Source organism: Danio rerio, chromosome 8, assembly GCF_049306965.1.
Source record: "Danio rerio strain Tuebingen ecotype United States chromosome 8, GRCz12tu, whole genome shotgun sequence".
Classification (NCBI taxonomy): domain Eukaryota; kingdom Metazoa; phylum Chordata; class Actinopteri; order Cypriniformes; family Danionidae; genus Danio; species Danio rerio.
The window spans coordinates 10,661,262-11,237,977 of NC_133183.1; the positions used below are offsets into that span (position 1 = coordinate 10,661,262).

Below are 576,716 nucleotides of genomic sequence, written 5' to 3' on the forward strand. Positions count from 1 at the left end.
ACAGTTGATTATTACACTAGAATGAGAGTACAGTTTCTAGCCATATAAGCCTAGAAAATAGAAACTTTTCATTGCCTGTCAAAAGTCAAGCTTTAAATAGGACATTTATTAAAACTCTTTGGTGGTTTTAGAGTGAGATGCTAATGGTCTAATCCGATTCAATGATCTATGCTAAGCTAAGCTAAGCTAATAAGTGCTCCTGCCAGAACTAGAGATGTATGTAATTTTGAATATTTGTGGTACTAATCGTGTCATCATTACACAAAATATATTTTTTTAAGTTGAAGGTTTAAGTCAAAATATGGTGATGATACCTGCAACGACAATAATACCAAAAAAGAGCTCATTTTGATATCATTGTGCCGCTTCAGCCATGGTACAGCTGTAACAGTTGATTATTACGCTAGAATGAGTGTACAGTTTCTAGCCATATAAGCCTAGAAAATAGAAACTTTTCATTGCCCGTCAAAAGTCAAGCTTTAAATAGGACATTTATTAAAACTCTTCGGTGGTTTTAGAGTGAGATGCAAATGGTCTAATCTAATTCAATGATCTATGCTAAGCTAAGCTAATAAGTGCTTCTGCCAGAACTGGAGATATTTATATTAAGGTTTGAGGTTTAAGTAAAAATATGGTGATGATACTTGCATCCATAACAAATCTAAAAATTCTTTTTTTCTTTTGATATCATTGTGGGGTGGCAAGTTGGTTCAGTGGTTAGCACTGTTGCCTCACAGCAAGAATGTCCGGTTGGCATCTCTGTGTGGAGTTTGCATGTTCTCCCCGTGTTTGCTTGGGTTTCCTCCAGGTGCTGCAGTTTCCCACAAAGTCCAAAGACATGCGCTACAGGTGAATTGAATAAACTAAATTAGCCACAGTGTATGAGAGTGTTTGTGTGTGTGAGAATGTGACCGTGTATGGGTGTTTCCCAGTACTGGGTATAAGCTGGAAGGGCATCTGCTGCGTAAAACATATGCTGGAATAGTTGGCGGTTCATTCCGCTGTGGCGAACTCTGATAAATAGGGGACTTAGACAAAGAAAAAATCCAAATGGATTATAATATTGTGCCTGCTGCAGCCATGGTACAGCAGTAAAAGTTTATTATTATGCCAGAATTAGAGTATAGTTTCTATATCAGCCTAGAAAATTGAAACTTTTTTTTCTGTCAGTCTTAATACAAGAGTCAAGCTTTAAATAGGGCAATGACTGAAACTCTTTGGTCATTTTAGAGTGAGATGCTAATGGTCTAATCAGATTCAATGATCTATGCTAAGCTAAGCTAAGCTAAAAAAGTGCTCCTGCCAGATCCGGAGATTGGTTGAATGGATTAAAAAATGGTGAAACTCAACTATTTAACTCTAGTTCAGTTGTAGAATGAGACTATTTTCAATAACAGAAAGCGAAATAAGCGGAGTGTTACTTTAAAGCTCCTAGGCAACAGCCTAAATGTGATTCTGGATATTTGAGGTATGAATCAAGTCATCGTTATTGGCTATTTAAGATTCTGTTGAAAATTAAGTTGAAATCCAATGATGCTACTTTCATTTCTGAAGACATCAAAAAAAAAAAAGTGTATATTGCAACTATTAAAGTACCAAAGCACCAGCTACATTTTCAGCAAACTGAAAACGATAGATAAACTCACAGCGAATTTAAACACACAATGGACGAACCCTAAAGCACCCATGGTTAGGCCCCAGTCAGAAAAAGGGGATTAAAAGATTAACAGACGCTCTCCTTAATCGCCCATCCACGTGGAGCGAGGAACTGATGTCAGTCAGGCAAGATGCCAACATGTCCTGCTGCGCTGCGTGGCATCACTGCCCTTCTCATGCCGCACCATTGAGAAACACACATTTAAATGGCGCTCCTGTTCCAATCTAATCTGCAAATAACTAATCCAGTCTGTAAGCTTATTAGAGCCGCAAATTACATTTTTATTTTGAAGTCTGGTCAATGCTGATGTGTTATGAGCAGTGTTTAGGGTAGCATGTGTTTTGTAATAATACTACTTTTCTAAGTAACGAGTAAAGTAACGCATTACTTGAAAAAAGTAAGTAATAATATTTAAGTTACTTTTAAAAAATGTAATGCGAGTTACTTTTAGTTCAATTAATTCCCTTTTAAAAAATTAATTGCTGAATTAAAATTAGTCACAATGAATCACACAGTCAATTGGAGAATGTGTTCATTATTTTGTTCAATATTAGCTCTGGGGTAATGAAGCTCTTAGATAACATTATGCTAAAATACAATTTTTTTATGTGTGTTTTTTTAAAACTAAATAAAAGTAAAGATTATAATTGCAGAACTCCTCTATTAAGAAAAGAAATTCAAAAGTACGGAGACCCGGAAGGGACGTGATGGTGGAGAAAAAAAAATTGGTGGAAGAAAAAAAAAGTGGGTGGGAGAAAAAAAAAGAGTGATAGGTTAATATATTTTTGTAAGTTTTTGCGTTCCCTCACAAAGATGTTTTGCATTATGTCGATGTAACACAATGAGCTAACCGGACAAACTGGTTGCAGCGGGAAAGCTCCTCAAATGGAGGTGAGCTGTCTGCCGGTGAGCGAGAAAAGGAGCGGCGTCACACCGCCCCGTAGCGTTCGCTTGAAAAACGAAATGCAGCCATCCGTACCTCCGGCCACGTAAATCGCGGCCTCCAGAAACATCTGCGGGGCTACGTTTTCAGAATGAGCTTGGGTTGGTTTTTACGCAGTATGCTAGTTGAACCAACCATAACAGCGTGCGTGGTGTGGGATTACTTTCGGAGGAAGGCTGATGTATCGCAGAAACAGGTAAGTCAGTCATATATTGTGTCTAAAAGCGTGTGGAAAGCGTATCGTTTCCTTCAGCATTTTCGACATGCTTTGTTCTCGCGATTTTTTGTCATTTGTCATTACTAGGTGACCATCAAACCCTAACAAAAAATTGCTGCAGCTCTGATACAACTTTTATTTATGGATGAAATGAAAAAGCACTGCAGTGTTTGGGTGTTCTGTGTTTGTCTGAGGTAATTAGTCTACCGAAAGACACGATATGAAAATGGCCTATTTTACGGCAGTGTCACAAAGAGGTCTATGATTAGCAAAAGAACTGTGGAGACCTAGAAAAGTCCACGCAACTACTTCTGATATGTGGTCAAGCAGAACATCGGAGCCTTACTTCAGTTTGACGGAGCACACACATACACAAACACACACATATCTGCTCTAGAGACCGTTTTACACATTTACCAGGTGATTTTTATAAAAAAATTTTTGCTGTATGTCTGTTTTAGAGACATGTTACAGGTCTTTGATAAAGATTAAATTATTTTCCTTTGGAAATACGTTTCATATTCAAACTGTAAAATGTCTGTGCATTAATTCTATACACAACCATCACATTTCTTAAAACATGACAAAAAACCCATATTTTAATACCAGAAAACTAAAATAATCAGCTTTTTTTTTCTCTCTACATCAACAACAATATCAGATTGTTATTAAAGAGTGCTAATGCTCGAGGATGACTGTGATACTGTACTGCGGATCCAGCTGCCAAGGACGGGTAGAGGACTTCGCTGCAGAGATCATAAATCCACCAGCGTCCTCTTCTGTTCTCTTCCCTTTTAACCCTTACCCACGGCTACAAATACTGCAAAAACAGTCGGTAACCTGGCAACAGAACGGCCGGGAATTACAGGTACACACTGTATATGTGTTACTGACGACACCGTGTCACTCAAAACAGCTTAACGGACGACCTGTGACCTCAGAGAGACAGACAGAGGAGTGAGAAGATGATTGCATTGACCGCAGGGCTATATAAAGAAGCAGCTAATGTGAACTCTGACCGATACCATAACGTCTTACAGTAAAGCATGAGACTGTGGCTCTGTTTACACCTGCAGTTACAGGACTGACAGTAAGTGGTCACATTTTGTGAATTTTTATCAGCCAGTTGTGACTACTGTAGGTTTGGTTACGTTATGTTTTGTTATGATCTTGAGAATTGCGATGACGATATTTCTTGCAATATATCATTTCACTAGAGAAATGCACTTCATTATATGCTATTTTATTCATTCATTCTTTCTTTTAGGTTTGGTCTCCTTAATAATCAGGGGTTGCCACAGCGGAATTAACCATCAACTTATCCAGCATATGTTTTACGCAGCAGCTGCCCAACACTGGAAAACACCCATACACTCTTATGGCATGTTTAAACTGACTGGTACAGTACGGGTCGGTATTGGTCACCTTTATCAGACATGCGTTTCCGCTGCCTAAAGGGTACCAAAAATTTCGGTAGACATCATTCTCGCTTGAGGAAATCTTGCTTAAAGAAAAGCTGTGCGGGTCATTCACATATCATATGAGAAACACTTCTCACAAAACAGATGCCTTATACACATAGATACTTGTGTATAAATGTTCATTACTAACCTTTCTATGAACAGGATTTGATTATAACTGCAGATCAATGATTGCCTACTGTAACATCTGCGATTATATAAAATAAATTAATGCAACATATATAAACACATACAGACTCTTTTACAGTCTCCAATGTGTCACCAATTACAGAAAAACTATACACAACAGACATTTAGTCCTTATTTGTGTTCAAAAACAACACACAACATATAGCTCATAGTCAGTGCAAACCTCTCATCTGTATCTTTAATTTTGACCAGCATATGTAAGCTCTGTTAAAAGGTAATTCTGTCATTCCGAGTTCATAATAGTCCAAAAGGCGATGATAAACATGGCAGTTTGTTCATATTTTAAGTTGCTGAAAGAATCATTTGCTCCTTTGTTTTTTCTGGCTTCTCCTGTTTTTTCTGCTTCACTCTTGCGTTTGTCCATTTCTGAAAGGATCGGATGTCAGAAGCGAAGAGAAAGTAAAACCGCTCGCACTTTTAGACGGCCTCGTAAAATGAAAACAGGACACAGCAGATTTTGTTCTTCTTGGCTTTGTGGCTGTTCATCAAGAAAACAACAAGGTTTGTTTAAGCTCAGGTCGAGCATGGTTCGTTATTATATGCATATAGTATTACTATGTAATGTCTCGGCTGTGTATTTAAAAATGGCGGTATCTTTGTTTTCATGCTCATGCTTGAGTATGTGCTAGTGACATATCTCTGTAAACCAATAGTGTCCAGCTGCACATCTAGCTCCTCTTTTTGGTCCCCTTTTGTCATGCTAGGTACCTTTTTCAAAGGGAACTAAAAAAGTGGTATGGTGTGGTTCGCTTTTAGGTACCTTTTGACAGTGGAAATGGCCATAAAAGTGTACCGAACCAAACCAAACCGTACCACTCAGTGGAAACAGGCCATTACATTCTCACACATAAACTACAGACAATTTAGCCTATCCAATGGGCTATATGCACACAGACTTTTAATTTTTTAGACAGGCAGCCCAAGTACTTCCAGTGAACTGTCTTCCCATCACAAAATTGTCACATTTAAGATCTGATTTCTTTAAAAATCAGCTATCTTCACTGTCTGTTAGATATGCGATCTAAAGTAGGTCTCCGATCGGACAAGAAGCACTGCATTAAATTCCATTTCCCCTCGTCATCTCTTTAAAATATGACAGTTTCTTTTACCTTAGTATTTTCAATTAAATTTCTACTCTAGCCTGTTGCTTATGACAGCGCTAGTGGTTACAACAGTTCTTTCATCTCGTTTTGCGCTCGAACAACTAAATGAATGCTTAAGTCTATTTAACTGAATGTATTGTAATTACATTACGACATCGATGCTGTAGAAACAAACGTGTAAAATTGAAAACAGTCACATCAAGCATTCACCGGAAGTTTATCATTGGCTTTAAAACTCTAGCTGTTCATAGAGCTCATTCCCCTATAGCACATGTCTTTGCAAACTCCACACAGAAATGCCAACTGACCTAACTGAGGCTCGAACCAGCGACCTTCTTGCTGTTAGGCGATTGACGCACATTCAATTAAAAAAAAATGTATACTTGCATATGTAATGATCATTTTCGCAGTACTGGGTTGAGGCTGGAAGAGCATCCACTGCGTAAAACATATGCTGGAACAGTTGGCGGTTCATTTCGCTGTGGCGACCCCTGATAAATAAAGGACTAAGCCAAAGGAAAATGAATGAATGTTGAATGAATTAATGTTTTTCCTTTTTTTGACATTAATATGGCCTTAAATTGTACATTTTTTATTGTTAGCTGACTAACTTAATTGTTAGCTCATTTACTTTCTAAAGCCTCAAGCTTTTCTCACTGTCCCTCTGTCTGAATCTGGAGACTTTGCAGTTTTGATAAGCTAATTGATTTCCCATAGACCTCACGGGAGTTTCTCAGCACCTGCAGTGAAGCTCTAATTTCTCTAATTCCCTTCAGAGAAATCAGATTCTATTAAAACAGACAGAAGTTCTTGATGAGGACCAATTAATGTTAAAACCCCCCTGTTGTGTTAATCTGTTGTGCCTGTTAACGATATATCCATTTCTCATTCTCAAGCTTAGAGATCCTTCTGTGTGTATTTTTAAGCTTGAAGTGTGGCAAGTGAATCTGGTTGAAATGAATGAATTACACTAACTAACACTAACAGCTGTCAGCTAGCTCCCTGAAACTCTAACATGGTCGCAAACTGAAGCTAAGCAGGGCTGCGCTCGGTCAGTTACTGGATAGGAGACCACATGGGTTGGCTAGATTGCTGCTGCAAGTGGTGTTAGTGAGGCTAGAAGGGGGTGCTCAACCTGCGGTCTGTGTGGATCCTAACGCCCCAGTATAGTGAAGGGGACTCTATACTGCTCAGTGAGCACCATCTTTCGGTCCTGACTCTGTGGTTGTTAAAAATCACAGGATGTCTTTCGAAAACAGTAGGGGTGGCCAAATTTGCCCACTGGCCTCTGTCCATCATGGCCTCCTAACAAATCCCCATATGATAATTGGCTTCATCACACTGTCTCCTCTCCACCAATGCTGTCTGGCGCAATATGGCTGCCGTCGCGTCATCCAGATGAATGCTGCACACTGGTGATGGATGAGATTATAAATGTGTAAATCATTTTGAGTGTCCAGAAAAACGCTATATAAATGGAAGGAATTAATATTATTATTACTTTAAAACAAATTACAACCAAAACTGGTCATGATTAGATCATGATTTCGAGTATCTACCAATACCAAAACCCAATCCGATACTTCTATAATACATAAAAATAGTTCATCAATTCTTTACTTTCAGACTTTTTAAAATCTGATATAATAACAAATATAGCACCTCAACTTAAAATACACGGCAGGCCACCCCACTCTCAGTTTGGTATGGCAATGTTGTCGTCATCAACTTTATAATACCTCCAGACCGCAGAGATACTCGCACTTTGCCCTTCTAGCTGCTTCCGTGTTCTACTTTGCTGGCATTTAACAAATAACATCTCTGCAACAAAGCGATGTTATGCCGCACGCATTGCTGTTTCTGTGTGAAGTCAAAAAAGAGGTCTAACTCTGTACCACTGAAACTATAGATGTGTTAAAAAATAACAAGAACATATATATAGATATATATATATATATATATATATATATATATATATATATATATATATATATATATATATATATATATATACACACACATATATATATATATATATATATATATATATATACACACATGTAGATATACGAGTCCTGATCAGTTCCAATCGCGTCTGAAACTGTGTGATCTAGCCCGATTTCCAATCACATGATCGGATCTGGACATCCCTAGTCATGATCGCCATTCATTTTAAAAGTAAACTGAATAATGCAGGTTTTTTTGTATGCGCATGAGGGTGAGTAAATACATGTTATTTTTATTTCTGGATGAACCATTCCTATATATAAAGACATGCATAAAATCCCCTAACAAAGAAATAAAAGATTCCACAGTGTTAAATCTGTCCTGTGACTAAATTAGTCTTTTGAAAGAGCGGAAAGTAAATATCACAAGTCTCTCACAGAATCAACCTGTGAACACTAAGTAAAAGTCAAGAATGTGTGACATGATCTGTATTTACTCTACTCCTGCCAGCAGGACCTTTTTGGTTCTTCGAAAGGCTTGATTTGATTTGGGCCTATCAGTTTTACACACAAAGACGACCCGTCGGATTTGGCGACAGTAACTCTGTTACCTTAGAGCTCCTTGTTGGGGGTAAAGTAAGTATTTGAGCAAGAGGAACTACAAAAGTCAGCCAAATCTCACAAGGTTTTTGTGTGTCTCGTCTTTCTCAAGCTGGCACATCTTATTTCAATCGCTTTTTGTTTTCGGAAGAATTGATGGTCTCGGTGAAATGTTCCCAGCGGTCGCTTTTCCACAACCTTTCCCCTCTACCGCAGGTGGTTGAGAGTTTAGATCAAAAACACACTGACATCTTCTCTGTCTAAATAACCAGATGAGAACAAAATCAGGTTATCTGTAAGGACTGAATGGAAGTGCAACATAAGTGCAAACACAACATTGACCAAGTCTTGACATTTCGCTCACTGCGGGGAAGAGCTGAAGACAAACACTGCTTTTAGATCCGGTCCCATGATAACTGTTACAGCTCACATATTTAACACAGTTTTTTAGATATATATATCTTCAGGGTTTTGAGTCTGTAATTGAATAAAGGAGGAACAACAGGAATTTTCAGATTGACTACACTGCTGGTCTAAAGTTTAACATTAATTTACTGGAAATTTAGATATCTCAGATGTCTTTTAAGAAAGCTCTTACACACACACATTTATTTTATTAAAAATACAAAATAATCAAATAGATAATATAATATAATATAATATAATATAATATAATATAATATAATAGACAATATAGTATAAGATAAAAATAAAAATAAACAGAAAATTGAGATGCAAATAATTTTATTTTTACGAATTATCCAATGCTCAACTAAGATGCATTTATTTGATCAAAATAAAAATCACTAAAACAAAAATATTGTAAAAAACCTTCTTTATACTATCAATGTAAATATTGAAAGAAAATTAGTTCCTCATACACTCTCAAACTCTTTGTGTTTGATTTTCTTTTTTAAATATACGATTATGCTGTCAAACTGTCATATAAACGCAATTTTACACTCGTAGCAGTGCGATATGGCTGTATATCATCACTGGTAGATGGATTCACATGGGGCTTCAGCGTCAATGCTTGATGGAGGGCGTGTCTGAAGTTAGGGCTGATGCGATCGTCATAGCAGCATCAGCCAATAAAAATAAATCTGCAATCGGCTACTTTCGGAGCTGGGGTATTTGCATAAAGCGTTCTGATTAGCTGATGCTTCTGTTGGGGCTTGCAAAGTTGAGAAATTCCCAACTTCTGCAGCAACCAATGCTACTGAAGCAGCGATGACGGACCCACAATTCAGTTTGGCAACGCTTGACGTCACCCATTCAAAGTGAATGGAAAGCGTTAGAGCTGACGCCCCATGTAAATAGGGTGTAAGGCAACGCACACCTCCCATGATATCTGCCATATCGTACTGCTACGAGTGTGATACACATCAGCGTGATCTCATGAGGAAAGGTATTGTACGTTTAGTCAATTTTGTGGCTAATTCAAACAGTTCATGTACGATTTTAAAAAGTTGGTGTGACATCAGACCACACCCCTGAACCCAACCGTCAATGATCTGAATTCATACGCATTAGCTACTAAATCAAAGTTGCGAACTGCCGTGAGATTGTGTTTATATATAATTTTTATAAAGTTTATATTTTTTAAATTTCAAACAAATTTTGTTTATTTACCTTTCTATTTATAGATGAATCCTGAAAAATCCTTTAAGAAATATTAAGAAATATTAAGCAGCTAAAACGGTTTTAGAAAAATATTACATAGTAGACACATTACAACCATTATAAATAACGAAAAATCATTAATAATTGACCACAAAATCAGCTTTTTAAAATGATGTCTAAGGATTCAGTTCAACACTAAAGCCTGAATTGCTGAAAAATAATAATCATAAAAATATATATTTAATAATTGTATTAATATTTCCATGTTTACTGTATTTTCTGGTCAAATAAATGCAGCTTTGGTGAGCATAAGAGGTTTAAAAACTGCTTTCAAAATTAGTTATTCCAAACTTTGGCTAGCAGTGTAAGATCTTGAGAGGAAACTATTACACTATTATATCTGTAAGTAGGGTGGCATGGTGGCTCAGTGGTTAGCACTGTCGCCTTACAGCAAGAAGGTCGCTGGTTCGAGACCCAGCTGGGTCAGTTGGAATTTCTGTGTAGAGTTTGCATGTTATCCCTGTGTTGGTGAGGGTTTCCTCTGAGTGCTCCGTTATCCCTCACAAGTCCAAAGACATGCACTATAGGTGAATTGAAAAAGCTAAATTGTCCGTCATGTATTTGTGGGAATGTGAGAGTGTATGGGTGTTTCCCAGGGCTGGGTTGCAGTTGGAAGGGCATTCGCTGTGTAAAACATATGTTGGAATAATTGGTGGTTAATTCCGCTGAGGCGACCCCTAATGAATTAGCCGAAGGAAAATGAATGAATATTTGTAAGTATTACTATTAGACATGAAGTGAATTGCAGCTATCTTAAAGATATACAGCCACTGCATCAGTCAATAAACCTACCCGACTTACTTCATGTCTCATATAACATATATTTCATCATATACAGCGCATCCCCATTCAACAAGACAAAACCTCTTTAACATACTTCTTCTCTGCTAACGTATGGCCTTTCATTGAGCGACCGCTGGCCGGCATCCAGAGCGCCGGGGACACAGAGACACAGCTTCGTCATTCAGACAAATACAATGGATCTCTTTCTAATGGGGTCTTAAAGTGTTACGCAGACTTGGCCTTCGCTTTCTCGAGTCGTCAGAAGACGAATCATAGAGTGCAAGAGACCGAATCAAAGCCCAAACAGTGAAGAATTACAGAAGATAACAGTCTGACCATGACTACTACAACTACCACGTCACAAAAACCTAACAAGCTGACTAACTAGACGGCATTTTGGATACATTTAATGATAACTGTGCAAATTAAGTCTAAAAACAATGGGTTAAGTCAAAAAACACTGGGTTGCTGTGTCCAGATCTGCCTACTTGTACTAGATACTAAAAGTATGTACAGAAAGGTATAAACAGAAGCGTATGACATACTACTTCCTCAATAATGGACCGTTATGTTGCTGTTACTTGCCCTGCTCTGCCAATCATCTCAACATCAATCACATTTCTTTTATATTTAATTTACAACAATTTTGGCGAAGCAGCAGTAGAGATCATGCAGAAAGTATTTAAACTGACCAAATGCCTCTTTATAAAAGTTTGCATTGTTGCTGATTAAATAAATGGATTATGTGAAATAAATATATTCCAGACGGTTAGATATTAACTCACATTTATTCAAACATCTTCACCAAAGCCTCTCTACTTAACCGTTGCTCTCGCATGTCCACCATGTTTGTAGTGCTAATCAAATAAACATATAATGTCCAAAGTATTGTGGGTAATATTAGATGTTAAACAACACACATGTTTGCACTTCAAATTTCTACGGGAAATAATAGACCATGCAGACAACTTTGGATTACTCATTTTAACATACGATTTGGGACATATCTCTATTTTCGATTACTATGGATAGTATGCTAAATGGGACCCAAAAATTGGGTTAAAAATTGTCATTTAAGTTTAAGTGAAAAAAATAACCCAGCTTTGGGTTACAACAACCTGGCATTTTAAGAGTGTAGTGTTTTGCTAAATCTGAGATTTTCAAACTGGTGCCCATGGACTGCCATGGGGCTGTAAAGGAGTGCTATGGAAGGGGTCTGTGGAAATGCTTGGGGGGGAGGGGGGATTATAAAAATATTTAAATTAATGAAGAATTTATGAAATTAAAAAAACTAAAAATGAAGACAAATAAATGCATAAGTACAATATTTTTTATTAATCATAAAACAATCAATGCACTAATATAATTAATAACATTATTAACTAATAATTAATATTATTAGTTAATTAATAACACAAAACATTATTTTTTATCTGGTATTTCAAAAGGTTTTTGTGTTGCTAATAATAGAAAACAACAATATCATCCATTAATTGTAATTGTGGGTGAAAAACAGGCATTATGACTAATTTTGAATAGTTTTCTGCCATTTCAGGCATCATAAATAAATGTAAAAAACAAAATACATCCCATTCATATATATGAACAGTTGAAGTCAAATTTATTAAACCCCCTTTAAATTTTCTTTTCTTTTTTAAATATTTCCCAAAGGATGTTTAACGGAGCAAGGAAATTTTCACAGTACTGATAATATTTTTTCTTCCGGAGAAAGTCTTATTTGTTTTATTTCAGCTACAATAAAAGCAGTTTTTAATTTAAAAAAATGTAAGGTTAATATTAGTAGCCCCTTTAAGCTATTTTTTTTCCTGATAGTCTAAAGAACAAACCATTGATATAACTTGCCTAATTACCCTAACCTGCCTAGTTAACCTAATTACCCTAGTTAGGCCTTTAAATGTCACTTTAAGCTAAAATCTAGCATCTTGAAAAATATATAGTAAAATATTATTTACTCTCATCATGGCAAAGATAAAATAAATCAGTTATTAGAAATGAGTTATTAAAACTATTATGTTTAAAAATGTGTTGAATCAATAGATGGCTTTTACATTTTAGGCTGGGGAATGGTCATATTTAGGGGTCCCCATGGCATCTAAAAGATTGAAAACCTCTGATTTATACGGGACATCCTCAAGATTTATCAAATATAACCTTGCTTTTAATGTAAGGGCATTTGTGACCTCTGTGCATCCCTGCATTGCATTTAATGCAATAAAGTATGAAAGACTGTTATATATAACTGTACTGTCCTTCAGTGTCCGTTTATAGCTGTCTTTGAGGCTTTGAAATGCTGCAGCAGTGAGCAAAGGGTGATGCATTATTGCAGTGTGCAGCAATAGATAAAGGTTGATTTAAGACACGCCTCTCGTCTAAAGGAAAAACCCCAAAGATCATCTTACAAACCTGAGATTCTGCACGTACAGTGAGAACTACTGTCTATTACAGTCCCATTGAAAACTGCTATAAAGACACGTTTGACAAACACAGCAGCTTTCTGATGGCTAAATGCCATCAAAGATACAGAGGACTATATGGAAAGTTGAAAGATGACATAATGAACTTTTAAAGCAAAAACGTGCCTGAAAAGGATTCATGCTTCATTTCCTTTGAATGAATGACAATAGTTTTGTCATTGAATGCAATGTCATTCAGTGTTTTTTAACCGTGGCTGACCGATACTGCATATCGATGTTTAGGTTTTTTATTTAATCACTTATTGATTCTTTCCTATTATCAATAGAACCAAAATAGACCTAACAATGCCACTGCATGACTGATGCACAGGTACAAACATACAATTTAAGGATATTGTTTGTATACATAGTATTAGAATTAGAATTTTTTTTATTTGCAATTTTAGGCTAACGCATTTTTTTTTTTTTAGCATTAATGACTTTACATTTGTAAAAAGAAAATACTAATATAATAATAATAATAATAATAATAATAATAATAATAATAATAATACGTAAAATAAAAAAATTATGTTTTGGGGGGTTTTCAGCCACTGAGGAACATGCTGTTTTATTAGTAATTCTTTTTTATAATTTATTGTATTAGTGTAATGATAAATGGTTATATATATATATATATATATATATATATATATATATATATATATATATATATATATATATATATATATATATATATATATATATAAGATAAAAGAGAGATTTTACTGTTGTAATATACTGACTGCATCCACTGTACACAAGATTTATATATTAAAGATATATACCTTGTGTACAGTAGATTTAGAAGTTTGTGTTTATATATATATATATATATATATATATATATATATATATATATATATATATATATATATATATATATATACACACACATACATACATACATACATACACACACACACTTCTAAATGACAGGTTAAGTGTAATTTCACTGGTCAGTAAATGGATTAGAAGCGACTGCTGAATGAATGGATGAATGAATGAACGAGTCAGGCGGTGTTCTCCACCGTGTCTGTGACGTCACTCGAGAGGGGGAGGGGGAGTGACAGACGGCGTGTCATCCGAAAGATCTGAACATGAACGCGCTGCAGAGAGAACACCGGCAGTTCTTACCTCCACCGTTTTTGTAGCACAGGTACGGGAAGCGCCAGACGTTCCCCAGCCCCACTGCAAAACCCACGCAGGACATGATGAAGTCCATCTGTCTGGTCCACGTCTCTCGCTCGGGGTAGCCCTCCCTCTTCTTCTCCACCGCCGAGATGGCTCCGGTAGCCGCTGACATGGGCCCCCCGTTGAGGGTCCCGTTGACGCTTGGGTGCGCGTTTCCATTGGGAATGAGATGGCCCTTCTTCTCCTCCACCAGGACCATATTCAGGGCGCAGCAGTCTGCGTCCAGAGAGGATTTTTCCATCTCTCGTGTAAACAAAGCAAATACGAACCTCCTCACGAGACTCGAGAAGGAAGGACTTCTTCAATCAGCAGTCAAAAATAAATATTTGATCTCTTATTGTTTTTGGATTAAGTCAGTTTTTTTTTTCACACCAAGATGTCCCTTTTTGTTCCTCTTCAGGTGCGAGGGATCTGGTCCTCTATCCTTTATTATAACACAACCAGCAGTGTAATTCTTTACGAATGTATAAATATTTTCTGTTCCGTTTCCCCCTCAATGTCAAACGGTTACAACGGATGGCAGTTTGATTTTCTCGGCGAAATTGGCAACGGTAGGGTCGGTCTGTTTTTATCAAAAAGCGCGTTTGTAAAATAAATGATATATCATAAAAGAAAAAGGACACCGATTTTAAACAGCACCTTCAAAAACAATCCACGAAACACTTAAAGGTGAGTCTGAAGAATCGCATGGGCACGTGAATCTCTCAGAGAGAAGGCGACTGAGGAGACGGCAAAACCAAAGCGGCCCTTGGCGCGCGCTGATCAGATGAATGTAATGGAATTACATTCACGAATTGATCGCCTAAATCTCGTCAGACCATCGTTCTCATCGGTATTAAACACATAAAACGTATAAACGAGACGCGGGTCGGTGTACAGGAGGTGCGGCGGCTGCTGCTGTCCCTCTGTGCGCGCGGACGGACTGTCTGATGCGTCCGCGCGAAGCCGCTCGGTGTTTTAACGGGCTCGGTAACGTCACTCGGAGCTCAGCCCTCCCCCTCTCTCCCGCTTAGGGAAAGCAGGGAATGGAGAGCTCACGTACGCTGCGCACTGTACACTACACACTACAGCCTGCGTACTACACAGCACTACACAGCAAGTGCGCGTCCAGCTCACTGGCGCTCTCAGAGATGACAGATTTTTACTGCAGTCTGAGCGCGTTGTGCGGTTTTATTATTGCATTATTACATTATGATGAAATACATATATGAAAGACACACATATATATATATATATATATATATATATATATATATATATATATATATATATATATATATATATATACACACACACACACACACAAACACATATTATACACATAAATTTCATAATATACATTCAATGGTTTCTTTACAAAAGGAAACAAAAACAATAAAATTGGGAAATAAAAATGATAAAATAAAAAAATAAAATAAATAAGATTAACAAAATAAATAAACATATTTTTGAGGGGTGCGCCTAAAAATGCACTAGTTTTGTACAAAAAAATAAATTAAAATAAATATAAATTATTAAAAATATATTTTTATATTATAATATTTTTTAAAATATTAAAAAATAATACAATATAATTTTTTAAATTACATTATTTCATATATCTAAAGGCAGCTAGTGCATCAGAAAGAGGAAGGGCCGTGAAGAAGACACACCCACACAGTCAGTGTTGATGACATTCCAAACGCGCGCGCACACACACACAGTCCACGCAGCTCCATGAGGATGATTAGTCACAGAGCATGTGTGTCAATTTATTTTGCATTTCAAACTACACAAACCTCCCCTCTTGACCACAGAATTTGCCGTTTGGAAAATTACAAACTATGAGGCACTGCAGAAGATTTTCTTTTCATTGATTTGACAACCTCTGCCAAGTGCTGAACTAAAAATAAAAACACATTTATACTGTACACACACATACACACACTTTGCACACTGGAAAACTGAGCTCTAATACTTAATAAAATGAAAAACAAATGCAATAAAACAATTTATATGGCTTTAATTGAAACAAACAAATTAAATTTAGTCATTTTCAACATAATTTGTTTATTTAAATTCAGCCCAAACAAATTGTTTACAACCACTTAACTTAAAAACATTTAGTAAATCCAAAGAATCATTTTTGAATCATTTTTTGTGTTACTGTTTTTTAGAAACACCTTTGAAAAGTTTTGTTCAAACTGTTTGATAAGCTCCATATTGATTTATTATCCCAATAACTGTGTAGTAAATCACCAAGGTGTTTTGGTGGAAGCTGTTTACCAAAGTAAGCAGCCAGTATTGAGTACAGTGGTCGTATGTTTGTGTTGTTTTTCTGGTAAAAAGGTGGGAACAGCCTGTCCCTTATGGGATCATAAAATTCAGCTGAGGTCAGATTTGTCCAATAACAAGTTTTTTTGGACATTAACTGAAAGTGGAATTCTAAGAAAACCCCACGTTCATCTGAAAGAGTAATACTGTAAACATCTCTATCACTCCTCAAACCATTGCAAATTACAGCAGCATACATGTGATTGAAAGAAGCCAGTGATAGTTGGAAAACATCATGGTGAGTGAATTGCGGTCATAGGGGAACCCGATTCACTAGTTAACCTGTTTTATTTCCTCATACATCCACAGCCATTGCTCCAGGGCATTTGAGTGATTCAGAAACATGCAAACTTCTATTCACATTCAATAGCAGACATACTGTATTTTACAGATGTACATTTATGCCTGGTGCATGTGTTTATGTTGTAGACTTAACTGCGCAAAAATCAATTCGATGCACATATTTTGATCTGCATTCATTAAACCCATGGATAATAACTCAACCTAGACTTCCCAGAAAACATTGTGCAACACTATAACTTACGTCTATAGTGTTTCACAATAAAGCAGTGACATTCTGACTGTGGTATTTTATGTTAAACAGCGTTTGTGCATTAATCAACACTCTGAAAAAACTGTTTATTGGATTTACTACATTGTTTTAAGGGAACCAAATTATATGGGCTGAATTTAAACAATAAACAAATTTGATTTGTTTATGTTCAGCCCATATAAAATGTTTGCAAACACGAAACCCTTAAAAAAAAAAAAAAAAAAAAGTAAATACAATGCTTTTTTCAGTGCATAAGTTTGCATAGCTGGACAAAACCTTCTGGGAATGGAAATGGAGAAGTGTAATAAAGAACCCTTGGCCGTAAACATAATTTACAGTTTTGATGTTGACTCACGGGTCAGGTGAAACACAGGCCACATACTGTATACATTAAAATTAGACCATGTCTGTATAACTTTAAAATAGATCCTTCTTGCCAAGTTATGTCACTGTATGTTGAGGCATGCGCTACCATACTAGGGGGGCCGTTCATTTAAAGGGACAGTTCACACAACAATTAACATTTGCTGGTAATTTACTTGCATGAAGGCAAATCTAAAATCAATAACTATGTCTGCTGATGAAAAATTCGAGGTGAAATGATCGAAATTGAATATTTAGATTATTAATTGACCATGTCTATGATAATATAGACAGAACTTAACATTCTTGTCACATGACATTGTATTTAAAGGGATAGTTCACCCAAAAACTGAGAATTCTGTCATTGTTTACTCGTCCTTCACCTCATCAAAATCTATTCTTCTAGCCAAGTTATGTCACTATGGGCTCTATTTTGATGATCTATGCGCAAAGTGCAAAGCGCAGAGCGCAAAAGCAATAAGGGTGTGTCGGAATCCACTTTTGCTATTTTAAGGACAGAAAAATCCGCTTTGCGCCGTGGCACATGGTCTAACAGGGTTGAGCTTATTTTCTTAATGAGTTATAGGTGTGTTCTGAGAATTAATCAATTAGAGTCTCATCTCCCATTCCCTTTAAGAGTCATTTGCGTCGCACCATAGCGCATTTGCTATTTACATGACAGACTTTGTAAGTGGAAAAACTGAGCATTTTACTAGCAAGAAAACAGATAAACAGAGCATCTACAGTGTGAGAATGAGAGACAAGCCTCCTCATTTTTTACTTTCACTTTCACTCTCGTGGATAGGGAAACTTCTTGTACGCACAGACATTAGCCTACAATTAATTTCATTTGTTAAGCGCAAAGATTTGTGTCAAAACTATTTCTAAATTAAGTTCTAATTTCCAGCAAATTAAAACATGAACAATAATAACGAAGTGTGCTCAAACAACTGAGATATATACTAATACACATGCTGTGCCCCATATTGTCTAAAACCTGACAGGTGGGGAAATCTAAGCTTGCTTTTAATAAAACAAATATAAATATGCATATAGTAAATAATACTGCTAATAATAATAACATTATACAAAAGCAAATTGTTATGAATAAACTATAAAAAGCCCCCCTGAGATGAAGAAGGCATGAAAGTATTGTTTTATATTTATGTAGGCTACAAAATAAAATGTTTTGTAATATTTTTAATTGTTTATATTTACATCTTATTTATATATCCTTATTATATCCTATTTATATATCCTTAATATTTAAATTATTTTTTATATGTAATGATATTTGCGTATTGCTCTACATCCTGTCTGTATTCAGCAATGTGTAAGCGAGGCACACAACCAACGCGCTCTGCGCTGGACTATAGACCAGCTTAGTTCTGGTCTATTGAATCTATTGTTTCCTAAAATAGCAACGGGCCAGCAATGCACCTTGACACACCTCCTTTTTTAGACCAGAACGCCTATGGGCGCACATATGAGCGCAAATGCATTTGCTATTTAAACAGCGTGGCGCAAAACGACTCTTGCATCAAGCTGAAACAAGCAAACAACAATTGCGTCGCTCCTTGCGCCGCATTGCACCGGGTGTATGATAAGGCCCTATATGTTCAGACATGTTACCATACTAGGGCTGTTCATTTAAAGACACATTCCTACCGAAAATGAGCATTTGCTGGTAATTTACTCGCATAAAAACAAATCTAAAAAGAATAACCATGTCTGCTGATTATATTGAATCGAAATTGAAGCATAATCATGAAAATCTAGACAGAGCTTGACATTCTCATCACATCATGTTGTATTTAAAGGGATAGTTCACAAAAAATTGGACTTCTGTCATCGTTTACTCATCCTTCACTTGATCAAAACCGATTCTTCTTGCCAAGTTATGTCACTGTACATCTGACATGCATTACCATAGGGCTGTTCATTTATGAAATATATGAAAATGTAGCATTAAAGCTATGGTCAAACTAGAGTTTGAGCATGCAAAATTCTGTCAGATGATGCTGTGAAATGAAACAAGATGATGCACCACTGAAAAAATGAGCGACTGCTCCAAATGTAACATTTCTGTACAGAGATGCCAAGATACTGTATGATTTCTATTGGGCTCAGGAATTCACAGGTCAGAATTACAAGCTTGAACTGTTTGAACAAGCTTGAAAAGCAGCGACATGCAAAACTTGTCACACAAGCTTGCATTTCCAGTCTGGCACATTCGCATGTGTATGAATATCAATGAAAGTCAATGGGGCGAAAAGTGCAGCGTGACCACAGCAGAAGAGTTGGCACAGTCTTTCTCACAGTGTTGTTTGCTGCCAGTTTTAACATGGTTAGCTAAAGCACTTAAAACTGAGGATACACTGCAAAAAATGCTTTTCTAACTTAAAATTTTTGTCTTGCTTCTTGTCCAAATATTTTAAAGCTCTTAAATTAAGAAGCATTTTCTAGACAAGCAAAACACATAGCATTGTTTTAAGAAATAATATGTCAATATTAAGTGAGTGTTTCCTTAAAACAAGCTAAATAATCTGTCATGGGCTAAGCAAAATAATCCTATGTCAAAAGGAAAAACAAGATTACGTAAGGAAAACTCACTTAATGTTGGCATTTCTTAAAACAAGACCATTTATTTTGCTTGTCTAAAAAAAAACACTTCTTGATTTAAGGATTGTTTGATATTTGGATTAGAAGCAAGACAAAAATAAAAATTGAAGTAAGAAAAGCATCTTTTTTACAGTGCAGGAGGAGGCTTTCATCCAAAAATGATTTCCAATTATAATGTTCAACAAATCCCCATTCACATATTTGTCAGTTAATAAAATACTATGCTCAATTTGCTTTCATGTGAATGTTGAAGAAGATAAATAAGCAGCAGAAGCACACAGTCCAGTAAAACAACAATATAAGTGAAACTGAGATGTTTACAAACAAAAACACGTCAAAACAAGCTTTTTTTGTGTGTCAGGCGTCAAATTAGCTAGAAACAACACAACAAATATACATTTTCTCATCAAATAGTGCTATAACTACATTAATAAATACAAATTTGAAGATAAAAAAATGCAGCATTAAACTGAATATTGTAGCTTGCAAATTTATGTTAAGAATGTTTTTATACGATTGAAAGCAAATTTCCTTTTAAAATTATCTTGTAAAATTAAAAAAGATTCTACAATAAAGGACAGAAGATTTTTTTCCCAACACTTTGAAAGATAATAAGCTTAAAGTGCAATTAAGTAGTTACCAAGTTAGTTAACAAGTTAGGATAATTAGGAAAGCCATTGGACAACAGTGGCTTGTTCTGTAGCCAATCAAAAAGTATATACTAATTTCTTAAGGAAGCTCATTGATCTGAAAAACTATTTACACCACAAACTGCATTATTTAGTCAAACTAAAAGCAATAAGAGTTTTTTTTTCAAGAAGAAAAACTAGAAAACAGAAAACACTGTGTTAACTTTCATGCTCTGTTAAACGTCACTTGGGAAATATTTGAAAAATAATAGAAAATTCACAGAAGGGCTTATAATGTTGCCTTCATCTGTACATTAAAATAGAAAGATGATGTCATTACCATTTGTACTATAGTAATATTACATACTACATAATATTATTACATAACATTATAAAGTTATATAGTAATTTGTAATATTGTTGAAATGCAATTGTTTTTTCATTGTCATATTATTATTATTATTTAGGTACAGGTGAAGGTGGCCGGCAGAAGGAGGGGCCCTTGATTGGCTGAAGAATTATTTTGTTAAAAATAAATCCGTAAAATTTATGGTTAAAAAAAGGCAGCTGTGGTTGCCAGTACTTTACGGTTAAAAACACAGTACAAACCGTAAAAGTAATTTCTCATTTTCACGGTAAACTACTGTATTTCATTAATTTATAGATGTAATATATCTGTATTTTGAATGACCAACATCTACACATCATTTGTTACACAGTTAGACATGTTAGCAGACCCATATGCAGGAGGTGATGAGGAAGTTACATAATGAACCAAAGCTCATCACAATAAACTATTTCCACAAGCAGAACAGTCTATTAATATATAGAAGGTGCTTAGTGTCATTCACAAAGCTACTAAACACCAGTATGGCAACACGCATAAAATGAAAGTCATGAAATAAACATTGTTTATCAATATTAGATGTAACATAAATCTCTAATGTACATAACTGATGGGGAAACAACTAAAAGATCCATAGTAATGTCAACAAAAAGTATAAAAAGTTATGTGCCATTCAGGGAATTCTAGGGAAGTCAATTTACGGTTATTCGAAGTATATATCAAGGAAATATACCGTTAACCTGATTACTGATTTTGACTGTAGCATTTTTACAGTATGATGCAGGAAATGCCTCTTTGTGCTGTGCTTTCACATGGCAATAAAGAGAATTATTATTTCCTTTCGGTTTACTGCGGTTCAAAAAACAGAAATGCTGCTAAACTGGGGCTCGGAGTGGCTCTAGCCCAATCAGAATATTGAATAGCCCTGTTTTAGTCCTACATAAGGGTGATCAGATGTCCCATTTTCCCAGGACAGTACCTTATTTTGGCTCTACCACGAAAACCGAGCAGTCAAATGTAAGCTAACCCAGCAGAACAAAAACCAAAAATAATTAAAACAGTATTCATCATTGAGACACTTGTCCATGTAATAACAGAAGCAGGGATAGGTGGAATCATGCTATGGTCTCATAACTGAAACGAATTCTCAGCCGCGCAATCCTTCCATCTCACTTCGTTATAACCAAGACAGTGCGCGGACAAATCAAATAGCCTACACAAAGAATTATCTAACATCCATCGTTGGGGACTACTGTATCTATCTCAAGTAAGTTACTTCTTTGTGGTTTAAGTCTAACTCAACCAGTTAAAAAAAAATTATTACGAATGTTTACTTAATACAATTCGCCAATGCGTCTGTAAAATATAGCATTGTTTTGACATAATTCAAAATGGCTGAGGGCTAAAACTTGCTCTGCCGGATGTAAAGAGTTGGTGGTTGGCCTCTAATAACAACAATAACAATTATAATACAAAAAAATATATACTTTTGTGGGGCGATAAAATAAATGGGGCCCTCGAGTTTGCTATAGCCACAGGGCCTAATAGTTTCCATTGTCAGGCCAGTGCGAACCAGAACTTTTATCAAGCCGGGCCATGCCAATAGCCTGTGAGCATGAGCAGAGAGCCCATAATCAAGTTGCATTTCCACTGTCGGGCCAGTGGCTTGCAGCGCATCACGCAAACCCGAAACCAGAACATCCCCAAATCAAACGTCACACAACCTGCCCAGTTGAGCGGGAATCAGGCAGATAAAGAACACCATCGCATCATCTTGAAACGATTAAAATGAAGACAACTGAAACAAACAAATGACACGTTACTGTACATTATTATATGTCTATATGCACAGGACTAAATATTTCCATCCATTATATTTGTTTACTCGCCGGCTGACTGTTGGCATCGTGCATCGAGTAGTCTCACCAATAACAGAGGGATGACCCAGCGCACCACCCATAATGTAAAACCCCAGAAATTTTCCGGTAATAACTCCGTATAAAATGTACTTTATAACATCCTCATTTTGATAGACGCCATCAAACATTCAGCTCAAATGTTTCGGAGAGACCTAAAACAAATAAATTTTTCCCTAGACTATTTGACACTTAATAGGTAATTCCCCTTTATTTAAGAGAATAATTTAAGGATGTCTTCGGTTATCTTAAGTAAAGGAAACCGGTAAGTGTTTCAGGACATACTGTAAGAGCAAGTAATAAAAAATAGGCTATAGCCTATATATTGTTGCGCTTAGAAGCTATCTATCTATAAGCTCTACATTTAAAATTTCATTTTTTAATTTTACTAAGAAAAAAAAACAAAAACGTAAACATTTGTTTGAGGACATAGAGCATATTTTTTACTTGCAGTTTTTCCTTATCCATTTATAAAGCAACTGCGCCGGACTGGATGACAGAAAAGAAGGTAGCCTGGTTTCACTCACCTAAAAATGCTTTGTTTGCACGATTTGATTAATATCATCGTATCCAAATACTTTATTAATATAAATAATATTTCGAAACTCCTCCATTGTTTATTGTTTTTAGAAAATATCTAAAATATTTTTTTCAGACAGGCCTTTCTAAAATGAAAGTTTAAAATGGCTTGAAACGGTTTAATTGATTTGTGTTACATATACCTAAATTGTTTTAGCTTTTGTTTGTTTTATATTGGGCTATTTATTTAATGTGATTTTGTCATATCCAATATTTGTAATTCCTGAAATGATTTCAATATAGCTTAGGCTAATTTATCTAGATATGTCACTATTGTGTTGAGCCTACAAAAGTGGACACGTCATTTGCAAAGTTTTATGTCTTTCTGTTGTATTCATATTTTGTATTATTCATTCATTCATTCATTTTCTTGTCGGCTTAGTCCCTTTATTAATCCGAGGTTGCCACAGTGGAATGAACCGCCAATTTATCCAGCAAGTTTTTATGCAGCAGATGCCCTTCCAGCCGCAACCCATCTCTGGGAAACATCCACACACACATACACTACGGACAATTTAGCCAACCCAATTCACCTGTACCGCATGTCTTTGGACTGTGGGGGAAACCGGAGCACCCGGAGGAAACCAATGCGAAGGCAGGGAGAACATGCAAACTCCACACAGAAACGCTGATTGAGCCGAGGTTCGAACCAGTGACCCAGCGACCTTCTTGCTGTGAGGCGACAGCACTACCTACTGCGCCACTGCCTCGCCCCTATTTTGTATTATGTACGAAAGAAAGAAAGAAAGAAAGAAAGAAAGAAAGAAAGAAAGAAAGAAAGAAAGAAAGAAAGAAAGAAAGAAAGAAAGAAAGAAAGAAAGAAAGAAAGAAAGAAAGAAAGAAAGAAAGAAAGAAGCCACAAGTGGTATGAACAGAGCTGTGAAGTGAGCGCTCTTTTGCCCGGTCTCTCACATGGATGAATCTAAACGCGCATGTTTCATGCACAAACACTCCATTTAAACTTGACAAAAACTCTTGACAACTGAAAATTACTGGCTGCTGTGCCTTTAATATGGTATAAAGATTATTATGCATTATTGAAACATCAAGGAGAACGCAGCAAAGAAATGTCACTTATAAATTAAAACTTTATTATTTTATGCAACAACCTTACATTTAAAAAGGAAACATAAGGGCGATCACAAGCAAAAAGACCCCGAAAAAGGCCGGCCGCCGAACCCAAGGAAGCCCCACTTTAGCCCGATTGGGTCCCGGAATTGACGGTAGAAACTCAATGGCGTGGAAATGGCCTTGGAAACGGTCCAGGCTCGCTCGCTTTAGGCACGATAGTGGAAATGCGGCTAATGTGATCTTAATCCGGCCCTCTTTAGGTAGAGGCTCTAAATAAGCCTTTTGGGCTTTTGCCTCTTCCTGCACATCAAGGATTATTTTTTCTATTCTATTCCAGTATATTTGTATATGACTCAAGTTTTTGTATTTGTAAAGCTCTTTTTACAATAAATATTCTTTTAAAGCTGCACATTATTGCATTACAATCCAATTAAGATAAAGTAACAATTAAATACAAATCATAAACAGTTAATCTGCAGTTTTACAGCATATCTATGATGTCCATGTCTATGTTTAATGAAAGGTATTGAAGTGTGTGTGTTGTCCTCAAAGTCTTGTGCAAATAAAGAAAAGAAACAAGATTGTAAGTAAAAAAAACTTAGTATTAGTGTAATAAAAATGAGACAGAACCAGGCAGCACATTCATGCAAATGCACACAGCTTCAATCTCCTGCGTGGCAAAACATATGGTCTGCACATTGAAACTCTCTTAAAAAATCTCTTTGTTGAAGCTGATCTGAGTACTGTAAGTGAACCTGGTTCGGGGCCTCCAGGAACGGGCAAACACTACTACGATTGCACTTTCACGTTTCTATCTATCTAAGTTTAGTTCAGAATAGACCCCGTGACTTCAGGAGCAGCTGCCCTTGCAAAGGTTATGGCCCTTTTTTATAGCACCTTAGAAATAGCAGCTGCGTGGAGTCATAACCCGAGCATGACTATATCACCCCCACACCCTTCTCCGGCTCACACTTTGACACATGCTGATTAAACAGTATATTCTGCTGGAACCGTGATACAACAAGTCCAGTGCAGTGACAAATGCTTTACCGGATAAACCGCCATTCAAAGGTTGGACGTCAAATGGGGTCATTACAGTTAACTGACACTTGCATGCAATTAAAGTCATTTTTGTTGCTTAAGATTCAACTAATGTTACCTCATTGTAAAAATGCTGAGTTCCACAGAATTCCTTCATGTTGTCCCAACACAAATCGATTAAGTTAACTAAAGTGACTATCCAAGTAGATTAAACATAAAAAAATTAAGTTGTCCGTCCTCAAAAATCTCAAGAATTGTGTTGATTCAGCTAATTTTAAATAAGTACTTGAGCATTCAGCAAAAATCTTTTTTGAGTGAGGTCTGGCAGCATTTCTTGCAGATTTTAAATGAAACTATTTTAAGATTTTCAATTAAATTTGTAACATTTTTGTTCATGCAATGAAAATTCACTGGTTACATTTGAATATCACGTTCATTTTTAGATTAGATTCAGCTTTATTGTCATTACACATGTACAAGTACAATGCAACTAATATTTTGCCTAATGTTGATTTTTGAACACTACTGAAGTTAAAACAGTGGCATTATGTTGTCTAAAAATTACTATATAAACGTTTCTGAAAACATTTTTGCTTTTTTTTTCAAAGAAAAGACATTAATTCAATTTTAAATGAGAAAGGAATATCACAAATGGTCTATTAATTTATTACGTAAATAAAAACGTAATAAATAATATAAAATAATACTAATAATTTAGCAAAAAAACTAATAACATTTATTTAAAAGGACAAGAAATAAAAGAAAAAACAACTAAAAAATTAACTATAGCTATGAAGATGTCATTAAAATTAGAAAACTAAAAAAATGACAATTTACTTTTCATTTATTTTAAACTAAGTCAAAATGAAAAACAAATAATATGTTTTATTTTTTAAAGAAATATACAGTTTTATAAAGCAGAAATTTACTGATCAAAGATTACAGTGAAGAAATTTAGAAAATTACACTCCAAAAACTGCTGGGTTGTCATAACCCAACACTTTTTAGGAAAATGGTTTTGCTGCCTTTTCATACTACTAATTTAAACTGAGCTGAAACAACACAATTCTTGAGATTTTTTTTGGTACAACTTTATTGTTTTTACGTTCAATTAACTTCAAATTGTTAAGCTAACTTAATCAGTGTTGGGACAACACGAATGAATTGTATGTAAATTTATATTTCAAATAAGAGCTGCTCTTACTTTCTATTCAACAAAGAAACCTGAAAAACAAAACGGTTTTAACTAAATGTTATCTGTCAACATATCTGTCTTCTATTTTGACCAAGAGAATGTTTTATTTTGAAGGAAATCAGTATATAAGGATTGTGTAAAACTGCAGAAAATTTAACATTTTCCATCACAAGAATACATGTATTCTAAAATGAACAAAAAAGAAACTATTTACTAGAAATTGCAATCATATTTCACAATAATTCTGTTTTACTGTATTTTGAAAGACTTTTCTGTGTGAGTAACTCTCACGTCTGAGAAATTACATGCCAAAACATAAAAAGCAGTGCCAGTGTAGGAATATTTGCTGACCATTCACATAATCATACAATAACTGAGACAATGTGGGTCAAAGCAAGAGAATGAGGTTATCAAAAAACACACGTATCATTTCAGACATATATTAACCAGCCGGGACTCATTTGCATAAGAAGGTCAGACCATTTACCAATTGCAGCAGCAGCGTCCACTTTATTGGGAGCAGTTTAGCGGTGTTACTTTATTAAAGTAAACAGGTGGTGGTACAACTTGCTCCTATTTAGGTCACACGTTTAGTATGGCACAGATAAGAACTGGTGAAAAAAATCAATACGACCATTCAGAGCAGCAGCGTCACACCCTGAACGCCACACAGACATTCATTTATCCTACAGACTAAGATGTTGTTTACTAGCAGACTTTCACTCTTGACTTCTCTTATTGGTTTCAGTCTGACCTCTTCCAGACATTTCTTAACTTGCATTTCCTGTAAATAGGCTCTCCAGACTTGAAATGGATTATACTTTTAGTTCTGATAAATATCAACGATTTAAGGGAACTTTCTCCAGGAGTTAGTTGAGTTTTAGCATTTTCAAATCCATTAAGCTGTCTTACAGGGGCACTTTTAGCTTAGCTTAGCATACATTATTGAATCGGATTAGACCACTAACATCCTATTCAAAGAGTTTCAATAACTGTCCTATTTAACACTTCTGTGGTTACATTGTGTACTAAGACAGAAAAATTAGCAAAATTTTCCATCTAAAGTACTATTTTTAGGCTGATATGGCTAGGAACTATATTATCGTTCTGGTGTAATAACCAAAAGCTGCAGGTTAAGTTCCATATTGATTATAAAACATTGCTTCTTACCTATAAAGTTTACATAGTCTAGCTCCTGTTTATCTTACCAACATTCTTTGGTAAATTCATTGTCTTGCTACAATCCAACCCGCTCTTTAAAATCTCAAAATTCAGGGCTTTTGGTAGTACCCAGTCTAAGTCTACTAAAGGAGGTCAAGCCTTCTCATTTATGGCTCCTAAACTCTGGAATCGCTTTTCTGATAACGTCCGAGACTCAGGCACACTCTCTCAGTTCAAAACTAGATTAAATATAATGGTATGATGCATTAGAGTGCTTCATGCAGGTGAGTGGACTTGTCTAATTACATTTTTTGAGAGGTGCACGTCAGTGACGCTGACGGCCACTGCGTAGGGCTATGCGTCAACGCCGTAACATACGCATGCGTTTGACGCGGAAGTATAAATCTGCCCCAAGAGTATCCTATCTGCCTAGAAAATAGCAACTTTTCATTTTCTATCTTTTTACTATGGGAGTATCAGGCTTTAAAATGTATCAAAAATGGTTTTTTTTTTGAGCGAGATGTTGATGGTCTAATCTGATTTAATGATCTATGCTAAGCTAAGCTAACAGTACTCCTGCAAAAATTGTAAAACACAACCGTTTATCCCTAGGGGAGTTGTAAAATAAACCTGTTTGTAATTTCCTTGGAACAACAAAAGTAAACATTTCCAGCTAAATAGGTTCTAATAATGTATTTAGAAGTGAATGTGCCGTTTGCATAAATGGTTAACTCCTGGTTTCTGATTAGCCGTCTCAGGCATTTCTGATTAACTGTTAGTTACATAGATGTCATTCTTTACTTTGGTCTTCAAGATCTGCATCAGGTCAACAGTAATGATGTTGTTCATTACCTGATACACTCATACACTCATTCACACACACACACACACACACACACACACACACACACACACACACACACACACACACACACACACACACACACACACCCAATGTTTTTGGACTGTAAGGGAAACCAGAGCACCCAGAGAAAACCTACGCCAACATGGGGAGAACATGCAAGCTCCACACAGAAATGCCAACTGGCCCAGCCGAGGCACGAACCAGTGACCATCTTGCTGTGAGGCGACAGCGCTACCCACTGCACCACCGCGCCACCTGAGTCAAAAGTTAGTTCAGTTTAAACAGTTTTAATCTACTATATTTTCTTATTTAGAAGATGCTTTTATCCAAAGTGTCTTAAAAGTAAGGATAAAAGAAGCACTTCAAATCATCAGAGAGTAGCAGCATATAAATGATATAGCAGGTCTTATTCATTCATTCACTTTCCTTCGGCTTAGTCCAGGGGTGTCTAAACTCGGTCCTGGAGAGTTTAGCTCCAACCCTAATCAAACACACCGGAACCAGCTAATCAAACTCTTACTTGATACTAGAAACTTCCTGGCAGGTGTGTTGAAGCAAGTTGGAGCTAAACTCAGCAGGACACCGGCCCTCCTGGACAGAGTTTGGATACCCCTGCTCAGGGCTGGATTGGGGCAAAAAAATCGGCCCTGGCATTTTGGGCCAGAGCGGCCCACTAAATTCAATCAAAATGCTATCTATCTATGCACGTCCAATATTTTTATCAACTCATATTCTATAAAACACAAAAGCTATATAAATGCATAAATAAATAAATACAAACTTTAATCTCAGTTTAATCTCTGTATACGGTCCATAAAGATATTTGTTGAGTTCTAAAAAATACACTTTTCATTCATTTATTTTTCTTCGTATAAGTCCCTTATTTATCAGGGGTTGCCGCAGTGGAATGAACTGTCAACTATTCCAGCATGTTTTATGCAGCAGATGCCTTTCCAGCCACAACCCAATATTGGAAATCACCCATACACACGCATTCACACACTTATACACTACAGCCAATTTAGCTTATTCAATACACTATTCACTCAGCCTATATTCAATAACAAACATAACAAAAACTGCCTGCTAATGCATGGGTAAATATTCAAAGCGAGCAGTGTACTTTATAACTTCTTTCACCTCATCCTGCTTGCTGTTTCACTATCTAAACAATGAAAACATAATAGAAGTCAAATTTGTTTCATTTTAATATTATGATTAACAGACATCAAACAGCCTCGTGTAGCTGCATATTTATATGAGCGTCATCTTCACTCTGCATATTTATAACAAAACAGGGCTTAATTATAACTGTCTCCTTTCATTTCCATTGAAAAGAATGAACTTTACCCTGTCTCTTTTGCAGAATATCAGTTTTAATAATCAATAATGGCCATTATAACAGTATACCGTATATTAAATTTAAACGATAAAGGTAAGCAATCAGACAATGTGCAGAATCAGTGTATGGTTACATAAATATATTAGCTTATCTTTGCGCTCAGCCAAAACAGTTAACTGAGAACAAGTGATTCAAAAGACATAAGAATAGTTAGATAGAGACAACAAGATGAATTCAATATCACCTTTAACAACTATAGTGAGATGAGATCAGATCCAGCAGATGAACTGTGTGACATGCACTATACTCTCACCTGGGGTTTATGCTCACCCGCTGATTTACTGGCTGCACGTAATTTTCATGTGATTTGCGTTTTTTTGCCGTGTACTAGAATGACCGGAGAACTTTTCAGAACCGCTAAATGAAACGCCGGTGTATTTCCCGCGCCTTCCTTGTGTTTGTTCTCTTTGACAAATACACACAGACGACGCACGCTCACACGGGGTCCAAAATAGGAGTTTGTGATTGGGCCAGCCCAATGTCAATACCGAAAAGAGCCAATGGGCTGCAGAATGCCACATGGGCCGACCCGGTCTGTCTGTCCGGGAAATAAGCATCTACTTTCAGAGAGTCACAGATCACAGCAGCGTCAATTAATAAGGCAGAAAAAAACGATAGGCTGCTAAGCCTTTTATGGGCCGATCAGATCATAAGACGATGATCAGCCCGGCCCAAAAAGTACGTCGGCCCACCGGGAAAGTGCCCGGTCCGCCAGATGGCCAATCCGCCCCTGCCCCTGCTTAGTCCCTTTATTCATCATGGGTCGCCTCAGCGGAACGAATCACCAACTTATGTAGCATTTGTTTTACACAGTGGATGCCCTTTCAGCCATAACTTAGTTCTGGAAAAGACTCATATACATTCTCATTCCCAATCATGCTCCACGGCCAATTTAGCATGCCAAAATCACCTATACTGCATTTCTTTGGACTTGTGGGGAAAACCGGAGCACCCAGATGAAACCCACACGAACACGAGGAGAACATGCAAACTCCACACAGAAATGCCAACTGACCCAGCCGGGACTTGAACCAGTGACCTTCTTGCTATGAAACGACAGTGCTAACCACCGAACCACCATGCTGCCCCCTATGACAGGTCTCAGTTATTTTTATAACTGGGGAGAGAATGTGTCCTACAGGTGGTTTGTCAATCACGCTCACCTGTGTGGAGAACTCAACATTATGCAAAGTTTTCATGAAGTATGGGATGCTCAGAAAAAGGTGTCTGGTGCATACAGTGAGAGTCTGCCTCCAACTGGTGGTTTGTCAAGCCCACTCACCTGTGTGGAGCACACTATTGGAGAATTTTTGTCAGACAATTAAATATTGATGAAAGTGTTGATTTTCTTGAAAAAGGTCAGAGGCGTACTCACACTATGCTATGCGAACCATGCCCAGGCCCGTTTCCCGGATTGTTTGAGAAGTGTGAGTGCTCTGAATCGGGCTCAGGCATGGTTCACTTGGCCGGCCCTGGCTCGGTTGGAAAAGGTGTGCCAGAGCGCGGTTCACTTGGGCTCGGTACTCTTCAGTTTCGTGGTCAGGTACGCTTTGCACTCACACTACAAACACACCGCGCCTGAGCCAGAAACTGAAGACGAGACATCACTTTTAAAGGACTGTTTCATATGTGTTTATTAATCATTATTAATTATATTATTAAAGACACAAACCCCTCACTGCACGACAGCTGCACCTTTAGCAAACCTCCTAATTCCTGCAGCACAAGGACGTTATAATTGTTTATGAACATTAAAAGTGGCTGATCTGTTCAGTGAAATATTTGACTGTGTCACTGCATATCAAACGACTAAAACAATATAACTAAAGAAATCTCCACTGTGCTGAGCGAGTGCGCTTAACAGCAAATCATCTATGACAGAAGAGTGCTCAGGCCCGAATGCGATGAAAGTGCGGGCCATCTGGGGAGAGGGGAGGGGGGACAAATGTGCTTCGACCCGATTTAAGGCAACTGTACATATTGTGAGTACGACCTTAAGCCTGATTTATACTTCTGCGTCAAGTGACCGGCGTAACTCACGGCGCAGGCAATGCGCGCAGCTGTGCATTTATACTTCTGCGCGCTGTCTCTGTTGGTCTGCATTAACACTTTCGAAACGCTAGTTGGCAGTGAGGTGTAAATGTTTCTCTGTGTCGAGTTTCTTCGCTTTTGTTTTGCGTTTCCTGAACACTTCCTGGTTGTACAAGTGACTCAAACTCGCTCATTTTGAGGCAGGAACCGGCGGACGTGCAACAACTTTAACTATGAGGTAAACACAAAACAAAACTTTCCATTCGGAGCTCCTTCACGGAACTCCACACTTGTAAACAATCGCTACATTGGGTTCGCGCCATTCGCGCGGCTCTCGGTCCCGCCCCGACTCGTCAGCGATACCAAGCCGACCAATCACAGAGCTTACACTACGCATCGTTGCGACGTGTAGTTACTTTTTTTGAGAGGTGCACGTCAGTGACGGCGACGGCCACGGCGAAGGGCTATGCGTCAGCGCCGTAGCATACGACGGTGTTTGACGCAGAAGTATAAATCAGCTTTTAGGGTGTACTCACACTAGGCTATCCAAACCATGCCCATGCGTTTGACCCCCGTTTCCCAGTTTGTTTGACTATTGCCTGAGCACGGTTCAGTTGACCGACTCTGGCCCAGTCAGCAGAGGTAGGCAAGAACACACTACGGTTGGGATTTGTCATGGTACGCTTGTAGTATGAGTGGAAAGTGCGTTTGAGTGTGAAACTGAAGATACAACGTCACTTTTAAGGGACTGTTTCATATATATTTATTACAGTTTTTCTTGATTGCTTTGATGCAGCCGTCAACTGAAACTCCACATTTTTAAAACAGTTAACACACAGGCCTAAACAGCGGCACTCATGGTCAAAATGACACATTTTGCTTGCAAAACGCAGATATTGCATCAAAACATTTAAAATATGCAACAAAAGCCAGATTACCTTCAAACAACACAACTTGCAAACAAGGATATGAGCTCTTTCAATTAATCACAATGGACAACAAAATACAGAACTCAATACAAAATGATTTGATTACATTTATATTGAATTCATGATGTTTTCACACTGTGGCTAAAAATTGAAATACTGTAAAAAAAAAAAAAAACAGACAAAAGTAATAGAATACTTTAAATATTAGAGAAAACACATGTAAACTAATATGCAGTCAAATCTATTGGGATTATGGGACATAGCCACTACTGACTTCCTCCATCCATGCTGGCACAGAACAACACAGACCTTCCACCGTTTTTAATGTTTTTCAGACTGATTGCTAATCGAAGATTTGTGTAAAGGAGTTTCAAACCGGTGCATCAGTGGATTCATACTGATCTTGGTAGTTTTTATTGGTTAGGAATAGATGGTTTCTATTTGGTTACCATAGCTAAAACAATGGAGTTTGGACTGCTTGAATGATATCCGTGTTATCTGTTTTGAAAAATGTTGGGGAAAACCCAATGAGAAAGAGTTTACACAATTGCAAGTCGTTTGCTCTGCTGGGATAGTGATAATGAAAATGAAGTGGAACCTAGTTTCTTTACCAAGTTAAAGCAAACAAGAAGAACTGTAATCATTCTTTCTATTTGGTGAATGTGAACTGTCATAATTGATGAAATATGCAACCCCAGCTTCAAACTTCAAGCCAGCTTCAACCTTCCGCAAACCATCTAATACTTGGAGCGTTTCTCTTCTGTTAAACTGAACAGTTGCCTTATCGGTGATGGAAGTGTGGTCGGGCTCGAAAGGCAAAATTGCAGTGTGAGTGCAAGCGGGAGGGAGAGGGCAGAATCGTGCCTGGGCGGGCTTCTAGGCAACCATGCCTAGTTTGAGTACACCCTTAGTTGGCTGCGCTTGGCAAGTCATTCCACCAGGATGAAAGTCCTTGTTATGGATATAGTGTGTCCCTTTGAGATTGTACTACAAATCGGTGTTCGGTAGCCAAGTGCAGGGTCCTGCCAGGCACATAAGCCTGAAGTATTGGGCTCAAATAAATGGGTGCAGAGTCAGCAGTTGTTTTGCAGGCCAATGACAGTGCCTTAAATTTGATTCGAGCAGCAATTGGCATCAAGTGTAGAGTGATTAATAAAGGTGTGACATGCACTCTTTTTGGTTCAAAGACTAGTCTCGCTGCTGAGTTCTAATCAGAGGCTTGACGGTGTTGGTTGGGAGCCCAGCCAAGGTGGCAATGCAATAGTTCAGCCTGGACAGATGAAAAACAGTTGAACATCATGTTCTGATAGGGAAGGTCTAATCTTCCTGATGTTACATCTAGCAAATCTGCATGAATACGCACTTGCGTCTGTAATGTGGTGTGTAAGTTTCAGTGCTCAGAATGAGTACAAGCCTCACAGATCTCTCTTTAAATTCAATGGGATGCTATACAATAATGTATTTGTGCATTAGTTAGTACCAAAGCTAAAAATGGAACTAATCTAAGGTCACAGTCCAAAAATGAGCACACCCAAACAAATAAGTTGGGGAAAAGTTTATCTAATTAATAAAAGGGGAAACAGAGAAAAAAAAAATCAAGGGAAACAACAGTATAAAATGTAGTTGGAATTTAGTAGTTAGTACTTTTTTTTAACAAAAACTAAAAAGTAAATAACTATATCACTTGTATTTAAATGTATTATATTTATATTCCTAAAGATGTTAAGTAACCAAACATTTATTTTAATGGATTATAATTGCTAAAAAAAATTTTTGTTTGAAAGCACCAACATATAAAGTTGAAATCAGAATTATAAGCCCCCCTGTTTATTTTCCCCCCAATTTCTGTTTAACAGACAGCCGATTTTTTTCAACACATTTCTAAACTTAATAGTTTTAACTCATTTCTAATAACTGATTTATTTGATCTTTGCCATGATGACAGTTAATAATATTTGAATAGATATTTTTCAAGATACTAGTATTCAGCTTAAAGTGACATTTAAATGCTTAACTAGGTTATTTAGGTTAACTAGGCAGGTTAGGGTAATTGACCCTTCGCTATGCCACACCCAAAAACCACCACCCACCAATCGTGGCTTAGCAACCGTAGCTACGCGCAGGGGCTCTGTCAAGCTTTCGAGCGAGGGAAACAGGCCATATGGATTGTGCAAATAACACATGGTATCCTAAAAGTTTGGACTAGATGGTGGCTGTTTTTTCTATTAATGAACGACGTAGAAACACTGTTCATATGTGTTTCCTCGTTAGTTAAGTTAGTAATGCTATATTTCATTGCAAAACAATTAATCTATCAGGCTTTTTGGATAAAAATAGAAAAATCACGGTCAGTAAGACCGTAGTAATTCAGTAAGAGATGTATAAAAATATTAAAGGTGCAGTATGTATGTTTGACACCCAGTGGTTGAACTAGGTATTGCACTCCTGAATCAAAACACATTTGCACTCAACCTGCCACGCAAGCGCAGGTTTCCAGATTGATGTGAGTGTACCTGACTATCAAACCTAAAGGCTGATTTAAGGCTGATTTATACCATCACAGGTGAACAATAATAACCAAAGGTACATCTTATGTGCTTTATTCAGTGTTAAATGCTAATAATGTTAGTAAATGCCATTTTACAAGGCATTTATTGTCATACTACTAAATGCAGCAGCAGATAGTTCACCTCAGACGTTGAAAATAAACCATTTGAAATTGAACTTTAGAAGTATTAATTAGATCAAACTACATAGCAAACCTTACCATTTCGTAGGAGTGCAGTAGGTACCCTATTCTGTGTTTCTGAATGGCTGTGTTTAAATTTCTGTCGTGTTTTGTCTGGTGTAAACAGCCAAATTGCTTATAACTGCGTATCTCGTCACGTAGCGTGTTGTTAGGACACAAGGTTAAAATGTAACCTTCTCGTCTAATGTTTCGGCTCGTAATATTTATATTATTTGCTAATTAATCACCATTAATTAATACCAAAAATATTTGCAAGTTAAAAGAACCAAAACAAAGACACGTAACTCACATTTTCAAAGCAGAATATCTGGCTTCAGCATTGTTTTTCAGATAAACAAGAATGTTCACTTAGCTTGTTTCCTGATTATCTGCAAACATATTAAGTCAGAAGCCTAAATACAACACCTTTAATTTTCAAAAGCTGAGCACTAAGTATATATATATATGTGTATATGATTATATTTTACATAACAATGCAATAGTGATGATTAAACCCAATAACTAATAACTACTGTATCAGTCAATGGAAACAAAGTAAATCTGTCAGTTTTTTATAGTTAAATCTGAGAAACTTTTAGCAGGTTCTTGAGATCATGTTTCCTTTCATTCAAACAGAGCTGCTAGTTTTTTCACCATTGCCCTAATATTCACAAATATATTTCTACAGTGACTTGTGAGGTATGACAAACATCTTGTTCAGCATCTCTCGAGATTAAAGTCATACTGAACGCCAGCGCTACCAATCTCTGTGAACTCTGGACATAATGTTCAGTCCTAAGGTGAAACACGGTCGACACGGTGAGAACAACATGAATTACGGCACAACTAGCTTCATTTACTGAACATTCAAGCGTGCGTCGTATTAAAGCAGGGCATGTAATAGGAAACAGAATTTTTGGTGCCTTCTGGAGAAGAACACAGTGTGCAATGATGTTAGTAAGCCAATCACAACAGAGACCGACTGTGCGTGTGTAAGAGTCTTAAGGAAACAGCAGCAGTTAACTTTTTAATAATTGGAAAAAGAGGGATCAGAGAATCATGCTCTGATTTATCGGTGTTTACAAAACCTGGTTTAACAACGGAAAATTGTTGCATTAATAATTTTAGTCCAGAGGTTTCCAGTAAGAAATAATCTGCAGTTGTAAGTCATTGCTGTCCCGGGAGAGATCCTTGAGCCTAGGGCTCCCTCCCGAAAGGGGAGTTTGAGCTCAGATAAATCTCAAGAACTCCACTGCTGTTGTAGCAAATAAACAATTAGGGATTGTTATGAAGATAAAACTATTTACTAGTTGCATGTCTATGGTGCTGATTTAGATTAGTCAATTAACTTCGGTCGCATATTTTTGGATGGTGGAAGGAAATCGGGCGACCCGGGGCAAACCCACGCGAGCACGGTGGGAACATGTAAACTCTGCACAGAAATGTTGACTAGTTTGGTAAGGACTAGAATCAATGACGTTCTTGCTTTGCGGCAAAAGTGCTAACCACTGGGCTGCCATGCCGCCCATCTAGGAAAAGAGGAGGAGTAGGAGTGGAAGGGGGGATTCTTCAAAATTAAGATGGCTGTGGTAAAAAACTTGATTATTTATTAATGGTGACTTAGGAATTGTCTGATTGGTGAATCATTAATTGGCTAATGCAGGACAAGCTGTGATCAATCATAAGCATGTGATCCTCTCGAAATCAGCTTTTAAGTAAACGTCACAAAAAATGCACACACAATCCATTCATGCTGTCTTAACATAAATCGATTAATTTAACTTAAGTGGATTGATCATAAAACAATTAAGTTGTCCCCCAAAAAAATCTCAAGAATTGTGTTATTTCAGCTCATTTTAAATAAGTAGTTTGAACAAGCAGATTTTTTGATTGTATAGCAAAAGTATAGCAAAATTAGGTTTTGTTTTAATAAATATGCAGTTTGCTAGTGGTCATAAAAATTTTTATAATAAGGGTTTATAATAATCTTTTTTTTATATTATTAAAAGCTTTTTTATTTAAAAATCTACACTACCTGACAAAAGTCTTGTAGTCGATCCCAGTTGTAAAAGCAACAAATAATAACTTGACTTCTAGTTGATCATTTGCAGAAGACTTATTGAAACCTGCAGGGATCCAAGATTGTCACCAAAATCAGTCAAGTTTGGTGAAGGAAAAATCATGGTTTGGGGTTACATTCAGTATGGGCGCGTACAGGAGATCTGCAAAGTTGATGGCAACATCAGCAGCCTGAGACATCAAGTCATTTGTGCTTTCCATTACATTATAAACCACAGGAGAGGGAAAATTCTTCAGCAGGATAGCGCTCCTTCTCATACTTCAGCCTCCACATCAAGATTCCTGAAAGCAAAGAAGGTCAAGGTGTAGCCCAGTCACCAGACATGAACATTATTGAGAATGTCTGGGGTAAGATGAAGGAGGAGGCATTGAAGATGAATGGAAATAATCTTGATGAACTCTGGGAGTCCTGCAAGAACGCTTTCTTTCCAGATGACTTTATGAATAAGTTATTTGAGTCATTGCAGAGATGTATGGATGCAGTCATCCAAGCTCATGGGAGTCATACACAATATTAATTCTTTTTCCACTGCACTATGACTTTATATTCTATACTGGACATTATTTCTGTTAAGTGACAAAATCAAGGCATGATCATATTTTATTCTGGTAAAATAAGCATAATCTAGAAGCCTTTTCCTTTTATATAAGCCACTTCTGATACCAAATGATCAACTAGAAGTCAAGTTATTATTTGTTGTTCTTAAAACATGGATAGGTGACAAGACTTTTGTCAGGCAGTGTAATATGTGAAAGAGAAACAAATTAATAAGGCAATTTGCAAATAATTTACATTTGGGCAAATTAGTGGTCTAAAAGCAATGTTCCACTTTGTATGCAATCATCTATCTATATTCCATCAGTAGTTATGCTTTCACGTTAGACTGGGTTAGTATGAGTTGTGTATATGCATTACAAGCAATAAATGTATAAAATATTATCAAATAAGCAGGCTCCCATGCACTCTAAAATGTCGAAATCCCTGATAAAATCCAGAATCAAACAAAAAGTGCTTCAGGGATAGTTAATGTGTCGGTGATCTTTGGATAAGGGATTCATAAAGATATACAAAGAGTCCAAAGCACTTGAAATGTTGGTGAAAAAAATAAAAAGCCTTTATTAACATGGCTTTTACTATTTTTAAAACAGCACTTATGTGCACTGCATCTACGGGTTTTGATTTTGATTACAGTATTTATAACATTACAAAATACTATTGAGGCAATGTTTGTTTGCCTCTTTATTTTGAAAGTAAAGTTAGTCAAGGCTTCCCTCTAGTGGCCATTCAGTATTATAACATGTGCTACTGCTGAAAGAAACGCTAGTAGTGTTGGTAAAGTGTTGTATATATAGTACAATCTTAGGTCTATCTTAATCAAATAAATGTAGTAATGTGAAAGTATGTTATGTTATTTCTGCTTATATATATATATATATATATATATATATATATATATATATATATATATATATATATATATATATATTCATTAATTTTCTTTTTGGGTTTAGTCCCTTTATTAATCTGGGGTCGCCACAGTGGAATGAACCACCAACTTATCCAGCATATGTTTTACACAACGCATACCTTTTTAGCTGCAACCCATCACTGGGAAACAACCATACACACTCATTTACACACATACACTACGGACAATTTAGCTTACCCAATTATACTGCATGTCTTTATACTGTGGGGGAAACCGGAGCACCTGAACTAAACCCAAGCCAACACAGGGAGAACATGCTAACTCCACACAGACATCCCAACTGGCCCAGTGGGATGGGCCAGTGCCCTATTATTATTGTTGTTTTTTACTATTATTTTTTTGTATGTGTGCTTTTTTATTTGTTGAGTTTATATTATTTATCTGTGTTTATTAGATTTATGATAGCAACATTATTACTATAACCGCCGCTGTTGGGGAGTGGAGGGGAAAGGGGATGTTAAAAGGATGTAAAAATGTGTAAAGTTCCTTCAATAGGAAGTTTCTAGCATACATAGAAAGAGCTTGATTAGTTTGTTCAGGTGTGTTTAATTGGGGTTGGAACTAAAATATGCAAGACATACGGCCTCCAGGACAGAGTCTGGACACCCCTGGTGTAAACTGATGGTACTGTTAAATCACTAAAGAAAGAAAAAATGTAATTAAAAAAATAATAATAATTCAGCATTTTCTAGAGGAGTGAAAATGCTTTGTTTTTAGAAATAGTGAGTCAAAAGTATGTGAGATCTTCCCTAAAACAAGCTAAATAATAAGCAAAGTAAAATACAGTTTTCTCAGTGGCTTTGGTACATTTCTTACAACGCTATTTACATTTGCACATTAGTTAATGCATTTCTCAAAACAATTAATACAAACTGCAAAACCTAGTTGATAATCTGCAAAAGTGTGTCACTTGCTCATAATGGAGAGCTCATTCCTCAAAAGCAAGTATTGATGTCAATAAAAGTGTCAGTGTCATCAAGATGAAAAGTCCTGACACCATTGTTTATGAACAAGATAGTCACATGGCTTGTACTCAGATACCTCAATAAATGCAGTGATTTTAATTTTACTGTAGTTTTCAAATGGCTGTGCAAATAGTATATAGTGCTGTCTTGAGCATTTTCAGGAAGTGTCACCAAAATCTGACTTTTTTGCACTGAAAAAAATGGACAGAGTAACTGTCCTAATGAAAACATGACAAAGCCATTTGACTATCTTGTTCATAAGCAATGGAGTCGGGACTTTTCATCTTGATGACACTGACACTTTCATTGACATCAATACTTGCCTTTGAAAAATGAGCTCTCCATTTTGAGCAAGTGACACGCTTTTGTAGATTATCAACTAGGTTTTGCAGTTTGTGCTAATTGTTTTGAGAAATGCATTAACTTTAGAGCCTCGAAGCCAGAGATGTGAAAGCCCAGTCACCCATAGAGTGCAGACGAGTGGAGGGGACTGTTAAAAGACCAGAGTCAGAGGAGCGGTTGTCACGTGAACAGGAGTACCAAGTTAAATGTTCGAACAGATAGTGTGAAGCCAAACCATGCAGGGCTGTAAGCATGAGGTTTTAAAGTCAATACAAAATCTGACTGGCAGCTAATGGAGGGATTCCAAAACAGGAATAATGTGTTCTCTGATTTGAGTCCCTGTCAGAAATCTGGCCACTGAGTTTTAGACATATTGTAGTTTATTTTTTTGTAAACTTTATTTATTGAATATAAGTAAATAGCCTTTGTTGTATACAAATGTCCAATTTCTGCTTTTTGTTTTCTTTTAAACACTTTTGTAAACATTTAACCCCAAAACCTCCCACCCATACATACACATAGCCAGTCTTCTTGTAAAATACATAACAGGAGTGATAAAATATATATATATATTAATAAAAATAAATAAATAAAAATAAGTTAAAGTAAATTAAGTAAATAAACAGATAAATAAATAAATAAATAAATAAATAAATAAATAAATAAAGTAGATACATTAGTTAGTTACATCAGCAATAATGTGCTACCTACTATTTGGTTATTTTGGTTTTAGTTGTGCTGAGGTTGGACCAATGCGTCTAGTTTAGGGCATGACAGTACCGGAGTAAAAATGCTAAAGAAAAAATGCCTGATTCTGACTTTAAAATGATTTCTTAAATAATCACTTCAAGAGGTGTTAAATCATCAAAATAATTTAGTAGTGGCCTCCAATGAGTATAAAACTTGTGAGATGAGCCTCTGAGAGAGAACTTAATCTTCTTCAATTTCAGAAGACTTAACATGTTGGTAACCAGACTTTGATTGAGGGTGGTTGGTGTGATTTCCACATTAAAATAATTATTTTGCAAGCAACAAGGGAGATAAAGTCGATGACATTATTTTGAATGTCTGTGACATGAAAATCATTTGGGGGGTTTCCAAAAATAGGGATATGAGGGTTTAGGTTTAGATTAATGTCCAATATGAGTGAGATTTCCTTGAAAAATAACCGCCAGAATTCAGACAATTTGGGGCACGACCAGAACATGTAAGTGAGGTTGCATGGGGTCTGTGAACACCTATTACATTAGTTATATAATTTGTCAGAACAGAGCTTTGAGAGTTTCTCTTTGCTATAGTGTAGTCTGTGGAGGATCTTAAATTGTATGAGTGACAATCTAGCGCAACTAGATGAAGAATTTACAGCATTTAAGGCCTCTTCCCAGAAATCTTAAGAGAGATTTAATTGGAGATCTGATTCCCAGTTCATCTTAAACTTATTTAGGATAGATTCGTTATTTTGGGAGAGTAAATTATATATATACGAAATGCAACCTCTTGACAAGGTTTTGGCTTTAATGATCAAGTCTATCTCGCTAGGTGTTGGGATAGGTGAGAATGAAGTTGTGTGTGTTCTAGCAAAGTCGTGTAGTTGGAAGTATAAAAAAAAAGTCTCATCTGTTTAAACTAAATCTAGAATCAGCTGGTTGAAGCTTGCAAAAAAACCTTCAATATACAAGTCACCCAACTCTCGTATTCCCTTATTGTCTAAGTTGATCAAATTTAAGTCACTTTTAGCAGGTATAAACAGATGATTATTACGAATAGGGTTGATAATGGAAGGGTGAGCCAGCCAATTTGCTTCTGTATAGCAACATTCTATTTGTTCGTGGTTGTTTACCAGCCCAGATAAACGATGAATTGGTGTCATTTATTGATCTAAAAAAGGATTTAGAAAGAATTATGGGCAGGCACTGAAATACACACAAATACCTTGGTAACAGTCATTTACATATTGTAGTTTATTGATGTTACTTTTGGAAACAACAGCTAGTAAGGCACTGCAATAGTCTAAGCGGGAAAAGATGAAAGTATTGATCAGATCTGCCACAGAAAAGGACAGCATGGGATGGATTTGTGAAATGTTTTTGAGATAAAAAAAATAAGTCTTTACAGTGGACAGCACATGGAGATCAAATGTTAGGTTTGTGTCAAATATTACCCCTAAGATCTTTAGTTTGGCCTGGACCTCCACTGCCGAGCCATCTAGGTTAATGTTAAGAGGTTTAGTTTTAGTTAGTTGGTTGGAAGAACCAATCAACATAAGCTGTTTTCCCTGTGTTGCAAACACAGACAGACAGACAGACAGACAGACAGATAGATGGATGGATGGATGGATGGATGGATGGATGGATGGATGGATGGATGGATGGATGGATGGATGGATGGATGGATGGATGGATGGATGGATGGATGGATGGATGGATGGATGGATGGATGGATGGATGGATGGATGGATGGATGGATGGATGGATGGATGGATGGATGGATAGATAGATAGATAGATAGATAGATAGAGCAATGTAATACATAAAAACAGGGTGACATGGTGGCTCAGTGGTTAGCACTGTCGCCTCACAGCAAGAAGATCACTGGTTCGAGTCCCGGCTGGTTCAGTTGGTATTTCTGTGTGAAGTCTTGCATGTGTTCGCGTGGGTTTTCTCCTGGTGATCGGGTTTCCCCCACAGTCCAAACACATGCGCTAATTGAATTAACTATTTGAATAAACAATGTGTGTGTGAATAAGTGTGTATGGTTGTTTCCCGGTACTGGGGTGCAGCTGGAAGGGCAGCTGCTGTGTAAAACATATGCTGGATAAGTTGGCAGTACATTCCACTGTGGCACTGTGGGAATAAGCCAAAGGAAAATGAATATAGGAAAACATTGACTAAGATCTGATATTGCCCATTGCACTAAACTGTAAAGCTCTTATGGTGCATGCATTATTACAGTATGACTAATGCTAAAGTTTTATTACAGTACATATGACTAATGCATTTGCCCTATTTACCTTTGATACCATGTTAGAAAGCAGGCCACATCACATAACAAAAGAGAAAGTGTCTGCGATTTGGGATTTATGGTAATGCACAGAGGAATTTGGACACTAGAGTGGAAAAGCCCATACAAGGAGAGCCGAAAGAGCTCTGGATCTGTTTTGAGAGTTACTCAAAACAGCCTCCATAATGTAAACACACACAGACACACAGTGGCTTCTGGAGATGTTAAACCAAACCGTAGCGCATTCAATTCAGCAAAGCCTGTCCGCAATGATGAAGAATGCTTATTTAATGTGAAACAGAGCCGATGATATCAGATCTGCGCTATTTATTGCACATCCAAGCATTATATTTGATGAAATATGAACTAGTCTTATGTCAGAGATGTTTTAGTATGTCCAGCCCTCTTTCTCTCTTCATCACTTTCTCTCTCTGCTGTCCTTCATCTCTTTCAAAAGTCACTTCTCCTCTGCAAAGCATGTAGGCGATGAAGGTCATCACAGTAAAATGAATGTGAATTTCGATTAAGAGGAAGAGTAGAGAGGCGGTTTGGTGACGTTAACTGTTGCCTTACAGATTTTCACAGCGGCATTCAGCAGGTAATTGGGATTTTGGCTTAGATCTCTCTTCAAAATATAACTAATTGTTGATCTATTTTGAATTATGAATAATCCTTATTTGTATGTATGAGATGAACTGAATTGCACTAGTTATCTGTGTGTCAAAAGTGTTTTAGAGGGGGGAAATGAGGATCTTTTCATTCCAGAGAAAAATCAGGGAGTGTGTTCAGTGATGTTTTCCCATCAGAGCTTGCGAGATGGAACAGAAAATCTGTCAAATCTCATTGCTAGTCATTGAAATCTGCAAAAGGAATCAGTATTTTGCTATTTGCATGCGTTCAGATGGATATTCTTGAAAGCTTGTTGCTGTTGAGGGCATGCAAAATGTCTTGCGTCAGGCTGAAAAACTGAATGTGCTGATTTGCATGCACATGTTAGCGTTTTGTGTGTCTATGTGTGTGTGTTTGTGTATAATATGCAGCTCACGCTAACCCAGCGATACGATGCCTCTGTTGAGAGATCTTCGGAAAAAAGATGACATCAATGCCGTTTATGAGCTGAAAGAGAAACTGGGAGAGTGAGTTTTTCTTCCTTATGGATTCACATGCTCAACATCCTGAATACTCTGAATATGTAATGACTTACAAGCAGATTTTGATCTTGTGGTTTACCAACATATTTGAAAGTCTTGTCAAACAGAAACAGAAAATATTATTAAAGGGGTAGTTCACCATTTATTCACTCTCAATTGGTTTTGAGCCTTCGAGTTTCCTTTTTCTGTTAAACACAAAAAAAGATATTTAGAAAATTGCTAGAAAATCTGCAACTGAAGACAGAATCTGAGAATCTGCGGATTTATACAGAATGATTTTGAGAGGATAGTAACTAAAAACTTAACTCAACTTTTGGAAGCTGTTTGGACAGAACTGTGTGTAGGTATAGTGTGTAGTGTCAAATTGGGGTGATGTGAAGACAACAGTCCCTTTCACACAGTTACCCCTTTCATACATACAGACCTTTCCGGAAAATTACTGTCAATTTTCAGGAAAGGGATCATGTGTGAACAGGCCCTTTTTAAAAATACTGGTAAATTCGTTCTGGCAATTTTCTGGAAGTTGTAACATTACCGGTAATTTGCTGGAATGCTGCTCCGTGTGAACGCAGAAGGAAAATTGCAGGAAAGAGTGCGTTAATGCTTACAACGCACTGACGTGAGACGTCTTCTCCAGCCAATCAAAAGATTCAGACGAATTCACATCCAAGCTGTTTATGAAAACAAAAGCCTTTGGATATTTTTCCAGACACTTTTCGTCACCTTGGAATTATAAAGCTATATCTGTGTTCTGAAGATTTTGAGATATTGAGCTTTATAGTTTTTGCATCTCATAGCAAGTCTTTTTAAGTCTTAAAATGCAAACAACTTATAAAAAACATCCCATAATGTAAATAAGTTGTCATTTAATAAGAATATGTGAATATCTCAATTTTGACAAAAATGTCAGATAGAACCTTATAATTCTAAGGTGACGGTTTAGCTGCTAGATGTTAGTCAGACGTTTCTATGTTTCTTCCAGTGTTGGGGAGTAACTAGTTACATGTAACAGCATTACGTAATTTAATTACAAGATTAAATTAACAATAATTCAATACAGTTACTGAGAAAAAAAAATGTGTAATTAAATTACAGTTACTTATGAAAATGTTAAAGATTACAAATGGGGTTACATCTAAAACCTTTCTTTAAAATCTGGGATATCTTGAATAATATTAACTGTAGCTTTGCCTGTTTTTGATATGCACTATGCCTTCTGCGAAGGCCACTTATTAAAGCGGTACTATTCGGCTATAACTACATTTCACAGTAGCGTCGCAGTAGCGTCACTATTTTCTTTTTTTGTTTTTTTTTTGTTAACAACTGTTTATTGAGTTTTTCAGGAAACAATATTAAAAAAAAACAAGTGTAAATTTAAAACCCACTCCCACCCATCCCACCCCTGGTAGACTTCAAAAGTATAAGATAATAATAATAATAATAATAATAATAATAATAAATAAATCAATCAAATACAAAGGAATTTTACAAAGACTTCAAAAAGGATGACATAACATCAAAGGCTGAACGCCATATACTGACAGTTTTCATATTAGCACCATGTATACGGGAAGTTGAGAGTTCCATCGAGAGAATGTCCAACAAATAAACAGTCCAGGTTCGTCTGTCCATGGTATGAGGAGGATTCCAGCGGTTGACCAGCAATTTTTTTGCTGCTGTGAGAGCAGTTAACAGAAGACATCTTTGTTGAAAAGTGAGATCCCAAAAGTCATTCATGAAAAAATGACATGGAGTCAAACATATCTCAGTTCCCAACAAGTATGATAAATCCTGTAAGAGCTGAGTCCAGAAATGAGAGAGAGAGGGACATTCCCCAAAAAAAAGTTAAAAAGTGCCTAAAAATCCTTGTAAACAGAGATTACAATTAGAAGAAGATGAGAAATTCATGCGTCACTACTTTCTAAATCAAATTGTATGTGTGCTGGCGCGCACTGGCTGCTTCTTATGCAAACACGTCAAGCAACTGAAGCGGAGCTTGAAGGTAAACAAACAAAACGTTTTCACCAAAGTAAAGAAACCGTTTCTACATTTTTTGTGTAAGCAAGTTTTTTTACATTACTTTAAAAATACTCATAAATGTCTGATGATACGAGCCGACTTGTATCTGTTCGATTATCATTATTTCTTTTGGGTTGTGCAGTTTAATTGACAAATTTTCTACAAAGTATGTTGTATATAGTAAACTCGCTGTTTTTTGTCACATTCATAACGCATGTTTATTTCCTCGTTTAAAAAATATAAAATGTTTAAATGTTGATATTTTTTTGATCCCATAACTCTGTGGTCAATTGTTTTGGAAAATATAAACAGATGTGTCAATATAATGTTAACGGATACTTTCTATGTGAATTTATATTTTGAGTTTTTACTAAAAATGTCACATCCATGGAGTTTGCATGTTCTCCCTGCATTCGCTTGGGGTTTCCTCTGGGTGCTCCAGTTTCCCCCACAGTCCAAAGATATGCAGTATAGGTAAATTGGGTGGGCTAAATTGTTCGTAGTGTATGAGTGTGTATGGATGTTTCCCAGAGATGGGTTGTGGCTGGAAGGGCATGCTCTGTGTAAAAAAACGTGCTGGATAAGTTGCCGGTTTATTCCGCTGTGGTGACCCCGGATTGATAAAGGAACTAAGCCGAAAAGAAAATGAATGAATGAATGAATGAATGTCACATCCATAACGCTGGAATTGCTCATCTGCAGATTTTATGGTGCACAGATTCAATGTTTTCCTACCAATGATATATATAGCAGGAAAAGCAAATACTATGGAAGTCAATGGTTACAGGATTCCAACAATTTTCAAAATGTCTTCTTTTGTGTTTAACATAAGGGACTCCATCAAATGTGAAACAAATAAAGGGTGAGTAAATGAGTTCATTTTTGGGCGAACTGTCCCTTTAAGAAGGCTCTGGAGACTCCTATTTTTCACAGTGCGCCCACAGCACTTGTCATTAAGGATTAATTGTGAACGAAACTCATTAGGGGCTGAATTATAAATAATATAAAGGTGTAACGTCTCAGGGGCTCGTTCTCTGAGGTTCGAGTGGCTCAGCACAGATGCACCCAGAAGCTGGTGGCTGTCAAGTGCATCCGGAAGAGAGCGCTAAAGGGAAAAGAATCCATGCTGGAGAATGAGGTTGCGGTATTACGCAGGTCAGTTATTTGGCAAACAGCGTTCTTGACTGATTGGTTAAATTTCTTGACTTTACAAAGCGCTTTTGTGTGCATTTTCTAGGTTGTTATTAGCGTAGAGCTGCATTTTACATACATTTTTTTGATTTGATGGTACGAAGGGAATGATTTTTTTATATGTGTCCCCTGTGATTTCTTCACAGAATAAATCACGAAAATATTGTGTCCCTGGAGGAAACCTTTGAGACTCCTACTAAACTGTATTTGGTAATGACACTGTGAGTGGAGCAGAGTGTGGAAATGAATATAGTGCAGTTCAAAATCCATAATGCTATAAATAGTTGATAGATAGATAGATAGATAGATAGATAGATAGATAGATAGATAGATAGATAGATAGATAGATAGATAGATAGATAGATAGATATAGATGACACTGACAGAATCAAAATACACTGACAGATAGATACAGAAGACACTGACAGACAGACAGACAGACAGACAGACAGACAGACAGACAGACAGACAAAAGTCACTGACAGACAGATAGACTGACAGACACAAGACAGAAGACAATGACAGACAGACAGACAGACAGACAGACAGACAGAAGACACTGACAGACAGACATACAGACAGACAGGCAGGCAGAATATTCTAACAGACAAAAGTCACTGACAGACAGATAGACTGACAGACACAAGACAGAAGACAATGACAGACAGACAGAAGACACTGACAGACAGACAGACAGACAGACAGAAGACACTGACAGACAGACTGACTGACAGACAGACAGACAGACAGACAGACAGAAGACACTGACAGACAGACAGACAGACAGAAGACACTGACAGACAGACTGACTGACAGACAGACAGACAGACAGACAGACAGAAGACACTGACAGACAGACAGACAGACAGACAGACAGACAGAAGACACTGACAGACAGACAGAAGACACTGACAGACAGACTGACTGACAGACAGACAGACAGACAGACAGACAGGCAGACAGATAGACAAAGGTCACTGACAGGCAGATAAATAGACAGACAGGCAGGCAGGCAAAATAAATTGACAGACAGACAGGCAGGCAGGCAAAATAAATTGACAGACAGACAGAGAAAGACAGACATACAGACAGACAGACAGACAGACAGACAGGTAGATAGAAAGACAGACACACATACAGACAGAAGATACTGACAGACAAACTGAAGACAGACAGACAGACAGATAGAGAACACTGACGGACAGACAGATGACACTGACAAATAGACAGAGAGATGACACAGACAAACAGACGATACTGAAAGACAGACAGACAGATATATAGATAGATAGATAGATAGATAGATAGATAGATAGATAGATAGATAGATAGATAGATAGATAGATAGATAGATAGATAGATAGATAGATAGATAGATAGATAGATGACACACAGATATAGATACACAGATATAGATACAGACAGACACACTGACAGACAGACAGAAGACACTGACAGACAGACAGACAGACAGACAGACAGACAGACAGAAGACACGAACAGACAGACTGACAGACAGACAGACAGAAGACACTGACAGACAGACAGAAGACACTGACAGACAGACAGAAGACACTGACAGACAGACAGAAGACACTGACAGACAGACAGAAGACACTGACAGACAGACAGACAGACAGACAGACAGACAGACGGACAGACAGACAGAAGACACTGACAGACAGACAGACAGACAGACAGACGGACAGACAGACAGACAGACAGGTAGATAGAAAAACAGACAGACATACAGACAGAAGATACTGACAGACAAACTGAAGACAGACAGACAGACAGATAGAGGACACTGACGGACAGACAGATGACACTGACAAATAGACAGAGAGATGACACAGAATAACAGACGACACTGACAGACAGACAGACAGCTGATTTGAGTTTATTGCGCAGGCTGACAGGAGGTGAGCTGCTGAACAGGATTCTGGAGAGAGGCAGTTACACAGAGAAAGATGCCAGTCGGGTCATTTACCAGGTGCTGCAAGCCGTGAAGTATCTGCATCAGCTGGGCGTCGTGCATCGCGATCTAAAGGTAGCCGAGAACAAAACATAACACTTCCGTCTCGAGATTTTTAGTTTCAGAGCAACACTCATGCTGAGCATCTCTCCATTAGCCTGAGAATTTAATATTTGAGACTCCATTAGAAGACTCCAAAATTGTCATCAGTGACTTTGGCCTGTCTAAAATGGAAGAGCAGGGGGCTCTGTCCACCGCATGTGGGACTCCAGCATATGTCGGTAAGAGAAACCGTTTATGATCATGTTTATAAACAAATATTTTGCACAGTTACATACAGAATCAAGATTATTTAGTTCAACACAAAATAAACTCTAATGCTTAAAAAAACAAACAAAATGCACAGATCTGAAGCTGGTATAATGTGACAAGCATATCTGTTTAATCTTCTATGGGTTAATACCATATATAACAATTAAAGGTTAAGATCAAACAAAAATATACATTTGCTGTTCATTTTTTTACCCTCAGGCCATCAAGGCCATAATTTTTTTTTCTCTTCAGTAGATTTTTTTTTTCAAACTTAAGTTTATAAAATTGAAGTCAATGGCTAACAGCACTGTAAGATTATAAAATAAACAAGAAACAATATAGAAAACTTATACATGCAAAAAAATAAAAAATAAATAAATGAATACATGTTTCCCCTGATGAACTGTCGCAAAAATCCCTTTTATTTAAAAGAATCAGATTTCCGCATTTGCTGAGGCTACAGTATGTATTAATCTCCAGCCTCTTGCCCAGACTATTGACAGTATTGTGCTTTAAAAAACTTGTCTTTTTTTGCTATTTTTTGAAAATGTTATTTAATATTTTTCCCTAACATATAAATTTGGGCTAAAAATTTTAAACTATTATTGTAAGTTTTTTTGGTTAGATAAGCTCCAGATTTGGCTTCAGTACTGATTTAACTAACGTATATGCGCAAATACAATATTAAAAATCTTTATTGTCCACATGAGTGGAAATTCGTTTTTTGGCCTCCCAAACATGACAAATACAAAACACACAGCTTCCTACATCACAGATTACCAACACACAACCCTGGCTACGAAATTACAGAATAACATAGAAACTACTTCATGGTCGTTTATTTAATATGGTAACAGCAGACGGTATAAAAGATTTCTTAAAAGTATTTGTTTTTGCTGGGAGTATTCTGTATCGTCTACCAGAAGGAAGCTTTTTAAATTCATAATAAAGAGGATGGGTGGAGTCCTGAACTATCTGTAGTTTATACTATGGTCTAGTTTATACCAAGCGGCAACCTCCCGCTCTCTCTCAGGAAGCCAATACGGAAGTAACTAAAACTGCAATTAATCCGAAATTCCGCTAGTCCTGGCCGCTCCTGGCTCCAAAACAGAGCAAATTTCAATTGAGCCCACTGTTATAATGGCTAACTTTACAGCAGAAAAAAAGGTGTTTACAGCCTGGTACAAAAAAAGATTTTATCTGCAGACTATTATATTGTTAAATTACTATATTGTTGTTGTTGTTTTATCCAGTTGGATGTTGTATTTTGACACTCCTGTTATTCAGCAATGTTTAAACTTTATCAAAATTGTACTTTTTAGAAAAGATTGCAAAGATGTTTTGTTAATTTGATTTTGAGCCTTTAATTGTCATTTATAAGGGATTTATAAAGCATGAATAGTCCTCACTTTAGATTAGGTCACAAAACTGCATAAAGTTGAGTTAATAAAGCATTTATTAACATATTAGTTAACTATTAATATATGCCTGATTAGTAAGATATATAAATGTTGATTTCAATAGTTTATTAATCATTTACTAACTCATTCTGAATCATCCTAAAACCCTCAACTACAAATGGTTTGTAAATAATGCGATACTTAATTTAGTAATGAAAAATAAATCATTAAGTATGAAAATACAATTATTCAACACATTATACTGGTGCTTATAAGTCAAGAATAAAGGATTTAAAGCTGCAGTTATAAACTGCTTACTAACGCTTATTAATGTAGAGTTAATGCTTAACAGATAATGAATTCACTATTTGCTAATGCTTAATAAATGATATATAGTGTGTAGTTATTAAAAAGTGTTACCATATATTCTTACGTACAATAAAAACCTGAGCTTATATAAGTAAATAAATAGCTAAAAAAGATATAGGTAAAGTAAACTTAATATATAAATATACATTGTAGCCAATTTAGCAGAATATGGAAAGGGTTATGGTGGTCTTTAATGTTTGACTAAATAATCTTTAGTTTTTCACATACTGTAAGTTCTGATGTTTAGTGTGTTTGTAGCTCCTGAACTTCTACAGCAGAAGACATACGGTAAAGAGGTGGATCTCTGGGCCATTGGAGTGATTACGTTCATTCTGTGAGTAAACGGATTATTATTATTGTTCCCTCTGTATGAATTAACTCTGATACATAATCATTTCAGAGTCTGAATCAGCAGTTTTTGATGTTCTGGCAGACTCTGCGGGTATCCTCCTTTCTACGATGACAATGACACACAACTTTACAAGCTCATCATAAAGGCTGAATATGAATTCGACTCTCCATACTGGAATGACATCTCTGACTCCGGTATGAAAAAAACAACAACATCTAATATCTCCTCATTTCTACTGTTACAGTCATTTTTAATACAAAACTGTAGTGAAATTTGAAACTGAGGCAGACAGGTTATGTATGTACAAAATGTGGCCTCAAAAATATTGAAACACAGAAAAGACTGATGTAAAATCAAGTGTCTAAACATTCTTACTTTTTATTTACTAAGTTCATTCATTCATTTATTTAATTTTCGGCTTAGTCCCTTTATTAATCTGGGTTCACCACAGAGGAATCAACCACCAAATTATCCAGCATATGTTTTACGCAGCAGATGACCTTCCAGCTGCAACCTATCACTGGGAAACATCCATACACACTCATTCACACTCATTCCAAAAGACATGTGATATAGGTGAATCGGGTAAGCTAAATTGTCTATAGCAGGGGTCACCAATCTTATTCCTGGAGCTCCGTGCAAGTTACAGGGGGGTGGTGGTGGTGGGGGGGTGTTTGTGGTGGTGGGAGGCCTGCTCTTTCATTAGTGAGAAATAGTTTACACTGATTCATTCACTTGGCTTCGCTCCTTTATTCATCAGGCTTAGTTCCTTATCCAGCATATGTTTTTACACTACGGATGCCCTTCCAGCTGCAACCCAGTACTGGGAAACATCCATACACACTCATTGCAGGGTATATAGAGAACTTAAGTTGGATTTAATACATTGTACTACCTTTTTAATACCTTAAAAAAAATAATACCAGCACGACTTAGAGCTGCAACTGTAGTGGCGTAAATGAAATGTCTTTCCAAATGGAATAACATATTGCAGATAACATATACATTTAAGTAATGCAGAGGGATTAATCAAGATGTCACAATGTGCCTTTGAATACTTGCATTTCCCCATGTTTTAATATAATTAATGAACGAAAGTGAGCTCGCCTATATGGTGGTACCTAGTTTGTTTCAGCACACGCGAACGAACGCCACCATATTGCTCAGATCCTACTCTTAAAATATTAGGGGTGTCACGATTTCGATTTTTAATCGAAATAGATAGAAATTTATGCTTAACTTTGATTATTGTATTAAAAAATAGAATCGTCGATGCTGCCACGCCCCCATGTCACGTCAGCTTGGCTTGCCAAGCGAGAAAAAAACAGGCTTGTTGAAGTGCTTGTTAAACTGCAGAAGCAGGAGACCCGTCGACAGAGCTTAAACCCTCTCCTTTTTCAATGAAGTCGCCGGTGTGTAAGCATTTTGGATTTCCAGTGAGTTATGTTGACAACGTTCGTGTTTTGCAAGCTCTGCTATGTAACGTTATTAGGGTTCGTCCGATAGACAACACCGGCATCGCGATCCTCCGCCCGCCCCCGTTGCAAATCCGCTCGCGAAAAGTACACACTCAGGCCCTGTTTACACTGTCTTTGTTTTTAAATGGCATTTTAGAACGATAACGATTTGACATCCACAGTGGCGTGTAGCATTTCTGAGCAGCGCCTCCTTCCTCTCTACCTCTGACACATACAGACACAGACGCACACACACAGCCATGGGCTCGAGACAGCGGGTTCAGGCAGTCAGAGGATCAGTAGACTGCTTTAATCTTTCACTCACTTGTACTTAGTCATTTTAGCGAACACCTCAGATACTGTTGGCTGGTTCCTGTTGGTTGTGCGTCTTTTTTACCGACGCCATTATAACGACGCAGATCACTGCCTATTCACGAATCCCGCAGAAAAAGTGATTGACAGGTGGTAATTATGTGTGTATCTTGCCTTTATTCATTTACTGTATGATTTGTTTATGGGTAAAACAAAGACCATGCAGCTCAGGTAGTTTAAACGGTAGGCTACAAATAATTAATTGGTCATTAATTAATTATTTAATTCATTATTCATAATCGAAAATCGAATCGTGCCTTTAGAATCGAAAATGTAATCGAATCGAGGATTTGGAGGATCGTGACACCCTTATAACATATAATTAAATCCACGCCAATTTTTTAGAATAAAGGCCTGCACTTAACACAAATTGAAAATTTATTTAAAAATATTGGGCTCGAAAATGTAATTCCTTGTCAGATGACGTTTATTACTTTTTAGTGCCCTTAATTTCGACTAATTTCATTTACTACAGTACCTTTTACAAGCCTGCGAACACCCTGCTGATAAATAAAGAGACTAAGCCGAAGGAAAATTGATGAATTAAAATAAGATAACATAATTATACATATAAACCTTTATAACGATTCATTCAATTGTTAATGTGGGAAAATATTTAACAAGAGACTAAATATTTTATTAAAGTAAAATTAGACGTACAATTTTTCACTGGATTAGACACTTATGCTAGCATATGGAAGTTAAACATTCAAATAACAAGTGTGAATTTGGTCTGAATTATGAGTTCGGTTCACTGAAGCATGAATCGAGCCTTTTCACAAGACTGTTATGAAGCGTTTAATGATCATCATAATCTTAAATCCTTGAAAGTTTTTAATATTTTTTTTATAATAATAAAACATTTTGCATTTATGAATGTATTATTTCATCTTTGCGTCAAATTACAAAAAAAAACAAATTTTTGCTTATACGGGGTGTTTCTAATGCAGTCTATGGGGTTGAGAGTAAGTTTGATGTTATTCTCTCCTCTGGCTGCAGTCTGACACATTTATTTTGTTTTCTGAAAGTCTTGATAACACCATCAAGGAGTTTTTCTTTTATTATTTCAGCAAATAGGATTATAAAAATGTTTTGTGTTGTACTCTGCCATTCAATGTGCTTCCAAGTTTAGCCAACCATGACATTTTCAACTGAGAAACCTAGAAATGGGAAAATGGTCCATACTGTTTGCATTACACAAACTAACATTGCCAATTTACACTATAAATTGCCTACCACATCAGTTACAAACAATGTTGTTGCTTTCTGCAACTTCTTAGCAAACGATTTCATGAGCTGTAATAGAATTGCAGCATTGATGCTTTCACGAATGCTTTCGAAAATGTCTCGCTTTGTATTAATGCTTCATGTTTTATAACGCAGCCCTAAACACGCCACATTAAGTGGTATTGATCTCCTTGTGTTCTCTGCTTCTCCCTGCCCACTAATGTTCAGCGAAAGACTTCATAGTTCACTTACTGCAGAAGGATCCAGCGAAGAGGTTCAATTGTGAGCAGGCCTCGCAGCATCCTTGGTGAGTCCATAAATAGCAGGAAAGAGGCGTATGGGAGCTGAAGGTTCATCGGCGTTGAAAAGCAAAGGGCCAACCTTGAAGCATAGATGAAGAGTTGGGTCACATCTGTGCAGTGGTGTAGGAGGCTGAGAGCAGACTGGAGGAGGATGATCAAATGTACAATAAACACAAGCCTCTTCACCTAAATGTGACATTGTATGAGATATTTACTAAACACTGAACAGTTATAATCTACATTGTGCAAACTTAATGGAATAGAGAGAAATGCATATAATTGAGACTGGATTTTTTTAGGGTACAGTACTTACTTATGTTCCCATTATTCGCTCAAAAGAGCTTCCAATTATGATTCATTTCCTGGCCATCATCTTAATCTGATGCTTCTCCAGGGGAATGTTCAACCTACTTTAAGTAGCAACCCAGGCTCATTGTGGATACGTACCCCTGTCTACATTTTTGGACAGTGCAAATTAGCCAGAGGTATGTCTAGGATGACAGGGTTCAAGTCTGGCGAAGAAAAGTTCCAGAAACCAGGTAAAACAAAAAATAAATAAACTGCAGGCTGAAAACATAGTAAAATCACATGGCTGCGACGGCTTTTCTTTTTTTAGATTGCTTTTGAAAATGCTATCGGTTATGTCTAAGGAAGGGGGTGGGTGGCCAGTTGGTCTGTCATGTTTACCAGTGAACAAACCACCAGATGTCGCTGGTAAACACTCACTCATGAAACTACAAGTCTGCCAGTAAATGGACTACATATTCAGTCATGCCACACACACACACACACCTGCTCCAAGTCTCCACTGATTAGACTCCCACAGCTGATCCTGCTTCAAGACTGATTACACACAGTATTTAAGCAGCACACACACTCATTCACATTGCCGAGTCTTCTGTTACGCCGGGGAGTGACACCAACAACACGCACTAAAGTGCGAACTCACATCAACAGCATTCAATATAGATTGTGGGGCTGGCGGCTGACAGACACAGAGTGATTTACCAGGCATAGGTCAGTGGCAGGCGGCGTGGTTCAGAGTCCTTATAACAAGCGTGGGTCGTGGGCAGGCAGCGTGATTCAGAGTCCGTATAACAAGCGTGGGTCGAGGGCAGGCAGAAGGCAACTCAGAGTCAGAAACAGTCCGGGGTAATGCACAGAAGATCAGGCAGGGAATAACGCTCAGAAATGTTGGCCGTGGCTGAACAAGACTTCGCAATGAACTGGTGTTTGAGAGTGGCTTATAAAGGGAGCGTGGGTCGTTAACTGGATTCAGTTCAGGTGTGCACAACCAGTCTAAGTGGATGATGTAATGCTTAGAAGACCAGGGATGGCGGCCTCTGCTGGCCAGCGAGGGGAATGACTGGGACCGAGTCGGTGACATGGTCAATGAGTCAGTCGACAGCAAGCTGACCTGGTCGGCTGAAATGTATACGCTGTAAACCCTAATAAGTTGAGACTACTCAAATGATTTGAGGAAAGTGATTCCCTCAGTTCGTTTAAGTAATAGCAAATCGACAACTCAATTAATTGAGTTGACCAAATGTGGTCTCTTTATCGAATTAACTTTTTAGTTAAATTAATTAACTAAAATGTTTAATTACAGATAACTTCAAATGGCTAATAGACTAAACTTCTAAACTTTTTAGCTTTTATATTTTTTACTTACTCCCAGGGCCATTTATATCAAAGTTGACCTTTAGCTGCTTCATGTTGACACTGTGTGTCATATAACATATATCAACCGATCAGCGCGGTTGTCAAGGCAGAATTTCAAGCACAACCAATCATTTTAAACAGAAACATGGTGAATCAATTAAAGAAATTAAAATGTTCAGAAAATTAAAAAATGTTAATTAAAAGTTTTTTTTTTTTTTTTTTTGCTGTCTAATAAGTTAAACACCTGGTTAAGTTTTGATGCCAAAACTTGGCATTTTAAGAAATGTCAAGTTATATTACCTTAATATATTTAGTAATGACAACAGGGGGGTTTAAAGTGTATTGCGCCCTGGTGGATTTACACGAGAAGAGGATGCGCAAGAGGATCATCAAATAGCGGCCTTTGGTGGATTTGCCAAAACAATAACTGCAAGCAGACGTACCTCAAGTCACATATTCCGCTGGGTCCAGAAAAGTAGACAGGGGTACATATCCACAAACAGCCTGGATTGTAAATTTGTTTACTTAATTGATTTGTGTTGGGAAAACATAAATTAATTGTGTGGAACCCTGCAATTTATTTTAGGGTACTTTCACACCTGTGAACTTATTCAGTTGTTCCGAAACAGGGATTAAAATTGTTGCATTGTTGCTCTTGGTGCGTTTCGCTTTCAAACGGCAAAGTTTCTAAACGGACCAAAAGAACTAAAAAAGTCACGTGTGAGTAAACTCTCCTCACATTGTGTCAGGGTTTATTTTGCAGAGTCCCGCTCAGCTGTCAGCGGGGTGGAGGGGGGTTAATAATATTGGGGGCTAATAATATTGACCTTTAAATGGTTTAAATTTTAAACTGCTTTTATTCTAGCCAAAATAAAACAAATAAGACTTTCTCCAAAAGAAAAAATATTATAGCAAAAGTATAATAGTGAAAATATTTGAAAAAGAAAAGTTCACAGAAGGGCTAATAATTTTTGGCTTCGACTGTCATAATCATAGGCTTTACTTTTGTCTTTGCTGTCACACGATTTGAACCATTCTTGATAAATATTCAACTCTAAAAAAAAGTCTCATTATCAAACATCAGTGTGGATGTTTTGAATGAACATTACTATACTGTCATGGCAGGATATCAGGAGGTGCGGCTCTGGACAGGAACATTCATGGCTCGGTTTCAGCACAGATTCAGAAGAACTTTGCCAAGAGTCACTGGAAGGTAAGAGTGATGAAAACAAACCTGAGCCAAATGTAACCTGCCAACATTCACACATTCTCCACAGTCTCCGCTCAGACCACCTGATGCACAGAGTACACAAAAATAGCTGAAACCGCCAGATCTCATCAGATAGCTTGAGATCAAATCTGAGGCCTTTAAACAACACTGGCTCATTGGAAATAGGAGCTTCAGCTTATGTTTTTGTAAAACCGCAAAAACGTACTTTAAACTACACATGAAATCAAAACTAGCCATATTGATTTTGTTAGCTCATATTGCTAGTTTTGTGGTGAACGATTCATCTGAGCATGCCATTTAGTAAAAAAGACTGTTCGACCTTGTAATCTATAATTGAAATCTGAAAATGCTCTTCCTGTTTGTTTTTAGTTAAATTCCCAGGATTACATCTGTCTGAGGTATCAAAACTGACAATTGGAGGGACCCCTCCAATTGTCTGTTTTGACAACAAACAAAAATTGTGAGGAGGAGGGGTCTGTTAGGTTGTAATAACTCCCCAAACCCTTGTCCAGATCTTTCTGAATGAAATGCCTACTTTACTACATCCAATCAGCTTGCAGTAGAAAAATACAAGCCACGCCCCTGTTTTCTCATTGGATATTCAGTTTTTCTAGGACCAGGGTGTCCAAACTCGGTCCTGGAGGGCCAGTGACCTGAAGAGTTTAGCGCTAACCCTAATCAAACACACCTGAACCAGCTAATCAAGCTCTTCCTACATATACTAAAAACTGCCAGCAAATGTGGCACTAAACTCAGCAGTACTCCAGGACTGAGTGTGGAAACCCCTGTTCTAGGAACTGTGTCATAATAGGAAAAAAAAACAAAACGGTCGCAGCTTCCAGTTCATACGCACTTTAACATACGTTTGACTGAAGTTTCTATGTAAAATGAACACTAGGAAGCAGTATGACACCCACAATCGTTGTTCTTTTTCACAGTAATGAGTAGTTACTGTATTAGGACGTGCCGTAGTTATGATATCTACAGGTATATATTATCAATACACTTAACGATGTCTATGGTTTGTAATTAAATATGTTTGCCTCATTTATATATCTGCCGCACCGTATTCTTGTAGATGTGTACAAGAACGAGAAGTATCTGAAACGTAAAATAAAACGAACCCTAATGCAGAGTTCAGACTGCATGATTTAAGCCCAGTTTTGACTCGTAGACAGGTTTTGAGATATCAGATCTGGAGCTGTCAGCGATTCAAAATCATGCCATGTGAAATGTGTTCTGATTGAAAATAACATCAGTGATCACCTTCAGCCAATGAGAGACCATCCACTAGTATGGGTATCTGCAGGCCAGCGGGAGGTTGGGGGAAAAGTTAAAAGGGCTTCTTTTCGGTCTATTTGGACACCAAAAATGAAGGAAAAACTGATGGAAATTTGCCAGGAGCATGCATATTTGTTTGACATGTCATCTGAGCAATACCACAACCGAAGACAAAAAGGGTAATTTCCTTCAAAACCTAGGTGAGCAAAATAAGCACATTTTCTACCTCAGTAAAGGCTTCTTTCTCACTATTTAGTTATTATGATATACTACGTATAAATATAAACTACATGACCTGGTGTTATGTCGCTTCTCACAGGTGTTTAGTTGTGAGACGTTTGGGGGCCAAGACAAAGTTGTTTGCAAAATCTTCCTATTGTAATGTCATGCAGTGTGAAACCACCTGTCGCAGGATCCATCTTGCAGTGTAAACGATTAATAATAATAGTAATTCATTTTATGACGCCTTTTCGGACACCCACGGTCGCCTTACAAGCATCAACAACCATGACAAACAAATTAAAACAATTCATAAAACGTTGGCAAACTAAATTTTAAATGCATGTAAGAAGTTGCAGGTTCAAACACATCGTGGTATATAATTATATGATTAAAGATACAGTAGTCAAAAAGAAAGCCTTCTTAAAAAGATGCTTTTTGAGACAAGATTTAAAAGTGTGAAGGCTATCACTGCTCCTTAGGTCCAGAAGAAGCGAGTCTCATAGTCCAGTAGCCATGGAGCTAAAAGATCTGGCACCTATTGGGATTAATCGAGTGCGAGGTGGCACCAGGGAGAAAGAGTTAGCTGATCCAAGAGTGCGAGAAGGGGTATAAGCATAAAGAAGTTTGGTAAGATATTGAGGAGCAAGATTATGAAGTGCCTTGAAACTGAGAAGTAGTATTTCAAAATCAATACGAAATTTTACCGGAAGCCAGTGAAGCTGATAGAGAAGTGTTGTGACATGCTCATGAGATCAAGTCCTAGAGCTGACATGAGCTGCCCGGTTCTGAACCAGTTGGAGTCTATGGAGAAATTTTTGAGGAAGCCCAGTGAGAAGCGCAATAGAGTAGTCAAGACGTGAAGTAACTAATGCATGGATGAGAATCGCTGTCTTATTGGTTGTAAACAGCAGCGACATAATGCTACACCAGATATATTCATGCAGTATTAAAACATCTGTGACGCGACTACTTTGAAAATAGTGCAGTCTGAACTTGGCATAAGGGCTCATTCACACCAAATGCATCTTTGCTTCCAAAAATGCAAAACGGGGCTCTGAGAAATGGGTTTTAATAAAAAAAAGCAAGGTCAACGCGGTTCGATATTATGAACGTGATGTAATAACGACAATAGCGCACCCATTAGACATAGGAAAACATTATGTTATGATAAGCACTTGAAGATGCATTGTATAAGTCAGAATATTTGTCACCATAAGCGCCTCCTCCACAATGATATAAAGGTAAATAAAACAGTTATCATGCCAGCTTTTCATTATAAACAGAAGCACGTATCGGTTGCCCAGCCTGTGAGTAGTGCTGGGCGATACACAGAATGTTATCGATAATATTGGAATTAGGGGTGGCACAATACTGGAATTCATTACCAATATACAGTAAAATTTTAAAAACGTCAATTTCCCGTTAACATTTGAGCGCTCTTGAGCACGTTCCTGAACAGCTCTGATTTGCCATTGTGCTCAACAGAAATGACTGTGATTGGCCGTGAAGTTCATCAGTTCACTGTACTCACCGATGTTTACTGAGTGTAACCACAGATACAGGGATACTGGAGTGTTTCATAGTCACGTCAATAAGCTGGGTTGTCTATAAACTGACATACAAGAGATCTGCTGATGAATCATTGCTTTAAAATGCTCCAGTGTCCCTGTTCAGTGAACTGATGACCTTCATGGCCAATCACAGTCATTTCTGTTGAGCATGTGAACACAATGGCAGCGAAATGTACCAAGAGCAACATATTTTACGTGTCACACAAAAAAGCTATCCAAGGCACACATTTCCGATGAGCCTGGGCTGCCATTGGTTGGTGGAGCATAAAAATGGATTCTCATCCGGCATGTTTAAAACAGCTCCATATGACCCGTGTCAGAGAGCTCAGAGGCTGATACAGCACTTTACATTAGTAAATGTACGGCTTGAGTTACTTATGGAGGGCTTTGTTATTATTTGCCGCCAGTCATAAATGCTTTACTTCTGATCGTCTGGCCCTGTGTTGCAATTACGGCTTGTACCTTTAAAAGGCCAAGTGCTGTAATTGCTGTAACTATCAGGCTTTTAGTTCTGGAGCAATAAATGCCTCCAAACATTAAACCGAGTCTTTTGCTCTTATGGCGGTTCACTATTTGCCATTTGAAGATGTTTGCTGAAGTTCACTAGACCCTGCAGCTTTATCACTGATGTCTTTTGTTGCAGAGGGCCTTTAATGCCACTATTATTGTGCATCATTTAACCAAAAAAGCCCACCCTGGAGAAGATGATGAAGGGAATCAATCCACAAGTATAGGTGAGGGGACGTCACATTATATCAAATACAAAAGCACCAATGTCTATTGTAAAAGATTGTCAATCTCTGAACACGTACAGTACGTTAAAGATTAAATTATTTTTGCCAACTGTTAGCATGATCATTAGACTAAAAGTACACACAACATATTTTAATAGCTAAAAATGGTTTATGAATAGTTTAAATGTCGTTCTGGGGTGCATTTTCCAAACAACAGCGTACGATGCATCATTTGGGAAAGAAATCGATGTAGTGACGAGTGTTTTCCAAAACCCGTAGTTTCTCTGTGGCAGATTCATAATTTGAATCACGTTAGTTATAACATAAAATGTCCATAATGATGCGCTAAATAGACGGAGTAACAACTTCTTTAGAGAAGAACCCCATAGTTTCTTTGTGCAAATTTTATTGTTTTACACAAACACGCATTTAAAAAAAATAAAATAGTTTTAGTAAAAACATGCACTTCTTTTCCATATTAGTTAAAATATATGTAAATGACACATATAGAGCCTATGTTTCCTTTACAAATAATATTGAGAACATTACATAAAATTACTTACAAAAGCTGACACGTACTGTATTCTAATCTCATATATAAATCATCTAAATAAATAAATAAATAATAATAAGGCTTATTAAGGAAATGTATTATTTATTAGGAAATGAAGAAAATTATACTTTAATAATAATAATTATTATAAATATTATATATTTTTATTAAGTAGGATTTTGTTTATTTATATATATTTTTTAAAGTCTACTTTAAAAGTCTACTGCAAACCACTGCAGAAATGTTTTAACCAACAAGTCCTTGTCATATACAGTACAAATACTTAATAAACAACCTACTATAAATTAAAAGGATTACCGTATGCTATATTTTTTGTTTTGACAAGCTTTGGAGATGTAACAGAAATTCCACTTTTAAACAATAGGTCATCTATAGCTTTCATCATGTGCAACGGCTGTGTTCAAAATCCCATACATTTTTTCAAAGGGAGCGACTGTGGAAACTTGAAGATCACTAAAACTGGACTGTAAAAATACTTTGAAAGCAAATTACACCTAAGAATGATGACTTTAATGTTTTTTTAAATAAATTTTCATGAGTTTATATGTTAGAACGTTCTAAAGGAATAGGGCATGGGGGGGGGATAACTGGAAATAGAACACAACCAGTAACTATGCTTCTAATTACAGCTCCAGAGATGTAGTTGCAAACGTACAAGTTTGCTATGCAGTTTGCAAATGTTCATTGGAACAATGGATTTGGAAAAAGGCAAATCAACAAACTATGTTTGTAACGATAGAACTTGTAACCTTAGTTGGTTAATGAAGGTTTTCGGAAACGCACCCTTGAGCAACTGTTTTATAAAATTTTGACATTACTTTTAATTGATTTCAATGATTAGTACACGCAGATGTTTCCTAATTCCTGCTAAATTTATCAGATTTTTATATTTTTTAACATGCAGTGTTTGTTTTATTTAATTTTGTTTTTTCCCCCTAGGGAACATTTGACAGTCACTGGCAGCCAACAATGAGTCGGCTACAGGAAAAGTTCATCAAATATGAAAACTGCATCATTTATTCACCCTCATGTTGTTCTAAACCTCGATAATTCTGTTAAGAAAACACAAAAAGAGTGGGTATGGGTGAAGCAATTGTTGCTTAAACACTGAAATGAGCAGTGTGCAGGTTCTGTGAAGATCATCATAAGTTCAATTAACATGACAGTGTTTATATTTAATGAAGTTTTCATAGTAATGTCATACAGAAACTCTTGAAAAAGCTTACATGTCTTATAGGAACCATTTTTTCTTACTGTGAAGAACATTTGAATAACCTAACTTTAATAATTTGAGCAATTTGATAGGCTGCATGGTGGCGCAGTGGGTAGCCTAATCGCCTCGCAGCAAGAAGGTCGGTAGTTAGAGGCTTGGGCCAGTTGGCATTTCTATGAGGAGTTTGCATGTTCTCCCCGTGTTGGTGTGGTTCGTTCCGCTGTGGTGACCCCTAATTATTAAAGGGATTAAGGCAAAAAGAACATGAATAATTTGATAATAAACTAGGAACTCACTTTCATCCATGTCTAATTTAATAGCAGAAGAAACTATAATAATTTTTAAATAATAACAAAACATGTAGCACACAGAACTTGAAGCCCAGCTGGAACTCAAACCAGCTACCTTCTTGCTGTGAAGTGACAGTGCTAACCACTAAGTTACAATGCCCACCCTAAACTAAAATAAACAAATAATAAAAAAGAAAATCTGACACAATATTTAAATATATATATATATATATATATATATATATATATATATATATATATATATATATATATATATATATATATATATATATATATATATATATATATCGCTGGGTTGCTGGTTCGAACCTCGGCTCGGTTGGCGTTTCTGTGTGGAGTTTGCATGTTCTCCCTGCCTTCGCGTGGGTTTCCTCCGGGTGCTCCGGTTTCCCCCACAGTCCAAAGACATGCAGTACAGGTGAATTGGGTAGGCTAAATTGTCCATAGTGTATGAGTGTGTGTGTGTGGATATTTCCCAGAGATGGGTTGCGGCTGGAAAGGCATCCGCTGCGTAAAAACTTGCTGGATAAGTTGGCGGTTCATTCCGCTGTGGCGACCCCGGATTAATAAAGGGACTATATATATATAAAAAACACAATAAATATAGTAAGAACATAGATTAGATTTTTTTCCTCATTGTTTTTTTTTTATCTAACAACACCTTTTAAAATACTACAACATGATACTAAAATAAGACTCGCATTGTATGTGACCAAAAAACAGCAACATTTTATTGAACCTCACTCAGGTCAGGTCAAATCAAATGGTTGGAACAACATAATATATCAGATATGTGGTCAGTGTGTTTGGCAGGACTGACTGTGGCTCTGAAACACACAAACACACAAACACAAACACACACACGTCAGTGAGTTTCTGCTGCTGCTACACTTCAGTGAGCCGCCACTGCCACAATACCCTCAACTCGTGTTTTCACAAGTGCTCAACTCCCCGTCTAGTTGTGTTTGACGCATAACAGCCTGCTGCTTTCTGACAGAACGCGATATTTATCCACGCTCTGCTGTCTGTCATCTGTAAGCACTGTCACTTCAAGCTGTACCGCAACAAATATGGCACACAGAATATGATATTACAATGGGTAAATGAAGTAATAGTATAATTGTCGTCTTGTGTTTCTCCTCTCGTTGCGCTGTGGAATAAATAAAGCAATCTGTGCTTGGTGTTGTGAATCTGTCACAGGGTTGAAGGCTCCGCCAAAAGGGAAAGATTTAGATTTTGAACAGCCGCCATCGATTGTCGTTTCCTTTATAAGCAATCTTACAAAAGCACACGGCCCATAAATTAAGAAGAACAACAGAGGATCTGCAGCGCTGACTGTAATGATAGGCTGATAAGACAGATTCGCTGCCCTCTCTAATTCATGGAAAGAGCTGTACTGCTGTCGACATAATGAAATCTGGCCACCACCAATAATCCAATCAATTCTGTTAAAAAAACATACACACATAAAAGATACATGAGCTCATGATCAGAATATCTGTAAGGATGGATAAATGACAGCAAATATGGGGGAGAAATTATGGAAAATCTGAACTTGAAAGCTGCTATATTTTATACAGTTGGTTTGAGCCCCTGTTATGGGTTTTTGAAAATCACCTTCCCTGTAGTGTGTAACAAAGCTTTAAATGAAGTGAAATCTCCAGCTAAGGCTTAAATCTGAAAGTGCACCGTGCTTAAAACGATTGATTCATCTATAGAAGAGTCGACTCGAACGAATCGCAATAGTAATGAGCTTTAGTGCGTGACATCGGTACAGAACTCAAAACCCACCTATTTGTTGCGCATGCAGACCCGGGAATATTGAAACCCCAGGCCCCGCCCACAAACACTGTAGAACAGTAGTTCTCAAACTGTGGTACTGGTACTGTGGAATTGTAAAGCAATTGCTGGATAATTAAAATAAAAAAAAATTAACACACTTTTAACCCTTTAACGCATATGCTAACACCATTGTGATCAGTAAATTGATTTTAATAGGCTAAACCTTTTATTTTATTTTCAGTTTTCTAATGTCTGTTATGTATTCTATTATTTTAAGCTAATCTCCCCATATTTGTAACAGTTTTTGGGGTGTATTCCATAATTTTATATCCCAATGTTGACAGATAAAGTTTAATCACTTGCTTTTCTGACACACAAAGCCTACTCTAACACGCAGTAAGCAGATCTAATTTCTAATTTAAATATGTAAATCCAATTGATATATTTAAGATACAAGTTAATGTTTAGATTTCAAAAATATACATATATGTCATATATACATGCCACATATATTTCAAAATTTATCAAAATGAGTTATGAATATATGAATATGATGACATATAGCCTATATTTATGAGGTTCAAGGAACATTTCCAAGTTTTGATGAATAGGCTACTTTATGATAAAACTTTTCATTTAAGTACAGCAGTTTTCTTTATACTTTAAGAACATTTTGAAATACCTTTTAGAAGCACATTTTAATTTAAACATTTTTTTTACCTGTAAGCACAGGGCAGTGTTAATGTTCAAGCTATTTATTATGTTTAAAATGGCTGAAAATTAATAAATATTCATAATATTAGAAATTAATCTGCCTCATTTTTAAACTGTGCAGAGCTTTAGCTTCTTAATTTGGCCAACTACACACCTTTATTTCAAAATTGGTCATTACGGTGATACTTGGAGAGAGTTTCTGAGGTGGTACTTGGTGAAAAAAGTTTGAGAACCACTGCTGTAAAAAGAAAAAGAGGACGACAAACACTGTAGCAAATCCCGGTTGAATCAAGTTGCGTAGAAGCTGTGCTCTGAAGTGTGAGGGAAAGCTAGCGTTATTTTCCCTACCCAAAGATGAGGCTGTGTAGAGTGATTGAACAGTGGTTGACGTTTATTTTTGCAAAAATATCCCAGCATTATAGCCCCAGCTGTGTGCTGTGTTCCTGTCATTTTTCTGAAAAGTGCTTCAGCAATCTACATGCTTACAACGGGGCATTCGTCAGAAGTTTGTTAAAGGAAAGATCAGAAAAGACTTTTGATGAATGGGACTTTGTCAGAGATTGACAGGAACTTTAGTACACAGTTCATGGATCAATTTCTTTTTTTTAATTTCACAATTGTAAGTAAGTGCGATTAAAATGGTTGCCTCCTTGTTTCCTCTAGCTCCCAAATGATGTATTTAATTGTGATGTGTAACTGCTGGTAATGTATATAGTTAACTCTTTTTATTTTCAAATTGCATCTAAAACCACACTGAAAACGTGACACTTGTCGCTTTGTTTATGGATTTAAATGCGTTTGTGAGCTCATGATCCTCTGCAGTTTGTCTTTGCTATGGCCACCATCAGCTGTTCCTACAAACGTGCGGCGGTCAAGGTTCAGAATACTTCAGCTTTTGCCATTGTGTGAAATAATACTGAATGTGTGTTACTGTTTTAAAAATATGCTGGTGTTTAACTGCATTGCTTTAATGCACTTCTACATTGGGCTCACACATATACTCTGCACTCTGACTACTTCAAAAGTGTTGATAAGCCGTGGTGGTCATTTCTTTCTGTCTCGCGCTAAACAAAGTCACAGACTGTGTCATCAGATCAATCAGCGCGGATTACCATCACACTAAGGAGGGGTTTGGGAACAAATGAATTGCTGAACGAATCATATGGGAGTCAATGGAATACTTAGGTACAAATAAATGCATATTACAAGAAAATGAAAGTGTTTTTTGACCTTGCATGCATATCAGACTGCTGTTAGAGACCCCCAAAACCAAAATATGGCCTTTTTAATGCGTAATAGGAGCTACTTAATATTCTGTCAATAATCCATGTTTATGTTAAATATACACTGTAATAAATTCCACAAAAGAGACTTCATTTGCTAATAATTGCATGTATGACAGTATATTATGAACTTTGTTTGAAATATCCAACTTTTAGCACATACATGAATGTCCATTATATTTCAGTGCATTTGTTAATAAATACTGTGATTAAAAAAAAAAAAACATTGTGTATTTTGTGATTCATGGGCATTTTGTTCTTATTTATGTTGAATTGCATTATGGGAGCTTGATCTCTGCTCTATCGACTTCTGATATTGAAAATTCAACTAAAATTGACATTTTAGTACTTTCAAACAACAGCTTGTCATACTAAAAAGTATTGGCAGTGTATTCCCAGGTTTTTGTTTGAAACTTTACAACACCAATACAGACAATATATAGCTTATATCCAACTAGGGTTGCATGGTATTGGAACAATCTGACATTGCAATATTTTCTTTTTCTGCAATAAATGATGCAATATGAATAGTTTGAATAGCACTATTTGATGGATTTCAGGGGAGTCTAACAGTATTCAAGTACAGAAATAATCAAAATGCAAAAAAATGTTTGTTTTTTTCCACTTTGTTTTGTCTTGTTTCTAGTCCAAAGAAAAAAAATTCTTAGATCAAGTAAAAAAACTGATTGAATTTTACTGTCAGAAGAAATAAGTAAAAATTAGGAGATTTCACTTTTTTAGGGATATAATCTCCTTATCTGGCAGTTGACATTAAGTGAAATAATCTTATTTTTGCTTTAAAATGAAGATTTTTGTACAAAAAAACAAGAGAAAAATTCTTAAAATATTTTATATATCATATAAATTCTATATAAATGTATTGAATAAATAAAATTCCAAAACTACTGATCAACTATAATTCACACTGGACATTGCATATCTTTGCGATGTGACTATTGTGGATGCTCACATTGCGATATCGATGCTGAAACGATATATTGTGCAGCCCTACTTCCAACCAATAAAAATGCCAATGAAAGTGACTTTTTCAAACTTCAACCTCACAAGCTGTTGGAGAAAAGATTTAAAAAAAAATTATTTTACAGTGTACACTACCTGACAAAAGTCTTGTCGTTGATCCCAGTTGTAAGAGCAACAAGTAATAACTTGACTTCTAGCTGGAAAAGTGGCAGAAGGTGGATTTTTCCCATCAGTCATCTGTTAAACTGCATCCCAATCATCACAGATACTGCAGAAGACCTATTGGAACCTGCATGGACTCAAGTTTCTCACAGAAATTAGTCAAGTTTGGTAAAGATAAAATCATGGTTTGGGGTTACATTCAGTATGGGGGCAAGCGGGAGATCTGCAGAGTTGATGGCCACATCAACAGCCTGAGGTATCAAGACATATGTGCTCCCCATTACATTACAAACAACAGGAGAGGGCAAATTCTTCAGCAGTATAGCGCTCCTTCTCATACTTCAGCCTCCACATCAAAGTTCCTGAAAGCAAAGAAGGTGAAGGTGCTCCAGGATTGGCCAGCCCAGTCATCAGACAAGAGCATTATTAAGCATGTCTTGGGCAAGATGAAGGAGGAGGCATTGAAGATGAATCCAAAGAATCTTGATGAACTCTGGGAGTCCTGCAAGAACGCTCTCTTTGCCATTCCAGATGACTTTATTTGTAGTTATTTAAGTCATTGCAGAGATGTACTGTATGGATGCTGTCATCCAAGCTTATGGGAGTCATGCCATGCCAATAATCATTCTTTTTCCCACTGCACTATGACTTTATATTCTATACAGTACATTATTTCTGTTAAGTGACAAGAGTTTTGTCTCTGCAAAGTCAGACCTTACAGTCCTAATTAAATAATTAAAAATCAAGGCATGATCATATTTTATTTTGGTAAAATACATGTAATCTAGAGGCCTTTGCCTTTCATATAAGCCACTTCTGATACCAAATAATCAACTTGAAGTCAAGTTACCATTTGTTGTTCCTAAAACTTGGATAGGCGACAAGACTTTTGTCAGGTGTATACTTATAATACTTATAATTATAATGTAATTTAATTGGACTATATTCATTATCCTTCAACAGTAAAGGATTTTTAAATGTCTTTGGAAGGCACTTCTGCTAACCAAGACAGAATTTAACAAATTAAAATGACAATAAAAGATATTTTAAAATGTACTATTCCTTTAATGTGAAGCTAAATATCTGGCCTTTACTGTCATATTACTAATGAGTCCTTAATGGAAAAAAATAATAAGGAATATATATTACATTATATACATTAATCATATGATAGGTTTCTGTGCTCACAATAACATTTATTCATAGTCCACATTTACATATAAATGCGTATTTGCACACTATTTACATATAAATAACGGAAATCTGTCACATACTCTACCTGTGTTGTGACATTTAAACAAGCAGTTATAATTCAATCCAGTAGGGGGCACTTTAGGTCTCTATTTAAGACTTATTCAAGACACACATTTCCAAACGTCAGTAATTACAAAATGGCCAGAATTTTATGTACAGGAATTATTATCATTTGAACAGGTAACTTAATTACCATGAATTAACATGAATACTTTATAAACCTTTTTGGCTATTTTTAAACAGTAAAAGCTATTGCCATTTACTTACAAATATCCCTGAACACTTGATTTAAAGAGGTAGTTGACATCAAAATTTTAATTTACTCACTAATTACTATGCCTGGTTCCTAACCTTTATGAGTTTCTTGATTCTGTTAAACACAAAAGAAGATATTCTGAAGAAAGCTGAAAACCTGTAACCATTCACTTCCATAGTAGAAAAAAGGAAATGCAATGGAAGCCAATGGTTACAGATTCAAAACATCTTTAGTGTTTAACAATAGAAACAAACTCAAACAGGTTTGGAACAAGTGAATTATAAAAAGTAAATATGGGAAATGTAAATATTAAATAGTAAAAGTACAAAATAGTAAATAGTAAAAAAAATAAATATAATAAATTATGATTTTTGGTCCTGCTTTATATTAGGCAGCCTTAACTACTATGTACTTAAATCCAAAAATGATACAATGTACTTAACCATGATCATAATATATTGCAGAACACTTATTATTGTGTTATTATAACACAATTATTATCATTTGAACAGGTAACTTAATTACCATGAATTCACAAGAATATACAACACCATGAATTCTTTATAAATATATTTTGTGCTATTTTTAAACAGCAAAAGCTACTGCCATTTACTTAAATGTGCATATATACCTGATTTAAAGAGGTAGTTAAAATTGACATTTTAATTTACTCACTATTTACTATGCCTTTATGAGTTTCCTAATTCTGTTAAATGCAAAAGAAGATATTCTGAAGAAAGCTGAAAACCTGTAACCATTCACTTCCATAGTAGAAAAAAAGGAGATGCAATGGAAGTCAATGGTTACAGATTTCCAGCCTTCTTCAAAACATCTTCTTTAGTGTTATAAAATACATTAGAGAGAAACTCAAACAGGTTTGGAAAAAGTGAATTATAAATAGTAAATAATATAGTAAATATTAAATAGTAAAAGTACAAAATAGTAAATAGTACAAAAATATAAACATAATAAATGATGATTTTGGTCCTACTTTATATTAGGTGGCTTTAACTACTATGTACTTCAATGCAAAAAATGATACGATGTCCTCAACCCATGTTTATAATATATTGAAGAACACTTCTGGTGCTCTTAGTGTGGGATACGGGTAAGGTTTGGTGTTTTGGGGAGATTTAGTGGTGGGTTAAACCAGTGTTTCTCAACTGGTGGGTCGTGACCCAAAAGTGGGTCGCGGAAACATTTTCAGTGGGTCGCGGAGTGTGTGGTCAAAATAAAACAATAAAAGTTTAATTTTTTACTTATTTTGCTTATACCGGACTTTTATTTTGAAATGCATGCGCGACAACCCTACCGTTTAACAAGTGAAATTTCATTTAATCATTGCAACAAATATGTCGAAGCGCAAGTACGACCCCAAATATGTTAAGTATGGATATATATATATATATATATATATATATATATATATATATATATATATATATATATATATATATATATATATATATATATATATATATTGACGACAAAAAAGACTTAAAGCCTCAGTGTCATGTGTAGTGAGGTGCTCTCATAAGGGAGCATGAAACCTTCTATGTTAAAACAACATTTAGAAACCAGAAAACGTGTTTTATCAACAGTTTATTATTAACAGTATTTGTCGTTTTTACTTTGTAATATTTCTATAATTTAATCTATTTTGTTAAATGACAGCAATAAAATAGTGTTTATTTGTAAGTCTTGGTAAATTTCTTATGATGTATCGGTCACTGCTTGTTTATGTTAACAAATAAATACAAATTAAGTATAATTCCTAAAATAGTATTATAGTTCCTAAAAATTTGGGTCGCGGCTTGATGACCACGTAAAAATGTGGGTCCCATGGACAAACCAGTTGAGAACCCCTGGGTTAAAGTGTAAGGGATGGTCAACTATGTAATTAAAGAAGTGAAATACATATGTAACTAAATGCAGGTATTTAATCAAGCATATGTACAATGTAAAAACATGTATTTACACAATAAGTATATTGTAACAATTTATTAATTCCAGTATAGGTTCACTGTAAAACCCAAAAAGTTACGGTAACTCAAACCGTTTGAGGAAGCCGATTGCAACAAACCCTTTCAGGCAATCCAAATGAGTACTGTGAACTTAATCCATTTGAGTAAACGAAGCAATTTAGGCACAGTAAAATCTAATAATTGAAGAGAACTCAAATCAACTAAGTACTGTAAAACCCAATAAGTTAAGGCAACTCAAACCAATTGAATGAAACCAATTGCTACTAACCATTTGAGTTAAAAAAATTAACCTATACGAGTACTGTGAACTTTAAGTTGAAGTAATGAGGTATTTAATTAACTCATTGCCTTCAACACTTCAAAACTCCTTTCAAATGAGTAGACTTAACCTTCAGTAAATTTTAACTTAACTATACTTTTTCATTTGATAAAGCTGACTGTTGAGTTTTACAGTGTTCAAATTAGTTAAGGCCACCTAACATAAAGTGGGTCTTGATTTTTTTAGTTTAACTTTTTTTTTTGGGTGAACTATACATTTAGTCATATCTGACACATGTAAACAGCAATTGCAGTCACTGCATTATAGGCCGGTGTGTAAGTGATGCTACTGCCATTTGGCAAAGAAGCTTAAGCCTTCCCTAATTACCAGATGAATGGAGAGTGATTAGTGATTAATGTTTTATTGATGTTAAATAAGATCATCCACTCAGCATGATTTACTACACAGCTCCAACAGACACCCAAAACAACCAGATCACACAACAGTCTCCAAAGCGGTGCGGTGGAGGAAACAGATGCCCATTTGCACTGAGTTATCCATCCTTATCCTAAACTAATGAGACAGATTCCTGAAAGCTTTTCACTGTACATAAAAACTCTGTGTCCTAGTGACCCGAAGACTTTTAGCAGCTGCAGTCTAGAGGGAGTACACAAATATGTCGGATCACACGTTGATGAAATGACTTTAATGAAATGAAATCACCTGCAACAACAATAAGATTGTGTCGCTGAGCATATAAAGATGGCAGCTTTGATAAAAGAGCTCTTGGTGGAACATTAAATATCCTGAAGTATTGTGGTTTCGAAGGAAACATGAGGAAGCAATTTACAGCACCGCAGGCAATTACATATTAAACAATCTCACATCCATCTGCCAGTTAAGACGTGTTGTCAGGACGTCTCAAGGCAGAAAATGTAACCACGCTCTGTGATTGGTTGGCAGAAATGTTCTGCTGGCCAATAAAAACATAGAGCCCCCCCAGAAGCGTGATTTAAAAGTGCATGCATACCGCTAGAATAGCCACAGCTAATGCAGTGAATAAATATCTAATGGAGAGGTTTTTAATCAGATATGGAAGTAATGCGCAGCGTGACCTGGATTACCACTAACAGCTCCAGACACCTGAACTGTCTAGTCCACTTAACTGCGGTTGAAAGGTCATAACAGCACTGTCTGCTCTCCCAGCGCTCACACATACGGTTCATGTCTACTCCTGCCTGTGAATCACACTTCTTCCCCAAATACAAAAGATCCGGAAAAATATTACAAATTCGATTGTGGCCTCATTCTTGGGTAACTTTAAGTGCTGGGAAATCAAAGAAAGCATTGTTTTACAGTGGACAAGTGGAAGAAGAGTTTCATATTAGATGGATTTACTTCATTCAGAGATTATTTTTTTTTCTCTGTGCATCTGCATCTTAATGCAGTTTTTTTTATACATTTACTGGTATACAGTTGAATTCAGAATTATTAGCCCTCCTGAATTATTAGCCCCAGTTATTTTTCCCCCAGTTTCTGTTTAACGGGGAGGACATTTTTTTTAAATACATTTCTAAAAATAATAGTTTTAATAATTGATCTCTAATAAATTATAATTTTTTTTTTGCTATGATGACAGTAGATAATATTTGACTAGATATTTTCCAAGACACTTTTATACAGCTTAAAGTGACATTTAAAGGCTCAGCTAGGTTAATTGGGTTCACTTGCAGGTTAGGGTATAATTAGGCAAGTTATTGTATAATGATGGTTTGTTCTGTAAAAAAAAAATAGCTTAAAGGGGCTAATAATTTTGACCTTAAATGTTTTTTTTAAATATTGAAAACTGCTTTTATTCTAGCCGAAATTAAACAAATAAGACTTTCTCTAGAAGAAAAAATATTATCAGACATACTGTGAAAATTTCTTTGCTCTGTTAAACATCATTTGGGAAATATTTAAAAAAGAAAAAAAATCTGACTTCAACTGTATATTTATCAGGCTTCTGAAGAGTTTATTGAGCTCTGGAACAGAGACTCGCTGTGATTAAATCATTTGAATCAATGAGTTGTTAAAGGTCTAGTGAAATTAAAATAATGTTTTTCTTTTGATGTTAGTATAATTTTAAGGATGTTTATAAGCTAGTGTTGTCACGACACTGGTATTAGGTAGCAATCAAAACTGAAATTTTAAAAACGCCCATTTCCTGCTAACATTTGAGTGCTGTTGAGCAAGTTCTTAAACATAGCTGATTTGCCTTTGTGTTCACATGCTCAACAGAAATGACTGTGACTGGCCGTGAAGCTCATCAGTTCACCGAACTCACTGCTGTTTACTGAGTGTAACCACAGATACAGGGACACTGAAGCATTTTAAAGCTGCGATTTATCAGCGGATCACTCTTATGTCAGCTTATCGACAACCCAGCTGATCGAGGTGACGTGTTGACAGATACAGTGACAATATTTTTGCAGAAAAGATATCCAAATATGCTGTTTTAATTTCTAAAGAAATCTGTGTTTATGAAACTAATGAAGACAGCAGAAGTCAATGATTCAGTTGAATTATTTGGCCTGATATTTTTAATGTTCAATTTATTTTATTTTGAGAAACATTTAAAATATTTTAAATGTTTCTCAAAATAAATATATATGGCTCTATTTCAATGATCTAGGCGCAAAGTCTAAAGCGAAGAGCGCAAAAGCATTAAGGGCATGTCAGAATCCACTTTTGCTATTTTAAGGATGGAAAAATCTGCTCTGCGCCGCGGCGCATGGTCTAAAAGGGTTGAGCTTATTCTCTTAATGAGTTATATGTGTGTTTTGAGAATAAACCAATCAGAGTCTCATCTTCCATTCCCTTTAAGAGTCAGTTTTAAGCAATGTGTAATTGAGGCGCACAACTATTGCGCTCTGCGCTGGACTTTAGACCTGCTCTCAGCTAGTCTATTGTGCAGTCTATTTTAGTTCCTTAAAATAGCAAGGCGCCAACAATGCGCCTTTACACGCCTAATATCTAGACCGAAACACTCATGAGTCCCCAAAGTGGCGCAAATGGATTTGCTATTTAAACAATGTGGTGGAAAACGGGAAAATTATGGTGTGATGGGGCCCATTGTGTTCAAAGTTTTTTTTCGTTATTTTTTTACCCAGACATTTAAAAAGAATATATTTTAGAGCAGTAATCACAATACCGTTAAACCGTGATATTTCTATCCAAGGTTATCACCGTCAGAATCTTATTCCGGCCCATGCCTATAGGCCCCTCTTACCAGCAGTTTGCTATGAAGAAAAATTCCATTTCACTTGGAAGTACATCAATGCTAAAATAAATCTACTTTTAAATAGAATCTCACTCTGACTGGATCATTTAAACCAATAAATCATTAACTGGAGACTTTCTGACCGAATCATTTGAATCTATAAATCATTAACTTGAGATTCATTCTAACTGGATCATTTGAATTAATATTTAAGAAGAGGAAAGTTAGAAGTTAGTTAGTTACCATATTAACTGAAATCAATACCCATAAAAATAGTTCTGAGCGGATATTTTGAATTAGTTCATTGTTAAATGAAGACTGACTGGATAAATTGAATCAGCGAGTTGTAAGCTTGAGACTCATTCTTACAACATCATTTAAATAACTGACTGGAGAATCCTTCTGACTGATTTATTTGAATCAGTGAGTTTTAAAAGACTCAATCAGACTGGATTTTTTTAATTAATACATTGCAAATAAATTAATAAGCTGTTGCATCAACAATAATACATTGTTGATTATTTGTAGCCATTATTTGAATCAGTGAATTGTAAACTGAAGACTTAATCATTCATTTTCCTTTAGGCTTAGTCCCTTTATTAATCTGGGGTTGATACAGCGAAATGAACCGCCAACTTATCCAGCATATGTTTTACGTAGCGGATGCCTTCCAGCTGCAACCCATCACTGGGAAACATCTATACACTCTCATTCACACACAAATACTATGGACAGTTTAGCTTACCCAATTCACCTATAGCCCATGTCTGTTGACTTGTGGGGGTAACCGGAGCACCCAGAGGAAGCCCACACCAACACGGGGAAAACATGCAAACTCCACACAGAAACACCAACTGACCCAGCCAAGGCTCGAACCAGTGGCCTTCTTGCTATGACGTGACAGCACTACCCACTGTGCCACCGTGCCGCTCAGGACTCAATCAGACTGGATCATTTGAATTAATACAAAGAAATGCAATCATAATTTAATCAGTTTGACACTGTTAACTTAAGAAAAAAGCACTTGATTCATACATTTAAGCATGGCTAAGCAAAGACAACAAGGAACATCATGTTTTTATGAAATGTAGTGGAGTAGAAAGTTTTATAAATACTTGCCATCCAAAACGCCACTGTACCCGACACTTAACCCAAAGCAGACGTCTAAGAAATGACCGTCACGCTACATTTTGGGTACTAGCACTTGAGTGCACGTTAGTTGGAGAATATTGCGTCTTGTTAACAGAGCTGTGTTTATTGCCTACTTGGCTTATTTCCATACCACAATCTGCTACCCATCTGGCATAACTCATTTTAATTAAGATGGTGATTTTCCCCAAAAAAAGAGAAGAAAAGAGCATAAAGGAAAGTTTGTGGTGGCGGTGGGGGGTCTTAGTCATAAATTTCCCGTTTCTGGTCATGCAATGACAACGGAAACTGCCATTATGCTGAGGTGTGCATGAGAGCACCTGCCACTGTCCATCTCCATGACTGGTTCCAGCAGGCCACAACGTGCCGTTAGTCGACTCTGACAGTCTGCTGCAGCTATCATCATGCTTCACTGCCCAGCAATACAGCCAGATGTTGCTAACATGACAGAGCCAATGGAAAAATCCATTAATGTTTGAAACAATAGGGGAGGGGAAAAAAAGCGAGTTCTGTCCTCCAGTGTCACTGAAATCACAGATCAGAGGGTCTCCGAGATGGTGCTCAGGTAATCTTGCTGGAGTGGCCACTTTTGCTCACTTTTGTGGATAACAATCCTCAATCCACTTATTCTAGAGGCAGGGAGAGCGTGAAAACACACTTTGACTTGACCGAATGCACCTGTGTCTTGCTCAAATAGAGACACAAGAGCGAATTGCAAAATCTGTTCCAAGATGTTCTTAATCACAGGAAAAAAAGAGGATGAAAGTCTTTGCTGAGGTCACGAATGGCTCAGGAACTCTTTCTGTGTTGAATAAAACAACAGAAAATGTCTGCATCTTTGGCTACAGTGCACTTTTCATTCAACGTCCAAGATCACTTGAATCAGTGATTCATGTGGAATCTATTACTGGAGAAATTGGGAAGAAAACAAACCGGTCAAAATATTAAAAATTAAACTGCTACAGATGATAAATAACTATTTCTCTTGCAATGCATTAATTGGAAGACAGATGTCTGCGCACTACAACACATCCGTATATACTAACGTTATGATAACCTTGGATAAAAATATCTTGGTTTCACAGTATTGTGATTACTGCTCTAAAATATATATTTTTAAATGTCTGGGGAAAAAACAAAAACTTTTCCCCTTTGAACACAATCTATTTTATTTTGAGAACCTTTTTAAATATTTTTGAACAGTGAACATGTCAGGCTAAATAATTGAAAAGAATCATTGACTTCAACTGTCTTCATTAGTTTCAGAAACACAGATTTCATTTCAATTTAAAACAGCATGGGTGTATTTTCTGCTGGAGATATTGTTGTCCTAAAAAACAAACAAAAAAAGGAAATAAAAAAAATCTTACATATACCTTAGGAACAGTATCGCAGAAAATTTTGGCGGTTCAAAACCTTGACTTTCAAACCGCGGTATACCTTGAAAACAGTTATCGACCCATGCCTAGTCCTATCAACACGTGACTTGACATTATTTCAGTGTCAAGTAATTTAGCTGTCTGCACCAAATGTGGTGTTACACAACTTAAACATTTAAACACCAGCCATTAATTTAAATATCAGCCACTGCACTGGCAATGAAATGATAAGGGAATGAATACATATTTAACCTATTTAACATTATTAAAAGTCAGCGAGGCGAGGCAGTGGCGCACTAGGTAGAGCTGTCGCCTTACAGCAAGAAGGTCACTGGGTCGAACCTCGGCTCAGTTGGCGTTTCTGTGGGGAGTTTGCATGTTCTCCCTGCCTTCGCATGGGTTTTCTCCGGGTGCTCCAGATTCCCCCACAGTCCAAAGACATGCAGTACAGGCAAATTGGGTAGGCTAAATTGTCCGTAGTGTATGAGTGTGTGTGAATGTGTGTGGATGTTTCCCAGACATGGGTTGCGGCTGTGGCGACCCCGGATTAATAAAGGGACTAAGCCGACAAGAAAATGAATGAATGAATGAATGAACGAAAAGTCAGTGAACGATGTGCTTTGCATTGATTCAAACCATTTGCTAGTCATTTTACTTTCACGATCTGAAGTTGCTTTCAGTTCTTTCTTGTAGTAAATGTCATGTATAATTAGGGTTGGGTACCGAAAATGGCACTGGTACCTATGTAACAGTATGCACTAAACCAAATCAGCATATAAATTTCATTGCCTAGTTTTGGTATGACTGGTGTTGTGACAAGGTCCTAAGAAGCATCAAGAGGGATATGGACATTCGTGTAGACGATAGGTGTTTGTTCTTGTTGCCTACAGAACACATGCATGTAGGCAACATGCGCAGTACAGTGCATCAGGTGAGTGGCTCTTCAGATTCATCAACACACATGATCGTATTCGTCAAATTTGCTTAAACTAATCATTCTAAAGTATGGCTATATTTTATAAGCAAGGATTCTGACACAGCAACGTGAAGCAGATGCTTTACAAAAGTTACGTGTAAGGGAGGACTTACGTCAAACTTAATTAAATATTTAAGGGCACATGGAATCAACTTAAAAGAAGAGGAATGGTCTTTCACCAATACTCTGATTTTAATATGATCAAGAGTCTACCATGTAAATATCATTTTTTTGATTACCTTAAAAGGACCACAGACACCTGCATCATGAAATGCTGAGGTTTTTTCTTTCCATTTGGCATACGGTATCAAATTCTATTAAAACAACACTCTTCTTTAGTACCAGGATCGAAATAACCCCAAAAGATACTGAACCCTAAATACAGTATAATGGTATTCAAACTGAATAAAGCACATATTCTGTACCTTAGGTGAAAATTGCTATAGTAGTATATGTTGTTATTTTAAGCGACGTCGTGGAAATAGAAACTGTTTCTAAAGCAGAAATTTTAGACATCACTGGTCACAGATGATTAAGAAAAAGGTACCCTTTAATGTGTGTCGTGGCGCCACGTCGCATATACATTTAAAGTCAGAATTATTAGCCCCCTTTGATTTTTAAAAAAAATATTTCCCACATTATGTTTAACAGATCAAGATAAGGACATTTTCACAGTATGTCTGATAATATTTTTTCTTCTGGAGAAAGTCTTATTTGTTTTATTTCGGCTAGAATAAAAGCAGTTATTAATTTTTTAATTTTAAGGACAAAATTATTAGCCCTTTGTTAATTTATTTTCGACTGAGAACAAACCATTATTATACAATAACTTGCCTAATTACCCTAACCTGCCTAGTTGACCTAATTAACCAAATTAAGCCTTTAAATGTCACTTTAAGCTGTATAAAAGTGTCTTGAAAAATATCTAGTCAAATATTATTTACTGCCATCATGGCAAAGATAAAATAAATCAGTTATTAGAAATGAGTTATTGTTAAAACTATTGTTTAGAAATGTGTTGAAAAAAAATCTTCTCTCCGTTAAACAGAAACTGGGGGAAAATAAGCAGGGGGCTAATCATTTCTTCAAATGAATAATCAACTAATTCTTCAACTAATAATTTCTTCAACTAATAATCAGACTTCAACTATGGTTAGGACCCTGTAAGACAAAAAAAGTTTTTCCATGGAATTTTTAAAATGTTTAGTGGGCAGAAGGGCAATGTTGTCCAAATAATCCCCAAACAGAACCACAAAAATGACAAAAATGCTATAAATAATTGCTCATGCTTAACCAATAGTCAACAATGTTTTCTTTGCAAAAAAACATTACGTGCATGCACAGATAGTCCTCCATTGTTGTTTTAGTTACTAAACTCCTTGTGAAATGTACAATGTTTATTTTGCTAGTACACATTGTTATTCTTTAGGTGAACGATTAAGCTGTGCAAGATAATGAAAAAGAAAAGAAAAATGTTTAAGTAGTTTTCAATTTTAAAAAAATTATCATTTGCTTCATCGTCATTTTTTGTTGATCAGTTTGACGATTAAGTCACAATATTCTTAACCACGCCCCTAACACCATTGGTTAGCTAAAAGAGAATGATGCACAAAAAGAAAGCCCTACCCCCTCCTCAATATTCTGTACATCAGCATAGTAAAGAAAAAAGCTCACACAGACTAAAAATATGTGCAATTCTCACATAGCTAGAGTTTAAGATGAGTGGCAGAAGGTCTGGAAACCAAGGTCACTTTAGATGGTCAAGGGCTGCCAAAAACGCCACATGACTGACATTGGTAAAATAACCAATCATGTTTCTTTTTGTGCTGTGTGTGTTATATTTAGGGCAGTGGAAAATGTCCCCACAATAACAGACTAGTGTGCTACCAGTAAATCCTTCATTCTTGAGGGTCACAAATGTTTACAATAATGTTAAATCAGGCTCCTAAAGCATTATTTATACCCATGTGGAATTAAACATTTTAAAAGCAGAAACAACAACAGGATCATGAAACTATAGGGTGTCTTATTCATTAAAACACGGATCATCTGAACCCATGTGAATTTCACAGACAACCATGCAAATACATTTTGAGCACTTTTCTGCTCTTTTTAATTTTAACTAGCGGTTCTGGAGACTATATCATTCATCTGCTATGTCAATATCTGTCCTGCTCACATATGCATCTGATGTCCCTTGCTTATTTAGGTATTTCACTTGATCTTTGGTAACAGATGGAGGAGTGCAAAACGAAAAAGAAAAACTGGATTTTTAAGTATACCTTCCGAAATGACCCTTCGCTACAAGCCACACCCAGAAAACTGCCACACATTAATCGTGGCTTAGCAACCGTAGCTATGCGTGGGAGGTCTGTCAAGCTTTCAAGTGAAAGAAAAAAAAGCCAAAGGGTTGTGCATACTGTATGGATTGTGCAAATCTGATACCTGGTGTCCTAAAAGTTTGGACAAGGTAGTGGAATTTTTATTCCATTTCAAAACCTAAAACCCAAGAGGAGAAATACCAGTGTGGATCAAGCTGTGTGAGGGACCGTAACATAGATATATACACTAGATATCGCATAGGGACCCTGATCATGCGTCAATAGCGCCGCCACATTGGTACAGTGCTCCCAGGACAAATGTCATTCAACTGCACTAGTCAAGACAGTGTCATTACGCGAAGATGCAGGACTTTAGCGATGTCTACGGGTGTAGTAACGAGCAAACAAAGAAAACAAAGCACAAAGGCAGAACATTTCATAGGTAAGATAAAGTTTTTCACGTTGTTGTATGTTCTGAACTTTTGTGCTAAACAGGTAACGTTATTGATTATAATACAGTCACTTACTGCATTCACCATAAGGCAAAGTAGCTCCAACTCGCACTAAACACTCGGCTTATGCTAGTTTTGTTGAATAAAATCAGCAAACAATGCAAAAGAAATATGACAACGAGATGCTGCAGTGCCAGAAACTTGTATTATTGTCGGCTAAAAGAAGGAGTCGTTCATAATGGAGATTCATTAACAAACGAATCGCTCCCTCCGTCAGTATGAGAAGTGAAAGCAGGAGAGGAGGTGTGTTTCAGGACATAATTAGATTAAATTTAACAGGGAGGGTGAATAGTACATTTCCATACACACAAACACAATCTTTTTGTCTGGAATGCCAGTGCGATCACTGATCCATCAATGCAGAAAAGTGATGTAAAATTATAATTTTCGTAATAATAAAAAAAAAAAAAAAAGGCATACTAACATCCAGGAAAACTCCCGATCATAGATATATGTGTATATATGTATATCTCTGGCTTTTGATGGCCACAGTCCTCCACTGTACCTTCGTCCCGCATTCATTTCAAAGGAGCGCTACCCTGTTTCAAAATGGCGGCTATTATGACACATTCCTTTCAATAAACAACAACAGGGTAGGCAACATCTAATGTATATATCTTTGGGACCGTAAAAGCAGCACAATCCAGTCATTTTTCCATCTGTTTCAAGCTACGAATATTTGAATTACATATCAACAGAACAAAGCAGAGATATGATCACAAACTGAGCACTTGCGATTAAAAACTTTACCCACAGCTGTTTTTCAGTCATTCATAACATTAATGTCCATGTAAGAGCTACAGTTCACAGATGTTTTCGTCTGTCTTTTAGAGATTTAGTCATTGGTGACAACGTTATAACGGGTTAGTGTCTGCTTTTATATTTGGTGTCGGATTAACATTTGCTGGTAAGGAAAATCTTTTTATTCACTTCTGCTATTTATACTTTGATTTGCTTTTAATTAAAAAAATTTTTCCACTTAACAACAAATTAGAATAGAAACAGTATAAAGAGCACACAAACATACTGACAGTTATAGGTACTGTACATTGTCATGCTGCGTTTACACCAGACGCGATAAAGCATTAAGCGTGAGTGATTTACATATTAAGTCAATGCAAATACGCGAATAGACATCCTGCGGCGCAATACGCACAAATGAGGCGGCGCAAATGAATCGGTGAGAGTTGAGCGTTTTGCACGATTGACATGCTTAACGTGTGTATCGCATGTTTCGCACGAAATGCTCAAGTCTGAAAATCTGAACTTGAGCAGACATTTGTGCCGGGTTAACCAATCAGGAGCTTTCTCTTGTGGGAGCGTGATTATGACATAGCGCCTGTTGTTGGTGTCCCGGTAGCCAGGCACAAGAGCTTGACAGGCGTAAAAACAGTAACTAAGGAGGGTAGGGCTTTGCCAAGGATCAATTCTGACAAATGCCAGATTTGAAAAAAAAGAAGACTCTTTTCATATCCAGTCACATTTTATATATATTTTTTAGATTTCACTATGTGCTCATTTGCTGCTGAAGAAACATTTCATTTTAAAACAAAACATATTGTTTCAGTATTTGAAGTAGAAATCCTTAGAAACATTATAAAAGTCTTACACACTTTTTATCACGTGTACTTGATGAATAGAAGTATTCATTTCTTTAAAAAAATGTTACTGACCTCCAAAAGTTTTGAACAGTAGTGTGTATCAACAAAACAGATGCTGCGATGTCTCTCTGACAACCCCAAGTTCTGCAAACATTTAAAAAACTATTTAGCCAATTGGAAAATCCTTCTGCCTGTGAATCATTATGAAGAGAGAGAGAGAGTGTGTGTGCATATGGTCGAAGATTGAAAAATAGTTGACTCTGCTAATAGTACCTTAGGGTTTTGAGTTTCAAACCACAGAAACAAAAACACAAGCATCACCACATAGCATATCAATCTGGATGTCCAAATATGCTCTGGTATTTATGCAAATCACATACTGATGTGTCCCTTGGATAAACCTACGTTTGATTATAAAAGCCTTTACTTTTTTTTTCAATGTAATGTGAACAGAAATGTTAATATTGGGAAGTAGGCCAGGTTGATTTCTCAATATTGGCACTAATAAATACTGCTAGCCGGAATCACCAATAAAACAATATATTTGTTTCTATATTGTGATAAATATAGTTTTTGCTATTTTTTTTTTAAATCTTACAATAGAAATTTGAGACTACATCTCCCAGTATATTGATCTGAATGTTCAAATGTCCATTGGATAATTGGGCTGTGTATTGTCAAGGGCCTCACTAGTTGTCACGACATTGGAATTTGGTACCAATCAATTGAGCACACTCTTAAACATAGCTGATTTAGCCTTTGTGTTCACATGCTAAACAGAAATGACTGAGATTGGCTGCAAAAATTATCAGTTTACCAAAAATATCACTTTTAACTGAGTGTAATCACAGATACAGGGACATTGGAGCACTTTAAAGCCGCAATTCATCAGCGGATCGCTCATATGTCAGCTTAGAGACAACCTAGCTGATCGACGTGACTGTAAAACACTCTGTGGGACATATCTGTGTTTACACTCAGCAAACAGCAGTGAGATTGGTGAACTGATGACCTTTCCGGCCAATTCCAGTCATTTCTGTTGAGCACATAAACACAATGGCAAATCAGCACTGTTTAAGAACGTGCTTAACAGCGCTTAAATGTTATCAAGAAAGTTTTTAAAATTCTATATAGATTAGAACTGAATTCCAGTATCGTGACAACCTTAGGCCTCACAATATACAATACATATTGCAAAACATGGGTCATATCGAGAAACATGGGTCACGATACAATATATTACAGATATATTATGACAATATATGACACAGTATATTGCGATATATAATAAACATAGTTATATATTCCAATATTTTGTATTATTGTAGTATTCCCGTATGTTTCTCCGCAGTTTGGTGTACCCGCAACACAAACTGTATTTAAAAAGATAAACACAAATACATTTTGTGTAGGAACGTAAAATTGACGGAAGCATTCGACACAATGGCATTTCCAACCACACCATACGGCCACATATCCTTACAAATGAAAAGACTCCGTTATCTTCTTTGCACATTATCTCCTTCTTTATACTTTTAAAACCAGTGCACAGCCAAACATCAGCTTTGTAAGTTGGAGGTGCTTTTATATTTATATAACTGCTTAGCTTAGCTTTGTTGATAGTGAGTTAGCAACATCTACCGGAGTGGAGGAGGTTTTTTTTTTACAACTTGGATCGATACTTGAGGTTGGGACTGATGGAGACTGAAAATGAAATTATCGCAATAGTTAGATGTCTCGATAATGGTGAACAGCCCTATTTAAATAAACATACAGGTTTGGTTAGAAAAATGCACTATATATCAGTGACCATATCAATATCAGTCGATAAATGCAAATTGTAATGTCATCATTATCGGTCCGATAACAAAGTTAGGTCAATATCTTTAAGCCGAAAGATGATGCATTGTTTCCCATGGGTGAACAACATGCCGCTGTTTTATTATTTTAGCTACTTGGTTGCCTAATTTTAACTTTTTGTTAAAGGGCAGAAGAAAGTTGTCCGTACAAATAAATAGTTGATTAATAAAGTTTAAAGATCAGTTGAACACTTCTGAAGTTAATCTTTTAAAATAAAATCAATTGTATGTGTTTGCAGTCATGCAGAAAAATGTGAAAATATATTTATATTTATCAGCAAATATATTGGCTTTTAGCATACAAAGTTCTCAGTTATTGCTAGGCCTGCAGATTTTTAGCCCATCATTGAGCCTATTTATTTACTTGTGTAAATGTGTGCAAATTTATGTTTATTCGGTTTTTAAATAAATTTCAGCAATATTATTGACAAATATAAAAATGTTTATATGATTTCTTTACAATACAGTTTGTAAAGTACTATTTTCTGGATTTGCATTCTAAACATTAAGTAAACGTTTAAAAGACAAGGAAATACAAGTTTATTTATATAGCACATTTCATACACAGTGGCAATTCAAAGTGCTTTACATAAACAGGAATAAAAGTATAAAAAATAAAATAAAAACAGATTAAAATGTGTAAAAACGGGTTTTAAAAGAATGAAAAAGAAAAGAAAGACATAATAGTGTTATCTGTCAAACGTAGCACAGTGCTCATTGAGTAAATATCTAAACAGATCTGTTTTCAGTCTTGATCTGAATGTGCCTAATGTGGGAGCACATCTGATCATTTCTAGAAGCTGATTCCAGCAGCGGGGGGTGCAGTAGCTGTAGGCCCATTCACCCTGCTTTGACAGAACTTTTGGAATTTCTAGTTTATATGATCCTACAGATTTGAGCGATCTATTATGTTTGTATTCAGTGAACATTTCTATAATGTATTAAGAGCCTAGGTCATTTAGTGATTTATAGACAAGTAATAATACTTTAAAATCTATTCTAAATGTAACAGGGAGCCAGTGTAAAGACCTGAGGACAGGTGTGATGTGCTCTGATTTTCTGGTTCTAGTAAGAATCCTGGGAACAGCACCCTGGATGAGCTGCAACTGACTGTCTTTTTGGGAAGGCCATTGAGGAGTCCATTACAGTAATCCGGCCTACTGGTCATAAAAGCATGAACAAGTTTCTCTAAATCCTCACTGGAAACAAAGCATCCAATACCTGCAATGTTTTTGAGATGGTAGCATGCTGATTTAGTTACTGATTTGACATGACTATTGAAACTCAGATCTGACTCCAGAATCACACCAAGATTCTTGAACTTGTTTTTTTATTATCCTTAGAACCAAGGTACCCATTCACCTTGAGAACCTCATATTTGTACCCAAATGCAATGACTTCAATTTTCTCCTCGTATAGCTGAAGAAATTTTAGGCACATCTAACTGGTAATTTCATCAATGCATTGGCAGGGGGTGTCAATAGGGCTGAAGTCATTAGGTAGTAAGACTAAGACCCTGTTTACACTAATGCGTTTTAGTTTTAAAACGCATAAGTTTTGCTACGGTTACGCCATCCGTCCACACTACGCCGGAGTTCGAGCGCCGAAAACGTAGCGTTGTGAAAACGCTGGAGAGGCTGTTTTCATTCTAAAACGCTGCTGCTCTGTCTCAGTGAGGATGAGGAAAAACGGAGACATCTGGAAACGGAGGCGGGATTGCTGAGATTCGCTACCTGATTGGGGCTTTTGTGTCATTGCGTATACTTCCCTTATTCGTCAAGCCCCTATCACATGACTATAACTCATGGCTTTAACGCTACCGGAAGACAGCAGACCAGCCTTCACTGTAAACAACAACATGGGCACAGAAATGGGAGCGTTGTTTGCACTATTGTCTGTTTTAGGCGCCATTGTAGAGTTATTCATTTGTTACGTTTAGTAACAACTCGACCTCGTCGTCTGTCCATAAAAATACCTCTCTTACTTTCTTTGCCATCGCGTTCATTGTTAAACAGCCATTTGTTGACTAACAATAACCAAATGACGAGTGAGGCGCATGCGTTCTGTTTATACTAGAGAGCGCATGCCCAGAGTGCGCGAATGGAGATATGTTCAGAGACGCTAGGTGAATTGCTGGTGTGGACGCGGATCGTTTTTGATCTAAAACGCCGTTTTAAAACTAAAACGCACTAGTGTAAACAGGGCCTAAGTAGATCTGAGTGTCATCAGCATAGGTGTATTAGGAGATTTGGTTCTCTCATTATTTGGCTCTATAAAAAGGTATTATTTTTGTTTAATATAATACCATATCTAATATCTAATATCATAACTAATTTTGTTTAGTTATGATACTCCCAAAATTATTCAGTATAAATTCAGTTTTTTTTTTTTTACAAAAATTCTGTGCAGAAATAGCACAAAAAAAAAAAACTTCAGCAGTTTCTGCCTGGCCTTATTATCGGTCAACAATTCTATATTGTGCATTTCCATTTATCCAATGTGATGTGAACAAAAAAGTCAATATTAAAACCTGCATGGGAAAGGAAGTATTAGAGCCCAATGCGAAAACATTTCTGCATGTAGTGAATGGGAAACACAACGTGAAGTTGAACACTCAACAACTTAGTCATTTTCAACCAACTGAAAACATTAGCAAGAAAACAATAAGAGCTCAGCGTGTTTAGTCTGATATTCTGCAGCGCTCAAGGCGAGCAGCATGTGCTTGGCGTTTAACGCTCAACATCTAAAGATTTAGCAGGAAAATAGAGAAACTACACCGCCTGACTCATTCAAAACAACACAGCCAACCATAAAAAGCACATCTAGCCGCGATGACAGAAAACGGGCGGTTTTGAATTTTCCTCAACACAACCTGCATGATTTGAATTAATACAATAAAACGAAGCCGTGCCGTCCTGCTCGCCAAATAAATGCAGCCATGAATAAGTCTGAGAAAAGAAAAACAGCCCTTCTTACAGAAGCTGCAATAATAAGTGGGCTAGAGTTGAGTTTTCACCGCTTTCCACCGTCGCTGTCCTGCCAAAACCTCTTATCTGCCCAAAACAGCCCCTTCGCTCTGGCAAAGCTTTAGCAGTTCAAATCGGGGCTAATGTCTTCCTTTTTGTATGCGAGTCCGATCACATCGCACGGATGAAGTGATTATGGAAATGTCGGGGAGGTGCTGGAAACAGCTTTTGGGGGAGAAGTGAAGAGAGCTGACATTGAGTCGCCGGCGTGGAGCGAGGAGAGCAGGGCCATTGTGTCGTCGAGTTACGATGATAAAGGGCGTTTTGTGTGTGTGGACTGTTTTCATATTGAGGCAGACGCACTACTGCGATTCCCCCATTGTGAGACGAGACAGGAAAAAGGGACTGGATCTTTCTCTAGCCGTTTATTGATCAGGTCCATTCAAAGCGGCATGTCCATCAAACAGCGTGCCCGTATGTTTCCTTTCTGCAACGCGTAATCAATGCACTTATGTAGCCAAGCATGTGATTGACATTTGTAAATGGCAGTTTAGCAATATGAACAAATATATTGATGGATTTAATCAAGCAGCATGATTGTCGGACAATGAAAGACACGGGCAAATGTATTATCTGGCACAATTTACTCACCAGTGTCATTTTAAAAATGCAAGATTTGCTTAAGGCAAGTGCACTTAGACCCAAAAGAAAACTGTCAAAGAATATTTACTCACACTTTTATTGAGTACTGTTACTTTACTTATTATTATTCCACACTTGCACTTTATATTTATTTATTTGGCAAGCACTTTAAAGTCTTAGTTTAAGTAGTGTTTTAGTAGTTTGGTTGTTTGCTTTCATGATTTTTATTAGTTTTTATTTTAGACAAAATGTCCACAGTATAAAGCTTTAATTACTTTATTAATAATATTTCATCCAAACCTGCACAAATTATTTTTGTGTAACACAAATTGTGTAATTTTTGAAAATTTTAGCATCACTGAATAGCTAAACTGAATTCCTTTCCTAAACTACATTATTTATTTCTTAATTTGAGAACTCATGGGAGAATTAGGCTGCTATTGGAAGTGGTGTTAGTGAGGCCAGCAGGGGGCGCTCGACTTGCGGTCTGTGTGAGTCCTAATGCTTCAGTAACGTGAAGGGGACACTACACTGTCAGTGAGCACTGTCTTTTAAATAAGACTTTACTCCCAAATCCTGGCCAAGTTCCCATTATTGGCCTTTACCGATCATGGCCTCCAAATCATCCCCATCCACCGAATTGGCGCTATCACTGTCTCTCCACTCCAGTAGCTGGTGTGTGGTAAGCACACTGGTGCCATTGTCCTGTGGCTGCCGTCACATCATCCAAGGGAATGCTGCACACTGGTGGTGGTGTAGAGTGAGCCCCCACCCTCATGATTGTGAAGTGCTTTGGGTGTACTATATAAATACACATCACTTACCTAATTTCTGTATTTATTGTCTTTCTATGTTTATATTTTCTATTGTTTTCATTTAAATTTTAGTAGCAATTAAACAAATTGGTGTTTGTTATTTGATTTTTTTAATGGTTTTATATTTAGTTAACTGTAAAACCCTGATCCAGTGCATGCTTATACAGGCTCATTGTGAATATGGTACCCCGTCTACATGTCTGGAAAACGCAAATTATGTAGCCAGAAGTACTACTGTATGGCTCATATTTAAAACGAATGCTACGGGGCAGTATGAAACCACAGATGGCTTCTTTTTCTTATCTTACTTCGGGATGGCTTTTCCGCTGTTACTAGTTTCCCCGATGGCTCAACACATACATTGGCAGACTTGGGAGGTGGAGCAAAGTTGACCACAACAACAGGGTTCAAGTCTGGTGAAGAACGGCCCTAGAAGGCAGGTAAAACAACAGCCAAAAAATAAAATAAACATGTAAATAACGGTGAGAACATGGTAAGATAACATAGTAAAAAAAATTAATTAGGCAGCCGCGAGGGATTTACTATTTCTGTGTTGCTTTTGAAAACACTGTCTGTTGGGTTTAGGAAAGGGGTGATCGGGTCAATCTGTGCTTTATAAACACTATCGGTTGGGTTTAAGGAAGGGAGAGTATGGTGGATTTATGTGAGAACAGCTGGTGTGAATGGCACTCGCGAGAGAAATTTGAGCTCTGAAAATGTGTAAACAACAGCCTCTGGTGGATTCCTGAAAACAAAAACTGCAAAAAAAAAAAAATAAATAAAAATAAAAATACTTCATGGGACATATTTTGCGCTCTACAGAAATGTAGATGGGGTTACGTATCCATAATTAGCCTGGGTTGGCTTATGCAATTCATACGACTTCTGCTATATACTCCCAGTCTTGAACTCAATACTATTTGTAATGAATACAATAAAACTGTTATTAAATGATAATCTATAAAAGTCACATATGTCAAGTCAATACTTGTCATAAATAACTCTTCAGGCAATGTATTCACACATACAAACACAATTTTGCATATATTCAAGGCCAGAGGGAAAGATTTCCTATGTTTCAGTAAAAAAAAATCTGCCAAATGCTATAAAAAATTGATACATTTTGTTTTTTGCGGACATGGTCACTATGAACTGCCAGCCAATGTACGAAAAACCTGCAAGAAAGTTCTGGATAATCCCTTTTGTATTACATGATAAAAATATAAGTGCACAAGCTTGTTGCAGATTAATACAATGCTCAATTTGAGTGAACTATTGCTTAAAATGAGCTTATAAACACAGCAAAGACCAATTTTAGATCATATGATCTGCTAAAATCCCATTTATGTGATTTCGATGCATTTCTGATTTTGACCATCAGATCTACCATCAAAGCAGATGTGATGGATAACGCTGACGAAACACATAGAGATGTAGTTTGAAATGAGCTTTTCATGAATAATCAGCGTCATTATTTCACATTTCACAGTAAGATATTCAAGCTGAAAACGATGATAAATTTGCCCGATGTTATCCTAATTGCTAGTGGTTTTGGGGGAATGGCTTCAGAAATGAAGGATTAGGAAAATGCAATTTCAGAAAGCACACCAGTGTGACACATGATGTAGGAGGGCTGAGAGATAAATGAGTCACACGGCTGACGTGCGACAACAGCACAAAACCGCTGCTCCACTTCTGAGTCTTGATTTATTCATAATATGACCCATATTTAATCCTAGTGCAAAAGGTCAGTGTTAAGCATATGTTTGAAATACAACCAGAGGATGCAATGGGTCATATAGTAATAAACTGTGAATATGTTGCAGTGCTGTTATTATTACTGTTATTGTTTTTTAAATATAGCTCACTTGGCGTGCTAAAAGAGATTGTTCAACCAAAAATGAATGTTTTTTTTTTATGACCCAATTTCATTTCAAACTCATTCATTCCTTTTCTTTTTTAGTTTCTTTTTTTAATCAGAGGTCACCACAGTGGAATGAACTGCCGACTTATGCAGCATATGTTTTACAGAGCGGATGTACTTCCAGCCGCAACCCTAACACATGGAAACACCCACATACTCTTGCAATTACACACATGCATTATGGCCAATTTAGCTTATTCAATTGACCTATTCTACATCTTCAGACTGTGCGAACACCCACATGAACACGAGAACATGCAAACTCCACACAGAAATGCCAACTGACCCAGCCGGGGCATAAACCAGTGACATTCTTGCTGTAAGGCGATCATGAACGTCTAATGTTACAGCTTACGTTGTCTGGACGTTACCACTATGACATCTTTAAGATGTTGCATTTTGGTTGCCATATCTACTGAAAAAATGCCAATATTTGTCGTCAACATGACGTTTAAGATTTTGACTCGACATTGAATTTTGGACAACCTAAAATCAACCAAATATCAACGTCATTTGACATCGTAACTGGACAGCAAAACAGCAATGTCCTTAGATGCTGGCTAGACATGTAATTTTGGTCACCTACCCTCAAGGCTAAATCTAACCTAATATTAATGTCTTTTGTTGTGTGTCTGCTGGGCAATAATAATTAAATGTACTACAGAATGTTACGTTTACACACATCCAAAAATGACATGTAAATGCGTCAGCTTTTTATAGCGTAATACTACTCTTGAGTACTTATGAAAGATACTCATACTTCGAGTAATAGTTACAACAGATACTTTTACTCGCACTACATTTTTAGGCAAGTAATAGTACTTTTTTTTTAAGTAAGATTTTTCAGTACTCTTTCCACCACTAATTATCTGCTAATTAATAACCACCTCATGTGGAACTCTGAATCTGCATCTCATTTCGGAGGCTGTCTACCAGGAGTCACATTTCAGTAACGGATACACACTTCCTGACCGAATAAATCCAATACGCTGTTTTCCATCAAGGCAACTTGAGGTGCTGAAATATAATTGGCTAAACTGGCAGGGGGCGGGACCAAAAAAACCAAAACAAAGACAGCCGTTCCGGCACGTACAGTAACTCCTATTTTCAAAGCAGAATATCTGACTTCAGCATTGTTTTTCAGATAAACAAAAATATTTACATAGCATGTTTCTTAAATATCTGCAAACAAGAGTCAAAAACTTACATACACCCAAGTTTAACGGTTTCTTTGAATTAAAGTTTTTTTAAAAGTTCTTTTTAGAGCAAAAATTGGTTTGAAATTAATCCACGCCAAAGACTTCGAAAAAATCGATGCGCTCCGGACGCATGAGCATTAGAGTTATATAATGAAAAACTGACAATGATTGACGCGTGTCGTCACAGCCCAGTATAAGCCAGCTGAGATCAAGCAGGAGGATTGTGCCTGTCAAAGCACATTTCGCTCGTTAGGTTATTAATCATGCAAAAAATTTTCCAATCACAAAGGACGTTCAGTAGACAGTGCCGTCTTCCCTTCTCCTGAACAAATCCAGAGAGTATTAATGCTTTTAAGGGAACAAAAATGGATTGCGCTCTCAAATCAATGTTCGAGTGACAAATGAAACCCCAGAAAAATATGAAAAGAGGAATGGAAAAAAGGCAGAGAGAGGGGGGAGTGAGTGAAAAACTGTAGCCGGGAAGAACTGTGAAACCGTGACCTATTCAAAGGGATAATTTGCAAAGATCTGTCATGTCTTGATGGAAAAGCTAAGCACATTAATTTAAGACGCCCCTATTTTTTTTCCCTTGCTGTGGTTTAGGGAGAGAGAGAGAGAGCGAGACGTAGAGTAGGGGATTTGCCATAGTCAGGGATTACGAGAAAGAGCCTTTGATGGTTTCAATTATTAGCCAGAGTTTGCACACTCAGAGGAGGGCGACATCAAAGGGTGTGGGCGATTAGCACACTCCGAACTTCGAGGCGGACGGGCGCTAATCTTTAAGGTGACACCAAACATATTGTTGGCTCTCCGATCCAGATTCAGGCATGTCAGGACGCAGCTAGTAGGTTAATTAGACCTGCGACCTTTGGCGAGGACAACTGGCACACTGAAGTGTCTCGGCACACACACACCTTGATCTGGTGAGCTCGGTGTCCCTCACACACACGAGACTCTTATGTAAACACAGACGAGCTGGTGCTGCTATAAAACATAAGGGGATTTTGCACACATAAGAGTCAGGAAGAACTAGAGAAGGTGCTGGCTGACAGAAAAAAAATTAGCATGGGATTTTCCTGATTCATCATGTACAATGATAACGACTGTCCTGGAGAGCTTAAATGGCCACATCTGAATAGACGCGAATGAGGTCTTATTATGTCCTTTTTATAAGGTGTGTTGGTTTTGACAGAATGTGTCAGCTAAAAATACCTCAAGGATCCTTTATTATTTCATGTTGTAAATGCCTCAATTTTACTTTAATGTCTTAAAGCAGGGCTATTCAATTAGTTTGTCAAGGGGGCGGGTTCATGAAAAGCATCCCAAACGAAGGGGCGGAGATATATAACTTGCCATATGAGTGATGACACAACAGCATATGAGCCTATATGCTGTATATTTTTGCTCCTTAAGACACCCACTTTGGCTTTTTCTACATTAAAATGTTACTTGTATTTTGAAACTACATAATATCAGTGCATTGTACAATAGCCTTTTTTTTTTTTTTTTTACAAACATTCATATGTTGTATTTCAGAGAACAACAAAAGCAGTGCATTGCTGAAGTAGGCTTCTTCTACATTCATAACCATTAAAATGTTATGTTTTGAACTGCATAACAATTAGGGATGCAAAAATTATAGATTTTGGTTGTACAATTATATAGTCTGAAGAATAATCATGGTTTCACTGTTATCACGTCTAATGTAAATTCAAGCATTATATTAGGTAAGTAGTTATTTAGATTAAATGTTGTTGCCATCTGCATTCATGCATATAATCATTTTAATAATAATTCGTCTAACATATCTTTTGTTTAAATTGCACTGAAAGGCACGCACAACTCTCACCGTCAGATGTGTTATACTGTGTGCGCCCAGAAAGACGCAAGCGCGTCGATCCGCTGGCGCCAGCATATTGTCATGTATTCTTACATTAGAAATAACAAACTTGCAAGCGGAAAAGACGTGATATGGGAACGGCCACTGCTATAGTTAATCCTGTGTGCATGCGTATTAGCCTCAGTGTACTTCAAACTTAAAACTAGCACTTGGCATTTTGCAGCCGTTTCGTTTCGTTCCGTGCAACAGAAATGCGGCTTAGAGAAGACTTTACGATTAATGAACTGTGATGAATTAAAGCGCAGTTAATAGTGGAATCGACTAATCATTGCATCCCTATTAACGATATCAGTGCATTGTACAAATAGCCTTTTCTACAAACATGTTTTCGGCTGCCCGCCCCGCACCACTCGATTATGATGACTCACGCTCTGTGCAGCCTTTAACTGCAGCTCGTGCTGTTATTGAACAGACGCACGTAACTTCATAACTATAGTGGCCATTTGTCGACTGAACTAAATTTATTCTTGATGTCTTGGTCACACTGTTTAGAGGGCAGGAATAAAGTGCCTCGGGGGCCAGATTCGGCCCGCGGGCCGCCAATTGAATAGCCCTGCCCTAAAGGTTTAAAGGCAGAGTATGTAAATTTTGCTGCTCGAAGGTGAATATTAACAACAAACAATGGGTGTATCTTGATAATGGCGTGACTTAGGAACAATCCCAATTCTAACTCTTAGCCCTTTCACTTAACCCGACCCCTTAGGGGTGTCCCAATTCTCTTTATCTTGAAGGCGTAGGGCTAAGGGGAAGGGCTAGATACCCCTTAAAAAGGAGATTTGTTAGGACCACACTTGAAACCAAGGAGTATGAAAATTTCCCACAATACACAGCTACAACAGCAGCATGGCTTCCACAGAAGTAAGGAGATGCACAAATTAGTATTTTTTTTCATTATTAAGAATTTTTACAACAAACAAGAACATGTTTTAATACACTCATAATGGCGTTTGTGTTTGTGTTTTACCGTCATGCTTTAAAAAAACGCTAAAATAAAAACTTTCGCTATCTATAATCTACAATATTAACTCCTGTACAGCTGTCCCACAACATACTTTTTACAGTGTCTGCTATAATATTAATGTTGTTTTTGGTGTATTTACATACATAAATATGGCCATGGTGTAAATGCACAATACAGTTACGATCATATTGCCTCATTATATCATTATGATAACATGATATCATTTCCTTCAGTGATTTCCTGAAGATAAATACCCCAAAAAAAACAAACAAAAAAAACAATACAACTAGAATAAATACAGCAGTCGTGATCGTCAATCTCATATGGAGTAAGAGATCGCAATGACATGTTTTGAGCAGGACATGTAGGTCTTTCCCATATGTTAGGGGTAAATTTTGAAGCCCTTCCATCTCACACTCTGTTTCAAGGGCCAAAGGGAAGGGTTACAAAAATAGAACTGGAATAGGGCCTAAATGTGAATTGAATTGAATAAATGTCAAATGTGAAAGCAAAGAAAGGCAAAGTAAAAGTATGGCAAAGTAAAGCCGTCAAAATGAAAGAGCTCTGAAGCCATAGGGTAAATGCAGTTGGATTTTTATTTTTCAGTAACCCAGTTCAGGTGCTTCTGGTTAACTGTTTGCCGTTACAAAATCACAGCATTTAAGATCTGTTTTCTTTAAAAATCAGTAATCTTCACTGCCTAATCAATCAATCTATCCATCCATCCATCCATTCATTCATCTATATATATATATATATATATATATATATATATATATATATATATATATATATATATATATATATATATATATAAACTATATCTCAATGGAATCATCAATGCATCAATGTGAGTTGTTTACTAGTACTATATTTTGTATTCAATCAACATCTATCTTTAGTATTGCATCTCACAACGTAATAAATTAACATTGACATTAACATTATTTTTGATTAAATAACTTTTAAATAACTTTAATATATTTTTTAAATAATATAATATAATATAATATAATATAATATAATATAATATAATATAATATAATATAATATAATATAATATAATATAATATAATTTCCCAGTACTGTTGTGGCTGGAAGGTCATCCGCTGCGTAAAACATATGCTACAACATTTGGCAGTTCATTTTGCTGTGGACACTGACAAAAAAGGGACTAAGATGAAGGAAAATTAATTGATGAATAATATAATATATTAATAAAACAGTTTTTGTAATTTGTAATTGCATAATCATTGCTCATTTCAAGTCAGTGTGGAGTGGACACTGCGCAGTTAACAGTATGCTGGTGTTCCTTCCTTTCCAGGCCCAGCCATAATTAGCCCTCATTAATCAGACACTTTTATACTTACAGTACATTTACTACGGGGACATCCCCCCTGGAGTAACCTGACGTTAAGTGCCTCGCACAACAGCGAAAGCTCATGGGTCTTGCAGGGTTTTTAATGACTTCGCCACACCAGCCGAAAAAGCACCACTATCTCGTTCCTGATGTTGCAATAACACCAATTAAGCCATTTATAAAGTATCTTAAAAATGATCAGCCAACCACGTGCAGCCAGCAGGAAATATCACTGCATCTCCAACTCCAAACACAGCAAGTACAACACAATTCATCAAACGGGAAGACATTTGGTGGATAGGCCAATTATACCCTTAGCCTCTGATAAATGGTTTTATTTCTCTGCGTCATTTACAGACCGCGTGTGCTAATGTTTTATACAGTCCTACGGTTATATTCTGCCCTTTTCCTTATTATGCTGAAGGCCGTACGAGGGACTGGACACTTACTGGAAGGTACATTAACTAAGTGCGCAGAGATAATGATTTTTTCCTACTGCCCTACAAGAAGACATTAATTGATAAATGAGAGCTATCTCCTTAGCAATTTTATGCTTTCAGCACTGAGCTTATTGGAGCACAAATATACTCCATGATATTTATCATTTAGTTTTCAAACGACAAAATAATTAATCACCGGACCTCATTACAGAAATGGGAAAAACATGAAAACATGATGGCCATGGGATGAAAAAAAAAAAAAAAAACGTCATTGCAGAAAATGGGCTCTTATTAAAAAAAAAAAAGAAAAAAAAGTTTGCAAAAGCATTCTCATTTAAACTCAGCGTCATGACTAAATTCAAGAACGATTTACACAAAATACTAAAAAAAAAAAAAAAAACATCAACCAAAAAACCTATTTGTGTTTTCTGAATATTTTTTGTGTGACCCTGCAGCAAAGGACATCCAAACACAACTATTTATAAAGCATCTGTACTTCTACCAAGGTTTTAACTCATAGCAGCCCTCACTTTTTTTTTAAGCGAGAGACAAAATTGAAGATGTGTTTTCATTTCAGATGGAGAGTAGATTTACTAAACAAGAACAAAGAAAAGTGACAAAAGTTTCCACCTGGTATTAACATGTTCAGATGTGTCTCTGGAATCAGGGTATCTTCTGTCTAATCCATATCCGTTTTCAAACAAAAAGAAAGGAAAATGAAGAAAACGGCCGTTCTTCTGTTTTTTATTGGCTCACAAAAATTGAAAAAAGAAATTTTGGCTCCATTTCCTTTTTTTTATTTAGATATATATATAAACTAAGTTCACATAATTCTGTCATTTGATCAATTAGCAGGCTTACATCAATGACTACATCTTTGACGCACACACTGTCGGAGAAATTAAAATGGTCGTGCCCAGCTGTGTCTGGTTCTCTCAATGTTTTTTTCTTCACTCCTATCAGGTGAAGTTTTTTTCCCTCTCCGCTGTCGCCACTGGCCCGCATGGTTCAGGATTGGTAGAGCTACGCATCGATGAATTTGCTCTTCAGTGTTTGAACTCTCAGTAATGATTTTAAATCACACTGAACTGAGCTAAACTGAACTGAACTGAACTTAAACACTAAAATCTGAACTACCCTGTTCCAGTTACTATGACCATTTATGTGAAGCTGCTTTCACACAATCTACATTGTAAAAGCGCTATGCAAATAAAGCTGAATTGAATTGAACTGTAAAGCTATAAATTATAAACGGGCTACGTCATGATCTCAGATTTGAGCTCTAATATGTCCTCCAAGGCTTCAGTTCATGGCACTAGTTAAACACCGTGGGGACGCTTTCCTGCTTCACCCTATGTAACCCGGTGAGCGATTAAACACTGCAGTCCTCTGTAGCACACCCTTGTGTTGTCTGTAATAGTGTTGTCCCAGTACTGAAGTTTTAAAACTGGCTAACATTGAAGCGCCGCTGAGCGCTGATGACTCGACTGATCTTCACGGCTGCTTCGCACTCCAGTCTCAGTGTATCTGTGTTTGCACTCAGTTTACCGCTCTTCACCCAGTACAAACACAGACACACAGAGACTGGAGTGCGAAGCAGACGTGAAGATCAGTCGAGTCATCAAGCAGATCGCTCGGCTCTTCTGTGTTTGTGCTTAGTAAACAGTGGTGGGTGAACTGATGACCTTGTCGGCCAATCACAAGCATTTCTGTCGAGCACGTGAACACAATGGCAAATCAGCGCTGTTTTAAGAAAGCCATCAACAGTGCCTTAAATGTTAGCGCGAAATTGCTGTTTTTTTTTATTCATTATCGTGGCAAGTCTAATATAGTGAAAGAATCAGTTCCTTAACTCAATTTTGATAAATGGCATCTAAAACGTGTGCTTGGGAAAGAAAACGTTAGCTAACAAGTGCCGTTTCCCTTAACTTGAGCTCTGATGAGCTCTGATATCCCTTTTCATTTTCACCATTCATTCAAAACGGACCTTCGCATCACTCGGAAGGTGGTGGAATAATACATTTGAGTCACTTTAACTTCGCTGATAAGATATACAGTCCGGGTTTCTTCCCAACGCAGCCTCGACTTCGCTTTTAAAAATGGCGGCCCCCTGAAATCAGTCTATTGCTGTTTTACCACTAGTTTGAGAATAACAATAAAAATAGCCCACATATTAACGTTTATTTTATATCTACAGAATCGTGAGAAAATCGTGATCTTTATTTTAGGCAAAAAAAAAAATTGCGATTCTCGTTTTAGCCAGAATCGTGCAGCTCTATTGTTCACCCCTACTCTCTATATGACACCATACAACAATCATACTACAGTAGCCTGGGAAATTGCACACTCTGCATCTTTAATTTCAAACTGAGTACGCTGAGGCATTCACACTGATTTCAAGGTACAACCTTCATTTATTTTGTGGCTATGGGCCAGTGGATCTGTGGGGATGGTCGGGGTCCTTCAACAGCACCTGTAGTTGCGTTGATACTTAGCTTAAGGACTACGCGGGGGAGAGATTTGGCAATGGCTTCTTTCAGGCTACGGTTCATTGACTCCACCATGGCAGAACTTGGAGTGCGATAAGAGCGTCAGAGTCCTGCAGGACCCCAGCGTTGCTCTCTCAACTGCATCCAGTGTTTAAGAAACGCTCACGCTCGCTTACTAATGCCAGGATTTAGAGGTCAAGGCACCATAACTGTTGTTACCGTATTTAAAGCTAAGCTCTTGTTCTTAATATCTCGCAATAATATGCATGCAGGGTCGCTTTGAATAAACACCCAAGTGATAATGCTCTTGCTTTCTGAAGACTAAACACTTACTGTTGAAATAATCATTTAGTCAGGGTGTCAAAGTGGTGTGAATAATAAACTGGATGTGGGTTGTTCTTGAGAAGCCTCAAATCAATACTAAATGCAGCTATAAAAGTAAATTATGTTCCTGATAAATCAAAAATAAATTAAAAAGCTAAAACGTTCAACATCGAAAAAACATAGCCAGAGATTACGGTTGCCAGTCATGTATAAAAGGGATAACTGACTAATACACAAGGGTTGCCAGATTAAAGACAGCAACAGAAATGAGCATTACTGATAGTGTGCTCTTAGCTGTCTTCATCTCTAAAGGATATCTCCAATTTGTATTTTGGTTTTATGACATTCATGAAGCTTTTTATATGAATAGCGATTGTTGGGTTAGCGTCTGAGACTAACTATAAGTTATTTTGGCGTTTTTATCTTTTTCAGTGCTCCATGCCTCCAAACTGATGCATATAAAAGTTTGTTCACATAATGTTCTATCAATAAGAGTGCTGTAATTATTTTATAATATGCGACAATACGAGAGGTATCAGCTAAATGAATCAATATGTGCCATTTTGAATGAAAGAGATGCATTTATTTATTATATCAATAAATACCTGATGCTAATTTGATTGTTATTTCTTAAAAATATGCATGTTAAACTAGTTTAAATGTTTGTAATAGTGTTTAAAAAAACTGCATTTCAAATTAAACCTGCGCTGTATTTATCACAAATAAATGGCATGCTGTGTAAACACTTTTGACTTTTTACAGGATGTAAATTAATGAAATATAAATCCCAACAAAATATAATCCCAAGGCATGGTAAATATTTAGGAAAAAACTAAACAATTTAACACATCATGTTGAGTTAAATCAACAACTCAAATCAACATGTTTAGTAAAAACAACCTACATTATGGTAATTGGGTACATAACATGAACCACATCAAAACATCTCAAACGGAGTGACTTTCAACTCAATGTTTAATTTAAGAGTGTGTAGAATATTTGCACACTTTCAGTGTTGCCAGATTGGGCAGTTTACCACCTAATTGGGTGGTTTTGAATTAAATTTTTGCGGGTAAAAAACATCATAGGCGGGTTGTCAAAATTTGGGCAGTTTTGAAACATATGCAACTTATTTAGCAAAACAGTGCTGTACTCCTACTCCATTCAGTTAGTAGTGACCAGTGCATAGGACAAACTTTGTTGGCCCACCTGCAGGAGGAGGTTAAGAAAAGTTGTATAAAAATCTGACTAAGTAGACAAATCCAACTCCCCTTCGCGTGCAAGTGCCTGCAGTTGAACTCACAGCGGTTTATCATAACACTTATTGATCATTTTTTCTGCAATTGACAGCAAGAAAATAAACGTAGAAGCGTTGCCTATTGACAAGCAGCGCCCAATTATGTTCAAAATAATTTAAAACGCCAAATAGGATGAATTTACACCCCATTTCGAAAGTAAAACATACTCTAATAGGTAGTGTAATCTATACATTAAGTGCAGTGTGTGGGTGAGAGTAGGGCAGTGTTTCAATGTGATCCAGTTATGTTGTGGTTCTGTGACTGCTAGTGTTGGTTGCTGTATGATTAAAATTACGACAGTTAAAGTAACTAGGTTAATTTCGATTTAAATCAATAAAAATTAAATGAACTATTAATTTAATATTTTGGACGGGTTTTTGAAAAAGACTGCTAAAGTTATATCTGGCAACACTGCACATTTTGTTGAACTCATCTCCATTGCTACAACTGGCAACCCATGTTTCTATTGGGCATTGGAAACCTGTTTGCTAAATATTGCTAACATTATATAGGCTATAATTTTTGCATTTCCTATAAAATAAATCATAAAATTAATAATATAGCACCTGGGGTTCACACGCTATTAAGTGAAAATGACCTAAACAGAGCAAAACTGACAACTTAGCTGCTGCTAATGTGAATGTTATTCATGTAACTTACAAAGACGAGACAAAAAAAAGTGCGTCATCCAGCGGTTCAGATCCAGTCATTGTCTCGTAGTTTTGTTGCTGTCCATTCAGTTAGTTAGTTAGTTAGTTAGTTTGTTAGTTAGTTAGTTAATTAAGGAAACGGAAAAATCCGCCGCCGATTTCAAAGACGTCGACATCACTTGTCGTGGATATAAGCGGGTATCGCGAGAACAGATGATGGACAACATGAACATGAGAGATTTGCCATATACAGTTCCCTACGCCAACATACACAAAAGAGAGGTTAGTTTCTTACATTACTCTGCACAAATCTCACACAAAGAAAATATAAAGATTATGATACATTGTTAAAATTATTCTTAGTATAGGTAAGTCCATATTGACTGCATTGCTTTTCCCTCAGACACTAATTTACACAATATAGGCCAAGTTTGAAATCAATAAATATTGTTTATTCTTGTTGGCTTTTAGTTCTGTAGAGGAGCGTAAACTATAATAGCTCTGTCATGTCAAAATCAAATCATGTAGGCTACATCATATCATATGTAGGCTATACCCCAATGCAGACTACTACATTTAAATAGAGAATGGAAATGTATTGCCACAGTGCAATGCATTCTGGGAACGTGAGAGGCAGGAACCTGGATCTCATTGATCTCTGTAGGTTTATTGTATCATAAATACACTGATTTGCAATATAAGTTTGCAATAAGTTACATTTGCATTGTAAGTGCTCACACCAAAAATAAATTAGAAATATGGAAGTGTTTCCTTGTGGCAGCTCATTGATACCCTGTCACTTACGGATAAGCTGGTTCATTTATTTGAACTTTTTTTTATGGCGATTTGCATTGGTTTACATTGTGCACTCCTGAGCATGTCCCAAAACATGATGGAACTTAACAGATTAACCATCTCTATTTGAACTTGACTTAAAATCTTTTAAAAAAGTGTTCTATCCAGTAGGCTATGAATACATGAAATTACATCCACCATTTTGTCATTAACACATAAGCAATTCCACCCTTTTCCTGTATTAATTGCCTACTGTTTTACAAAAATTATGAATTTGGGCATACTAATGGGCTCAATTATGCACAATTAGTTTATAAAGGAGGCCTACATGATTTCAGACAGGTACAGACCAGTGTTTAGAGCTGCAGTAACACACATAATGAACAGAAGTATGTAATCTGTCAAGATTTGATTTGTCAAAAAAGCTTCATATTACAAAGTAATATATACATATTAGCATAAATACATGTTAATATAAAGACAATAACTCACAATAGCTTTCACAGAGATGGGTTGCGGCTGGAACTGCTCTGCTGCGTGAAAACGTGCTGGATAAGTTGGTGGTTCATTCTGCTGTGGCGACCCCAGATTAATAAAGGGACTAAGCCGACAAGAAAATGAATGAATGAATGAATGAACTCACAATAGCATCATTAGTGGCTAAGGAATCAAATTTGAAGTTAGTCTGTAAAAGTAAGTTGAATGCATTGAACATGACAGTTCCCTGTACTCAAATGGCCTCCACCGTCACCAGATCTCAATCCAATAGAGCACCTTGCTATAGTTTAATTAAACAGAGGCTCAAGGAATGTCAAGGTCCATATAATCTTCGTCCAATACACATCCATGTAGAAACTGAGTGGCCAAACAGAACTTAATTATTGTTGTACACAGTCTGTCAATGTTAAAGTCTATTTTTATGATTGCTACTGCCCTGCCTTTGACACGGTGATTGAATATTCAATTGTCCTTGCAACTGGAAAAGGTTCATTGCCTGTAGTTTGCGTGAGCAGCCGAAGGCTTAATTCCCTGCATGACCTGAATGGAAATATTTCACAGAAACATTCATGGCACTCGCACAAAATGTCACTCTTTCATATCTCCCTCCTACGATTTACAATAATTGTTTGTGAAGCTCATTTCATGAATTAGACTGGAATGCCTTTGATGGCGGGCAGAATGCGGTGCTCTTATTAAGATTGAGCGAGAATACCTGTGACAAGCGACTTTTTAAAATGCAATTACCTAATTGGATGCAACCGTCCTGCTAATTGTAATATGAGTAGGCAAATCTGTCATCAGACAAGAATTGCTGGCTGGTCAACATCATTGTGGGGCATCTGTTCCCCTGCTGCTGTTCAGAAACCATGCTGGGGACTTTACTTTTAAAATAGAGATTTGCAGTAGCAAAGCAAGGCAGTATTGCAAATTTTCAACGAGATTTTTCAACGCAGTAACTTTTGATCAATGTCGATAAATTAAAGTTAAAATAAGCTAAGATTCAAAGTGTTTATTGTCAAATGAACAGTAATGAATCAGCTTTGCTGTACATGAAATTCTCACTTTGGTTTAAGGTATATTAAAATAAATAATTATTTAGCTTAAGGGGCAATTGGAAGTGCAAAAAAAGTAAACATCAGTATGAACTACAAATAAATAAGTAAAAAAGTGTGCAATATTGGCCTATAGCTAATTTTCTCTTTCACTGGTCATATATACACAAATGTGTAAATAATACATTAATGTGTAATTGTCTAAGGCCCCGTTTACACTGTCAGGTCTTGATGCCTAATTTCGATTGGTTGCCTATATATGATTTCTTTGCCTGTCCGTTTACACATTCTTTTATTTGTGACCCATATCTCCTTCATGTGTTGACACTTGCCATACAATTTACAACGTCACGCATGCGTAAAGGTGGGTTCTAGCATCTGCGCCACACTAGCCACGATGGAAGAAATTGTGTTGCTTTTAGCTTTGCGAAATATGTGAAGTTTGCCCAACTTTAAAATCTTATTGAGGCGGAGAAGGAGGGAAAGAGTCGTCATTGTAGCTTGCACCTATGGTTTATATATGGTGTCGTCCACCATTTAGAGGAATTACAAGAGAGATCTCAGATAAGAGAATTGTAAAAATTTGGCCAAAAATGGTAAAACTAAGTGTGTTCTTTTAAAAACATGAAGAAAAAAAATCCTATACTGATCCCAAACCGCTACAGTATACAGTTCTAATTAAATGTGTAAATAATAGATTAATGTGTAATGGTCTAAATTATTGAGATGAGCAGGAACAATGAATTCAATGGATAAATTATAAAAATATGCAAGTTAGATCATTTAAATGAAAAATACATATATCATTAGAGCTTTTTAACCCTTATGTATAGGACAGTGTAGAGTCGAGACAAAGACCGGATTAGCAGAAGACCTCGAGCTGGGAATTGAACTTGGGTCACCATGAGCGCCTCAGTTCTGTGTCGACACACTAACCACTAGTCTATTTATATTTAACCAACTGGGTGACTTCGATATTGCAGTCCGAATTAAAAATATTATTATTATTTTTTTTTTATCCAGCACCCCTAATGACATTGCAGGTTGGCAAATTAATCGCACAAACTGGAACATGTGTGCCTGATGATGAGCCCTACAATGGAAGCTGCTTAGCTAATGTCTACATTTGTAAAATTTATATTATTTGACAATTAAAAACCACCTCATTTTTATAACTTTGAATCTTCGTCATATTTTGAAGGCTGCTAATGTCCTCCAAAAGTCGCATTTTTAGCCACTCCTACATATATTGAGGTAGACTTCATGCCTAAAATGAAATATGCTGTGTTTTCTGTCAAGGCAACTTGGTTGTTGAAATATAATTGGTTAAACTTGGAGTGGGTGAGTTATAGAGACCAAAACAAAGATAAACTTTCCGACACAGAACACACATTGTCAAATCAGAATTACTGACTTCAGCATTGTTTTTCAGATAAACAAGTATGTTTACTTAGCATGTTTTTGAAATATCTGCAAACATAGTCGGTATTTTGATGTTTTAGGAGAGTCGAAAGCTTACAGCACCTTTAACTGTGATTAATTGTGGTTATTCTGAACTCTAAAAAACACATTTGTTAAATGTGTAGTTAAAAACAACACAATGTTTGTGGCTTTTTGGGGAAAACTTAATTGTTTAATGTTCAATCCACTTAAATTTGCAAAAACTAATAATTTAACTTTTTTCATGTTCTCCCAACACAAAAAATCGATTGTGTGGAACTCTGCATTTTTTGTGTACCAAATATAGATGTAATAACATAATTGTCATTGCGTCTGAAAATGAATACAAATGTCTGAAAGCATGCCAGCTTCAGATTCAAGTATAACATATGCAAAATAAAAACAGTGATTATACAAAAATTGCTACATATTTAAAAAATTAAAGAGTTCTTGTTGACAAATTGGGTAAAGTGTGGAGGATGATGATTTCTAATGGTAATTAATGAGTATTTTGGAGCACCGTGATCTTCAGATAGAGTTTTTAATGCGTCATCAAATTAGTTTGTTATAAATATGCATGGCACATTATTATATATTTTTTTGTCTTTATTATTCTGAAAAACATTTCATGACGTTCCTTCTCTGAATCATGCTAGAAATATACGGTAGTATGATTTGTTTTTTCTCAGGAAAAAATGGTTCATGCACACTCTTTATAATTAACTCTAATTAAATCAACATTTAATACCTAATAAAAAAAAAACTGACCATACAAGCAAAATATATGACAAAAATAAAATGTTATATAAATATATGTTTTTCAGATAATACAAAGTTTTTAAGCATATTTCATATTATGATGTCATCTTAACTATTAAAATTACAATCCTCCTAAAAAGTATACTATTCCAAAGTCCTGCTTATAAGGGTCGACCATCATTTATCACAAAATCAATGAAGCAAGAATGAGGAGGAGACTGTGGAGAGAGAGAGCAAGAGAAACTCAGCTAAATCAATGAAATGCAAAATATCTGAAACGGCCGAGCAGCCAGAGGTTGTCCAAGAGATGTTACTGGAAGACAGACGGGCCGTTTTTAATTTTCCAGAGTGGTTCCAAAGCAGTGTCTGACGCCTCTGGATTGGGATTAAATTAGACGTCTGATGATGGAGTGCGACGGTAGAGAGTCCCTGACCTCTTCTACCCCCGACAGGTCTGAAATCTGGCTCTGAATAAACAGAGGGATAGCAAAAGTAGCCAGGATCCATCTCAAATGTGCCCTTGGAAGAAGAGCCTCCATACACCCGTCCTGAATGCAAAGTGTAGCAAAGCAGACGGTTTTTATTGAGATGAACCTCTTCTGCTTTCAGGATTATAACCGGGGTCATGATTTCTCCTCTTGGTCACTTGGGCTGCTTCGATCACATCGTCTGGAGTGTTTCGTGAATAATTTATCAACATTATATCTACTCCTGTGAACCGATGGTGTGCTTTTAAACATGTACACTCAGTAGGTGCTGCAAAATAGGATGGGGGTTTAGTCTAGTCAAACTTTTTACCCGCCTGTGAGCTGAAATGAATGCTTTAAAAGTCTGGAGTCTCATGTTTGGAAAAGGAATACATTTTTTAATGAGCAAGAATGCATTATTTGTCACATTACATTTAATGCTATATTAAATTATAATTCTGCTCCAAATGAATGCTGTTTGAACTTCCTATAATCCTGAAATTACATTTTTACGCTTTTCCACAAAAAATAAATCAATCAATCAATAAAATACTGATGTAAAATGTTTTATTGTTACTGTTAAAATTGCATATGCAATGGTCGGACCGGAAATAATAAAATATAATAGAAAAAAAGAATAATAGTAAAATATATTTGCATTTATGAACATAAAGCAGACTAAATAGGCAGACATTTGAACTATAAATGCACCAAAATGAAAATTTTGGGACAAACTCAAAAGATCCACACGGCAAAAAGTGCTAGGTTCCACAAAATTCATTGAAGTTGTCCCAACACAAACAGATTAAGTTAAAATGTAATAGTTTTGTTTAAACTATTTGCTTTACAAATTTTAATGAATTGAACATAAAACAAGTAAAAAAACTCTCAAGAATTGTGTTGTATCAGATCATTTTGACTGAGTAGTTTGAACAAGGGGCAAAACTATTTTTTGGTGAGCACTTGACCAAAAAAAAGAAACCGAACATTCTTTGTAATAACTTCATATACTGTACACTCACCGGCCACTTGTTACGTAAACCTTACTAGTCCCAGGTTGGACCCCCTCTTGCCTTCAGAACTGTCTTAATCCTTTGTGGCATAGATTCAACAAGGTACTGAAAATATTCCTCAGAGATTTTAACCCATATTGACATGATGCATAGATTTGTCAGCTGCACATCAATGATGCGAATCTCCCGTTCCACCTCATCCCAAAGGTGCTCTATTTGGTTTAGGCTCCGGGGACTGTGGAGGTCAAAGTGAGCCAAGAAAATATCCCCCACACCAATTGTAGCCTCAGTTTCTTATTCTTAAGAGTGGCACCCGGAGTGGTCTTCTGCTGCTGTAGCCCATCCGCCTCAAGGTTGGATGTGTTGTGCGTTCAGAGATGCTCCTCTGCAGACCTTGGTTGTAATGAGTGGTTGTTTGGATTACTGTTGCCTTTCTATCAGCTGGAAGTGGAACCAGTCTGGCCATTCTCCTCTGACATCAACAAGGCATTTGCGCCATTTATTTTTTTATTTTTTTGGACCATTCTCTGTAAACCCTAGAGATGGTTGTGCGTGAAAATCCCAGTACATCAATAGTTTCTAAAATACTTAGACCAGCCCGTCTGGCACCAACAACAATGCCACATTCAAAGTCACTTAAATCAGCTTTCTTCCCCATTCTGATGATCGCTTTGAACTGCAGCAGATCGTCTTGACCATTTCTACATGTCTAAAGGCATTAAGTTGCTGCCATGTGAATGGCTGATTAGAAATTTGTGTTAACTAGCAGTTAGACAGGTGTACCTAATAAAGTGACAGGTGAGCGTAAATAATATATAATAAAATATAAAATATAATATACATCTACATTACAATATTTATATTAAAAATAATTGTATATTTTCAATTTCACTCCATAGCTTTAATTATACTACTAAAAAAATAAAAGTAAAAAAAATAAAATAATCACAATTTAGAATATGCATAAAACATGCAAAATGCTTTAAAAAATGAAAATTACTCCCGCTAAGATAACTTTAAATAGCATGAAGCGGTGACCTCGAAATTAAGGAAAATCTAATCATCCAAGTTTTAAGGCACGGTACATAATTTTCTGCCACTTGAGGGAGTGTATTCACGACAAACAAAGACTTATTTTGATGACGTAGTGACTTAATGTGGAATCATGGGAGTTGTGATCTTCATTAAATATACAGGATTCCTGGAGAAATCATGGATGAGCTAAAGGATTCAACACTTACTATCATGGTAGTATAAAGCAAAGGAAGCCTAAAAGCAGCAGAGCTTTTATAATGCCACAGTCGCTTTCTGTTCTACCTCTCATGATCCAGTGGAGTAGCTGTATTATTATACAAAATACATCTTGGGCTTCTGTTTTAATGATGCTCTGCGTCGTCTAATAAAAAACACAACATATTACCAAACCAAAAATAGAGAGTGTATTATATGTCATTAGCAGACCATGACACTAGCTAAATGGCTTATTTTGTTAGATTTGAACATTCTTCGACACATTTGGAATAACCCAAGTGCATAAGTCAGCTAAATATACAACACTTAATGAAACAACATAGTGTGCCCAACATAACCCTTGACTGGGGAGGTTTATTTGAAATCCCCAATCTTACATATGAGCAATAATGTATTCACGCATGGCTCGGTAAACACTTCTAACTACTGAAATGACTCGATAATGAAGAATGTCGGTTCCTCCGTGCCTTAGTGTCTTAAACCCTGCCTGATTTGCATGCTGTAGGTATACGCGTTTACGAGACAAAGTGTGTCATGCGGCAGTAGTGTAGTTATGCAACGCAGGAACACATTTCACGTCCCCTCAGAATTGAGAGAGCTGGGTTAATGAGCCCCCCCATCAGTATGCATTATTTATTTAGACGCTCTGCACCCCAGAGGAGGCCTGCCTTTTGCCTGCTGCCTTTTTTTCCCTCTCTCTCTCTCTATTTCTGTAATCCTTCCTTTTTGTTCGCCGGAGCAGCTCGTCTCTGTTTACCCCCTTCAGATGCTGCTGCACCTTCTCGACGGCATAAATAATCCACCAATGCTGCTCTGTCTTCTCCAAAATACCAGCAAAAAAGCAAGGAGAGATGCCACTGATTTGCAAACAAATGATGGAACATGTTCACAAGCAGATTGAACAGACAGATTGACGTCTTTCGCTAACAGAGGCGAAACGACGCTGGTCATCGCAGTGCTGGAATAATTGGATGTAATTCGTGCTTCGGAGAAGAACGACATGTTCCGGCTAATTCGGCGGAGCTGGAGTTTTTACTGAAATTACTCATGAAATAACTTTACAGAGAGCAGTCATTATCCGGCTAAGACCGTCATTTAGAGCGCATGGCAAAATACAGTCATTTGCCGTAACTTTAAACAGTAGCAGTCTTGCGTTCTCTGCAAAACGGAAGAGTAGCACAGCGGGATCCATCATAGTCAGCTGATAAAATGAGTCCGCTTTATCTCTCCAGGGCTGAAGATTCGAGATGTTAGCTTGACCCGACTTATCCCTACCCCCCAAAAATAAACAAAATAAGAGCTGGCTAAGCCAAGAATATGCAAATTAGCGTTTGCATATGTATAGAGTGTTACCTGTCATTTCGTAATTACCTCAAGACTGAAGCGTGTGTCTGATCTGCTTCAGATCCTGCCCGCTGGCTGAACGCCTTTGATGTAATCACTGCTAATTAATGGAGAAGCAAACAAGACAACTTTTAACACAAGTTCGCTAGCATGCATTATAGGAAGCTAAACGACTAGGACTAGCCACACGCACCTTTGTTAAGAGTATACATTACCTGACAAAAGTTTTGTCGCATAGCCAAGTTTTAGGAACAACAAATGATAACTTGACGTCATTATTGACATGATCATTTGGTATCAGAAGTGGCTTATATGAAAGGAAAAGTCCTCTAGTTTGCACTTATTTTGCCAAAATGAAATATGCCTTGATTTTTGATTTTGAATGATTTAATTAGGACAGTAATGTCTGACCTTGCTCAGACAAAAGTCGGTCACTTAACAGAAATAATGTCCACTATAGAATATAAAGTCATGGTGCAGTGGGGAAAAGAATGAATATTGTGTCTGACTCCCAAGAGCTTGGAGGACTGCATCCATACATCTCTGCAATGACTCAAATAACGTATTAATTAAGTCATCTAGAATGGCAAAGAAAGCGTTCTTGCAGGACTCCCAGAGTTCATCAAGATTCTTCTTTGAATTCATCTTCAATGCCTCCTTCCTCATCTTACCCCAAACATGCTCAATAATGTTCATTTCTGGTGACTGGGCTGGCCAATCCTGACCTTCTTTGCTTTCAGGAACTTTGATGTGGAGGCTGAAGTATGAGAAGGAGCGCTATCCTGCTGAAGAATTTGCCCTCTCCTGTGGTTTGTAATGTAATGGGCAGCACAAATGTCTTGATACCTCAGGCTGTTGATGTTGCCATCCACTCTGCAGATCTCTTGCATGCCCCCATACTGAATGTAACCCCAAACCATGATTTTTCCTTCACTAAACTTGACTGATTTCTATGAGAATCTTGGGTCCATGTGGGTTACAAATAGGTCTTCTGCAGTATCTGTGATGATAGGGATGCAGTTTACAGATGATTCATCTGAAAAATCTACCTTCAACTAGAAGTCGTTATTATGTGCTGCTCTTACAACTGGGATCGACAACAAGACCTTTGTCAAGCAGTGTAGTGTGACAATCCACACTCAAAGAATGTGTTTTATACTTAAAAAAACAAAAAAAAAAAAAACATTTTGCTGCTTGTTCCAACTACTTACTTAAAATGAGCTGGATCAACACAATTGCTGAGGGTTTTTTAGGACAATTTATTTGTTTCATGTTCAATCCACTAAAAACATGATTGCGTTAGCTTTGCGATTTGTGTTGGGACATTAATTATTTGTGTGGAAACCTGCATTTTTTACAGTGTAGTATCAAAAGTAAAAAGTAAATAAATAAAAAACAGTACTTTAAGTATATTAACAATAATTCACAAATAATCACATACAAAATAAAAGTTTGGGAAACACTTTAGTTTAAGTAACAAGTCCCACTATTAACTACTGGGTAATTACCTGCCTATTATTATGGTATTAACTGTTTATTCGTACTGATAAAGTATGACCTTATATACACATTTAGACAACTTAAATTTGTTTAAAAAATTTTTAAAAATAAGTTTTTGTGTTGGAATTGTGTGGTAAAATGTGATTAAAGTTTGCATTTACATAATGTGTGTTTTAATATTTAGTGCACATAAAATCCTATATAAATATTAATTTACATGTTATACATAAATATTTCCTATATAATAAACTCTTTCCATACATGTACACTACCAGTCAAAAGTTTGGCGTCAGTACGATTTTATTAAAACAAGATTCTTCTGCTCACCAAGGCTGCATTTATCAAAAATACAGTACAAATAGTAAAATAGTGAAATGTTATTGCACTAGAAAACAACTGTTCAAAAGTAGTTCATTTAATTTAATCATTTTTTCCAGTGATTTTAAAAATGAATTTTCAGCTTCATTACTCCAGTCTTCAGTCACATGATCCTTAAGAAATCACTCCAATGTTAATTAATATTATTATTATTATTATTATTATTGTTGTTATTAATGGTAATAGTAATAAAAGCAATAATGACTGGAGTATAAATTTCATTTGAAACTACATACAATAATAAAGCAGTTACTTAAAATGTTAATAAATATTTAATAATTTAGCCATTTTTGTACATTTAATAAGCGCTGCCTTAATGAAAAGAATAATTTCTTAAAGAAAAAAAAAACTGACCACAAACTTTTGACCAGTAGTGTGTGTGTATATACAGTATGTATGTATATGTAATATTATTTACATAATAAGTACACACAAAGTTCTGTAAACGCAATCTTTATTTTTAGTCATTTAAAACCACTATGAGAAAATTCTACACGAGAAAAAAAGACTGTTTACTGATAAACTTTTAAAGACAGACTTGCTGTGAATCGATAGAAAATCATATTGAGAGACACGCAGCAGAAGAATTGTTTAGCCATTCCTTTGAAGTAGACGTAGAGTCATAATAGTTTGTAGAAATAACTAGTTACATTAAATATAGCAATAGTATTGTAAGTTTTTATTGGAATTATGTCATTTACAAAGCTTTCTTCCCTCAAAAAAGCCATTAAATCTGCAATCTTTCACCCTCTTTAGGTCTGATTTACATATACGTCTTGTGATTATTAAATATGATTCACCTCAATAATTGTAATGCTTTAACAAAGACTTGATAAGAGCTTCAGTTGTCTTTAAATAGGAAAGCAACAAACTCTGCTCATCAAGTTTATTAGATTTCATATTTGATGTATTCATACAGAGTTATGTTCAAAGTGCTTAAAATATTAACCAAGATTTCAAGCTTTTTTTGAAAAACATTTATTTAAAATAGAGTTGTTTTGTGAAATCAGAAAGTGTCTTTACTGTCAGTTTTATCTGTTTAACGCACCACTGCTGAATAAAAGTATTATTTAAAAAAATAAATCTTCAGTTTCCTCAAATATTAACGTATCAATATGCTGTTATGAATGTGTTCTGATTAGCTGTGATTTTGCTGCACCCTGATGCAATTTTACTTTCATTGTGGACAGAAAAATAACTGGAACCATGTCTGACGAGAACACATCATTCTGAACTATGCAGATTTTTTTTCAATATTCCTCTGCTCTGATACTCGAAACTGCCATCTAACATAACAGACTTTCCAATTACAAACTAGATCCTAAGAAAAATTAAACAATGCACAAAAGAATTAGTCATTCCTCGCTGAAAGATCACACTGCGTGTTAGTTTACATGAGGCCAAAAGCGACTGCGTAGGTTTCACTGAGACACTTGTCTTTATTTGAATGAAAACATCAAGCTCTTGAGACAAAATAGTCCTTGCAGATGATTATATATACAAAAAACAATTGAACAGAACTGAAAATAAACATTCAAGAAATATACAGCATCATCCACATATCTTTTAATTAGCAAAAAATGAAAACAAAAAATAAACAACACCATGCTTGTCCTTTTAACATTAAGTTAGAATCCGATCTTTCAAAAAAAAACTTGCACAGATAAAAAAAAAGAAAAGGTGCAAATATATACAAAACACTTCATTGCAGCCAGCGTTTTAGACTCATTCTCACCCTCGAACCATTTAAAAACGGAATTAAAAGAATAATTTAAAATAAAAAAATGCTAAAAAAACAAAACATTTCAGTCCAATAATTATACAAAATATATTTATATATTTATATAGAATTAAGGACTAGGCATAGCAGTTGCCCATTAACCAGTCATCCAATCAACCAGTCACAAAGCTCTCCAGACACGTTAATAAACTCCATATATTTCTGAAACTGTAAACAAGTCTGTTACAATAAAATCGATTAAAACATTTGGGATAAAGAGACGAACGGACAAATAAATTAGAATTAATTCATCTGAGACAAAATGTATTTTTTTCTTCTTTTATAACTAGAACATTGACTGAAATGTAGTTATGGTTCTAAAACAGACATATTTTTTTTATTTTTTCTTCTACTGTATCTACTGAAAAAACACCACAGTTATTTTGCCACTCGCTCCGCTCCGTTCCTCACAAGTTACAGGTGCTTTTAAGAGTATGCCGTTTCACCACACGACGAAAAACAAACCGCAAAGCGCCTCATTTGGCTCTGAGTTCTGCTGCACGAAAGGAAACGGGCGATTTTTCTGATATATGGCTATCGGCCGAGGCGTCGTTAGTATCTTCAGCTAAAAACACCCCGGTGGGCAGTTGCACTTAACCATAGTCAGAGTTATCTTACAGGCAGTATGTACGCGACCAAGCTAAGTCCACTTCCCCCACAGTACGTTTGGCTTTACTCACAGTATAGAAAAATCAGATGTAAACCTGACGGCGTGGTTTCAACCAAGAGGTGCTAAATCAAACAAACAAACACAGAAATCAACCACTGGTAAATGCCAGATTTATGATTGCGTTTCATTTCTCAAAGTGGTTGGGATGTCGGTGTCGCACCTGCATTGCTGACGACGCAGCTTTGGCAAACAGGCAATAATTCCTGATGTACGGTGTGTGTCGCGAGAGGTTGAAATGCCGGATTCACGAGTTGACCCCAAAACACAAAAACAAACCAATGTTCAAATGGAGTCTGCTTAATTATCACCCTGCAACTTTTTCATGTGTTAATGAGCCCCACATTTACTTCAAAACATCCTGCCTTCACAATTCCAACAACTCACGCACACACACACACTCACACACACACAAATTAGGCTTTTGATGATGATGCCGTATCTAAACGAACTGAGAATCTTGTTATCCCCATCCAATTTGAAGGCAGGTTTAATTACATTCAATGAAACACAAAAATATTGAATTGAAATGCCTAAAGTCCTGCATTTGTAGGCCAACCAAGGCAATCATGATTAGCAGTTACCCAATAATACACTTCAGGGTGAAAATATCAGAGTATGATGAACTTAAAGGTACGTGATCACTTTGATGGTCATCGAATATCTACATTCAAAACTCAACTAAACTCAACTAATAAGGCCCCGATGGATTTCCCGACTGTTTTAATGATCCCGAACATGGCGATGGGTGTTGTTTGCTCAAACTGACCTTGGTGAAAGACTTTGTGAAGACGATTTTGAAAGCAAATAGCGCTCCCTGTAGTCCTAGTTGTGATCGTCTGAAGGTATTTTGCGTTTTCAACTGGAACACGTATAATGAGGCAAAGAGTTTTGCAAGATATGCTCATGCTGTACATTCTCGGTTGGTGACCGTGACAGAAAAACACAATCCGGATGCAAGTAGACAGGGCAGAACTCAGAACCACATATAAGCAAGGATTAGAAAACAGCTGAGAGTACTTTGAAACTCACGTACGTATCACAATTCGAGTACCTGGAATATTTGCAGTTCACCTCAGAGAGGTGAGAAAGTCCGATATAGAGAAGAGGAAATGACTTAAGGCCTTGTTGTTTGTGTATACAGACAGAATTGACACAATCTTTAGAATCGATCAAGCAGGAACCTTGTGTTAAGGTTTTACGGGGGACGACTGAAGAGCGACATTTGTTTAGCTGCGGACTTCTAGTCCAGAATTGCATTGGCCTGCTGAAACGGCGATAAAACAATCAGAGTAGAACAGTCGTCCCTTCGTTGTGCTTGGCATTGTGAACACGTTTTGGCTGCCCTTTGGGCAGAACGACAACAAAAACAGGGAAATGAAAAGTTCGCCAACTGCTAACATTGAAAATTTAGAGTCAGGACGGTGATTCTGAACACACACAGGGAACTGAAACTCATGGCTTGCAGGTAAATTCTGAGAGTTATTGCTCTAGATGGATCTACTACATTAAAGATGCCTGTCATCAAGGGATAAATCTCGGCCCTCGCCAACGCAGAACCACAGAATCCGAGTAAACACTCCAAACCTCACAGTAACACAGCGGTGTACAAAAAAGCAAAGGGAGCAAAAACTTCTCCCGAGGGGCGGCGGACGCCCGATCCCGGGGTACATTTCGGTTCAGGGAGTCATATCCGGACGCAAAGAAAAGGCAAGCTTCAAAATATGCTGATCCATACCTCTTGACAAAGAGAGGTCCATTTGGCCCCATAATCACAAAAAAAGAGAGAAAAAGGCGCTTTTAAAGGTCTATGGCGTTTCTGAGACGAGGAGGAGAAGCTTCCTCCCAATCTGCCCAGCCTCAACACTACCCCTAATGCAGTTCCCCCCAACATTTGGTCTCCATTATTGATTATAAATATCTTCTGTTTAATGGAGCTGGATTGTTCTTGAGGCGTCTCTCGGAGGTCGATTTGAAGAATTGTTTTCTGATTACCCATCGAATGCATTACTAAAACACGTTGCTTCTTTTTTTTTTTGTTAAATTTTCTCCCAGAAAGATGGATATTTCCTTCCATGGCACTATCTTTACTTCGAAGGCAACATGTTGCATCTTTTCCTCATTGGAATGTGTCTGATCCACAGTAGTCCATGTTGAAGAGTTTGTTAGGCAGGCTGATATGAACGGGGTCGGGTCGGGCATTAGGGAGTGAGGGCGTTTGGGAATACAGGATCTGGTCCAGAAAAAACATTGGGCTTGATATGCTGTGCTGTGGTTCCGTTAGAGTTGATTGTCCAGTGTTTAGCCTCACCTTCTGCTAGCACAAGCTGTGGATGTTCTAACACGGGTCGGTCCGCTGGACGCCATCAATTCAGTCTCATCTCTCCCCAAACCCGCTTCCCCTCCCGTCCCGTCCCGTCCGATCTGTCACCACCCTCAGCTGCTGCCAGACATCAGGTTAATGGCTTGTTCCAGTTTGTGTCGTAGCTTGTGTTTGCGACAGTAACCGTCTCTGTCCAGCGCTGTCAAAATCTGCAAGAGAGAGAGAAGGAGAGGCCATTAATTGAAGACCGAAGCCATGTAATAATTCAATTTTGGACACCGTTCTCAGCGTGAGAGTATGTGGACGATGCTCACTGGAGCTCATAATGACAGTGATAAATGACCTCATCAGATACGGCGCTGCACATTCATCAAGATCAAACCACTACTACTGAAACAACATTTGCATTTCAATTCAAATCTCACGTGCATCTTCAAACTATCATTAGGCCACTACCAGAATTTTAGATGATTTCTAATGGGGTATATGCCGAGCTAGTGTTTTTCCCATACTAATAAACTTCCGGTGACCTGTTATTTTGAACTTTTTTCAATTAATACGGTTCCTTTTACAGCATCGATGTTGTAATGTCATTAAAATACATTCAGTTAAATAAACTTTGGCATTCATTTAATAGCTCAAGCGTAAAACTAGACAAAAAGTTTACTCGCACACGCCCGTCAGAATTGGCAGGCTAGCACAGAAGCTCCATTGAATATACTGGGGTAAAATAAATGCTCATATTATAAAGACATGGCAGGGGAAAATGTAACTTAATGCAGTGCTTCTTGTACAATCTGAGACCCACTTTATATCGGATATCACTCAGCTAGTAGAGATCGCTGATTTTTAAAGAAAACAGACCTTAAACGCACCGGTTTTTGCATTGGCATTCAATTCGCCGGAAGCGCTTAACCCAGGTTACTGGCAAAGCAAAAGTCCTATTAGCATGCTTCGACATATACCCTACTACTTTACAAACATTTCCATATAAAGGGCAGAAATCAATGTTTAAAGTTTTGTAGACAGGTAAATTATGAATATAGTTTATGTACAAATACAGGACACATTACAGTTGAAGTCAGAATTATTAATCCCAATTATATATTTTTTTCTGTTTTAATTATTTCCCAAACAATGTTTAACAGAGCAAGGAAATTTTCACAGTATAGTATCTGATAATATTTTATCTTCTGGAGAAAGTCTTATTTGTTTTATTTCAGCTAGAATAAAAGCAGTTTTTAATAAAAAGGACAACATTATTCGCTCCTTTAAGCTATTTTTTGTTTCAATGGTCTACGGAACAAACCATCGTTACCATCGTTATACAATAACTTGCCTAATTACCCTAACCTGCCTAGTTAACCTAATTAACTTAGTTAAGCCTTTAAATGTCACTTTAAGCTCTACAGAAGAGCTTAAGAGTCTTAAGAGTCTTGAAAAATATCAAGTCAAATATTATTTACTGTCATCATGGCAAAGATAAAATTAATCGGTTATTAGAAATGAGTTATTAAAACTATTTTTAGAAATGTGTTGAAAACATCTCTCCGTTAAACAGAAATTGGGGAAAATTAAACAGTGGGGGCTAATAATTCTGACTTTAAATGTATATCAGTTGAATTTAATACATTTTTAATACCGTGTACACATTAGGGGTTGAACTACTTTACATTTTTGAAAGTCGGCTCTTATGTTATCAAAGTCAAGTCGACAAGTTGCTCAATAAAACACAAGATGCAAACGTTTTGCAAAACGCCACAATTTATGATTTATTTGCAGGAAAAATATATATTCTTATGCAGTTTGACAGCTCATCACACATTGCAAAAATAATGCAACACTACTAATGACTGATTTTGTGCAAAACAAATGCACTGTCAACTAGGGCTGTGCGATTGATTGAATCGCGATTCAAAACATCCCAATTAGCTAATCGCAAGAGGCTGCGATATGAAATAAATATGTATTATTTAATTTCCCCCACCCAGAGCAAATGCGTGACTGTCGTCTGTGTGTAATAGTCTTACTAGCCAATTGAGTGAGCACACTTTTGTCCTGCCCAATCAGAATTGCGCAACCAAACTATGCAGAATCCCCACAACATGATAGCATATCATCCAAATTTTAATAAAAAAGCATTTATTTGCATTCTTTTTAAGCAGAAAATGCTCACAATAATACATTTATTTTTAATAATTGAAAATCAGAGTTATTCCATCCCAATATTGGTCACTTAACTATGGTAAAGTTCTGTCTTGTTCTCGAATCTGATTGGCTGATAGCCGTGATATATTTAAGTAATATCAGCACCCGTACAGCCACTTTACCCTTCGTGTATTACTCTGCCCATATACAGCCAGCAAAAAGCAGACACTACAGATCTAAAGTTTAAAAGATGCTTGCTCAGCTGTTTAACTGTCAGCTTATGATTTGAATCCGGAAGAAAGTAGTTCCTCATACAAAAGGGTTTTTGAGACTCTCCATGTTTGATTTTGTTTTTATATACACAATTATGCCGTCAAGCGGTTGCATAAACGCAATATCACACTCGTAGCAGTGTGATATGGCTGTATATCGGCACTGTTGGGGGCACTAAGGCAACGCACAACGCACGCCTCCCACCAATGCCGATATACAGCCATATCTCACTGCTACTTGTGTGACAATGCTCATATATAGTGTATTTTACTATATTATATTATGTTGGGTGTTGTTGCTTTGATCTGACTGAAAGCTTAGTTTAGCAGAGGCTTGATTCACATCCAGAAAAAGCCACATCACCCACTTTATGCCAACCAAGCCACTTGACCCCTGAATGCTAGTACTCAGTGTAAAAGTGTGGTGTTCAGGATTGGATGTGAAACGCAGCCGCAGGTCTCACCTCTTCTTTGTACTTGTTGATGTAGAAATACAGTTCACTGAGCGCGCTCAGTGTGTTGAACTCGTTGCCATGGAGACGAGACTGCTCGACCAGATAGGCATCCATATCCTGATCACTGATACTTGGCATCTTGCTGATGTCACGGTAATATCTTGAAAAACACAAACACATGTAAATAACTCCGGTTAAAGCAAATCATCTACTCTGAAATGTAAAAGAGCATTTGCTGTTAATATGCAGGAGAAAATGAAAACCAGATTGATTCATTTCATTTTAGGCTGCCTGGATCTGTAAATGACTAATTTGTGGTGCCTGCTAAGGCAAACAGTCTATTTCTATTGCTTACAGGAATTAAAGAAATGCACTTTGTAAATCGACATGAATCAGAAGTTGTGTTATCAGACTAAAATGGTTAAGAAAAGACTTAAGGAATTGAAAGGATGGTTGAGGTTTCCTATTGTTGGTCCTCATGTGAATGACAGGCTAATCCCACCCTCAAAATAAATACATCAGAAAAAAAGGGAAATGATTGATTAAAGATTATGGGGGCACATTAATTACAAAAACAATGGCGTGCATGAATATATAACTACTATCATTCATTTATTCATTGTCCTTCGGCTTAGTCCCTTATTTATCAGGGGTCGCCACAGCGACCAACATATGTTTTATGCAGTAAACACCCATACACTCTCAGATTAACACACTCACTCATACACTACTGCCAATTTAGTTAGTTAGTTTAGTTAATTTAGTATTCAATTCACCTATACTGCATGTTTTTGGACTGTGGGGGAAACAGGAGCACCCGGTGGAAACTCATGCCAACACAGGGAGAACATGCAAACTCCACACAGAAATGCCATCTTCCCTAGCCAGGTCTCGAATCAGTGACCTTCTTACTGTGAGGCGACAGTGCTAACCACTGAGCCAACATGCCACCTACAACAACTCAACAAGATAATACTATTGAGGGAGTTACATTTTAAAAACAATCTTTTTCTGTTTCACCTATGAAAATACTACAAATCTGAATCCAAGCATTTACTGTATGTGTTTCATTCCTGAATTCTGTTTTGAACATATCAACCGAGTCTCGGTAATCAATTCATGAAAAGAGACACTTTCGGCAGTTTGGAATTACTAATTTTAGTCATTAGGTATGTTTCCATCCACAAATGCTAATTAAATTTATGTGCAAAACTGGAATATCGTACAAAATATGTGCAAATAAAGCTGCGTTTCCATCCAACGAGTCAAAGAGAACTAAATGCCAAATATCAAATATAAAAATGTAATTTGCTGTAGTAGGGGAAACTGCCTGAATCTTTTCTTTATTTAATAAATAGTGCCTTAGAAGACAATGCTGACACACAATGAATAATAAATTAAATTAAAAATTGAGCTACTCAACCCGACTAAATGCTTAGTTTAGCAGAGGCTTGATTCACTAACATAGAGAAAAAGCTTTAAAGATTTTAAAATGTTACTTTAAACCTGATTATTTCATTTCTGCACCTAAATACAGTTGAACTCCTCACAAAACCACAGAGCACTGTTTATTTCCTTTTTATCTTTGCTCTTTTTTATTTACGTATATATGTTTTAAATTCTTACTTATATTTTATGCATAATTCACTCCCAATAAAATCATCCCAATCTAAATAAATACATGCTTTCCTATAGATCTGTGCAAGTCATATTGTGAAATTGCCTTCATATCGCAATATAATATAATATAATATAATATAATATAATATAATATAATATAATATGATATAATTGTCAGATTTTTTCAATATTATGTGCACAACCCTAGTATATGCAGATGTGTGATTGTACCTCTCCACCCAGCTCTTGTAGTTGGGGATGTCTTTAGCGTAGAGCAGTTTGTTTGACGGAGAGTCTTTTCCCAGACGATGCTCAGACGTGGAGCAGGAGTCCATAAATGTCTGAGCCACCACCGACAGACAGGCATCTGTAATACTGTTCTTGTGGATGTCAAACACAAACTGAGGGTTTTTGATCACGTTGACCCAAAACCGCAGAGGAAGGCTGGGAGAGAAAGAAATGGAGAGAAAGAACAAAATCAAATCTGATTATCTCCAAAAAGCCATGGACCATTTTTTAGCGATGGATCCTTCACAAAAGACGGCGATTGACATGTTTAACAGTGATAAGCATCTTGATTCCTTGAAGGTTTTTAATATTTAGATTTTTTCTTTATCTTTGTACATTTATAAAGCTACACTTTGCATTATTTCATCTTTGCATCAAGTTATAAAATAAATAAATAAATAAACAACACTTACAGGGTATCTGCAGGATTCTAAGAGTTATATTTAAGACTTTTTAAGACCTTTTAAAACCAAACCGAATGAAACTGAAGACCAGTTGTATAGTATAACTTTATAGTACTGAATTTGCACACAACACAACACAACTAATCAATTACTAGACCCACACAGAATCCGCGTGCGCAGAAATCCACAGATTTTTAGCCCATCCCTGAGTCTTTTTATTTACTTGTGTAAATTTATATTTAAATGTTTTATTAATTTCAGTAATAATATTGACAAATATGAAAATGTTCTCTGACAGACTGGTCATTTTTGGGCTAAAACTGTTGGTTCCCCTACAGTTGTGGTGGAGATTGCATGGCACTTGTTTGCTAGTGAAACCTTTGATCAATTAGCAAAATGTACAGTAGGAAGATTTAATATATTATAGATTAGGGATTGTCTGTGAAGTAGTGGTTAGTAATGGAACGCATTAGGGTTCTCATTTAGACAAGGAACGAAAGACACCAGTGGATTCACCAAATTTGTGGTACATTTGTGTGGAATTTTACGAAGGACCAATAACGATACTTATACGGATAACAGTAATTGAAAAGGTGTACCCAGAGTTAAGTTACTCAGTTGATGGGTGTAAAACTTGGACTGGTTTTTATATTTAGTAGTGACCAAATTAGCTTTGAGAGTGTAATAGTTCCACCACTGCTATCTTACTGCTTCACCGGACAAGGGCATGCCAGTAGTTCAGTTTATTAGGGAAAGAAATAATCGAAAAAAAATAACATTATAATAGGTATTCATTAGACAGCAGTGGCCACAAAATGCAGATACAATACTTAGTAACATCAGAGCGAGGTTGATTAAACAGGTTGATTGATTACTTAGGAACAATCCTAAGAAAAATATGATACTAACTGGATTGGATTGGTCTAGACAGCACATCTTGGGGATGGTTTGCAGATTCATCAAGCAGAAGCCGAGCGCTGTTGGTAAGATTCTTCTTTATCCGATAGACTGAAAGAATTTTCTGTCTTTTAGTAGATATATTATATGAGAGACTCTTATATGAGATGCGTTGTTTACCAATTAAGTGAATCTAATTGGATTTGCATTGTAAATATTAAAGAAAAGTTTAAAATGTGGAATTTTTTATTTATATCTTTAGTTTTTAGTTATGATACTCCCAAAATCATTCTGCAGAAATCCACAATTTTTTTTTATTTAAATTTTTTTACAAAATTCTGTGCAGAAATATCCAAATATCTGCAGATTCTGTCTGGCCCTATCAATTATCATACGTAACACTATTTATTATATATAGAAATTTTTGAAAATGACTAATAATAATAAATGGAATGTAGCAGAATCAACAGTCACCAGTCAAGCCATGGGGAAAAAATCGTCCGGTGCTGTCATGTCAATCGGTGCATCTCTGTGTGAATAAACAACAAACTCTAAGTGAAATCTGCTGGCAAGAGCAAAATTCCCGCAAGTATGTATTTTATAGGGTTCCATTCCATCTATTTCGTTATGGGTAACAAATAAAAAGAGATCTTAGGTAGATTTCAAAATGAAAACAATCTTCTTTATGGGGTCGGTTCAATTGTATTTTTAAGACATTTGAAACACAGATTTAAGACATTTTAGGACTAATTAAGGCCCTATTATTATACTGTATAAATTGAAGACTTTTTAAGATGTTTTAAGGATCTGCAGACACCTGCAATTATGCTGCGAGGTGTTTCTATTGCATTCAATTTCATTCATTCATTCAAGTTTATCTGTGTAGCGCTTTTCACAATCATTATTGCTTCAAAGCAGCTTTAAAAAAATTTAAATTATTGCATTACATTTAAATTAAATTAAAGTTACAATTAAATATAAGTTATTTTATATAAACATGCATAATTATTATAAAAAACTTGCAGTTTTATATCATATAGGTCAGTGTTTCTCAACCACGCTGCTGGAGGACCACCAACACTACATGTTTTGGATGCCTCCTTTGTCTGTCACAACCATTACAGGTCTTTTAGTCTCTGCTAATGAGCTGATGATCTGAATCAGGTGTGTTTGTTTAATGTGCAGAGCTGGTGGTCCTCCAGGAACATGGTTGAGAAACACTGATATAGATGATGTACATGTTTATTGTAGAGTATTTGTGCATTAGGTGACGTTGTTGAAATTTGACATCTTTTTTTGCTGCCCTCATCAATTTTACACTATCGTGGAGTTTTTCTTTTATTATTTGGGCACATAGGAATACAGAAAAAATATTTGTGTTACTCTCCCATTCACTGCAATCTAGGTTTACCTAACTAAGACGACTTTCATTGCTGAGATATCTGGAAACGTATAAAGGGTCTATTGTGGGTTGTCAGTAAAATGCATTATTTTGGGGCTGCTCCGAGAGCTCGCTGCATTCCCAAAACAAAAGGAACTGAACTGGCAACCCGAAAGGGCTTCAAAACAAGCGAAACAGCAGAAAATTAGGTCAAGGCCAGGAAGACTCGCTGTCTCACCAGTTGCTCTTCCAGGTGTGCCGTACGTCTGGGTCGGTGATCTGCCTCTTGTCCGCCTGTTCATCCAGGAAATCAAACATGTATTTGATGGCCAGCGGGAGAGCGCTGCCGCGGTGAGCTGTACTGAAGACCGTCTCAAACAGATCGTCCACAAACTTCTGCAGAGTGCCCTAAAAACATGATTTAGCACAATGTCAACGCTGTAAAAGCACTCTTACTTTGTTTTTGTCTGGTTTTTAGTCCAAATATTTAAAAGATTCTCAAATCAAGAAGCATTTTTTTCAGACAAGTGAAAATTATTGTTTCATTTTCAGAAATAATGAGTCAAAATGAAGTGAGTTTTTTCTTAAAACAAGCTAAATTACTGCCAGTGTAAAACGTAGTGTAAAACGATCTTGTTTTTGAGATTATTTAGCTTGTTTTCCTAAAAAATTCAATTAATTTTGACTTATTATTTCTGCAATTAAAACAGTATTTCTATTTTTTCTAGAAAATCCCTTTGATTTAAGATTTAAAAAAATATTTGGATTAGAAACAAGACAAAACATTATTTTGCAGTGAAATGTTTAGAGATAATGGATCCTATGAGGTCTTTTCAATGAAACCATTTTCAATCCATCACAATGCATATGTTCTCCAATTCGTCTACAAATCATGATTACTATATTGATAACCATAATGCGTTATGAACTAATAAACTAGATATGTATATCTAACAACTGATACGCAATACACAGCTGAAGAGAACTAAAACTGGGAGAGCAGGGGCTTTTTATTTTAATTAAGTGTGATTAATGCGTTTTTTATGGCTTATTACGTTGGTAAATTTAACATCAAGCATATCTCACAACTTCTTATTCTCATTTGTTGTTTGAATTGAAAATTTAAAAATTGAAAAAATTCTAAATAAAAACTTACAATAAAACTTACAAAAAAAAACTTAAAAAAAAACATAAAAAAATTATTTTAATGCACCAGACCAAAACCATTATATTAGCATTGCGAAGGAAAATACTACACACATTTTATCAAATAAAATACTATCCATCCATCCACCTATCTATCCATCCATCCATCCATCCATCTTTTGAACATTATTAATTCATTTCTCATCATTGTCACATTTGATCAATTAAATGCATCCAATGCATGCAGCAATTAAATGATTTCCATTGTGGACTTTCATTTGTTTTTTGTAATATGAAAGTTAATGGGGGCCAGCAACCAACATTCTATAGATTATCTTTATTTCTGTTCAACAGAAGAAACTAATGAGGTTTAAAACCACATGCAAACTTTCCCTTTACCCGTAGACAGAAATACCCTTTTAACATACAAATTAAATTAAAACTAGCCATATTGATTTTGTTAGCCCACGTTGCTAGTTTAGTGGTGAACAATTCTGTGAATGTTATCCAGAAAAAAAATGTGCTTGTAATCTAAAATTAAAATCTGAAAATGCACTTTGTGTTAATTTCCAGTTAAATTCTCAAATTAAGTCTGTCTGAGGTAATGGGCGTGGCTAACATACTTAACCACGCCCCTACAACTTGACAACAAACAGAAATGGTGAGGTGGTGGTATCTGCTAGGTTGTGATAATCTTCTGAAACCCATTTCCCAATCTTTCTAAATAAAATGCCTCCTTTACTACATCCAATCAGCTCACAGAAAAAAACAAGCCACGCCCGCTGTTGTCTAATTTATTACTCCATTTCTCTAGAAACTGTCACACTACAAAAAGAAGAAGAAAAAAAAAGGTCACTTCCAGTTCGTGCGGACTTTAACATTGCTAATTCATGAGTGGATTATTGCTGTAATAATTGTGTACCTTGGTAGCTAGTAAGCGTGTGAGGTAAATCTCAGACACCATCTTGCTGCCGCGGTCTCCTTCCCGCTGGTCTGCATGCTCATGGTTCTTCACCAGGTGCCAGAGTTTGGTACCCGTTTCCTGGTCAGGAGTGATCATGGGAGCCCTGGAGCGCAGGCTGTCTGGACTACTGGACGTCCTCAAGAGGCTCTCTGCAGCACAGCACCATTTAAGACACATTAGCATACACTATAATCAACTACTTCACTTTCTAAAGCATTTTACCAGTTTTAGAAAAACTCAAAAAACATGCTAATTCATAATAACAACTCTACAACATCATAACCTTTGTAAAATGTAGCAAAACATTCAATAAACATGCTAATTCTTGATAACACCAGGTTACAAAATTTTAGCTTGTTAAAATGTAACAAAACATTGATGAAACATGCTAATTCATAACAACATGCTAAACGTTTTAGTTTGTTAAAATGTAGCAATAAAGTTATGCCAGAAAAATATTAACATGCTAATCAATGCCAACAATGTTAGCCATGCTAGAAACATGCTAATAACAAATAGCGCAAACATTAAAAAACCATAGTATAAAACAGCAGCAACAGGCTAGGAAACTGCCAGTTCATGTTAGTAAAATGTAAACAAGCTTGAAGGAATGAAAGAGACACGCTATCAATGTTACAATACACTAGCTTTGTAAAACATAGCAAAAATAAAAAAAACAGGCTAATCTATGACAACAACATGTTAACATCATGCTAGTCGTGTACTAAACATGTTAAAATGATACAAACAACATATGAATTCAAGCTAACTGTAACTAATCTCAGAAACATGCAAACAAAATGTGAAGTTATGCTAGTAAAATGTTAACCATACCAGAAACATGGTAGCACTAGCAACAAATAGTGTGAAACATTCTAAAACCATGGTCTAAAATAGTATCAACAGACTCAGAAAATGCCAGTTCATGCTAATAAAATGTAAACAAGCATGAAGGAATGAATGAGACATGCTATCAATGTTACATTTAATGCTAACAATGCTAGCAACACAGTAAACATGCTGGTAACGTCTTATTTACTTTCCTTTATTGTTATTTTAAACTTCCAACCAGTTTAGGTTAACACTACAAGCTTGTCATCAATCTTTACTACTTCTATATCTACTTCTAGCTGAAAATGCTAGTTTTATAGCACAGCAAGTGACCGATTTCAGCCTTACGCCTCATTCACACGGGTCATCAGCTTCAACGTTTCCCAATCACTTTAAATGAGTGACATCAGGCATCGCCGAACTGCATTATGGATCCATCGGCGCCGCTTCAGTGCCGTTGCTCGCTGCAGAAGTTGGGACTTGCTCAACTTTAATCGGCAATGGAAGCGTCAGCCAATCAGTTTGCTGTAATACACCAGCTCAGACAGTGGCCTATTGCTGACTAATTTCATTGGCTGACGCTGCTATGAAGTTTGCGTCAGCCCTAACTTCAGACACAACCTCTGTCAAGTATTGTCGCTGAAGCCCCATGTGAATGGGGTGTAAATGTTGTCTAGAGTTTCCAAAAATGCTGTTTAGCTAGACAGGGTGCTAGGTTTTGAAACACAGCCTATGTGTTTTACAGAAAAGCTTCAAGACTCCAGCCCAGAACGGCTGGTGAAAAGATCTTAAATTCCCATTTGATTCAGACATGCTGCACGAGGCACAACACAAAACGCTGCAGGAATCCACGATATATTAAACAAACATGGCTAAAGCCGAGGATTGTGTGGCGTAAAGCGATCCAAGAGATTGCGGCTTACCGTATCGACTGAGAGAGCGAGTGAACGTGAAAGAGTTGGCGATGTTGTAAGCGGATACTTGCTTCTGAACCAAAGCCACCAAAGACCCATCTGTCACCTGAGATGGAGAAAAGAGGAGAACTATAAAAAAACATCTCCATTTTTGCGCAGTACATGACCAGCACTTGTAAATTTGCATATCGTTATGGAGCAGCTGCCAGGAAATGTTGTCGAACCTGGTAATGTGCCAGTGTGTTCAGTCTCTTCCAGTCGCTCTCGATCTTTGTGGTGACGTCTTCATCTTGGAGGATGATTCTGGTCAGTCGACCCTGCCGCCATTCTGTTGGAGGACAATCAATGAATCAGTCTGGGATTAAAATTAGGAGGAGGAGGAGGTTTCAACATGTCTGAAATAAAACATTTGCCATGATGCCAATCGCTTCTATATAACAGTCAAGATTTTGTCCATTTTTAACAGGATAGTTCACCAAAAAATGTCAAATCTGTCATTTTTCTCACCCTTTAGTTGATCTAAACTTTTATGAGTTTCTTTTTTTTTTTTTTAACCCAAAAGAAGATATCTTGATCAATATTTAATTTTTCTTTTTTCATTTTATTGTTTAAGTTCTTAATTTTATTGTGGAACTTTATTCTAAACACTTGTCATTAGTCAATTATACAAAAGTCCTGCCTCCAAATTCAGTGTGTGTGTGTGATTTTCTATTCTGTATTTTTATTTTGAATGGTTGGTGACCATTGACCTCATTAGTATTTGTTATCCTACTATGCGGGTCACTTCTTATTCCCACTTTAAGGGAATAACTAAAACCGTAGCTTATATTTCTTCATATACAGTAAAAGACACACAAATAAAAACCATATAATGTTTGAACAATAAAACAGCAAATGGATTGATTGATTGATTGAATGGATTTATATAATGTTAGAACAATAGAAAAATGTATAATTGGATCAATGTAATGTTAGAATAATAGAACAATAAATGAAAGCATGGATGGATGGATGGATGGAGGAATAGGTGGATGAATGGGTGGATGAATGGATGGATGGATTGGATATAATATTGGAACAATGCATAAATGGATAGATGGATGGATGAATTGATGGATTCGATAGATGGATATAATGTTAGAAAACAGAACAAAAATCAATGGATAGATGGATGGATTAGATGAATATAATGTTAGAACAATAGAACAAATGAATGAATGGATGGATGGATGGATAGATTAGATGGATATAATATTAGAAGAATAGAACAAAACATGGATGGATGGATGAATTGGATGGGTATAATGTTAGAACAATAGAACAATGCATGGATGGATGGATCGGATGGATGTAATGTTGGAACAATAAAACAAAAATGAATGGATGAATGGGTTGGATGGATGGATGGATGGATATAATGTTAGAACAATACAACAGGGAATTAATGGATAGATGGATAGACTGATGAATTGGATGGACGGATATAATGTTAGAACATTACATGAATGGATGGATTGGATAGATGTAATGTTAGAACAACAGAACAAAAATGGATGGATGAATGGATTGGATGGATATAATGTTTGAACAATAGAACAAGAAATGAATAGGCGGATGGATGGATCCAAATGACCAACAGAATAACTAAACTAACAATGAATCAAACAATAAAGAGAACAAGAGATAGACCTAATATGAAAAAACAGACTGAAAAAAGAAAGACTGACAGAAAAGATAGAACTACAGAATAAAAGACAGAACAACTGATAGACAGAGCGATAGATAGAATGAACATACAAATGATAGTTAAATATAAGAACAAACAGAAACAAACACATGACAGACAAAGAAAGTAAGAGCAAACGACACACATGCAAAGAAAATCCCATGTTCAAAATAATAGTAATCTTCCCAAATGATGCAAGAATGTATAATTTTAAAGATTCAGAGTGGAAGAAAATGTGAACTAAATTTGTTTTCTGCCGATAGATACAATTGATGTCTTACAGCTTCTTTATTTTTGATACTCTCTGACTAATATGCATCAATAAAACAGAGTTAAACCAAAATAAACGCAGTACTGGTGTATATTGAGTGAGTTGTTTACCCAGGTCCATGTCGTCCGCCTGTGGTCTCTGCGAGTACGGGATGCCTTTATAAACAGCGTCCAACAGCTTGTCCTTCACCTGAGTGATCGTGTCACAGTTTAGCACCTTAACAGGGATTTCTGTCCCGGCTTCTCCTTCAGGAGGAATACACATCAGCGTCTAAAACACACACAGACAAACACTTCAGAAAACAACACAAAACACACGCATATGGACTGTAAAGTCAGTTTCAGCACTTCTGATGGTTATTGTCTTGACAGTGGGTGCAGTCAAAGTCATGCTGCAGGATAGTGACTCAAACCTTCTGACACAATTTGAGGAACAATTTGAACACAGATCATGACCAAAAGCGCACAGTGTGAGTCTGCCCTTAGTTTCAGCTTTTACAAACAAATGTACTTTAAACCACAAATACTGTATTTACACGCACACACACACACAAACATTTGTATACACACACACAAGCACATGCATACTCACAAACACATGTGTGAACGCACGCACAGAAACAAATGCAAAAACACACAAGCACGTACACACAAACAAGCGTGCACACACACAAACATATATATACACACACACACACAAGCACATGCATACTCACAAACACATGCGTGAACGCACGCACAGACACAAATGCACAAACACACAAGCATGTGCACACAAACATGCGCGCGCACACACACAAACCAACAAAACAGACACACACATACACACCAACATACACAGGCACAAACAAAGGCATGCAAAAAAAACAAATGCATGTGCACACATATACAAGCACAAACATAAACATGTGCGCACACGAACTCAAACACACACACACAAACACATGCACAAATGAACACACAAACACGCCAACATATACAAACACATGCACACACGAATACACCAACACACACACACACACACATTTGCATACACACAAACAAACACATACATGCACAAACACACAAGCACAGACACACACGCACACATACACAAGCATGGAAATGTGTGCACACAAACTCAAACATATACACAAAGGAGACAACTGCACACACACAAACATGTGAACACACAAACACACGCACACATGCATACATCCACACACACACACACACATGTACACGTACACTCAGACACACACGCACACACACAGAAATGTGCACACACAAATACAAGCACAAACATGTGTGCACTTAAGCACTCAAACACACAAACACGCACACACATTTACAAACACACACACACACACACACACACACACACACACACACACACACACACACACACACAATTGCATGCACACAAACAGGCACAGACACACACTCACACAAGCATGGAAATGTATGCACACAAACTCAAATACACACACAAACAAATAAAACACAAACATACGTACGCACACACACAGAGGTGTGTAAATGTGTGCACATACAAATACAAGCAGAATCATGAACATGTGCGCAGATAATCTTAAACACACACACAAACGCATACACTTACACAAATGCACACACACAAACACGCAAACTCACACAAACACAAATGCATGCGCACATGCATATGCCCACACAGACAAATACATCCACACACAAACAAACACACAAACAAACAAAACACACAAACACATACATAAGTGCATACTTATATATGTATTTATACATACAAACACACAGGAACACACACATGTGTGCACACACAAACACACATTCACGCTCAAAAACAAACACAAATGCACAGACATACACTCACAAACATGCGGGCACTTAAATGCATATGCACACAAGCACAAACATAAACATGCACAAACTCAAACACACACACAAACAAACAAACCAAACACACAAACAAAACAGAAACAGATACACAAGCGCACACAAACAAACACCCACACACATAAACAAACACCTACACAAAACCAAACACAAAGCCTTCAGAGCATGGCGAAAGGTCAAGGCACATTTGATTCCACACAGTGTGCGACTGGATCTCAGTTTGCCCCTGCTCTGCCTGTGTATCAAAGATTGATCGGGATCCCGTTTCAGGCTCGAGCTTGATTTATCATAATAGCCATCCCAACTTTAACTGTTATGTCAATGCTGAAATATTTATCCGCCAGCAAAGCAGCATTCGGAATATGTGAAACGTGCAGGTTTTGATAAAACGCTCACAGATCGATAAAAACAAACGGCAAGAGGCGATTGATCCGGCCACAAACAGCAACTCATATGGCACTTCTGAAGGTAAAAGATACTTCAGGCTGGAGTGAGCAATCTTGCGCATGTTTCAATAGTCGCTCATATCTCTCTTTAATATGCAGAGACAAGTATGAGTAGGATATTTATAGGGCCATTTCTCTGAAAAGTGTAAACAGAGGCTCGCTTGTGCTCACAAAATATCGATCTGTTTGTTTTTAGCAGCCTGAAGAGAACAGCAGTACTGACTCAACCAATGGTATGACTTTGGAGGTGAGACTTTTGATTGATTGACCAATGAGAGATGAAGTGTTCAGAATAAAGATACTGCACACACACGCACGCACGCACACACACACTCACACACACACACACACACACACACACACACACACACACACACACACACACACACACACACACACACACACACACACACACACACACACACACACACAGAATTTGGATGCGAGACTTTTATATGACTGGCTAATGATAAAGTATTTAGCATAAAGTTCCAAAATAAATTTTAATTAATTGCTTCATTTAAATTAACTAATTTAAAATAATTAAAAATAATTAATAAAAAATTAAGCAATATTTGAACAATTAAATAAAAATAGAGATGTAATGAAAATTAAATCAAACAGTAGAATGAATCAAAAATAAATTAAAATAAAAAAATGGAATCAATTTTAAATAAATAATTCTAGTAAAATGCTTAAAATACTTAAAATGTAAAAAATCCAATACTTAAATAATAAAATTAAAGAAAAAATATAAATAAATATATATAAAATATAAATAAAAATAGTGAATGAAAATCATATCAAACAGTAGAATGAAAAATATTTTTTAATAAAAATTCCATACAAAAATTTATAAAATTTATTTTTATTTTTATTAATTATATAATTAAACAATAAAAGAAAAGAAAAACGAAAAAGAAAATAATTTTCAAACAAATAAATAAAAATAAAGATGGAATGAAAATCAAATCAAACAAATTAAATAATTAATAATTAATTAAATAATTAAACAATAAAATTAAAGAGAAGAAAAATATAAATAAATAATATTCAAATCCATTTTATTACGAAAATGTATTTTTTATTTTTTTTGTAGTTTTTTTTATTAAAAAATAATAATTTTTACAATAAAATATAAAAATTTTAAATGAAAAAATAAAATAACTTTCAATAAAAATTTAAACAAAAATTAATTAGCATGAACAATAAACAATAAAAAATTACATAAACAATAAAATGAAAGAAAAAATAATATTCAAACAATTAATTAAAAATACAGATGTAATAATAATCAAATTAAACAGTGGGATAAAATAAAAATATATATAATTAAAAAAATTTATTAAATATAAAATTCAAGTAAAAAATACACAGATTAAAAAACAAAAAGAATAAAGTTTCATATTAAAATCAAATTAAATAATTAAACAATAGAATGAAGGAAAATATTAGTCAAATCAATTAAATAAAAAAGAGAGATGCAATAAAAATCTAATGAAACAGTAGAATAAAACAAAAAAAATAATGAAAATATAAAATTAAATAAACAAGTAAAAAACGTAACAAACTACAATAAAAAAACAGACTCAAATAATAGAAATACAATAAAAAGTGCCCATATAAAACTAAATTAAAAAGTGCATGAACCATTTACTATGCTAAAAGCGTATTATTATACTGCATTAATAACAATTCACAAATAAGCTGTAGAATGTGCATCAGTTCATTTACGCTGCTTTCAGCAATTACCAAGCTAGTACTGTAAAATGCATATAACAGCTTGGTAAACAGGCAGTGGAGTTACATTAAAGAGCCGAGTGTTTCTTACGGGGCTGTGTTTTGATATATCTCCATTCACCCCGTGACAACAGTCCATATAAATTCATGAGAGGAGCTTTTGTGCGCGCTAATCGTGTGATTAAAACAATGCATCTGGCAGTGGTGCGCGACTCTGCATCTGTAATCGTGACCACTCGCTGATCATTAGCTCACGGCGACTCCAGACGCAGCTCCACACGTGATTTCAACTCAATTACACAGTAAATTATGGAGGTCTCCCGGAGAAAGAGCTATATTTAGGACATCCGGCGCTGGTTTAGGATTGGGATGAAACTTGGAGCTTGGAGAAAATTAGGGTTTTATGAAAGCTTAACAACATAAGGATCAGTCTTTGGCTCCCTTTGTGTGTGTGTGTGCGTGTGTGCGTGTGTGCGTGTGTGCGTGTGTGTGTGTGTGTGTGTGTGTAAATGTGTAAAGGTGACTTTAGTGTTCTCCAGCACGTGTTCACACTCCCACAGCCAGATTTTCTGCTTAACTGAACTGCTTCGTGGCCAAAAGATGTTCTTTTCCCACATTTTTCTTAACTAAATTTTGAAATATTAGTTATTAATGTCATTTAAATGAACATTAATGATTTAGATATTTGATTGATGCTTTAACTAGCCATAAATAATAGTATACATTGATGGCAATTTATGAAATCATCTATCATTACAGGTGGCACACATATTAAACTTGTAGCTAATAGTAATATACATATGACATATTCATTATATTGGTTATAAAAAAATAGTTAGTTATATAGATGCATATTTTATTATAATAAACATTTTATAATACACACAATATATGATTTATTATGTAATGTAAAAATAATAGCAATTTTAAGTATTATATAAAACAGCATTGCAAATATACTTACAAATCATTATAATTAATGCTATTATAATACAACATAAATATGTAGCAATTATATAATAGTAATTATAATTATATGAGTGTGTATACATATTATAAATATTAGAAAAAGGTATAATTAATCAAATTATTTGGCTACATTTTTGATAGAATTGAGAAAATATTAAACAAAAATGAAGTCAGAAAATGTATAAAATTGTACAATTTAGTTTACTAAATTATTCATCCCAATTATGGTAATTAAAAAAAATACTATATATAATAATACAGTTGTATATTTAATAATATTAATTATAATAAATATTTAATAATGTTAACAACATAAACAATGTATAAATGATTAAATTTGTAATAGGATGATTATGATACAATAACTTGCCTAATTACCCTAACCTGCCTAGTTAGCCTAATTAAATTAGGCCTGTACAAAAGCTGTATAAAAGTGTCCTAAAAAATATCTAGTCAAATATTATTTACTGTCATCATGGCAAAGATAAAATAAGTCAGTTATTATAAATGAGTTATTAAAACTTTTATGTTTAGAAATGTGTTGAAAAAATATCTCCGTTAAACAGAAATTGGGGAATACAGTACAGAAAATTATTTGCCTATGAATTGTTTTTCTTTTTCAAATATTTCCCAAAAGATGTTAACAGAGCAAGGATTTTCTCACAGCATTTTCTATAATATTTCTTCTTCTGGATATAGTTTTATTTGTTTTATTTGGGCTAGAATAAAAGCAGTTTTTATTTTTTTTAAAAACAATTTAAGGTCAATATTATTAGCCAATTTTAGCAATATTTATTTTTAATCGTCTACAGAACAAAACACTGTTATACAATGACTTGCCTAATTACCCTAATTTACCTAATTAACCTAGTTAAGCCTTTAAATGTCACTTTAAGCTGAATACTAGTATCTTGAAAAATATCTAGTCAAATATTATGTAAGGTCATCATAGCAAAGATAAAATAAATCAATTATTAAAAATGAAGGATTAAAATCATCGTTAAACAAAAATAGGGAAAAAATAAACAGGGGGGCTAATAATTCAGGAAAGCTAATAATTCTGAGTTTAACTGTGCATGGAGCATTACAGGTGAGCCTGACCTTTTTCTCAGGGCCCCCCGAGGCCTCTCTTTAGGATTGACACTGAAGACAGCTGAATAACTGGGCTACAAATTGAATCCTTTAAGCTGATCTATCCTGAATACTGTGCTATTGATGATCTGTCCTGTAGCTTTAACTACCACTGAGGAGCCATAGATTAAAGCTCATTCATTGGTCGACTCGTATTGTTCCATTTAAAATCAATGCGCAGACAGTAAATATGCTCTTTTGTGCAGTCATGTTTGTGTGTGCGAGAGATAGAGAGTGTATTTTTTCAGTCCGTCTAATAGATTAATGAAGAGCTTTGTGTTTGTTCTGCTGTGATAAATGTTCAGATTTGTTTCAGTCATCTGATGAAAGCCACACACATTTCACTTCATTAGTTTTTTTCTCTTGAATCTTTCACAAACACTGCGCTCAAAAGTCACTTTATAACCTATTCTGATATGATCTTTCTGAAAAAGCTCACATGAACCGGGTAATTATTGTTCACAAATTTTGTTTTTTTTCAGGAAGACATTTTTTTCTGTATTGCAGGTTTTCAAAGTCTGCTTGAATTGGAAGTTGCTTATACTTTTATTTCAGTACGTTGATGTGCTTCGAACTGAAACTAATTATCGAGAATACAACATCCTTACAAAACACTCTATATGTATCTATAAAAACATTGTGCATTTCTGAGTGTGCCTCACAACAGTGAGTGGGGTTGTTAAACCACCTGTTAAAAACATTCTTCTCTCTCTATATGCACTGGACGATTTTAAACTCCATCTTAGGGCTGGGCGATTAATCGAAAAGTAATCGAAATCGACATTCAGAATCTATAATCGATCAAATTTTTCCAGGTCAGTTTTTTTCAATTACTTTCCCTACCGTGTGTGGACTGAGGAGTCACGTGACTCCGCTCTGTTAAGGCTGAATTATACTTAATATATTATGATTTAGACTTATTATTATGATTTTGTACTTCAGCCAAGGCCATGTATACAGTTTGCATACCCGCGCAGTGTTTAAAAAAATTACTTATACATCACAATAGCTGCATTTACACTGCTATGATACGAAAAACCCCTCTTTGCGTTATGCTGTTCAAAAACAGTGAGGCTGGTGCTAAACTAGGGCTCAGAGGGACTGTAGCTCAATCAGAATATTGAAGAGCCCTGTTTTAGTCACCCATACGGGTAATCAGATGTCCCAATTTTCCCAGGACAGTCCCTTATTTTGACACTAGAGAACTGTCCAGTCAAAGGTAGGCTAACCAAGCTCGTCGTAGAACAAAATGTTGAATTCAAACAGTCTTCATCATTGAGACACTTGTACATGTAGTAACAGAAGCTGAGAGAGGGGGAATCATACTGAATGGACATGCAGCTGGACTCAAACCAGCGCGCCAATAACCATCACACACTATAACCGAGACAGTTTGCGAACAAATCAAATAGCCTACACAAGCAGTTATCAAAATATCCATCATTGCAGAGTATCTATCTCAAGTAAATACACTCGATTATGCTTTACGGTGAGTCTAACTAAACCAGTTAGAAAGCAAACTTTTTTTATGAAGGTTAACTTTGCCCCTTTTGTGAAAACGACAGTAATAATATGGAGCAATGAAATACTGGCCCTGACTGTCATCAGACAATTTATCTGACGCAAAATAAATAAATACATAAATAAAATAAGGATGCTAGCCTTCTGAACTCAGAACACCTAAATAAGCTATTTTGGATATTTAAAGCATGGATATTAAAGATATTATATCATTAGGGATTTATGGGCAACTAAAGGTCTAAAGAACCTTTTTAAAAGTAACCCCCTATTTAAAGTATTTATTATAAAGCACTAATTTAAGAAGTATTGCAAATGTTTTTCTTTTGTTTTGCTGATTTTAGCAGCCTGTTTGAACTTTAACTTAATGTTGTATACTTGTAGGCCTATTTAAACAAAATATATGGAAAAAATACATAATAATCTAATATAAACCAAATGGTGGAAAATTAGATAATAATATTAATTAACAAATTATTAATATTAATAACAACGAGAATAATAACAACAACAAATAATAAATATGTATATATGTGTGTGTGTGTGTGTGTGTGTGTGTGTGTTTAGAAAGTTATTCAACCTCCTTTGAATGATGTTTAACAGAGCATGGAAATTTTTATAGTATGTCTGATAATATTTTTTCTTGCGGAGAAAGTCTTATTTGTTTTATTTCGGCAAGAATAAAAGCAGTTTTGAATTTTTTAAATACCATTTTAGGGACAAAATTATTACCCCTTTAAGCTAATTTTTTTTCTGAAATTCTACAGAACAAACCATCGTTATAGAATAACTTGCCTAATTACCCTAACCTGCCTAGTTAACCTAATTAACCAAGTTAAGCCTTTAAATGTTACTTTAAGCTGTATAGAAGTGTCTGAAAAATATCTGCTAAAATATTATTTACGGTCATAATGGCAAAGCTAAAATAAATTAGTTATTAGAAATGAGTTATTAAAACTATTATGTTTAGAAATGTGTTAAAGAAATCTTCTCTCCGTTAAACAGAAATTGGGGAAAAAAAAAAACAGGGGAGCTAATAATTCAGGGGGGCTAATAATTCTGACTTCAACTGTATATATATTTATATAAATTAAATCACATTTATTTGATTTTGATTATTCCACTTTGGGAACCACTGATCAAGCTAACGCTTGTTGACAATAGCTTGTTGTATAGTGCACTGCAACACACTTTATTTGTTATGACTTAGAATAATGTTAACTTAACAGTAACAGCCACAATTAGCATATTGTTTAGCTGTGCATGTACTAAATAATCAATGTGCTACATCCGAACTGACCACACTGCATTTTTTCAATAATAATTTCAATAATTTTTTCTATAATCAATTTATATTCTGACCTTAGATTAATTAAAGTGGACACTTCTGCGCATATATATAAATACATTTTATATACAATTTATTTGTGTCCCTTTCAAAAATTGCTCATGAGAAAAAATTATATTTATTTTCCACTCCCTACTGTTAAATTAAATTTAGACCCATGCCAAAATGTGCATCTACATCATTAGGAAAATACAAGTACTGTATTGGGAATGATATTCGATATTAAATGTCTCAGAGCAGGAAAACTGAAAAAGTGATTTGCTCAAATGTATATGAAGTCAATGTGGAGTCAAACACTTGTGCTGCTCTGGGGCTGCTGGGAGTCAGAAAGAGGAATTATGGGATACGTGTGTGTGTGTGTGTGTGTGTGAGAGAGAGAGAGAGAGAGAGAGAGAGAGAGAGTCACCACAGGGACACTGACCAGCTGCTTGTAGTCGATTTGCTGTCGGATGAGCTTGTCTTCGCTCAGGGAGTATCTGGCCTCTCCTGTGATGGCGTCTATGGGGCCTTTCTCCATCTGCTGTTTTATAGCACAGTACAGCATAAACAGAGGCTCGCCCGCACACTCCTGCACAAGGAAAGAGAGAGAGAGAAACACAGAGAGGTCATTTCTACACTTCTGATGCATCTCATTTTCTCCCTCAGGTCACTTATGATGTTAGTCAAGGTTTCTTGGAGCAACGCTTCCACCTTTACACTGACCTACAGAATTAAAACAGATTTCTGCGTATATGGGTCAAAGAAGAAAAGGGGGTTATAAACATCAAAACAACAGGCAGAAATGCTTTAAAGAAGACACCCACTAAAATGTCATTCAGTATATCATGAGTTTATATTCCAAAAATAAATACAATATCTTGTCAGATCAGGAATAAAATATTATTTAATTGTTATTTTAAATCTCTGTACTTTAAATCCACTATCCTCCACACCCACTTCTTAATACTAAATTAATTAAATTAAAATATCAAAATGTGTATGATCTCTTATTATTTATATATGTTACAAAATGTCAACAAAATGTTTTTGCTCTTTTAAAAATTTTTATTGAATATTTTTCCATAACACATAAATTTGGGTGTACTCATTGTAAACCATCATCATATGTTATTTTGTTAGATTAGCTCCAGATTTGGCCATAGTAATCTGCTAGTGTTTTTGTGCTTTGGTTTGGCTTTTTGGGGTTAATTATTGTAATATCCCAATAACAACAGAGAAATACTGAGAAATCTCTGTAGACTGATGGCATTTCATGCCGTTCAGTCTGTTTTGTCATCACTTTAGACATTGCGCTAGAGAATCATCAATTACTAGCTCTAAAGTGACATTAGTCAAGTTGCAACGGTCTCTGCTTTTCTGATGGTCAGCTGCAGATAAGAACGACTGGCGAAAGGAAGTAGTTCCACCTACAAAAGGTTTTTCAGACTCTCTGTGTTTGATTTTCTTATTTATATACACAATTATGCCCTCAAAGTGTTGTATAAACATAATATCACACTCGTAGCAGTGTGATATGGCTGTATATTATCACTGGTGGGACACTAAGGCACTCGACCACTCAGGCACTTATATATCTCAGTATTATGCTGAACGATGATGGGACATTATTTCACCAATATATTTTGACATTTTATTTAAACAAAAATATCTGAAACATTATCATCATTTGAAGTAGATACTTCATTTGCTTTTAATACTCTATGTATATGAAATCATTTTCAAAAAACTAATTTGTTCTTTGGCCAATAAATACAGTAAAAAAGTTTGCACTCAGTTACAGCACTAATTAACTAATAAGCTGTTTCATAGCATTTTGTGAAGCTTAACAAGCATGAAATTTGGTCATACAATTTCTTTAATTCAGCAAGGATGCATTGAACTGATTTAAATAATGCATAACTAAACTTAAATAAACTTATGATGTAAGAAAAACATACAATTTCATATAAACAATGATAAATTCTTTTCAAACGCTTAAATCATACTACTAACGCAGTGGTCGGGAGGGGGGTTTGGTGATTTCTAAAAATCTCATTTATTTTATTAAATTATTAGAACTATCAAATTGTTTCCATAACCTGCAGAATATAAAAATAGTTTTTAACGTATAATATATTTAATATAGAGTTAATATTTAATAGTTACATAAAAAAAACATGCAAATAAAAAATCATCAGTTTAAAAAAAAAAAAATTTCGTTGGATTGCTACCCCTGGGGTTATTTTGCTAGATTAACATCACATCAATAGCAATAGTTGCCGCAGATTGATTTTATGATACAATGTTAAACTTTGACACCTTTATGGCACTCACATACTGTACATTTAAAAAAAAAAGAGGCCACGACTAAACAAGAAGGACGATCTCCAAGTCTCCAAAATTGAACCAAACATAGTCTTGTGCTGTAAACATTGTGCTCACCATTCTCATTAAGTGCAATTAATGTTAAATTGAACAAATGAATAATAATTTTTAAAAATAGACTGTTGCATTTTTGTGTCGTCAATAAGCTTGTTTATATAGTTCCTATTGGTGTGTGTGCACCATTGTATGCAATATTAGTATGCTTATAACTGCCTCCGAGAATAGAGGGGGTCGCAAGTCACTGGTGTTGTTATTTTAGGGGTCGCAGGCTGTAAAGTTTGAGAACCCCTGTACTAATGGATCATTAAGCCTAAATTAAGGTCTAAATCACATACATATATAAGTTTTTTGAAATAGTAATGATTACATTTTATTTAGTTTGTACAGAAGTGTATGCATCCTTGATAAGCAAAAGAAAAATTAAGGATAAAAAAAATTAAAAAGCAACAAAAATCAAACCCCATTTAGTACAGTGCTTACATTTCTTGCGCATATAAACCTTGTGAACGTTTAAGTACTCTTACGCCAGCATCATAATGTCCAAAAGAGCAGGAAAATGTTGTTTTCCATTACAAGTCTCCTTTAAAACCTTTTACCTTTAAAGAACACACTAAAGAACTTCCTGTGCAAAATACCACAGAACATCAATTCAATAAAACCACAATGAGCTGTAATTTTCACACTCTCCGAAAACGCCTAATTGCAGCTTTAAATACAGAGGAAAGAGCAGTGAAAGAAAAAGACACATTCTGACCAAAAGGATGCAGGAAAAAAAAGAAAGAAAAACATAATAAATGCGTGCAGAAAATGAGAGACACGGCCGATCACAGCTCTTTTCAGATGGCATTTGTGAAGTGTAGAGAAGTCTCCAATTACCCACTTAAAAGCGTTTGATGACTAAACAGCGATACTGAGGGGAGGCTATTATTTAGTTCTTAGGCGAGATCAGCTTGACATTATTAATTACAGCATGACATCCTGAATCATGCTCTTCGAACGCAGGCGAAAAGGGTTACCCAGCATCCATTGCACGCGTAAAAGCAAATCATTCTAAACAAGCAGCCTCCGAACTCGATGTCAAATACATTTAGGCTTAATATATACATCAAATCTGCTGCATTTTGGAGGCTGTGATGATTCTGGCTCTGTCTATTATTCATAATCTGGCCGTTAGACCTTGTTATGACACAACAGATGCGTGTCGGAAGAGCCGCGCCAGGTTTCTTTGAACGTACGATTCACACAGTTTAACGTATGCAGTGTAAAGGCAGATGACACGAATTAAAAGCACAAGAGGAAGGCCTTAATATTGCTTTTCAGATGCTTATGTAAGCTTTGTAGGGCTAGTTTAAAATCTAAATGAAGATTCGATATTATTGCAACTATTATTATTGTTGTTGTTTAAACCTGTATTAATTTATTTTGTAAAACTCTAATGGAATTATTCAAGCAAAAGAAAAGAAAAGAAGAGAAAAGATAAAATGAAATAAAAAAGGAAACAAATAGAAATTAAACGAAACATAAATTGAAACAAACATAAATTGAAACAAAATGAAACAAAACTAAATGATACATAATGAATTGAAATAAAACAAATCTTAACAAAACAAAATGAGACAAAACAAAACCTAAACAAATTTAAACAAAACAAAATAAACAGAAACAAACAAAATAAACCAAAACAAATCAAAGTGAAACATAAATTAAAATAATACAAATCAAAACAAACCGAAACAAATCGAAACGAAACATAACAAATTGAAACAAAATTGAAACAAATCAACTGAAAACCAAACAAAATAAAACAAAACTAATTGAAACAAAACTAATTGAAACAAAACAAAATAAACCGAAATGAAACATACCAAATTGAAACAAAAAATTGAAACAAAACAAATCGAAACCAAACAAAAATGTAACAAATTGAAACAAAACTAATCGAAACAGAACAAAACAAACTGAAACAAAACAAATCGAAATGAGACATAACAAATTGAAACAAAACAAACCGAAGTAAACAAAACTAATTTAAACAAAACAAATCGAAATGGAAAAAACCTCCAAACCAAAACAAAATAAACCTAAACACAAAAAAACAAAACATATTGAAAAGAAAAAATCTAAATGAAACTTCACAAATTGAAACAAAACAAATCGAAACAAAACAAAACAAAACAAAAGACTTTCAAAATTAACAAAAGTAAACTTACAAAACACTAACTCAAAATTTGATGTTGCACATACAGAAATTAAGGATGAAAATCTTACTTAACTTGACTGCGGACTATCAAGTTAAAGGGAAACTCATTTTAACTTAAGTTTTAGATGAAAACAAATCCACAAGACTTACATAATTCCAACTAATGTCATTAAAATAAGCTGCCATTTTCTGGTCTGATAACTAGGTTAGCCAGCTGAAAAGCAAAACATTGAATGACCACACTAACAGCATGGAAATCTTATATTTGATATCCAACATTATAGATAAATGCAAAGCAACTTAGAGCTAATTTTCAGCAAAAACACTTTGTTGGACCCATTTTTTGGTTGTAATTTTCTTTTTACACCACTAGAGGGTTTATAATTTATTTACATGTATGCTCTAGTATCGATGACCTGGCGGGTGATATCACATTATCATTATCACACAGGTAGCACTGTTGCCTCCCAGCAAGAAGGTCGCTGGTTCGAGACCCGGCTGGGTCAGTTAGCATTTCTGTGTGGAGTTTGCATGTTCTCCCCGTGTTGGCGTGGGTTTCCTCCAAGTGCTCTGGTTTTCCCTTACAGTCCAAAGACATGGGCTATAGGTGAATCGAATAAGCTAAATTGGCCGTACTGTACCAAGGAAACGCATCAGAACCAACAATCGAAGTGTGCGCACCTACACATTTTGTTTGGTTACTTCGTAAGTCTATCAAAATACAGAATTTTTTATAGTACATTTTAGGATTCTTTTGATGGTGATTGTTTTATTTGAATGTATTTCCTTGCAATACGACACCAAGCTATTTAGCAAATAGTTTTTGGTTCGATTTCATCGACAGCCCCAGGCTACAGTTAGTTTTCATCATATGACTTAATCCCCATCCTAGTATGTCAGCAGGCTGACAGATATTTTACAGACATTTTTCAGGTTTAGAGGCCAAGCAAATCCAGTTTAAGACCAGATAATTCTGGCTAAAACTCTCCTTGCGCAAAATACATAAAAAAGGCCCATAAAATTTTAGAACAACAAGAGAATAACTTTAATTTTTAAAGGAAGTAATGATTCAAGGTGGACATTTATATATACACATTACGTTTATATATTCAATATGTTGTTACAAAGATCCCCAAAACTTGTTTTATGCACAGTGACATAAATATAAAACACACTATATATAAATGCTTTGGCTCTTGATATAGAAGCACACACCCAGGCAGAGCAATAGAGCCGTACTGAGAAGGCATTTGCTGGTAATTACTTCTAGAGGCCTGTATGGAGGCCAAAACACTTTAACATCTGCACTGATGGGACGTAAAGACACCGGGCGGCCAGCCAGAGCTTCGTTCCAGCCCTGAATGCACAAAGGGCCTGATGTTCCTGCCCTCGGCGCTAATAGCCATCTCTATCAGCTGTAGCCCGATTCGTACGGCATCTTGGTGACCTCTGGAGCACCTGACGGATGTGGGATTGAGCAAACTGTGGCATTCCTGAGGTGATATCTGGAGCGTGGGCTTTGGGGAGATTTATTAGCGGGCTTTGCTATGAGTCAGTCCGTCAAAAACGTCAGCACGGAAAAATGTTGTTATAAACAAGATGATTGAGGCTCTTGCTCAATTAGAGCACATTATTGAAGAGGTCTTGAACTGAGATATTGAAATTTGCTTGGTCTTTCGACATCATTACATAATAAAAACACTCTAAAGGTTGAATATGGTATTGCCTTTACTGATCCACCATCACCGATTCACCTCCTTGTTTTACTCTGGGCATGCAAGACGCTAGACGGGATGGTTCTTTGGGGCTTCTCCACACCGCAACTCTCCCAGATGTGGAAAAGACAGCAAAGGTGGACTCAATATATGTTTCACGCTGAATCCGAAACTTTCCTCTGTAATTTTTGCATGTTAAAAAATAAATTCGACCACACGTTGTGTCAATGGCGTTGACATACTGCCTCTGAAAATTTTGTATGTCATAAATTTTTTTTTATTGGATTAGAATTTTTACATTTCGGCATTCGAAAAGGCATTTTAAAAGGTGTTTTGACAATTGAAGGCTGTCGCACAAGCAAAAGGCAAAACTCAAAATGGTGTCGGAGACAACACACTTTATGATAAGCAAAGTATAGAATATAAAAACAATATAAAGTTATTCATTCATTCATTCATTTTCTTGTCGGCTTAGTCCCTTTATTAATCCGGGGGGAATGAACCGCCAACTTATCCAGCAAGTTTTTACGCAGCGGATGCCCTTCCAGCCACAACCCATCACTGGGAAACATCTACACACACATTCACACACACAATCATACACTAAGGACAATTTAGCTTGTACCGCATGTCTTTGGACTGTGGGGGAAACTGGAGCACCCAGAGGAAAACCACGCGAAGGCAGGGAGAACATGCAAACTCCACACAGAAACGCTAACTGAGCCGTGGTTCGAACCAGCGACCTTCTTGCTACCTACTGCGCCACTGCCTCGCCAATACAAAGTTATTATGAAGAAAACCTTGAATAAGTGGGGATAATCCCACAGCTCTTTGATAGGGAGGTAAAACTCTAAGGATGGGATGGACCCAATATTTCCACCTTTTTTTTTTTGTTAAGCAGGGAGAAGACAACAACTCAACTTTGCTACTCAAAGACTCCAATTTTGTACTGCTTTGCAAATTATTTTGCAATGGATTATTTAATACGAATCGGACTCGGCATGTAAGTTTTGTATGCATTATAAATTTTTTGGGTTTAAATCAGAAAAAACGAATATGAAAATTTCGAACTTCAGTGAGCAAAGACCTTAAGCACGACTGAGAGTCGATTTCAAACAGAATTGATTCCTTGATTGAGGAATTGAGAGTCCATTTCTCAAGGTTCGTAACGACTCCAATTGAAAAGAATGAATGATTACCTGTGTTGGGCAGTAGGGTCGCTATAAGTAGTGATGTTACTTACTCAACTACTTTTCTCAGGAGTGTGACTGTAGCATTGTAAGGTCCACCCAGTTGGCCCAATGCCGGTGTCCACTGGTGGATGAAGGTTCACTGCATGTTCGGTCTTTCCAGTGCACAATGTTGATTTATATTAAACTTAACTCATATCTGACTCCAATTTTAGTATGAGATGGTTTAGAATATTAATATATTTATCCTTGTTTTATCTGACTCCAATTATAAAACATTAAGAAGATTATATCAATATGTAATTTAGATAAATGTTTGAACCGTTTGTCTTCACTAGTAACTATTACATCCGTTCATTCGGGTGCTCATGTCGCTCAGAGAAATCGCCTCGGCCGAAGGCGTCCCTCACGGTCACACTCCGGTCAGTCTTGAATATTAAACATAGGTAAATTGACTAATACTTTAGATGGCCGCTACCAGCGCGCTCGTTCTAAAATACTTTAGTTAGTCCCGCTTAGATGTACACCTTTGAGTTAAGACATTCATCATTTCTAATTAGAGGTTAGGGCATTAATATAAATGTACCCGACTACTGGACTCTATAGTAACTTTGGTTTTCACCAAGCCCATGGTTTCCCATATGAACTTAATTTAGAATAATATTACCTTCAAACAAAGGTCGGGTACCCAATCTAGGTTAGTCGTGCAACACCTTGTTGACCTAGACGGAAGTTATCGCCCTTTCCACCTAAGTACACATGAATCAATACCAAGAGTCAGCCGGATCGCTAAAACACAATTAGTGTGCCAGTGCTCCATCTCAATTGGATTTTAGTCCGTCTACTGACCTGACGCAAGACGTGCGGAAACAAGGATACAGCGTAATCTACTTGAATTAATAATTACAGAGTGAGCAAAATATGGTCAAACATTACAATTTATTAGTCAGGTAAATGTATTATGTCAATTCAATCAGTCAATTCATAAATTATCAATACAAAACATCAAATTATCAAAGATAAATCCAAGATGAAAAAGATGCATTCCTGACTTTGAAATATACATAACATGGGGCAGACCCCATGTTATGGGCTGATCTGGTTAGGCAGAATCGCCCCGAGTTTTTCTTAGACCTTACCTTAAATAATCCAAGAATTCCCTCAAGGAAGGGGGTGTGAATAACAAAGAAGGCATTCACACTTAGTGGAAAAGTCACACCCCTCACAGTGGTTCAAAAGATGCCTGAAGTTATATATTTATTGTTCTGATTATGTCTATTTCTGAGAGAATGAGACCATTGTACCAATCGCACTGAGACATTTCAAATGATATCAAACATGATGGTTAAAGTCAGTTTGGTTAATTTAAAACATTCAAATGACCATATGCGTGAGTTGGGGGGATGAAGCTGAGTTCAGCAATCTCAGATGCAAATGCAGCAGGAACTGGTTTTTCCGCATTCCCCACTGGTGGGTTGTGAAGTCACCAGTCTCTGTTTTCAGCTCATGTTTTGAATTGTCAAAGATATCAGAATATTTGCAATATTTCAATTCTTACAGCATCGCTACTTTCTAAATCAAATAGCTTTTCAGTAGCAAAGCAATTTTTTTTAGTCAAGTAAGAAAGTAGCGTCCACACAAGCTACATTTACCGATCGCGGAACAACAAGTGACGGCACTCACATTCACAGAGCTGTGAGGCCAGTGTCTAGCCAATGAAAGTAAATCCCTATGATGGCGAGAACGACGATTTCTTCTTCTTCCTGTTTTACAGTGGTCGACTACAAACTTTTTGGTGCGTAACTGCCACCTCTTGCTCTGCTCGGTGATGTCGCCAACCAATTGGGCTAACATGAGAAATTTGCTTGATGGAAAGATGACTGAGGGAGAGGAGTTATTTCTGAAGCAGAATTCCTTGTGAACATACCCTGAGAAGTACCTGTTAAGAAGCAATAACGTTAATTCTGATGCTGTGCTCCAAAAATACTTTAGTAATTTATAGTAATAGTATAGTATAGTAATTTATAGTAAGTACTATAATTAATTTGTTAATTAGTCCAATCAGTGTCCACAGATACAGGGACACTGGAGCATTTTAAAGACGTGATTCATCAGCGAATCGTTTGTACGTCAGCTTATAGACAAACCAGCTGATCGACAAGACTATGAAATACTCCAGTGTCCCTGTATCTGTGGTTAGACTCAGTAAATAGCGGTAAGTTCGGTGAACTGTTGACCTGAAATTAAATGACGTTTTTAAAACTTGAGTATTGATTGATACCAAATGTGAACTTAAATACTATAAATTACTTTAGTATTTTAAAACGCCTGGTTTTATTGGATTTTGTATTTTATATACTATAATTTGTACAGCACATTATTTGCAGTAAATAATTCAACTGAACAATTATGCCTCATATGTTTCATTGAATGTTTTATTGATCAGAATTGCAAAAACAGCTTTTAGCTTAGCTTGCTACATTTTCCAGAGGGTATATTTTAGTGTAGGTAAGCTACATTTTAAGTAGAGTAGCTAATAGCTTAGCTCACTAAATTTTTCAAGTAGTTTGCCCAACAATGATGATTACACTTTACTTTAAGTACCAATGTCCAATATTAAGGTAATAGATAATCTAAAGATGAGAATGTTTGAGTTTTGAGAACTTTATGGACTTCTTTTGCTTCAAATAACAGACAATATAAATGTGGACTGCTGATTATTACCTTTCAGTCTTCATTTAGGTTAATGGCGTTTATAGTTTTTAACTAAATGTCTGTATTTAATGCACACATTTGATGCACACATGCTGTTTTCCGGCTTTAAAATGTAAACCTGTTAGTCAATCACACCAGCAGACATTTACTTGAGACTCCGACACACATATTCAAACTGTGTTCTGATGGGTGGGGTCAAAGCAGAACCAAAAACAGCCGATCACTTCTAAATAATGATGTTTTTGACGTAACAATTTTAATAACATTGTAAGCTGACCTTAGAAAACTAGACAAATACAGCTGTTCATGATCCTTTTAAAAAGTACTGAATATTAAACAGATCACAAACCTTGAGGAAGCGGTGCAGAAGGAACGTGAACCAGTTGGTGAGCATCTTCTCTGCCACAGATTCAGTTCTGCAAAAACAAATAGAAATGCACATTGTGGTTCTTAGGTTGTTCTCAATGTCCTGTATGCTACATGGTTGTTAATGTGTTCTTAGTAACTTCAGCATGCTGCTAACTAGTTACTCGAGTATACTATGTGGTCGCTACAATGCTAAGGATATCCGGGAGGTTGCCAGTGTGTTGCTATGCATTTGGGGTGGAATTCTACAGCAGGAAATTATGGGGTTGCTATGAAATTGCTAGGTTGTTGCTAAGGTTGCTAAGGTGTTGCCATTTATTTATTAAAATATCCTGGGGTTTGTTTCTAGGCATTGCTAGGTGGTTGTGTAGGGTGTTTAGAGTGTTTTTAGTATGGTGCTATGCAGAGTATAAAGCGGTCCAGGGGTATAAAGCAAGGGTATAATAGTTTTAGATTTTTCATTAGTTTTCATATTTTGAAATTGCATAGTTTTTGTTTAGTTTTTATTCATTTCAGTATAAGTTTTAGTTCTGCAATATTTAAAATCATCATAATAAATATTGTTTAATAAAACTCAACCAAAGATTGGCTACTTTTTTTTTTTTTGGACACAAGAACGCTACCATCTACCACTACCATCTACCCATCCTCAAATTCAAATACAACAGCCCACAAAATAGCAGCCTTAAGTAAAATATGTGTGCAAGGCTACTTCTGAGGTTGGATACACAGTAGCGATGGAAAGTTCGGATCTTTAAAGTGAACTGGATCTTTTATGACAATCTTCCCAAGTTTGGACTCAACATATCAAAAATATGTGGTCAGCAATTGTAATTTCAGTCAGTTAAAACATCACCATGATCTGAAAAGTTTCTCACAATTAAGTTTTGCAACCCAACTGAAGCATGATTCACTTATTTAAATTCCATTGCCATTTTTAGTAATGAAATAAACGTGCGTTTCGCCAGAATCTTTCATTTAAGCCATCATATTTAAGCCATTTAGCTCAGTCTCAGCAGGCCGTCATGTACTGTTTGTGTTTAGTTCACTAAATTACGCATGTACAGCATTAGCGATTCACCGATTCTCAAATCTGATCTCTGTGTAATGTTCTAATAACTGAATAACTCAGCATATATTAGTTTATTTCAAGTCAGAGGGAGTATCAGGCATGATAAAAAGTAAGTTGTTTGTGAATAAGTGCTTAACGTTACTGGAGACGCAAATCATTTCAAATGATTCAGTTTGATTTGGTGAATTAGTTCAATCGGTTCACTTAAAAGATCTGGTTAACAATAACGATTAATTCTTGATCACGAACACTACTACAGAAATATAACCCATTATTGGGCACAAATGTGTTAAATTAATGTTTTTAAGTGTTTGCTCGGGTCGTACTTAATTTTGTCACCATGTTGCTGTCATATCCAGCTGTTGTTTTTGTCACGGGAGCAATAGCGAGGATTACTGGAAGAGGACGGACTTGATTTGGCCGATGGCATCTGGATTACAGACTAAGGTGCTGTAAGAGTCAAACACTTGGCAGCGCAAATTAAATAGATTTACTTCTAACAGCATGTATTAAAATACATTTACAAAGACAAAAACGAAGGACGTTTTTGCAATAATTTTAGCTATTTTTAGTTCGTTTTTTGTGAACACAATACAGTTACAGTTCTAGTTTAAAAATAAAACTCTCATATTTATTTTAGTTGACAAAAACGTTTTTTTTTCAATTCTAGTTTTCAATTTTTTCTTTCGTTTTTGCTACCATAATAACCTTGGTGTACAGATGTTTCTATGATGATATTCTGCAGCATTGCTAGGTCATCATAAGGTGGTTGCAAATGATGTACAGTATTGTTTGTTTTTAGTATGCTGCTCTAAAGGGCTCAAAGTGGGTTGAAAGATTGTTGCCATAGTACCGCTAAGATGTTCTGGGTGTTACTATGGCATTGCTATACAGTTTCTAATATGTTTTAGGGGTAGCTAGGCAGCTAAAATGTTCTGGTTGTGCCTTTTTTGCAGTTGATTACATGTTCTGGGGCTTGCTAAGTAAAGGAGGTAATATAAATGATCAAGCTCCATAATTTTACCGTCTAAGCAGTAGTTTAGGGTGGTTTCGGTTCTCCAAGTTCTTCTCGATCAGGTCGGCTAGCAGCTGTTTGAGAACCACAGTGGCGTACTCCATCCGTCCCTGCAGTGCCGCCATGAGGAGGGAGGCCACATTGCCACGATCCCGCATGGAGAAGGACCTTTGCGCCTCCAGCGTGTGGATGAAGGTCAGCAGGAACATCTTGTTGTGCAGCAGCTGACTGAACAAGCGCAGGGCCTTCTCCACATTAGCTGGAGACTGAAAAGAGCATTTGATTGAACGTCAGAAAAAGCAGGAGAACAAAACATAAATGGAAAAAATAGGCAGGAAAGAGATGAGAGAAACACGCGCAACAACAATTGTTGCCTGAATGCATACTTGAAATAAAAAAAATAAAAAAAAGCTCTGCTGCGGTGAGATTTAATTGTTCTTTCCTGACTATTTTCAAAACATTTTTTGGTAAGGCACGTCTCTAGACGGCTATTCCACCAGGGCCTTGCAGGGCTGCTGATTTCATTCTGCCTGAGGTTTTAATTAAAAAGCATGCTGAAAGAGGGGCGTTCGCTCTGAAGCTCACTACTGAGACAGCAGTACCGTAGCTTCAGAGCTTAGGGGATCTTTTTAAAGCACATCTAGGGTTTTTTTTTGCTTTCCTTTTTTGGCAGAAGGATTAAAAGAAAACGGTCTATGAGTTGATGGCAACCTACTTATTGGCACTTGTGAGTGACAGACGCCACCTGGGCACAGAGAGTTTTAAAAGTTCCCTTACGTCCAGCTCCTTCAGAACCGGGTGCTCCTCGATGCCAGGGAACATCACTCTCATGGTGTAGGTACGATACTCCAGGAAAGGGATTTTCACACCGTCCATGTCATTCGTCAGCTCTTGGATGTCTGTCTGCAGCTCAGCGAATGCTTAGAAGAATAAAGAACAAAAAGAAAGCGCTCGTCAGACTGGAGAACACCTCACGCGCTTTGACAGACTAATACTAAAGGATATTTGATCCGATTTCGAGAACACATGGTTATTATGTTTCTTCTGAGATTTATGGACTTTATAACTAAGAATCGTTAATCTATTTTATAAAGTTGCAATAAGCTTAACAAGATTCAAATGTAATTTATTTCATCTGTAATGTAGTTGGTTGCTTTGCTTATGCTGATCAGACACTCATTTACTGTCTAATTGGGCAGTTTTAACATCCATCACAGAATCAAAGATTGAATTAAATTATACAGAACTGATTAAATAATGAATATTGAAGCAATTGTTCTCTGTAAATGAGCTTTAATGGCTGCTTAAGAATACTATTGTTGACAGCACTATTTAAAATAATCTTTTTGTAATCTTTAGATTGTTTTTAAAGCATATTACACTACCTGACAAAAGTCTTGTCGTCTATACAAGTTTTAGGAACAGCAAATAACAACTTGACTTCTAATTGATCATTTGGTATCAGAAGTGGTTTATATGAAATGCAAAGAATTAATATTGTGTATGACTCCCATGAGCTTGGAGGACTGCATCCATACATCTCTGCAATGACTCAAGTAACTTCGCAAGACTTCCAGAGTTCATCAAGATTCTTTGATTAATCTTCAATACCTCCTCCATCATCTTACCCCAGACATGCTCGATAATGTTCTTTTCTGATGACTGGGCTAGCCAATCCTAGAGCACCTTGATCTTCTTTGCTTACAGGAACTTTGATGTGGAGGCTGAAGTATGAGAAGGAGCGCTATCCTGCTGAAGAATTTGCCCTCTCCTGGTTTGTAATGTAATGGGCAGCACAAATGTCTTGATACCTCAGGCTGTGGATGTTGCCATCCACTCTGCAGATCTCTCGCACACCCCCATACTGAATGTAACTCCAAACCATGATTTTTCCTTCACCAAACTTGACTGATTTCTGTGAGAATCTTGGGTCCATGTGTGTTTCAATAGGTCTTCTGCGGTATCTGTGATGATTGGGATGCAGTTCATCTACCTTCTGCCACTTTTCCAAATGATCAACTAGAAGTCAAGTTATTATTTGTTGCTCTTACAACTGGGATCGACAACAAGACTTTTGTCAGGCAGTGTGTATTTTATGTTTGTCTCTCTGTGTGTTTTAATCACAGTTGAATCAACATAAATACTCTAAAATTACTCAGTCACTAGTGTCTAAGAAACATTTCGTATTATTATCATCAATGTTAAAAACAGTTGTGCTGTCTACAATCTTGGGAAAACCAGCACACATTTTCTTCTCAGGAGTCTTGTATGGATAGAAAGTTCAGAAGATTATCAGTAAGTGCAATGTTTTGTGCATCTAATCAATTTAGGCCCAATCCTAATTCTACATCTCAGCCCTTCCCCTCACTTTGTCACAATTCTCTTTAGCTTAAAGGCGTAGGGCTAAGGGGGAAGGGTAGAGTTGTTGCCTTCGAAAGGGGATTTTTCAGAACCACACTCAAAACCAAGGGGTAAGAAAATTTCCTAAAACACACCAGCCACGAGGACAGCATGACTGCACCCGGAAGTAAGGAAATCCACAAATTAGTTTTTTGTTGTTGTTATTTTTACAACAAACAAACACGTTTTAATATATTCATAACCACGTTCGTGTTTTACCGTCATGCGTTAAAATAAAAACCGATAAATTCCGCTATCTATAATCCCTAATAATAACTCTTGTATAGCAGTCCTACAACATTCTGACACTCGATAACACTGGAATAACCTGTCAGAAAACTCTATTGGCTGGGAATGAGCTTTTTACAGTGTCTGCTATAATCTTAATGTTGTTGTCGTGTGTTTACATAGATGAATATGGCGACAGTGTAAATGCACAGTACAGTTATGATCTTATTGCCACATTAGATCGTTATGATAACATGATATTGTTGCCTTCAGTGTTTTCCTGAAGATAAATACCAGAAAATAACACAACTGGGATAACTACAGCAGTCGCCATCGTTTGATCTGAAGCATGAATTGAAGCATGAGATCGCGATGACATATGATTATGTGTGCAAGTGCTGTAGTGCTGTCCCAACACCTAGGGTTAAATTGTAAAGCCCTTCCACTTTACACTCGGTTTTAAGGGCCAAGGGGAATTGGGATTGGGCCTTAATGTATTCCATGTAATGTAAATATGCAACCCCTTATATCACTTTAAAACTACAGATATGCATGCATCAGTTTCAGTCTCCATTTCTGCAACAGTATACCCAGTGACAAATGACAGAAATGACAAACATATCGCATAAACAGAAAAGTTGCATTCATTCCAGTATCTCGGAGCATTCTTTTAACAAATGCATAAATAACACCACATCATGTTCTGCCTGAGCTACAGATCCTTTTAGAGCCGTGAATAAAACCGGTATCAAAGGATGAGGACATTATGACGTCATGACCCAGTTCAATCCCTCGGCAAAGACTGCATCAAACTCTGCAAGAATCCAGGCTACTGCAGTTTGGAGAGCACATCTGACTCACTCATGTTCTCAAAACAACCCACGGGAGAAGATAAAACAACGCATCGCAGCTCCATTTGATTTATCCTACGGGTTAAAATCATTAGTAGCTAATTAAAGCGCACCACACACCTGTCAGAAACAGCCTGGCATGGGCCATATGTAGCGCAGATGCTGAACTACCCCCTCCCCAAAAAAACCTACCTTCCTTGCACTCCAGCGCAACCCGGGACTCCAGGTTGTCCATCTGCAGCTGCAGGCGTTTGAGTGTGCGGTCGGCGTCCCGCGTCTTGCGCTTGTAAGCGATGAGCACAGCGATGATGGCGATGAGGAGGACTCCTCCACCTGCTCCGATCCCGATGATGGCAGGCAACGTGAGAGTGCTGTCCGAATAAATGTGAAGCATTCCGGGGGAATATTCCAGACCGCCGACAAGAATCTACAAAAAGAGATAAGCAAACAATTAAAGTCCAAGAATAGGACTGAAAAAAGAGTTAATATTGTGTTTGATTCCCATGAGCTTGAAGGACTGCATCCATACATCTCTGCAATGACTCAAATATATTATTAATAAAGTGTGGAAGTGCTCTTGCAGGACTCCCAGAGTTCATCAAGATTCTTTGGATTCATCTTCAATGCCTCCTCTTTCATCTTACTCCAGACATGCTCAATAATGTTTATTTCTGGTGACTGGGCTGGCCATTCCCGGAGAGCATCCCTAACAAAGCTTTTTTCTCATAAATGTAAAAATATAAACTAAAATACTAATTTTTGTTCTATAGAGAGACAATTCTATCACAAAAAATATGTTATATTGATTTATAACTTCTGGACTTTACCTTCATAATGCTGCTAGCCACTGATTTGAAATATATAATTCAAAATTTCAGTTAAAAACGCTTAATGTTTACGAACATTCTACATTGCCAGATTATGAAAAATCACTTTTTAAAGGAGTTAAAACACAGTTGTGTGGCAACAGTATGTGAACATTACCAGCCTCTCATTTGAATATGAAATGGCAGCCACCAAAACCGCACAATTACCATCAAAGCCTAAAAGCGGAAGTGTCAAAATTATATATATATATAGAAACATATATATATATATATATAAACAATAAAATTGTTGCTCAATAATCTTTATTTCAGGTGACGGGGCTGGCCAATCCAGGAGAACATCCGTAACAAAACATTTTCCTCATAAATGCAAAAATATAAAATAAAATAAAAATTTTGTTCACAAAAAAATATGTTTATGTTGATTTATCCCTTCTATCTCTACCTTTAAAATTCTGCTAGCCACTGATTTGAATTCTATAAATCACAATTTCAGTTAAAAATGCTTTACTGTATGTTCACGAAAGGAAAGCAATTCTATGTTGCTGGATTATGGGAAAAATCAACAGAAAAATCAAATATGTTGGGTAAAACCTGCCTTTAAAGGGGACCCATTATGTAAGAATCACTTTTATAAGGGGTTAAAACACAATTGTGTGGCAACAGTGTGTGAATATAACGAGCCTCTCATTGTAATTTTGTAATCACACTTGATAAAAACAGTCTGAAAAAACACTTTGATTGACATTTTCCTTTTGTATGTCATCAGAGGGTGAAAGCCCCACCCATTAGCGACAATCTGATACTATGTTGACGCCCATATCTCTGCCCTCTTTTGAAAAGAGCACAATCTCATTTGAATTTAAAGCGACAGTCACTACAACGGCACAATTAGCATCAAAGCCTAAAAGTGGCAATTTTAAAAATTAAAAATATATGTATTTGTTGGGTTTTTGAGCTGAAACTTCACATACACCAGTGTTGCTCAAACTTTTTCTTATAAATGGCTACAAACCAAACTTGATTGAGAGCTGTGGGCCAAAGTTAAATATTCCAAACCATATTACACTAAATTTGCCATGGGTAATGTCCTCATTTATTTGCTAATATTTAAAAATAACTAGAAAACATTGCTTTAAACATGCCAATCATTGATCTAGTGTAATTTTTAACATTTTATAATGAACTTAATAGAGCAGAAACATAAATAATTCAATTTATAACACACTAGAGTTCAATGCAGAATACACTAATCGAACTGCTCCTGCCTTTGTCTTGATTTGCTCCACGTTGTCTTGTGCATGTCAACTGACTGTTTCCATTTTAAAAGTCTGAATACTTACAACATTTAATTAAAACATTAAAAATAAACTAAAGGGTACATTAAATAAGATCAAGTGATGATCTCTGTCAAAGGCAATCACCCCAACCAACTCCCCATCATACTCCCTCTCTTTTCAGATGGCATGGTGGGCCAAACTAAAGGTTACCATAGGCCCTCTTTTGCACTTCTGACATACACACTCAAGGACATCAAAGACTTACTTTAAACTTATAGAAAAGGGATAATGGGTCCTCTTTAAGACAGAACTAATAAATGTTTATGATGATACTCCGGTTCAAGAACTCAATTTGACATTGGTTCATTGCTGACACTGCTTTCTCAGAGCGTACAGTCGAGCCGGGCGATGAGTTGATCACGGACCCTTCAAATCTAACGACCCGCTGGCTTTAGAGGGCCATAATGAGGGCTTTTGATTGGCTGAGGGCACTCACACTGTTTCTTCTTGAATGAAATCAGCTCGCAATTAGAATTAGCGTAGAATTACACACTTGTTTGACACGCTCATGTTGCGTTTCTCCAACCGGTGGAGAGTGAACAATCGGCTCTCCGTCAGACAGCGCGACCACTAATCCACATCAAATGACTTCAGAAAGTCACTTTGGCACAGGTGTGAAGGCAATTAGGCAGAAATCAGCAGGTAATAGAGGTCTGGTTTGAGACGGGGTCCGACTGAGGCGTGGTACCAGGAACTCTGGCTTGCGATATTCACGGACCAATTAAACGCGGCATCCAGCCGTCTGTCCTAACGAGTTTCACCTTTCCGCGGCTGCTTGAGTCCTGCGTGGCTGCATGAATTATTGAGACTCGGTGATAGAGGGGAACAAAGTGAATCCTGGAGCGCTGTCGATATGTGTCAGGTCATTAGCTGAGTGAACTCTCAATCCCACCATGTCTCTCTCTCTCCATCTCCTTCATTCTTTATTTCCTTTTCTTATGAGTTTCTACACATAAGCTCGACTGAATAATCTGCTCTTTGATGCACGCAATCTTTGTTTTCCGCAGAGCTTGTGGTGATCAATCTAAACAGGAAGGTGCTGGATTAAATAAGGGACCATAACGAGCACGTTTACATAATATCGAAAGGTATGGATTAGGGTTTCGCTCATTCACACCACATAATTAGTCCTGGATTTTATTAGCATTGATTTGCTGTGATGCCATTGATCAGTTCTCTAAGTAATTAGTCTGATGGAGTTTGCATTGAGGTAATGGTATTGGCAAAACGTTAAGCAATTTAATAATTCAAAAGCAGATTCTCTGAAGACAATCTGAAGGATCCCTCGAGCAAAGGTCATGTCATGATATGATGTGTGCGCTAATGCACACTAATGCAGGTTTTCAGGAAATCGTATTTAAATAAATTGATTCAGAAGTGATTTTTTGATCGGCTATACAAGATGTACGAGTTGACAAACAAATGACTTTTTAACAATTGTTACTTGTTTAAATATAAAGGTAATACTTTAGTTTAAGTAAAAATTCACACTAATAACTAATAGCTATTATTAAGATGACTATTAAGATTTATTAGTAGTTACAAAATATGATATTATTCTACATTCCTATTCATACACATAGTACCCAACTACTATCTTAATAACTATCATTGCATAGTTCCTCCTGGACCAGGCCGTATCCTGAGCAGATGCTGTGGTGGTCATGGAAGAGTGGAGAGGATGAGACTATGTTAAACTGCTTTGATATAATCAACATTGTAAAAGCAGTATAGAAATAAAGATGAATTGAATGTTTTTTTTTTTTTGGTATTAGTATTAGTTTTGATGATAATGTAATGTAAATTTGTCCTTTTATTTGTAAGACAGAGGGAAGAATTTCCTTTAATGGGGATCTATGTAAACAATAAACAATCTTTTAATAAATAAAATATAAAATAATAATAAAATAGTCTTTGTACTTGCATTGTTATACTATTAAATTATAATACTAGCATTATACAGGGTGGGCCATTTATATGGGTACACCTTAATAAAATGGGAATGGTTGGTGATATTAACGTCCTGTTTGTGGCACATCAGTACATATGAGGGGGCAAACTTTTCAAGATGGGTGATAACCATGGTGGCCATTTTAAAGTCGGCCATCTTGGATCCAACTTTTTAATAGGAAGAAGGTCATTTGACACATTAAACTTATTGGGAATTTCACAAGAAAAACAATGGTGTGCTCTGTTTTAATGTTGCTTTATTCTTTCATGACTTATTTACAAGTTTCTCACCACTTATAAAATGTGTTGAATGTGCTGCCCATTGTGTTGGATTGTCAATGCAACCTTCTTCTCCATCTCTTCACACACTGCTAGCAACACCGCAGGAGAAATGCCAGCACAGGCTTCCAGTATCCATAGTTTCAGGTGCTGCACATCTTGTATCTTCACACCATAGAGAATTGCCTTCGGATGACCCCAGAGATAAAAGTCTAAGGGGGTCAGATCGGGAGACCTTGGGGGCCATTCAACTGTCCCATAACGACCAATCCACTTTTCAGGAAACTGTTCATCTAGGAATGCTCAGACCTGACACCCATAATGTGTTGGTCTACCATCTTGCTGGAAAAACTTGACGTGCCAGATTCAGTGCATTAAGAGGGAAACACATCATCATGTAGCAATTTCAAACATCCAGTGGCCTTAAGGTTTCCATTGATGAAGAATGGCCCCACTAACTTTGTTGTCTGAATTACATTAAAACCAAGCACACCATTGTTTTTCTTGTGAAATTCTCTATGAGTTTGATGTGTCAAATGACCCTTTTCCTATTGAAAAAAACAAAAGTTAGATCCAAGATGGCTGACTTCAAAATGGCCACCATGGTCACCACCCATCTTGAAAAGTTTGCCCCCGCACATATACTAATGTGCCACAATCAGGGCGTTAATATCACCAACCATTCCCATTTTATTAAGGTGTATCCACATAAATGGCCCACCCTGTATAATGAGTGGCATAAAATGACAGTAATACTGTTTATCACACACACTTTGGTGCAATATATCATACAACAAAAATCAGATATAGTGACAGGCCTAGATATATATTATTCGATTTGAGGTGTTACTCACGTCAGTACAATAAGCTACATGCGAAAGGTTAATACTTCGGTACAGGGTTTTGTCCAAATGACTAACACCAAGTATGAGCAATAATAACAGGGATGCTTTTTTTGAGCTGTAACCATTAATAACAGGCTTTATTATAAAAGCAAGGCTGAACGTGCTTCAAACTCTCCATCTAAGCATATGTCAGGGCTTCTTGAAGGTTATGAAGGACTCCTGTCTGCTGTTTGTAATAATTGTTTGAGCTGCCGGGTGAGCAGATAGCAAGATTATGTGGGAAATTGCTTGTATCAGCTCTCCCTATAATCCTAATAAGCACTTAATGTACGGCAAGCCACTTCCAGTTGACCTTTATGTTTTCCGTTTTAGCATTAAGCTAAAAAATGGCCATGCGGCAGTGGCTCATTACAAGATTGATTAAATAAGACACACAATGCGCGTTAGTCTATGCAAAGCAAACATTCAGCATTTTCGCAATCTTACGGCCATCCATTCATTTTTCTGCCACGTTTATTGGTTGATATTCAATAAACGGGAGTCGTAAATCCTCTGCCGCTGCATTGGGAGGTGAGTGTGTTTTTTGTGCCAGCTGGTTATTGATTAGCCGTTTGTAATGCATGATGGGAAAACGATGCTCACCATCACTCGCTGTTCTCCGGTCAGATCTGGCGAATCGCAGAGCAGCTGAGATTCAGAGACTGTTAGCAGGCAGGGCGTTTCTCCGATCGTCACGCTGTAATTCAGACGGATGTTCCCAGGCGCAGGAGGAATCAGGTTCTTGCCCTGTTGAAGAAATAAAGGCACCAAAAAGTGAAGTTGCAAAAGTGTATGGTATCATTTCTTGCATGATGAATTTCATGAAATAAAGTCAAACAATTATTAATTTTGTTTATATATCAGGGTTTCTGCAGGTTTAATCAAGTGAAATTTAAGACCATTATAAATTAAATTTTAGACTTTAAACAGGGCTAAACACTAAAGGTTATTTCTAATAGCCCTGTTGCTTTCCACAAAAAAACTCTAGTTGTAGACACTTTTTTTCAACATTATATATATATATATATATATATATATATATATATATATATATATATATATATATTTTTTTTTTTTTTTAACTGACAATTTTAACATTCCTGAAAGTTTATTTATTATTGAAACAATGACAGAAATAATCAAAAATATACATTTGTTGGCTTTTGGTCCAAATTGATTGAGTATAATGTATCATTTTGTGTGTTTCAAGTGATGTGTTTCTCTGTTATTATCATGAGTAATTGTTTTTAGTTTTCTTTAATTTGATTTAGAGAAATTGCTGTAAAAATGTTGAACAGCTATTGTAAATTGTACCTCTTTGCAATAAAAAAAAACATAAATATTAAAAAGAAAAGGTTTTCTTGAGATGGATTGTTGGTGAATGGATGGATGTCTGCCCAATTGGGAAGCTTTACTTGGACAGAGGAAAAATAAGACCTGTTTAAAATTATTTAAAGTATTTCAGTGAATTTAGGATTTTATAAGGCCTAAAGTTTAAAAATTTAAGACTTTTCAAGTCTCTGAGGGGACCCTGAAATATGTACGTTTTGTACTATGAGTTTAAACACATTTAATGTAAATTAAACACCAACTGTTCAACATTTACAAGTTTGTTTTTCACATTTAGTATGTTTGAACAGTCCAAATATACATATAAATTTATATATATATATATATATATATATATATATATATATATATATATATATATATATATATATATATATATATATATATATATATAATAACAATATATAAAACTTAAACAACTGAAACAACACGAGAATGATGATGATAATAATTAATAATAACAATAAACTAATTTTATCAAACTATAAAAATTGGGCTTAAAAAGCATTATTTAAAAAATAGAACTTAATAATAATAATTAATAATATTATTTTGCTTGCATTATTCCATTCATTCACAAAAGAAATGTATATAGATTTGCAACAACAACAACAACAACAACAACAACACAATAATAATAATAATAATAATAAAATCACTGTATTAAGACATGGTGTACTATACAGTATGTTAGTTTAGCTTTATTAACAAAAAAGAACTGAATAATATGAAATAATACCAACATCAACAAGTCAATTAATATTAATAATAATAATAGGTGTGACGTGGTGGCACCGTGAGTAGCACAATCGCCTCACAGCAAGAAGGTCGCTGGTTTGAGCCTCGGCTGGGTCAGTTGGCATTTCTGTATGGAGTTTGCATGTTCTCCCTGTGTTCACGTGGGTTTCCTCCACAAATCCAAAGACATGCGGTACTGGTAAATTGGGTAAGCTAAATTGGCTGTAGTGTATGTGTGGTTGAGTGTGTATGGGTGTTTTTCCAGTGATGAGTTTCAGCCAGAAGGGCATTCACTGCGCAAAACGTGCTGGATAAAATGCCGGATAAATCTGTTGTGGTGACCCATGATTAATAAAGGGACTAAGCCGAAAATAAAATAAATCAATAAATGAATGAATAATAATAATAATAATAATAATAATAATAATAATAATAATAATAATAATAATACAACCATTGTATCCAGGCATGTTGTATTATACATATATTTTTAGCATGGAAATTATTTAAAATATAAATAAAAATAAATAAAATAATTTAATGATAAAATTAAGAATGAAAAAATTAAAAACATTATAATTTTTCCTTGTATTACGCAAAAATAGAGAGGCATGTAGTATTATATGAGTTCACTTTCCATTATTTATTCATTCCTTGGAAGATACCATATTATTATTCTAATTATTTATATTATTCTCATCATTTTTTGTGATTTTATAAAGAGAAAGTAGAAGCACATTAAATTCAGCCAAATGGAAAATGGGTAAAACGTCAATTAGGGATGATGATGATTGATTATGCCAAAAGTCTTGCCTTCAGGATGATGGGTGATCCTGGTTTGACCTCCAGAATCCCGGCATTCCCAAGAGGTTCAAAGGTCGGGTTGGGATAGTAAGTGAACGGAGTCCCGTTGAGGATGAGGAGGGCAGAGACGTGATCCAGGATGAAGCCGAACTCGTCCGGGTGAACGCCGCTTTCTGGAGCCTCACGTTTAGTGTAGATGATGCCCGGAGCCAAGCACGTCATCACAGAGTCATTGACCAGACTACAGATCTGCAGAAGAACATTCACATCAGGTGCAAAGAGACTGACGTTCATTGACCAATCAGATGGTCCATTTTATACAAGAAAATGTACCAATTGAAATTAGTGTTGGGCCCCTTATAGTAGCATTGGGGGCTCCAAAAGTGTGTGGGTCCTTAGAATCATCCTAACTGGCGCCCCTGTTAGTGCATCATCATTTAGAAGCAGCATGAGTGATGTAAACAACAGGCTGGTCAGAAACTCACGTTTGTGGTCTCCACTCCTCCATATTTGGCTCTGACTTTGGGCTCCTGAATGGTGAGCAGGTTGGTTCCTGTGACCGTGAGGCTTGTGCTGCCGCTGTCAGAACAAACAAATAACATCTCAGTTACACGGCAGACCTCAAACTGTGCGTGCATGACTGTGGCTCAGCTCCAGGTCAGAATTTAGGCTCTAGTAAAGAGGGAGTGGGAAAATTATGTCTTTCTTAATGCGTTCTATGATCTGCACTTTACGCAAAATTCTAAATATTACTAATTGGAACTAAGAAAAAAGCTCTGAAGCCAACAAATATTCAAAACAAATAAATTTTACAAAAAAAAATTCAATAAAAATTATACTTGCATGTAATTAGCCCTTTCAGTTTTGAAATATTTTGATTATTTTATTAAATCATCTCATTTATTTTGACGATATAATATTTGTTTAACGTATTTATAACTGAAATGAAGAAAAAAAGCAATGCAGTTTGTATTTAATATTGATTATAGATGTTAAAAATAAAATATAGGAACAAAAAAAAAAAAGAAATTAAAAACCAAAGGAGACATGTTCTTATACATAATTAACAATTGTATAATATTCACAATGTCTAGTTGTTATTCAAACATCTAACTCTAACTTTTCTGATAAATATTTGAGATGATTTGGATTGAATCAGAGCCACAGTGTGTGTTTGTACAGGTATATGTGGTTTACAGGGACACAAAGGTTGCATTTACACTGCAGATCTTGATGGTCAATTCCGATTTTGTGACTGTATCCGATTTTTTTATGATCTGCTTACATCATCTTTTAAAAGTGACTCGTATACGATCGTCTGCATTTACAAAGCACACGGCAAAAACAGAATGAATAGGAAAAAAAAGGGTGCTGACTAAAAGCTGATAATAAGAGCGCTCTTTCCTCTATTCCTGTATGTAATCTGTTTGCAGCTTTTGACGAGATGTCTTATTATAGTTTATGACAGAAAGGTTCTCATTTGTCCATCTTCTTTTGATATATAGGCTTTTTTTTTTTAAACTTTTAGGCATCTTAATGTAATGTCCATGGCGGGATTTATGCACATAATGTATGCACAAGTTTTTTATTAGTTTATATTGGTTACGTGGCGGACATTGTGCTCTCTCGCTCTCATTAAAATGCTTGAACACCTGTGCTATATGACAATATAAAAGCTGTTTAAGTCCTCGTGTATGAGATTTAAGGTTTGGGACTCTGCTGAAGTCTGTTCAGAATTGGAGGTGTCAGACTTGACGTCATTCGCTATGGTTTTTAATAGCGCGCGACTCGCATTGACAGGTGAAAATCCGATCTACCTGCTTACACTGCAGACATGAGAACACAGATCCGATTCATATCGGATAAATTTCCACATATGAACAAGGCCTGTATCTGATTAGAGTAAATCGGAATCCATGTGATTTGTTCCTGCTTACACGTACATGGGCCTTGTCCGATCTGTGCCACATAGGAGAAAAAAAAATCAGAATTGAGTCACTTGAACAGTGCAGTGTAAATGCGGCCAAAGTTGTAAAATCATGAGTAAGACTTAGGCCCCGTTTACACTAGTGCGTTTTAGTTTTAAAACGGCGTTTTAGAATGAAAACGACCCGCGTCCACACTCGCGTTTTGCCCAGCGTTTCTGAACTGCTCTCCGTTCACACCAAAACACTGAAAACGCACATCAAGTGACCACACACACACTATTTGGCAAAGCTGCAGCTTATCTACCCAGATGAGAGCTCTGCTTGTCGGACTTCTCATTAAGCATCTCCCGCTGGATCTAATCTCACTATATTTGCTGAACGTGATATTTCATTTATGTTGTTGTCTTTATCTAACGACATGTTCCCTGACTTTGGTCATTGGAATCTATAACTTGTTCTCAGGTAACGTGTTTTGGCTGAGCGCAAAGATAAGTTAATGATTAATGTAAGTACATTCTGTATATTGACTGATCACTTGCCTTTAATTCCTATAATGTATAAACTTATTGTATGTTATATTTTTATAATGGCCATTATCGGTTATTAAAACTGATATTCAGCAAATCAGAGGGTATGTTTCGTATTTTCACTGAAATTGAAAGGAGGCAGTTGTTATCGGCTCCGTTTTGTTATAAATATCCACACAGTGAAGTTGACGCTCATATATGCAGCACGACGCCTTAGCATTTCTGCTGCCTGTTTAGTTGTTAATATTAAAATGAAAATAGGCAGTTCCTTATATCATGTTTACATTTTATTGTTGAGAAAGTGAAACAACGTAGCCAGGACGATGTGAATGAAGTTATAAAGTACACTGTTCTCTTTGAAGATTGACGCGTGTCCTCGGTATAGTCTGCTTTTCCATATCAAACTGAAAAGAAGAGACTGCAGCCTTGATCAAACTTGCGAAGTCTGAACTTACACGGAGAAGAAGCAGGACTGAACTGTGTGTGTTAGGCTACTTAATATTGAGGAAAAGCCCCAATCAGAGAGGCGAATGTCTGCAGCCCCGCCTCCGTTTTCAGATGTCTCCGTTTTCCATCATCCATACTGAGACGGAGCAGCAGCGTTTCAGAATGAAAACGGCCTCTCCAGCGTTTTCGAAACGCTACGTTTTCGGCGCTCGAGAACTCCGGCGTAGTGTGGACGGATGGCGTAACCGTAGCAAAACTTGTTTTCAAACTAAAATGAATTAGTGTAAACGGGGCCTTAGTTGATCTCTAATAAGGTGGTTTACAGGGTCAAACACCTCAGGTCTTTGTAATTCAGAACGATTCAAAATAGTACTTAAAGAGGACTTTTGAAATTCAAATTTTGCCACAGGGTTTCTGCAAGGGTTGGGTTCAGGGGTAGGGCTATGTAATAAGAGTTTTTTTACAGCATAAAATAGATTACGCCTATGAAGTGTCCTTGTAAACCATGTATACATGCATGTGTGTGCGTGAGGTGCTGTTGATGTACTTGATGATGCTCCAGTTGGGCTCGATGGTGGAGATATTTGGGTCTTCAGTGTAGATGTAGCGGGTGTCGCTGGTGATCTCTGCTTTATCAATAAACAGCTTCACAGATGAAGGTCCAGATCCTGAAGCTGATGGAGGCGTCACACACACAATCTCACGCACCGTCCTCCTGCAACAAACAGAGGTCAACCACACATAAACAAAGATATTTGAAGCCTTCAGAATATATAATAACAACACTGCATGTACAGCTTCATCAATCAATCTATCTATCTATCTATCTATCTATCTATCTATCTATCTATCTATCTATCTATCTATCTATCTATCTATCTATCTATCTATCTATCCTCACTGGCCACTTTATTAGGTACACCCGTTTGCTCCTCGTTAACGCCAATTTCTAATCAGGCAATCATATGGCAGCAACTCAATGCATTTAGTCATGCAGACATGATCAAGATGATCTGCTGCAGTTCAAATCGAGCACGTGGCATGGTTGTTAGTGCCAGACGGGCTAGTCTGAGTATTTCAGAAACTGCTGATCGACTGGGATTTTCACGCACAACCATCTCTAGGGTTTACAGAGAATGGTCCGGAAAAAAAAAATCCAGTGAGCGGCAGTTCAAAGCGGCAAATGCCTTGTCGATGCCAGAGGTCAGAGGAGAATGGTTAGACTGGTTCCAGCTGATAGAAAGACAACAGTGACACAAATAACCACTCGTTACAACCGAGGTCTGCAGAGGAGCATCTCTGAACACACAACACATCTAACCTTGAGGCGGATGAGCTACAGCAGCAGAAGATCACACCGGGTGCCACTCCTGTCAGCTAAGAACAGGAAACTGAGGCTACAATTCGCACAGGCTCACAAAAATTGGACAATTGAAGATTGGAAAAACATTGCCTGGCCTGATGAGTCTCGATTTCTGGGACATTCAGATAATAGAGTCATAATTTGGTGTCAACAACATGAAAGAATGGATCCATCCTGTCTTGTATCAACGGTTCAGGCTGATGGTGGTGTAATGATGTGGGGGTATTTTCTTGGCACACTTTGTGTCAATGCCACAGACTACCTGAGTATTGTATTTATATATCTATAATATATATATATATATATATATATATATATATATATATATATATATATATATATATATATATATATATATATATTTTTTTTTTTTTTACAATTTGATTTTAATTTTTAACTTTAATTTATTTTATCTCTTCAATTTTCCTTTTTTACAATAATTTAAACTTTCTATTAAAATGTTTTCTTACAGGCTAACACGTTAAGTTTAACTCTGTGTGTGTGTGTGTGTGTGTGTGTGTGTGTGTGTGTGTGTGTATATAACATTTTATTTTAATTTGTACTTTCATTTATTCTTTGTCTTTAATTAAAACAAATAAATAATTTCTATTATGTAAAGTTTTTCTTTTTCCACCAGCAAGTCTTCTTTACAGGCCTAGTTGTGGCCTAGAAAAAACGGCTGGTCTTCTCATCCAGGATCTGACATCATCATACAATTTTTATCATGTAAGCAGATGTTCCTCCAGTATAATCGCCGCGCAGCTCGCTAACAATCACAACCAGCAATGCATCATGTTTCTTGGCACGCATTTGAGGCCGTTCCATGTGCTCCTGTGATTTCATGTGGAAACGACACATTTCACTTCCTCCAAACTCAAAGTGTATCCCGCACAGATGTCGAGGGACGTAGATGTGAACATCCGGTTAAGAGCTGAAGGGAAAACTGCTCACCTGACGAACAGACACTCCTCCTGGGCCAAAAACACGGTCACAGCGCTGCCGGCGTCCAGATGTCGGCCTGAGATGGTCAGCCTCGTCCCGCCGGACACCGGGCCTTTCTCAGGGCGCACTCGACTGAAGCTCGGCATCTATAGGGACGAGAGGAACCAACAGATGGAGACGTTCAACGCACAAGCAATCATTCTGCTGCTACATGAGGAGAAATCACACTCGGTTTCATAATTACACTGCATAGTACACTGTAAAAAATGCTGGGTTCGACACAATCCTTTCATGTTGTCCATATGCAAATCAATAGAGTTAACAATGTATTAAGCTGATTGAACATGAAAAAATTAAGCTGTCCCCCCCAAAAACCCTCAATAATTATGTTGTTTCAAATCCCTTTAAATAAGTAGTTTGAACAAGCAGCAAACATATTTTTGAGTCTAGAGTAAAAGGTAAATAAACAAATAAACAAAACACACAAACAAGCTATGTTTAGACAATAATTGTGCTGTCATTAAATGAAATATGTTTATTTTTAAATATTCATCAAAATATTTTTCAATAGCATATTTTTGGCAAAAGTGGAATCTTTATTTAAAGTATTTAAACAAAATAATAATATCTTTTAATGCAACTTAAAATAGCTTAACTGTGTTTCAACGCAATTGTTTAAAGAATTTGTAGTTATAAATGATTAGAATATTACCCTATTTTTTTTTTTTATCAATGCATTTTTCTGGCTAAAATAAATAACACAATGAAAAAAAAGTTTTCATTAATAAAAATGAATACAGTTTAGAAAGTTGAGGCCAGTTGAAGCCAGCTTCCAGCCTCCACTGCTGAGACTGCAGCTCTGCACAAGACTTTTGGTCAGTGGAGAAATTAAAATGGTCGAGCCGAACTTAGTCTGGTTCTCTCAAGGTTTTTTTTCTTGACTCTCCTATTGGTGAAGTTTTTTTTTCCCTCTCCGCTGTCGCCACTGGCTTGCATGGTTCAGGATCTGAAAAGCTACTCATCGATGAATTTGCTCTTCAGTGTTTGGACTCTCAATAATGACTTCAAACCACACTGAACTGAACTAAACTGAACTGAACTTAAACACTAAAAACTGAACTACACTGATCCAGTTACTATGACAATTTATGTGAAGCTGCTTTGACACAATATACATTGTAAAAGTGCTATACAAATAAAGCTGAATTGAATTGAAACATATTTCAAACCTCTAATTCGGAAGTGATTAAATATCAAAATATTTATCAAACCATAAATTAAATTAATATAAACTTTATTAGATAAATGCCTTGAGATTTCCGAATACCAATAAGTTACATTTTGATAATAATTGTGGAGCCATTAAATGTAATATACTTATTTTGAAGTATTCATCAAAATAATTTTGATGCAGATTTTTGGCAAAACTAGAATCGTTATTTTAAGTAAAAAAAAAAAAATAATAATTATATATATATATATATATATATATATATATATATATATATATATATATATATATATATATATATATATATATATATATATACAAACATATATATTTCTATATACATATATATAATTATTTTTTATATCCACGCATTCACCTTGTGCACACACTGCACAGCAAAGGAGCGTGGCCAGAGGCACTGTAATGGTAAACCAGAGAAAGCTTAAAGGCTGTCTAAATGCTGCTATTTCCACAGAGCTTCTTCTGTCTTTGTATTTGGGCTTCCAAAGGACACGACACAAAGACAGAAGTGCTTACAGTTTAATTTTAATTATGTTCAGAATAAAATTAAAAATGCATATAGCTCTAGCATTTGACAAAGGAGAACTTCCAGAATCTCTCCCAGTTCAGTGCAGTATTTGGTAAAACTCCTTCAACAAACGAAGCTTTGGATTGTGAGCCACAACCTGTAAGTATTTCTATTTGTTAAAATTGATCATCTAGAGGAACAGTTTCTAGCGTTAACGGTATGCTGTAGCAAGAATGTAAACAAAAGGAAATGCTGTTTGGCACCGTTAACAATTTAGCTACAAATACATATTTATCAGTCAAATTGATGTAAACAGCAACAATCTTCAGCAGCGCAGGCAGTGTGTCTCTCTATGTGGCCGCTTTCCGTGCATTCTACATCTTAAATTACAAACTCGCAAAAAATATGAGAACGTTTTATATTACTTACACATGCTTATTCCGAATATATGTGAAAGACACTTAGATTTTATTTTAGAGAGCAGGCGTGAGCTGTGTGGTCTTCATTTCTGTCTCATTCAGGCAGCTAACGTTGCTAACAGCTGCTCTGAGCCTCTAACCGGACTGTTTTCACAGAACAAAAGCGTGCACATGTAGGGAAGTGACGTGGAGCCAATCTGCGAATCACAGCACATTATGCTAAGACCGATCAGAGCCTCTTTGAGGGCGGGCATTTCAAAGGAAATAGGAAATATGACAGTGTTTTCATGTTAGCTGAGTAGCTGTATATAATCAAAATAAGATATATAAAAAAAATTACGTGAATTTCTACAAGTGAAGCATGAGCACACATTGCTTTGCATCTAATAAACATAACCATGTCTTAAAAATAAACTGTGGATCAGCCCTTTAAAAACATAATCACAGGGGGGTGAATACTTTTGATATATTTAAAATCATATAAAATATAGACTGCTGGTTGTGCAAACTCTAGAGGGAGGAGAGGAACAGATGGACAGACTCAGACCCTCCTGTTTTCCTCATTCTGCTTCTCCACGCAGAGATTACACTCATCACACTAATAGAAATGTCCTGCATGCTCTTGCCGTCCGCGGGGCTCGTTTGTTTGGGCGCAGGGCCTGTCAGGCGCCGTCCTCTCTCTCTAATTAGTTGCATACCTGTGTAATTGCTCGGAGTGCGTGTTTTCATTTGCTTTACCCTTCTGCACGACTGAAGCCGCCTGGACGCTATCGATTAAATGCTGAGGGAATCCAGGCAGGGTCATCCATTTTTATACGTGTGTGAGTGTGTGTGTGTAGCTCCTGGGCTCTGGATAATAGACTAATGCTCTATTCCTGCTGGGCTGCACTTAAAACTCAGCGGGAAGAGAAGAAGGCGATGGTGATTGTGTAGTTTTTTTTTTACACCTGCTTTCCCTCAATTACAGGATCACATGAGAGCCATCCTGATTGGCTGTCGGGATGCAAAAGTAGGAAACCTGACGATTGATTGGCTTCTGGTGTGAAATCCGATCGGCTGAGTCTCAGAAGATGGATATGTATTGATTAGCTAAGCGTAAATCACAGTAAACAAAACGTTAGCGGCGATAAGGGAATCAATGTGAAAAGAATGATTAATATATAAAGGATTTGTAGAAAATCGACTTTATGAGGAGTAAGAGGACAGTTTGTGCATGAAGATGCCTGGAAACTGCTTGAAGGAGTATATTGAAATTTAAAGAAAAATTTAATTGAGTTGAAATAATCAGAGTGTGTTTAATAATGTTACAATACTTATGCTTATTTGGCAGGAAATTGATTTTTTAATAAACAAATGAATTAATAAATAAACATTTACATACATTTTTATGTATACATTTTATAACTTTTTACTTTATTTAACAAAGACAGCTCTTGAGTCAGTATGTTCAAAAATATGAAACTGAAAAATATGAAATATGAAAAAATATGAAAAGTGAAATATATTGAAAGTTAACATTGTCTTTTTTCATTCTTTTAAAACCTTATATGTTTTAAAATAATTTTTATATGTTTTTTAATCATTTATACTTTGTTGTTTTTATTTTCTTTTACTTGTTTCTTTTATTCCTGTTTATATAAAAATGCACTTTGAAATACCATTGTGTATGACATGTGGTATAAAAATAAACTTGCCTTGCCTAATAGTGAGGAAAAAAAACAAACAAGGTCAATAAACAAATCTTTAAAATAAATTATAAAGATAAATAAAAAACATCATAATAAACATAAATAAAAATTCTAAAGCTTAATAAAGACAATTAAAAAAATTTAACCCTTTTATTATATCAAATTTTAATTTGTTTATCTAAGGCACAAGTTCTTAAGACAGTAAAAATATATTATACAAACGTGAAATATATTGAAATTGAAAAATGTAAAAACAATAAGAAGAAAAACAAGCATAAATAAATAAACTAAACTTAAAAACCAATAGTAAAGATAAAAAACATAATAACATAATAAAAACATAATAAAGATAAATTATATATATTTATATATTATATATAATTAAAACACTTTCTTTTGGCAGTTGGAATAAACAATTGGGATCCAGGGTGTGTTTAATAACATTACATTGCTTATATAATTTATTTTAAAAAAAATTTTAGGTATAAATTTTATAACTTTTTATTTTATTTAACTAAGACCTAAGCCCTAAAAATAAAATAAGTATGTAAAATATGTAAATAAACATTCAAATATATGAAACAAAAGTGAAAAATATTGAAACTAAATGAGGTAAAAACAACAAGAAAAAAAGCATAAATAATTAATAAACTTAATAAAGATAAATAAAATAACATCATAACAAGATAAAAAATATATCTGATAAATAAAGATGATTAAAACTGACAAAAAAATAAATAAATAAAACCATAGAGAATGTTAATTTTAATAAATAAAATGGGTGCATTTGATAATGTTACAATGATTCTTTTTATTTGGCAGAAACTGAATTTTTAAGTAAACAAATGATTAAATAATTAACCAGCTACATGTGTATGTGTGTGTATGTATATACATACAGACAGTAAAAAATATGTAAACAAGAGTGAAATACTTAATTTAATAATGTAAAAACAAGGACAGAAAAAACAAGTCTAAACAAACAAATATTAAAACAATAAAGATAAATAAAAAAAAAAACATTATAATAAAGATAAATAAAAATTATAAAGCTGAATAAAGATGATTAAAATTGATAAAAACCATAGTAAAAATTTATTTTAATTAAATAATGAATTGAATTTTAATAAATAAAATTTAAAAATATTTTCTTTTGGTAGTTGGGATAAACAGTTGGCACCCAGAGTGTGTTTAACAATGTTACAATGCTTATTTTTAAGTGGCAGAAACTGAAGTTTTAAGTGAACAAATTAATAAAGAAATATAATATATAAATAGTTTTTTTTTTAGGTACAGATCTTATATTAAAATATTTAAAAATCCTTTTTTCATAAACTTTTTAATTTATTCAAATAAAGCATAAGCTCTTAAACCAGTACAAAAATGTAAATATAAGTTAAAATATATGAAAAGTAAAATATATTGAAAGTATAAAATAATGTAAAAACAAAAAGAAGGAAAACAAGCATAAATAAACAAATTTTAAAAACAAACTTTTAAACTAAACTAAACAATATCAGACGTACCACAAAGGAGTAAGTCTGTGTGGATTGAGTCCTGTACTCAGCGCTGCAGTCTCCGATACACAGCTCCACCGGACCTCCGGGAGGACTGGACATCAGGGACTCCTCCATATCACACACAATCCTGCAACAACATTCACATTCACCAAAAGCAGTGCTTATATTGCTAAACAATCATTTGTGACATATATTTCATCAGAAACTTTTGTTTTAATGCTTTGAACGTTTCAGTTGAATGACAAAAACGTACTGATACTGAATGCAGACGAGAGCAAAATAGGGAGGGACAATCTGGTGAAAAACCCAGAGTTACTATGCTAATCTACCCGATGAGATGTAAGCTAAATTCTGCCTCAGTTCTCATTATTTAAATGTTCAAAAAATGTCAATGTGTGGGACAAGAGAAAGAAAAGGGCAGGTATAAATATATTAAAGAAAGATAGTAAAACATGTATTGGATTTGAACTAAATCCTTTGGTTAGAATTCACTAAATTTCATGTATGGAAAATAATATTGAAAGAATGAAGTATTCTGAACAATATTTAAACTGTATTATTAGTCCTGGACAAAGATTATTCATTCACTCATTTTCCTTCGGCTTAGTCCCTTTATTCATCAGGGCTTTATTCATCATTCACCACAGCAAAGATTAATCACATGCAAAATAAGTTTGTTTTGATATATATGTGTGTGTGTTGTCAAAATATTGTTATAATCAATAAATATCTATAAGAAATATTTCAAATGATACAATCTTGCTTGTGGATGGTATCAAAACTGTACAGTTGCTCTCTTGCAAACTCTCCTCACCAGCAGAGAGGAATAATAATAATAATAATAACAATAATAATAATAATAATAATAAATTTAACACATTTGTTTTAATCAGAAATTAAGATGATATTGCGCTAATTTAGTTTTTTTTTTTTTTAACTTTACTTAAGGACTGCTGATGTAACGAAAATGGTATGGAATATCGATATTATTCAAGGTATTGTATTAAAGTAGAAAATTTTATTATCTTGACAAGACTATTATACTGTATATATTTGGTTTGTATTTCCCAGTACTGGGTTGCGGTTGGAAGTGCATAAGCTGCATAAAATATGCCATTGAAGTCAGAATTATTGGCCCCCTGAATTATTAGCCCCTCTGTTTATTTTCTTCCACAATTTCTGTTTAGTGAAAAGCAGATTTTTTAAAACATATTTTAAAACACAATAGTTTTAATAACTCATTTCTAATAACTGATTTCTTTTATCTTTGCCATGATGGCAGTACATAATATTTGACTAGATATTTTCCAACACACTTTTATACAGCTTAAAGTGACATTTAAAGGCTTAACTAGGTTAATTAGGTTAACTAGGCAGGTTAGGGTAATTAGGCAAGTTATTGTATAACGATGGTTTGTTCTGTAGTTTATAGAAAAAAATTTCTAAATAATAAATAAATAAAAAAATGAATAAATTAAAAATTAAAAACTTCTTTTAATCTAGCCAAAATAAAATAAATAAAACTTTCTCTGTAAGAAAAAATATTATCAGACATACTGTGAAAATTTCCTTACGCTGTTAAACATCATTTGGGAAATATTTGAAAAAGACTAAAAAATTCAAAGGGGGCTAATAATTCTGACTTCATCCGTATATTGGAATAGTCTGCGGTTCATTCGGCGGTGGCAACGCCTGATAAATTTGGGACTTAGCCGAAAGAAAATTAATGATGAATGAATATAATATGTATATTTGAAGAGTTTAGATGCAAAATTTCTAAATGTCATTTAAAATTTTCCTCTAAAATTTGCATTTTTATCAGGCTTCTGTGTATGTTCAGTGATATAATTTTTATGGCAGAGAATAAGTCCTTTTTTCTGGTCTTTAATGTGAAATATCTCAACATAAACAAAAGGAGGCTGAGAAAAATGTTCACTTTTGATGGAAATTTCAGACAGCACTTTAAGGTTTTAGCATTTGAACTCTACATATGATACACAAAACAATTTTGTTACATAGATATTTTGAGTATATATATACTAATTACGTACAGCACTAATTATGTATTTTATGAAAAGTGTTTTTACAGTACGTTACATCAAGACAGTTAAATCCGTGTATCCGTAGTTCAAAACGTCAATCCGGTTCATAAGAGTATTATGATTTTAGTTGATTAGTAGATCCCTCTGACTAAAATCGTTTAAAATTCAATCTAAACGTAGACTACAATGCTTCAGAAGACTAAAACTTGCTTTTAATTTTATTCAAAAGGCTGACGCTCAAACTAAATCACAATTTGGCTGTCAGAATGAAGTCTGATGAGAAGAGAAGAGTGAAGATGAAGGTGAAAATGTGTGGTGTTTCCCATAATGCACCTCTCAGCGCTGATGTATTCAGCTGCAGCAGGGTTACAGCGAACTCCAGCCACACGCACGTGAGTGATTTCTCGAACCTGCAGCCCCAGATTCTCCCCTTCAATGGTGACGCGTGTGCCTCCTTCTTTCGGGCCCGTCAGAGGACGAATCTAGAGGAGAGACAGAAGCAGACGCTGTAGGTCAACACACACACATGCAGAGGTGTAAGCTGGGAGATCTTACATGCAGGTGGACAGTGGTGTTTTTAATAGGAGACATCTTAGACACCAATAACTTTCATGTCATACGTAAAGTCTGACTCTTTTGAGAAGTTTAAAGAAGAAAAATGAGTATAAAAAAAGTTAATAAAAACCTATAGGATAATTGCAGGAAAAATGGATAGATTTCAATTCTAAATACTGTAAGATATTTTTGTTAAAAAATTTTGTAATTAGAAAGAATTGTATAAACTATGATAAAGGTAAATAATATAAATAAAATGATAGTTGAAAATGATATATATTTTTAATTAATTTTTTTACATAAATAAAAAATGCTAAATGAAAAACTAATAATGATGAACATTGTCAATAATAAAAATAATATCAATATAACACAATAATAATAACAATAACAATAATAATAATAACAATAATATAGCACAATAATAATAATAATAATAATAATAATAAATCAAAATTATAAAGCTGAATAAAGATTACTAAATATATAAAATCTGTTAAAATAAATAAAACCATTGTGAATGTTGATTTTAATTAATCACTTTTATTAATTTTATAATTTTAATTTTGGCAGTTGGGATAAGCTATATAAAAACAAACAAAGAAAAATAAATAAATCCAAATTTATTTCTGGATAAACTGTGCACAGTTCAGTACGTATGTGCACCACATAAATAAAACTTACCAAAAAATAGAACAAACAAAAAACAGACAAACACAAATAAATAAATAAATTAATTAATAAATAAATAAATACATTTTAAAAAAACACTTGCCGTTAATTTGTATGACGCTTGAGGACTTTGATGTTTGCAGACTGTCATCTATGTGTTTCTTATGTTAAAACCACAAAAGGGAAAAATAGTGTTGGGATGTTTGTTTGTATATTGTATATTTGTTTGATTGTTTAATTGTTTTGTGCAAATTTATAAAATAAATAAATAAATAAATAGACAGATAAATAAGTAAATAAATAAATGTTACACTTTACAATACAGTTTCATTAGTTAATGTATTTACTAACATGAACTAAGAATAAACAATACGCGTAGATGGTTTATTATCAAAGCTTAGCATTTACTAATGCATTATTAAAATATAAATTCATGTTTGTTAGCATTAGTTAATGCACCGCAAGTTAATGTGAAGTATCAATTAATAAATTTATTTTCATTAAAATAACATTAACTAACATGAACAAAAACTGTAATAAACATTGTTTGTTCATGTTAGTAAGTGTATTAACCAACGTTAACTAATACAACCTTAGTGTAAAGTGTTAAAAATAAAGAAACATTCATAAATGAATATTTAAATTGTGAAAAATGTATTAGTGAATAGTATTAAAAATAACAACAACCCAAAAACCATCAATAACTACTCAGATTCAATCAGAAATACCACATTATGGAAGTAGTGCTGGGCTGATAAATGATATTATAAAATCACGATAAAGTTGATGTCAATAACAATGATAAGCTCTGGAGTTTTTTTTTTACTCTATATTGATCTAAAAGCCAATCATTGAGCAGCAATGTGCAACAATGGGAATCTAGAAGTGTGTTGATATTAGAGATGCACCATCAAAAATAAATTGGCCAAAAATATGTTACACCTTTTAATGGCTAAATTTTGTGGCTTCCTTTATTGTTGGGGTACTCTTTAAAATTTTGAAGTATTAACAACTTATATTGGAATATATATCGTTATCTTCAATAAGGAAAATAGTTATCGAGACAGCATTTTTGCCATATCGCCCAGCCCTATAGATGGAAGTAACTACAATGGTTTTAGCAAGAATATTGCATGATGACTTGAACATGTTTTAGTAAAAGTTCATCTCTAAACAACCCAAAAATGGACAGCTCTGCAATGGCTCTTATGAGACATATGAATGTGTTTGTTTTCACCTTGGTAATGCGCGGATGGCTGCAGCGAATGTTGCGTCGTCCCTGATGCATCCAGTTGTGTTCGGCTGATGGACAGTGTTGCTTTAGGAGACACTTCTTATCGGCCAAACACCAGCCACACTCAAATGTGCTGTCAGCCTTCAGACATAGTCCACAGCTGTCCCTCTGAGCCTCACACTTATACAGGAGAGCTACACACACACACACACACACAAACAAACACAGAGAGAGAATGAGGATACATTTACACTACAGCATTTTTGTTTTAGCATCAAGTCCGCGTCAAACAACTAGGGCAAACGAAAACCAACTGTTGTTGGCTTGCATCGGCTTGCATCTGGTCCCAAACCAAATGAGTCTACATTATAGACTGTAAAAAATAAGTTCGTAGTATTCACAACGTCACTCGTAGGTTTCTAAAAAGCGCAAATGAAGTTACACGTGTGCAGGGCCAACCGTCGACATTTTGTTCGCGTGTCATCGCACTGACTGCGGGTAACTGAAAATGGGAGGCAGGGCAAGGGCAGAGCAACGGATGCCTGCTACATTTTGCATAGATGGGTTTTTCTGGGAGAAACGCTTAATACTTCATTACCTGTGATTGGTTTGTGTTCTGACCACTTGTGCTTGGTTGTGTACTGCGTCAATAAACAGTTTGGTCTTTTTTAAAAACGTTTGTAATACATTGAGCCACTAAGCATTGTTCTTGTGACATTTTTTTAAACGCATCTTATCTCCAAATAGTTCAAAACTAGTCTGTATTATGTAGTAAATGCAAGACTATTTATGAAATCCAGGCATTATGACATTTCAGACGACTGTTCTATAGCCTACAGTTAATCTATCTGTTAGATTCTGGAATGCATTAGAGTTCTAAAGAAAATTATAAATGATAAATGAATTATCTTAAAGGTGCCCCATAATGAAAATCTGAGTATACCAAGGCATAGTAGAATAATAAAATATCAGTATATGGAAATGGGCATACTGTGAGCCTCAGACAGCGTTTCCTCATTTTCATTTAAATTCCACATGTAAAACCTCGGTGGACCATAGGCCATTCAGAGAACAAAACAAACTGTGATGAGACTCGCAAGCCACGCCCTCTGCATTTGCATGTATGCATAATTTAGGTCATTCATCCGGACCTGACGAGCAGCTGACATCGGCAAGAAATCACGACTCATTTGCAACTCTGAGATCATAAAAAAGCTCTGAGATCATTAAAAGGCACGCCTCAGGTTGCATTTGATAGGCCAAATGTTTTCTAGCGATACAACAGTGATAACTTTCCACCCTTAGTTATTTTAAATGTATAATTCACCTACTGACTTTTATTTTGAAAACATGAGCCCCAAATTATTTACTGTGCGTTACTGGGCAACGGCAACACGAGGAATGTTTCAAACTGGCCTCAGGACGCAAAGATTGCAAGATGTACAGATTACACATTTATTCCGCTCCACTCTGAAGAGAGGTAAGGTATGTTTAGTGACATCTTTTGTGAATTGATCATGTTTATTGTGAAATATGACACTTATGTTTCAACAAACACATGTATACAGCTGAATCTTGTCAAATCACACCACTGTCATGTGTTCATGCAGATGTCGACATTTATTTCTGGGTGTTTTCTTTGACTATAGCTATAAAACACAACGTGATACATCTCTATGACTCTCTTTTGTCAAGTTTAATTATAATTTAGCCTTTATCCACAACAGATCTGGTGAGCAAAATAGGTTACAGTTACTCTGATTGCGTTTATATTTGTCTGTGTTTAGTGTACATCACGCTGTGTGTGTGAAAATTCACAAAACGAACCATATATGGTCAATAATGGACCTTCTGATTCTAGGGGTATTTCATTAAGTAATAAATTAGCTTAAAGTTTCTGGAGATTTTTTTTTTTAACTTACCGAAGCCATAAACTTACTATGCAGATATCAGAGAATAATTTAACTTCTTAAACCAATGTAGTGTATGGCACCTTTAAATAAAACAAGTACATTTATATATAAAAGTATTTAAGAATTTTACTCACACTGGGGAAATGGAGGGGACTTGAATGGTTTTTGTGAGCAAAATTAAGTGCACCGCATGCCATATCATCTGATAATTGTAAAACAATGATCTCAAAATGGAATTGACTGTAAAGCCACATAAAATAAAACAAAAGTATGATGAATAGGCTGAGTTCAGCAGCTGATCAGCCAGAATCAGCTGAGTGATGAGACCTAGCTGTCACTCAAGTGGCCACGCCTTTAATTATAAAGACTTATTAGAAATTAAACAGATAAGTTGCAAAAAAAAAAATCACCCCCTCACAATTGTCATGAAGTGTAATATTAGCTATTTACACCAAAATCTTTTTGTACCAGGCTGTAAACAGCTTTTTTCTGCTGTAAAGTTGGCCATTTTAACATTGGGATCAATAGAAATGTGCTCTATTCTGAAGCCAGCAGCCTAGAGGAATTATGATGAATCGCAGTTTCAGTTAATTCCATATAGGCTTCACACGAGAGAGCGAGATGTTGCCGATTGGTCTACACTAAACACAACCTCAGAATTTCCTAATTATAACAGAGTCTGCAGCATTTACAAATGTCTCTATTTTTCAAGGGTCAAACACTGAAGTAGTGTTGACTGCAGGTGTACCTGTTGATAATACAGTTAAAATGAAAACGCGCTAGTGTAACGTAGCCTGAAAACACAGCCGTCCGCTTGGCTAGCCAGCTAAACGCAGGCCATGTTTGGAGTGGTGCCAGCTGTGTGGTGCCAATCGATAATTGAACTGTAAGGGGAAGGTATTGGAAGAGAAGCCCACGCCTGCATTCACTGCGCCGTGATTCATGTGCTGCCCACACACTAATAACTCTGACCCCAGGCACAAAGCAAGCGCAAAACCAAGGGTGTCGAGGTTTACTTCTACACACTGGCTCTGTTCCAGACGCTATGAGCTCGCTCCATGTTCGGCATCTACACAGGCGGAATCTCAACACAAAAACTGCCTCATGTAAGTGAGAGTTATCCAAAACGGTGCTCACTGGGAGCAAGTTAATAGTCATGTCGTTATCTGTAAAGGGAGACTAAAGAAATGTGAATCTTTAAAAGGCCAGGATGTTATTAAGTTGGAAACTTTTTAATTTATATTTTTCAGCACAATCTAAACATATTGTAACATAAACAAGCTTATAAAGATTAAAAAATATATGGAGTAATATTTGAAAATAGTTATATTTTTTACATTATTTACATACCAAAAATTATTTTGTATTATAATCTAAAATGAATATACATTTTATACTGACCATTAAAGTATAAAAATAGCCACTAAAATAAATCATAATTAAATAAAAGTATAAACAATAAATTTTATATGAATATAAAATAATTAAAATGTGAAAATATGACTACAGGTGCACAATAATTAACAATATTATATATTGTTATGTCATATTATATTTGCCATTCAAATATAAACTTAACCACAAAAATAAATTAGTAAATTGCAATAAAATACATTTATAAAATTAAAGAATAAATTGTAAATAAATGACTCTGTAATGTTATGTATGCATATTCAAAATGTAAAAATATGAATGCAATTGCATAAGTAAAATACCTACATTATTTATATATATAACACACACATAATATTTAAGATAAATATAAATATTTAAAATTTTTGTTTTGATATTATGTTGTTATATTAAATCATGTTATATTAACAGTTAAAATAACTTTGAAACTAATTATAATACAATAAAATTAAAATTCTTACAAATATTCTATTTAACATCATGTGTACATTTAAAATCTAGAAATATGAAAATATAAATATACTACAATAATTTGAATTACAAATTAAAAGTTAATATAATTATTTTTACTACTATATATCGTATTACGCTGCTATAATATAATATAATATAATATAATATATAATATAATATAACATAAAATAATATAATATAATACAATATATAATATAATATAATATAATATAATATATAATATAATATAACATAAAATAATATAATATAATATAATACAATATATAATATAATATAATATAATATAATATAATATAATATAATATAATATAATAAATGAAGGTTTCTGAAAACACAATAATAAAGAAAGTAAAAGGCTTTCTAATAAACTCAGAAAATAGTGTAGTACACAAACTCTCTGTAACCGCACATCTGGGGCCCTTTCACAGCAGATTTGGAGGTAAATGTGAACTGACAGCGGTGTGGACGTGGTAAAAGGTGACAGACTGTGATTCTCCACCATCCCGAGCTCTAATATGAGCTTATTATTATACGACTGAAACAATCAATAAAATAAAGCAGAGAGAAAACACCAGACAGACGGAGAAATCCAGATCGAATCAGATGAAAGATGCAGTCAGTTCCACTTTGCAGCAAAGGTAGCAGACAAATCAAGAGGATGCTGCGATTGAGTTGAGGTGAAGTGTTTGGTTTCTTACCTCTCATGGATGAGGGTTTGTCGATGGGAAAGTCACCGTCCCACACGATGGAGAAATCCACAGGCAGATCCCCCATCTCGTTCCCTTCATACCAGTACTGCAGGTAAAGCACATAAACAACAGAGTGAGAAATGTGAGAGAAAAAAAGCAGAAAAAATTAGTTTGAAGCAATTTCATTCATTCATTCATTCATTCATTCATTCATTCATTTTCTTTTCGGCTTAATTCCTTAATTGATCTCGGGTAGCCACAGAGAAATGAACCACCAACTTATCCAGCATATGTTTTACGCAGTCGATGCCCTTCCAGCTGCAACCCATCACTGGGAAACATCCATACACTCTCATTCACACACATACGCTACGGCCAATTTAGCTTACTTAATTCTCTTACAGTATAGCGCATGTCTTTGGATTGTGGGGGAAACCGGAGCACCTGGAGGAAATTCCTGCGAACAAGTGGGAGAACAAGCAAACTCCCAACAGAAACGCCAACCCATCGTGGCTCGAACCAGCGACTTGTGAGGCGATTGTGCTACCCACTGGCACCATCGTGATGCCCTTATTTATTTATCTATTTATTTGTTTATTTATTTATTTTTGTTTGTTTGTTTGTTTTAATGCCATAGCAGCATAGCAGACGACTTCAACATCAATCTAACTGACAAAAAATATTAATTTAAACATTGTATAACTTAATGTAGTTGAAAAATTATAAACTTATTAAAATAAGATAAAATAAAGATACAATAAAATAATTTGTTGTCTTGACTTCTTGTCATTTCTAGTGTAAACTAAATACACAAACAAACAAATAAATAAATAAATAAATAAATAAAAACAATTAGTTTCAGTTTAATCAATGTATATTAAAATAAAGATTCAAAAATTCCTCCAGAAGACACCCTTTTAGACAACTTCCTTTAATTATTCCCGAATAAAAATGTTCTCTAATATCATTTAAAATTATAGATAGTATTATAATATGTTAATATTATGTGTAGTTACAGTTTAAGTCAGAATTATTAGCCCACCTGAATTATTAGCCCTCCTGTTTATTTTTCCCCAATTTCTGTTTAATGGTTGGTGTTGTTTTTTCAGCACATTTCTAATCATAATAGTTTTAGTAACTCATCTCTAATAACTGATTTATTTTATCTTTGCCATGATGACAGTACACAATATTTGACTAGATATTTTTCAGGACCTGAAAAGGATTTTTCACCTTTATACAGCTTAAAGTGACATTTAAAGGCTTAAGTAGGTTAATTTGGTTACCTAGGCAGGTTAGGGTAATTAGGCGAGTTATTGTATAACGATGGTTTGTTCAGTAGACTATCGAAAACAAATATAGCTTAAAGGGGCTAATAATTTTTACCTTAAAATGTTTTTTAAAAAAATTTAAAACTGCTTTTAGACTAGTCTGGAAAAAAAAAACTTTCCCCAGAAAAAAAATATTATCAGACATACTGTGAAAATTTCCTTGCTCTGCTAAACATAATTTGGGAAATATTTTAAAAAGAAAAAAAAAATTAAAAGGGGGGCTAATAATTCTGACTTCAACTATATATGGCAAATACAGGTTTACAAATGTACAAACATTTTATAAATAACAGTTGTCTATAAAAAAAAAAAGCTTTATAACAATAAAAAAGACATAAATATTTAAAAAAAAAATCTAAAATAATTTTAGGACTTACTTTTGATTAGAATTCTACTATTTTAGAATGAAAAAATAACACAAAAAATAAATTTTTAATTACAAAATAAAACTAATTAAAATAAAATAACAACAAAATAAACAAAATAAAAACAAAATAAAACTAAAACCAATGTTTCCATTCTAAAAACGATAAAGATAAATAAATATTATCAGATGAAAAAATATTAAATACGTTGTAAAAATAAAGTAAAAAAAAAAATAAATAAACATAGTTGTAGTGAGAATTAATAGGCCCCCTTTGATTTTTTGTTTTTCTTTTTTAAATATTTCCCAAATAATGTTTAACAGAGCAAGGACATTTTCACAGTATGTTGAAAAGATTTTTTCTTCTGGAGAAATTCTTATTTGTTTTATTTTAGCTAGAATAAAAGCAGTTTTTAATTTTTTAAAACCATTTTAAATTCAATATTATTAGTATTAATATTATTAATATTATTTTTTTTTTCGATAGTCTACAGAACAAACCATTGTTACACAATAACTTGCCTAATACCTACACCTGCCTAGTTTACCTAATTAACCTAGTTAAACATTTAAATGTCACTCTAAGCTGTATAGAAGTGTCTTAAAAGATATCTAGTGAAATATATTTACTGTCACCATGGTAAATTAAAAAAATAAATTATGATTCGAAATTTGTTGAAAAAATCTGCTCTCAGTTAAACAGAAATTGGGGAAATAAATAAACAGGGGTGTAATAATTCAGGGGGGCTAATAATTCGGACTTTAACTGTATGTAACAGGAAAAATGAGAGAAAATAACCCGATCGCTTTAGATAACTTCTTGACATAAGAAAAAGGATAATTTGCAAACTCATCAGCACTTTGGTCAAAAAACACAGCCAAGGAGCTCTGATATCAAGAAGACCTCAGGAGACGATCAAGATGAAGAAGATGTTATCATGTCTGTTTCTCCTCCAGCAGACCTGATAACATCTGACCTGTGCAGACTCCAGTAAATCCACTGACTAACACAAACTATCACTGATCAGCAGCCCTCAACACCACAACAACACAACACTATTTCACTCACTTCAACATTTAACTTCACTTAAATGTATCTGCTAAAATAAAATGAAATAAAAAAAGGGTGACACGGTGGATCAGTGGTTAGCACTGTCGCCTCACCAAGAAGGTCGCTGGTCCCAGCTGGGCCAGTTGGAATTTCTGTGTGGAGTTTGCATATTCCCACCATGTTGGCATGGGTTTCCTCCAAGTGCAAAGACATGCACTATAGGTGAAGTGGGTGAACAAAATTCGCTGTACTGTATGAGTGCGTGTGTGAATGTGAGAGTTTATGGGTGTTTCCCAGTACTGGGTTGCAGGTGGATGGGCAACCACTGCATAAAACATATGCTGGAAGAGTTGGCGGTTTATTCCATTGCGGCAACCCCAGATAAGACAAAGGAAAATGAATGATATATATATATATAGTAATAGACATTTCTATTTAATGCTGAGTCAGTCTGTACTATACAATGCTGAAGGTGGCTCGGTGTGCTCTGCTCTTGTAGTCTGTTAGTGGAGTGTCTGCGATCGATGAGGCTGATCAGTGATATTCTCTCAGGGTTACGTTGGTTAAGTGCTCTTGCTGTTGTTGCTAATTAAAATCCAAACAGTAAAAGGCACCGTCACCTGCTGATGAGGAGAAGCTCAATAACAACACTTTACCAGCAGCTCATACACCATCTATACACTACCAGACCCCAAACCACCATTACCACCACAGCAACAAAAAAAGTTAAATAGATAAATGTTTTTTTTTTGTTTGTTTGTTTTTTAAAGATGCACAATACATGCCGGCCATATCAATGTTGGCTTAAAAATGCTATTTTAAATGTTATCATTATCGGTTTGACATCTTAAAGCTGGAAAATGAAGGACTTTTCCACTGGTTGCATTTAGTATTATTTTTTCTTGTATTTTGAATTGGGTTAATGTTCAGTCCCTTTATTTATTTATTTATGTATTTATTTTCTGTGAGGCAGACAATTTTATTAATATAAAAGAATTCAATTGAAAAGAATAGTTAATTAATAAAGTTTAGAGATTGGTTCAACTTATTCTAAAGTGAACTTTAAAAAAAAAATCTGAAAAATCAGTTGTTCAAAGTATGTGTTTGCCTTTGCGTTGACGCATAGCCTTACGACGTGGCCGTCGCTGACGTGCACCTCTCAAAAAATGTAACTACACCTCGCAACGTACACATAGCACCAGCTCTGTGATTGGTCGGCTTGGTAGCGCTGACAAGTCTGGGTGGGACTGAGAGCCGTGGGAGCCCGATGGAGCGATTGTTTACAAGTGTGGAATCCTCTGAAGGAGCTCCGGATGGAAAGTTTTGTTTTGTGTTAACCTAATTGTAAAAAGTTGTTGCACTTCCGTCAGTTCCTGCCTCAGGAAAAATAAAACACCAGTGAAGAAACTCGACACAGAGGAACATAAACACATCACTGCCAACTAGTGTTTCGGAAGTGTTATTGCAGAACAACAGAAACAGCACGCAGCTCACAATGCACAGCTGTGCGCATTGCATGCGCTGTGGGTCACGCCGATCACTTGACGCAGAAGTATAAACCAGGCTTTGGTCCCTTTATTTATCCAGGGTCGCCAAAGCAGAATAAACCGCCAACTTATCCAGCACGTTTTTATGCAGCGGATCCCCTTTCAGCCACAACCTATCTCTGGGAAACATCTATAAATACTCATTCACAAACTATGGACAATTTAGTCTACCCAATTCACCTGTACCGCATGTCTTTGGACTGTGGGGGAAACCGGAGCACCCGGAGGAAACCCACGCGAACGCAGAGAGAACATGCAAACTCCACACAGAAACGCCAATTAATCTAGCCAAGGCTTGAATCAGCGACCATCTTGCTGTGAGGCGACAGCACTACCTACTGCGCCTACTGTAATTAAATTAAACGTTAAATGAAATTAAATAAAAAATTTAAAACTATTCCTTTAAAAATATTTTTCCATAATTAATTATTTTTCGTTATTTTATTTCAAGTAAGAAAATTGGATTTAGTTTGATGGCTTTAGTTTTAATTTATATACACTGAAAAAAATGCTACAAACTAAAAAAAATGGACAAACCAACAGTTAACAAGATGCATTTAAATTAAACTGACAACAAAATGGTCATACATTACAAAAAGGGTTCATTAGTAATGTATTTACTTATATGAACTAATACTGAACAAAACATTCAGTATACTGTTACAAGCTTTATTAAGCATAGTAACATTAATCATTGCTTCATTAAAATCTAAATGCATGCTTGTTAACATTAACCCCCTGAGATAAGAACCAACAATGAACAACTTTAGTTCAATTAACATTAACAAAGATTAATAAATGCTGTAATTAATGTATTGTTTGTTGTATGTTTATGTTAGAAAATATATTAACCAATACAACCTAATTGTAAAGTGTGACCAAAAAAATGAACTAAAGTGCACGATTTCTTCATATTTGACCCAGCATATGGTGTGTGAGAATGATTTCATAAACTAATTTGTGAAACTTTTGCCCCAATGCTTTAGTATGTTTGCTTTGGCTAAAAGTCTAAATCTATATGTGTTAAAAAAAAAAAAAAAAGGAAGAAATGTGTTCATTAATGGGTCCAACTTCCAAACAAACTCACTAAAGGGATTAGCATCTTGCATCTTATTCATGCTGTGCAGACTGATTTGATTGATACCCAATTTGCACAATTATTGACAATTATTAGAGCTCTGCTTATTCTGACGGCTCGTTCCCCCTTCAGAAACTGAAACTCGGCATTTATGTCCATTTAAGGCCAAACCCAACTCTATTTTGGAAAAGAGTGAAAGAACAGCCTCATGCTTCGACCAGTCATTAGCGGCGATTGAAACGTCAGCTGTTACATCAGCGCTCATTCAGCCGCGCAGCTCAGATAAATCACAAAATAGAAAAAACAAGCAGTGCCACGGCGTCTTTCTGCAGCTGTTCTGGAGGGAAATATCTGGGAGGAACTGGAGCGGGTCGTGCGCTAGAGAAGGTGCTGAAAAGCTGAACTAAAGCTGAGCGGAGCTGTTAACGCTGGGCAACCAGTGCTCATACATCTCTATGAGGCACAGCTGCTCCTGACGCTTAATTAGGGTCAATTACTGATGACCCATGTACAGACAAACAGGTCACAGAGGTCACAACATCAACATCATTTACTTATCTGCCCATTCGTTGACCCATTATGAACTCAAGCCATAGGAAAATAGTCTGACGTACTAATGTAAATGGCGCAACAAAAACCCGAAAGCCTGTCAATGGTAGCAAATCCGCATTTTCTATCAAAGATAATGGGAAAAAAGTGGTATCTACACAGTTTTGCATGTTCAGTCTTAAAGAAAAAAATGTGTTTGTAAGGAATTCCAGTTAGTATAGTTTCACTGAAACCCTCATCAGTGTTAAAAATGACCTGCTGCTGTTGTCAGTGTGTGTTTTCATCTCTTTATTAGCATCACCAAACATTAGTACTGCTTCTGATACTACTGACCACAACATTCCCATTAAAGGGATTGCACTGGTTGAAATCATGCCTTTCTGGCCATTATCAATTTGTAGCAGAACATGAGAATAAATTACATCTACCACAAGTTCAGAATGGTGTACCACTAGGCTCAGTATTCAGACCGTTGATTTTTACATTGCACATGCTATCCCCTAGGAGAATCTTAATTTGAAATTCAATTAAAAACTAAACTAAAGTCATTAAAAATAGATAGATAAATAGATAGATAGTTCCTTTAGCTGGATAGACAGACAGACGGACAGACGGAGAGACAGACAGACAGACAGGCAGACAGATAGATAGATATTTTTTTGTAGCAAAACAAAAGAAACAATACCTACTGTACCACAAGTTCAGAAAGGTGTACCACTAGGTTCAGTATTCAGACTGCTGCTTTTTACATTTTAAATGCTATCCCTAGGAGTATCACATGGCATTAAAAACCACAATAGTAACCTAATCGTTAAAAATATGGACGGATCGATGGATGAATAGTTTCATATGCAGTAGCAATGTTATAAATAGATAGATAGACAGACAGACAGAGCATCAAAAAGAATGGATAAAATATAGGATGGATTGATAGAATGATTTATGTTAGCAAAATAGAACAACAAATGAATGAATGGATGGGTGGATGGATTGGATGGAAAAATAAACATACTTTAATTTTGTAGCACAACATGAGAAGAAACCACTCCTACAACAAGTTCAAAAGGGTGTACCAATTGGCTAAGTATTCAGACTGGTGCTTTTTAAAAAAAATGCTATCCCTAGGAGTATCACATGACATTAAAAATCACAATAGTAACCTAATCGTTAAAAATATGCATGGATGGAAAGACGGAGGAATGGACGGATAGTTTCATATACAGTGACAAAGTTATAAATGGATTGGCAGACAGACAGAGCATCAAACAGGGAGGGAAAAAACATAAGATGGATAGATGGATAAAAGGATGGATGGATGGAAATAGTGTTAGAACAATAAAACAAATGAATGGATAGATGACAGAGCATCAAAAAGGATGGATGGATGGAAATTGTGTTAGAACAATAAAACAAATGAATGGATGGATGACAGAGCATCAAAAAGGATGGATGGATGGAAATAGTGTTAGAACAATAAAACAAATGAATAGATGGATGACAGAGCATCAAAAAGGATGGATGATGGATGGATGGATGAATGGATGGATAGACGGATGTACGGATAATTTTATATGCAGTTAAAAATGCTTTGTTTAAAGTTTTATGTTTGAATATAAGCTATGAATGAATTGACAGACAGACAGAGCAACAAAAAGGATGGATGGATAGATAAACAGACTTTAAATATGTAGCAAAACATAAGAAACCATATCTACCACAAGTTCAAAATGGTGTACCACTAGGCTCAGTACTCAGACCATTGAGAATGGATGGATGGAGCGAATGGCAGACGGATGGATGGATAGAATGAACAACAGACAGACAAGATAGATAGATAGATAGATAGATAGATAGATAGATAGATAGATAGATAGATAGATAGATAGATAGATAGATAGATAGATAGATAGATAGATAGATAGATAGATAGATAGATAGATGGATGGATGGAGCGACAGACAGACTTTAAATCATGAGCAATAAAGTGGTGTGTTTTCTTCCCTATTGCCTTGCCTCTGCTGAAGGTTTGGGCTTTGTGGAGATTAGCCTCTGTGTGTAAATGGAGGAAGCCTTTGTGTTTGCCCATACAATACTGCTTATCTGTGCCAGTAGTGAATTGATTTTCCTCCAGCTTGTCTTCCCACTGTATCGCAGTGTGTTTGTGTGTAGACAGCCTGACCTGGTTCTGTCAGAGGCCTCGCTGGAAATGACTGAAAACGACAGCGAGGTAATCTCACCTCCGAAACTGGCCTCAATTTATCAGAAAAAATAATGATAAAACCACAGGAATGAAGGCCATTTCCACCACATCTTTGGGCCACATTTCAATACCGTTTGCATGTTTAAGAAATAGCTGTAAAATCTATCTAACAGAAAAAGTTTGATTTAAAGCAAACATTGATTTCAGAAAAATTCAGTTTCCTAAAAAAAATCATAAACAACTCTGAAAACAACATGGAAGATTATTGTTTTTTTGTTATTTTGATCAATTTTAATTTCACCTATGATGTAAATCAACTTTTGTAAACTGTTTTGACAGACCTGTGTGTAGGTATAGTGTGTGCAACACAATAAGTCTCTTTTTTTACATTTACTGATGTTAAAATAGGATCCAAATCCCTCCCATTTTGAGGTCCACCGCAACATGACATGAGTGAGTGAAATAACATGAGTGTGGTTTCCCCGCCCACTGGATTGATTAACACGACGCATATTAACATGTCTCCACTTAACACTAATCATATCAATAAGACAGGATGTGCGCAAAGCAACTGTGATTAAAAGATCTGTTCAGCCCTCTGTGATCATCAGCACTTCAAGAATGAGTTTTACTAGGTTAAAACATTTTTAAAACTGTGCAAACGTGTAATACATACAGTTAAATCGCTGTAATTCATCACCACAGCCAGTTCAATTGTAAAAAAAAAAAAAAAAAGATATTTCAATCCTGATTTGAGGACTAAAATGAGGTTTATTTTGTACATTAACTTAACAGATGTCCATACCGCAGTGTATATTAATGTGTATTCTGTCACATTAGTTGTGCAAAAACAGTGCAAAGCTAAACGTGTGTATGTGTGTCTATAATGACATTGTGTTTGACTCATTATTGCAGAAAGGCTTGAATTAACTACACAACAAATATATCAAAAAAAGTTGGAAAAGTTCTTACTGTAGTAAAGGAGATCTGCTTTATTCTTATCTGTCACTGTGCTGTTTATCTGTGTGATGGCTACACACATCAGAGCAATACAGAGAGATCTCTAAGCCTCTGACATGCATGTGGGAATGGTGGGCGAGGAGAACCAGCTCATTTGTATTAAAGACACAGGCAACAAAAACAGCTACAGTGTCCTAACAGCTCAAATTTCGCAGATTTAAAAAGCTATAATAAATAATCGAATGGGTATTTCGAGCTGAAACTTTACAGACACAATCTGGAGACACAAAAGACTTGTCTTAAATCTTGAAAAAGGAGTCAAATAGGTGCCCTTAAAGCAAATGACAACATTTCGATTTAAAAAATAAAATAAAATTTGGAAAAAAAAAATTGTAAGTAGTTTGAAAATGAACACAACTGATAAAAAACACAACACAACTACTAAAGCTTTGATTCAATAGAAAAAAATTAACATTTTAAATGAATATTAAACTAAGAAAGCACATTTCAGGTCTGTGCAATATTTATCACATTTATTAAAATATCGCAAATATACATATCGCAATGCTTTGAAATATAACATGATTGTTCAGTTTCAGAAATTGAAGCAATGCTTTCTTTCCCCTGAAATAATATGAAACAAACGTTGATTATAATTTTTTTAAAAATACTGTATCACACATTGATTATCTTCAGAGCCTAGAATGTAGCTCTGCACAAGAACTTTGACCAGAGGAGAAATACTGTAGTTGTGACCAACTGAGCCTGGTTTCTCTCAAGGTTTTTTCCCCCTCCACTTTCATCAATTGGTGAAGTTTGTTCTTCGCCACTGGCTTGCTTGGTTTGGGACTTGTAGAGCTGAGCATCGATAGATTTACTCTTCAGTGTTTGGACTTTCAGCAGTGAAATTAAACCACACTAAACTGAACTTTATCTCTGAAAACTGCACTGACACATTTTCAATTTACTAGAACTTCTATGTTAAGCTGCTATAAAAATAAAGATGAATTCAATTCAATTATCACAATTGTTGCGTTCACAAGTATGTGTGTATCTGTTTCCCCCGTGTGTTTCCTATCTCTCTCTCCTCCCGATTTTGCTTACGTCACAGGTCCCACCCTAATTACGCCGGCATCATCACCGGAGATTAACTGGAGTGACGTAGGGCCTCTTTTAAAAGGTGGTCAAGGAGAGCGGAGAGGGAGTTGTTGGCGTGTAGTTGTGAAATTGAAATGTTGTTGGAAAAATATTATTGTTTGCGATACTTGTTGGTTGTGTATTCCTGTGTTGTGTGTAACTTTGGTTTTTATGTTATTGTGATCCCTCCAGTATATATACATGGTTCGAAATAGTAGGGGTTGGATTCCACACTTTTTCTTTATTTTACTTATTTTCTCATTTTTATAAATAGGTAGGAAGGTTTTGTCATGATCACCAGCGATCTAAACACCAGAGGTCGCTGAAAAAACATTCACTCACACAAACTACAAATCCGCCATGTTATGGACTACAGATCCCAGGTAAACACAACACACACAACCGGTTCCTGATCCTGACTGATTGCATACAGCTGACGCTGCTCAAGTACTGAATACACACACATATATACAGCTCACTTTGAGACACTCATTGCTGAGTCTTGTTATCTGTTCTAGTGACATTGCAAAGCGTTTCCTTTGTCTCGCTTTAACATATTTTTTTATCCTTGCCTTGTTTATTTGTTTAATCCTGTTTGCTGCATGCCTCTGACCATCTGCCTGCCTATTGACTACGATTCTGGACTGCCTTTATACATCTGTTTGCCCCTGTGTTAACCATTGCTGGCCTGACCTCGCTAATAAACCTGCATGTGGATCCTCACCTCTGTTGCCAGTGTCACTCCCCCATTTACAGGTTTAGTATTGTATTTTTATTTCTGTTATTTTCTTTGTAGAGTGTAGGTAGTTTTATTAGGGGTGTTTAAGTAGAGTGTGCTTTTTGTTTGTTATTTTGTGGTGGGTCCTCTCCCAAGTTAATAGGCTTCACATTTTGGGTGATAAAAAAAGAAAAGAAAAACGACAAAAAGACTAATTAACGGGCCCGACTCTGCGGGTCATAAAAGTGAATTTATTTGTCAGGTATATTATTTATGTTACGTCCTTAACCTAAACCAGGGTCGTAACACAATAATTAGCATGCTATCGCACATCCCATTGTTCTTCAGTATCGCACAGCCCTTGCATACAGAACAAATAACAATATAGAAAAACGCCATGCAAAAACACACATACACATACAGTATACTATAATATAGTACAGTAAAGGCCAATTTTCACCACATTCATGAGGTACATTTAAATTCTGTTTGCATGTTTAATCAAAGGCTATAATATCTGCTTGCAGCACATGAGTTTTTAAAGAGACCACTCTTAAAAATGAGTGTGCTCAATAATCCACTTATTGGAGCCAAGTTAATACGGTGCTACCGTTTATGGCAGCGGCTATGATGAATAACTGGAGATATTGACTCAGGGGGAGGAAAAACGCTGCTTCTCGAAAACGCTGCCTTCGCTGGAAATTAAGTGATTGCAATTAATTCAAGTGGAACTCGGTGGAACTAAGTATTTAGTCTTTAATAGGGTTTTATTGTTTAAAAGATGTTTTCCTCTCATGCGCATTCGCTGGGCTCCGGTTGACCTGCCAATGGCGTCTCCTTCGAGTGACAGAATGAAAATCAATATAACTTAATGATGGAAGACCTGTACATTTAATTAAGTTAAACTGAACCAGACTCAGCAAAAAAAGACACAAGGGTTTGAGGAAAACGAGTCCACTGTGTATGTGTGTGTGTGTGTGTGGGGCATTACTTCACGGTAACCTAATTATTGAATTATAGCTATCCCATTACGAACGACAGTCCAGTAATAACAGCATATAATTCACTTCACCCGATGTAGCGTCATGGGCTAATTTCTAGGTTGGAGAGGGGAATTCTGGGTTATGATAAAAGATACAGTGAGTCTCAGTCCAACTATGATGTGTTTTGGTTTGGTCGATAGCCATTTGGTATAAATAACGCCACGTGCGGTTCTCCTGAAGCTTGGAGGATCAGGAAAAGTGGGCACATGGATGAGCAGGCAATAAAACGTAAGCATTTTTTTTTCTCTGGTGGACGTATTTCTTCATTTGGAGGTTCCAGCACAGCTGAGCCTCTTAATACACGCTTAGGGCACAGTTAATGCGGTATGTTACGCCTGGGACATATACAGTAGATTGATCACCACATTAGTTGATCAATTTATTTTAATAAGGCCCACCTGCTTCTGCAACACAACCTAATAGCTTATACGGTTGCAAAGGAGAACTGCAGCAAAATGAGAAGCGGAAATTAGTTGAGAAATGCACACTGTTGCATGCAGGTGATATTACTATGCGCTCTTCGAAATATAAAACTTTTAAAGCAATAATTCCTTCCAAATGTCAAATTAAAATACAGACATTTAGAGCCCTTTTTTGGTTGTTTTGACCAATGATGATTAAGCTCAACTTGAAAAAAATAAAATAAAAATGAGACAATTAAATGAATTATTTCTGTTAGGTGATAAGACGTTTGTCTTATCGAAAGTCGGACCTTATTGTCCTAATTAAATAATTAAAAATCAAGGCATGATCATATTTTATTTTGGTAAAATAAGTGTAATCTAGAGGCTTTTGTCTTTCATATAAGCCACTACTGATACCAAATGATCAACTAAAATTCAATCTATTATTTGTTGTTCCTAAAACTTGGATAGGCCACAAGACTTTTGTCAGGTAGTGTACATTTGAACAAAAACTAAGTTAGAATTTGGGTATGAATGATTTTGGGCTGGACTGTATATGCACTCATAGAAATAAAGGTATGCGATCTGTCAATGGGGTGTTACCATTTCAAAAGGTGCAAATTTGTACCTAAAAGGTCCATAATAATATCTTAAGAGTACATTATAGTACCTAAAAAGTACAAAAGTGTTCCACCTAAAATTTTTAGGAACTAATATATACTTTTGATGTACCAATTAGGACCCTTCAAGTACAAATGTGCACCTTTTGAAAAGGTACCACCCCAGTGACAGCACGCGTACCTTTATTTCTGAGTGTAATTGCATAGCATTGAATAGCATAAAAAAAGACTAAAGCCTTAAAAAAAAAAAAAAAAAATATATATATATATATATATATATATATATATATATATATATATATATATATATATATATATATATATATATATATATATATATAACTAGAAACTAATTTTGAATGTTAGTTATAATATGTACTTTATGTAGTTTACATGCAAACACACATGCCTCACCTAATAGCACAACTAATACAGTTGCAAATGAGGTCGGTGACTGAACCAAAATGAGGAAATCACCTGAGAAACTTTGTATTTTTTTGGCTGCAAACTGTTCGCATGCAACCCAGGCGATCGTTAAAACACGCTCCTCTCGGTATAAAGCGGCTAATGCCTGATTGAGCACTTGATGAGAATAATAGAATAATGAGGGTGAGGTGGTTCGAAATGCCTGACAAAAATAACATGTAAGTGTTTTTATTCAAAAAGCTTCCGCTACCCTGCATGGAGGATAATGGGCTTCTTTGTGAGGGCCCTCTCCATCAAGAGCCTGGTTCAGAACTTGTGCATTGTGTAAAAAAGGCCTTTGGCGGTGCGTTTCCCCAGTAACACGGCCGGTGCCTGTCGCTAAGGGGTCAGTGGTGCTTAGCAACACTTACGCTCATGGACTCATTTGGAGTATTTTGCACACCTCTCTCTTCTTGGAAAAAAAAAAGTACATTTCTTTGGATTTTGCTTAAGCCTACCAAAAAGCACACCAAGTTCAGACTTTTTTTTTCAGTAGTGAGATTAAAAAGTACACACTGAAAGCAGGTGGTTATTATGTGCCTAGCATACTTATCTTATGTCTGATGGGCAATGTACTGTATAAACAGATGTTTCAAACCTATGTTCGAAGCTATAGCTGTGCATTATCGCATCTTGAGTGTCATGCATCAAGCAGGAACTGAAAATCTTGTCAAATATGAACATTATGTTTTACATAAGGAGACAGCTGTGGTTCTAAAACCACTGAAAATGTAGTTTGTGAGCATTTTAGGGTCTTATTACTTTTTCCTAAATGTGAATGTTGCTGTTTCGCAGGAATCCTAAAGGTAGTTTCAATACTTTAAGACTTTTTAAAGACCTTCTCAGCATATTCCTCATCGCCACTTCAAGTTCTAAACAGTATCAAACCTTTACCTTAATAAACAGTTGTTAATAAACAGTTGTAGTTAAGTAAATCAATGGACCACAACCATGCAACACCACTCATTCAGGCTCGGAAGAAACAAACCTTGAAAGAATAAATTTTGCAATTGTTTTCAGCCACTGTTTAAACTCGTCTTTCTCCAAACAGCATTACACAAACTTACATTTTCCCATTTTGCTGTCTGTTTTGCTCAATGGTTTCGCTACACATGGAGAGCGTCACATCACCTTCCCGCAGTTGTCGCAAATATATGACATCACCCAGACTGAGGAGCTTGGCCGGACATGCTCGGGACCGAACCACTTCGAGCACGCCGTTGTTAATATTAGAGGATAAATATATTCATGCTTTTTGAAGTCAAACACTTTGGAAAACGCTTGAACAAAATTTAAGACCTCGTAAAAACGTGATTAATACTTTTTAATACCTTTTAAGGGCCTTAATTTTCTCATAGTTGATTTATCAACTTTTAATTCTTTTTAAGACCCTGCGGACACCCTGTTTTTTCACAACCTAAAATGAGAGATTTGGAAACTTGAATGGATCTATAACATCCCCCTGAGGCGCACCTTACCGAATACAAAATTTGCTTTGCTAATTAGCTTATATCATCATGGCAAGCGATTACAAGGTAGTCAGACAGCTTTCAGTGCACTGTTATTTAGCATTAAATATCTGAATGTACTAGCTCACAATGTAATGTTTTCATGATTTTATTTTTACCACCATGCCACAACCATCATGGCTTTTATCTGTAAACAATTGTGGTTCTACAAAACACAAAATGTAGTTTGAGAACTTACATTTGTACTAGGTGTAAATGTTGCTCTTTTTTAACACATAATGAGATATTTGTAAACTTGAATGGACCCAAAACATTCCCCTGAGGTGCACCTACCGAATACCAAATTTGCTGTGCTAGTTCGTTTATAAGATCATTACAAGTAATTACAAAGCTGTCAGAGAGCTTTGCCTCATCAACTTTCAGTGCACTGTTGTTTAGTAGTATATGTCTGAATGTACTAGCTCATAATGTGAAGTTTTCAGGCAAAATCACTTTTTATTTTTTTATTTATTTTTATATAGTTTTATTTTTACCACTATCTTACAACCATTTATCTTTAAAGAATTGTGGTTTAACACTGAACAACTGAAAATGCAATTAAATACTGTTCATTTCATAAGTGGTAAATGAAACATTTGGATTCCCATAACATCCCGCTGAGGCACACCAATACCAAATTTGCTTAATTTTCACATAATTTTGCCATTTAAATTATTTCATAACAAGTGACAATTAAATAGCCTGTGCTGAAATGTAAAAAATATACACTAAAAAGCAGGTTGATATCATGTACTTGGAGGGACTTCTGATGAGCAATGTACTGTACTAACAGATGGTTGTATAGCTGTGCATTACTGCAAAAGCTTCAACCTGAAACAGAAAACCTAATCAAATATTAACATTACAGCGTTGTATCAGTAAACAAGTGTGTTTCTAAACAATCAAAACTTTATTTTGAGAACATTTATGTCCTATATTTTTGTCTGGGAGTAAATGTTACTTTTTAACTGCCATATTTGAAAAAATTAAAGAATCTATATCATCCACCTGAGGCGCAACTTACCAAATTTTCTTTGCTAATTAGTTGATATCATAATGACAAGCGATTACAAGGCAGTCAGACAGCTTTGTCCAGTCAATTTTTAGTGCACTGTTGTTTAGCATGAAATTTCTGAATGTACTAGCTCATAATGTGATGCTTTTATCATTCATTTTTATTTTTATCACTATCCCACAACCACTATGGCTTTTATCTGTAAACAATTGTGGTTTTACACAACTCAAAATGTAGTTTGAGAACATTTTCGAAATTATGTTCTTTTCATTAGGGATAATGAAACATTTGGAAACATGAATGGTCCCATAGCATTCCCCTGAGGCACACCAATACCAAATTTGCTTCGCTTTCACATGATTTTGCTATTTAAAATTATTACAGCAAGACAAGTGACAACCAAGTATTCAGTAAATGTAAATGTACTCGAACAGATGTTTTAAACATATAGCTGTGCAATAGATTCAACCTAGAGCAGAAAACCTAGTCAAAGATGAACATTATACATTGCATCAGTAAAGAAGTGTGTTTCTAAACAATTGAGTGTGTGCGACAAACAACCAAACAAATGTAAAAAGAAAAAATAATTATGAGATGACCATGTGAAATTAACTGTGTGAACTTTGTATATAAAAACAATTTGGGGATATTTTCGTTTGACCATGAGTCTGCATCTTAAACTTTAAAATAGTGTCACGCAGACAAATCGCTTATGTCTTCTAAGAAGAATGGAGATGCCGCTTGCTTTCATGTCCGCTTCAGACATTAAAATGCAAAACCTCTGCAATAAAAGGTGAGCCAACATGAACAAATGGAAGGACAGAGAAAGGAAGGCTTTGAGGCAGGGGCGCCTAAACTCTGTCCTAGTGGGCCAGTGTCTTGCATATTTTAGTTCCAACCCCACCTGAACCAGCTAATAAAGCTCTTTCTTGGTAAACTAGAAACTTCCATGCAGGTGTGTTGAAGAAAGTTGAAGAAACTAAGCAGGACACCAGCCCTCCAGGGCCAAGTTTGTACACCCCTGCTTTAAGGAATGCTGGGAAACCATATGTACATCAAAGAGGAGAACAAAAACCAGTGAAAAATCCACAGAAAGAGATGAGTGGAAGAACCATACATGTGATTTGGTCTCTCTCTCTAAAGACCACAAAAACAGTTAACCTATCAAAACAATAGTTGCTGTACATGAAAATGCTAAATGTACTGTAGCATGCACTGCACTTTAACTTAAAACAATACTGCCTACAACTATGTGTACACCTACTCATTGAACATACCGCTGTCAACACTGCCAATTTCCTGTGCTGTTTTTTTGGGAGTGTGCTGTTGTATTTTGCACTGTCATTGTATTTGCACTGTCTGTATTTGCACTGTCATTGTATTTGCACTGTCTGTATTTTGCACTGTCATTGTATTTGCACTGTCATTGTATTTGCACTGTCTGTATTTTGCACTGTCATTGTATTTGCACTGTCATTGTATTTGCACTGTCTGTATTTGCACTTTCATGGTATTTGCACTGTCATTGTATGTGCACTGTCATTGTATTTGCACTGTCATTGTATTTGCACTGTCATTGTATTTGCACTGTCTGTATTTTGCACTGTCATTGTATTTGCACTGTCTGTATTTTGCACTGTCATTGTATTTGCACTGTCTGGAGCCAGCACCTAAGCTTTTCCCTCATCACAGCACACGTGCTGCTGATGATGTGACAATAAAAGTGATTTGATTTGAATGAAAAGATATAATGTAATTTTCACAATCCAGATAAAAAAAAATGGACTTATATGGTTCTTTATATTTTGGAAACATTTAAGAGCCATATTTGGAAAAATGAAAGGATCTATAACATCCCTCTGTGGCACACCTTATCAGAATACCAAATTTGCCTTTAGGTAATATTATAATGACAAGTGATTATCATGTAGTTATTAAGATTTGTCTAAACAACTTTCAGTACACTGTTTAACATTTAACATGGAACATTTTAGTCATGACTACATTGGTGAACTAGCTCATATAGTGAACTCTTCAGGCATAGTCGCCGTTTTTCGGACCACCATCCCACACATACCATGACTACATAATCATTGATTCATTTATTAGATAGAACAGTCAGGATGTTGTTACATTATTGCAACCGTTAGCTTTCTCTCTACATTATCGGAGTACAGTAAAGTCCTTTGTAAAGTAAAGCTGCACACAATAGCGGCATTGTGGGAAACTGAAAAGGCAGCTGTCCGAATTCTAGGGTGAGGCAGGAACGGGAAACAGGCGAGAAATTAGGGGGAATGCAGGACCAGTTAACTTGATTTTTGTCAAAAATAATGACCCCTCAATTCCAGGGCGAGAGAGCGAGACGTGCCCTAAGGGAGACCACTTACATCAAGATAAGAGCAGATTAACTAGCGGTAATACAACACCAGTGGCTTGTGTGCTTTTGTCTTCAGCACTGTAACGTCAATGTGCTTTCTATATTCATGCAAAAATGGGATTTTCACAGGTGTGGAAGCTAATGTCAGCAACTGCTAATATTCTACACAACCAAAAATGGTCTTTCTTAAACAATTTAGAAATAAATTTAGTATTTATAAAGTACAGTAAATGGGGCTGAAAATATCTCCAAAGCACCTTTCAAGGAAAGACCGGGCTGCTTTTCTGGGCGCCCACATTCAAGTCGCATGAATTTGAATGGGAAATTCATCCTGACATCTCAAAAAATGCTTGACAAATTCTTATTAGAATTAGCAAATTAGCAAAAAATATAGCCATATAGTCTAGTTTCTAGCAATTATTAGTCGTCTTAGTCAGTGGTTCCTAAAGTGGGGGTCACGGGAGAAGGTCACTTAGTGATTTCCAAGTCAACTATCATTAAACTATTATTATTATAACTATTATTAAACTTTTGGAATGACCATATTTTATCCATAACCCACAGAAGATAAAAATAGTAGTCAATAGTTACATAAAAAGCAACAACATGCCCTTTATCAAAGGACTGTATATATAATTATATATAATAATTTATTTTAGGTTTTTTTTACCTTTATTGATAGGACAGTGGAAATTTACAGACAAGAAAGTATGGGGAGCAGAGAGAAGGAGAGGAATTCGAACCGGGAATCAAACTTGGGTCGCCGCAAGCACCTGGGTGATATGTCGACGCACTAACCATTTGGCTATTGGTGCCGACTTTTTCTTTCACATCTTCAATATTTGTAAAGAAAGCCTGAAAAGGAATGAAATATGAAAAAAAAACAAAAAAAACGACTCCATCAAAAGTGTGATCTGAGGTTAAACAGAAGTTAAACGACACAAGAGAGAGAGCAAACCAGCCCGAATAACCTACAACCCCTCATCATTTTCACCATTGACTTTATCTACCAGTAGACGAACAGAGGCATATGATGATTACCTTGAGCTGAGCACCAGAATAAAATAAAAAGCTGACCGCTTCACACTCATCCTCAGCTGAGGTGTAAACACAAGATGAAACTGACTGATTGAACATCTCTCATCCGAAGGCACTCACAATTTCATTAGCATGGACCCCGACGGCCTCAAAGTCACCTGCCAGCGGCTCCCAGAAGACCAACGTTGCTTTGACGGCCGTATTGATTGATTTTTCAGGCCGAGAAACAGTCGACACGTGCCGAGGAAGGGGAAAGGAGTGGCGGACGGACGACAAAACGCTCTCTTGGGATTCAGTCTAATCTGAAGCAGGCCTTCGCTGATGTTCGATTGCTATTCAGGAAAGATGCATGTCATGAAAGAGATGATGTGCTTTTTTCTGGAGCGTGTCACTGCTAATCAGACTATCAATTAATCTGTGCATGTCCAGAGACAAAGAGACATGAGGAGGGGTGAGGGGATGGAAACGTAGGAGGAGGTTTGGATTTTCATCACAAGGAGGTATACTGCAGAGACAAAGACATCAACCAGGCCCTGTTTACAGCATGATACCTAAGTCCACATAAACTAGAAGCTGTGCTATTATGTATATATATATATAGTACAGACCAAAAGTTTGGACACCTTATTCAAAGAGTTTTCTTTATTTTCATGACTACAATACTTATTTGTATTCCCTCTTGATTTGCATTGTTTGTTTAGTGTCATCAATTTTACATCAGTTTCATAGTTTGATCACTTCAGTTTCAGGACATTCATTCAGAGCGCTCTCTTTTACCAACAAATGATGCCAATTCTACATGCTAAACTGGTTTTGAGGGGTTTAACATGGTCACATATGGGCTTTTTCTGATCTTTCAATTTAATATTGAGAAACGTGATTGTTCAGTTTACATATGAAAGCGATATGAGAAAATGAGAAACAATACTGAGAGCTCTGATAACCGACTGTCAAAGTGGTGAAGGTAAAGTTAGACAAACTATGTATAAGCTGTTGATCTACGTATGTGAAAAACAACATATTAGTGTTTTATGGAGCAGATGGCAGAATGTGAGCATGTTCAGCTGACAAGCACAACTGAAAAACGCTCAGTTTCCCACAGAATAATTACATATTCAATACTAATTGCACAACATATACATGGCACGCTAATTATCTCGAATAAAAAGAGAAGAACAGAGAGATTAGAAAAAGTTACATTAAAAAAACATTGTGGATAAAATGTAAAGTAAAAAACGTTTTAAACTAACTGGTGTAATGTGCAATATTTATAAATGTATTAGTTTTGTAAATGTTTAATTTCTACATTAAAAAGTTATAAAAAATCTCTGCGTTCATATTCATTATAAGTTAAAGTTTTAATTATTTTTTACTGTTTTTAGTACATTAACTTAATCTAAAGGAATCTTAAAATATCTTGACTTGGCAACAAGCTAAACTAATTAACAAAGATATACCAAACATACATTCACCGGCCACTTTATTAGGTCTAACTGCTTTTTAACACAAATTTCGAATCAGCCAATCACATGGCAGCAACTCAATGCATTTAGACATGTAGACATGGTCAAGACAATCTACTGCAGTTCAAACCGAGCATCAGAATGGGGAAGAAAGTTGATTTATGTGACTTTAAATGTGTCATGGTTGTTGGTGCCAGACAGGCTGGTGTGAGTATTTCAGAAACTGCTGATCTACTGGGATTTTCACGCACAACCATCTCTAGGGTTTACAGAGAATAGTCTGAAAAAGATAACCAGTGAGCGGCAGTTCTGTGTTTGAAAATGCCTTATTGATGCTAGAGGTCAGAGGGGAATGGCCAGACTGGTTCCAGCTGATAGAAAGGCAACAGTAACTCAAATACCACTCGTTATAACCGAGGTCTGCAAAAGAGCATCTCTGAACACACAACACATCCGACCTTGAGGCAGATGAGCTACAGCAGCAGAAGATCACACTGGGTTCCACTCCTGTCAGACTAAGAACAGGAAACTGAGGCTACAATTCGCACAGGCTCGGTACAATTGGACAATAAAAGATTGAAAGAGCGTTGCCTGGCCTGATGAGTCTCGATTTTTTGCTGCGACATTCGGATGGTGGAGTCAGAATTTGGTGTCAACATGAATGCATGGATCCATCCTGCCTTATATCAATTGTTCAGGCTGGTGGTGGTGGTGTAATGGTGTGGGGCACACTTTGGGCCCATTACTACCAGTTGAGCATCCTGTCAATGCCATAGCCTATCTGAGTATTGTTGCTGACCATGTCCATCCCTTTATGACCACAGTGTACCCATCTTCTGATGGCTACTTCCAGCAGGATAACGCACCATGTCATAAAGTGTAAATCATCCCATACTGGTTTCTTGAACATGACAATGAGTTCACCATATGCAAATGGCCTGCACAGTCACCTGACCTCAATCCAAAAGAGCACCTTTGAGATGTGGTGGAACGGGAGATTCGCATTATGGATATGCAGCCGACAAATCTGCAGCATCTGCGTGATGCTATCATGTCAATATGGATCAAAAGTCCAAGGAATATTTCCAGTACCTTATTAAATCTATGCCAGGAAGAATTAAGGCAGTTTTAAAGGCAAAAGGGTTCAACCCAGTACTAGTAAGGTGTACCTAATAAAGTGGCCGGTAAGTGTACACAAATCTACCTTTCATTACATTACATTGCTTAATTTAAAACCGCTACTGTAAAATAAAATAAAAATCTGTGTTCATATTTATTATATGTTAAGGTTCTAGACTTTATCAACAACTTAATTTGTCTCATTTGCATCTTTCAATTGTGTTTATTTCTGATTTTTTAGTACATCAAAGTAATCTAAATCTATCTTTAAAAATCTTGACTTGGCAACTAGCTAAAATGAAATCCTTTTTTCCCTACAAAACTACATGTAAAACAATGTCTGTGTGTTTTGATGGCAGAATAAATTAGTTAATCACCTCAATCTTACAACACACACCCAGGTGCTACAAATGTACCAGTTTCACAACACATTATAAATAAAAGAAATCCCCATGTCAACATTCATCTGCAATAAGTAAATAGAAAACCTGTTGGCCTCCATGCAGTCGACATGCAGCACCTCATCACTGACAGGACTCGCTTTGCATCTAAATGTCTTCAGTACCCGAGACTGTTTAGACTGCACAAGACGCCACATTTCAATTCCAATTTAAATGCATAGCGCTGTGGGGTCACTGATGAACAGGAGGAGATGAGTCCGAGCAGATGGAAGGACAACAGTTGCGCGGGGGTCCTGCGAGGAGACCTTCAAACTGAGCGAAAACGCCAGCATGTGTCATTCCTGGAAAGGACGACAATCAATCCTGCAGGGAACGCGTGCGCTGGAGACGTGAGCTGCATTATTGAACTGCGACGGGACATCAATTGTACTGTCGCAGAGTTCAGGCTGGTGGCTTGACCTTTGACCCCAGTTCTATCACTTTATTATAAGTGTAAGTACTACCATAAAATATTACAATTAATAAATAGTTGGTTGGTTTATTTTAATCATGGAATCTCCAATAGTTGTTAATAATGTTTAACTTTTTAAACTTTAGTTTGGTTATTTTTTTGTTATATAGGGGCGACGCAGTGCCACAGTAGGTAGTGCTGTCGCCTCACAGCAAGAAGGTCACTGGTTCGAGCCTTGGCTGGGTCAGTTGGCATTTCTGAGTGGAGTTTGCATGTTCTCCCCACGTTCGCGTGGGTTTTCTCTGGGTGCTCCAGTTTCCCCCACAAGTCCAAAGACATGTTCAGATGAATTGGGTTAGCTAACATTGTCCGTGGTGTATGTGTGTGAATGAAAGTGTATGGGTGTTTCCCAGAAATGGGTTGCAGCTGGAAGGGCATCCGCTGCATGGAACATGTGCTGGATAGGTTGGCGGTTCATTCCGCTGTGGCGACCCCAGAATAATAAAGGGACTGAGCCGAAAAGAAAATGAATGAATGAATTTTTTGTTTTACTGCTTCTTGTTAGGCTACTAATATGCTCATTTTAAGTTCACATTTCTGTAAATATTCATACATTTCTATTTTAATTTCTTTAAAATAAACATAATAATAAAAACATTTATTTAATGTTAAAGTTTTAATAATTAGTTGTCTTGTTGTTTTTGTAACATTTTATATCAGAGACACTGATAATATTTATTAATATTAATCTTTTAAATTGGGGGTATTTTATTTTTACAAAAAAATCTATCTAAAACTATTTTAAATTTCTAAAACTATTTAAAAAAAACAATATATAAAATATTGTATAATATATAATATATAAAATCTTTTTTTATTAAAAAGTTATATTGTTAAAAACATTTTTACATTCCATATTAATTTCTCACTTTTGCACATCTACTTTTTGATGAACCTTTCAAAAATTAAATTAATAATTTGTTTAAGTGACTAAAGGAGTGCCTTTTTATGTCACTTTCAATCGGTTAGTACATATATTTGTCTCTCTAAAATAAACTTTAATTAAATTTCAAACAAACTAGTGTTATTTTTATGCCATCAACAAACTCAGAAATGTTTTATAAATCTATTTCTTGTTATTATTTCTTTTCTGCTATCATACTGATTTTATGTTAAATTGCAACCCAAGATTAAAAAAGGGAATATGCCGAAAAAGAAGAAAGAAGAAATTGCTGATCATTTGTTGCAGGTTTTTTAGTTAGTTGACTGTTTTTTTTACTTAATTAGTCAATTACACAAAATGTAACTAAATGAAAATGCTAAATGTTTAGCATCTAGCTAAAACTTGATATTAAAATTTAAAGACAAACATAGTGGCTTCAGAAAGCCTGTTGGAAGAAGTTTGAAAAAGTTTGAAAAAGGACAGACAGACAGACAGACAGACAGACAGACAGACAGACAGACAGACAGATAGATAGATAGATAGATAGATAGATAGATAGATAGATAGATAGATAGATAGATAGATAGATTATTATGTTAACATGATTCTAGTAGGAATTATCATATTGCTACAATGATTTTAGCATGAATTAGCATGTTGCTAGTATGAATTAACATGTTTCTAGGATGTTTCTGGTAAGAATTTGCATGTTGTTATCATGTTTCTAGTACGATTTAACAAGTTGTTATATGACTCTAGTTTCTAGTATGAATTTACATGTTGTTATGTTTCTAGTATGATTTACCACGTTGTTAGCATGATTCTAGTATGAATTAGCCTGTTGTTAACTTGGCTCTAGTATTTATACATCATTCCATATTTAAACTTTTTAAAACCTTTTTTTACTTTTCTTTTTCATTCTTTTATAACCTGTTTTAACACATTTTAATCTGGTTTTATTTGTTTTTAATCATTTTTATTATTTGTTTTTTTTTATGCCCGTCTTTTTTTATTCTTGTTTATGTTAAGCATTTTGAATTGCCACTGTGTATGAAGTGTGCTATACAAATAAACTTGCCTTGTTTTAAACATATTGTAGTATTCTCAAGCCACCATGATAATAGTCAACACAATCAATCCTGCGGTGAGCGTGTGTGTGCTGGAGCTGGGACCCTCATTATTAAATTGCAACAGAACATCAATTGTCTTGCTGCAGGGGTTCATTCTAGTGGATTGACCTTTGACCCAATCAGGTTGAAGAGGTCAAAGGGCACACATGGGCACACACTCCATTGCCGTATGGCAAAATGGAGTTCGCAGCATTCCTTTTCAGCAGGTCAGACTGTTGGCCAAATGAAGAGGCCCATCCAGCGTCCGGCTAATTATCTTACAAGATTCCCTGAGGTTACAGTGACAGCCAGACGGGTCACAGACGCCAAACGCCTGTAAATGAAAGAGCGTGGATGGAGAAATAGAGGGAGAGAGAGACATTCTCAATGTCACCAGTCTGACATGCTCCATTTTTCACTGGGGTTGAGAAAAAACAACAGTTCCAGCGTTATAAATCGCCGATTTACCCGGATCAAGATTCAGACGTTTTGTTTTTTTTTTAGTTTATGATTCAGCGAGAAGTCACCTTGGCTTTCCCAGCAGACTTCAGACAAATTCATCACCGCCGCTCTGCCCTACAAGCCACGATTTGCAGCTCGTGCTAATTTTTTAAATGGAAAAATAATGTCACAAAGCCAGAAATAATGAGAGAAAACAATGCATCTGTTCGCATGACAATTATTCAAATGCCATCTGGGGTGAGGCTACGCTTGGAAAAATACGCTGATTAATAAATGACATTGTTGCCGTTTAGAATACGCCGAAAAAAGGAATAGTTCACTCGCAAATAACAGTTCTGCCATTATTTTCTCACCCTCGTGTCATTCCGTGCCCGTATGCTGCTATTTTTCATGCAAACAAAATCTTCACGTGGATGTTTTTACACTCAGAGGCTGCACATAAGAATGCAAAGCACATACAGAGCAAAATCACGGCTTATTGATCATCAAATATGGTGCATGTTGGGAATAAATAGCTGTTATGTTCATGCAAGTTGTGAATTTGTGCAAGCATAATATTTCCATTCCATGTTAAACAGAAAACAATAGTCAATTCTGACAGGCCAAACATAAATGAAAGTCATTAAATAAGCTAGCCAATGTTTTTATGCATATTTTGGACATATTGAAACTCTTTTCAATGCAATATGCTAACATTCACTATTGTCCAAGTTATTTTAGCAAATTTAGTAGTAAATTAGAAGGTTCATAAGGGAGGCTTTTATTTGAACCGAAAGAGAGTTAAGACAGCAATATCTTAAAAAAAAAAAAAAAGTGGAAAAAAAAATTTTGTTTATTTATTCCTGTGATGAAAAACTACATTTTTGGCAGTGTCTTCAGCGTCATGTGATCCTCCAGAAATCAGATGAAAAATGCTGATATTCTCAAAGTTAAAATCGGTTTTGCAGTTCAATATCACATTTTGTTTTTTAAATAAAGGAACTACGTGCAAGAAAAACAACTGGTTTAATAGTATTTAAAGCTGAATTCACACTCAAATAAACTGCTCTAACATTGTATCCTAACTACATACAACAAGGCGTTGTGACACATTATAAATGGTATCTTTTCCATGTTAAAAGGAGTAACCATCCACAAAAGCAATGAGCAAACTTTTTTATATGTTATAAACAGTTTCTATTTCTGTAACGTCTGGGCTGAACAACAAATGGATGGATGGATGGATGGATGGATGGATGGATGGATGGAGAGGGATAGATGGATGGATGGATGGATGGATGGATAGGCAGACAGACAGACAGACAGACAGACAGACAGACAGACAGACAGACAGACAGACAGACAGACAGATAGATAGATAGATAGATAGATAGATAGATAGATAGATAGATAGATAGATAGATAGATAGATAGATAGATAGATAGATAGATAGATAGATAGACTTTTACTTTACAGTTAGCATAGATAAAGTTTAAAGCATGTTTCTAGCATGGCTTGGCACGTGGCTAGCATGTTTTTAGTTTGAATTGACATGTTAGCATGATAGTAGGAATTATCATGTTGCTAGAATGATTTTAGCATGTATTAGCATGCTGCTATTATAAATTAGCATATTGCTAACATGCCGTTCAATATATCAGTGGATTTTGTTCTTAAATAAAGGAGCTACTTCCAAGAACAACTTGGACGTACTGATTGTTGTTAAACAACTGGTTTAATAGTACGTAAGGCTGTGTTCACACCCAACTAAACTGCTCCAACACTGTATGCTAACTACAAACTACAAGGCACTCTGACACAAAACCGTTTCTTTTACATGTTAAAAAGAGCAAACATCCACAAAAGCAATGAGCTAACTTTTTTACATGTCATAAACTGTTTTTATTTCTTTAACATCGTGGCTGAACAACAGCATAAACTACTATGATAATAATCACCTCAGGTACTGATTATGGGCTTCATTTAGTGTTGTCTCTTCAAATTGTGTTTCTCACAATCATTTTAATGCGAGCTGAACAAACGGTTATATGACATTTATAAACAGTCCATAAGCCGATCTACAGAATAAAACAACTAGCAAACATTTAGTTGATTCATGAACGTCAGAACTCAACATCAGTCATTCACTGAGTACTTTCTTTAATGTTAAAAAGCTTTTGCTTGTTAATGGCTGTGGTATTTAAATGTTTCTGTTGTGTTCACTGGAATCTTGTTGCATTGCATGTTGTTAAAGGTCCCATGAAGTGCTATTAAATGTAAATTTTTTTATTTGATGTTTGATGTAATCTTAATTGAAGCACAAAGAAGAAGTCAGAATTAGGGGTGTAACGATACACTCAGCTCACGATACGATGTGTATCACGATATAGTGTTCACGATTCGATATGTATCACGATATTTGGAATAAAAATTGAAAATTTAACTGAAATGCAAATTTTACCAAGTAAACTATTTTTTATGTATTTCTTTTGTTTCAACTTGTTAAACTGAACCTTCTTTTAGAAAATATATTAAACAGGCCTGTCTCTGGGAAATAAAACAATTTAAAAACTTCTTAAAAAATATTATTGAAATGACAGAGACAAAATTAAGGAACAATTTAAGTAAAGGTGCAAAAAAAATAAGCTTTCTATTCAATTGAATTTAACAGTAGGAGCTTAAGGCTTTGCTTGGTCACTTGTGTTTTTTTGTGTGTGCAAAAAAAATCCACATTTCCAGGTAATCAGCAGTTCTATAAGATAATCCTGAACTTATGTGTATCTGTCTGAGAGGTTTTATGGATGGCTGTCTTCATGTTGGGCATGATGAGTGACAGGGTGGCCGTCTTATCATTACACAGGACAGTCGTGACTCTTTTCAGCAGCTTAGGCAGGTTTACTATTTCTTCGGGGTCGCTGATGTCGGCGCTATCAAGTGTATCATGTTGACGTGCATTTTTGTGTACTTCTGTACTCAAATTTAGCTTTAAAGGGTTAATGCTCGTCGTAATCATAACTCTAAAATGCGATATGATTGTTTAAATAATGTGTACGTTTTCGGTTTCATTTCCACTGCTAAGTGCTGTTCATACTTCCCACGCGGCTCCTGAAAGATCACTCTGTTCCACAAACTGAATGTTGTTTACTACTTTATTAGTCACAACCTGCAGGTTCTGTTCACTGAAGCAGACGCGCACGTATGGCAAGCCGTTTTAGCATTTAAACCTTTGTTCTGACTATCCATAAATATATGTAATTCATTTTTAATTAAATTCATTTAGAGATATCTCTAATTATATTTTGACTAGTCGAATTATAATTATGACTAGTCAAAATATAATTAGAGATATCTCTAAATATATTTATGGATAGTCAGATCAAAGCTTTAAATGCTAAAACAGCTTGCCATACGCGCGCGTCTATCATAGTCCGCCCTCTGTAGTAACAGCTCACGTCATGTGTGATTTTGCGGCCGCCAATACATCATTATATGAAGACAGAATGATATTTTAGGGTGAATTGTACCTTATAAATACAGTATGTGACTCTTTCAACACCATTAAGAGGTATCTCTGTCGCTGTGCAAAGTATGTAAATCATTGTGAAGACTTTAAAACTTAGGATGTGTGACCCAGTATGCGTGTCAAAAAGCGGACGAGTCTAAAGCAATGACTGTACAACCGAAATGTTGCCAGACGTCTGATTTTAAGAGGATGGGCCACCCTCTATTTCAGCTCCACTCATCTTGGTCTGCTAACATTACTGCTGCTGCAGTCTGAACTCACGTGCGACAGCAGGTGGAACGTAGCTCACGTGCAAACAGCTCAACTAATAAGAGAAAACGGACGTCATATCGTAATCAAATCGTCATAACGCCACGATGCATATCGAGACATTTTTGCATCGCAATAAATCGTACAACGATAAATCGTTACACCCCTAGTCAGAATAGCTCCTCCCCTTTAAAAAAAAGCCAATAATATAGCGTTTTTATCACAGATCTGGCAATGAAGGTAGTTGATATCGAGCGCATTAAATAAAAAGCAAATGAAGAGTCTGAAGGGGGCGGGACATGTTAGGTACTAAAGAGCATTTGATTGATCAGAAGATTTAATGAGAAAGATTTAATGAGGTGATGTCAGAAAAATCATTGATCCATTTAGGCTGATCAGTACCCGTTAATATCTGGTTTATATCTTCCGAATACAAATTTTCCCCTCTTTTTTCCCCTGATCTCACACTGCCCTTCGAGGACAGACTGCCCTTCTGGGAGGTGCTTTTTTCGGCTCTCTTTTCCCTAATGTATCTGACTTCCACTTTCTAAAGCTACCTCCAATCTGATGTTTGTATATGGATGGTGGGGTCCAATTTCGCTACATATAAAAGTGGATCTGACAAGCTTTTTTCATTATCATCATCATCATCATCATCATGTTACATTTTTGGAGCACACTAGCTTATAGATAACCTTAAATTTAAAGGGCGTCACACACACAATGTGCCGCGACACAGCGCACACATGACAGTTGAAAGTATCGCACACCAGACGCGCACATTCGCATGCTATTTAAAATGAAACTATTCAGATGGCGCTCTGTGGCATGGCAGAAATATGAACAGTGTCCTGAGTCGTGGCTGGCCGTCGCTGACAGCCTCCGACTTGCGGCGCCGGTGTGTGTACCCTGATAGAAACCTATGTTTAGAATTCTGAAATGCAGGGCGCTGTGCATCGCCGAGTGGCGCTTCTGGTGTGTGACCCCTTAAACACACTGATACTAACATCTAAAAAACTTCATGTGACCTTTATAACGGAGAAACTGCACTACATTTCACTTTATTCAAAGCAAACCTGCACACACCCTAAGAAATGAAGTGAAGTGCTCTTACCGAGGTGTTCTGACACTGGATGCAGGAACTGTTGAAGCGGACCGCAGGAATACGCTGCACTTTTCCCTGGATGTTAAAGACGCACTCATAGTTCTTCTGTCCAGACTGAGGCTGGGGCAAGTTTCGGGCTCGCAATGTGATTGGCCGAACGATCCCCGCCGGTACCAGGATGTCACTGCTGGGCAAAATCTGTGGGCAGCCCTAAAAATGACACACACAAAGAAAGACAAGACATTAAAATTAAGGCTCAGAACAAACCTCAAAATGTAGTGGGAACGGTCGGGTCAGGTAGAAAATGGGGTGGTTGGGGCAACAAAAGCTGAATATACAGCGGGCCAATCGGGTGCGGAATAAAACCTGGTGGGAGCAGGATTAGAAATTCAGTCCCACACAGATCTCTACCCCACGAACACCCTGGTCTAATGTCATACAAGTATATTTTTGGTTAAGGTGTCAAAATAATATATTTTTTTCATGCCAAAACTCATTCATATATGAAGTACAGATCGTATTTCATGAAATATTTAGCAAATACCCAACAGTAAATATAGCAAAAACAAGATTTTTGACTACAGTCTCAAACCAAAAAGGTACACCGTGGTACAAATAATGTTCCTTAAGGGACAATTTTGTACCTTTGTAAAAATTGTACCTTATTTGGTACAGAAAAGACCTCTTATGATACTGTTCAGTACCTTTTATGGAACAATTAAAATGATTCATGTGTTGGATTCATAATGTTGGATCACATAAGTGATTTTATTAATAATTTCCACATTAAAACATGAATCATTATTTAAAAGCATGTTTAAGGAAACTCAAACATTATTTATTAAGTTATATAATACAAAACAACTGGTAAAACAAAACTATAGATATTGTAAACTAAACATTTAAGGCAATTTTAATAAACATTTGGTAGCATTTTTTAATAAATACAGTTTCATTATTGATATCTGCACCTTTTGGTGTTTGCTTTACACTACACATGTGACCTGGCAAAAGTCCTGCATATGCAAAGTGTTCATGCAGACATTTTAGTATTGTAAAACTAATCAAACATTGTGCAAATCTCGTTACAATACTTTTGCATAATTTTATTTCTATTTTAAAATTAAGTCTATCAAATGAACTTTTAAGTGATTACAAAGGTACTGTGTGGAAATTGGAGAAAAAATGTTTTTGTATTGTACATGGGAGAATGTGTTTCTGTAACATTTTTGTAAAAAAAAAAAAAAAAAAAGTGAAATGTTTAGCAAAAAAACAATCAGAGCGATTTTTATTCTTTACACAAAAAGAAACTGTTTTTAAGAACATTCTTTAAAATGTATTTGATGTTTTATATTTACTAAAAATTAATTGAAACATTTTGGATTTAGCAAAATGCCTTTAAACAGTTCTTGAAGAAACACATTTGACACTGTTAAGGTACAAAGTGTCTTATCACTGTAGTGCTACCTTCATGGATCAGATTTGTACCTTTGATGAAGGTACAATGTTGTAATGTGCAGGTTTTAAAATCCAAAGGTACATTTTGGTTTTCTATGGTAAAATCATGTCCGTAAAGGTACAAACTGCAATGGTACAAATTTGTTTCTTTGTCTTAAGGTTCAATTCCGTTCCATAAAAAGATACTGCCTCAATGACAAGGGTTTTTACTTTCTTTGGTACAACATTGTACCAATTGTTTTGAGAGCGCAGCAACGTGCATTGCCCGTTACTACACCTCATTTGAACAACTTTAAAGGTGATTTTCTCAATAATATATTATTTTTAACCCTCAGATTCCAGGTATTCAAATAGTTGTACAATATCTCAATCAAACATTTCCCAATCATAACAAAACTATACATTAATTGAAAACTATTTATTCCACTGTCAGATGATGCATAATTCTCAATTTCAAAAGATGTACACTTATGACTTGCAGTTAAAGTCAAAATTAATAGCCCTCATGTGATTTCTTTTTCAATTATTTCCCAAATTATGTTTAGCAGAGCAAGAAAATTTTCACAGTAAGTCCGATAATATTTTTTCTTTTGTAGAAAGTCTTATTTGTTTTATTTCTGCTCAAATAAAAGCAGTTTTTATTTTTTTACAAAGCATTTTAAGGTCAGTATTATTAGCCCCCTTAAGCAATATATTTTCGATAGTCTACAGAACAAACCACTGTTCTACAATGACTTTCCAAATAACCTAAATAACCTATTAAACTCTGTAAATTGCACTTTAAGCTGAATACTAGTATCTTATGTATAAAAATATGTAGTAAAATGTTATGTACTGTCATCATGGCTAAGGAAAAGATGACAACGATTCCAATGTATTAAGCTTAAGTACAATAAATAACGTTATTTCAACAGAAGCTTTCCCTACAAATGTAGCATTCAGTCACAGCCGAGGTGATAAGAAAAAAAAAACAAGGCCATCACAAAGGGAATAACCTAAAATCCAGCAATGTGAGGCTAAAAACCCTATTACACAGCACTTGCGTCCATCTCCAGTTTTACGAAGCGCGGATCACGCTGATGAAGCGGTAAATGAATATCTTCCTTAGTCCTGCATGTCAAGTTGCGCTGGTAGAGTCATTACGGTCTACTCTACCCATAACCGATTGCCGCATTTATCAAAGACGCTAATATTGACGTGACTTCTGATTGCTCATCGACTTCTGATGGAAAACTACTCTCATATCCTGAGATATATTAGAAGGTTTGTTCAAAGCAGCAAGGTTTGTGTGTATACAAATTAGGCTTCTTATGGTATTATATTTCCTTGTTGCTATTAATTGCTGAAGCTTTTATCAAGGTATTTTGTTTTATAACAGCTGCAAAAAAAGGTTACTTTAACAGAATGGTCTCAAACTCAATTCCTGGAGAGCTGCAGCTCTGCTTAGTTTTGCTTAATTTGCTTAGTTCACCTGCTTAATAGTATCTAGTAGTCTTGAGCACCTTGATTAGTTGGATCAGCTGTGTTTGAATAGGGTTGAAGCAAAACTGTGCAGAGCTGCAGCCCTCCAGGAATCCAGTATGAGACCTTTAACATGTTTGTTAGCAAAATAAGTAGTGCAGTGATGTCCAAACTCAGTACTGAAGGGCTGATGTCCTAGAGAATTTAGCTCCAACCCTAATCAAACACAATTAAACCAGCTAATCAAGCTCTTACTGGATATACTAGAAACTTCCTGGCAAGTGTGTTGAAACAAGTTGGAGCTAAAACTCAGCAGGACACCAGCCCTCCAGGACCGAGTTTGGACACCCCTGATGTAGTGTTTAGCTTTACTGCACTGTATATATGTTTAGAGCAAACAAATGTTTTAAATTAAAGTGCAATAGGAAAGACTTTACAATATGAAGTCTCATTAAATGTTCATCAGTTTTAAGTTTAATTACTTTGTTAAAATGTTAGTTAAATATACAACCGGATATTATTAGTTTTAAACTGTATTTAGCAAAACAATTATGACTTATAATCATATTAAGACTACAATTTGAACATGTTATTAGACAATAATAGTGATGTTCCGACTTTTTCTATTCCCGATACCGATACCTGAGCTTGGGTATCGGCCGATACTGAGTACCAGGGTGTGTATCAAGTAAATACAGTTCTGTATACTACTAGCCCTATATAAATTTATAGAGTATTTTCATTGTCTGACATTGGTATTAATGGTATTGGTAAGACTGTATCAGATTGGTTTACGATTTTAAATACTCTCCAATACGAACGGCAGGATTTTTGCAGTATCTGTAAGTATTTCCAATACCAGTATGATTATTGGAACAACCCTAGAGATTAACTTATTAAATTAAATTATTAAAAGATATAAAATAATCTAAATGAATGATTTTACAAATCGTTCCACCCCTTTGCAGAATCGGCCATTAATTACCACTGCAAAAAGTGAACAAATAAACTTAGTGTCCAGCTACACGTATTCAGGCTTTTTACTTGATCACAAGCTTTCCTTTAAAGCACACGTAGCAAATTTGGTCCACAAATTAACAGTTAAGCTTGAATTTCAATATTAAAATGGATCTTCCATTTCTCTAAAAGCTTGTAAATATTTAGTGTCTACAACATTTTTACCATCGCTTTTCATGAATGCCTCAACTAAATGTCTTCAGCCTTTAAACTCTGATGTTTGTTACAGGGTGTAGTAGACTAAGGCCCCGTTTACACTAATGCGTTTTCGTTTTAAAACGCATAAGTTTTGCTACGGTTACGCCATCCATCTACACTACACCGGAGTTTTTGAGTGCCGAAAACGGAGCGTTTTGGAAACGTTGAAGAGGCCATTTTCATTCTAAAACGCTGCTGCTCCGTCTCAGTGTGGATGGGGGAAACCGAAGACATCTGAAAATGGAGGTGGGGCTGCCGACATTCGCCTTTCTGATTGGGGCTTTTCCTCAACATTAAGTAGCCTACACACACAGTTCAGTCCTGCATCCTCTTCTTGTGAGTTCAGACTTCGCAAGTTTGATCAGTACAATAGGAACAACTTTACAATAATGTCTCATTATTAAATGTTCATTAATCGATTTGAATCAATAGTGTAAAACTCATCACAATTAAAAAAATGAATCACAATAAAGTTTATCATTGACTTTGTAAACTTATGATTTTATTTCATTTGTCAGATTTTAAAAATAACTGTTTGTTGTCAGATTCCTCAGAATAAAACTAAATCTGTTAAAATTGAACACTATTAGATTTAACCTGATAAAAGATATGCTGAATATGGTATAAATGTATCTAGCTGAAGAAAAAGCCAGATCCGATTAGTTAAATTCTATGAGACTGGTTTAATATGTGTCGATAATAATATTATTGTTGTTAAAAAGTATCATAAAATGTCAGCATGTCATGGGCCAGAAAAACATGTGAAAATGTTATTCATGATATCAATACTGAACATGTTCATCATAACAAAATATTGAGTATCGACATGCAATTGATGTCAAAACTATTAGCCCTCCTGTGATTTTTATTTTTTTTTTTTATTTTCCAAATAGATTAACAGAGCAAGGAATTCTTTACAGTATTTCCTATAATATTTTTTTCCTCTGGAGACAGTCTTATTTGTTTTATTTCAGCTAGCTGTTAAGCCACTTTAAAGTAGTAAGTAATATAGGAGTAGTGAAATAACATGATAAAGTTTACAGTGCAACCTAAAAATAATAGGCTATTATTTGACATTAATAACCTCACTTTAATACTGATATGATTTCTCTCTTCAATGATACTAAAAACTGTTTGACTGAATTTTTTGTTTCCCTATTTTTACAGGAATAATCTGTAGATATTAATGTGAATTTACACTTGACTCTCTGAAAATACAGAAAATTTTCTTTAAAATTGAGAAAAATTATTAAATACCAAAACACAAGTTATAACTGTAAATTTAATGTTAAAATTTTTAATTAGAGAAGTGGATGAGTTGGCATTTCCGTGTGGAGTTTGCATGTTCTCTCTTTGCCACTGTGGGTTTCCTCCGGGTGCTCCGGTTTCCCAAACAAGTCCAAAGACATGTGCTATAGGTGAATTGGGTAAGCTAAATTGTGATAGGTTGCAGCTAAAGGGGCATCCACTGCATAAAACATATGCTGGATAAGTTGGTGGTTCATTCTGATGTGGTGATCCCTAAATAATAAAGGGACTAAGCCAAAAAGAAAACAAATGAATGTCTGTAAACCAACAGGTATTTCACTGTATAATGAAAAAACTGGAAAATTCTGTAAAGAAATACAGACAATTACCTGTAAAATAACGTTTATTTTTTACAGTGTATTATGTTTGGAAATGCAGAATTTACAGGGGGGGCTAATAATTCAGGGGGCTATTAATTCTGACTTCGTATGTCAAAATCGATTGATGATCATCAATTATTGACGAGAGCGCACACAAAGGTGTTAGTAGCAAAACAGCTCTTTTCCACCCCAGTTGTGCATCCTCGGATATTCGGGCTGATCTGTAATCTATTTAACACCGAACAATAATCAGGGTGGCAGTAAAAGCAATTTGCAGGCAGAGGAGCTATAAATCAGAGTGGCTCGACGCCCAGCTCGCCGTCTGCCCGCGCCAAAAAAGCAGCACGCTTAACAATGATGCAACTCTTTAACCCAGACCTCCATCAATCTGCACAGGTTTGCATATCAGCGCCACAATAAATCTGGTTTTCATATTGGGTGTTTGTAAAGAAGAATTTACTCCCCGGGGAGGCACAACAGGGCGCACAGGTGGCGACTGGAAAAGATGGCATGCCTTCATACTGCAAAATGAGCACGATGAATCACCTTTAGTTCTGCGAAGATGACAACGGTGAACTAATGATGAATTACTCCAGACGACCGGCCTGTAAACAAATGCACCATCTACACGCTTCAGAATGCGACTATGATAAGGCGAAACTCGAGGCTGGGTGTATTTAATGAGAAACCACAAAAAGCTCAGTCACCGAAAATGGTTTCAGTCATAATTCTCAGCCAAAGTGATGTGATGTGAAGCTCAGAAGTGTATGAAATGCAGATACTCCTTCAGCTTTTCAAGTATAAAGACAAAAGCATGAATAAGGATGGATAAAAGGTATGTGTTTTAAAAAAAAATCATATCAAATGTAAAATACGCATATTCAAAATTACCATTCAAGTCATTTACTTGAGAACATTACACATTTTTCTCAAAACAAGACATTTTAGTTTAAGTCTTGCAAAGTTACTTTGTACAATTCAGATATTAGTGCTGGGCACCGGTTACATTTTTAATCAGGATTAATCACTACGTTATGCAAAAAAAAACAATAATGTTTTTTGTGCATTAATAAAACCTATTTACTTGTAATTTCACATTTGTTCAATGTAATACTTGCCATGACTTCAGTGGGAAATGGTTCCAGTCATAATTCTCTGCTAAAAAGTGTGATATGAAACTCAAAAGTGAATGAAATGTTATGCAGATATGCCCGCTATTCAAGTATATAGACAAAAGCATGGATAGGGATGGATAAAAAGTATGTTTTTTTTATTTAATTATATAAAATGTGTGACAGATATGAAAAATGATCTAAAACTTATTAATAATAGCCATTTAATTGAGAAATTTGCACATAGAGATGTTTTCAAAAATTATATCTTAAATTGTGATAATTTTCTTAATGCATTTTTTATATAAATTTATTGTGTTGAAAACCAAAAAAATGTTAGTCCTCAAGTCCTGCATAGTTATTTTGCATAAATCCTTTATATAATAATCTTTAAATGCTAAAAACCAATGTTAAAAATTAAGTTAAATTAAATAGGAATATTCTTCACAATAAAAACATTTTATTTGTACTTTCATATTTATTTAATTTGCTACTTGCCATTGTCAAGATTTTGTAAAACGTATAAGCAATTTCGGTGAAAAATATTCAGTCATAACTCTCTGCTAAAATGATGTGACATGAAGCTCAGAAGTGTATGAAATGTTATGCAAACACTTCCAGATTTTTAAGTAGTGTATATAGATAAAAGTATGGATAAGGATGAATAAAAAAAAATCATATAAAATGTATTAAAAAATCATATTAAAATGATCTACAAATCAATTAAAAATAGGCATTTAATTGAGAAAATTACACATTTGGAGTTTTATTTTTTTAAAGAATACACCTTAAATTGTCATTATTTTCTATATACATATTCACCCTTAAATGCTAAACCAATGTAAAAAAAAATAAATAAAAAAATACTATGATAATATGCTTTACAATAAAAGATTTGTACTTATTCAATGTGATACTTGCATATTCTTGCCCCAATTTTGGTGGAAAATGATTCCAGTCCTATTTCTCTACTTAAATGTGTGATATGAAGCTCAGAAGTGTATGAAATGTTATGCAGACACTCCCTGCGTTTTAAGTATATAGCCAAAAGCAGTACGTCAAACAATCTGCATCTAAATGTGTGGTATATATATTTGAATCAATAAGTGAAAAATAGCCAGATTACCTGCTGTTTCTGCCAAGATTTTGAAGTATGAATCAGATGGACACTTTCCAGACATTTGTTTGGATTGTGTTCATACTACACACTTGCACACTTATAGAACACACTTGGAACAGTCGAGAAGTAAGTTCTTCATTAACTGGAGAACATTGTGCGATGATACACACATCCAGATTCAACTAAGGATGCGTTGATCATCCAATACTACTTTGGTTTTGAATTTGATAGTTATTTCTGCTTTGATTGAGCAACCAATTTACAGCCCAATGACTGAATTTGTATTGAATCTCAAGTCAGGTGGAAAAGAAATGATAGAGAATTGTCATTTGAATGCAAAGTATCTGAATGAAAGTTAATTGAAATCTTTAAGAAAGTTAACTAGAAAAACAAAAGTCTGACAAAACCTTTAAATGTTGTCTAAATACAAAAAACTGAACAATGATACAATAAACAAACAACAGGCAGACAGAATAATACATACTGTTTAAAGACAGACAGACAGACAGACAGACAGACAGACAGACAGACAGATGGAATGACAGATCATAGAATATTTCTGACAGGAAAACAGAGACAGTCGGATGGATGGATGGATGGATGGATAGGATTGATAGAACGATAGAATGATGGATGGATAGATAAAATGGATGGAATGGATGGATAGAATGATAGACGGATGGATGGATGGTTGGATGGATGAATGGAATGATAGATAGAATGAATAGATGGAAGGATGGAACGATAGATGGATGGATGGATAGAACGATGGATGGATGGATGGATGGATGGATGGATGGATGGATGGATGGATGGATGGATGGATGGATGGATGGATGGATGGATGGATGGATGGATGGATGGATGGATGGATAGATAGATAGATAGATAGATAGATAGATAGATAGATGAATGGAACGATAGATAGAATGGATGGATGGATGGATGGATGGATGGATGGATGGATGGATGGATGGATGGATGGATGGATGGATGGATGGATGGATGGATGGATGGATGGATGGATGGATGGATGGATGGATGGATGGATGGATGGATGGATAGATAGATAGATAGATAGATAGATAGATAGATAGATAGATAGATAGATAGATAGATAGATAGATAGATAGATAGATAGATAGATAGATAGATAGATAGATGGATGGATGGAACGATAGATAGAATGAATGGATGGATGGATGGATGGATGGATAGATAGATAGATAGATAGATAGATAGATAGATAGATAGATAGATAGATAGATAGATAGATAGATAGATAGATAGAAGAAAGAAAGAAAGAAAGAAAGAAAGAAAGAAAGAAAGAAAGACTTCAAGATGGACAGATATTCAGATGGATATAAATGGATGAGGATAGGTGGATTAACGGTTAGACAGACAAAGATAGATAGATATAAATACATTAATTTAGACAGACAGGTGGATGGAGGGTCTTGTTTTTCTCTTATTTGTGTTTGGATCATTCTGCTGTGCTTGAGTTGCTAGCGTGACTTTATTAATTGTGGTCAGATGAATTATCAGGAGAGCTTTAAAAAATATCTAGCAAATGGTGTTTTGGGATTGCGCTAATGATGTCATGTGCTTAAACTTCAGAGCGCCGGCACATGATGGAGCAGCTGCGGCCCTATTCTGAACAGCAGAAACTTGATGAAAAGCCCATTATGGTCCATTAGAGGAATCACCTGTGCTAAATATCTATGACTGCAGTCTGTTAGCGCTCCTGCATGGCTTGTAATTTGTCCCGCTTATTTTCATCACCTCGAATCAGCCTCTTGCCGAGGCACTTTTAAACTTTCAGAGAGATGAGATTCAACTGTTGTGTAATCCACTCCAGTGAGCAGCGGGTCAGTGCAGCAGATTCACTCACGGTCACTCTGTGATCTGGCAGATCAGCAGCCTGTGCTTCACTATCTGCTGCTTCACTGGCAGAGCTGCAGATTTCAGGCAACATAAGCATCTGACTGTCTATCAATCTGAATATCTGTTATTCTCTCATCCATCTTATCCATCCATCTGTTCATTCATGCATCCATCCATCCATCCATCTATATCTGGAAGTTTGTTATTCTCAAAACCGATCCATCCACCCATTCATCCACCCATGGATCCACCCACCTGTTGATCCATCCATCCATCTGTCTGTGGGCTTTTTGGGGTGTCTGTCATTCTTCCATGCATCCATTCATGTTCATTCATTCATGCATCCATTGATCCATCTATCTGGATGTCTGTTATTCTCCCATCCTAGCCATCCATCCATCCATCCATCCATCCATCCATCTCGATGTATGTTATTCTCCCATCCTAGCCATCCATCCATCCATCCATCCATCCATCCATCCATCCATCCATCCAATGTTCTCCGGTTTATTCATCTACTCATCCATCCATCCATCCATCCATATGTTGATCCATCCATCCATCTTGACGTATGTTATTCTCCCATCCTAGCCATCCATCCATCCATGTTCTCCGATTTATTCATCCACTCATCCATCTATCCATCCATCAATCCATATGTTGACCCATCCATCTCAACGTATGTTATTCTCCCATCCTAGCCATCCATCCATCCATCTATCCAATGTTCTCCGGTTTATTCATCCACTCATCCATCCATCCATCCATCCATATGTTGATCCATCAGTCCATCTTGATGTATGTTATTTTCCCATCCTAGCCATCCATCCATCCATCCATCCATCCATCCATTAATGTTCTCTGGTTTATTTACATATCCATCCATCCATCAATCTGTTTATCTGGGTGTCTGTCATTTCCCATCCATCCATCCATCCATCCATCCATCCATCCATCCTTAATTCCAGCTTTTCCTGCTGTTGCTTAAGCCATCCGTCCAGCCATCCATCCAGCCATCCATCCATCCATCCATCCATCCATCCATCCATCCATCCATCCATCCATCCATCCATCCATCCATCCATCATTCTCCTGTCTATTTAGCTATCCTTCCATCAAGCCATCTATACATACAGGCATATATCTATCTGTCAGTCTTGCTGGGTGTCTGCTATTCTCCTATCCAACGAACCATCCATCCATACATCCATTTATCCTTAATTACAGATTTTTCCTGATGTTGCTTCAGCCATCTGTCCATCCATTCATCCATCCACAAATCTATGCATTCATGTTTTCTCCATCTATTTGTCCATTCATCTCTCCACTCATCAGTCCATTATTTGATTTACAAACATACCTCTTTAAATGAACGAATAGTTTGGTTTGCTTGTTTTCCACAATAACTGATGGTCAATTAGAAACCTCCTCCACCCTTTCTCTTAACAGACAGCCTGTGTCTATTGTGCTCAAACTGCACCCTGAAGACATTTCCAGCCTCTTCCCTCTTAATGTCAGTTTGCTTGTTCTCATTAACAAGCTCCAATCACTACTTAATTATGAATTAAACAAGCCAGCGATGGAGTGTTTGCTGAACGCGGTTTAAAGGTTACAGATAAGCTTAAGAGCTTGTTAACTAAAGAGCGGGGAGGTAATGTCAGTGTTTACCAGAACATAACTCATCACACCGGGAGCGCTGCATATATAATGTGCAGTTCGGACTAATTCTTCTATTGGTACGAGCCACATCAATTGAATTCTATATTAATGTGCCATGTTGCCATGGCGGCATCTGTAAACAGCCTACGGTTAGGCTAATGAACTATATTACACACAGAAGAATTGTTTATTCAGGTTATTATGATTAATACAGTTCGTTACTTGCAGAACATATGCGTCTTTGCATTCGCCTGTAGATAAAGCGAAATCAGATGTGGTCACACTGTAAGCATTATAGACTGAAAAGAAATCAATTAAAATAAAATAGGTATATAATAAGTAAAAATAGGTAGATAAATACCATCATAGCATAGTAAGCATGGTAGTCTGTAAAAACGTTTTTGAAAGTTGATATCAGTAGAGTATGCTTTAAATATATAGCTGCGTCCCAAATTGCACACTTGTGCACTATTCCATGCCATTTTGTAGTATAAATAGTGTGTGTAGTGTATTCACACTGAAAAATAATAAGTGCACTTTAATTACCCGGATGATGCACTCATTCAGCCGGTAAAATAAAGTGTGTAATGATGGACACTTCACGCACTCAATCGGAGCTATCGGGCGCACATGTTGGATAACTTTATTTATTTTGGATGGTGAAAGCAAAATTCTCCTAAGAGAGTGATTATAGCGGCTCCTGATTGTGAATGCGGTTATACTCATGGCAGACCGTCAAACGTCATCAGTTTGAATTTTCGCTCTAGTAAAAAACATTAGTGCTCCATTTGGGACGACACAACATACATATACTATACTGTTGAGTGTGTAAGTGCATAAGTACATAGTGCATGAGTGCATAGTGTATAGTGGGCCATTTGGGCTGCAGCTTTTGTTTTACATAAGTCATTTTAAATATTTCATATCTAATCCAATGTGTTGCCATTTCTTTGTAACAAAACATCCATTCAAAAAGATCATATAAAATGTATAATATATATATATATATTATTATTATTTTTTTAAATATCTAAAAATCATTAGAGACATTTACTTAAGAAATTTTGAACATTTTGATTTGTTATTGAAGATTGAGCCACACAATGTTGTTTTTAAATTGCATTTTGTTTTAAACTGCTTTTTTTCTGGAAATAAGACTTTTTTGCTTTACAGTCTTGTATAAATGCTGTATATAAATGCTATTAACCAATGGAAACCAATTTAAAAAAAAAAAATTGCAAATAAAAATTAGTGAAAATTTGCTTCACAATAAAATATTTGTGGGGGAAGCAGTGGCGCAGTAGGTAGTGCTGTCGTCTAACAGCTAGAAGGTTGCTGGTTCGAGCCTCGGCTGGGTCATTTCTGTGTGGAGTTTGCATGTTCTCCCTGTATTGATGTGGGTTTCCTCCGGGTGCTCCGGTTTCCCCCACAGTTCAAAGACATGCGGTACAGGTGAATTGGGTAAGCTAACATTGTCCAGTGTATGAGAGTGTATGGATATTTCCCAGAGATGTGTTGCAGTTGGAAGGGCATCGACTGCGTAAAATGTACTAGATAAGTTAGCGGTTCCACTGTGGCGACCCCAGATTAATAAAGGGCTGAGCAAAAAAGAAAATGAATGAATGAATAAATAAATAAAATATTTGTACGGTAAAACGGTAAAATAATAGCAACCACTAAAATACTAGCAACGGTAAAATACTAGCAACCACAGCTGCCATGAATGAAATACGGTATTTGATCGTAAATTGTGAATTTTATTTTGTGGTTTGTACCATTTTTTAAACTGTAAAATACTGGCAACCTTAGCTGCCACAAGAAAAAAATTATGGTAAAATAATTATGGCAATCCAGCGCTCTGGGGTAAGCTCAAATGTATGGTCGGTGCTCTTTGGGTAAGGGATTCATCAAAACAGCAACAAGAATCAGTCCAAGGCACTCGAAAAAAGTTTTAAAAAAATTAATTAGGGTATTTTACCATAAAAATGAAAAATTATTTTATGGGTCGTATTTTTAATAGTAAAATACTGGCAACCACAGCTGCCATGAGTGAAATACGCGATTTGACCATAAAAATAAAAAAACTTCTTTAATGGTTTGTAGCATATTTTTAACAGTAAAATACTAGCAACCACAGCTGCCATGAATGAAATGCGGTATTTGACCATAAATTGTGAAATTTATTTTATGATTTGTACTATTTTTTAAAGGTAAAATACTGGCAACCACAGCTGCCACAAGAAAAATATGGTATTTTACCATAAACATAAAAAAAAACATTTTATGGTCCGTACCATATTTTTAACAGTAAAATACTGGCAACCACAGCTGCCCTGAGTGAAATTGGCGATTTGACCATAAAAAAATTCTTTATTTTATGATTTGTACCAGTAAATACTGGCAACCTTAGTGCCATGAATGAAATACAGCATTTTATCATAAAAATGTGAAATATATTTTATGGTTCGTACCATACTTTTAATGGTAAAATCCTGTAAACCACAATTATTTGTAACTTTGAACTTTTTTTTTTTTTTTTTTTTATAAGTGTGCAATGTCTCTGGTGGCAAATTGCTTTAACAAACAGAAGTCTGGGTCCACACACTATGCAAACAAAATAAGGTCAAATGCAAACACTCTTTGTTTCCGTTTACAATGTTTTAAACAATGGATTAACGTGTTGGGCTTTCTAGCAAACTAAGGTTCCTGCGTGACATCATAACGGCGTGTTTTTCTGCATGTGCGTGACGGTAACTGTATCCAGTCGCCCGAGCAGCTGCTTGTTTCCCCAGTAGGGCTTTTCCCTTGCACTGATTAGCACCCCATTAGGAGAGGCCTGGCAGCGCACTGCCTGTTGACAGTCTCTCCATTAACCTTATTGTGCATATCCCGCTTATCACACAGCTAAGCACTTTTCTCCGATGAAACATAAAAAGCCGGCGCGGGAGAGGAAGAGAAATTCATGCCGCACATTCACAAAAGCACACAAACACACACATATATAAACGCTTGAGGTCAGAATTATTAGCCCCCTCAACATATTTGTAAATATAATAGTTTTAATAATTAATTTCCAACGACTGATTTTATCTTTACCATGATGACAGTACATAATATTTTACTAGATACTAGTATTCAGCTTAAAGTGACTTTTAACGGCTTAACTAGGTTAATTCGGTTAAGTTGTAATTAGGCAAGTTATTGTATAACTGTTGTTTTGTTCTGTAGACAATCAAAAAAAAACTTGCTTAAGGGGGCTAATATTATTGACCTTAAAATGATTTTAAATTAAAAACTGCTTTTATTCTAGTCGAAAAAAAAACAAATGAGACTTTCTCCAGAAGAAAAAAATATTATCGAAAATACTGTGAAAGATTCCTTGCTCAGTTAAACATCCTTTAGGAAATATTTGAGAAAGAAAACATTCACAGGATGCCTAAAAAATTTGACTTCAACTGTATACACACACACATACACAATCTGCACAAGAAATGCAATCTTATACTGCAGCTCGACAGAAGGAAAAAAGAAGGAATTGTTGCTTACATATATAATTTCCTGAGCAGTCGATTGCTCAGTCGCTCCGTTTTTTTTCTCTCTCTCCTTTTTTCCATTCCTTCTACCCTGTTAATCCCATTTTCAGTCTTCATAAGCCATAATCCATGAAATATGCTCCTTTCCCTCAGCGCTGAGAAAAATAAATTCAGTCTCCGGATCACTGGGGAGCTGTTCCAATTAAACGTTACATGATATTTTTCCATCTTTTTCTTCGGTGATAGATATATTTTTTATAATTGTCTGTTTAATCTGAGGCGTGGTGCGCGTTTCAGTTTCTAAAGCTCTTATTGGTGGATTGGAGCTGGATAATATTCTGAGGGAGCTTTATGAAGTTCACATTATAAATAACTACAGTACAGAGTCAAGTCTGTGTGGAAGCGTCAGAGGATTGCAGAGGATGAACTAATCATCTACTCTACAGCGTTTATGACAGATATCTTCAGAAATATGATTAAAAGCTGTTGGACAATAAGCTGTGGTGCAATATCTTTGTTTATACCATGAATATGGTTATAAGCATATCAGTGTCTGAATATGGTAATCAGTACTCTGGTACATAAATGCAGACAATGCTAAATATTTTGTTTAAGGTAAAATAAGGTTGTCTATGATATTGGACAGGTACTTAACTGGCCTGTCTGCAGTCCCAACCTGTCTCTAATAGAGAATGTGTTTCGCATTTTGAAGCACAAAGGCAACAACGAAGACCCCGTACTTTTGCCCACCTTAAGACTTGTTTGCAGGAAGTATGGGACAAAATTACACCCGAAACACATCATCACTTCAGATATTAAATGTGTTTTAGGTGTTGTGAAAAGAAATGGCAACATTACAAAGTGGTAAATGCTTTACTGTTTCAACTTTTTTTGAAATGCGTTGCAAGAAACAAAATTGCAATATGTGTCTATTTTGAAAAATACATTTTCATCATGTACATGTACATACTTTTTCTGATTTTGTACTTAATTTTTGTACTTCTGGGTTGTACTTAAAAAAAAAATCCTAAAAATAGGACATATTAACCATAACATATATGCATATAATAAAATGTACATTTATATTTTATAAAATTTTAAAAGTCACATTTCAAGGATAAAAGAAGTGTTTACTTAAAAAAAAAAAAAAAAAAAAAAAAGACTATTACTTAGTGGCTCTTTAAAGACATTGGACAAGTTGTGGCGCACCTTTTTATATTTTCTGCTGGCTAACACTCTTGATATGTAAGCTGAGAAGTAACATACGAATACATGAATAATTTATTATTCATTTTCATTTTTTCCTATTAGTATAATTTTTATTTATTTATTTTTAGTTATTAATTATGTTTATTTAGTTTTTGGGAAAGTTACAGGCTGTTGAGGGAGGGAAGTGTTTATTTGGGGTAGCGTTAACTATAACATATGAATAATTATATGAATGACATTGAATGATAATTATGAAATGAATGTTTTAATTGATAATCCATGTAGAAAACCTAATAAAATAATTTTGAAGAAAAAAATAAAAGTCAACAGAGCAGAGGTCAAAGTCCCATAATGCAAATCCCAATCGTAAATAAACAGAAAAGTCTTGTGGATCACAAAACAAGAAACTGATAATCTAACTGTGATCGCGCTCTACAGTAATCTGTCTGTTAGATGATTAAACTATGTTTGGACTATTGTTAGAGAAATAGTGTTTTAGAATGGTTATGTTATTAAAAATCACCTAATATTGCGGAAAAATTCGAATTTTCATCTAAAATTAGCGTTTTTGCATTTTAACTCTCTCTATTTTTTTTACATATTTAATCAATAAGCCTAAACAAATGTACATTTGTTATTTTGTTATATATTTAAATATATAATTTCCAGTTTATTATATAGAGATTGCATGACTACAGTAGGCAATATCTAAAGTGGATCAAAACGTTTAGTAAAAGCTTGGCACAATTTTTAAAAACTTCACTTCAAATGTTGACTACTGTATCTTATTGATTGACTACTTTATTTTTCTAATTAACTTATACAAAACTGTTATGTATTTATCATATATAGTTCTGTAATTAACTTATATAGAAAATGTTAAACTAATAATGAGTCTGAAGTGAGAATAAATGGAGACTAAAGAGAGAATTTTTGACATCCATTTTTCCTCATGTTCATCTGTTGCCTGAAGCTGTTTACTTGTTGCCTGAGATATTGATTTAGTATTGATATCGAGATACTGAAGGCTGTGCTGATACTCGAGCCAAAATCTCAGTATTGATCGAACACTAACCGTAAGACACACAAAGAATAAAACTCAATTCAATGTAGGAATGGAGCAGCCGTTATTTTTAGCAGCTGATACAAGTTCATTTGGCAAATTGGCACAAACTCTAAGAGAAAGCGCTCTTACTTCACAATATCACTACAATATCATCATGCGATCTGGATGCAAACCTCTGCTTTAGCAGTACAGTCAGGTCATTTTTTAGTTCTATATTGCTTCATACAATTAAAACGAAATCAAAGCAGCTTTAACACATTAACTGTCCCTATCCTGCCTTTAGAATTTTAGATCTACATTACAAGTATTGTATCCGACTGTTTTGATGTTTTGTATTTATTTATATTTGATTCCATGCCATTTGTGTCTCTCTTTGCATAATAATAACAATTAAAAAATAGAATTCTAAATTCAAACAAGATCACATGGTACTGTAGACAACACTCAGGATGAATAAATAAAATTTTGATAAAATAGTGCGAAACAAACAAATAAACAAACAAACAAACAAACAAAAAAGGTTCATATTCCTCAAAACACAGGGGGCGCTCTTACATGGTCGGCAATAAAAATTGTACGCAATCTGGTGGTCATGTTTGGTACTGCGGTCAAACAAAATCTTACTAAAACCTTTTTTTTTTAATCAAATTAAACATTTGGAACATTATTTCTTGAGATATCGTGCTTAAATTTTCTGTCAATTTTAGGCCAAAACAGGTTTTGTAAGATGAATATTTTATGTAATACAGTGGTCCCTCTATATGGCGCAGTTCACTTTTTGTAGTCCCACAGTTTCGCATTTTTTTGTGCAAGTTGACATGCTTAGTTTTCTACAGCGCATTGTGTTCTGCGTCCTGATTAGTGCACTGTTTTCTGCGTCCTGACTGACTTCTGGACATGCTAAAGGTAGGTAGAAGTTATGCGGCTGTAGGGGGCCATTACTGAATAAATAAATGAAGATCAAATGGTTTGGACCTTTGGTTTCATTCTATAATAGTTGACTTATTATTAAAGGTTTAAACTTTAAGAGTGTTTAAACAAGAGAGAAAAGTGTGAAAATGTTAATGCCTGTCTGAGAAAAGTGTATAAAGTGTGTAGTGAGGGGTTTTACAACCTTAAAAAATCTATAATAATTGTAAAATAAATAAAGCTACTTTGCAGATTTCACCTATTGCAGGTTATTTTTAGAACATAACTACCACCATTAATGGGGGACCACTGTATAATAAGTTTTTTTTTTTTCATGAACATAAAAGGTGCATAACTATTGTTTTATTTAACTTCTTCCCTTCACTTTGGCTACAATCTGAGATATATCTTCGTTAAAATGAGACCAAGCATAAACCTGTACAACAAAACTGAAAAAAAAAAAATGATTTTCATGGTTTTAAGCTTTATCACTTGCTGATCTTGGAAAGATTGGAAATCATTTCAGTTAAATATTTAAGCTGAACATGTCCTGTTTATGTCTATGTTCAAAATGTGGGGGCAACAACTAGGTGGTTAACAAAGAAAACAATAAATAATTAAAAAACTGGTCATATCAGTTGGGATTTGTGGAGCTGTGCATTGATGGATTTGATCTTCAGCGTTAAGACTTTCAGCAGTGAAATTAAACCACACTGAACTGAACTTCAACTCTGAACACTGGACTGACACATTTTCAATTTACTAGAACTTCTATGTGAAGCTGTTTTGACACAATCTACATTGTAAAAGCATTATAGAAATACACATGAATTGACTTGAATATCAGTGCGTCATCATCAGTGTGAAACAAGTTGGACATGCAGTTCCACAGAATGCTGGTTTTGTTGGGGTTAGTTCCCTGATGATTCAGTTCAGTAATTGTTAAAGGATGTGAGTCACTGTATGGCACCTTTACCAACCCCAAAAAAGCAAGCTAAAGGTGACTTCAACAAGGAACCAAAACTTCACTAATTGACAGAAACTGAGAACCAATTCTATAATGACACATTCAGACTAGAGCTACAACTACTTCTTTTGGCAACATATGGAAGTCTCTGTTTTAACAATAAAGTCAAGTCACTTTTATTTATACAGCACTTTATACAATGCAAACTGTCAAAGCAGCTTAGTTAAAAACTGCTCAATTACAGTAATTAAAGTATTTGTAATTCAGCTTTTTCTCTAGTAGTTTTAAAAATGTTTACTTCTTTTACTAGAAAACATTTCTAGCGCTTTACTAGTACTTTTACTTCACTTGATTCCTTCAACCTGCAGTAATTACTTTAAAGCTTTAGTTTGTCTTGTGTGCGGTGATTGGCTGAGTAGAATAATCAGTTCCATGATCGCTTTATAGAGCAGCAAACATGTACCTGTACAGTGTGGAAGAATAAGTGTGTTTGAGAAGATGCAAAATTGTTAGACACAACCATATTAGATGTAAAGTGTTAACATCATCACAACTAGGTTTTTGCACAGATTCGCTACACACGTAAAACATCAACCTGCCTTCCGTCGACTTAAAATAGGTGCATTTGAATGTAATGTGTCTCACATTAAATGAAGCTCACTTTTTAAGTATTAAATAATTTGACTTCCACTTAGAAAGACCTTTAAGAGAAAACATCACTGAAATGAGCTACAATTTTTTGCTAAAATTTGGGCACCCCTATGTGGCTGCATAGTATGTGCTCTTTCTTTATAGGAAAAGATCAAAGTGAAATGCCATTCGGTTTCTAGAGAAAGCTAGGTAATGCCATTTTTTTTCAGACAGAAAACCATAGTGTAGCAGCAATGATATGTGTGAAATTAAATTGAAACTAAAAAAGTAGGCTGTGCAAAAGTTTGGGCACCCTCTCTTTTGTGTGGATTTCAAAACATGTAGTCACTTGATGTTGATTGATTACAACACAAAAGTTATATGAGTGACTCAATGGACATTAACAATCGTAACACAGGTCCAACCAATCACAAAAAAGAATATTTAAGATAGCGGATTGATAGTTGTGCTTCTCCATATTGTGAACCAGAAAGTAGCAACATGAGAACCTCAAAAGAACTTCCTTATGACCTAAAACTTAGGATAACACACCAATATAAATTTGAAGTAGGATGCAAAAAGCTATCACAAATGTTTAAAGTCTCTATTTGCACACTCAGATATATAGTACGAAAATGGAAGGCCACAGGAGCAGTTCTTGTGAAGAAAAGTGTGGTAGGCTAAGAAACATATTGAAAAGTCAAAGCAAACAATGGTTGGAATGGTCAAAGACCACCTCAAAAGAGCTTCAGGAACATCTCGCTGCTAATAATGTCATTGTACATCGTTCCACAGTTCTCTTCACAGCACTTTTTACAAAGAACAGCTCAATCAAAGGTGATGCAGAAAAAGCCTTTTCTAAATTCTGCCCTCAAGAAGAGTCGTTTGAGGTATGCAAAGGCTCATTTGGACAAGTCTGAATCACTTTGGAAAAATAAACTGTGGACAGATGAATATATATATTATAGGTGTATATATTTATTATAAATTTAAAAAAAAATTTAATCTAGATTAATCTCGGAATTCCTCTAGATTAATCTAGATTAAAATAGTTCATTTTAATTTTGCCAAAGGCATTCAGAATATGTGTACTACCCAAATAATAAGTCTTTTTGAACAGGTTTCTCAAGCCAGGTGCCGCATTAGACCAGGGGCTCATCTCCTGTTTCTAAAATGCATTACAAACTGCTTGAGAAACTGTTTTACTATGATAACTGGTGATGAAAATAAATGATCTTCAATAACATGTCCTTGTGTTTACTAACTGTTAATTCAGTTAAACAGAAATTTTAAACTGTAGACCTACATAAGCTCGAAACAGTGATTTTTGATTACCTTAATCTGACTAAAGTCATAACTGAACTAAACAGAAATGGAATTAAGACGTGGAGTATGCATTTATTAGTGGCATTATTGAAGTAAACACCACGATTAAACTAATACTGTCATGTAGGACTTTTCGGCATATTTTCAGACAAGATCCACACACACAGCTGTCAGTAAAGGACCGCGCACACGCCATAACACTCTCACCAGTCCTTACTCCTTATTTTTGTCTAATACCCCAGTTTGTCACGGCGGTATGAATGAAACGTTCATAAGTTAAAGTGAAAGGGCCGAACTGCAGTTAAAGTCAGGCATCCTGCTAATGTGATTCAGAAGGGCACTTTTTTTGTCAGACGGCTCATCGGTCAGGTATACATCGGTGCTAAGATATCAAGGTGATAGTCACCATAGCTTGCGTAAAATAGACCCACCTCCCAGTCCCAACCCAACTTTAAGAATAGATTAACAGCAATATTTGTTTTTAATCACACGATAATACTAATATATTTTTTGGTATTTGGATTGCAGCAAGTCCAAAGACTGTTGTGTACACCACAAAATTCAAAATAATAATAAAAAAAAAAAATTCATTTTGATGTGATAGGACTAAAAATTAGCCACAAACGACTATTTTCTTAATTGAAATGAGTAACAGCTTTGACCCGCAAACAGTAATTCCATACAGAATGTCACCAATACGTCACAATTTAACAAGCTGATAACAGGTGGAACAACAACAGCATTTCAGGAGACAAACCTGCAAAACAGATACTGTTACTTGAACTACACTTTATTTGGCAAGTAATGATACTTTTTACTAGAGTATCATTTTTTAGTACCACTAAAAACCAGATTAGTTTAGAGTTTAACACAAATTTAACACAGAGTTTAACACAAATACAAATGTCATTATTCAATTCACTGTAATTATTGATTCACTGTTTGGCAGCTTTATTTAACCTCAAGAAAGCAGGTCAAAGAGGTCCCAAAAGTCCTTCAGCAGCTCATTTCTCTTGTGGGTTAATAAATAAAGTTTGCAGGCCATTTAGAAGTGGACGAATGCCTTTAATTTAGTGTTTGCTAATGTAAAAGACCAGCGAGATAGCTTATCGCCAGTGGTCGGCATGAGAAGCGAGGGCGCTCTGTGTGAAAAGTGCGACGCGTGGAGACTGGCGCTGCGTAATGGCTGGCTGGTGACAGACGCCCGCCGTGTCACTTCCTGCGCGGCTACGGCGTCCGGCTTGAAGAGCAAGAGCGCTTCCTGCTGAGCTAATGGCGTCTCTGTCACTCATCCCACAATTAATTACTTCTGCCCGCGGCTCCTTAATGAAAGAGTCGCCCCACCGAGACCAGACCAGACCGGGAGGAGAGAGAGAGAGGGAGAGAGAAGGAAAGAAAGATTGCAGTGACGGAGCAAGAACACAGAATGAGAAGAGACTGAATGAGAAGTAGCACAGAGATAGAGGGAGAGAGAACCATGTATCTAGTAGCTCATTATATTTATAAAATGCCATATAAGAGGTAAAGAGAGAACACATCTATTATTGCATACATATGTATACATAGTATTCAGACTCTGTAGTTTTTCACGATTTGTTCTGTGATTTTTTGCGATAAACATGGCTGATTTTGGGGTGGTAATTCCTAGATTTCTGTGGACACCTTTGTGATTAAAAACATAAATAGAAATAAGCATATTTATCCCTAATAAATATCTTGTTTACCATATTAGGTAGCCTACAATGTTAGGTGTGCAATCTGACACAATGGCAATCACACAAGTGATAAAAATTAAGCTTCTTTATTTTGGTTTCCTTAAGACAAGATCTAAAACGATAGGGATTAAGCCAAAGGAAGGTTGTATAACTCTTATTTTTATCCACGATCTTACTTTCTCTCTCTCAGATTTCACTTCCTGGAGCATCTGACGTCATGTAACTCAATCAAGACATGCGTTAGGGCTTTCCCTACCATAATACACCTAAAACACAGACTGCTGTAAAACTCATCAATGGCAGGGAAGCACTTTCTCTCGTTAACTGCAGGGAAAGAGTGAAACGAAATCATTTATCAATTTGACTTAATACCAGCCATACATGTAAAGCACAAATAATGTCCTTCAATCCAGTCACACCCAGCGGCCGTCATCCTTCATCCTCCATTATAGTAAGCTGCTTGCTTTTCTGTCTGTTCCACTGCTCCATTTGTTAGATGTTTGCACTGACTTTCTTTTGCAGTGTGAAGCTGACAAATGCACAAAACGCCCAATTGGTGCCACAGGATGTCTGATCTCATTTTTGCATGGACTTCACATGCAAATTACACACGCTTCACCCTCGTCTGTTTACTGCACAGGCTGCAAAACATTCCCCCCCCTCCTTAAAATTAATTGCAAACTGAAATAAATATAATTTGATTATATGGTTTGGAAGTGAATGTTTTATGCGATTATTTACTTTTTTGCAATGATTCTGCGTTGTGAAAATTAAAAATGTGACTTTTTTGAATATTCGACTCTTAGTTGCTTTTGCATTGAATTAAGCGATTGTGGAAATGTAAAAAAACTAGGGGGTCTGTTTATTGTTTTATATGTATACTGTATATATTCCATCCTATTTTATCATATATTATGACTGTTGTTGTTATATTGTTATTACTGTGAATGCATACAAAACAGCAAGATTCATTCATCAAATTACATAAAACAAAAATGGAAGAAAGAGTCAGTTTAACAAATAACAGAGGAACTGTTATTTGTGGACGTGTGTCACACATGCAAAAACCACAAACTTAAGAACCTCAATAGAGTTTGGATGAAAAATTCTGATAAGTTTCTTTATAAATCCTAAACCAGAGATGGCCAAAGTAGGGCCCGTGGGCTAAAGCTGGCCCATTGAAACTCTTTATTTGGCCCGCCATCCCATCTGAGACAAATTGGAATGAAGGTTGCGACAAATGCCTTCAACAGTAATAAGTTTGTTTGTTTGTTTAATTGTTGCGCTACAAAAAGTCAACCGAAATAAAATATTTAAATTACTTGTTGTGCATGAATCAGAGTTTTAAAAAAGTAATTACGCCACTTGAAGATAGAGAACAACACACAAGACGTTGATGAGCAAATCAAGGCAAAGTTCAGCTTGACTCGTGTATTTAGCATTGAACACCATTGTGTTATAAATGTGTCTATGTTTTTATAGTAAGAAGTTCATTATAAATGCTAAAAAAAACATATAATTGTTAATATGATTGAAGTATTTTTTTATATTTATTTTTCAATATTAATAAATTAGGGAATTACCATGGCAGCTTTAATGTAATAGTTTAGTATATTTTTCTTTGGCCAATCCCTCTCAATCAAGTTTGGTTTTTGGCCCTTCATAAGAAAAAGTTTGGGCAGCCCTGTCCTAAACTGTCTGCATTGCGTACAGGTATTGAAAGTTTGCGCTCTTGTTGGAGACAATGTGGAACCTCAATAGCTCACCATTATCACATTTTTGGGGTTGCCCAAAAATACAACCCTTTAGACATAAAGTAGCGACTGAAAAAAACTATAATGGAAAATAATTGAATGGTAGCACTTTATTTTGATGGTACATGATGCTTAATATCTGTTGATATCTGTTGCTCCTTCAACAGACATTTAAGTGACTATAAGAAAATTTGTCAACTTACACTAACCCCAACCTCACAGTCTACTTATAATCTAAAGAGAATTACTTGGCATGTAGATGCAATGTAGTTTAAATTCAACAAACAGATCATCACAATAAAGAGTGACCAACTGGATTACTCATTTATTACATTATACCTTAGGAAAATGCCAAAAATTGTTCCAACTATTGGCAAATACCTAATTCAAAGACTTTTGGCAAGTAGCATAACATAGTTTCATCCTCTAACAAGGGCTCAATGGATAGGAATTGTATTGGAAATATACAGTATGAAGAGACTGAAGTTTAACTTAAGATGTAATAATGTGCTTCAAATTTATTGTGACTTGATTTTGTACCCCTTAAAACAACTACTTTTTTCTTTGTAATTTCTTTCCTTCCTCTTTTCTAAATACAATAAAAAAGGCAAGTTTGAATTGATAGAGAAGAGAAGAAATTGAGAGAGAGAGAGAAGAGAAGAAATTGAGAAAGAGAGAGAGAGAGAGAGAGAGAGAGAGAGAGAGAGAGAGAGAGAGAGAGAGAGAGAGAGAGATCACCAAAGAGAGAACAAGAAAAAAAATAGAGCAAAAGGAGGAAGGCGCCGGTGTGCCAATGGGACTTGTGTTTGCGTGTGGCCATCAGTCTTGGTGAATGGAGTCCCGCAGTGCTGCTCTTTAAGGTTAAATACATACATAAGCTAATTAAGCTTGCTGTAATGATAAATGTTACAGAGGAGAGAGTGATATTAGCACAAAGCAGCCCTGCTGTCAATCACTGTCACTCTCAGAGCATGACACAGCCAACACAGAAAAACCTTCCTTTAATATGTCACTGCTTGACAGATCAACACATGCATGTGAGCAAAAATATGTTTCAGACATTTTTTTTTACTATCTGAATGTGTTATCTGTCAAGTGCTGCAAAAGGTCATGTTGGTACAGTAAGAAATACAAGTTAATATATATGATTCTGTAATGGAGAAATTAAAAAAATATGTATACATATGAATAAATTTTTTTATAATAATCATAATAAATATAAATCATCAATCAAAAATGAATAAATAAATTTATTTATTTGTTTTACTTGAGTACATTTTTGAGCATTTTTACTGCACTATTTTCCTTCAACTTGCAGTTATTTCTTTGGTTGTTTTCTTCTTGTTTACAGTGATTGTATAAGTAGAATAATCAATCCTATTATTACCGTCCAAAATTATATCAGAAAGAATGAACTTAAGACCGATTGCTTTCCAAATGAAGCAAAAATAATCTATAGTATTATTTCAAAATAAAATAAAATAAATAAATAATAAAAAAATAAAATTAGGTCGTAACGGTGGCTCAGTGGTCAGCACTCTCACCTCACAGCAAGTATGTCATTGGTTCAAGTCAGCTGGCCTTTCTGTGTGAAGTTTGCATGTTCTCCTCGTGTCGGCGTGGGTTTCCTCCGACATGGGCTATAGGTGAACTGAATAAATTAAATTGGCCATGGTGTATGTGTGTGAATGAGTGTGTATGAATGTTTCCCAGTAATGGGTTGCAGATAGAAGGGCATCTACTGAGTAAAACATATGCTGGATAAGTTGGTGGTTCATTCCGCTGTGGCGACCTCTGATGAATAAAGGGAGTAAGCCGAAAGAAACTGAATGAAGCAAAAATAAAATTTAATTTAATAAAATAAAAATAGCCATAAATAGCCAATTATATATTTATATAAGTGGAATTATCAGTCCCGTCCAATTAAATTGCAAATAGAAAAATTACATCAGACAGAATGACTTATACAAATAAAATAAAATAAAAAATAATAACAAAAAAATCTAATTTAATTCAATTACGATAGCAAATTAAACCACAGTATTTCACAGTGAACATCCAAATAAATATTCACAGTATTTTACAGTTTGAGAAAGCCTCATTTCTTAGTCTGGCTGGTATAAAAGCTGCATTATTTTCATTTTTAAGATCAACATTATTAGTCACATTGAGATTATTTTTCAGATTTTTCTACAGAACAAACCACTTGCCAATAACAAGTATTTAAACAGCACTTCAAGCTAAATACTATTATAAAAATAACTTGAAATTTACTGTCATCATGGCTGAGACAAAAAAAAAAAAAATTGAAATTAGTTATTTGAAAATACAATGTTTTAATAATAAATCCTTTTAATTTTGCCTTCAACAACATTTAAATATATAAATATTTAGGAGATTAAAATTACACAATGATTTATGAACGATTTGAAACTTCATTGTTAGTGTGTGTGTGTGTGTGAGTGTGTGTGTGTGTGTGTGTGTGTGTGTGTGTGTGTGTGTGTGTGTATGTGTGCAAAATATATAACATATTAGAGAGTAAAACCAAAGATACAAATAAAAACAAACATTTCTAACACACAAAAATAATGCTAATAACAAAACGCCCCAACAAATGAAAGCTTGCAAAGAGCTGTTTTGTTTGCAATGGCGGCCAAACACAAGATTTAGAGCTGCTTGCACCGATAAATCCACGGCCAAACAATCTCCTACATCAGCTGTTTCCACGCTACACATCTATATATACTGCCAGAACTAACACTAGTCATAAAGTATTATACTGCAGAACTCAGAGAAACATCGTATTTACCCCAAACTCCCCTTCTTTTCTTTAAAACAGACACAGTTTTACAGCCATTCCTGACCCCACAAACTCCAAAACACTTCCATCTTGTAGGCCACACACACACAATGAGAGAAGAGTTAAAGCTGCGTTTGTCAGATGCTGTAATTCCAGCTCTGGGGATCAGTTCAAGTGCTTCACAAACACACCGAGGATGGAAAAAATACACATACAGTGCTGGAGGACGGACTGCAGATTTAATGAAACGCATTTTAATACAACAGATGAGGAGAATGAGAGACGCTCCAAACCAGAAAGGACAAAAAAAAAAAAAAAAAAAAAAAAAGCCACTGCTGATTTAATTGGCAGTTTGAAGGTCAAAGAGTGTGTGCAAATGAAAAGACGGCCAATTTAAACATGCTGAATCCTCCATCACAGACACTTTTGCCTTTTAAATGATCCTTTTCAATACTGTTTTCACACTTTACTCAGAGTTATTTTAAGCTCTTTTTTTGTTTGCGGTTGAAAACAGTTTAAAAACAGTTGCTTTAGTGTGTTGTTTTAAAGTATTCTGCTTCATGGAAATAATTTAAATGCCTTTTAAATGATCCTTTTCAAAACTGTTTTTACACTTAACTCAGAATTATTTTAAGCTCTATTTTGTTTGCAGTTTAAAATAGTATAAAAACAGTTGGTTTAGAATATTATTTTACATTATTCTGCTTTATGGAAATAATTTAAATGCCTTTTAAATGATCCTTTTTAATGCTGTTTTCATACTATACTATAGAGTTATTTTAAGTTCTTTTCTGATTGTGGTTGAAAAATCATTTAAAAACAGTCACGGTTTTGAAGCCTTCTGCTTGATGAAAATTATTTAATTTTAATTAATTGTGTTTAATTATTTGTCAGAACATATTATTTTAAAACATAAATCAATTTTAATTCAAACCAATTTGCTTTATAAAAATATTTTAAATATATGATCCTAACACATATAACTTAAATTACGTTCAAATACAGTATATTAAACATAATAAAATATAAAAAATAATAAAAATATATATAATAATAATAATTAAAATATTGCCTGTTTATTAGTATTTTTAATGTACATATTCTGTATTGTATTACTCTACATCCCTAATCCAATACCTAAACCAAAGCAAATTAGGAGTTAATTGTGGCAAAAGTCATAGTTAACCATTTATTAATACATTATATATATATATATATATTTTTAATTATATTATTTTAATTGACTTTTTTTACATTTTTCATATTATATTATTTTGTATTAAATTATACTTTATTATTAGATTATTTAATATTACATTATTTTTTATATTTTATATAATATTATATATATATATATATATATATATATATATATATATATATATATATATATATATATATATATATATATATATATATATATATTTGTATGCACACACACACACACACACACACACACACACTTTTTTTTCTTTATTATATTTTTATATTATATTATTTTTATGTTTTATATTTTATCTTTTATTTATATTATATTTTTATGTTATATATTATATTCTTTTTTATTATATTATATTTTTATTTTTACATATATTATATTATGTTTTATTTGTTGTATTAATGTAAATTAGGTAATTTTATATTATATATAATTATATTATATTAATTTTATATTATATTATCTCAATGTGTTATGCTCTGTATTGTTCAACATCTGCAGGACTGTTTGCACATATCTGTGTTTATATTTGTGGCACTACAATCTCTGTGCAGATTTAGTCTTTTGTTGAGCACTATGTAGTAATTATCTACACCCTGACCCGCTCCACAACATTCACAGCTGATCAAATGTGCTCTGTGCAATGGAAACCTTCAGTGCGTCTATCCTCGCACACAACATCTGCTTTCTTTTAACACTATTTATTGTAATCTATTTACACGTAAACAACTACTTCACACGCAAAGCACAAATTATTCATGAAAGTTGTATGTAGTGTAAATGTCTTGTGGCTGCCTTAATTACATAAATATTTAACTTTTTTTAATTAAACAAAACAATTTTGTTTAGTGATCAAGAAGCGCTTTAGTAACTTCCTAAGGGAAAAGTGACTGCTACTCTGTGATTGGCTGCTTAGTAACTATTAATTCCCTTTGAATACAAAATAAAAATTCCATTTCGTTTAAATTCTGTTATGATAAATTGTTGATAATACAAAATAAATAATATTAAAAGTAAACAAGAAATTATTGTTTGCTCACAAAAAAAGGAATTAAAAGTTTTATGATTTTTTACACCCCCCAAAAATGACAGAATTGTTAACTTAAAGTTAATACTACATATACTGTATTGTTATTTGTTTTAAATAATTATTTTAAGCTTAATTATTTATTTTCCATTAATTTAATTGTCCTTTTTACTCAAAGTGTTACACATTTATATTTATTTGCTAAGTAACTTTCACTTCTGAAAACTTTTTTAGGTAAAGATATTTTATACTTTTTTTGTATTGGCAAGTTCATAAGTTATGATGTCATAAATGTTATACGTTATTTATTATTTATATGTCCAGGCAGTCTTCCTGTTGTTGTTTTTGTTCTTGCACATTCATAATCGTGATATTTTATGCAAATTATTTTTTAAATTATTATCATAATTTAGTATTTGTGTAATGCAAAACAATGTCACAAATAGCATCATTTCTCATATACTGCAATATTTTCTTCACACACAAACACACACACACACACACGCACACGCACACACACACACACACACACACACACACACACACACACACACACACACACACACACACACACACACATATGTATATAAAAGCATTGAACTCATTGTCATGTTCAAGAAACTAGTATGAGATGAATCGCGCTTTATGACATGGCACATTATCCTGCTGGAAATAGCCATCAGAAGATCATTAAGAGATGGACATGGTTAGCTGCAATACTCAAGTAGCCCAAAGGCCCAAAGTGTGGCAAGAAAATATCCCCCACACCATTACACCCCCACCACCAGCCTGAACCATTGATACAAGCCAGGATGGATCCATGCTTTCATGGTGTTGATGCCAAATTCTGACCCGACCATCCAAATGTCGCAGCAGAAGTCAAGACTCATCAGACCAGGCAACGTTTATCCAATCTTCTATTGTCCAATTTTGGTGAGCCTGTGCCAATTGCAGCTTCAGTTTCCTGTTCTTAGCTGACAGGAGTGGCACCTGGTGTGGTCTTTCGCTGCTTTAGTCCATCTGCCTCAAGGTTGAGTGTGTTGTGGGTTCAGAGATGCTCCTCTACATACCTCGATTGTAACGAGTGGTTATTTGAGTTACTGTTGCCTTTCTATCAGCTGGAACTAGTCTGGCCATTCACCTCTGACCTCTGGCAACAAGACATTTGCGCTCACAAACCTGCCGCTCACTGGATATTTCAGATTATTTTTCAGACCATTCTCTGTAAACCCTAGAGATGGTTGTCCATGAAAATCCCAGTAGATCAGCAGTTTTTGAAATACTCAGACCAGCCTGTCTGGCACCAACAACCATGCCACGTTCAAAGTCACTTAAATCACCTTTTATCCCCATTCTGATGCTCGGTTTGAACTGCAGCAAATCGTCTTGACCAGGAGCGTCCAAAGTTGGTCCAGGAGGGCCGGTGTCCTGCTGACTTTAGCTCCAATTTCCTTCACCACACCTGCCTGAAAGTTTCTAGTATACCTAATAAGAGCGTGATTAGCTTGTTCAGTTGTGTTTGATTAGGGTTGGAGCTAAACTCTCCAGGACACTGGCCCTCCAGGATCAAGTGTGGACACCCCTGGTCTAGAGCATGGCTGTGTCTGAAATTGCATACTTCCATACTACACAGTAGGCTAAAATCCGTATGCGCACCGAGTAGTATGTCCAAATTCATTGAATTTGAAAATCAGTATGCGAGAAGTACCCAGATGACTTACTATTTCAGGCGAGATTCTGAAGTGCGCATCCTATGCACGCTGCGCTATCCCATGATCCCCGCGAGAGAGTTCATGAATGGAAGTGGAGCGACGCAACTGATGCAGGTTGGTCACGTGACCCTGACAAATGGCGGATGCAGTACTTCCAAATTCCATTCATTCTTTTCACATTCATACTGTATAGAACTTACTTTTCTAATGGCCGAGTAGTACGTTTAAATTCAAATGCAGTACCTACTGAGTACTATGCGGTTTTGGATGCAGCCCATGTCTACATGCCTAAAAGTATTGCGTTGCTGCCATGTAATTGGCTGATTAGAAATTTGCATTAACGAGCAGTTGGACAGGTATATCTAATAAAGTGGCCGGTGATTGTATAATACTTTATTTTATATATTATATAATGTTATAACAGTATTATTGAACGATTTAAAAACTATTTATTCCCGTGACACAAAAGTAAATGTTACACATAATCACTCTTAAGTGTCACATGATTCTGCTAAAGAAATATTTCTTATTAACATTAATGTTAAAAAAAAAAGTGTTACTTAATATTTTTGTCAGATTGATGATTTTTAATACTTATTTGACAAATAGAATGTTTTAAAACATTGGATCTGAAATACATTTTACTTCTGATCAATTAAATAAACTTTTGCTTAATAAAAATATAAACTTTTGTTAAATTATAATTATATAAAAACATTATTGAAGTGACCCCTGATTGTTGTATTTTGCTATCTTTAGAGCTTCTTCATCAGAATGGAGTTTTTAATGCAATTTGTGTGCAGAGAGCTGGCAGTGAAAGAGCGCTGATCAATATGAGTTTGGAGGGTCCTCAAACAGATGCAGCTCTGCCTCTGCTCGGGGTCTTGGAGAGAGATGGAGACGCTGCTGTTCAGTGGATTAAGCCCAGGGCGCTGGAGAGAGACCCTGTCTCACACTCACACACACACACTCACCCTGTTTACAGTCTGAAGAGTGTTTTTATGTTCGTGTTTCTGAAGCACCTCTCAAAAGCCTGAGCCAAGTCACCGGGGCAGAGCGCACACTGAGAGAAGATGCACTTCACTGAGCCACACACACACACACACACACACACACACACACACACACACACACACACACACACACACACACACACACACACACACACACACACACACACACACACACACACACACACACACTGACAGACACACATAGACACAGACAGACAGACAGACAGACAGACAGACACACTGACAGACAGACAGACACAAAAGCATGTACACACACTCAGCCACACACAAACCCGCAAGCACATACAGACTGACTCACACACAGATCAGAGTGATAGAACGCTTTTGCATTGTGAATGTAAAAATAAGCCGGTGTGGTAATCACTGAAAGAGCCCACATATGCTCTCGGCCCACAACAACACTGATCTCGGCCCCCGGCTGACTGACTGTTCTTTCCATACATGACAGACACTGATTCTTGTTTGCATCCGCTCTAAAACAAACCCTTGAATGACAATGGGAATTCAATGTGTGCTTTAATAAACACACTCTGTTGCCATAGAATAGTATACACTTATACTCTCTTTTAAGTCAAAGTTAAGACAGCATCCTATATAGCCTTTGTTGAGAGGGTGTAAAAGTTGATGACAGTTCTGTGTGGTGTCTAGAATGGTTTATACAGTACATCACATTTAATTGGAACTATAAACTGACTATTTTAACACTTTTTTTAACCGACTAGATTCATCTACTGCATTTGTTCTCAGAGTGGTACTTGCAGGACAATGACAGAGGGGGTCCCTTGGTGATTTCCAAAAGTCAAATCAATTTTATTAAACTAATAGAATGACCATATTTTATCCATAACCCACAGAAGATAAAAAATAGTAGTTGATAGTTACATAAAAAAGCAAAAACATGCAAATAAAAAGCCATCAGCCTTTTACATTTGTTTCATAGGATTATGTGTTCACGTTAGATTAACAACACAGCAATAGCATCAGCTGCAGTAGAATGATTTTATAGCTCCAGGTTTGACTTTCTGACATCTTTATGGCAATCAAAAACAGTAAAAATATCAAAAATTAAACCCAGAATAGACTTGACAAGGACACCAAGAACAGATTTGCTGAAAATATTGTGCCCACCAGTCTCATTAGGTGAGGTTAATATTAAATTAAACAAACTAATAAAGGACTCTATTAATTATAGCCTATGGTTGTTAGACTGTTGCACTTTTTTTGTGTTGTCAATAGCCTCGTGTTTAAACAGACCTATTGTATATTTATGACCAACTCCGAGGAATATGGAGGTCTCAGATCATTTTTACTTTGAGGGCTGCGGGCTAAAAAGTTTGGGAACCCCTGATACTGTACTATACTAGAGTTATATTGTACAATGTGTGAGAACATTTTCTATCACATTTTTAAACATAATAGTTTCAACTCATTTCAAATAACATCATTACATTTTTTTATTGGATTAATTGTTTTGCAAAGGATAAAATGTGCTCTAGCACAATACACATTACACACATTGATTTCACACTAAGTTTAAACTGCAATTTAAAGGCTCAACTAGGTTAATTAGGTCAACTAGGGAAATTAGCTTGAGAACAGTCTTTTGTTTTTAACCAATTAAAAAGAAATCTGTTTTTCTTACGGAGGATAATAATACTGACCTTAGCTATTTTTAATATATTAATAAATAATTTTTTATAAGGAAATAAAGGTCCATCTAAAAGAAATGTAGGAAAAAAATAAAAGGAAACTGTTATGTTGATAATTTACAATTCTTAGAGCAGTGGGTTATTTAATCTCAAAATGTTTCCCTTTTTCCTCTTACTTTCTCTTCTTACTATAACCTTGTAATGCCTTTCACATTAACCACAAATGGCTTGCTTGTAATAAAGGTATGTTTTCATATTTAAATTATTAATTATATATCTACTAATGTAATGCTGTTGTGTATGCACCCTATACATAGACTTGCTGTGCATTTGTATAACGCTTGAGGACTTGAAACTTGATGTCTGCAGACTGTTATTTATGTGCCTCTTCTGTTAAAGCCACAAAGAAGAAATAAGTATTAGGGATATTTGTTGTTTTTCTGTTGTACTTGACAGTTTGTTTTTCGATTTTCTACAAATTTCTAAAAAATTCCTATAAAATAAAGTATTAACCCTTTCACACGTTCAATCAGCCTTGGCTTGTCTCTGAAGCACGATCACACCAGTGTGATTAAAACGTTTAGTGTGTAAGTCATCAACTGATTAAATTCAAATATGACGGCGCATGCTGAGGCACAAAAAAAGCACAGAGCTTGTCATAAATCAGTTTATCCATGCTTTCAAACAAATATTACAAATAGACATGACTATAAGCAAAACATACCATTTAAGGTTTGTAAAATACACGCAGGTGTCTATGGAGACGACAATAATAATTATATTTCAATATATAACTGGCCGATGTGCTTTGTTCATGTAAGATACACACTGTTATTAGAATATTTTCTCTGTTGCTTACCCTTATGCATTTCAAAAGAAAAGTATAAATAAACATGATGTAAATCCAGCAGCGGTTGTTGCTAGAAGGAATACAGCTGCGATTAGAAGTTGACGAAAAGTATTTATATTATTTATTAAATGATGTATTTTATTAGCATCTACCCTAACCCTAAACCAAACCTCACGATATTGTAAAAATATTATTTGTTGTACCGTGTCACAATAATTATGCTATATTTGTTGACACTGTACAATAAATCATAGTTTTAAATTACCGTGAGGGTTGGGTTTAGGGTTGAGGTAGGGTTAGTCGCTAATAAAATACAATTAATGCTTAATTTAATAAATAATATAAATAATTATCGATAACTTCCGATCTCAGCCCTATCCTTTCTAGCAACATTGGCAGCACCCATTACCCATAATATAACAAATAATACGATCATAATTAGACTGTTTGAAGACAAAATATATATTCTATTAGATATTTGAGAAACAAAGTATCAGAAATTTCACAATATAATTATAATCCATATTTACAGAACAGGGCAAAAAAAAATACAATATATTCACAGATCACTAGGGCTGGTGGGTCACGTGATAAACTTGACATTAGAACGCAATGGATTCTAAGTAACAATCACAAAAAAAAGCTGGAGTATTTAAAACTCATCAATAGGCACGCAACTATTATAGATTCTATTATGAAGTTGACTGGTCAGTTATAGTCACGTGACTCGCGGAACGCTTGCACAATTCTTTTAGGTAGGTGCACCGGAAAAGCGTGAGCATGTCGTGCTGCGTATGCACCGCATGCACTTCACTCCCTATATCCGCTCAAAAGAAGGAACGAACCTGCGAGTGCAAAAGACACAACATGTAGTTAACAGTCTCAGCCATAGTTTATCAAGTGTGCGTGCGTATTGGCTTCGGTATACAAGCTCAGAACTTCAAATTAGCGTAACTTTGTTTAGTTGCAGCAGTTTTGTTCCATGCAGAAACACAGTGTTGAGAAGCCTTTACAATTTGTTAACCGTGACGAATTCAATTGCGGTTAATAGTGAAATCGGTTAATCATTGTATCCTTACATTTGAAAGGGTTAAAAAAAAATTGTAAACCACACTTGACAAATATTTTAAAAGTACTTCAAATGTCAATAAAGTGGCAAAAAAATTGTTATGTGCTTTACAATGATTTGTTATGTGCACAGATTAATCATTGACTTAAAGAACAGCACTGTGCGCAAGCAAAAATACACCCTGTAGATTTCTGATTTGGCTTTAACAAAGAGCCAGCGAGTGTGATAGAGTGATGGAGTGACAGGCGCTGACGGGCTGCTCTCTGAAGCGCTGTCATCTTGGCCCGCTCCAGCCTCCAGTATCAACACCCAGTGACTCAACACTTTTCGCTGACTAACTCTTTTTTTTTTTTCTCTCAGCCGAGAGTGAAGAAGGGAGGGCGATAAGAAGATTGTCATTCTCAGCGCTGGAGGGAAAGACAGAGAGACAGAGAGATGGCCGTATCTCAATGCTGCTGGCTGCCTCTGATAAGCACTGATAAGGCATCTCTTTGATGTTCAGTTAAGTGTAAAATTAAAATGCGCCAAAAGCCGAAGGGGCGAGTAAACGAGCGGCACCCCCTTCTGCATCTACAACTGACAGGATTTTCCTGCCTTTTTTTTTTTGCTAGTGTTTTGTATCCTCCCTGGTGTGCATGTGTCTCTCTCTCAAATCAGGCAGGTGTTAATTGTATGGGTGTCTGTCCCGCCGTGCTTATATCGAGTCCAAATCATATATCAAATCACTTTCAATCTTTCATCTGGCTATCATTAAGCCTCATTATCCACACGGCCTGATTACAGATCCAATTAACCTTGTTTCTCTGAGCCGCGGCTCCGTTAGCGTGTGCATAGTTAATAATTTCTCTAATTGAAAAACTGTAAATGTCAGAACGGCGGGTATGGAAACACTTAGTTGTCTGGCACTTCCTGACGGAGGTGTAAAAAAATAAAAAAAATTAGAGGGACTGACCAAATGACTTCTTAATATGTCTGGAAACGCTTATAGAAGGCTTTAAGTTGATTCGTCACATCTGACCAAATGGATTTAGATGTTTATTGGAGTCATATTTAAGTCTTTTCATAGTTTCAACTACAGATGAGTTACAAATGGAGGAAATGTTAGACAATGTTTTACATTGTGGGTAGCAAACAATAAATGGTTGGCAGTAAAATCTAGAGCACCTTAAAAATATACAGCGTCTCTCACAAATCACTAATTTAAATTTAGATCTTCCATTGGATGCTTTACAATGCTATCTTTGCACATATACACTCACCGGCCACTTTATTAGGTACATTAGAGCATCAGAATGGGGAAATAAAGGTGATTTAAGTGACTTTGAACATGGCATGGTTGTTGGTGCCAGACGGGCTGGTCTGAGTATTTCAGAAACTGCGGATCTACTGGGATTTTCATGCACAAAAATCTCTAGGGTTTACAGAGAATGGTCTGAAAATGAGAAAATATCCAATGAGCAGCAGTGGGCGCAAATGCCTCGTTGATGCCAGAGGTCAGAGGAGAATGGCCAGACTGGTTCGAGCTGATGGAAAGGCAACAGTAACTCAAATAACCACTCGTTACAACCGAGGTTTGAATAAGAGCATTCCTGAACCTTGAGGCGGATGGACACACCGGGTGGCAATCCTGTCAACTAAGAACAGGAAAATCAAGCTACAATTCGCACAGCCTCACAAAAATTGCATAATAGAAGATGTTGCCTGGTCTGATGAGTCTCGATTTCTCGATTGTTGCTTACCATGTCCATCCTTTTATGACCACAGTGTACCCATCTTCTGATGGCTACTTCCAGCAGGATAGACTGGTTTCTTGAACATGACAAAGAGTTCATTGTACTCATATGGCCTCCACAGTCAATCTAATAGAGCACCTTTGGGATGTGGTCGAGTGGGAGATTTGCATCATGGATGTGCAGCCTACAAATCTGAAGCAAATGCATGATGCTAATATGTCAAAATGAACCAACATCTCTGAGGAATATGACCAGTACCTTGTTGATTAAGGCAGTTCTGAAGGCAAAAGGGGTCCAACCCGATACTAGTAATGTGTACCTAATAAAGTGGCCAGTGAGTGTTCATTAAATTAGTCAGTAATTAAAGCTAAATTTGCAGCTAATCTATCATAATAATTCATGATAATGGTCCAAAATAATGGTAGCCAACATGTATAAGTTAGGGAAAAATATTGTACACTGTACATTCTTCGTTACTAATTAATACTAAATCAATACTAATAAACATTACACATGCTGCGATGTGACTATTGCGAATGCACACATTGCGATATCGATGCTGAAACGATATATTGTGCAGCCCTAATATAAACAATAATGAATAAAACAAAGTCTGTGGAAAAAATCTGTGAAGCATTCAAATTTGAATTTAATCAAATAGTCAAATTGCATGGAAAAGGGACATAATATAATGAAGGGCCCTATCATACACCCGCCGCAATAAGGCTCAAGATGTGTTTGGCGCAATTTGTTGCTATTTTGAAACCAGTGCAACCCTAATTTTCATGCTTTGTGCCACATTGTTTAAATAGTAAATTCATTTGCACCACTTTGTTGACTCATGAGTGTGCTGGTGTAAAAAGGAGGTGTGTTAAGACGCATTGTTGTTGCTTTGCTATTTTGAGGAACTGAAATAGACCGTGTCATTGACCAAGTAAAAGCTGGTCTAAAGTCCAGCGCAGATCGCGTTAGATTTGTGCCTATGCTGATCCAAACGCTTACATTGGTTTTGAAACCAATTTTTGCACTTAATAAGCAAAATTAAATATGTAGGCTGATGGATGTCTTCAATGGAGTGCGTATTATACCGTTACCCTATCCACAAAAGTAAATGAAGGAGGCTCGTTCTTTATCCTTGTGCTGCAGATGCTCTGTTTAACTGTTTTCTCGCTAGTGAAGCGTTCAGTTTTTCCACTTACAAAGTCTGTCATCTAAAAAGCAAACGCATCATGGCAAAACGCAACTGACTCCTAAAGGGAATGGGAGATGAGACTCTGATTGGTTTAATGCACGTTATGCTCAAAACACACCCATAACTCATTAAGAGAATAAGCACAACCCTGTTAGACCATGCACTAGGGCGCAGAACGTATTTGTCTGTCCTAAAAATAACAAAAGTGGATTTAGACAAACCCTAATAACAAAAGTAAACTTTTGCGCGATGCACTTTAGACTTTGTGCCTGGATTGTTAAAATAGAGCCCACTATGTGGGAAGCATTGATGACGATAAAATTCTAATTCAATTCATTTCAAATTTAAAGGCATTAGTAGGTGTTTTTTATAAAAATCAAAGCTAAAATATTTGACTGCCCCCTCAGATAAAAATCAAACAAGACACTCTGGACCTGCATGATCTCTCACACACGCATCTCTTGCTCATCTAAAGCCTACAGGGTTGCTTAGTTAGTAAGATAGTTAGTCAGTTTGCTAGTTAGCAGAGCCACTTTGTTCCTGTTGCTGTGGCTTTACTCTGCAATCATGATGCAAAGAAATGCAAGAGAGATCTAAATAAAGCCAATGCTCTCCGTGTCTGGTATCCAAGCAGCTGGAGAGTCACGTCTGCTGTTCTCCTTTCACTTCTCGGTCACCGGGTGCAACAAAACTCTGACAACACACAAAAAACTTCTCGACCTCTGAACGCGGCGCGCTCGAGTGTGCAATAATGCGTCAGACAAGAAGAAATCAAAAGCGCACGGAGAGAAAGAAAGCGGAGAAAAAGGAGAGAGGAGGCGGGAATACAAGATGTAAATCTATTCACAGATAGGGCCAGATCTGTGCTAAGACTATTATTTCCCCTCACCGCAACAGAATCTTGGCTGGAAACACGACACCGAGGCAGACATTAAACACTTGGGCCCATTTCAAACATGGCTAACCACAAACAAAAGGCACAAAAAGTTGGCGAGTTATTTGGCTCGACACTCATTAGCACCTGAAATTCTGGAAGGAATTAGGCTGTTGAAACCCACAAAAACATCCATCATGCCGCAGCAGAAAAAAAATGGAGAATTGTAGAATCAACAGGATGAAACTGTGATTGACTCAAATCGGCTTACAGCTGAAAGGAAAAAGAAATGAATGTGCTGGAGTTTAATGCTGTGTGAGGTTCTTTTGCACATGATGCAGTTTAACGAATGCTCACTATAGGGGGATCTAGGCGGTCAGTTAAACTATGGCACAAAAGAGAGGAAAAGTATCTTCAACTTTTGAGAGTGAATCTGCTTTTAAATGACAATTGCGTGTGTGTTTGGGGGCCAAACTGTGATCTCTGACATAGTGGTAGACAAAGAAAACAAGAAGGAACTGCTGGTGGGTAACAGGTAATTATTTGACATTTTAGTGCAGATTAGCAATCGTTTCAATTTAAACAATGCAAAAAAGTGGATGGATGGATTTTTGATAGATGGATTACTGATGGACAGATTATGAATGGATGGATGGATTATTGAAAGATGGATAAATTATTGATGGTGGATGAATTACTGCTGGATGGATGGAAGGACTGATAGATGGATGGATGGAAGGATGGATAGATGGATGGACGAATGGATGGATGGATTACTGATGGATGGATTATATATGGATGGATAGATGAATTATTGATGGTTGGACGGATAAATTATTGATGGATGGATGGAATATTAATGAATAGTTGGATTATTAATGGATGGATGAATTATTAATAGATGGAAAGATTGTTAATGTAAAGACGGATGGATGGATGGATGAATGGATGGATGGATGGATGGATGGATGGATGGACAAATTATTGATGGATTGATGGATGAACTATTGATGGATGGATTATGGATGAATGGATGGATGGATGTATGGAGGAATTGTTGACGGAGGGACGGACTATTGGTGGTTGGACGAATGAATGGATGGATGGATTATTGATGGATGGATGTATGGATGATTAATAGATGGATAGATTACTAATAAATGGATGGATAGATGGTTGGATGGATGGATAGATGGATGAATGGATGAGTTATTACTGATGGATGGATGAATTGATAGATTATTTTTGGAAAGATGGATTATTGATGAATTGATGAATGGATGTATGTATGTGTTATTGATAGATGGATGGAAGTATGGATAGACGAAAAGATGAATGAATTACTGATAGATGGATGGATGGATGGATGGATGAATGGATGAGTTATTACTGATGGATGGATGAATGGATGGATTATTATTGGAAAGATGGATTATTGAAGAATTGATGAATGGATATATGTATGTGTTATTGATAGATGGATGGAAGTATGGATAGACGGAAAATGATTGAATTACTGATGGATGGATGGATGGATGGATGGATGATTAATGGATGGATGAATTATTGATTAATGCATGGATGTATGAATGGGTTATTGATGGATGGATGGATGGATGGATGGATGGATGGATGGATGGATGGATGGATAGATACACACACACACACACACACACACACACACACACACACACACACACACACACACACACATTTATTTATTAAATACAATTTAAACAAACCAAAATAAAAATTAAAATCTAATCATAAATCAAAGTTAATCATAACACACCCTTTTATCCTACAATCACTTTTCTATAATCTGACATGCTTCTTTTCTCCTAATATTTATGTTGCTTTAGACAAAATCATATGCTAAATTAATAAATGAAAATGTATCTGATGTAAACATGGAAATACTCATAAAACATGGCCCAAAAATCTGTGAATGTGACTCAACAACAAATGTATAGACATAAAACAAACAAACAAAACAAAAAACAATTGAACTATTAGCTAAAACTACATTTCCGTTATAAACACATATTACACATGTTCTTTGCAATATCTACACATTTCAAAAACACTGATGGAAACCTGAGCAAATTAATTACAAATAAAGATAATTCAGATATTTATTTAACTGGATGACATTTTTTTGTTTCCAAAACTAAATAAAATTCACTCAAAAGTATTCAAGTGGACTTAATATGTCCGCTTTACAAGTCAAAATTAAATAAAAAAGAGAATTTAATAATAAATAAATAAAATTCACACCTCCAAATGCTCTGAAAGCTTACGAAATGTCTCTCTAAATAACAGCTTGTGGAAAACTGGATTTCTATTCAGAGTGAGAATGACATTTGCAACAATTCTTCCTCTTATCGCCCAGTGTAAACACACGTCGAGGGAAAATGCCTTGGCTCAGCAACTCAAGCAAGTGTCAAACGAGACAAACAAAGAAGCGGGTGAGAAAAGTTCCCAGTGTTTCGCAGACAACGAGTGAAAGCAGCCATTGTGCGGCTCTAACATACAGATGGACACTTGTGAAAGAGTTAATCTGCAGGAGCAAGAGGCCGATGACCAGGTTGAGTTTACCACAGCCTGAGGGACTTGTTGGATGTCAGAGAAACGGCTCATCCAAAAAGCTAAATCTGTCATTATTGACTCACCCTCGTGTTGTTTCAAAACCCGTATGTTGATATTTATTCTGCACGACACATAAAAACTACCAGCATATGGGTTTGGAGCAACATTTTTGGGTGAAGTATCTCTTTTAAGGCGAGACACTGCGTGCAAAAAAGAAAAGAAAAAAAGGGGGGGAGGGGGGGGGGGTTGTTGCACTTTAGAATTTATGTATGTGTCAGTTATAACATCATGATTTAACTCACTACTAACATTTTCTAGTATGATTAGCATGCTGCTAACATAATTTTGTACAATGCTAATATGTTTTATCAGGTTGCTAAAATGTTGCCATCATGATTTAACTCATCACTATTATTTTCTAGCATGATTAGCACGCTGCTAAAATAATTTTGTACAATGCTAGCATGTTTTTTCAGGTTGCTAAAAAGCTGATATCAAGATTTAACTCACTACCAACATTTTCTAGCATGATTAGCATGCTGCTAACAACATTGTGTACAATGCTAGCATGCTTTTTTTAGGTTGCTAATATGTTGATATCATGATTTAACTCACTACTAACATTTTCTATCATGATTAACACACTGCTAACAACATTTTGTACAATGCTAGCATGTTTTTTCAGGTTGCTAAAGTGTTGCTATCATGATTTACTCACTCCTAACATTTTCTAGCATGATTTGCATGCTGCTTACAAAATTTTGCACAATGTTAGCATGTTTTAGGTAGCATCTGTCAATTTTGAGATCTCTATTTTGGCCTCTATTATGTAAATTTTTCTTGCATTTGTCAAATTTAAGATTAAAAATTGCGTCTAGATTTTGATTACAATTTCCTAACATGATTTAGCACGATGCTGGCATGTTTTATTAAGTTGCTAAAATGTTGCTAACACAATTTACCTCACTACTAACATTTGAAACAGCATATTTTATGTTGATAGCATGTTTCTAGCATGACTAACACACTGCTAACATGATTTGCTATAATGCTAGCATTTATTTATTGTTTTGGTTGCTAGCACACATTATAGCTACATTTGTGAATTTTGGAGCTTTCCCCCTCAATCTAAAGTTTAAAAAAATATAATTTTTATTTTAGTTGTGCACTTTAAATGTGTGTCTATAGGTTAGGGGTGGGCAAACTCGGTCCTGGAGGGCCGGTGTCCTGCACAGTTTAGCTCCTACTCTAATCAAACACACCTGCTTATAGATTCTAGTGATCTTGAAGACACTGATTAGCTTGTTCAGGTGTGTTTGACTAGTGTTGGAACAAAACTCTGCAGGGACACCAGCCCTCGAGGATCAAGTTTGCCCATCCCTGGTCTAGGTGCTCAATTACTAGCCTAGATTAATACTAGCTTATACTAGCCTTACACCTCTACTTCAGCAGCACTTACACCAAACTTCAGTTTTACAGTATTCATATCTATATTCTGAAGGTTTTTACAGATATAGTCAAACATAAATAGTCTGATTGTAAACATTTGTTGGCAACACTGTAATCAAAATCTGAATTATAAAGTGATAAAAAGAGATACACAAAATCAATTTATGAAAAACTATACTATGCAAAAAAAACGAAAGGAAATAAACAGTCATAGTGAATCTGAAACCAACGTCAATTTTGTCCTAGATATGCATACAAATTAGTTGCTAAACAAATATTATGCCTTACTTGTATATTTAAATACAACATAAAAATATATAATCCAAAAACTCACTTTTTAATCAATTAACTGGGAATATGCGGTCTTAAACTCTTCCCTTAAATTCAAATTTGAATTAGAAAAGGACAAGTAAGTGCTTGTGTTGTTCTCACTTCCTGTCCCCTCAGGAGGCAGGCCACAAAAGCTTCCATACTGAGTTTAAACGGATGCCAACCCTTGAGGGCAAAACAGAGAGCAGACGAGCCCTTCTCAATCCATCGCTCACTAGAGAAAGTGAAGCAGTGAATCATCCGAGCCACACTGAATCACAAATCAGCTCCTAACACATCTGAATCTGATTAAGCTGCACGGCACTGCTGTGGATCAAACCCTCCAGACGGGAACAATTCAGGCCTCAGAGACTGCTGCGAGTAATTCAGTAGTCAAGAATTTGTTCAGCACTAACCAGTTAATTACTAAAAGACAGTGTGGATCCCTAGCAAACTGAATTTCAATTTTATGGTAGGAAGAAAAAGTGAACAGCGATGAGAAAACAGGTTAACTAATGTTTACTTTTTTTTTTTTTTACTTTTTATTTAAAAAATATAAATATTTGGTATAATATAATATAATATAATATAATATTAATAAAATAAAATATAATAAAATATAATACAATAGCATATAATATAATATAATGTAATGTAATATAATATAATATAATATAATATAATATAATATAATATAATACAACACATATTACAATCCCATATAAATCCTATAATACAATAAAATAAAATATAATATAAAATAAAATTTAATATCATATAAATTCTATAACATAATTTAAAATAAAATAATGTAATGTAATGTAATATAATATTTTAATATTATATTTTAATATTTTTTAATTTATTATAATAAAATAAAATAAAATAAAATAAAATAAAATAAAATAAATATAATATAATATAATATAATATAATATAATATAATATAATATAATATAATATAATATAATATAATAAATATTTATATGCAAACATATATATTTTACAATACTTAATATTGTAATAATTGCTATATTTTATATACAATATAGTCATGCACATATTTATTTCAGACTTATCTATTGCTTGATTTGCGGACTTTCATGCTGTCCCAGGTGAGAACCTTGAGGATGGGAGGCCAAGACAAGGAAGGTATGATGGGCTTATTTATTGGAGGCTAGAATTCATCTGATTGGTCTAGCAATGATATCTGATTGGACTAGCAATTATTATTGATGTGAGGCCAGCCGCGATCAATCATATCACATGCTCCTCTCGAAATGAGTTTATAAAACTTCATTCACATAAAAATTTTCACAGTTATTGTAAATACATATAATAATATACACATATTTGTAAATATGAACTTTTATTTTGGATGCAATTAATTGTTTTACAGCACTAAATATAACGTAACGTAACGTAAACGTAACATAACATAACATAACATACCATACAATACCATAACATAACATAACATAACATAACATAACATAACATAACATAACATAACATAAAATAATAAAAATAATATGGGCGATGCAGTGGCGCAGTAGGTAGTGCTGTCGCCTCAAAGCAAGAAGGTCGCTGGTTCGAGCCTCAGCTTGGTCACTTGCCGTTTCTGTGTGGAGTTTGCATGTTCTCCCTGCATTTGCGTGGGTTTCCTCCACAGTCCAAAGACATGCGGTATAGGAGAATTGGGTAGGCTATATTGTCCGTAGTGTATGAGTGTAAATGAGAGTGTATGGATGTTTCCCAGAGATGGGTTGCAGCTGGAAGAGCATCCACTGCGTAAAACGTGTTGGATAAGTCGGTGGTTCATTCCGCTGTGGCGACCCCAGATTAATAAAGGGACTAAGCGAAAAAGAAAATGAAAGAATGAATAATATAATATAGCACAGAAAACTAATAATTACTACTATTAAACCCTATTAAATAATATTAAACTATTATATGTATGTATGTATATATATATACATATACACACACACACACACAAAACAGTTCTGTCTGGATCTCAAATCTGATTGGCTGATAGCCGTGATATATTTAAGTAATATCAGCATCCGTACAGCCTCTTTACCCATTGTGTATTACTCCGCCCACATACAGCCAACAACAATCAGACACTACAGTTTTACAAATATTACTATGCTATAATATAGTTGTTTAGATTGCAACTATGCAGTTTATTTGCAAGAATAGTGCCTACTTTAAATTATTTACAATTTCTGAGAGACAGCTCGTCAGTGACAGTTAACGCTTTCTCTCCACAAGATGGCGACAGAACTGCATCATAAGCCCTTTCGCTTAGAAGATATAGCAGTCTGATTTCTAACTATAGCAGATCAAATCAATATTATACTGGTAAGCACACTTCCCAACACTTCCGTTTTTCATGGGAGTATCCCGTATTTCAGACCAGTCTCCCGCAAACATCCCGTTTTTATTTCTTTCAACAAAAAAAAACTCCCGTAAGTTCACCCACTTCCCTCTTTGGTACAGCCTGTAAACTAAACACCTCCGGGTTGCCAACTTTGGTACAGAACCCAATCGAAGTAGCCGTCATAAACCCGCTGCATCCTATCCCGGTTCTCAACCTCACCACCAAACACCCCCTCCCCCTGGTCTCCCGAGTTTTCAGAGACATGTTGGCAGGTTAGATGAGCTCTCTTTTTGTATGTTGTAGTGCTGTATTTATACCTATTTGCTCGCATATCAGGAATGTGTGTTGTGTTGGCAGATTAAAATGAGCAAAGTCACAAACACAACAGCAGTCTGGTAACGTTAGTGGATTTGTTGTTATTTTCGGGGTTAATTATTGTGAAATCCTGATTGCAACAGAGAAATACTGTAGACTGTAACACTTTAAGAAGATATCTCTGTAGATGGATGGCATTTCATGTCACGTTCAGCCTTATAATCTTAAAGTGTAAGCAAAATCAGCAGTTTTCTTATCACGTTAGACGGAGTCATTCAAACACTAGCTCTAAAGTGATGTTGGGGAATAAGGTAGGGTTCTGCTGTTTTGAAGTCAGCGGCAGAGGTGAATGAATGGCGGAAGAAAGTAGTTCCTGATAAAAAGGGTTTTTAGACTCTCCGTGTTTGATTTTCTTATTTATATACAGGTTTGTGATGTTGAAATGTTGTATAAACACAATATCACACTTGTAGCGGTCCGATATAGCTGTATATCAGCACTGATAGGGCGCTAACGCACGCCTCCCACCAGTGCTGATATACAGCCATATTGCACTGCTACTTGTGTGATATATATATATATATATATATATATATATATATATATATATATATATATATATATATATATATATATATATATACATACACACAAACACACACACACACACACACATACATACACACACGTGTGTTTATGTGAGAGTTCAGATGCAAAAACCTCTAAGTGCCATCTGAAATTTCCATCGAAAATATAATATAATTAAATAAACAATAAATATACATATTGGTGGTGAATGAGGAGATTTCCTTAACATCTGTAAAGCACTTTGAGTCCACGGAATGAAAAGCTCAATATAAACGTAAAAAAATAAATGTAAAAACCATGATTTGCTAGTTTTCTACACTGACTGAAAAATGAAATGTTTTGAATATAAATGTTTAATATTTACAGTTAACCATTTGAATTGTATATATTTCAGGGACATGTGGCCAGGGGAGGCAGGCGAATCATCCTAACCTGCCTTCATGAGATGTAAAGTAATGATGAAATTAATATTTGTCCTCTGATCTGTGCTATGAATGCAATTTCTGTATGATTCATATGATTTCAATCCTTTTAATAATAAAAAAAAATCGCTGTGTTTTGCATATTTTCTGTTCACTTACAGCAAAGGAAGCGAGGTGAGGCAGCACTGAGCTGCATGCCTCACATCAGATTACGCAATTCCTTGCAAACTGGGTTGAACGCATGCCTTTTGCTTACTCAGTGTATGCTACCATTATAATCCTTTATTAAAATGTTTTTACACATTGTAAAAATTTTTTCATTACAAGTTCTTACTTTGCATATGATAAGTAATCTATTTCACAAATGTCTACCACTTATTTAGAGTTAGGATCTTACATAAAGCCACACTGAAAAGACATGAGGTGAGGCAGGCAGTAGCCCTGCCACAGTTATTCCTGTTCAGTGATTGCTCTTCTTCTATGTAATAAAGTAAAGTTCAATAGGAGTCTGTTATTTTATGTCTGCAAAAATCACAGATGTAATGTTAATATCTCAGCTCAAAATTTTCTCAAAATTGGCCTTTAATAATTTTTTTTAAAAAAGTTAATAAATAATGGATGACCAATGCCAGAGCTAAAGGGCTTGCTTCAAAGGACAGAAGATAAATCAATTATTTCAAAGTAATTCAAGTCATTTCAAGACTTAAAGGGTCATGACAATCCCCCACTTTTGGTTCAGGTCTACCTCAGAATTTTTTCAAAAGATGCATCATAATGGACGTGGATCTCCGCGAGCAAATGGCAGGAGTGGGCGTGGCCAGCAGGAGAAAATGAGTGGAGCGAACAACTGTTGTCAGTTAGCTCACAAAATGAGACACAAACCGTGAGGTTAATTTTGTAAACTTTTATATAATTATACACATAATTATAAAGATAATTGTGTTCATATAAACACTATAAATAAGGACTTTTCCCTCAGTCCCCGTGTCTGAATCATAGGCCTGAATGCAGACTCAGTGCAGCAGGTCTCTTGCCCTGTCTATTTTAACCATTAGCCCTGTTGGTAATCTAGAGGATTTAGGCAAACACAGCAGCACAGCGATGTGTCTAAACGTGAACGAACTCCTGATAAAGGACAACGTCTGCCATTCTCCAATTCTCGTAATGCTCTTCCCACAAAAATGATTGAAAATCTCAAAAAAAAATACACGAGGATTTTGTGAACCTTTAATTTATAAGTATAGTTAAGACCAGTGTCCAACCTATGTGTGTGTTTGTGAGACAGAGAAAGCCGCCGTGATGTTATGTTGCTTATTATAGGCTGTCTGTAGCATCCACCTTGTTTTGAGAGGCATATTGAACCGCTATACATTTTACATTCAGCTGATATGTACCCGCCATGTGTATAGAAAGAATGCTGATATGATATATGAAACACAATCGGTATTTGGCAAATAATATTGAGTGCATATATTTGTAAAAAAGGCCCTGAAATAGTCAGTGCCTCATCAGCCACAATCCTCACTGCACGTCACTGATATATACCCATTTAAAAGTAGCACAGCACAATGTAAAATCCCAGAACTATCACAAGTCATTTGATCAAACTCTGCAAAAAGTTATCTACATTTGCCTTATTTAAAATTTCTTGACTAGATTTTGTTAAAACACTTGACTAGTAAAGTACTCAGAGTCAGTCAGTCAGTTAAAATGTGTCCTTTAGCAGTGGTGTGTTTGTTTAGGTGCTGCGGTCTGGCTTCTTACCTCTGCACTGCTCACCCGACCTTCCTGGAAAGAGCACTCGGCTACATTATTAGTGCAGATGTGGCGATATTTACACCAGTTGCAAGGGAAAGAACTGCTAACACACGATGAACACCTACAGAGCAGAAAAACAACAGACAGTTACACGAGAGGCTTTATCTTAACATAGAAATCGTTTAAAAATACAACTGCAAAACAAAAAGGTTTTTAGTTATATGGTGAGAAAAGAAAGCCAAGTGAATAAATGAGTTGCTTTATTTTAGTTGTATGTATATATGTGTAATTCCAAATACGTCAATGCTTGAAACTGAATTTAATAAAAACAGATAATTAACACCTACAATAATTTCTTGAGGGTTACTGAACACTCAATAATCCATAAAGAAAGTTAAGCTGATTATAATATGGATGACTTATTGTCACATTAAGCCTACTGACTTTATTCAGCTGTTAGCATCTAAAAAAAGCACATTCTAGTTCAAAACCAGCAGGAGCCAACTTTCCAGGGCAGAGCAAGCTCTTCTTTTCTGGAAACACATGAAACTGCCATATTTTGTTCTTTCTGTTAGTGGAAAAGGGGGAAATGGAGAAGAAAGAGAAAGAACGGAGAACAAACAAAAACTAGAAACTTTTGAGGTTGCCTCAAAAAAGTTTAAAAAGACTAAAATAGTTGTAAAAGCTTGACGTTTGCAACATTCTGAAAGTTCTCCATGTTACTTACATGTTTCCAGCATGGTTTAATACACTGCTAACACATTTAGCATGTTGCTAACATTTTTCAAACAATTTTCCACAATGTTAGCAAGTTTATTAACAATTTTACTTACAGTTATTATTTAAAAACTGCTAGCGTATTTTATGTTGATAGCATATTTTGATCTAGCATGACATACAGTGTTTAAATTTGTAGCATGTCGCTAACATGAATTGTATAACAGTAGCAAATTCGTAGGTTGCTATCACAATTTAATACAATGCTAGTATGTTTTATAAGGCTGCTAAGATGCTTCTAATGTGATGTTGATGTTGCAGGAAAAATAGGAAAAATGGGCAGAGTGAAAAAAACAAAACAATTAGAAAATGTTGAGGTTGTCTCAAAAAAGCAGAGCCTGAAAGTCTAAAATAGTTGTAAAAGCTTGAAGTTTGCAACAATCTGAAAGTTCTCCATGTTGCTAACATTTTTCTAGCATTGTTTAATACACTGCTAACACATAATTTGCCAAGTTAGCAAGTTTACTAACAATTCAACCTACTGCTAATATTAAAACTGCTTGCATATTTTATGTCAATTGCATGTTTTGATCTAGCATGACTTACAGTGTTTACATTTGTAGCATGTCGCTAACTTGATTTTTATAATGGTAGCAAGTTTGTAGGTTGCTAGCACAACTTGATACAATGCTAGAATGTTTTATTAGGCTGCTAAGACGCTATTAATGTGATGTTGATGTTGCTGGAAAAATGGGGGAAAATATGGGCAAATAATGAAAAAAAAAAAACCTAGAAACTGTTAAGGTTGTCTCAAAAAAGCTGAGCCTAAAAGTCTAAAATAGTTGTAAAAGCCCTCCATCTTGCTAACATATATAACGTATTGTTTAATACACTGCTTAACATGTTGCTAACATACTCTTAGAATATTCAGTTGATAGCATGTTTTGACTTAACATACATTTGTAGCATGTCACTAACATTTGTACAATGGCAGCAAGTCTGTAGGTTGCTAGTACAGTTTAATACAATGCTAGCATGTTTTATTAGGTTGTTAGGATGCTTCTAATATGATGTTGATGTTGCTGGAAAAATGAGCAAAGAATAATAAAAAGAAAAAAAAAAATAGACAATTTTGAGGTTGTCTCAAAAAAGCTGAGCCTGAACGTTAGCAAGTTTACTAACAATTTTCCACAACTATAGCAAGCTTATTAAGAATTTTACTCGTAGCTAAAAGCATGTTTTGACCTAGCATGACTTACAGTGTTTACATTTGTAGCATGTTGCTAACATGAACTGTATAATGGCAGCAAGTTTGTCAGTAGCTGGCATAACTTAATACAATGCTACATGTTTTATTAGACTGCTAAGATGCTTCTAATGTGATGTTGATGTTTAATAAACTGCACATGGCTCCACCATCTCTGCTTTCTCGTGTCCTAATGTTAGATTAATGGTTTAACACAACTATTGGATATTTCTAGCATAATTTAACAAGTACAACATTTTAGATGCTGATAGCATGTTTTATGACACATTTCTAACATTGTTAAGATGTTTCTAGCAATTTGTAGCACAAGGATAGTACACCATATCACAAAGTATTATGATTCTAGCATGTTTCAATAGCATGATTCAGAATATTGTAGGCTAAATAAAGTCAATAGTCTGAACAACTGACCCACACTGTAAAAAATATCCATAAATTAGCAGTTTTCCGTATTCTGTGATTCATGCTTTTGTTTTTCCCATTTATTTATGCTTTTGAATTGCATTATAGGACCTTGATCTTTCGTTCAACGTTTAAACTTAAAAAGTTAGAAACAAGTGACTTTTATGAACATTTTTGATAGTCTAAAGTAATATATTGTTTAGTTTTATATTGAGTTGGTGTTGTATATTATGCTACAAAATCCTTGTAATAAACTTTCAGTACAGTACAGTGCAAGTTTGGTGGTTAGTCTTTAGTTTTACATCCCAAGGAATAGCAGTTTATAACTTTGCTCTTATAACCATAATAACACATTTATAAACATTTCAGTAAACAAACCAACAATCAAACCAAATCTAAATGCTTAACCATCACGCCACACAAAACCCAAAACTAGAGAAAGTGCAAACTTTTCCCTCTCCTCAACTGAACCTCCAGCTCAAGTCATTAATTCTCTCAATTCTTTAAATACTTTGCCTATAAATCACATCATTGTCCTCGGGAACATCTTGAACGAGCCTCGGGTCAGACTTAAACTCTCATAGAGACTCTCTTGATGTGAATGAAGACACCGCCGTGCAAATCTGAGCGGTCAATATGTCACAAATCCGCTCTTTCACTCCAACACCCACAATTATTCCTCGAGGGCCATTGAACACCCGACTCGTTCTCAATTAGTCATTAACCCGACCCTGAAAAAGCCTTTTAGACCGCCGCCTTAATGACATTCCCAATTAAACAGTCACGTCCTGCAGTGAAACATACGCGGGCGACACCTGTGGACGTACGGGGCGAAAGGCCAATGGCGCCACAAGAGAGTCCACGCTGGGAAAACGTTAGCGGACACTTCCGGCAGGGCGGCTTTTCTACTTCAAGCTGGCTCTCGTCTGCCACACCACTCTATGTAGTCTAGAATAGAAAGATGGCACAATACGACATACTAATCACGTCCTTCTCTCTGGAGGCACGGTTCGAATCGCCTTTAGAGAGCACTCGACAGTCAGAGCACAGCGCACCTGCAGCTGCATCGCTCAGGAGAATCTCGACGCGGTCTGAAGGGAGGACAAAACATCCTCTGGTTCTTCCATTTGAAACATTTTCACTAGCAAATCTACCTCTCTAGAACAATATCAAAACATACAATTTATTGTTGGTGTTTTTAGTAATTGGTAACAGGTGGAAATAACACGAAATCATGTATATCTAAGAGAGTTTGATACAGTTACAATGGGGCTGTTAAATCCTTGATTCTCATTGGCTGATGAACATTGTAAGGTGTGTATTATTGTCAGATATAAGCATAGCATAATGTGCAAAAGTCTTAGGCCACCGCCAGCGTTTGGAAGCCTGAGACATTTTGCACACATCTATGGAGCAAGCGCAGGGTCATTTTATTGAGGTGAACTAAACCTTTAATATACAAATAGAAAATATGTACACAACATTCAGAACAAAATTACTCTTCTGAAATGATGTGCTATTTCAAATTAGGCATCTTTTAGCACTTCTAAGAGTTCTTGCTAAGATTTAGCTTGTTATATCTTTCTTTTCTATATAATATTCAGGTCAGGACTCTGTGGAGGCCATTTCATACTGTAGGTGTCTTTGTTATATCAGCTTTGTTTCTCTCCATGATTTCATTACATTGGCAGTGTGTTTGCGATCATTATCATGCTGAAAAATAAAACTATTACAACTTAGGTGCTTTCTAGTAGAAATTACAAATCAGGGTTAGGGTTAGGGTTAGGGTTAATTCAATTCAGGCAATATTGACAACAGCTCAAATGCAACTAGAAGCTGTATTTTTTTGATTGTATTTTAATAAAAATAATGAAAAGTAATATATGATGTCATTATACCCTCACTAAAATAACAAATGTAACTGGGGGGCCTAAGACTTTTGCACAGTATATACTGTAATACAAGCAGAATAATTGACTTCGGTCTATTAAAATATTAAAAAAGAATGCACATCCAATTTAGTTTATTACACTTTGGCTTTGCACTATTTTCTATTTTACTATGGAGCTGATAAATACTTGATTCTCATTGGGCGATAAACATTGTAAGGTGTGCCATTATTGTCATATGCGCACAGCTATTTTAACAAGTACTTTCAGGCAGATATTTATACTGTAATAAGCAGAAAAAATTACTCCAGTGCATTATATTATTAGAAAATAATGCACATCTAATGTAAGTTATTATACTTTAGCTGTGCACTAATTTTGTTTTACTGTAAAGCTGTTAAAAGCTTGATTCTTATTGGAAGATAAACATCATATGCACAGTTAGTTTATATTTAATAAGTAGTTCAAGGCATATGCTGAAATGCTTGATTCTCATTGGCTAATAAACATTGTAAGCTGTTAAATGCTTGATTCTCATTGGACAATAAACATCATATTCACAGTTATTTTATATTTAATAAGAAGTTCAAGACATATGCTGAAATGCTTGATTCTTATTGGCTAATAAACATTGTAAGGTGTGCCATTATTGTCATATATGCGCACAGCTAGTTTAACAAGTACTTCCAGGCAGATATTTATACTGTTATAAGCAGAAAAATTGACTCTGGTCCATAAAATATAAGAAAATAATGCACATCTCACGTAAATGATTATATTTTGGCTGTGCGCTATTTTTATTTCACTATGGAGCTTTTAAATGCTTGATTCTCAATGGACGACAAACATCAAACACACAGCTAGTTTATATGTAATAAGTGGTTCAAGGCATATGCTTAAATGCTTGATTTTCATAGGCTGATAAACATTGTAAGGTGTGCCATTATTTTCATAAATACGCAGAACTAGTTTAACAACTACTTCCAGGCAGATATTTTTACTGTATAAGAGGAAAAATTTACTTTGGTCCATTAAATTATTAAAAAATGACAAACAACTGAGGTAAATTATTATTATTATTATTTCTATTTTACTATGGAGCTGTTAAATGCTTGATTCCAATTGGACGAAAAACATTGTACACACAGCTAGTTTATATTTGATTAGTTGTTCCAGACATGTGCTTGAATGCTTGATTCTCATTGGCTGATAAATATTGTAAAGTGAGCCATTATTTTCAGATATTTGCAAAGCTAATTTAAATTAAACAAGCAGTCCCAGTCCTATTCTTATACCATAACATTTGTGGAATAACTGACTCTGGTCCCTTAAATTATTAGAAAATAATGCACTTTATAAATATTCAACAGCCCTACTGACAATTAACTCCACTTATAACATTAATATTACACCTGTAGGCATTCTTCAGATGATATATTAAAAGAAATGTGTGTGTGGCACTAGTTACTTACACATTGGTAAGACCTGCCAGGAATTACTTCCGTTACGATTTATGTACAAATAATTGCACACCTAGAATGTTCAGCCAATCAGAATCAAGCAGCTCTGTAGCATAATTGGAGATGAAATGATGATTGACAATTAGAAAATAATGAATAGATGAAGTGGTTATGAGTTAAACCTCAGGTGTGTGTTATTGTCTAATAATTCAATTAACAAGAGTCAATGATTCTATTGATACTAGAGTTACTAAACCTGAAGCCATGTTAAATTTTAAGACATCTGTCAGGTTTAAATTCTCAAACCATTGCTGTGTGTAAGACCAGTTTCTTACACATCACATCCAAAGCCAGTTACTTTGACTTTTGTAGCTGTGAAATTACTGAAATAATTCAGCGTAGTGATATGAAACTGTACTGTGGTCATGACCTAAGTGGAACTACTTTAGCTGTGCATTTATCTGAAAAAAAAAACCTACCTGGAAATGTCTATCAGCCAATCAGAATTAGGTATTCAATAACCCCGTACTATAAAACATGCTAATGCTGTATTTTTGCAGAATTTAATATGGTATATTTAATATCACTGCTGCCAGGCGTAGGAAGGTAAAGATGCAAAGTAGGGCTGATGGAGGATGTTGCAGTGCTCCACTGCAGCTGAAATGCGCTGTAAATACTGCAAACGGATCTGCAAGTCTCGCCTGAAATATGCAATATGCTGTGTCAGGGGTTTAAGGCCCATCAATTCACTCAGCTTTAATTTGAGCGTGGGCTGAAAAACACAGCACGGCCAAATGGTGACACTCTGATGAAGTGAGTATTTTACCATCATTGGGAGTCTGGGCTGGACTTTCAACTCGGGCAAACGGCATCAAATCATGAGTTTGTGCACAGTAGTCAAAGTGGAATTTAAAATGAACTGTATTTATGATCCTGATATATGTTCCTGTTCTGGATTCATCTCTGCACGTTATAACAAAGGGCAAAAAGGCAACAAAAAGTCATGACTTGCTTCTAAAATGACTTTAATTTATTTGAATCTTTTCCATACCAATCACAAATCTGACTTTCTTATAATCCAATCCACTCCTAATGAATCAAATCAAGCCTGAAGCCTATACAGATTGACACACATTGAACTGGTTTTCAATGTTTACATTATATAAACAATATTAATGATGTAAATACATTGCACAATAAAGAATATTAGACATATAATAACCGTTTTGCTATATATTTTGCTTTGTATTTATTTTATCTCATTTTATACTGTATATAATTATTACTTTTTATTATTGTATATAATATCATGTAGCTATGATTTATATATTCATTACTCATCAAATATGACCAAATAAATGTGTTAATATACAATATGTAATGTAAATAATATAATAATTGAGAATTTTCTTATATTAAAACATGAATACACAATTTAACAAAAATCCCATAACACTGTCACCAGTCCTTACTCCTTATTTGCATCTAATACCCCAGTTTGTCACGGGGACATGAATGAAATGTTCATGAGTTCAAGTGAAACTGCCGAACTGCAGTTAAAGTCACCCAAAATTACATGAAACTCATCAAATTACTCTTCAAATATGACCAAATAAATGTGTTAATATACAATATGCAATGTAAATATATAATAATTGTGAATTTTCTTATAACAAAATATAAATACACAATTTAACAAACATATTATAGTTATATAAACTATATTTAAATGAATATAACTGCTTTATCATATTTTTGTTTATATTTCATATTATATTTATTAAATCCATTTGATATGTCTAGCAGATTTTTTTTCCTCATGCAGCAAACATAAATAGCTTGAAAGAAAAAAGAATAACGTGGCTTAAATCACATTTTATTATATATAAAAATTTAACAAAACATCTAAGTTAGCTATCTAGTTTAAGGGGGGCACGAGACATTGATGCGTGCACTCGAGTAAATTATGATGATGATTTTTATGTGTTCACTAGAGTGATTCTGATTAATGTTAGCTCCATATCTAACTATCAGGCACCTATGCATTTATGCGTTTGAGTAAAATTTATACAAATAAAATGGACTAGGTGATTTTTAAAACGAATGACGCTAAATAAAAGTAAAACCGGTGAGCCGTCTGACAAAAATGTGCCCTTCTGAATCAAATCAGCAATCATGCCCTTCTGGATCTTTCACTTACTTTGAAGACACTACTAACTACGCTTACATGGACATCTGTAATCTAGTAAGTTGCCTTAATAGACAATAATATAATTAAGGTGTTTACGTGAAGTGCTTCCATGTAAGAGTTTCATGTAATTTTAGGTGACTTTAACTGCAGTTCGGCAGTTTCAATTTAACTCGTGAATATTTTATTCATGCCCCCGTGACAAACTGAGGTATTAGACGCAAATAAGGAGTAAGGACTGGTGAAAGAGTGTTGTGAAATTTCATAATGCGCGCCAAATGGAAAAAAAAAAAAATTCCCAATTTTTTCGATGTGTATGTGCCTACCATACACAATTAAAAAAAAATACCGTGTGTGGATCTTGTTGGAAAATATGGCGAAAAGTCCTACATGATGGTAATAGTTTGATCGCTGTGTTTATTTCAATAATGCCACTGATATATGCATACTCTACAACTTAATTCCATTTTTGTTTAGTTCAGTTATGACTTTAGTCGGATTAAGATAATCAAAAATCGCTTTTTACATGGTGACTGTCAGGGCTTTATTTGTGTCGGAACATGCCGAATCCGGCATCTCTGAAATCTGATCTGTCACTTCATTTTAACGATCCCCCTCCTCCGTTGGCTGTTCACTTTCTTCCGCGACTCCCCAACCCTCTTCACTTTTGTCCTTTGTCCGCTACACCCCTCCGCCATCCCCCACCCCCGGTCTCCACTTCAGTGCACGACACCTCTCCATCCTCAGATAACATGCCCGATCCGTTACCCTGTACTGTTCCGGGACATCGCAATTGACAAATTAAGCACAGGTGACTCTTAATTAAAGTATTGTCTTAACTGTATTAAAAATCTAAGTATTGGTGTCCAGGTAAACATACACAGTGTTCAACTCAACCAAACTGGGATCTGCAAACTTGGCTTTGGGAAGCAGAATTTTCTGTATGTACCTACATCAAAAGCAAGTATGCTATGGCTCACATTTATTGTCAGTGGAAGATGATTTAAGGTTAATCTGGTCAGGAATCCAACCATGTTGTCTTTACAGAAAAAGGCTCAGCCATCACACTGTATCAGTTAAGCTATATAATTATATTTCAATGTAATTAATGCTACGCACCAATGCAGCAGGTAATACGAGAATGATGTTTGCAAATGGACTATAATTTTGGCTCTGTGGAGGGGGGTGCAAGTAAAATTGGCCTAACTTGGGGGGGGCATGTGTCCTAAAAGTTTGAAAACCCCTGATCTAGATAAGGTTATCTTGGTGAAACATTAGCAAAAGGCATGATAACACAGCAGAATACCTAACAGAAGAATCAAACAAAAGGCATAGAAAAGGTACAAAAGCAGCAAATGTTCCTTACTGCTGACCCTTTCAACTGCTGAATACTCGCTTAAAACCTTCCCAACTATTCACGAAAGCGGTGAGAGAGGACACAGACGTCCTTTGATATGCACTTCCTGGTAACTTGAGGCCACGCATATCTAGGTTGAGCAATAATACACAAAAGAGTTTCACATGTTTAATAAATGCCCACATTCACATCCAAAACTAACTAGCGCTGGAAAGACAGCCTCACTAGCAGCTGCATGGGAAGATGAAACGGAATAAAGTGTTGTGACTTTACATAAGCTATTTCATAACAAAATATCCTGAAATGCACTATGGCTTCGACTACCTTGCCCCTGTCTATTATGTCAGGATTTCTTTTATCCCACTGGGAAAGAGGAGTCAAGAGTGGGTCTCGGTGGCTGAAGAATTGTTGTGAAAAAAGGTGGACAACTGAGTGCCATCCACCGACTTCACACTATTTTTTCCCAACCTGTCCTATACCAATCACATTTCTGACTTTCTTATAATCCAATGCACTGCTAATGAGGGATGTAACAATTAACCGTGACCCAGTTAAAAATCAATTCAAACCGGTAGAAAAGGTGAATGAATTGCGATACATACTTTTTTCAAAGTAGTCATGTCACAGATGTTTTCACACTGCATGACTATCTGGGCTAGCGTTTCATCACTGCTTTGTTTACATTGCAAGATGGATCGGCGACAGGACAGGGACTTTCACATTGCATGACTTTACAATACAAAGATTGGCCAACAACTTCGTCTAAACTATGTCTCACAGCCAAAAACACGTAGTATATCTTTTGTTATTAACTACAAAATGAGAAAGAAGCCTTTAATGGGGTAAAAAAAATGTACATATTTTCTTACCTGGGTTAAAAGGGAATTAGCCATTTCTCAAGTAAATGCAGCTCTCTTATTGGCTGTTGGCGATCGCTGATGTTATTTTCAGTCAAAACTCAGGCAGCGTGATTTGAATCGCCGACAGCTCCAGATATTTAGCACGCCAAATATATCATAGGCATCGGCGACTCATTGGCGATTCTCTCAGATCGTGTCTTTGATAGTTCACACTGTGTGATTGTCACTAACGTGCACAAGCACCGACTTGCCTGTGATTTCAGGCATTTGTCTGTGATTTCTCAAAAGCCAAAAATCGGGGCTAAAATCACGCAGTCTGAACTAGGCATAACAGAACAATGAATATGATGCACATAAACTATCGGCACAGTAAAAACTACTGTCATAGATGTCGATACGCAAAAAAATATATATATATAAACGAGCCAAACCATGTGGACCGGATGATTTGTAGCTCCGCTTTCTTCGACAAGTGCTACTTAGATCACATGGTGCATCAGTGTTTTCATAGTGAAAGTGTGACGATGTTTTGAAGGAGAAAGTTGTTCTGTTACAGAAGCAGGTATTAGATTATTTTTTAGCCTCTCCTTTTTAAGTTTATGCATATTTTATTAATTTGCTTATTATTATTGACAGGGTTCACACACATTTTTACTACTAAAATTCCATGACTTTTCCAGGACGTTCAAGTCAATTTTCATGACCTAATGTTTCATGTAATGTTGAAATATACGTGGTAAATCATATGAAACATTTAAATTTATTACAGCATATCATAAAACGCACAATAGTTTTAATTTATTTTTATATCTATGTAAAATAGATGATGCTTACACAGAACTAATAATGTGAGAGCATGTTTTTTGTGAGGAGAAAAAAAGTTAAAACAACTAACCTCCAGATATTTGTCAAACTAATTTTATTCATTCATTCATTTTCTTGTCGGCTTAGTCCCTTTACTAATCCAGGGTCACCACAGCGGAACGAACCACCAACTTATCCAGCAAGTTTCCACGCAGCGGATGCCCTTCCAGCCGCAACCCATCTCTGGGAAACATCCACAAACACACTCATACACTACGGACAATTTAGCCTACCCAATTCACCTGTACTGCATGTCTTTGGACTGTGGGGGAAACCTGAGCACCCGGAGGAAACCCACACGAAGGCAGGGAGAACATGCAAACTCCACAAAGAAACGCCAACTCAGCCGAGGTTTGAACCAGCGACCCAGCGACCTTCTTGCTGTGAGGCGACAGCACTACCTACTGCGCCACTGCCTCGCCCAAACTAATTTTAGATAATCTTAATAGTTTGTTAAACTAGTAATAGTAGGTAAAGCTACTTCTATTATAAAGCCGGGATCATACTGCATTTTTCGCTCGATAGACTTCCATTCATAGGCATGCAAATGTGGCAGACCAGAAAAGCAAGCACGTGCGACAAGTTTCGCATTTCACTGCACTCGAAAGTTCAAGCTTGGTGAAGTCTTACCAGCAAAATCACATCAGGTGACTGCGTGAGACCAAAAGAAGATAATTTCAAAATTTTAATGTCTATGTTGTTTAACCCTGCCCCTTTTCACAGCCCGTATGACAGAATTTTGCAAACACAAGCTCTAGTGTGACCGCAGCTTAAGTCGCTTTTGACAAAAATGTCTGCTAAATGACTAAATGTACATGTAATTTCAGTGAATTTTCAAAACCTTGTGGGTTTTTGTTTATCCAAAACTTTTTCAGGCCTGGAAAATGGCATGTCAAATTTCCATGACTTTTTCCGGTTCTCCATGATCGTATGGACCCTGTATTGAATATTTAAAATGTTCAAGATTATCTCTTCTTAAGTGTATCACACTAATACTTATACTATTTAATTATACACGTAATATTCATATTTACCTTCATAATCATGTTCAACTCCCGTCTCTATTCATTCATTCATTTTCTTTTTGGCTTAGGCTTCTAGTTTTCTAATCAGCAGGGGACATGGTAAATGTGCAAAAACCCCAGAAAACATAGATATGCTGATATTTCTTTTTTAAAAATTACAAATCCCAGAACAGTCACAGTATAACTTAATTTATATTAATAAGTCTTCTTTAGTTTGTATTATTCTTTTTTAAAATAGCAATTAAGTTATGGCAGAAAATATAGTATTTTGCAAAAAAATGTGCAGCATTTAATTTAAAAAATGAAAGAGCAATTGTTCACCTGGTTTAAATTTGTTTAAAATAGATTTGTTAAAAAATTGTGACTAAATTAAATCATATTCTGAGATTAGAATCGTGAATCATATCCAATCGTAAGTCCAGTGAATCGTTCCATCCCAACTCCTAATAGATAAAAATAAAGTCTGACACAGATTGAAAAACACTGAACTGATTTTCAATGTTAACAAAATAATTATAATATTTATGATTTGTATTTACATTTTTACAAATATAATAACCAATAAATATACAATCAATCAATGCAAACAATACTTGCATTTCTATATACATGATTACAATGTGTTTTCAGCATATACTGACCGTTTTCAATGGCAAATTCAACACAACATTAACTGAAAAAAAAACAGGGTTAAGATGAGTTCTGGGTGGTTGAAGAATTGTAGAAAAATAGATGGTGGACAACTGGTGCCATATAATAGTATCACCTTAATATTTACCCGACCTGTCCCTTACCAATCACAATTCTGACTTTCCTATAATCCCATCCACTCCCATCCTACGTCACACAATCGCCGGCTAAACGCCGTTTCCAAAGGGCTTTTGTGAAAACAGGAAATCTGGCACAGGCCACGGGCCATGCTGGCAAGTTAGCGGGCCACACTCGGATGTGAGTTGCCATGGCAACTGCCGAGCCCGGCACGATGGATCAGCACAGGCGCTTGCACCTATAAACACACACGCACGCATGCAGACTGCAGAGTGTGGGTTTGTGCATCTAATTTACCTGCATGTGCAACACCAAGGTGCAAATTGACACGGTCACATGACGGCTCCCTCCAGTTGTCCCATTTCATCCTCCTTTTGTCTCCCCCTTTCCTCCCTTTGATAAACCAATTCGCATTTCCCTCCTGTTTCGATGCAAATCACCGCTGGAACGGCCAAAATGGGCTGGGATAAAAAACAAAGGAGGCGCTAACAATGTGCGATTGTGCTGGCTGACTGGGTTAAGTGATGTAAAGCGCTCGAATGAAAAGGAGTAGTGGTGAAGGGAAATAAATAAGTGGGTTCCTGTCCGCCGGGAAGAACCGACACGTCTCCACCCACTGCATTGACTGCAATGTGACTGAAGTGTAAATGAACATGTATATAGAGAGAAGAGCAGACTCTGAGGCCAGGGTCTTGACGTGATTGTGGTGTTTGACTGAATTGAATTCACTGACCTGCGTTTAAAATCAGTGAACTAGTAGGGGCTCACACAGAAGGTTCCACTGCAGTCATTTCCCATTGTTTTCCAATGTAAACATGCACTGAATGGATGTGTTTTGACTGGAGTGTTTGTGTCCTTTGCATAAACAGTTCAAGAAGTTTATCTATTTGAAACACAACTCTATATTGTGTGCAACTAAGGCCAATAACTAGTAAGAGCTGTGCTGTGCTGTGTTGATTTAAAGAGGTGCACTAGAGGTTTTAGCAATGTTTCTCACAGACTTGCACTCTAAAGGCCTGTTTTCACTGAGTGGTATGGTTCGGTACGCTTTTGTTTCCACTGTCAAAAGGTACCAAAAAGCAAACCGTATTACACCACTTTTTGGGTACCCTTTGCAAAGGGTACCTAGCACGACAAAAATGTACAAAAAGGCGGAGCTAAACACACAACTGAACGCTATTGGTTTACAGAGAAACTTCACTAGTGCATCCACAAGCAGGATAATAGTAATACTATATAAATATAATAACAAGGCATTGTTATATAATATAATATAATAACAACCTCACTATTGTCTTGATGAACAGCCACAAAGTTATGAAAAACTAAATCTGCTGTGTCCTGTTTCTGTTTTAAAAGGCTGTCTAAAAGCGCAAGTGGTTTCACTTTCTCCAGAGAGCTCACAATCTCTCGTGTGCGCATCTATATTTGAAATAACTAACTTTTTGAGCTGATGATAATAACGTGCATGTGATTATTAAAAAGCTTCTGACATTCGATCCCTTCTAAAACTGACAAACGTGAAAGTGAAGCGTGAAAAAAAAAAGGAGAAGCCAAAAAAACAAAAAACAAAACAAGAGCAAATGATTCTTTCAGCAACCTAAAACATGAACAAACAGCCATGTTTAACTATTATCATCACCTTTTGGACTATTATGAATTCTAAATGACGAAATTACTTTCTAAGAGGTTACATGAGCTGGTGAAGGTTAAAGATGCATATCAGAGGTTTCCACTAACTGTAGGCTAAACATTGTGTGTTGTTTTTGAACCCAAATAAGGACTAAATGTATGCTGTGTGTAGTTTATCTGTAAGTGGCAAAATATCGGACATAGTAAGATAGTAATAATCAAATCCAGTTCATAGAAAGGTTAGTAATGAACATTTATAAACAAGTATTTACTTGTATAAAGCATCTGTTTTGTGAGAAGTGCTTCTCGTATGATATGTGAATGACCCGTACAGCTTTATTGTAGACATTTCCTCAAATGAGAATGACTCTGACTAAAACTTTCTGTCGTACACTATTGGTACACTTTTGGCAGTGAAATGCAAGCCTGATAAAGATGACCCATACCGTATCAGTCAGTGGAAATGGGCCATTAGAGGTCACTCCACACCAATTGCATTATCAATTCCAATTGCACTACATTTCCATTGTTTTTCTATGTAAATACGCTGCATGGATATGCATGACTCCTACACTTATGTCTTACACACGAGCATTATGTTTTTAAAATGCTGTGTTAAGTTAAATAAATTTCAAGTTCTCTATGCAGCACCGTTTATTAATGTCAGTTCCAAACCAGTGGACCAATCAGAAGAACTTGGAGGTGGGGCTAGTGTTATGAGCATCTGTTTAATGTAGAAAATTGGCATGACTACTGAGCAAAGGAGGCCCTTCTTAAAAAAAAAAAACATTCCTGAGCGCTGAGTCTAATATAGGTTAAATTGTGTGTTAGTCAGTAAGGTAACACAGCAGATGAGCTGATTTTAAATGCAAACTGAATCTCTGGTGAAGCATCAGAAATGGTGGTTTCCTCCCAAACAAGCTGTAATAAAAGCAGTGCTGAGCTCTCAAATAGTGCTTTACCAGGCATTATAAAAATGACATTGAAACATTTGATTTTTAGTAAAAGACCCATGCTAGTTGGCTAAATAGCATGCAGTGCTTATTCTTATTCAACATAGTTAAGGCATTTTGAAAAAAACAATTTAGTGATTATTTGTCATTATGATGGCCCACGCCCCAAATAATTCAAATATGGGAAACACTCCTTTAGCATATTTTGTTAATGTGAATTCGAACCGGATTATTTTGGTGCCGTGACCTGGATGGCAGTAAGGTTTGGGGTTAAGAAAAATAATGGGCACCTAGTGAAAACTGTGCCAGTAAACCTTTCTCCGCTTTAACATGGGGTGTCAGCAAAAACATCTGACATAATGGGTGTCTGAATCTTCACATGACAGCCAATCACATCCAGCATGGACTTCTACACACAAAAGGTACAGTAGTAGTAGTAGTAGTAGTAGTAGTAGTAGTAGTAGTAGTAGTAGTAGTAGTAGTAGTAGTAGTAGTGGTAGTAGTAGTAGTAGTTGTTGTTGTTGTTGTTGTTATAGTACTTGTAGTAGTTGTAGGTATGAGTCCAGGTATGTATATAAAAATTGATCACAAAGCATTAGGTGATTACCAACCACGATAATACAATTTTAATCCATTTTACATTCTGTTATTATCTGTTATTGCACAACTGGCTAGTGTCTGCATTAGTATATTAGCATAAAGCAACTGAATTGTCCTAAATAGTATTAAGTTTTTTAACTTTAACCAAGAGCAAAGGACCCAATGTAATTCAGTTTTTTAACGTTTGACAACACTCCATGCAAAATAAATGAGAAGTGTAAACACAGGCTAGGCTCACCTCCCATTCCAAAAATGCCCATTTGAATCCCACTTGGAACAATTACTACACTTTAAGTTCCAGTTACCTGTATCTCATGTCATATTAAGTTAAATCATTTGCATTATTCATTTTAACTGCATCAAGTGTGTTTGGAAATTCAAAATTTATAAGCTATACATACTCTTTATAACGATTAACTCCTTGTTATGATTTTGCCATTTGAAAAGCTGCTTTATAACGTTCTGTATCGTATACAGCGCTATATAAATATTTATTGACCTGACTGTAACCAGAATAAAAAAACATGCAAATGCACTGCAAATATAACCTGAACCACAGACGGAAACCATCCCACAGACACCAGCTGGACCTCAAAGCAATTACACACCAGCCCCAACACCTCTGGAGCAATTACTCTCATTTACTGACCACAGGCAGAGCTCAAGCACAGCACTCCTTTTATAGCCTGTGGGAACTTCTTGTGCTATTCTAAGCAAACGTATGAATTCAGCAGAAAGTTTGATGGCTTCTAAGGAATTTTCAGATCTTCTTATTATGCTTTGTTTTAAGCAAGTGGGAAAGAAATCTAAATTTACTCTTCTTATTTTTATATGTGGTTAAAGTCAAAATGATTAGCCTTTCTGGTCATGTTTTTTTCTTTTTCAAATATTTAGCAAATGATGCTTAAGAGAGCAAAGAATTTTTCCACAGTATTTCCGATAATATTTTTTTCTTCTGGAAAAATTCTTATTTGTTTTATTTCGGCTACAATAAAAGCAGTTTTCATTAAAAAAAACAAAAAAAAAACATTTTAGGGTCAATATTATTAGCCCCCTTATGCAGTATTTTCTTTTCGATTGTTAACAGAACAAACCATTGCTATACAATGACTTGCCTAATTACCCTAACTTGCCTAGTTAACCCAATTAGCCTAGTTAAGCCTTTAAAGTGCAATTTAAGCTGAACACTATTATCTTGAAAAATATCTAGTAAAACATTATGTACTGTCATCATGGCAAAGATTAAACAATAATTCAGGTGGGCTAATAACTCTTGAAACTTCAACTGTACATAGTAGTGCTTGTTTTAATCGATGTGTCTTTGCACTGTTTTATTTTGTAAAAATTAATTTTCAAAAAGGTCATAATTCGCACTCATCAAGTAAACTCGGTTTTATGTGGACTGGATGGTAACTATCCATAGATAATACCGTGTTTTTATCTGTTGGTTTTTGATATATTGTTGTTTGTAATGTCTTATTTACTCTACTTACTTTTACATCCAAAAATTTGCAGAATCTGTACTTTTTTCTGTCATGAATTTAATAGAAGGAATTTTTGAATTTATAAAGGTCGTGAATGAGTCTAATTCTTGTTTTGTGCCCAACCATATCATAAAACAATCAACTATATATATATATATATATATATATATATATATATATATATATATTTAATGTTTGATTGGAATGGATTATCATAATAAATGTAATCGTGTTCAAATTTTCCCATAAATAAGTTTGCATAATTTGGTGCCAATAGAGTGCCAATGGCAGTACCTTGTACTTGCAGATAAAAGTCTCTCTCAAACAGAAAATAATTTTTGGTTAAACTAATTTTTGTGAGATCTAGTATATATTGTTGTGGTAATCTCGCATCATAGCTGTTAATCAATGTCATATATGTCATCAATTTCAATAGCCGCTCTTCTAAGAACAGTTTGGTATGGTTAAGGTTGTTTCTTCACTGAGCGGCACGACCAATACAAACCATTCTCGGCACGATTAAACAACCTGAACTGTGCCGATAGATTCTGTGTGTGTTGATGTCGTGACTCTGTTGCCAAGCTACCACTAGTGTTACCAGATATAGCAGAATTTTTCCAGCCCAAAAGCTTTCCAAAACCTACCCAGAAGCACAAAAAAGCCCAAAATATTCTATTAATATTTTATTTATTAACCTAGTTACTTTAACTGCCATAATTGTTAACTATACAGCAACCAACACCAGCAGTCACCGAACCACAACATAACCTGATCAAATCGAAACACTGCCCCCATCTTACCCACACCCTGAACTACCTATTATATTTTACTTTCGAAATGGGGTATAAATTCATCTCATTTGGTGTTTTCAATTCAGTTGAACATAATTAGTTGCTGCTTGTCAATCAGACAACGTGTCTATGTTTTTTCTTGCTGTCATTTGCAGGAAAAATGATCAATAAAGGGGTCATAAGAAAACTGCTGTAAGTTTAACTGCAGGCGCTGTGTGATGCACATGCAAGCAAGCTTTTATTAATCGTCTTCTTGCAGACGTGGCAATAAGCCTCACATCTGTTGCCAACTACAGGCCTAAGTCAGTCTTTAAATAAGTCAGTCCTCCAGCCAGAGGTCTGAAAACTTGCATTTCCCCATGTTTTAATTTAATTAATGAACATAGCAAGCTCGCCTATATGATTGGCAGCAAGACAGCCGGGTACCCAGTTTGTTTCGGCATGCGTGAACGAACACAACCTCACATGATATTGCAGGTCCTACTCTCAACATATAAATAAATCCACACAAATGTTAGAATAAAGGCCTGCACTTAACACAAATTGAAAATTCCAGAGCCCATATTATACATGAAATAGAGCCATATTTTGGTTGTAAGGGACTCCAACAACAGTCTTACATGCATGCAAGGTCAAAAACACTTTCATGGTCTTATAATCTGCATTTATTTTTACCTAATTATCCCAGCGACTCCCATTTGAATTGTCCAGTGATTCATTTGTTCCCAAACCCCTCCTTAGCGCGAAGCTAATCTGCGCTGATTGGACTGATCGAATCTCCTGGGTTTGCGCGTGCAACTTCTTGGTTTCGTTATTACGTCATGACGAAACATCTAATGACTCGTTATCAAGACGACTCGTTTGAAGCACTCGTATGAGTCGACTCTTTTATAGATGAATCAACAGTTTTAAACACTGTATACTTACAGATTTAAGCCTTAGCTGGATACTTCACTTCACTTAGAGCTGTGTTACACACTACATGGAAGGGCATTTTCAAAATTCTTAATATAAGAATATAATATTTTCTTAATATTAAAAAATTGGGCTCGAAAATTTTATACCTCGTCAGATGATGTTTAATACTTTTTAATACGCTTAATTTTGGCTAATTTTATTTACTACCTTTTAGAAACCCGCGGACACCCTGCCTAAGGATGAAGTCAAGCACCACCCATCATTTTAGGACCATTTTAGTCGGATATACGTCATGATATGGGAAAAACAGGGCATACCTAATTTCTATTTCATAGTAACTTAAACAACCTAACCATCCAATTAAAAACTATTTTAATTTGCAGCCTAGGCGTCACTGGAAAACGTCTTTATAAAAGCTTTGTTAAACTTGTTGGAGCCATTTTCTTTTTTCTATTGTTAGTTTTGGGCTGAATAGGTTAATTTGATGACTTGATTATTATAAAGTTTATTTTTGATAATTAATAATTATTTATGTTTGAGTATTTGCATAAATGTTTTGATTTTTATTCTATCAATGCAAATCAGGTTAAGGCAGCTAAGGTAGTAGGTGGGGCGAGTGAGGCGGGAGAAAACAATTTTTAGACCGTGAGTTGGTATGTGGTGACTGGTGCTACTGAATAGCAATGAAGCTATTTCACAGATTTGATGGATCAGGATGTGGTGAAAATAAACGATGAAAAGGTTTCACAATGAACTCATGCATCACTTTTTGCCCTTACTAAGATTAGGCTTAGAGCAAAATGCCGCTACAAAGCTAAAAAAAAAAAACATACACATTAGACTTAAAAACAAGCTAAATAAAATCTAATAAAAAAATATGTATACAGTAAGCAGCAACACACAGGATGATGTCCAAAAGATGTACAAATAGCATTAAAAAATAACATTATATAGATAGATAGGGGGAAAAAGTAGCACCATTTACCTATGAGAATACTAGTCATACACATGAAAATTAATCAATACATTTTAGAAAGGAAAGAATTTTAATAAACACGGAAAATTAATTTTGATAAGGCAAACACAAACACTCCAATATCCAGGAACATCTGTCTAATGCTGCTCGAGCATCATCAAGAACACATCTGTGTTGAGTTTGTGTCTATAAATAAAGCCAATTGAATTTCCGCCAGCCTGATTTGCCTTAAAATGTACTTTTAAACGCATCTTATCATTCGTAAAGCTATCAGATGAATAGTTTTATATTTCTGTCTCTTGCAAAGCTTCATGGGATGTTAGTTTTTTCCCTTATTACAATACACAGATTTTCATATACTTTACTTAAAATCAAAGTTTGCAATGCTGTGATTCTCCTCATAGATAGTTGGTTAGCGTCATGGATTAAAAAAAAAGAAGCCTTTTTGTAATCCCTATGTGAAAATCAATGCAAGAGTGACTGGATACACACTAATGCACTCTTTGGTTATTTGTTCAAATTATTTAATGCATTAAAAATCATAAATTAACATAGAAAAATGTTTATTCATGTAGCACCATGGTCAAGCAAGACACCGCATTTTATTCCACACATGTAGCAGAATGACAATAAAGCTCAACTAGACTTAAACTCCATGCATTTTCCTTCTGCCTAGTCTCTATTTCAGAGGTCGCCACACCGGGATGAACCGCCAACTATTCGAGCATGTTTTATGTAGCGGATGCCCTTCCAGCTGCAACCCAGAACTGGGAAACACCCATAAACACTCATTCACACACGTACACTACGCACAATTTAGTTTATTCAATTCACCGGCACCGCATGTCTTTGCACTGTGGGGGGAAATTGGAGCACTCAAAGGAAAACCCATACAAACAAGGGGGGAAATTTGCAAATTCCATATAGAAATGCCAACTGACCCAGCCGAGACTCGAACCAGAAACCTTTTTGCTGTGAGGTGATAGTGCTAATCATTGAGCCACTCCAGACTTAAACTTGGCTAATTAAAGTTCTTGCTTTAATTTTCAAGCAGGTTTTTTTATTACAATTACTTACTACAACAATTAATTCCTTCATGTGAGTAATTTCAGCAGAAGCACTTGCTCTATTAATAGCAAGGACGTGAGACTGACTCAAAAAGTGCTGAATCAATTGATGGTTTAAAAAAACTAAAATGCTGACAAAGTGAATCACTTCAGTAGTAAAAAAAGACTGTGAATCCATTCAACCCCAGCTTAAAGTTTCACATGTCTTAAAGACATTTTGTGACTGTCACACTTACGATTGCAGAACGCTGCAGTTGTAGAAGACGAAGTCGGTGGTGATGAATTTGAGCCCCGTCTCTTTGGACTTCAGAGAAAGCTTCACGACCCGTTTATCGCCTGGAAAAAGAAGAGAAAGAGACGGTAATGAAGGAGAAAATGCGGCAGAAAATGAAGTTAGGGCCGTTTGAGCTGGCACTGACACTCTAATGCAGACTCCGGACCCCCGCTCCGTACATATACTCAGTAATGCTCACGTTCCTAATATATTTGATTGCGAGACCATTTATCCACTTCTTCCATCTGTGAGCGAAATGCACTTACGTTTCAAACTCGGCAGCCCTTTTGCGTTCCATAATGACTACATCTCTGCCCATCAAATTATACTTGTGGGCCTCTCTTCACTATAATTGACATAATATTTCCATTTGGACATGCAATAATTGTTATTAATGGGAATAGCAGGCTTCCGGAGTCTAAAAGTTGCCATCAGGAGATTTTGAATTCTTAGAGTACCTTAAAAATGTTGAAAAAAAAGAGGGGGCTCAAAAGAGATTTGTGTAATTATCAGTCATCACAAAAGGAAGGGGGAAAAAAGACTGGCACAAAATGGGCAACGTGGAAGGATGGGATTAAATTAAATCAAATTAAATTTTATTTCTAAAGCACAAATTGTTCCAGAGCAGCTTAATAGACTTGGTCAGAGCAGATGTATTTAATTTTGACGTAAATGAAAACGAGGTTGAGAGTGACAGATGTGTCTGGATGATTGTTGAGAGATGGAAAATGTGTTTTCATAAACTTCCAGTGGACAAATGAGTCAGTAAAACATGGCTTGTGTAAAACAGATGGACATCAAGAAAATATGAAATATTTCATTTGACTAGTTTTATCAAACACTAATAACCCCATGTATGCAGAAAAAATTATATTACAGCTTTTTGAACTACAATTCAACTCAAATTCTTCTTATTATTAGTTTAATAATTATTATTTGTTTCTAAGCAAAAATAATAATGAAATATTGAGTATTGAGAGGATCTAAGCGCATGCTAAATTATTTTAGATTTATTTTATTTTAATTCATTTTTTCTGAGCAAAAATAAGAACAGAACATTGGGAGGATCTAAGCCAGAGCTAAATTATTTTGCTAATTTATATACATTATATTTATTTTAATTTATCTAAACAAAAATAAGAACAACACATTTTTTATTTATATATTTTTTTATTTTATTTTTCTTAAAAAATTTTCTAAACATTTTAATTTATTTTAATTTATTTGATTTCATTTCAACGAAACATTGAGAGAATGTAAGTGCATGCTAAGTTACTTTGTTTATATACTTTTTATATTTATTTTATTTGATATAAACAAAAATTCAATTAAAATTCTTATTATTATTAATAAAACATTTTAGCAAAGATTTTGGGAGGATCCAACCCCATGCTAAATTATTTTAGATTTATTTTATTTTATTTATGTTATTTTAATAAATATGTTTCTGAGAAAAAAATAAGAACGAAAAAGGAGGATCTAAGTGCATGCTAAATTATTTTATTTACACACACACACACACACACACACACACACACACACACACACACACACACACACACACACACACACACACACACACACACACACACACACACACACACACACACACACACACACACACACATATGTGTGTGTATATATATATATATATATATATATTTTTTTTTTTTTTTTTTTTTCTGTACAAAATTAAGAACGAAACATTTTTTTGTTTATATAATTTTAATATTCATTTTCTTTTATTTTTTTTCTGAACATATTTATTTAATCATAATTATTATATTTCATTTTTTTCTGAGCAAATATAAGAACGAAAACAACTGCATGCTAAATTATTTTGTTTATTAATATACTTATTAAATTTATTTGATCTAAACAAAAATTCTATTTAAATTCTTCTTCTTATTATTATTATTATTTAATTAACATTTTTTCTGAGCAAAAATAATAATGAAATATTGGGAGAATCTAAGTCCATGCTAAATTATTTTAGATGTATTTTATTTATTTATTTTTTTCTGAGCAAAAATAAGAACAAAAAAAATTGAAAGAGTTTGTTTATTTCTATAATTTTTTATTTATTTTATTTTATTTAAACAAAAAATCTATTCAAATTCTTATTTCTGAGCAAAACTAATGACGAAATATTAGGAGGAGCTAAGTTCATGCTAAATTATATTACATTTATTTTATTTCAGTTTTTTCTGAGCAAAATAAAAATCTAAGTGTGTAATTTGATTTATTTATATTTATTTTTTAATATTTGTTTTAGTTCATAGTTTTTTTTATTTTATTCTTTTTCCTGAGTAAGAATAAGAATGAAACATTGGGTGGATCTAAGCCCGTGCTAAATTATTCTTTAAATATGTTTATTTAGTATTTTATTTTATTTATTATTTATGTTATTTATTCCAGGCAAAAATTTGAACGAAACATTGGGGTGATCTAATCCCATGCTAAATTATTTACAATATTTGGCTCTATGATATTATAATGATTAAAGCAGCCATTAGTGCTGTCAGTATGTCAAGGGAAAGAGTTGATCTTGTCTGGCAAAGTCAGCTTTGAGTCTGGAGGACAGGAAAACATCCTCTGCTGTTTGGATCTTATCAGAGTAAATGCCATATTCAATTTAACATCAATCAATATCGGCTCTGCTCCATGTTGCACTGAAAAATATCCCCATTTCTAGTGGAAGAAATGTATCGTAAACATGGATTGTGTGAATAATACATTGTGTATTGCACTGTATACGCAAACTGTTGATCTCTATTGACATGTTGACCTTTGTGGTGTTTTATCTTTCTCTTTTTTATTTAATATTTTAGGCATTAAAGTCATTTGTAATTGTAGCCTGGCGTTTAGTGCGTTTTATAATTTGATTTTATTTAGTTTGATGTTGTGCACTGGTGATGTGACAAAACTAATAAAAACAATATTTAATATATAAGATGGTTCAGTCTATTTTTTTCAATTCAGCTGATACGCAGTATTGACCAAAAAAAATCATATTATCCAATGATAATAAATCTTTTGAAGATCCAAACAATCTTTTTAGTCTAGAGCTGCATGATTCTGGATAAACTCTGAATTATTTATTTTTTGTTTAAAATATAATAATAATAATAATAATAATAATAATAATAATAATAATACAAATATAATAATAGTAATAATAGCAATAATAGTTATAATAATAATAATAATAATAATTATAATAATAATATAATAATAATAATAATAATAATAATATAATAAAAATAAAAAAATAAAAATAATAATAATAATAATAATAATAATAATAATAATAATAATAATAATATCAGACGTTAGAATCCGTATTTATTTTTTTGGCTGAAATGTTATAGTTTTATCTACATTTATTATTATCTGAAGTTTGAAAAGAAAACTAGGCTGCATTCTTCACACTGTGATTCGAATCTGATTTTTTTTGCCCACATGTCACTCAGGTAATGACAGTGTGAACAGCCCAAACCGCATGGAATCTGGTCTTTTCAGGTCAGATTTGTGCCACTTTCATATGTAGTTTTAAATCAGACACAGATCTGATATTGTGTAATGCGACCGCAGTGTGAACGGTTAGGTCGGATTTTTAATCACCATAAAGAGTCAGGACCTGGGTTTAACATCTCATCCGAAAGATGGCGCTTACTGAGCAATATAGAGTCCCCTTCACTTTACTGGGTGTTAGGACCCACACAGATCGCAGAATGAGCACCCCCTGTTGGCCTCACTAACACCACTTCCGGCAGCAACATAGTTTTCCAATGTGGTCCAGGTATTGAAAAGGTGCAGGCCAGCTTGGTTTCAGTGGGTGACCATGTGAGAGTTGCAGAGAGCTAGCTGTGGTCAAAAAATGCTTCTTGATTTAAGGATTTTTAGATATTTGGACTAGAAACAAGACAAAAACTCTGTAACTATGAAAATCATTTTTGCAGTGTATTGGTAACATAACAATATATATTACTTACTATGATAATAAATGTTAACTGAAACAAGAGTGTGATCTTTAAGGATTAATAGTGCAGCTCTTTTTTGTTTTTTTATTTCACTAATAAACACATCGCACTATGGCTGGCAATTGCAATCTGAATGGTGTCTTACCATATCCCTGAGTGACAGACGGGACGTCCCGAAGGGAAGGGGACATGCAGAGGATTTGTCCTTCAGCCAGCACTTCTCCTGGACTCTCGGTGAGCTCCTCAAACACACACGTCACCCCCGCAGAGAGGTTCGGGACGTTCGCCACCTTCACACTCAGCTGGAGCACAAACACACACACACACACAAACACTCTTCTGTCAGACACGATACATGATCACGTGACCTGCCTGATTAACATGTGTGAAAGCAGCATTTTGTCACGATTCTGTCAGGAATGATGGAAGGAAAAATACACTGGAACAGAAAATCCTGACATTATTTATTCTCTGATGTATTTTTCCCCAAGAAATTCAAAAAATAAAAATGAAGATTATTTATGGCCAATTAATAAACAATATTCATCAAACAGACCATCACATTTATTCTCTGGCTTGCTTACTCATCAGTCATTTTCTTATTCGCTAAGTCCTTTTAATAATCTGGGGTCACCACAACAGAATGAACCGCCAACTTATCCAGCATATGTTTTACGCAGCAGATGCTCTTCCAGCTGCAACCCATTACTGGGAAACATCCAAACTCTGCATAAAAATGCCAGCTGACCCAGCCAAGGCTTGAACCAGTGACCTTGCTGAGAAGCGATCGTGCTACCCATTGCGCCACCGCATCGCCCAGCTTGCTTAATTAAATTACATTTTTGTGATTATATAATTACAAATATACTTGTAAGCTGTTTTAGATAAAAAAACATTTCAGATAATAATAATGCAAAAGTAACAAATCTGAGTTATTATTTTACATATAATTACAATGAAAAGTATATCAAGTTCCAAGATGTGAAAATAAAAACATTATCAAGGCATAATAAAAGTCTTCTGAAGTCATTTGATAGATCTGTGTGAAAAATGGATGAATTTAAGCCGTTATGTACTAAAAAAAAACATTCATCATTGCTGAAGGGTAATGAGTTTAGACTGGCATAATATTAGAGCGAATTGCACAATCTTCAATTTAAGATTTTAAAATATACTGTGTAAAAATTAGTAAAAGTATGTTTTAGCAAAATAAGTATAAAAGTGATTCCTTTTAATTAAATAATTTACTTTTTGTTTTCCTTTATTATTTCCCCCTAAGACATACTGGAAAAGTACGAAGTAATAATAATAATAATAATAATAATAATAATAATAATAATAATAATTATTATTATTATTATTATTATTATTATTATTATATAGTAAAAGTAGTAGAAGTAATAATAATAGTAATTTATCATTTATTTATGTATTATTATCAATATAAATTATTATTATTGTTATTATTATTTCTATACAATTATATATTATATAATATTACATTTAAAAATATTAAAATATAATAATAATAATAATAATAGTAATAATAATAATTATTATTATTATTATTATTATTATTATTATTATTATTATCATCATCATCATTTATTACTATTATTATTACCCCCGAAACATGAGAAGTTTAGGTGTTTATTGTAGTAGAATTTGTAGAGATTGTTAACAAGAAGCTTATAATGCTGTTTTATAAAGCTGTTCTTGAAAGTATTGTTAGCTATAGTATCATAGTGTGGTTTGGCAACCTATCTGTACAGTGTAAATCTAAGCTAATGCATCTCTTAAAGACAGGATGGAGAATTGTTCTGCACGATGAATATTTTAATCTTCAACTTTTATATGAGAATTGTGTCCTCAATAAAGTGGAAAAGATTCTGAATGATGCAACTCATTTTTTTTTCTAAATTATGAGATTTATAGGAGATAAAGAGTGCCAAAGTGTAGGTTGAACCGATATAAAATATCCTTTGTACCAGATTCAGTGGGTTTACTTAACAAGAGTTATATTAATTAGCATTATAATTATTGTAACTACTGGATTTTTATTTAACTAAAATAATAATAAATTGAATAATAAATTATATTTTTTTATTATCAATAATATTATTTTCATTATTATCAATTATTATTATTATTATTATTATTATTATTGGTATTATTATTATTATTATTATTATTATTATCACTTTAATGATCATTAATAAAACACTAAAATACACCAAAACCAAAAACAAATAAAACAAACAAACCTATAGTCCACTTCCCCTGTTCTTTGATATTCATATTTCCATTCATACAATGTACTTTTTATTTATTTATTTATTTATTTATTTATTTATTTATTCATCAAAGCATTCAGCCCAGCGTACAAGAAATACCCAAAGAGTCCTGCTGTTTTGAGCATCCATGACAAAAACGCATTACAAAGACAGTAACAGGGCAACACCATCAAGATTATTAACCCCAGTCTTATGACAGCTTTATAAAATGACAAAGCTTTGAATATGAAGTCACCTGTGTAGACACGGAGGTCACAGACATGTTATCCGGAGTGACGGTAATGTCCACACACTGCTTCAGCTCTGTACTGAAGTGAAGCGGCTCGGCCCACTTCTCACAGGCCTCCTTTCTGGAGCACCTGGAAACAAACAAACAAACAAACACATGAGTAAACAGGAAGATCCCAGCATGCACAATAGAGCCTGCGGTTGACGGCGCTCGTCTGATAAGAGTTCAGGCTTCAGCGAGCATGATTTTCCTTTTCCCCTGTCCACTCAGACCAATGCATGTCAAATATCCACTGATATCCACAGCACAAAAAACTTCTGATGCAGCTGATATGGTGGAAAGAGCTCATATAGCGTGCAGTGGCAGAAATGTGGAGGATTCATATCTGTTGGTCATTATTCATACGTTATAGTGACACATGTGGAGCAAATATCTCAGGGCAAAATGTGTGTTAGTAACTTTCAAGCAACAATGCAACCGCATTCAGAAGGATTCATATAGAACTGAACTGTACTGTATGTACTAGTTTAAAAATTGGCACATTTAAAAATTCTATTGTTACAATGCAAACCGTGTATTATAACCTGTTGAACACATTTTCAACACATCAATGATTGATTTTAAATTAGATTAACCTTTAGCCGAGAATTTCTTTTTCAAAAAAGCTGACAAAATAAGCCATTTTAATCCATAAAAAACAACAATGTATTGCAATAATATTCAATATCAGCAATAGTAACAATAACAGCAACAACAACAACAATAATTGCAACAGTAATAACAACAAGGACATTAATAATAACAACAACAATATTAATAATAAAATGTATAATAATAATATTCATATTAGTATTATAATAATAATAATTATAACAACAACAACAACAACAATAATAATAATTATTATTATTAAATTATAAATAATCATAGTAATATCATAACAATAACAAAATTAACAAAATAAATAATAATAATGATAATAGCAATAGTGGCAATAACAACAACAACAACAACAATAATAATAGCAATAGTAATAATAATATTAACAACAACAACAATATTAATAATAACATTTACAATATCAGTATTTATAACAGTAATATAATAATAATAATCACAACAACAACATAGGATTATTATTATTTTTATTACAATAACAAAAACAAAAACAATAATAATAATAATAATAATAAAAACAACAACACCAAAAGCAGCAATAGTAATAATAATTTTACTACTACTACTAATAATAATAATAATAATGATAACAATAATAATAATAATATCAGCAATAGTAACAACAAAAATAATGACAATAATAGCAATAGAAATTATAACAACAATATTAATAATAATAAAGTATAATAATATTAATATTCATTAACAGTAATAATAATACAATAATAATAATACAATAATAATAATAATTATTATTATTATTAATATTAATAATCATAGTATTATAACAATATTAATAATAATAATGTATAGTAATATTAATATTCATAACAACAATAATAATAATAAAAATAATAACAATGACAATAATTATTAGAGGAGGAAGAAGAAGAAGAAGAAGACCATAATTATTTATTTGTTTGCTTACACTTTATTTTAAACACTTTACTTATATATAACACACAAGTACACCTGGGCTTCTATGTGACACTATTTGTTTTAACCATTCATTTATTTTCAATATAGTCACCCCGCCACCATATGGTCACTCTGTAGACAGTGTGTTATGGCACAACAAACAACCTTATTTTCAGCACCTAAACTACAGTGGACACATTAATGCCACCGATAATCTCCTACAGCAATAGACACAATCACAGAAATGTGTGCATGTCCTGACTGTTTTTTTTTTTCATGAGCAAAATAGCTGGCCTGCTTTCCTCACACAGTAAGTACATCTGCAGGGAAGCTGCCAGCTATTAAAGCATTCATAAAACTGGCATGTTCGTTAGACGTGTTAAGTGGAGTTAAAAGTCGCCCTGTGCCTGTGTTAGACTGTGAATGAGGATGGGTTACGTTAATGTACACAAAGCCTCATCACACCGTGACCCAGATCATCCATTATAACAGTGTTTGCGCATTAAAATACATGATCCTCACCCAAAAATCAAGTCATATATTATCGACCTCATCGGCTATTGTTGATTACTGTTATATGTCAGCGGTGAGAGGTACAGTAGAAGCTGATGATGCATAACAAGGCTCAGTAAATTAAAAGTGCTTTAATTTTGAGGCCGCGCCGGAGAGACTGTAATGAAAAACGCACATAGAGGAGAGATGGAAGCTTTTAAAAGCACAGCCTCCCCGGATTGCATCAAAACTAGGAGAGGGGGAAGCTAAATATTTACCAAAAGCCAAGGTATCTAATTCATCATGATGTCGAAGATGGCATCATTTTCCATCAGTAGCAACAAAACCCCGCATTTTTACCTCCAGCGCGCCTGTCTGTCTGGGAAACCAAGCAAGCGCAGTCGATACTGACAATGCCATTATTCACCAGCAATGCACACAGCAGTAATGATTTGTTTTCCCTTAATTATGCCCATATGTCTAAGGGAAGAAAAAAGAAATGGGAGCAGTCTTAATTAAAGAGATAGAAAAGGATATCTCTCGCTACATGCACCTTCAAGGCCTTCCTGCGCCTTTTTTGGGGGTTTTGCTTTGGGTTTATTACCTACTCTTGCTTTCACCAAATGAGTTTTCGTCCAATTAAAGAACACTTGTCTTGTTGCTAAACTGGAACTAATGTGATTTATGATACATGGCCACTTTTTGCAGGTAAGGTGGTCCCTGCGACACGAACGCTCATGTGATGACAATAAAACGATCCCTTGTTGTGAGGCAGCCGGAATGTTCTTTGAAGACCGTATTGATCCTTCTTAACACGCAGCATGTACCGGGACAACAATTCAACGAGGGCTGTAAATTGGCCATGACGGGAGGCATAAAGTGTAACAATGTTCGATGTAAGCAAGCAGTCGTTTAGCGGACGCCTTTGTTTTAAGGGACTTTGGGGGTGGGGGACCTGTAACAGGGACAAACAACGTGGAGAATTTTTGGGGATTGAAGTCATTCATTTTCTTGTCCCACTGCATCCCAAAGGTGTTCCCTTCACCTTCTTCCTGTGCCCCAAGATGCTTTGCATTAATTATGAGAGTAACATCCAGCAAACTGTAAACAAGAGCTGCGTCCCAAATCGCATACTTATGCACTATTCTACGCCATTTTGTAGTATAAATAGTGTAAGTAGTGTGTTCACACTGAAAACTCTAAAAATAATAAGTGCACTTTAATTACCCGGATGATGCACTCATTCAGCCGCTAAAATGAAGTGTGTAATGATGAACACTTCACGCACTCAACGACCGCAGGTTTGCTTACGTAGCGGAAGGGGTGGAGCTATCGGACGCACATGTTGAATAACTTTATTTTGGATGGTGAGAGCAAAATTCTTCAACGAGAGTGATTTTAGCGCCTCCCGATGGTGAATGCGGTTAAACTCGCGGCAGGTAATATTTGATAATTCGGTCGTTTATTTCACTGATTTGGCAACCGTCAAACGTCATCAGGCAAACGGTTTGAATTTCCGCTTAGTAAAAAAACATTAGTGTGCCATTTGGGACGACACTACATACATATACTATCCTTTTGAGTGTGTAAGTGCATAAGTACATAGTGCATGAGTGCATAGTGTATAGTGTGCCATTTGGGACGCAGCTAATGAGTGAATTGTTTTAAATGTGCCATAGATTGAAAATCTGGATATACCTAGGCAAAGCTGAATAAGTTCAGCCTCAAACACCATCGTTTCCTTATTCTCATGTGTATCCTACCTATCACATGAGTGTAAAATCTCTGTGAAAATCAGGCCAATCTGAACAAAACCCTGACTCTGACGATACATACGGGATTATTATTATGCATGCCATCCCAACTCTTGCTCAACCACATCCCAAAGGTGTTTTATCCACCTTCTTCCGAAACCCCAAGATTCTTTGCATGAATTATGGGAGTAACTTCAAGTAAACTGTAAACAATAAGTAAAATGTTTTTAAAGAGGCCATAGAATAAAAATCTAGATTCGCCTAGGCATAGCTGAATAATTAGAGTTCAGCCTCAAACATCATTGTTTCCTCATTCTCATGTATATCCTATCCTAGGGGTTCTCAATCTTGGCCCTGGAGGGCTGGTGTCCTACAGATTTTGGCTCCAACCCCAATCAGACACACCTGGGCTAGATAATCAAGCTCTTACTAGAGCAGGTGTGCAGGTGTGTTGAGGCAAGTTGGAGCTAAAATCTGCAGGTCACCGGACCTCCAGAACAGAGTTTGAGAACCCCTGTCCTATTGCATGAGTGTAAAATCCCGGTGAAAATTAGGCCAATCAGAACAAAACACTGATTCTAACAATCCAAATGGGATCATTAATATGCATGTCCCAGCACAGTTTGATTGGCAACAATGTTTCCTAGTGAGAGTACAACAATGCATATCTCGTTTAACCACATTCCAAAAGTATTTCATCCACCGGACCTCTAGGTCTGAGTTTGAGAACCCCAGTCCTATACCGTGACTGCAAAATTCCAGTGAAAATCAGGCCAATCAGAACAAAACCCTGACTCTGATGATCCAGATGGGATTATTAATATGCATGCCCCAGCACAGTTTGATTAACCACAGTGTTTTCTAATGAGATTACAACAATGCATCTCTTGTTCAACCACATCCCAAAGTTGCTCCATCCAGCGGACCTCCAGGACCGAGTTTGAGAATCCCTGTCCTATCCCGTAACTGTAAAATCCCGGTGAAAACCAGGCCAATCAGAACAAAACACTGATTCTGACAATCATGCATGCCCCAGCATAGTTTGACTGGTAAAAATGTTTCCTAGTGAGATTACAACATTGCATATTTTGTTTAGCCACATTTCAAAGGTATTTCATCCACAGGACCTCCAGTACTGAGTTTAGGAACCCCTGTCTTATCCCATAAGTGTAAAATCTAGGTGAGAATCAAGCCAATTGGAACAAAACACAGACTCTGATGATCCAGATGGGATCATTAATATGCATGCCCCAGCAGTTTGATTGGTCACAGTGTTTCCTAGTGAAATTACAACAATGCATCTCTTGTCCAAGCACATCCCAAAGGTGCTCCATTGACCTTATTCCTATGCCCCATGATGCTTTGCATGAATTATAGGAAACATAAAAAACTGGTAAAAAACTTTTAAAACCCTAGTGAAAATCAGGCCTATCGGAACAAAACAATCGACATGGAATCATTAATATCCATACCCAAGCAGAGTTAAATTGGCCAGAATGTTTCCTAGTGAGATTACAACAATATTTATTTTACACATATTTTTAAAGGTTAAAACATCTTAAAATGTTTCCTATGTATGTGGAACTTTTATTTTGAAAACTGGAGAGGCCTAAAGAAACAGTAGGATTCCCATGGGAGAATGTTATCTCATCTGTTTACATCACATCATAATGTCAAATTTAGGAAAGTCAGATTATAAGTTTATTCAGCGACACCTTGAAGCAGCATATATTCTGTTGAACAGTATCTTTTGTTAGTTTAACATGTATATTGTGAAATTTGCCATTTATGTTTGTAATGAGAAAACAAACACATGTAAACTGCTGAATATAAGGTTTTAATGCAGATTTATGCATCATGTCATATCACTCAGCTCTTACTATGCTTTTTCTGGAGTAAAAGTATGCCAACAAACTCCAATACACTTATCTGTTTATGTGGAGGTTGATCTACAAAGAACAACTCTAAACAGGTTCTAAAAGAGCTTGTAAAGCCATCGCCATTCTTCTACAGCTCAATTTAAACAATGCATCCATGCATTCTATGGCACCTTTAAAAAACTGAATACAATGAGGAGTCATTATTCTCCTCAAATTTCATTTATCAACTATCAAAAGCCAACTATTTAGAATAAAGAAATTAATTTCAGCAGACCATAAATATGGTCGCTGAGCTCCTCATTTCTCATTGAAGCAAACCATAAAAGTCGTCCCTATGACTTGTGGATTACATTTTTCCGCTATTTTACTGTACTGCAGAAATCACATGTAAGCTGTACTTTGGTAGATCTAATTTGCAAATATTCAGAAATCCAATGACATTTGCTGTCACTGACGTCAAGCCTGGCGAAATGCATTCCTGACAAAACTGGTATGGATACGTGCGTGCATGAATGACACATTTCACATTTATTCATTTACGAAACTCATCCAACTCAAAGATTCTTTGAGCAGGAGGTAAATTACATTTAAGAGCTATTGAGATCTGGTCTGTTCGTCACAAGCCATTGTTTGACTTCAGAAGACTTGGAAGAAATATTGCATGAGTCATATGGGCTACTTTAATGTCAATTATTGGAAAACAGCTGCTTAGACGATCTTCAAAAAACCTCCATCTGGACATAGAGGAAACAAATCCTACTTTTCCACTGCATTGCATGGCACTTTTCGGCACAAATTGGCTCATTTTAGTTTGGTTTTGCGTGTTTTGCATATTAACAGCGGTTTAGTGAAGCAGAAGTGGCTAAGACCTTTTTCAGTATTTATATACTTCCAACTGAAACAGAATATTGAGTAGGGGTCAGGGCTTTTTTTCTGCACACCATTCCCACATAGCAAACTAAAGATTAAAGGGGTGTGATTTACAATATTGTGGCTGAAGTGATCAAACTGACATCAAACAATTAAGGAGCGTCACTCCAAATGCAGAAGCAAATGGTCAGATTTAAAAATTACCCAGACAGTAGACAGTACTTTTTCAGTAGACTAACTTGCATAGATTAATTGTTCACCTAAAAAAATAATAATCTGCGCTAGCCAAAATAAACATGGTACATTTTGATTTCACAGGAACTTTTAAAAATGATCAGGATTATTACTATTGTGACTTCCTGAAAAAGCAGGATCCGCTCATTTGCTACCAATTAGCAGAAAGTCTGAAGCTCTCCTACTGACAACAATGCTGCTATTTGAGGGGTCTTTTTCATGAGGTGGTATGAAAACAGTTTATCTGTGAGACCCAACAATACAGTAGTTTTTGTGGTTACAATATAGCAGGTTTGGAGTCTCGTGTCTCAAATGCAGTGACACCGGTAATGATGCTAGTAGTGATGACTTTCTCAGACCAATTGGGGATCAGCAATGTCTGTACGTCATGTTTTGATGACGAACGGCTTGCTGGAAACCTCATTCGAGACCTTACAAAAAAGTGTCATGTAATAGGTATTTGCAGATTTGCCATCGAGTCTATTTATTTACTTGTGTAAATGAGTGTAAATTTAAATGTGTTCAGTTTTTAAATAAATTTCAGTAATATTATTGACTAAAATGAAAATGTTCAAATGATTTATGTACACTACAGTTTGTAAAGTCAAATGATCTGTCTTTTAGTAGATATATTATATCAGAGAATTGCTTTGTCTACTAAATAAGTGAATCTAATTGAATTTGCATTGAAAGCATTAAATACAAGTTAAAAAGGTATTATTCTTTAATTTCATATATTAAGCTTTTAATTATGATACTTCCAAAATCCCTCCGCATAAATTCACAGATTTTTTTTTTTACAAAATTCTCAGCAGAAATAGCAAAAAATGTCTGCAGATTACGTCTGGCCCTAGTAATAGGCATGAAATGCAGTGGAAAAGCCCCAACAGTGAGATGTAGTGTGCAAATTATTTATTAAATATTAACATCTTTTTTTAATTTTGTGTTTTATTTTTGCATGCCTCAATGAACCCAATTCATATATTTATTTTAAATAAATCTAATAAGTGATTTTAAGGAATAATTACTGAAGTCTAAAATAGAGTAATCTGTGATAGGCTAAACCATTATCAAAGATGATCTGTTTTTGATATAAAATGGTGAATTTTGCCAGAAGGGAACAACTTTGCATCCCTGCACCAACAAATAAACAAGATCACACTAAATGTTTACTAGAACTTCCATGCGCATGGCATAGGGGTGTATTAAAATACATGACACAGTTTAATTGACTTCACGTTTAGGCTATATGTAGATACAAACACCTAAATTACGAGACAAATCGTATTTTGATGACCAGATCTGTCTGTTTCAGGATGTTTCTCAATATCCGTTTTAAACTGATCTTGCACCCTTATGTTCTCGTGAAACATCATTATCAACAGACAACGTTCGGTTCCAAAAGGCAAGACTACAGGAATGGGGGACGCATGAAAGGACTCAGATGTGCCTTTAATACACTGAAAAAAATTATTCAGAAATGATTCCTTGGATTTACTCAATTTTTTTTTACGTAAGTGGCTGTAAACAATTTGTTTGGGCTGAATTTAAACAAACAAATTAAGTAGAATTTAATTAAATTCAATTTGTTTGTTTAAATTCAACACAAATAAATTGTTTGCAACAGTTTTGCAGACAATTTTTTTTTTCATTGTATCGAGAATGATTCGATTGCAAATTTGAGCTTAGTACTCGCTCTAGATTCTTTGGAATCATCTTCAGTGCCTCCTCCTCAATCTTACCCCAGACATGCTCAATAATATTCATGTCTGGTGACGGGTGACAATCCTGGAGCACCTTCACCTTCTTTGCTTTCAGGAACTTTGAAGTGGAGGCGGAAGTATGAGAAGTAGTGCTAATTTATATTAGGTCAAAATATATAAATAACTTATTATTATTATTATTATTATTATGAAATCATTAATTACTATTAAATTAAATTATTATTACGGATATATATTAGTGCAAACTATTTTATAGATGCCTCACACACGCACTTTCAGTTTTGAAAGCAGTTTTCAGCATCCTTCAGGGGGGTTCAGCCTTAATTAGAGGGGTCAAACACCCTCTTAATTTACACCCTAGCTCTATGCCATGCAGTTGAAAAGCACCTACAGTTATAAAAGTTGCCAAAGACATCACAGTCAGATTTTTAAATTGAACCAAAACTTCAACCTTCAGCTGAAGTCCAAGCTTCCTTGGTTTGGCTCTTTCATGACTCTTTTCCGTCCACCTGAACTAGTTTAAGGAACTGGTTGTGCAACTGAATCCAGACTCATTTCTCTCCAGCTGAGCGCTTCACTCTTAGAGCACCGGCTTAGCTTTTCCAATTTCTAAGAAATCTATTACGCTTCCATATTCGGTGTCCTTCTTATGAGGATAATTCCAGGATGGTTTCCAGTGGTGCCCCCATTCCAGCCCAAGTAATATTGCTTTATTATCTCTAAGGTCACACTGAACCATGTGTAAATGAAGAAGTGGGCCAGAAAAACCTTGAAAACTCCAGTGGCCTTTGGTGATGGAGAACTCCGATAGCGGCGGTCTAAGGCGACTAGGTGGACAGATTGTTAAGATCGAGTGAGGGGTGAAAGACGGGGCGGTGAAAAATCGATGGCGTGCATTAATTGATATACGTGAAGGCCTAAGTGCTCTGAGAGTCTGGGTCAATTGTGTCTTTGACTTTGATTAGTGAGGAACAATGGGAGAAGCGTCCACCTGTTTGACTGAGGGTGTATTGACAAGAAAACTGTTTTTCTTGGTGCCTTTCATGAAGTCTGTCTGGCGCACGACCTTTACGGCTTGCAGACATCAGTCATCAAAGGACGATTTTCATTCACTTGACTTTCCCACTTGGTTTCACTCTTTTTTTTAAAATACTTTTTACACTACATGCATGATAAATAATAATAATAAAGCACAAAATAACAAAAGTACAAATGAGCATAATAAAGAACAATGTACATCATTTCTCAAATTATGAATGAACACATTTTAACAGAAATTTTAAAAAACAAATATTTGGTTTTTAATTCAAAGTTTAATTATCTAATAAACTGCACAAAAGAATATTTTTAACGTACTACATATTAGATAAGCATTATGAACCATATGCAAACAACACTCACTGGCCAATTCATTGGATACACATGTCTAGCTGCTCGTTAACACTACTTTCTAATCAACCAATCACATGGCAGCAACCCAATGCATTTAGGCATATAGACATGGTCAAGACAATCTGCTGCAGTTCAAACTGAGCATCAGAATGGGGAACAAAGGTGATTTAAATCACATTGAAAGTAGCATGGTTGTTGGTGCCAGTTTGGCTGGTATTTCAAAAACTGTTGATATCTCTAGGGGTTACAGAAAATGGTCTGAAAAAGAGAAAATATCCAGTGAGCAGCAGTTCTGCCTTGTTGATGCCAGATATAAGAGGAGAATGGCCAGCCTGGTTCAAGCTAATAGAAAAGCCAACAGTGACTCAAAAAACCACTCGTTATACGAGGTCTGCAGAAGTGCAACTCTGAACGCACAACATGCCGAACCTCGAAGCAGATGGGCTACAGCAGCAGAAGACCACACCGGGTGTCACTACTGTCAGATAAAAACAGGAAACTGAGGCTCACCAAAATTGGACAATAGAAGATTGTAAAAGCCTTGCCTGGTCTGATAAGTTTTGATTTCTGAATTTTGGGTCAGAATTTGGCGTTAACAACATAAAAGCCTGGATCCTGCCTTGTATTAATGGTTCAGGCTGCTGTGATGGTGTAATGGTGTGGGGGATATTTTCTTGGCACACTTTGGGCCCATTAGCACCAATTGAGTATCATGTCAACGCCACAGCCTACCGGAGTATTGTTGCTAACCTTGTCCATCCCTTTATGAGCACAGTGTAGCCATCTTCTAATGGCTACTTCCAGCAAAATAATCCGCCATGTCATAAAGCGTGAATCATCTCAGACTGGTTTATTGAACATGACAATGAGCTCACTGTACTCAAATGGCCTCCACAGTCACCATATCTCAATCCAATAGAGCACCTTTAGGATGCGGTGAAACGGGAGATTCACATCATGAATGTGCAGCCGACAAATCTACAGCAGCTGCGTGATGCTATCATGTCAATATGGACCAAAATCTCTAAGGAATATTTCCAGTACCTTGTTGAATCTATGACATGAAGAATTAAAACAGTTTGGAAGGCAAAATCAGGTCTAACCCAGTACTAGTAAGGTGTACCTAATAAAGTGGCCAGTGTGTATATTATTAATAACCAAATAGAAATATATTTTGATCATTATAAAAAGGGACATTTTTACATACATGACTAACAACATAATAATAATGTATTTATATAGAACACATATATAAACATATACTGTATACAGTTGAAGTCAGAATTATTAGCCACCCTGTTTATTTTTCCCCAATTTCTGTTTAACGGAGAGCAGATTTCTTCAACACATTTTTAAACAAATAAGTTTTAATAACTCATTTCTAATAACTGATTTCTTTTATCTTTGCCATTATGACAGTACATAATATTTGAATAGATAATTTCAAGACACTTCTATACAGCTTAAAGTGACATTTAAAGAGTTAACTAGGTTAATTAGGTTAACTAGGCAGGTTAGGGTAATTAGGCAAGTTATTGTATAACGATGGTTTGTTCTGTAGACTATCAAAAATATATATAGATTAAAGAAGCTAATAATTTTGACCTTAAAATAGTTAAAAAAAAATTCAAAACTGCTTTTATTCTAGCTGAAACAAAACAAATAAAGCTTTATACAGAAGAAGAACTATTATCAGACATCCTGTGAAAATTTTCTTGCACTGCTAAACATCATTTGGGAAATATTTAAAAAGAAAAAAAAGAGGGAGGGGGGGGATGGGGTAATAATTTTGACTTCAACTGTATTGTATATATCTATATATATATCTATATATTTATCTATATATATATCTATATATTTATCTATATCTATCTATCTATCTATCTATCTATCTATCTATCTATCTATCTATCTATCTATCTATCTATCTATCTATCTATCTATCTATCTATCTATCTATCTATCTATCTATCTATATATATATATATATATATATATATATATATATATATAATACTAATAATAATAATATAAAAAAATCTATTAATATATTTATTTACTTATTCTGAAATTATGTAATATAATATAATTTATTACAATTAATTACACCACAAAAGTATTGTGTTTTTTTCTATAATAAATGTTTTTAACCGTGCCGCATGACATGTTTGTATATAAACATGAAAAAGCTCTTAAAAACATCCCATTCACAAACACTACAAATGTTCAATGGCATGTAATGCTTCCATGGATGTATATAAAAAGCGACTGCATTATTTTCAGAGCTGAAGATGCTATAAACATATTTCAGATGAATGGACATCATTCCTAATGACGTCCATGAGCTCAATTAGCACAGTCTCCTAGCATACTAGCAGTGAGTTTACCTAGAAAAAGAGCTAAGCATGAATAGAGCATTAATGAACAAGTGCAGAGAGTCTACAGAGACCCACGCTCTCTTAACAAACACCAACCAAACCTCAGTAGATCCATCACATCAGACCAGCCTGAGCGAACAATAATAGCCCTACTAAAGCTTTTAACCATGGTCCTTTCTACCCGACATGGTACTACTAATTTTCCTGAGTCCACAAGAGCCCCTCTGCAGGAACAGAAACACAATACAAACTCCACCAAATGGGGCTGATTTGAATTACACTGCAAATCCATCTTCCAGCTTCCCCTCGTTGCCATGGACACAAACCATTTCCACAGTCTCACTTTGGCGTTTTATTTTTTACCCCGACCCCCTTCAACCACCCTCTCTCTCTCTCTCTCTCTCTCTCTCTCTCTCTCTCTCTCTCTCTATTTAATTGTATATTATTATTAAGCATTTCTGATGTTTACATTAAACTGAATGGATGAAAACAAACTAGACAGCTGTAATGATAAAAATAAATATAATAAAAACTGTATGTTTAAGAGTCAATATCGTTTAACAATCTAGAATTCAGTGTGTGTGTGTGTGTGTGTGTGTGTGTGTATGTGTCACTGATGATTTTATTGGTCTACTCCCTCTGTTTGTGAGAGGCATTAATTTACCAGGATAAATCAGTTCAAACACATGAGAAAAAATGCAAGTTATCTCTCTCTGTCCTTATTTTTCTCTAGGCATGTTTCCATTAGTCTTCAAATACTAAAACTATTTTGCAAAAATATCAATATGTGAAAACAAAGTAGTTTTTACAATCTTGCGTGTATACCTAGGGCTCTATTTTTATGATCTGTACGCAAAGTGCAAAGCGCAAAGCACAGGCGCAAAAGCATAAAGGGCGTGTCTGAATCCTCTTTTGCTATTTTAAGGATGGTCTAACAGGGTTGAGCTATTCTCTTAATAAGTTATAGGTGTGTTTTGTGAATAATCTAAGCAGAGTCTCATCTATCATTGCCTTTAAGAGTCAGTTGAGTCGCGCCATGGGACATTTGGTATTTACATGACGGACTTTGTAAGTAGAAAAACTGAATGCTTCACTAGAGAGAAAACAGTTAAACAGAGCATCTACAGGTGAGAATGAGAGAATGAGCCTCCTCATTCTCTACTTTCACTTTCACTCTTGTGCACACATGCATACACATACACATGCTATGCCCATATGGTCTAAAACCTGACAGGTAGACAAATCTAAGCTTGTTTTTCATTAAACAAATATAAATATGCATATAATCAATAATACTGCTAATAATAACATTATACAAAAGCAAATAGCCATGAATAAACTAAAAAAGCCCCGAGATGAAGAAAGCATGGAGGCGGTGGTTTTTATATTTATGTAGGCAAGAAAATAATATTTTTGTAATAATTTAATCCTTTAATTATTTTTCATTTGAAAAGATATTTGCGTATTGCTGTACACCCTGTGTGTATTAAGCAATATTTAAGCGAGGCGCACAACTAATGCGCTCTGCACTGGACTTTAGGCCTGCTTTGATCTGGTCTATTGAGAAGCCTATTATAGTTCCTAGAAATAGCAACGCGCCATAACATCCCTCCTTTTTTAGACCAGAACGCCTATGGGCGTACAAATGACCGCAAATGCATTTGCTATTTAAACAGCATGATGCAAAACATCGAAATGACTCTTGCGTCGAGCTGAAACTAGCAAACAACAATTGCGTCGCGCCTTGCACCGCATTGCGCCGGGTGTATAATAGGGCCCTTACATGCACATCAGTAATCTAATTACTGACCTTATTCTGAATAAGATATTATTATATTTATTTATATGAGTTGATTTTAAAATATTTACTTTTATATTACTGTTTTACATGTTGTATTGCATCGACTGCTTTATTTGTTTGCTGTCAATCTTTTTACTACTGGTGTGTTTATCAGTCACAAAACGCACGAAAAGTCACAATGCTAATAGTGTGATTAAGGAAAGAGAAACTATTCATAAAACATTTTTATTTTCTGAAATATGTATATAAATATTGATTCATTCATTCATTTTCCTTCAGCTAAGTCCCTTTATTCATCTGGGATCGCCACAGCAGAATGAACCGCCCAAATATCAGAAATGACAACAGATTGTTAATATTTATTTAAAGTCAGTTTTAATGTGATTGATTAATGCACTTAAAAGGTTTCATTCATTCATTCATTCATTCATTCATTCATTCATTCATTCATTTTCCGTCTGCTTTTTTTAAGGTGGATTATGTTTGGTAATATAATTTTTTTATATTGTTCTGAATCTGGGATCGCCACAGCAGAATGTACTGCCAACTTATCCAGCACAGGTCTTGATGCTTACTTTTTTTCATGAGCACATGCGCTCCTAAGTTGAAAAAATTAGGAGCACAAAGAATTTCAGGAGTGCAGAAAAAGGAGAAAGTTTCCTTCTGCACTTAAGTAATACCATGCCCTCTGTTGACATGGTAGATTGTTAATAAGAGTATTGTATAAATCATGTTAATGTTGGATTATTTTTATCCATGTAAGTGCTCTGTCTCTCTCTGGCTAGTCTGTGTCAGTGGCTCGAGGCTAAAGAGCTCTCAGGGAATTGAATACATAGCCAAGACAACATTGAGGAGAATAAGATGCAGGTCAGAGCCACCCCTCTGCTGCTGCCTGAGCCAAAAAAAAAAAAAAAAAAAAAAGCGAGTCTGTGTTTGGCAGTGGCTGTGGTGAAAGGCATCTCTCATGGCAACGGTGTGTGGCGTTTTTCCCTAGAGGAGAACAGAAGAGCAGCCATTGGCAGACAGAAGGACATAGTCGCAATGAAAGGACTCAGAAACATGGGGTTACATGTGTGTGTTTAACAAAACCAGGCTGCACGCCTTTATGAGCTGCTCGAACTGTCCATGAACCCTGAATTATAAGAAGGGCAAACAAAAAAGGGACTTGCCAATTGTAGAAAAAAAACAACAACAAATTCATGATAATATCTAAAAAGAAACTATGTAGCATTTATTTATTTTATATATATATTTTTTTTAAATATACTTAATGAACAATATAAAATTTTTAATCATATTTTCTCTCTGAATTATTTTTTGCATATTTTATTGAGTGTAATATGTAATCATTACTATTCATATACAGGATTTACATTTAAATAATACATTTTTTAATGATTGTATTTCACATATTATACACAATAATCACAATTAAATTTTTTCATCAATTATCAAAACATTACTTTATATACATTATTCAGGATAACAATCTGTAAATACAATGCATATATCTATAGATGATACAATAGAATTTTATAGACAGACAGAGGCAGACGAATGGACGGACGGATGGATGGATAGAACGATGATGGATGGATCCAACAATGGAAGGATAGATGGATAGATGGATAGACCTATGGATGGATGGATGGATGAAATGGTGGATGGATGGATGGATAGATGGATGGAACAATGATGGATGGATCAAACAATGGACGGATGGATACAACAATGGATAAATGGAGACAGACAGACAGTCAGACACAGATAGAACGATGGATGGATGGATAGATGGATGGATGGATGGACGGACGGATGGATAGAACGATGATGGATGGATCCAACAATGGAAGGATGGATGGATAGACCTATGGATGGATGGATGGATGAATGGATGGAACAATGATGGATGGGTGGAACGATGATGGATAGATAGAATGATGGATGAATGGATTGATGCAACGATGGACAGATGGACTGTTGGACAGATAGACGGACAGATAGATAGCTAGACAGATAGAATGATAGACTGACAGAACGATAGACGGGTAGAATGATAGAACAAACGATGGATGGATCCATCCAGATGGATGGATGAATGAATAGAATGGTAGAACAACAGATAAAATGAACAATGAATGGATGGATGGATAAAACAATGGATGGATGGATGGATGGATGGATGGATGGATGGATGGTTGGATGGACGGATGGATAGAACAATAGATGGATGGATGGTTGGATGGACGGACGGATAGAACAATGGATGGATGGATAGTACAAGGGATGAATGGATGGATGGATGTATGGATGGAATAATGGATGGATGGATGGAACAACATTGCAACAACAGATAGACAGACGTATAGATAAATAAAAGATAGATGACAGAGTGATAGATGATAAAACTAATAAATAAAGGAACGGATGTAGGACAGATAGGCAGAAAGACAGACTGACAGACAAATTAAAATGTGCATTTTACAATAAAACAAGATAAAACTGTCCATATTCTAAGTAAATAAATGACACTATTAGGAATATTACAATGACAAACGTCAGTCAATCAAACATTTGTCAGAAAACTTGAGCATAACACTCCACATACATCACTAGATGTTTTAAATCACTTAACCATTAAATGGCACAAAAAAAAGCTTGTTTTTTATGATAAAAAGGTCAGACCCTGAACATCTGTTTCCACCGGCTTTTATATCACAGTGATCGCAGTTATATCACGTCATCGCAACGGGAGAAATTGAGATACATGCACATGTCCAAATATTAATTATATGGAGAAGGGTTCTGTCTTGTCAACAAAAGAACGTAATAACCAGCGAACAAAACCGCAGGGTGTGCCAGTCATTATTCGGCATTATGTGTGCTGATAAAAGACGATAGATTCACAGGACACCCACTACAAAGGCTATCTGGATTTGTGAAGCTGAAATAAACGAACACAAAAGGTTAAGAGCAATCGTTCCAGTAATTATAAAGCGTGTTATGGTGAGATGGGAGGGACGGGCGTAATTTTTTGAAGGCTCTTCGTGTTGGCTGTCATTGACGCGAGAGAAAGACAATGAAACTGATGCGAATGAACGAACGAGATGGAAAACACTTTTTTCCACCCTACATTTCCAAAAGCAACAACAATCCACAGTTTAAACTCGATTTTACAACAAGCTGTGTGATTTGAGGTATTATTCATATCCATAACTGTAAGCGTTATTGTCATACACTAATAATATACATTACAGGCTTTCAAAACGAACAATGGTCGTGACATTCGCATGATGATCACCTTTCTGTGCCACTGGAGAAGAAAAAAAAAATGCACATCAAATACAGAGAATAAAGCACAACATGCCCGACTGAAGGTCAAACCACAGGCTCACACGCATATACACGAGGAGCAGTGCATTGTGGGATTGTCTGTTCTTTTCATTTTATTTTACTTCACGTTCCTGCTATAAAACACAGCGATGTGAAACCATATGTCTGTCTAACCTCATCCATCTGTAAACTGACACCAGATCCAATTTCATTCTCCTCAACAGAATTTCAAACTGATAAAACCAGCTGTAATTGGAAAGTACAGAGTGAGGGAAAATGTAATATCCAAATATGAATGTATTTGTGTGCAACGGAAACAATTTCTAAGCCCTTTCAAAACTGCATCATACACATTCATTGATTCACTGCACAACAGACAGATGAATGAATAATTGACCAATAAATGAATGAACAGATGGGTGGATGGGCAAGTTGACCAATGAATGAATGAATGAATGAATGAACGGACAAGCAAATTGACCACTGAATGAATGAATGAATGAATGAATGAATGAATGAATCAATCAATCAATCAAAGAACGAATGCATTGACGAATGGAAAAATTGAACCATGATTGAATAAATAATTGGATTGAGTGACGTGCAAATTGGCAAATTGACCCATGAATGAATGAATGAATGAATGAATCAATCAATCAATCAATCAATCAATCAATCAATCAATGAACGAACGCATTGACGGATGGACAAATTGAACCATGAATGAATAAATGATTGGATTGAGTGAAGTGCAAATTGGCAAATTGACCCATGAATAATTGAATGAATGAATGAATGAATGAATTATGGTATTGATGGGTGGACAAATTGACCCAAGATAAATACATGAATGGAGTAATGGGCAAATTGACCAATGAATGAATGAATGAATGAATGAATGAATGAATGAATGAATGAATGAATGAATGAATGGACGAAATATGCAAATTGTCCAATGGATGAAAGAATAAATGGGCAAAATGACCAATAAATGAATGAATGAATGAATGAATGAATGAATGAATGAATGAATGAATGAAAAAACAGATGGATGGATGGATGGATGGGCAAATTGAATAATAATTGATAGAATAAAAGGACAAAATGGGCAAAATGACCAATGAATGAATGAATGAATGAACGGACGGCCAGGCAAATTGACCAAAGAATGAAGGAATAAACTAACAAAATTGGCAAATTGACCAATGAATAAAGAATGAATGAATGGACAGCCAGACGGACAGTCAAATTGACCAATTAACGAATGGATAGACGGACATAATGGACGCATGGGCAAATTGACCAATGGATGGATGAACAGACAGATGTTTCTATTATGCTGCAGAACAAATGGCCCCAAAAAAGGACTATAAAACGCACAGAACAATAAAAAAACCCAACAAAAACCAAAGCAGTTTATCAAGCTAAGAAGTTTTAAAGTGCTACCACCTCTCACTCATTTTAGAAAATGTACACATTTGGCTGACTAAACATACATAGTCCATCCAATCTAGTCCAAAAACCCCAGTAATTACCTCAGTAATGCCCTTTATTCAAAGCAATACTAATGCAAAGCTCTAACAACCAACACTGATGTCTGAGATCTCAAAGACTGCGCAATTATTTTTGATAGAAACCTTGTTTGTATGACCTGCCATCTGTGTACTGCTAATTATCCTGACAATGCAATAGTGCAGCAGTCATTTATGAGCTATACAGCATTGTTTAATTTCATTAGTACAAAACAGGAATGCGCCAAAGGTCACTTTCTGTATATCTAATCAGTGGGAGTTAAACTATCACCATGCAATCTGAGTTAATATACTGAAATACTCAGAGCTTTACTTTAATAAAACAGACTCGACAGCCCTGAGCGGCAGAGACGCTCGTGCGCTGGTGTGTCTCAAGGTCGCCTTTTCACTGTCAAAGCAAACAGTTTCCATTGACTCTCCAAAGTCGCTTCAGTCTGAGAGACACAAAGCCACACAGTAGACGGTGTGTGACCTGATGAGGTACTGTCAGGTTTCTCTGTATATATAAAGCTGAAGTCAAAATTACTCACCTTCCTGTGAATTTTTATTTCTGATTTAAATATTTTCCAAATTATGTTTAACAGAGCATGGAATTTTTCACAGTAATTTCAAGAATATTTTATTTCTTCTAAAGAAAGTCTTATTTGTTTTATTTTGGCTAAAAAATTCAACAAAAGCAGTTTTTATTGTTTATTTAAAATCCTTTTAAAGTCAATATTATTAGCATTGTTTTCTAATAGTCTGCAGAACAAGCCACTGTTATGCAATGGCTTGCCCATACCATAACTTGCCTGTTTAACCTAATTAAGTAGGTTAAGCTTTTAAATGAGAAGGGTCTGGCTGCAGAGTTGAACTTGCATATTCAGTAGGGATGTAACGGTATCAGAATTTCACGGTACGGTAATACCTCGGTATGAATGTCACGGTACGGTATTTATTGAATCATTTACAGGAAAAAACAAAACTTATGAAAATACTCCAAAAAAGTGCCAAAAGTGTCAATGACATACAAATTAGCCATCTATCTGTAAGCTTTGAAACAGGAACTTCAATTTTAATAACAAAAAAATATTAAACCATGTAAAAAAATAAAGTTTCAATTTAGTATTGTTGAAGACTCATCACATTCAACATTTAATCACTCATTTACTTAGATGGGTTTAAAGGAAAACTATCATATAAATATAATCTGGTAAAAGCTGGTATTTCTGGGCATTTACAATGTCCCCTGCAACAGAAAAAACCCTCTCATTTGGGACTGAGGTTTCTGGGACAGAGAGATATGACTTGGCCCGGGTTGACAGCAGTGGGTAACGTTGTGCATTGTCTTTCCCCCACTTGAGAGGACAAACCATGAGTGAGATAGAGATCTCATGTCTGCATCAATCTGAACAGTGTGCTGTGTTTCTGCAGTCCCCATGACTGATTATTAGTCCTATTCCCCAACTTGCAGGCACGTGCACACACAGGGCTCAACCTGTGCAGTGCACATGCCCTTTTTAGTCTTGGATAGAAAGTTCCCTTCCAAAATGATCAAAAGTGCCCCCGCGACGCGACATACCCTCCGTCCCCGCTTTACAGTACGCGCGCGACAACACAGCTGATAAGAACTCGCGCGACAACACCGCTATTTAGTACGCGCGCGACAACACAGCTGATAAGAACTCGCGCGACAACACCACTATTCAGTACGCGCGTGGCGACAACACAGCTGATAAGAACTCGCGCGACCACACCACTATTCAGTACGCGTGCAGCGACTACACCCAGCTCTTTTTCATCCCCGCTTCTAGCAGCACACTCCATTTCCGCATTACTGGATCTGTAGCGACAACAGACCGCAAGGGATTATGGCCAAGCCTGGGCTGATGGGAATTGTAGTTTCCGGTACCTCCCGTTCGGTTCATTCGCCTGAGCAAATTTTCTCAGCAGACCTATAGTTTTACCGAGTCATGCGACTACGGTAATATCGAAAAAAATTAATATTGCGGTATGACGGTATTTACAATACCGTTACATCCCTAATATTCAGGCTTACACTCTCGGGCTTGCACGCTCAGGCACCCAAGTGATGTCATTTACAATCGACACCTGCACCCGTAACGCCACTCGAAAGCAACAGAAATAAACCAAAAGTAAGTTTCCAGTTCGTTTGCGTTGACAGTGACGATGTTGTTGAATAATTCTAAGTAGCCTACTTACATTGTACAACATGACAGACCTTCCCCCCCGCCCAACCCCCGAAAAGCAGTTAGTATATTCGTCATATAATTTTATGCTTTGATGTAAATTTACCAAAGCAGGCTACTGCTAACATTCATAACAGCTAAGCTTATTATTTATATCAACTAAATATCAGTCAAAATATACACACAAGGTATTCTTCCACAGTTATGAATAAAAAAAAACACCAGGCAAATTAGAATTTTAGTTTTTATTTTAAACATTTCAAGGAACTGTACATTGTAGTATTACAACTAACAGATACACATATGGACTTACAGCAATGATTCTTGAACGACTTGAGAAACTTTTCTTTATAACTATTCTTGATAAGTTATCACGTCTGCGCAGGAGTGCATCCATATGAAATCACAGTTGCTGCGCAGCTTCAATAGTCTTTACATGATGCCAGCCAAGTTTTATAGATCCTCCCAACATAATGTTGAGATCGACTCGATAAGGGAACATCTCGACTCACTTAACGGAAAGAAAGCGGCACAGATGATGTGTAACATTACTGCAGAGCTGTTGTAAGGCAAGCATTCGTGGTTCGTTACGATCGGTTTACGTAACTATAGCAACTGTGGCGCCCGTCGCCGTATGTTGCCAGAAACTATAGTGAAATGCTTAGAAAAAAAGCTACTTGAGTAAGGGTGACAGATAAGAAGTTTGTTGAAACGATCTTAATGAAATCCGTTACCTCGAAGATTTTTCCGCCTCAGTTACACCGTTAAGTTAAATTACCGAAGGACTTTCATGCAAGCGAACACAGGTGGCAATTGTAAATGACTTCACTTGCAGAGGAAGCGTGGTTGCCTGAGCTTGCAAATCTGAGCGTGCAAGCCTGAAGATGCAAGTGCAAATCTGCAGCCCAGACTCTATTGTTTTAAATGGCACTTAAAGCTTAATACAAGTATCTTAATAAGATATAGCAAAATATTATGCACCGTCATCATGGCAAATATAAAAGAAATTAAGGATGTCAAACGTACACACATCCTATACTCAAGTAGAACTACAGATACTCATGTTTAAAAAACTCTGGTAAAAGTTGAAGTACTGACTACACTTTCTTGCTCAAGTGTAAGTAAAGTACAGCTTGAAGTATGTACTCATGTAAAAAAGTATTTATTAATACTTGTTTTAGTTTCACTGCGGTAACTAGACTGCACATCATGTATACATCTATACAAAATAACTTACATTTCAGTTTTTTCAAACAAATCAGCCAAACAGAATTGTCCTACAACATTGCTCAAAATGTTGCCCCTTAACTATAAAAATGACCTATGGCTGTTAAAAACAACAGCTATCATACTGCCTCATGTACTCTAAAATGTCATTTTGTAGGTTGCCTATATTTTTAGAATTAATAAATGTCTCAAATTCAACTCTTTTGATAAAATAATAATAAAAAAAAACTATGAATTTGACTACAAATAATTTTTGCATCATGGTAAAGATGCTTCATTTTCTGAAACAGCAACATTCTTGCAGATCATATGATTTCATTGAAAACTTATTATTATTATTATTTTGAGTTTTACTTTTTTTCAGAGTATTGTGTGTATTTTATTTAATGGATAAAGTTGTTAATACATTTTTGCATCATTTTTAATTTTTTTCACGTTTTAAATTTCTGATTCTTTGCATTATAATTTTATTCATAAATAACCCAATGAAAATACTTTTCATGTTCTAAAATATTTATCTAACATTTAAATGAAGACTACAGTGTATATAATATACATATTGATACTTTAAAACAGTATAAATTCTGTACTAGGAAATATGAACTCGTTGGAAATAAAGGACATACATATAATTTAGCCATGGGCCGGTATAAGATTCTGACGGTACGATAATCTTGGGTAAAAATATCACGGTTTCGTGATATCACGGTATTGTGACTACTGCTCTAAAATAAGTTCTTTTAAAAAGTCTGGATAAAAAAAACAACTCCATTAAACATGATATATATTCTTTTAATATTTAAAATATTTTGAAACAGCAACATGTCGACCTAATTAATTCAAATAAGTTATTGACGTCTGCTGTCTTCATTAGTTTCAAAAACAGATTTATTTTCAGCTTGAAAAGGCATCTTTTCTTTGGATATAAAGTAAAGCCACTGCACTGTTCAGCACTGCAGCATGTTGGATGTTGGTTTATAAGAGATTTGTTTTTCAGATATTTCCTGAGTCATGGACTGACTAGTGGCTTGTAATGTGGAGGGGTCAATATTCTAATGTTGCCCTAAAAAACTCAATAAAATAGTCGTAAAAACACGTAAAAATAATAAAAACTTACAAATACCTTAGGAACGGTATAACAGAAAATTTTAACGGTTTTGAAAACCTTGACTTTTTAGAACCGCGGTATACCATAAAACCGGTTATCGTCCCACACCTAATCTCAATGCATAACATATTCATAAAGTATTTAATTGCTTACTAACGTTGACAAAAAAAAAAATAAAACAAGATTGTTGACGTTTTTTTATTATTTTTATTTGCAGTATTAGATTAAAAGATCAGAGAAGTAGGCCTACAGTTCACCATGTTTGGAAGAGGGCAAAATACTTTTTTATACTATTTAAATGGCAGATTCGAACAGGAATGAGTCTCTTGTTTACCTGTGATCCGATCCACCAAAATGCATCTTATTACCAGGTATTTTTACATTGCTGATTCCCTCTGTCTCATCCAAGTTCGCCATTCTATGGTAAGCTTAATAAAGAAGCCTATTTACAGTGCATGTTCAGAGGTCAAAAAAGCCATGATGAGAAATATATTGATTGAATCATAAAGGCGCTTAAATTGTGCAATGACAGGAAATAATAAAGATCGTGTCACCAAACACAAGAAAAAAAAAGTAACAAACCTGATTTAAAAATGATTGGAGTAGGAAAGTACAGGTATTTGTTTAAAAATGTAAGAAGTAAAAGTAAAAAGTTGTCAGAAAAATAAAGTGGAGTAAAGTACTGATACCAGAAAAATCTATTTGTACTTTGCTACTTCCAATCACTGTAAGAAATGAGTTATTAAAACTATTATGTTTAGAAATATATTTAAAAAATATTTCCGTTAAACAGAAATTGGGGGGAAAATATACAGTAGGCTTAATAATTCTGACTTCAACTGTATATATTTTTTCATTCACACACATCTATCACTGATTCACAAATAAAGATCATCCACAGGCAGATGCTGAAGCATTTGAGGTCAAAGGTTGTGGTTTTTTGGCATTTAGTAGGCAAATATGTGCGCGACGAACACGTCGACCATTAAATCCGTTGCTTTGCTTGATCTGCTGCTAATTGCACTTTGCAGCGGCTGTCACAAGGTCATGTAAAGTCTGGGGATATGCCATTAATATGCAAACAAATGTCATTTTCCAATGGGGTGCGGGTAAATGCTTGAGCTAATTATTCCATCAATCCCAGATTTACATCTTAATTAAAGATCTCTATCTCGGCGAAGGTATGGCGACGGTGGAAAATAGATCGGATGGAAAGGGGTTTTTATGTGTGAAGCTCAACAATGAGATACAGGAAGGCAGAACAAAGCTGCTTTATCACCTCGAAGAACTTTTGATTCTATATGCAGCTGTTAAAAGCTTGGAAATTCAATTGCAATTTGGAGCTTGGATTCACTTCTTAGTTGTGGCTTAAAAGACATTTAAAATTCAGCATTGAGCTGATTTGACAGCTGAACGCATCTGATTCAAGCTGAATAATGGCAATACTACCTTTCCAGAGCTGCTTTTATATATTTATATATACATTTTATGGATTTTGTACCATTCACACTGAAAATGAACTGAATTAAATCAAGACTGAACTCAGTTAAGCTCAATAATGCCATCACAGTCTTCTGTAACGCTTCATGTAATTAAGTACATTTTTTATTATTTAGTTATGTAACTGATCAAACTATCAAACTGATTCAAGCTGAATAATGACAATATTAAAGCAATACTACAACATTTAGAGCTGATGAGTAGATTGATTCTGTACCATTCACACTGTAAACGAACTGAACTGAATCAAGGCTGAATTGAATTAAGCTCAATAATGGCATCACAGTGATAAATGACTGCTTTAACTGAATCTACTTCATGTAATTAAGTGAATAGTTTTTATTTTATATTTTATTGAATCACTGTTACATAACTGATTCCTTTTCAAACATATTCAAGCTGAATAATGTCAATCTTACCCTTTTAGAGCTGCTTAGTAGATAGATTCTGTACCATTCACACTGTAAACGAACAGAACTAAATCAAAAGTGAACTCAATTAAGCTCAATAGTGACACCACACGACTTCTCTATGACTGTTTTAACTAAATCTACTTTAAGTAATTAAGTACATTTTTTTTATTTGATATTTTTTTAATCACTGTTACATTACTGATTCCTTATCAAATTGATTCTAGCTAAATAATGACATTAACGATTTAGAGCTGCTTAGTAGATAGATTATGTACCATTCATACTGTGAACAAACTGAACTGAATCAAGACTGAAGTGAATTAAGGTCAATAATGACACCACTCTTCTGTATTGCTGCTTCAATTGAATCTACATCATGTAAAAAAGTGTATTTTTAATTTCATATAATCCCTGTTCCCTAACTGATTCATTATCAAACTGACTCAAGCTAAATAATGACAAAATTACATATTTAGAGCTGTCTTTACTGTTTATATTTTATATCACAGTTGATCGATTCTGTTCCATTCATAAAGTAAACGAACTGAATCAAAACTCAACTGAATAAAGACTCAATAAAGACCTCGGTCTTTTGTATTGCTGCTTTAATTGAATCTACTTCAAAAGTAATCAAGTGAATAATAATAATAATAACAATAATAAATAATGATAATTAATACACAATTCCTCTATTTATGTTTATTTATTAATTTGTTTTTTAATTAAACAAATGTGTGAAAAATAACAATAATAATGACAACAATATTAGTAATAAAAAATTATATTAATATTAATAATTCATTTATTTATTAGTTTATATTTCATTATTTTCAAGCACAAATGTGTCTGAAAAACAACAATAAAAATGACAACATATTAAATAATAATAATAATAATTCTTCATGTATTTGTTTAATAATTAATTTCACATTTTTCATGACCAAATTTGTCAAAAAAACTAACAATAATAATGACAATAATAATAATAATAATTTTATTTATTTGTTTATTTATTAATTAATGTTCATTATTTCATGCACAAATGTGTGTGAAAAGTAAAAATAATAACGACAGCAAAATTAATAATAATAAATAATTATTTTTTTTATTTGTTTATTTATTAATTACTTTCAATATTTTCACGCACAAATGTCTGTGAAAAATACCAGTAAGGGCAAAAATAATCTTAATAATATTAGTAAAAAAAAAATAATAATAATAATCATTTATTCATTTATTTATTTATTTATTTATTTATTTATTTATTTATTAATACATTTCACTCATTTGACTCAAATTTGTGCATACAAATGTTTAGTGAACAAGATTTATTTATGGATTTTACTTATTTCACACACAAATGTGTGAAAAATAACAATAACAACAACACTAATAATATCAACAATAATATTAATAATAATTATAATAATAATAATTATTCATTTATTTATTTGCTTTATTTATTATAAAAATGTGTGCAAAAAATAACATTTATAATGACAACAACAATAATATTATTATTGTAATAATAATAATTATTATTATTATTATTGTTATTATTTATAATATGATTACTTATATTACTGTTTATATTATTATTATTATTATTATTATTGTTTTTGGTGTTGTTATTATTTATTAAATAATTAAAATAATTTTACACACAAATGTGTGCAAACAAATGTTAAGTAAATGAGACCTAATGTTTTTAATTTCTTCTGTTTCGACAATCTGTATCCCGAAGCCTAACGATCTCAACTGGTCCTCGCACACATACTTATGTCAAAACCTTTCCCATCTCTCCAGCAAACACTCCATAAATTAAAGCGTGTGTTCAGCAATCACACATGCTCCGACTGAAAACAGCTCACTCCGAGACAGGAGTTCAGCAGAAAAGCCCTGATGACAGCGGATAGGCAGCGCAGGGTGGCGGAGAGCCAGCAATAGCCAGACACTTCCTGACGGCAGAAACAGCCCCCATGACCAGCTGCTGCTTGGGGATCAACCGGAGGTAAGAGGCAGAAATGACGGGAGTGGAAAGAAGGGAGGGAAAAAAAAAAAAGACTAGTGAACATGTGGGGAGGCCTGTCACCTGCCAAGTGCTGCATGAGGTAGTTGAAATGGCAGCCACCAGCGATGCAGAGCTCTGATTGGCTGGCTGAACGCCACAACTCCCTGAGGTGACTTAAAGAGTTCATATGTGAATCCCAAGAGGAGAGCAACAAAATACAGAGACGTCTGCCTGCAGCGGAAGCAGAATGACTGACAACATTTTTGGTGGTGTAATTCCATTTTTAAATTTAAACAGAAAAAGAAAGATAAACAAATCCGTAAAAATAATTGTGTACTTTTTAGAATTTAAATTACTACTTCAATATAATAGTAATGTATAATATTTAAAAATGTATATTATTTTCTATAATATTAAGAATGTAAGAAATAAGAATGCAATTTATGTAAACATTTATAATATCACACAATTATTTTTTTTAAATGCATGTGCTGTAATTTGCACATGAAAATTTCATAATAATACTCTTGAAAATTTCAAAATAATATACATTTCGTTTTACAAACACATATACATACACATATATATCATTATTATTTTAAACAAACAAACTCAAAAACTTCAGAATAATTGACACTTTTGGTCATAAACACACTGTAAAACATACAAAGTTAAGGCAACTCAAACCATTTAAAGGGCCATGAAACCCCCTCGTTTCAGCAGGGTGTTTTCACACCTCTACTTTGAAAAAAGTCAGAAAAGTGGGCGTGTCCAGCTCTGTTTAGGGGGAAGTGTGGGAGGAAGAAAAGTGGGATGGTGTGGGATTGTCTTTGGGCACGCTCGAGTTTCAGAGTCAAAATTCACACACACAGGAGAAAGTGATGGTGTTTAACCTACATGGACATCTGTAGTCGAATTATTTGCCAAATTATTGAATGGTGGACTTTAACTGCAGTTTGGCTCTTTCATTCAGGGAATTCATTCATGTCCCTCGCGACAAACGAGATATTTGATTGGAGGATCTGCTGTAAGCCTGTATTTTTCATGCAATGTTTGATACCGCATGGCGAATGAGAGAAAAACTCAGCATTTTCCAGAAACTTAGATGCACACGACAGGTAGTGTCAGAAAGCCGCGTGTGTTATTCCGGTCACTAAATGCGGTAAAAAACCTACACGAGGTTAAAGTTTGGTTGTGGTGCTTACGTGTTTACACTCGGTGCAATAGTTTGTTAGATACGAACAAACTGAATAAACAAAGAGCACTGGTCGCTCACTTACCAAATCTGTAGAGACAGGACAATCACCAGCAACTAGAGCCGCGTCTTTATGAAGAGGAGACTACAAGCGAATCCGGATCTCAGCGTTTGCAGATGAGAACAGCTCTCAGGTAAACAATGTTCCTCCTTAGACACGTAAGTTATTGTTGTCGAGCGTCGCGTACACTGTTAATCCACACGTGACTCTGAGCTCTCACAGAGAGAAAATGAAAACAAAACTTAACTGCAGCAAACTATAAAAGCAATACTTCACGCTTGTTTTGCCAACACAACGTGGCGTCTCAGTTGTCTAAACACTGTGACAGTAATGAATATTAATGAAGTTGCACAATAGAGTGCGCTGATTGGTTTGAACCAAGCCTTACTCATGCATTAATGCATCACACTGTAAGACGTAATAAGACACACTCTGGTACAGACGTCCAGTCTGCACGCTGGAATACAACACTATTATGTCATGACCGTGACGTAGCTTCAAAAATTAGTTTCAAACCGGAAGTACGAATTAGCTTGAAATAACGCAAAAAAACCCGATTTACACTTTTTAGTGAAATATAGGTGTCCTAATATTGTTTTTAGCAGTGTGGGACACATATACGACTGTCAACAGCTCAAAAAATGTGTTTTGGTGTTTCGTGACCCTTTAAGGAAACCGATTAGCTAATGAGTACTGTGAACTTAATCCATTTGAGTAAATGAAGCAATTTGAGCACAGGAAAACCTGATAAATGGAGAACTCAAACCAACAGACTACTGTAAAACCAAAAGTGTTAAGGCAAGTCAAACTACTTGAGAAAACCAATTCTATTGACCTTATTCTAAAATGCGGAAGTGCGCCTGTTTTCACAGTTGTTTTAGAACTTCCAATTCAGTCGCCTATGGGAGAAATGACTAGGAATAAAAAACGATAGAAAACGGTCTACTTGCTCTACAAACAAATGTTTGCATGACTATACAGACCAAGTAGAATAATGTAATAAGAAAATATCAGTTGGCAACATCAAACAGCGAAACGAGCAGTTTTTAATGTCTAAAAAGGAATGGAAGTGAATGAGACCGGAAGTCTCGAGCCAAAAAGATTCAAATGGCTGCGCCCGCTCGTCTGCGGAGAATAAGGTGAATGAGTACTGTGAACTTTCTTTAATTAAGTTGAAGTAATGAGGTATTTAATTAACTTATTACCTTCAACACTGAGATCAAAACTCCTTTCAAATGAGTAGAATTAACCTTCAGTTAATTTGGAGTTGACTACAGTCATTTCATTTGATAAAGTTGACTGCTGGGTTTTACAGTGTATGTATTTATGTTTTACTTTTAAACAAACATGACGTGATTTTATCAAGAAATACACAACAATAAATCATTTCTGAAAGATCATGTGGCACTTAAGACTGAATTAAAGCTGCTGAAGATTCTGCACTGTATCACAGAAATAAATTAAATGTTAAAATATATTAAAACAGTTAACAGTCATTTTAAGTTGTAATAATTTGATAATTGTAATAATTATTTTAAATTATAATAACATGTCACAATTTGACAGTTTTTACCAATAGTGTCTGGATGCAGCCTTTATGATGCAAGCTGAGGTTGCATTACTCAGCGATGTACTGTCAGACACAATGCACTCGATGGAGTGAGTGATGTCACTGTGACGGGTAGGGTTAGGGGTGGGGTTAGGTGAGCTTATTAAAAAGCATTGGATGCAGCTCAGATTGCACAGCACCAGGTCTGCATCCAGACCCCTCTCGTTTTTACTGCGTTTTTGATCAAATAAATGCAGCCTCGGTACAGTCTTCATTTGATCAAACTAAGTTTTTTTAGCATAATTATTTAAACAAAGAATTTTAAAAACTGCCCAATACTTTGGTCACATATTTACTTTACTTTTACTGATTAATTTTTTTAACAAACATAACGTGACTTCATCAAGAATTACACAAAAATAAATCATTTCTGAAAGATCATGAGAAACTGAAGACTGAATAGAAGCAGCTGGATCAGAAATAAATTAGATGTTAAAATACATTAAAACAGTAAACAGTCATTTTTAGTTGATATATTATGCCAAGTTTTCTGTGACACTGCATTTATTTGATCAAACTAAGTATTATTTTAAACAAGCAAATTTAAAAACTTGACAATAATTGAAGCTTTTGGTCACATACAGTTGAAGTCAGAATTATTAGCCCCCCAGTTTATTTTTTTTCCCAAATTTCTGTTCAATGAAAGGAAGATCGTTTCAGCACATTTCTAAGCATAACAGTTTTAAAAACCTATTTCTAATAACTGATTTATTTTATCTTTGCCTTGATGACAGTAAATAATATTTTATTTGATATTTTTTAAGACACTTCTGTATAGTTTAAAGTGACATTTAAAGGCTTAACTAGGTAAATAAGGTGAACTAGGCAGGTTAGGGTAATTAGGCAAGTTATTGTATAACGATGGTTTGTTCTGTAGACCATCGAAAAAAAAATTTTGCTTAAAGAGGGCTAATAATTTTGTCTTAAAATTGTTTTTTAAAAAATGTAAAACTGCTTTTATTCTAGCCAAAATAAAACAAATAAGACTTCCTCCAGAAGAAAAAATATTAACAGACACACTGTGAAAATGTCCTTGCTCTGTTAAACATCATTTGGGAAATATAAAAAAGGAAGAAAAAAAATCAAAAGGGGGCTAATAATTCTGACTTCAACTGTATATATTCTGTATTTATGTTATACATTTGTCACAAATATAATGTGAATTTGTCAAGATTTAAACAAAAATAAATCATTTCTGAAAGATCAAGTGATACTGAATAAAGACTGCTGAAAATGATGTATTGTATCACAGAAATAAATGTTTTAAAATGTATTAAAACAGTAAACTATATATGTATATGTATATATATATATATATTTGTATATGTATATTTATATAATATGTCACGATTTTGCTGCATTTTTGATCAAATAAATGCAGCTTTGTGTCTGCGTTTATTTGTTCAAACACAGTATCTTTCATTGTTATTTTAAACAAACAACAACAACAATCTTCACAATAAATAAAGCCTTTGGTCAGTTATAGGTTGTCTTTATGTTATACAGATAACATAACATGATGCATCAATAATTAAACAATTTTTTTTTTAATTTCTTAAAGATATATTATTAAAATACATTAAAACGCTAAACAACAAGTCACAATTTTATTGTTTTTACAACATTTTTGATGAAATAAATGCAGCCGTTGTGAGCAAAACTTTTAAAATGTAGTCTATGCATTTAATGAATTCATTCTCTCTCTTCTCAGAAAATAAAACAAAAAAACTGATGACTCATCCCGCACTACAAAGATTACTGTTCAATCAAATCATCTCCACCAGATGATGATGTCAATCCCAACCAATCGACCAGTCAGCACCACCTCAAAGTCCACTAGTCTAGGCACAAAACTAAGAAAAGCAACTGGCTAAAACCATGTCAATCACAAACTTTTCTATTAACAAAAAATGCATAAGCACAGAACAGAAAACAGCTTCTCAGATCAATCCATATTGCACGCATACAGTTTCAAATGTAAATGTCTTGCAATGCTGTTTAACCTTCTTGAACTAGCGCACAGGCAGCATAGCAGTGCACAGAGCAGCAGTTGTAGTGATTGTAAAAGGCATGACATTGACTCACTTGTTATGCAGGACACACCAGCCGCAGTGAGGATCTCCAGAGCCCAGACACGTCTTACAGCTGCTGTACTGAGAACAGCTCTCCACCGGCAGACGACTCACCTGAAGCACAGCACAAACATCCAGCTGACATCAACATCACATCTGCACACACATATCACTGTTAGTGATACCAGAGGAAACTTTGAATGTTAACTACCAGATGGTTTTACAACAGGTGACTTTAGCCTCTTTCTCACAGTGATACCGGTAAACATCCTGGTAAATTCAGAAAAGCTCTGTTCACACTGGCAAGAACGTGCTGGAATTTTTTTGGAAAAGACCGTTTACACATCCATTCCAGAATACCGGTAAATCCTGACATCATTAACCAGAAATGACCTATAAACGGCTGCGCTTGTATTTGTAAACATGGAAGGGGACAGGCTTTTGTTGATGGTTTCACTTTTATTTAAAGCTTTAGCGTTCATGCAGCTGCTTTTGTCCCAGAGACATCCAAAGGCAGAAGCACGAAGCGCAGCTAAATATTTACACCTTTGACTACATTACAAATTCTGTGGATAGATAAGTATTGTGAACAACTTCGATGGAAACATTAGGAGGAACACTTTGCATGTTGAGATGGACATAATATGTGTGTGTGTGCTGGCACTTCCTGGAGGATGGCCTTTAAACAAACAGCAGTTTATCATAAGCATTTTATCGATAATGTTTTCCACAGCTGGCATTAGTAAGGAACATAGAAACATTATATGACTAACATCTAGCAGCTAAATCTGTCTGAAAAAATATTCAAAGGTTTTTACTTTTATAAACAGCGCGAATGTGAATGCGTCTGAACTTTCTGATTGGCTGGAGTAGACATAGATGAATTTATTGGTATTTTTAAAAACACATACAGACCTTTTTTCCATTGTATAGTTATTTTAAAAAGTTATGCCTGATGATTTTTTTCTTTGTATTTAGTGCTTAGTGTTTATTTGGGTTTGTGCAAAGATCCACAGAGTTTTTAATAGTTTTAAACCCATTTTAAGGTCAATATTATAATATATAATATATTATAATATTATATATATTATATACCCTTAAACAGTATTTTTTGATTGTCAAACCATCCTTAATGACTTTGCTGATTACTCTAACCTTAACCTAAATAACCTAGTTACGCCTTTAAATGTCACTTTAAGCTGTATCTTGAATCCCAGTGTCTTGAAAAATATCAAGTCTAATATTATGTGCTAACATCAAGGCAAGCATAAATGAAATCAGTTATTAGAAATGAGTTATTAAAACCATTATGTTTAGAAATATGTTGAAAAATCACCATTTTCTGATTTAATACAAAAAAAAAGGTTTAAATGTTATATTTTTAATGATTAACAGCGTGAATGACTAATATGTACTGGGATAATCAGCTGTTCTATTAAACAGCTACTTGGTTATCCCATAGCAGGCCTGTAGTCAACCTAGTATAAGGGGTGGTTCTTTTTCTCAAAATTTAGACCTTTTTGCAGTTATTCACCCCATTTACAATGTATGAGAGTTAAATACTGTATTTTAGTGACATTTTAAGCACTATTTTTAGCTGGATTAGCCTGTTAGTTCGTCATCATAATGACACATTTAATGAACCAAAATATTTCCTAAAGATTAAGAATAAAGAAAAATGAATAAATATTTTTTTAAATACAAAATTTATTACATCATAAATTATTAGGAAAAAAAAGAATCTGTTAAAGTTTTAAAATAAAAACTGTAGCCTATTGTAGCCTTAGCCTGAAATTTGGCTGAAATGACTATTTGAATAATATAAATTTTAAACATAATAATAATAATAATAATACAAGAGCTTCACCAATTTTCTAGCTTCTCTTGTAAAAAAAAAAAAAGTACATTTAATTTGATAGAAAATTCATGAATAACAAAAATAGCAAAATTAGTTTTCAAATAAATTTTATTATAGCATTTTGCTTGGTCTAAAAGACTTTTTCAATGGATTATTTTCACTGTTTAGGATGACATAGCAGTCAAGACAAATGAGCTCATGTATGGGATCAATTCTAGACCTGTCATGAAGGGGTGTTTTTTTTTTTTCGAACCCCCCAACTCCCCCTGGCTATGGGCCTGCATAATTACCATTAATAAGGTTCAAATTGGGATCATGTTGACACTTACCACTACTTTTTTCAGGTTGGAGCTGGAATTCATGTACATGTTGCGATGTCAGTTTAATGTACAGCTTGCATAGTATTATCAAACTATTCTTGTTGACCACTTGATGTGAAAACAGACTGAACTTGAGACCACAAACAAAACATATGATAAACATAGGATATTTTTTATTAACATTTGACAGTAACAAAGGAACAAATGTAGTGAAAAAAAAAGTATTTTTCTCTAATAATTTACTTGAGAAAGCGTAAAAGCACACATTTTTAAATGTACTCAAAAAGTACACGTTACAAAATAATGTTACACAAGTAAATGTAATGTAACTCGTTACTACACACCTCTGCAGAGTACTGAGCCTTGTGGTACACCACCTTGAATAACCTCAAAATTAGACCAAAACTTAAATAAGACCCAATGTTTTAAATTTCTTTTTTTTTTTTTTTTTGACAATCTATATCCCAAGGCCTCACAAAAGCAAGAACATGAATACCCAACAAATAAAGTTTTAGATTTTATTTAACTAAATTAATGGCTTAATTGACATTTTTTGGGGTTCTTTAATATTTTTATTTAATAAAAGATAAATGAACAAAATTATTGACTTAATTTTTTTGTGGTTGGTTTCTTAACATTTCTATTCAAAATCCAACCAATCAGGTTTAGAGATCTAAGTCATGTGACACATTGTCTGTATTCCCCACTATCCTAGTCAGAAAACAGCAGATCAGTCAGTTCTCAACACAAGCCTTCATCCAGCTGAGCTGCTGGTGGTAAACACTCTCAAACACTCCAGCTTTTTCTTACAGAATAATGCAGCGCACATCGCCACAGTCAACTCAAGAGGACGACAGAAAATATTAGAAACCAGCACAAGGGAAACTCATAAAAGAATAACATGTCCAGGGGACAGTAATATAAGCAGCACAGATGCGGAAAAACAGCCGCTCCAAAACAGGACAGCAGCATGAGAGAAATGAATCAGCGCATCCCTGTTTCCCCAAAACACCAGCTTATATACATGATGATGAGAGTTGGAGAGAGTGGGAGATCTAGGCAGGTCTAGATAACATGAATATATTTAATCTAATAGACCATTTATAATAATAATAATAATTCTAATAATAATCACCGTCATCATCATCAGTAGTAGTAGTAGTCATCAGTATTAGTTTCACTTTCCAAGAAAAGACTGCACTGTAAAACATGCTTGGTTTCTTCATGTTGTCCCAACACAAATCAATTAAGTTAACTTATTCATTTTCATAAATTAAGTGGATTGTAACTGAAACATTTAAGTTAACATTTAAAAAAAACTTAACAATTGTGTTGTTTTTACTCATTTGCAATAAGTAGTTTGAACAAGCAGCAAAAGTCATTCTTAAGTGTATATTAATATAAATTATAAGGTTGTCTTTTAAAACATTTAAAAAAAGATCTATTTTTAAAATGTATATTTCCTACATTCACTAAAGATGCATTTATATAAACAAAAATACAGTAATATTGTGAAATCGTTCAGCAGATGTGAAGAAACACCCTTGCCAAACAGGACAGCAGCGTTAGAGTAATGAATCAGCGCATCCCTGTTTCCCCAAAACACCAGCTTATATAAATGATGATGAGAGTTGGAGAGAGTGGGAGGTCTAGGACAGAAATAACATGAATATATTAAATCTAAAAGAGCGGTTTTGCGGATCAAAGTTGGTGTGGGCTGTCGCAGTCCCAATCATTGGCTTACTTGAAGTGCAGAAACAAGGCAGAGCCCGAAAGCAGTTGTTTTTTGAAAAGCGCCTTTAGAAGCTCTAAAAAATGCTCATTCCGGGGAGTTGTAATCGCCTTTGATCGCTGGCAAGATTAGAGTTTGGAGTGAGAAAAACAAGAGACGAGGAAAAAAACACACACACACCCACCCAAAAGGGACACGGCTTGGCTTTCAAGTGCAGATGATGGCTCTTCAAGTGTGTATGTGTGTGTGTGTTGCGTCAGTAAGTCAGGATGGGTGGGTGAAGGCTTGTATTTTGGTCCATGGTAATTTACGTAACCACAGATATCAGATTTAATATAACATAAAATCAAAAACTAGATATATATAAAATTATGGAAATAATTATATTTATAATGGTCACACCATATTTTACAGTACAATTCTCGCAAATTACAAACCACTAAGACTTTTAAGACTACTAAGCAGCTCAAAAATAGTAAGGTTGTAGTTCAGGTTTAGGTATTGGGTATGATTAGGGATGTAAAATAGTTTATACTATAGTAGTACTAATAAACTGTCAATATCTTAATAGCAGGCAGGTATTAAGGCAGTAGTTTTAATGTAATAATGTTTACATAAATTGGTCACACTTTATATTAAGTGGCCTTAACAAATATGTACTGAAATTAATCATTTGTTACAATGTACTTGTGTAAATGAATATTTAACACTGCACTTAAGATTATTTAAATACCTGCATATAATTATATTGGTCATTCATTTCTGTAATTATATATTTCATTTCTGTATTTATAATTATACTGTTGACCATCCCTTACACCTTAACCCACCCTTAAACCTACCCGTACAACCAAACCTGTCGCTAATCTGATCCGCATCCTAACTTCATATACACAGTAATACATTGAACTTATATTTTGATGCAAGTAATTAGTAGTTAAGGCCACTTTATATAAAGTGGGACCCACAATTAACATTATCATATCTATTTACAGTAAGTTCAAAACAGCTGCACTGTCTAAAGTCCACATGAAATCAAAAGTGACTTTTTAAATGTATAGCTTTGCCTGTAAACAAAACACACAAAACAAGACACTTAACAAAACAAACCAAGCAAAACATACAAAACAAAACACCAAATACACAACAACACAAAACAAGTCACTAAGCAAAACAAACGAAGCAAAACATACAAAACAAAACACCAAATACAAAACGAATCACACAAAACAAGACACTAAACAAACCAAGAAAAACATACAAAACACAACACCAAATACAAAACAACAGACAAAACAAGACCAAAAAACAAAACAAACCAAGCAAAACATACAAAACAAAACACCCAAAACAAGACACTAAACAAAAAATACTAAACAAAACACCAATTACAAAACACATAAAAAGCAAGACACTAAACAAAAGACACTGAATAACACAAAACCAGCAACTAAACAAAACGCACCAAAAAAACCACACAAAACCAAACTTAAAATTTATTGGACAACAATAGCTTGTTCTGTAGACAATCTTAAATAATAATTCTTAAGGAGGCTAATATTGTTGATTTAAAAATTGTTTAAAAAATTTTTTAGCTGTTTTTATTCCAGCCAAAGTAAAAGAACTAAGATTTTCTTTAGAAGGACAAAATATGATCAGAAATACTTTGAAAATGTCTGTGCTCTGTTAAAGGTGCAGTAGTTGATTGTCTTTAGACACATTTTTGTTGTGCTGGTTGAAAGCACTCCACAGTTTAATAGAAATGATTAAAGTAAATGATCTAAATGTATATTTACATAATATTATATATATATATATATATATATATATATATATATATATATATATATATATATATATATATATATATATATATATATATATATATATTTATAGATATAGATCTATATATCTATATATGTGTATTTTTACTCCAGGTGAGGTATAAAACTAAAAAATGTTTACCCAATTAAATATTGTCAGGCCGATAGCTCCCATAATTCTGAAAAGTAGCCCAAACTGTCTGTCAACAAATGTAGATTTGTACATCTGCGCACTCGTTCACGCAGATGTATCCGCCGTTTGCTCATGCACATGTGAGAGTGACTCAAAATCTTTTAAAATCCTGAATCAATACTGGAGTTACTTTTGACACCATAGCTGAAGTATTTCTTTTAGACAGGTAATGTTAGGTTTAAAAACTATTTTAGTCACTCAAAGGTGATGTAGATTGTGTTGTTTTACGAATGGGTTATATGCACGGAAGTGTTGTTCAGCCACGGAAATCTTCCGGCGAAAGATTGATGTGACCATTTTCAGTTTCATAAGGTTCTTTTACAGCATTGAAAATGTAGATTTGTACTTAGTTTAACAACAAAACATTAGTAAATAGCGCTATTCTGCCTAGCCTGCTTTACTAAGATGAAGTTGGTTTTATGTTCACATCACATTGGTTCATTTTGGTTCAATGACAGCCTGTGATACGCTCCCCATATTCTTTACCATGCTACTTTGAATATTCGGTATGAAATAGCATGCAAGTATGGCTTATTAATAAGTGTAATTCCTGCACCCCACAGGCCAAGTACCATTGTCGATTCAAGACAAAGCGCGTGAGAGTGAAACCAGCGATTCTAGATATAATACAGTTTTTTGTTTAGAATTGTAGTACAATAAAGTGCTATAAAGTTTTCTAACTGGCGAATGGCATGGTTAAGTGGGTCTTTGTCATCTTTAAGGTGCACGTTCGTGATTTCAGGAGGCATGGCGTTGGACGGCAGGGGATAGACTGTGTTTTCAAAGCTAATATGCTAATGGTTAGCATTTTGACAGATCCCCTACTGCACCTTTAAACATCTCTTGGGAAATGTTTGAAAAAGAAAACTAATTTAACAGGAGGGCTAATAATCTTGACTTCAACTGTACTTTATGTTTTCCACTGGAATGAATGAAGGCTTGTTTTATCATAAGTATCATATAAACTAAACAGAAACAATGGCAAAGAGTGGATCATTTCCACAAAACATGCAGAAACCATGTTGATTTGAGAATTTTATGATAAATAGAAATTTAAAAAATAGCATGTAGTTAAAACAGAATCTGTGTAACATTATACGTTCCTTTATCAGAGTTCTCTTGCTGAACAAAAGTACATTTTCTTTCATACATTTCTACCCATATACACAAACACACACACACACACACACACACACACAAAGGAGACTGTTTTTTTTTTGTGCACGCTCAGTATATTGTGTCAGGAACTGTCAGTGTTTGATGGATGAGCACAATGTTAGATAAATGAAAGGCTTCATATCTCTTTCTCTCCAATGAAATGGCTGCATTACCGCTGCAATTGGAGGAGCCGGATGGTAAATAATGGCAGTGCTGGGAAAAAGTTGGCATTGGCAGACCTTTTACTGACACGCAGCAAATACGCTCTTTCACCTGTGTGTGCACCTGCCGCAAATGAAATATTCAAATGCACCGACTCCAGCGGTCAGTGTAGCTTATGAATTATTGACTCTCATTCATATTTTTTGATTTTATGAAGTGAGGAGAGGGTTGTGTGTCTGGGCTGAGATGGGGATTGGTGGAGAAGATGGAGTTATGTAATCAGGGATGATCCATTAATAAACGAAGCATCTGCATGGGTATGAGATGACAAGGTATTAATTGTAAATAAAGGGGTTTCTAGAAGTAATACAACACTGGACTGAACCATATTTTACAGCTTGTATTAACATCAGTCATGGAGTGTTTAGATAATAACCTGAAGTACAGGCAGAGATGGTCAGAGGAGATGATTTCTAAATCTTCTCTAAATCAACAAAGTATTGATCATGTGACTAGAATGTAACCAAATCAATCAATCCAATAAACAATCAACTAAATAATAATATATCCATGCTAAAAAACTATTAAATTAAATTAATAATAAAGAAATTAAAAAACTAAATAAAACACTATTAAAATAATAATAATAAAGTAATAAATTAAGTAACAAAAATAATAAACTATATATGCATTGAAATAAAATGAATAAAAAAACAGGTACAATCAAAAAAGAAAAGAATATATATATATATATATATATATATATATATATATATATATATATATATATATATATATATATATATATATATATATATATATATAATAAAAGAAAAAAATAAATCAAACAAAAAAACAAGACACTAAACAAAATGCACTAAATAATACACTTAAAAAACATTAAACAAAATGCACCAAATGAAGCAAGACATTAAACAGGCACCAAAACAACACCAAATACAAAAAACACAAAACAAGACACTGAAACAATACGCCCAAAACAAAACACCAAATACAAAACAAAAGGCACTAAAACGAAACACACTAACCAAAAGGCACTAAACAAACCTTAACCCACAAAACAAAAATCAACACACAAAAACCACTAAACAAAACGCACAAAACAAAAGACCAAATACAAAACAAGTCACTAAACAAGACACACACCAAACAAAACACCAAATACCAGGCAAAAAACACGAAACAAAACCTACTAAAACAAAATGTACTAAACAAAACACGCAAAACAAAAGACCAAATATAAAACAAGACACTGAACAAAAACACCAAACAACACCAAATACAAAGCACACAAAACAAAACAAACCAAAACAAAATGCACTAAACAAATCTTGCAAAACAAAAGACCAAATACAAAACAAGACACTGAACAAAAACACCAAACAACACCAAATACAAAACAAAACGCACCAACCAAAACACACAAAACAAAATGTACTAAACAAAATGCATTAACCAAAATGCACTAAACAAAACCCACCAAACTAAACTCACTAAACAAAACACAACACACAAAACAAAACGCACCAAACAAAACACCAAATACAAAATAAAACACAAAACGCATTAACCAAAACACACCAAACAAAAGACATCAAACAAAACACCAAACACAAAACAAAATGCACTAATCAAAACAAAACCCACAAAACTGAAACCCCCTAACCAAAACAACATGCAAAACAAAACAAAACACAAAGCAAAATGAAACAAAACAAAACACAATAAAACAAAACACAAAACTCGGAACAAAACAAAACAAAATGGTTTTTCAATATGAAGTCATGACTTACAGCTGCTCTGGAGTCATAAACGGTAAAGCTTAGTTCAAGCTCTTAGCTGGTGTTTTTTAGATTAATATGTCCAATCTGTCCATTTATGATCCGAGGATAAAGAGGAAAGCTTTTAATTAGCTTCAGAGTACTGATCAATCGGTTTAGGAGCGTCTGAAGATTTTCAGTTCTTCACACAGATATCGACATGTGCAGCTTTAACACTCCGATGACTCTTTTCTGTGAGATGCAGTTAATCTACTGACACACTCCAGTTTACAGAGTCTTTCAAACTCTGAATGAGTCCAGAATGAAGATCAACACACACACACACACACACACACACACACACACACACACACACACACACACAAACACACAAACACCATTGCGGCAAATGCATACAGGTGTTTCTTCAAAAATATGAACATTAAAATATTATTCACACTAAATTAATATGCCTAGTTGCAGATCAAAAGTTTGAATCTGATTAAAACATATTTCCTCATATGTCAAATCAGTTTTTTTTTTGCTCAGAGGCATTTTAATTATTATATTATTAATTATAAATGGTTGACTTATTTGACTTCACAAGGGTAATTTCATCTTTATTTTTTAAATACATATTTTAAATGCACAGCATAAAGTAATATTTAGATAAGTTGCATCCATTTAATAAAGTACATATTAAATAGAAATTAAAAAATAAAAATGGTAACAATCTCTTAGCAAACGATATTTACCTTTTCTCTTTCTGATTTAAGAAAAAATATTCAATTAATATATTAAAATTATTGAAACTGCTTGTTATCGTTTTACATAATAAAATAAAATTAATAATAAAATACAATTTGAATATAAGCAAATACTATTTATTTTGTTTTTTTCTTTTTTATTTGTAAAGCAAACAAAACTGAAAGTTGTGCACATATAAAAATCCCAAAGGCAGGTGCTGGATCAAAAATAGACAAAGGAGCAAAAGATCAAAAGATAATTGGCACACTGCCACTTGAGCTAAAATGGCAGTTTGCCGATTTTCTGTCGATCTTTTACTACTTTTTTATTTCTCATAATTAAGTAAAAAATATTGCATTTTTTATTTTATTAGTAATGAATCTGCCTTTTTTTATTTGATTAAAATATAATTAAGAAAAAAAAACTAAAAGTTATACTTTCAAAAAATGTAAATTAAATATAAAAATAATTAAATATTATTTGAATTATAAGTAAATAATAGTTTTTTGTAAAAATTAAATAAAAAAAAACTATGTTCTCTAGATAATAATGACATTGCTTATTGTGTTTGTTTAGATAATAATGATAAAATAAATAAATAAAACTAAATTAAAATGAAAAATGAAAGCCTAAAAATTTTATAAAACTAACTATCAAATATTAAATCTATAAATGCATTAAAAGCCCCTTTAAAATGACCTTTAAAATATCAAAACATATAATTAAAATATTGAATAATTAATAATAAATACTCAATTAAAATATATATATTTATTTATTATTAATTACTCAAACTGTTTGTCATTCATTCATTCACTTTCTTTTCGGCTTAGCCCCTTTATTCATCAGGGGTTTCCACAGCGGAATGAACTGCCAACTTATTCTGCATATGTTTTACGCATCGAATGCCCTGCCAGCTGCAACCCAGAACTGGGAAACATCCATACACTCTTGCATTGACACACATACACTGCGAAGAATTTAGCTTACCCAATTCACCAAACCATAGCAACTGGAGGAAATCTATGCGAACACAGAAAGAACATGCAAACTCCACACAGAAATGCCAACTGGCCTAGCCGAGGCTGGAACCAGCAACCCTCTTGCTGTTAGGAGACAACGCTACCCACTGCGCCACTGCACCACCCTGCTTGTTATTTTACTTTATTTTTTAAATTGAAACTTAAAATGAAGTTAAAAGAAAAAATAAAGTAGTTGACTAATAAGCAATTTTTTTATTTATTTTATAGTTAAGTAAGGGCGACAGTGGCTCAGTGGTAAGCACTGTTGCTCAACAGCAAGAAGGTCGCTGGTTCGAGTCTTGGCTGGGTCAGTTGGCATCTCTGTGTGGAGTTTGCATGTTCTCCCAGTGTTCTTTCCCCCACAGTCCAAAGACATGTGCTATGCATGAACTGAATAAACTAAATTGGCTGTATTGTGTGTATTGTGTGTATTGTGTGTGTGTGTGTGTGTGTGTGTGTGTGTGTGTGTGTGTGTGTGTGTGTGTGTGTGTGTGTGTGTGTGTGTGTGTGTGTGTGTGTATTGATGTTTCTCAGAACTGGGATGCAGCTGGTTGGGCATTCACTGTGTAAAACATATGCTGAATAAGTTGGCGGTTCATTCTGCTGTAGCGACTCCTGATGAATGAAGGGACTAAGCCAAAAAGAAAATAAATCAATGAATGAATATTTAAGAAAAACTATTGAATTAAATTTAAAAAACTTTTTAAAAAATTAAATAATGAAAAAAAAATATTAAAATGTAAACTGAAAATCTAAAAATGTATTCAAACTATCGACAAACACAATAAAATCCATCATTAAACTGCCTTAAAAACCCTTAAAAAATTACTTTCAAATAACCAACAAAATGGCAAAACAAAGTAATCAACTACTCACAATTAATAAAAAAAAAGTAATTAAAAACAAGCAGTTGAAGAAACACCCACACATCTCCATGATCTCACAGAGGTGATGTCATTGCACGCATCACTGAGCTGCTGGAGCGTCAAGCGGAACAAACCGCCGCTGAAATTAATACCACCAAATCTGCATGGCTAATTCCTGCTTCCACACGCCTGCAGCAAACAGCACATCTGATCAGGTTATTTTCTCTCAATCGTACTGATAAGGATATAAAAAAAACATCGCTGTTCTAGAAACTGAATCTCTCTTCAATGTTTTCCGTGCGTCATTTCAACAGCGTCTTTCTCAAGGAAACGCAAAAAATGGCCTCTTTGAAAACGCGCACAAAGACAACAAATTTCTTTCTGCCAGAGAAATAAATGAGCGAAGGAAAAAGCTCCAGCTGTACTGTACGAGTCTGAGGAACTTCAATGTCTCCTTCCTCTCCTCCGGCTCTATAATGGAGCATTATGGGAAGGGCTGTTATTCTGGATTGAGACGCTTCCCCACTATTTCTTATTAGGGCCAAGCAGCTGGGGCTCCCATTCAGAGCCGTTTCACATTCACTTTTCCTGCCTCGCAGATGTTAAAACAACATATCTGAGATTCCGCTTCGACTCTTTTAAGACACAAAACGTGCCTTTATTCTGGCCTCGCTGCATGCCGTCATTGTTTTCGGTAGAAAGAAATGAAGAGCAAATCAACCAAATCATGAGCCATAAAGATCAAGAACAACAGTGACAGAACGTAAAATAGAGCACATGGCCAATAAATATAACACTATAATTAAAAAAATTAACAGATATTATAAACACTGACAGAGTACAACTTATGTTTAAATATATATTTTGTTTACTTTTGAGATCACCAATTAAAAGTACAAATTTGTATTAAATTTTACTACAATTTTATGCCAACCGCAACATTTTTGTGTAGAAATTATAAATAAATGTTATACATCAGATTTTTTTAAATTGTTGCATTTTTTTTTTTTTACAAATAAATACCTGAAAAATCACACATACATCAATATGCACAGCCTTTGCTTGATACTTTGTTGATACACCTATGGCAGCAAATACAGCCTCAAGTCTTTTTGGATATGATGCCACAAGCTTGGCACACCTGTTTTTGGGAATTTTTGCCCATTCCTCTTTGCGGTACCTCTCAAACTCTATCAGGCTGGATGGGAAGCGACGGTTTTCAGCCATTTTCAGATCTCTCCAGAAATGTTCAATAGGATTTAGGTCTGGGATCTGGCTGAGCCACTCAAGGACATTCACTGAGTTGTTGTGAAGCCACTCCATTGATATTTTGGCGTTGTGCTTTGGGTCATTGTCCTGCTGGAAGATGAACCGTCGCCACAGTCTGAGGTCAAGAGCACTCTGAAGCAGGTTTTCATTCAGGATGTCTCTGTACATTGCTGCATTCATCTTTCCCTCTATCCTGACTAGTCTTCTAGTTCCTGCTGCTGAAAAACATCCCCACAGCATGATGCTGCCACCACCATGCTTCACTGTACCATGCTTCAAGAGAATTTTGTTTCTTATGGTCTGAGAGTCCTTCAGATGCCTTTTGGCCACTGGGCTCATTGGAACTTTCAGAACAGCAGAAAGTTTTCTGTAACCTTCCCAAGGCTTGTGTCCTGAGCCAATCCTGTCTTAGAAGTCTAGACGATTCCTTTGTCTTCATGCTTGGTTTGTGCTTTGACATGCACTGTCAACCCTGGGACCTTATATAGACAGGTGTATGTCTTTTCAAATCATGACCAATCAACCTAATTTACCACAGAAGAACGCCAATTAAGCTGCTGAAACATCTCAAGATTGATCAGTGGAAACAGAATGTACATATGCTCAATTTAGAGCTTCAGGGCAGAGGCTGTGAATACTCGAGTACATGTGATTTTTCAGCTTTTTTATTTTTATTAATTTGCAACAATTAAAAAACAAATTACATATTGTGTTTAGAATTTTAAGAAAATAAATGAATTTTATCCATATTGGAATAAGCCTGTAACATAAAAAATGTCTAAAAGTGATATGCTATGAATACTTTTTGGATGCACTGTATATATAAACATACTTACATTACACACACACACACACACACTAACACACACACATACATACAAAAAAAATAGTTGAAGTCAGAATGATTAGCCCCCCTGTTTATTTTTTTCCCCATTTTCTGTTTAACACAGAGCAGATTTTTTTTTAACACATTTAAATAATATTTGAATAGATATTTTAAGACACTTCTATACAGCTTAAAGTGATATTTAAAGGTTTAACTAAGGTAATTAGGTAAACTAGGCAGGTTAGGTTAATTAGGCAAGTTATTGTATAACGATGGTTTGTTCTGTAGACTATCGAAAAAAATTGCCTATAGGGGCTGATAATTTTGTCCTTAAAAAGGCATTTCAAAAAGTGCTTTTATTCTAGTTGAAATAAAACAACTAAGATTTTCTCCAGGAGAAAAATTTTTATCAGACATACTGGGAAAATTTCTTTGCTCTGATAAACATAATTTGGCAAATATTATAAAAAATAAATAAATAAAGATTCAAAGGGGGCTAATAAATCTGACTTTAACTGTATACATACATACATACATACATACAGAGTTTTTATTATTGTTATTTTTATGTTAGGTTATTTATTATACTTTTATTTTATTTTTTTATGTGATCTAAATATATATTTTTTTACATATTTGATATATCTCACCCATGACCTGCAGGCAATAATTAAACAATTTATTCTATGTCATATAAAAATATTTATATTTTAAGTCACATTTAGCTTTAGACGAACAATGTTTAATTTATAAATGAACTAATCCCTAATAATAAAAGAGTTTTTGTATGTTTACATGAGGACTATTCTAAAAAAGGAAAAAATAAATCTTTTGCATAAACTTCACATACAAATGACATCAAAGCCATCTCGGAAAACAACAAGATTCATCAAGCAAATGAACAACTAAAACACAAACCATTTCACACTGAAACCCCTTTCAAGTGAGGCCCATAATTTGCTGCACTGATGCAAAAGTACTAGTCGCCTCATCAAATGCGAGTGCTTCTCATACACCAAATCGCTCAGTGAGTCTCACCTGTTTGTCGCTCAGCAGATAGATGTACTGATAGTCTGGACTGAACACCATGTCCCTCAGGATGGGGCTTCCCTCCACAACGGTCACGGTCTCGTACAGCAAAGCGTTTTCTGACGGCGGAGGAACACCATTCACTCGAATCTGAAAAGATAACAAAAGTGGACATTTAATACATGAAATAAAAACTGACTTTAAGGCCCTACATAACAGAACATTCATGCACAACTCCAGTCCTAAAAAATAAATTCTAAAAATAAACGTTAACAAAATGTGTTCAAAAAATGTAACAAAATTAACAGAATAATTTTTTCTCATCACATTTATTTTTACTCATTATTTAACACTATATAAATAATGAATAATAACATTTATTTTTACTCATCAGGCACCCACATAAAAATATACTATAGTAATTTATAGTAAATACTAAAGTGTTCTTTTTACCATACTGACACTGACACCTCCAATAGAGATAGAGATGTTGCACAATCAGCTAAAACGTGGCTAAAATAGTTTTTTATGTATGGGTGATATAAATTGCATCACCAAAAATTGAGGTCATGTCCACTTGTTTTGCGTTAAGTTGATTTATTAATTATTGTGACAGGCCTAACTAACATATAAACAAAAGCCTACACAGGAACATGACCCGGTCAATGTTTTTGGTCTCTCAAGATGCATTTTAGTTTGTTTTCTGCAAAGCTTCTGACACTCGATGTCAGCTCACACACACATCAAGACAACAATTATGATAATATCATAGAAGATAAATATCACGCATCCCTAATCCGACTTCCAACCCAGGTATTTTCGCACTTGCGATGTTTCAGGTTGGCGGCGCATCATCACTTACAGTGCATCATTACTGACACATGCTGTATTATCATTTTCCTCATGAATGCAGAAATATACGGCTGACCTAGAAAACGCAGAATGAGCGAGATCTGATCGGATGTGCGATAAAAATCAATTACATTTTAAAAACACAAACGCGCACACACACATACACTCGAACCCCTGCTGCCTCATCATTAGCGACTCCTCTGTTTCCTCACACTGATAATTAGTGTAGTTGAGCTTGCTGGGTAAAAAGCGAGCTCTAAATATGTCAAATTCAAAACATCTTTGAAGTGTCGACTGAGGAGGGGGGGACACAGAGAGCGGCTGACAACCGTATTTAAAGTCAGAGCTCACCTATTTCCCTATTCGTGCGCTTCTTCGCTAATCAATTCTGACGGCAATGTGATGCGAGATTGAAATGAGGCTGTGTAAGTAAACTAAATTCCCACAGAAAAGGTATGATTTGGGAGATCAAAAATGAAGAGAAAGCAAAAAAAAAAACGTAGGTGCGACACAACTGAAACAGATGCACTGGCAGCGGACTTTGGCCGTCTCCTAAATATCTGGGTCGGTCTGAAGTGACAAACATCGTTAGTCTGTTAATTAGCTGCCTCCTCATTGCAGCAGTTGCAGTAATTAGGGTTGACAAGGTGGCATCAATTAGTCGAAGGCTGCCATATTGGGTGTCACATATCGCCGGCCAAGTCAGAGCCCACGTCTCCCCGGGCAGCAGGACAGAAGGCCGAGAAAACATGACGGACTCGGTCTGCGATTCGTCAATTCATGCGCCACCAGCTGTAGTGTCGCGTTTCGCAGCCTTCAGCCACACAGTGCCCTCGCTCCGCATTGGTTTTAATGGATCGCTTTAACTTCAAGCGACAGCGTTGTTTGAGATGCTCTCATGGAGTCTGATCAATACAGAAATATACTGAAGCTCTTCACTGCAAAAAGAATAATGGCATGTGTCTCGGATACACTTTTTACTCGTTTATACACACTCATGTCAAACTCAAAACTCTATTTTAAAAATCTACACTAAACCTGGACATCAGTAATCAAATTATTTTCCTTAATCTGAATCAATATGACTAAGGTCTTTACATGAGTTGCTTTTTGAAAGTTCCTTTCATGTTTCAGTTTTACATGTTATAGTACATAGTTTGAGTAATGTTATTATGTCACCATTCAACACTAGTTTTCTTCGTTGTGGTTAACTTTTTATTTTTTGACAAGGTCAACTACAGTTAAATTCTTACACTGCATGCAAACAGTGTAAAGCTACCTCTGCTATTTCATTCACTAACTGTTCATTCATGCCCCTGCGACACAAGCTATGTTTCCATCCAAATATGCAAATTAAATTTATGCGCACAACTGAAATATTGCATAAAAGATGTACAAATAAAGCAGCGTGTTTTTTTTTTACATTTACAAAGAATAGGACACATTTTTTATTCAATGAGAAAAAAAGCACATAAACAACGATGGAAACACTTTTATCAAATAATAAAATAGTTTTAAGCGATCATTTGATGATAAAAATAAGTGTTATGGACACCATTGATGGACAAACCAGTGGGCCGACCACACTGTAAACCATCTGAATTCTAAAATGCCTCAGCCAAAGTCTGTCATAACAGTGGTTCAGTTTCATCACCTCCAGAACTGTCTTGAGCTAAAGAGGGTCTCATGCCTCCAAACGCCAGCACACATTCATTGTGTCGACATTTTCTTCTGAAGTTAAAGTAATTAATAAAGAAGACGACGACTCACACAGCTTCTCCAACTGCAGCTAATTCAGTTTTTTGTTTTGATATTTGGTATTAGATTTTTAGGAATTGCTAATCTTGCTCTCTTTGTCACTTTTTGGATGGAAACTTAAAAATTTTTTATGCAATATTTTAGTTTCAGGCATAAGACACAAAAATTCGACAGATATAGTCAAAATTATACACCCTCCTGTGAAATGCTTTTTTTTTTTTTTTTTTCCAAAATATTTTCTAAATGATGTTTAACAGAGCAAGGACTATTTCACAGTAATTATTGTAATATTTTTTTCTTCAGGAGAAAGTCTTATTTGTTAGATTTCTGCTAGAATAAAAGCAGTTTTTAATAAAAAAAAAAATAATAAAAAAAAACATCAAGGTAAATATTATTATTATGCCCCTGAAAATGCTCAGCTGAAAGTGTCAAGGTTTTTGAAGTTTCTGATTGGCTAATTGACATTTGAGTTAATTGGAGGCACAACTGTAGAATAGTATTTAAGGAAAACCTCAAACACGCTGCTTTCTTGTGTGACAACATGGGAAAATCAACAAGCCAGAATCAACAACAAAGCCAGAGTACAATTTGCTAAATTACACTGGGAAACACAATATTATTTGGAGACATGTCCTGTGGTCTGATGGAACTAAGATTGAACTGTTTGGCCATAATGACCAGCGTTACATTTGGAGGACAAAAGGGAAAGCTTACAAGCCTAGGAACACCATCCAAACTGTAAAGTATGGGGGCGGCAGCATCACGTGGTGGGGCTGTTTTGCTGCATGAAGGACTGGTCCACTTCACAGCATAGATGGCATCATGAAGAAAGAACATTATGTAGAAATACTGAAGCAACATCTCAAGACATCAGCCAGGAAATTAAAACTTTGCCACAAATGGGTCTTCCAAACAGACCATGACCCTAAGCATACTGCCAAATTAGTTAAAATGTGTTTTAAAGACAACAGAGTGAATGTTTTGGAGTGGCCATCACAAAGCCCAGACCTCAATCCAATAGAAAATTTTTGGGCAGAGTTGAAAAAGCTTGTGCGAGCAAGAGAGCCCACAAATCTGACTCAGTTACACCAATTCTGTCAGGAGAAATGGGCCAAAATTCCTGCAAACTATTGTGAGAAGCTTGCGAAAGGATACCCAAAACATTTGACCAAAGTTATACAGTTTTAAAACAAAGCTAAAAAAAAATACTAAGGAAATGTATGTAAACTTTTGACTGTCTAAGAATTAATAAAAAATTATCAAAAATAAATTCTCTCATTATTCTGGCATTTAGCAAATGTAAATCATTTAGGTAATCCTAACAGACCTAAAATAATAACGTTTAGTCTGATTTACCATCAGACATTTCTTTTAAATGGTTACACTTACTTAAGACTTTAAAGTGGACTTTAAGCTGAATGCTAGTGTCTTTAAAAAATGAGTCAAATACTATTTACTGTTATCATGACAGATAAAATAAATCAGATATTAGAAATTAGTTATTAAAACTATTACAGGAAATAATATACAGGGCGGCTAATAATTCTGATTTCAACTGTGCATCTTTCATTCTCTCAAATGGAACGATGGTCTACAAAAATACCAGCAGCATTCAGACTGGCCAAGCGCTGCCATGCAATCAGGTGCACTTTTCTTCCTGCCTAAAAAAGAAAGACAGAAAGAAAAAAAAAGCTTCAGTTTTGGACTTAAATGGCTTTCAGGAGGGCAGGCTTGAGATGTGTACTCTTTTCCCCAGGCGGGGATGTCCTCGCGGCACACTTGAGTGTTTGAAATGCAGAGTGCTTGCTCAGCCTGCCGAGAGCTGACCCCGCGACAACATCAAACAGCTCAGATGAGGGTAATTGGAATTTAGATAAATATTACCTTCCCCCCTTCGGTCTCTCTGTGGCTCAGATGATGATGCTAGGCTAGCGGTGCCTGCCTAGCCATCTATTAATTAACCTGCGGTGGAGTCGTAGCGCAGATCGTCCCGGAAGACTGACGGGTTGATCATAGCCCAATTCTTTCCTCATCGATCACGAAAGGGGGCAAAGAGAATGAGGAAATTACTACAGCTGGAGAAAAATGGAGGAGGGTCTTTTTTTTTTTTTTTTGCTCATTTGGACGCTTGTTTTCTATCGATTCTAAGTCCTTGTGAGGGCCGGGGTTTCAAGGACTGGGTGAATGAAGCTCTTAAGTGAAGCCGGATTCATTCTCTGTCTTGTTCAAGTTTGCTGGCTCTCTCTTCTGAAAAATAATGTACTGAGAGATGCTCTTTTTTAGGGGGTTTTCATCTTCAAGATGGATTATTTCTGCAAGGACGAGAGACAACAAGAGGCTCTAGAGTAATTCTCGAGTAATTCTCTATAATTCAGATACAATAATTGACTGAAGAACAAAATAACGGTTGCATCTCAATTGGGCGCAATGGATTTGGTTTTTAAGCAAAAGATTTAAATTTAGAATAAAGAACAACAAATAAAGGCAAAACTAAAATTTTAAATGTATAAAATGAGTGAAATTGGATGAAAATGTGTTCAGGATCAGTATAATTGACTAAAAATGAAGTAAAGAAAAAAAACCTACTATTTAATTAAGTGTTTTTGATACTATATAAATACTACTGCTATTACTACTAATAAAATACTACTGCTATTACTACTAATAAAATACTACTGCTATTACTACTAATAAAATACTACTGCTATTACTACTTATAATAATAATTAATTAATTAATATGTAGACAGACAACAATGAGCAATAATTACTATAAAATATTAATATTTTTGTCAAAACTAAGACATATAAATATCCATGTTGATAATAAGAATAAAAAACTAGGGCTGGGTGATTAATCAAAAAGTAATCAAAATAGACATTCAGAATCTATAATCGATCAAATTTTTCCAGCTCAATTTTTTCAATTAATTTCCCTACCCTGTGTGGAGTCACGTGACCCCGATCTGTTAAGGCTAATTTATACTCATAATATTATGTTTTATGCTTATTATAATATTCTGATATTATACTTCTGCCAAGTGCACACATACAGTACAGCGCAGCCTAAAATCCTCATCTTTAATTCTTTAATTATTTCTTTAAATTGTTCTTTCTTTATTTAATTATTTTTTAATTCTTTATTTCTTTAATTCTCTTTTTCTTTAATCATTTCTTTAAATCTTTCTTTCTTAAATTCTTTATTTTAATTCTTTAATTATTTCCTTAATTCTTTATTTCTTCGATTCTTTAATTATTTCCTTAATTTTTTAAGAATTCTTTATTTCCTTAATACTTTCCTTCTTTAATTCTTTAATTATTTTTAAAGTCTTTAATTATTTCTTTAATTCTTTTTTATTGCTTTATTTCTTTAATAATTTTTTATTTCTTTCTTTTTCATTTCTTTCCTTTTTCCTTCCCTTTTTCTTTCTTTCTTTTTTAACTCCTTGTTTAAAATATATATTTACATTTTTAAAAAAATTCTCTTTCTTTCTTTCTTTCTTTCTTTCTTTCTTTCTTTCTTTCTTTCTTTCTTTCTTTCTTTCTTTCTTTCTTTCTTTCTTTCTTTCTTTCTTTCTTTCTTTCTTTCTTTCTTTCTCAAATGAGATGTCATGCAATCCAGTCTGCAGTGCACAAGTCTACACAAAAATGAAAAAAAAAGCCACAAATTAAAAGACAACAAGCAACGTGTGTATGAATGAACGCCACTTGTAGAGGGTGTGTTGACGAACACCATCAACACATGAGGAGGAGCAGGAGCTTCATCCATCACACACTTCAAAGAGTGAGAAGACAGAAGAAAAACACTGCGAGAAGAGTAAAGTGAGAGATCGCACAATACACCTCAATAAAAACACAAGAGCACATCCTGAGAACTCACACACAACGATGCCACAATCCCACGATTTATCCTCGTCTTTCAGCGTAGACACATTTCCCAAACACAGGAATGAGCTTAAACAGACACACTCTATAATCAACAAAACTAACTGACCAGTAAATAAATAATCTCCCCGTGTAAAGCATTCAAACATCAGCTTGTTGATAATGGCAGGAGCTGCTAACATGTGGTCTCATTTAAAATTAGTTTTAATGTAATCCGCAGCAGGGTTTATGTTTTTATTGGCTCGGGGGAAAGATTCATAGCACAAAGTGTGTTATTTTACTGAGTCAAAGTACCAGGCGCTCCCCAGTTTAACGTTACTTTGTTTTCTTTTGGACATGGAATATTATAATAGTAAGAGAGCAGGAATCCAAAGACGTGACGGAAGAAGATAAACTCCTCATCTGAGCAAATACTGCACCTCAGAGACGCATTAAACAGACGTTTAGCCATAGTTTACATTGCAGTGGATGGCAAACACTGCTTCACCTCCGTGGACTTTAAAAGGAAGATGCTGAAACACAACTCCACCGTCTCCACTTACAAATCCATGCATTAAAGTGCACATACACGGTCTGAAATTTCACTGGCTTTTTTGCTTTCAATAGCAAAGCATAGAGAAATTAAGATTTAAAAAAGTAAAATTAACAAAATATAATATAAAATGATAATTGTTATTACATTGTTTTTTTTAAATGTATTATTATTCAAATGCATAATAAATGTATTATTAATATTGTTAACAAAAATTCAAGTCAGTATTTAAAATAAGAATAAAATACAAATTAAATAATTATTAAATTTTATTTTAGAAACGTATTACTAATATTAATAAATATACCATTATTAATAGTAATAGTACAATTAGTCAGAATTTAGATTAATACCAATAGATAAAAATAAAATAATCATTACTATATTATTATATTATAAAAGTATTATTCATATTAATAATAAAAAATATATCTATTAAAATTATTAAAAATGAAATAAAATAAAAACAAAATAAAATTATTATTTTTGTATTATTATCTTGGAAATTTACTATTCATTTTGAAAATAAATGTATTATTATTCATATTAAAAATAGAAATGAAAGTCAGTATTTATATTAATAACAATTAAATTAAAATACAATGATTGCTATAAAAGTATTATGTCAGAAATGTATTATTCAAAGTAATAATAGAAATTTAATCCAGTATTTATATTAATACATTTAATATTAAAATACATTTTATATAAAATACATTTAATATTATTATATAATCATCTCAGGAATGTAATATTCATATTAATAATAATGTATTATTAATATTTATATTAATAATAGAAATTAAAGTCAGTATGTATATAAAGTGATAACAATAAAATAAAAATAACTATTTTAATTATATTATTATTATTTAATAAATGTGTTACTAATAATAATAGTAAATATATTAATATTAATAATAATAGAAGTTAAAGTCAGTACTTATATTAAGTGATAGCAAAAAATAATTATCATTGTATCATTTTATAAATGTATAAATTATAATATTAATAATAACTACATTATTATAGTTATAAAAATTAAAGTCAGTATTTATTAAAACAAATTAAAGTCAGTATTTAGATTAAAGATAAACTAATTAACAAATAAAAACTACATTGAAAGGAATATAAGCAACTGATTACATTTGTATAAGGAACAGACGCAATATTTTTAATAATGTTTTTGTATATTTTATAAATAAATTTACTGTATTGTTGCTGTTAGTACCTAATAACAGTCAATTTGTATATTAATAATAATAATAATAATAATAATAATATTATTATTAATAATAATAATAATAATACATTTTTAATATATATCATTATCATTACAATGATTAGTAGTAATCCTAATATTATTCTTAATATTAATAGAATTATTTAGAGTTTATCTTTAATTATTTAGAGATAATCATCTGAACAAAGTGATTATTAAGCCACCAAGTTAAACTCAACATTCATATACCAAAGTATGAGCCATAAATGAATCACTGAAACAATTTGACTCAATAACAATCTGACTCACCGAAACAAAATTAATTAACATCAAGCATAGCTAAGCTACTTTCATTCTGCTTTTGCATATAATAGCATACAAAACATACATATCCACATATTTGTGAAAGTCGCCATTCACTAAATTTATAAACTAATAGTAACATTTAAAACAAATAACACACATCACCTATTGACCTTTTTGAGGGATGTAAACAAAATCAATGGTCCCAACGTATTTCTTGTTTTACATTATTATAGCTTTCGAGATTCCAAAAAGAGCCGCACATTGATAAATGTTATGATAGCGGTTTTAACATTAAGTTACAATTAAATTGCCTCGTTACAGTTATGAAATAGTTTGATAAGCAGGAAATGTTCATGGGCCAATGACATCACCACACTAAAATGATCTAACTAAACACCACTTCCAGTGAACTGTCATTGCTCTCAACTAAAGAGTTAAAGGCATACATTTGCCCTTCCATGTCAAGAAGAGAGGCATGATGTGATATTATATAGTAGCTTTTCCTCTACATCTGCCCATCTTCAACCTCTAAAGAGGGTCTCTGACTCTTCAGAGCCAAATCTATTTTACATGAGCACCCCAGTAACGAAAAAAGCCCTCCAGTGTCTCAGAAAATGAGGTCAAAATCCTCAGGCTGCAAATTCATCCTCTTAGGAGACAAAAGCGCTTCGCCCTAGGAGCCGAACAAAGGGTCTGTAATTCAATTAGAGTCCTTATCCCGATTCGTCAGATCCGCATGCGAGCAGAGACCAGTTTACTCCGTCAACACCTGCTTAGTATCACTCCATCCTGACAAATACGAGCAGCCCAACCATCAACAGCCTCTTCCTCTGCAGCTGCGGGCACTTTCTACTGCAATCCCTGACCTTTCACCTCAAATGACCTCTGAACTGCAGGGTCACGCAGGTCTGAGCATGCTTTGCTTTAAAACGTCACATGATCTCCAGCACTTAAAGGGGACATGTCAGGAATATCGGAGTATGTGTGTTGGGATTGTGTGCCTATTGTGTCCCTGGTATGTCAATTGTCCAAACAACACACAATTTAAAAACTTAAGTCAGTTTTTATGGGTGAAGAACAGTTTTGGTGAGTTTTTCTCTAGAAGCATGTGAAATAAAAGCTGTTCAGATTTCATAAATGGCGTTAGAAGTTGATCTTATTAGGGCTGCACAATTATGAAAAAAAAAGGCAATTATTTTAGCAAATATCGCAATCACGATTATTAATCGTCTGTAAATATATGACAATTTTTTAAAATTGGATTTAGTTACAGTTGCTGCATGTAAGTTTTTGACTTTTGTAAAGCATAAAAATATTATAATATGTTTGCAGGTATTTAAGGAACATGTTAAGTGAATATTTTTGTTTACTCGCGTTGTAAGCATTTAACACATAATAAAAACCACGAGGTGTACGAGGTGTAAAGCCGTTTCAAAAAAATTTCAGGTGTTGGTTAGATCAAAAAAATTTTAATATAGAAAATATTTCTTCTATCGTGTGCCATTGCTTTTAAGTAGAAAATGGTTCAAATCAGTCTTTAGGCTCGATAGCATGAGTGTAGCACAACCCAAGCTCATTCTGGAAACGTAGCCCCGCGGACGTTTCTGGAGACTGCGATTTACGTGGCCGGAGGTACGTACGGCCGCGTTTAGTTTTTTTCCGAGCGAACGCTGCTGGGCAGTGTGGCGCCGCTCCGCTCCTCCTCTTCGCGCTCGCCGGCCAACGGCTCGCCTCCGAGTGGAGGGCTTTCCCGCTGCTACCAGTTTGTCCGCTTAGCTCGCAGCATTACGTCGGCGGAGCGGAGGCCCGGTGGTGGAGGAGCCAGCTGCGGGGACGACCGAGATCGAGACCGGGGAAGAGCGGTTCCAGAAATCAGGTAAGATGAAAAAAGAATCCAAAAAATAAGGACGAGAACGCGGCGGGATCCGAAAACGCGGACGAAATCAAAGACGAGGGCTTTTTTTTTTTTTTTTTTCTGGACGGCTTTTGCAAACCGTCGCTTGGGTTTAGAGAAAGAGGAGGAGGAGGAGGAGGAGGGTGGCCGGGGCGGCCCATCAGCTGGCCGCCCAGTCGATCATTCGGTTCGTTCAGCCAGCCAGTTGGACGGACGGTCGCTCCGCAGCGGCCTTCAGCGGCTTTTCGCGCAAGAACATCGCGGGCACGAACGGCACGCGCTCCCGAGAGGCGCTCGAGACGCGAAAAAGCGTGCACAGCGGCCTCTTGCGGATCCGCAAAAACAAAAACTGCTCGAATATGTACCTCCCGGGACGTATTTCGCGGTGCGCAGAAACGTCCGCGGGGCTACGTTTCCACAATGAGCCCGGGTTGGTGTAGCATGTTATACAGCTAATGTTGCTAAAGTTAGCATTATCGCTCATTGTATTCGGAGAGCTCATGTTGTAAGATTAATCCTGAATATGATTAATGTAATTAATTACACATTTTATAGTCAGGCTTTCTGTAAAAATAAGAGGATGACACTAATAGCCAAATGTTAATTTGCAATGGTTTTCACACCGGGACATAATATATTAGTTGATGAGTTTAACAATATTAAAACTACAAAAATGTTTCGACTAACTGTTCAAAAACATCCTTGTACAGTCTAGAAGTTGTAAACTCTTCCTCATCATCATTGACTTTTAAAGTTTAATCCACTACTGATTATTTCTGACTATTTGACTGTTTTAGATTTACTTTTGTTGTTTTAAGACTGTCAGAGTAGAGTGTAATGGCTCCGCCTTCTTCCGGTAGGCAGCAGCTCATTAGCATTTAAAGAGACATCCACACCCAATCAGTGGAAAGTTTGACAAATGTATAATGTATAATCTGTGGGGTATTTTGAGCTGAAACTTCAGACACATTTTAGGAACAACCAGTGTTTTAATGTCTTAAAAAAGGGGTCATAATATGTCTCATTTAAAGGCATTGTGGGTAAGACGAGCTGTGGGAAAGAGTGTTGACGTCCTCCAGCGCCCTTCACACTCCACCAGCGATTCACACTCAAACAGCAATTACTCAGATTCAGTCATGTATACCAGTCGCTTTATAATGCCCAAATTACAAGCTCACCGTCACTGGAATGTTTTTATCATGATCTACCTTTCAATTAGCAGTTTAGTTTTGGTTTCGGATATTCGTGCGGAGAAAACTAAAGCCCACTCACCCAAAATTACAACCACATTTGCACAAATGCTCAAATTGAGCTATAGGAGATTTATTCATTTGGAAACTTTGTCAAATGCTGATGTGATAAATATGAGTTTGAATATACACATCACTTAAATACAGATTTAATTAAGCAGAAAACAAGATATTCTGTTAAATGTAAATATAAATAAATAATATATAAAAGTAAAAATATACTAATAAAATAAATATGATTTGATTTAATAAAAAAATAAAAGAAAATGAATATAAGATTCAAAATAAATACTAGAACTACTATTAATAATAATAACTGTTTTCCAGTGATGGGTTCCAGCTGGAAGGGCATGCAAGAAAATGAATGAATGAATTCTAACAATACTAATAATAATAATAATAATAATAATAATAATAATAATAATAATAATAAAAGAAAATAATAATAATAATAATAATAATAATTTTTTATTTGGTAGGAAATTATTAATGCAATATTCTTATTATTCACATTGTTATATTAGTACATAATAAATATTGTATAATTATAATATAAAACATAAAAATGTAGAAAATAAAATATAAAAAATTGCCTCTACTTTTAATAATATTTATATTTTTATTCATCTTTTTATTACTATTATTATTTTTTATTATTAAATATATTATTACATGAAGATTCATAATCTTATTATTTCATTAATATTATTATTATTGATGATGTTGATGATTTAAAGTATTTAAAGAATTTTACAATTTTAATAATAACCTAAAACCATGCTAACATAATAATCTTAAACAACAACAACAACGTCAACAACAAAAAATATTATTTGTATCAAGTATTGTTTAACCATTGGTATTGTTATTGTTATTATAAGTTATAATATTATTATGATTACTTTTATTATATTTTAACAATATATTATAACAATTGTTTAAACTTTTGTATTGTTATTAATAAAGTAAAATGATAAAATAAATAAATACATTAATTAAAAAAATATACAATAAGTAATATTAATAATAATAACAATAAAATATATACAAATAATAATACAAAAAAATAACACTAATAATAATAATAATAATAATAATAATAATAATAATAACAACAATACTAATAATAATAATACTAATAATATAAATAACACTAATAATAATAATAATAATAATAATAATAACAATTATAATAATAATAACAATAACAACAATAATAATAACAATAACACTAACAATAAAAATTATAATATTAATAACAAAAACACTAATAATAACAATAACATTAATAATAATACCTATAATATTAATAACACTAATAACAACAACAACAACAACAATAATAACACTAATAATACTAAAAATAACACTAATAACACTAATAATAATAACATTAATAACAATAACAACACTAAAAATAACAATAATAATAACACTAATAATAACAGTCACTAACAACAACAACAACAGTAACAAAGACAACAACAATAATAATAATAATAATAATAATAATAATAATAATAATATAAATGATAATAATCATAAAGTTAATTGTTTGTCAATTAATAATGTAATGTTATAGTGTTATATTAGTATAATAATCATAAAAATAATAACAGGTATTCTTGTTGTTATTAGCAATATATAATTATTAACAATTACTGTTCTATTGTTATTAATAAAAATTTAATTATTATATTATTTAAAAAATTATTATATTATATTTCCTCATGTATATTTGATTGCTGTTATAAATCAAAAGAAACACAATGCTTGTATATCTTGTAAATTCAGTTTGGCAATATTTGGTTTTGGACTGCTGCATTCTTCTGCTCCTAAACAATTACTGTCAGTGTCTCTCCTGAAAGCAAACAAACGGATGAATTAAAGACAAAAGCGCCGGCGCTGGTGGTGATTGTGTAAATCCCCGCAGGTGCGCAGGTGGGCTTGATCTGGCAGCACAGGCAGGGATTTGGGATTTGGGTTCAGGCGTCTCACGGGCCGAGACTCACACTGAGCAGAACGAGTGTAGACAGCAATGTTACTTCTCTCGGTCACGGGCCAGAGAGCAGTCAGGCTTTCTGATCACTGCAGACCTGCTGGAGGACGGCCAGAGACACACACAGATAGACACTACAGAACTGAATCCAGCATTGCGGATCATTCTGCTCATGCTACTGTGAGAGTCACGAGACGCCACTATATGCAACTGCAGACATTATAATTCCACACATTTTAAAGTGAAAAACTTTCTTTGTATATCAAGGGGAGATTTTTTATTTATTTGATGAAAAAATATTAGTTGGAAGTATAATATAATATAATATAATATAATATAATATAATATAATATAATATAATATAATATAATTTAATATAATATAATATCAAATTAATAATAAAAAGTAATTTTGCTACTACTAAATAATAATAAAATTAAGTTAATTTAATATTAACAATTTTTTTCTATTTATATATTAATTTTTTTAAATTATTATTATTATTATTACTACTACTACTACTACTACTACTACGATGAAAGAAATACATTTATTCTTATTATTTTATTAGTATTACTATTATTGATGTAGTTGATTTGTTTATTTACATATTAACATATATATAAATATATAAAGGAAAATTTAAAAATGTACATTTGCTACTACTTAATAATAAGAAGAAGAAGAAGAAGAAGAATGACAACAATAATAATAATGACAACAATAATAATGACAACAATAAAAATAATAATAATATTATTATATAATGTTACAAAAATCTATTTAATAAAATGTAAAAATTTACATTTGCTACTAAATAATATAAATGTATTAATATTATTATCTTTCTATTAATATATTATTATTATTGACAATAATAATATGACAATAGAAATAGATTTATTCTTATTTTTATTAGTATACAGATATTGTTGATTATTTATATTTTATTTAAAAAACTTAATTAAATAAATTATTTTAATAAAAATACCTAAAATCATGCTAATAATAGAAATATAATTAATAATATTATATTACATTTAAAACATAATATACTTGAAAAATAAAATAAATATAAATATAAAAAATTTACATTTCCTACTACTTAATAATAATAATAATAATAATAATAATATGTACTTCATTTAATAAAATTACAAGTTTTTTTCTGTTTATATATTTAATTTCATCATTATTATTGTCATTATTATCATCATTTTTATTATTATTATTGAATGACAATAGAAATACATTTATACTTAGTATTTTATTAGCATTAGAATTATTGATATTCTTATAGATAATCTATATATATTTAAAGTACTTATTTGTCTGCTAATAAAATCCCCGCTAATAATAATAATAAAAGTATGACATGCTTTACCTTAACTATTTTTATTGTTTCCTGTAATATTTAGTCACAGCAATTATGCTGAAATATGCCAGAAAAAAATAAAAACAGACATTAAATTAATACTACTAAACAATAATTACATGACAAAAAAAATAATATTCATGTACTACTAGGCAAGGTTACTATTAATACTACAAACAGCGTTACAAATGATGCCAAAATTATTCCATTCTAGGCATTCCTAACATATTTCTGACTTCACTGATGTATAAACACCTTTGTTTATTTTCACAAAATAAACTATTCACTTTTTAGTATGTTTCTTTTTTAGATGTACTTTTAAATTAGATTTTTATAAGATCATGATCATGCTAACACATAATCAGGAATTTTAAAATTCACTTGTCTTATTAATCCTTGCCTATAGGGAATGTTCAACTGAATGTGGCAGAGTTCACCCCACTCTCCTGGACATGAGCTGCTACTCTGGCATTCCTTAAAGGTGGGGAAAAAAACAGCAAGAAAAACAGGCCCAAAGTTTGCCAACGACCCCTTGGAGACTCCTTGAATTCCAGCATAAGCTTATTAACCTCTCCTGGCCAGATCCAGACAGAGGCAAAGCTGACATGAAACCGCTCTTAATCCCACAATTAATGGCGCAGGAAATTGTGTGTTGCTTTTGCACATCTTTGCCGTAACACACACATATATGTGAGAGTGTATGTTTTATATGCATCGACACGCCGGCATGTGTTTGGAGCTGAGGGTCTGTGTTTGCTTTCGCATATATAGTTCAGCGCAATTCAAAAAGAGTTTGCATGGCATTAACCCTGTTTGACTCGCCGCTCTACTTTGAAATCTAAAAGCGATGTGTATTCAGGCCTCAGACTCATCCGAGAGCGGCTTCATTCACAAAGAGAAGTCAATTACAGCTTTGCTTTGTCACGTCGAGAAGAAAAAAAAACAACAAGCGAGAGGAAATGTATGAATTTTTTAAAAACCAAGCGCTGATGGATGACGATGCAAATCCACGGTGAAGCCTTGAGAATTTAACTGGGAAATTGACATTAATGCAGCAGTGATCTGGCTCATAGAGGTTTTCTGCCGTTCAGACATGTTTAAGTGCCACTGTCAGAATGAGTGCACTATTTTCAGCAGGTTATGAGGTTATAGTTGTCCGAGATGATTATTACTAAATAGGGGTTTGTGCATAACATTTCACTACATAATACATCCAGCCTATTTTACTGTTGATGTAAATGAGGCAGTTTATTTAAAAAAAAATGTCTCATTTGGGATTATTTTGCATTAAAATGGAATAACCTCACATTCATGTCATTTAGAAATACTTCAGAAAAAGTACCTCATCACACAGAAACACCTTAGCAACCATTCGGAAGACTTAAAAAATCTAGCAATGACTGAGAACATTTAAAAAATATAGATTTTATGAATTTGTCATAGCAACACCTTAGCAACCACTTTGAACGTTTAAAAATCTACTTTATAAAGTTGTCATAGCAACACCTTAGCAACCACTTGGAACATTTAAAAATATATACTGTATAAAGTTGCCATAGCAACACCTTAGCAACCACCTAGAACATTTAAAAATCTACTTTATAAAGTTGCCATAGCAACACCTTAGCAACCACTGAGAACTTTTAAAAATATACTTTATAAAGTTGCCATAGCAACACCTTAGCAACCACTTAGAACATTGAAAAATATACTTTATAAAATTGCCATAGCAACACATTAGCAACCACTTAAAACATTTAAAAATATACTTTATAAAGTTGCCATAGCAACACATTAGCAACCACTTAGAAAATTTTAAAATATACTTTATAAAGTTGTCATAGCAATACCTTAGCAACTACTCAGAACATTTTAAAAAATCTACTTTATAAAGTGTCATAGCAACACCTTAGCAACCACTCAGAACATATGAAAATCTACTTTATAAAGTTGTCATAGCAACACCTTAGCAACTACTCGGAACATTTTAAAAAATCTACTTTATAAAGTTGTCATAGAAACACCTTAGCAACCACCCAGAACAATTAAAAAATCGACTTTATAAAGTTGTCATAGCAACACCTTAGCAACCACTCAGTACATTTGAAAAGTCTACTTTAAAAATTTGTCATAGCAACACCTTTGCAACTATGCAGAACACCTAGCAACATTACAAAAATCAACTAAAAAACAATAGCAACGCCTAAAGGTTCTGGTATACTGGGAAAAAAACACCCCAAGAAAACACCCAAAACAGACAAAAAATAACTCATTTCACAACAATGACAAAAACTATAGTAATTTATTGTTGTTTTACAGTCATTTCCTATAAAAATCAAGTCTGTTTTAAAGCTTATTATTAAGATCACATAGCAACCACCAAGAATACCCAAACAGCATCATAGTATTACCAAAGAGCTTAGAATGACCAAGAGGCGACACTCAATAGAACGTTCCATTGCAACACCAGCGCCCAGCAACAGCTCTGGATTCCGCCATTTTGAAGTGAAAGTGATCGGCCGTCCATTGGACCTCATTACTTTCGCGATGGCAAACAGCTGCTTTGTTTTTTATTTATCTATTTAAAAAGCGCATTAAAGCTGAGATACAACCTGAAAGGCGACAATACAACACTTATTATCACAATCATCAGCACTTTTAATTTTTTATTTATAAAAAATATACTTATAATATGCTGTTGTTCTATTGGAGTTTTCATTCCAAAATGGCCGCCACGCCCTCTAGTGGCTGTTTCCTAAATTACACTAGATTGTCGCCTCTTGGTCATTCTAAGCTCTTTGGTATTACCATAGCAGCCACTCACTAAAATCAAACCACAGTAGAGGGCAAATTCTTCAGCAAGATAGCGCTCTTCAGCCTCCACATGAAAACTCCTGAAACCAAAGAGGGTCAAGGTGCTCCAGGATTGGCCAGCCTAGTCACCAGATATGAACATTTTTGAGTAGGTCTGGGGTAAGATGCAGGAGGAGGTATTAAGGATAAATCCAAAGAATCTTAATGAACTCTAGTCCTGCAGTAACACTTTCTTTGACATTATAGATGACATATTAATAAAGTTATTGGAGTCATTGCAGAGATGTATGGATGCAGTCCTCCAAGCTCATGGGAGTCTTACACAATATTCATTCTTCCTCCACTGCAGCATGACTTTATATTTTAGACTGGACATTATTTCTGTTAAGTGACACGACTTTTGTCTAAGCAAAGTCTGACCTTACTGTCCTAATCAAATAATTAAAAATCAAGACATGATCATATTTTATACTGGTAAAATAAGCATAATCTAGAGGCCTTTGCCTTTCATATAAGCCATTTCTGATCCAAAATGATCAACTAGAAGTCAAGTTATTATTTGTTGTTCCTAAAACTTAGATATGCCACAAGACTTTTGTCAGGTAGTGTCTTATTTGAACAATTTTACTTCAGATCACATTGTAAACACAATAAAAACGAACATATTACTCTCACTGATTGAAATTTCACAAGCTAAAACTGTAAAATGACATACAGGGATCAGATTTCAGATTATTTTTGCCTGATTGATGACGAAATACTCTGATAAGATCCAAACTTCATCACACTGTAAAGGTAAACAAGTAATCACACGATACCAATCTACAGAATGATCACAGTCAGGACGAAGGTTCCCACTTTCTGTTGACCGCATTCATCCGAGGGATAAGATGACATCTTGCACACATCATTAAGTCAACAGCCAGTCCTACTCATTACGTGCTGAAACAGTGTTTGGAATCAGGAAGGACAAACAATAATCATGTCGCCATGTTTGAGAGCAAACACAATTAATAGCTCTCTCTCGCAAATGCTGAAGTGCCCTTCGGGTTAACAAGACGCAGACAAGTGCTGTAGCGTGTTGGCTAGCTGCTTCGTCTTATGCCTTGGACCGATTTGAATAATGACGCTGCAATTAATTTAAGCTGCATTAGCTTATCTATTCGAAATTTTTCATTGCTCTTCCCCGTGCTTTGGCGAAAAAAGCCCTTTAGCACGAGTCATAAACAGCAGATCGATCAACGTAATGGGAGATTCCTGCCTTGATTTATCACCGGCTGCGATAAGCTAATCAAAAGACATGTAAATCGCCATTTAGGCCTCGCATCTCAAAACTAAAAACAATTACGCATTGATTAAAACACTGATTTTTTCGGCCTGTTTGTTGTGCTTAGCCTGGCCTTGAAACCCAAAACGCTGACAAAACCCATTAGCCAGAGACTGAAGCTGTCCAGGTGGCTGTTTTCATGTCTCTCAGACTCAAGACAGACATATAAAATTACACCACGGGCCATTCTATACACACTTTAAGCCAAACAGAAAACCAGTCACTGTGGTTTCACCTCTTCACTGACCACAAAGCATCACCTGTAACTTAAAAGGCGTCATAAAAAGGGTTGGCTCGCCCAAAACTAATAATCTGTCTTGTCACTCCAAACTCATAATGTGACAAATATTAGGATGTTTTTATTAGATCTTAGAGGTTTATTCAAGCTGACATCAAGCATGACAACATGTCAAAAACGCGAATCAATTCAACGTCAAAACCTTGATGTCAATTTGACATTCACACACTGATGTCCTTTTGACCACCAAAACAACGACACACAAAAAAAGTGTCAATTTAAGAGAAGTTTAATTCATCTGAAAGCTACAATTACAAATATACACTGAAGTTTGTATTCCTAAAATGTATACATACAACTTTGACGTCAATAAAACATCACAGTGACATTTATCTAACTGGTGTAAAAAATTTACTGTCCTGTAATCACTTTTCAAAGTGTTTTCAACAGGTTTTTTATGTCGTTTTGAAATTAAGGTGCCCAGGGGCTTACCTCCATTAAACTCACTAACAACTGCAAAACATTCACTTAAAGGCAATGCAAAACTTTCAAGAAACCTGTACAAATAGAGTGGTTTCATCCAACTCTTCTGAACAGATGTGATCACTTAAGACTTGATGTTCAAAAAAAAAAAAAAAGAATATAATTAAAAATACATATAAGTTTATATATACTATGTGTTCATATATTCACTGAGGTTTTCAGCATTTTCAACCAGTCAGAGTAGCTTTCCCGTCAGGTTTTGAAACATTTATGCACATTTTTACATGAGAGGAAACATAGCTAAACTTATTTCAAACATCCAAAAAACAGCCATGCAGGGAATCAAATCAGAGTGCGTTTACTAACAGGTCTACAAACCACACCTCCAATCCAAAGAGCTTTCAGATGAGGGAGGTCAAACATGACAGAAAACAGAATATCACTTCGAAAAATATGAAGCAATAGTCATAATATTACATAAAAAAAAGTTTATGATCTCTTTAAAAGGAAAACATTTTGGAAAAATTCCACTTTTCCGAAAATAGGCTCATTTCACAATGCATCTAGAGCCAATTTCCAGGACTGGCGAAAGCATTTATGGCTTAGCTTAGCATAAATCATTGAATTGGGTAAGACCATTAGCATCTTTGTTTAAAAAAATATGCTCATATTTACATCTCCCCAACAGTTAAATAGTTTAGTTTTACCATTTTTGAACGCATTTAGCTGACCTCCAGGTCTGGCAGGACCACTTTTAGCTTAGCTTATCATAAATCGTTGAATTGGATTAGACAATTAGCATAATTGCAATGAAAATAGACTTATTTTACATCTCTTCTAAAGTTTAACAGTTGAGCTTCATTATTTTTTAATGTATTCAGCCAATCTCAGAGTCTGGCAGGAGCACATTTACCCTAGCTTAGCATAAGGGCGTACTTACACTACTGTATGTACAGTACACCATGCCTGAACCCGATTCAGAGCACTTACACTTCTCAAACGATCCAAGAAAAGGGCCTGGGCACATTTCGGATAGCATAGTGTGAGTAGGCCCTAAATCATTAAATCTGATTAGACAATTAACATATTTGCTTTGAAAATAGGATCATATTTATATCCCCCCCTACAGTTAAATAGTTGAGTTTTACCATTTTTGAATCCATTCAGAAGATCTTAAGGTCTGGCTGAAGCACATCTAGCTTAGCTTAGCATAAATCATTGTATTGGATTAGACCATTAGCATTTTTGTTTCGAACATAGGCTTATTTTACATCTCCCTTAGAGGTAAACTGTTGAGTTTTACCATTTTTGAATCCATTCAGCTGACCTCCAGGTCTGGCGGAAGCGTTTAAAGCTTAGCTTAGCATAAATCATTGAATCGAATTAGACCATTAGCATCTCTCTCAAAAATGACCAAACAGTTTTGAGGATTTTCTTATTAAAAACTTGACAGTTCTGTAAATCACATTGTGTTCGACACAAAGCCAAAAAGTTGTTCTTTATTAGGCTGATATGGCTAGGAATTATACTCTCATTCTAGCTTAATAACCAAGAAACATGCACAACAACAATACTATGCTACTTTTTAAATAATAAAAAAGTGGAGTCTTTCCAAAACCTCAAAACTCTGCAGATTTCCAACAGTTACTGGCTCTAGAGGATCCCAGACTTCCTGAAAAGGCTTCAAAACACCTCAAAGCGATCAACAAAACACTTAGCAGGTCAGTAATAATTCCTCCATCAATTAAACGCTATCCTTTTGTTTTTGTTTTCTTGAGTTTTACAACACGCTATGCCTTTAAATAGGGAAAACAGACACAAGCAAGCAGTTTTGTTTCATTTCTACCACAATGAAAGTGGCACCCAAGTGTCATTGGCTTTTATTTACATTACTTTTTTCAGACAGACATGTACGCGGGCATAGAAAATGATTGTGCTCATTGTTAAGGGTCTCCATTTCTGCAACCCCGCGGCAAAAAAAAAAAAAAAAAAAAATCCCAGCAACCTCTCAAAGTGAGCGTTTACAACGTGGCCCGCTTACACTTTTTACTACCTCCCGGCCCTAATAAAAGCACACACCAATATAGAAGCCATTTCAAGGCATCCTATATATTTGCGGCTGACCCGAATTGGTTTTGTCTGTGCACTAAATAATTCAATTTGTGCCATCTGGAAGCATTGTGATCTAATTCAGACCTTTCTGTGCAGGTCCAGGCCGCTGCGTCCGGGATCTCAACCGACATCTTTGAAGGATTGACAGGAATGGGAAAAGACGGATTAGAAAAACGTCATGCATTATATGCTATTCGCACGTTTGTTTGAACAAATGAAAGCAGGACGGCTTGTCTGTGCGAGTTCACTTGCTTTTGGTCAATCTGTGAGCGAGGAGTAGTTTAATATTGACACACACTTTCTATCGCTTCACATTTCAGACTACATTTCGACTTTTTTTTTTTGACTGACATTCTGCACTGCGGCCCATTTCAACCCAGAACACGTTTAGTCAACAAACTCCACAAGTCCATTAAAGTCTATATGTGACTGAAAAGGGAGAGAGCGAGTACTAGAAAGGCTTTTTTTCCTTCAAGTATGAAATGCTTTACAATTATGATACAAAGAAACATTAGCATCTTAAATTCAAACTTAAATGAACTAAAAAGCTTAATTAAGGACAAAAATTGTGTTAAAAAAGAGAGAAAGAAAGAAAGAAAGAAAGAAAGAAAGAAAGAAAGAAAAGAAAAAAAGGAGCTATTTTTAACATACAATAAAGTACATGAAATTATAAAGGCTAATACCAAAATGGCCATAACAACACTATTACTGAATCAAGGAAAAATATAATTATTATTTTGCTTCAGTAAGTTTGAAATGCTTTACAATTTATACAAAGTATATTTGCATCTCAAATTTAAATTTAAATCAACTAAAAAGCTTAAGTGTAAAAAAAAGAAAAATGCAATTAGACAGGCTAACTTTGAAACAAACCAAAATGACTACAAAAACACTATAAATGAATTACATAAAAATAATATAGGATTTAATAAAAAATTAAAAATCTTATAATAAGCAAATTATTTTTACTGATCAGAATTCATGTGAATATTAGTATAGGAAGCCTACATAAAAAAAGAAAGATTGATTACTAGAAAGGCTTTTTTTCTTGTGAATGTGAAATTTTAATAATTGCATCTTAAATTTAAACTTAAATCAACTAAAAAGCTTAATTAAAGCATAAAGGGTAAAAATCTTAATTTGTATACAATATTAATTAATATACATTAGATTAAGTACATACAAATTAGAAAGGCTAACTTTGAAGCATTAAAATGGCTATAAAACACTATAATTGAATTAAAAATATATATAAATAATATAAAAAGTATTTAAAACCATGTGCTTTTAATTTGCAAAGTGTTTATTTTTATTTTACATAAAATCATATGTAATATGAATATTAGTTTAAGTAAATGAAAATTAGAAAGGCTAATTTTGGGACATACCAAAATGGCTATAAAAATACTGAAATTAAATGAAAAAAAAATTGAAAAATTATAAAAATTTATTTAAAAGTGTTCATTCATTCATTCATTTTCTTTTCGGCTTAGTCCCTTTATTAATCTGGGGTCGCCACAGCGGAATGAACCGCCAACTTATTAAGCACGTTTTTACGCAGCGGATGCCTCTCCAGCTGCAACCCATCTCTGGGACACATCCACACACACACACACACACACACACGCACACACACACACACACACACACACACACACACACACACACACACACACACTACGGACAATTTAGCCTACCCAATTCACCTGTACCGCATGTCTTTGGACTGTGGGGGAAACCGGAGCACCCAGAGGAAACCCACGAACGCAGGGAGAACATGCAAACTCCACACAGAAATGCCAACTGACCCAGCCGAGATTCGAACCAGCGACCTTCTTGCTGTGAGGCGATAGCACTACCTACTGCGCCACTGCATCGCCCCATTAAAAAGTGTTAAGAAAGGCTATTTGTTTTTATGTAATCATACTGTATTTAATATACATATTAGATTAAATGCATGAAAATTAGAAAGGCTAACTTCAGAACGTACCAAAATGGCTATTAAAAAAAAACTACTGAAAAAAATGGAAAAAATATATATGAAAAAAAAAATTCTAAGTACAAAAAAAGCTAAAATGGAAATAAAGGTAAATAGAAAAAGAAAAAAAAGAAAAAAATATGATTAAAAGTTTTAAATTAAATTAAAAAAAATCGGAAATCTGAAATAGTTGAAAACTTTCTACTTGAAACAGTACGTGGAAAATATATAAAACAAAGAAATTACTGAAAAATAGTACAAAAAAATAAATGAAATTGTATAAAAATTAATTAACAAATATTTGATCTGCATTTCATACTGAAAACTACTCATAAAAACTTACAATATTAAATAATCAAAATGAAACTATTTAAAATTATTAAACCAAAATTAAAAACAAATTAAATTCAAAAGCCAAATATTGGAACATACCAAAAATGCTATAAAAATATCTGAATTAAATACAAATTGAAAAATCAATAAATGTGGCAAAAGCAAATTAATTCACAACACAAAACTTTAAGCCAATTCAAAATAACGTTAATCTTTTTGTTTTGTTTTTTTCAAAAGTATAGTATTAAAAATATTGTAATTTTAAACTTATAGAAATAAAAAGAAACAATCTAAATAAATTATTTAAATGACAGTTCTTTTAATAGTTTTAAAAATGCAAAAACTGTCAAAATAAAAGCATTAATTATTAAATCAATTAAAAATAATTATAAACCCTATTTGCATATTGATTAAATTGTTGGAAATACATCCTGATGTATCCGCAGTCGATTCAAGAAATGTGTGGAAATTCATGCAAAAAGACAGAGTATGTGTGCGTGTGCGTATGCCATCCTTCCTGTCAGATTAAAAGGTCAACGCGTTTAGCTTTTTCTGTGAGTCTTTGACTTCAACATTATACTGACACAAAGGCCTGACTGACCGCCAGAAAGGTTTTACATGAAAGAGAGAAGAACAGAGAATGACGGGTCTCGCTTTCAAAGAAAAACTCTAACTAAAGCTCCAAGTGAACAACATCAGATCAGTGAGAGCCAACACCAGTCACACACGACCCTGTGGAAAACATTTCACTTGGATTCACATGTTGTGGTCAAAAATAAGTTTGGACATGTTTGAAAATTACACTTGAGTCTTTGGAAGCGCCGCACAAGTAAGCGCCATGTTTTTTTTAGATGCTGTGTCAAGTTGAGAAATCCTCAACTTTTACAGAGGCAGCTCATCACTGTTAGCTCCACAGCAGTGAACCAATCAGAAGAGCTTAGAGGCGGGACAACCATTACAAATGTCTGTCTACAGTTAAAAGTTGACATAAAACAGTTTTATTTACCTTCATATTATGGCAGAGGAGGTGTTCATTGTGGTTTTATCCAGATATTAGGGTTGTGCCGATAGACCAGGGGTCGGCAACCCAAAATGTTGAAAGAGCCATATTGGACCAAAAAAAACAAAAACAAATATGTCTGGAGCCGCAAAAAATTAAAAGCCTTATATAAGCCTTATAATAATGGCAACACATGCTGTATGTATTTATATTAGCCTACTATAAAAATGACTTCGTTGGCTACAAATACATACTGAGCCTTCATGATTAAATGTTCATTTCCCTGCAGTGCATCCTGTAGAGAATGATGCGCCACGTGACTACTCTGTTGTACGATGCCGTCTCAAGTTTAACTTACAGTATATTAATGAATTATGTTTAATGTTCAAGTTTAACTTCATTACAATATTAATGAATTGTTTAATGATCAAGTTTAACTTCATTACAATATTAATGCATTATGTTTAATTATCAAGTTTAACTTCATTACAGTATTAATGAATTATGTTTAATGTTCAAGTTTAACTTCATTACAATATTATTGCATTATGTTTTGCTTTGATGAAATTAAAGAAATGCAATAAAGAAATCAGATTTTTTTATGTTTTTTTTTATTTTGAGGATTCAAAAAAACAACATCAAAATGAACGTGCACAACGTGCCCCTTATCTGGGCAACAAACAGTGCAATACAACGCAGCCTGCCATTTCCATTTCAAGATCAGCTCGAGTCATTCCTGGGAATGTGCTCAACAAGGAAGGGTCAATCTCTCGTTTTTTCCTTTCGCAACTCGCAAAATCTGCTCCCAAATGCAGTTTGCATATCAACAATCGCACCTTGTAAATAATCACCGTTGAGTGAGTGATCGGGATGGGCTTCTTTGAATTCTCTCAGGGAGGGAAAATGAGAAAGCGTGCCCCGCTGTACATCTTTGGCAAAAGCAGGTCGCACACCAGAAGCACCGCTCGGCGCCACGACACGGGGCGTACATGACAGTTTAAAGTATCGCACACCAGACGCGCACATTCGAATGATATTTAACATGAAACTAATCAGATGGCGATCTGTGGTGCGGCTGAAAAATGAACTGCGTCCTGAGCCGTCGCCGGGCGCCGCCGACAGCCGCCGACTTGCGGCGCCGGTGTGTGTATCCTGATAGAAACCTATGTTTAGAATTCTAAAATACATGGCGCTGCGTGGCGCTACGCGGCGCGCCGCCGAGCGGCGCTTCTGGTGTGCGACCTGCTAAAGACAGCTTGCGCTCCATGGCGCATCACACAGCCGCCGGTTTGTTTACAACAGCTACCTGCCTGGCATCCCGCCCTGCTGATAGAAACGTGTGTCGCAGGCTATGACGCAAATCTTCGTTGACAGAAATGTTGAAATTAAATATTCTACACACTTTTACAGCATTGGAAAACGTTAAGATTGTTTGTCCTCCTATAGAAACCATATTAAAACAAAAAATATATTTACCTCCCTCATCGTTTTCCATTTTCAAACATTTTTTGAAAAAGTTCCAGGGAGCCACTAGGGCAGCGCTAAAGAGCCGCATGCGGCTCTAGAGCCGCGGGTTGCCGACCCCTGCGATAGACGATAGTATCGTGCATCGACCACAGGGAAAGATATCCCCAAGAACTGAGACCTATGACGATTTTAAAGATGATATTTAGCTCGTTTCGCATTAACCTATTACATGTTTTAATTGCATTATTGAATAAAATGAATAGTACTTTTATTTTTAATCATCATTATTAATAATAAATGAACTATAAATAATTTGGCAACATCAGCTGTTCACATCAACATCACTTGACCGACACTTTTGGCTCTCTTGCGCTCTCTCTTCTCTCAGCAGCAGTCAAAGCGCGAGCTGTATGCGAGTACACAGCCACTTCTCATAGCAAATAAGTTTGCAACTTTTGTTGCATAAAAATATTGGGCTAAATAAAAAAAAAATAGATTTTATTAACAAACAACTTAAAACGATTTTTAAAAAATTAAACTGAAAAAGAAAATGAAAGAACTAAGAGTTGAAACCAGCTCAAGTGTTCTGGAATAAAATGTGTTGCGGTAATTTAACAAACAATGGTTTGTCATTTAAGACTCATTTATAACAATACTACTGGAAGATTCTCTCTTGCTTTCACAAAAAAGTTATTTATTATTAATAGCCTGTTTAAGTTTTAAGGTGGCCTATAGCCTTTTTTTCAGTGCATGCATCGACAGCTCCTTCAAATACACACAATAAACACAGAATATTGTGTTTAATTCGATGGAATGATAAAGGACATGCGCGTTTTTCAGAAAATAACCAATTTATTTAATAAAAAATTATTTTAAGGCTACATTTATTTATAGGCTATTAAAATAGGCTCTATTTTATTTATTTATTTAAACTAGCCTATATTAAAGGAACTTGCAACCTGTAGTTTACCATTTATTTTGGCTTTAACGAATTATTGTACAGATTATTAATATTTTATCAAAGAACATTTTACTGAGCTCAGTGAAAAGTTTGGTATGTAGGTCAAGTCGGCTATCTAATACAATAGGCTACTGCTGACTCTCCGCAGCCAAAATGAAACTCTTATTGGTAACACTTTACAATAAGGTTCATTAGTTAATGTTAAGTAATGCATTTACTAACATGAACAATACATTTACTACAGTATTTATTCATGTTAATAAACGTTAGTTAATGAAAATACAGTAGTTCATTGTTAGTTCATGTCAACTCATGGTGCATTAACTAATGTTAACAAGCGTGGACATGAATGTTAATAATGCATTAGTAAATGTTCAATTATGACTAATAAATGCTGAACATGTGTTGTTCATGATTTGTTCATGTTAGTAAATGCATTAACTAATGAACCTTATAGTAAAGTGTAACCCTCTTATTAGAAAAACGAACACATATGCCAAGCGCAACATTGTGTAGGATCTTAGCAAATACAATTGTGACACTGTTGATGATCACTATTGTGATGATTAGACCTGAAGCCGCGCCGCGCTCAACTGAACAAAAACATGGAAAACTTCACTGCATAGTCACGTGCGGGCGGCAAGTCCTCCATCCGCCTCCTATCTGAAAGGACCTTGATGCATCCTTGTTTCTTCCGTGCCGTGCGTAGATAAATATAATTTCATTTGCTTTTATCCATGTATATTATATCCATTTTGCGGCAGTCACGCGGGTCGCGGATAACGGCATGAACCCGAAGTCACAATCAAATTATTGCATCGAGTCATTGCATTGAGTCTTCTTTGAAATCATTTTGGTCTCAGCACCTATTTAGTTGTAAGCGTGCGGTGATTTGCATTAGTTTGAATTATTATCCCAGACCAAGGTAATGCAAATGCAGTAGGTTATTAAAAAAAGTTTTTAAAAATCAGCCGAAAGGCTATTAAATATGTTTAGATATGGTTAAATATAATAATAATCATTATATGTTAATAAACATAACACTGCCGCGCCCCTATGAGATGGTCTCGTGTATCGACAATCTCAAAGGTGGACGATATGGCGATCTGAAAATTTCGTATATCGCCCAACACTACCAGATATACGGAGTTATATGATGTATAGGGTTGGGTATTTAAACCCCATGTCATATACAGCTTTTCCACAGGTTAACAGTAAGCTAATGTAATGTTAATTCCACAATGCAAATCTTAAATTCATGCTCACAAACAAATGATAGAAAGAAAATATACTTATGAAAAATAACGAAAGAAATATACTAATGCAATGCAATTCAAATATATAATAATAAATGAATTGATATACACTTTCAACTTTAATTACATTATTCAATTAAAATGATTTTTAATAATGTTGTCAAATAAAAGATTTCTCTAGAGTCATCCACCATAATTTTGTGGCTTAAAAGTATCGCTCAAGCACCGTTTTGGCACTGGTATCATTTTAAAAGTATCGATTTACCACCAGTATCAAAATAACCCCATACAATACCCAACCCTAATGATGTATGTCCAATTGTTTATCATAACATTTTGTTTCTTATTTCTAGTGGGTCCGTTATTGACGTTATCACATCACGTTCATAATATCACGTCACATCAACATCACGCTACACTATGCTATTTCAAACACCTTCCTGAACGCAGTGCCTCATGTTTTAAGCAGCAAACATGCATTCGGTGTGAATGAGACCTTAGTTTACTACACAAGTTAAACTGCTGTGTCTTTTTTTTTGCCCTCCATGAGTCTCAAACGCAATAGAAACACCAGTTTGAACTCAAGTGGTCCTGAAAGAACTATTTGAACTATCTCTTTTTATAATTGCTAGAGACACTCTGGGATTATGGGACATGTGTTTGGGCAGTGCTGAATGAGTTGTGTGTAAGTGAAGTGTTATATCGCTCTAGGGCCGCTGGTCAGACCCCAAAATAGGCCTCATGTCGAGGGAGCACCTGTTCAGAGGAAACATGAGCACAGCCACATCACTGCTCACACCGACTCAAGTGCTAATAATCAACAATCACACTTCCGCCACTGTAATAACAGTTATTAACGGGGCCAGCAGCCTTTAATGTTTGGATATGAATAAGTGAGAGGTTTGTGTAAAGGTTTGCCCTTGTACTGAGATGGATTGGATGAGTTTATTTCTACACTGTAAAAAATAAGTTGCTCATTTTATTTAAATTTTTAAGTTAAGCCAATTTAACTTTTAAAGCTTTAACTTGCATCAATTAGTCTGACTTAAAATATCAAGTTGAAATTAGTTTAACTTAAGTTAACATTTACTTTCTACATCCATTTCTAAATTAAGCTCAGGGTACATAAAAACATAAAAAGTCCTGACTTTTATTATGTAATTTTTTACAGTGTATGCAGCTCTGGTAACAATTATTGGCGCATGTTCGGTCCTTTTTATCTTTTGATCAGATAAATGATTTCTACAGAGCCTCTAAAGTGGCATGCAAAAAATAATAATAATAACAGAGACATAGATAATTTCGTGCACACGGGATACATATTGCGTACACACAACGGTAAGTACTGTGTGTGCACAACATAGACCTACATATCGTGTGCGTATGACAGTATTGTGTGAACATGACTTATGCATATCGTGTGCATGACATACCCTCACTTTATTAGGCACACCTGTCCAACTGCTTGTTAACGCAAATGTCTAATCAGCCAATCACATGGCAGCAACTCATTGCATTTAGGCATGCCATGTAGACATGGTCTAGACGATCTGCTGCAGTTCAAACCGAGCATTAGAATGAGGAAGAAAGGTGATTAAAGTGACTTTGAACGTGGCATGGTTGTTGGTGCCAGACGGGCTGGTCTGAGTATTTCAGAAACTGCTGATCTACTGGGATTTTCACACACAACCATCTCTAGGGTTTACAGAGAATGGTCAGAAAAGAGAAAATATCCAGAGAGTGGCAGTTCTCTGGGCACAAATGCCTTGTTGAGGCCAGAGGTCAGAAGAGAATGGCCAGCCTGGTTCGAGTTGATAGACAGGCAACAGTGACACAAATAATCACTTGTTACAGCCGTGGTATGCAGAAGAGCATCTCTGAACAAACAAAATGTCCAACCTTGAGGCAGATGGGCTACAGCAGCAGAAGACCACACCGGGTGCCACTCCTGGCAGCTAAGAGCAGGAAATTGAAGCTACAATTCGCACAGGCTCACCAAAATTAGACAATAGAAGATTGTAAAAATGTTGCCTGGTCTTATGAGTCTCGATTTCTGCTGCAATATTCTGATGGTTGATTCATAATTTGGCGACAACAACATGAAAGCATGGATCCATCATGTCTTGTATCAATGGTTCAGGCTGCTGGGGGTGGTGTAATGGTGTGGGGGATTTTTTCTTGGCACACGTTGAGCCCAATAGTACCTATTGAGCATTGTGTCAATGCCACAGCCTACCTGAGTATTGTTGCTGACCATGTCCAACCCTTTATGACAACAGTGTACACATCTTCTGATGGCTACTTCCAGCAGGATAACACACCATGTCAAAGCGTGAATCATCATCTCAAACAGGTTTCTTGAAAGAGCATCCACTGCATAAAACATATGCTGGATAAATTGGCGGTCCATTCCGCTGTGGTGACCCCAGAATAATAAAGAGATTAAGCCGAAATGAGAATGAATGAATTAGCTTTCTCAACACTGTACATACACACACACACACACACACACACACTTATATAAAAGGGATTAGTCTCCAGACATGCAGAGAGAAATAATGTGGTAGTTGGGATATTGAGCGATTATGGACATATAGTATAGTATATTTCTATAATCGCTCAATATTATTGCTTAAATCCAAGTACCACATTATTTCTCCCTGAATTCGGTTCTCTGGCACCACTGCTGTACTTTTCACTAAAGCTTTTGTGTTGATCTATCAAAGCCCTGGGCTACACGTGGGCTGAACCCCATTTTTGGGATGAAACGTCCTACTGGAGGGAAAGCGTAATGAAAACACGAACAAACCGCAGAGGATTTTACCTCCTCTCCCTGACCCACTTCTTTCAGAGTGTCATTTGAGAATGTTCTAGTAGCTCTTTAGGCGCTCGGACCGCACACACACACACACATGGCTGCTTTACACATTAGCCCACAACAGCAGAGAGAACGGCCGGCAGTAATGAAGCCATTGTCCTGAGCTCTGCGACAGTAGATGAAGAAGACAGAGCCACAACAGGAGTCCAGTGTCTGCGGTCAGCCATCCTGTCTGCTGGTCTCAGATCAGCCAGACCTGAGGGAAGAGAGCGCTCACTGGAGCATTAACCCTTCAGGACAGACAGTGACGGCCCGCAGAGCCTTTCAGCTCATTAATTGCATCCGACCCCCTCCCTGCCACACACACACACACAGAAAGAGAGACACGCAACCATACAGACACACATAAGATGCACATGATTGTCACACACACACAAACACACACAAGATGCACATAAACACACACGCACATGGATACACACACACAAAGGAAGGTTGGCAAAACACACAAAAATGTAAACATGAGTAAACACACACAGACATAAGATATGCATGCACATACACACAATGCATATGAACAAACACACACACACACACACAGACAAGCACACAAACACAGACACACGCGCACACACATACACACACAAAAGATGCACATGGACACACACACGCAATAAAAATAGCCAAAGAGACAGACACACACACAAACACACACACACGCAATGAAAATGGCCAGACAGACAGACAGACAGACAGACACACACACACACACACACACACACACACACACACACAATGAAAATGGCCAAAGAGACAGACACACACACACACGCAATGAAAATGACCAAAGAGAGAGACAGACAGACAGACAGACAGACAGACAGACACACACACACACACACACACACACACACACACACACACACACACACAATGAAAATGGCCAAAGAGACAGACACACAGACAAAAACTAACACACAAGATGCACATGGACAAACACACACACACACACAGACACACACAGACACACACGATACACATGGTCAAGCACACACAAGATGCACAAGGACAAACACACACACAAGATGTACAATGACAAACACACAAACACACACAAGATAATCCACATTTTCTTCAGAATCATTCAGAGATACACGCACGCACGCACGCACGCACGCACGCACGCACGCATGCGCACACACACACAGCCAAAGGGACAAACACCAACCCCAAACCCCCATACACAAACCCACACAAACATGGCAAAGAGACACATATACACACAAGATGCACATGGCCAAAGGGACAAACACACCCACAAGATGCACACAGACAAATACACACACACACACACACACAAGTACAATAGTAACAGGGACCACCAAGGGTTTCCTCAAAGGCCTGCAGTGGTCGTCTCCCCCCCAGCCGTCTCTCTTCACCCCCCACCCATGGAGAGAAGATCTGGTCTGGCCAGCCAGGCATCAGGACAAATTGATAGCGACAGAGGTAAGGAAGAAATGGGAGCCACAGGGCAGGGGGGCTCGTGAATTTCCCTGAAATCAACCCAAGTACCCCGACCCCCTTTCTGAAGCAGCACCCAGCCCCCTCAGAACGCTCACGGTGTCTTATCTATCATTCAGCGGCAGGCTATCAATGTGTTAAACACACGCGCTGACCTGACTGCTAATGCAGCGATCCTATCAGTCATGTGACCGGCGCAAGACAGCGGCTGCATGAAGAACATGTCTGATAGGGAGATATTTAATGCTCAATGCCCAATATCTGTATTCCTGCTTTATTTGGGGAAGGAGGTGGGGGGTTTTAGTGAGCTGCCATGGGGAGGGTTGAATGTGATGAGGTTAAAGATTGGTTATCGCAACGTTTGGGGGCAATCGCTAGTTTGGAAGAATGTGCTTGAAGAAGGAACGAGAATAAACACATCATATGAGCAAATTCATTTTAGGAGTTATTCAAGACTCACATACAAGTGGATTTATTAAACGCATGCAGAAATTAACAAATCTAATGTATGATTTTTGTAAATAATTAATTACCTAAAAAGACTCATAAACAAGTTATCTTTAAGACAACAAGTCGCTTTAAATTTCTTCAAAATCATTTATAAACATGTACAAGTGATTCAGATTTTGTTTAAAGGAGTCATTTTTAAGCAAAAATCCATTGAGTCACCAAAAAAAAACAGAGATGATTCATTACAAGGATCTCTCAAAAAAGAGAAATGAACAAATGAACTAATCTAATGTCATTTAATCTAATAATCAAATAAAAAGACTCAGAAACAAGGTGATTCATTAAAAGGATTACTCAAAAAATGAGTCATAAAACAATTTATTAAAATGACTCATGGTCAGAAACCAACCAGTCAAAAAAATGAATCACAGGTACAGGATTTACAATTTAGCAAATCATGTGAGCAAATCTTTTGAGTCATTCAAAAAACAGAGATAATTCATTAAAGGATCTCTCAAAAACATGCACAAATGAACAAATCTAATGTCATTTAATCTAATGATCAATTATAAAGACTCAGAAAACAAAACATATCTACTTTTCTTACAGAATCAATTCTTAAGTCATTTAAAAACCAGGTACTAGTGTGATCATGAGTTGTATGAGCAAATCCTTTGAGTCATTCAAAAAAGAGAGATGATTCATTTAAAAGGATCTTTCAAAAACATGCACAAATAGACAAATCTAATGTTATTAAATCTAAAGATCGATTATAAAGACTCAGAAACCAACACATGTACTAGTCTTACAAAATCTTTTCTTCACAATCATTAAAAAATTCACAAATTAGCAAGTTGTGTGAGCAAATTCTTTGAGTCATTCAAAAAATGAGACGATTCATTAAAAAGACCTCTCAAATGAATACACAAATGGGCAACTCTAATGTCATTTAATCTAATAATCAATTAAATAGACTCAATGCAACATACCTTGTCTTGAATCTTAAACATGTACAAGTGTGATCTTGAATCATGCGAGCAAATCCATTGAGTCATTTAAAAAAAGAAGTGATTCATTAAAAGAATCTCTCAAAAAAGATGCACACATGGACAAATATAAAATGTATTTAATCTAATAATCTATTAAAAACCCTCAGAAACCAACATATCTAAATTTCTTACAGAAACTTTTCTTCAGAATCATTCAAAAATTTGTGAATTAGCAAATCATTTGCACAAATCCTGAGTCATTCAAAAAGATAGAATTGATTCATTACAGGATCTCTCAAAAAAGAGGCACAAATGGACTCAGAAACCAAAATATCTACTATTCTTACAGAATCTTTTCTGCAGACTAATTTAAAACTGTATACAAGTGATTCACAAATTAGCAAATCGTGTAAGCAAATATTTTGAGTCATTCAAAAAAATTAAAATGATTCATTAAAAGAATCTCTCAAAAAGATGCACAAATGGACAAATCTAATATCAGTTAGGCAAATAATCAATTAAAAAGAGTCAGAAATCAACATGTCCATCTACAAGGGATTCACAAATTAGCAAATTGTGAATGCAAATTCTTTGAAGGAAGCAAAACACTCACAAATGAGATGATTCATTAAAAGGATCCCTCAAAAAAGATGCACAAATTGAATGTCATTTAATCAATTATACAAAAGCTCAAACCAGCATATCTTATCTTAAAGAATCTTTCTTAAGGGTCATTCCAAAACATGTACTAGTGTGATCTTAAATTATGTGAGCAAATATTTGAGTCACTAAAAAAACAGAGATGATTCATTACAAGGATCTCTCAAAAAAGAGAAATGAACAAATGAACTAATCTAATGTCATTTAATCTAATAATCAAATAAAAAGACTCAGAAACCAACATATCTACTTTCCTTACAGAATATTTTCTTCAAAATCATTAAAAAATGTGCACAGGTGATTCACAAATTATTAATGCAAATTCTTTGAAGGAGTCAAAATACTCACAAATTAGATGATTCATTAAAATAAACACTCAAAAAGATGAACACAATAACCAATATAAAGAGTCATTTCTTATAATGAATTAATCAAAAGACTTAAAAAACAAACAAATCCAAAATTCAAGTTCTTTAAAATAGTCCTAAGTGTCTATTCTTCTGAGTGAGCAACAAAATGAAATTCTTGTAATGATTGAATAGACATACAAACATATTTTATGAGCAGATTAAAGAAAAATCATTCAGGACACAAAGAACAATCAATATGGATCATTTAACAAAATCATATTATTATTAAAATCACCACAAATTAATAAAGCTTGAGTCAATTCTTTGAGTTAATCAACCAATAGAATGTGACGAATCAATTTATACTCAAGATTCATTCAAAAACACTTTGAAATAAACAAATCAATGAGTCGAATCTTTTAATGAATCATTCAAAACACTCGTATTCACTTGTATTGGTTGCCAATCTATAATCTCACTGCTCACTCACTTATTATGAAACAAAAGCAACCATTGTAATGTATTTATAATAATTACACTAGTATATTATCTTGTTTTGTTTATACACAGTCCTGCTTCAAAATATGGCATAGTGATTCCTACAGGCTTTATGTTCCCTTCGCAACCTTCATTTTTCCTTAATTTCTGTGATGTGACAGGGAGCGACACATTTGTGTGATCTCCTAGAGTGTCGAAAATGCGTTTTTCCCCTCACGGGGGCTTTCAATAATTTAATGAGGAGCTTTCTGCGCTTTTCCCCTCCCCGGTTTTACTCCTGGACCCAAGAGATGCCACGCAAGGTCAAGCCTAAACGGGCACACTTCAACCATGCAACAAAGCCCAGGACACTCCCAGGCTTTACGGCCTAATCCTGGCTCTAGACACCCAGAGAGCGTTGTGGGAGAATTCAAAGAGCGTTCCTCGCGACAATACGGCAAACGTGCTAATCTAATCTCAAAGCTGGAGCGAGAGAAAGAGACGGAGAGAGGGAAAGACTGAGAGACAGCAGCGAGATGAATGAAAACAAGTCTCTCTCTTGGGAGAGTGACAGTTTTCTGCGTTTTCCGTCTCCCTGGTAACGGAATAATAATTGATTTACCGCCCAAGAATCAGCCTCCCATATCAGATTTCCTGCCCTTGAGAACCATCGAGTCATATTTTAGACAACAGTCTGCCGTTTTCACAAAGCTGAAAACGATTTACTGGCGCTGTGAGTGTGATGTTTACTACGGGGTCAAAGACAAAAATATGGGGGTTTTAAGTGTAATGCACTGCTCTTTTCGTACATTAGAATGTGTCCTGTATTTGTATGAGCAAAAAGCAATGACTATCATACATTTTTTGGTGTGGTTTAGAGACGATATACGCTAAAATGTCATTCAGTGAAGCAATACAATTCTTAACTGAATGAAAGGTCTTGTGCAGTCTCAAAATACACACGGTTATTTTTCATCTGTATACTTTGTCACCATGCTTCAAAGCTTGGTCATATTTTAGACTTCAGTCAAGAGTTTTTACAAAGACTCAGATGATTTACTGGCACTGTGAAGTTTACTACGGGTCAAAGACAAAAAATAATTTATATTTAATATTACATATTAATATTTTAAAAATTAAAATAAGAGGGTTTTAAGTGTATTGCACTGCTCTTTTTTCATACACTAGAATGTGTTTACTTTATATTTTATTTTATATGATTTTATATTTTATTCTATGAATTTTAATGTTATATTATTTTATTTTATATTTATATTATTTATTTATTTATTTTTCATTTTAACCCTTTTTATTTTATTTTTAACTTTTTATTTTTATTTTAACATTGTATTTTATTTTAATTCTATATTTTATATTATTTTATTAGTTTTTATTTTAACTTTATTTTTATTTATTTAGTTATTTAAAAAATATTTTAAAAATCCTTTTATTTAATTTTACAATTTTTAGTGCAGTTCCTTGTTCCTGAAGTGTTTTTCCGCATAAGGATGTTTAGAGAGTCTTCATTAAACCATTTTAAGCCTTGAATCAAACAACCCAGCTACGTTGACATCTTTAATATAAAGCAAAATATATATTAATAATAATAATAATAATAATAATAATAATAATAATAATAATACCAACAACAACAATAAAAATAATAAAAATAATAATAACAATAAAAACAACAATAATAATGTTATTAATAATAATAATAATAATAATAATAATAATAATAATAAAAATCACACACAAACAAAAGTTACAGCACGACTCTCTAATATCTTTATAATTTCAATCCATTTAGCTATAAAAAATTATATATAAGAGATCTATAAAGGGAAAAAAATCCAGACAAATGTCTTCAAACAAATCATCTCATCAATTTTCCTCATGGTAATCATTTTTACTTAAATGTATGACATGTATTTAAATAAAAATGACTCGGGTCTGTGGAATAATTAGAAAATAATGCATGGGTGTAAATACCCCCTCAGGTGTGCATTAATGTCAAATAATTCAACAGAGCAGACTTAAACATTCCTTACATGTATTAAATAGGATTTTTCCACACATATTTTGTCATTATTTATTTTTCTTGTAAAAGTCATTCACAACATTCAACAACTCAATTCAACTTCATTCCTGGCCCATCATGAATATTCCGGAAACTTTCATTAATGGAGAATGTCATTAAGATCACATGCAAAAAAAATCAAATTGTAGACTACTTTTAAAATAGGTGAATAAAACTCAATTTTGGGGTGAAATAGGACGTGAGCGTGTCCTTGAAAGAGTTCATCCACCTCAAGCATGTCCCAGGAGGACACGGACACCTGTGTGTGGGTCTTGCTTGAATTAGACTGTCGCTCTTCCTCTCGGCTCGCAGCCAAAAACTGCTGCCAGCATGGAGAAAGAAAAAAAATGAAGTCCTCCAAGCTCTCAGCTCCACAGGCAGTGTTTCTATACCATCTTATTTGGTAAATAGTTGAATCAGCAGTGTCATTCCCATACAAAAAATAAATAAATAAAGAGCTGTGTTCTCAATTAATGTCTTTCTGTCGGATGGCAGAACAGGACTAGATATGCAGAATCCATTCAGCCCCATTGTTAAAAGAAGCCGAATTAAATGTAGTGCATGCTAACGGACTGAATAAGCACATTTGAATTGATAATGCTTTTTTTTTTCACTTTCTGGCGGAGTATTAAAATGCATATGTCCTGTTTGGTCAGCACATTCAAAAACGGAGCCTGTTCTCACCTCGCGCTGTCTCTCATAAGTCTTTCTTTTATTAATCCGCTTCAGACAAGCACTATAACCTCTCCCAATTATAAGAGACAGATTGGAAAATATCTTAATCAATCATATCGATCGGAAGAGTTTAAGCTTGTGAAATTTATATGGCTGAAATTTTAGCCCTAGGTGGTCTTCGTCTGGCAAAGTCATGGCTGGTTATGTATTGTAGTAGTTTGTGTTCTAGTTAGGTGTATCACGTTTACATGCACCCAAATATAATTTTGCTGATTGTTCAAACTACTTATTTAAAATGAGCTGAAACACAATTTTGAGGGTTTTTTTTGGGACAACTTAATTGTTTTATGTTCAATCAACTTAAATTGCAAAAACCAATAAGTGATTTATGTTAAATAAAGGCCCGTTTTCGCTGAGTGGTACAGTCCGGCACAGTTTGGTACGGTTTTATGTCTGTTTCCACTGTCAAAAGGTACCAAAAAGTGAACCATATCGGGTCAACTTTGTCAGAGCTTGTATCTTCACTGTCAAAGGGTAGCAACCCTTTTAGTGAGCGTGGTGATTGACAGAAAGTTGCAGGTGACTTCATTCTCACTTGAAGTTCACATTTCGTATGAGAAGCACTTCTTACTAAACAAATGTTTTATATACATAAATACTTACAGTTGAAGTCTTTAAACATAATAGTTTCTAAACATAATAGTTTTAATAACTCATTTCTAATCACTGATTTCTTTTATCTTTGCCATGATGACAGTAAATAATATTTTACTAGATATTTTAAGACACTTCTATACAGCTTAAAGTGACATTTAAAGGCTTAACTAGGTCTATTAGGTTAACTAGGCAGGCTAGGGTAATTAGGCAAGTTAATGATGGTTTGTTTTGTAGACTGTCAAAAAATAATATAGCATAAAGGAGCTAATAGTTTTGACCTCAAAGTTTTTTTTTAATTATTAAAAAAATAAAAATAAAAAATAAAATAAAAATAAAATAAATAAGACTTTCTCCAGAAGAAACAAATATTATCAGACATGCTGTGAAAATTTCCTTGCTCTGTTAAACATCATTTGGGAAATATTTTAAAAAAGAAACGAAAATTAAAAGGGGGGCTGATAATTCTGACTATGTATAAATAAATGTTCATAACTAACCTTTCTATAAACAGGATTTGGTTATAGCTGCGGATGAATGATGAAGTGGAATAGCCTACTGTAACATCTGCGATAATAAAAAAACGCGTTATTATTACTGTAATGCTATTATTTAAAACTAAACACTCTAAAAAATATATACATATTTTATGTTAAAAGTGATTTTGTTTTCACTTAGATGTGATCTTTTTTTTTGTGAGGCGCCTTTAGAAACCAGGCTCACCTGAGTTCATCAAACTTGGACACATCTCCGATTTCGCATGCACCTTTTACACTCCATTTGGAGGCCCGTCTGTGACACGTTTAATATTCCTCTGACATTTCTGTCCGATTTTTATTGGTTTCCTTCATCTTTACACCATCGCCCTGGCCTTTTGCGAGGGTCAATGTAGATTCCAGAGCCTCCGTCAGTCACTCCATCAGGATGAAGAGGAGAGCAGTGGGGCTCAGGGGAGCAGTGAACGTCTGCAGCCAGAGAGAGAGCATCCTGATGGGGGAGGAGATTCACACTACACTGTGATGGAAGGAAGGTGTCTTCAGCGTCCCGAAATAGAATCAGAGCGAGTCTTTTCATTCTTTTGTTCAATTCGGAACAGGATATAGAGCCAGTCGAAGGCTGAGTAAATATGTGCTTGAAGGGAAATGCACTTAGAAAAAATGAAGTTTGTTCTTTGTTCAGATGACTTATTTAAAATGAGCTGAAACAACTCAATCTTGAGAATTTTTGGGACAACATCATGGTTCTATGTTCAATCAACTTAAATTTGTAAAAGCTAATAAGTTAACTGATTTCTTTCATGTTTTCCAAACACAAATCGATTGATTTCAAATTTTCAAAATCAAAATCGAGAGATTCGCGCGAAACGCTCGTTAAGCGCATCAAACGTGCAAAACGCTCAATTCGCCCTTCGCCATTCGCACAATTTGAGTCATTCGCGCCATTCGCGCGTATCAGGCCGCAGGATGTCTATTTGCGCGTTTGCATTGACTTAACATGTAAATCACTCGCGCTTGACGTGCGTGCCGCGTCTGGTGTGAACGCAGCATAAGACAGGCATTTATTTTTACATTGTACATGTTTTTTTTCTGGAGAGAAGCAACAAGATCAGATGTTGCCAGTTTGAGCAACACGATGGACATTAGATATTTTCATATAGGTAACTGAAGTACTGCACAAACATCTAAATATGGCTAATAAGTAAACCGTTAGCAAAATATAAAAACAAAACAGTCAGAAAACCTTATAAATTAGAAGTTAAGGGCAAAATAATTAGACATCCTTTGAAATTTAGCTCTTTCAAATATTTCTCAAGTGATGTTTAACGAAGCAAGGAATTTTTTTACAGTATTTCCTATAATTATTTTCTTCTGTGGAAAGTCTTGTTTTTTTTTCAGTTTGGCTGGAATAAAAGCAGTTTTTACATTTTTAACAAACTATTTTAAGTTTAATATAATTTTTTTTTCAATTGGCTACAAAACAAACCACAACCCAAAACAAAGTAGTGCAATGGAATGAACAATGCATTCTGTGTGAAAGGGTAATTAGCACTCACACTGAAACAGATAACCTTAGTAACCACATAGCAACATCCTAAAACCCCAGAGAGCTCAAATGTTAACCACATACCAAAATGTTAAACCATTTAGGGTGAACTCATGGATGCCTTGAACTCGCGCCGAAGCAAGGTTGTCGCCCCTATCTTCTTCCCCTGACGGCCTGCACTTACACAGCATCTTAACCTGAGCATGCTTACATCATCGATGATGCAACTGTTCAGTTTAACAGTAAGAGATGGGTAGTGGAGATTGCCTTAGTTATATCGTTTTAGTCGTTTGGGATACAGCTTTTGACGCTCATAAATGATCATGAAAGTCATCATGATGCACATGTTAGGAGGTTTCCTTAAGGTGCAGCTCATGTGCAGCGAGGGGTTTAGTTTAATAAACTATGACAGTTCATATTCATTGAAAAGTAAGAATGATTAATAAATCCATATGAAGCAGTCCCTTAAAAGTGATGCTTTGTTCAGTTTTGGGCTCAGGTGCGCTTTGCACTCTCACTACAAGCGTACAACGCCAAAGCCCGACCAAACTACCACTTCCAACAGGGCCAGGGCCGGCCAACTGAACCACCCCTGGGCCCAATTCGTATTACTCACACTTATGAAATGAAATATGAAAATGCGCCTGGGCACGGTTCGCATAGAATAGTGTGAGTGCACCCTTAAAGATTCTAAGTAACCACAATAATGTAAAAGAATTTTAAAAAAGATTAACCCAAAAAATTATAATTTACTCACTATTTACCATCCTTCAAGTGGTTTTAAACCAGTTTAAGTTTCTTCCTTGTGTTCAAAAGAAGATATTTTGAAGAAATCTGAAAATCTGTAACTATCAACTTCCATAGTAAAAAAAAATCAATGTGGTGGTCATGGAGGAGTGGAGAGACTGATTCCTGAGAGACCACAGTGACAAATGAGTCTTCACATTGATCCCGTAGGCCAGACTGAACACCCGCCGGTGAACTACTCACACCTGCAGCTTCTCCATGATGGACGTCCAGCGTTCTTAAGCCTCCAGTGCCTAGACTGCAGCTCTGCACAAGAAGTTTGGCCAGAGGAGAAATGGTCGTGCCCAACTGAGCCTGGTTTCTCTTTAGTTTTTTTTTTTTACCTTCACTTTTGTCAATTGGTGAAGTTTGATCCCCGCCACTAGCTTGCTTGGTTTGAGACTTGTGGAGCTGCGCATGGATGGATGCACTCTTCAGTGTTTGGACGTTCAGCAGTAAAATTAAACCACACTGAACTGAACCAAACTTAACTTAAACTCTGAAAACTGCACTAACACAGTTTCAATTTACTAGAAATTCTTTGTTAAGCAGCTTTGACACAATCTACATTGTAAAAGCGTTGTAGAAATAAAGATGAGTTTAATTGAATGAAAGGTCATCAGCACTAAAAATTTGCTGAATGTTTTTGCTGATTTAAAATGAACCAAAATCAACAAAATTCTTGTTTTTTTGGGGGGGACAACTTTGTTTTATGTTCAATCCACTTAAATTTGCAAAAACAATCAAGTTGGCTTAATCAATTTGTGTTTGGACAACATGAAGAAATAATTTTTTTTGAGTTTTCAAAACCCAAACAGGTCTGAAGCAAATAAAGCAATATTTAATATTTTACAAAAATTTCTTTAAAAACTACCAAATACACCTAAGAAACCACAAAGAAACTTGTTAAAAGCAACCATACAGCTACATTCGTAATACGTCAACATGCAACAACTCCCTCGTTTTTAATTACAAAATCGCAACGGCATCATCATTTCCAAAGCCATATGTTATTACAGCTATAATGTTTTTATAGGTCCTTCAGGTCATTGCTGGCAAATCCCGCTTTACAGCCTGAAACATTCCACTGATAAGGCTGTTTAGGTTAGCGGGACGTTTAATTTAAGATGTGTCTGGGACAGCTTTGAAACATCTCAGTGGTGAAGAGTAGCAGACCCTGATTCACCGACACTTGACATGTGTTCCCAGATCCATCTGTTCCCCAGTCCCGGTACACAAACGCTCTGGTCGTAAAAAAAAAAAAGAAAGAAAGAAAGAAAGATCGCCTTGCGCACTCAAGGCCGCTTTCAGAAGAAAAAAAACTCTGGAATCAACACAAACGCTTCAGGAAGGTCTGTGTCTGAGAGGCTCGACAACACCGTGCTGATGTAAAACAAACATGCCGTCATGTTAACAGCTTTACAAGTCACGCGGCGGTCCTGTCTGCAGTCTCTCACCTCAAATGAGACGTTCTCAAATAGACCAGCACAAAAAACAGACATCTGAAAGCTAACGCCGCCAGACTGTTTGAACAGACTGATTGTTGTGATGAGGACGGAGCAGGTTTATTCCGAGTTGTGTACATAAGCTTTATAGATTTTCCTGAGAACCACGGACTCCATATAAATTATTTAAATAAGTGTTATTGTGGCCGTTACAAGTTCAACTTTCCGCGGAGTGCGATGTTGTTTTAGCATAAATAGCTAAACATAAGAAGAGTGTTGTCACCAGTTTCTGGCATCTAACTTAACCATCCTGAACTCACGAGGGAATGTAACTATTTTACGTTTGTCAGATTAGTGGCTAATTTGTATGATTTTTAAAAGGAGGCATGGCACCAGACCCCACCCCTAAACCCAACCATCGAGGGATGAGAAAATAATACCAAGTTGTATGAATAAGATCATACGAATTGGCCACTATAGCACAAAGTTACAAACTGCTGGAGCAATCGTTGATATAGGTGATACACGCGCTTTCTTTGCTAGCTGTTTATATTCAGACATTTTTTTGTGAATTTCTGACAACATTGATAGTTTGTGAAATTAGTTAAGTACTCATATAATGCTGTTTGTGACAGGAGTTTAAACTTAAGTTTGCATGTTCCCCCGTGTTGGGTGCTCGAGATTCCCATACATTCCCAAGACATGCACTATAGGTGAATTGAATAAACTAAACACCGAGACGTTTTTTGCTTGCATTTTCCGTCGACGTTTAACGACGTTTTAAAAAATAAATATTCTATGACACATGACTGGTTTTGTAGTGAAAGATCATAAGTAAAATTTTACATGACTTGACAGCAGATTAAATAAATATTTAATTATTATTGATGTTTGATTTATTTAGATTTTTTTTAAAAATGACTTTAAACTTTTGTATATTACAATAGAAAATGTATTTAAAAAATAAATCTTTTATGAAACATGATCTTTGCTCAATTTTTAAATGATTTTTGGAATGAAATAAAAATCCATCATTTAGACCCATACAATGTATTATTGGTTTGCTAATAGTGCAAATTAAGCCTTAAATTTAAATTTCATAATAGGGTCACATAATCTATTATAGTATTACATAACAGTAATCTATTTTTCACAAGCAGTGACATAAAAAAACTATTTGAAAGCATATAAAATTTCAAAGATTATCTGATTCAATAAATTAATCAATATCTAATATAAGCCAGTATTATTTCTGTATTCAACTGTGTATTTCAGCTAGAAACATTTATTAAAAAGTATCAATTATAAGGTCATGCAATATTGTTTTACACACATATATATATATATATATATATATATATATATATATATATATATATATATTAGATTTATTTAGAATTTATAAATAGCAAAATAAGACAAAAACAGATCAAAAAGAGATTAAATATCCCTTATCATTCAATTCTAATAAATCTAAATCTATATTAAATCCGGTACATACAGCACATCCATACACTTATGCAAATGTGCTCATGTTCTTCAGATTCCTCCACTATTTTCAAAGCAGCATTGTTTTGCCAGACTATTTTTAGCTTGCGTCTTTAAAGGCATTCATCTAACAAATGTTTGTACAGACTAATTTAAAAAAAAAAAAAAAAAAAAAGGTGCCTGACAGCAAAAGAAAGAATGCGTCCCATCCCGTGTGAGATCATACGCTCTGTTCCGAATATGAGAATTGGCACAGGCAGGCCATCATCATCATAAACGACAGATGAACTTATGAATATCTAACATGAATAGGCTCGGCGACAGGTTTGAGGAAGAGGGGGTTGGTGGATGATGGTCTGCTCCTCTGAGAATCAACACTGAGGGAGAGACAGTCAGTCAAGGCTGATTAAACTCCACCATCACGGGGGGAAAACCAGAGAGACGTGCCGTTTATAGCTGATCTTAGAGAAAGAGAAAGGGGGAGAGAGAGAGAGAGAGAGAGAGAGAGAGAGAGAATGAAATATCACCCCCTGCAAACCTCACAGTGGCATCTGCCACATCACTGCAAAACAAACCATAACTAACAATCAGTAATTCCTGTGCCAAGAAATGCCAAACAATCAGTCAACTGGAGAAAGAAGTTTAGTATTTTTTTATCTATTGTGTATGCAAAGTTTGTGTACCTGTTATTGCTTGCATCATATACCATCAACTTGATCAACAAATATTTTAAATAAAAAAGCTGAATATATTACTACTACTACTACTACTACCAACAACAACAACAACAACAACAACAACAACAACAACAACAACAACAACAATAATAATAATAATTTTGATTGATTATTTTCGATTTATAGTTTTATTTCTATTCTTTATTATTAATCTAAAAAATAACCGACGTATAAAAAAAATAATAATAAAAAATTGCGTTCATTATTATTCTTTTTATTATTATTATTCATAATAAAAATGTTCATGGTTTTATATTTATTATATTTTAGTAATTGTAATAAACTAAAAATAATGACTTATTAAATTATTGTTTAATTATTATTCGTAACATTTTTCAAGTTTTTGAAATATATTATTTTTTTGTAAATGTAATACAATAACTTTGTTTATTACATGTATTAAAAATTATGAATATAAAAACATTTTAAATAATAATATTGATTGCATATTTCGATTGGTTATTTTCGATTTATAGTTTTATTTATTTACATTATTTTTAATCCCAAAATTAACAGAAGTATAAAAAATCTGAAAATGCATTCATTATCATTTTATTATTAATATTATAAATAAAAATTCTTATGTTTTTGATATTTATTATTTTTAGTAAATGTAATTTAGTATTCAAGTAATTATTTTTTGTTTATTACACATACAATTAATGATGAATGTAAAAAACAAACATTTTGAATAATATACTAAGAAGAAATAATATTAATAGCAATAATAATAATAATAATAATAATAACAACAACAACAACAACAACGAATTCATATTTTGGTTTTGCTATACTTTAATTATTTTTGGTTTATATTTTAACTTCTTTAAAATCTTTAAAATCACATTTTTATATTAATTATTTTTTAGTAAAAGTAATAAACTAAAAAAAATCTCTAACTAATAATTATTAAAAATTGTTTAATGACTACTAAAATTTGTTCTATAACAAACTATCTAAACAGATAACATTTTTAATAAATACATTTATTAAAATAAGCTAATATTTTTATATAAACATTAATATAACATTACTTTTTATTTAAGTTTTTAATATTTGTATTTACAGTTGAAGTCAAAATAATTAGCAATCCTGGGATTTTTTTTTTTTTCAAATATTTCTCAACTGATGTTTAACAGAGCAAGGAATTTTTCACAATAATTCCTAAAATATTTTTAACGTAAATTCTACAGCACCAAACACTATATGATGTTTGGAGCCAATCTACGAGAGGGAAGTGTGAATATCACCTCACAGTGGCATCTGACTCAAAATAAACCATAGCTAACAATCAATAATTACTGTGAAGAAACGCCAAACAATAAGTCAACCGTAGAGAAAACTGCTTCACTTTTATCCTTTTGCATTTCAGCACAAAAAAAGACTCAGGGACAAAAAATCATGCAATTACCAGACCCAAGGTCACACTTAACACTTGTGCATTAAATAAAAAACATCCATAAGTCCACAGAGCAAAAAAAAAAGTTAAAATAATATCATTAATATACACATATATATAAATAATTTTTTTTTCTCCACTGGCATAGGTTTCTTACAAGCACCACAATCTTGATGATAGCTTCTAAAAATACATAAATGTGATTAATTATAGCGATTTTACTTTTTAAATGAGTTTGTTTACATGATGGCATTGCATTTTTTTTATTAAAGTCTTCAATTAGTCAATCATCAGAAACAACATCATTTTTACCCAGTATTAATTTTTGTGCAGTGTTGCATTAAAATAAAAACTACCACTCACAGATTTCTCAGTACACACAAAACAAACTCTAATATCCATACCAACACGCGCACACACAATTATAATTATAAATAATCGAGAGTAATTTGGCCTGCAGTGCTCAAAAGCATGAAAACAGTGGAGGAAAATAAGCTTTATTTGCTTCACATGCCAAACCTAAAAAAAGCCTGTGATAAAATACTACACATTTTTTTTTAAATAATTAAAGAGTTCAGATGCAAAGTCCTCTTAAGCGTCATTTGAAATTTCTAAAATGAGCATTTTCCTCAGACTCCTGTGTTTATTTTCAGGCATTTCAATGTAAAGGCAATGAAAACAGACCTAATCATTATCCCCAAAAAGGAAATAGCTGAACCTACACAAAGGAGAAATAGGAAAATTAGGAAAATGCTCATTTTTGAGGAACATTTCAGATGGCATTTCAAGGACTTTGCATCTGAACTCTTCAATTACAAAGTTGAGCCGTTGCCAAAAAACAGAAGTCTGTCAACAAAGAATGAATGTGTTTTTATTAGTGGTGGGCTGTTATTGGTGTTAATGTACTGGGTTAATGCGAGACTCCTATCACGCAATAAAAAAAAATATCGCCGTCAATCTATTCTTAATGTTGGGTTGGGAGCTGGGTCTATTCTACGCAAGCTATGATGACTTTCACCTTGATATTTTAGTGCGGATGTCTGAATCAAATCAGCAGGATGCCTGACTTTAACTGCAGTTTGGCAGTTTCACTTTAACTCATGAACGTTTTATTCATGCGGCCATGACAAACTAGGGTTTTTGAGGCAAATAGGGAGTAAGGACTGGTGAGAATGTTCTAGAATTTATGAATGCACGCCAAATGGAAAGAAAAAAAACTTGTGCATTTCATAATGTGTGTGTGTGTGTGTGTGTGTGTGTGTGTGTGTGTGTGTGTGTGTGTGTGTGTGTGTGTGTGTGTGTGTGTGTGTGCGGTCCTTTACTGACAGCCGTGTGTGTGGATCTTGTCCGAAAATATGGCGAAAAGTCCTACATGATGGTAGTTTGATCGCAGTGTTTACTTCAATATTGCCATTAATATACACTCTCAGAAAAAAAGGTACAATGAGGGTACAATTTTGTTCCTAGAGGGAACAAAATATAAAATTGTACCTTTAAAGGTCCCATATTGGTCCTTAGGGTACAATTTTGTACCCAAACGGGCTATAAAGGTACAAATGTACAGATTTAGGTTTGAAAGGTACATTTTTGTACCTTTTATAGCACATTTGGATTCAAAATTGTACCGTAAAGGACCAATTTGGCACCTTTAAAGGTACAATTATATATTTTGTTTCCCTATAGGAACAAAATTGTACCCTCAGCTCATGATAAGATCAAGACACTACATAACACTAATTTAAATGTATTAATACTAAACATTAATACTAAAATACATAATTTAAAAATATAATAAATAAATAAATTGATTGAATTAAATATTTTAATAATACTTTTTTTTCATGTATTTAAATTACATTTTTTCTCAAAAATGTTAATAATTTAATTTATAATTAAATGTAATTTTAATCATTAAAAACGTAAATACTGGTCTTTGCTTACTGTTTAAGTCCCTATAGTATATATGGGATGTAGAATAAGAACCATGCAGAGGGACAGCATCTTCATACAGGTGGTGATGTTGCTGTCTCTTTAAGAATTTGGCTTGTTGAGACGTTATAGTAGTGTTTGTTACTGAGGCGGTCGGTCGAGTATGCTGGCTGTTTACACAGAACTTCGCACGCTTTTCAAAGAAAAGTCTATTTTGGAGTCCACACTTTTCAGGTAAGAATGTATTAAAGATATATTTTCAGTCTCATTTTTACATGTGAAGCCGTGTTCTGTTGATTTTGTCTGACTCTCTGGTCTCGGCTTTCCCCCGCTTTGTGCTCCCGGCTGCCTGGTGTACGTTGGCCTGCAGGATGGAGTTTGCTAAGATGTCTGCAGCTTATTAAAGAAGTTAATACAACGTGATATCGAAGTCACCGAGGGACATAACGTTATAGAAGGTAAGTACTATATGCTGTTAGTTTTCTCGGTGTAAAAGTTCCCTTTATCGCCTAACTTACGTTACGTATTCGCGCCTTATATGTTACGTTACGTTACTGCTTTATTAATAAGTGTTGCCACGGCGGAATACAATCGCAACCCAGATAGCAAAATACACTTGGGCCAGTTGCGGCTAGATTCTCGCCTGCCCGAGTCCGTCTGCTGTATCGTTACTCGGGCCAGATGCGGCGGCAGAAGCGAGCCGACGCTGCCGTAACCGTGCACCGGAATCGGGCCGTGAGTAATGTGCGGTGTGGCCCGGAGCGGGCGCGACTGAAGTCTTCATATACCTTGATATAAAACCTTTTGTTATTAATACTGGAATTTGTAATTATCGATAATGTTTTATATTTTGAGGCCATTTTCTAGCCACGGTTGACCGCGGAAATGTAATTTTAGACGGTTATATACACCGCCATTTTGTGAAGAAAAATCACAATTTTGTCACCGGCAAAGCGACTGATTATGTAAACGTGGCTAGTTACAAACGTGGCGTGTGTATGCTTGTACATATCTTCGTTTCAGTGTCTAAGTTACATTAATGTTGAGGAGTGTCCACAAACTCTCATGTCCAGAATTGTTGGTGCTTTACTATCGTTTAACGTTATACTTATATATAAATAAAATACTATAAATAAATAGTTATTGCTTTATCTTATTGCTTTCCTGAAGTTTATGAAGTTTCCAATTGTATTTCAGGACAAGATTGAACAACATAATGCAGGCTAACAGCATTAGACCAATGAAGGCATGTCATATAAAAGCATGGCTCAGTTACAAGATGTAAGTATGTCTCATTATCTATACCATGGTTTTAATGGCTTACATACTATTTTAAATTTGTAGGTTTTTACTTACAAACAACAATAAATGTACACCCACGTCTTTAAAATTATTTTCTAGGTTTTCATCGAAAGATGAGAGATCAACTGAAGAATGCTAAGGACCTGACTCTAAGGTACTCTTTCTAAACTTTCTCCACTTGATTAATATTATTAAATTCTAGCTTTGGATGGATTCATTCATATTTGTTTGTATGCCACATCTTATGTTCCAGGAATTGATTTTACAGCAGCACCTTGTTAAGCGAGACACTTCAACATTTCGTTGTGCTCCGGTGCGTATGTTGTTTTCTGTTTAGTATATGCTGTGATAAATGCATTTTATAATGCTTGATATTCTTCATATTAGGATGATGCAGTGGGTAGTGCTGTCACCTTACAGCAAGAAGGTTGCTGGTTCGAGCCTCGGCTGGGTCAGTTGGCATTTGTGTGAGGAGTTTGCATATTCTTCCAGTGTTCGTGAAGGTTTCCCCCAAGTGCTCCGGTTTCCCCACAAGTCCAAAGACATGCGCTATAGCTGAATTTGGTAAGCTTATTTGTCTGTAGTGTATAAATGTGTGTGTGAATAAGTGTGTCTGGATGTTTCGTAATACTGGGTTGCAGCTGGAAGGGCATCTGCTGCATAAAACATATGCTGGATAAGTTGGTGGTTCATTCCACTGTGGCGACCCCAGATTAATAAAGGGACTAAGCCAAAAAGAAATTGAATGAATGAATGAAATTTATATTAGTCTTTTAATCTGTTACTTTTTTTTTTTTAAATCGGTGAATATTAATTATTTTACTTTCTATGCATGTTGATTTTCTCTTCATCAGTGATAGAGTGACTGATATTAATGTAATTATTGCTTTGTCATTTACAGTGAATCATCTTCACCACATCCAACAGTTCAAGTACAGGAGGAGGCCACCGACTGGACAACTGTGTTAACAAGACGAGTCACGGCAGTCTTCAGAGTTGATGGGATTGCGATTGGCCGGGCTAATGATGTGGATGAATATACATTTTTGACATATCCATCTTATTAGAAGAACACCTTGATGTTTCTGCAGTGGAATGTTTTGAATGAACGGTGGACGGTGACAAGCCTCGATCTACTCCAGTTACCAGAGTGATCTACCTTGTTTTTTGTTTCTCTACATGCTCTTGGGATAATCACAATCAAGTTAATCCAGCACACTGCTCTCATTCATGCATAAAGCAGATTTTTAAATAACTTGTGGTCCTAATGACTATCAAAGAACATTTTCCAGATATGAGTGCTTTACATGTCATGTTTATCAAAAGCATAAACACATATTGTGTTACAACAAATTACAACTCCACTTGAGGATGATGAGGAGTAATCTACTGGTGTTGAGGAAGAGGCTACTGATGTATTTGGTTTTCTGCACTGTTGAAGCAATTTATAGAGAAACATTGCCTTCATTCTGAAATACAGAGAAAATTTTGATGACAAATTATTTATTATGACTGAGTATTCTGACTAAAGACAAATACTTTGGACTTTATAAAGTGAAGTACTTGATGTAGCCTGTGTAATGTGTTTATAAATCTTAAACAGTATTCTTGTGGTCTTTGTATTAAGGGTAGATTATATACTGTACAGTGAGTGAACAATTTTTATTTGTTTTCTAAATTGTTCTTTTTACTGTTTTACATGTCTGCTTTATATTTACTGTGTAATTTTATTTCTTGACACATTCAGTTGTGAGTTGTAATGAAATATTTCTACATTAATAAATAAAAATGGACATCTGCGAACCAAAATATTTTATTTATTTATTAGTGCATGCAGTCACCAAAGGATCAAAATGCCTGGGTCAGTACCCTGAAAATGCTATATGATATAAAAAGGTACATTTTTGTACCTTCGGTGGGGGTACAAAATTGTCCCTTAAAGGGTACAAATGTAGAAGGTACAATTTTGTACCTTTAAATAGAGGTACAAATTTGTACCCTTAAGGGTACCACCCCAGTGACGGGCCATTTGTACCCTAAAAGGTACAATTTTGTACCTTTTTTTCTGAGAGTGTATGCATACTCTGCATGTCTTAATTCCATTTCTGTTTAGTTCAGTTATGACTTTAGTCGGATCAAGGTGATAAAAATAATAATAATAAAATAATCGCTGTTTGAAGCTGAAGTCTACATTTCAAAATTCCTGTTTAACCGAATAAACAGTTAGTAAACACGAGTACATCTTATTGAACATCATTTATTTGCATCACCAATTATCATAGTAGAACACTTTCTCAAGCAGTTTGTGATGCATTTTGGAAACAGGACATGAGCCCTGTGCCACCTGGCTTGAGAAACCCGTTCTCAAAGACTTATTTGGGTAGCACGCTTATTCTGAATGCCTACGACAGAATTCAAATGAGCTATTTTAATCTAGATTAATCACTAGATTAATCTGTATTTTAAAAAAATTATCTATGTCCACCTATAGTTTTTAGATTGAATATTGGCATTTCAAAGTCTTCGATTGGGATGTTTTTGTACTTTAAGGCTCAAGTGTCACTTTTTCAAAGAATGTTCTAGTGATAGTTTACTTTTATAAACTATAGTTTAATGATCATTTACTCAACCTTATTTGACTTTCTTTCTTATTTTAAGAAAATAAAGATAATTTGAAGAAACCTGGATTTGTTGACTTCCACAGTATTTTTCTTTCCATCTACGGAAGTTTACAGGCTTTTAGCATTCCTCAAAATATATTCTTCAGTGTTCAACCAAATAAAACAAACTCATAAGGTTTTGAACCACTTGAGTAACAAAATAGTCAGTAAACCTTTATTAGAGTGCACTATCCATTTCAAAAACGAAATGAGGGCGAAATGTTAAAATGTCAAGAAAAACAAACCTTTTTGCCAAAATACAGGCTATTTGCAATAGCATAGCCAGAACGATCAACAAAAAGAAAAACGACAATAAATAAACTCAAGGTTTTTAACAACTGGAGAAACAAAATAGTCAGTTTTGAGTGTACTATTCCTTTAAGAAAGGAAATGAGGGTGAAATAATAAAATGTCAATAAAAAAAACAACTTTTTGCCTAAATACAGACCAGTCACATTAGCTGAGCCAAAAGGATCACAAAAAACTAAACGGGAAAAGACAGAATAAACAAACTCATAAGATTTTGAACCACTTGAGAGTGACAAAACAGTCAGTAAATTTTCATTTTTGAGTGCACTATCCCTTTAAGAAAGAAAATGAGGCAAAATAATAGTGTCAATAAAACCACACCTTTCTGCCAAAACAGGCCAGTAGCATTAGCAAAGCTAAAAGAATCACCAAAGAATAAAATGGAAAAAAGGTAGTGAGTAATGAGGTAGTAAGTAAAGAGTAAATTTTCATTTTTGAGTGTGCTATCACTTTAAGAAAGGAAATGAGGGTAAAATGTTAAAATGTCAATAAAACACTCATTTTTTGCCAAAATACAGGTCAATTGCATTAGCACAGCCAAAATGATCACAAAAAAAGAAAAGAAAAAAAGGTAGTGAGTAGAAGTAGTAGGCAGTCAGTAAATTTCATTTCTGATTTCACTATCCCTTTAAGAAAGGAAACATTCAAATGTCAATAAAAACGCACCTTTTTGCCAAAATACAGGCCAATCGCACTAGCACAGCCAAAATGATCACCAAAACTAAGACAGAAAAATACAATTCGGATGCAAAAGTTAAACAAAAGTGACACTCCAATGTCCTCGACCACACTACAATCTGCTCAAAACAGATAAAAACCCACCAGTAGAGGGTACAATGCCAGCTAAAGCTACTCAGTAAACAATACAGAAGGCTCTCGGTGGGCTGTTTTGATGAAGTTTGACTTGAGCGCGTCTGCAAAAGTCATTAAGACTCTGAATGGGCGCCAAAGGAGAAGCGAAGATGCATCAAATTTGCAAATGGTGCATGCAGCGACTTCCGTTTCGCCCGTACGCTCGTGTTAAACGTACATTTTGTGTTTAGCTGGTGAGGGAAACAAACACCTATTGTTGCACACCAACTCAAGGGACACTCAGAAATATGCCACAAAAACTGCCATTCATAGACATGCTATTGAAAACAGGAACAATTAATTTACAAATCCATCTAAAGAGACAATCGCAAGCACATCCGTCACTTCCTGGCAGCGGTGAAGCTAAACACCTCGAAAGCTCGGTTTGCAGAGTAATTAATTATCATTCAGAGGGGGGGGAAGGAAGTCATTGTCACTCAACACGGATTTCAATGTAGGCACAAACGAGGCAAGGGCACCAAATACAGCTGGCAGGAGGAGAACGAGTGCATCTGGAGAAAATGTGCGCACACAACTGACTGACTGACTGACTGGGTTTATTCAGTTCTCTCCAGCTCTGGATGCATGAAAACTCACACACACTTAAGTCCTTGAGAAAGCTTCGGAAGCCATTCAAAAGTTGAATGGCATCACAATTGGCATATTCTTGGTAATGTGAGGTACTTAAAATGTTTGCCATTTTGTTGGTTGAGCTAACAAAGGTATGCAAAAAAAAAAAAAAAAAAATCACAGAGATAAAGAAAAAAGTTTTGTTATAACAATATAACAACCTAGAAAATAAAAATAAAAATAAATAACTAAAAATTAAGAAATAACTATAATTATTTTTTTTGATTGTTTACACTTTGGTTCAACATGCTTAATATAATATAAATTAAAATGTGATATAATATACTTATTATATTATAATTATTAGAATAGAATTGAACAGTCATCATCACCAGCAATCTAACCCTTAAAGATCGCTGGAAACCTCACTATCACCCGAACTACCATTCTGACGCAAACTGCACTACATTTCCCATCAGGCACCTCACTTACACACCAGTTCTGGATCACCCCTGATTACATACACACAGCTGGAAGCTCATCATGGACTGACATCTTGAACTATTTATGCACCACTCTTTCACACACACAGTGCTGAGTCTTGATTTCGGATTTTCCTCATGATACTGATTCCTCCTGTTTTGACCATTGCCCGCATGACTAAGTTAATAAACTGCATTTGGACCCTCTGTTCTCACCTTGACCATTGTTAATATAATATATGATGTGATATGATATGATGTGATGTATGATATGATATGATATGATATATGATATGATATATGATATATGATATGATATTTGATATGATATGATATGATATGATATGATATGATATGATATGATATGATATGATATGATATGATATGATATGATATAGGGCGGGCATTGCAGTAAGTAGTGCTGTCACCTCACAGCAAGAAGGTTGCTGGGTCGAGCCTTGGCTGGGTCAGTTGGCGTTTGCATGTTCTCCCTGTGTTCGTGTGGGTTTCCTCCGGGTGCTCCGGTTTCCCCCACAGTCCAAAGACAGTAGTGTATGAGTGTGAATGAGTGTGTGTGGATGTTTCCCAGAGATGGGTTGCGACTGGCAGGGCATCCGCTGCGTAAAAACATGCTGAATAAGTTGGCAGTTATACCGCTGTGGCGACCCTAGATTAATAATGAAACGTAGCCAAAAAGAAAACTAATGAATGAATGAATAATATAGGGTGACGCGGTGACACAGTAGGTAGTGCTGTTGCCTCACAGCAAAAAGGTCACTGGTTCAAGCCTCGGCTCCCAGTGTTCACATGGGTTTTCAGTCCAAAGACATGCGGTAGAGGTGAAAAGAAAAAAGCAGAAAAGAAAATGAACAAATAAATGAATAATATAATATAATATAATATAATATAATATAATATAATATAATATAATATAATATAATATAATATAATATATTTTCAAAACCAAATTAAGCAATCAAATTATGGCACTACTCTCTTTCACGAAAGAGAAAGAAATCAAGAGGAAAATTAGAAAAATACACTTCCTATGAGGCAAATCTTCACATAAATAGTCTGCTTGTTATAATCTTTTGAGAGATAGAGCTGTAAAATTGCTCTTTGTCAGCAGATGCAGACTCGGAGGCTTTATGTCATGTTTTGCGCTGCAATTCAGTGATTATAAGACATTGTTCGCCGCATTGTCTTGTAGGAAGTGGAAGGCAGGAAAAGCTCCTCAATAGAATATAATGCTGGCGAATGACAGGCCGCACAAAGCCAGAGTCTCTTCATTAACAGCGGCCGCATAAAACCTGCTTAATGAACTTGTTCCCACTGCTCTGTTTATGAACCGGTTTGAACCTTTAGCAGCAAACTCTTATTTTCATTTACAGTCCAGAGTTTCGCACTTTACAGTTACTTTATTGAGCTGTTGTAGAACACCAAAGAGATGTACACATGTATAAATATGGATTCATAATGTATGTACAATTTAAAACCTGTATGTTATGTTGTAGGGCAGCACAATATATTCCATCCTATTGATGTGATTCAAGACCTGTGAAGTGATGACGCCAACCATCGAGGACCTCAAGGACAACTGAAGGAATTTGGAGGATTTTAACTTTGTCCTTTGCATTAATAGCCGAATGTTTTTAGTATTAGTTTAGATTGTGATTAAAATAACTCATACGTCAACTTTAAAGGGTTTGTCTGGGATCAAGATGCAAATTAAAGTCTAATATACTAGCATCACTCCTGTCAGCCCATCAGCTGTTGTATAAGATCAATTAAAGCCCATCATCTGCAGTGATTTAATGTACCTTCAGCGGACACACATACACACTTTCCTCCGCCTTCCTCTATCATCCTCAATCCCTCTCTCTCTTCTCACTGCTGCTCTTCCTGGAGAAATGACCTAGTTCCAGGTGCCTGGCTCCGACACGCAGTGCGAAAAAATCCACTTTCACTCCCTCCCGCCGCTGATCCCCGTCCCACAGTTCTTCAAGTCTGACATCAAACACAAGGGCAGAGTCGTTCCTCCGTTCCTCCAGTTCTCCATCCTGACAAAATGGAAGAGAAGCGCTTTCCCCGAGAGCAAACACATCCCGACTTGACATGACTACTGTTCAGTGGTATCCACTATATATGTATATCACCTTTTCTGAAACCTGTCAGTCCATTTATCCACCCTTGTTTCATTTAATGTTTTTAGTTGAAACTGTGGCAAGTCTTATAACAATTCAATTCATTGGTAAAAACCCAGAAATTTATTTCAACATACACTTGGTTTAGGGATAGTATGCCGCCAACCACTGTTACTTACACTAATGATATTTACAGGCACTTATTATCGATGAATAAATAATTTTTTTCCAATGACTAAAGGGTACCAGTGATATCAATAATCAAGCGCACATTATTATCATGAGCTTAAAGTTGTTATTTAAAATATAGACTCGCGGCAAGCACACGCAAACTCTCTCGAGAAAGTGAAACAATTTGCACTTTTAGACAGCCTCGTACAGCTGGATTTATACTTTCGCCTGGCGCCACATTGTGCACCTCATGAAACGGACGAGGCTTTTTTAGTTGCTGCGTTCACCGTTGTGATATTCTTTGAAACAACAGGGGGCGGTCAAAAGAAACTGACCTTAAAATCAGACGAATAAACAGAGAAGTAGAAAGTTTCCAGAACTACGTCATATCATTAATATCATTCAGTATTTTTAAGCTAATTATTTTTATTGTTTTTATAAAATATTTTAATGATTATAACTAGTTTTATAACAATTCAAGATTTTTCAAATCAAACTTTGATGCATCACTTGCTTTTGTTTATATCTTAAACAGTTTTACCTATTAAAGTTTATTAAAATATTAATGACAACAGAACATGGGCTGCCCTGCAATTAGATTTTTATTATGTCAAGAATAAAAGCAAGATGTAAAAGAGAACAGTTACTTAAAAATACAGATTTTTTTTTTTAGATTTAGCCCGCTCCACAATTCACACGTTAATGTCTGGCTCGTTTCTGTCCTCTACTTCTGCTAAAAAGGCAATAATGGTCCAACATTCCTGACCATCATCACCAATAAAGCCTAAAAAAACAGGCCATCAGTATACTGTAAAATATTCTTTTCCAGTTCTCAAAGAAAATATCTGTTCCTTTATTATAGTTTTGTAACTATTAGACTGTTTTAAACTCACAATTGTATATATATACACATCAGTTTAAAATCTATGATTGGTGGAAAAACATATTTCTGTGATACCTCGTACCCGACTCACTTTTGCCAAGGCCTCTTTTGTTTTTTTAAAAACTTATCCCTCAGGTTTTTCCAATCATTTTAACAAAAAAAATTCTCTTTTCCCACGGCTGTTGCTTTGTCTAGCCAAGAATTATTGAACATCCGGTTATCACTATGATCACAGATCATAAAGATGTCTGTACAGTTGTTCTGTTTCAGACAAAATCTCTTTAAAGTGTTTCATATTCAACTCACATCAAATGTGCAACTGCTTGCACTGTTCGCGAGTCTCAAAAAAATGCAGTGCACACCACCAGCCGAAGTCATGTCACGCGCATCCAAAGCGAACTTCCGCATTCGCCGCGCGCACTTAATCGAACTAGCGGACTCGTCGAGTATAAACCAGGCTTAAACAGCAACAGGACACAGGGTAGATTCTGCTCTTCTTGGCTTTGTGGCTGTTCATCACGACGACGAAAAGGTTTGTTTGACCTCGGATTGACCATGGCTTGTAATTTTAAGTATATATTATTACAGTGTAATGTCTCGGCTGTGTAATTAAAAATGGCGCTTCCTTTGTTTTTATTCATTTTCATTTCCTGCTTGTACGCACTAGTGACGTTTCTCTGTAAACCAGAAGCGTTCAGCTGCACGTCTGGTGTACGGTAAAATTTACGTTTTTTTAGAATTTGGCATCCTACCACACAACACGACATGTTTGCTACCGGTCTTTTTTGCATCTGGTATGCTCAGTTGAACCCGTGTGACGTCATGTGTGACGTAGGTTTGTAATTCCCCTATAGTTTTGTTTGATATATTGATGAAAACTGATTGACTTATGGACAGTGACGCCAATGATACAGAGCATAAGTCATTATCTGCTCTATTAATCTTATTTTTTGAAAGATTAATTTGTGTTGACATATCACTGAGGTGCTCATGGTGACCCAAGTTCAATCCCCTGCCCCATGAATTGTATTGCCCGCTGGGTCCTAGTGCCTGCCCTATGAATTTTATTGAATTCTACTTTATTTTAAATTTATTTAGGGGTTACTTTGTTATACTAAAAAAATGAAAGAAAACAACACTAGTTCTATTTAGTAACAAGGAATCGATAAGGATCATAACGTCTGATTTGAGTTTATTGTGAGAAGCAAACACTTGCAAGAAATTAAAATCTCAAACCTGACAATGTAAAATAACATTTCTCAAAAACACACAAACTGAAAAAGATATCGGCATCAGCTCAGCCATACAAAGTTTGACAACATCAGCAAAAATTTTATATTGTGTATTTGCATTAGGTTTAACAAGGATCAATAAACAAAATAAAAGGATCTTTCATTCGGAAGTATTTAAGTTGATTTATTATAACCCTTTTGTTGATTTTCTTGAATAAACTCCATTTAAATGACTATTTCGTAAAAATTAATTGTTCCAATGAAATAAAATTATTTGCACTCTTGGTCTACTTTTGGTCATACCACACTCTCAGGCAAAATAACAAAACCAACTAGGGCTGCACAATATATCATTTTAGCAAGGATATCGCAACGTGAGCGTCCGCAATAGTCACACCGCAAAGATATGCAATGTCTGAATTATAGTTGACTAAAAACCTATTTTTTATGCAAAAAAAAAATAAAAAAAAAAACATTTCTTACTTAGGATTTTTGTCCTGTTGCTAGTTCAAATACCTAAATTTCAAAGCGAAAAGAAGATTATTTCACTTACCCTAATGGCAGATAATTTAGCTTGTTTTAAGGAAAAACTCCTAATTTTCACTTATTTCTTCTGACGGTGAAAACTAAACAGTATTTTTACTCATATATATTTTACTCTTTATTTTGAGAATTTTTTTATAATGTTTAAACTAGTCATGAGACACAACAAAGTAAGAAAAGCATTTTTATTCCCTTGTGATTATTCAATTTCTGTACCTAGATACTTACTGTTAGACTCACTAAAATAGTCAAATAGTGCTATTTAAACTATTTTGTGAAACGGTATTATTGCAATATTTATCACAGAGAAATAAAATCTCAATATCAGATTATTCCAAAATCGTGCAGCCCTAAAACCAACATCTTAAAAAATAGTGCAAAATGGTAAATCAGAATTTCCTGGATAAAAAAAAAAACACATGTGCTATAATATATTTGGCATATCGCTCACCGCAACATAAATAAATATGACTAAATTGTCAGCACATTTTCATTTTTGGGTGAGCTGTCCCTTTAAAACGCAGTCTGATATTTAGCTCTAATATGCATGATCTGGAATCCAGCTCCACTTCTTTCGTTTCACCTCCAAAAACTGGCTGCATCTGTGACCAATGCATTTGGAAGCTGAAAATCTGGTCCAAAGAAATACAGAATCAAATATTTCCAGCAAACCCATTTACGATATTCATATGCGCACCTCTGAAAGGGAGAGGGCCCCGTGTTTAAAAAATCAACGTGAAATGCGACATGGCGAGTCGTTTTGTTGTCGTCTGCATGTTATTTAGCGAATTGTTTTCTCTGGGCTTGCTAGAGCATATTTACACCGGAGCATTTTTGTTTTGTTTTTTCCTGTTTGCTGTTCAAATAAAGGCTCTGTCGTGGTCACCCAAGACAGAATTGGACGAGGCTGCTGTTGAAACGGGGGCCGAGCGGAGACTGACGCGTCTTTCCGCCATCTGTCTCTTCCAGTTATTTTACGGCCTCAGATTTGATCCCCTGAGTTGGCCAAAGCTAATTACATTGGACAAACCATATCCATATCTAAATACTCACGGCGGATTGCTTTCCATTATTGGCATGCCAGACAGGCAGAAAAGCTTCTATCAACACAGAGGGAAAGGGAAAAGCGTAAACAAGCCGGATTTCGGAGCTGCACATGCGGATGCCGGAAAGGCCAAACTGCTGTCGTCTTGACATGAGACACACATGAGACCTGCTCAGTGTCAACCTGCTAACTGTATATACAGAGCTCCTAACGCTTTCAATAATGATTTTTTTCCATGCTTTTTCAAAATGTACGCTATATAGACTTTCAATGTGATCATAAACATTTCCTGCTCGTTATCAAACTACACAAAAAAATTGTGCAAAATTGTTGCAAATAATTAATAGGGGTTGAGTTTAAACAAACCAATTTAATTTAATGTTCAACTTAATTTGTTTGTTTAAATTTAGCCCAAATAATTTGTTTACAACCGTAATTTTTTTTGTAAATCCAAAGAATCATATTTGAATAATTTTTTCAGCATTTATTATAACTGTAACAAAAGGCAATTCATTCATAACTTGCTGTTAAAACAGCTATCATAACATTTATCAATATGTGGCTCTTTTTGGATTCTCGCGTACTTTAGAAAATGAAAAAGCAAAACTAAGTACATTGTGACCATTGTTTTTGTTTACATCCATCAAAATTATATATATATATATATATATATATATATATATATATATATATATATATATATATATATATATATATATATATATATATATACATACATACATATATACATACATATATACATACATACATATATATATACATACATACACACACACAAGCGCACGCACGCACACACACATATTTACAAATTTAGAAATACATTCAAGTTGCATTCACATTTAGAAATTCTATATTTACTTTATTTGAATAAATAAATATATAAATATATACACACACATTTACCAATGTATAGACAGCTTAATGCCATTACTTACATTATCTTTTTTAATAATTGTAATTTATATATATATATATATATACCATTAATGAAAAATTCAAATAAATAATGACGAACTCAATCATTATGACAATAAAATTTGCGAGTCTCATGGAACGATAGATAGATGGAACAATGGACAGACAGACAGACAGACAGACAGACAGACAGACAGACAGACAGACAGACAGACAGACAGACAGACAGACAGACAGACAGACAGACAGACAGACAGACAGACAGACAGACAGACAGACAGACAGACAGACAGACAGACAGACAGACAGACAGACAGACAGACAGACAGATAGATAGATAGATAGATAGATAGATAGATAGATAGATAGATAGATAGATAGATAGATAGATAGATAGATGAAAAATCGATGAGGTATTAATACAAATTAAAAATACATATTTAACAATAAATGCATTTACATATTTACAATTAATGCTGCATCTACCAATTTACATTGTTTCTATAAAAAATATTTGTAAATCTCATGAAGAATAAAGCTCACAGTATAAGCTGACTATGAAAAACCATTTATAATTAAGACTTCCTACAACAACAAAAACAAAACAAAAATAAATAAATAAAAACTCCTTTACAACAACAGGACAGAGAACATCTGTGAAGCCGAAAACCCCAAAACCAGCAGATGGACGCGCAACCTGTGTAAACAACAACAACAAAACAACCAGCAACTTCTGTTCGCCCAAGATCACAGATCGCATTGTGTCAATACTAAACAAACACATCTAGCGTGCAACAACCATTTTTAAAGCATCCAACCACAAGCATTTGCTCCAGCATTTCAGCAGGTATCCGTGCCTCCAGAACAGATGGGAATTGAACAGAGCCTGTGAATAAGAGCAGTGTGTGTGTGTGCACAGGTCATCCACAGAGCTCTCCTTTGTCAAATGCATTATTAAATAACTCGTCTCCAATCATGTGACGAGCAGACTATTTTGTACAGGGAGTTTTCCAGAGACCCCCTTTTCTACTTATCTATTTAGCAGCAACAGAGTGTGCATTGAGCCATCTGAAGACCGCCACTATCTTCAATCAGACGGCTTGTTTGGAAGAGACATTTGCTCTCTGTCTGGCCGACGCTTGTGTGCCAAAACCACAACAGCCACTCTCGGTGAAACCTTATAGCGCCGAGTCTACCATGCAGTAAAGCTGAATTCATAAACAACGAGAGTACATCCGATCTGCTATTAACAAAACAACATTACCGTTTAATATCGGAGTCCTCCTGCCACTGAGTAGGGCTTTAAATCTATAGAGTGACGCGCTACTGGGTTTATTAGTCATTTTATAATGTGTCTGTACTCGGACTTGGGGGTCAGCGGCTGTGCAATAAATGGCGGCAGGGTTTGCGTGTTGCTCGAGGAGGAGAAACAAATGGCAAATCTTATGGCTCATTTTAAGCACGCAGCTCCAAGGTTAGCAGCAGCGCGGAGGTGAGGCAGGCCGGAAATTGAGAGCTGACGGAATGGGAACTGAATGATAAGAAACCAGACTGAAGCATGGCATTATTTTGCATCGATACTGAAAAAAATGGTTGTATGCGTTATCATGTGGGCTTCTTTAAAGGTGCGATAGAGTGTATTGACTCCAATGTGTTAAATTGTTTTCTGATATCGATACAGTAGGTGCGTGTGGCTTGGGTAAATGCAATAATTCTCCAGAAATGTATCTATTTGCTCGCTTATAACCACAAGAATTAAATCTGAAACGAAAGGTTCAGCTTTGACCATATTTGGAAGGGTCGTGAATATTAATGAGCTCTGCTCTGACACACCACAGCTTGTGCCAATGCCTGTCGCCCTCCCTCTCTCGCTCTTTCTCTCTCTTACTCACAACACACTTACAGGTAGGTATAGGTGGTTTATGAGGACTCCCGTGTGGAGAGACCCCCCCCCTCATGATTGTGAAGCGCTTTGGGTGTATGGCCATACACAATAAATGTGCTATATAAATACACATTACATTACATAAGCGTAATGTATTTTATACAATGAAAAATGCTTATATGGCCCTCGTCCTAACCCAACCCTCACAGGAAACCGACATTAAGTGTGTTTTTAAAGCACAGGCATGTCCTCATAAACCACCTCAATGTTGTAATATAGGTCGTGCCCATGTCATTACACGAATTGGGTCCTTGTAAACCACCCAAACAGTGTTATGTTATATCATCATACCGTTTATCATTATTTAATACAGCACAATTATATATTTATGGATTATTGCTGGGATTATTATTCATATATGCAGTTAACACTGATATGAAATTAAGAGTTAACCCTGGTATAAAAAGTTCAGCTTTTTGAACACACACCACAGTGATGTTATACAATTATACAATTTATATTTTGTTAAAAATGTGCAATTATATGTTTCTGTTTTATTAGTAGTACTATTTATGCACACTGCTAAAAAGGTAAAAAATGTGTGATAAAACATTTTTAAAAAGAATTTCATATTTTTAAACAAAATATATTGTCGTATTCAGGATGCAAATGATCAAAAGTTAAAGACAAAACACTTACATTTATATAAATATTGTTTTATTTTTTTTTTACCCAAAAATCATCAAATTAGAATGATTTATGAAGAATCATGTGCCAATAAAGATTGAAGCAAAGTAAAGATGAAAATTCAGCTGTACATTTAAAATATCATTCGCATAGAAAATAGTTATTTTGATAATGAGAAATATTTATCACAATAACACCACACAATATTACAGTTCTTTTCTCTATTTATGTACAAATAAAACGCATTGGTGATCATAAAGGTATCCGTGTTCAGTTATCAGTAATGATAAGAAAAAGTTTGGTATGAAGTTTCAGTAGGAAGCGCTATAGTTTGTCATTTCCAAAGGAGGCACAACAGAGTGGCTTTTTGTTTTCTTTTCTTGTGCATCCCGGCCCCTAGCACCCCAACTAAAAGGTTTAAGAGGGGTAATGTAGTCATCCAACTTCACAATTTGTAATGCTGCAATGTATTTGAATACTGATGATTGTTTCCTTTACTTGAAAGCTCAGATTAGATTATCATCATTTGTGTTGTTGACAGAGTTTGAGGTTTACTGTATCATTATTATTGACACTTTACATTTTGTTTTAATTGTTCAGCGTTTACACTTTACCATTGCACACACTTTGTAACATTTTATTGGTCAATAGTCTCTTTGACACTTATGTTTTTTTATTATAAAGAGATCAGACATAGTTTTGATAGACAAAAACTAAAATATTTAAACAATTTGCCATAGTAATGTTGGTAAATTAAATAAAATCCTAATATTCCTTAATGAACTTTTTAAAAATATTGAATTATTATTGATACTGAACGATAAGAACCATATCATGATAATTTTTTGCTGTATCACCCAGCCCTAATCATAAGAGATTTCTTTAAAAATCATAAAAATAACCCAATCTTTCGAATAGCAGTGCATTAAAAATTACACAAGCATTATTTTAAAAGTAATATATTTTTTTAGAAATAATAAAAATCTTTATTTTCAGACTAGCTAATTCCACACTTACTCGAGCATCTTTACTCGAATTTATAAAGTATTTACCACATTTACCAAGCATGGCCACGGGGTTATTTAATATCTAAAGCGATTACACTCATGCAGTATTTCCAGCACACTGACACACACGTTAGCATGAGATAAAATGAGTCACAGTGTGAAATGTGATTTTGTTCATTCAGTCGACACAGTTCATGTATGGCTGAGAGTCGGGGCTTATGCCGAGGGCCTTTACGGCACACAGAAGCCGACAGGTGCTTAAGAGCTGCCCTCCTAAACACCAGCTCCATTTATGAGCTGCGTCTGTCTTGACCTTTAATGAAATTATCAAGGCTGCCATTAAATTACCAAGATAAGAGTGGCTTTGGCGCGGCAGGAGCCCTGACCGGACTAATCCTACAGTGCGACACATATAAGCGCTGGTGTTCATTAGCTTGTACCTGCACTGGGGTAACATGATTACTGACCGTGTGTGTGTGTGTGTGTGTGCGTGTGTGTGTGTGTGTGCGTGTGTGTGTATGTGTGTGTGTGTGTGTGTGTGTGTGTGTGTGTGTGTGTGTGTGGACATACAGAAGGCCAAACAACACTGACAGAGGATAGAAGTTCATTCCTGTGCTGAGGAATGTCTTGATGACGTCACTTTCAGAAAAGGAAGGATGATGTCATTAAGGACCTAGCTTTTTTTTTTTGTGTGTCTTAGCAAATGTATTATTTATGAACAATGGAAAGAAAGTGACATTTGGGAGGCTATACGGTTTATTAAACAAAATATTCACCAAAAAAGTATTTTTATTAATTAACTAAAACAAGGAGCTAGAAATGTTTCTCAATAAATATCTTAATAAAAAAAAAGAAACATAAGACCAAGAGAAAATGACAGCTTATTTTATAGTTTAAAATTGATACTGTTATGAAAAAATAATTTTGATTTAATTTCTTAGTGTGCTTATAATTTTAGAAAATTTATGCTAAAATGCTAAAAAATGTTTACATATTGATAACAATAATTCAAGTATTTTATTACGTTCATGAATACACTGTCAAAAAAGCAATTGCTCAAAGTGAGTAAACCCATTGCCTTAAAAGTAGCAAGTTGATTTTACTTACAAAATGTAAAATATTACTGTTGCAACTATTACGTTCACCTAATTTAATTTTTAGAATTACGCACAGTGTAAATATTACAAAAATTATTACTTAATTATTTTAAGCAATGCTAAACTACTCCTAATACTACTAAAAAGCTAATACTACTAAAAATAACAATAACAATACAAATCATTAAAATAATAATAACAACAACAATAACAATAATACATTTTATATAGTAATAAAAATGATAATAATATTTCTTTCAATATTTACCCTAATCTGAATCATCATCACCACTATTATGCAGAATCTAATGGCTCGTTTCCACTGACTGGTACAGTACGGTATGGTAAGGGCCACCTTTGGGCATGCAACGATGAAAGATTTTGGTTGTACAAAAGTGTTTCATGGTTATCATGATTATTATGCATTCATTAATTTTAAAACACCACTAGATTAGAAAAATCACATGAAAACTCCTTTTATTTTAAAGTGTTATTTATTACTGCTCAGTAACCGGCATAATACAATACAAAATAATAATAAAAATCAAACAATAGTCCATTTCTCTTTGGTCTTAAAAATAAATGAAAACAAGTTTTTGCCAATTAAACACGAGTAATAATTCAACACTGAAAATAAAATGATACGGAACAATGAATGAATAAATAAATAAATAAATAAGAATAAATAAAAAAACTTGTGTTTGTATAATGTGAATCTAAACATCAGTATTTCCCTTTTAAAGAAAAGGAATGTAGTCAAAAGTTGCCGAACCGCTGTCTGAAAGGCACTTTTGATCAACTATATTACAAAATATTACTATTACAAAATTATTTAGTGTTTTGCTTTTGTATTTTATTTTTCTCTTTGGAGTAGAAATGTGTATATACCATACAGAGTATGAACCTAGTTCCTGTCACGTAGATCGCAGTGCGCTCTTGCCATTCTTCCAACTAGGTGCACCTGTAAAGTACGAGCGTGTCGCGTCGCTGTCAATATGCTTGTGCAAGCCGCGCCTCTCCATTGGAAATAGCGAACTTGCACGCACGAAAGATGGGATATGTGAACCTCCCTTAGTTAATAGCATCAGCCTTAGTTAATCCAGTGTGCATGGGTATTAGCCTCAGTGTACAAGCTCGAAACCTTAAACTAGCGCACAGGTGGCATAACTTTGTTTTATTGTAGTAGTTGTTTCATGCAGACACTCAGTGTTGAAAAGCCTTTTCATGGCTAGTTACATAACGAATTAAAGCGCGGGTTATAGTGAAATCAGTTAACCATTGCATCCCTACATCAAATTACTGATAAAAATAATAATCATTTATAATAACATTAGTAATAATAATAATTATAAAGTTCCACTGTATGATATTCTGGCACCATGGTGAAAATCAATGTAGTCGAAACAAGCAAATCCAACCATCTAACACCTTGTAAAGTATGTCATGTAGATACCACAGGAAAATGAACCCATTGCTTCTTTTATGAAGGTCTAAATTTGTATTTATAGGCAGAACAGAGGTACTTGACCCCCATTTCTTCACTTAACTTTCCATTACGCACACCGAACCCATCCTAAATCACACTGCGATCAAAGACTGTCATGTTAGAAAGTCGACAAGTGAAGGTTGACCTCACGATCAGTTGTGATGCTGTACAGTATCATTATAATGCCAGACACAATTACAGTGTAGCAGAGTCTCAGATACACACACCTTCCACACAGCCTGACGTTTACAGCTCTATGGGGCTCAATCAGACAAAATGTCAGAATTAAACTACGCTTTCTAATAAATCCACTGACATTTCAATGACATTTTTAGCCAGGTGACAGACTTGAAATCAATCTCACTCTTGAGCACAGTTCAAAGCTTAAAATAAGCATTAATTAGAAAAAAGGGAAAAATCTTTAACACAAAGTCTAAAAATTACTCAATAGCAAACCGTGGATAAGGTTAAAACACACAATCATGACTAATAAAACCACTAAATTCAGAGAAACCAATGATTTTCCAACAGTGTTTTAATTTTTTCATAGCTGTATATAAAAAAAGATTTATTTGTACCATAAAACTAAAAATTTTTTGCAACGACTCACAGCAGCAGATCTTCATAAACATCCAGCTTCCTACTTCAGATCTTAAAAAAAGCCTTTTAGGAATTGATGATCTCCTAAATGCAAGTGAACACGCTTAAGGTGGCCTAAAAAGCTGCATCAAAAATTTAATAGCAGCAAATTTAGCAAGCTCTCAGATGTTCCAAACACGTCAACATGAGCTCAGCGGCGTCGAGAAATCATCCTGTCGCTGCTCCGCCGAGGACAGCAACACATCTGTTTACCCAGGTACAAACCAGTCCTCTAATTAAAGGAAGAGTTCAACCAAAATTGAAAAAAAAATGAAAATAAGCTGGTAATTTACACACCAGTGGGCCATCAAAGATGTAGGCGAATTATTTACTTCAGTAGAACATTAAGGAATATTTTTTAGCTGAAACTGTGGTCTTTGGGGATTCACAGAATTCAAGTCAACAACTATCATCACAGAGTGTCAAAAAACACTGATTAACCAACCGTCCACAACAATCTGGAGTATAATTTTCCATTGCACACTGATTAAATCAAAATGATACAACATCTAGGAGAACACATTGAAGGGTTCCTATTTGATCCCTTTTACATGATGTGAGATGAGTCTTTGGTGTCTCTCTGGGATGCGTTTGTCAACGTTTCAGCTCAAAATACCCATCAAATTAATTATTGTACAATGTATTTGTAAAAAGTGCCATTAGATGCAAATGAGCTGGTTCACCCTGCTCATCATTCCTAAGTGAGTCTGTTTTCCCTGCATAATTTCAGATAAACAGCAGTCAGTGACAGAAATCGATCCCAGTTCAGGATGGTATGGGTGCAGTAGTACTGACTTGTTACATGTGGGGGCTCGTCCGGGAGGAGAGTGAAATTTAGAGGGGGTGTGTGTAACAGAGGCCAGCTAGCGAAGTGATATGCAGGTAAACCTCATTCTTCTGACCTCAATAGGTGCTCTAGATCAGAAACTAGAGGCCATGGTCTTTAGCCTCCTTGTTAGAGAAACAAACCTACATACAAAGAATCGCTAGTTCGATCCCAGCTCAAAACGGGATGGGTGCAGTAGTACCAGTGAAATACATGGTGGGGCTCGTCGGGGATGGGAGTGAGGTTTAGGAGGGTGAGTGTAACAGAGGCCAGCTAGCAAAGTACTATGCAGGTAAACCTCTCTCCTCTGATCTCAAAAGGTGCTCTAGCAACAGACGCTAGAGGCCATGGTTTTTAGCCTCCTTGCTAGAGCAACCAACTCCCATTCAGTGAATTGTCGGTTCGATTCCAGCTCAGAACGGGATGGGTGCAGTAGGACTTTTGGGTTACACTTGAATAACTCATTTGAGAGCTGCTGCTGATCACAGAGAGTTGGAACAGATCTTTTAAACCCAATCTCTTTACAAATCCTGTTCTTTGGACATGTTTATAGGCATTAATATGAATACATGTTGAGCGCCTGTTAAGCAATTTGTGAGTGGGGAAAACCAAACTCTTACGTCACGTTGAAATGGGCCTCAAATCATTGGGATTTGGATCCCTGCGTTCCCATGACCACCAAGATTAACAGAAACTGATTTCAGCACCATATTTAAAATAGCAGCAGAACACAACACTGAATACATTTTTGCTTCTAAACTCTATCAAAATTATAGGGTGTTGCATGAATGCATTATTACGGCTGGTAACCTGCGACTATAAAAACTACTTTATGCTGGATGAATACATTGGATTTGCAGTGTTTGGATGTCTATACAAGTTGTCAGCTGGATAAAAGGTATTATAGCACCACTGAGGACTCGAACTCGGGATGCCTGGTGCACATAGTCCATTCCTAATCCCAAATGTGCAATCATTTGCCAATCAGTTTTTGAGAAAACATTGATGATTTATTTAAAGTTTACAAATATTGTCACTTTCCCTAGAAACTAGTCTCTTGTCTTGTGAGATATGTTTCTCGTAATAGTGTAATAAATAAAGTTCAGTTTTGGTGTCCCGAGTTCGAGTCCAGGCTCATAGACCTTTCCGGATATTTGTGCAAATGTGATCGGTGTTAAGTTTTTGAAAAACATTTTGTAGTGTTTACATATTTATTACTTCATTTAAATCAATTAAAATAGAAGTTTTAATTCATAGAGACAAAGTTGATTTCAAAATGTACCTACGTTTTGTGATTTTGCTTTTCAGTTGATTTGAAGACTGAATTTTATTGTCAATTTCATCATTGATCTTTCTCGTAAACCTAGTCTTTAGTGTCTCGTTATAGTGTTTTGATTCAGTTTTGATTCAAAAGACCTAAATATATTAAAGGTGTCACGATCATCCAAATACTCAATTTGATTACATTTTCGATTCTAAAGGCACGATTCGATTTGATTTTCGATTATGAATAATTAATTAATTAATGACCAATTAATTATTTGTAGCCTACCGTTTAAACTACCTGACCTGCATGGTCATTGTTTTACCCATAAACAAATCATACAGTGAATGAATAAAGGCAAGATACATACATAATTACCACCTGTCAATCACTTTTTTCTGCGGGACTCGTGAAAAGGCAGTGATTTGTGTAGTTATAATGACGTTGGTTAAAAAGACGCACAGCCAACAGGAACCAGCCAACAGTATCTGAGGTGTTTGCTAAAATGACTTAGTACAAGTGAGTGAAAGATTGAAGTAGTCCTCTGACTGCCTGGACCTGCTGTGTGTGCGTCTGTGTCTGTGTGGTCACGTGATGTGCATTTTCAGAGGTAGAGAGGAAGGAGGCGCTGCTCAGAAATGCTACACGCCACTGTGGATGTCAAATCGTTGTCGTTCTAAAATGCCATTTAAAAACAAAGACAGTGTAAACAGGGCCTGAGTATGTACTTTTCGCGAGCGGATTTGCAACGGGGGCGGGCGGAGGATCGCGATGCCGGTGTTGTCTATCGGACGAACCGTACGTAATACGTACATAGCAGAGCTTGCAAAACTGTTTTTTTTTGTCGACAACACGAACATTGTCAACATAACTCACTGGAAATCCAAAATGCTTACACACCGGCGACTTCATTGAAAGAGGAGAGGGTTTAAGTTCTGTCGACGGGTCTCCTGCTTCTGCAGTTTAACAAGCACTTCAACAAGCCTGTTTTTTCCCGCTTGGCAAGCCAAGCTGACGTGACATGGGGGCGTGGCAGCATCGACGATTCTATTTTTTGATTCGATAATAGAAATTGAGCATAAATTTCGATCGATTTTGATTAAAAATCTAAATCGTGACACCCCTACAATATATCATCAGTACCTACGAAAATGTGTTTAGTTTTTTGGACTCTCAAAGTACCCATAGCCATTCATTTGCACTTTATAAATCACCAACAACCACAATGTCAGACCTCCCTACATCTTAAATGGTCATGAGGGTGAGTAAATTAACAGCAATTGCCATTTTTGAGTGGCCAATTTCTTTAACGAAGAATCTGACAGTTCTTAATGTTGAGGACGAGAGCTGATCAAGAAGCGTTGTTATTATCAAGCACTTGTAATGCACCGAAGGTCGGGAAAAAAAAAACGCCTCATTCCTCTCCCCACCTCGTTCGGTGACAGCGGATTTACGGCAAACAGATTTATCCATGATCAAACGTGGCTGAGGGCCGAGCTGCTCGTAAATCAGCCTCCCGGCCATTTCCACGCCCGCGCTGCGCTCTTCTCTGCTGATTTACGCTGCTAAATTAGCTCCAATTTCCAGCCTGATCACACTCTCGGATTTGAATAGAGCCAAAATGAGCCACAAAATGGCCGATGGAGTGGTCAGCTCTGACTTGTTAGAGGAGTTCAGCTCCAGTCAAAGATGCTAACATTGCGAAAATGTAAAAGCGGGAAAAAAATGAAGGCAGGTGATGATGAAGAAGAAATTAAAATACTTGCAGCTCATGCATGATTATGAGGATTAGAATGACTCAGTTGATGGTGCTCGGAAAGAAAAGCTGGGTTATTGTGCGAGCCGTGGCGCAGGCTAGAGCCGAAGCACAGGGATTTGACGCTTTTTAAAAGGCATTAATCAATTTGAACACTGCGACAGGGACACTAATCTGCCGGATTCAATCATGTATCATACGTCTAGGAGAGCCTGCAGAATGAGAATTTTTCACCCTGGCCTATTTATCTTTATAAAACATAAACATGATCACTCTGCATCACGGGCGGCGTGTGTAATAGGATCCGTTTCTTCATTTGAGAAAAAATAATAATAATAAAAGTGCATTTGTTGTAGTGCGCTAGCATGCTACTCGTACTATGCACATGTACTTGATGCGTGCATTAAAAAACAGGATGTACTACTACTATATTAGATTTTATTAAATGATTAGAATCAACTTACTTGTCATTACACATGTATAAGGCAACAAAATGCAGTTTAGGTCTAACCAGGAGTGCAAAAGCAGGAAGTGCGGGATGTAGGCATAACTTAGAAAGTTAAATGAAAGAAAAACTATGGTGATATTTACAGATGGATGTACTATGAACATTATATACAGGTTGTATTAACGATGAACAGAGATCTACAATAGATGAATGCATGAACATATTGCTATTAATAATCAGAGGTATGCAGATAGATATGAACATAATTATGAATGCATATGTGCGGTGTGTATGTAGTGAAGTGAATTTGGTAAAGAAAATGCTAATAATACAATAGAGAAGATATGAACATACTGTATCCCACAATGCAATGGGCTGGAGCTGACCTTCCATTTCAAATGTGATGAACAACCATGGTGTCATGTAAGATCCTGTCTGAGCAGAATCCTTTCCGCTTGCTCAACAGCTGATCCAAGATTGATGGTAAATTGTTTTTGTTTTTTATGTGGTATTATATCAAGTTGTAGGTTCATTCCACTGTGACGACCCCTAAAAATTAAGGGACTAAGCTGGAGAAAAATGAATGAATTAATGTATTATATCACATTAAAAGATGTTATATTAGTGGTGCTGAATGATTATTACACAAATAATTTTTTTATTATTTATCTTGCAAAATACTAAAAGGTTTAAATAAAAAAATAATTTAAAATGTTTTAAAAATTGATAGAAAAATATACATTATTGTTATTGTTGATTTTTGAAGAACTTGTACAAAAAGTGTATAAAAATGACACATTTTTAAAATAAAAAACTAAAAATAACAGTATAATACAAATAAAAGTATGCTTTTTTTAATTAACACATTTAAGCGTTTGCAGTTTTAAAATTTAACATTATATGTTTTTATGTACATAAAAAAATAAAACAGCTTTTGGTTTAATTAGGTTAGCAGGCAATAAAATAAAATTAATTAAAATAAAAAATTTAAATAAAATAAATAAAATAAAACCAAAATAAAATGAGATAAAAACAAAAAAATAAAACTAATAAAATTAAAACAAATAAAATTAAAACTAAACTAAATAAAAAAACAAACACAAAAACTGAAAAATAAATGATAATAAAACTTAATAAAATAAAACAAAATAAAACAAAACAAAACAAAATACAAGCAAATAAAATAAATAAATAAATAAATAAAAACAAATAAAATAAAAAAACAGCTTATGGTTTTATAGAATTAGCAGCCAATCTAAAAGGATCAACTTTACACTGTCTGCCATAAATGCTATTAAGATTTTTTTTCCTCACATATATAGTTTTTGTTTTTGGTACACAAAAAAAAATCTGTCATATTCCTGGAAACGACCTAATTAAACACAATGGCTTAAATTTGTTATACTGGAAAAAATCCCTTTTGTTTCACTCACCAACTATTTTTAAAACCAGCAGAGAGCATTTAGTATATATAGGGATGACTTCCTGCTTTTGTGATCAGTACAGCAAACACAAGGTCGAGGGGACGAAAGGTCAGCGGTGTGATGGGCCATTCAACTGATTTACTACATTTACCTTCACATCTTACCATCTAAACCCACTATAGACCATAAACCAACAGAAAAACATCCGATTAAAAATTCTACATTATCACATACATCCATTCCTGCATGTAACAAGCACATATCAAATACACACACTCAAGCTCAGCATAGGTGTGCCATAAAAAAAGATATCCTGACAATCTTGGGTTTATTTCCCAGCGGTCAGATTATCTGGTTGAGACGGTAGAAGCCTTCGGCATGTGAACAGCACAGGTGCAAGGCAAAATAGCAGCCCGGATTTATTTTTATTTGCCGTTGCGTTTGCTGCTAAATATCTGTGGTGGCTGGAAATGCTGCTGTCAGGCTACTGGTTTAAACAGTCGCTTGTTAAAAGTACAACAGGAGGCAGAGAATTCCTGCCAGAGCAGACCGGTGGATTATTACTGCAGTCCAGAGACATCAATGCTATGCGGTGTTTCACACAGTTTGGACCGAAAAATACTGTTTTGAGTTGACGGCAACGTAAAGGAGTGAATTTGCCAAAAAAAAAAAAATTATCATAATAATAATAATAATAATAAAATGTTTTTAAAAAAAATTTAAAAATACAAAAACTAAATCAAATCAATAAATAAATAAAATAAATAAAGTCAAGGGGCGTCACGGTGGCACAGTGGGTAGCACGATCGCCTCACAGCAGGAAGGCTGCTGGTTCAAACCTTGGCTGAGTCACATTTCTGTGTGGAGTTTGCATGTTTTCCTCGTGTTCACGTGGGTTTCCTCCGGGTACTCCGGGTTCCACCTAAAGTCCAAAGATATGCGGTATAGGTAAATTGGGCAAGCTAAAATTGTCCGTACTGTATGTGTGTGAACGAGAGTGTATGGATAATTTTCAGTGAGGGTTTGCAGCTGGAAAGGCATAAGCTGTGTAAAACATATGCTGGATAAGTTGTCGGTTTATTCCGCTGTGGCGACCCCAGATTAATAAAGGGATTATGCTGAAAATATAATGAAAATAAAATCAAAACTAAGTAAAATGACCAATAAAAATGGAAAAAAAATAATGATCACAAAATAAAAACAAATAAAATACAAACTAAATAAAATGAAAGAAACTAAATAAAAAAAACTACATGAAAATTAAATAAAATTGAAAAACAAAACAAAAAAATAATTAAATAAAAACTAATCTAAATAAAAGAAAAACAAAATTAAATTTAAAATTCTAATAAAATAAAAACTAAATAATAAAAACAAATCTAAAATAAAAACAACAAAATAAAAAAATCTAATCAAATTTAATGTAATTAATAAAAATAAATAAAATTAAACAAAACAATTTAATGAGAACAAACACAAAAAATATAAAATAAATTAAAATAAAACCCCCCATGAAATGATAAATGTTGAAGCCAGTAAATTTCTAATTGCATGAGTTTATTTTTACATATATAAATATTAATAGTATGAGGCAGAGAATCTGAAATTTTCATTTAACAATTCAAAATATATTGTTAGCATATGTTGATAGTATTTAGCTCACAAGTATTAAATTCCTGGAGGGTCACAGCTCTGCACAGTTTAGTTCCAACCCTAATTAAACATACCTGATCAAACTAAGTTCTTCAGGCTGGTTTGAAACCTGCAGGTAAGTGTATTGAAGCAGGGTTGGAACTAAACAGTGCAGAGCTGCGGCCCTCCTGGAATTTGACACCTGTGATTTGATGAAACTGTATAATGTATAATGAGTATAATGAACTACTTGCATTCAAAACGCATTAAAAAATTGACTCTGAAATTAAAAAAAGATTAACTAAAGTTTCATTATTATATCAATTATATCAAAATATTTAATTAAAAAATGTTACGTTTAGAAAAGTTGTTTAGGTTATGTTGTGTTTAAGTTTGTTTCTTGTATGTTTATTTCCTAATGTTTAAATGTTTAAAATGATGATAAGATTCTAATAGGACTTAATAAAATAAAATAGATCCAATAAAATATGTCTAACAATAATTCCCTGAAATTTTGTTTTTTTTACAGTAATTTATGACCAATAAAAGACTGATCGTTTGTTAAACAATTGATAATGGGTGAAACAGAAAATGGGTGATATAAAATATATATTGTATATGGTTTAATAAATCAATCATTTCTAAAACCATCTCTAAGCTGATCTGTCTGATTGCAAGGGAGACTACCAGCCAAAAAGTTACACAATCTTCTATCTGGTATCTGTAGTGTGTATCTGACAGTAGTGTGTGTTACATCTCACACTGCACATTTGTGTGGTCTTTAACTTAAATATCTAATTATTCCTACTAAAACAGACCTTTTAAAGTAATAACTGTGGACACACCGTTTACCATGGCTAAGTATGAGCTAATAATGTCATAGCCAATTAAAACACTGCTAAAAAAACAAGCTCTTTCTTTATGGTCACAGTATTTTGACTAAGGCAGTCAAAAAAGCGATGTCCCGACTGACTGGAGTAGCAGGGACAGGAAGCACTAAAGACTCATGGGTGATTTCCGTACAGCTTGAGAAAAGCGGCTTGCCGTCTCTTTTCTTCTGCCAAAACAAACAAGCCATTGCGAGGGGAGATATGGAGCAATTACCCAGCATCCTCCTGTATTCTCCACACCACATTATATAGCAGGTAGACCAGCACTCTGAAAACCACTCTACACAATCACCACAACACAACCCAGAGATAAAATGATGCTTTTTGTGGCTAAACCAGTTATATGTAATCGCCTATTCATATGCCAATGAGAGATGAGATGTGGTGGAAAAAATAACATGTTGACTCCACTATATTTCTGGATGAATAAGTTCGGGCATCAACAACATTAAAGCATGGATCCATCCTACCTTGTATCAATGGTTCAGGCTGGTGGTGGTGTAATGTGTGGGGGATATTTTCTTGGCACACTTTGGGTCCATTTAGTACCGACTGAGCATTGAGCCTACCTGAGTATATTGTTGCTGTCAATGTCCATCCCATTATGACCACAGTGTACCGATCTTCTGATGGCTACTTCCAGCAGAACAACGTGCCATGTCATAAAGCGTGAATCATTTCAGACTGGTTTATTGAACATGACAATGAGTTCACTGTACGCAAATGGCCTCCACAGTCACCAGATCTCAATCCAATAGAGCACTTATAGAGTGTGATGGAACGGGAGATTCACATCATGGATGTGCAGCCGACAATTCTGCCGCAAATGTGTGATGCTATCATGTCAATATTTACCAAAATCTATGAGGAGTATTTCCAGTACCTTGTTGAATCTATGACACGAGGTATTAAGGCAGTTTTGAAGGCAAAAGAGGTCCATACCGGTACTAGTAAGTTGTACCAAATAAAGTGGCCGGTGAGTGTGTATATATGACAATGAAATAGCCTAAATAAATGCCATTAATCCAACAATTATACAAAAATATTTTATACAAATTAATTATTAAAGCATTTTGAGAAAAAGAGCTAGTTTCTTTATATCCTAATGGTAAAATATTTAACATGAAAACATTTTAACAAATAAGACTTTATAAAAATAAGTTTAATATAGTTAATATAATAAAATAACTAACAATAATATAACAAAATACATATATTTTAGTGTAAATGCGTCAATAAAATGTTACCATCAATAAAACATGGTTATTTTATTGGATTGTTTTTTGTTTATTTATTTTTTTATCTGTATAATTTAAATGGAGTTAAAAATTGAGTTTAAAAAGTTTAAAAAGCCTTTTTTATATAATAAAAGTATAATAATAATAAATAATTGAAATAATAGTTGAGTTTTAATTTCATTTCAATAATTCTGATTGTCAACATCATTTCAGTGGCATCTTTTTTGTTTCTAATTGTATTTTTTATAAAAAATTAACATAAAGTGATAAAATGTTATAAAGCAAATATATTTCATTTAAATAATCAAATAAATAAAAAAATCAAATCTTATAAAAAAAATCAAATCTTATATAATATTTCATTTAAAAAAGCTTATGTAATTTTTAATAATTAACCACAAACTACAATGTTCAAGCTATTATTTTACTGTTCTTTAAAATTAGAAAAATATTTTTATATAATTAAATCTGATATAATATAATATAAATAAAATATATATATATATATATATATATATATATATATATATATATATATATATATATAATATAATACATTAATATAATAGAATTAAAAATTTTATAATATAAATTAATATAAAATAACGTGATGTAAAATAATATATAACTTAATATAACATAACAAAATATAATATAATAAATACATTATTAATATGATATAAAATATGAATCAATAAAATATAAATTAATACAATATAAATTAATATAAATTAATATAATATAATATAATCTAATATAATATAATATAATGTAATATAATATAATATAATATAATATAATATAATATAATATAATATAATATAATATAATATAATATAATAATGGGAAATAATGTAATGTAATAAATCTATTTTATTACAAGATTTTATTTTTGATGACAGTCAAATATTTCAAGCTTTAAAAATGCCAAAAATCTTCATTCAAACACTTTTATGTGAAGCATAAAACATTACACTGCTTCTCCACCAAATTGCACAATTACTATTTTTTAGTTCTCGATATGAAATATATTCCTTTGATTAACTGCAGGCACATACAAACAGTAATCCAGGCACACTTTAAGCCTCAGGGTGTGTTGAAGAAATTATAGCTTTTCCCAGCGACTCCAGCTAAATCCCGTCCACACACACTCCCCCGTTCATGGAGGAACACACTCGCTGTACATGTATGAAATGATAACCGGCAGCCTCTAAAACTCTGAAAGCCTAACAGCGAGCAGATCCGCACACAAACTGTTTAGCGTTTCATCCTGACACAATGTTTATGAGCGAATACAAACACTCACAAGTCTGTTTGTTGTGATGTTTGCAGTCAATCTGAAGGCCATATGGATGGAGGAGGATCTCGGGAACGTCATATAATCTCCATCAACAAACAGAGCTGCTTATTATCAGAGCTGTGGGTTTGGTTTATTAAAGGGACAAATCATTCAAACATCAAAAGTCTGCCGTCGTTTATCATTTAGGCACTTGTTCCAAAGCCTGTCAGTGTTTCTTTCTTATGTTGGACACAAAAGAAGATACTTTGAAGAATGTTGGTAACTGGTTGCTAGTGATAACGAGTAGGATTAATAGATATTGATTACTAGATATAGGAATTAAAAAGGATATATGTTTTTATTTATTTAAAAATTACGTTAAGTTAAAAGTTAAGTTTTCTAAAGTAAAATTCATATAAGAAGCATAAAATAACAACAACACAGGATAATAATAATAATAAATATCATTACAACTAATGTAAACTTAAAATATCAACACTTTAAAATGCCACTAAGAGATTTGTTTAGCTGTGTTCTTTAATCTTATATTACGTTAGAATGTTCTAAATTTAATAGCACTTTTTTTGATGGGATACTTGGAAGATGTTATGGGATTCATGTTGGGTCATTTATAACATCTCAATTATTCTGCATTGTATGCATCATGTACACTCCCCGGCCACTTTATTAGGTAGTTGTTGACTTTGAATGTGGCATGGTTGTTGGTGCCAGACAGGCTGGTCTGAGTATTTTAGAAAACTGCTGATCTACTTTGATTTTCATGCACAACCATTTCTAGGGTTTACAGAGAATGGTCTGAAAAAGAGAAAATATCCAGTGAGCTGCAGTTCTGTGGGCGCAAATGCCTTGTTGATGTCAGAGGAGAATGGTCTGACTGGATTGAGCTGATAGAAAGGCAACAGTAACTCAAATAACCACTTTTTACAACAGAGGTATGCAGAAGGCCATCTCTGAACGCACAACACGTCCAACCTTGAGGCAGATGGGCTACAGCAGCAGAAGACCACACCGGGTGCCACTCCTGTCAGCTAAGAACAGGAAAATGAGGCTACAATTCACACAGACTCACCAAAAATGGACATAAGAAGATTGGAAAATATGTTGCCTGGTTTGATGAGTCTTGATTTCTGCTGCCACATTTGGATGGTAGGGTTAGAATTTGGCATCAACAACATGAAAGCTTGGATTCATCCTTCGTTGTATCAACAGTTCAGGCTGGTGATGGGCCAATAAGTACCAACTGAGCATCGTGTCAATGCCACAGCCAACCTGAGTATTGCAGCTGACCATGACCACAGTGTCCCCATCATCTGATGGCTTCCTCCAGCAGGATAACGCACCATGTCATAAAGCACAATCATCTCAATTTGGTGTCTTGAACATGACAATGAGTTCACTGTACTCAAATGGCCTCAACAGTCACCAGAGCTCAATTCAATAGAGCCCCTTTGGGATGTGGTGGAACAGGAGATTCGCATCATGAATGTGCAACTGACAAATCTGCAGCAACTGTGTGATGGTATCATGTCAATTAAGGCAGTTCAGAAGGCAAAAGGGGTCCAATCCGGTACTAGTAAAATGTACCTATTAAGGTGTACCTAATAAAGTGGCCAGTGAATGCATAGCTTTATCCGCTTGTTAAGTGGTGACATGTTGGTGACGTATCTAATACTGTTTCCAAGTCCAAGCCGCCACTCATTTGAGTTGAGAAATCATTTATTTATGATCACTTTTTATTCATATCACACATTAAAGTTAATTTTATATAAAGTCATAGTGTACACAACAATCTCTGGGCTTAATGCATCAAAAAATACCAAAATCTTAACAATTTATAAAAAAATGAATCACTTTCTGGCCATTGGATATTAGGCATGGACATATATATTGTGAGCGTGATTTTTGAAAGTATTAAATCTCTTTGTAAACATTTATAATTACAATTTCACGAGTCTCCCATACAGTTGAATAGAGCGCTTGGACCCGGAAGCCGCTTCACGTGTCACACTTAACAAGCGGATAGGAAATTAAGAGTGGGTTTAAGCTAAGACAATCTGTATTTCTTTAGTCTGCATTCATTATGTTCTGCTATGTATAGTATTTTTAAACACCAATAAATAAAAAAGGGGAAAAAGACATTCATAAAAACTTAAAGATATGTTAACTTGGAATACAAATAAACAACTTTAAAACTAACACAAGCTTACAACATCAAAACTATTTAAAAATAGAGTCTTTGCCATTCTAATTGATAGTGGCAACTTATTCCATATTTATCATTAAAATGAAATACCAGGTGCAGGATTTTGTACTTGAAAATGTTGTATATAATCAGACTAAGTACGTAAAAACTTTCATATTGTAAGCATAAATAACACTGTAAAGATGTGGCGAGTATGACATCATCATTTACTCACCATTCAATGGTTAAAAATCTATTTGAGTTTCGTTCTTCTGTTGAACGCAAAAGAAGATATTTTGAAGAATGCTGATAGCGGACACCCATTGACTTCCATAGTATTTTTTCCTACTATGAAAGTCAATGGGTGCCATCAACCAACATTCTTTAAAACATATTTTTTGTTGTTTAAATAGAAGGAAACGTGTTCATTTTTGGCCGAACTATCCCTCTACCAACAAACGATTCCACAGCTACCAGGCAAGAAGTCGAACTCAATCTCCAGATGTATTTCTGTTTCCAAACAGTTTGATGGGCAGCGATCGCACCAGGGTTTTGAGAGGTATATCAGGACATGTTCGGACACAAATAATCCAGCTCCCACAGGATAAAGCCCAGCTCCCTCAATCTGTCCGGAGAAATGGATGCGATCGCATTTATATTCTCCAGCTGAGTGCTGGAACGCGAACACACACCAGACACTGGAGCAGATTTTCCTCCCCATCTACCTCGTTTTAATTATGATGTCTGCTGAGAAAGAGCCAAGTCAGCTTCTCAGAGCAATTTCATCGGCCTCAACATCTAATCTAATTCCTTTAAGGTTAGACACCCCGTTATTTCATTTTAAGATTTTTTTTTACCTTTATTTTTTGCCATTACATTAAATTAAATTCATTCTAATGAAAAAAAAACATCCTAAATGCACTTCTAAAGGTTTCTTTTAGACATTTCCGCATGTATACACTTTTAAAAACATTCCTGCGCAGCAGCACTTACATAGACCAAATGTCATGGATTTATTCATAAATGTATTCTAAAGTTTTTAACAGAGCATATGTGTCTACACTGTAAAAATTACATAGGAAAAAGTCATGACAACAAATGTTTTACGTCATTTTAACTTGGAGGAATCCCACACCAACATAAGGAGAACATGCAAACTCTACACAGAAATTGAGCGAGGACTCAAACCAGTAACCTTCTTGCTGTGAGGTGACAGTGCTAACCACTAAGCCACTGTGTCATTTTATTTTTCATTCTAAAGAAAAGAAAACATCCAAAATGCAATTTTCTGCATGTAAACACTTTTTTACATTTTTTAATTTCTCAAAATGATTATTTTCAACTGCACAGAAGCACCTTTAAACCTCAAACTTGACAGATTTATTCATAAACATATTGTTACATAGAACAGACCTGTAAAAATGATGACAAAACATGACAACAAGTGTTTTGTAACTTCAACTTACTTCACCTAGTTATTTTGTTCAACTTAATAATTTAAAGTTAAACTTAATATTTTCAGTCAGTCACTTTGATGCTAAGTTCAGATGAATAGAAAAGTTGATTTAACTAAAAAAGTAGGGAATAAGTTTTTTTTTACCTAGTACATACAATAAAAAAACAGTTGACTCAACTTAAACTTTGAAGGCAACCAGCTTCAGGACATTTGAGTTTACTTAACTTAAATCCAGTCAAGTGCAGTACTTGGGTTGAAAGTTGAGTCAACTATATAAAAAAATACAAATAAAATAAAACAAATGCTCAACAGCAGATTGCCTAACAGTTTGGAGTTGAGTCAATTTTTTATAGTGTAGTTTGCCTGATAATATTCAACATCTTTTTCTGAAAAAAAAAAAAAAAGTTAATATACTTTTTTTCTGAATTGCTAATAAATATTTTTATACTTTCTGAATTATGGAGTTATGCAAATAGTTACACAAATAAACAATCTTTTTTTGTGAAGAAAAATGATTTTTTTTTAAATAAATGTAACTTAATAATGCAATCAGTTTGATGTTAAGTTGCGATGACCAAAAAAGTTAAGTTTAATCATTAATTAATTTTCCTTCGGCTCAATTCCTTTATTAATCGGGAGTTGCCACAGCGGAATGAACCTCCAACAGTTGTGTTGACTAGAAAAGTTAGGTTGATTCAACTAATGGAGCAAATTATTTTATTTTACAGTATACAAAGTTTGTCTAATTATATGCAAAATTGTATTTTCTTCAAAAATAGTTAATATAAGCTTTTTCTGATTTGTTAATATATATTTTTATACTTTCTGAATTATGAAGTTATACAAATAGTTACAAAAATAGACAATCTATTGCTCAGATTTTTAAAATAAATGTAACTTAATATTTCATTTAGTCTGATGTTAAGATGACTGAAAAAGTTAAGTTGATAAAAAAAAAGGAAGCAAGAGTTTTAATACAGGTTTGTCTGATTATATGCAACAATTTTAGTTTCTTCAAAAACTGTTAATACACATTTTTTTCTGAATTGCTATTTTATATTTTTAATGCTTTCTGAATTATGGAGTTATACAAATAGTTACACAAATAGAATTTATCTACAGTTAAATAAATTTAACTTAATATTTCAGTCAAAAAGGAAGCAAGATTTTTTTTACAGTTTACAAAGTTTGCCTGATAATATGCAAACATATTATGTAAACATAAAACCTCTAATGATCGTAATTCTTTAAATGATCAATCAACTGCCGATTGACTTTTGCAGCTTGTTCAAACTACTTTTTAAAATTAATTGAAACACCATTCTTACATTGTTGGGGGTTTTACACCTAAATTTGTAAAAATTATTAATTTAACTGATTAACATAATCGATTTGTTTTGGGACAGCATGAATGAATTGTATGGAATCCTGCATTTTTTACAGTGTATATTTACATGAAGTGTCTTCTGTTCATTCTCTCAATGAACTTTCATTGTGAATAAATATTCTTCATGTCAGGCTGCTGAGTAATGTTAAACTTTAATGCCGCATCGGTTTCTCTCTTTCTTTCCCTCAGTTTTTTTCATACACAGCTTGAACTATTTACGAGCGGTCGAAAAAGCGACTCCACCCTCTCTGGCTTTGGCTCCCTCGAGGTTCCCTGTGCTTATAAGGGCCGAAACACAGGCTATGAACGACTCAAGCTGTTGTTTGAGGGGGAAAAAAGTTAGTAACTTCTGTGGAGAGCCATCATAAGCTCACCAGTGGCCATATTATTCTTTAAACATCCCCAGCTGCTGCCTGCTCCGGTCTGGAGGATTGAGTCACAAGGTGCTGCTTTTATTATGGCTTTAGAGGAGGTTTGTGAACGTGGTGGAATGAAGAGAAAAAGTTTTTTTTTTTCCGTTTTTTTGTAGGTCAGACTGGGGCGAAATCTAACAATCTAACACACCTGCCAATGTATGTATGTGTATATATATATATATATATATATATATATATATATATATATATATATATATATATATATATATATATGTGTGTGTGTGTGTGTGTGTGTGTGTGTGTGTGTGTGTGTGTGTGTGTGTATATATATATATATATATATATATATATATATATATATTTTTTTTTTTTTTTTTTTTTTTTTAATCAGCCACAGCTTGAGCGAGAGTAAATGACAAGCAAATTGTAATTTTTGAGTAATCAATAGCTTAAAGGGGCCTATTATGCACAAATCGTAAAACATAATTGTTCAGCAATGATGTTTGAATATAGCCAGCCTCTAAATGGTTAAAATATATTAATTTTACTTTTAATAATCGCACGTCATAATAACAGCCTGCAGAAACACTTTGATTGACATTCTCCCTTTGTACATGTCATCGAAGGGGAAATGCCTTGCCCATTAGTGACTATCTCTCCCTCAGCAGTCCTCTGCCATTAGTTTTGAATATGCAACTATGCTGACACGTGCTTTTAGCTCCACCCTCTTTTGAAAAGAGCATCTCATTTGAATTTAAAGCAACAGCCACCAAATGGCACAATTTGGATTAAAGCCTAAAAGGGGCAGTTATAAAAAAAAAGTGTGATATTTTGAGCTGAAACTTCCCGTACACACTCTAGGGACATCAGAGACTTATTTTAGATCTCATAAATAAAATATAGACAGCAATAAATAATATTCAGTAACTTGCATAGATGAATCATTTTTCTTTATAAAACTTCAATGTATTCTAAGCCGCAGGTATTCAATTTGTTCTGTCCTTTTTTTTTTACTTTTAAAAGTTATTGGAGTCATTGATTTGCATTTCTGAATCACCAACAACCCCAATTTATACATTTAAAATAAAATGTATTGTTAAACTAACACAAAAATGGCATCCTGGACGGCCTGAGCAAGAGTAAATGACCAGAAATTTTAATTTTCGAGTAATCTATTGCTTAAAGAGGGCCTATTATGCAAAAAAATAAAAATAAAATATAAAAAATTAGCTTTTATCAGGGGTTTAAATAAAATAGTTCGACAACAGTGTGTGAATATGATCAGCTTATAAATGGTTCAAATGTATTAATTCTACTTTTTAGAAATCGCACTTCATAATAGTCTGCAGAAACTCTTTGATTGACATTCTCCCTTTGTACGCATAATCAAAGATGGAAAGCCCCGCCCATTAGTGACGATCTCTTCCTTGCTAGCATAGACAGCCCTGAGTGAGAAGCAGCCATCTGTCATTACAGTTTTGAATCTGCCACTATGCTGACACAGAGCTGTTTTTAGCTCTGTCTCTCGTTTGAAAAGAGCACAATCTCATTTGAATTTAAAGCGACAGTCACCAAAATAACACAAATTGGATTAAAGCATAAAATGCGCAGTTTCAAAGAGTTAAAAAATTGTATTTTAAGCTAAAACTTCACATACACACTCTAGGGACATCAGAGATCAATTTTATATCTTGTTAAAAGTGGTACTATAGGTCGGCGCAATAGCCTAGTGGTTAGTCAGTCGACATATGGTGCAGTAGCACGTCAGGGCGTCCTCTGTTCGAATCCCGGCTCAAGGACATTTCCCTACCCTACCCTCCACTCTCTCTCCAACTTCGCTTCCTGTCTAAATACTGTCCTACCTAATGAAGGCAAAAAGGCCAAAAATAAATCTTTAAAGAAAAAAAAAGGGGGTATAATAGGTCCTCTTTAAAAACTATTCGATTATTTCAATATAGGACTAAAAATTCAAACATCCTAGTTTTTTCACCAATATAAAACCAAATCTGCCTCCATTTGTCTTCTTAATCTTCCTAATGTAGTGTACACTTTTTCTAACTTTAGATTTTGCAAAAAAAAATAAAAATAAATGTTTATTCTCAGCCAATGTCACTACGACTTCAATAAAAAACACTTTCCACTGACAAATCACAAACCGATCAATTCCCTACAGATGAAAACAAGTCTCAGTTTCCCACTGAATCTCCAGTTTCCCTCTGAAAGATTTCCAAGTAGTGAAGCAACATGAGCCATGCACGCTTTCGGCTTCAGATGCAGCACAGCATCACCGAGGGATTAGAGGAGTTTTTGACGGATTAGTCAGTCAGTGCACTTCAAATATAACCAAAATCACTCACGCACAACTTTATATCACTGCGACTTCACAATCAAGTAGCAGCAGCAAGAGGAAGCCAAGAAAAGCCCGGTGTAACTGTAAAAAGCTGATTGGCTGGATCTTACCTTCTTGAGGTGGCCGCTGCGAGTGCCCACAAACACCACCGAATGGTCTCCGTATGTGTATGCAGCCACTGATGCCATGCCGTCAGTGCGGTCGTCAAACAGAGGAATGCCCTCGATCACCATCAATCCCCCAAGGGGCTGATTCAAGACCAGGCCGCAGAAATCATCACCAATCTGCTTGGGCTATAGGAGGATAGGGAAAAAAATATATAACATAATTAGCTAATATTAAGTAGATTATTTAGTTGTTTATTATTGTTTATTTGAATTGTATTTGTTTTACCAGAAAGATTTGCTTTGAAAATAAACTTCTAAAAAAAATAAATACATAAACAAACAACTTAAATATATATATATTTACTAAATCAAATCAGTGACCATGATTTAAAGCAATGCACCTAAATTAAAAATTTAATTTAAAATACATAAATAAAACACATCAACAATAGGGTTAGCAATTATTTAAAAATAAAATAAAATTAAGAAAATTATTTTATTGATTATTCATATTTTCACATTAATATAATTTTTTTGTCATATTGTTTTTTGTTTGTTTTATTGGTTATAGTTTAGGCCAAAAATAAGACACGTGGGAAAAAATAAAATAAAATGAAATAAATAAATAAATAAATAAATAATAATAATTTGATTTATTTATTTATTTAAAAAAAATGAAAATAAAAATGACATCAACAATATGGTTAACAATTCTGTCCCAGTGATTTTAATTCAAATCAAATCAAATAAAAAGATAGGGTTAGCAAAAATGACAAGGATTTCAATAAAAAAAAAAAGAAATAAATTTTTATAAAAAATAATAATACTAAATAAGGTAAAAACCTAATATTTGTTAAATGCAAAAGACAAAAACAAGCAAATCAAATTAGTTACCGTGATTAAACAAAGTAACTAAATAAATAATTAAATAAATGTAATTATTTAAATTATTTTAGATTTTATTAAAAATAATTTTAATAAAAATCACAGCAACAATATGGTTAACAATTCTGTCCCAGAGATTTAAAAAAAAAAAAAAAAAGGTTGGCAATAATGACAGGGATTTTAATTGAAAAATAAAATTAACTATATAAAATTAATACATAATATATAAAACAATATAAATGTATAAAATAAATGAATATAAAAATGTGTTATTTAAAAAAAAATGCATGTTACAATAATTTAAAACAACACAATGCATCTACCTAACAACTACTTGGTACTACTAAGGATTCGATAAAAACAACCATAGTAGGGTAAAAAAATTCAGTCATTTAATCCCAGTAAAAAGAAATAAAGACAAATACAAGCTACTAAAAAAAAAAAAAAATTAAAACAATAAAGCATTAAACAAAACAAAAAAGTACAAAAAAACAAAACAAAAGTATAAATAAAAAATAAAACAAAAGTATAAATAAAATAAAAAATTAAATATAATAAATTAAAATAAAAAAATAATTAAAATTTTTTTATAAAATCTAATAAAATAAAAATTAAATAAAATTTAATTAAATAAAATAAAAAATAATAATTAAAATTTAAAATGAAATAAAATTACATGAAATAAAATTCAATAAAATTAAATAAATTAAGATAAAATAAAAAGGGGCCCTGGTTGATGCTTTTATTTCTGTGAACAAACAAAGTCAAGAAGCCCTGTGTTATGCCATTATTTAACACGCTTTTAACTAATCCTTGACATTTGTGAGGCAAAAGGCATGCATACCATAAAAACGAATCTCTTGGCCAGATATAAGGTAACTGATCGCATTTCCTCAGTCAAATAAACAAACACTTCACCCACATAAGCTACCAAATATCCTGAAGACATAATGACAGCTTCTCTCCAGCTGTCGTCAAATCTGGACATCTCAGACAGGAAGAGCAGAGCCACCCAAACAGAGGCTGTGAAAGTGAACCCACGGGGATCGCACGGGGCCCGACAAACACCGAGCAAAGAGACATGACATCATCCTGCACTCTACCTCACTGTCAGGCCTTTATCACTTCACCATTTACCCTCTAAGCGACACCAAGCAGCTTTATTTCAGACCATTTTAATGGCTGTCCACTGACACAGAGGGAGGGGGGGTCTAAAGAAAAAACTGCATGTCATTTCACCTTAAGGAAATGTCTGAAGAGTTATTCAGAAATCAATTGCCTTGACTAACATCTGCTACATATCAGCTGGCCGAATAATGATGATGATGTCATTGAACACTCGAAACTAGTCCTCTGGTTCAGACTGGAGGTGAACTGTTGACTTGTTACTGTGTTTTCTTAGGTTGATGGAACACTGAAAGCTCTTAATATGACAAATGAGTATTTTAATAAATTAGAAAAAATATATATGTATGTGTTTATACTTGTTGTTCAGTCCTTTTTGGTTTATATATGGGTGTTTGTGTGTACAACAAAACCATTCACAAGAGATAAAAAAAAAAAAAAAAATTCGAATTAACTTGTTACGCATCATTTGAATGTGGGTTGCGCCTAGAAGGCATAAAACATATGCCGGAATAGCTGGCGGTTCATTCTGCTGTGGCAATCCCTGATAAATAACGGAAATGGAAAAGAAAAATGAATAACTTGAATGCTGAAAAATGTGAGGTGTTCAAAAAAATCTAAATACTGAGAAAATTTCCAAAGAATGCGAAGAAATTAAGCAATGCACTTAGCAATGCATTTTATTATTCAAAACCAAGTTTTGATATATTTACAATAGAAATAGTACAAAATATATTTATGACAACTGGGCTGCGTCCCAAATCACATACTTTCATATTATATAGTACGCTAAAATCAGTATGTGAGCTGCGAGTATGCGAGCCGAATTCAAAAACAGTATGCAAGTACCCATATGACCTACTACTTCTGGCGAGATTCTAAAGTGTGCATCTGATGCAAAAAAGAAGTTAAAATAAGTTTAATCATAATAGAGTGAAAGTTTATCATTTGCATGTGTTTTTTAAGGCCTGTGACTGCATTTCAAGAGAGTTTAAAACAATTGTGTGCAAGAAATAATGATATTTGGAGGTGTTACAAAGATTAATTGTATTGAATTATTTATACAATTTATGCAGCAAATAATATCTTACTTATAATGTGTCTTGTTTCAAGTTCACAAATTTACATTTCAGAGCAAAAATGTTATTATTTTATACTTATAATATTTAATTTAGCTTGTTTTAATAATTTTTATTTGTATTTTTTCTGAAGGTAAAAACAAATCAATGTTTGTACATGATTTAAGATTTTTTTATATATATTTGGGCTAAAAACGAGACAAAGCAAAGAAAAGCACACTCAGATCTACTTAGCCTTACTGTCTAATGACCAGAGCCCCATTGACACCTTCTGCCAATGCATTGATGAAATTAACAATTAGATGTGCAAAAACTTTCTTCAGTTAAACAAAGTCATTGCGTTTGGAAATAGAGATGAGGTTCTCAAGGTGAATGTGTATCTTGGGTCAAAAAACAAAAAATAAGGTCAAGTCTTGGTGTGACTCTGGAGTCAGATCTGAGTTTCAACAGTCATGTCAAAGCAGTAACTAAATCAGCATACTATAATCTCAAACACATTGCAGGTATTGGATGCTTTGTTTACAGTGAAGACTTAAAGAAACTTGTTCATGCTTTTATCAGCAGCAGAGTGGATTACTGTAACGGCCTCCTCACTGGCCCTTCCAAAAAGACAGTCAGACAGCTCTTCCAGAACGCTGCGGCCAGGATTCTGACCAGAACTAGAAAATCAGAGCACATCATACCTGTCCTCAGGTCTTTACACTGCCTCCCAGTTACATTCAGAATAGATTTTAAAGTATTGTTACTGGTCTATAAATCACTAAATAGCCTCGGGCCTCGATACATTACAGAAATGTTCACTGAATACAAACCTAACAGATCACTCAGATCTGTAGGATCAAATAAACTAAAAAGTCCAAAAGGTTTAGTCAAAGCAGGGTAAATCCGCCTTCAGCTACTATGTCCCCTGCTTCTGGAATCAGCTTTCAGAAATGATCAGATGTGCTCCAACATTAGGCACATTCAAATCAAGACTGAAAACACATCTGTTTAGCTGTGCCTTTACTGAATGAGCACTGCGCTATGTGCGACAGAACACAGTATTATGTCTTTCTTTTCTTTTCCATTCTTTAATAACTGTTTTAACACGTCTTTTTCTGATTTGAATCATTTTTATTTTTTTATTCTCTTATACTTGACTCTTTTAGTGAAGTTTTTAAACTAATTTCAAGAGGAGCACGTGATATAATTGACTGCAGCTGGCCGCCTATCTACACTCATTAGTTAGCCAATTAGATCTATCCCAACTTACTATAAATAGCCTAGCTAGATATTACTCCCTAACCTTCGTTTTCCGAAGAAACTCCCCATCCGCCCCCTTTCTCCTCCTTTCCTCCTTAAAAAAAAAAAAAGGGGAGCTCTCGAGAACCACCTGATCTCGTACTCCCCTCACATGCTCTATGGACCTGGCGGGAGCCCTGGGCTCAACTATCTCCGAGCTCAGGGTTCTCTCCCGGGACAGCATGCCAAACCTGCTTACAGTTGTCAAGCAATATCTAAGTGTGAACTCTTGAATTACTGTTTATGTGAAGCACTTTGAATTGACACTGTGTATGAAATGTGCTATATAAATAAACTTGCTTGCCTGGCCTTAAATAGAGCTATTCATGTCATAATATTTATAGAAGAAAAAAAATATCACAATTCTATATATTCCCAATATAGTGCAGCCATAATTCGGCCAAATGACGATTTTTTGAGTACTAGTACTCCGGTTGGAAGGTAACTAATGTGACAATGGCAGTTTCTCAGAGAAAAAAAAAAACTCTTCAAACACTTCTTCAAACAAATCTCTGATGAAACAGAGAATGGCAAAAAAAAAAGTAAAAAACATTTAAGATCCAATAAAAACAACACCACAACAGGGTTTGTGCAGTTCTGTGTATCAGTGAATTGCCTTAAATAACATCTGCAGCACATGATTTGGCCAAATGATGATGTCATCAAACACCCGAACAAGTCCTCCGGATCATCCTGGAGGTGAACCATTGACTCATCACAGGGTTCTCAGAGCTCAACGGAAAACACAAATGTGCTTTAATCCAGGCTCCATAGGCACATTAAAAAGTGTGTATAGTGCAGCGTGAGGTCAGCCTAGCCTAACAGGATGAATGACATCAGCTCAAACAGCAGGACGCTTTTGCGGGACTAATGACAAGCAGAAAGGTGCTACAGCAACAACTGAATATTTTGGCACCTCCTGCCCGAATTCTTCAATGTGATGGGCGTCTTGAGAGCGTGCCGTTAAATTACGATGGTGGAGGGGGGGATGGGGCGGACTGGCTAGTGGAACGGCTTGTTTTTGTGCATTCATATGAAGGGTAAATGTATTAAACGAAGCATGAGCTTGCGGCAGACACGCACGCTCTCATTATGAGGCGGAGGTCCGTTGCTGTGCATGAGAAAGAGCTAATAATACCCTGGAATCAGAAGCAGATTTGCATCAGTCATGGGGAACCCTGTTGTTGCACATAAAAACAACCACAGCCACTCCCCCCCTCTCTCCAAAGGAACCAGGTCATCGGCACTCGCCATCTTCACCCCATCTGCTCTAGCTGGGCCTCGAGGTGTTGTGCTATTGTTCCCGGCGCAATTACAGCTGCGGACGCAAATTGTTCTCTGGTCTGGTTGTCCTCAAGGCAAGCAAAAAGAAACAACAAAGTCTGCTAGTTTGCTAATGCCGCCTGTATTTCTTATGAAGGGGGGGGAAAACATTGCTACTGTAGCAAAACGAGATCTTCGGTTTACAAGCCCTGAGTCACTAAATAACTACCAGACAAGCAACATATCGAACAACATGCAGTAAAACGATTCAATATGTGTACACTGGGGTTGGTTCAAAAGCAAACTTCTTGCCTCTGTGCATCAATGCAAACTGAGACTTTAGAGTATGCATCACAGATGTGCATTTTACGCTCATCTTTAAATTAGGAAATCACAGAACCAACAACTTCAAATTGCCATCATAAATATGCAAACCTCAGATAAGATTGTTCGTCAGATTTTGAATCAATTCTTTGAGGAAGAAATGTTAGATAATCAGAATTTCGAAAGTAAAGATCAATAATTAATTTGCCTTGCTCAAATACACAGAAATAAACTTGAATAATGGTACAAAACAGCATCATGTGGTAGCATAAACATTCTTAAATGCGCCCTTTTTCCTTAGCTGTGCATGCTCAGCATTTGTTGTAGGAATGTGCATGCAATCAGCACTGGCTTTTGCAACCTGCTGAATATTATATAAATACTAATCGACTACTAAGTTGTATAATCTATCAAAGCTTCATTTTAAAAATCATGCACAGATGCATTTTGCCACGCTTGCTGTTTATTTTGCTTTCACATAAAAGCACAGATGGTATAAAATATTGGTATTGTGCCTTGCTAACCCAACTATTTATTAATAATCCATCTACAAAACTTTTATCTTTAACCACCAAATTAACAACACCTAACTACACTACACCCAGCTCTTCAAGTTTTTGTGTTGGTTCTAGGTGAAATGTCACAAGGGAGACGCTGACAATGCAGTGCGGATACAAATGCAGGATTTATTATAAAGAGAATTGTCAGACAGACAATGATCACAATCAGGAGCTAACGGGTGAATGGTCAATACAGGCAGGTAGCAGGTAACATAAACAAACAAACAAACAAACAAACAAACAAACAAGGCTAAGGTCAAAAATATGTCAGGACAAGGCAAGTAAACGCCTCGTAATGTTAACTTGACAGATAAACAAGACTCAGCAACAATGCGTGTGTGTGTGCTATCTTTATAGTCTTTAATCAGTCCATGAGCAGCTTCAGACAGGATTAGGAACCCTGTGTGTGTGTGCAGTGCATGACAGGATCTTATAGTCCATGTAATGGCATTCGTAGTTCTGCAGCTACTCGATCACTGGTGATCATAACTTCAAATAGCTAGAAATTCTTATATTAAAAAGGCAATTTCAAGACAAGTAAAAAAAATAACATTTACTTGTCTAGAAAATGCTTTTTTATTTTAGATTTTTTTTTTTTGCAGTGTAGTTGACGTAAACACTATTGCAAAGTATTGAGTTTGGTACCAATCGGTATAGTTATTTAAAAAAACACTTTTACATTTAAGCGATTTTTTTTAAAACACAGCTGATTGGCCATTGTGTTCACATGGTTAATCGAATTGACTGTGATTGGCCCTAAAGGTCATCAGTTTACCACTCTTAGGCATAACTAACATAGGAGCAATCTGCTGATGGATTGAATGATCTATTTGGCTAATATCTGTGTTTTGACTCGGTGAACAGTTGTAAAGAGTGGTGAACTGATGACCTTTACGGCTAATCACAGACACAATCACAATGGCCAAAACTCAACTGCGCTCAAATATTAATGGCAAATGGACGTTTTTAAAATATCAGTACTGACTGGTAGCAAACTCGATACTTTTGACAGCACTATAGCAAAGGAATTGCAACTGCAGAAATAGCTAGCTGCATGGGAGATTAGATAAATATTTTAAAATCACATATGTGATCTGTCACTGCACTCTGAATTACAGGAGACAAATATTAAAGATTCACAAATAAATGGTTTTCCAGAGGCAGACTGCGTGTGGTACACTTGACCGGTTTAAAATGTCAGAGGCGTATTGATTTTGACGTCTAGCCATCACCTTCTTCATCTCTCTCATAATAAGCTATTGCTTCCCACCCTGTCTGGTTTAAATAGATTTTTCATCAAAGATACATTACATCAGATTAAGATGTGTAATCATGTTAGACAGTTTGCCCTACACAGACATTCCTGAAAAGTCTGCAACGCGTCACAATTAGGTCAATGGGAATCATGTATAGCATCAACAAATTAGTTTTGCAGGAACAACAATAGAAAACAAAACAGGCACCAGATTAAAGGTCTGTTCTTTTCTCAAGACAGAAACCATCTTTTACAGGACAGACACCCACAGTGAACCTAAACACCCTTTTATAGCATGATTAAAACATGCTCCTGGATCAACATGAGAATAGCATTGCAATTAACAACGCAGATTTTAGGATTAGGGCATTAAAAACATTATCAAATATTTATTTATCTCTGATTTTAGGGCTTAGATATAGTTAGGCTCATGATTAGAGATTTTAATAAAAAAAAAAAAAAAAATATTCTAGACAACATCCAGTCAATGACCAAGATCTATGACCAATATTGGGTATCCCTCGCTATACCGCTGACAGAAAAGATTGATTACAAGAATAATAATGTTGGGTTATGCTTTATTTTTAAAGGTCCTTTTTGCACATTTTGTTGACTAAAAGTTGCATTGCAACGACACGCCAATTACTTCTCATGTAAGTATTTATAGACTGTCTGCTTAATATCTGCTCTTTCAACAGACATTTAACTGAGTATAAGAAGAACAAGTACATGTCAACTAACACTAATCCCAACCCTAATCTCAACCTGACAGTCTATTTATAATCTATTAAAAATTAGTTGGCATGTAGATCCAATCAATGTTACTTAATTTTAACAAAAATGCATTAATGGGACCATTAAAATAAAGTGATACTGAATATTATTGGTAAACCTGAAGCCTTCTTTGCTAAAATCGCAATTTCGAATGTTTTTTTTTTTATACTAATAAAATATTAAACAAATACTGCACCAATATTGCAGTCTGAATTCCAGAAAACATATATTAAGGATTCACAAATAAATGATTTCCAGAGGCAGACTATATGGTAGAAAACTTGTGTAAAATCACAGTTAAGGTGTTCTCAATTTGGACATTACCAAAAGACAACAAAAAAACAAAGAGCCGATCTTGGATAAGCAGTAGGGTTCCAATTAGGGGTGTCAAAATTAATTGTTTCTTCGGTGCAACACGATGCAGACAATTCAGTATCGGTTCAGTAATATATTCTAACCAGATGTGACATCATTTATCACATATGTGCTATATTGTGGTAGAATACTATGGCGAAGAGGGTGAACGCGAGTAATTAAAACACACTAACTACTTAAACACACAGAAACTCTGACCAATTCACTTCATGTGTGTTTGCTGGACTGTCTTTCACTGACACAGAAGCATTAGAATCAGGAAGGTCAGAGTGTTAGAGCCAATCCTAGCCCATTCTGTTGAGCGCGTGACCAGTCATAGGGGTGTAAGAACTTGCTCGACTATGCTCAGAAAAGCGAGCAGGATATTTACATTTGTTTATTTGCTACAAATGCTTATGTTGATCTGTGTATGTACTTGTTTTAAAAGGTACAGTTCATATATCTAATTGTTTGTATGAAAGCATAAAATTGTATTACAAATAATATATAAATAAATGTGTACATTTTATTACAAGAATTCCTGTGCTGTGAAGTAAAATATTGAAAGCATAGTCAATGCACAGTGATGGACAGAGAGATCAAATTAAATTAAATCGATGACATGATAATCGTAACTGAACCAAACTTTAAGAACAGTGTAGGTTCACACCTCTAGTTTCAATAGTATGTGCATTAGGCAAAGGAAAACATTGACGGGTAATAAAAAACAACACACAAAAAGCATTGATCATTGAACATGTCATTTCTTACTGTGATTTTGCCAAGTAAAGCCAGTTGGTTTGAGAGACAACATAGCCCAAATCCTTGATTAACTACTACCTAAACTCTAATTCCAAAAACCAAAAAGATTGATAAGAATATTAGCATTGCTGATATGCGTAACGCAAACCTTTCCCCAACAAAAGGAACGGTTGGCCAGTGAACACATCCATGCATTGGCAAAATCAAAATCAAGAATGCTTAGCTGGAAAAAAAAATACTTAAAGAAAGACATAAAAGACTCACCGTATTAATGCAAGGCAGCTCCTTGTTGAGCAACCACGGCAGAGACAGCTTTCCCTCTCCGCGGTAGCATGACTTGATCCTCTCTCGCATGGCCAGGTTAATCTGGTGCAGTGTGAAGAGGCACAGCACTGTTTCTCTCGGTGGGTTAGCCCTGTTCTTCTGACCCTGGGAGAAGATCACGAACAGGACATCCTCATCCTCAGACAGGCCCAAAGCCTGTGCCAGAATCTTTCCAGGACGATGCTTGTAGGCAGCTTGAACAAGTCTGTATTCCACGCCATCCTTGGTGCACCCAAGCGGGAACTCTACGTAGGAGTAAAACTCAGTGTCATTGGAGCACATGCGGACTATTTTTGAGGTGAAGAACTTCTCCCCCGTCACATCCACCTGAGTGAGCTGAGTATCCAGTTGCAAAGTGAGGAAATAGATGTAAGTCCGGCTGGAGAACCCGTAGACGTAGTAGATATCAAATGCGGGATACTGAGAGAGGGTGTCTGAAGGTATCTTGATTTGAGAAGACACAAACTCATCTTGGTAGACCAAACTGAACATGTTAACACTTTCCTCATCCGCCACCAGTTTACGGCTAGAGAGGGTTGGAAAATACTCTGATTTGCCATCGATTGCAGCACCAATGAAGAGTCGACTGCCACCTTTCTTTTTCTTCTTCAAGTCTCCGTCATCATCACCCACCACGACTCCAGCCATCCCATCAGACTCTTTGGCTCCCGAGAGGTAGTGCTCTTTACGGTGATGTGGTTCACCAAGCTTGAACAGATCTTCCAACCGCAGGAACTGGCACACGCCCTGCCAGATGCTTCCACAGGCCACCAGACGGTTGCCCGCATAATCAACCAGCAGCAATTTGTTGACGTTGTCTGTAGACTCCAGTTTCTGCGTGCAAGCTCGTACACTGGGGGGTGGATAGCACTTGGCGTTGTCTTCCACGGGACCGGTCTGGTGAGAACGCGTTTCGGTGAGATTGGCAGAAAGCTTGTAGACTCGGTTTATAGCACCCACGAACACCTCACCAGTTTTGCGGTGCACTGTGAGGTGAGTGAGACTCGTGTCTTTAACCTTGAAGCTCCCGGTGACTTCAGGGCGCTCCGACAGAATCATTGGAAATGCCATGTTGGTCCCAGTCAAAACAGAGAAGGAAAATACCAGCAGCCACAAGGACCTCATGATTCCAGACCTTCTTTTTGTGGAGGGGGATCGAGACGGAGCTCTTCCCTCAAGCGTATTCCAGGCTTTTTCTACTTTTGCTGTCTCAGTGGTTCATGTCTGCAACGAAAGAGAGAAAAAAAGTTTAGAGTGTTTGAAGATGGATTATGCAAGCTAAGCAAAGTCTTATCTCTAAAAGTTTAATTGCATTAAAAAGGTCATACTTTACAATTCCATTTTTGTCCTCTGAGGCGATGTTTTTACAAAGTATTTTTGACCAACTCTCTGACCCTTAAAATCAAGCAAGATGTTTCTTGCTGGTTTGCACTAATATAGCTTATGCAGCCTGATCCTATCAAACTCTTTCCAAAGCTGTAATAACGATAAGCATCATGCACCTAATAGCAATAGTACTTGTTTTTAAAGCTTGAAGTCCTTGAAAGGATATGCAAAAGTGGCTTGTAGTAAGGTTGGGTGATAATTAAATAACGATAATAATCTCTCTCTCTCTCTCTCTCTCTCTCTCTCTCTCTCTCTCTCTCTCTCTCTCTATATATATATATATATATATATATATATATATATATATATATATATATATAATTTTTTTTCTCGATAAAACAATGACAGTTTGATAAGTGTTTAATAATGTTTATACATTGTGCGTAACTCTGCGCAGGCATTTTGCAGCCTTCACTTCCGGACACCGCACATAGTACAAGTTTACAGCCATACAATCAGTGTGTATATTCCATACAAAGTTTGAAGCTGACTCGCGGTGCACTCGCGCCTTTCAACTAGGTGAGCCTGGAAAGCATGAGGACGTGGTGCCACTGCCAATATGTGATCAACCCACGCGCCTACATTGGAAATAACAAACTTGTGCATACTAAAGACAGAATACATGAAGGGCCCTTAGTTAAAAGCCTCAGCCATAGTTAAAAATCAGCCTTTAATACAGTGTGTACATGAAGTGTACAAGCTTGGAACTTTAAACTAGCGCAGTTGGCATAACTTTATTTTTAAAATTATTTTTTCTGCGTTTTCACCTTTAATGGACAGGACAGTATAGAGTATTGACAGGAAAGCATAGGGAGCAGAGAGGGGAAGGATCAGCATAGGATTGCGAGGCAATAATCGAACTCGGGTCACCGGGAGCACATGCGTCAATGTACTACACCACTGGCACCGACAGTTGGCATAACTTTTAGTTACAGCACTTTTGTTGTGTTCAGAAGCCTTTACGGTTAATTAAATGTGACAAATTAAAGTGTGTTTAATAGTAAAAATGGTTAATCATTGCACCCCTATGTCTGATTGGATCTTATATCAATAAAGAGTAAAAAGGTCCATCATTGTTATTGACATAAATTTTATCAGGATTCGATATAATATCGTTTATCAACCCAGTCCTAGGTCACAGTTACAGACATTGTTGACAAGAAGTGTCACTAAACTTCAGTAGTCTGGAGCTACATAGTTTTTTGCAATCCGACACGAAATAGAGCAACGTGCACTGCAAACTGCGCAGACGACTCATGTCATTAAAAACAGGCAACACAGCAAACCTGTTTCATTCTTTAAAACAATGAGTCTCATGCCATCATTTTCGAAAACCCTACATTATGAGGAAAAAAAAATGGAAAGACACTATAACAGACCACACAATCTCAATAAACACTTGATGCTAGCTGTAAACTGCCGGCTGCTTTATTTAAGGGAATTTGTTGAACAATAATATACAATAACTTGTAGAGTAATGTCTTTGGTTGTTGAAAACTTGAAGAGAAAATGCTAAATTAAGATTGTTCTTTTGTTTATTTTTTTATTTATTGTCAGGCAGCTAAAACATTTCACATAATGTGTTCAATCAGCTGCACAAAGTAATTGGCATGCTAAAAATCCTTTAAAATGATAGATATAAGGATATGGCATTCATCGTGATTATAATCGATGTCCCCTGATATAAAAAAAATGATTGTGATAATTTTTTTTTGCGAAATTCCCCAGCCCTAGCTTATTAGCTTAGTACTATAAAAATCATGAAATATTTGAGCAGGTTTCACCATAACCAATGTAGCCCCAACAACAGAGTGTCAAAATCATGCGATTGATTCCCAGGGAATGACTACAATTGATAAAACGTGCACCTTTGTTGGCCATAAAATACATCCAACTTCCTCTATTACTGCTATGCAATTGGACAGGCCAGGTTTATGGTTGAGTAAACATCACTTGCATGCATTCATCTGTTTTATACACATGCGCAAGAGGCATTCTTGCAGTTTCTCACCAAGCTCAAGTACGAATAACTTCAACAATGATTGATTTTTAAACCCAACTCTAAGAATTCAGCACTTCAGCCGAAGACTCAATCCATCCCCTGCTTGCTCTCCATTTGGAGGCATTAGTGACTCAGAGTGGACCGTGAGCCAGTGCGTGACAGCTGGGTGAGGGGATTTTGGGGGGTATGTATTGATCGAGTGGCTTCTGTTAGTGCCAAGCCTTGTCACTCCCACTCCTTTCACTCAATGGATTGCTAATAAACCTTTATGGTCATTGCAAGCACTAATCCCAAGCGCATTTGTTAATTAGGAAGCAGCCCTAAACCAGACAGCAAGAACAGGGATGGGAATCGTAAGGAATTTAACGATTCTGGTACTGATTCAGACTGCATTAAGTGATTCTGGTTACTTTAAGAAGCCTTTGTGATTTGGAGGAGAAAAGGGCAGAAAACAGAAGCTATGCCAGTCAAACGTCTAACAATTGTATAATGGTAATTATTTAAATGCAATAACGTACATCTCCCATACTTTTGCCAAACAGATTTCCATGACCACTCCATAAGAACTGCACTTGTATAAAGATAATACAGTTTTTTAAGTAAGATCAATTTGGTAATTTATTAGAAATTTGGGACTAATTCTGACGTTGAATTATTATGTTTGAGACTTTAAATCTGTCATTGACAACATTATTAGACCATTTTATTCCCTGGTAAAATCAGACATTTGTCATTATCAGACTCTAAAACGCGATACGATTATTTAAATCATGTGCATGCTTTCGGTTTCATTTTCACTGCAAACTGCTCTTCATACTTTGCGCACGGCTCTCAAACGATCACTCTGTGCCACAAACTAAATGTTATTTACAACTTTATTACCTGTTATTCACAGCCTATGCACGTTTTGTGGACGCAAACGTGTCTATCATTAATTAGTAGGACGGGCTCCCGCCCTCTCTGTGGTAGCAGGCAGCTAGCGGTCAGCAGCTCACGTCACTTGTGATTTCCCAGCTGCGAATACATCATAAGACAAAAATTACATTTTTGGGTGAATTATACCTTTAAAATACATTATTTGACTCTTTCAACATCATTTGGAGGTGTCCATTTAGCTAAGCAACATATGTGAAACAATGAAAACACTCATGCAGCTGCGTTTGCTTCTCTCCAGAATGTAAAAATATGATTGACAGAATCGTAGAAATGCTGGATTAAGTTCGTCTAGGGGATCGAATCGAAATCGCAATCTTTTTTCGATTAATCGTGCAGCTCTAACTAGGGGAGTGCAATATGATAATATATTGTATGCACAAAATAAAGTTTATGGTAATACTTTTTCATAATTTTACTTGAGCGCAATAATTACATGCCATTAAAGAATGCAGACAAAAACATGAATAACAGCATGGTGAAAAAGTTGCAATAGTATCTGGATGCAGCCTTTAAGATGCAAGCTGCGATTGCATTTCGCAGAGATGGACAACAATGGAGCTAGTGGTGTCACTCTGAGGGGTAGGGTTAAGGCTGATTTATACTTTTGCGTCGAGTGATCGGCGTGTCTTGCATGTAGCATATGGACAAAATAATCATACTGCGATTTTATGAACGAATATTGCGATTGCGATTTTATCAACTCTTTTTGCTTTTTCAAACAAACTACATGCACAAATTCTAAATGCATTCAGTGCACAAGAAGTGCATAACAAAACTATTGCGTCAGTATAAGGCACGACGCTTGCAAATGCTTGAACAATGGATACTAGTTTAGTCTGTTTGGGCTGGCTTTGATGTGTGCTTTTGTTTGTTTTGATGGACTTTGTCGACATGCATTGATCATGCAGTTTTTTATGATGCTGTTTTAAGCATTGGAACAGATTTGTAGTATTGCTCCGTTTTGTTGGAATAATCATTTCACAAGTCCTGCAAATTGCTATCCTCTGTGACATATCCTCTCTCCTGAATCCAAAATACTCCCAAATGACTGTTGTTGAATTTCTCTTTTACCAAATCATTTTTATTTTGACCTGCATCCATATTTTATGTTCTTTACTCCTGCTCGTCTATTCGCTTTTCCCACTTAACTTCGTCATGCGCAGAGTGAGCTGGTTAAAATCTTTCTCCTACTGAGCTTAGCTGTAATTGCCCGGTGCGCTTCGTCAGCTCTGATTGGTTAACATGCGCACAAGAACATATTCTGAATAAAATTAGAAATAAATTAATAGATAAAAATTGCAGCCTTATGCGATTTAGAAATTGCGTGTGCTTAAGTTGCGATTTTTTTGCGATTGCAATTAATTGCACAGCCCTGGTTAAAACACAGAAACCGGATAACGTGCAACAACTTGTATCATAAGGTGAACACAAAACAAAAGTTTCCACCTGGAGCTTGCTCACAATAATTGACACTTGTAACCACTCGCTCCATCGGGCTTGCGGCTCTCAGCGCTGCCCACGCTTGTCATCACTACCATCCCAACCAATCACAAAGATTGTACTATGCGTCTTTGCAAAGTGTAGGTACATTTTTTGAGAGGTGCACGTCAGCATCGGAGCAGCAGGCAAGACTGTGTCAGATCATACGCGTGCGGTATGCAAAAGTATACATCAGTCTTTATGTGAGCCTTTTCAAAAACATTGCATGCAACTAAGATTGCATCTGCATAAAGTCTGCAGCTAGACCCCTCTCAAAGTTGCGATCTTGAAAGTAAAATATTTACATTTTGCATTTTATTTAGCGTTGTTGTTTTTTATGTTGGAGCTATAATCACTAGTTTTTTGACAAGCGTTTTGTATTTAAATAAAATTTGGCATTCTAAATAAAGCAAAAAATATTGTCACATATAGATAAGTATGTTTTTAAAAAAAAAGTACTTTAGTGTAAAAAAATAAACAGTCTTTTACATGTGGTCAATTTTTACACTTAATTGATTGAATTTACAAAAATGATACGGTATCATGATGTATATAGTTATCAAGATGTATAAAATTACTTATATCATGATATCAGATTTCAGTCAGCCTTAATACAATGTTTACATTTTGCATTGCATTTAGCGTTGTTTTTTTTTTTGTGTTAAAGCTTTAATTAATTCGTTTTTGAAAGCAATTTGTACTTAATTAAAATTTATCTTAGATTTCTACATTTTTAAACAAACATCGGCCCAGAAGTTTTAAATTCAGCAAAAAAAGATCAAATATTGATGAGTATGTTTCTGAATGTATAGTTTAGTGTGAAAAAAATAAATAGTCCTGTACATGTGGTCAATTTTGACACTTTTAATTGATTTAATTTACAGAAATGGTACCATTTCATGATGTATATATTCATCAAGATGCACTTATGGTATGGGATTTTTGTCAGCCTTAAAATGAACTAATCAAAAGTTTCAAGTAGAGCTCTTAACCCCACATTATGAAAATCAATCATTTCCATCATTCAAAACACTAAGGAACTGCTCATTTTTACCCCAAGCAAGACAAAATGACAATGAAAATACATAAAGAAACCAACAAAATACAGCAAGAGGCTGTAGCGCCATTTCATTCTCTCTTGTAAATTTGAACACAAGCGGTTTGCAGATCAAACACATGGGTTGCTTGTTCAATCACTGCTTCCCCCCACTGGGCAGAACAGCAGGAATGAAAGAGGTCTGCATGGCTTCTGTTGTCTGTCTCCCTTTCTTTCGCTCTTTCTCGCTCTCCAAAGAGAAAAGGAAGGGAAGGGTCAGGAAGGGCCCACATTAAGCACACACACAGGCAGAATAATGCTTCACTTCAAGCACAACCCAAGCACTACAGTTTTCCGCATCTGGCAGGACAGAGAAGTCTTACTCGAAATTGTTGAGGGCAACATGCACTCAAAGTATGGTCAATACAAAAAACCCTAAAAACCCTGATATCTAATTCTGCGTAGCTACTTTGTATCAACAACCCCATAATTATTTTTATCATCTGAAACATGCTGTCGCACATATTCCAAAGGAACCCGCATAATGCAATTAACAACAATTAAGCGAAACATGCAAAAAGCATGCAAACATTTGAATTAGTGCTGAACATTTCACACATGCTGCTGGTTTTAGAATAACAACAATGGTGTAAAAGGGAAATGTTCCTCCTTTGCATTTTGGACAGATTCCACATCACAAAAGTTGACAAAGTTGTCAAAACAACTCCGGTTCAGAGAGATCCACAAAAATGACTAAGGGTGCTTTCACATCTAGACATTTGCTTCGAAACCTGTCTTGTTTGCCCAGTTAGCGTGGTTTGTTTGGCATATGTGAATTAAGCAATCACACTCTGATCCAATCGGTCCAAGAACGCCTGAATGAGGTGATTTGGCTCGATTGAAACGAACTCAGGAGCTGATCGATTGTAGTGAGAAAGCAAAACGATCCAACGAACTAACGTACCAAGCTATTCACCTTATTCTTTGCCGACGAGGGGGCGCAGCCATTTGAATCTTTTTGGCCTTGAGACTTCCGGTCTCAGGCCGTACTCACATTAGGTACAGTTGCCTCTAACCGGGCCAAAGCACGCTTGTCCCCCCTCCCGTCTCCCCCGACAGCCCGCGCTCACACCACAAACGAGCTTCGGCACGCTTACGTCATCGCTGCTGCGCTGTTCAGTGAGAAGCACTCTCTCACTCAGCAGCACAGTGGAGATTTCTCTAGTTATATCGTTTCAGTCGTTTGATATGCCGTCAAATATTTCGCCAAACAGTCCTTAGAGATGCGGGGACACACAGTCAGATACTTCGCCGAACAGATCCGCCACTTTTGGCGCTCATAAACAATCATAAAGCTCTCGTGCTGCAGGAATGAGGAGGTCGGCTGAAGCCGTGCAGCTGTCGTGCAGTGAGGGGTTTGCGTCTTTAATAAACTACGGCAGTTTGCGATCACTGAACAGTAAGAATTATTAATAAATCCATATGAAACAGTGCCTTAAAAGTCACGTCTCGCTTTCAGTTTCAGGCTTTGGCGCGTTTTGCACTCACACACAAGCGTACCGCGCTAAAGCCCAAATGAACCGGTCTCAGGCACACCTCTTCCAACCGGGCTAGGGCCGGCCAAGTGAACCATGCTTGAGCCCGATTCAGCACACTCACACTTCTCAAACGATCCGGGAAACGAGCCTGGGCACGTTACGGATGGCATAGTGTGAGTAGGCCCTCATTCACTTCCATTCATTTTTAGATGTTAAAAACAGCTCGTTACACTGCTTGATGTTGCAAACTGATATTTTCTTATCATATTATTGTACTTGGTCTGCATATAATGTAAACATTTGTTTGTAGAGCAAGTAGTTTGACCATTTTCTGCCGCTTATTATTCCTAATCATTTCTCCAAAGGCGAATGAATCGGAAGTTCTAAAACAATCGCAAAAACAGGTGCACTTCCGCACTTTAGAATAAGGTCAATATCACAGAGTCTTGTGGATATGTTATAGCCATATATATGAGGAGAGAATGATGAGTGCGAGATGTCCTTTCTATCAGTAAATGTGCATTTCATGTCGAATGCGAAAGCATGCTGAAATATTACCCAGTGCTGTTTATCCGTTAGGAAAATTAAAATTACCATCTCATAACTTTTCCACATTTTAATTTTCTAAAATTTTGTATTAGGCCCATTGTTTCACTCATTTCGGCACCAACACCTCGAAGGAAAGATCAACATTGATCCGCTTCATAATCAGACTGCAGTCTCTGTTCATTTGTTACTTCTCTTTATAATTTCAGCCTATAATGCATAATTCTAGCCAACGTTTTTTTTTTTTAAATGGACTGAATAATTAAATAAATAGATTTTTATAAAACTTGACAACTGAAAAGAAGCTCTGTATGAGAAAGTCTGACCTCTCAGATTTATATTTGGTGACGATGTCTGTGGGTGTCAAAATTAAAGTGCATCTTTAAGCTTATCATCATAAATAAAAGTAAAGACGTATAATAGCTGAGCGCAATCCATGGCATATAAACACAAACTCAGCAACATTATAACTAATTTAATCCTAGTTTCAGAACAAAACAATCAATCTACAGATGTGAACACACCCTATAAATGCAGCTTTATGCATGCCAAGCCGGTAATGTCACTTTAGAAAGAAACAATTTGCCACCTATATTTCTGCAGCCCTTCCATTATCGTTTTGCAGGTTTTAATATAAATAAATATATAAATTAATCTTTACAAATGTTACAATTGCAACTCTTTCTTGAGCCTGAATGTTTTAAACTCACAAGGTTAAAAATAAATGCACAAACATATACAATTACTAACTTTAAATTCACATTGGTTAAACTTTACTGTTATTCTATAAGCTCCAGGGCAGCTTACAGAGTGTGTATATTGTATAAAAATTTCTAAAAACAATCATGTGAGCAGTCTGAGAAAAACATTTGTGCATCTGAGACTAACACTGGTGTTTCTCTGTGTTTGACTGTTTGGTCTAACTGGGTCAGACATTTTAATCAAATTATTTAAATGAAAAACTCAACAAATCTCTCATTTAATCAGAGAGTTGTAGTGGTTTAAGTGCAATTTTTATTTTTTTTCACAACAGGTCTAATCCAGGAAAGGTACTAGTCAGCACTATTATCCTTAATAAACAAATAAATCAATAAATAAATAAATAAATCAAGATATTATTTTAATCCTGCACACCTCTAACATGCAGTTTCAAGTAAAATGAAAAACATCAATATAAAAACATTGCTGACACAATCACTCATTAGAGAAATCAAACGAGATCTGCACAGCAAAATGAGAACGCTTACCCAGAAAGCATCTAATAAAAGCAAACCTCTGAAAGATTCCTGTAATTTAACAATGCCAGAAAAATCACTGCAGCCTTCAGGTTCCTAAAAATCCACCCCAAAAAATCCTTGCTCATTGTATTATAATGACGTATTGTAATACATTCCCTGATTCGCAGGAGAAGCTATTGAACAGCAATCACAGTAATTTCATTAGCACAGTGGAAGCCGGCTGGTGCCAGTGAAAAAGCTGAATGCCTAAGCAGACTGTTTGAACCCCGCGAAGACGAAGACGGAGAGAGAGAGAGAGAGAGAAAGAGTGAGAGTGAGAGAGAGAGAGAGAGAGAGAGAGACTTAGGTGGTTATAATTGAATCATCACTGTAAATATACAGATTATCATCATTTATTATTACTGTTTTTTCTAAAATATTTGTTTATTATTATTTTTCACTATTTTGTTTTATTATTTTTTTTGTTAATTTTTTTTATTTACACACACACACACACACACACACACACTTAGATGGTTATAAATATACTAATTATTAAAATTTACTGCAAATATACTGATTATAATCATTTATTATTACTGTTTTTAACCCAAAATGTTGATCGTTAAATGTAGTTTATTTTGAGTAATTATTATTATTACTATTACTATTATTATTATTATTATTATTATTATGTTATTTATTGATTTTATTGTTATTTTTTAATTTACACACACTTCAAGATGGTTAGAAATAAATCACTGTAAACAGATTATTATTTTTTATTATTACTGTTTTAACCCAAAATGTAGATCGTTAATGTACAGTTTATTCTGAGTTATTATTACTAATATTATTTTTATATTTTATTTTTAATTGATTATTTTAATTAATTTATTTTATTTTTAATTTACACACACACTAAAAGGTGGTTATAAATGAATTACTGTAAATATGCAGATTATTATCATTTATTCTTAACCTTTTTCCTAAAATGTTTATTATTATTATTATTATTATTATTATTATTATTATTATCATTATTATTATTACAACATTTAGTTTTTTAATCTATTTTATTTTAGGTTATTTTTTTATTTACGCACACATCTAGATGGTTCTAAATGAATCATTGCAAATATATAGGTTGTTATTTATTTTTACTGCTTTTCCTACAATGTTTATTATTATTATTATTATTATATTAAATTATTATTAGATTATTCTTTTTTATCTATTTTATTTTTGTTTGTTTTTTACATGCATACGCACACGCATCTAAATGGTTATAAATGAATCATTTCAAATGTACTGATTATTATCATTTTTTACTGTTTTATTCTAAAATGTTGACTGTTATTACTGTTGAATGTACAGTTTATTCAGTTACAGTTACTATTATTATTATTTTATTTAATCTATTTTTATCACTACTACTGTGTTTACCTTTTTTATCATTACATGTTTACCATGTTTTTTTATATACATGCATGTTTTTTATGTAAACTTTATAAATGTTTTGGCAATACATTTGTAACATTTGTCATGACAATAAAGCAATTTTTGAATTTTAATTAAGAGAGAGAGGAGCTTTTATTTATTTATTTATTATTATTATTGTGCCTACTATAGCTTTTTTTATATATGAAGAGTAGAGATGCAAAAACCTCCAAGTGTCATCTGAGATTTCCATCAAAAAATTAAATTTTTCCTCATAGTCCTGTATGTTGAGTTATTTAATTTTAAAGGCCATGAAAAGAACGTATCTATTTCCATAATAGTGAAATAAGCCAGATAAAAATGCTCCATTTAGAAGAAAATTTCAGACAGCATTTAGAGGATTTTGAATTTGAGCTTAATTTTCATTCAGTTTAGTGCCTTTTTTCATCAGGGGTCGCCACAGTGGAATGAACCGCCAACTTTTCCAGCAAATGTTTTACGCTGTGGATACCCTTCCAGCCGCAACCCAGCACTGGGAAACATCCATACACACTCATTCACACTCGTACACTACGACTTAGTTTATTCAATTCACCTATAGCACATGTCTTTGGACCGTGGGGGAAACCGGAGCACCAAGAGCAAACTATACACAGATATGCCAACTGACCTAGCCGGACTCGAACCAGTGACCTTCTTGCTATGATGTGACAGTGCTAACCACTGAGCCACCATGTCAGACCTGAACTCTTCATATATGTTCCTTATCAATGTAAACTTAATAAATGCGAAGAGTCAGTCACATAAAGCATCAGCGGGTATCAGCTCAGATCCAAGCATTACTGTACATCTTAACAGCAAATCATTATAGTTGAACTGTTTTTCCAGTGTTTCTTGCTGGTCTCATAATTCTAAACACAGTGTGGGTAACAAAAGAACTCTGCAAACACTAAATAATGTCAAAATGAAACCATTTGTACTAAATATCCAATCGAATAGAAGCACAAATAAAGCAAACACAAGCAATCTGCAAGAAAATAAAAAGTGGCCAAAAGCGTTCGCATCCATCAGCACATTAAAAATGTCTAAGCAATGAAGGAGTTGGCAAATCTTCGGGCCGACCAAAAACAAATATTTATTTGAGAACGTGACAGACGGTTTGGGCACTCTGCAATTTTTTTCCCAAGCGTGTCAATATTTCTGACAAACGCCCCCTGCGACCTTTCTGCCCGTCCCGAACTGTAAACAAGAAGCCGGGAGGAATCCTAATGAGACGAGCCCATAAAACAACCAGCTTTTCATGCCAGTACAGGGCTGGGAGTTTCTAATAGGTGTCACATTTTCTTGTTGCAAAACAAACTGATGAATTGAGTTTTTAAAATAACAATATAAATCATTAACAATCTCCTTTGGAATCTACAGTAACAGCAAATCGGCAGTAACTTGCTGTAAATCAATTACAGCAAAAACAATGCATTTACATTACATACAGCTCTATTTATCTGGCTGTATACGTATTTGCAGTATTGTATGTATATCTCTACTGTAAAATATAGACATTTTCACAATGCAACATTAAAATACAGTAACATTCTGTGTAGAGTAAAATACAGTTCATATTACAGCTGAATACGGTGTTATTTAAAAAAAATCATTGACAGTGTATGATATTATCATAATCAGGGCTCTGAACCGCTTCAAGGAACAGAAAAAAACAAAAACGAATGAAATTTTGCAGGAACAGAAACAAAAAACGAAAACAAGATCAACTTTAATCGTTCTGAACTGAAACTTTTATTTGAAATTCCAGTTAACCGGTTAATAACATTCTTTTATTGTTCTCTTTACTATATAAATTTGGGAGACAAAAAGCATTAATTTAAATTTGTGTTTACAAATGCGACGGTGATGCATACAACGTGAAATGCCCACAAAGCAGACATCATAAGCGAGAGTCGTTTCTGATGCGATGAGCTTGTCTTAAAAGGTTACCAAGAACCTGGCTCTTTCATGTATGGTTTCAGTTTCAAAGGTATGTACCTTTCAAAGGTATGTTTCAGTTTAAGTTATTGTAATTAAAAATTGTATTTATACAAAAATGAATTGTCGATTACAGTATTTTAATAGCTTAGTCCTTATAAACAATCCGTTAATAAAATACATATTTGAAGTCAGAATTATTAGCCCCCTGAATTATTAGACCGCTCGTTTATTTTTTCCCCAATTTCTGTATAATGGAGAGAAGATTTTTTCAACACATTTTTAAACATAATAGTTTTAATTACTCATTTCTAATAACTGATTTATTTTATCTTTGCCATGATGACAGTAAATAATATTTTACTAGACATTTTTCAAGACACTTCTATACAGCTTAAAGTGACCTTGAAAGGCTTAACTAGGTTAATTAGGTTAACTAGGTAGGTTAAGGTAATTAGGCAAGTTATTGTACAACAGTGGTTTGCTCTGTAGATTATCGATAAAAAATTTAGCTATAAGGGTCTAATAATTTTGTCCTTAAAATGGTGTTTAAAAAATTAGAAACTGCTTTTATTCTAGCTGAAGTAAAACAAAGTAAAAGACTTTTTCCAGAAGAAAAAATATTATCAGACATACTGTGAAAACTTCCTTGCTCTGTTAAACATCATTTAGGAAAAATTAAAAAAAAAAAAATAAAAAAAATTCAAAGGGGACTTATAATTCTGACTTTTACTGTATGTGCATGACTCCATAAGGTAACGTAAACTGCACACACTTGATTATGTAATGTGTGAAATCGGGGACACAGCGCAAAGCATAACTTATTAAATGTCCATGCTTAATCGGTCGTTATAATGGTTAAAATGAATATTTTACAATAGAAAAAATATAGCATGTCTTACCGTCATTTAAAACATGTAATTCAGAACACACCTGCAGAGTGTAAACTGTATGGGGGTGTTGGTCAACAACCTGCACAAAAAATTGAACTTACATTTTGGAGGAAGATTATGTTAGCCTAATTTGAGAGATTTAAAAAATAAAAGACATTTTAAAAAAAGGAACAACACGCAAATCGGCAACAAATCGTGTGTTTCAGCACTTGCCACTGAATACCAAGGAGATGGGGCTGTGTAGTGTTTAGTGACGTTACGCTGGATTTATACTATCACCTGGCGCCGCATCGCGCACCTCCGCTGACTGTGCGTGCACCTCGCAAACGGACGACGCTTTTATACTTGCCACGTTCGCCGTTGTGATATTCTTTAAAACGTCAGGGGGCTGTAAAAAGAAACTGACAGTAAAATCAGATGGATTAAAGAGAAGTTTCTGGAACTACGTCATATCATAAATATCATTCAATATTTTAAAAACTAATTATTTTAATAAATTCTTTTAATGATTATAAGAATTTATATAACCATTTAAGACTTTTTTTTAAAACAAACCGACGCATCACTTGCTTTTTTCATATCTCAGACAGTTCTACCTATTAAAGTTTATTAGGCCGAGAACATGGTTTGCTTTACAAATATATATTATGGCAAGAATAAAAAAAATTAATTAAAAAAAAAGCACACTTACTAAAAAATAGACATGTTTTTTAGATTTAGCCCGCTCCACAATTCACACATTACTGTCTGTCTAGTTTCTGTTCTCTACTTATGTGCTAAAAAGGCAATAATGGTCCAACATTCCTGAACATTATCACCAATAAAGCCTAGCAAAACAGGCCATCTATATATTGTAAACTGATAGGTTCAAATATTCCTTTCCAGTTATCGAAGAGATTATTTGTTCCCTATTATAATTTTGTAACTATTAAATTGTTTTAAATTCAAAATTAAACGTATACATCAGTGTAAAACCTATGACTGGTGGAAAAACATATTCTGTAATTGTGTACCTCGGTCTCCACTTGTGCCATGGCCTTTTTTGGCTTTAACAAACTTATCCCTCAGGTTTTTAAAAAGTTTTAACAAAAACTTTCCTCCTTTCCCACGGCTGTTGCAGTTTCTAGCCAAGAATTATTGATCATCTGGTTATCTCTATGATCATGAATCATAAAGATGTCTGTACAGTCGTACTGTTTCAGACAAATTCTCTTAAAAGTGGTAACCTGGTCATATTCAACTCAAATCAAATCAAATGCGGCGGCGCGCGCACGGTTCGCTCAAGTCAAAAAAAAAACTTGTGCGTTTCGTCTGCCGAAATCATGTTGCGCGCACCCAAATCGAACCTCCACAAACTCTGCGATGATGTCACATTCGCCCCGCGCAAGAGCGAACTAGCGGATGCGGCAAGTATAAATCAGGCTTTAAGCAGCGTGTGGCAATCAACTACTGCTGGTGAGCAAGAGCGCAAAGCCGGTATTGATATATCCAAAAGCACATCTTATTATATATTTGTTAGTTGCACAATTAAATCAGGGCACTCTAGAGCCCTGCAATACTTGGTAATAAAATGACGTTCTTAACCGGTATTTTTTTTCTAGAAAACCATTTTCTGAATGTTTTGTTTAATAAGGAACACAAGAACAGAAATAAAAAAATATCAATTCTGCTCAGAGTGAACCGAATGGATTTTTATTTAAATTTTTTTCCATTTTTAAGCCCTGATCATAATATTATCATAAGCTGCAAAAAGGGTGACTTTAACAGGCATACAAACACATTTGTATGGCATTACTGTACATAAATATTCAGAATAAACTAATATTCCATACAAAATAATAGAGCTGCACAATATATCGTTTCAGCATGGATATCGCAATATGGGAATCACAGGATGAGCAATGTCAAGATGGGATAATAATAGTATATCAACCAAAAATTTTATAAACAATGAAGACTCTACACTAATACTATGTGACTTTATATTCTGAAATTTATTAAATTCTATATATTGTTCAATTAACTAATGTTAACAAATGGTGCTTGGTTGTAGAATGATAACAAACAATATGACTATAAAGTAGTATCAGAAAATGTTTACTCCGTATCTCTGTATGTATCTAAATAGGTGTTTTTTAAATGTTGGAAAATAAAAACTGCTGCAATTACGATATTCTGGATATACTTAAAATAAATGTTTGTTTTCCTGGATGGACCACCTAATCAACAGATAACAATACTAAGGCTGCGTCCGAAACCGCTTACTTCCATACTATATAGTACGCTAAAATCAGCATGCGAGCCGAGTAGTATGTCCGAATTCATAGAATTCGAAAATCATTAAGCTAGAAGTACCCGGATGACTTACTACTTCCGGCGAGATTCTGAAGTGCGCATCCCATACACGCTGCGCTATCCCATAATGCCCCATGAGAGAATTCATGAATGGAAGTGAGGCAACGCAACTGACGCAGGTAGGTCACGTGACCATGACAAAATGGCGGATGTAGTACGTCCGAATTCCATTCATACTTTTCACATTCATACTGTATAGAGCGTACTTTTTTAACGGCCGAGTAGTACGTTTAAATTCAAATGCAGTACCTACTGAGTAGTAGGCGGTTTCAGACGCAGCCTAAGTTTTTAAAACTAGCATTCAATGCCATTTTAAAGCCTCAAATGTCTCCTTCGATCAATTAACGTCCTATGAATACACAATGACAAAAAGGAGGGTATGGGGTCTTCAAATTGAGATTGAAAAAGAACACCATCTTAAAAATGTAAACAATAAATAATTAAGTAATAATTAGGGGTAACATTGTAATATTGATGCTGAAATGATATACAGTTAAAGTCAAAATGATTAGCCCTCCCGGGAATTGTTCTTTCCTTTTCAAATATTTCCCAAATGATGTTTAACAGAGCAAGGAATTTTTCACTATTTCCTATAATATTTTTTCTTCTGGAGAAAGTCTTATTGGTTTTATTTCGGCTTAAATAAAATCAGTTCTTCATTTTTAGAACCATTTTAAAGACAATATTCAGCAATAGGTTTTTTTTTTGTTTGTTTTTTTGAAGATCTACAGACCAAAACATCATTATACATTAACTTGCACTAACTTGCCTAAATAACATAATTAAGCCTTTAAATTGCACTTTAAGCTGAATACTAGTATTAATGAAACATAATAAAATATTATGTACTGTCATCATGGCAAAGATGAAAATAAAACAGTCATAAAAATTAGGTATTAAAACTATTACGTTTAGAAATGTTGAACAGAAATTGGGGGAAAAAATCTACAGGAAGGCTAATAATTCTAACTTCACTTGTATATTGTGCAGCCCTATATTGTAGTACTAAATATCAGCACATGTCTAGTTTCCAGATGAAATGATGGACTCATCCATTAGCCCTATAATTTCAGCTCAGTGTTACGCCTCTTCATCACAGGAACATCAGTCAGTCAGTTTGGTCACTTGTTGGAAACATAATGGAGAATTTAAGATTGAGCCCTCGAGTTCAACAACGCTGTTAAAACTGTGTGTAAAGAGCAACGCAATGGACTTGTTGTGTGATACAAGAGCTCGTGGTTTGCTGTTCAGAAAAGAGAGAGAATCACACGATCACCTGACGCGCTTCGGCCGGGGTGAAGCAAGTGCCGTGGAATATTAATAACAAAGAAAATATTCATTTATTTCCGTTCTCAGGGAAACGGCTATATGAAGCGGCTGAACTTCTCAAGCCTGCCTGCCGCGTTATGACAAATTTCCTGAATGATTTTAAATGAAACAGGCAGTGTAGTAACCTATACAAATATATACTGTGGTAATCAGCTTCTGTCCAAACTAATATATATATATATATATATATATATATATATATATATATATATATATATATATATATATATATATATATATATATTTATATAAAACAAAGTGCATAAATATTATCAAACAATTATCAAACTGTCATTATCGTTTTATCGAAAAATTACATGTAATAATTATCTATATCGAATTATCGCCCAGCCCCACTTATAAACTACATATTCTGCATGATCTTTAGGAGTTTGTAAAAGCAACAGTCATAGTTAATGATTTGCTAATTGCAAAAATTGTACCTTAAAATATTTTGACTAAACTTTCCAATCAGTGCTATTCAATCATTTGGAAGTATGAGTATATCTCGATATATGTTGCAGAAAAATAAAATATTACAACATCAGATTAAATATATTAATTATAATTAAAATATTATAAATAATATTAGGGCTGAATGATATTGCAAAAACAATAAATCACACTATCATGTTTTATATCATTCGGTCTCGATAATTGAATATTGTTTAACAATACGTTTAGGAATATTAGAATTTTTTTATTTATTTAACCACTTTATATTAATATACCAACATTACTAAGGCAAATAGTTTTAATAACTATGGTGTTCGGTCAATAAAAAGATACCGATTTTATCACCCAGCATTAAATATTATTTCTATTTTTTAGTATGTTATGTAAAATATTAAGAATATAAGGAAAATATTTAACAAATGTTAATAAGGAAATTAGAAATTGAATGAATCTATATTCATTCAAAAAATAATATATTACTTCACCTATGTAGCTGTCAATTAATCAAGAAAGTATAGGTATAAAACAGCACATAATGAATACAAAAGGTTCCAGTGTAAAGGACAAAACATGCCAAATCAACCTCAGAAAAAGCTGCTAAAAAATCCTGTTGACAATGATAGATTCATGTTGTCTTACAGAAATGATCAATATATTGATTCTGAAATTCACTTTTTGTGTCTATTCAATCCTTTCATCTGCCAAAGTCTTTGAATGATCTTAATTTAGGGTGCTTCTCTCAGCAAATGTTGATGTACGTGATTAATTGTGACTTCATTTGTTGAATTAACTAGTGAAATTAATAGAATGAAATGTTTTAATGGATTGACAACACAAATAACAACTAACCATCATCGGAAGTGGAAAAAAGGGCTTCATACTTAGGCAAACTGTTCAAAAATTCCTCTCGTTTCCTCTTCTTTACAAAAATATTGTTTCAAATGGGAAAAAAAGAGCAAAGTAAAATAAAACCCAAGTCATCTGATATAACTGACAGAGCTGGAGGAAAATATCATATACTGTATCTGTTGGCAAGAGTCTGCCTTGGCCAAAAGCAATTCTGTCCTCGAGTGACCACAATATTGAGCCGAAGCCTCCATACGCACAATTCCCCAAATAATACAGCATCATATATATATGGTGTGCTTCTCTTTCGAGGGTCATAACCCTGAGCATTATGAGCTCTCGGGGTCAGCAGAGGCGCTGAAGAACTTCCATGTGTCCTCCGATTATTTCCTCTTTTTGTTGTTTTAGTTTGGAGTCTCATCCTGCAGGAGGCCCGGGGGCAAATATTTTGTTTGCGTTCGCTCTTTCACTCCTGGAATAATTGGATACGTGGAACAGCATAGCAAACATTTGGTGTAAAAACAATTACTACTTGAAAATTGCAAGGAAAAGGCACCGTTTTGATGACGGGGATAGTATTTTCTTGAAAATTGTACTCCGATAAACTTATTCATCCATTCATTTTCCTTCAGCTTAGTCTCTATTTCAGTGGTCGTCATATGTTTTATGCAGCGGATGCCCTTCCCGCTGCAACCCAATACTGGAAAACACCCACACACCCACACACTCTTGCATACATAGCTCATTGAATTCACCTATAGTGCATGTCTTTGGATTGTGGGGGAAACTGGAGCACCTGGAGGAAATCCACACCAACACCGGGAGAACATGCAAACTCCACACAGAAGTGCCAACTGACCCAGCCAGGACTCGAACCAGCAACCTTCTTGCTGCAAGCCAACATTGCTAACCACTGAGCCACTGTTATTTACAAATTCGACAAAGCATTTATACAGTTCATTTGTAGAACTAATAATACAGCAACCAATAAAACTAAAATAGCTGACTTAAAAATCAAAACAAAAAAGAGCTCAGCTACGAAACCCACCAGAACAACTAAAAATAAATAAATAAATAAATCCAGCATTCACAAAAATCTCCAAACCTTGACTTTCATGAGTAGAACATTTACATGAACATTCAGGGCTTCACAATACATTGTGAAATAAACGTTATTGTGATTTTAGTATATATACATATCGCAGACGTGTGTGATAAATTACATTTATTTTATCTATTAGTTGTTTATTTAAAATTGACCAATCAGATTGCACCTCAATATCCCCGCCTCCCCAGTAGGTGCTGTTCTGCTATTGGCTGGAGTACCTCAAAGGTGTACCCAGATCTGAAAAAAAATTCTAATGGCGAATGTGGAGATAGGAGGAAAATAACAACAGCCAATTAGAATCAGAATATCTGCTGAGGTTTAAGCACTAAATGTTTGCACTTTGACCATTATTACAATTAATCAGATCTCTAACCTATATTTTACCTGTTTGTTTTAGGGTCATTAAACAAATAATTTCTTTAAAACAAAGCTAATAAAAATAGACATTTTCTAGGCAAATATGAAATTTTATCGCAATCAGTGTTGGTGGGTAACGCATTACAAGTATGGCGAGTTGCATAACAATATTTATTTTCTAAGTAACGAGTAAAGTAACTTAAAAATATATATACATATATTTAGGTTACTTTTTGAAAAGTGTAATGCGAGTTTAATTAGCTTTAACAAAATTAATTGCTAAATTTAAATTTAAAGTAGTCACGATGAGTCATGCGGTCTTTTATTGCATTGAAGAAAAGGAATAAGAGATTGTCTCAATGGACAGTGATTTTACTTAGGCCAAATGGTACAAAAGTATCAAACACATTGCTTTAAACTTTCTATAATCTGAATATACGGCATGTAGAGCTCTGGGGTCAGAAAATTCTCAGATAATATCTGAAAATAATATATATATAATAAATGTAAATGTAGGAGTAGGTTGTATGGTGGTGTGTTGTTATTTGCAGAGCTCCTCTATTAAAGAAAAAAAAAACACATTCTGAAAGAGATGAAGGCTCAGCCAGGAAACAAAAAGTAACGAAAAATTAACGCATTACTTAAAAATAACATAAAAAGTAACTGTACTAAATACTTTTTGTGGAGTAACTCAATATATTGCATTACTTTCAAAAGTAACTTTACAACACTGATTGCAGTATTCAGCAACATTGCTAGTTTTTCCAGTATCATGCTGCACTACATCATCCTTAGGACTCCAAAATTACAGTTAACACCTTAATCAAACATTATTTAGAGGTGCACTAAGCTAATTTTGGCAAAAGATGTTTACATTTGAACACACCAAAACAAATACCCCAGTAATCCAACAGGACCTCACCCCTATTTGAAATCTCCTTTATTATTACTAGACACCCCCTTAACACGCCATTCACAAGATGTGTCTACTTTAGTGTTTCTCGCTTAATTTGAATGGAGTAATGTCAAGCATTGCTGAACTGAATTGTGGGTTCATCAATTTTGAATTTGAAAACCTAACTGCTATTATAAGCTTTTCATCCATTTTGACATATTCTCTGGTGTTGTATAAACGTGATTGGATTGAATCTAAACTAGCATCAGTTAACTAGCATACTTGCACATTAAAATTCCAATGGTCACTAACAAGACTTTTAACTCACTTCTCCAAACCTCTACTATTCAAAAAGACAAGACATTCAATCAATCTTTAGCATTTCAAAAGTTACATCTTTAAACATAGCCCCACATTATTTACACACATTATTAGAACTTCAAAATACCATGCTCAGTTGAATGTTTTATTGTATACAACGCTGTTTATAACATTGAAACTAGCTGTTTTTGACGTACCAACACATCTATTTAATCCCACCAAGTGGACATTTACACCATCCTCACCAGCATTACAAATTAACTTTTTAAACCTTACACCAACAATGCAAATTTTGCTTTTACAAATTCAAATTTCAATGCATAATTGAATGAGTTTCATTGTAAATCATATTATACTGTTTGTAATGCTTAAAATGAGTGCTTTTACACCAATTTCTTCAGCATACCAACTTAATCCACATTCATTTTACCTGGAAAATTACTTTTGGCCTAAATCCTTATAAGATACTAAGATAAGAAACAAGATAAGAAAACTACTCAACAAACAGGACTTTAACACCATCTTTAGCTTTCAATTTTTTAAGGAAAGCATTTAAATCTTAAAAGGACAGTTCACTCAATTTTTATTTATTTTTTTAAACCTAATCATTATTTACTCAATCTTTGTTTATTCCAAACTTGTCTGCATCTGTTGAAAACAAAGAAAGATACTTTGAAGTATGTGTAACCCTTGACTATACCACAGTATTAGTTTTTCCACATATGGAAGTTAATGGTTACAGGATTTCTCCAAAATACCATCTTCTGTGTTCAACAGAAAAAACTCATGAAAGTAAATAGAAAGTATGTGCGCATTTTGGAGAGAAATATCCCGTTAATCCAACATTATTTACAAATCAAATTCCAAACTCAATTGAATGCATTTCTTTGTGACAGTCATGATGCTTCAAATAACAGTGTACTATCTATCTTACATTAAAGGGACAGTTCACTACGAAAGTGAAAGGTTACAGCATTTTAGCTTTATTCAAAATATTATCTTATGTGTTTAACAGAAGAAAGAAACTCATAAAGGTAAATAAAGATTAAATTAATTTTTTTGAGAGAACAATCCCTTTTATTTCAATATCATTTAAACATCAGCCTTACAATTCCCAACTCAATTAAATGCATTTCTTTATAACGGTTAGGATGCTGCAAATAACAGGGTTTACTATTAGTGTACTAACTCACTATCCCACATTCAGAGTTGAATGTAGCGTGATTCACAGTAATGCAATACTGTACTCGAAATACATTTGAGGAACGCAGTAATGAAACAAATTACGTTTTAAATTTGTGTTATTTAATTAGTTACTAAAGTGAATGTAATTGAAATAATTACGTTACAAATACAGGTTTTAGAAGGAAAAAAAATACCCCTTTTAAATCATGTTTTCCGCTGCAACGTCAGTCAATAAACAAGCACTTCTTAAATTGCTGGAGAACGCGAGTGGTTGCTTCCTCAAGGGGAAATACAGACATTAGGCTTTGATTTCATTGAGCATAAAAACTAAAATAATGCTGTGAAATGCAGTCTATGTCCAGTCTCTAAAGAACTCTTGACTGCTTTTAACTCAACCAGCAACTTGTTCAGCACTTGAATAGAAAGCATTCTACGACAATACTTGCCACCACAGAGTACACTGGCACCCAAAAACATGGTGGCTCAACTCCCTGCAGGATCGGGAGTAAAGGTATCTTCTGAATGTAAAGAGAAGCGTAGCTGCTTATGGGGCCGTTCACATATCGTATCTTTTGCGTGTGCAAGTTCGTTATTTCCAGTGGAGGGGGGGCGCGGTTTGTGCACACATATTGGGAGCACATATTGCATTTGTTCGCATATTCCAGGCATACCAAGTTGAAAACCACGAATCACGCCACAAGAAGTGACCAATCAGCTTCATACTTTGTATGGAATAATATACACAATTTCAGAAAAATCTAAAATTTCATACTATGGATGTCAATAGTTACAAGTATCAAGTCATCTTTAAGTCTTTTTTGTGTTAAAAATAAAAGACAAACAGGTTTGGAACAAGTGAATGATGAGAGAATTAAGTTTTGGGCGTATTATCTCTAAGTATTTTAAATATGTCAAGCTGCTGTGAACACACATTGTGATGTTTTTTAGTGAATATTAAATTACAGAAAGAGCTGCAGTTTATTTTGTATTTTTATACGTTTTAAAAGTAACTTCAAAGTAAAGTAACTATTAATCTGATTACTTTTTACATTAAGTAATTAGTAATGTAATCAGATAACAGTTTTCCAGTTGAAATCAGTAATGTGCAGTGTTGGGCAATAGCAGCGCTTCAAGTAGTGATGCTACTAGCTTAACTACATTTCTCAGAAGCGTGGCGGTAGCGTCGCTACTTTCTTAATAAAATAGCTTTTCAGTAGCGAAGCTATTTTATTAGTCAAGTAGCGTCCACACAAGCTACATTTACCGATTGTGGTTCAATAAGCCACTGTGAGGCCGGTTCTAGCCGATGAAAGTAAATCCATAAGATCCATATAATAATAATAATAATAATGTGTGTGTGTATATATATATATATATATATATATATATATATATATATATATATATATATATATATATATATATATATATATATATATACACACACACACACATACATATACACACACACACACACACACATATATATATACATATAACACCTGGTTTTATTGGATATTTTGTATTTGCTGGTATATACTATAATTTGTTTCTGTTTAGCAAAGCATATTATTTACAGTAAATAACTGAACTGAACTATTATGTCTCATGTTTCTAAGATATGATTGACTTGGATTTAAGTGGCTTCAATTTAAAAATAAACATTGTAAAAATAGCTTTGATGTGGATAAGCTACTTTTGCCAAGTAGCTTTTAGCTTAGCTTGCTACATTTCCCAGGGGGTAGCTGTTAGCGTAGTTAAGCTACATTTTAAGTAGACTTGCTAATAGCTAAGCTCACTACATTTTTTAAGTAGCTTGCCCAACACTGGTAATTTGCAATCTATTACTTTTTTTAAGTAACCTACCCAAACACTGCCCACATTAAAGCAATAGTTCACCCCTAAAAAATTATTTTACTAACTAATTTACTCACTCTTAATTGGTTCCAAACCATTAGGAGTTTTTATTATGTTAGAAACATGTTACCATTGACTTCCATAGTAGAAAAAGACAGAAAAAAACAAGTGCTATTAAAGTAAATAGTTACAGATTTTCAGCATTTTTCAAAATATCTTCTAATGCATTCAACAGAAGATAAACTCAAACTCTCCCTATAATTTCACCAGTATAACACAACTTACACACACTGACAAAATCTCAAAACATCTACTACTTAAAGAGCAGGACATATGCACCATCTTTAGCATTTCAAACGAAACCATTTAAACCTTAATCCAACTCCACAAGCCAAGCCCAGCATTATTGGCATCGGGAAGGCAGCAGGCGGAGAGAAGGAGAGTTTTGCGAACAGACAGTAGCTATTGTTCAGTGATTAGCACCAGCCGCGGCTCCACATGGCAGTCGTACTCGCGGCTTACTCACAGGACGAGAGCACAACACCGCCGTTTTACTCGACACGACCAAAGGATACAAACACTGCTTCTGACATCACAAGGCCGGAGACAGGACGGTAACCTCGCGCAGATTTACAGCTGAGATTTATTCTTAGGTGCTAGCCGGTGGTAATCAAACAGACAACTAAATAGCATGTGCCCTGATGAAAGAGGGCAAAGGGTGACGACAGGCTGTGTTGATATAGGGATGATCACAAGGTCAGCAAGAACTGTGCTTTTTCAATTGACGAGGACGGGTTACTCATAAACCAGCACTGATCTCATCAACGCAACATCATCTAATAATGCAGCAAGAGGAAGAAAAAGACTTGCCTAGTACTTGCACGCACCACTTTTGAATTCAGCACGCGTTCATTTTAGGGCTGGGGGTGAAACATGTGGCCTATAATTCATCCACACATGTACGTGAGCAGAAACAGCAGGTAACTTGTGATGCTTATCGGTTTCCGTACTGGAGAGACGTACCGGGAGACAGTCATCTACTCTCCACGCTTATAAACAACTTTCTATTTTTGCATCCAGCTGGGCAATTTGTTGGTTAATGCACTGATTGAATTTATTTATGGAGGTATTTCCAGCCCAAATCAATCCACGTCGGTCTGCTACACTGCAGTTTCTATCCATCCCAGAGAAAATTTGATTCCAGCACAGGAGCCGATAGAGAAAAGCACAATGAATGTATAAGGGAACTCTATTATTGTGCAGTCGGGAGATAAATGAGATTACAAAGTATAATGTAAAACTACTTGAACTGCAAACACTTTCATAATGTGTAGATCTACATAAAAACAGCATATATGGAGAGTTTTATATGGAGCTAGACATCTATTTATTCTATGTATTTATATAATTTACAAATAATTCAAAATAAAAATATATGCTTGCAAGTGTGTGTGTGTGTATAAAATGTTGACAAATGTTTATTATTACAATTTATTATGCATGTATGTGCATGCATATTGCAACATACAGATATATATAGTGCACAAATACTCTTTGAACTCGCATGCACACACATACATGAATGCTTTTTAGGGTAAAATGATACAAGTAAACAGTGCCGAAAATAAATTTATGCATTTGTTAAAAATCTGTTATGTTCCGATTAAGGTCCCATATGTTTAGCTTGACTGATCACGGATTTTTCTACATTTAATTATTCTAATGCAAATCATCAACACTTTAAACATGCATTGCGATAAAGATATCGAAATCTAAACGCTTTCTGTGTTTGGGTTCAAACGTTCTCCAACGCGGATCTTGCTAATCTCAGACCGGCTGCGAGCATCCCTGAGCCGGCTACCGCAGGCAGCCACAGCCCCTCTCCTCTCCACCCAGACACGGATCAAGCTGGCACCCAAAGGCTTTGAATGATCAGGTTTGGTACGAAGTACACATCAACAGCATCTGATTTCGGGCATCTCAGCGCATCATTTACGCGGTGACAGAAAATGCGCGTAATCAATGTGCAAATCGAGCATCACATTTGATTTTAGTTTAAGCTTTATTAGGAACAACAACATTTGGGTCATTTGCCTGGAGGAAAACAATATTTTAGTCATGTGACTGTTACAGATGTGAAAGACAAACAGATTGAGAGCGTGATATCACCTTTTTATACATTTTACTGCGTGAATTGGCTAAAAACAACGTTGTTTTGTTTTATTTTAAAGCCCGATTGTGATCTGCAGGGTTTATCCAAAGCAACTTTTACATCTCAAACGTCAATATGCATGCTTGGGATCCACGCACAACCACCAACAGGCAAGACTGGAATAATTATCCATTGTGTATCGACTACTACTAGAATAAGTCAAGTCATTTTAATGCATTTCCTACTGCACAGCAACAAATGCGCGGATATTTTACCTCCTTTTAGCTAAACAGTGGTTTTAATGCCCCCTTTGTTCTTGCTGGCTTTATTGACCACATCCATCAGGATCCTTTCCACACAACAGTTTAACCATCTAATCTCTTATCTGCTAGATCGAATTATTTTTTGTGCGAGTGAGAGAGGTAAAAGAAGCACGCGTTACCATCTCCACATCATGCATTCGGGATTTCGGTACAATAAAGCCGTGCATCAGAATGAATCATTCGCGCGAGTGTTTGTGTATAACTCGAAACGTTACCTGTGTTCAAAGTGCAACAGTTACATCCACAGTTGGCTTTTGAAGAGACTCTCTGTCCTTATCGCAGGCGGATTCGGTGATATCGCTTTATTTTCCTGTGCAAAACGCCCGTGTGAAGCCGTAAATGCGCTCAGCGCGTCGATGGCATGGTTTTCTCCAGTCCGTACCTCAAGAAAGCGTCGCGCTTTACTTTAGAAAGCGTGGAGTTGCAGCTATCGCTTTAAAATGGAACCTACCATTCGAGTAGTAGGGGTGCACAGAGGAGCGTAAACAGCGCGTATATGTTTCGACGAGATTTAGTATAACCCAATTAGATGTTGATTTAGTTTAGATTTATTTTTTTGTTAAAAATGAAGCAGAATATCATATCGCAAATTAAGAAACGCGTAAACGTGTTTACGGTGTTGTTGTCAATCATCCCTGTCATTATGAATGGCATCCTCCCGCCCTTCATCTAGGATTCTCCAGCAACCCAGATGTTGAGTAGACTGTAAAAACAGACGGATCTGTCTGGATTACAACAATTAAGGTCATGATGCTGGGAGATGAGAAATTGGTGGCATCTTCTTGTTAATAAAAATAGTCTAATTATTTAAACGTTCAGTCAACAATTATTAATAAATGCCGCGAAAAGGAAGTGAAATATTCATCCCTGTTCCGGTGAAATCAAATCTGGACTTTTTGTTTAATAGTTTTCGATGCTAGTGTGTTGTATATGCTAGTGTTTTCTTGTTTTTATGCATTTATGTCCGTTCTTTGTGAGTAAATGAATTAAATTATTATTAATGGCACTAAACATCAATTGGCAATACCATTTTATTCGTGTGACATATTTTGCAATGTTATTTATACACTTGTATGAATTAAAAGTGTGTGAATTAACTTAAGAGACCTTTTTAATATGTTAATACTGCTTACAGAGGCCAAAAAAAATCTGCAAGTCTTCAATAAACCAGAAGTTTAAATCTTCACAGGCAGCAAACTGTATACAGGAAAAATCTTAATTAAATCAATAAAGTAGCCTACTTGGAGATAATTATCCAGCTTTTCTTACATAATTCACATCCAGTCCAGACAATATATTGTTTCCAACTATTAAAATTATAAATAAAAGTCACTGTTAAATGTTTTAGCATTGAAAGTTGTAACAGAACAGTTCCTATAAATTCGACTTAATAAATATACAGAATTAATCACTAACTGTGTCAACTGTTAATTAATAAATGTTTGTTTTTACAATATGAAATTATGTGTCAGACACACATTCAATTTGTTTGGCATCTATATGATTTATTTTTATTTATTTTTTGTCTCTCAAAGTGGCAGTACTAGCATTTACCCTCAGATTCTCAAACATTCTGAGAAATGTCAAAAAGTTCAATGATAAACAAAAGTTCAATGATACACAATTTAACCCTAGATCCCTAGAGTTGTGGGACTATTTGTAAATAAAAAAATGTATGAGATGTATCTGAGGTGCGGTGCAGTGGCTCAATGGTTAGCACTGTCAACTCACAGCAAGAAGGTCGCTGGTTCGAGCCCCGGCTATATCAGTGGGCGTTTCGGTGTGGAGTTTGCACGTTCTCCCTGCATTGGTGTGGGTTTCCTCCGGGTGCTTCGGTTACCCCCCACCCGAGTCCAAAAACATTCGCTATAGGTTAATTGAATGAGCTAAATTGGCTGCAGTGTTTTCCACTACTAGTTTCCCAGTACTGGGTTGCAGCTGGGGGGGGGGGGGCATCTGCTGTGTAAAACATATGCTGCATACGTTGGCGGTTCATTCTTCTGTGGCGACTCCTGATAAATAAAGGGACTAATCCGAAGGAAAATGAATGAGTTGCATCTGAGACTAAGGTAATACCTCAATGAAACATAATGGAGATCTCCAATAAGCCTCCTGAGCTGTAGAAAGCATCAACTGAGGATCACTAACCAGGTCAAAGTGTTCCAGCATCAGATTTGCTCTTTGATCTTTTACAGCTCTTTGATTTTGCAAGTAAAATGGTTCTCCGAGGTCGCAATGCAGAGGTCAGATCAGATTTACACTAAGCATACGCACTCTGAGTGTCTCATGATGTGGTTTGGTGTGTTTTTTTTTGTGAGTATTTGTGCAGGAGAGCCTAACAGGCAGCTGATTTGTGTTTTGCTATTTGCCTTTAATGAAGTTTGATGTAATCTGTGAGCAAATAGCAACGCAATCCAGTTATTCAAATCATGTTGCCCGGTAAATGGCTGTTTAGGGGAAACGACACTCCATGGTAAACAAACAACAAAATCGCCTGATGTAAACACAGAATATCTACGAATCCCTGCCTATGGCGCTTCAATCGAAAGAGCTAATAGCCTTCAGAACGACTTCACTAATATGCGTTTTACAGCCTCTGACTCCAGAGGGGAAATTTTCCTGTACTTTTTAGATGGAATGGACAAAATAAATCTCAGATGTGAAGACAGAGTTCCACAATTATGCTATTTTACTTTTATTCCACTGCAATAGGTTTTCATTCATTAAAGGTTTTAAAGAAACACTCTCATTTTTTCATAATTCACATTTGTGGCTCAATGGTTAGCACTGTCGCCTCACAGCAAGATGATCGCTGGTCCGAGTTTCGGCTGGGTCAGTTGGCATTTCTGTGTGGTTCGCATGTTCTCCCTATGTTTACATGGGTTTCTTCCGTGTCCGTCCAAAGACATGCACTATAGGTGAACTAAATAAACTAAATTGGCCGTAGTGTATGTGTGTGAATGAGTGTGTATGGATGTTTTCCAGTACTGGGTTGCAGCATGAAGTGCATCCGCTGCATAAAACATATGCTGGAATAGTTGGCAGTTCATTCCGCTGTGGCGACCCCTGATGAATAAAGGGACTAAGCTGAAGGAAAACTAATGAATGAATTTGCGGAGGTTGCGTCTCGGGGCCGGATCGCGGGGGCAGCAGTCTCAGGAGAGAACCCCAGACTCCCCATACCCCAGACACTTCCTCCAGCTCCTTCGGGGTATCCCAAGGCATTCCTAAAGTAGCCGAGAGACACAGTCCCTCCAGCGTGTTCTGGGTCTTCCCCGAGGCGTCCTCCCTGTGGGACATGCCTGGAACATCTCCCTAGGTAGGTGTCCAGGAGGCATCCAAAACAGAAGCACGAGCCACCTCATCTGATTTCTCCCGATGTGGAGAAGCTCTACTCCGAGCTCCTCCCGAGTAACAGAGCTTTTCACCCAATTTATAATACTCCGTTCACACCAGACGCGAAAGAAGCGTCAAGCACAAGTGATTTACATGTTAAGTCAATGCAAAGGCACGAATAGACCTGCGGCGTGAATGAAGTGGCGTGAGTTGAACGTTTTTCACAAACTCTGCTGACTCTGACCACAGTTTATCAAACTGGGCTCGGCTCAGTCAGAAGCACCACTGAAACCTTCCATCATCCAGGAATAGTTTCTGGAGGAGTTTATTCGGCTCAGCTCTTTCTTTACTACTACAGACCGATAGCCTTCTTTACCACAACAGACCGCCTGTCAATCTCATGTACCATTCTTCACTCACTTGTAAATAAAACCCCAAGATACTTGAACTCTTTTACCTGGGTAAGGATTTTCCTCCAACCTGGAGTTGGCAAACCACCTTTTGAAACAGATGCCCGAGCCACCTCAGCTGGCTTCTCTCAATGTGGAAGATCAGCAACTCGACTACTCCAAACTCCTCGGGGAAGACAGAGCTCCTCACCCTGTACCCAAAAGGCTGCACCCTGCCACCCTGCAGGAAACTCATTTCGGCCGTTGTATCCGAATTCTTGCCCTTTTATGACGTGACCCAAAGCTCATGACTATAGGTGAGAGTAGGAACGTAGATTGACCGGTATATCGAGAGCTTTGCCTTTCAGCTCAGCTCCTTCATTACCACAACGGGCAGCTACATCGACCGCATAACTGCTGCCGCTGCACCAATCCACCTGTCAACACAAATACACTAATTCTGTTTAAGCAGTCAGTCATAGCCACCTCCTGGCATAAGAGACATGTTATGATATATAAGCGACAAGATACATTTGTGATTTATACATCATTAGAAATCTGATTTTTTTTTTTTTGCATTTTTTGCATATTTTTGCATTAATATATGGTTTGTTAGTTAAGATTAAGAACAATATTTGGTTAGATACAACTATTTGAGAATCTAAAGGTTTTTAAAAAAATGTTTAAGTAGTAAGAAAATGACATTTTAATGTTGTTCAAGTTGAGTTTTTAGCAATGTGGATTGCTAATCAAAAATTACATTTGGAAAGATTTATGGGACATGATGCTTACTTAATATTGCAATTATTATTTTTTTTCAACACAGGCTCAATCTGAAAATGTCCCCCTCTATACATTTCCAGAGATTACGAATTATGTAGCCAGAAGTACGTATGGCCACATTTCATCCTTAAAACTAGCGCTATGGGGTGATATGACTGTTCCTTTTCGGGCTACCAGCTGACCGCTTACCTCCGTATGGATGCTTTTCCACTGTTACCAGTTTGTCCAGTCGCTCACCATGTATGTTGCCAGACTTGAGACACAGAGAGGAGGTGACAACAATACAAATCGAAGAACAGTTCCAGTAGGCAGTTAAGACAAAAACAAAAGCCAAAAAACAAATAAACAAACCTCAAAGCTCACTCCTCTGACCTCAAAAGGTGCTCCAGCGACAGACACAAGGGGTCATGGTCTTTAGCTTCCTTGTTAGAGCAACCAACTCACATGTAATGTATCGCTGGTTTGATCCAAGCTCAGAACGAGTTGGGTGCAGTAGGACTGATGGGTTACAATAACAGAGAATGTGGTAAAACATTGGTAACAATCAGGCTGTCGCGAGGGCTTTTTTTGGATTGCTTTTTAAAACACTGTTTGTTGGATTTAGGGAAGGAGGACGGTGGGTCAGTCAGTCAGTCAGTCAGTCAGTCGACTGCGGCCTCTGGTGGATTTACGTGAGAACTGCAGGCACAAATGGCACTTGAGAGAGAAATTTGAGATCTCAAAAAGTGCACACATCGGCCTCTGGTGTTAACCACTGAGCCACCGTGTCGCCCTTACAACTTAATAGTTCTATGTTGAATTCACTTAAATTTGGAAAACAAATGGGTACCTTAATTCGTTTATGTTGTCCCAAGACAAATCGATTGTGTGGAACCATGCACTTTTCTTTAAATGTATGCTTCCTAGCAACTAATCCAACTCTTAAAAGTGATTACTTTAAAAAGGGATTGAACCCATTGCCAAAATGTAAGTAATTCTGTTGTAACCCATCTATTAAGTACACTTTATTCATTGTTTTTTTTTTCGGCTTAGTCCTTTTATTAATCTGGGGTCGCCACCAACTTATCCAGCATATATTTTACGCAATCGATGCCCTTCCAGCTGCAACCCACCACTGGGAAACATCCACACACTCTTATTCACACACCTACACTACAGACAATTTAGCTCATCTAATTCACCTATAGCGCATGTCTTTGGACTTGTGGGGGAAACCGGAACATCTAGAGGAAACCCACACGAACACGGAGGGAACATAAAACTCTACACAAAAATGCCAACTGACCCAGCCGGGGCTCAAACCAGCGACCTTTTTGCTGTGAGGCGACAACACTACCTACTGTGCCACCGCGTCACCCCTAAGTACACTTTACTTAATATTTAATTAATATAAATGTGCACACATTTCATCTACATTGTAAAAAAAACAACATAGGCTCATTCTGAAAACGTCATATACACATTTCTGGAGATCGCAAATTATGTAGCCAGAGGAATGTATTTTATATTTAAAAAGAACGCTACTGGGTGATAAATGACGCTGTTCCTTTTCATCACAATAACTGGGTTCTAATTTGGTGAAGAACGGTTCCAGAAAGCAGGTAAGACAAAAACAAAAGCCAAAAAATTAAATAAACAAGTAAATACCAGGATGAGAATGTAGAAAAATCTGAAAACAGGGTAAAAACAGGCTGCCGCAAGGGCTTTTCTTTTTAAAACATTATTGGTTGGGTTTAGGGAGAGGGGTGGGTGGAGATATCAGTCAGTAAGTCAGTTGACAGCGGCCTCTGGTGGATTAACGCAAGAAAAGCAGGCACAAATGGCACTCGCACAGAGGCCTCTGGTGGATTCGGGAAAACGAAAACTGTAAAAAAATAGAGACGTATTTGGAGCTCTCCAGAAATTGGTAAAAATTGGGTTGGTAAAAAAATGTTGGGTTCCACACAGTCAATTTGTGTTGGGTAAACATGAAGGAATCAAATTAAGTTGTTGATTTTTACTAAATTTAAGTAGATTGAACATAAAACTATTAAGCTGTCACCAAAAATAACTTAAGTTACTGTTGTCCGTCTTTCGGATGAGACGTTAAACCGAGGTCCTGACTCTCTGTGGTCATTAAAAATCCCAGGATGTCCTTCGAAAAGAGTAGGGGTTTAACCCCGGCATCCAGGCCAAATCTGCCCACTGGCCTTTGTCCATCATGGCCTCCTAACCATCCCCATATTCCAATTGGCTTCATCGCTGTCTCCTCTCCACCAATCAGCTGGTGTGTGGTGTGCGGTCTGGCGCAAAATGGCTGCCGTCGCGTCATCCAGGTGGATGCTGCTCACTGGTGGTGGATGAGGAGATTCCCCCCATTGTGTGTAAAGCGCTTTGAGTGCCCAGAAAAGCGCTATATAAATGTAAGGAATTATTATTATTATTATTATTATTGTTTCAGCTCAATTTTAATATGTAGCTTAAACAAACAGCAAACGTAATTTGTTTAGAAATAGTGATATGGGTTTCGTTAGTAGTCCAATTACAACAGACTGGGTCATACATCCAATCACAGCAAATTAGCGTCATGTAAAGGAGGGGCTTGGGAAAAAGTTGCTGGGACGATTTATATGGGAGTCATTGGGAAAAGGAGGTAAAAATAAATATACAAGACACTGAAAGTGTTTTTATTAAAAAAGTTTTTTAAAGCTTATTAATTTTCTTTTTCAAATTTAAGTGGATTGAACATAAAACAAGTAATTTTTAAGTGCAATGGGTTTACTACATTTTTAAGGTAAAGTTAACTAAACACATTTTACAGTGTATCTAAACACTGCAAGCTACCGAGATCTCAAAATAACCCAATGGTGGTTGGTTGGGTGGGATGGTAACGTTCGACTTCCCCGCTCTCCCCCTCTTTCTCCTCCTGTGATCCAGGCAGTGTTTGTGCTTGGCACGTTCTGCCCAGCCCTGTTCTTTTCCTCTGTAATTGTGAGCATCTGTAATTGAAGCCACTTGAGCCCAGCAGCCTGTAGTAGTCGGTTGCTCGACCACATCGGGATGTTGGAGGATGGTGCAGCTCGGTGCACATGCAGAAGCCCAAAAGCTCATCGAAAAATGCAAGAAAATGGAGAAGGAACGTGGGAGGAAACTTCCGGGGCTGATGAAAGAGTGTGGTTTGTCCCTATATGAACATAAACACTGTCCTGCTCCCCCAAACACTGGTGATTTAATTTCTAGATCCAACACATTTACAAAAAATGCTTTTTGTTTAAATGAGTTATTTAAAATGAGCGGAAACAACACAATTCTTGAGCGTTTTTGGGCCAGCTTAATTGTTTTATGTTTAGTCAACTTAAATTTGTAAAAACTAATAAGTTTACTTAATTCATTCACGTTGTCCCAAAACAAATCAATTGTGTGGAATCAGGCTTTTTTTTTTTTACAGTGGACATGTTTTTAGCAGGGTGTAGATGGATATCAGTGAAATCAGATTTATTTTATCTGAGTTTTTATTTACTAAGAGTTTTGGACATATGATTTAGATTCCAAAGTTTAATCAAGTTGACTTGTGACTTCTTTTTCTTAGAACAAATAAGGGGTTTTTATATCAAAAAACACAAAAACATTAATTAAAAATACATCAATTAAAACTCTGCCATGTTTTTTTTTTTAACATTGAGTTCAGTATTTTTATTAATATAAAAAAATATAATATATTTATTTACAATTGGTTTTGTAAATAAAAAAAGGAGTTTACAAAAAGTACTAGTTGAGGTATTAATTAATTCACTACCAGGAAAAATAAGTGGTTGTCATATTAAAATATATATAAAATGCTTCAACTCAAACTCTGTAATGTTTTCCAATTGGTTTTACTCAGAAAAAAAAAGATGTTTTAATGAAAAAAAGTACTAAATGATTCACAATTAGTAGTGTCAGTCATGTGATTAAGATTCCCAAGTTCAATTATGTTGAGTTGTGACTTGGTTTTCTAATAAATAAGAATTCAAATAATTCACTACTAGGAAAAATAAGTTTTTGTCATAGTAAAGTACACAAAAGTGCTTTAACTCTCTGCAATGTATTAATGTTTTTTATGTGAAGCTTAATAATGTTGAATTAGTTTTGCTCAGAAAAAAAGGTGCTTATGAAAAAGTGCTTGTTGATGTATTAAATAATTCTATACCTAGAGTGTCAGTCGTGTTTCAGATTCCCGAGTTCAATCATGTTGAGTTGTGCCTTGTTTTTCTTAGGAAAAATAAGGGGTTTTCATATTAAAACACACTTAAACTAAATCACTGCAGTGTATTATTAATGTTTTTAACATGAAGTTTAGTAATAATTTACAATTGGTTTTGCTTCGAAAAGGTGTTTCTAATGAAAAAAGTTGAGATCTTAAAGAATTTACTACTAGGTAAAGTACGTTGTTGTCATAATAAAGTACACATAAAATGCTTCAACTTAAACTCTGCTATGTTTTTGAATTGATTTTGATTAGAAAAATAAAATGTTTTAATGAAAAAGTACTAGTTGAAGTCAAAAATATTTTACTATTCAGAGTGTATCAATCATGATTCAGGTTCCCAAGTTCAAGCATGTTGAGTTGTGATTCGCTATTCTTAGGAAAAATTTACTTTTTTATATTAAAGTACAAAAAAAAAAAAAAATCCAACTTTAATTCTGCAATGTATAACTTTTTATGAGGTGAAGTTCAATAATATTGAGTAACAATTGGTTTTGCTTAGAAAAAAAGGCATTTTGTATTTAACAAAAGTACTAGTTGAGGTATTAAACTATTCACTACTAAGGGTGTCAGTCATTTGATTTAGATTACCAAGTTTAATCATGTTGAGTTGTGACTCGTTTTTATGGGAGAAATAAGTTCACACAAAAACTCAACTTAAAACACACTCAAACTAAAACTCTGCAATGCAATATTTAAAATAATTTAACATGGGGGCGCAGTAGGTAGCGTGATTGCCTCAAAGCAAGAAGGTTGCTGGTTCGAGCCCCGGCTGGGTAAGTTGGCATTTCTGTGTGAAGTTTGCATGTTCTCCCCATGTTCGCATAGGTTTCGTCTGGGTGCTCAAGTGTCCCCCACAGTACAACAGTGATAGGTGAATAACAGCTATAGGTGAATTGAATAATTTAAATTGGCTGTAGTGTTTGTGTGTGAATGCGAGAGTGTACCCAGTGTTGGGATGCAGCTGGAAGGGCATCTGCTGCGAAAAACACATGCTGGATAAGTGGGTGTTTCATTCCACTATGGTGACCTCTGATGAATAGAGGGACTAAGCCGAAAAGTGAATGAATGAATGAATTTAAAAGGAAGTTCAGTATTCATCTACAATTGGTTTTGTTTAGGAAAAAAAGGTGTTTCTTATGAACAAAGTACTAGTTGAGCTATTAAATAATTCACTATTACAAGTGTCAGGAATGTGGTTGAGATTTCCAAGTTTAATCACGTTGTTTTATAGTTAAAATAAGTTGTTTTTATATTAAAATACACAAAAATGCTTAAACTCAAACTCTGCAATGTATTAAATGGAATGCTGTCTTCAAATGAAAATTTTCAGTTATCTCAACTCTCACTATCAAACTGACTAAAAATATTGAGTTAAACTTTGTGTAGCTTAAAAAATTGAAACCGAATTAACTTATTAAAACTGGTAAAGACCTGTTTTTTTTTTTGACAGTTTTGTAGTGTATACAGTTTGTGTTTGTAATAATAAAACAGCACTGGCAGAGGTATTAAATGATTGAGTAGAGTGGAGTTTACTTCGAAAAATAGGTGTTTGATCTCGATATGTATTATTCATGTGATTTAGGCTCTCAAGTATAATTCTGTTGAGTTGTGACTGTTTTTCCTGGAGACAAATGAGTGCTTGTCATGCAAAAGTACACAAAAGTGCTTCAAATCAAACTCTGAAAAGTATTAATCTTGTCATTCATTTTCAACAATGTTGAAGTTGCAAGTGTTTTTGCTTAGAAAAACAAATGTTAGACACACAAAGTACACAGAAAGGATAAAAAAAGAAATCTGAAATATATAAATCATCATTTTGCAGATTCCAAGGTTGTTTCTAATGTTTTTTTTCTTAGGACAAAATCCAGATCCAGATTAAAATGTACAAATAAGGTGAATCAGGTTCCTAGTTCCAAAATGTTTTTTTTTCCTTAAAAAAAAAAAATACAAAAAGCTTAAAATCAAGCTGTGAAATGTATTAATCAGATTCAGGTTCCAAATTTAATTATATTTAATTTAGTGGCTGATTGTTGTTATACAGCTGAAGGCAGAATTATTAGCCCTCTTGAATTATTAGCCCCCCTATTTATTTTGTTTAGGAATGGAGAGAAGTTTGTTCTGTAAGAAAATAGCTTAAAGGGGCTAATAATTTTGACCTTAAAATAGTTTTTAAAAATTATAAACGGATTTTGTTCTAGCCGAAATAAAACTAATTAGACTTTCTCTAGAAGAAAAAATATTATTAGACATACTGTGAAAATTTCCTTGCTCTGTTTTTATGAATGAAAAGTACTAAAATATGCTTAATATCAAACTGTGAATGTATTAATTATGCAATTTAGATGCCCCTCTCTCTGTTGCAACTTGTCTGCATATTTCTTTTAAGACAAAACAAGTTTGACATACAAAAGTGAATAAAAAATACTTCAAATCAAATCTGAAATATATTATTCAGGTTCCTAAGTTTAATCATAAACTGTATATAAAAAGTTGACTCAACTTAAAACTGTAAGGCAACTTGCAACTTGGACAGCTTTTTTGATTTGACTCAACTATTAAATTAAATACTATAGTTGACTCAACTAAAAAAACAGCTGTGCAGCAAGCTGCCTTACAAATTTAAATTGAGTTAATGTTTTTTTTTTTTTTTTTTTAAGTGTACTACACTATCTATTTAAATTCAATGTGTACTTGGCTTTCCCTCATACAGTTTAAAATATTTCATTGGGTTCATTACTCCAAAGCTCTGCTTTCTGGGTTTTATCCAAATGTGGATGACAAGTGTAACAGATGTCACATGTCACCCTGTAATTTAAGTCATGTTTTTTTCTGCCCAGTACCACAAAACTACTTGAATAATTATGTCCAAAATATTCAAAATCAATGCAAATATCTACCCCACCACCGTAATTTTTGGTGCCCCAAAGGATTATACCAGATTTACATGTAAACAGTTAGAGGTACTGTACTTACCTTTACCTCTTTATTGACTATATTGGGTCTTTGGAAATCTACAATGCCACCGAGTGTTGTACAGTGACTTGTGGACATCGTGTACTTTTTTACGGTAGAGATGTTCTCACTTGCATTGCCTTCTAAGTTTGTCCACTGATTATATCTAATTCACTGACACTACCTTCTTCAACCTTTCCCCCCTTTTTTTATTTGGATATTTTTTTATTTAATTTTATTATTATTATTTTATTTACTCATTTTTTTTTTACTATTGTTGCTGTTAGTATTACTACTGAGCAATTCCATGCAACTGTCAACCTTGCATGAAAAAATGAAGTTTTCACCAAAATAGCGAAGCTGTTTCTACATTTTTGTGTAAGGAACTCTTCTCCTTTTGATTAGCACCATTTACTTTGGACTGTGCAGTTTTGTTCACTGAATTTCTACTAAGTATGTTGTATACTGTAAACTCGCTAACTTTTTGGTCACATCCATAATGCACGTTTATTTTCCTCATTTAAAATATAAAAAACGTTTACAGATTGATATTTTGAAAAAATATTGTTTTGGAAAATATAAACAAATGTTTCAATATGTAACACATACTTTCTTTGTGAATTTATGTTTTGAGATTTTACAGCAAATGTCCCATCCATAACGCTGGAATTGCTTAACTATTAAGTCATGCTATTTATCACTATTTTATTATTTATAAATGTTTTATTGTGTTGTTACAAAAGTTTAAAATGGAAAAGTGGAAAATCTTTTCCTATGTCAGTTATATCAAGCACTTATGTTTCCACACAAGCGATTTGTGTTGGAACAACATGAGGGAATTAAGCTAGCTTATTAGTTTTTACAAATAGAAGTGGACTGAACACTGAAAAAAAGTGTTGCATGCAAAACTGTTGCAAACAATTTATTTGAGTTGAATTTAAACTAATTAAATTTAATAATGTTCAACTTAATTTGTTTGTTTAAATTCAGCCCAAATAAATTGTTTACAACCACTTAACATAAAAAATTGAGTAAATTTAAGGAATCATCATTGAATCATTTTTTTCGGTGTAATTCTTGAGGGTTTTTTTTTGGGGACAGCTTAATTGTTTTGTGTCGTTTCAGCTCATTTTAAATAAGTACTTTAGACAACCAGCAAAATTTGAGTGTATATTAGGTTCAATTACACCAAGTTGCAAAGAAATATGGTTTTAAAATGGAAGTGTTTGTCATACAAAAGTGCACAAAAATATGGTCCAAACCAAACTCCGAGATGCAGAAATATATCAGTTTTCAAGCCTGTGAACATGTTGTACAATCTGTCAGTGCTGGCATTAATCTAACTTCACTTGTGACTAACAAGCGATGGATTATTTTGAGCCAAAATACAGCATTTCCCTCTTTTTCAAATATCAAATCTGTTCATTTGCTACATACGATTACATAGAGTAATGCATTTTATTATTTGCATCGCTCGGTCCAATCATTTATGCATCCAGCAGACACTTTTATCCAAATCAAATCAATGCATTTATACGCTCAAACGCCTATTAATGAAGCCGTCTCATGCGTTAATGCAACTAGTTAGTAGCTAATCTTAAACAGCGCCTGAAAAAACATCATTTAAGAATTATCCTCTCATTTCATGCTACGCTGTGTGTGTTTCCAGGGGGAATAAAACAAGCTTTTCATCAAAATTTGATGCCTGCTCTTCTTTTTATCATGTCATCCCGTTCCATATTGAATCGTGATTTATGACGACTCTTGAGTTATTTGATTTTGTCCAGTAAAACGTTTTTGCGGAGGTCATGCGGCGTCTCTTCTGAAGGTCGTGGAGAGAGACTAGTAAAACATATTCATGAGATGAGGACACACATAGAGTATAGCCTGTTTACGGGGCGCGGGCAAACTTTATTAACCTTCAGAAGGATTCCTAATGTTTACTGACAATTATTCTGCTCTTTTATGAGTTGAGTTTATAAGCGTTCATTTGTGTGAGTTATTTTCAGCACAGAAAATGTAGATTCTACTGCGACTCGCTGTGTTTAAATGAATTTAATGAATACCTATTTGATAAAAAAAAAATAACTTCAACTGTATTTATAAAGCACATTAGATTCAACTTCAGTCGGCGAAAGTGATGTACAAAGGTAAAAATGAGAAAAGGAAAAACGATAGTAATATATATAAATAAAAGCAAAAAAGACCCTCATACATTCATTCATTCATTTTCTTTTCAGCTTAATCCCTTTATTAATCTGGGGTCCCGTAAAGGAGCTTCAGATGGAAAGTTTTGTTTTGTGTTTATCTTATGATTAAAGTTGTTGCATGTCTGCCGGTTCCCGCCTTAAAACTAGCACGTTTGAACTACTTGTACATTAAGGAAGCAAAAACAAAACACCAGCGAAGAAACTTTACACAGAGAAACAAACACCTCACTGCCAACTAGCTTTTCGGAAGTGTTATTGCAGAGCAACAGAAACAGCGCGTAGAAGTATAAATGCACAGCTACACGCGTTGCATGCTCCGTAGGTCACGCCGATCACTTGATGCAGAAGTATAAACAAGGCTGTAGCCGCCCGCGACGCTGATGTGCACCTCTTAAAAAATGTAAGTACACATCGCAATGATGCGAGGACAAGCTCTGTGATTGGTCGGTTTGGTATCGCTGACAAGTGTGGGCGAAGGTAAGAACTGCGTGAGCCTGATGGAACGAGTGTTTAAAAGTGTGAAGTCCCGTCAAGGAGCTCTAGATGAAAACTCTTGTGTTGTGTTCACCTTATGATTAAAGTTGTTGCACGTCTGCCGATTCCCACCTTAAAATGAGTGAGTTTGAGCTACTTGTACATTAAGCTAGCATTCAGAAAAAACAAAACCCCATCGAAGACAGAGGAACATAAAAAACCTACTGCCAGCTAGCGTTTCGGAAGTGTTTTATCAGAGCAACAGAAACAGCGCGAAAAAGTATAAATGCAGGGCTACGTACATCGCATGTGTTGTGGGTCATGCTGGACACTCAACGCAGAAGTATAAACCAGGCTTTACACAAGTAAACACATAGACTCAATGATGGGCTAAAAATCTGCGGAAATCTGCAGATTTCTGTGCACGCAGATTCCGTGTGGGCATAACCATTAGTTATATTGAATATAATTTTAAATATTACTGATTTCTGTCATGCAAAACTGAATTTTTGGCATCATTACTGCAGTCTTTAGTGTCGCATGATCCTTCAGAAGTCAGAATTGAAGATTAAGACAATACTGCGTTAAATAAAGAATTTTATCTTAAAATATATATTTTTTTTCATTTGAAAGATGAAAATTTAATTCTGTCATCATTTGCTCTCCCTCAAGTGGTTTCAACCTTTATGAGTTTCTTTCTTGTTGCACACAGAAGAAGATAAATTAAAGACAGTTGAAAAGCTGTAACCATTGACTTCCATAATAAAACTAGCTATGTTATATATGCTAAACTTTCTTAGCTAAATGGAAGTTACAGATTTCCAGCTTTCTTCAAAATATCTTCTTTTGTATTCAACAGAAGAAAGAAACTCAAAGATTTGAGACGAGTAAAAAGTGAGTAAATGATGACAGAATTTTCAGTTTTGAGTGAACTATGCCTTTAAATTATAATAATTTTACAAAATAATTTTTTTACTGTATTTTTAATCAAATAAATTCAGGCTTGAAGAGCATGTAGCTTCAGAATTTGGAATCCGTTATTCCAAAATTTTGAAAAAAAAATTATAATAATATTCCATCATAGTTTTATTAAGTTATTTTAAAATGCAACAATATTTCAAAATATGACTTTTTTACTGTATTATTGCTTACATGAATGCACTCCTAGTGAGAAGAGACTTTTATGATTTATCATTCATTTTCCTTCAGCTTAGTCCCTTATTTATAAGGGGTCACCAACTATTCTGACATGTTTTAAGCAGCAGATGCCCTTTCAGCTGCAACCCAGTACTGGGAAACACCCATATGTTCTTGCCTTCACACACACACACTCATACACTACTGCCAATTTAGTTTACCCAATTCACCTGTACCGCATGCCTTTGGACTGTGGGGGAAAGCGGAGCAGGTGGAGGAAACCCACGGCAACACGAGGCAGGGAGAACATGCAAACTCCACACAGAAATGCCAACTAGCCCACCCGGAACTTAAACCAGTGACCTTCTTGTTGTGAGACAACAGTGCTAACCACTGAGCCACCGTGTTGCCTGAAAAAAGAACTGTTTTGGTAATCTTCAATTAAATTCTGACCATTTGCTTCTGCATTTGGAGTGGCGGTCCTTCTCTGATGATGTTAGTTTGACAACTTCAGCCACAATATTCTTAACCACGGCGCTCATAGAGTTAGTTTGCTACGAAGAAATATTGCGGAAACAAAAAAACCCACCCCTTCTCAATATATTTAGTTTTTAGTTGAAAGTACATCAACATACTGAAATAAAAGTCTCAGCAGCATCCAGTTCACACAGACTTTATATTTGGGATATTAATCATAACGAAACCCCTTTAAATTGTTAAACAACAGGTAAACTACATGATGTTAAACCTTTCGTACTGGTTGCTGCCCCTTGGTGTTTCGAGGACCTTTTTCAATAGAAAACATGCAGGTGGTTTTATGAGTAAACTTTTAAATGCTATATCTGAAGCAAAGACAGGCTCTTGTGATCGTCATGGTAACGTAAATTTAGACATAGTTCTCTAATGAAGCTAAATCAGCGATGCGAGAAAGTTTGATGCAACACTTTCTTTCTTCCATCTCTTAAATGAATGTGGCGGCTTCAGTTTCACACAACATATGTGGCACAATAATAAACAACCCCAAACAAACAAGCATTTAAAACAACAACGTGGAGCTCATATTTTGATTAAAGTGCTTATATTATTTCTTATTACAAGACTTGAACTGTTTATATACAGTACGCAACAGACATAGATTAGCAAGCAATTTTGCACAAAGTTAGAGAGCAATCTCACTTATGACTTGCTCTTCTTCGCTAATGCCTTTCAAGCTGACATCAATTGGACTGGATAATGCTGACTATTAGCTCAATACTGAAATTGTTTTAGTCATAGTCATTGTTTTAGGCTACATTCCAGTCTAGTCCAGTCAAAAAAAAAAACTATTGCCAGTAAAATGACTATTATGTAATATATTACATAAATCACTAATTAGCCAACCACATGGCAGCAATTCAATGCATTTAGCCATGTAGACATGGTCAAGAAAAACTGCTGCCGAGCATCAAACCGAGCATCAGAATGAGGAAGAAAGGTGATTTAAGTGACTTTGAACATGGCATGGTTGTTGGTGCCAGACAGGCTGGTTTGAGAATTTCAGAAACTGCTGGTCTACTGGGATTTTCACACACAACCATCTCTAGGGTTTACAGAGAATTGTCCGGAAAAGAGAAAATATCCAGTGAGCGGCAATGAACACAAATGCCTTGTTGATGCCAGAGGTCAGAAGAGAATGGCCGGACTGGTTCAAGCTGATAAAAAGGCAACAGTCACTCAAATAATCACTCGTTACAACTGAGGTCTGCAGAAGAGCATCTCTGAACGCACAACACCTCGAACATTGAGGCGGATGGGCTACAGCAGTAGAAGACCACACCTGGTGCCACTACTGTCAGATAAGGAAACTGAGGCTACAATTTGCACAGGCTCACCAAAATTGGGCAATAGAAGATGGGAAAAAAGTTGCCTGGTCTGATGACTCTCAATTTCTGCTGCAACATTTGGATGTTAGGGTGAGAATTTGGCGTCAACAACATAAAAAAAAAACATGGATGCATCCTACCTTGTATCAATGGTTCAGGGTGGTGGTGGTGGTGTAATGGTGTGGGGGACACTTTGGGCCCATTAGTACCAGTTGAGCATTGTGTTAATGCTACAGCCAACCTGAGCATTGTTGCTGATCATGTCCATCCCTTTATGACCACAGTGTACCCATCTTCTGATGGCTACTTCTTATCGAAGACATGCTCAATAATGTTGTTGTCTAGTGACTGGGCTGGCCAATCCTGGAGCACCTTGACTTTCTTTGCTTTTAGGAACTTTGATGTGGAGGCTGAAGTATGAGAAGAAGCGCTATCCTGCTGGAGAATTTGCCTTCTTCTGTGGTTTGTAATGTAATGGGCAGCACATATGTCCTGATACCTCAGGCTGTGGATGTTGCCATCCACTCTGAAGATCTCTCGCACACCCTTATACTGAATGTAACCCCAAACCATGATTTTTCATAACCAAACTTAACCAAGAATTCTGGGTTCTGCAGTAAATTTACCTTAATTATGCCACTTCTCCAAATGATCAACTAGAAATCAAGTTATTATTTGTTGCCCCTACAACTGGGATCTACGACAAAACTTTTGTCTATTGGTTCACGTTTAAACTTCCTCTTTCTCCTTTTATTACACCGTGTCTTTTGAAAAGATACTCTTGTTAAGTGCTTTCCACAATCACACTCACCGAAATGCTGGAAAAGGGCAGAGAAACTCGGCAGCAGAAAGTTTGGCAAGAGCTCACAGAGCGAGTGTAAATGGCATGAAGTTTTTGGGAACACACACACACACGGCCGCCGCGAACCCCCACGTGAAAATTGATGCCTACATCCTTGTAATTTGCAGAAGTCACCATAAAAAGCGAGCAGCATGCATGACAATAGCGCGAGCTCTCGTTTTACTGCCGGCCGCTGCAGCCCCCTGACAGGCCCGCTTTCTCACCCCGAACCGCTCCGTTGGGCTCTGCTCTCAACATCTGGCCCTGATAAGCCGCTGCAGCTGTTCGTCAGATTCCGAGTGGTTTTTTTTGGAGGGTCCGAGCCGCAGAAAGAGCCTCCTCCTCCTCTGATGAGGATCTTATTAAAGCAGCGAGTCCTTCGTTTGCCCCTGTCGCTGTATATAGAGCAGTTGATTTCAGCCTTTTCATCTCCCGCTGCACGCTCACTTTAAAGTTATTTCCTCTCCTGCCATATGTGTAAACAGACGACAAGCTGCCATTGATAATTAAAGAGAGAATACAGTGGAAATTACTTTTTTTTTACACTGGCTGAAAAACGTATGCTGCATTGTTGCTGTGGTTGTTATGATATTGCTGACTTGTGTTCTGATTGGTCAGTTTTCCTAAACTTGTTCTGTACTGAGTTTTCCAAAGTCCATTTATTTGTTTTTTTTCTATAGTATTTTTGTTTTTTAGTATTTTCACAAGAGCAACACAGTGGCTCAGTAGGTAGCGATGTCGCCTCACAACAAGAAGATCGCTGGTTCGAGTCCCGGCTGGGTCAGTTAGCATTTCTGAGTTTTTATGTTCTCCCCGTGTTGACCTACCAGTTTGTCCGGTGGCTCGCCGCTTATGTCAAAGGATTTGAGATGCAGAGCGGAGTTGATCATGATGACTGGGATCGAGTCTGGTGAAGATCGGTTCCAGAAAACAGGTAAGACTAAACAGAAGCCCAAAAAATAAAATATACAAGTAAATAACAGAGTAAGAATGTGCTAAAATCTGAAAATGTGGTAAAAATCAGGCTGCTGCGAGGGCTTTTCTTTTTCTGCATTGCTTTTTTTTTTTTAAAACACTGTCGGTTGATTTTAGAGAAGTGGGTGGCCTTTGGTCAATCGGTGCTTTTAAAAACACTATTGGTTGGGTTAAGGGAAGAGGGTGGGTGCGGGATCAGTAAGGCCCAATCCTAATTCTATTTTTGTACCCCTCCACCTTTGCCCTTAAAACCGAGTGTGAAGGGAATAAGAATTTGGACAGCACTACAGCATCTGCACACATCATCATTTGTCATCGCGATCTCTTGCTTCATATGTGATCAGACTGCTGTAGTTTTTCCAGTTGCTTTATTTTTTAGTATTTATCTTCAGGAAATCACTGAAGGCATATATTATGATATTATAATGATCTAATGTGACAATAAGATCGTAACTGTACTGTGTATTTACACCGTGACCCTTAGCTTGAGAGCCCTACGCCTTCAAGCTACAGAGAATTGGGACACAAGGGGTAAGGGGAAGGGCTAAGGGGTAGCATTGGAATTGAGCCTAAGTCACTCGGTTTGACATTCGGTTAACAACAGCCTCTGGTGGATTTACGCAAGAAGAGAAAGAGCGAATGGCACTCGCGAGACAAATTTAAGATCTCAAAATGCGGACACATCGGCCTCTGGTGGAATCATGACAACAAAAACGGCAAAAAGCGCATCTCCTGGGAAGTATTTGACGCTCTCCAGAAATGTTTATAGGGGTATGTATCAATAATGAGCCTGGGTTCCTTTTATTTATTTACTTACAAAAAATATATTTTTAAAAATCAATAAAATAAAACATGTGAGAAAACAAACAAAAACATTTAATAGTATCTCACACTAAATTAGAAAATATTAAATACTTTAAATAACATTTATTTACATAGAATATGCCAATTTTATGGTATAAAATCACATTACATTTTCTGTTTTCATCCAGTTCAAGTTTAAAAGGTTTACCGTTTTAATGGTTTTAGTTCCAGGCTGATAACACTGACTTGCAGACAGACATTTTGTAGGACGGCGTGTTTGTGCGGTTTTATTATGCTGTAGTTTTCATGTGGCATTTCATGGCTTTTTGCCATCCTGTGGAAAACATTTGTAAAACTTCAAAGTGGAGCTCAAACAGTTGCCAAGCAACACTTGTTTTTGTACAGCACCCCAACAGCAGGCGGCACAGCATTGTTGTCAGTGGGGAAAGTCCTTCGGGACTCAATCCAGCTCACTATTCAACATAATATTGGGACGAGCAAGCCTCAAATCCATGTTTCAATAATGATCACCATCAGCTACTTAATGCACTTGTGGATCGCATTACCATGGGCTTTGGACACAGTATTATGTTAATGCTCTGTTTCTTGACACTATTATGAAGACAAAATTCTTAAAAACCCTTTAGAGCGAACATTTAATAATACCGATTGTGATCAGCTACAGTGTATATGGGGGGAAAAAAAAGATATGAAAACGGTGGCACGGTGGCTCAGTAGTTAGCACTGTAGTCTCACAGCAAGAAGTTCGCTGGTTCAAGCCTGGACCAGGAGGCATTTCTGTGTGGAGTTCTCCCCGTGTTTCCTCTGGGTGCTCCGGCTTCCCCCACAGTCTAAACATCTGCGGTAGGTGAACTGAATAAACTAAAACTAAATTGACTGTAGTGTATGAGTTTGTGTGAATGCAAGAGCATATAGATGTTTCCCAGTACTGGGTTGCTGCTAAAAGGGCATCCGCTGTGAAAAAACAATGCTGATGTGGTGTCCTCTGGTGTAATGTTCTTCTTCCTGCAGTCACTGATCCACAAATTTAAAGCAGACTCCATCCTTAAGGGGGTCGCACAGCGGATGCACACATGGCCGTTGGAAGTGACTGATGTCAGATGCGCACATTTACATGTTATTTAAAATAAACGAATGAATGAAAGTTTCAAAAACATATTTCTGTGATTTTTATATTTATTATTCTTTATTAAGATTTTATGATTTGTTGTTGATTTCTCCACCATTTAATGACCTTTTTACTTTTTTGTGTTTGACTCAAATGGCTTGCGGAGCGACAAATGAATTTTTAAAAGAACAATTATTCCATCTGGTCACTTAATTAATTAGCATGAGCTCACAAAACCTGCAGGCATGATGACTGCAGACAAATTAGAAAAGGTTTTAGATGGACTTTGAAATGCCGTGCCAAACAGCATGTACAAAAGCAACTTAATATCAGATTGGCGAAACTTTTTATGCAGTTTTAAGTATGTGGAATTAAGCTGTGTGACACAGAGAGAAACAAAGTGTGATTTTTAAGGTCAGAATTTTGAGTTTGCCATAATTGTAAATTTTTAAATCATAATTGTCCCTTTTCCATACTTCTGACTTTGTCTTATACTTTCAACTTTTAAAATCTTCATTTTGACATGTCAGTATCAATGCTTTATCTCATAATTATTACATTAGGCTGCGTCCCAAATGGCCCACTATACACTATGCACTCAAGCACTATGTACTTATGCACTTACACACTCAGGATAGTATATGTATGTAGTGTTGTCCCAAATGGAACACTAATGTTTTTTTACTAAGCGAAAATTCAAACCGTTTCCCTGAGAATGTTTGACGGTTGCCAAATCAGTGAAATAAACGACCGAATTATCAAATAATACCTGCCGTGAGTATAACCGCATTCACCATCAGGAGCCGCTATAAATCACTCTTGTAGGAGAATTTTGCTTTCACCATCCAAAATAAATAAAGTTATGCAACATGTGCGTCCGATAGCTCCGCCCCTTCCGCTACGTGAGCAAATCTGCGGTCGTTGAGTGCGTGAAGTGTCCATCATTCCACACTTCATTTTACCGGCTGAATGAGTGCATCATCCGGGTAATTAAAGTGCACCTAATATTTTTAGAGTTTTTAGTGTGAACACACTACTTTCACTATTTATACTACAAAATGGCCTAGAATAGTGCATAAGTATGCGGTTTGGAACGCAGCTTAAGCCTTAGCTATTAGGCCATAGGAGATTAGGACATTTAAGTATTTTATAAATGTGACTTACAAAAGATCATTACAGGTGTCCATCATGAGATAAAACACTCACACATTTATTTTAACATCAGTGCACATTTCAAGAGTGCACACTCAGCTGATGATTGAGTATAATCCTTGTTTGGCATGCTGTCCCTAGAGAGAGCCCTGAGCTCATAAGATCCTCGAGCCCGGGGCTCCCTCCCGTTTGCAAGGCGAGAGGGGAGTTTGAGCTCAGGTAGATCTCGAGAACTTACCTGCTGTAGTAGCTAATGAACAGATAGTGATTGCTCTTAAGAGATAACTACTTTCTATTAGCATGTCTATGGTGTCAATTTGGATTAGTCAATTAACTTAAGTTGCATGTTTTTTGATGGAGGGAGGAAACCAGGGAACCCGGGGAATACCCACGTGAGCACAGGGAAAATGTGTAAACTCCGCACAGAAACGTCAGCTGGCTTGGTAAGGACTAGAACCAGTAGCGTTTTTGCTGAGAAGAAACAGTGCTAACCACTGTGCCACTGTGCTACCCATCTAGAAAAGGAGGAGGAATAGGGGTGGAAAGGGGAATTCTTCAAAATGAAGATGGCTGTTATATGGAATATAATTAGGGTATTTATAATGGCTTAGGAATCGTCTGATTGGTGAAACTTAATTTGAATATTGCGGGACCGGCTGTGATCAATCATAAGCATGCGATACTCTCTAAATTTGTTTGTAAAACAGTATTTCATTTATTTTATAAATTATATGCAATACATATATTTCTAGTCTACAAAGATTTAACTTATTTTTAAAGCATTTAAAGCACACTTTGAAAAAAAACTAATACTTGTGAAAATTAATGGATTTTAATATATTTATGTTCACTGAAGCAGTACTTAAAATTGATATTTAAGGGTATTTTTAATGTATAACTTCTTATAACTTCCGGGAGTCTCTATGCATTTGCGGGACTCATAATGCCCGCAAACGAGTGATAATCCCAAAAATAAGCTGTGTACACTTCTCACCCCCAGGTACTTTCTCGGCCTTTATACATTTTGTGATCCTTTCTCGCTCTTCATACACATTGCGTGCACTGTTACGTGACGTTTTCACATGATGACAATGCCATCGTGCATCACGATGTTATACATTAGAGATCGTGCGACGCCAAAGTGGTCGACATCGTCCAACCCTAGTACAAATGTTACTGTTTATAGCATCAGCTGCCGACCGGAAGTTCTGAGCATTTTCCTTGTGCATACACGCAAAGCATAATGGGTAATATTGCATTCTAAGAAAAGAGTCTATAGCAGGGGTCACCAAACTTGTTCCTGGAGGGCCCGGTGTCCTGCAGATTTTAGCTCCAACCCTAATCAAACACACCTGAACAAGCTAATCAAGGTCTGACTAGGTATACTTGAAACATCCAGGCAGGTGTGTTGAGGCAAGATGGAGCTAAATCCTGCAGGGACACTGGCCCTCCAGGACCAGGATTGGTGACCCCTGGTCTATAGGGTTAGGTTTTTAGAATGAGCCTATGTTGAAAAAAACTTGTCTTAGTTTTTGTATAAACTTACCCTGAATCAGGGAAATGGCCTGGATGAGAACTGCTCGTTGTCACATTAATTCTGACTGAAGAAAGTGTGTTTGTGACTGACTTCACTCACAGCGCTCCCTGAATTCATCTCACGTCACTCGTCTGCTTGTCAATATCTCGGCCACCTGCTATGAGACAGATATTAGCTGAAAGCAGACACATAATATCCTTTTTGTCGCAGAACTGGAACAACTGTTTTATGCGGGCTTTCCTGTGCCCTTGTTAATTAAAACACATGCTGAAAATTACCTGTCACCTAGCAACAGCGTGGAAGTCTACATTCAACAGAGTGAAAATGAATAATCACACGGTTAAGAGGGCCGTCGTGGAAATCAAGCCACGTGACGCGCAGAGAAATGAACCATCATCCTCTGCCATACAGCAGGGTTCTGTGAGCAACAGCCCGAGAGCCAGAGAAACACTGGGAAGTGCAGAGCTGCGAAAATCAGCCGAACGAGGCGCTCGGTGGACACAATGTCAGCAGAACGCAGTCCAAGTATTGATTCCAGCAGTCGCAGCCAAACAAGAGCGGACAGTACACACAACTGATAAACTGCAGGTGTAATATATAAAATATAGTTCAAATATTATATGGCCAATTCTTCAACTACGGTCACTTTTAAGCCCTTTGATTATATATCCAAAAATATTTATATTTTGTTCAGATTCCTCTTTATTTGTCAGACTAACATTAAAACCTACTTTAAATTGTTTTTAGCTGCTACCTTTTTATATTTTTTTCATATTATTCAACCACCTTTTAGGTGTCAAAGCCACAGTTTCACCTTGTTGCACTCCCAGAGTTTTAAACTTCAACAATGAAAATAACATTTTAAAATATTATTTATCTGGTAACTATTAATGCATCCTAATTAAGCACTAGTGAAATAGTTAAAATATTTTATAGTTATTAATGTGAGACTATTATCAATATTATTTTTGATACAAAATATAGCTGTCACACAGTTTGTGTGAAAGATTATTTAGGTGGTTATGAAAATGAATAGTGCCATCTGATAACATCTTCAGGATGGAGGGAGTTAAAGTTATCAACAACACTTGAAGTAAAATCAAGGTAATTTGCTTGATAAAGTAAAACATTTATTCTACGTCATTTCCAAACATGTTGTATGTTCAAAGATGTTTTTAAAAACCAAACAAAATTAAGGTAAATAAGAGTGTTTTGTATACATCACAGGTGTCAAACTCAGTTCCAAAAGGGCCGCAGCTCTGCACAGTTTAGTTCCAACCCCAATTAAACACACCTGATCAAACTAATTGAGTCCTTCAGGCTTGTTTGAAACCTACAAGTAAGTGTGTTGGTGCAGGGTTGGAACTAAACTGTGCAGGGCTTCGGCCCTCCAGGAATTGAATTTGACACCCCTGGTATACATGAAATGCTAGTGTCAATTCAAAGCTAATCTGTGAAGCTATTTTTCTTTAAAAAATATATATATATATTAAAAGATTTCTCATCACATATTAAAAGTGTATTCAAAATGTAAACGTTCATGCTCTATTTAATACAAATACAGTTTATTTATTTTCTAATAATAAGCTCTTAACCAAATGAATATTAAATTTTAAAGTGTGACAGGTGTACAATTCAGCATACAACTAATTTATTTCATTGACAAATTTATAATGAATATATACTGTGGAAATATTGATTAAACTAGATACAAAAAATGGTCTGATGTCAAACAATGTTTGACTGCCATAATTAATTTCATTTTGAAATAAAAGCTGTATATTGAGATGTGGTGGAATTGACATTTGTTCAGTTTACAATGGAAAAAAGGTTTTTCTTCATATCTACGTTTGTCCTTTTACAGATCTTAAAACTAGACGAATTGTTTAAACTTATGAGGCTATGTTATGAAAATTTGAACAAGTTTTTTTTTTTCAACTTCACAAGGCTTAAAGTGCCTGTAGTTGAAGAATGGCTCATACTTTAACATGCAGTTTATTTTTTTTAAATGCTAGGGGCCATGGTATTGCTTAGGGCCCCACATCACTAAGTCCGCACATGCTAAACAGTTTAGGTAAAACAAATCTACGCAATTAACTGTACTCATTTTTAGATGTTGAGTTAACAAAATATTTTTAACAGTGTAAAGTTACTGACTTATATATTTTATTTTTTTCAGTCCAGTGGTCTCTTAACAGGAGACAACACAAACATTATTCATTGGAATAGAATCATACTGTATTTAAAGCAGGACTGAATTGATGTTGTTTCAGTGTTTTTCCAATGTGAATACTGAATTTAGTTGAACAAATCCTGATTTTGTGATGATTTTGATCTTTTATCATTGTTGTGATAACATTATTTCAGGGCGCAAAACTGCCTAAACATCAATAATAATAGTATCCAATATTGGTTTCAGTGTAATTTTTGATGAACTTTTTGTTGAAGTAATTGTGATTTTGTGACCATTTTGTCTAAATAACATTGTTAAACCAAAAATCCACTTTAAATATCAACATTAATTCGATGGTTAGTTTGGTTGACGTTTAAACGTAAATATAAATTCAGCCTTCTGACACTCAGCTAATCAGCTTCAGCCTTGATGACATCATTGAACCTCAGAGTTCCATTTAGAATTCTGACTACTCGGTGCCCTTAGAGACGAGAAAACAGAGCTGCTGGAAGAGTGAAAGATGACTGAATATACAGCTTCACGAACGGATTTCTGCTGCATATCCTGGATTTCAGGAAGAATCACATATGCAGGAGGAATCAACAACAAGTAACTGCACAAAACACAAACCATATGAGTTAAATGCTTAAATCAGCGGCGGTTCTAGACCATTTTTTAGTATGTTACGTTAAATTCAGTTTATCCAAGACCACGAACTGTTCAAATTTGTTTTCAATGTTTAAAATGTTTAGGATGAAAATTGTGATCTACACTACGTGATCGCAAGTTGCATGTTTATTATTTTTCAGCAGCCTATTAATCTCTGAGTCAAAAACAATCAAATATAAGTACTAAGATAACTGTTGATAGTTCAGATTTGAACGCTAATTTTTATGGTAATGATAAAAATGACCGTTTGAAAGCTATTTGATGCCTTTTCTTTTATGGAGTTACATTGTTGGCCAAAAGGTGGCGACAAACAGTCATGTAAATGTGTGTAGCTGAATAATCTTTCAAAAATGCTTAATCCAGTAACAAAAGTCTAAGCAAATTATTGATTTATTATCATTCTAATTTAAAGAAATAGTTATTTATTTGATATTAACTATTTATATTTAAATATTTATTACTGTAACACATCTGAACCATAATTATCCAGACTATGTGCCATAAACCAAAAGCTTAAAGCAGAGATTCTCCCATTTTCAGTGATACATGATGATACATTTATGGGGAAATTATTAAAGTAAAACGTTTATTTGTTAATAAGTTAAATATTCATAAAGCATTAAAAAACAAAATAATGAAACTATCTCTGTAATACAACAGCTGCATTTGTGATATGAGATATCAGTAGCAAATAATAAGTAATATAAATCAATCCTGACATTTTTCTGTTTTATAAGATAATTATGACAATTGTTGATAGTACAGAGTTGTAGAATAAATACTGAGGAGGCCTGTAATAGTGACACTTTACCATTGTAGCTTTTTTACTTTAAATTACGATAGTATTTCTCTAACACATTCATTCACATTACATTGGCTGTATAAACAAAATCACATTAAATTTAGCAAAAAAATTACAAAAAATAAATTTAAAATAAAACTCAACAAAACCTAATTCTGCCCGAGGTTCCTAAGTCTTGCTCAACATTCTCTATAAAATAATCCACCATAGAGAATGATTTGAGCATTGAATCAGTATCTTATTAGCCAATAGACTAATTATTATCAGCCATAAAATAAATGAGAATAAGGGGATTACCTTTACACATGTTGGGCTTTAAAGCAAAATAAACCACTCCTGAAATGTTAGCGATGAGTGGAAAAATCTCAGCTGAAAGGTAAAGGTTGCAGCTTTCCTGTATTTCCAGAGACTGACCTGATTTTCACTCATGTGAGAAGATATTAAAGTCTGTTTGCCATCTTTAATGGTAGAAAAGAAATGTATTAACAGAATGATGTGAGAATTAGGAGGTGTTTCTGTACAGAAAGTTAACCAAAGGGCAATTGAAATAAGTGTTTAGGTACAATATAGCGTCTCCATCATGACAAAACTTCTGCAACGACTTCATGAAGAAGAGTATGGCTGACTGGCAGACGGTGGAGAAGTCATGAACAAGTAAGATTTCAAATGAGTTTTCACATACCCACACACAGGCACGCACGCACACACACACACACACACACACCGGTCAAAATTATTTTTTCTTCCAATGTCTGTTTAACAGAGAGCATTTCTAAACAAGATAGTTTTAAGAAATAAATTCTAATAACTGGTTTCTTTTATCTTTGCCATAATAACAGTAAATAATAATTTACTAGATGTTTTATCTATTTATTATTTTTTTATTAAATACTAGTTTTTAGCTCAAAGTGCAATTTAGAGGCTTAACTGGGTTCATTAGGTTAACTAGGCAAGTTGTGGGGTAAATAGGAAAAACTATGTATTACAGTATGTATAATATATATATATATATATATATATATATATATATATATATATATATATATATATATATATATATATATATATATATATATATATATAAATATATATATATATATATATATATATTTATATATATATATATATATATATATATATATATATATATATATATATATATATATATATATATATATTGCTTGAGGGGACTAATAGTAACGATTTTAAAATGGTTTCTTAGAAATTAAAATCTTTTATACTAGCTTTTATTTATCTTTTATTTCTATAGGAAATTTTGTTGGAAATCCCTTGATCTGACATCATTAGAAAAAATTATATATATATATATATATATATATATATATATATATATATATATATATATATATATATATATAAAATTTAGACTTCAACTGTATATACAGTGCTCAGCATAAATGTGTACACTCCTCACATATTTCTCTTTTAAGATTAATATATTCTATAGTATGCTTTACAATATTAGATTTGTGAATATACATTGCATTAGTCAGAACTAAAACCAAAAATGGAGCTAATTTAACAAAATAATTGAAGATCACACTCCGCATATCACAGTCCAAATTATTTGTGGGTGAAAAATATTAAATAAAACTTTAATTAACAGGAAAACTCAACAAAACATAAAATTATTAAATTTAGTTTAAGCTTTGTATTTTGTCATTTCTTCTGTAATAACTTGTTTAAATTTAAATGAATTATCTTTCTATTCCTTAAGATGTTTGGTGACCAAAGCTATTCTTTTGATACATGATTCAACTGTTCAATAAAATGGCTTTGATTAAATGCACCAAAATATATCATCCAGCTGCCAGATTTCCTGTCCACAGCACAGTCTGCATGTAGATCAACTGGAACATGACTACCCATGTTAGACAGGGCAAAAATGTTGGGGCATTACATTCTTGAAATGATGCCTATCAAGGGTTGATGGAGGACAGAATTGCTGTTTACCTTGGCCTTCTGGAATATATGGGACCGGCTCTCTGTTCACTCCAAGTGAAAACCTAGAGATGGGATTAGGGTGTGTTCTGTAAGGTAGTGGTGGGTGGGACACAGAGCACACCCTAAGTTGCCGAAAAATAGCAAAAATATTTTGATTTGTTTTTGCTATACTGTAAAATAAATTTAAAACATATGGCTGATTGGCCTATATGCCTATTCGGTTCCTAGCTCTGGTGAAACACTCTGGGTGGAATGGACCAGCTACGGTCCCATTGCACACTTTGTTACAGTGTGCATGCAGGACTTTGGATTGGTCTGAAGGTTAAAGTTAGGAATGTCCCTTCAAATTTAGAAATGTCAAGGCATTGCATTGTAGCAGGATGGCTATCAAAGATCCATGAGTTCATGGACCAGTATTGGTAGAGTTGCCTGTCCACAGCACAGTCTGCATGTACAACATTAGAAACATGACTACCCATGTTAGACAGGGCAAAAATGTTGGGGCATTACATTCTTGAAATGATGCCTATCAAGGGTTGATGGAGGACAGAATTGCTGTTCACCTTGGCCTTCTGGAATATATGGGACCGGCTCTCTGTTCACTCCAAGTGAAAACCTAGAGATGGGATTAGGGTGTGTTCTGTAAGGTAGTGGTGGGTGGGACACAGAGCACACCCTAAGTTGCCGAAAAATAGCAAAAATATTTTGATTTATTTTTGCTATACTGTAAAATCGATTTAAAACGTGTGGCTGATTGGCCTATATGCCTATTCGGTTCCCAGCTCTGGTGAAACACTCTGGGTGGAATGGACCAGCTACGGTTCCATTGCACACTTTGTTATAGTGTGCATGCAGGACCTTGTATTGGTCTGAAGGTTAAAGTTAGAAATGTCTCTTCAAGTTTAGAAATGTCAAGGCATTGCATTGTAGCAGGATGGCTATCAAAGATCCATGAGTTTATAGACCAGTATTGGTAGAGTTGCCTGTCCACAGCATAGTCTGCATGTAGAACAACAGGAACATGACTACCCATGTTAGACAGGGCAAAGATGTTGGGGCATTTCATTCTTGAAATGATGCCTATCAAGGGTTGATGGAGGACAGAATTGCTGTTTACCTTGGCTTTCTGGAATATATGGGACCGGCTCTCTGTTCACTCCAAGTGAAAACCTAGAGATGGGATTAGGGTGTGTTCTGTAAGGTAGTGGTGGGTGGGACACAGAGCACACCCTAAGTTGCCGAAAAATAGCAAAAATATTTTGATTTGTTTTTGCTATACTGTAAAATCGATTTAAAACGTGTGGCTGATTGGCCTATATGCCTATTCGGTTCCCAGCTCTGGTGAAACACTCTGGGTGGAATGGACCAGCTACGGTTCCATTGCACACTTTGTTATAGTGTGCATGCAGGACCTTGTATTGGTCTGAAGGTTAAAGTTTGGTATGTCCCTTCAAATTTAAAAATTCCAAGGCATTGCATTTTAGCAGGATGGCTATCAAAGATCCTTGAGTTCATAGACCAGTATTGGTAGAGTTGCCTGTCCACAGCACAGTCTGCATGTAGAACAACAGGAACATGACTACCCATGTTAGACAGGGCAAAGATGTTGGGGCATTACATTCTTGAAATGATGCCTATCAAGGGTTGATAGAGGACAGAATTGCTGTTCACCTTGGCCTTCTGGAATATATGGGACCGGCTCTCTGTTCACTCCAAGTGAAAACCTAGAGATGGGATTAGGGTGTGTTCTGTAAGGTAGTGGTGGGTGGGACACAGAGCACACCCTAAGTTGCCGAAAAATAGCAAAAATATTTTGATTTGTTTTTGCTATACTGTAAAATAAATTTAAAACATATGGCTGATTGGCCTATATGCCTATTCGGTTCCTAGCTCTGGTGAAACACTCTGGGTGGAATGGACCAGCTACGGTCCCATTGCACACTTTGTTACAGTGTGCATGCAGGACTTTGCATTGGTCTGAAGGTTAAAGTTAGAAATGTCCCTTCAAATTTAGAAATGTCAAGGCATTGCATTGTAGCAGGATGGCTATCAAAGATCCATGAGTTCATGGACCAGTATTGGTAGAGTTGCCTGTCCACAGCACAGTCTGCATGTAGAACATTAGGAACATGACTACCCATGTTAGACAGGGCAAAAATGTTGGGGCATTACATTCTTGAAATGATGCCTATCAAGGGTTGATGGAGGACAGAATTGCTGTTCATCTTGGCCTTCTGGAATATATGGGACCGGCTCTCTGTTCACTCCAAGTGAAAACCTAGAGATGGGATTAGGGTGTGTTCTGTAAGGTAGTGGTGGGTGGGACACAGAGCACACCCTAAGTTGCCGAAAAATAGCAAAAATATTTTGATTTATTTTTGCTATACTGTAAAATCGATTTAAAACGTGTGGCTGATTGGCCTATATGCCTATTCGGTTCCCAGCTCTGGTGAAACACTCTGGGTGGAATGGACCAGCTACGGTTCCATTGCACACTTTGTTATAGTGTGCATGCAGGACCTTGTATTGGTCTGAAGGTTAAAGTTAGAAATGTCTCTTCAAGTTTAGAAATGTCAAGGCATTGCATTGTAGCAGGATGGCTATCAAAGATCCATGAGTTTATAGACCAGTATTGGTAGAGTTGCCTGTCCACAGCATAGTCTGCATGTAGAACAACAGGAACATGACTACCCATGTTAGACAGGGCAAAGATGTTGGGGCATTTCATTCTTGAAATGATGCCTATCAAGGGTTGATGGAGGACAGAATTGCTGTTTACCTTGGCTTTCTGGAATATATGGGACCGGCTCTCTGTTCACTCCAAGTGAAAACCTAGAGATGGGATTAGGGTGTGTTCTGTAAGGTAGTGGTGGGTGGGACACAGAGCACACCCTAAGTTGCCGAAAAATAGCAAAAATATTTTGATTTGTTTTTGCTATACTGTAAAATCGATTTAAAACGTGTGGCTGATTGGCCTATATGCCTATTCGGTTCCCAGCTCTGGTGAAACACTCTGGGTGGAATGGACCAGCTACGGTTCCATTGCACACTTTGTTATAGTGTGCATGCAGGACCTTGTATTGGTCTGAAGGTTAAAGTTTGGTATGTCCCTTCAAATTTAAAAATTCCAAGGCATTGCATTTTAGCAGGATGGCTATCAAAGATCCTTGAGTTCATAGACCAGTATTGGTAGAGTTGCCTGTCCACAGCACAGTCTGCATGTAGAACAACAGGAACATGACTACCCATGTTAGACAGGGCAAAGATGTTGGGGCATTACATTCTTGAAATGATGCCTATCAAGGGTTGATAGAGGACAGAATTGCTGTTCACCTTGGCCTTCTGGAATATATGGGACCGGCTCTCTGTTCACTCCAAGTGAAAACCTAGAGATGGGATTAGGGTGTGTTCTGTAAGGTAGTGGTGGGTGGGACACAGAGCACACCCTAAGTTGCCGAAAAATAGCAAAAATATTTTGATTTGTTTTTGCTATACTGTAAAATCGATTTAAAACGTGTGGCTGATTGGCCTATATGCCTATTCGGTTCCCAGCTCTGGTGAAACACTCTGGGTGGAATGGACCAGCTACGGTTCCATTGCACACTTTGTTATAGTGTGCATGCAGGACCTTGTATTGGTCTGAAGGTTAAAGTTAGGTATGTCCCTTCAAGTTTAGAAATGTCAAGGCATTGCATTTTAGCAGGATGGCTATCAAAGATCCATGAGTTCATAGACCAGTATTGGTAGAGTTGCCTGTCCACAGCACAGTCTGCATGTAGAACAACAGGAACATGACTACCCATGTTAGACAGGGCAAAGATGTTGGGGCATTACATTCTTGAAATGTTGCCTATCAAGGGTTGATGGAGGACAGAATTGCTGTTCACCTTGGCCTTCTGGAATATATGGGACCGGCTCTCTGTTCACTCCAAGTGAAAACCTAGAGATGGGATTAGGGTGTGTTCTGTAAGGTAGTGGTGGGTGGGACACAGAGCACACCCTAAGTTGCCGAAAAATAGCAAAAATATTTTTATTTGTTTTTGCTATACTGTAAAATAAATTTAAAACATATGGCTGATTGGCCTATATGCCTATTAGGTTCCCAGCTCTGGTGAAACACTCTGGGTGGAATGGACCAGCTACGGTTCCATTGCACTTTGTTATAGTGTGCATGCAGGACCTTGCATTGGTCTGAAGGTTAAAGTTAGAAATGTCCCTTCAAGTTTAGAAATGTCAAGGCATTGCATTTTAGCAGGATGGCTATCAAAGATCCATGAGTTCATGGACCAGTATTGGTAGAGTTGCCTGTCCACAGCACAGTCTGCATGTAGAACAACAGGAACATGACTACCCATGTTAGACAGGGCAAAGATGTTGGGGCATTACATTCTTGAAATGATGCCTATCAAGGGTTGATGGAGGACAGAATTGTTGTTTACCTTGGCCTTCTGGAATATATGGGACCGGCTCTCTGTTCACTCCAAGTGAAAACCTAGAGATGGGATTAGGGTGTGTTCTGTAAGGTAGTGGTGGGTGGGACACAGAGCACACCCTAAGTTGCCGAAAAATAGCAAAAATATTTTGATTTGTTTTTGCTATACTGTAAAATAAATTTAAAACATATGGCTGATTGGCCTATATGCCTATTCGGTTCCCAGCTCTGGTGAAACACTCTGGGTGGAATGGACCAGCTACGGTTCCATTGCACACTTTGTTATAGTGTGCATGCAGAACCTTGTATTGGTCTGAAGGTTAAAGTTAGGTATGTCCCTTCAAATTTAAAAATTCCAAGGCATTGCATTTTAGCAGGATGGCTATCAAAGATCCTTGAGTTCATAGACCAGTATTGGTAGAGTTGCCTGTCCACAGCACAGTCTGCATGTTGAACAACAGGAACATGACTACCCATGTTAGACAGGGCAAAGATGTTGGGACATTACATTCTTGAAATGATGCCTATCAAGGGTTGATAGAGGACAGAATTGCTGTTCACCTTGGCCTTCTGGAATATATGGGACCGGCTCTCTGTTCACTCCAAGTGAAAACCTAGAGATGGGATTAGGGTGTGTTCTGTAAGGTAGTGGTGGGTGGGACACAGAGCACACCCTAAGTTGCCGAAAAATAGCAAAAATATTTTTATTTGTTTTTGCTATACTGTAAAATAAATTTAAAACATATGGCTGATTGGCCTATATGCCTATTCGGTTCCTAGCTCTGGTGAAACACTCTGGGTGGAATGGACCAGCTACGGTCCCATTGCACACTTTGTTACAGTGTGCATGCAGGACTTTGCATTGGTCTGAAGGTTAAAGTTAGGAATGTCCCTTCAAATTTAGAAATGTCAAGGCATTGCATTGTAGCAGGATGGCTATCAAAGATCCATGAGTTTATAGACCAGTATTGGTAGAGTTGCCTGTCCACAGCATAGTCTGCATGTAGAACAACAGGAACATGACTACCCATGTTAGACAGGGCAAAGATGTTGGGGCATTACATTCTTGAAATGATGCCTATCAAGGGTTGATGGAGGACAGAATTGCTGTTTACCTTGGCCTTCTGGAATATATGGGACCGGCTCTCTGTTCACTCCAAGTGAAAACCTAGAGATGGGATTAGGGTGTGTTCTGTAAGGTAGTGGTGGGTGGGACACAGAGCACACCCTAAGTTGCCGAAAAATAGCAAAAATATTTTTATTTGTTTTTGCTATACTGTAAAATAAATTTAAAACATATGGCTGATTGGCCTATATGCCTATTAGGTTCCCAGCTCTGGTGAAACACTCTGGGTGGAATGGACCAGCTACGGTTCCATTGCACACTTTGTTATAGTGTGCATGCAGGACCTTGCATTGGTCTGAAGGTTAAAGTTAGAAATGTCCCTTCAAGTTTAGAAATGTCAAGGCATTGCATTTTAGCAGGATGGCTATCAAAGATCCATGAGTTCATGGACCAGTATTGGTAGAGTTGCCTGTCCACAGCACAGTCTGCATGTAGAACAACAGGAACATGACTACCCATGTTAGACAGGGCAAAGATGTTGGGGCATTACATTCTTGAAATGATGCCTATCAAGGGTTGATGGAGGACAGAATTGTTGTTTACCTTGGCCTTCTGGAATATATGGGACCGGCTCTCTGTTCACTCCAAGTGAAAACCTAGAGATGGGATTAGGGTGTGTTCTGTAAGGTAGTGGTGGGTGGGACACAGAGCACACCCTAAGTTGCCGAAAAATAGCAAAAATATTTTGATTTATTTTTGCTATACTGTAAAATCGATTTAAAACGTGTGGCTGATTGGCCTATATGCCTATTCGGTTCCCAGCTCTGGTGAAACACTCTGGGTGGAATGGACCAGCTACGGTTCCATTGCACTTTGTTATAGTGTGCATGCAGGACCTTGCATTGGTCTGAAGGTTAAAGTTAGAAATGTCCCTTCAAGTTTAGAAATGTCAAGGCATTGCATTTTAGCAGGATGGCTATCAAAGATCCATGAGTTCATGGACCAGTATTGGTAGAGTTGCCTGTCCACAGCACAGTCTGCATGTAGAACAACAGGAACATGACTACCCATGTTAGACAGGGCAAAGATGTTGGGGCATTACATTCTTGAAATGATGCCTATCAAGGGTTGATGGAGGACAGAATTGCTGTTTACCTTGGCCTTCTGGAATATATGGGACCGGCTCTCTGTTCACTCCAAGTGAAAACCTAGAGATGGGATTAGGGTGTGTTCTGTAAGGTAGTGGTGGGTGGGACACAGAGCACACCCTAAGTTGCCGAAAAATAGCAAAAATATTTTGATTTGTTTTTGCTATACTGTAAAATAAATTTAAAACATATGGCTGATTGGCCTATATGCCTATTCGGTTCCCAGCTCTGGTGAAACACTCTGGGTGGAATGGACCAGCTACGGTTCCATTGCACACTTTGTTATAGTGTGCATGCAGGACCTTGTATTGGTCTGAAGGTTAAAGTTAGGTATGTCCCTTCAAGTTTAGAAATGTCAAGGCATTGCATTTTAGCAGGATGGCTATCAAAGATCCATGAGTTCATAGACCAGTATTGGTAGAGTTGCCTGTCCACAGCACAGTCTGCATGTAGAACAACAGGAACATGACTACCCATGTTAGACAGGGCAAAGATGTTGGGGCATTACATTCTTGAAATGATGCCTATCAAGGGTTGATAGAGGACAGAATTGCTGTTCACCTTGGCCTTCTGGAACATATGGGACCGGCTCTCTGTTCACTCCAAGTGAAAACCTAGAGATGGGATTAGGGTGTGTTCTGTAAGGTAGTGGTGGGTGGGACACAGAGCACACCCTAAGTTGCCGAAAAATAGCAAAAATATTTTTATTTGTTTTTGCTATACTGTAAAATTGATTTAAAACGTGTGGCTGATTGGCCTATATGCCTATTCGGTTCCCAGCTCTGGTGAAACACTCTGGGTGGAATGGACCAGCTACGGTTCCATTGCACACTTTGTTATAGTGTGCATGCAGGACCTTGTATTGGTCTGAAGGTTAAAGTTAGGTATGTCCCTTCAAATTTAAAAATTCCAAGGCATTGCATTTTAGCAGGATGGCTATCAAAGATCCATGAGTTCATGGACCAGTATTGGTAGAGTTGCCTGTCCACAGCACAGTCTGCATGTAGAACAACAGGAACATGACTACCCATGTTAGACAGGGCAAAGATGTTGGGGCATTACATTCTTGAAATGATGCCTATCAAGGGTTGATGGAGGACAGAATTGCTGTTTACCTTGGCCTTCTGGAATATATGGGACCGGCTCTCTGTTCACTCCAAGTGAAAACCTAAAGATGGGATTAGGGTGTGTTCTGTAAGGTAGTGGTGGGTGGGACACAGAGCACACCCTAAGTTGCCGAAAAATAGCAAAAATATTTTTATTTGTTTTTGCTATACTGTAAAATAAATTTAAAACATATGGCTGATTGGCCTATATGCCTATTCGGTTCCCAGCTCTGGTGAAACACTCTGGGTGGAATGGACCAGCTACGGTTCCATTGCACACTTTGTTATAGTGTGCATGCAGGACCTTGTATTGGTCTGAAGGTTAAAGTTAGGTATGTCCCTTCAAGTTTAGAAATGTCAAGGCATTGCATTTTAGCAGGATGGCTATCAAAGATCCATGAGTTCATAGACCAGTATTGGTAGAGTTGCCTGTCCACAGCACAGTCTGCATGTAGAACAACAGGAACATGACTACCCATGTTAGACAGGGCAAAGATGTTGGGGCATTACATTCTTGAAATGATGCCTATCAAGGGTTGATGGAGGACAGAATTGCTGTTCACCTTGGCCTTCTGGAATATATGGGACCGGCTCTCTGTTCACTCCAAGTGAAAACCTAGAGATGGGATTAGGGTGTGTTCTGTAAGGTAGTGGTGGGTGGGACACAGAGCACACCCTAAGTTGCCGAAAAATAGCAAAAATATTTTGATTTGTTTTTGCTATACTGTAAAATAAATTTAAAACATATGGCTGATTGGCCTATATGCCTATTCGGTTCCTAGCTCTGGTGAAACACTCTGGGTGGAATGGACCAGCTACGGTCCCATTGCACACTTTGTTACAGTGTGCATGCAGGACTTTGCATTGGTCTGAAGGTTAAAGTTAGGAATGTCCCTTCAAATTTAGAAATGTCAAGGCATTGCATTGTAGCAGGATGGCTATCAAAGATCCATGAGTTTATAGACCAGTATTGGTAGAGTTGCCTGTCCACAGCATAGTCTGCATGTAGAACAACAGGAACATGACTACCCATGTTAGACAGGGCAAAGATGTTGGGGCATTACATTCTTGAAATGATGCCTATCAAGGGTTGATGGAGGACAGAATTGCTGTTTACCTTGGCCTTCTGGAATATATGGGACTGGCTCTCTGTTCACTCCAAGTGAAAACCTAGAGATGGGATTAGGGTGTGTTCTGTAAGGTAGTGGTGGGTGGGACACAGAGCACACCCTAAGTTGCCGAAAAATAGCAAAAATATTTTTATTTGTTTTTGCTATACTGTAAAATAAATTTAAAACATATGGCTGATTGGCCTATATGCCTATTAGGTTCCCAGCTCTGGTGAAACACTCTGGGTGGAATGGACCAGCTACGGTTCCATTGCACTTTGTTATAGTGTGCATGCAGGACCTTGCATTGGTCTGAAGGTTAAAGTTAGAAATGTCCCTTCAAGTTTAGAAATGTCAAGGCATTGCATTTTAGCAGGATGGCTATCAAAGATCCATGAGTTCATGGACCAGTATTGGTAGAGTTGCCTGTCCACAGCACAGTCTGCATGTAGAACAACAGGAACATGACTACCCATGTTAGACAGGGCAAAGATGTTGGGGCATTACATTCTTGAAATGATGCCTATCAAGGGTTGATGGAGGACAGAATTGTTGTTTACCTTGGCCTTCTGGAATATATGGGACCGGCTCTCTGTTCACTCCAAGTGAAAACCTAGAGATGGGATTAGGGTGTGTTCTGTAAGGTAGTGGTGGGTGGGACACAGAGCACACCCTAAGTTGCCGAAAAATAGCAAAAATATTTTGATTTGTTTTTGCTATACTGTAAAATAAATTTAAAACATATGGCTGATTGGCCTATATGCCTATTCGGTTCCCAGCTCTGGTGAAACACTCTGGGTGGAATGGACCAGCTACGGTTCCATTGCACACTTTGTTATAGTGTGCATGCAGAACCTTGTATTGGTCTGAAGGTTAAAGTTAGGTATGTCCCTTCAAATTTAAAAATTCCAAGGCATTGCATTTTAGCAGGATGGCTATCAAAGATCCTTGAGTTCATAGACCAGTATTGGTAGAGTTGCCTGTCCACAGCACAGTCTGCATGTTGAACAACAGGAACATGACTACCCATGTTAGACAGGGCAAAGATGTTGGGACATTACATTCTTGAAATGATGCCTATCAAGGGTTGATAGAGGACAGAATTGCTGTTCACCTTGGCCTTCTGGAATATATGGGACCGGCTCTCTGTTCACTCCAAGTGAAAACCTAGAGATGGGATTAGGGTGTGTTCTGTAAGGTAGTGGTGGGTGGGACACAGAGCACACCCTAAGTTGCCGAAAAATAGCAAAAATATTTTTATTTGTTTTTGCTATACTGTAAAATAAATTTAAAACATATGGCTGATTGGCCTATATGCCTATTCGGTTCCTAGCTCTGGTGAAACACTCTGGGTGGAATGGACCAGCTACGGTCCCATTGCACACTTTGTTACAGTGTGCATGCAGGACTTTGCATTGGTCTGAAGGTTAAAGTTAGGAATGTCCCTTCAAATTTAGAAATGTCAAGGCATTGCATTGTAGCAGGATGGCTATCAAAGATCCATGAGTTTATAGACCAGTATTGGTAGAGTTGCCTGTCCACAGCATAGTCTGCATGTAGAACAACAGGAACATGACTACCCATGTTAGACAGGGCAAAGATGTTGGGGCATTACATTCTTGAAATGATGCCTATCAAGGGTTGATGGAGGACAGAATTGCTGTTTACCTTGGCCTTCTGGAATATATGGGACCGGCTCTCTGTTCACTCCAAGTGAAAACCTAGAGATGGGATTAGGGTGTGTTCTGTAAGGTAGTGGTGGGTGGGACACAGAGCACACCCTAAGTTGCCGAAAAATAGCAAAAATATTTTTATTTGTTTTTGCTATACTGTAAAATAAATTTAAAACATATGGCTGATTGGCCTATATGCCTATTAGGTTCCCAGCTCTGGTGAAACACTCTGGGTGGAATGGACCAGCTACGGTTCCATTGCACACTTTGTTATAGTGTGCATGCAGGACCTTGCATTGGTCTGAAGGTTAAAGTTAGAAATGTCCCTTCAAGTTTAGAAATGTCAAGGCATTGCATTTTAGCAGGATGGCTATCAAAGATCCATGAGTTCATGGACCAGTATTGGTAGAGTTGCCTGTCCACAGCACAGTCTGCATGTAGAACAACAGGAACATGACTACCCATGTTAGACAGGGCAAAGATGTTGGGGCATTACATTCTTGAAATGATGCCTATCAAGGGTTGATGGAGGACAGAATTGTTGTTTACCTTGGCCTTCTGGAATATATGGGACCGGCTCTCTGTTCACTCCAAGTGAAAACCTAGAGATGGGATTAGGGTGTGTTCTGTAAGGTAGTGGTGGGTGGGACACAGAGCACACCCTAAGTTGCCGAAAAATAGCAAAAATATTTTGATTTATTTTTGCTATACTGTAAAATCGATTTAAAACGTGTGGCTGATTGGCCTATATGCCTATTCGGTTCCCAGCTCTGGTGAAACACTCTGGGTGGAATGGACCAGCTACGGTTCCATTGCACTTTGTTATAGTGTGCATGCAGGACCTTGCATTGGTCTGAAGGTTAAAGTTAGAAATGTCCCTTCAAGTTTAGAAATGTCAAGGCATTGCATTTTAGCAGGATGGCTATCAAAGATCCATGAGTTCATGGACCAGTATTGGTAGAGTTGCCTGTCCACAGCACAGTCTGCATGTAGAACAACAGGAACATGACTACCCATGTTAGACAGGGCAAAGATGTTGGGGCATTACATTCTTGAAATGATGCCTATCAAGGGTTGATGGAGGACAGAATTGCTGTTTACCTTGGCCTTCTGGAATATATGGGACCGGCTCTCTGTTCACTCCAAGTGAAAACCTAGAGATGGGATTAGGGTGTGTTCTGTAAGGTAGTGGTGGGTGGGACACAGAGCACACCCTAAGTTGCCGAAAAATAGCAAAAATATTTTGATTTGTTTTTGCTATACTGTAAAATAAATTTAAAACATATGGCTGATTGGCCTATATGCCTATTCGGTTCCCAGCTCTGGTGAAACACTCTGGGTGGAATGGACCAGCTACGGTTCCATTGCACACTTTGTTATAGTGTGCATGCAGGACCTTGTATTGGTCTGAAGGTTAAAGTTAGGTATGTCCCTTCAAGTTTAGAAATGTCAAGGCATTGCATTTTAGCAGGATGGCTATCAAAGATCCATGAGTTCATAGACCAGTATTGGTAGAGTTGCCTGTCCACAGCACAGTCTGCATGTAGAACAACAGGAACATGACTACCCATGTTAGACAGGGCAAAGATGTTGGGGCATTACATTCTTGAAATGATGCCTATCAAGGGTTGATAGAGGACAGAATTGCTGTTCACCTTGGCCTTCTGGAATATATGGGACCGGCTCTCTGTTCACTCCAAGTGAAAACCTAGAGATGGGATTAGGGTGTGTTCTGTAAGGTAGTGGTGGGTGGGACACAGAGCACACCCTAAGTTGCCGAAAAATAGCAAAAATATTTTTATTTGTTTTTGCTATACTGTAAAATTGATTTAAAACGTGTGGCTGATTGGCCTATATGCCTATTCGGTTCCCAGCTCTGGTGAAACACTCTGGGTGGAATGGACCAGCTACGGTTCCATTGCACACTTTGTTATAGTGTGCATGCAGGACCTTGTATTGGTCTGAAGGTTAAAGTTAGGTATGTCCCTTCAAATTTAAAAATTCCAAGGCATTGCATTTTAGCAGGATGGCTATCAAAGATCCATGAGTTCATGGACCAGTATAGGTAGAGTTGCCTGTCCACAGCACAGTCTGCATGTAGAACAACAGGAACATGACTACCCATGTTAGACAGGGCAAAGATGTTGGGGCATTACATTCTTGAAATGATGCCTATCAAGGGTTGATGGAGGACAGAATTGCTGTTTACCTTGGCCTTCTGGAATATATGGGACCGGCTCTCTGTTCACTCCAAGTGAAAACCTAAAGATGGGATTAGGGTGTGTTCTGTAAGGTAGTGGTGGGTGGGACACAGAGCACACCCTAAGTTGCCGAAAAATAGCAAAAATATTTTTATTTGTTTTTGCTATACTGTAAAATAAATTTAAAACATATGGCTGATTGGCCTATATGCCTATTCGGTTCCCAGCTCTGGTGAAACACTCTGGGTGGAATGGACCAGCTACGGTTCCATTGCACACTTTGTTATAGTGTGCATGCAGGACCTTGTATTGGTCTGAAGGTTAAAGTTAGGTATGTCCCTTCAAGTTTAGAAATGTCAAGGCATTGCATTTTAGCAGGATGGCTATCAAAGATCCATGAGTTCATAGACCAGTATTGGTAGAGTTACCTGTCCACAGCACAGTCTGCATGTAGAACAACAGGAACATGACTACCCATGTTAGACAGGGCAAAGATGTTGGGGCATTACATTCTTGAAATGATGCCTATCAAGGGTTGATGGAGGACAGAATTGCTGTTCACCTTGGCCTTCTGGAATATATGGGACCGGCTCTCTGTTCACTCCAAGTGAAAACCTAGAGATGGGATTAGGGTGTGTTCTGTAAGGTAGTGGTGGGTGGGACACAGAGCACACCCTAAGTTGCCGAAAAATAGCAAAAATATTTTGATTTGTTTTTGCTATACTGTAAAATAAATTTAAAACATATGGCTGATTGGCCTATATGCCTATTCGGTTCCTAGCTCTGGTGAAACACTCTGGGTGGAATGGACCAGCTACGGTCCCATTGCACACTTTGTTACAGTGTGCATGCAGGACTTTGCATTGGTCTAAAGGTTAAAGTTAGGAATGTCCCTTCAAATTTAGAAATGTCAAGGCATTGCATTGTAGCAGGATGGCTATCAAAGATCCATGAGTTTATAGACCAGTATTGGTAGAGTTGCCTGTCCACAGCATAGTCTGCATGTAGAACAACAGGAACATGACTACCCATGTTAGACAGGGCAAAGATGTTGGGGCATTACATTCTTGAAATGATGCCTATCAAGGGTTGATGGAGGACAGAATTGCTGTTTACCTTGGCCTTCTGGAATATATGGGACTGGCTCTCTGTTCACTCCAAGTGAAAACCTAGAGATGGGATTAGGGTGTGTTCTGTAAGGTAGTGGTGGGTGGGACACAGAGCACACCCTAAGTTGCCGAAAAATAGCAAAAATATTTTTATTTGTTTTTGCTATACTGTAAAATAAATTTAAAACATATGGCTGATTGGCCTATATGCCTATTAGGTTCCCAGCTCTGGTGAAACACTCTGGGTGGAATGGACCAGCTACGGTTCCATTGCACTTTGTTATAGTGTGCATGCAGGACCTTGCATTGGTCTGAAGGTTAAAGTTAGAAATGTCCCTTCAAGTTTAGAAATGTCAAGGCATTGCATTTTAGCAGGATGGCTATCAAAGATCCATGAGTTCATGGACCAGTATTGGTAGAATTGCCTGTCCACAGCACAGTCTGCATGTATAACATTAGGAACATGACTACCCATGTTAGACAGGGCAAAAATGTTGGGGCATTACATTCTTGAAATGATGCCTATCTAGGGTTGATGGAGGACAGAATTGCTGTTTACCTTGGCCTTCTGGAATATATGGGACAGGCTCTCTGTTCACTCCAAGTGAAAACCTAGAGATGGGATTAGGGTGTGTTCTGTAAGGTAGTGGTGGGTGGGACACAGAGCACACCCTAAGTTGCCGAAAAATAGCAAAAATATTTTGATTTGTTTTTGCTATACTGTAAAATAAATTTAAAACATATGGCTGATTGGCCTATATGCCTATTAGGTTCCCAGCTCTGGTGAAACACTCTGGGTGGAATGGACCAGCTACGGTTCCATTGCACTTTGTTATAGTGTGCATGCAGGACCTTGCATTGGTCTGAAGGTTAAAGTTAGGTATGTCCCTTCAAATTTAAAAATTCCAAGGCATTGCATTTTAGCAGGATGGCTATCAAAGATCCTTGATTTCATAGACCAGTATTGGTAGAGTTGCCTGTCCACAGCACAGTCTGCATGTAGAACAACAGGAACATGACTACCCATGTTAGACAGGGCAAAGATGTTGGGGCATTACATTCTTGAAATGATGCCTATCAAGGGTTGATAGAGGACAGAATTGCTGTTCACCTTGGCCTTCTGGAATATATGGGACCGGCTCTCTGTTCACTCCAAGTGAAAACCTAGAGATGGGATTAGGGTGTGTTCTGTAAGGTAGTGGTGGGTGGGACACAGAGCACACCCTAAGTTGCCGAAAAATAGCAAAAATATTTTGATTTATTTTTGCTATACTGTAAAATCGATTTAAAACGTGTGGCTGATTGGCCTATATGCCTATTCGGTTCCCAGCTCTGGTGAAACACTCTGGGTGGAATGGACCAGCTACGGTTCCATTGCACACTTTGTTATAGTGTGCATGCAGGACCTTGTATTGGTCTGAAGGTTAAAGTTAGGTATGTCCCTTCAAATTTAAAAATTCCAAGGCATTGCATTTTAGCAGGATGGCTATCAAAGATCCTTGAGTTCATGGACCAGTATTGGTAGAGTTGCCTGTCCACAGCACAGTCTGCATGTAGAACAACAGGAACATGACTACCCATGTTAGACAGGGCAAAGATGTTGGGGCATTACATTCTTGAAATGATGCCTATCAAGGGTTGATGGAGGACAGAATTGTTGTTTACCTTGGCCTTCTGGAATATATGGGACCGGCTCTCTGTTCACTCCAAGTAAAAACCTAGAGATGGGATTAGGGTGTGTTCTGTAAGGTAGTGGTGGGTGGGACACAGAGCACACCCTAAGTTGCCGAAAAATAGCAAAAATACTTTGATTTGTTTTTGCTATACTGTAAAATAAATTTAAAACATATGGCTGATTGGCCTATATGCCTATTCGGTTCCCAGCTCTGGTGAAACACTCTGGGTGGAATGGACCAGCTACGGTTCCATTGCACACTTTGTTATAGTGTGCATGCAGGACCTTGTATTGGTCTGAAGGTTAAAGTTAGGTATGTCCCTTCAAGTTTAGAAATGTCAAGGCATTGCATTTTAGCAGGATGGCTATCAAAGATCCATGAGTTCATGGACCAGTATTGGTAGAGTTGCCTGTCCACAGCACAGTCTGCATGTAGAACAACAGGAACATGACTACCCATGTTAGACAGGGCAAAGATGTTGGGGCATTACATTCTTGAAATGATGCCTATCAAGGGTTGATGGAGGACAGAATTGCTGTTCACCTTGGCCTTGTGGAATATATGGGACCGGCTCTCTGTTCACTCCAAGTGAAAACCTAGAGATGGGATTAGGGTGTGTTCTGTAAGGTAGTGGTGGGTGGGACACAGAGCACACCCTAAGTTGCCGAAAAATAGCAAAAATATTTTGATTTATTTTTGCTATACTGTAAAATCGATTTAAAACGTGTGGCTGATTGGCCTATATGCCTATTCGGTTCCCAGCTCTGGTGAAACACTCTGGGTGGAATGGACCAGCTACGGTTCCATTGCACACTTTGTTATAGTGTGCATGCAGGACCTTGTATTGGTCTGAAGGTTAAAGTTAGGTATGTCCCTTCAAATTTAAAAATTCCAAGGCATTGCATTTTAGCAGGTTGGCTATCAAAGATCCTTGAGTTTATAGACCAGTATTGGTAGAGTTGCCTGTCCAGAGCACAGTCTGCATGTAGAACAACAGGAACATGACTACCCATGTTAGACAGGGCAAAGATGTTGGGGCATTACATTCTTGAAATGATGCTTATCAAGGGTTGATAGAGGACAGAATTGCTGTTCACCTTGGCCTTCTGGAATATATGGGACCGGCTCTCTGTTCACTCCAAGTGAAAACCTAGAGATGGGATTAGGGTGTGTTCTGTAAGGTAGTGGTGGGTGGGACACAGAGCACCCCCTAAGTTGCCGAAAAATAGCAAAAATATTTTGATTTATTTTTGCTATACTGTAAAATCGATTTAAAACGTGTGGCTGATTGGCCTATATGCCTATTCGGTTCCCAGCTCTGGTGAAACACTCTGGGTGGAATGGACCAGCTACGGTTCCATTGCACACTTTGTTATAGTGTGCATGCAGGACCTTGTATTGGTCTGAAGGTTAAAGTTAGGTATGTCCCTTCAAATTTAAAAATTCCAAGGCATTGCACTTTAGCAGGATGGCTATCAAAGATCCTTGAGTTCATAGACCAGTATTGGTAGAGTTGCCTGTCCACAGCACAGTCTGCATGTAGAACAACAGGAACATGACTACCCATGTTAGACAGGGCAAAGATGTTGGGGCATTACATTCTTGAAATGATGCCTATCAAGGGTTGATAGAGGACAGAATTGCTGTTCACCTTGGCCTTCTGGAATATATGGGACCGGCTCTCTGTTCACTCCAAGTGAAAACCTAGAGATGGGATTAAGGTGTGTTCTGTAAGGTCGTGGTGGGTGGGACACAGAGCACACCCTAAGTTGCCGAAAAATAGCAAAAATATTTTGATTTGTTTTTGCTATACTGTAAAATAAATTTAAAACATATGGCTGATTGGCCTATATGCCTATTCGGTTCCCAGCTCTGGTGAAACACTCTGGGTGGAATGGACCAGCTACGGTTCCATTGCACACTTTGTTATAGTGTGCATGCAGGACCTTGTATTGGTCTGAAGGTTAAAGTTAGGTATGTCCCTTCAAGTTTAGAAATGTCAAGGCATTGCATTTTAGCAGGATGGCTATCAAAGATCCATGAGTTCATGGACCAGTATTGGTAGAGTTGCCTGTCCACAGCACAGTCTGCATGTAGAACAACAGGAACATGACTACCCATGTTAGACAGGGCAAAGATGTTGGGGCATTACATTCTTGAAATGATGCCTATCAAGGGTTGATGGAGGACAGAATTGCTGTTCACCTTGGCCTTGTGGAATATATGGGACCGGCTCTCTGTTCACTCCAAGTGAAAACCTAGAGATGGGATTAGGGTGTGTTCTGTAAGGTAGTGGTGGGTGGGACACAGAGCACACCCTAAGTTGCCGAAAAATAGCAAAAATATTTTGATTTATTTTTGCTATACTGTAAAATCGATTTAAAACGTGTGGCTGATTGGCCTATATGCCTATTCGGTTCCCAGCTCTGGTGAAACACTCTGGGTGGAATGGACCAGCTACGGTTCCATTGCACACTTTTTTATAGTGTGCATGCAGGACCTTGTATTGGTCTGAAGGTTAAAGTTAGGTATGTCCCTTCAAATTTAAAAATTCCAAGGCATTGCATTTTAGCAGGTTGGCTATCAAAGATCCTTGAGTTTATAGACCAGTATTGGTAGAGTTGCCTGTCCAGAGCACAGTCTGCATGTAGAACAACAGGAACATGACTACCCATGTTAGACAGGGCAAAGATGTTGGGGCATTACATTCTTGAAATGATGCCTATCAAGGGTTGATAGAGGACAGAATTGCTGTTCACCTTGGCCTTCTGGAATATATGGGACCGGCTCTCTGTTCACTCCAAGTGAAAACCTAGAGATGGGATTAGGGTGTGTTCTGTAAGGTAGTGGTGGGTGGGACACAGAGCACACCCTAAGTTGCCGAAAAATAGCAAAAATATTTTGATTTATTTTTGCTATACTGTAAAATCGATTTAAAACGTGTGGCTGATTGGCCTATATGCCTATTCGGTTCCCAGCTCTGGTGAAACACTCTGGGTGGAATGGACCAGCTACGGTTCCATTGCACACTTTGTTATAGTGTGCATGCAGGACCTTGTATTGGTCTGAAGGTTAAAGTTAGGTATGTCCCTTCAAATTTAAAAATTCCAAGGCATTGCATTTTAGCAGGATGGCTATCAAAGATCCTTGAGTTCATAGACCAGTATTGGTAGAGTTGCCTGTCCACAGCACAGTCTGCATGTAGAACAACAGGAACATGACTACCCATGTTAGACAGGGCAAAGATGTTGGGGCATTACATTCTTGAAATGATGCCTATCAAGGGTTGATAGAGGACAGAATTGCTGTTCACCTTGGCCTTCTGGAATATATGGGACCGGCTCTCTGTTCACTCCAAGTGAAAACCTAGAGATGGGATTAAGGTGTGTTCTGTAAGGTCGTGGTGGGTGGGACACAGAGCACACCCTAAGTTGCCGAAAAATAGCAAAAATATTTTGATTTGTTTTTGCTATACTGTAAAATAAATTTAAAACATATGGCTGATTGGCCTATATGCCTATTCGGTTCCCAGCTCTGGTGAAACACTCTGGGTGGAATGGACCAGCTATGGTTCCATTGCACACTTTGTTATAGTGTGCATGCAGGGCCTTGCATTGGTCTGAAGGTTAAAGTTAGAAATGTCCCTTCAAGTTTAGAAATGTAAAGGCATTGCATTTTAGCAGGATGGCTATCAAAGATCCATGAGTTCATGGACCAGTATTGGTAGAGTTGCCTGTCCACAGCACAGTCTGCATGTACAACATTAGAAACATGACTACCCATGTTAGACAGGGCAAAAATGTTGGGGCATTACATTCTTGAAATGATGCCTATCTAGGGTTGATGGAGGACAGAATTGCTGTTCACCTTGGCCTTCTAGAATATATGGGAATGGCTCTCTGTTCACTCCAAGTGAAAACCTAGAGATGGGATTAGGGTGTGTTCTGTAAGGTAGTGGTGGGTGGGACACAGAGCACACCCTAAGTTGCCGAAAAATAGCTAAAATATTTTTATTTGTTTTTGTTATACTGTAAAATAAATTTAAAACATATGGCTGATTGGCCTATATGCCTATTCGGTTCCTAGCTCTGGTGAAACACTGGGTGGAATGGACCAGCTACGGTCCCATTGCACACTTTGTTACAGTGTGCATGCAGGACTTTGCATTGGTCTGAAGGTTAAAGTTAGGAATGTCCCTTCAAATTTAGAAATGTCAAGGCATTGTATTGTAGCAGGATGGCTATCAAAGATCCATGAGTTTATAGACCAGTATTGGTAGAGTTGCCTGTCCACAGCATAGTCTGCATGTAGAACAACAGGAACATGACTACCCATGTTAGACAGGGCAAAGATGTTGGGGCATTACATTCTTGAAATGATGCCTATCAAGGGTTGATGGAGGACAGAATTGCTGTTTACCTTGGCCTTCTGGAATATATGGGACCGGCTCTCTGTTCACTCCAAGTGAAAACCTAGAGATGGGATTAGGGTGTGTTCTGTAAGGTAGTGGTGGGTGGGACACAGAGCACACCCTAAGTTGCCGAAAAATAGCAAAAATATTTTCATTTGTTTTTGCTATACTGTAAAATCGATTTAAAACGTGTGGCTGATTGGCCTATATGCCTATTCGGTTCCCAGCTCTGGTGAAACACTCTGGGTGGAATGGACCAGCTACGGTTCCATTGCACACTTTGTTATAGTGTGCATACAGGACCTTGTATTGGTCTGAAGGTTAAAGTTAGGTATGTCCCTTCAAATTTAAAAATTCCAAGGCATTGCATTTTAGCAGGATGGCTATCAAAGATCCTTGAGTTCATAGACCAGTATTGGTAGAGTTGCCTGTCCACAGCACAGTCTGCATGTACAACATTAGAAACATGACTACCCATGTTAGACAGGGCAAAAATTTTGGGGCATTACATTCTTGAAATGATGCCTATCTAGGGTTGATGGAGGACAGAATTGCTGTTCACCTTGGCCTTCTAGAATATATGGGACCGGCTCTCTGTTCACTCCAAGTGAAAACCTAGAGATGGGATTAGGGTGTGTTCTGTAAGGTAGTGGTGGGTGGGACACAGAGCACACCCTAAGTTGCCGAAAAATAGCAAAAATATTTTGATTTGTTTTTGCTATACTGTAAAATAAATTTAAAACATATGGCTGATTGGCCTATATGCCTATTCGGTTCCTAGCTCTGGTGAAACACTCTGGGTGGAATGGACCAGCTACGGTCCCATTGCACACTTTGTTACAGTGTGCATGCAGGACTTTGCATTGGTCTGAAGGTTAAAGTTAGGAATGTCCCTTCAAATTTAGAAATGTCAAGGCATTGTATTGTAGCAGGATGGCTATCAAAGATCCATGAGTTTATAGACCAGTATTGGTAGAGTTGCCTGTCCACAGCATAGTCTGCATGTAGAACAACAGGAACATGACTACCCATGTTAGACAGGGCAAAGATGTTGGGGCATTACATTCTTGAAATGATGCCTATCAAGGGTTGATAGAGGACAGAATTGCTGTTCACCTTGGCCTTCTGGAATATATGGGATCGGCTCTCTGTTCACTCCAAGTGAAAACCTAGAGATGGGATTAAGGTGTGTTCTGTAAGGTAGTGGTGGGTGGGACACAGAGCACACCCTAAGTTGCCGAAAAATAGCAAAAATATTTTTATTTGTTTTTGCTATACTGTAAAATAAATTTAAAACATATGGCTGATTGGCCTATATGCCTATTCGGTTCCCAGCTCTGGTGAAACACTCTGGGTGGAATGGACCAGCTATGGTTCCATTGCACACTTTGTTATAGTGTGCATGCAGGGTCTTGCATTGGTCTGAAGGTTAAAGTTAGAAATGTCTCTTCAAGTTTAGAAATGTAAAGGCATTGCATTTTAGCAGGATGGCTATCAAAGATCCATGAGTTCATGGACCAGTATTGGTAGAGTTGCCTGTCCACAGCACAGTCTGCATGTACAACATTAGAAACATGACTACCCATGTTAGACAGGGCAAAAATGTTGGGGCATTACATTCTTGAAATGATGCCTATCAAGGGTTGATGGAGGACTGAATTGCTGTTCACCTTGGCCTTATGGAATATATGGGACCGTCTCTCTGTTCACTTTTTAAGAGTCATCCACCATCTTTTTGTGGCTAAAAAGTATCGATTCAGGCACCGGTATCATTTTAAAAGTATCGATTAGGCACCGGTATCGAAAAAAAAAAAAAAAAAAAACGATACCCAACCCTCGGTGGGACACAGAGTACACCCTAAGTTGCCAAAAAATAGCAAAAATATTTTTTTTGTTTTTGCTATTCTGTAAAATAAATTTAAAACATATGGCTGATTGGCCTATATGCCTATTAGGTTCCTAGCTCTGGTGAAACAATCTGGGTGGAATGGACCAGCTACGGTCCCACTGCACACTTTGTTATAGTGTGCATCCAGGATCTTGCATTGGTCTGAAGGATTAAGTTATCAATGTCCCTTCAAATTTAGAAATGTAGCATTTTATGTAGCAATGTAGTAGTTGCCAGTCCACAGCATAGTCTGCATGCTGAACAATGAGAACATGACTGCCCATGTAAGACAGGGCAAAAATGAGGCACTACATTCTTGACAGGATGACTATCAAGGGTTGATGGGGGACAGAATTACTGTTTACCTTGACCTTTTGGAATATATTAGATGTTCTTTCTGTTATGCACATATACCAATCATTCCTCTGCATACCAACGGCAAATGTTGGTCCGATCTGTTTCTCCTCCATTTTAAATGAATTAATTTAAATGAACCGTTAATTATTTTCTTGCTGTTGCTCACAACCAGAGATTTTAGTGGCACCAGTCAGCCAGCAATCAGGGTAGAGGGAGGTAGTGTGCAAGAGTGATAATTTTGAGAACATTTGGGAAATAAATTTAGAAATACGACTAACAACGAAATGCAGCTTCCTCCACAATGTTGCTGGCTGGCCGAAACACCTGTGAGATTATGAGCGCTGCAATTTTACAGTTTCAGATTAACTAATATAATTGGAAGCTTTTTTATTAAGAATATTTGTTTCAGATTTTTAATTTGTGAGTGTATATGCAAATGACAATTTTCTAGCATTACACAGTTGAAGTCAGAATTATTAGCCCTTTTGATTTATTTTTATTCAAATTTTTCCCAATTTAATTTTTTTTAAATAAATATTTTTTTCCTTTTTATCAAACCGTTCAGAACAAAACAAGCAAAACAACAGCAACAAATAAAAAAAATAAAATAAAACAAGTGTCAAAAGCCACCGAATACTCTTATTTACATTCGTATTTATCGTTGATAAAATGTTTCTATATAATTTTTTAAGAGTTACATATCAAAAATCAACAGGCTCCAGATATTTACAAAATAAAAGTACCACAATAAAATTAAACAATAAATTTCTTCTCAAACATTTACTCCAGTATGCAGAAATCTTATAGGCTTGTTGTCTCAAGGAAAATGTCAGTACTTCCATGTCATACTCCCCTTTTACAATATCATACCATCAGCCTACAGATGGAGGATCTTCCTTGAGCTTTTTTTGTAATTGCCTTTTTGCTTTTTTTGTGTTAAGAAGATATGCATTATTTTTTGGTATTTTTGAAGAATAAATTTACAGATGCATAGTTTTCCCAATTTCTGTTTAAAGGGTCACGAAACACCAAAACACATTTTTTGAGCTGTTGACAGTCGTATATGTGTCCCACACTGCTAAAAACACTATTAGGATACTTATATTTCACTAAAAAGTGTAAATTGGTTGTTTTTGCGTTATTTCAAGCAAATTCGTACTTCTGGTTTGAAGCGAATTTTTGAAGCTGCGTCACGATCATGACATAATAGCGTTGTATTCCAGCGTGCAGACTGGACGTCTGAGCCAGAGTGTGTCTTATTACGTCTTACAGTGTGATGCATTAATGCATGAGTAAGGCTTGGTTCAAACCAGCCTCAAATCAGCGCGCTCTATTGTGCAACTTTGTTAATATTCATTACTGTCACAGTGTTTAGACAACAGAGACGCCACATTGTGTTGGCAAAACAAGCGTGATGTGTTGATTTTATAGTTTGCTGCAGTTAAGTTTTGTTTTCATTTTCTCTCTGTGAGAGCTCAGAGTCACGTCTGGATTATAGTGTACGCGACGCTCGACAACAATAACTTACGTGTCTAAGGAGGAACATTGTTTACCTGAGAGCTGTTCTCATCTGCAAACGCTGAGATCCGGATTCGCTTGTAGTATTCACTTCATAAAGACGCGGCTCTAGCTGCTGTTGATTGTCCTGTCTCTACAGATTTGGTAAGTGAGTGACCAGTGCTCTTTGTTTATTCAGTTTGTTCGTATCTAACAAACTATTGCACCGAGTGTAAACATGTTACCACCACAACCAACCTTTAACCTCGTGTAGGGTTTTTACCGCATTTTGTGACCGGAATAACACACGCGGCTTTCTGACACTACCTGCTGTGTGCATCTAAGTTTCCAGGAAATGCGGAGGTTTTTTTTCTCTCATTCGCCGTGCGGTATCAAACATTGCATGAAAAATACACGCTTGCAGCAGTTCCTCGAATCAAATATCTCGTTTGTCGCGAGGGGCATGAATGAATTCCCTGAATGAAAGAGCCAAACTGCAGTTAAAGTCCACCATTTAATAATTTGGCAAATAATTCGACTACAGATGTCCATGTAGGTTAAACACCATCACTTTCTGCTGTATGTGTGTGTGTGTGTGTGTGTGTGTGTGTGTGTATTTTGACTCTGAAACTCGCGCGTGCCCAAATAGACACTCCCACACCATCCCACTTTTCTTCCTCCGACACTCCCCCCTAAACAGAGCTGGACACGCCCACTTTTCTGACTTTTTCCAAAGTAGAGGTGTGAAAACACCCTGCTGAAACGAGGAGGTTTCATGGCCCTTTAACAGAGAGATTTTTGCAACATATTTCTAAACATGGTTTTATTAACTCATTTCTAATGACTGACTTCTTTTCTCTTCATCGTGATGACAATACGTAATATTTTACTAGATATTTTCCAAGATCTTAGTGTTCAGTTTGAATAGAAATAAATAAAGTAAGACTTTCACAGAAAAAAAGGAAATACTCTGAAAATGTGCTTAGTAAATACATGAAAAAGAAGGACTGATATTTTTTACTTGTGAATTGTATTGAGTGATTATTTATTTGGATATATACAGTGAGGGTGGCGCAGTGGGTAGTGCCATCGCCTCACAGCAAGAAGGTCGCTGGTTTGAGCCTCGGCTGGGTCAGTTGGTATTTCCAGTTTTCCCCACAGTCCAAAGACATGCACTATTTGAAGAGAAGAAACTAAACTGGTGGTAGTGTATGAGGGTGAATGTAAGAGTGTTTCCCAGTAATAGGTTGCAGCTGGAGGCGCATCCGCTGCGTAGAACATATGCTGGATAAGTTGGCGGTTCATTTCGCTGTAGCGACCCCTGATTAATAAAGGGACTAAACAGAAAAGAAAATGAATTAATTTTAAATGAATGAATATATACAGTGGTCCCTTGTTATTCGCGGGAGCAAAATTTGTGAAGTGGTCAGCTTTTTTTCAATTATTACAGAAGTTTAAAGGCTGTAAAACCCCTCTACACACTTTAAACACTTTTCTCAGACAGGCATTAACATTTTAACACTTTTCTCTCTTGATTAAACACTTTCAAAGTTCAAACTTTCATAGAAAATAGTCCAGTATTATAGAAATAAACCAAAGATCAAAACCTGTTGTCAGGCGCAACCATTTACCACTGTCAGCAAAAGGTTCAGTAAGCTTTATAGCTTCTGTGCAGGTAATGTTGGCATCCAGCGTAATGTTCTTTATCCTGCAGTCACTGATCCACAAAGCTAAAGCAGACTCCATCCTTAAGGGGGTCGCACAGAGGATGCACCGCACACATGACAGTTGGAAGTAACACCGGATGTGCACATTCACATTTTATTTAAAATGAAATTATTCAGATGGTGGGAGAAATATGAACAGTGTCCTGAGTCGTGGACACCACAGACAGCCACCAACTTGCAGTGCTGATGTGCTTACCCTGATAGAAACCTATGTTTACTATTCTAAAATACATGGCGCTGCGTGGCGCAGCACATCCGATGTGCGACTCCCTTTATGATGGTATTGCTACGGACAGTTACAACTCTTTTGCATATTTGTTGGAACTTACATTGCTAGCAATCGAAGATTTATGTTGACTTGGCAAGCTGAACGCAAACTGGACAGGAGACACAGAGGAGATTGATCGAATATGGTCTACAGCCAATCAGGACACAGAACGCAATGCGCTGTAACAAAAAAAGCATGTCAAACTCCACAAAAGAACATCTGCAAAACTGTGAGGCCACGAAGGGTGAATCATTTTAAAGTGAGGGACCACTGTACACACATATGTTTTGAACACATCAAGATATTATCTGGAAAAGCCTGATTATCTTCTGCGTCAAGTGCACGCGTATGCTCCGGCGCAGCCTGCATGTGGACGCATGGCCCTCGTTGTGGCCATCGCTAACGTGCACCTATCAAAAAATGTAACTACACGGCACATTGGTCGGCTTGGTAGCGCTGATGAGTGGGTGGGACCGAGAGCTACACGAATCCTGTTGGAGCGAGCATTTACACGTGGAGTCCTGTGAAGAAGGTCAAGATGGAAAGTTTTGTTTTGTGTTTATCTTATGGTTAAAGTTGTTGCAAATCCGCCGGTTCCTGCCTCCAATTGAGAGAGTTTGAGCCACTTCTACATTAAGGTAGCATTCAGAAAACACAAAACACCAGCGAAGAAACTCAACACAGAGGAACATTAAAGTCTATTGCCAGCTAGCGTTTCGTAATGAACGGAATCCACACAATCTCGTGGCAATTCGTAACATTGATTTAGTGGCTAATATGTATGATCTCAATGACGGTTGGGTTTAGGGGCAGGTTTGGGTGCCATGTGTCCTTTTTAAAATCGGACATTTATGTATGACTGAACCACTAAACTGACCAAACGTAAAATACTTACATTTCCTCGTGAGGTCAGGCTGGGTAACTCTACGTCTCGAGGAGCTGCTGACATGAATTTGACCGAGAGTTTGGTAAAAACTAAACAATTCAAATATATAGAAAACAAAATTTAGAAAAATGTATGTTTAATGTCAAGGAGAAGGTATATATACCTTTTTTAATGACATCTTCAAGACAGCTCTAATTTGGAGAACAGAGCCTGATGATGCATTGCTCAGGTGCTATTTTTCTTCAACAAATTCTAAAAATCTTGATGGTTTTGTGGGTCTCCTATATCATCTCGGATCTTTAGTTCTCATTTTCTATTGGATTCAGATCAGGTGATTGGGTGGGCCATACCTTTTGAGAGTTTCATTGGCTGTGTTTAGCATTGTTGTCTTGCTGAAATGTCCACTCTGATTTCATCATTTTCATCATCTAGTATGTAAATGTTGGACTGAAGCAGCTAATATTCATTTACAATGATGAGGGGGAGAGGGTCGCTGAACAAAGAGATTTCATCTGCTGTCTGGGCATTCCATGTCTTTTTACACCTCCCTTCCTTCATGTGTTTGACTTTTTATCTGTGTCATTTCCTTTTATTACACATAACTTTATTTCTAAACTAATTAGTTTTGGTTTCCTTGTGTGTATGGATTAATTATGGATGTAATTGATTGTTGCTGAAATCTGGTGAAAATGCAAGTTAACAGCACATATAGAAATATGTTTCTGATATACAGTATATGAAGTATATATAAGAGAATGGCTTTAAAAGGATGTTTTTTTTTTCCTTACTGTTGTTACTCTTTACTTTTCCTTCCTCCAGAGCAGTCTGTTCCAGTCACACACTGTCACGTAACCAGGAGACTGAGTGAGTGTGAAAGCGGAAAACACAAATCGTTTGCACTTTTGTCAGTGTGGATGAGTACAGATGCGTGTTCCTAGAGACGCGGACATCTGTAATGGAGAGAGTGTGCGTTGGCAGTGCCCGATCCTGGCTTCCATTCCCTTGAGTCTGAATTGGTGCTAATGCTTCACACAGAATGTCTTTATGAACAGGCTGCTGCCGAAGCTGACTAGAGTGTTGCTTGAGGGGCTAAGACATTTCTAAAAGTACTGTTAATAAATATTAATCACCCCTGGTCTTGCCGGTCTCCATGCTGGTTTTTCTGGTTTCAATGTTGTTCTTGCTGGTCTTGATGCTGGTCTTGCTGGTCTCGATGCTGGTCTTGCTGGTTTCACTGCCTTGCTGGTCTCAATGCAGGTTTTGCTCGTCTCAATGCTAGTCTTGGTGGTCTTAATGCTGATGTTGCTGGTCTCAGTGCTAGTTTTGCTGGTCTCGATGATGCCCTTGCTGGTTTAAATGCTGGTCTTGTTGGTCTCAATGCTGGTATTGCTGGTCTCAATGCTGGTTTTGCTGGTTTCACTGGTGGTCTTGCTAGTCTCAATGCTGGGTTTGCTGGTTTCACTGCTGGTTTTGCTGGTATCAATGCTGGTTTTGCTGGTTTCACTGGTGTTCTTGCTGGTCTTAATGCTGGTTTTACTGCTGGTTTTGCTGGTTTCACTGCTGGTCTTGCTGGTATCAATGCTGGTTTTGCTGGTTTCACTGGTGGTCTTGCTGGTCTTAATGCTGGTTTTGCTGGTTTCACACATGGTCTTGCTGGTATCAATGCTGGTTTTGCTGGTTTCACTGGTGGTCTTGCTGGTCTTAATGTTGGTTTTGCTGGTTTCACTGATGGTCTTGCTAGCCTTAATGCTGGTTTTGCTGGTTTTACTGCTGGTCTTCCTGGTCTTGCTAGTTTTAATGCTGGGTCTCAATGCTGGTTTTGCTGGTTTCAATGTTGATTTTGCTGGTTTCACTGCTGGTCTTGCTGGTTTCGATGCTGGTCTTGCTGGTTTCTGTGCTGGTCTTGCTTCTCTGGATGCTGGTCTCAATGCTCATACACTATTCATAAAGAACTACTCATACTCACAAAACTACTGACAATTAATTGCTATAGGTGCTTTAAATTTAGTCTACTGAATTCACCTATAGCACATCTTAGGATTGTGGGGGAAACCGGTGGCTAAGTGGTTAACACTGTCACCTCACAGCAAGAAGGTTGCTGGTTCGACTCCTAGTTGAACCTGTACTAATCTGGATAAACTAAACTGGCTGTAATGTATGAGTGTGTGTGTATTGGTGTTTCACATTCCTGGGTTGCAGCTAGAAGGGAATCCACTGTGTATAACATATGCTTGATAAGTTGGCGGTTCATTCCGCTCTGGCGACATGATAAATATTGTACTAAGCCGAATGATAATGAATGAATAACCATATCAAAATACTGGTGTTGATCTAGTTATACTAAAACGTCACATAACAACCATAAACACCATACTCACACAGAAAAACCCTAGCAACCAGCCAGCACATATCATAAACCACATTGCAACACCCTAGCAACCACTGAAAATCCCTTAGTAACCATTTGGAATCAATAGGTGATATATTTATCCCACCCCAATCTCACACCATTGGTCAGTTTCATGCTGCTGCATCAAGCTAGCAAACATTTGACGTATTCAGAAAAATGCAACAGAAGAACGCATCGAGGAAAACGACACGCATCACCTCTCAGCTCATTTCATGCTCAAACACAGGGGTACCAACACTGACGGTTAATGTGCGATTTTGTCGAATGTGTTGCCAGTGTACATCACACTACTTCCCCCCCGGGCCCCGAACAGTAAGACAAGAACTGAATGAGTTTAGAGATCTCAGCATCAACACCAGCTGCTGTTCCCAGAAACACACACACACACACACACTCATGCCTGTGGTCTCTCTTCCACCCATTCAGCCAACACCCAGATCTCAGCCCACGCCACGCAGCACCGCCGGCTGAGCAAGCGAGAGCTAGAGAGAGAGAGAGAGACAGACGGGTAGGTTGGCTGCGCAGTATGCAGCTCGTGTCCCTGGGGGAGTATAATCTGTAGTTAACCACAGGTCTTGAATACTACATCCCTCACAGAAGCCCGAGTCTCGCTCCGAGTGGACACACTTCAGCTCTGCATGAGAGATGCATTTTGTTTTAAAGATGACACTTTAATAAAGCATTATTAGTACAGATGCACACTGCTGTATATTAGAAAAACAAACGGAACATATGCAGAACGTTTCCCCAGAGGAAAAAGTTATTGCTTTAATGTTTGTGCTTTCTTTCTTACCTAAGGAGACGTCAGGGAGTTCTCAATTATGCATTAAGTATTTGGTTTCAGATGGGTCTCCAAGAATTCCTTTGGACAATAAAAATAGACACAAAGGAAATGTTATATACAAAAAACGGCAAATTCATGGATTTTTCTTTTTATAGAATATATATATATATATATATATATATATATATATATATATATATATATATATATATATATATATATATATATATATATATGTATACACACTCACCGGCCACTTTATTAGGTACAGCTCATTTCTATCACAGATTTCTAATCAGCCAACCCCATGGCAGTTACTCATTGCATTTAGGCATGTAGACATGGTCAAGAAGATCTGCTGCAGTTCAAACCAAGCATCAGAATGAGGAAGAAGGGTGATTTTTGAGTTGCTGATGCCAGGCGGGTACCAACTGTGATTTTCACACACAACTATCTCTAGGATTTACAGAGAATGGTCCGAAAACTAGAAAATGTCCAATGAGCGACAGTTCTGTAGGCACAAATGCCTTGTTGATGCCAGTGGTCAGAGGAGAATGGCCAGACTGGTTCCAGCTGAAAGAAAGGCAACAGTATTTATATAGCAACCCCTGATAAAAAAAAGGGAATAAGACAAAGCAAAGTGAGCGAGTGAGTGAGTGTTGTCACTAACTACCTTTTATTGACTAATTTGTAATCTTTGAACACTCACTATCCTTCAGTTTAGTGCCTGATTTATTAGGCGTCACCACAGTGGAATGAACCATAAGTTACTCTGACATACGTTTTATGTGGTGGATGCCCTTCCAGCCGCAACCCAGTACTAGGAAACATCTACACTCTCAGAAATAAAGGTACACGAGTTCCTGACCCAGCTGGGACTCAAACCAGCCACCTTCTTGCTGTAAAATGACAGTGCTAACCACTAAACCCAATTTTTAACCAACTACAAGTAATATACAGCACAGTATATACACACTTTTGGCCCCTTATAGGCTACCAACTGTGCACACCTGAATGTTGTTGTTGACCATGTCCAATTATGCATCTATTTCCAACACGATAACGCACCATGCCAAGAAGCTCAAACCATCTCAAACTGGTTTCTTGAACCTGACAGTGGGTTCACTGAACTCAAATGCTCATTATAGTCAGTCTCTAGATCTAAGTCCAACAGAGCACCTTTGGGTTGTGCTGGAATGAATATTTGGATTTGCAGCCGACAAATCATATCAATATGGGCATAAATCTCTGAGGATATTTTCCAGCACCTCGCTGAACCAAATCAAGGCAGTTCTGAAGGCAAAGATGGGTCCAAAATGGCATATGTGTACCTTATTATAAGACATTAGCATATCATAATCCAACTAACTGATGTACAATTGAAGTCATGCCCCATGTGGCTCAGTGGTTAGCACTGTTGCCTCACAGCAAGAAGGTTGCTGGTTAGAGAATTTGCATGTTCTGTTGGTCTCCTCCAGGTGCTCTGGTTTCCCCCAGAGTGCAAAGGCATGTGCTATAGGTGAATTGAATAAATTAAATTGGCCTTAGTGTATGAGTGTGTATGGATGTTTCCCAGTACTGGGTTGCAGCTGAAACAGCACCTGCTGTGTAAAACATATGCTGGATAAGTTGGCAGTTCATTCCGCTGTGGTGACCCCTGATTAATTAAGGGACTAAGCCGAAAAGAAAATGAATGAATGAATAAAAAATTTACAGGAGTGCTTATAATTTTGACTTCAACTGTATACATTATACAAATTCTTTACATTTACATATTGTGCTGCATATTTTGAGTCTAGAAATAAAAGCAAAGTTGTTAACGAGAGCTCACTGCTGACTTATCTAGTTTCAAGCTCCTTTAAGCATCAGGGAATGATATGAATGAGTGTTATGCAGTCCATTTGTGGCATCAAATTAACTCGGTGATTCATTCTAGAACAGTTCCGCGCTCCGAACGCTACAAAAGGATATGAACACTAATGAATATGTAGACAGTAAAACACATCCCGACCTGTGGTAAATGAAGCAACATTCTGGCCCGAGCGAGCGGAAATTTGAGTGAGTCAGACACAAAAGCAAATGATGTCAGAGAAATCTGACAAGGCAATTAAGACAAAGCCGGGCATAATTAAACAGGTACTGCTTGCATGGGATTCTTCTGCTCTGCTGTAAAGCTGTATTTTTAGTCCTGGAGAACATCCTAAAAAGCCACACATGGGTGTATGAAGTCAGATCAGTCTCAAAAATAATATATTTACACAATTAAATTTTGTTTATAAGCAAATGAATCAGATTTGTGTATTTTTGAATTTACGAATTAGATTTCTGTATTCATGAGTCACGTTTTAAATTTACGAAATAGATTTGTGCATTTGTGAATCATGTTTTAAATGTACGAATTGGATTTGTGAATCGTGTTTCGAATTTATGAATTGATTCGTGCATTTGTGAATGTTTTTCGAATTTATGAATTGGATTTGTGCATTTGTGAATTGTGTTTCGAATTTATGAATTGGATTTGTGCATTTGTAAATCGTGTTTTGAATTTACGCATTGGATTTATGTATCTATGAATCTTGTTTTGAATTTACGAATTGGATTTGTATATTTGTAAATCGTGTTTTAAATTTACGAAATAGATTTGTGTATTTTTCCATTGCGCTTCGAAATAAAGAATTGGGTTTGTGTATTTGTTTTCGTGTTTTGAATTTACGAATTAGATGTGTATTTATGAAGTGTGTTTTGAATTCAGGAATTGGGTTTGTGTATTTTTTTTTATAGTATTTTGAATTTACATATTAGATTTGTGTATTTTTTTTATCATGTTTTAAATTTATGAATTGGATTTGTGTATTTTTTTTTTTATCATATTTTGAATTTACATACTGGATTTGTGTATTTTTATCGTGTTTTGAATTTCCGATTTGGATTTGTGCATTTTTTTGTTTTAAATTTACGAATTGGGTTTGTGTATTTTTTTATTTTGTTTTGAATTTACAAATTAAATTTGGGTTTATTTTTATCGTGTTTCGAATTTCCAAATTGGGTTTGTGTACAGCAGATCTCACAGCTCAATCCACAATTAGAGGGATACAAAGTTAGCGTTAGCTCTACTATAAAAGATCTGGGTGTCATATTAGACAGCAATTTAACTTTTGAAAATCATATATCCCATGTCACAAAAACTGCCTTCTTTCATCTGAGAAATATCGCTAAATTACGAGGTATGCTATCAATCTCTGATGCTGAAAAGCTAGTCCATGCTTTTATGACTTCTAGGCTGGATTACTGTAATGCTCTATTTGCTGGCTGCCCAGCATCCTCTATTAACAAACTTCAATTAGTACAAAATGCAGCAGCCAGAGTTCTTACCAGGTCTAGAAAATATGATCATATCACCCCAATTTTATCCTCCTTACACTGGCTGTCTGTTAAGTTTCGTATTAAATTTAAAATATTACTTCTCACCTATAAAGCTCTAAATAATCTAGCTCCTGTTTATCTAACCAACCTTCTGTCTCGCTACAATCCAACTCGCTCTTTAAGATCTCAAAACTCAGGGCTTCTGGTGGTACCTAGAATAGCAAAGTCGAGTAAAGGAGGTCGAGCCTTCTTCTTTATGGCTCCTACACTCTGGAATAGCCTTCCTGATATCATCCGAGGCTCAGACACATTCCTTCAGTTCAAAACTAGATATCTGTTTAGTAAAGCATACACTCAGTGCAGCACTAGTGGGTTTCCACACAAGTTTCTGCATCTTGTTTATATACACTATGAACAGCAGCTACACTAATTATTCTCTTTTTTTTTCTCCATTTCCACCTGGGGATACTCACCCCGAGGTCCTCAGATTATGCGGAGTCACTGATTGGAATCAGGACCAGTGACGAGATGATCCCAAGGTGTCCATATCCGAGACCAGGCCGTATCCTGAGCTGCTGCTGCGTTGGTGGTCATGGGGGAGTGGAGAGCATGAGACTGATTCCAGTGACGCTCCAGGGACAGACGAGTCTTCGCTGAGGCCAGCTTCCAGCCTCCACCGCTGAGACTGCAGCTCTGCAAAAGACTTTTGGCCAGCGGAGTAATTTAAATGGTCGTGCCGAACTGAATCTGGTTTCTCTCAAGGTTTTTTTTTCTTCAATCTCCTATTGGTGAAGTTTTTTTTCCCTCTCCGCTGTCTCCTCTGGCTTGCATGGTTCAGGATCTGTAGAGCTACACATCGATGGATTTGCTCTTTAGTGTTTGGACTCTCAGTAATGACTTTAAACCACACTGAACTGAGCCAAACTACACTGAACTTAAACACTTAAACTGAATTACCCTGATCCAGTTACTATGACCATTTATGTGAAGCTGCTTTGACTCAATATACATTGTAAAAGCGCTATACAAATAAAGCTGAATTGAATTAAATTGAATTATTGTGTTTTGAATTTATGAAGAGGTTCATTCCGCTGTGGCGACCCCATATTAATAAAGGGACTAACCCAAAAAGAAAATGAATGAATGAATTTATGAATTGGGTTTTGTATTTTATTATCGTGTTTTAAATTTATGAAATTAATTTGTGTATTTATGAACTGTGTTTTTAAGATATGAATTGTCTTGTGAATGTATGTACTACACTTCATAAAATGTATTATTTTTGAGACTGATCTGGCTCCATACATCTGTGCTTGCGTACATTGAGCGATGAGATTGTCATGTGTAGCTTTAATGCGGCGCTTGAGCTTTATGACAGATGCCGTCGAGTCCATTCATTATCTGGGTTTCATTACAGTTATTGAACTTTCGCTTCCATATGCGCCAGAGCCGAACTACTGGGCCTTAAATCCTGCGAGGTTCTTAATCAAAACCAGGCTGAGCCTCCTCTCTGCCCGTCCGACAGCAAAAAAATGTCATCTCTTCTCCAAACGTGCGCCCTTCTTCATCTCTCACTCTCTCAGTCTTGGCCCTCGGACTCCTGGAAAAATGTTCCCCCCTGAAGCGGCTCTCTCTAATCTGAGGCCAAAAGAAGTCATCAAAAAGCCCGCGGTTCAGCCGTTTCTCTCCCTCCTCGCAAACTCACTTTCCAGCGCCTCAGCGAGTGTGGCAAGCCGTTTTGGAGTTTATTCATTCACAGGGTAGAAATCCACTTGTTAGGTCGTGACGTATGGAAAACTGTTTCCAGGTCCAAGCCGCTATTTGTTAATGACCACTATTTAGTCCTATCACACATTAAAGTGAATTTGATCTAAAATCATGGTTTATGGTGTACACAACAGTCTCTGGACCTGCTGCACCACAGACATCAATAAATTAACAATTTATAAAAAATTATTCACTTTCTGGTTATCGGATATTAGGCATGGATAAATTGTGATCGGGATTTTTGAAATTATTACAGTGCTTTGTAAACATTAATTAATACCACTTGATGAGTCTCCCATACAGTTTGATAGAGCACTTAAACCCGGAAGCCGCTTCACTTGACGTCACACTTAACAAGCGGATTATTGATAACGTGTAACTGAATCTTCATGGCAGTTTGATTGACAGGCGGTTTGACCAATCATAATGCTGATATTTTATGGCCACATTATGCCGAGTTCAGACTGCATTTTAGCCCCGATTTTGACTCACCGACAGGTTTTGAGAAATCGCAGACAAATGCCTGAAATCACAGGCAAATCGCTGCTTGTTCATGTGAGTATCAATCACACAGTATGAACTATCAAAGACGCAATGAGTTGCCGATGCCAGTGAGATATTTAGCATGCTAAATGGCTTTGTGACACGATTACAGTAAAACCTCATTCACACTAGCAGCGATTTTACCCCCTTTTACACAAATACAGACTTTTTGTAAAATTGCGGGTATCGTGTGTGAGCAGGCTTTTTTTGAAAATACCGGTAAATTTGTTTTGCCAATTTACCTGAAAGAGAAATTGTAACAGTAATTTCCCAGAATCCAACTCTTTAAATGCAGAAAGAAAATTGCCGGAAAGAGCGTGCACGGGTTTAGATTGTGCTGATGTGAATGTCTGCTACTCCGACCAATCAGACGCATTCACATCCATGGTGCTTAAGAAAATATACGACTTTAAGTCCTTCTCCAAACACATTTAGCTACTGCTTGATAGTTAAATAACGTTTCTATTTTCCTTCTTAGTGTGAATGTGGAAAAATTCAATCAATGAGTCGGCAATCAAAAACCCCTGAGCCAATTAGAAAAAATTGCCAGTAAGCATGTCCCGTGGGGAGCTTTGTGTCAGAATCGCAAACGTAAATTTGAAAAAACGAAAACTCCGGCAGCATAATCAAAACTGCGTTTATTGAAAGCGGAAAGTCTCAACAAAAAATTTTTGAAGACTTTTTTTGCCATTTAGTTGATTTTTTTTTTTAATTTGTTAATGTAAATTTGTGTTTGTTTTTGGAAAAGTTTCCTGCTTTTTTGGTACAAAATCGATTCTATAAATAATTATTATTATGATTAACCACTGGAAGTTAGGACGTTAGGGCACTGCTGAAGTTAGAATGATTCTAAGGGCCCATGCTGTTTTGGGGCCCCCAGAGATACTATAACGGGCCCACCAGAACAGTCCATACATACCCCACCACCTCTTCACTTTCATCCACAACAAACCTCCACCCCTCCCCCCAAAAAATTATCAAAGAACCCGTTCCAGCCAATGGCGCCCCTGCCTGCCAGCTCTGTGTTCAGCTGCTGGGCGCACATGCATGTGAGGTAGTGCATAGATAGACTTTCGTTTGGAAGTATCTACAGCACAAACTCTTATGTGCATCTTGATATGCGAAAATGTTCGTCCATATCTTTTCATCAAAGTTGTTCTCAATTTCCATTTGTAATGTCAAATGTGTAAACAAAGCTGATTTTAGCTTCGGTTAGTGCCTCTGCCTTCAAATGGTAACATTACCCCTAGTTATTTGATCCATCTCTGAGACAAAAGCAGCTACATGTAAGCTAAAGTTTTAAATAAAAGTGAAATCGTCAAGAAATAGATTGACCCCCCTCATGTTTAATACAAGCACGACCGTTAGAGGTCATTTTTGGTTAATGATGTCAGATGTGTGAATGGAACATCCTTGCCTGCGTGAACAGCACACCGAATTTACCAGTAAAGTTGTTGTTTTTCCCGGATATTTATTGGTATCACTGTTTGTAAGGGGCTTTTGTAGATGCCTGTCACCCTGAGTTGCGATCGAAATTGAAGCTATTGGGCGTTCCCACTTTCAGGTTGTAATGCTTAAATGATAATAGCTGTGTCTCATTTCAGAGGCTACATCCTCCAAAGAATGCATGTGAAGGGTGCTGCGTTATCACGGTGTGACAAAAGCTGTCTCATAAAAAAAATTTAAAAATTGAAGTCTCCTTTAAATGCAGCCTTAAAATGCGTCATTCAATTCCCAGGTAATCCATTGCGGCCTCAAACATCCCATTTATTGCGCAATGATAACAGCAGGACTTTTTAAAAAGAAAACAAATTAAATGTATGAATTTGTGTGAACCGGAGAGCCCAGGGGAAAACCCATGTTCTCCATGTCCAAGCTCATACATTTAATCCACAGTTTTCTTTTAAAAATGTCCTGCTGCGCCATCAAGGAAAAGGGAGGAGGAGTAAGGGTGGAAGGGGGCATTCTTTAACATGAAGATGACTGAGGTAAGAATCTCTGGTTATTTATAGTGAGTTAGGAATCATCCGATTAGTGAATAATGCATTAGTTAATGCAGGACCAGCTGTGGTCAATCATAAGTACATGATCCTCTCGAAATTAGTTTATAAATAAACTTCACTTAATAAATTACAAATTACCGTTTGTATGATTCACTTCTACACCTAGCCCAACTCTCAACAATCAGTTGCTCAACACAATTGATTTGTATTGGGACAACATGAAGGTACTAAATTAACTTCATAATTTTTACAAATTTACCTGGGTTGAACATAAAGCAATTAAGTTGTCGCAAAAACCCCCTCAAGAATTGTGTTGCTTCAGCTCGGACTTTTGCTGCTTGTTTAAACTATTTTTTTTTTTCAAAAGAGTTGAAACAACACAATCCACTTATATTAGTAAAATGATTAGGTTAATTTTATCGATTTGAATTAGGATGTCATGAAGGAATTGTGTGGAGCCCGTTTTTTTTTTATTTTCCAGAAATAAACCAGTTTCTCTGAGGATTGCACAAATTGATAAAAGAGTGATGGGCTGATACTGCAAGCTTAACGTACATAACATTTTTTTTTAAAAAGAGTGTGTGTGTTTGCGAAGGGTCAATCGTTGCACTTAAATATAAAAAATAAAAGATTTTTATTTGAAGATTTTTGCTATTTTGGACATTTTTTAAATTGCCATTGTTAACAATAGAAATCTAATTCTTGATATCAAAAACGAAACGCTTAACTAGTAATGAATTGTTGATATTAGGAACTCTCATCCTGTGACTGAATAAAAGTCGAAACAGCATGCCATAAGGCAGTACACTCACTAAGAATGAAGCGAATGGACGCTCACAGATTTTAACGTTAAGGAGAGGTCAAACGAAACACGCTCAGCTCCTTTTATCAATCTTTATTGAAAGGGACGTGTAATAGAAAACATGATTTTCCTTGCTATGCTGAAATAAAGGCCATTTAATGTAGTGCCTGATGGCTTTTTCTTTAGTCAAGTGTAACGTCAACCACTATTGCTTCAAGATCAATAGCAGACTATTAATACAAATACTAGAATGCATGGAATATATTGCAGTGACAATAAAGTGAATGAAATAAAATGCTTTGTTTTGCAATCAGTGTTAAATGGAAATATAATATATACACACAACGAGTCAAAGGTTTTATTCTGTTGATCAAGGCAGCATTTGTTAAATGTAAAAAAAAAAAAAAACTGTTCAATTGTTAAATATTTATTAAAATTTAAATAACTGCTTTCTTATTGTATGTAGTTTAAAATGAAATTATTACTCCAGGCATTATTGCTTTTATTACTATTACCATTAATAATAATAATAATAATAAAGTGATTTCTGAAGACTAGAGTAATGAAGCTGAAAATGTATCTTTAAAATCACTTGAATCAATAATTAAATTAAATGATAAACTACTTTTGAACAGTTATTTAATAGTGCAATAACATTTAATTGTTTTAAAATCTGTACTGTGTTTTTGATTAAACAAATGCAGCCTTGGTGAGCAGGAGAAGCTTAATTTAGACACTGAAAAATGCTACTGACCTAGTGTACACTACCTGAAAAAAGTCTTGTCGTCCATCCTGGTTGTATGAGCAATAAATAATAACTTGACTTCTAGTTGATCATTTGGAAAAGTGGCAGAAGGTGGATCTTTCCCAGGAATCATCTGTTGAACTGCATCCCAATCATCACAAATACTGCAAAAGACCTATTGGAACCTGCATGGGCCCAAGATTGTCACAGACATCAGTCAAGTTTGGTGAAGGAAAAATCATGGGGGGAGGGGTTGGGGTTACATTCAGTATGGGGGTGTGCGAGATATCTGCAGAGTGGACAGCAACATCAACAGCCTTAGGTATCAAGACTTTTGTGCTGCCCATTACATTACAAACCACAGGAGAGGGCAAATACTTCAGCAGGATAGCGCTCCTTCTCATACTTCAGTCTCCACATCAAAGTTCCTGAAAGCAAAGAAGGTCAAGGTGCTGCAGGATTGGCCAGCCCAGTCACCAGACATGAACATTACTGAGCATGTCTGGGGTAAGATGAAGGAGAAGGCATTGAAGATGAATCCAAATCTTTTTAATGAACTCTGGGATTCCTGCAAGAACGCTTTCTTTGCTATTGCAGATAATAATAAGTTGCAGACTTTAATAAGTTATTTGAGTCAATTAAAAATCAAGTCATGATCATATTTGATTCTGGTAAAGTAAGCGTAATCTGGAGGCCTTTGCCTTTCATATAAGCTACTTCTGATACCAAATGATCAACTAGAAGTCAAGTTATTATTTGCTGTTCCTAAAACTTGGATAGAAGACAAGACTTTTGTCAGGTGTATATATTCATGCAGATTATGGGAAAAGTAAACTAATATTTAATAATAGTAGTGCACTAAAAATCATTTAATTTAAAGAAACATTTTTTTTTATCAGTTTCAAGTGTAGTTGTGCTGCTTTAAATAGAATTTATTTGAATTGTTTTCCGGTATTGTTCAATTTTAAAATCACTATCCAAATATGCTTAAAATTTATATATTTTATGTTCTGCTTTTTGTTGACCTCTTTTACCTGCATTTCTAATTAAATCTGCATTTTTACCTGCAAAAAGAATTTAAAAAAAGAAATGATTTAGATATAAAATATTATAAATGTACAAATATAATTATTTTTTAAATAATTTACTTTAAGGGCAGCACGGTGGCACAGTTTAGGCTGTCGCCTCACAGCAAGAAGGTCGCTGGTTTGAGCCTCAGCTGGGTCAGTAGGCATTTCTGTGCGGAGTTTGCATGTTCTCCCCGTGTTGGCATGGGATTCCTCCAGGTGCTCTGGTTTCCCCCATAAGTCCAAAGACGTGCTATAGGTCAATTGGCCAAGCTAAATTGTCCATATAGCGTATGTGTGAATGAGTATGTATGGGTGTTTTCCAGTGATGTTCTGCAGCTGGAAGGGCATCCGCTGCGTAAAACATGCTGGATAAGATGGTGGTTCATTTCGCTGTGGCGACCCCAGATTAATAAAGGGACTAAGCCTAAAAGAAAACAAATGAATTAATTTAATAAATAAATTATTTATTTAGTTTAATTTTGTTTTTGGTCAAATATAAGAAAAAAAGAGTTTTGTTAACATTTTTAATCTTAAATGAAACCTATAATAATTTTAGATTCATTAAATGTAAATTTAAACTATGCAAGACCAGTTTATAGTTTAATAAAAGTCTAAAATAAAAATATGTGTTCATGGACTAATCAACAAAAAATCTCAGTTAAAAAGCAAGCTAACAATCCAAAAATGGAGCAGCAAAAGTAGTGTGCTACAGTAATTCAGCGGGATAAATGGATTATTCTCCATGGGGACGCAGGCGGAGCTGTAGTGTGGAGGTATCGCAGTCTTCACCCAAACAGATGGACAGAGAGACGGCGGGGAGCAGATCAATATCCATGTGCTCTAGTGAACACAGGCCTGGCTCTTCTGCTGGACTCACACCAGTCTCTACTCACACTCCTGTCTCACAGTCTTTGTCTTCTTCAGATCTCAAGACACTCAGAGAATCTGTCTGATCCTGTCATGGAGAGACTGCTGAATGATAAGATAAAAAAAGAAGAAAAAAAAGAAGAAAAACTCCAGTCTAATAATGACTGAAAACAAAAGATGCCATTTAATTTTGACATGAAGTGCATGCTTTTCTCAATATCATTTGGCACCAGCAAGTAAATGTAATATTACATTTATTTAAGTCTCCACATACTGCACATATACAGTATATACAGCTAAAGTCAGAATTATTATCCCTCCTGAATTATTAGCCCCCGTTTATTTTTTTTTACCCAATTTCTGTTTAATGGAGAGAAGATTTGTTCAACACATTTCTAAACATAATAGTTTTTTTAAAACTCATTTCTAATAACAGATTTATTTTATCTTTGTCATGATGACAGTAAATAATATTTGACTAGATATTTTTCAAGACACTTCTATACAGCTTAAAGTGAAATTTAAAGACTTAACTAGGTTAAGTATTCAGGTTAGGGTAATTAGGAAAGTTACTGTGGTTTGTTCTGTAGACTAATCAAAAACAATTTGCTTAGAGGGGCTAATCATTTTGACCTTAAAATTATGTTTAAACAATTAAAAACTGCTTTTATTCTAGCCAAAATAAAACAAAAAAGACTTTCTACAGAAGAAAATATAAAATGAAAATATAAATGAAAATTTCCTTGCTCTGTTAAACATCATTTGGAAAATATTTAAAAAACAAAAAAAAATTCAAAGGGGGCTAATAATTGACTTTATATATAATAAATAAATATGCAATAAATAACTGACTACTGTATATACATATGTACTCATACAGACTCCTCACCCTTCTGCATTACTCCGCCCACACAGAGTGACAGCAGATTAATAAACTCACTACAGTTTGACAAATATTGCAGCTATTGGACAACGTAATATACTTTTGAGGCTTTTTATGCTAGAATGTAGCTGTTTAGATTGCAACTACGCAGTTTATTTATAAGGATAGTGCCTATTTTAAATATTTATAATTTCTGAGAGACACCACATCGGCCACTATTAACCTGTCATTATGAGCAGAGCAAAGACGGCTCACGTTCCGCAACAAGATTGTAACAGAGACTGCATAATAAGCCCTCGATTGCAACTTAAAAATACTGGGAAATCTCTGTAGACTGATGTCATTCCATGCCGTTCACCCTTATAATCTTAAAATGTGAGCTAAATCACCTGTTTTGTAATGACTTTAGACATTATGCTATAGAATCATTCAAATACTAGCTCTAAAGTGAAGTTTGTAACTGTTCCTGCTGTCCTGACGTCAGCTGCAGATGTGAATGAATGGTGGTAAATCTAGATTTTCTGTTGTTAAAACACAATATCACACTTGTAGCAAATATATATATATATATATATATATATATATATATATATATAGTTTTGTTTACAGTTTGTGTCAATATTTTATCAATACTGTAATTATTCTGGTATTGATTTTTTTATTTAATTAAATGATAACAATCACCAATAATAATAAAAAAGATACACATAATTATTTTATAATTATTTCCACAAAATATTAGGTAGCATATTTTTTGAAAATATTATAATAATTATCATTATTGTAAATTTTATAATAAATCAAAAATATTTTGTCATGCAAATGATCATTTTGTGTATCTGAATGTGACGTTGAAGCCTGGAGTACTGCTGATTTAATTAAGCTTTTATCTTTTAATTAAGCTTTGCACCACATAAATAAATACCATTTTCAAATATATTCAAATAGAAAACACTAATATTTACAATATATTATATATATTTTATAATATTGACCCTAAAATGTTTATTTTTTAATTAAAAACTGCTTTTATTCTAGCTGAAATAAAACAAATAACACTTTCTCCAGAAGAAAAAATATTATCACACATACTGAGAAATTCCTTGCTCTTTTAAACACCATTTAATGTTTGAATAATATTATTATAATTGGCAAATAATTTTTACTTTAGTTATATATATTAATACACTATTAACTAAACTAAAGTAATAGTTATACATATAGTATACATATATATTCCCAATATTGCACACTAGATTAAATTGAAACCAGCTCCACTGGCATGATTGTAGTTCACTGTGACTATACAGATTGAGAGGCTGCCAGTGTCTGTGAGTTTACTGTAAAATTACAATAATAATTCAGTCAAACCATAACATGCGCAGCGTTGCAGTGGATAAGAGAGATGTTCTGGTAACCCGCCTGGTTCTCTGTGCTGCTGTGGAGGCGTTAGTTCTTGAAGGAGATGTGGCTGGGAGATCGCTTTAGGCCTGGGTTCAAAAGCCATGGCAGAAGGTCGTTAGATTCTGGTTTCACATTAACATGTGCTGAATGGGATTATCCAGCCAGAGGAGCTCAGAGGAGACACACACACACACACACACACACACACACACACACACACACACACACACACACACACACACACACACACACACACACACACACACACACACACACACACACACACACACACACACACACACACACACACACCACACACACACACACACACCCTGCAGGCTTTAGTGCTAACAGAGCCGATAGCAGATCACCAGCAAACAGCCTCTGCTCTCTGTCTGCTTCTGCTGCTTCATTCATTGAGTTTCCTTCATCTGTGTGTCCTTAAACCTTCGTTAGACTCTTTCTCCATTAGCACACTCATAAACACACACATAAACACACACACACATGCAACTGCACACATACACACAAGATGTATATGTACAAATACACAAACAGATACTAAACAAAGACATGAAAAAACAAGATAGACACAAACAAGCACATACACACACAAACAAGCACACACATACAATGCACATGGACAAACTCACACAAGACACAAACAAACACACACACACACACACACACACACACACACACACACACACACACACACACACACACACACACACACACACACACGGAGTTGGAACAGGGTTGGAGTCATAATATTCACTGCAACTGCATGACTAAAAATGGAGTCTCTATTGACTGTAAGACCTTCAGAGAGAAACTCCCTCAGGCGAAAGGCACGTCTACCGGGACGCTTGATAGAACCATCATGTTGCTTGTGTTTTGGACAGCTCGTACAATCACAGCAGTGATCACAGCTGTATTACACACTAATGTAACACTTCAAAACCAACTAATATACAGTGAAAAAATACACATAAATATAAAGAAAAATAATAAACCAGATCCTTATTCAAGTATGCATTTTAGCAGTGTATATGTGGAAACTATTTTCAGTTTTATTTTTAAATGAAATGTTTTCTCATGATTGTCTTTTTCAAGTACACTTTAAAAGGAGTTCTAAAATAGTTTATTATTATTATTAATATTATCATCATCATCATCATCATCATTATTATTAAAATAATAAATAATCTCTAGACAAATAACACCTTCAAAAATGCTTTCTATTTTTCTTTCTTTTGCTTCCTTGTCTTCCTCTTTCTTTTTCCAAAATCCCTATTATATTGCATTAATGGTGGATAACAAGTTATTAACAACCGGCAGGTAAAGTACACATGTCTGGTCTGAGCCCCTCCTCCTGAGAACGTCAGTCTATGTCCATCGATGATTGGCTCCTTTACTAGTACGCAGGGCTTCCTTCGCTAAAGCAGCCATTTTGATGGTTACACTTTTTCCTATTTAAAACTATACGAGTAACACATCTTGTTAAAATTTCTTGAATTTTCATCCTAATGAAAATTTCCAATCAGCCAATCACATGGCAGCAACTCAATGTATTTAGGCATGTAGACATGGTCAAGACGATCTGCTGCAGTTCAAACTGAGCATCAGAATGAGAATGAAAGGTGATTTAAGTGACTTTAAACGTGGCATGGTTGTTGGTGCCAGACGGACTGGTCTGAGTATTTCAGAAACTGCTGATCTACTGGGATTTTCAAGCACAACCATCTCTAGGGTTTACAGAGAATGGTCTGAAGAAAAGAAAATATCCAGTGAGTGGCAGTTCTGTGGGCACAATTGCCATGTTGATGCCAGAGGTCAGAGGAGAATGACCAGACTGGTTAAAGCTGATAGAAAAGCAACAGTAGCTCAAATAACCACTGTATACTGTAATCACTGTACTCAAATGGCCTCCACAGTCACCAAATCTCAATCCAATAGAGCAAACTTGGGATGTGGTGGAACCAGAGATTTGCATCATGGATGTGCAGCACACGAACCTGCAGCATCTGGGTGATGCTGCCAAGTCAATATGGACCAAAATCTTTGAGGAATATTTCCAGTGCCTTGTTGAATCTATTCCACAATGGATAAAGGCAGTTCTGAAAGCAAAAAGAGTCCAACTCGGTACTAGTAAGGTGTACCTAATAAAGTGACCGATGAGTGTATTTAACCTTAAGCATCAATGACCAGATTTACCAGTTTTAAAAGCATCATCAGATCATTTACAGTAATAAGATTGCTGCAATATTACAACATTAATTCTTAACCAGGCCATGCATGATACAGTTTAAAGAGCATCTCCAGCATTTCAGCATGATATAGCTCTGACCATATACTGCAAGAATGATTCATCATCAAAAACACACATCCAGGAACGCAGCCAACTGGTTGAGCATCTGGGAAAACGTGCTCTCCGCTTTAAGAACAACTTAAGATTGCATTGATTTTCAGGACGGAAATAAAATCGCACTAGAGTTTAGGGAGCAGGTTTTTTTTATGATTTTAGAAGCACTAAGACTGGCCAGAGAGTCCACGGTGGATTTAAAACTGAAATGTATACACTAAACAGCACGCAATGAAATGGGTAAATACCAAAAGGGCAAATGCACAGATGAGATGTGACACCAGTGACTATGTGCACAGGTTATATTTTCAGTAAATTCATTTATTTTCATGACTTAGGTGATCTGTCTTTTTGAAGAGAACAGTGAGGAGAAAATACACCTCAACACCGCCCTCTGCTGACACACACAGCAAATCACAAATATGCTGACCACTATGAGAAATCCGATGCTGTTTTGAAAAAAATACAAATATTTAATGTATTATAAATCATGCTGAAACGTTCAAAAAGAAATAAACTGAATACAAACAGCGTATTTTAGTAACTTGATGATGTCAGATGAACATATTAGAATAGATTACCACCCCCTTTTACATGTAAACAATATTCAAAATAAAAGTATATATATATATATATATATATATATATATATATATATATATATATATATATATATATATATATATATATATATATATAATATAAAACAAAAATATACACTATTAATAATAATAATGATTAATTTATTATTATTATTTATTATTTAAAAAATAACAGAACACAATATATTTAAATGGCTTGTTTAAATTACACATGCTTTATTTCTTACAGACAAAAAAAAATGCAATTCACATTGTCAAGTATTTTTCCACACAAAAACAACAACAAACAAAAGTACATAATCATAAATTTATGCACAATTATAGTGACAGTTTATCCCAAAATGCTCTCCATTTACTCACATTTGTTTCTCCCAACCTGTATGAGTTTTTTTCTGCTGAAATTAAAAAAAGGATTTTGAAGAATGTTGGTAACCAAATATTTTTATGTACTCATTGACAAACATAGTATTTTTTCTACTATACTCATCAAAATATCTTCTTTTGTGTTCAACATAAGAAAAACTCCCAGAAAGGTTAAGAACAACATTAGTACGTGTTGCAACACTTTTCGGATACGTACCCCTGTCTACATTTCTGGAGACTGTGAAATATGTACCCACAGGAATGTCTGGCTTCATTTACTCTGTACAGGCTGATTTATAATTCTGCATCAAATGCATGTGTATGGTCCAGCGCAGCCTTCGCGCGGTCATGTAGACCTTGCCGTGGCTGATGTGTGCCTCTCAAAAAATGTATGGGTGGTGCTGTCAGCTGAGAGCCTGATTGAGTGAGTGTTTACAAGTGTAGAGTCCAGTAAAAGTTATTTTGTGTTTACCTTTTGATTAAAGTTGTTGCACATCTGCTAATTCCCACCTCTGAATGAGTGAGTTTTAGCTACTTGTACATTAAGGTAGCGTTTAGAAAAAACAAAATACCCATGTAGAAACTCGACACAGAGGAACATAAAAACCTACTGCCAGCTAGCGTTTCGAAAGGGTTATATCAGAGCAACAGAAACAGCACGCTGAAGTATAAATGCACAATGGATACTTGAAGCAGAAGTATAAACCAGCCTTAAGATGACCTCTATGGGACTGTATGAGGCCACCGACAGCTACTGTTCTTTTTCTGCACTACCGTTAAGTGCTTACCTCTGTATGGATGACTTTTTCTGTCTTACCAGTTTGCCCAGTAGCTCGTCATATATGCCAATGGATTTGGGATGCGGATTGTTGTGATGATGGGGTTCGAGTCTGGTGAAGAACGTTTCCAGAAATCAGACAAAAGCAAAATAGACAACAGCTCAGTTTGTCAGTCAGTCAGCAGCAAGCTGGTCTGGGGTGCGTTTCCGAAAACCATCGGTGACCAACTAAGGTCACATGTTCCTTCATTACAAACATAGTTTGTTGATTTGGCACTTCTCAAATTCATTGTTTTAACGAACATTCGCAAAACAAACACCTCTAGAGCTGTAATTAGAAGCAGTTCCTGGCTGTTCTATTCCCGGTTTTCCCCCCATGCCCTATTCTTTTCGAACGTTCCAACTTGGAATGATTTAAAAAGTATTAAGTCATCTCTTTTAGGTGTAATTTGCTTTCAAACTATTTTGACAGTGCATTGACACAGGGCTTCAGCGTCAAAACTTGACCAAGGGCGGGTCTGAAATTGGGGCCGACGCGATTGTCATAGCAGCTTCAGCCATTGAAATTAGTCCGCAATCGGCTACTATCTGAGCTGGGGTATTTGCAAAAAGCGATCTGATTGACTGACACTTCCGTTGGTGCTTGAAAAGTTAAAATTCCCAACTTCTGCAGCAGGCAACGCCCCTGAAGCTGCATCGTCAATCCAGAATGGGTTCGGTAATGCCTGACGTCTTCCATTCAAAGTGAATGTGAAGCATTGACGCTGACACACCTTGACAATGGGGCGTTACAGTTCAGTTTTAGCAATCTTCATATTGACAACTGTGCTCCCTTCGCAGTGCACTTTGAAAACATTTATGCCATTTTGAACACAGCCGTAGCTCATGATGAAAGCTAAAGGTGACCTATTATTTTAAAGGGGAACTTGCGTTATGTCTCCAAAGCTTGTGAAGGCAAAAATATAGCATACGTTATTGGTTTTAATTTATAGTAGGCTATTTATTAAGAACTCTATCTATAGCCTACTGTATATGACATGGGCCTGCTGGTTAAAACATTTCTGCAGTGGTTTGAATGTGTCAAGTGATAAAAGTAGACTTTAAAAACTAATAATAATAAATAAATAATGAAATAAATAATATCCTCAATAATAATAATGAAAATTTTATTAATAATAATATTATTATTATTATTATTATTATTATTATTATTAAATAAATTATTATTATTATTACTATTAATATTTAGTAAGATTATGAAATTATAATATTTTTAGCTAAGTGATTTTATGTTTAGATAGAATATGGAAACAGACAAATATTTTAATTAACATGGAAAACGAGTGCATGTATTTTCTAAAACTAATATTGGATTTTTTTTCAATGCATGTGCTTGTAAAAAAAATATATTTTGCTTGTATTATGGGGCTTTTCTCTAAAAAAGATGTTACTCCGCCCATTTAGAGCATTATGATAATTACATAGGAATGTAAATTTATGTTTTATGTTATAACTAACATGATTCATGGATGGATCTGCGACAAAGCAACTACGGTTTTAGGAAACACTCCTCACTACATCGTTCTTTTCCCACACGAGGCATTGTTCTATTATAGTTCAGCCGCAAGTTATGGCGATGTTTGGGAAACAGATCCCTAATCTGTTGAAATATATATATTGCGCCCTCTGGTGGATTTACACAAGAAAGGTTGCAGGAAAGAAATGTGAGATCATCAAAACATGTACACAGTGGCCTCTGGTGGGTCGGCAAAAACAAAAACTCCAAACAGACATACCTCCGGTTATGCATTTCACTGTCCCCAGAAATGTAGACCTGAGTACGTATTCACAATGATTCTGGGTTAACATTTTCAATTGACTGAAGTGTCGCAACAATACAAACACAATCAACAGTGCTACCTCTGAAGGAAATAAATAAATGCTCTATTCCCCAGAGAAAAAAATAACAGCCATGTGTCTACTGGATCAGGCTACACTAGCTCTGGTTAATTTTAAAAAAACCTAAAACCTTTTGCAGTTTCATCTTTCCGCACGACTCCATTCGGCCGGTGGTTCTCGCGGGCCTTTGGGTTTCTTTATTCGACTGTTGAAACCTGAAGCACAGGGCAAACAAAGAAGAAAAATTATGCAAGGAGATAACTGTGAGGTCAGGATGAATTCCTATTTGCTGGATCTTGGTGTAGCATCATCAAATACAGCAAATAACTAAAAGACTCATACACTACAGCCAATTTTCAAACAGTCTTTGGGCTGTGGGGGAAAACAGAGCACCCGGAGGAAACCCACGAAAGCATGGGGAGACTATGCAAAAAAGAAAAATGGTGATGTGTTGATTACTTTTGGCCCGTTTTCACTAAATTGTATGGTTCAGTATGCTTTTACGTGCTTTTCCACTGTCAAAAGGTACAAAAAAGCAAACTGTACCGTATCACTTTTTGGGTACCCTTTCTAAAGGGTACTTAGCACAACAAAAGGGTACCAAAAGGCGGAGCTAGATACGCATCTGTACGCTATTGGTTTACAGAGAAACATCACAAGTGCGTACACAAGCAAGGACAATGAAATCAAAGAAAGCACAATGAAGGCAAAGAAATACACAACTGAGACATTACATCATAATACTATATACATATAATAATGAGTCATGGTTGACCCGAGCTTAAACAAACCTTGTTGTGAATAGCTACAAAGCCAAGAAGTAGAGCTGAATCTACCCTGTGCACCGTAGTTGTTTACGTTTAAAGCATGAGCAGTTTCACTTTCTTGAGAGAACTCGTGTGTGCATCTGTATTTGAAATAATGAACTTCTTAGCTGATGATAATTATGTGCACGTGATTACTGAAGTGCTTCTGACATCCGATGCTTTCAGAAACAGTCAAACATGAGAGTGAAGCACGACAAAACAAAGGAGAAGCTGGAAAAAAAGCAAATGATTTTTTCAGTAACCTAAAACATGAACAAACTACCATGTATAACTATTATCATCACCTTCTGCACTATTATGAACTCAGAATACATGAATTACTTTCTAACAGAAGTTACATGTGCTGGTGTAGATAAAAGATACAGATGAAAGGTTTGCACCGACTATGGGTTATATGTTGTGTGTTGTTTTGAACCCAAATAAGGACTAAATGTATGCTGTGTGTAGTTTTTCTGTAATTGGTGACACATCGGAGTCTGTAAAAGAGTCTGCATGTTTATATATGTTACATTTATTTATTTATTTATTTTATATAATCGCAGATGTTACAGTAGGCTATCATTGATCTGCAGTTATAATCAAATCATGTTCATAGAAAGGTTAGTAATGAATATTTCTATACTAGTATTTATGTGTATAAAGCATCTGTTTTGTAAGAAGTGCTTCTCACATGATATGTGAACAACCAGTACGGATTTACATTGACATTTCCTCGAGTGAGAATGACGTCGACTGAAACCATTGGTACCCTTTTGGCAGTGGAAACACAAGCCTGATAAAGGTGACCCGTACCGTACCGTACTTTACCACTCAGTAAATTATTTCCCCCACTGTATGATGCTGCTGCTACCAATGATGATAATATAAATGTGTAAATGGAAACAAACAACAACATTGAGCTTTCTACCACATCTAAAAGTAGTGGAAAGCACATTTAATCGCACTTCATAATATAAATACTAATGTGTTCAGACAGCCACAAAGGACTACTTACTTTCCACCCATTGAGTCTTGTTAGTACTGATACGAAACAGGGCCTAAAAATGATGTTCAGCCTTTACCAGAAATGGTTATTTCTACATTGAGGACAAGAAACCACACTTTCTATTGTGTGTGTCTGTGTGTGGTCTAGAAGCCTATAATCTGCCAACAATCGATCAGTTGACTGCTTGTGAGGCAGAAATTTATTTATTTTTATTTACTAACTGGCATGTTTGCAACTCACATGCTTATGAAAACGACTGATTTGGGCAGCCGTTCAGCAACAAGAGCATTTAAAAACACTCAAATTTGCCCAAAGACTCATCAAAACCCAATCTGAGAGTAAATATTTGTCTGAGCAGTCTCCTTGTTGTGTACAGAGTTGAGATTTAGTGTGCATATGGCATTACTCACCCAGGCTGCCCGGAGCAAATGGGCTGCTGCCGTCCTTAACAACACTAGACACGTATTCATAATCATCATCTGTAGACGATTGGCTTTCAGCTGAGGAAAAGAAATATATATTTAACAGTGTTTAACAACTTAACAAACCAAACTCAGTGCATGAGAGTGAAAGCAACGCTGATCTGACACTTCTTCCTGTTTACTGCTAGCTAGCTTTTCACACCTATTTGGTTGATAAAGAGCCTTCAAGGGAAACGAAATGCTTCTACATTACTAAAAACACACACGCGTTACTCTTCATGGTCTGTATTTGAATGCATTCATAATGGAAACATTGGCATATAATATGATGGCATTGAGCGTTAAAATAAATCATCAAGCATTAACGTTGAAGTGGAAAATTAGAATATAGCTATGAGGAGGAGAATTTGGGGAATCTTAGTCAGGTTAGAGTTCTTGAATCGTTTTATCTTTTTGCATTGTAGTTTGGTACAGTAATCTGAATTTGTCAAATAAGGGCCCAATTCTATTTTTGTACCCCTACTCTTCCCCTTGGCCTTTGAAACAGAGTATAAAGAGAAAGGGCTTCAAAATTTACCCCTAAGAATTGGGACAGCACTATAGCACCTTCACACGTCATCATATATGTCCTCACGATCTCTTACTTCATATAAGATTGATGATCACGTCTGCTGTAGTTCGTTCCATGTGAGCTTGCCTTTGCTTATCTTGTGTCCTAGCCTTGCATTCTTATAGAGTTTTGCCTTTCCTGTTCTTCTAGCTCTCTTAGTTATTTATTTATGGTTTGTTTGTCGCTACTTCAGTACTTTCTTTTGTTTGTTCCAATTGTTTGCTAAATTTTGTTCTAATCGATGTCTTGTTTTTATCCTTATAACCATTTTTGTTTATTTTTTTCTGTCAACCCCAATCATGTGTTAGTAGATGATTTGTTGTCTTTTTGATTGTTTAATTTCTCTCTTTAAGATTCTAGAAGTCTTTATTTTTTTCTGTTTTGTCAATTTTCAGCCTAGTTTCCCTTCTACTAGGGTTTGTATTGATTTAATATTTTCTTTTAGATTTAGTTAATTTTATTATACAATTATTGCTGCCAGTTTGCTGTCCTGCCTTGTGTCTTATACTTTTCTAGTATATTCCATGTCCTAAGTTCCCTGCCCTGCCAGTCTGGAGTTTACATGGCTTGCTCCCAATATATCAAGCTCTGGTTTTGGCCACTGTTGCTCCTACTCCTGGCTGGCTGTTTATTCTGGTGCCATCTTGTCTCTACCACTGGCTTCCCTGTGTTATTGCCCCTACTCTTTGGACTTTGTCATCCCCTTGTCTGTCTAGTAGTGCTTAATTTCATCAATAAACACCTGTGTTTTGTTCATTGCTGCAACTGGATCTGCTTTCTTGCAATCAACCATGACAAATGTATGCATTGTTATTTAAAATAATTGTAAAAATGTTATCTTAATACTCCTCTGACTTTAATAGCTCATTAAAAAAAGGAACAAATGTGACAAATTCATTTTAAATATACAATTACTCCATTAAGTAAACACTAAGTTAACAGGTCCTAATTCATGCATCATAATTAAAGTAAAAATGATCTCTTTTTTTTTATTTCAACACCTCATTTACCATCAGCGTTTATTCATATTTTTTGTGAATAATGACTCATTTGAACTGAGAAATAATAAACAGTGCTGATAATTAACAAGTGAATTGGAGCGGAAAAAATGTTGCACACAATATTTTCCATTTCAGACCAGATTGTATAGTAAATAAAACACGCAACAGCGCACTTACTTGCACTTGGGCTTCGTGAAAGAGGAGGGCCGTGCGGCTGAGGAAAAACAAATTTCATTTAATTACACTTAATGATATTCTTTGCAGATCTTAATCTGTGATTATCAGGGTTAAAAAGACTGCGATCATCAGTCAAATACACATTAGCATCATATACAATCTGTCAGGATATTTTTACTAAACGAGCTGCCTGTAAGTGTGTGTTAAAGCTTGTTAACTTGTGAGTGTGATCTCAGCTTGAAGCCTCAGATCACAGGAAGAGGCTGAATGTGAATTTTGCCGTGAAACAAAAACAAGAGAGTAATTTGACACATCTACAAGCGTGCAGACAGGACTTACAGGCCAATAACTGCATATACTGTAAGTGAGCCATATGAGATTATTATGTACTTAGCACTTTCATTTGATATCTAGATCCAAATCAAACTGGTGAGTTAAACGAACTGCAGGTATCCAATTACCAAAGAGATTATTTACCTGTGAATCTCTGTTCATGGACCTCAACTCCCCTGAGGGAAGAAAAGACAAAAAGATTTCTTTAGAAATGATGATTTAAAAAAATTGTAATATTGAATGCTTTTACCTTGGATATACTCAAAATATGATTGAATCCTTTACTGGAGACTCACTCTGACTGAATCATATTTAGTGAGTCGTTAGGGTATCACGTTACTTCAAGTACTTGTTCATAAGACCTTGTATCCTTCATGAAATGACACATGAATGTGACTGAGATTTTCTGCATGCTTATGACAACTGTTATGAAGTGTTCAGTTATGTCATTTTAAATGCAAAGATGACTTTTTTTGTTATGACAGTTTGACATCATCAAGTACATCACAACCAATCATTCTCTTTCGAACATTCGGACATTCATTTGCTATTTCTGTGTTGAATTTTGTTAAAAATCTGCAGATTTATGAGGATTGATTTTTGGAGTATCATAACTAAAACCGAAATATGTGAAATAAAAAGTAATAGATTTTTAACTTGTATTTAATGTTTACAATGCAAATCCAATTAGATCCACTTTATTTGGTAAACAAAGCAAGTCTCCTGGGGCGGACTGGCCATTTGGCAATTCTGGCAAATGCCAGAAGGGCCGGACCAATTTTTAAATGTGGGCCGGTCAGTTTTTAAAAAAAATTTTTTTTATATGTATTGTTTAGTCCAGACAGCTTTTATCTCTTGGTAGATGTGATATTATGATGATGATAATACAAATAATAATAATAAATGTTAAGCATTTGGCCCAATCGGCAACTGCCGTCTGGTTTCAAGATGGGCCGACCCAATCCAAGGTTACCCGGACATAATCAAAATCTGGCAAAAATGTCATATAATTTCACCAACTTTACACCAAAATAAATAGTGAATGTGCGTGTCCGTGGGTGGGGCTGTGTCGGTGTGGTAATGTGGGCTTGTGTGGCAACAGAGCCAGGGCTGAATTTTTGTCCCAGTCCGCCCCTGCAAGTCTCTCATATAATAGATCTACTTAAAGACAGAAAATATTACTTTACAAACTATTTTGTAAATAAATCATGTAAATATTTTCAAATTAGTCAATAATATTACTGAAATTAATAATAAAAAAACTAAATAAATATGAATATACACACACATTCACACAAGTTAATAAACAGAATCAATGATGGGCTAAAAATCTGTGAAATTCTGTGCATGCAGATTCCGAGTGGGTCTAGTCATGACTTTACAAAGAGAACAAAACTTTGCTCAGTGCCGGCCTGTCCTACAGGCAATTTAGGCGGTCGCCTAGGGCCCTGCGTTTCATGGAGAGGACCACAAACGCTGCTGTCATATTATATTTACTGTGAACATAAGCATGAGGACAAGCACGAACATTTAAACCTCAAGCATTGCGCAATGCACAAACCCTATTAAACGCAATACAATACACAACGACGATGAGAAAAAAAAATCCACATTTCATTAAAAGATTAGATCTGCATAATTCAAACATGGCATATAGCTGAAAACAATAATAAATACACAACAACAGTATGAATAGAAGCAGAAAATATTAGAAACATACCCAGCAGCACCACACTCTATTTTGAATAACCCAGCCCGCGATCGGCTATTGGGTGAACTAGAATTACGTCACATATTCCTACAACGATTCCAGATCTCTCCAAATTGCTCACGCTCAATTTAATGCCGAAAAAGTGTCTTTAAGTCTTAAGTAATATTTTAATTGGTGTATTTTAATATTTTTAATTTTAATTTAAAAAATAAAATGACATCCAAACCCAGAGCCGAAAAAAGAAGGTAAAGAAAAGTAGAGGAAGAAAAGTAAGCTCAAAGTAAAGGTATGTTCTATTAGGCATAATACATTATTAAGTAGTGTGGTATTCTGACTTGTTTTAATAAATGCAACAATGCCCATGATCAAAGACAAACTTGTGTAATATGTGAGACAAAAAGAGGCCACATTTAGCAAGTTTTATTAAATAATCAATTAATTATCTATCCCCCTGCTGAAAACGCACAGGTTTCTCTTTCATTTTGTCAAGATCAAATTTTACCCACTGTCCAATATTTAATGCAGAGTTTTATTTGAGTAAATCTTTGTGTAAAAACAAACAAAAATGTGTTTTGCATTTCTAGTTATTTATGCATTTATTTGTATGGTGTTCATTTACAAAAAAAATGCATTTGATTTATGTTTTATTTGTGTATGTCATATTCTTTTGTATTATCATTATTTTTTAAATGAGTGTTTTCTGGCCTGCATACTTATTTGCTTAAATCTGAGTAAATATTTTTACATATGTACTGTAAGTTAAATATATTACAGATAATATTGCAAATGTATACACTTTAATATTAAAATTGTAATTCTTTTGTGCTTTTTTCTCACTGTTTTTACACCAAAGGGCCCAGTTTTTTTTTTCATTCGGGCTGGCACTAACTTTGCTGATCACTTCTTTGGTGGAACAAACTGTATTTGTCATTAAAATGTCTCATTAAAAGTGTCATTCAAGCAACAACCTTCCGATCTCCGTCGTAAAGCTAATATAAAGTAACTAAAACTGCAATTCATAGAAATTCCTCTAGGCCGCTGGCTTCAAAAAAAGAGCACATTTCTATTGACCCCATCGTTAAAATGGCCAACTTTACAGCAAAAAAAAAAGTGTTTCCAGCCTAGTACAAAAAATGATTTTGGTGTATATAGCTAATATAACACTTCATGACAACTATGAGGGAGGGAATATTTTTAGAACTCATCCGTTTCATTTATATTAAGTCTGTATAATTAAGGGCGTGTCCACTTGAGTGACAGCTACGTCTCGCTGAATTCAGTCACGTCATCTTAGCTTATTAGCCGCTAAACTTGGCATATTCATTGTATTTTGTTTTGTTTTATGTGGCTTTACACAGTTAGTTCCCTTTTGAAATTATTTTGTACAATTACCATATAATATGACATTTCATGTGTATTTAACTGTGCTAACAAACCCTTCAAGTGGCCTCCATTTCCCAGTTAAGTGAAAGTCGTATTTACTTATATATCATATCTGTTTTATTTAGGACAATTTAGCATTTACAATTTTCTTTAGAACTTGAATGCAATCCAGAATCTGACAGATTGATTAGCCATGTTAAAATTATAAGAATTTCTATAATATACATATATATTCCAGTACTGATTGGGAGGTAACGTGATTGGGCCCAATATTTTGAATACATGATCGAATCTGGACATCTCTAGTTTTCTCCAGGGGCTCTGGTTTTCCCCACATGTCCAAAAACGATAAATTAAATCAATTAAAGTGATGTGTGTATGTGTATGTGTTTGAATGAGTGAGTATGGATGTTTCCAGACACTGGGTTGCAGCTGGAAGGGCATCCGCTGTGTAAAACATATGCTGGATAAGTAGGCGGTTCATTCTGCTGTGGCGAGCCCTGATAAATAAAGGAACTAAGCCGAAGGAGCATGAATGAATGAAAAGTGTTAAACTACAAACATGGTGGACATGCAAGAACGACTAATGGTTGAATGATTAAATCTTATTCTTAATTAATATCTAATCTTCGGAAATACACTATTTCACGTTTTCTAAGTTGCATTTGATCTTCAAGATGAACTTTTTTACAGATGTGTTTGGCAATTTACTTCTAAATGTAAAATTAATTCTGCAAACACCTGAGGTGATTTCTCTGTGTGAGAGACCTGTGAATGGCAGGTTAACCTGCTGCTGCTACTTCAATATGCTAGGAAAGTTAATATAAAATAAATGTGGATCATGTGGCAAGCTGAGTGAGGGCATGTAAATAAGCAACAAAACAGTCTGTTAATGAGGAAGTAGTACATGGCAAAGCATGCATACTCTTCCGTTACAAACACAAAAGAATATTTCTTCACGAGAAAGTACATACATTTAGCATGTAGTAAATAAAGGCAAACTGCGACACAGTAAAAGTGAACACTACATCCACATGACTCGCTGAGCTTGCATTGTTTACTGTTGCTAGCAGGGTGTGAATTATACATTGGCGATCAGGAAGGTATCAACTTTTTAAATAATGTTAGTTTGTGCAATATATGCTTCAGTGAATCAAAATGTAAATATTTATTTAAATAACGTTTAAATTATTAATAAAACGTAATTAAATTTTGAGTGTTTATATGGATATTTAGTGTATTCTGACTGATTACAGGAACCTCTGATTAGCTTTTTCAGTTGTTACTTCTGGTCAAACTTTAAAAACAATGCATCTAATTTGACCTAACTTTTAGACTATATAGATATTAACAGCTATTTTATTAGTAAAGTGTCTTTGTTTTGAACTGTTACGATGCCAATCGGTCCTCAAAATCTGCCAGTTTCAGACTGTTGAATGAATTTTTTTTTAAATAGACTGGTGGGATTATGCATTCACAATAGTATGAGGCATTACAGGGGTGGCACAATACCTATTTTTTTATTATCTTTTTCTCATATTATTGTTTAACATGGGGCATCACGGTGGTACAATGGGTAGCATAATTGCCTCAAAGCAAAAAGGTTGCTGATTTGAGCCTCCAGGTGCTCCAGTTTCCCCCACAAGTCCAAAGACATGCGGTATAGGTGAATTGGGTAAGCTAAAATTGCACGTAGTGTACGTGTGAATAGAAATGTATGGGTGTTTCCCAGTGATGGGTTGCAGCAGGGCCGGCCCGTGGCATTGGCAGTATAGGCAAATGCTAAGGGCGCTGTACATCCAGAGGGCGCCAGAAATGGGGGAAAAACTAAAAATTGCAACTTTCACTATTTTTAAAACTAGTTGGTATTATGACTTATAAAATGACATGCCCACATTAATTTAATTAAGTTTATTTATATAGCCTACTGGTAGGCTCAGGATACTGTTATCATCAATCCACATGGTTAATCAGCTATAGATCACATACAACTGCGGCAGGAAGTTAACAAGAATTATTTATATTATTTGTTAAATTTCCCATAAATTGTATTTTATTAACGTGTACCCCTACCCCAACTGTCACAGTAATGTAAAAACAGACCTGGATCTGAAATCTTCTTTATTAGTATAGCTGATTAACCATGTGGATACTGGCCCATATATCAGCTGACAACGACAGATAATGCCCATTCAATTGAGTGAAAACATTCAAAGCGCGCGAATGGTACAGCAAAAAAATGCGTTTTCATTCTTGATTTGAATGTGCCTAATGTTGGAGCACATCTGATCATTTCTGAAAGCTGATTCCAGCAGCGGAGGGCAGTAGCTGAAGGCGGATTCACCCTGCTATGAATGAACTCATGGAATTTCTAATTTACTTGAATTTAAGAGATCTGAGTGATCGGTTAGGTTTGTATTCAGTAAGCATATCTGTAATGTATTAAGGTCCTAGGCCATTTAATAATTTATAGACCAGTAGTGATACTTTAAAATCTATTCTGAATGTAACTGGGAGCCAGTGTAAAGGCCTGAGGACAGGTGTGATGTGCTCTCATTTTCTGGTTCTGGTCAGAGTCCTGGGAGTGTAGTAATATACAGACATTTTATGACTGCAAGTAGCGAAGTAAAAAAGACTTCCTAAAAACAGTTCCTATTCAGCACTACTGTTGTGTAAACATTTTGTTAATAGTGTGAATTTGGCTTTGTTGAGGTACAGTAGCAAAACCTGCCTAAACAACTGAGTATGCTTGAAAAGTACCATTGAATACTCTTCAGTATGCACATTATGCTGCTGAATATTTCCATTTAGGGGTACTCCAACGGCATGAGAATGACACACTTCACCTGTTAGGACTCTGCCGACACTTAAAAAGTTCAATAGTGGATAAAACAAAAAGGGAATTTCAATACCCTGTGAAATATGGAAATGGGAGCCACAAATAACTACAGAGAAACACCAAATGAGAGGACTCTGAATACTCTGGTGATGACATGAAAGAGAAGAAACTCAAACAGAAGAGAGTCATGAGAGGACAGTAAAAGCTGCAAGCAGAAGTTTCCCAACTCCGCTCTCCTAAAACAAACAAGTTCCTTCTGTCTGAAATAATATCCTTTTTTGTGTGCAGCTGAAGTCATGAGTTTGCATTTTTTGGTGTACTTCAAATCAATTTCAGTTCATCTGGAAATTACTTTGTCCATTTTCTAAATGAGAGTGTTATTCTATTGTTGCCTGGGTGTTTCTACTGTAGGCAGTCACTAAGGTATTGTGAGTGGTTTCCAGCAACTGCAAAACAACATTCTAGGGTGTTCATTTATTCTATTTTCTATATTTCTTGTTCTGATTAATTACTGAAGCTTTTATTATGGTATAGTAGACATGTCCCGATCAGGTTTTTTTTTTTTTTTGCCCTCGAGTCAAAGCCTAAGTTATTTGATTTTGAGTATCTACCGGTACACAAACTGAACAGATACATCTATAATACTTAAAAAAAGAAGAAGATGAGTGAAGAAACTAGGATGGAGTCAATCCATTGTTGTAAAGCTTAGTAGAGAAATCGGATCTACGCAAGAACTCCATGACTGTGGTGATTGAAACATGGGGTACATCTTATAACAGGACAAGTTGTTTTTCAGAAATCTTCTTATAAAGGGCTGGCAGAGCTTTCTCTGTAAAATAGTGGCTAGACAGCATTTCAAATAGAGGTTCTACATTTGTTTTTGGAATGCCTTATCACGTTTGTTAAATGTAGCATTTTCCTTTCCACCTCTTGCAATGCCAAGTTTACATATCTTACAATGTTGGAAATGGCAATGTTGTCGTTATCAACTTTATAATACCTCCAGACCGCAGACATACTCGCACTTTCTGCTTCAAGCTGCTTCCGAGTTCTATGCTGCCGGCATTTATCCAATAGCGTCTCTGCAACAAAGTGATGTCATGCCGCAAGCGTTGCTGTTTCTGTGTAAAGTCATGAAAGAGGTCTAATTCTGTACCACCGCATAACTATAGATGTGTTTAAAAATAATGAGAATTAAATCCGAGTCCTGATCGGGAGGTAACGTCCGATTCCAATCGAGTCTGAAACCGCGTGATCGAGCCCGATTTCTTTTGTATATGGGACATTCTACCAAAACATACATTTTCACTTTTAAAAAATGTTACAAGACCTGTCCTTTAAGCTTGTCCTCCCCAAAAAATATACAAAAACTAGCATAAAATTATACAATTCAATGATAGAACACATTCTTTATCACTTCAGCTTCTCAACAAAAAGATGTCACGTCCTTAGAGCCGTAGGGCTCTATTTTACCGATCTAGACGCAAGGTCTAAAAAGCATGCCGCAAAACCATTAAGGGCATGTCCAAATCCAGCTTTTGCTTTTTAAGGGCGGAAAAATTCGTTCTGCGCCGCTGCGCATGGTCTGACAGGGTTGTGCAACCCTGGTTTGTAGAATGTAAGGTGGTAATTTGTAAGAGAAAAAACTGAATGCTTTATTAGCGAGACCATCTGTAGTGAGGATAAAAAAAATGAGCCTCCTCCATTGAGCCTCTTTACTTTACCTTTACTCTTTACCTTACTCCTTTACTTTTGTGGAGTAAGGAAACGGTGGAAACTCACTTCACTGAAGACATCCATTAGCTAACATATTTAATTTTAAGCGCAAAAATTGGTTTCAAAAGTATTTCTAAATTCCGTTCTTATTTCAAGCAAATAAATGAACAATAATAATGAAGTGTGGTTAAAAAAAAAAAAAAAAAAAAAAAGGTTATTAACAAACACACGTCCCATTCTTATGTGGTGATGCATACGTCTCCAAAACCCAACAGGTGGACAAATCTAAACTTGTTTTTATTAAAACAAATATAAACATGCATATAATTGATAATACTGCTAATAATAACAACATTATACAAATGCAAATTGTCATGATAAATTAATTCATGTTTAATTAATCGAAATCGAATCGCAATTAGATAATTAAACAAACAGGAAAGCAATTACAAGTGGGATGACGGCATCTGCTGCTTTGGAAGAATTAATAGACGAATTAATATCAAAGAAAAACAGGACATTGAAACCAAAATGTTTTCATATTACCAAAGTCACAGACGGCAAACAAAAATAGGTAGTTTGTAAGCGTTGTTGTAGAACTGTTGCCACGGGACGAGGAGATACAACAAACAGCACCTAAAAAAGCACCACTGACTGCTATATGAGGAGTGTCTTGCTAAAAAGTCACCTTAAAAGTATTGCCAGAGACACTCAATAAGTAACAGCAAAGTACAATTTCAGACTTGTTTCAGCCATGTTAGTTTGCTGAGTGTTCTGTAATTTTATGATTATTATAATTTTTTTTTTCTATACTAACGTACACTATTTCCCTAATTTGAGTTTACTTGTTTACAATAGGGTAAGGTTCATTTTATTTGTGTTTATCGTTTGCTTTAAATTAAAAATGAGTGTTTCATTTCTGATTATTTAAAAACAAATTTGAATTAATGTTTGAGTTAATATCTTTTCAGTTCCTTTTTTAACTAACATTCTTGACTACAAAATTAATTCAATTAATTAATTTTAACTAATTAATTAAAATTAGCAAATCAAATCAAAATATCTGTCAAAAAATAATAATAATAAAAATCACAATTAGATATTTCTGTGTCCAAATCACATAGACCTAATGGGAAACTCATATTGTCTCTTACCTGGCAGTAGCTCATATCCATCACTCTCCATCTTCTTTAGTGAAAGTCCTCCTCTCTGATTGGCTGGCATTGGTCTGTCATGAATTGGTGAGGGGGAAAGAGGCATGGCAGACACTGGTCTGGTTTTAGGTTTGACTGTACTGTAGACAGCACTGTTATTGGTTTTCTCTGAATTTGCATTGTCATAGAAATGGACAGTGACTGAATGGGGGGCAGAGTTGGGAGCCTGGACTTTGGACTTGTTGATGACAGCATAAGTGTCATTCATTGTAGACTGAGGAAGAGAAAGCCTGGGCTTGAGATGTGGATTTCTGAAACCAGAGACAGAAAAGTACATATTTAGGAATCTGACGAAGTAAATAATTGTGGCAGTTCATTCTTCTGTGGCGACCGCTGATGAATAAAGAGACTAAGCTGAAAAAAAATTAATGAATGAAATTAATGAATATCCACTGATAAAAGTGAAACTACTGTGTCTTTCATTCAAAGTAAAATTTTACATTGGATTAAGTAAAACATATGGTTTCTGATTTTAACCCGTTTTATTCAATTTGACTAAGGAAGCAAAAATTAGCCCCCTAAAAAAATCAAATGCATTAGTTTTTCTAAAATAGGATTTTTTGGTAACACATTACAATGTTTATGTTTACATAATGTAGTAAATAGACTTACTAAGATGAACAAACGATGAGCAACACATTTATCACAGTATTTACTCATGCTTGTTAATGAAATAATGTCATTTATCGTTAGTTCGTTAGCTCACAGTGCATTAACTAAGGCATTAATTTTAATAATGCATTAATAAATGTTGAATGTTAGTGTTAGTATATACATTTGCTTCAGAGATCTTATTTTACAGTGTAACTTTTTTAAACTAAACCAGCAGTTTCATTCAAGTCAAAACTACAATTTGAGGGAAATCAATTTAGCTGTAAAAAATTACAGTGATATTTTAGGTTGGTTCAAAGTAAAATTATACAGTGAACCTACAGAATTTTTTTTCCGTAAAAAAAAAAATGTTGTACCAAATAAATAAAAAATAGTGTTTATATTTCAACACAGGCTTACTGTGAAAACGTACACCCATATACATTTCTGGAGAGTGTGAACTAAGTAGCCAGAGCTATGTATGGCTGCATTTAGTCTTTAAAACAAACAACACAAGGTGGTATGATGCCACCCATGGCTTCTGTTTCTTTTCACACTACCAGCTGACCGCTTCCTTCCATGTGGACAGCTTTTCCGCTGTCACCAGTTTGCCCAGTAGCTCACCACGTACGTTGTCAGAACTGAGACGCAAAGAGGACTTGACTGTGATGAGGGGGTTCAAGTCCAGCAAAGAACGCATCCAGGTAAAATAAAAACAAAAGGCAAAAAATAAAATAAACAAGTAAATAACAGGATGAGAACATGGGTTTAGGGAAGAGGGTGATCAGGTAAATTTGTACTTTTGAAAACACTATACTATATTTTTACTTTTTTGGTATTTTGGTAATTTACGTTTTTTTCTTGACCACAATAAACAGTTGATTTAAATTAAAAAAAAATTTGAATTTTTTTTTTTGAAGTTGAAATATTGTAAAATTATACTTTGAAATAGACACATTCTTTTTAGCTTCAACATATTACAGTAATTTTATTTTAAGTTGGTTAAAAGTATCAATCGCTTTCAACATATACTTGTGGATTTAAAAAAATATATGTATTTGCTTCATTTTTATGACAAGTACATATGTCATTATTTATACAGAGATTATTTTCACATTATTACTCATAATTCATATTAAATAATATTTAGAAGTAAAATTTCTCATCCCATTTCATCTAATTTTTTCTATTTATATAGTTGAAAAATTATGTTTAATGATATTATTAAATATATTTAATAAAATTAATAATAATATTTCTATAATATTTCACAATATAATATTTTGACATTTGTATGTATATAATGTATGTGATTATTTTTTATATTTGATTTTGAATAAATAAATATCCAAATCAATCAATAAATCAATCAATCCATCAATTAATTAATTAAATTAGTCAATAAGATACACCCAGATTGAGCTGGTTACAAAGAAAATTACATTGCATTTCAGTTTTAAATCACTCCCATGTAAATAACAAAAGCAATTTACAAGCTATGCACAAGAAATAAACCAATAAAGAGTTTCACACCACAGTCAATTATTCACATCTGAAATTAAACATAATGGAGGTGTCGCTGCATTACTGCTGCATACAGTATTCTCTCATAGATTGCAAGAGCTGAATCTGCTTCTGTGTCTGAATTATGAGCCAAATTGCCTTGTTATCATAAAATACATCAGTGCAGTGCATCAATACATATTATTGTCTATCAGCACAAAGCTAGTACAAATATTAACATCCCAGAGATGAGGTCGCTAGCATGTCCATTACACTGCTACATTACAATCCAATGGGAATTTGTAACTACCATGCATTCTATTAGATTACACAATGGCATATGACTAGAAGCTCTCTAACACAAAAGAGAACGTTTATCTTCCACATTTTGCTCTGGGTGACTTGAATATGCTGGTGCGTTTTGCAAAGTGTCACATTTGCATTCAAATTCTTTTCTGAAATATGCTACTGACCCAAGGGAAACCACAATGGCAGAACACTGACTTAAAAAATGATTAAATTGCTTGTTTGTTTGGTATAATCCGAGTATTAGCAGAAACTGCAAAATATTCTCATCTTTCAGTCGACATTGCAAAAGTCATACTCATTTGTGTGCGCAAGGACTTTACTAGTTGTTGAACAAGATACTATATTTAGCTTAAAGTGTGTTTTAAATGCTTAATTAGGTTAACTAGACAAGATCAATGACTGTAAAAAATTATGGATGATGAGACAGCACCTTTTTTCATTGAACACATTGAATGCAAAATGCCTCATGATGGGCACAAACTGTTGCAAAAAACTGCTAAAATTGAAGCCTGGGCAAGCGCAGAAGGAGCAGTTGGAGCCATGGGTGGAGCCGCAGAATGAAACTTCCAACCAAATGCTTGTACGTCAAATCAACCACAACCATGCCTTAATTATATCTGGCAAAGAGAAATTTACATTCATTTAAATATTTATTATGTGTTCTCAAATAAAAAGCTAAGTTTAAATGATGTATATAAATAATATATAAGATTTACAGCTCTATTTGTTATATAAGAGTGTTTCTAGAATGTTTCATATTTTTGAAAGCAAATTTAGTAGATCGATAACATGCTGAAACTCAAAACGTCAGAGATTTCCTGTAAATCAAGTTCAAATAACGTTGCAGGAGATCGATCTGGAGATCGGCTAACATTATTTTTTTTCTTCCTAATTATCATTTCAGACCCATAAAAAAAATACTGCAAGATAAAAATCACCTGTTTTCCCTGACATGGCTAATGTTCCCTGTTAAAAACCAAAAGCCCACATTTAACCAAAAAAAAAAAAAAAACAGTGATCCATCAGATCCTGTATGTCAGAAAGTATAGTGTACTGTTGAACAGCTCATTTTATCATGGTAAAATAACACAGAAATTGAACATTGGTACTTTAATCTCCCCCTGAAGCTCTGACAGTGCAGTTTTCAGTATTTTGTTTATAAATGCTTTTGAATTGCATTATGGGAGCCTGATCTTTTCTTCAACAACATTTGATGTTGAAAAGTTTTTCTATTATTTTAAAGACTTAGTTCTCTTTATATTAACTCTTAAAATTATTTTTTCACTAAAATGTCAATAAATAACTGAAAAGTCTACTGCAGTGTTGAATTTTAAACATCAAAAGTCAACAGAGCTAAGATTAGGATCAGGATTGGTTAATAGGATTGGGTTGGAGTACACATCAATAAAATACAGTTTAATGTGTAATTTAACAAAACAATATAAATAATACAGGGTGGCAAAGTGGCTTAGTTATTAGCACTGTCACCTCACAGCAAGAAGGTCACTGGTTCGAGTTCCAGCTGCGCCAGTTGGCATTTCTATGTGGAGTTTGCATGTTCTGCCTATGTTCACGTGAGTTGCTCCGGTTTCCCTTACAGTCCAAAGACATGTGGTACAGGTGAACTGGGTGAACTAAACTGGCCGTAGTGTATCATTGCATGTGAATATGAGAATGTATGGGTGTTTTCCAGTACTGGTTTGCAGGTGAAGGACTTCCACTGCGTGAAACATACAGTATGCTGGAAAAGTTGGCAGATGATGAGTGAAGGATTAAGCTGAAGGAAAATGAATGCTTAATACACGGTGTAATTAATGTTTTTACATTACTTTGATGGTTGGGTTTAGGGTTGGGTCATTAATAAAATAAAATTAATGGGTCATTTAATAAATTTATTCATTCATTCATTCATTTACTTTTCGGCTCGGAATGAACCGCCAATTTATCCAGCGTATGTTTTACGCAGCAGTTACTCTTTTAGCTGCAACCCATCTCTGGGAAACATCCATACCCACTCATCCACTATGGACAATTTAGCCCACCCAATTCACCTGTACAACATGTCTTCAGACAGTGGGGGAAAATAGAGCACCTGGAGGAAACCCACGGGAACGCGGGGAGAACATGCAAACTCCACACAGAAATGTCAACTGACCCCGTTGAAACTCGAACCAGCAATCTTCTTGCTGTGAGGCAACAACACTACCTACTGCGTCACCACGTCGCCCCATTTAATAAATGTTATTAATAATTTTCATTAACTTTCGACTGCAGCTGCATTCTTTTCTAGCATCAACCTGGTTTCAGTTCACCTACAGAATACACACAGCTGCAGTTCATCATCACTGATTACATAGACTATAAATACTCCACACACTCACTCACCCGTAGCTGAGTCTTGTTTAGCTGTTGCATTCAGTGGGCTATTTGCACAGCTAGTGTTTTCAGCCCATGATAAACTTCCGGTGAAAGCTTAATGTAAACATTTTCAATTTTATACAGTTCCTTTTACAGCATCAATGTTGTAATGTAATAACAATACATTCAGTTAAATATATTTAAGCATTCATTCAGTTGTTTAAGCGTAAAACGAGATAAAAGACCATATAAATCGCTAGTGCCATCAGGATCAGCAAGTTCAAGGACATTTATTTATTAAGCACATTTAAAAACACGACCAGGACCAAAGTGCTGTACATAAAAAGCCAAGCTAAATACTGTAAGTATGATTTTAGGAGTGATTTAGAGCAGAAACTCCATTGAAAACACTGGGGTAAAATAAATTGTCATATTTTAAAGACATGGTGGGGGAAAATTAAATTTAATAAAGTGCTTCTTGTCCGGTCAGAGACCCACTTTATATTACATGTTGTTTATATTATATCAGGCAGTGAAGATCACTAATTTTTAAAGAAATCAGACCTTAAACGTGGCAATTTTATAATGAAAAGACAGTTCACCAGAAGCGATGAGGCTGACTGGCTTAAATTAAAAGTCTGTGTGCATATACCCCATACAAAGTGTTTATCAAAGTGTTTTAATCTTTGTATTGTTTATCTATTTTTGATTCTTGCCGCCTGTCTTCACCGCTCACCTTTTTAAAATTTTGTTTATGGATTGCCTCTCTTGTTATGTATTGGCCTGACCCTGCCTGTTCACTAACAGGCTTTCCTAAATAAAAGCTGCATTTGGATCCAACTCTTAACTCCTTCGCACCACCCATAATGCAATTCACAAGCGTAAATACTGTAAACATAAAAGCCAAGAATCATGAAAACTGAACCCCTTAATTAAAATATATATTCAAATATACAGTTGAAGTCCGAATTATTAGCCCTCCTGAATTATTTGCCCCGCTATATATTTTGTTCCCCAATTTTTGTTTAACGAACCCATTTCTAAACATAACTAATTTTTAATAATTGATTTATTTTATCTTTGCCATGATGACAGTACATAATATTATACTAGATATTTTTCAAGATACTAGTCTTTAGCTTAAAGTGACATTTAAATTCTTGATAAGGTTAATTTGGTTAACTAGGCCTGTTAGGGTAATTACCTAAGCTACGTTTCAAACCACCTATTTTTATACACATTTTGGATATGCACATTAAAATAAACAAATCAAAAACGGCAAGATGCACATACATTTTGAAAACTAAGTAGAATAAACTTTTTTTAATCGATAAGAAAAGATGTGTATAAAATTACGACGGAAAAACTTTTACCAAACCAATTCCAGTATGCGCATTAAAAAAAGTCATGTAATTTTGTTATAAGAGATTATGTGATGATAAAAATGTATGTTAATGGACAAACCAGCAGGCTGACCACATTGTAAAACATCTGAAATGTTGTTTTGGTCATTCCTAAACGCCTTAAACATTTCAGTATTAGTGTTATTATATTATTATTGACCTTTAGAACTGTCAAGAGCGTCTGTACTCCGCATCTCACACTTGTAAAGTTTTCAACGCCACCAGGCTTTCATTGCATGTCGGCATTGTCTTCTGAGGCTCAAGTCATTTATTAAATAAAGAGAAGACTCACACAGCTTCTTCTACCGCAGTAAATTCCATTTTTACTGTATTTGGCACCAGTTAATCATGAAGTGATGATATTGTTCTCTTTGACTACTTGGATGAAACCGCAGCTTTATTTGCATGTTTTTTATGCAATACTCCATTTGAGCATAAATTTAACTAGCATATTTTGATGAAAACATAGGTAATGTGTAACAGTGGTTTGTTCTGCAGACAATCATAAAAAATATTGCTGGGGCTAACGGGGCTATTAATGTTGACCTAACAATGGTTTTAAAAACATTAAAAATTGCTTTCATTCTAGCCAAAATTAAACAAATAAGACTTTCTCCAGAAGAAAAATAAATATTATAGGAAATACTGTGAAATGCCCTGTTCAACAGGGGCTAATTTAGTTATTTGGAGGTCCTACGCAATTCCAGATATGGGTCCCAAAAGTCCTAATATGCACCCTTTATATTTTTATTTGTTTATTTTTATCTTGCTGTCCTTTATCACTCTTAATCTTAATGCAATCTCTACATTTTTAATAATTCGTTTTCTTAAAATATCTCTCTTATTCTTCAAATCCACCCCTGCTGTTAATCCTCATTTGGAAAATATTAGAAAAAAATAAAAATAAAAAATAAAAATGACAGAAGGGCTAATAATTGACTTCAACTGCACATATATAGATGACTCAAATGAACTCGGCTACATCTTAAGATAAGAAAAGTGATATTTCTCCTTGTGGTGTCTGAGACAAACCAACAATAACAGCTTGCGTCTTGGCTGAGACCACCTGTGTGACGCACAGTGCTGTAGTTAATAGTTGTATGCAGTTGTCAATCAAAATTTGGTCCCTGGGTGCCTGTGTCGCCACTGCTGGTTTTGATCATATCCGCAAACAGGTTTAGAAATGTCAAAAAATATGATCATTTATGGTCTTACCTTGTTTTTGCTGGTGCACGGGCAGGGGCTAATGATGCAGATTTTTGTGAAATCTTCGGTGGAACTGCATTGATGTACAGAGAAGTCTTGGATTTACAATATAACGAAAAAGAAACAAAAACAAGCAAATTGAGAAATGCGTGTACGGCGTTGACGAGCAGCTGCATAAGAGCGTCTGTGTTCAAAATGCTGAAGGACGTCTAAGTATTTGCATAGAGGAAGCACATTGTGATCGTGTTTCCTGCTGAACTGCTTTTTTTAAAACGCATGGTTCAATGACTTGAGGAAGTAAAACTAGGTATGATGTAAAAAAGTGCTTAAGTGATTTTGTTTAAACGCATCTCTGGCAAATACAAAACTTACAAAGAAAAATATGGATATTTACAATGCCAATGAATGTAAAAAAAGGCTGTCAGACAAGTTCCGAATTGTAATAAATATAACCCCTACTATTGAATGATTAGTACATCACATAAAACAAGAACATTTAGTAAGAGCAGTTAAAACAAAAACAGCGTAATTCAGTATATCATTTTTTCTGTGGAAGAAAAAAGAAGGTATTTTGCAGAATGTTCTTCATTCAATTGAAGTAAATAAGGATTTATACAGAGGTCAACATAGGCTCATTCTGAAAACGTAGCCCTATATACATTTCTGGAGATCGTGAATTATGTAGCCAGTAGTATGTTTGGCTGCATTCCATCTTTAAAATGAAAGCTTTGATTTACTGGTCAATCTATGTTCCTACTCTCACCTATTTTTATGAGCTTTGGGTCATGACCAAAAGGACAAGATCTCAGATACATGCAGTCGAAATGAGTTTACTTCGCAGGGTGGCAGGGCACAGCCTTATAGGGTGAGCAGCTCTGTCACCCGGGAGGAGCTCGGAGTAGGTGCCGCTGCTCCTCTACATCTAGAGAAGTCAGCTGAGGTGGCTCAGGCATTTGTTTTGGATGCCTCCTGGATGCCTACCTAGGGAAGTGTTCCAGGCACGTCCCACTAAGAGGAGGCCTAAGGAAAGACTTAAGACATGCTGGAGGGACTATGTCTCTTGGCTGGCTTGGGAATGCCTCGGGATCCCCCCAGAAGAGCTGGAGGAAGTGTCTGGGGAGAATCTAGAGTTCTCTTCTAAAACTGCCGCCCCTGCAACCTGGCCTTGGAAAAGTGGAGGAATCGGTCAGTAGGTCAGTCAGTCAGTCGACAGCGGCCTCTAGTTGATATGCAAAAACAAAACAAAAAAGCAAACAAAGTAGCTCCTGGGAAGTATTTGGCGTTCTCCAGAAATGTATATAAGGGGGACATTTTCAGAATGAGCGTAGATTGTTTGAAGTCCTATTAGGGGCCAAAAAAAATTATTTAAAAAATAAAAATAAAAAAAATCACCAGAAGGCATCATTAATACACTGTAAAAAGTGATTAGTTATTTTATTGACGTAAATGAGTAAACCCATTGCCTTAAAACCAACAAGTTGACTTTCCTTAAAATTTAATAAGCTTGTTGTAACTTTTAAGTTAACTTAATTTTTATGATAAAGCACATGGTTTATTTTCTTAATAATCTCAAGGCGATGTGTTTACTCATTTTTTAAAGTAAAATCAACCAACAGATTTAAAATCAATGACTTTTTTTTAAAAGTAAATTCAACTAATCACTTTTTATAGTGTCCATGACTCATGCACTATTTTCATAAACTTCCTATCAGTCTAAAATAGCCAAGTATGAAAAATGTTTAACGTCATTAACCATACAACTTATTTTTAGGTTTTTATTTTCAATCACACATTTCTATCTTCTGTTAAAAACAACTATAAATATAGTTTATGGTAATATTTCATTGCCTACTATGGAAGACAATGAGTTTAATCAACTGTCTGGTTACAAGCATTCTCCAAAAATACCTTACCTTATTTTGTATTCAGCACAAGAAATAATCTCCTGCAGGTTTGAAGTGCATTTCTAGATCTCATTTCTTTATCCTTCATATGTGAATGCATTGTGATGAAAGACGCGACAGCTTTCAATTATTAGAAACTTAAGCTGCAGTGTGTTTATAACTTTAGATGGCTTTGAATATAGCACATAAGTCAAATGGACTATTTTTATAGTATGTTCTAGGGGTGTTTGAGGCCTGACAGCATCATTTACTACAGTAGCGAAATGAGTTTCTCTTCCCCTCTATTCCTAAAAAGCCTTTCTAGGGACCAGAGATGTGAATTAGCATAAGTTATATTCTCTGTGTACGAGGCATATTTTTCAGTGTTTGGCTGGATTATGATGTCTTACATCTGCATTCATGTTTTTCATTTCCAAAGCCTTCTGAAACATCTGAGCAACCGTATGAAAGACAAATCCATACTGCTCCTGTATGAGAAGATAGAAAAAGAAAAAAAATGGCACATTATCAGGATTTCACATGCCAATGTGAAATATGACAGACAGGACTAAATAGGCCAATACATGTGCTCTGATGAGATAAAAACATAGAAGCTTTTATTCTTTACTTTAATGAACAGAGCTTCAATTATAGTTTAAGAATCCATACTGTAGATAATTTCCATAGTATATGCCTAGGGGAAGAAAAAAGGAAAATCTCATTATAATGTTACCTTAGTCTGCACAGCTGAAGGTCTCTGTCTTCTGAGCTCCAACACCAAGTCCAAAATATTAAAATCCTCTTGTATTTGCTAGAAGTAAAAGAATACATGCTGACAATAAGCAGTACTGATTTCCCCCCTAAACTTTAACTATAATACTATTCAGCCACATAAAACATATGCCACAGTAATTAGTGGTTCATTCCACTGTGCAATGAATAGTGGTTCAGTCCCTGATAAATCATAAAGTATTACACTATATGTAAGTATATATGCAAGGAGATATCATACTATTGTGAGTATATACAGTTGAAATATTTACCAAGTGATGTTTAGCAGAGCAAGGAAATTGTCACAGTATGTCTGATGATATTTTTTCTTCTGTATAAAGTCTTATTTGTTTTGTTTCGGCTAGAATAAAAGCAGTTTTTAATTTTTTAAAAGCTATTTACAAGGTCAAAATTATTAGCCCCTTTAAGCTATACATTTTCGATAGTCTACTGAACAAACCATCGTTATACAATAACTTGCTTAATTACTCTAACCTGCCTAGTTAACCTAATTAACCTACTTAAGCCCTTAAATGTGACTTTAAGCTTTTTAGAAGTGTCTTGAAAAATATCTAGTCAAATATTATTTATTGTCATCATGGCAAAGATAAAATAAATCAGTTATTAGAAATGAGTTTTTAAAACTATTATGTTTAGAAATGTGTAAAAAAAAATCTTCTCCGTTAAACAAAAACAGGGGGCTAATATTTCAGGGGGGTTATTAATTCTGACTTCAACTGTATGTGTTAGGATATATTATACTTCATGTAATATATTGAGTGAGTGAGTGAGAATTTTCAGTAATTATTAAACAGAGTTTTGATCCTGGTAAATACTCATGTAATACCTGGTAAATAGCATGTAATATAGCTGACTGTGAATGTTCCTACACTTTAAAAGCACAATAAAGGATAAAATATTGTCTCCCAAAAGAAAGAACTGACTCTGAACTTCCTAAAACAAGATATCAGTAATTCTAGTTCATGATTTACAAACGTCTCCACTGGCTGCCTGTAAACAATGTCTGCTTTGACTCTTAAACACTAGTTGTAGTTGAGTCATGGAAGAGTTTGGTTGTGTCACTTGTAGGTAACTAATGATCATTCATGGTCGTGTTGTTGTTTTCTGTGCTGTAAAATCAAATTCACTTTGCATGCAGTAATACTGGTGAGATTATTACTGATAATATAAATAATAATAAATAGTTTTGTTTCTTACTGATCTGTACACGTTCAACCAATCACAACAAATTGCCCGTTTTCACTGAGTGGTACCAAACTGAGTGGTTCCACTGTTATAGGGTACCTAAAAGCGAACCGTACTGTACCACTTTTTCGGCACCCTTTGCAAAGGGTACCAAGGGTACCAAAAGGCGGAGCTAGACGCGCAGCTAAACCTTATTGGATTACAGAGATACGTCATTCGCTCATGCAACAAGCCGTTGCTCGCTGTGCGCTTGCAGTTGGAAAAATGTCAACTCTGAGCAGAAAAAGTGCATAGCAATATCAACAAAAACCCTCATGCACAATACGCAACTCATTCAGTCTTTGCCTAGCGACATAAGTGCACGGAGCTTCTTTTTTTCTTGTCAACAAAAAAGGCAGTGCGGTGCGCCTCATAGTTTTGAAATGTAAAAGCACATTCTCTATGATCAGCCTCTACACCTACCGTTTCAGACACTTTTTTTACCATTTCTAATGTGCAATGTGTGTTACGTTTTTTGACCTTGGACTGTTTTAAACCTATTAATAAACTAAATTATACAGTTTTAAAATCTTACAATAAAGGACATTTTGTTTATGATGTCAATACCTCTATCAGCAGTAGATCATTCACACTGTCAACAGCACAAATTATCAATATTCAGTTTTTTTGTGTGATTTCTTGTTTTGTTTTTTTTAGGAAAAAAGACGTTGTCTAGTTTAACCAATCACAAAACTGGCTTATCTGACCAATTAGAACAGAGACTGAACAGAAATTGGATCCTTAACTAATGTGAACTTACAGTAAGAGTAATGTGTATAATAAAAAAACTTGTTTTTTGACATCACAAAAATGTAAACCTATAATGCAAAGCTAATTTAGACAGCTTTAAAATATCACAATATGAACACTTACGTTATGATGTTACTATCTCTGTCAACAGAAGATCATTCACATTGTCAACAGTACAAAGTACTATTTAAAAACGTTATTAAAAAGAAATATGACTTTCTTCAGTCGACCAATCACAACAAACTGGGCCATCTGGCCAATCAGAGCAGAGTAGGGTCTTAGAGAAACTGTATTCCTAAACTAGCCATTTCAGACACTCTGAGAAAAAACTAATGTGCAATGTGTAATATGAAATAATTTCAATGTTTTGTTGAAATTGAACTGATGTAAACCTATTATGCAAAACTAAATTAGGCACCTTTACAATATTACAATATGGACACTTTGATTATGATATTACCTCTGTCAACAGAAGATCATTCATATAGTCAACATCAAAAATGACTTAATTTAAAAATGTTATTAAAAATAAATATGGTTTTCTTCAGTCGAAAAATCATAACAAGCTAGGCCAGCTGGCCAATTGGAGCAGAGTGGGCTCTCAGAAAGGTGGGGCTTACAGAAACTGGATTCTTTAACTAAAAAGAACTAATGTGTGATGTATATTAAGAAAAAATTAAATAGTTTTTTTGACATCTCAAAGATCTAAACCTATTGGGCAAAACTAAATTAGGCAGCTTTAAAATATCACAATATGACACTTTGGTTATTACCTCTGTCAGCAGAAGATCATTTACATTGCCTACAGCGCAAATTACTAAAATTATTATTATTATTTTAAAATGACTTTCTTGAGGCTACCAATTACAACAAACTGGGTAATCTGGCCAATCAGAGCAGAATAGGCTCTCGGAAAAGCAGAGTTTAGAGAAACTGGATCCTTAAACTTATGGTTGCAGACACTCAGAAAAAAAAAAAACTAATGTGCAATGTGTGTTATGAAATAATTTAAGTGTTTTGTTGACATTGCAAAGATGTAAACCTATTAGGCAACTTTAAAACATCACAGCATTGACATTTTGGTTATGGTGTTATTACTTATGTAAACAGAAGATCATTCACAGTCAACATCACCAATGATTAAAACTAAAAAGGTTCTTAAAAATAAATACCAATAAATATGACAAATATGTCCATCTGACTAATCAGAGCAGAGTAAGCTCTCTGAAAGGAGGGGTTTAGAGAAACTGTATTCTTAAACTAGCCATTTCAGATACTTAGAGACAGAACTAATGTGCAATGTGTATTATGAAATATTTTAAGTGTTTTGTTGACATTGAACTGATGTAAACTTATTAGGCAAAACTAAATTAGGCAGCTTTGAAACATCACAACATTGACACTTTGATTATGATGTTATTACCTCAGTCAACAGAAGATCATTCACATAGTCAACAGCACAAATAACTCCAGTTCTACCGCAGCCGGCGCTGTAAAGAAAGAGACAGACAGACGGCATCACATTTCCATATCATGATATGATTGATTCTCTCCCGAGACTCAGTTCAGAGGGTCACAGGGGGAATTATAGGCCATATTGTCGGACAGAGGCTCTCTCATGTATATAGAGAGAGGGTAATGAGTGAATCTGTGCTGAAGTCTGGAAGTTAACTGGCTTTTCCAGCGCCACATCAGGTGCTGAATATTTAACATGTCTCACTTCATTTAAATGGTGCCATTAAAATGCATGGAACCAGAGGAATACAGGCCAGCCCCTGCTGCACCCCAACAACACGGACGGACTCGACCTGATGAATTTTCATGGGCAGATGGGTCATTTGTCAGAGGCACAGAAAAACAAGGAGACGCCTGTGTGTGTGTGATACAGACCTGCAGTGGATCACTACGGGGTCCGTCTGGTTGCCCTGTTTTTGGCGAGCCAACTCCATCATACCCAGAATGCCATCCGGCATGTCTGGAATGCCGTGGTCCGGCCAGGCTGTATACTGGAAATGAGACACTTTACGGGCTTCCTGTGTGGAAAGATTGAGGGTTTTGACCTCTGAGAGGATTAGGGTTTCTTCACCAAATTACAATGTTTAAAATCAGCTAAAATGGGAAAAATCACACACTGGGATAGTTATGGTGGTTCCTTTTTTGGAACTGTTTCAGAGTAAACAGTGTTTTACAAGACACTTGAACTGAGGCACACTGCAATTTTGTGGTTTGACAGATTTTTCTTAAAAACACAAATAGGAAAAAATCCTAAATAAATGGTTAGAGTGAATGCTTTAATTCTGTCACCACTAACTTACCTATATATGCATGTGTGTGCTTTTAAGTGTTTTAAGTCAGTGGTAATTATTTTGTTTAAAATAAATACATTATATACATTTTAAATAAATTATAAATCATTCATTCGTTCAATTTTCTTCAGCTTAGTCCCATTATAGCACATGTCTTTGGACTGTGGGGGTGCTCAGGTTTTCCCCACAGTGCAAAGACATGCACTTTAGGTGAATTGAATAAACTAAAATGGCCATAGTGTATGCGTGTGAATGTGTGTGTATGGGGGTTTTCCAGTACTGGGTTGCAACTGGAAGGGCTTCCACTGTGTAAAACATATACTGCAGGGCTAAAAGCATCCCAAATGAGGGGCCGATATATGACACAACAGCAATATAAGAAAAAAAAAAAATATATAATATATATATATATATATATATATATATATATATATATATATATATATATATATATATATATATATACATATATATACATATATATATACATATATATACATATATATATATATATATATATATATATATATATATATATATATATATATATATATACATATATATATATATATATATATACATATATATATATATATATATATATATATATATATATATATATATATATATACATATATATAATAAATGCTGTATTTAAATGTTGATATATTGTATTTTGAAACTACAACACAAATGTTGTATTTCGAGGTACAACAAAATCAGTGTATTTCTCAAGTAGGCTTCTTCCACATTCAGACACATTCATGTGTTATGTTTTAAACTGCATAACAATTAAGGATGGAACGATTATAGATTTTTGTTGTACGATTATAGTCTGAAGAATAATCATGGTTTCACAGTTATCACGATTATAGAACACAACTTGTTTAGAAAATCAAAAGAAAACTGCTTTTATTTTAAAGTGTTGATTATTGCTGCTCAGTAGCCAAATACAGCACAAAATATTAATAGAAAACAAGCAAGAGTCCATTTCTCTCTTTAGACTTAAAAATAAATTAACCACAAAAAAAAATAAACCACAAAAATTACTTATATTTTAAGGTGCTGTATGTAAGTTTTTGACTCTTATAAAGCATAAAAATACCATAACATGTTTGCAGATATTTAAGAAACATGCTAAGTGAACATTCTTGTTTATCTGAAAAACAATGCTGAAGTCAGATATTCTGCTTTGAAAATGGCCGTTACGTGCTGTCATGTCTGTCTTTATTTTGGTCCGTTTAACCTGACCAATGCCAGTTTCGCCAAATATATTTCAGCACCCCGGGTTGCCTTGGTGGAAAAGAGCATATTTCATTAATTTAGTCATGAAGGCTCTCAAAGAATGTGTGATTGAAATGCGACCTCTGGTGGAAAGTAGTAGCCTCCAAAATGAATCGCAGATTCAGAGTTCCACATGAGGTTAATAATTAACAAATAACATAAATATTATGAACGTAAACATTACATGAGCAGGTTACATTGTAACCCTGTGTCCTAACAACACACTGTGACGAGATATGCAGTAAAAAGCAATTTAGCTATTTGCACCGAATGAAACACAACATAAATTTAAATACAGCCATTCTGAAGCACTCACTGCACTCCAACAAAATTGTAAGGTTTCTAATCTAATTAATACATATTAAACTTCTTTAAAATTATTAAATGTAGATGCTGAATCACTGATATGTAATGGCTTGAGTCACAGTTCTGAAGTTCAATTTCAAACTGTTTATTTTATTTTCAAGATGTGAGGTGAACTATCTGCTTCTGTTTTCAGTAGTAAGTCAGTAAATGACATGTAAAATCACATTTAAACTCGCATTTAACACTGAATAAAACGCATGAGGTTTACCTAAGGTAAACATTAAGTTTTCTGTTGCTCAGCGGAAATAAAAGCCGTTTCTAAAAAATATATATTTAAAAAAAACTCCTTTTAATATGGGAAATATTTCTTCTATCAAGTGCTTGTATTTAGAACACGACATAAATCCGCTTTTAGGCATGCAATACCCAGTTTAACCACTGAATGTCAAACTTAAATACTGCACCTTAAAGCAACATTCAAAAAATGTATAAAGTTTTGTTTAATATTAAAATAAAATTTCACAATTTCAGTTTGTACTGTACTATTTATTAAATAATTGCAGCCTTCGTTAGCAGTATAAGCTTTTTGTAAAAAATCGTACTGTGTGTGTATGAGTGTGTTTAAAGGTTTGGGGCCTGGGATAAGAATTTATTCATGAATTACGTAAATCCAGAATTATTACATCAGTTGCATCACGTTTATCTAACTATGACATTCTTAAGACACTACTTACATCACAATAATTTACCACCAGTGTCCTAACAATAACTTCTTCATTTGGACGGGACTCCTCCAACTAAAGCAAAAACATAACAGTAGTCATCAGAACTTCCTCTTGCGAGGTCTTGCAACTGCACAAAGTACACTTTGCATCAAACCACTGACAAAAGCGTAGTGATAACATCAATACCTAGCAACTGTTACGTAAGATTAATATCCTGTGTAACTTAGACTAACAGTTGACTCTGCTTCACACACCATTAAGGACAACAGAAAACACTTACAGTTGAGACAGTAAAGGGTCCAAGTGTGGATGTGTCTGAGGTTGATGCCCAATACACTTCGCACTTTTTCTAAAGAACAGAATGGTTGTTAAAACAAAATAAAAATGCAACGAAAATGACATTTGAACAAAGAAGCCTAAAGATTACCTTCCCCATCTCAATCTCTCTGCAAGCCATGATTATGACCTATCAAAATAAGACCAAAACAAAAGTGATTCATAATAAATACTGATGTATAAAATGAAAATAGTTAAAAAACAGATCAGTGAAAATATTTTACGCATAATTGTAGAAAACAAAAAGTATAAAATAAGCAATGAAACAGCTCACCTTAACATTATGTTGCCAAATCATACGCCAGAAATCAACCACAGTGCTGCTCAAAGGGCCTTGGGTGGCAATATATGTCCTGTTTCTAACAGCTCCCTTGTAGGAAAAAAAGTAATAATAACATAATATGATTAATAATTATAGCAATAATAATAATAATTATTATTATTATGTAAGAATGATATAAGGACAATAAATCAATGATAATAATAATACAAGTACATAATAATAATAATAATAATAATAATAATAATAATAATAATAATAATAATAATAATAATAATAATAATAATAATAATAATAATAATAATGAATATTATTATTTCATCATTATTATAATATTGTTATTACAATAATGATAATAATTGTTATTATTATAATCATCATTTTATTTCATTTTCCTTCAGCTTAGTCTCTAATTGATCAGGAGCTGCCACAGTGGAATGAAGCACCAACTATTCCAGCAAATGTTTTACACACAGCGGATGACTTTCTTGCTGCAACCCAATACCGGGAAAAACCTATTCTGTCACTATCACCAGCGATCTAACACTCACAGATCGCTGGAGAACATTCACTTTCACTTGGAGAAAAAAATCCAGTCATGCACCACACACACACCTGTTCCAGTTCTCTTTTGATTACACACAGAAAACACTGGGAGCTGCTCAATGACTGATTACACAATCTATATATACAGCACACACACAAACACACACACAAACTTTGCTGAGTGTTGTTTATCTGTTTGCATTACGACACGTTTTTCCCTTGATTAGCCAAGCCGTGTTTTGTCCCTTGTCTTGTGTTTTCGTTTTGATTTATTTCTGCCTGTACCGACCATTCGCCTGTTCTTTAACCACGACTTTGGATTGCTCTGTATGTACCTGTTTGCCCCTGTGATTGACCTTTGCCTGCCTGACCATTCTTTTACTTAACTGAATGTGGATCTTTAACTTTGCTGTCAGCATCCCTCACATAACACATACACCCACTCATTCACACACACAAACAACGGCCAATTTAGTTTATTTAATTCACTTATACCGAATGTCTTTGGGGGGAATGTTTAGAGAAAACCCACGCAAACACAGGGAGAACATGCAAACCCCACACAGAAATGCCAACTGGCCCAACCGAGACTCGATCCAGCATCCATCTTGCTGTGAGGCGACAGTACTAACCACTGAGCCACAGTGCCACCCTTTATTAATATATTACTTTTATTATTATTTATTATTATTATTAGTAGTAGTATACCTTTCTATCTATGCTTGAAAGAAATTGTAACATACATGCATGTGGTGTAAATATAAATGTACACAACTGTATAAAATATTCTTGGTCACAACAAAAGATTACATATTCATAAAAAGTTATTAAAATGCTTTAGTACCTTGACGAAGTTTGCATTAATATAATCGGACTGATATTCAGATGTGGTTGGAGTTAGACATACTCTGGTCTGATCATCTGGAAAACAAAAGAGAAAAGGTATTTGCATATTTTTCCTCTCATCAGTGTCAGCAAATCATGATCATTTATCAGGCAACACATTGTGGAGACTCAGTTGTGGGATATTATGACATTGCAATGCTAGAAAAGCGTAGTACTGTAACTATAGGAGGCCTGTTTTGACAGATGTGACAGGGACTTGAAAATAATGTGACAAGAGAATCATGTAAAATAACTTCAGTGCCTTATTCGGTGTCATACTGAGGCGAACTGCGAGTCACAAATATTTCAAAGCTGATGAGATCTGAGATAACTGTCAGATGAAAAAAAAATCCCACAATCAAAGCATTCAATATTATCGCAGAAGAAGTGTTACTCTAAAAAGAACCAGTAAGAATGGGTAACAAGTAATAAATCACATGCCAATGTTTTTTTTGTTTTTTTCAAAAGTG

The 576,716-nt window shown here is 35.6% G+C and overlaps 4 protein-coding genes and 3 long non-coding RNA genes across 13 annotated transcripts in view; 3 read left to right on the top strand and 4 right to left on the bottom strand.

Moving 5' to 3' along the window:
* The window catches only part of slc6a8 (solute carrier family 6 member 8), a 67,986-nt gene extending 52,774 nt beyond the window's left edge, over positions 1-15,212 (bottom strand). For 2 of the 3 annotated variants that reach the window (XR_012383790.1, XR_012383789.1), the window contains exon 1: positions 14,214-15,203. Coding sequence is in view for 1 of the 3 variants with exons in the window: in NM_001327868.1 (NP_001314797.1) it covers positions 14,214-14,511 (298 nt within the window). In the remaining 2 variants the exon portion in view is untranslated. Of the gene's footprint in view, positions 1-14,213 lie in introns of all 3 variants that reach the window. The other variant, NM_001327868.1, reaches the window with a different exon arrangement.
* A 29,047-nt stretch (positions 15,213-44,259) lies between these two features.
* Positions 44,260-64,966, top strand: pnck (pregnancy up-regulated nonubiquitous CaM kinase). Its single transcript, XM_690776.8, has 12 exons — positions 44,260-44,488; positions 44,931-45,026; positions 48,084-48,215; positions 48,398-48,472; positions 50,163-50,301; positions 50,384-50,507; positions 52,566-52,641; positions 52,741-52,853; positions 55,944-56,022; positions 58,805-58,892; positions 62,628-62,718; positions 64,232-64,966. Exons 2-12 carry the CDS (start codon positions 44,953-44,955, stop codon positions 64,240-64,242), a joined length of 1,002 nt encoding a protein of 333 aa, XP_695868.2. The 5' UTR covers positions 44,260-44,488; positions 44,931-44,952; the 3' UTR covers positions 64,243-64,966.
* Positions 64,967-115,436: 50,470 nt separating this feature from the next.
* On the bottom strand, positions 115,437-466,124 carry plxna3 (plexin A3). Of its 3 annotated transcripts, none has more exons than XM_073909723.1 (32): positions 465,937-466,124; positions 438,025-439,308; positions 428,102-428,284; positions 339,941-340,139; positions 325,217-325,375; positions 292,839-292,962; positions 290,455-290,611; positions 286,289-286,388; positions 264,841-264,955; positions 215,223-215,423; positions 185,013-185,109; positions 180,518-180,708; positions 178,387-178,535; positions 176,018-176,138; positions 170,634-170,770; positions 168,867-169,034; positions 165,903-165,996; positions 165,427-165,666; positions 163,129-163,272; positions 157,438-157,672; positions 154,544-154,686; positions 153,776-154,032; positions 151,663-151,729; positions 141,551-141,697; positions 132,217-132,376; positions 130,334-130,437; positions 130,119-130,215; positions 128,323-128,513; positions 126,493-126,662; positions 123,516-123,728; positions 121,674-121,824; positions 115,437-118,998 (listed from the first exon to the last, which is right to left on the bottom strand). In XM_073909723.1, exons 6-32 carry the CDS (start codon positions 292,863-292,865, stop codon positions 118,903-118,905), a joined length of 3,972 nt encoding a protein of 1,323 aa, XP_073765824.1. In that variant the 5' UTR covers positions 292,866-292,962; positions 325,217-325,375; positions 339,941-340,139; positions 428,102-428,284; positions 438,025-439,308; positions 465,937-466,124; the 3' UTR covers positions 115,437-118,902.
* Positions 389,660-391,342, top strand: LOC137496328 (uncharacterized). The gene is made up of 6 exons (XR_011016536.2): positions 389,660-389,765; positions 389,902-389,989; positions 390,729-390,812; positions 390,933-390,987; positions 391,087-391,146; positions 391,221-391,342. It is a non-coding gene; the product is annotated as an uncharacterized lncRNA (long non-coding RNA).
* Positions 466,125-492,187: 26,063 nt separating the features above from the next.
* On the top strand, positions 492,188-524,618 carry LOC141375531 (uncharacterized). Its single transcript, XR_012383945.1, has 3 exons — positions 492,188-492,312; positions 493,727-493,828; positions 522,513-524,618. It is a non-coding gene; the product is annotated as an uncharacterized lncRNA (long non-coding RNA).
* LOC141375530 (uncharacterized) lies at positions 514,298-517,907 on the bottom strand. Its single transcript, XR_012383944.1, has 3 exons — positions 516,928-517,907; positions 515,079-515,745; positions 514,298-514,526 (listed from the first exon to the last, which is right to left on the bottom strand). It is a non-coding gene; the product is annotated as an uncharacterized lncRNA (long non-coding RNA).
* Positions 524,619-541,492: 16,874 nt separating the features above from the next.
* The window catches only part of ptpn18 (protein tyrosine phosphatase non-receptor type 18), a 46,151-nt gene continuing 10,927 nt past the window's right edge, over positions 541,493-576,716 (bottom strand). The window contains exons 3-18 of one of the 3 annotated variants that reach the window (XM_073909387.1): positions 576,206-576,282; positions 574,810-574,905; positions 574,627-574,665; positions 574,480-574,548; positions 574,209-574,271; positions 571,469-571,611; positions 571,002-571,068; positions 567,546-567,623; positions 567,223-567,300; positions 564,939-565,024; positions 557,500-557,810; positions 548,841-548,872; positions 548,364-548,400; positions 546,564-546,653; positions 544,472-544,556; positions 541,493-541,693 (exon numbers count right to left, since the gene is read on the bottom strand). In XM_073909387.1, the coding sequence (XP_073765488.1) occupies positions 544,483-544,556; positions 546,564-546,653; positions 548,364-548,400; positions 548,841-548,872; positions 557,500-557,810; positions 564,939-565,024; positions 567,223-567,300; positions 567,546-567,623; positions 571,002-571,068; positions 571,469-571,611; positions 574,209-574,271; positions 574,480-574,548; positions 574,627-574,665; positions 574,810-574,905; positions 576,206-576,282 (1,340 nt within the window). In that variant the 3' untranslated portion in view covers positions 541,493-541,693; positions 544,472-544,482. Of the gene's footprint in view, positions 544,557-546,563; positions 546,654-548,363; positions 548,401-548,840; positions 548,873-557,499; positions 557,811-564,938; positions 565,025-567,222; positions 567,301-567,545; positions 567,624-571,001; positions 571,069-571,468; positions 571,612-574,208; positions 574,272-574,479; positions 574,549-574,626; positions 574,666-574,809; positions 574,906-576,205; positions 576,283-576,716 lie in introns of all 3 variants that reach the window. The other 2 variants (XM_068222938.2, NM_001013452.2) reach the window with 2 other exon arrangements.

Excerpts from the sequence above, each read along its gene's own strand:
- pnck (XM_690776.8), top strand. The coding sequence starts at position 44,953 with ATGCCTCTGTTGAGAGATCTTCGGAAAAAAGATGACATCAATGCCGTT. Across the intron at positions 45,027-48,083 it reads CTGAAAGAGAAACTGGGAGA|GGGCTCGTTCTCTGAGGTTC; the intron begins GTGAGTTTTTCT and ends GTAACGTCTCAG. Across the intron at positions 58,893-62,627 it reads TTGCCAAGAGTCACTGGAAG|AGGGCCTTTAATGCCACTAT; the intron begins GTAAGAGTGATG and ends CTTTTGTTGCAG.
- plxna3 (XM_073909723.1), bottom strand. The coding sequence starts at position 292,865 with ATGTCTGTGACCTCCGTGTCTACACAG. Across the intron at positions 170,771-176,017 it reads CACAGACTTACTCCTTTGTG|ATGCCGAGCTTCAGTCGAGT; the intron begins GTACGTCTGATA and ends TCGTCCCTATAG. Across the intron at positions 121,825-123,515 it reads TACAAGAGCTGGGTGGAGAG|ATATTACCGTGACATCAGCA; the intron begins GTACAATCACAC and ends GTGTTTTTCAAG.